Source organism: Pantherophis guttatus, chromosome 4, assembly GCF_059756535.1.
Source record: "Pantherophis guttatus breed Tessera chromosome 4, ASM5975653v1, whole genome shotgun sequence".
Taxonomy (NCBI): Eukaryota; Metazoa; Chordata; class Lepidosauria; order Squamata; family Colubridae; genus Pantherophis; species Pantherophis guttatus.
The window spans coordinates 146,546,807-147,123,522 of record NC_142066.1 but is presented as its reverse complement, the minus strand read 5'-3'; the positions used below and the strand labels follow the sequence as shown (position 1 = coordinate 147,123,522).

Sequence of the window (576,716 nt, the reverse complement as noted above, 5' to 3'; positions counted from 1 at the left end):
ATGCCACAGTAAGACATGGTCAGGTGATCATCATTTTAAATAATCCTGATCACCTTCCCAGAAGGAAAGTCAGTCTCCTATTCCCATTGCTGTTATGCTTCCCTGTGATCATTCTATTTCTTTGCTTAGGTAAGGAATCCCAAAGGTGCTTTTTTAGGAGACAACTAACCTTTCTTGTTTTTTCTTTTGAAGAGTTTTCACTTCTCATCCAAGAAGCTTCTTCAGCTCTTGAGAAGATAGTGGGGAATGGAAGGATTTATATTCCTTGCAGACAACTGGTCATTTGCATCCTTTTAGGGGGTCATTGAAGCACTTGGAGGTTTATCTATGTCCTCAGGGTCACCCTAGTGGTGCTTCTGGTTCCTGTAGTCTGCAGTTTTCCCCCCTCTCCTCTGGAAATCCATTCCTACTCCCACATCATTCAAAGGATGTTCATCCCAAATTATATAGCTAAAAGTCTGTAGAGATTCTCAGTCATCCATGGTTGTCCCAAATGTGCTTTTTGTCCCGAAAGGATGCAAATGACCAGCTGTCTGCAAGGAATATAAATCCTTCCATTCCCCACTATCCTGTCAGAGCTGAAGAAGCTTCTTGGATGAAAAGTGAAATATCTTCAAAAGAAAAAACAAGAAAACCCAGTTTTCATGACAATCATGACCTGGATGACTGAGAATCTCTACAGATTTAGGTAAGGAAATATTTCTGAAACAATGACCCAAGAGATTACAGATTGTCTACCTGATCTTTCCAAATATAGATTGAAGTGTATGAAGCCTGTTGTTCCAGCATTCCTAATCAATATGGTCTGGAAAATTATGGGTATTACAATGTCTGTTCAACCAGAGGGCATCAGATAGACAAAACTACAACTTCCTATTAGAAAGAATTCCATGTATCTGAAAAAGGAAAACAGAAGTAAAATTTTAGGAAGTGAGAAATGAGAGAATGTCGCTACGATTGGTTTTCTTATAAAGGACTACGTAGTCCTAGTGAGTTATTCTGTTTAACTCCCAAAAAGCATAGCCAACATGGCCAGAGAGAAGAGCGTTTGGCCACTAAAAAAAAAGGCTTATTATTGCGCTCAACAAAGAACTGAAATACAAAAGCAAGGCAGTCTCTTATGACCCCAAAGCCACAATATCAAGGCTTTTAATAGTTATATATAACCAGAGGCAATTATATGTTGATTCAGCTTTTGGCAAGCTAATTGTGACTTGATTAATTTTAGGAGCCATCTTTAGCATAACTTCAATGTAAGTAACTCAGTACTCGCAGTAGCTAATATGTGGTAAACATTTATGAAGTGGTATTTAATCAGTCTAATCTGGCATTTGGATTTGAACAATGGCTAACATAATGGCTTCAGGAAAATTAAAGAGATGCTGTAACAATAGGCAATTAAATGTTCATTACTTACGTTTTCCTCTGCTATTGAGTTAATCCTCAATTTACTGTAGGTTAATGACTGTTATACTCAGGGTATACAACTACCTGTAAAGAAAGGGTGCTTTATGGCCCATAAAGCATTTCTGACCATAGCAAAACATCACATGTCTGCCTGCAGTCACATAACTTCATTCCGGGTGCTTGGCAACCTGTTTACATTTACAATTGGTACACTTAGAATTACTCCAGAGTCATATGATCGCCAGCTGCAATCTTCTCTGCAATTTCCTCCCGAAAATCAGTGGAGAAGCCTGCAAGAAAGGTTGCAAGTGCAGGAGATAGAGGGGGACTCCTGACCCAGCCATCCAAGATAGTCCTTGGTCAGTTGCAGAGCCTACCAATTGTGCAAAACTGCCATTAGCCTGGAGGCCTTAAGGTTGCCCCCTACTTAGTCATCTACCAAATGTGGAAGCTCTCAGCTAGCTCCAGGACCTAGCAGTGGACAACTTATCTTCCTGTTTTCCATTGCACTGCTAAGTCACTTCATTACATATGGGATTTCGTCATCTTCCTGTCAGGGACTGAGCGTGGTTTTTTTCATCAAATCCTTTAACCACGCCCCCTCTGCTCCACGTCTCCCCAGTTATTTCGCTCAGTCTGCTTGTTAGGACTTGTTTTTTTCCTCTGCTCGAGTTCAGTACCTTTCTTAGAGAGTTTTAGGGTTTTTTTTTTTATTTTTGTGTTGCTTTCTGGGCGATCTATTAGTGGAGCCGAAGACTTACATTGGGACAGCTTGCGGCTGTCCCGCGGTTACGGTGGTGGGTGACTGGATCTGGGGCTCCAGACCAGCATTCCTACCTTTTCGAAGCGCATGAGATAGGAGTCTGACCCGGCTGGGCAGCTCCAGAACGGACCGCGCCATTTTCCTTGGCCGCCGGCGTGCGCGTTGGTTACAGGTGAGCCTGGTTAACCGCGGCCGCCATTTTTCTAGGCTCCAGTTAGTGTAGGGCGGCTCCAGAGTGCCTGGTAGCCTAGATATTCAAACTCCGTTGATTCCTTTCCCTCACTGTCGAAGCTGGGAAGCAGAATTTCAACCGCTCTGGGTTTCGCTGTTGCTGATCGTCCTGGAGCAGCTGCGGGGTGCTGGGAGCCGGTAACCATTTTTGCGCCCATTTCACTTTGTGTTTGATTGACAGTTGAGGTGTTGGCGGTGTGAGGGGATTATCAATCCTGACCGCTCTTGTTGCTTGCCAGCTGCAGAGGGGGAACTGTGAGTAAGGACTGTTTGGAGGATACCTAACTTGGTCTGAGGCATTTTCCTTGTGCTGGTTGACTTGGGCGGCCATTTTGGGACTCAAATTTTGCCGCCAAAACTGTTTCTATTTTTTCTGCAGCCTGCTGCCGTTTGGAATAACCTTAACATGGCAGATCAGGAATTTTCTTCTGACAGTGAACAGCCTCAATCCCCTCCCAAGGCAAAAAAGACTAAGAAATCAAAAAATAAAGCCTCTGCTGTTCCAGCCAGACAGGATCCAGAAGCCTCCTCATCCAGACCTCCCCCTTCTGCCTCAATGGATAGAGACACCATTAGAAGGCATAATGCATTGGAGAAACAATGCGAGAGGGCTCAAAAGAAAATTCAGGCTTCCCTGGCTCCACCTTCACCTCAGTCTAAGTTGGAGGATGACTTGGCTCATTTGGATCTGATAAGGCCTCCCTCTACCTCGCAGGGTTCGCAGCAAGATGGTCTGGCTCCAGCCCAGAATATGGTCATGGGGGTGCAGGCTATGGATATGAACCAACCTGTTAATTTTCAAACCATTCTTACCAATGCTCTAGCCCAAGCATTTGTTTCGGGGTTTGGCCAACAGATGCCTGCTGCCTCTGCTATTTGCCATCTACATGCCAGCCAGATGCCAGCTACCTCGGCTGGCTGCCATTTTCATGCCAGCTACTCCTTGCCTAGACCTAGTCAGGCTATTTCGCAAGAACCACTTGATAGTGAGGAAGCAGGGCAGCTTGAGGGAGAAGCTGAGGATCCAGAGTTCTCAGATGACAATGAGGTTGAACCAGATAGACCTGCATTCACTACCTTATTTAGGCCTGCTGTGTTTAAAACGTTGCTTCGTAAAGCTAAATTGGCAACCAATATGGGTTCTCTGACACGGCCCCTGACCAGGCCACTGGCACTCAAAAATCTCACAATGAGTTATTTCCTGTCCCATCTCCGGATCAGGATTATATTCCCTGTCCGGAGTTATTTTCTGGGGTCATTAGAAAACAATGGGAACACCCAGGGGCCCTTTCTGCTCCCTCTGGGCACGATAAGAAAATTTACTGTGTAGACCCTTTCTTGGAGAGTCTTTTGTCTCTCCCAACTGTGGATCCTCCAGTTGTTAATTTATCTTCTACCATTTTCTCCTCAGATGTCATAGAGATGCTCCGCTTGGAGGATAGGAAAGCAGAGGCCGCCTTTAGGAAGAGCCACCAGGCGGCTGCCTGGGTGGTAAAGGCCGCCACTTCGGCTTCCTTTTTTAATCGGGCCAATCTTGTTTGGCTCAAACAGCTTAGGGACCGCCTGTCTCCGGAAGACCTGCGTCTTCAACAAGACATCAATAAGATGGTGGCGGCAGCCGAATATTCGGCTGATGCGTCTCTGGACGCAGCTAAGTTTGTGGCCAGGCGTCTTTGGTGACGTCTCGACGGCTCCTCTGGCTTCGCCCTTGGCGTGCCGACTTAAAAGCTAAGTGGAAATTGGCATCCACTCCCTATCAGGGCACTAATTTGATTGGCCCTGCATTAGATCCCATTTTAGTTGAGGGAAAAGATAAGAAAAAGGTCCTGCCAGTGTCCTACTGTAGGACAGAGCATCGCTTTACGCCATATTCCCAGAGGCAGCCCTTTCATCAGGATCCAGGACCCAGTGGGTCCTATGCTTCCAGACCTTACACGCAGGGGTATGACAGACCAGCTGACAGACAGTCTTTTAGGGACAGAGGCAGGTTCCAGTTTGCCTCCAGAAGACCCTTCAGGGGTTCTGCATCCAGGCCAGGGAGGCGAGGCAAATGACTCACTTCCCCTGCCTCCCATAGGCGGACGACTCAGCCACTTTGTCAGTCAGTGGGAGGATTCCACGTCCGAGGATTGGGTCCTTCGGACTGTGAGACTAGGTCTTACTTTGGAATTCAGAACCAGGCCCCCTAACCGTTTCATTCCCTGCCCTATTCCTCGTCAGCCAGAGAAACACCAGCAGTTGAGGAAGGAGATTCAACATTTAATAGATATAGGGGCTATAGAACCTGTTCCTGCAGGGCAAGAAAGGTTGGGGGTGTATTCAATTCTGTTCCTAGTTCCCAAGGCCTTGGGGGGCTGGAGAGCCATCCTAAATCTCAAATTTGTCAACAAGTTTCTTCTGCTCCGAAAATTCAAAATGCAGTCCTTCAGGACTATTCTGGATTGCGTGCGGAAGGACGATGTGATGACGTCGTTGGACCTCCAGGAGGCTTACCTGCACGTGCCTATCCACCCGGCCCATCGCCGCTTCCTGAGGTTTGCTTATGCGGGAGTACACTACCAATATCGGGCCATGCCCTTCGGTCTTTCCTCCGCACCACGAACTTTCACCAAGTTGTTGGCAGTGGTGGCAGCGAATATCCGGCTTGTTCCGATCAGAATACTCTGTTATCTCAACGACATATTACTGCTTTCTCAGTCTCCTCAACAAGCTCTACAGGATCTGGAGATGGTGACCAACATCATCACTCGACACGGCTTCTCCATAAACCATCGAAAGAGCCATCTTCAGCCTACAACCAGAATTGCTCACCTGGGGGCGTTGATAGATTCGGAGGAGGGACTGGTTTTCCTATCACCGGAACGGCAAACCGACATCAGGACTTTAGTTCGACATGTCCTAGATCATCCACAGGTAACATTTCTAACCTTATCAAAGTTGCTCGGGAAATTTATTTCTTGTATCTCAATAGTGCTGTGGGCACGACGGCATGCGCACCAACTCCAGTGGTTCCTCCTGCCAGCGCAGAAGTCGGGCCAAGGCACATCTACATCCAAGGTGCGGCTTCCTCCCAAGGTACGAGCGTCCCTCAGGTGGTGGTACTCCGAGGCGATCAGCAGAGGTTGTTTCTTCCAGGATCCCAACAGGATTGCGGTGACATCAGACGCGAGCCTGTTGGGCTGGGGCGCCCACCTGGGGTCACAGGTTGTCCAGGGTCAGTGGTCTCCCATAGAAGCCAAGAACAGCATAAATTGGCTAGAACTTCGAGCTGTCTGCCTTGTCTTGAGACCCTTCCAGGACATGCTTCTTCACCAGCATGTCCTGGTTCTGACGGACAATATGACCACCAAGGCCCATATCAATCGCGACGGAGGCACACGATCCCCCTTGTTAATGACAGAGACAGACAAGTTGATGATATGGGCCAAGACTCATGTCCTTTCCCTGAGGGCAGAACACATTTCAGGGGCCGCCAATGTCCGGGCCGACTGGCTCAGACGGAAGCAATTAGACCTCTCCGAATGGAAGCTCCACCTGGACCTGTTCCAGTGCATCATCGACAGGTTCGGCCTTCCGATAGTAGACCTCTTCGCCAGCCCGGAGAATACTCAGCTTCCTCTGTTTCTTTCAAGATTCCCGTGTCAAGGGGCTCTCGATTACGACGCCCTTCATTGTCAGTGGCCCCGGAGTCTATTATATGCCTTTCCGCCTCTGGCCCTCATCCCGAGGGTAGTAAGGAAACTGATAGCGGAAAGGGCGGAGGTCCTCCTGTTAGCCCCTCATTGGCCAAGACGAGCTTGGTTCGCCGACCTGGTGGCCCTGTCGGTGTCGCCCCCTTGGACAATACCTCGGGACTGGATTTCTCTCAGCCAGGGGGCAGACCCCGGTTGGCTGCACTTAACCGTGTGGCATTTGAGAGGGTCCTCCTGAGGAGGCGTAACGTCCCGGGTAAGGTGATTGGCACCATTCAGGCCGCTAGGCGGCCCTCCACCACGAGGATTTATGAGTCGTCCTGGCAGACCTTCTGCAGTTGGTGCCGTCTGCATCATGTGGACCCTACGTCTGCCGGTATTTCTGACATCCTGGTGTTTCTGCAAGATGGGTTTGATAAGGGGTTGGCTCCTTCTACTTTGAAAAGACAGGTGGCTGCTTTATCTACTGTTTTATCCAAGGAAGCCACTCTCCCGCTAACTCTTGACCCGAGAATTAAGGGGTTTTTGAAGGGTGCTTCAAATATTCGGCCTTCGATTGTTCATAGGTATTCAACTTGGGACTTGACATTGGTTCTACAAGCCCTTACTTCTCCACCGTTCGAACCTATTGGTTCAACCAGTCTCAAGCTTTTATCGTTTAAAGTCACTTTTCTTTTGGACATTACCTCGGCCAGGAGGGTGTCTGAGTTAGCAGCATTATCAATTCGCCAGGACTTATGCATTTTTAAGCCTAACACGGTGGTTCTTAGACTAGACCCAGCTTTCCTGCCAAAAGTTAATTCCAGCTTTCATAGATCTCAGGAAATAATTTTGCCAGATTTTTGCCCCTCTCCCAGGCATAGGTTGGAAGATCAGTGGCATACGCTTGACGTTCGTTGGGCGCTCAGAAGATACATCGCACGCACGTCATCGTTTCGTAAGTTGGAGGCACTCCTAGTGTCTTTCCACCCTCCTTCTTTGGGACAGAAGATTTCTTCTAGAATGGTGGCTTGTTGGATCAAGGCATGTATTGCCCTCGCCTATGCTTCTAAGGATAGGCCGGTTCCAGGTAACGTGTGGGCCCACTCTACGAGAAGCGCTGCGACTTCTGCTGCATGATCTACCCAGGCTTCAGTGGTGGACATTTGCAGGGCGGCCACCTGGACATCTCTAACTCCATTTGTTCGTCACTACAAAATAGACACTTTTGCGTCCGCTGAGGCATCCTTTGGATGCAGGGTGCTGCAACAGGTGGTTTCAGCGTCCAGTGGGGGGACCAGTCAGCCTCCCCCCCTTTAACTCCTGACGCTTGGGCATATCCCATAAGTAATGAAGTGACTTAGCAGCGCAATGGAAAATGGACGCTGCTTACCTGAATGTCCCTTTTTGTTGCGCTGCGTGTCACTTCATCCCTCCCTGTTGGCTTCCTGGTCTTGGGCAGTGGGATTGTTTCTGTTTTCTCATCAGCTCCTGGGTTCGACACGTGACTTCGCGAAACAACTGAGGAGACGTGGAGCAGAGGGGGCGTGGTTAAAGGATTTGATGAAAAAGACCACGCTCAGTCCCTGACAGGAAGATGACGAAATCCCATATGTAATGAAGTGACACGCAGCTCAACGAAAAGGGACGTTCAGGTAAGCAACGTCCATTTTCTGCATTTTCTTAAGACATGCCTAGGTGATGGGAATCAGGTTTTCCTACAAAGGTTGCCTCATGCCATTCTGCAAACAGACTCATGATGCTTTAGAAGCATATTTATTTATGAGAATAGCACCTGCTTGAAGGATACCATAGTATTTTGTTCATCATGTTTGGTGCAACTGATCCCTTACTATAAGCATTTTATATCCAAAATCTTTTGTGTTTGTTGTCGTTCCTTTGGAACTGCTTTGAGGTTAAGGATAAGCCTGAATTGCATTTTCTGCTGTCTTTGTTGTAAGCAAACTGTTTACTTTGCAGTTAAATATACATATGCTTCAAGTTGCCTTGAGGCAGGAAGGATGGCCTATAAATTTTATAAGTAATAAACAAGCACACACTTTTCTAATAAAGGTGGTATCTAGAGCAGCGGTCACCAACTGGTGGTCCATGGACCACTGATAGTCTATGAGAAAATTTTGGTGGTCTACAGAAAAATTATTTGCATTTTTTATATTGCACTAAATCAGGGGTTCTCAAACTACAGCCCCTGGGCTGGATACATACAATGAACATTTGTGTTGCTGCAGAGAGTCTCCCCCTTCTGGGTCTTTTTGTGTGGGTCAGCCTCTGCTTCAGCCTCTTGGTGCAGGTCTTTGGGTGAAGGTTGGAGGGAAGTGTCGCTGGGGGCGAAGAGCTGGAGGGCCTTGTTCCAGTGGAACTACATCATGGTTTGGAATTGGCTGACCATCTTAGCCTGCTGAGCCTTCAGGTGCCTGTACCTGGCCTTGCACTCCTGCAGGTCTTTCGTATGCTTGGAAAGCCTATGCTCATAGTCCTCAATGAGGTGCTTCTGCTGAGCCTCCTTCTTGGTCAGATCCAGTTTGAACTGAGCCAGCTGTTTTGCCAACTCTTTCTCATGGTGGCTGCTTATCTCCAACAACTGCTACCTATTGGGGCCCTAAGGAGCCCGGGTGGGCGGGCAGGCGAGGAGCGGCGAGTAGAGGCTGGCAAGGTGCCCCTTGACATAAGTGACATTGAATTGGGTACACGCACCCAGTCACATGACCACCGTGCCACACCCACCCAGCCATTCATTAGACAGATCATATTAGTAGTCCGCGGGATTTAAAATTATAAATTAGTGGTCCCTGGAGTCCTGACTACAGTACAGTTAGTCCTCGATTTATGACAATTGGAACCAGAATTTCCATTGCTTAACCTAGGCGGTTGTTAAATGCGTTGTGTCATATTTTATTTTTGCCTTTTTGCTAGGCAAATGACTGCAGTTCTTAAGTGAATCTGGCTTCCCTCGTTGACTGCTTTTTGGGAGCCGGTTGAGAAAAATCACAACTGACAATCGTACATGGGATGCTGTAACCACTGTATAAGCATGCTGATTGCCAAGCATCCAAATGTTGACCATGTGACTGTGGGGATGCTGCAATGATTCAAGTACAAGGATGGGTATAAGTCACTTTTTCCAGTGCCATTGTAATGTCAAATGATCACTAAACAAATGACATTATGACATTTTTTCCAGTTGCCTTTGCAATATGAAGCTTCCACTTTTTTAAACAGATTCTACAATGACTTTAACCTAGATTTTATCCCATCAAAGGTAATTTCCTCATTTCACTCCCTTCATCTCTGATAATCTTTAATATTACCCATCACCTTTAGAGTAGAAAGTTCTGTATACTTTCTTCTTTCTCCTAGCATACTGACAATAACCCATCTGGGAGCAGAAACTTTCTGGAACCTTCTTTGGGTCAACGTGTTTTATTCATCTAAAAAGAAGAATTAATTTCCTGTGTTTTGTACCAAGCATTTTGCCACAGCACGGTCATGTTAATAGAAGGAGAAAGAGTTACAATTTAAGTATGCTATTGGGGAATTCTGAATTGTGGTAATAATGTCTCCTGAGAACTGGGGGTTGACTCATCCATTTTCAAGATCTGGTGCTACATTGGGAAGATTTGCGCCCAATATGGATTGCTGTCTTTGTGTGCTTCTGTCTCTGAGAATTGGATCAAATGAAGTGACCTTTATCTATTAGAAATTTATTTCAATACAAGAATGTTCATACTTCTCTTTTCATTCTCTTGCCATTTTGTTACCAATAAAGCTGGTCTGAATTATTAAATAAGAGTATTTCATTAAGGGTATGTTCATCTAACAAATGTATAACGTGCTCTGTATTTCTTGAAGCTGTGATTTTTTTTCTCCAAAAACCACAGCTGATGAGCAGTTAAAGAAGAACAATTTAAGTTGTACACCAAGTTCTTTTTCCTAGTTAGTTAACACTGGTTCAGATTTCAAATGTGACATCTTCCCACTTAATAATATAAATGAAAAAGGGACAAAGGTACAGTAGTTATGTAGGTATTTTTAAAGCCACTTTTTTTTTTGCTTACTTACACTGCCATCTTAAGGATGAAGATAGTAAAGTAACTTTAGTTTAGGATGTGGGGAATTGATATATAGCATTTCTGCATCAGTGGAATATTCAATGAAATGCAATACTCAACAGACCTGAGACAAGTACAAGGATGCAGAACAATTGACAGTACCACAATTGTGGTTCACCATGGCTCTACAGACAGATGCAACAAACTGTATATGACAAATCTTTTCTTAGTTTTGAATTCCATTGCTTAAAGAGATATACGCTAACACTGCATAAATCTATTTGGAGCTTTCTCAATTACATGATGTGATCTCTATTACTTTTCAGATATCCTCCTAAAAAATGCAGTCCTGCGTCCACAATTGTGTTGCTTTGCTAGATTCTAATTTTAAAAAAATCCAAATACAAGTAGTTTTTGACTTACGACAATTGGGACCAGAACTTCTGACACAAAGCAATGCAGTCATTGAATGAGTTGTATCTGATTTACAACCTCTTTTGCTGCAATCGTTAAGTGAATCACATGATTGGCTCCCCCCAATAAGACCCCCCCATAGATGCTACTTGTCAGACGTGCCCTAGGAAGGTTGCAAATGGAATCACTTGATCTTAGAATGCTGTATCTGCTGTAACAGACCTTAAATGAATGGTCTAAGTTGACAACTACCTGTCAAATTTCGATGTTTTTTTCTGATTCTTTCTTCTTATTTAGCACACACTATCCACAATACTCCCAATGTTATTTAATGTTTATATACCATATTTTTTGGAGTATAAGACGCACCTATCTTTTTTGGTGAGGAGAACAAGAAAAAGAAATCTGCCTCTATCTCCCAGCAATTTTGTCTCATTGCAGCAAACAATCTGCTTTACTTTCATTTTCGTTTTCAGCATAGCTTGATTAGCACAAGAAAAAAAAATCTTCTCCCAGCAATTTACCTCTTTGCAGCAAGCAGCAGAGGCCCGCGCAAAACAGCTGAGAGCAAAACAGCTGAGAGTCGGGAGGCCGATCCAATGGACAAACAACTTGTGCTAATTAGGCTGTGCTGAAGCTGAAAGGAGCTGTTTCTTGCTGCTTGTTGCAAGGAGGTAAACTGCTGGGAGGCAGAGGCCAAAGGGTGGGCAGGGTTAGAATCGGTGTATAAGAAGCACCTAAATTTTCACCCCCTTTTAGGTGGGGGAAAGGTGCACCTTATACTCTGAAAAATACAGTATATTCGAGATGTAGGACATAGGAACAAATCATTGGTGGGTTTCAAACATTTTTACTACCAGTTCTGTGGGCGTGGCTTGCTTGGTGGGCATGGCTTGGTGGGCATGTTACTGAATGGGCATGGCCAAATTGATGTCACTCACGGCCATGGCCAGTCAGTCACATGATCACCCCACCTAGTCATGCCCACAGAAAAAGGTAGGAAATTTTTTTGAATTTCTACCCATCTACTTATTTTCTGGCCAAGCCTGACCTAATCTATCAAAGGCCTCCTCCTGCATGCCACCCTGTCCTCCCTTCATCAGTTGCACACGTCACCCCGTTTCCCCTCCTTCAGCAGCCCGGGCCCTAGCCCCGCTTCCTCCCCCCCCCCACCGCCTCTTTCTACGGGCTGCTTACCTTCCTCCCATGGTGGCTGGTCTGGAGTCCGGAAGGCAAGCTGACATCCAGTAGTTTTCGGCAGCCTGTGGCTAGCTGCTGCAGCCACAAAGAGGCATTTTCTTTTTCGATGCGACTGCGAGAAGCCTCCCAGATGCCTCCTCTTTGCCAGCCACTTTGCCAGGCAGTCGTACGGGCAGGCGGGGACCGGGCTACCGGTTTGGGGGCGTGGCCATCCAGCAGTTGTTATTGGTTCAGTGACCCAGGCCAAATTACCACTACCAGTTCAACTGAACCAGTGCAAACTGGTAGAAACCCACCACTGGAACAAATGTAGGTTTACAACTTTTGTTTTTGTTGTGTGAGCTAAAATTTGCTTCATTTACTCATAGACACACCAATGAATAATCCCCAGCCAACTCAAACTCTAGCTGGGCAAGCTTGGTTTCAGTTCTGGAAGAACCAAAGCCATGTAGGATACCTTATTCCATGTGATGGCTCCAAAGTACTACAGTACCCATAGCTTCCAGCAAACCTTGACCAATTCCCTCTTGGAATTCTTCTGATTCAGTTTGGTATTTTATATCTATGCACCATTGCCTCCTCCACTTTACCCAGGAAACATTTTTGTTATAAGAACAATCTCATGTCTTTTTAGAAATCTTAATATTTTTATTCGAAGTCAACAGTTTTTATAAAATGACCCTCCTACCTCTATATGGTCTACTTCCGTGATGGCGAACCTATGGCACGCGTGCCACAGGTGGCACACAAAGCCTCACTGCAGGCACGGCCCCAGCCCAGTTCCACGAGCATATGCATGCGCCTCCCGTCAGCCAGCTGGTTTTTGGGTCTCTGCCACACATGCGGGGGGGGCATGTGGGGGACACACGTGTGCATGTATGCCAGGCAGGGTGCATGCGTGGGGGGGTGCAGGTTGGTGCAAGAGGCTTTCCAGGTGCAAAACGGGGCATGAAGGGGCCTTGTGTGGCACCCCTGTGCCCCATTTTGGCCTCCAAATTGGTGCAGGTGGCTTTTCAGGCCCAAAACGGGATGCGGGGGGACCTCGCGCGGCACTCTGGCACCTTGTTGTGGGCCTGGAAAGCCTCCTGCACCAACCTGGAAGCCAAACAGGGGGTGGGGCGCATGCATGAGAAGGCAGGGTGCATGTGCAGGGAACGTGCATGCATGCACAGGGGTGGGGCGCATATGCGGGGGGCACTCACATTGCATTTTGGGGGTTTGAGCATATGCGTGTGCATTTGCATGCACGCTTTGGCCACTCAGCACCAAAAAGGTTAACCATCACTGCTCTACATTGAGCAGGTCTCCCATATTTCATTTTTCATCTATGTCTATTCATACCCTGACAAACAGATACAAGCACAAATATAGCATAAATCAATATTTATGATAGGGTCCTAGTAATTCAGGTAGTCCTCGACTTGCAATCATTCATTTGGTGACTATTCAAAGTTACAATGACACTGAAAAAAGTGACTCATAGCCATTTTCTACACTTACAACTGTTGTACCATCCCTGTGGTCTTATGATCAAAATCTGGATGCTTGGCATGTATTTATGACAATATTCTTGGGTCATCTAAAAACATTTTGTGACAAGCAAAGTCAATGGGAAGCCAAATTCACTTAACAACCACATTATTAATTTAACAGCTGCAGTGCTTCACTTAACAGCTATAGCAAGAATGGTAGTAAAATAGTGCAAAATTCACTTGATAATTGTCTACTTACCAATGGAAATGTTGGGCTCAATTGTGATGGTAAGTTGAGGAGTACCTGTACTTGTAACATGGCCACATTATATGTCCTTCTTCAAAATGTACTAATTAATGGCTAAAATGTTTTCTTTCAGCCTCTGTCTTTTTGCTTGCACATAGATCTAATCATTTTGATTTAACTGACAGGGTTGTTGTAAGAAATATAACTATAACGTGGTCTAGTGGATAAGATGCTGGACTGGCATTAGGTAGATTTAGCTTCTAGTTCCCTTGTAGTCATAGGGGTTCTTTGGGGATAATGCTGGCCAACATTCTCTCTCCATCTATCCTCTTTTACAGGATTGTTCTTGCAGAGAAAAGCTGGAGGAGGGAAAGCCATTTAAGCCAACTTAAATTCCTGAAGGAAAGGCAGGATGTAAATCTAACAAAAAAGTAAATATATAAAGGATTTTGAACCCTTAGAAGCATTCCATAAATGTCAAGTTTCTTCCTTCTTCTACATTCAGTTTATTTAATCATTTCCCGGGAGGAAGCAAAGTGAAGAAAGAAAGAAAAATGTGATTTTTGCAGTTGCAGATTTATATTACTGATAGTCCTCAGTTTATGACCACAACTGGGACCAGAATTTCTGTTGCTAAGTAAGGGGATTGTTACTTGATTTTACTTTTGCCTTCTTGTTAAGCAAATCACAGCAGCTGTTCAGTGACTCATGCGGATGTTAAGTGAATCCAACTTCCCTTGCTGATTTTGCTTGTGGGAAGTCAGCTAAGACGGTCACAAATGGGATCATATGGACACTGCAAATATCACATGCTAGTTGCCAAACAGCCACATGTTGATCACATGACTATTTGGATGCTGCAATCGACTGGTTATTTTTTCAGTGTTGTTGAAACTTTGAACAATCCTTAAATGCACTGTTGTAAGTCAAGGACTATCCATATGCTTTATATAAGAGGTATACAGATTTTCAGGCTGGGAACCATGCACCTTTTGAATTGCAACAACTGAACTGAATAGCAGCCATGACCAGATCAGAGAAATGAGCCCGACCAGAACAAAAATTAGGCCAATTGTAAATTTAAGTTAAACTAAATAAACATAAATTAAAAAGACATAATATGCTTGTATTAGGGATGAAATCTAAAATTTGTTACTACCGGTTCTGTGGGCGTGGCTTGGGGGGGTATGTGACTGGGTGGGCATGACCAACTTTTTTTTTTTTAACTTTTAAAAGCATTTTTTCTACAACCTTAAGAGGTGCAGAAAAAAAATGCTTTTAGAAGCCTCTGATGATCAGGCAAGTCAGCTGGGATCACCAGAGGCTTTTAAAGGCATTTTTTCCCTACAACCTCTTTGGCCGAAGGGGTTGCAGAAAAAAATGCTTTGAAAAGCCTCTGACGATCCCAGCTGAGCCAAGTGATCATTAAAGGCTTTTTAAAAAAACTTTTAAAAGCATTTTTTTGGTCAAAGAGGTTGTAGAAAAAATGCTTTTAAAACTAAAAAAAAAACAGTCTCTGATAATCATACGGCTCAGCTGGGCGTGGGGGGCGCAGGGGGTTTTGCTACTGGTTCTCTGAACCACCCGCCACCATCGCTACCGGATAGGGCAATTCGGTCCAAACCGGGAGCATTTTACCCCTGGCTTGTATGTATTAATTTCGTCTGTTATGTGAAAAGCATAAAAAAGGGACGTGCTCTTGATCTCCTATTCAAGGATCAAGCATGTCCCATCCTGTTAATCTTTCAAGCTTGGACCAGCCTAGATAGATGCTACCATTTGCTCAGCCCCAGTTAACTTCCCTCTGTTCACAAAATATTATACCGAAAATACAGAGTTCAAAGTTGCTGGTGAAAAGTTCAACTTTTGTACACATGGAGACTTAGCCAAATCTTTTATATATTGGCAATCCATGTATCCAAGTTAGAAAAGAAAGCCTTTAAATTATTTTTAAAGGGCTTAGTAATCATCCTAGGTTTGCCAAGGTATTTTTTAAAGGCTTAGTGATCATCCTAGGTTTGCCAATGAATTCATTCCTTTGCTTTTCATTTGATTACAAGTAGATAGGAAAAGGAAAAGAAAAGAAAAAGGGATGTGGGGGCTCAGTGGCTAAGATGCTGAGCTTGTCGATCGAAAGGTCAACAGTTCAACGGTTCGAATCCCTAGTGCCGTGTAACGGGGTGAGCTCCTGTTACTTGTCCCAGCTTCTGCCAACCTAGCAATTTGAAAGCAGGTAAAAAATGCAAATAGGGACCACCTTTGGTGGGAAGGTAACAGTGTTCCGTGCACTTTTGGTGTTTAGTCATGCTGGCCACATGACCACAGAGACATCTTCAGACAGCGCTGGCTCTTCAACTTTGAAACGGAGATGAGCACTGCCCCCTAGAGTCAGGAATGACTAGCACATATGTGCAAGGGGAACCTTTACCTTTTTAGGTAGGAAAAGAACACCCAAAGTCTTACGTTAATTAGCAGTTTATTAGCACAACATTTTCTGCTCTGATCAAGTTTCTTGCTTTTTGACTTGCAGTGCCATTGCCAACATTTTTAACAATCTTCCGAGAGTTCATGACCATGCATGCCAAAAGAAAAAAGAAGAAAAAACACGCACCACAATGACACTTATCAAGCCCTTAAGGCATGTCAGCCATATCCTGCAATGAATTTCTATTTCCTTTAAATGAATGAGCCTGGGATGAATATTCCAAGTGCAATCACTAAAACTTTTTTAACATTGTCAAAATTGAAAATGTTTAATGTTTGCAACTGCTGGTATATATACTCATTTGGAATTAGGCTGGGAACTCAAAAATAAGCTGCCATGAAGATACGAATAATTAAATACCGTTAGTCCTTTATAACCACAATTGAGCCTAAAATTATTGTTGCTAAACAAGGCAGTTGTTAAGTGAATTTTGCCCCATTTTATGACCTTTCTTGCCACAGATGTTAAATGAACCACTGAAGTGTATTAAGTTAGTAACATGGTTATTAAGTGAATCTGGCTTCCCCATTGACTTTGCTTGTCAGAAAGTCTCAAAAGGTGACCACATTACTGGGACATTGCAACTGTCATAAATATAAATCAGCTGCCAAGCATCTGAATTTTGATCATGTGTCCACTGAAATGCTGCAAAGTCATACATCTGAAAAATGGTTATATATCACTATTTTCAATGCTGTTGTAACTTCAAACAGTCATTAAATGAGTATGAATGAAGTTGAGTTCTACCTATATACAGGAATAGCACATTGTTAAAAATGGAAGACAGCAAAAAATATATCAGGATACTTGCTTCAAGAACTTATCCTTTAGTGAATGACCTAAAGGGTTGTGTTGCCCAAGATCTGAAGAAACATTTAACAACTCAAAGTCATCGGTTTTCCCTATCTCCAGTTCCAAAACTCTATAGTGCAGCTATATAGTGCAGCTATAACTCACAAGGGCAGGGATAATTTAAATTTTCAACAGAAACAGAGTGATATTCAACTTCTGTCAGACATTACATGAACTACTAGCTCAAAGTAGTTCACAATTTTGTCCTAAAGGTGCCATGAAAAAGTTATTGTGATATTAAAGGTCCTGTAAACTAACAAAATTTGGTAACTTTTCCCTAACTGATTGTTCTCCAACTGTGTGGTGACTACAAAGATCAGAATTTCCATTGGTTTGATATTCTGGGGTCATACTCAAAAGACAGATCCTTGGGGGGAAAAATGTGGTTAGGCTGGTGGATTAGGAGAGGGAAATTCGAAGCTCATATTGAGTGATGACTGTGTGCTTTTGGGAAGTCAATATCCTTAACTCAATATGTTCTGAAGTGGAATAATTAAGAGAAGTAAGTGTTATGGGACATCTGGAGAAGAAAGGATGACTTGAAGACAGTTCTGTTAAAAGCAGATGACTACAACAGAATGAAGAACAGGCTAAGTAGACAAGTACTTTGAAATTTCGCCCTGGACAAGGAAATTCTGGATTTGAGAATTACCCACAAGTGTTCCAGATTACTGCAAGGAAGTGCCAAGACAATGATCTACAGTGGGTTTAGAACAGTGGGAGAAGGGAATAGCCATCTTGCTTTGGATCTGCACCTTGAAAAGGACACCGGGTTCACATATTTTCTTTTCTAGTTACTCACAAAAATTGCTTAACTGTTTTTTTTTGTTGTTGTTGTTGTTATTAGGAATGTTTGGATCAAATCTGGAAACACCAGGACACTTTTTAAAAAAATGGTTAGTGAAAGTTTTAAATGTAAGTTTAAGGACTTATATTTAGGAGGGGGCAAAATAAACAGCAAAAGTGTAATTAGAACTATGATTTAGTTACTAAAATTGTTTATATGTTTTCGAATGAAGAGGGGCTTCATAGTTTTATATATTTTCCATGATTGTGAATGAAGGCAAATATATGTGTCCCAGGATAATGTTGCAGGATCCAAATTGAGTTGGTCATTAGAGCCAGAGATTTGTTCTTTCACATTTTTGGACTCATACCGAAGCCCATCTTCAAGGAACTTCTCAATTTCCCAGATGTGTCATTTTCCTTTATAAATTTCCTTTATTTTAATTTTATTTTAATTTTTATTATTAATAATTTTCTGCACCTCTTATTTTTGTTTTAGTCTTTTAGGAGTTTTTTTGCATTTGTTTTTTTTTATCTTTTATCTGTTATAAGTTTTAATAAAACTATTTAAAAATAGAGAAAGGAGTGCTGTATACATCCTCTTGAGGACTGAAAAGCAGGATATAAATTTAACAAATAACTATGGTATGCCAGATGTACCCTAATACTTATTTCTCTTCTCTGTGAACTGTAGCAAAACATTATTTTAATGGATTATTGGGGGAGAAGGTCTCTTATTTTCAAAAGGATTTCACCACAGAAATTTATCTCATGTTTGACCTTAATATCATTCAACAAATAGCTACAGATGGAAAATCACAAAAAGATTAGCATGAATTTTGCTCCCTTTGCTGGACTACTTCAAATGCAATGTTATTTCAGACAGAAATCTTACTGGAAATTTGATCTGCTGCATTAACTAAGTTTGGATCTGTTACTCTGAAGTTTTATTACACTGTATTGACTGTGGCTTGGGCTCCCCAAAGTGTCTTATTGAATAATAAACGAATTAGAGTGCAATGTGTCCCACTATATCTGGCTAAGTATACCTCCAAGACATGGCCTGAAGTTGTAAATTAATAGGAATTTTAATATCTTATGAATGGATGATTCTAAGTGTGGGAGATCTTGAACTAAGCAACTAAGCCACCATTGTTTTCAGCTTTGTCCCACAGGCTCTGAAATTTTGGAGATTAATGGTTCAAGAAATCTGGCATCTTTCCAAGTTCAACCAAACTTCTGATTGGCTTGCATTATGCTCTGTTCAAGAGCACAGTATGATCCCAAAGAAACAAGTCAGCTGTGAAGCAGGTTAATCAGTAAAAGAATAAAACTCTCAACCAGGAGTCCATGCTAACCTCAGGAACCTGGTGTCAAAGCTTCTCTCTGTTGGGCACTTATTCAAAAATAGCAGTTCGTATCAAGCATGACATCCCTTGGAATAACAGCAATAAACAACAGTAAAATAGCAGAAAAGGGGACCCCCTCCCATGAAGGGGCCAAGAAAATATACCGAACAAGTGACTGAAACATTGCAAATGGTAACAGCTCAGTTGTTGAAAGGAAGATATATGGGGTTTAAACTAACATGCATATACCTCGCAAAGCAGAACTTATTTTAAAAAAGAAATAATGCATACAGATGCCAACCTCTCTGAGGGAATATGAGGTTTCCTGGGGACTTTATCTCATTCTTTTCCTGAAAAAACTTCATTGTATATTTTGTACATATGGAATGCATTACATCAACCCTTTCCAGTGGGAATTATGGAAGTTGTAGTCCAATTAACTTGGAGGTTAGGGTTAGCAAGCCTGCTTTAGGAGGGTCTATTCCATACAAAGCTATACAGAGGGGAGAACCAATTTGGAGGCAACAGGGCAGCTACATAAATTTTATTAACATCAAATTGGAGGGAAAGAAATGTGTGCTAAAAATAAACCTTTCATGGAAAGCACCATGTGTTAAATTCTGATGCATTCTCTCACAATCATGTTTCTATTTAGGTTAATGATTTTGAATGGCTTTTTTTAAAAATTTGATTTATATGCCGCCCTTCTCCGGAGACTCAGGGCAGCTTACAATATGCTCAGCAATAGCCTTCATCCTTTTGTATATTTATACAAAGTCAGCTTATTGCCCCCACAACTGGGTCCTCAATTTACCTACCTTAGAAAGGATGGAAGGCTGAGTCAACCTTGAGCCTTGGCGAGATTCGAACCTGCAGTAATTGCAGGCAGCTGGTCTTAATAACCAGCTTAATAACAGGGTGCCTTAAACCACTGTACTACCAAGGCTCTTAGGCTCTTATTAAAACCTTTAAAAAAGGTTTTAATTGTTAGTTTCATTGCACACCACTTAGACTCACATTTGTGAGACGGAAGACCTTATAAATTCGATAAATAAATAAATAAGCACCATTTACCCCAGTGTTTCTCAACTTTGGTAACTTCAAGATATGCGTGGACTTCAACTCTCATAAGTTTCCTTGATGTGAGTAGCGAGATTCTCTTTCTTGCCATCTAGGGAACATCCAAGACAGAAGTGGACAGCACAGCTGAGCCAAGCAAGGAGCCACAGCTGATGGAAGGCCACAGCCAGATGAATATGCTGAATATTCATTATCTATAGGAAAACAGAACAGAAAGGGATTAGGTAGTCTTTGACTTATGACTAGTAGTTTAGCAACCTTTCTAAGTTACGGCAGAATCCCTTAAAGATACTTATGACCAGTGGTGGGTTCTGTGGGTGTGGGTTGGTGGGCGTGGCATGGCAGGCGTGGCATGGGAAGGATACTGTAAAATCTCCATTCCCACCCCACTCCAGGAGAAAAATACTGTAAAATCTCCATTCCCTCCTCAATTCAGGGGAAGGTTATTGCAAAATCCCCATTTCTTCCTGATCAGCTGGGACTCAGGAGGCAGAGAATAGATGAGGGCAGGGCCAATCAGAATTTTTACTACCGGTTCTCCAAACTACTCAAAATTTCCACTACCAGTTCTCCAGAACTGGTCAGAACCTGCTGAAACCCACCTCTGCTTATGACCCAGATTTAAAGTTCTGATTGGTGGGCCCACTTCTAAAATCATGCAACAGCATTTTGAATGCTTGGCAAACAGTCCACATTATGACCAACATACTATATAAACATAATTCTGGGCTTAATTACAGTGGTAAATCAAGGATTACCTGTACCCATTCCAGTTGGGGCAAATAAATCACCAGCTGAATATCCAGTTGGAATGTCCTATAAAATGAATTACTTCTAATTTCTTATCTTTTACAAAATCTAAGAACTCAAACTTGTTCTGCCAGTCAACCCTTGCTAGATTTTATTAGTCCAAAAGAAAACAAAGTCAACACAAAATCACCTGAATTATTTTCTACTTCCTCCAATTTCATCAGCTGAAATTCATGCCACAGCTATGCAAGAGACATTTCCACAAAAGGCATATAGCATTGTTTTTTTTTTCTGTTTTCCATCTACCTAGCTCTAAAATAATGCCTTGTCTGTGAGAAGAGTAATTTGATCTTTCAAATCTGTTTGCCATTCTTTTCGTACAATGTCAATATTCAGTATTCATAAATCCATAAGAAACTTTTTAAAGAAAATATCCTGAAGTAACCTTAAGTGGCAACCAGTTCAACTTCAACTTGGGAGGTGTGTGTTTCTAATGAAGCAAATATACAGGTAGTCCTCGATTTAGAACAGTTCATTTACTGACCATTCAAAGCTGCAACAGCACTGAAAAAAGTGATTTATGACCATTTTTCACACTAATGACCATTGCGGCATCCCCATGATCACATGATCCACATTCAGATGCTTGGCAACTGGCTCATATTTATGATGGTTGCAGTGTCCTGGGATCACGTGATCAGCTTTTGTGACCTTCTGACAAGCAAAGTCAATGAGGAGCCAGATTCACTTAATAACCATGTTACTAACTTAACAAATGAAATGATTCACTTAACTGTGGCAAGAAAAGTCGTAAAATGGGAAAAACTCACTTAATGTTTTATTTAGCAACATAAATGTTGGGCTCAGTTGTGGTCGTAACTCGGGGACTACCTGTATAATGCATCTGTACAACGTCTGATTCATAAAGATGTAATAGGTAGACAGAAGTAGAGAAATAATACAATATAAAAAGATGAATGCAAGTATTTATTTATTTATTTATTTATTTATTTATTTATTTATTCGATTTATATACCGCCCTTCTCCGGAGACTCAGGGCGACTTACAATGCATTAAGCAATAGCCTTCATACTTTTGTATATACCTGTTTAGTAGGGCTTTTTTGCCCCCCCCCCCCACAAAGCAATGTTCTATTTTATACAAAGTCAGCTTATTGCCCCCACAAACCGGATCCTCATTTTACCTACCTCGGAAGGATGGAAGGCTGAGTCAACATTGAGCTCGCAGTAATTGCAGGCAGCTGGCAGCTAAGTGCTACTTTAAGAGGAGTTTAGTCCGCTGCACCACCAAGGCTCATTTCTTGTGAATGCATGAGTAGTCCTCAATTGATGACCCCAATTACTGTTACTAAGTGAGATAGTTGTTGAGTTTTGCTCCATTTTACAACTTTTCTTGCCCAGTTAAGTGAATAACTACAGTTGTTAAGTTAGTAGCATGATTGTTAAGTGAATCTGGCTTCCCCATTGACTTTGTCAGAAGGTTGCAAAAGAGGATCCCATGACCCCAAGATGTTGCAGCTGTCATAAATATGAGCCAGTTGCCAAGTGGCTGAATTTTGATCACATGACCATCAAGATGCTGCAATGGTCATAAGTGTGAGAAATAGTCATAAGTCACTGTTTTCAGTTTCATTGCAACTTTGAAAGGTCACTAAACGAATGGTGGTAAATCAAGGACTACCTATATACTATTTTATAGGATGGAAAAGGGAAACTTTAAAATTGTACAGGTAACGTATTACAGTACTACAGAATGCCTGTATTTAAATGTTTTCAATACTCATAGCTTACCTTAAATAAGGTGGGGAGGGGAATTGTTTTTTTCTTTTTTCAGCAAAAAGTTCCTAAGACGTTTCTAGTCAGTCATAAATGTACTTATTGTCTTTTCTCCACTCAAACAAATCAGTTTTGCCACCTATGTTATGCTAATTGTGTCACCTTCATCAGCCATCTCTCTGGCATGTGAGTTCCATTTTGGGGCATATAATAATTTGCAGCAATTGTCATCTATAAAAGCAACTTTCCATAACAAATTTCTAATTTTCTATCCATTAATTCAACTAGAAAAACTCCAGTTTCAGTTGAACATCTTTTAAATTCTTTTATTTTTTATTTTTTTGTATATTTGAAACAAAAATTTCTGTGTTTTTTTTTACAAATTCACCAGGCATGATAAAACGAGTTTTCATATTAGTTCTAAGGAAATAACAAGGTAGACCACATTTCTTTTATCTTAATATCCTTTTATGACATTAAAATCCAGCACTACCTATAGTGGCAAAATTTGTCTCTGGGACCAAACTATTTAGAAATGATATCACAGGTACTATAACAGTAGACCTGTATGCTTACATGTAACTTTTTCAACCTGGATGTTTTTGTTTTGCTTTCTGTGGCAACTACATGTGGTATTGAATCAAGTAAGTCAAGGGTCCCCAACCTTCAGGCCATGGACCAACACTAGTTCGTGGCCTGCCAGGAACCGGGCCACACATGCAAGTCCCATCTACGCACATGTAGAATCCAGGCAGTGCCCCCCCCCCACCCAGCCTGTAGAAAACCACTTTCCACAGAACCAATCCCTGATGTCCAAAAGATTGGGGGCCACTGAACTAAGGAATCAAGTAAGCTAAATTAAATATTTAATTTAGTAAATTCTTAGTGGACAATTTGCTGTTTGGTCTGCTGACTTTTAGTCTTTTTATTTTATTGACATTTTACTGTTTACAATCAGTGTTTTTCAGCATGATGTGGGGGAATTCTTAGAGTTGAAGTTCAGACATCTTAAAGTTGCCGAGTTTGAAAAACAATACTTTTTCCATAGTAATTATACAATGGTTTATGTACTTCTAGTATTAGTAGCAAATTCTTATAGTTTGAATTCTTATAAGAAGAATTCTTATGATTCTTATAATTAGTTCTTAATGTTAAAAATTATCACAGGCTTGTATCACAGTATCAGTAACCTGTCAGAGTTCCAAGTAACAGACCCAACAAAATCAAAACTTTGAGGTCTGGAGTTTCTTCAAAGTAAGAATTTATTAAGAATGCCATATTGGCACTGCTGGTGAAAATCCGGCTCTGAAGGATCCGAGATTTTACCTACCCAATTCAAAACCCAAAGTTCTTGTCCCCCAGGTCATACATCCATCACATGGTCCCATCAGATCACAGTCCTCCTTCAGCTGCCTTTGGACCACGCCCTCCAAACATCTGGTAGGGGTGTCCTTGGCTTCCACAGGGAAGAATGTTATTTTGGCTACAATTCCCCCAATTATCTCTGTCTTCCCCCCCTATGTTCCCACAGCAGCAACCAGCCTTGCTGTGGCAGCCCTGAATACTTCCAAAATGGTTCCAGGGCTGACATAACCTCTGTAACCAAGAGTTTAATGCGTTTCATATGTAAATTCTAATTCTGCTAATTTTATGTAGCTTGCAGTGAATTTTTTATCCCACAATAAAGCCTAGCTTTTTGACTTACTGTTTGATTGTACCTTGTTTTATTGTTCATATTCTATTGTCATATTTTAGTCTAATTGGATACTGCTTTACTCCTCGAGATTACCGTATATTTCGGAGTATAAGATGCATCTTTTCCCCCCTAAAAGGGGTTGAAAATTTGGGTGCATCTTATACACCGAATGTAGCCCCTCCCACTTACTGACCCCTACCCTTTGGCCTCTACCTCCCAGCAATTTACCTCCTTGCAGCAAGCAGCAAGAAGAAACAGTCTGTTTCAGCTTCAACACAGCCTAATTAGCACAAGTTAATTGTCCCCGACTCTCAGCTGTTTTAGGTTGCAGGGATTGCCATTGCCTATTGCTGCACGGGCCTCTGCTGCTTGCTGCAAGGAGGTAAATTGCTGGGAGCAGATTTTTTTTTTCTTGTGCTAATCAAGCTATGCTGAAAACGAAAATGAAAGTAAAGCAGGTTGTTTGCTGTTACAAGGCAAAATTGCTGGGAGGCAGAGGCAGATTTCTTTTTCTTGTTTTCCTCACCAAAAAAGGTAGGTGCGTTTTATACTCTGAAAAATACGGTAGATTGGCCCAGATCCTACAGCCTTTCAAAAAATCTATGCACTGAAATAGTATGTGTAAATGGCCTTGGCAGACGAAAAGAGATGCTGCCTAGAAAACATTCATAGGGGCATAGCCAGCAGCTGCATAATGGGTGGAAAAAGGAGGCTCCGAAGTGATCTCTTCTCTCGCCAAGTTCTCAGGAAGTGCTAGGAGATTTGTACTTTGAAACTTGCAAGATTCTGTTAATGTAGGCTTACAATAAAGTAAAATTAGACCATTTGGCTCATTTAGCCAACCTGCAAGACAATATAAAAGCTTTGGATGTACTCCCAGATATCAGGGTGAGGAAGTGAAGTGATGCCAATAGGGCATTCTTAGTTTATTATATTTTTTTAACCTCATTATACAATCTATAATTAGCTGTTTTCAGTTTTTTAATACCAATAATGAGGACAATCCTTATACTTACATCGTAGTGTTAACCAAGATTTACAATTCTGAATAATCTCTATAATTATTAATATTATTCCGTGCCTTACTTATTTTTTTTTTTTTTGAATGGTTATAATTGTATCTATTTTATAGTGGCTTATAACTGAAAATAAAGAGAGAAACTGTATCAGAAGTTCCCTATGAAGGTATCAATACTTGTCATCAGATTTACTGAGATGCAGTAATCTTACATAAATTTACGTACGATACAAAAGAAAAAAATAAGAAAGACCTTCACTCTGTCAAGGACCTTGGAGTACTCATATCAAATGATCTAAGTGCCAAAGCCCACTGTAACAACATCGCCAAAAGGCACTAGGAGTTGTAAATCTAATCTTGCATAGCTTCTTCTCTGGTAATATCACACTACTAACCAGAGCATATGAAACATTTGCTAGACCAATTCTCAAATACAGCTCATCTGTCTGGAACGTGCACTGCATATCGGACATTAATACAATTGAAGGTCTCCAGAAACATTACACAAGAAGAGTCCTCCACTCCTCTGCTAGCAACAAAATACCTTATGCCAACAGACTTGAAATTCTGGGCCTAGAAAACTATGCCGTCTTCAGTATGACCTAAGCGTAGCTCATAAAATTATCTGCTACAATGTCTACCTGTCAATGACTACTTCAGCTTCAGCCACAACAATACACAAGCACACAATAGATACAAAGTTAAGTTAAACAACTCCAAACTCAATTGCAGAAAATATGACTTCAGCAAGAGTGGTCAATGCCTGGAATGCACTACCTGACTCTGTGGTTTCTTCCCCAAATCCCCAAAACTTTAAGCTTAGACTGTCTACTGTTGACCTCACCCCATTCCTAAGAGGTCTGTAAGGGGCGTGCATAAGAACACCAGTGTGCCTACCGTCCCTGTCCTAATGTTTCAGTAACAGTAACAGAGTTGGAAGGGACCTTGGAGGTCATTTAGTCCAACCCCCTGCTCACGCAGGAGACTACTTGTATCTATTTTAGGTATTCAATTCATGCTTATAATTATATAAATTACCTAATACATTCTTGACAAATAAATAAAATAAAATAAAATTCAAGCAATAAATATGCAAGTACACATTATACCTTTTTTACATCTCCTAAATACAATCTTTATGCACTTTAAAATTTAAATACACTACATCAGAAACAAAGAAACAAACAGACCCATAAGAATTGAGAATAGGAACTCATTACACATTTAAACCTAAATGAATTCATCATCATTGGTACGATTTAAGTTTAGAGCAAAACCATTAAACTAAGCAAAATGAAACAAATAAATGCTTTCTATGCAGCATTTTAAAAAATATCTCCCTTGAGTAATGTTTTTTTTATTTTTTTGCTTGAAAAAAATTCCTTAGGCTTCTTTCAAGAGTTTTGAAAAAGTTACAAAGGAATTTGGAAAGTGTAAACATACTTCCTCCCCCCCCCTTCCCGTGTGCTCTCCAGATGCGTCTGGCTTCATTTCCATGATCTCAAGACAACATCGTGTTTGAACAGGCTGTGATCAGAATTGTAATAAAACAGCCAGGCCTGCGCAAAACCTAGCCAATATTTTCATCATCCTCATAAAATGGAAAGTTAATATTATGTACTCTTCTAAAAAATGGTCAGAATTTCTCTATACTGATATGTCTACAATATGATCTCAATGATCTACATAATCTCCATGATTAATTAAACTACAAAGATGTTAATAGCAATATTAATATATTCCTTAATTAGGAATATATGTATTATATTTTAAGATTTCCCTTTCTTACACTTCTTTTAACAGATGCTTATAAAATCTGAAACAAATCAATTTTAATTTCTGATCATTAATATTGTTGCACATTTTATATTTACTGATAATTATTATTTTGCACATTTTACAGATTATACAAGTATGACTGAGTCAGCTACAATTCCTATGGTTAACCAACTAAGATCACCTTGACTTTTAACTCACAACAAATCAACCCAATAGTTTAAAAATAGTTTCACAACAGATAACTCAAATTCTGCATTCCTCCTAGTTATAACCAAAAATATCAAATAGTCCATCTTAACAAGACTGTTATACTATTTCTGTCTAATATAGATCTCACACATCCTCCAACAAAAGAATAAAAGTTTATAAATTCTCAACCTACAATGCGAGTCTTGCCATTCATCACTGCAGTGACTCAGAATGCATTAGATATTAACACTGCAATTAAGAAGCCTCCACCGTCTTACATTTTTTTTATTTGCAATTAGAAAACCCACCTATTTTAGAAACCTGTATATTAATTCTGTGCCAAACTCAGTTTCATAATTTTGCTAGAAGTTCTTTATCTTTGTGAAAGAGTCTTCCATTAAAAAAACCAACCTAAAGACTGAGTACCATTAGTTTGTGCCAATGACTTCCATAATTTTTACAACGTGCAGATTCCTTGGCTGCAATTTGAAAATGGTCCATCGGAATTTCTTCATGATTCAATACACTGAATTCCTTTTGATCGAATGGAATAGCACACAGCTGGACAGGCTATAAAGCACGCTATAAGCACGCAGGCAAATGATTGTTCACTGAAAGGCAACCTTTACACACACACCTTGTCCACCTGTAACTACAGAAGTGCAAAACACAACACCCCAAGAGTTTCACCCAAATTCTGTTCTTTTGAAAGGAATTTCAATATCAAATCCTCTTCCATCAAACAGAATGATAACAGAATACAGGTTTTTTTTCCTCCTCCCAGGGCAGCTAAGATTTCATGTCTCTTTATTAGAAATTTACTGAATTCCATGGTTCCATTTTTTTTTATTTCCAAAAAAAAAAAAATCAATAAATTTGCAAACATATGGGTTTACTGTGCTTAAAATGTAATCATGGATCTATTGCATCATTTTTAATTGTCACCTTTAAATTGGTCAAATTTGCTACCGGCTAATTGTCACCTTAGCTTTTTTAAAAAATATCTTCCACCGCAGAAATAAGAAACCATGAGTACAATGCATGGAATGCTTAGAAATTCAATGATCGTGGTCAATTCTGTATAACAGAGACAAACCGACATCCATAATTGCTCTTTACTGCCTCCACAAATCTTCTCGTAATTTTGGAAATCACGGAAATATGATTAATTTTAAATAAAACTTCCAAAATAGGATGGCAAGGAGAAACGAACGAACAATCGACTTTCCCGTCATCTCTTCATATTGCACATTTATGGTATCGCAACTCAACAGAGATCGTTCCAATAGTTGGAAAAATCGCCTTTCTAGAATGCCATCCGTATCTCTACGCTACATTTAAGGGAGAGAGGGAGGGGAAAGGGGGGAGGGAGCGGTAAGGACGGAAAAAGAAAGAAAGCCACGGCAACTCCATCAGACGCCACTAGAGTTCTCCTTTTTCCGACGATCCGAGGCTGTATCCTAAATCCTGTTTACCCCAGAAAGCTAGAAGTGTGCAGACGGCCAGGAGCGAGGAGGGGGAGAGAGAGAGAGAGAGGGAGAGGGAGAGGGAGAGAGAAGGGGAAAAAATTCAGACACAATAAAACTCCGACGGGGAGAGAAAATATGTAGCAGGCGGAGGAAGCAGCCGCGGCCTCGAGCAGGAATTGCAAACTTTAACCTGCACGAACTTCTTTTTCTCCGCCTGCAGAATCTACAACTGCTAGAGACGCCGCCGGACAAGGTGAGAAAACCCGGCTTCACTCGGGGTGGGAGGAGGAGAAGGAAGAAGAAGAAAAAGAAGAAAAGGGGGGGGAGAAGGGGGGGAAGAAGGTACCGAGAAGAATAATCGAAAAACCCAGTCTTTTGCTGTCCCCGCCCGGTGGAAATCCCGAGCGTCTTTTATTCCCTGGCTTGCAGGGAGTAAGGAGAGACGGGGGTAAAGCAGGGAGAGGCGGCGTCTCGGGGTTGGCGGTGAGAAGAATTCTTGTTTTTTTCTTTTTAAAATAGGATGGAGGATTATAAACATGGCGCCTTAAAAAAAAAAAAAAAAACTACAAAACCTGGGTCTGCTAGAGTCAGCCGAGGGAGGGAGAAGAAGGTTGAATGCGACGGAGGAGGAGAAATAAATGCCGATGGGGGCAGAGATAGAGATGCAGCCACTCCGGAGGTGTGGAAGGGGTGGTGGTGGAGGGGTGGGTGGGGGGCTGGAGGTTGCACAAAATCAGAATACAACGGGGGTGGGGAGTGGTGGGGGACGAAGGCAGGGGTACTAACCGCCTGGAGAAGCAAGCCTACTCGCTCTTGCAGAATGCACGGGAAGGGTGGGGATCTCTTTCTCACTCCACCTTTCCTCCTTTCTTCTACCTCCCGACCCGTTTTTCCCGGAACCTCGTGTGAATCCTGGGGTGCCCCCTTTGCAACCCGGGGGCGGGAGGGGATACTCCATTCAGCCTCGCTCCCGCACGAGACGGGAGATTACGGCGAGGAAGGGGCTTCCCGAACCGACCACCACCACCCCTCCCGCGGCGGCGGCCACCTGCGGGGAAGCGGGGGTGGGGAGGGCGCGGGGGAAGAAGGGGGTGTGCATATGCCCGTCGCGAGGCGGGAGCAAAAGACGGAGTGGGGAGCAACTCCGTCCCTGGGAAGGCCTGCTCGGACGGGGAACCCGGGAGTCGCGTGACTGGAGAGGCCTGGGCGGGTCGCCCTGTTTCGCAGCCGCAGCCTTCTGGATGGGCCTCCCGCTCGGAGACGCCCGCGCTCGCTTTCTAGCTTCGCTGGGGCGGCTTTGGAGCAGGTCTGGGCCGTATAATGGCAGGCAGGGGTGTGGGCGAGGAAGGAGGAAAGCCAGGCCTGAAGGGAAGGAGGCTTTCGTGGTCTCTGCCATAAAATCCTCTCCGGTGGGCTTGGGGTTTGGTTTAATCCTGGTTTGAAGTAGGAAGGGGAAGTTTTTGCATCCCTCAATCAAGGGGAGGGGGAAGGAAGGTTGAAGTTGAAAACGGTGACGGTGGGCGAATTGAGGATGAAGATGGTCATGATAATTGATAGTAGTATCGGGCTGTCTTGCTTTTGCAAGGATAAAAAGGATTGAACTCCAGCCTGTCTGGACCGAAGTAATATGTCTCTTAGAAGGTTTGAAGGACACAGGTACCACTCCTCTCCCCCCCTACAAAAAAAACCCAAAAATTAATCAGGAGACCGGGTCAAGGGGAGGCACCTTCCAAAGGATGAAGATTGAAGGCATATGCAGAAAAAAGTACACCTTTGCTCACCCCTCTTTTTTATCTATATAAATTGCTCATGAAGCATTGCTTTAGTGTTTCCTGGAAAATATTTTCTCTGCTTTTTTAAAAAACCAAGTTACTAGATGGCTGGGGGGGGGGTTTCTACTAGTGAGTTTGTAATAGACTGACATGGTGTACCTCCAGTTTAATGGATGACAGATTTATGTTAATCTGGCTGAGTTGCTAATAGTCATTATTTTGTATTAATTAACACTTTTTTTTTCCTTTTAAGGCTGCAGGGTTATCTAGAGAATAAAGTCCAAATGAATAAGCCAGAATGAACTTGGTGGGTTTTGTTTGCTTATCTGTTCAGTTTATAGCCCACCGTTCCTTGAGCTTGATAACAAAGTCATCCTTGCACAAGATTTCAAGAGGCCTGGAAGAGACTGCACAGGTGGTTCTCTTGTGGCTGGTTGTGAGGATTCAGATTCCTCTACCAGATACAATGATTGGGTTGACTTGTGGTTTTGTGTTCTGCTCTTGCAGTAAGGTTAGGAATTGTTATATGTGTCTAAAGATATGATAAGCTTTCAAAAACAGATTTATTCCAACCTTAAATGTTTTTCCATCTAACCAAAGCTGGATTTGCTCAAGTTCAAAGAGTTGATGCAGAATTCTTCACAACTTGTTGTGCTCTAGATTGGATACATGCCATTTATTTTTATCCAAGGGTGTTGTTTTCCTTGTCCCTACTTAATTAGGTGTCCTTTGAGAAGGCATTTTCTTACATAACACCTACATCTTAAACTACATTGAGCAGACAAATAAAAATAATATTAATCTAAATGCTGAAATTTTCTACATGAAATGCATATTTAATCCAGAAGCTGATCCACCAATGATGGGTATGTACATTGGAAACCTTTGCTCTCCAGAAGAAATGCCCCAAAACTCACATAATTAAATTATCATATTAAATGAATGTCTCAAATATGAATTTCATTATCTGATTTTACCAGCACAAACCCATTTCAGAACAACAAATTTAATATCTGTTTTTGTTTCCACCATGATGTTTGAATTCCAGCATCTAAATCCTACAACATCTTTTAATTATGAAAACAAATCATGAATAGGATAGAAATTTAGCAAAAAATAAAAATAGGACTAGTTATATTGAGTGGTCATTATAAAATGTGCAAAACTATAGAGTGTTTTGTAATAATGGGGTGTTAAAACAGATCTGTGGACAGCTCCTGTTTTAAATACAATTCCATACACTGTAACCAAGTCAGGTAATGCTTGAAACTTCCCCATTTTGGGATAGATCTATGGCAGCATCTCTCCTCTCTATTTGGAAGCCCACTCTTAAAAGCTATAGCATTTCATGACGTCTTGCAAGAATTTATGATCAGTCCTATCAGAAGCATGATTGAAATCTGGAACATGGTCAGCTGGACAGTTAATATAATTCCTCCTAAAAACCCTTTCTAATTTTTGCAAAATAGTTGTCAGTAATGAGAATTAAAGCAGCAAGATAGATGGGTAGAGTTATATTTAATAAATGGCAAATGTAACTGAAAGATCTAGCAGTCATTTTCTATAAAACCATACCTTCCAATTAAAAGGTGAAAATAATTTTTGATCAGAAGATCGCTTATTTTGATTTGTTATAACATGTGAAGCATGTTGTTTAAGGAAATTTGCTTGAGGAAGCAAATTTAAATGGACCCTCTTGTCCAACCATAACCAAGTTTTCATATCTCTTTTGGACTGACAACCTAAGTCTTGGATATCTCTATCAGATAAAACAGTTGAGAAAATGAGATAGTTCTGCAGGACATAAATTAATTTGACACTTTTCACATTGGCTTCAAAGTAGGCTGCAAGCCAAAGATTGCCTTAGTTGGCTTGATGACTGATCTGTGTCTGACAGTTAACAAAATAACTTCTTTGGTTTTTTTAAAAAAAAATCTGATTTTTTTTTTTTATACCATCAGCCATGGTATCTATCCATTTGAATCCTTTTGGACATTTGGAAACCGGAGCATTGCTATACATTGCTCTATTCTCTATAATTTTTCAGTAACGTCTTTAAGTTAGACACTAATGCTGTTTTACAGTTGATAATTGGCTGTACCAGAGCAAATAAACTAAAGCTAAATTCAAATAAGAGTAGAGCTAATTGTAGAAGATGGCAGTTGATGTATCTTTCTGTTAATAGCACCAATTTGAGCTAGTGATTAAGGCACCAAGCTAGAAACCAGAGATTGAGTTCATATCCCACCTTAGTTGTGAAATCCAGCTGGATGATTTTGAGCCATTCTGATTTCTTAGATTGAAACCAGAATCATCATCTTTTACCTTTGGTCAATACCTTCACTTTTAGAATGAAATAACCTAAAGTGAGATAGGTGCTATCTATATAACATTGCCTCTGTAGGTTTGACATCACACAAAATTGAAAGAGACAATGCTACACCTGTCCTAAAAGCATTATACTGGCTACCAGTTTGCTTTCAAATGGGATACAATATGCTTATTGTTCTCTTTGAAATGTTATTTAGCTTGGGGTCAGATTTCCTGAGAAAATGCCTTCATACCTAAGAAGTTTGTGCCTTCACCACAATTCAGAATTCTGATGAATTCAGAATTCATCTGAAGAGCTGTGTCTATACCTAGCACAGGCTTATCTAAGGGTAACTTGTTCCAATTCTTGCTCCAGTTTTTTTGGAATGCATTCTGAACTGAAAGTAAATTCCTTGCTTGCTTTTAAACTTTAAAAATGGCTTTGAATAGGCATTTAATTTTTGATTATTTTGATCCATTTTAGTTTCTCATACTATCCCTACTTCTACTAATAGCAATAATATTGTGTGAGACATGAATGTATTTGGGCCTGACAGATGGAAACTAGCGTAAATCTAAAGCATTTTGAGTTTATACTAAAAGTAATTTTAGTTTAAACTTTCTTTAAAAAATTCATGGGACGATCCTATTATTGTGACCAATTAGCTAGTATACTGGCTATAAATGTTACATTATAGTTTTCATTTTATGACAGGCCAAATCTGGGTTGCAAAGTTCTAAATGATAAATTGATGTCAATACTGCAGAGAAAGTCAGAAAAGTCTAACTTTGCCTCTTTCTATTGGTTATCCAGATTTTTTCAGCACAGATATGGCATGATTATTCTGTCTCATCTTTAATTTCTATTTGTCATCTTATCAGCCTTGAATCAAAGAGAAGATACTTAGGATTTTCATTAAGCAGAGATTGAAGTAGGATTCAGAGCAATGTTTCCCAACTGCCCAGTAACAGTTCAGAATAGTTTTTCTTTATATAATAATGTCAGTATTTTGTTCAGAAGTGATAAGTTCCAATTAAAAGCAAAGCATGTAGGCATGTAGAGAATTGGAGAGAATAATTTGTATTAGAACATAATTTGGAGATTTAATCTCTAGAATCTCCATTTTAAAAGTTTTTGCTGCCCTGCTTGGGAATTATTGAAGGTGGTGGAGATGGATAAGTTAAGCTGTTTTTACTTTATCATATGATTTTATTGTCATATTTATCCAGAAAGTATTGATATCTGAAGCAACAGCTTCAACTAATATTTACATTTCATTTGGTCTTTCACTATGGAGTTCTGGGTAGGACCAAAATCTTTTTGTAGTCCATTTTTCCACCTTATTTGTTGTTGTTGTTGTTGTTTTAGGTTATTAGGACTATAATGATTAAGCCTGTATTCAAACACAGTTTTCTGTTTGACAGTATCTCAGAAAGAGTTAGGTTAATGTGTTTAGGCATGCTATTTATTTGGAAAAGATTCAAGCAACAAACACTGCATTTTTTTTAAAAAAAAGTGAGTTCATGCAATGTTATATAGCAGGAATGTATACTAGACAGATTAATCTAGAATAATTCTCTCAAATGGACAGTTGCCAAAAGGAGGAAAATGAATAGGGATTATTCTGTATATGGTGTTTTTTAAAGAGATTAGTAGTTTTTGTTACTGTATTTTTCTGGCACTCTCAATTTAGAAAATGAAGACTTTAAAATATTAGGCTATTAGGAAATGTTTCCTTGTTTATTTGAGCAGAGTAGTATTGCCTAACTTTATCAGGGTTTTTCATTACAGTTATTTTATAGAATTGGAAGGTGACAAGAAGCATTAATTGAAAATGGTCTTAAAAGAAGTAAAAACATCCAAGATATCAAATTATTGAATATGTTACAATATAATTTGATTTTGACATTTTGACATTTGAAAATGTTTTTTTGCAAGACAGGTATTATTTACTATAACATATAGTAGAAATAAGATGGAAGAAACTAGATGGAAAAACATGTGAAAAGTACCAATTCTTTTTGCTGAATGTTCATCGTTGTAACCCTAGCACTCTTACACAATTTGCAAATGTTGGTCAATCCTTTAAAGCCAATGATGATCTGAAAGAATACAGGGATTGTGTTTATTTGTGGAATCCTTGGTGCTGTTGAATTTAGTGGTTTTTTTACAGATGTTTCATTACCAAACTAGGCAACATCATCAGTATTATGATGCTATGTTTTGTTTGTTCGTTTGCTTTACTATCTTAAATTGGAAGTACAGTACAGCCAGGATCATAAGTTTTACAGACTTGCATTTAAAACATGCTGAACCATCAAAGAAATGATTACTTATTTGCTGTGGATGTTCATGGGTATCTGATGGCTTTGCAGCCTTACTATATTGTCAAATATTACATTTGAAGTAATAAACTCTACTTTTTAATGAGCTATTCCTTTGTAATTTGCATAGGCAGGCACCCAATTGCTTAGCATTGTTGGTACTGGCTGACTATCTTAGGGTTTATTTGCAAATTATGTTTCTGTTTTCATTGTTGCACAGAAATTTAATTGCTCACTTTTGCTGTTATGTATTAGAAAATAGGTGGTTTTTCCCCTAATTAATTAAAAGCAGTATTCAAAGATAAATCTATTGCAATGCAACCTAACACTGGAGAATAATCATAGCATTTCTTTGAAGGCAATCGGGATCATTCTTATAACATTACTTGTTACAGTTTTGTGCACTAGAGTTTTGTCGTTTAATGAATGTTTGGAATGATAGTTAATTTTATTGGTTGCTAATTAGAATGGCTGTATATTATCTAAACAAGCTCAGTAGAGCAGCTTGGTCTGTTTACTGATAGAAGGTTTAGTGAATTGTATATATTCACCATCCTGATTTCTAAAAAAAAGTGAATTGCTACAAAAGTAGAAGAATGGGAAATGTGTTTATAGACTGGAAAAATACGTTTCATTCCTTAGCAGGAACTTTTGCTTTACTTTTACATTATTTAATGGTTTATTTAATTGGATTTGTACCCCACCCTTTTGCATTGGTGAACACATAGCAAAAACTTCAAGAACAATACAAATGTGTTTTACTTGCCAGAGAAATGCCATGCAATGCTAATATGTAATCGGTAGGTATATTAAGAGCCAGCCTCAGAAGTCTGGGTGGTCAGACTCTCCTGACTTAAATCATTTTCACTCTGTGTTAATGTTAAATATGCTGTCTGGTAACCTTGATGTTAAGGATCCTCACAGAATAAGGTTACTGTAAATTATATGTTTAATGATAAGAACAATTTGTTTAACAGATTCTTGGATCTCCTGCCTCCTTATTATCAGTACCTCCGTGCGTATAGTCTCCCACAAAGTGCAAATTAGGTCCAGCTTTTTCAGTCAGGAATTTCATGTACTCTTTTAATTTTGACTTCAACTAAAAAGGCTGGTGATAAAACGTGGGCCTGGCTTTATTTCTGGAATACTGGGAATGAACTTTACTCTTCATTTCTACAAATTACTCTCTTTATTGTCTTAGTTTCATTAACATTTCTATTAACAACCGTTGATTTAATCTAATTTTTTGCCTTGTAAAATTATCATTAATAAAAATATTTTTGTATTCCTCAATTTTTAAATTTGAAGCTTTTGATTGAGAGTGAAATTATAAATTGGAACTTAATTTCAGTCATTGTTTAAAAACAAATATTTTTATTCAAGTTTTTATTCCTTTTATCAGTTAAATTACACTTGGCAACAATAATATAAAATTCCATGCAAAATTCCTCTGGGTTTATAAAATCCATTTCTTTTCAAGGCACTGCTTACTTAATAATCTTTAGATTTTGTTTTAAGAAAATGTATTATATCAGTTATTAGGCAAATGCTGTTGGGAAAAAAATCATTCATTAAGATCTTGTGGATCCTAAGAAGCATGAGGTTTAGAGTCAGTTGATCAAATGTGACGAAAATACAAATATTCCAATACTTTGTATCACATTTTTGAAAGCATGTTGCCATTATATTTACATCTTATTTCTCTTATGAAGGTTGCAAGTTTGAATTGTAACACTTTTCAACCTAGAGTAGTTCTTCTTAAACATCTTTCTCTCTGGGCATTTTTCACTTTTAAAAATTATGGAGACTCCAAAAATAATTTGCATGGGTTACCTATAAAGGTAGTCCTTGTTGAATAACTACTTGTTTAGCAACTGCTTAGTTACAGTGGTGCTGAATGATGGGGATTTACAAGGGTCTTTATAGTTGCATGGATCCCTATGTCACATGATTGCAATTTGGGTGTTTAGCAACCACCTTGGTGTTATGACAATAGCAATAGCACTTAGACTTATACACCACTTTGCAGTGCTTTACAGCCCTCTCCAAGCAGTTTACTGAGCCAGCATATTGCCCCCAACAATCTGGGTCCTTATCTTACCCACCTCAGAAGGATGGAAGGCTGAGTCAACCTTGAGCCAGTCGGGATTGAACTCCTGGCTGTGGGGAGAGTCAGCCTGCAATCCTGCACTTTAACCCCTGCACTATTATGGCTCCCACAGCCACGTGATCACTATTTATAGCCTTCACAGCCAGCTTCTGACAAATGATGTCAATAGCAAAGCTGATAGAAGATTACAAACAAAGATCACATTACACAGGGCACTGTAACTGCACAGGATTCTCTTAATGAGAGCAACTGGGAACTGTCGCAATTTCCGTCATAAGTAGGCACGATCGTTTATGTGATTTACAACAGGGTCACTTAGCAACAGATTTGCCAGTCCCAATTACCACTATTAAGCAAGGATTACCTGTATTTACCATCTTAAAAATTAAAATTGACATGTTCGCTGCTCTATCCCTCCTCACAGTTTGAGAAATCTCTAGGATTGTATTATTTTTCAATGTGAGCTGGAAAGTGTTTTTGATTTTGTATCCCCGAGAGATCTTGGAGGATCTCCAAGTGTCCCAGGGCCACACTTTAAGAAATACTGTCCTAGAGCATTCGTGATATTTATCCAATCATTTTTTTTCTCCCCTGCATTTGAAAAATTTGATTTCCTCAGTGATATAGAGATGAGGTGAATGTTGCCCTTTCAGCTGCTGGTTTATGAACTTGCAACAGATGAAGAACAGGTACAATTCTTTTTATCCAAATAATTGTTTAATTATGGAACTGATACTAATGATATAATGGGTCCACTTTAGTGCAATGAGAGGAATGCTGTAGTTTGATTCAGGGTGGATTTGATTTAAATCAAGTTGATTTAAATCACAATTTAAATCATGATTTAAATCACTAGTAAAAAGGCTTGATTTAAATCAACTCGATTTAAAACTATCATCTCTGCTACTCCTTTGACCCATTGTTGACTCACCGATAGTCCCAGTGTTGCAGAATATACAGCCTCATGCTACATAACTAAGCTCCATTTCATGCTGAATAAACTAAATTATTTATGTATCTTAAATAGAAAACTGTCTTACGATAGATTTTTACCCCAAAAGTTTTTTATTAAAATAAATTCGATAAAAATCAAAAAAATCCGATTTAAATCAAAAAATTCCGATTTAAATCAAAAAAATCTGATTTTTTTTAAAAAAGCATTGATTTTTATCCACCCTGGTTTGATTTATTAAAAGGATATAATCTGATGCCAAGCAAAGCAGCCTGATACCTATATGTTACAAGAAGTAGAACTTGTGGCCATAATTATGAAATGTAATAGCAATGTGGTTATAAAACACAACATCATGTGATCATTCCAACTTAGCAGTTTCAGTTTTTATCATTAGCTGAAGCCTATATGATTGCATCATCTCATAGTCATGTGACTATTTGCCAGCAATTCTACTTTCTCTCATTAGCCGAACCATATGTGCTGAACCATATGTGCATCTTACAGACTTGTGATTGCCATTTACAACCTCTTGCTGGCTTCCCCATTGCCTTTGCTGAGAGTGAAGGTTGCATATGGCGATCATGTGACAATTGTTGCAACGTCATAATTGCAAGCTGGTTTCCAAGCACCCACATTGCAATAGTACCACAACATCAAAGAACTACTGTAAATATCCATCATTTAAGCACCATCATAAGTTTGAATGGTCACTGAATAAATGTGACTGTATATACTTTACAAATAAATTTACACAGAGGTAGTCCTCGACTTAGAACCATTAGTTGGTCAACTATTCGCAGTTATGATGGTGCTGATAAAAGTTAGTTACAACTAGTCCTCATGCTAATAACCGTTGCAGCAATACATGATCCAGATTCAGATGCTTGACAGTTGGCATGTTTTTAATGCCGGCTGCAGCATCCTGGGATCATTTATGACCATTTATGACCTGACAAGCAAAATCAATGGTGGACGCTGGATTCGTTTAACAACTACCACAAAAGGTCATAAAATTGCGCATGACTACTTTAATGACTGTGTTGTTTAGCGATAGAAGCTATGATTCCAATTATGGTTGTTAGTAAAGAAGTACCTATATATAAATAATGAATAAAGATAAACAGTTCACATGATTTGCAAACTCTGGTTAAATTTTGTATTGGCATTGAATAGATGATATATATCAATATATGTCTTGTTTAAGAGGCGCAGAGGTTAGAATGCAGTATTGCAGGCTACTTCTGGTGACTGCCGGCTGCCTGCAATTTGACAGTTCGAATCTTACCAAGCTCAAGCTTGACTCAGCCTTCCATCCTTCCGAGGTCGGTAAAACGAGGACCCAGATTGTTGGGAGCAATATACTGACTCTGTCTATATACAGAGAGGGCTGTAAAGCACTGTGAAGCAGTATATAAGTCTTAAGTGCTATTGCTATTACTATTGCTATTGTTCTGCTTGCTTAGCAGCATACAGATGTCATAATAATCACACACATATTATCTCACGTGATTTTGGACTTCTGAAGCTAAGATTAGAACAAGAAGCTAAGGTTAAGTAACGAAAATGTTTAATTAATATGTCCTCTGTCATATTGTCATCCAACAAACTTGGATATACTGTATTTTTTGCAGTATTAAAACGCACTGGAGTATAAGACACCCCTACCTTTTTTGGTGAGGAAAAGAAGAAAAAGAAATATTCCTCTGCCTCTGAGCAATTTTGCCTCGTTGCAGCAAACAGCCTGCTTTACTTTCATTTTCGTTTTCAGCATAGCTTGATTAGCACAAGGAAAAAAAAAATCTGCTCCAGCAATTTACCTCTTTGAAGCAAGCAGCAGAGCCCTGCAAAACAGGTGAGAGCAAATCAGCTGAGAGTCTGGAAGCCGATAGAATCAACTTGTGCTAATTAACCTGTGCTGAAGCTGAAAGGAGCTGTTTTTCGTTGCTGTTTGCTTGCAAGGAGATAAGTGCTGCAAGGCAGAGGCCAAAGGGTGGAGGCTAGTGGTTGGGCGGGGCTACATTTGGTGTATAAGGTGCACCCAAATTTTCACCCCCTTTTAGGGGCGAATAAGGTGCATTTTATACTCCGAAAAATACGGTATGTATAAAATTGTTCAGTGACTAAATAAGCCTCTTTGCTTTGATTAATGTTATGGCACACAAACAATGATGAATCTTTTTAATGTATGATTTCTGAAGTATACAGAATTTTATTTCTTTCCTGTTTCTTTCATCCACTTTGACCCCTTATATTTGCCTTTGAGATAAATAAAACTTAATAGGCATACCTAAGACAATTGGAATATTATTCTGTAATGAGCAATGAATTGATCCAAGAATTTTCTGGGAGTTGTTGGTTGATACATTATGGAAGAAAAAAATTGGGTTGTGAGCTGGGAGTGGCAGATAAGTTAAGGATCTACAAAAACAGATATTTAAGAAAGTTTGCCTAGCTGGGAAATTCTGGGAGTTGAAGTCCATACACCTTCTTAAAGTGCCACGGTTCAGAAATATGGCACTATTGTAGAAAAAAAATGTAAGAAAATTTTAATTTTATTTTTATTTTTATGCATAAAATAATCAGAATCTTTGCTCAACAGTTCATTTAATGACCGAAGTTACGTCACTTCAAAAAGTGACATCATCATTCTTGCAGCATGCCCATGGTCATGTGATCAAAATTCAATGCTTGGCAACTGACTCATATTTATGATGACTACAGTTATTGCCTTTTGCGAACTTCTGACAAGCAAAGTCAGTGGGAAGGCAGATTCACTTAACAACCGGGTTACTGACTTAACAATTGCAGTGATTCATTTAACAACTTTTGCAAGAAATATCGTAAATTGGACTCACATAACAAATGTCTCACTTAGCAACAGACATTTTGGGCTCAATTGTAGTCCTAAAGTGAGAACTACCTGTATTCTTCTGAGAGGAAATAAAGAAATTCTGGGGGAGGACCAGGAATTTTCTAAGCACAAAGCATGTCAATTACTACTAGACAGTGCCCTCTAAACTAAGATATATGGGGGATTTTATTGTAATTCGCTGTAGTTCAGAAAACATTTTTGTCAGTGACTAATGAATAATGAAAACAGAAAGCCTTATTCCCCCCTGAATTAGTCTCCTAAATTGAAAAATAATTAAGATTAAATTCATGAAAACAGGTATGTAATCACAAGAGCAATTTAGCAATGGCCCAGATTCCGCTAATATGTAAAATTATTTCTATTGGGTATATTTTGTACAACATATGGAGTTTGTCTTGTCTTGACAAGAGTTTCTTTTGTCTACTGTTGGTTTTTATTCTTTTTTAATGTCAGCTGCCCAAAACAGTCTGCAGGGGAATGGCCTTAATCTAACAGACAAATACAAATCAAAATAACATGTTTGCTATAGTACAGAGGTGTCAAACTCAAGGCCCGTGGGCTGGATGCGGCCCACAGAGTGCTTGGATCCAGCCCATGAGGCTGGCCTGGAAACAGCAAAGGACCAGCCCATGGTGCCTCTGCTAGTGAAATGGAGCTCGGGAGGGGGGACACCACACATGCCCCCCCCAAGTTCTGTTTTCACTACAGAGGGCTATCAAAACAAACTAAAAACAAAAGAAATGTTTCCCCTTTTGTATTTGAGCATGCAAGAAGGGACAGGAAAGGAGAAAAGGAAAGACAAAGAAAAAGATGGGAAGATGAGAAGAGAGCAAGGAAGGAAAGAGGAGAAGGTAGAAGGTATTGACTCAGCCTTCCATCCTTTCTAAGGTAGAAGGTATTGACTCAGCCTTCCATCCTTTCTAAGGTAGGTAAAATGAGGACCCGATTTGTGGGGGCAATAAGCTGACTTTGTATAAAATATATAAAAGTATGAAGGCTATTGCTTAATGCCTTGTAAGCCCCCCTGAGTCTCCGGAGAAGGGCGGCATATAAATAAAAAAAAAAGGAAAAAGAAGAATGAAAAGTGAAGGGAAGGAAGGAAGGATATTATATTGAGAGGGAGGGAGAGTCTGAGGGAAGTCCTGCCTTAGCACATGGCCACCACAGGTGCCCCTGACAGGAGTCCCATGTCACACCCACCATGGCCATACCCACCCCTAGCTACATCTACCATGCCCCCTGGCCATGCCCCCCTGGCCATTCGAGGTCAAACACAATCCTGATGCGGCCCTCTATGAAATCGAGTTTGACACTCCTGCTATAGTAAGTCAAGTAACTTATTTCTCAAAAGTGGAACCCATAGTTTAGAAGTTACCGTATTTTTCGGAGTATAAGACGCACCGGAGTATAAGACGCACCTACCTTTTTCGTTGTGTTTTTTTTGGGGGGGGGGACAAACACACATACAAACATACAATGTATTTTCTTTGAACAGAGTGTTTGGCTGGTTCACAAATTTAAACAGTGTTTAGTCATTTCAATTAAATTTACAATTTCTATATTTCCTTTTTGCCATATTTATTCCTCATCTATTTTTTTAAAAAAAACCAATATTACCCTTCATTCTCATCTCTAATCAAATTCAATTTTTCCCTTCTATTTTTCCTTTCTATTCTATATTATACCCTTTCCCATTGTCATCTATTTTTATATCCATCCTCACATTGGTTAATTATTTAATATTACAATTGTTTAATACAAACTCAACACTTTTATATAAATCAATTAGTTATAACTATGTTTTTTGTATATTAATCAATATGAACATGAATATTCCAATTATTTCCATGCAAACCAATTTCTTACAAATCAATTAATTATATTTACCAATAATAATAAACCAAATAATTTCCCTCATATATTTCTCCAAACCACAATTTAACAATTTCTGCTTTCAACACAATATACAATTAATAGTATCTCAATTATTGCAATTTCCTAGTTAAATAGAGCTTTTTTTCTTTTGTGTTTTAAAATCTTGAACTCTCCTCTTTTGCCCTAAATTTCCCATTGTTTGCACCTACCTTTTTTGGTGAGAAAAAAGAAAAAGAAATCTCTCTCTGTCTCATTTTGTCACTTTGCAGCAAAGAGCCTGCTTTACTTTCAGTTTTGTTTTTTCAGCATAGCTAGGGGAAAAAAAATCTGCTCCAGCACTCCTCTCCAAGGAGGAGAGCCCTGCGCAAAACAGCTGAGAGCAAATCAGCTGAGAGTCAGGAGGCCGATCTAATTAACTTGTGCTAATTAACCTATGCTGAAGCTGAAAGGGGCTGTTTTTTCTTGCTGTTTGCTTCCAAGAAGGTAACTGCTGCGAGGCACAGGCCAAAGGGTGGGAGCCAGTGGGTGGGCAGGGCTACATTTGGTGTATAAGACACACCTAAATTTTCACCCCCTTTTGGGGGGTAAAAAGGTGCGTCTTATACTCCAAAAAATACGGTATATTTTTAATTGGAAATTAAGGAAATAAAGACAATAATGAATTGTGTTTAAAGATTTAATAAATAATAGTTTAGAATGAGAGTCTCAAGATACTTCTTTCAGTCATTGATGCTACACTTCAACGTTCATCAGAAAAAAATGGGTAGGTTGCTACCAGTTCGCACCGGTAAGGGAGAACCGGTAGCGGTAAATTGGCGAGAGTCGCAGAACCTGTAGTAATGGCTGGCTGGCCACACCTCCGAACCGGTCCCCCGGTCACCGCCCCGCCCAGTCACTTTCTTCTTCTCCTCACCACCCAGGCGGCTTCCCTACCTAAGCTGCCTTCCCACGTGGTGCCTGCCCTGCGCCCCAACTGAGTTGCATCCCCCCCACGCCCCGTTTTGGCTCCCAGGAGCTGCAGGGAGGCTTGCTAAGCCCAAAATGGGGCACGGGGTTGATTCCCTGCAATCCCCAGGAAGTAAAAACAGGCTGCGGGGGGGGGAGGGGCTTCAAGGGAGAAAGGAAGAAAGAAATCCTCACTGTTTAGGGATCCCCATGTGCACTGAGCTTGAGTTGAGAGCCTATTGTAAGTGCCTGCTAGCTAGCCTTGTTCAGGCTAAGTTACAAAACGTTTCAAAATGTCTGGCTTTTCTTCCTCCTACCAAAGGCCTTCTGGGGTTCTTCACAGGAAGGGAGAAAGGAGAAAGGGAGGGAGAAAGAAAGAAAGAAAGAAAGGAAAGAAAGAAAGGAAAGAAAGAAAGAAAGAAAGAAAGAAAGAAAGAAAGAAAGAAAGAAAGAAGGGGGAGGGAGGGAGGGAAGGGTAAACCCTTTTACTCACACTTCATCCTCACTGTTTGGGGATCCCCACGTGCACTGAGCTTGAGTTGAGAGCTTATTATAATTGCCTTCACTAGCTGTCCTTGCTCAGGCTAAGCTACAAAACATTTCAAAATGTCTGGCTTTTCTTCCTCCTATCAAAGACCTTCTGGGGTTCTCCCTCTCCAAAGGGAGAAAGGAGAAAGGGAGGGAGGGAGAAAGCAAGAAAGAGAGAGAGAAAGAGAGGGAGGGAGGGAGGGAAAGGTAAACCCTTTTACTCACACTTTATCCTCACTGTTTGGGGATCCCCATGTGCACTGAGCTTGAGTTGAGAGTTTACTATAAGTGGCTGCTAGCTATACTTGCTCAGGCTAAGCTAATCAATAGTGGAGCTCTAAGAATGCCAGATGATCAATGGGCATGTTCTGAGTTTCAAAATGTCTGGCTTTTCTTCCTTCTACCAAAGACCTTCTGGAGTTCTTCATAGAAAGGGAGAAAGGAGAAAAAGAGAGAGAGAAAGAAGAAAGAAAGAGAGAAAGAAAGAAAGAGAAAGAAAGAAAAAGAGGAAGGAAGGGAGAGAGAGAATGCAGGTATTTCTTAATAGAGGCTTGAACTTTCCTGAAATTAGATCAAGCCCTACATCACTTAGCCCAATGTATCAGTTTAAATTGTTATTGAATTATTTTTGGTATATATACTACATTCTCTTGTGTAATTTAGTTACAGAGTAAAACTAGTCCATTATGTCTCAAAATAAAAGGGAGATCAAAAATCCAATTAGTGCCATGTAAATTCTGGAATCCCCAAAGACCTTTTTCATTGTATTTATTAAACAAATTTATATAGCTACCCAACTCATATACAGTGACTTTATCACTTTCAAGTAGTTCTCAATGTGTCAATCTCTTTGCTACTCTTATTTCCTCCACCAAAATTCTATTATAAATAATATTACCACACATTACAGCTTGAATTTTGTGTATTTGCACCAGTAATTTTCAGAAAAAATATTTATTCCTCTCTTACGTAGTTATTTAGAAGTAGCTTCATATGTCAGTTTACTTTTACCATTAAAAAAATGTTTTGTTGCATTATATGACTGCAAAACCCTTTTAACAGTTTCATGTAACAGGAAATATCCAATAACAATTTTGAAAGTAGTTGTCATAACCACAAACACCTTCCCCCAAAAAAGGCAGAGAAACAGAGAGAAAGAGAGAAAGAAAGAGGAAGGGAAAGAGAGAAAAAAAAAACCTCGGTGCTATTATTTTTAATTGTTCCTTTATTTATCATCTGTTAATATTTTACACTGTCCCTACACCTAGAGTGATTTTACTGCCTTTTGCCCAGGGCTACCACATATTTTTCAGGGATTTGCATGCATTCAATATCTATAGTCCAGAGCATACCTTATTTTTCGCATTATAAGACGTACCGGAGTATAAGACACACCTACCTTTTTTGGTTGTTTTTTCTTAAAAAAGGATTTTTTTTATTTTTTAGACAAACACACATACAAACATACAATGTATTTTCTTTGAACAGAGTATTTGGCTGGTTCACAAATTTAAACAGTATTTAGTCATTTCAATTAAATTTACAATTTCCATATTTCCTTTTTGCCATATTTATTCCTCATTTATTTTTTTTAAAAAAACCAATATTACCCTTCATTCTCATCTCTAATCTTAATCAAATTCAATTTTTCCCTTCTATTTTATATTATACCCCTTCCCATTGTCATCTATTTTTATATCCATCCTCACATTGGTTAATTATGTAATATTACAATTGTTTAATACAAATTCAACATTTTTATATAAATCAATTAGTTATATGACTATCTTTTTTGTATATTAATCAATATGAACATGAATATTCCAATTATTTCCATGCAATCCAATTTCTTACAAATCAATTAATTATATTTACCAATAATAATAAACCAAATAACTTCCCCCATATATTCCTCCAAACCACAACTTAACCATTTCTGCTTTCAACACAATATACAGTTAATAGTATCTCAATTATTACAATTCCCTAAATAGAGCTTTCCCCTTATGTTACTCATTTTCACATCTTAAATTCTCCCAATAACCCAAAGTTTTACCCATATAGAAAAATATTCCAATTATTATTCATTTCATTTTTACAATCATGATTTCCCATTTATTTCCTACTACTATTCATATTTCAATTCTAAATATGTATAACATCTTTCTCTTTCATTTCTTTTTCTCCTTTCCCATTTTTATTTTTGCCTTTTTTCTTTTGTGTTTTAAAATCTTGAACTCCCCTCTTTTGCCCTAAATTTCCCACCTACCTTTGTTCACACCTACCTTTTTTGGTGAGGAAAAAGAAAAAGAAATCTCTCTCTGCCTCATTTTGCCACGTTGGAGCAAAGCTTTCAGTTTCGTTTTTCAGCATAGCTAGGGAAAAAAATCTGCTCCAGCACTCTTTGCATCAAGCAGCAGAGCCCTGCGCAGAACAGCTGAGAGCAAATCGGCTGAGAGTCGGGAGGTCGATCTAATCAACTTCTGCTAATTAACCTATGCTGAAGCTGAAAGGAGCTGTTTTTTCTTGCTGTTTGCTTGCAAGAAGGTAACTGCTGGAAGCACAGGCCAAAGGGTGGGAGCCAGTGGGTGGGCAGGGCTACATTTGGTGTATAAGACACACTTAAATTTTCACCCCCTTATGGGAGGTAAAAAGGTGCATCTTATACTCCGAAAAATACGATAAATATGTATGTGTTTATTTTGTACATCAGGTTGCATAAGTCCATTTTAATATGATATTCCTTTTGATGTGATGTTTTGTATACATACAGAGAAAGAAGCATACTTACGATCTTTGACTTTTACGCTTGCTGTCAAATATCAGCCATAATACTAATTACTGTTTTGAACAATATGCACAAATGGCTATTTTATACATGAAATTATGAATTGAAATATTTCTGCACCTATATTGGTTCTCACTGTCAGGAAGTTTCTACTTAGTTTTAGGTTGCTTCTCTCTGTTCAGTTTCCATCCATTGCTTCTTATTTTGCCTTCTGGTGCTTTGGAAAATACATTACCTATACATTCTTTCTGGCAGCCCCTTAAAAGTCTGTTGCCTATCACACTTTTGGGCAAAGCATGTGAGCCATTTCCTCCTTTCAGTGGTCCTTGAAAGTACATCTATAGTATGTAGATAATAAAGTTGAAAAAAGGTGAACAACATTTTTACAGAACTATAGATATACATTGAGGCTGGGTGTGACAAGGAATGGCTGAGAGGGGAGGGGCAAGGCGAGGGACCCCTTGACGTGAATGACATTGAGTTGGTCATACCCTCCCAGTCACATGACCATGAAGCCACACCCACAAAATAAGCCACGGCCACAGAACTGGTAGTAAAAAATTTTAGAACCCATCCCTGGGAAAAAATGTATCAAATTAGAGGTTCTCAAATTAGATGATGATCTCCTGGAGATTCTGATTAAACTTTTTGTTTTAAAGAAAGCTGATCAGCACTGGCAAAACCGTCTCCAGTTTTGGTTGGGCAAATCCAAACCAGACATTTACAAACAAAGCCAGTAGCAAAGCCCCAAATGAGTTTTGAGAATTGCTAAACTTGTAGGGCTAGCCAATTGCCTACTACAGCTGTGGTTTTCCACTAGCAGGTGACTTCCAGAGTCTAGTAACATAAACTTTGGCAGTGTCTTTAGAGATGTGCATGTGTTAATGGAATTCCAGTATTTTTATATGTAATGTTAGATTTCTAGTCCTTCAAAATGGAACATTTTTGTTAGGTAGTAACAGAAAAACTAAAAATGATGAATATACTAAAAGTTTTAATAAATGTTTATGGAAGATACACTGAAAGTTATATCTTTTAATAAACTAATATTTATGCTTGCGTCCAGAGGAAATAATTTATTTGAAGGTGGGTGTCACATAGTTTGGAAGTCACATTTGGTAAACAAAACAAATAGAAAAAAATTCTCCTTGTTTTCTGTAATTTTTCCTGCTGCTTTTGTTGTGTCAGACTGAAGAGTTTCCTAAAATAAGCAAAATTAGACCAGGTTTATGTGAATGCTGGTTGATCAATTTTCCATGATAAAGTTGAAATGAAAACTTTTAAGTTGACTTTTACAGATTTTACCAAAATGTGTATTGGTAGGTATTGAGAAAAAGATCTTTAACAGAAGATGAAGGAAACATACAAAGTGGGAAATCTATTATTATTAACCAGGATAATCCACATATTAAAATTAGCTTTTCATTGAATGCAATTGGCAAGGTAGATAACAAAAGAAGTCCAGTTTTTTTTAATATTGTATGTGCATTATGAGATGATTTGATAGTAAAACTTCAAATTAATGTGGATTTTCAAATGAATTGTATTGCCCATGGTTTTTTTTAGCTATTTGGATTATTGTGTTCATCAACTTGTTTATCTGACAGTAATAATGTCACCTTATTTCTCACAATGAAGTGTATGTTGTGTATATAAAATACTGAGTCTCAGAAGTTATGTTATCTCACAATTTTTGACTTTTGACTTTTGCAAAAATTCTTCATTTATCTAGAAAAGCAAGCAAGTGCAATATATTTTACATTTGGAAGAAATGTATTCATTTTTTCCAAATAATACTTTGAAATCAGAGCTTTAATATGTTGGTTTGGTATTAATTAAATTTTCAGTTTAAATTAACGCATGAAACTAAATACAATATAATTTTAAACAAGATCTATCTAGTCTTATCGAGAAATTATACCCATTGTATATGGAACGCTATAATTCTCTTTCGTAAGACTAGTTTTCACAGGAATACAGTACGTGTACTTTCTAGTTCTTCCTTGAATTTATATCAACATAGACACTTCTTAGTGATGGTCTTTACATTATTATAATAAGGCAGAGACCACACAACCACAATATAAGAGTTTAACACTGCTGCTGCATCTTCTCATTAAGATCGGAAACAGTAGCTTTTTCCTGTTTTCAACCACACTAGGCAAAAAATGTACTTATACTGCACTCTCAGTTCCGTCTCCAGTGTCACCTTTTCAGTATCCTCCATCTGTCCATTGTCCTCAACTGTTCGCCAAGGAACCAATAAATATTCATTTATTTATTCAGAATATTTACAGCCTGTTGCCTTATGCCTGAACACATCACCAAATAATAAGAAAAATGTTAAATCAGAGAATGATGAAGCAGAAACAAACAAACAAAAAAAAGCATCCCTTAAGTAAGAAGTTACTAGGAGGAAAAATATATATAAATTTCCGGGTCTTACAAGCCAGCAAATGTGATGGGAAAGAAAGCAGCAAAAGGAGAAGAAGGTGCTCTCTCAGAAGAGATTCCTAGATAATGGTCCTATATCAATGAGAAGATCTTATTTTGATTGACTTCTGTTTTCATTAGAGGATTTCAAACATTTGAAGGAGCAGCCATCTTTTCAGAATCACAGCCTCTCATTTTGAGAAGGGCTTATGGCAGCAGCTCTGTTCTTGCTTTGTTTCTGCAAGAATCTCATCAGCTTTGTGGCATTACAAGACAGAAAGCATAGGGAATCAACTTTGATTGCCATTTTCTTCCCACAGATTAATCTTGTAAATCGATTGTGGGGAGGACATTTTGTCCTGCATGATTTTGAAAGTATTAAAAATTGCTCAAATGCAGCTTGTCTTTAACTGAATGCATCTTGCTGCACTTAAAAATTTCATATTTGTATTAGCTAATTAATTATATTTTTATGCACTCAGCCATTAATTAAATCATGTCTCACTCTATTGACCGAAATAAAAACAATCTAAATACATTTTTAGCTTTGTATCTAATTTGCACGGATGGAAATGTAATTAATTTTTTAAAATAACGCTCATTATTTTTGTCACTGTGGTTTAAAAAATTAAAACAAATTAATTTTGATATTTCACTCAATAAAAATTAGTCTTAATATTTATAGTGGCAAATACTGTGTTGAATGAATGATCATAAACTAGGGCTACCGATTTACTGCTTTTTGTTTAGCAACCCTGACAATACAAGTAGGGATTTTTAAATTTTAAATCATGCATGTCTTTTCTGCACACCTGCTTTATTTACACAATAGCTGCAATTCACATTTTTTGTTGTCTGATGCTGGAGATATAAAGATAAATCTCTAAAACAGCAGCATTTTGCAATTCTGATACCTAATGAATTGATGACAGATATTTTTATGTAACGCTTTGAAAGCTCACTTCTATTCATATGTAATTATGGGAAGCATTGTAACAAATCACTGCACTTTTGAAAGATCTCACAAGAACAGGGATGTCAGTTGCAGTGATCTGGCTAAAATCCAGAATCAGTAATTAGGTTGTGCTATTCTGAATTCCTCTTTCTGCAGCTTCAGTCGAGTATTATGCCTATTATTTATTTACAGAGAAACAACATATGAATATTGGCCATTTGCAGCACAGTGTTATTTGCTGTGCATAATAGCAAAATTTTCCTTTCCTCAAATTTGGTGCACAAAATAAATACTAAAATGGGACATACCTTATAGGCCACAAGGTGGACTTTAGATTAAAGAGAGGAAGAAGATAGGGGAGGGTATACATTGCACTTGATACTAGTATGAAATGGAGGAAGAATACGAAATGACAACATTATAAATGTTTTAAATAAAAATTAAGTGAAAAGAAATGGCACAGATCTACTTTCATAAGGTTTGCAAACAAGAATTATCAAGGCATTGTGCGACCCTCCCCATCTGATTTTATAAACGAGAGAAGACAGTAAATTTAGATTATTCTAGAGAACAGACAGGAAGTGACTTGCAGAGATATAAGTTTCTATTTCCCTGTTCCCTTCTGTTTGTTTATCTGAGTCCACAGTATGTTCATCTCATTGAATATTGTATATTTGATATATCTGAGGCCTGTTTTAGCTGGACTTGTGTTATGTTGATCTTTAATCGTTTTATTTAAAAAACACCTATTTAGGATTTGAATCCTAAAAGTATATATGTGAATAATTCTAATGAACAATAAGTGGAGAGGCCTTGTGTCATCTTGGTTATCCTCTGGAGAGCAATTTGGTCCAATTTCAAATTAAAGATAAAGAACCGAGAAAGAGAGTCTGGGGACTTTGATGTTGTCTTTCAAAACATGAATATTTGAAAAGCAAGTTTAGAGGTCAACTGGTTAAAGTAAACTTGAATTTCATTTCTCTTTTTAGAATATTTATTCAAATGTGAAAGAGTATATATATTTATGCAAGTTAGTGATCTCCTATAATCTATTTTTATTGATATGTAAATAGCTATGGTAAATCAATATATGCCCCCACTTCCACTTTCACTATGGTATTTAATGATTACTTTTCTCTTTTAAAGAAAATGAAGAGAATGCATAATTTAGTAAGAGTCTTATATACATCTGTAATTGGACCGTCAGCATACATATATAAATAAAAAAGTAAATTGTACTTTCTACTCAGATCACCATTAGTTCTCCAAATTTGCAGGAAAAGGTATTTTCCAATCTAGTTTCTTAAGGTGCTAAGAATAAAATTGTAGGGTTTCTGTTTGCAAAATACATTGATTATTCTCTATAATCCTAGCCAGAAGCCTGGTAGGTTTCATTATATGAATCTGTCATTTGTTTTTTGCTAAAAACACTAAAATCAGAAGCTTTTCTTTTTTAAAAAATCCAGTATTCTGTAGAAAATGGAAAGATTAGAAAGAAAATGTAATTGTATTAAGTTGCTTTCTTATTAAAAAGCTCTTTTACTGAAAATACATTCTGCTGTGGTCTATGTGCATTTATACACTTGGTTAATGATAGTAGTTTCATCCACCATGGTAGAGTATGAACAAGGATACATGCTTTGCGTGTGCATCAACAAGATGAAAGGTCTAATTAAATGGGTGTTGCATGCATGTGAATGGGATTTAAGCAGTCCCAGATCTGTACATGGCAATCAAATGCTGGCAGAGAAAAACCCATTTCTTTTTACAGGCTGGATTGCAGGCTGCACTTCAGAATTTATTGTACTGAGATACTTATTTAAATAATATTAAGAACAACATGTTGTGTACGTTCCACAATCAGGAATACAGGAAAAAGTCAAGGGCAGATAAATCTGGGTAAAAAGAATGTTATGTCCATTTTGCTTTAAACAAGCAGATTGAAGCTGCAAATGAAAGACCTCTGGTAGTGGTAATATCAGTTTTGTTGTATTGTGAATGCATGTGAATGCAAATAGAGCTGCCATGTTATGCTTGCTTAATATAGAGTAGATTTTTATCATATAAAAACGTTTGTGATCTAAAGATGGTACCTTTTTGTAGTCAAATGCCCAGCTGGTCAAGATCAGGTTTATGGAGATTCTCAGTTATTCAGGTCATGGTTTTCTGTTGCCTCTTGAAAAAAAGCAGCTTTGAGTCAAGATCAGGTTGTTTTACAAGTGGCTGTCATTTGCTTCCTTATATCTTAAATTTAGATAACGAATGAGCTCAGTACCTTTGATTTGAGATCCTAGATATGTTCTCCATGTCGAGTTATTTGTAAAAATAATAAAGGTGGGATACAAGTAAATAAATTTATCAGATACAAGTATTTTTTAGTAATTTGCAATGAATATTTCTCTTCTGTCATTCAAACTTACAAGAAATAAAACACCATGAAATTCATTTTAGTTCTTCCTACTGCCATATGTCAATTTATAGTGGCCTTTATATTTTGTCTAAAATATGGGACTAGGATGATGGCCTAGTGGTGAACATTCTCATTTCTCACTTGGAAAGTTGAGAGTTCAATCCTAGGTAGTGGCAGATGTTTTTCCCTCAGAGCTAAGAACTAAGTGTGATGTCAGGAAAGGCATCCGACCAGTATGTTCAGCTCCATCCAATCACTCTGACTTTACCCTGAATTAAGGGATTACAGGATAGTAAAAAGAGTGGGTTTTTTCATGTCTAAAATAGGGGTTGTATGTATATCAATATAAACCTTAATCTATTCCATTTACAAGACTTCATGTTGAAAATAATGCCACTACGGTATTAAAAACTATATTCTTAGTAAGTCAAGGGGTGGCACACAATAACTAAATGAGCTACGGTATTTACAAATTTTAATAAAATAATTTTAAAGAACATTGTACAGCTAAAATAAAGCATCTGCAGCTACAATTATTGTACACCAACTTAGATTGATAAAAATAGTAATGTCTGTTTTCTAACTACGTATAAAAGAAATGTGCACGGATAGAGAGCTGTTTGTAGCTAATAATGCAATTATATTGTAATAAATATCAGACCAGGGAAATCCAAATTCAAATCACTCATCCATGAAATTGGGTCAATTATTGGGTGGGTTCTTTTTTTAAAAAAACAAAACAAAACATGGTTTGTTGAATAAACCATTCTGTTCTTAAATCACACTAACAATAAACCATATTCTAAGATCTATAATTGCTGTGTAAGCATCTGAACCTTGTCTAATTTGCTTCACTAAATTACTGCAAGGATAAAATAAGTGGCATAAGAATATAGCAGCCATTTTGAATTTCTTGTGGTAAGCAGGTAATAAAAATAAGATGAAGAAAATGAAGTCCGTTATGCAGTATTCTTGTAACTAGGCATGCAGCAATAAAGAAATAACTTTAATCAGCTCATTCTGTCATTTGGTTATTTGTGCCTGACAGCATCATGAGTATAGGACAGGCCTTCTGTGCATAATGTTCCCACTGCTTTGGTGGAGTTTTACATGAGACACAGTAAAAATAGTGCCTCAACACACTGGACTTTCTTCTCTGTAGCTGAGGTCTAGAGAGATGAGACACTTTTTCCTGGCTACTCAGCCTAATATATTATTTATACTGGGCCAGTATAAATAATGTTTTAAAATGCTAACTACGTGCAACCATCACACATTGCAGCTTGGATTTCTACAGTGTTTCAAGAATTCAAGAAACCCAGACCCTATTATAGACAAGTCTAGTGACAATGTATTTTCTTGGAAAATACCAGATAAAGGTTTCAAGGATTCTGGGGGAGGTAAGATCTGCATCGTTTCCTGTGTGCAAGGACTCTAAGCTTGCCTTCCTTTTCACTCTTCCTCCCATTCGAGTTGGACATCTGCACTTCACATCTGCACATGTAGTAGCCTCTGTATGTTTATTACAACTGGTAATATAATAATGAGATTTGAGGAGTATATTTTTTGTGGATTATTTCACCACTATTCTATCCTGTCTTCTTTTTAAACGATCTAAAAATTGGGATATTATAATATTATTTATATAATAATGATGGCTTATTTCAAACAATTTATATCTGCTTTTCTACTCTGATGAACACTCAAGGCAACAAATAACATTTAAAATATAGATTTAAAAAACTTAAATTCATCAGAACAATTTTAACTTGTGTATTTATATGCTACATTTATTAATTATGTGCCACTAAATTGCTTTTGACTCCTAGTGATCAGATAGATGTTCTACAAGGTGATCTATGCCTTAACCCAGGAGTGTCAAACTGGTGGCCCATGGGCCTGATGTGTCACATGCAGGCCACGCCCACCCCAGCTCTGAGAAAAATGCTCATTTGAGCCTGGTCTTTTGTGTCTTGAGTGAGAACTCTGGATTGATTTGTTTGGTGATCTATTTGTTTTCTTGGCTCCCGATGATATTTTATGGCATCCTCTCCAACACCCAAGTTCAAAACCATCAATACTTTTGCAATCCTGCCTTTTTAAAGTCCAAATTTTACTTCCGTAGGGGAAATATAATTGTTCTGTTCTGATCAATGTAGGAATAAACTCACAACAGGATCTGAATATCTTTTTTGAGGCCTTCATGGCTGCTCCAGCAAGTGCTAGTCTGTGGTGTGTTTCTCAACTACCACTACCACTTCTATATCTTCACTGTCTTTTCTGAGGCTACCTGTTGTCATAGTTCGATTTTCTTTATATGTAATTGTAGTCCCATCTTTCATTGGGCTTTTTTGACTTTTATTACTGGAGTTTGCAGATGCTTTGCATTATCAGTTATTAGAGTAGGACAAATTATTGCTTCCAATTCTTTTTTCTGATTCAGAATACAACTATGGGCTGCAACAAAACCACATATCTGTGTTGTTTCCTGTCCCCCATGTCCAGCAGTATACAGAGAAGAAGTTTTTTTTTTAAAAAAAAGTCAAGATAGCAGCCATGACAGCACAAATGAAGTCTCAATGATTTTTTATATACGTTGAACTTCTCTACAGATGCTCCCACTTCCCTCCTTTATGCAAGCTCCATCTTGGTAGTTTTCCATACACTCATAAACTCTAGTTTGCCATTATATATACATATTCATAGCAGGTATGCAAAGTTCAAAGGATGTCTAATGGCAAGTGTTCATGTATTCGTCCTGTACTAAGTTGCTGATAAAAGACTTTCTTCTCACGGTCTCTATTTCTCATATGCACCAATAATTCTTGGTTATTCTCTGAAGCAAGTGGCTGTTTACCCCAGGGAAGATGATGCTATGATTAGATGTAAACAAGAAAATTGTGTGTTGTAGCATTAGAGAAATTTTTCCTATGACAGATACATTTAGTTTAATAATTTGATAAGAGATTATCACAATGTCTTGCAAATAATGTGTAAAATTGCCCTCACAGGGTAGGTATTTTAAATCAAGATTGTTTCATCAACTTGCTCTACTTCTTATATTAGGCCATCTGAGTTTATTGAAAATAAGATATACAGGGTGTTATTTTCTATTCTGTCTTTTGCTTAGGCAAAGAATACAACATAGCTTTATAATATTAGCATTTAATATTGGTTGTACTATGAGTTTCCGAGTAACAAAGTGGAAATTGTAAGTCTTCCATTCATGGTTTCTTTTAAAACTAATAACAGTTTAAGCTCTGAAATATTTCAGTAGGATGCATCTTTAGAGTTGTTCGAAAAACAAAACCACTGCAACCACTGCCATCTGGCTTTATATTGGGGTAAAATACAATTATGTGGAAGGGGTATATTCAAGCATAATACATAATAATAGGTCAAAACCAGTAGTGGGTTTCTACCGATTCGCCCCGGTTCGGGTGAACTGGTAGCAGCGGCGGCGGGAAGCTCCGCCCATCCACCCGGACATCATCACGGACGCTCTGCGCATGTGCAGAAGGTTCTGCGCATGGGCGAGTGCTCACAGTTCCGAATTGGTTGCAAGGTAAGTGAAACCCACTACTGGTCAAAACATTGTATTAATAAAACCTGTATTGATAGCTTGGTAATTATGTCATTGCTGATAGATAGAGATAGAATTAGGGATATCACATATATTAGAGTGCAAAAAAGTTTGGAGTTTTGTTTATGAACAAAGGAATCTTGATTCAGTTTTGACTGAAATCCTTGTTCCATTTTGGATGATATTGTCTCTTCCGGCTGACATCAATTCTTCAAGATGTTTAAGGCAAAGGACTTTCCTAGCACTTCTCTCACAGCTGCCAGGGTTTCAAACCTAGTCATAACATTGTTCCTTTCTATTGGTATCTCAACTCTTAGGAGTCAAGCTTTGCTTCTGGGATTGTGATGTCTCACTTCAGTATTTCTGAATGTTTATGTTGAATCATAATGGATCAGTTCAATAATTCTAAGTATTTATGTTAGAAAACCTACACCGATCAGATACACCTATCTTTGTCTGTGGTAGGATTAAAATAGAAAATCTTCTGTTTTTAAAAAAGCTTAATGTCATAAGTGTCTGTATGATTACATGGCAAAGAGAAGTAAAATGGAGAAAGAGCAAGGCAGAAGAAACAGTGAAGTCATTTTCAGAAACAGAGAAAACCAACTTGGCCTTAATCAACTCTTAATCGAGGGTAGAATTTGATTATTGATTCCATTGGTTTGTTATTGGGACATATTCTTCCTGGTCTGATACATTTTCCTATAGTTTCTCCTTAATTAATCACAAACAATCTCCACAATTAATTAGTGGAATGATTTGCCTCCAGAAGTGTGGGTGCTCTGACACTGAAGGTTTTTAAGAGGAGATCTGCCATTTCATTTGCCTGAAATGGTTGGACTAGAACAGGTGTGTCAAACTCACGGCCTGCAGACCAGATGTGTTGTGTGGAGGCTACACCCACCCCAGGTTTAGCAAAGGAGAAAAAAATCACGATACTTCATGTGATGACATGAAGCCACGAGTTTGATTCCCCTGGATTAGAAGATTTCCAAGGTCTCTTCCCATTCTTTCTGTTATTCCTTTGGTGACTCTGGCAACCTATGCTGTTTGAGAATTTAAAACAAAAAATTAAAATCCTCACAGTTATGGCCATTGCAGAATCCCCATAGTCATGTGATCAGCATTCAGGTGCTTAGTAACTGGCATGAATTTATGATAGTTGCAGTGTCCTAAGGTTATGTAATCGCTATTTGTGACCACCTCAGCCAGCTTACTTCAAGCAAAAATGGCGAAAGCCAGATTCACTAAATAACCGTGGCAAGAAAAAGGTAATAAAACTGGGTGCAACCCATTTGCCCTGCTTAGCAATAGAAATTCAGGATCCAATTGTGATCCTAAGACTGAAAACTACTTGAAATATATAAGGGAAGTCTTTACGCACAGAAGTGTTACAAAGTGTGTTCATGACTTTAAAAAAAGAGTGAAAAATGTTTGGAATGGATGTGATGTAGCTAAAACAATTAGCCATGTTGAGTGCAGGGGTAAAATTCAGCCAGTTCTCTCTGGCTGAACCGCTCGGGCGAACCGGTAGTGGCGGCTGCAAGAGGCTCCGCCCACCTGCACAGATATCATGACATTGCTTTTTTGCAACATTTTAAGCATCTGTACATGTGCAGAAGGCATTGCGCATGCACAGACAATGGTGCGCACAAGCAGAGTGAGCACACACGGCGTGGACACATTTGCAAACCAATAGGGAAGGTAAGTGAATTTAACCCCTGGTTGAGTGCCCAATTCATTCTTGAACAATGAGCAGGAATTTTCATAATTCCCATGCTGCACTGATGAACTTGCTTTCGGAGGCAGCTGGATGACCTAAATATATATATTGGCAAATATGTAAAAACCTTACAAGGTTAAGTTTATATTTGATTCTGCAATTGATGTGTTGCCATTTGATTCATCTCTTTCTCTCCTTGTTCCTGTCTAGCAGGGTGGATTTGATTTAAATCGAGTTGCTTTAAATCTCAATTTAAATCATGATTTAAATCACTAGTAAAAAGGCTTGATTTAAATCAACTCAATTTAAATCATAATTTTTAAAGAGCAACTGTCATCTCTGCTACTCCTTTGACCCATTGTTGACTCACCGATAGTCCCAGTGTTGCAGAATATACAGCCTCATGCTACACAACTAAGGTCCATTTCATGCTGAATAAACTAAATTATTTATGTATCTTAAATAGAAAACTATCTTACGATAGATTTTACCCCAAAAGTTTTTTATTAAAATAAATTCGATAAAAATAAAAAAAAAATCCGATTTAAATCCAAAAAAATCAGATTTAAATAAAAAAAATCCAATTTTTTTTATTTTTTTAAAAAAAATCATTGATTTTTATCCACCCTGCTGTCTAGTAACCAGCATCTCCAAAGTCTATATAAATCATTGATCTTCGGCAATCATAGCCCCTGGCAAGCAGGTGTTTCTGTTCTTGCTGTAGTTGTGTTATCTGCAGTTGGCCCTTCTTTAATTAAATAATTACAGATCCAAATATCTATTGTTAGAGCTTCCAGTTCAGTTTTTCCCACTTCAAATTACACAGGAACAAGAATTTGGGATGAAGGTCAGGTCTAAGGTTCCTAGTAGCAAGGAGTGTTAAGTATTAAGGAGGGTGTGGGTCTTAAGAAGCAAAAGGGCAGGCTGCTTTTGATTAGGGAAGGCAAAAGGTCATCTCCTCCTATAAGAAGCATAAATATAGTATAAAGTATATATTGATAAGAAGTTACTTAAGGTAATCTGAAAAAAATGATTGCAAAATCCAAAGCAACAGATGTTAACACTTGTTTGTAAAAATTTGGTATGAGAAGCTATTGGATATGTAACTGCTCCATAAATTATATGAAGCATGAAACATTTTTTCTAAAATCATTATTTAATATAAAGGACAGACTATTAAAACTAAAATAAAGTGCAGCAAATCTTTTGGATTTTGCTATTTATTATTATGATCGAGGGGGACTTATTGGATGTTCTATGTTACTTAGAGTTTTTTTTTTTTTTGACATTGGGGTTGTTTACAAGTACTGTAAACCAAAATGAACATGGTTGTGATTAAAAAAGGGAATCAGTTGTAGGCAATAAAGCATTCTGGAGCAGTATTCAAAGATATCAAATAGTTTAGTGACTGACATACCCTCAAGGATATAAAACAGAACTACTATAAATATTCATTTGCCCATTGAATTGCTGCAGACAATATGGTTTACTTTGGTCTACCCCCAATATGGGAGGGAGCGTACTGGTTCCCTTTCACCTTTCAGCTCCAATCCAGGAGCCCTCAAGCAGTTAACATTCGCTAATAGGCAGACAGCCCAAGTTCAAATCCAAGTAAGGGTATGGCTAGCTGATAAGTCACTGTTTTCAGTGATGTTGTAATTTCAAATAGTCACTAAATGAATGCTTGTAAGTCAAGGGTTTACCAGTATGAAGTTTCTTTGCACTGAATTATATCATTGCTTGTCTGCATTGGTATTGTCTGCATGGCATGACAAGTACTTTGTTGGAGACAAGGATGCTGATTTTCCCCAGTATTATGCTACAGCAGGATTTTCCAACTTTGGCAAGCTCAAGATGCATGGACTTCAACTCCCAGAATTCCCTAGCCAGCATGAGGAATTCTTCCAGAGAAGTGCATGTGTCTTAAATTGTCAAGGTTGAGAAACCAAGTGCTAGAGTTTAAAATTAAAATCTTACGTGTACAGTGTATGTACTTGTCTAAAGATAAGTAGATCTGAATCACTACCAGACTGCTGCAACCCTCTGGCTCCTGTGTGTATTTGGGAAGATTACTCCATCCACCCACATTTTAAACTTTAATAAAGCAAACAAGCTTTAACATTACTTGGCACCTTCTTCATCATTGGAGAACATTTAATAATCATTCTCATAAGGGTTTTTTATATGTCTTGAGAACAACCTCAAGTTGGCAATCATTTGGAAAGAAAGCTGTTCTGGATTATGTTAAAACTGGAAGACTGAGCAGCTGTTTACAGATGTTTGGCAGCCACATTCTTAACAGCTGTTCACATACAATCAACAATATAGCCCTGTAGATAATAGTCTATTCTTTACAACTCAACTTTTCCCTTTCAAAAGAAATGGATCTGATTATGATATGCTTAATATGTAATTATTTTTAAATTACAGTAACATGGCAGTAACATGGCAAGAAATACTGCATCATATCTCAAGTAAAACAGAAATAAAACCTGTATTTTTAAAAACTATCTATTGCTTCCCATATCAGCATTCATTTCCTCTTGGCCTTTTTGGACTTAAACCTTGATACTCCCTGAATTTTTTTCTTTGAACATAATTGTTTTAAACATCCTGCCAGAATACAAAACAAAACAATAGCTGAAGTTGCAGTTAAACTTTAGGAATTCTGATTTAATTATAATGGTAGAGGCTTTGCCAATGGATTTTGGTGCCTGATGTCTAAGTTATTCTCACATTTTTATTTCAACAAAGTTTCATTTTATTTAGCAATATTTTATTTAAACTCCCTCTTTGTCAGCAGTCCAGGAAGTTTGCAAGCTTTATCAGTTTGAATAACTAATTGTATTTTTTTCCCTAATACAAGTAGCTTCTTATGTTTTCAGTCTTTTGCAATTTGTGAATTTTTCTTTTAAAATGTAAAATTAGATCAGATCATAGATAGTTTTAGAAGAATGGCATAACTGCACCATCCCTTAAACAGGAAAGTAAATAGTTTTGATCTGACATTATTATTTTATTACTTCTAACTTCTCTTCCCTTGTGAGTTTCACTAAATATGTATCTAGATATCTAGCTGATGTAAAAGTAAATATTAGGAGTTTATTTGGGGGATATCCGAAACTGTATCCCAGTGTGGGCAAGGATCACGTGAACTCAGTTTTCAACTCAGTTGGGATATAAATAGGTGGACTGGTATGATTAAGTTCTCGGTGAAATGTAGATATTAGTCTGTTTTTCTAGCCTTGTGGTTCCTGTTGAAATTATGATGCCAATAGCCTCTGGAATTGCTGATTTCTTTAAAAAAAAAAACCACTACATTGAGTGGGGTAGTTTTGAATGTGATTAACAAAGCAATCTTCAAATTAAAATGTTTTGCATCCATCCACTTGTTCATTTCTACCATCTTGGATACAGAAAACCTTTAATACAAGTAGTTTTCAAGCTACAAATGCAACTGGGGCCAGAATTTCATTTGCCAATGTAGTTGTAAACCTGCTTGGCAATGGGAATCTTGGCATTCCCTGTTGCTATTGTTAACCTGCCCTGATTGAATTCATTTCTGAATTCTGATCCCACTCAGCCTTAAGACTCAGTTCTTCCGAAATAAGACAGTTGGTCCCCTTCAGGGTGGATTTGATTTAAATCGAGTTGATTTAAATCACTAGTAAAAAGACTTGATTTAAATCAACTCGATTTAAATCATAATTTTTAAAGAGCAACTGTCATCTGCTACTCCTTTGACCCGCTGTTGACTCACCGATAGTCCCAGTGTTGCAGAATATAGAGCCTTGTGCTACATAACTAAGCTCCATTTCATGCTGAATAAACTAAATTATTTATGTATCTTAAATAGAAAACTATCTTACGATAGATTTTTACCCCAAAAGTTTTTTATTAAAATAAATTCGATAAAAATCAAAAAAATCTGATTTAAATAAAAAAATCCAATTTAAATAAAAAAAATCCGATTTAAATAAAGATTTTTTGATTTTTTTAATTTTTTTTTAAAAATCATTGATTTTTATCCACCCTGGTCCCCTTCAGTTTTGCTCAGTTGCCTGTCCTCCCTCCCCCACTCATTCTGCCCTGTAGGTTGCTTGTACCCTGCCTTGTGGGTGGCAAACAGCTGCTGAACTGCAGTGTAGTGTAAAGCTTTAGCAGACCTAAGGGTTGCACAAAGCCTGAGCTATCCAAGAATTCTGGGGCTCAGCTAAGAACATGGAATAAAAGCCCCCTCCCCAACTGCAGCCTTCACCCTACACTCCACTACCCCAGTTAATCCTCCTCCTCCTCTTGTCAAGGTATGCCCAACCTGCCCCTTCACAAGGCAGCTGTTGGCCATATGAGGCATCATCCCCTGATCCTGCAAGAAAATCACCAGCTCATATATTTAGCAGTTTCCTTGTGAATGGTGAGGTGGATATACCTCATTAGCAGCAGGAACAAGAAGACAGTGAAGGTCAGCTGGGGATGATGGAATGCAGAACAGCAGGCGTTACAAAGTGCAGCAGGTCAAAAGGGCAGATGGGGGAAAGAGATAGGTAGGTGTGTGTGTTGGAAGTAACCTTCCAGTTGTAAGTGTGGCCAGACTGCCAAGCGTCCAAATTCTGATCAGGGACAACTGCAACAGCCATTAAGTTTGGGGACAAGGCGTAAGTACCATTCATTCAACACTACTGCAATTTCAAATGACTGTTGTATGAATGGTTGTAACTTGAGAACTACTGGCTTAAGACTGATCCATATGGTTGTGTCTCATTATAAAAGAGCCCAGATATATAATGCTGCTGTTATAATAGTGCTATTTTGCACATCTCTCTTCAGCATTAACTAAAATTATGATAATTGAGCCTCTGTCATTTGAAATTGTTTTGGGTAATAGAGATAAATGCATCTCTAAGCACCAATGGGATGAATAGAATGAGGACATTTCTGGACTTTCAAATTATGCTGAGAAAGTTGTAGAACCAACTTTAATTCAATAAAAGGATGTTATAATGGTAAAAATTATCAAAATGGATTTGAAAATGCATTTTATTAGAACTTATTTGAAACTTAGCTCTTTCATATGAAATCCAAACTAGCCTTGGAATAAAGAGATTAATCATGCAAGTCATTGTGATAAAAACCTATGGAGGAATGTTTCTGGCCGAATATCTAGAATATTGTTTAAATTTTATGCTGAGAACTATTCATAAATTGAGATTACAGTATTGGCTTCCCTTACAAGAAATAAGAATTGTGACTTAATAAAACAGAGTTACTATCAATTTGGTAGACAGACAGATATACAGACACAGACACACACACACACACACACACACACAAAATATTAAATAGCTTGCAGAAGAAGTGATGTTCCAAGAATACAATGATTGTATACGTCAACACACTGTAAAATGCAGGGATTTTAACTTGTGTAACATAATGCTTTCTACATACAGGCCTTCCCCCCTCCTTCTCCCCTCCCTTTCTTTTCTGTTGTTTTTTTGTCATGGAAAAGGATTTAACCATGTAAACATGTTTCCTACTGAAATTTAAAAGGAATGTGTGCCTTCATTTTTGCCTACCTAGAAGAATAACTTACAGTATAACCCTGAGTTGAACCAGCAAAGATGTTCAGGTAAATGCTATATATGTCAACCTATATATTTCAACTAGCAGTAGCCATGGGAAGAACTGGGGATTGACTGATGAAAGCAGTGTCACGGTGTCACCACGCAAATTCCAATCTTTTTCTGAGTGTGATAGGATGCTGTACATATGCCCCAAAGGGGCATAGCTTGCAGTGTGACAGCATGACACTGCTTTTGTAATTGTGATAAAAGCTGTGAGATCCAGGGAATGCCACAGTATACAGCATTTTCTGTGCATTTCCCCATTATATTCAGGTCTGCCTTTTTCCCTCTGATCTGTGGTGTAGCAGCCAGAGAAAAATTACTCTTTAAGTAGTGCTTTAAATTAGAGATGCAAATAACATGTTGCAAAGTCTTTTTCCCTTCTTTGTTATCAGGTTGCCATTTTGGCAGGAAGCAAAAATTTCCCTTTGAACCTAGAATTCCTCTGTTCCTTTTGACAGACTTTCAACTTCCTATGCAGATTAGGCCATTAAATTAGGCGCAAAGGCTAAAGTAGCCTTCTTGCTTAATTTAACCTTGCCATGGTATTGAAAGAGATTTACTAATGTTTACTAATGCTAATGGGTGGCAATTTGGTAGGGAAAATAATCCTTCTAAGTCTGTCCTGAACTGCATGCCCTCAGGATGTATGAGGTCGTAAAAATATTTCCAACTACCATACCCATTTGATGGCCTTTAGTATATACAGGGTGTGTGGGGGTTATCTATTATCCTACCATCTCAGTCTCCTGTTCCAAATTAGGGTTGCTTTCTGAAGTTGCACAGGGCTGGGGAAAATACGTTCTCATGTGCCACATCAGGATAGTCTCTACCTGGTGATGTTTTTGTTGTTAAGGGCAAGAATTGATTCCACACACCATTTCTGGAAAAAAAAATCTTGTATTTTCCCATTTGTCTAGCAAGAAAGGATCCAGTTTTTAATGATTCTTGTTCCAGCTGAAAATTCTTCATTTTAAATAAAACAATTTAGATAGAAACACAAAAGATTTGTATCAGCCTTTTAGCTTGGCAAGGCTGTTGAGGAAACAGATGTGTGAAGTGTCTATGGACTAGAATGGTGAAAATGGTTAGATTCTGTTTGGAGTGGGGCAACACCCTGTTCTGTAAAGCTATCTGTTGCAAATAAAAAGCTTGTGTTAATTTTTTTTACAGTGGAAACATGGTATGCCTGTGTGTGGGCGTGCGGATGTATGTTCTGTTTGTCGGGAGCTACCTCTTCTTTTTCACATCCACTATATTTCTGATTAAGATTATTGGAGCACGACTTCAATGAGTTCTAAAATAGGCATACTAATCTCAGCCTCCATCCAGGGATACTGTAACTTAGTGATAAAAGCACCGCCCTCATCTACTCTGCCATGGCTTTTTTCCTTCTTTTTTGTCTCTGGACATATTTCTGAAATAATAACGAAAATATCCTCTTTATTCAGTTAAGGAGAGCTCAGCACAAACAGGGGAAAAACAAAACAGCTTCTTTGAGGAAGCTGCTGTGCTTTGGAGATAAAATGCAATGTGAAAATAAATATTTCTTAATGATCTGCATTTTTCTTCTATTAGGCTAGAGAATAAGATGTGTGAGATGTGAAAAGAACAATAGAAATTCCTCTTGACTTGGGTATCTTTTCAGGATTTAATTTCATGCCTACATTTGGCAAAAGCAAATTAAAACTAACATTTAATGATGAGGCATGTAGTTTTATTAGTGTCCACTTGTGTTCTGTATAATAATATTATAGTGCAGCATTTTATATTAGTTCTAACCAGAATTTATAATGATTCATAATAAATAATTTATTGAACAAAAAAATTACAAATTATTACTAAGGTTATTCAGATGTAAAAGCTACTAGTGGGAGAAATGCAGAAAGATACAATTTTGAAATATGAAATGTATTGATTTCAATTTCTTTTGTTCTAAAACAGCAAGTAAATCATAGGAGCCAAAATGGCTGAAGGCATACATCTTTGTAATATTAAAATGGTCAGCTGAGAGTAAAGCAAAGCTCTAGGAATATCTCAGCAGGGATACAATACCTGTTTTTGCATGCAAAACCACTCAAAAAGGCTTTAATTATTTGGAGCATCTTGCTGTCATGCCTATGCTGTTGTTTCTTATGTTCTCCCACTAATTACTTCATCTGTAAGCATGCTCTTTTTTGTACAAGAGTTACATCAGTGATGCATATTTCTTATGTAGGATACCTGCAGTATTTGTGATCCTATACTTACCCCTAAACTGGCATTAGAATTTCATTGTTCATTGGACTTTAATATACTCATTTTAAAAAGCAAACAAAAAGCTATAATTGTGGAACAAATCATTAAAAAAATGAACAAACTGCATATAACCTATTCTTGGCTAAAAAGGATAAAAATATTTCAAATAAATATATATGTTTAATATATATATATATATATGCATTGCTCTTAATGGTATTTAGCTTGCAGTTTTGAAAATAGGAGTGAATTTCTTCAGTTTCGTTTCTCAGTCTGCTTCTGGTTTGTAATTAACGCTTGTCCTTCCTCCCTCCCCTCCTCCCACACACCCCCAATATGATAGAAGTTTGATGACAATGAAGTATATTTGAAAGTTTCCTGTTTTTAACAAAGGAATTAAAAACTATTTTGTGCAGAAATAATACCACTGGCTGCTAACTTATAAATTCATCTATAGCCTAACATTGACTTAATTTAGTCACTGTAGATATCCACGTACAATATACAGCTTTTTTTCCCCCCAGATTCTGCTGATATATGTGAACAATTTGAAAATTTCTTTCTGTAACCTCTTAAGAAAGCTATTATTTAAAATGTTTTGCACTGACAACGTCTCTCCTGAATTGCTCAAATCAGCTAATTCAGTGAATTATAACTGTATGAGCCACAAATTTGTCTGTGGGACCACAGCTAAAGCAATAAAAGGAAATAATCAAGTTATTTGCTTGAATAGGCAGTAACTATTGCTGTGCTTTCTTAGCCTTTTCATTAAACCTGAAAGAAACTTTGTTCAGTTAATCAATCTTAGTCAATTTAAGGATTTTAATTCATGATTGCATACTTTAATTGATGAGTTTGGAGTTTAGACAAATGCTTTATGTTTTGAAAGCAGTTCTGGTGTTTACAGTTTATACCAGGGCCTACTGTTATTTGAAATGTAAAGATAAATGAGTAAATAGATTTTCCTGAGAGTGAGCTATAGCTTATTTTTAATCAGTAAAACATTCTTATACTTTAATACTTCTCAAGTGTGTCAGATTGGCTGTTACATATCCTTTAATAATCAACTAGTTGAACAGAAAGCTTTTTTTTATCTCAACAAGTATATAATAGTGAAAAAAGCAACATTTGAGAAGATGGACTTGAGGGTATAACTAATATATGTGGAAACAGGTGGCAGCCACACATGTTTTTTCCAATAAGTGATATGTTCCTCTGCTAACTGTTTGAAGTCAGTTGACTAAAGCACTGGTGGTCCACGAGAAAATTTTAGTGGTCTGCAGAAAACTTATTTCCATTTTTTATATTGCACTAGATCAGGGGTCCCCAAACTACGTTGCAGGATACGTGCAACGAATGCTTGTGTTGCTGCAGAGACTTGTGTTGTCTCCTCCTTCGGGGTCTTTTTGTGTGGGGCAGAGGGAGGCAGAAATTACTTGGGGTCTGCTTCAGCCTCCTGGTGTGAGGCTTTGGGTGAAGGCTGGAGGGAAGTGCCACTCGTGGTGAAGAGCCAGAGGGCCTTGTTCCAGTGAGACTGTATCATGGCCTGGAACTGGCTGACCATCTCAGCCCGCTGAGCCTTCAGGTGCCTATACCTGGCCTTGCACTCCCACAGGTCTTCCCTCTGCTTGGAAAGCCTATGCTCGTAGTCCCCATTGAGATGCTTCTGCTGAGCCTCCTTCTGGGTCACATCCAATTTGAACTGAGCCAGTTTTTTTGCCAACTCTTTCTCATGGTGGCTGCTTCCTATTGGGGCCCTAAGGAGCCCGGGCAGAGAGGCCAGGAGTGGGGGGGGAGGGGAGAGGCAAGTAGAGGCTGGCGAGGCGCCCCTCTACATGAGTGACATCAAGGTGGCCATTTCCACCCAGTCACATGACCACCTAGCCACGCCCATCCAGCCGGTCATTAGGCAGATCATATTAGTGGTTCACGGGATTTAAAATTATGAATTTAGTGGTCTCTGAGGCACGAAAAGTTGGTGACCCCTAGACTAAAGTGTCCAAAATCTCTGGCTATTTTATTTCATTTATTGACTACCTCTGTTTTAGGATTACCCGATTTGGACTGTAAAAAATCCATGCAACAGTTAGATGGCATTGGATACAGAAGATTCTTAATTGATGCAGCCCAGAGTTTTGAAGGCCAGTAGTCCTGTTTTACATTCTGCTGTTCAGCCAAAATGATTTTATAGTTAAAATACACTAGTACCTATTTGAATTTGGGTCTGGACTTAGAAAAGCTCTTGGGAAAGTTGTTTTTTTGTTCAAGAAAACTGCCTTCAGAATTGGCTGATACCCAAATAGGCTCACAGGAAACTGAAATGTGATTTAAACCATTATCTAAATAGACTTACAGGAAGCTTCATTTGCAGCTTTCTTCTTGATACAGTTCAGTCGCTTTCTGTGAGAATGGACTACAGATTTTTGTAAGTTGAGTGACACTTTTGTTAGAAATGGATCATTATTAATGGAAATATAAATATATCATCTAGAAATCCTGCCGTTTGAGCTCTTATTTTTTTTCTCCCCTTGGAAGAAATTTCTTTAGTGAGATCCAAATATTGTATGGATTTTGTGACTGAAGCTACTGGTGAGTTTAACTGATTTTAAATAATTGTGGGAACATTGTGTTGAAAGGATGAGTGCATCGTAATTGTTGAAATTATTTTATTCTCCCAGTAATCACTTAGAGCAAATAAAAACAAATTTAGAGACTTCCATTGTATGTGTTTGAAGAAAAATATTATCTAAATTATGACATGAGAGATGCCCTAGTATGATGCATTTTTGTGGCAAATCATGAGTTTGCTAGCATTAAAGAAATAATACATCTATAATCCATGATACTTCAAATATTTGAATAAAATAAGTTTCATCTAATAGGAAACTCCTCTGTTACATTAACGTTTTTTTATTTCTCCTCTATATTGCTGGGTTTCTCTGTTCCTGAAATTACTTAATGGAAGATGCTGTTTTTAAATTTCAGTAAGGGAAAAATGTGCATATTTTTACACATACTAAAAGTATTGTCTTTTGAGGCAAATATTTTTTGCCTAAGACACAGTGCTTGGGAATAATTCTGTGGAGTATTTATTTCTCCTAGAGTTATCTTGTCATCTCCCAAGCATAACTCTAGAAAAAAAACCCACATTGTCACCAAAGTGTTGGGTATATGCACATGTCCACAATTTTTGCAATGATGATATACTAAGTATGGTTATCCCTTCAATCTCGGGACACTTTTGGCTCCCAAATCATGGACAAATTTTGAGATTCTGGAATCTGAAGTACCTATAAGAAAGAGCTTACCTAGTAGGTATGGATCAGAGTTTTAAATGGTGTTACCAGGGTTAAAAAAAAAACTCATGACAACAATGTTCATTTGCAAACAGAGAGGATTAACTTTTTCATGCTTTTTCTGTAAAAGATTAATTGTTTCTGTTTGCAAATGAACATTGTTGTCATGAGATTTTTTTAAACAGTTTTTTTTTTAGCAGTTTTACAAATTTTAGACCAGGGATGTAAAACTCAGGGACTGGATCCGACCCATGGTGTGCTTAGATCTTGCCCATGGGGCTGCCCTGGATACAGCAAAAGACTGGCCTGCAATGCCTCTGCCAGCAAAAACGGAGCTTGTGAGGGCTGCGGGCGGCCCTCACAAGCTCCATTTTCTTTTCTTTTTTCCATTTTTCCAATTTACATAACAATAAGCGTTTTTTAACAGTACTGTGTTGTGTGTCTCTTACAGTTATCTACATTTATTTCTATACATTTTTGTTTCTCAGTTCTAACCACTTATACCTCTTACTCCAAACCTCGTAAAATTCTGTTCTTCCTTGCCTTTTATTTCTAATGTGAGCTTATACATCTCGGCACATTCTAATATCTTATGAATAATCCTCTCGTTGGCTGGTATATTTTCAATTTTCCAACATTGGGCATAAACAATTCGTGCTGCTGTTACTATATGTAAAATGATACATTGGAGCTGCTTCTTTATCTTTTGATTAATTATTCCTAATAAAAATAATTCAGGTTTAAATTCAATTTGTTCTCCTGTTATATCCTGTAACCATCTCCTTATCTATTCCCAATATTTCCTTGCTTTGGGGCATTGCCACCACATGTGATAAAATGTTCCGTCCTTATATTTACACTTCCAGTAGTCCGGTTTCATATTTGTGTACATTTTAGCCAATCACGCTGGTGTTAAATGCCACCTATAAAACATTTTGTTCTGATTTGCTTTATATGCAGTTGACAATGTTAATTTACAGTTTTTGTTCCATAATTTTTTCCATTCCTCTAAATTTATATTACGGCCTACATTTTGTACCCATACTATTATTGGACCCTTCACTATTTCTTCTTCCATTTCTACCTCTAATAGATATTTATATGCTTTTGTTATAAATTTTTCTCCCTTGCCTGTCAATATTCTATCCAATTGTTGTGGTACCCCTTGAATTCCATATTCTTCCATATCTTTTCTATATCTCGACTGTGTCTGTAGATATGGCTACCAGTCAATAATTATACCCTGTTCTTTTAATTCTTCATTTGATTTAAGCTTCCCCTGGCTATCTAATAGTTCTTTATATCTTATCATCTTTTTTTTATCTAATGTGTTCAGATAAATCGTTGCCTCTATTGGTGAAACCCAGTTTGGCAATTTCATATAATATTTCCTTTTAACCTTTCCCCATGTCCATATCAATGCTTCTCTTATTTGATGTTGGTAAAAAGATGAGTATGCCTTATTATGTTTATCCCATAGGAAGGCATGCCAACCTGCCTATAGGTCATGTCCTTCAATCATTAAAACCCTTTTATTGTCTTAAGTTTATTCAATCTCTGATCCATAATAGCCCCGTAACTTGATAATAAAGTTCCCATTTTGGGAGTCCAAAGCCACCTCTGCTTCTATTATCTTGTAACGTTTTCATATTTATCCGTGCTTTCTTACCCAACCAAATAATTTTTTTAATTAAAATTTGTAATTTTATTAAAACACATATTTGACATTTACACAACATACAACATATAAATATCTTATCATTTTTAAAGCATTGTTTCATAGTGGTCTTCCATCTATTACTTTATCTTCTTCCCCTATATATTAATCTATTACTCCTTCTTCCCCTCATTCTTTTTTTCCCTTTCCCCCTATAGAGATCTATGTATTTTAATTATATCTTTAATATTACACATTTCTACATTAATGTTATATACATTTTTATTCCACTTCATACATTTGTTGTATATATATTTTGTACTTCTAATCTCTCCTTATAATTATTATTCTTTATTTCTAGTCTTGAGCCAATTATACCATTTATTCCATATTCTATAATAATCTGTCTCTTCTTTTTCCTTAATTTCTTTTGTTAATCTGTCCATCTCAGTCCACTATAAAATCTTATCTATCGGTTCTTCCTCAGTTGGGATTTTTCCTGTTTCCAATTCTTTGTGTAAGTTATTCATGCTGCTGTTAAGATGTGTACCATCAAATATTTTATTTCTTTGGAATATGGTTTTGTAAAAATTCCTAACAAGAATGTTTCTGGCTTCTTTTCTATTTGCTGTTCTGTTATTTGTTCTATCCATTTCTTAATATTTGACCAATTTTTTTTTGCTGCCGGACACGTCCACCATAAATGATTATATGTTCATTTATAAACATAAATGGGATTTCTTACATTTCCAACATGTTGCACTATTGTTCGGGTATATCTTTGCCAGTCTTGTCGGTGACAGATTCTATCTGTAAAACATCTTCAGCTGATTTTCCTTGTATTCCAACCAAATAAATTTTTAAATTATTTTATTTAATTCCTCAAAGAATATTCTTTCCAATTTTATAGGGACTGTCTGGAATAGATATAATAATTTTGGCAATATATTCATTTTAATCACTGCTATCCTTCCTAGTAGTGATAACTGTAATTTCCCCAAATCTCTAAATCTTTTTTCACTTGTTGTATCAGTTTTTTATAATTATCTTTTATTGAAGAACATCTTACAGTAAGCCAAATTCCTAAATATTTAATCTTTTTTTCAATTTGCAATCCCAAATCTTTTTCTAATCCTTTTTCTTTTTCAGTTAAATTTTTTACTAATATTTTAGTCTGTATTAATTTTCAGTCCTGCCACTGTCCCAAATTTTTCTATTTCATTCATTAAGGTGTTTCCTGTCTCTAGCAGCTCTTCTATGAAGAACACTAGGTCATCCGCAAATGCCTGTGTCTTATGTTCTTCTTTTTTTACCTTTAGTCCTTTTATCTCTCTATTGTATCTAATTTGGGTTAGCAGCACTTCTAATGTCAAGTTGAAAAGCAGAGGTGACATTGGGCATCCCTGTCTTACTCCTTTGTTTATTTCGAATTTCTCTGTGTTATCCAAATTAATTATCACACTAGCTTTTTGTGTCATGTATATCGCCTTTATTGTTTTCTTGAACTTCCCTCCAAATCTCATATCTTTGATCTGTTGGAACAAAAACTGCCAATTAAGATTATTGAATGCTTTCTGGGCGTCTAAAAATATTAGTGGTACCTGTTTTTCAGGATTTGCTTTATAGTACTCTAAGACATTTAACACCATTCTTATATTGTTCCTAATTTGTCTTGTAGGTAAAAAACCATTTTGGTCTGAATGTATTATTTCATTTAATATTAATTTCCTTTCCGCAATTATAGTAGTAAAAATTTTGTAATCTGTGTTCAACAGTGAGATTGGCCTGTAATTTTTTATTTGTTTGGGGTCTGTAGCTTCTTTTAGAATAAGGGATATATAAACTTCAGTCCAGGAGTCTGTTAATTTGGCCTTCTCCAATATATCATTACACACTTCCAGTAGTATCATTTCAAAATCTTCATACAAACTCTTATATACCTCCCCTGGAAGTCCTCTTATATACCTCCCCTGGCCCCGGGGTTTTATTACTTTTTTGTTTTTGCACTGCTCTTCTTAATTCTGTGGCTGTATCTCTTTATTTAATATTTCCCTCTGCTCTTCTTTTAGTTCTGGCAAACCATTAACCTTTAAGTATTGTTTTATATTCTCTTCGTCTATTTCTTCTTTTTTATATAGCACCTCTAAAGTAATTCTGGATTATTTTTTTTGTTTTTTTCCATTTTGTAATGTAACTCTCCATTTTCATCCTGTAATTCCTGAATCAATCTTTTTTCCCTATCCTTTTTTAATTTATACGCTAGCCACCTCCCGGGCTTATTTGCATGTTCAAAAAAAATTTGTTTTGCCACTTTCAATTCCTTTGCCCTTTCCTCTTGCTCCACTATATTTAGTTTATGTTTAGCCAGAACCATTTTCCCTTTAATTTTTTCATCCTGGGGCTCCCTTTGTAATTTAGGTTCTAATTTTTTAATCTCTCCTGCAGTGTATTTTGCATTTGCTTTCTCTCTCTCTCTCTCTCTCTCTTTTTGCTATATAAGCTATCGCTATACCCTTTAGGTACGCTTTAGCTGTATCCCATATAATTTGCAATGATGTTGGTTGTTTTGTATTTTCTATAAAAAATAATTCCATTGCTTTTTTAATCTTTAAAATAAATTATTTTTCCTTTAAAATATGGGGATTCAGTGTCCACCTTCTCCTAACTTTTTTCTGTCCTTTCCAAATTATTTTTAAGGGATTGTGGTTAGCCCATGTATTTGACATTGTTTCTATATCCTTTCCTACATCTCCATTCATCCATGCCATATTTAATCAGGACCAGGATTTATGTGGGTTCAAGAAGAAAGTGTATTCCCTTTTTTTTTTATTCAATTCCCTCCACTGATCGAATACATTGAGTTCATGTACCATATCAAAGAATGATCCTGGTAGTATTTTTTGTTTCTTTTTATTTTTCATACTGCTAACATAGTCCTTTTTTTTCATTCACCACCGCATTGTAGTCTCCTACCATGCAAATATTTTCCTGTTCCATTTCTTTAAGTTTTTTGTGTAATTTGCTGTAAAATTCTTTTTGATTCTCATTTGGGGCATAAATTGTCACCAACAACCATGATTTCTGCCCAATTTGTAGTTCTATCATTAAAATTCTTCCATCTATATCTTGATATTTTAATTTAGCCTTTATTCCCTCCCTGATATATACCGCTATTCCCCTAATGCTGTGTATAGTGTTCCTAATTTTGGGAATTCCAAACATTTTCTATGCTGCTCTTTTATATGTACCTCTTGTAGGTACACTATATCTATACCTTGTTTTGCTAATTTTGTTAGTATTTGTTTTCTTTTAGCAGGGGCATTTAATCTGTTAACATTAATCGATATTAGCCTAATTTCTTCTTCCATTGTTCTACTAATATATTGGTTTCTGTCTTCTATTGATTCTAACATCTCTTTGTGGTTGTGTTCTCAAACCCGCTCCTTCTCCTTCCCTTTGTCCCTTTTCTTCCTTGCTTTCTATCTCCAGTTCTATTTCTTTTAGCTCCTGTTGCTGGTCTTCCTGACTTCTAGATTCTAATTCCTCTTTACTATTGCTCTCTTCTTCCACCCTCTCCAGCTGATCATAGAGTTCTTGTGCCTTGTCTAGATTATCTATCTTGATCTTTCTCTCCTGCCATGATACCAACATCCCTTCTGGGATTAACCATTTAAATAGTATATTTCTTTTAATCAACTGTGCAGTGAGAAACCTATAGTCTCTTCTCTGTTCTCTTACTTTCTTCGGGACTTGTTTTAGTGTTCATATTTCTTATTCCTTATAAATCATTGAGTCATCTCTTGTAATCTTATAAATTATGTCTGACTTTCTTTCTTGCAAATCTTATATGAACTTCTCATGGCAGTCTATTGCGCCTAGCGTAGTTTGTGTGAATTCAGTACGCGTCTTCATTCTCCAATAATATTTCTTGCCTATCCCTTTGTAACACTCCCGCTATCAGCCCTGCCATAATAGTGCCCAAGTCTTCTTCCTTTTCTTCCATTACATTCTAGAATCTTAGATAGAATGCAGCTCTCTCAATTTCCAGGTGGATAATTGATTCTTCGAGTCCCTTATTCATTGCCATCAATTTTTTGTCTACCACGTCCACATTTTTCCCCATTTGTTCCAACCTCACTTCCACTGTCTTTGTTCTTTCTTCATTTTTTTCAATGGTTTGTTGTATTGTCTCTATCTTATTGTCCAATTTATTCATATCTCCTTTCAATTCTATATGATTTTTAGACATTTTTTCCTGCATCTTCATCATCAATTCCTGAATGGCCAATAATATTGTCTGCATAGTTTGCATGTTTGATATTATGCTATTATGATATTTTCTGTCCCCAGTATTCCTTCTATTGTTCTCTCACCTGATGGGGATGAGAGTGTTAGTGATGGGCTTGATGTTGTTTTCTTTCCTGTTCTCAATATTGTCGTTGTAGTGCTTGTCATATTACTCAAGTTTACTATCAGATATATATTGATGGTCGTGCTCATTTGGTTCTGTGAGGAAGTTATTTGGGCAATACAGCTTCAGGTTCAAAAGGTTGTTTTTATTATTTACAAATATATACATGCATACGATAATGAACAGGGTGTCCTGTTACATTTTTACCCTAACTATATGACTCAGATGTTGAGAGGAGAGAGAAGTTCACGAGTTGTCTCGCTGAGAGATAGATGAGAGAGAGGGAAAAAAGGGGAAGATATCCAAGTGGTTTCTAGGTAAGAGTCCAATAAGAGAGTATATTGGCTGATATAGTCACATGTGATGTCTGTAAAGACTTAGCTCCTTCTAGTCTCTGGTGCATCATATGCAGGCAATATCTGACAGACCCCTTCTATTGCCAAGTGTGATGGAACAGTGTTCAAAAATAATAATAAACACAAGTATAAGAAAAAAATTATAAGTACAGTCCAACTGATTTGCAGTGGTTCCAATGTGTTTCACAAGTACAGGTTTAGTTAAGAAATCGGCAATTTGGTCTTTGGTATCGCAATGAACAAATTCAACAAAACCCTTTTTAACTAGGTCTCTCACATTTTTATAACGTATATCAATATGGCGAGATCTGAAGCTGACATCATCCCTGACTGAAGAGGCTATGACGGACTCATTGTCCTTGTGGAGAGTGATAGGTAGTGAAGGTTGTGTCCAAATATCTGAAACTAATTTGTATATCCATGTGAGAAGTGTGCAAGCGTCAGAAGCACTGGCATATTCAGCTTCGGCCGTGGAATTAGCAATGAAGTTTTGACGACAAACGCGCCAGTCTACGGGATAACCATTTAGGAAGTATATAAAGCCTGATGTGCTTTTTCTTGATTTTTCATCCCCTGCCCAATCGGCATCTGAATAACATATAAGTTCTGGGGTGACCCCTTCATCAGGTTCTAATAATAAGATCATATCTTTTGTATTATGCAAATATCTGAGTAACCTTTTCATAGCAAGCCAATGTTGTTCTTTAGGCTCATCTACTTGTCTAGATAAGAGATTTGTACTTAATGATATATCGGGTCTACTCCATCTGCTGATATAAAAGAGTGATCCTATGATGAATTGATATTGAGTTTTATCATGATGCTTGTTACCGTCTAGATAAGCAATTTTATTATAGTCAGTGCGCATGGGTGTATCTGTGGGGTTGCAGTCTTCCATGCCACATCTTTGTAACAGGTCTTCAATCAGATATATATTGATGGTCGTGCTCATTTGGTTCTATGAGGAAGTTATTTGGTCAATACAGCTTCAGGTTCAAAAGGTTGTTTTTATTATTTACAAATATATACATGCATACGATAATGAACAGGTGTCCTATTACATTTTTACCCTAACTATATGACTCAGATGTTGAGAGGAGAGAGAAGTTCACGAGTTGTCTCGCTGAGAGAAAGATGAGAGAGAGGGAAAAAAGGGGAAGATATCCAAGTGGTTTCTAGGTAAGAGTCCAATAAGAGAGTTCATTGGCTGATATAGTCACATTGTGATGTCTGTAAAGACTTAACTCCTTCTAGTCTCTGGTGCATCATATGCAGGCAATATCTGACATTTACAGTACTCTTTTAATTAATTCTCAACTTAATTCAAATCTACTCAATTCCCTTTATAACCAATCTTGGCAGTACTTGAATACAATGCTGTTTGTTCTCTTAATTTTTCTTTATACCTTTATACCTTAATCCACTCTTAATACCCTAACTTAATCCTCTTAGCTTCTAATTATTTGTTACCACTATATATTTATATAAATGTCTATATGTATTATTCTCACAATACTCAAATTAATATATATATAACTATCAGTTAGTTAATTGTAAATAAAATATACTTATAACTCTAATCAATTATTATTATAACTCTTATCTGTATATTAAGTATCTAAATATATAGCCTATACATTTAATCCCTTTAATATTTCCTTATTTAGCTAGCAGCCTATTAATTTCACACTTTCTCTCCGAACCTACATTTCTTCATTTTTCTTTCTTTCCTAAATCCACTGTCCCTCCTTTCTGTTCCACTCCTGAACCTCTCTTCTCATTCTCCAACACAGTTCACTTTCGTTGTTTTCCTCCTCCTCGGCTCACAGTCTCTCTAAGGAGGCAGTTTCCTTCTCCAATCTTCCTCCGTCTGCCGCCAATCCACTACTGTTACTCTTGCCGCCACATCTTGTCCTCTCTCTGTCTCTTTTACTTTCTCCAACTTTCTGCTACGTACTGCTCTTTCTCTGTCTCAATTTGCCTTCCTTCCATTTTTTCACTTCTCTCGCTGCTCTCCTGGACCACCAATTTTTCTCCGCCTTCTAGCTGTCTGTCACCCATCGTTTTGTCTTGCTCACTCAGCCGTCTCTCGTCTTCACTGTACCATCTCCCTTTTTTCTTTCCTCTATTTTCATTCTTTCTTCATTCTGGGTTTCAAATTACACCTTCCAATCCTCTCCCAGCCACTTTCTTGCTGCCCCTCTCCTCCTAAAGCTCTTGCCACAAAGTTCTTTGTTTCCCTTCTCTCAATCTTTAGTTATTTTAATTTGCTGACTCACAGCTCTTTCTGCTGGGTTGGCTGCTTGATTTGAGGATTCCCTCGCAAATTGAGCTTCCTTCTTTCACCAAAAATCAAGAACTTACTCTTTCTTTAGGCTCTTCTCTTCTGTTACAGTTTTGGGATATTTTTTCTCACTTCAATGACACAGATTGTTAGATATATCCTTGCTTCCGCATTGTCTCTGACTAGTCATGGCCTTGGGTCTGCCATCTCGCAATAGCAGATGCTTTCACGCCATGTTTAACGGGTTTCCTTTCGTTACAGCGGGTGATCGCCTTTCACCTCGCTATCCCCCAGGCTTCCCCCTTATTTCGCGTGGCTCTCCAGGCTCTCCGCATTTTGAAGGGTCCCCAATCGTGAAAAAATCAGAGTTAAAGGACGGAGACTGTCCTCTTTCCTCTGCACTGCCACAACATCGCCACCAGAAGCCTCTAAGCTCCATTTTCGCTGACGGGGTTGCAAGAGGCCGTTACAGCCTAAAACAGAGCTCAGGAGCCTGTTTTCACAGGCAAAGCGCTTGGACCAGCACAGGTGCCCCTGACACGAGTGATGTCGAGCTGGCCATGCCTCCCATCCCCCTGAGGTCAAACACAACCCTGATGTATCCCTCAATGAAATTGAGTTTGACACCCCTGTTTTAGACCCTTTTCATTCATTTAGCATGGCTCACTCTACTTTAGTGAACTTGAATGGTTTCTCCAACCCAGCTTCTCCAAAGCTGCTGCTGCTTCCTTTTATTTTATTGATCAAGGAATTCTTCTAATGGAACCCTCTTCCACTACATACAGAGTCACAATTTAGGTGAATCTTGCCTAACTGGTTGATCTCCAGATATTTAGGCTACAGTCACCCACAGTTTCATATCCCATTGAGAAGGAGTGAAGCAGCCCTTTTTCTCCATTGCTGAGCCACACAAAGCTCCAACTGACTGAATATTTATTTATTTATTTTGTTTATTGCTAGTCCTTCTCTTGAGTTTTGTAATGACAGTGCTCATAGAAAATCACATTGAGAAAACATACCTTTAAGAAACTTATCTTCCATCAAAAAAAAAGTTTCTGCACTTTCTTACATCCAGTGCAAGTACTCTGTTCCCTAATATTACAACAAACAGATTATGAAAGTGCACCAAAGTTTTCACAAGAGTCAGTGGTAGAGTTGTGAAATTTAAGCTTATACCATAAACCAGTTACACTGCATTTCTTTAGGCACAATGAGATGATCCCTTTGGTCTTACTTCTGTTGTGTCAGGTTTTGATGTAAACCAAACCAGGAAACTAACTCTACAAGTTTGACTGGGACTATATTTTATTGATATAAGCTACGGTAACAAAATCTTGAAAATTTGGCTGCATTTTTCCTTTTTTTCTCTTATATCCCAGAGACCTAGGCCAGAGCTTGTCTGAATTTCTTTTTAATGTTTTCCTTGTTTCCTGGGCCTAAAGCAGGGATGTCAAACTCATGTCATCACAGTGGTGTCATGTGATATATTGGGACCTTTTCCCCCTTCGTAAAACCAGGCGTAGGCAAGGCCAGCGCATGACGCATCCGGCCCATGGGCCGGGAGTATGACAGCCCAGGCCTAAAGCATGTTTTTATACTTTTTTTTCTAACCGTCACTACATAGTTTTTCCAAAATGATCTAATAGCAGATTAACAGAGTTGGAAGGGACCTTATAGGTAATCTAGTCCAACCCCCCGCTTAAGCAGGAGACTATACACCATTTCTGACAAATGGCAGTCCAATCTTTTCTTGAAAGTCTCAAGTGATGAAGCTCCCACAACTTCCGAACTTCCGAAGGCAACTTCTATTCCATTGGTTGATTGTTCTCACTGTCAGAAAGTTCCTCCTTATTTCCAGATTGAATCTCTTCTTGATCGGTTTCCATCCATTATTCCTTGTCTGGCCCTCAGATGCTTTGGAAAATAGCTTGAACCCCTCCTCTCTGTGGCAGCCCCTCAAGTATTGGAACACTGCTATCATGTCTCTCCTGGTCCTTCTCTTCACTAGCCTAGCCATACCCAGTTCCTGTAACCGTTCTTCATATGTTTTAGTCTCCAGTCCCCTAATCATTCTGGTTGCTCTCCTCTGCACTTTTTCTAGACTCTCAACATCTTTTAATAGTGTGGTGACCAAAACTGGATGCAGTACTCTAGATGTGGTCTTACTAAGACTTTATAGAGTGGTATTATTACCTCATTTGATTTTAATTGTATCCCTCTGTTTAATGCAATTTAGGATTGTATTTTCTTTTTTGGCTGCCGCTGCACACTGCTGGCTCATATTTAATTGGTTGTCCACTAAGACTCCTAGATCCTTCTCACAGTCACTGCTATTAAGCCTGGTTTCACCCAGTTTATATGTGTACTTGTGTTTTTTCTTACCTAAGCGTAGGACTTTACTTTTCTCTATATTGAATTTCATTTTGTTAGATAGGGCCCAGTATTCAAGTTCTCTCCAAGTTGGTTGCAATGACTTCAAATTAATTGAAAAGTTTTTAATCTAAATTTGAGATTGTCAAGTTGTTTGATAATTTAGGCGAGGAAAATCCTGTTATTGCTTTTTTCCCCAGTTAAAGTCTTGAAACTAAATCAGTGATGTGATTGTTTAGCAACTGTTGTATCTTCTCATTTCTTTCCAAAAAGTTTGTGCCAGAAGCACAGGTAACCTTTGGATTGTGTCAAAACATATTTCATCATGAGTGTTGCCTAGATGTGTTATATGTTCACAATATTTTAGTCTATCTTGTCTCCTGAAAAATACTCAACATGAAATTACAAAATGCAACACTCATTTTTTAAAAAATACATCAATTTAAAAGGCCACTTCAAAAAGTTTATTGATCAATGCACTCAGTAGTACTCTTATATTTTCGATCCATTTTCTTTCTACTACTCTTTCTGCCTTTTACTCTGAAAAACGAAGAGGATGGGAAACTACTTGCACAGGCTTGCATTGTGGTGACTACACTATAGCTTCTTAATTCCATTTTTGAACTTCAGAAAAGGAAAAGTCAACAGAATAGGCATGTCCAATTTTATTTATTTGAGATGGACTCGAAATAAGGCTACAAGCTAATTTTTTTCTGTTGTGTCTACATTATGAAATATCCTTCCTCTAAAAACTAGGCTGACGCCTCATGTTGACCTTGTAGATGATTTTGAAGGCCCTGTTTTCCTGTCTTGGAGGAGTAGTTAAAATAATCCCTGCTTGGACGTCTTCTTTTAAATTAAATATTATAATTGTTCTTATAACATTTCGCTTTCTAATGAGTTGTAAAGATTCAGCAGCATGCATATTTAAAAAATAAGTAAGCCATATCCCTACAAACGAACCATTAAGAAATAATTTAGCTATTTTTTTTTCCATTTTTCACAGGAAAAATGGATGACAACTCTGATTTCTTGCTCATTAGCAATAGATTTTGAATCTCCACTTCGTATTCGGACTGGCATTTTGACTTTTACAACACTTTTATTTTAAATGATTTTATTTTAAAGTTTTAATTTTTAAAATTAACCAAAAGCTTTTAGTTATGTTTTTAATCTTGGGAAAGAAACAGCAGTAAACTGGAGCCAATTGGAGATCAGAACTAAAGTATAAAATAATTGTGACCATTGGCTTCTAAATAGAATTGTTTCTTTTTTAGAACATATATATTTTACAGTTGAACCATGTTTGGGGGCAAGTGAAAATACATTAATTTTTGTGGTATTTTTCTAAAACAAAATGCTTTATTTTTATATGGAATATGGGATTTGTTCAGTTAACAGACCTTCTGAGAAGCTGTTGATATTTGGTAAACAAACTGTTATTCTGACATTAATTAATTGTAATTTCTTTCTGACCCCATAACAATTACCAAAGACAGCGATGCGTTGCAATTGACATATCTTAGTTTTATTATGCACATTATAAAATCAGTCCATTCTGATTAATGCCCTGCTTTTGAGCCTGGGATCTCCCTATTATTTGCATTATACAGATTGACTTATACAACGTATTATTTCAAAATATTGCAAACAGAAAGCATCCGTTAACTTTAACATATTGAACCTGTGTAGAGTGTGCTACAGTACCAGTGCCTTGTGTTGCTATGTATTTGATTAAGTTTGTTTAGAATATGCTTTCAGTGATGATTATTGTAACAGTTGTCCCATTAGTTAGTCTCTCTCCATTTCAAATAATATGGAAAATACTGACCAAAGAAAATGGCCAGCCAATAATATGAATAACACCCTGTTCATAGGTTACTCAGCTTGGAGCAACATGAAATGCTATTTACATAGCAGTCACCTCTAGGTAGGAGAGTTATATAATTACTTTTTGGGGTTAAGAGAGAACCTACAACTTAGTTGTATACGGTGGTGGGTTGCTACCAGTTCTCCTTATTTCGGGAGAGCCGGTTGCGGAAATCTTGATGTGAGAGTGAACCGTTTTGCTCTGACAGTCAGCTGGGCCCTCCCGCCCACCCCCTCGCTATATCTACCTTAATCCCTCATTTTTTGCCCAGTTGTAAGGCGCGGCAGAGCGGATTGCCATGTCTCAGCTGTATTTTAATTCACTTGCGTGAAGCGCAAGTTCGGCATGCATGTGAGCAAAGCGAGCATACACGGTGATTGCGCGCAAAGCACGTGTGAGAAGCAAACCGATGGTAACACCGGTTAGAACCCACCACTGGTTGTATAATATATATTCTTTGTATGCACAAACTAAAAAAAGTGTTCCAGTGGGAAAAGCCAGAGAGAGAGATTGGAGATCTGATTTTCCTTGGATTACACCAGTGTTCCTGCTTCAATATAAGCCGTTTTGTCTATTTATGCCAGGGGTATAAAATTCAATTTCATTTTGGGCCGCATCAGGGCTGTGGTTGACCTCTGGGGGCCGGGTGGGCATGGCTGACTGGGTGGGCATGGCCAGCTTGACGCTACTCACTGGGCATGGCCAATGGTGGGTGTGGCCAGCTGGATGGGCGTGGTCATCTTGACACCACTCCCCAAACTGCTGGCATGTTTCCTCTTTGCATCAAGTAGACCGGGCTGAAGCAATATAGGGCGGCCCCTTACATTTTCCAGAATGGCCCCACGGGCCAGATCCGACCACATTGTGGGCCAGATCTGGCCCGCAGGCCTTGAGTTTGACACTCTGCCGATTTATGCTATCCTGACATTAACTTCTACTCGGTTTATAAATTATTTGTCAGGTACTTGAGACTAATCAATTGGATATTGATTTCTATTATAACATACATACTAAGAAATGACCAAGGAATTCTTGGCCTTCAAGACAAGTAAAAGCTTGTCTCAAGCAATTGTGAATCAATATTTAGAAGTGGTAATGTTTTTGATCTACTTTTTACCTCGGAGCAGATGGCTGGGGTTGAAAAGTTGGAGGACAGCTGTGATTAATCCTGTATCATTGTCAGATTATTTTCTTCTCAGTGTATGACTCCAGCACCTGCATAAGAAAGGTGGGCAAATTAAGATGGTCTTCTTCAGAAGTCTGATGGATCACTTTGTTTTTCAGGAGGTGGTTGGGGATTTTCTTTCTTCTGAAGACTACCCAGAAGGTGCAAGGTGTGATAAGTGTCAGCTCAATACTGAAATTTCAGCAGTTCTAAACCTCTATTGAGGTGCTACAGCTGTTGCCAATGCAGAATGCTGATGTTGACACTTGCTGATGTTGACAGTTGAATCCATGTTACCTGTGACATTGCAAATGGAGTCTACTCACCCTTTCTGATGGGTTTGGGAACAATTACTTCCCTTCAGGATATGAAAGGGGCACAGATTGAGGGACTAACACTACCTAATTGCCCTCAATCCATTTAATATTACTACTCAACTTTTTGAGTAAAGAGCAGCAGCAAAAGATGTACACATTCAATTTTTGTAGACTAGAGCAGTCTGTTATATGCTGCTTGTTTTTAACTCAATGTTTTTAAGATGCTTGAGAAGATTAATATCCATGTGCAAGCTACCAAGAGTCTGTGGGATTGGGTGCAACAGAAATTATGTAAAGGAGAAGCCAGCTGTTGCTAGACCAGAGAGGTTATCAAGAATATAGTATGCATAAAGATCCCTGTTAATTTTTAATTTAATGGCATTCTTTCCTGAAGTAGTATGACATAATGGTATATATGCAAGCCTGGAGACGATTCAGGAGCATGAGGACTTAATAGAGATCAGTTTTCTTAAAAACTAAGTTCCATGAAGATCAGTCACATTCCAGCAATGAAATTTACGTAAGAGAGAATGAATGCAAAACAGCATTCATTTTCCAATATGCTTCTCTCCCAATAGAAAAGAAAATTTGTATTTCAGGGTTGAACTGTAGGATCCTTGTTGCTCTCTGAGCTTGGTCGATTGCAGATGCTTCATTCTCGTTCAGATATATTGACAGAAATTGACAGTGTTTTAGAGTTTTTAGAAGGAGCATAGTATTCTAACACAAATTTTCATCTAGCTGCATCCATCATGCTTGCTTTACCTTCTTCCCCAAAAAGATGGGTCTTCCAGTTTTCATTGATTCCATCAGGAGAGTATTGCAGAATATCAGCTATCATAGTTGCCTTTTTGCACTATAGCTTGATGTACAGATATATTAGTCGAGAATTACAGATTTCAAAATGGTTCAGCATGTCCTACCATCAAATCCCTCATAGTGAGAACATTGACTAGGCACTCTTAAAAGTTACTTTTGAACCAGCCCCTGATGCCTCTCCCCACCCCCCACAGGTGATGCTGTGGCAGTACTGGCTGAGTTATCTAAAGGCTATAAGGATTTTGATCCAGGGTGTCAAATTCAACGCCCTTGGGGTGCTTAAATCTGGCCCGCGAGGCTGGCCTGGAAATAGCAAAAGACCGGCCCGCAGTGCCTCTGACAGCCAAAATGACCCCACCCCAGGTTGCTCCTGCAGCACCCTGCCAGCCAAAATGGGGCACTGGGGAACCGTGCAGTCCATTCCATCTCCTCTCCCCCAGCTGGCCCATGGAGGAAAACTACAGTGCTTATCCGGCCCTTGAAGAACACCAGTTTGACACCCCTGGTCTAGATGGTTCAATTCTAGTAAAATTCTGTTTTTGGCTTTCCGGGAACAGTATTTCATCTCTAACTCTGGACAGGGTGCCACTTGCTATTTTGGGATGCTCTTAGAACAGGCTGTCAAACTCGATTTCATTGAGAGTTGTGTTTGACCTCGGGGGGGGCGGGGGGATGACTGGGGGGCGAGGCCAGCTCAACATCACTCCTGTCGGGCACCTGTGGTGGCCAAGTGCTAAGGCAGGATTTCCTTCAGACCCTCCCTCACTCTCATAATCTTCCTTCCTTCCTTCCTTCCTTCCTTCCTTCCTTCCTTCCTTCCTTCCTTCCTTCCTTCCTTCCTTCCTTCCTTCCTTCCTTCCTTCCCTTCTTTTTCCTTTCCTTTTCCTTCTCCTTTCTTCTTCCTTCCCCTCTTATTTTTCCTTCCTTGTTCTCTTCCCATCTTTTTCTTTTCCTTTCCTCTTTCCCTTTCTTCTTTCCTGTCCCTTCTTGCATCTTCAAATGCAAAAAGGGAAACATTTTTCCTTTTGTTTTGTTTTGTGTTTTGTTTTGCTAGTCCTCTGCCAATGAAAATGAGTGCCCCCCACCAGACCCCGTTTTCAGCCACGATGGCCTCCTGCAGACCTCTGCCAGTGAAAATGGAGCACGGCCCCCTGAGCTCTGTTTTCACTGGCAGAGGGCTGCAAGAGGCCATCATGGCTGAAAACAGGGTCTCTCTCCCCCCCCCCGTTCCATTTTTGTTGGCAGAGGCATTGCAGGCTGGTCCTTTGCTGTTTTCAGGGTGGCCCCATGGGGCATATCTAAGCATTCTGCAGGCCAGATTTGATCCACGGGCCTAGTTTGACACCCCTGTCTTAGAGTCAAAGCTTCTGCACAAGGAGCAGTCATGGCTAGGACGACCTTTGCAAGACACGTTATGCAACAGTTGAACCTCTTTATGGGCCAGAAAACCTTGTTCATGGTCAGTCAAGCCTTGGCCACTTTCCATTTGGATTACTGCAATACTGCAATAGGAGCCAAGATGGCATAGTGGTTAGAATGCAGTATTGCAGGCTAACTCACTGCTCGCTTCTAGGAGTTGATTAAGAGTTGCTCAAGTTTGACTCAGCTTTCTAGCCTTCTAGCCCTCCTCATTAAAATGAGGACCCCAATTGTTGGGGGAAATATGCTGACTCTTTAAGCTGCTTAGAGAGAACTGTAAAATACTATGAAGTGGTATATAATAAGCCTAAGAGCTATTGTTATTGCTGATATACTTCACATGGTTTGTGTACCCATCTAATATTTCTGCTGCATGAGCTGCACTAGCTCTCAGATTCAAGAGAGGGTGAAGTTAAGACTGAGGCTGCGTAGAGACTCTAGGCAGATTTCTCTTTTGACTCCACCCCCAAGTTCTGCCACTCCTTTAGAATACATCACTAACTTCTTTAAAAACAGAGTTTTCTAGCCTGCAACGATTGTAGGCAATAAATGGCTTATCTGTAACTTTTGGCTGCTGTTTGCTGTCTGCTGCATAAGTACGTAAGCAGCACAAAATGCTTTCTTATTGCTTTCTTGTTGTATTTGTCATAGCTGTTTAGATGGGGGAGGAAATCTATAAAATAAGATATAGTATTTTGTAGTTTTAAAAATGTATTATAAATAATAGAGCTTTATCTTGCTCCTGTTTTGCTTTTTTTAATGGATGCATAGATATTGTAAAACACATTTAAAATAGATTTTCTGTTTTTATTATTCTGAATACAGTTTTAATGTTGAAAAAGCTTTCCAATCAAGTATTTCAGCGTATTGGTGACAAAATAGGTTATGTTAACAATATTCATTTTAAGACAATCTCAATATCATACTTAATCCATTCAGAGCTAATGAGAAAGAATGATGTGTCTTTTGATGAATGAGATTGGGGTTAGTGAATTTCACCCTCTTCCCCTCCTGGAGGTTGGGGATATTTAGAGATTAGAGACAAGTTCAGATGGTTCGTAAGAAATCTTAACAAATTAATGAATCTGTAAGCAGTCTGTCTTTAGTGGTGGATCTTGGTTATCTGCCCTGCCTTCATTGCAATCTTGGGTTCCGTTGTTCAGTCAGGAAACCACGATTGGAATGCAGATTTTTTCAGTGCATTGAAAAGAACTATAGGCATTTCTGGAAACAACGGAGAAATTCCTGCATGCTTTGCAGTAACTCTTAGATCTGTTGTAAATTGCTGGGAGAGAAACATCCATGTTAATATTTGGACATGATCAGAAAGGGAAAAGCAATTGGTCACAAATTGTCTTCATGAATGGAGAAAAGTCTTTTAGAGCTATTGAATAAAATATTGAACTGCTATTTTTTAAAACAGAAATAATAACAAGTAATGAAAAAGTTGAGGTATTGTGTATCTTTTCTTCCTTCAACAAGAGAAAAGTTTGATATGACTTTAGAACTTTCAAGGCCATTCCAAGTGTTTGGAATGCTAGTGAGAGCCATCTTTAATAATTCAGGGTGGCCATCATGATTCAGGGAATTCACGGGATGTGTCTTCCAAAAAAAGTTTTGGTCCTCTCCAAAATTTTAAAAGTTTTTTCTAGAAACATCGTCTTCTGGTTGTCAGTAATATAGAAATCTGGGGTTTTTTTGGGGGGGGCAGATATAATAATTATATCTTCTTTTAAGCTAGACAATGTGATAGACATGAAAGTTTCTTCTGTCTGCGTTCCCCTCCTGTATTTTACTGTAATTAATTCCAAAATTTATGCATTGAATTTCATATATTGGAGGAGCAAGGAAGTTAACAGAATATTGTATATGGAAAAGAAGACTAAAAATTGCCACTGGTTACATGTTGCCCAAGGAGCAATTTTATTTTGCTCTTTAGCAGCCAGTTGAATTGTAAGGAAGTTGCAGTTTAAAGTTGGATTGATTTTTGCATATAATATTCTTTTACATATTTATATGAACTATTTTCCATAAGACCTATCTTATTTTCTAAATGGCACAGCTTTATTGTGATTTAACTCCTTTGTAAGGATGTGTGTGGGTCCTTCTATACTTCTTCAGATTTCTGCCTGATAAATAAAATGACCTTCATTAATCAGAAGTTGACTACTTTGATCCATCTTTACAAAGAAAATTAAAACAGTGACTTTTAATGTTACTAAATAAGATAATCTTATTTCCAATTGCTGTTTCTCTTGCAGTTCAGCAAGTGAAGAGGACATGGCCCGTTTAACGAAACGACGGCAGGCAGATACAAAGGCTATCCAACACCTTTGGTCAGCTATAGAAATCATCAGAAACCAGAAGCAAATTGCTAACATTGATCGTATTACAAAGTAAGTATCTTTGGAATAATAAAATGATAATATGAGCCAAAGAGAACATACCAATTATGCAAATGGAGCATCATCACACATAAGAATGATTCGTGCTCTAAAGTCCTGGATCAGGTGCTAAGTCGGTGAATGGAGAAAGTACATTCAGAACTGCTCTGGATTTATCTGGTGGCTTGTTTTGCCAGTCGTAGAAAAATGTAAAATGCCTGTGGTCTAGTTTAGAATAAATTCCCATTGTAAAGACTGTTGCCTTGAAGAGTTTTTTTTATTGTTTATAAAGTATAAAAACTATGAAAGAATTATATTTTTAGTTGTTCAATAGAATTTCTCCTATGCAAATGTGTTCCATTTGTCTACTTCGAAACATAATGTTGAATGTCTAGGATGGGTCCAGAGACTAATTGTTGAATATATCTTTGTATATTTCAAATCCTGATTCGATCTGTGACCTACTTAGTTAAAACAGAGCAGGTGATGGGGAATATTCTGGCAATGCGATCAAGTAGACAAATAATTTGATCCAGCATAAGATACTTTTCTCCGGGTATTCATCACAATGAGATGAAGGGAATAATGCATTTTGGCTGGGGAAGGAGTATAATGTCACTGAACTAAATCCCAGCATTGGTTAAATTGGGAGTTGTTATGCAACAATCTTTGAGGGCCACAAATTTTTCACTTCTGAACAATATTCTTTCCCTTCTCCACAACTTCTAATGCATATTAGAAGTTTCTATTTCAAATCATTGTTTGCCTTCACATCTGAACATGAGAAACTGTGACTTGCAGTTCTGTTGTTTCCTGAAAACCGGGATCACACACCATAACTCTATTTTGTGATCTTAATTTTGTGACAACCTGAATTTTGGATAAATGGGGTCCAAGATGATTCTTTACAATGAGTTGTCACAAAACCTATTTGCAGCCTTTTGCAATGGACATGAATAAAGGGGAGGAGGAAGTGCGCATCCCTGAAGATTATGTGTGTTCTCGTGTTCCATATCATTTCTGAATATAATAATTGTGTCATGCAATGTAAATGCATTTGGCCACAGTTCTCCAAGTTACTTCAAAGCAGAGGTTATGTAGCACCACTTTCTGCTTTAAGCAGTCCTCTGTGTTGATGTTTGTTAATGTGTTGTGATTGCATTGTCACTGTTTGGTGTGGGTGATACAACAGCTGTTATATCCTGGTCTCTAGATAGACATTTAACTTCACAGTGTCCTTTCTGGAGGTGAAGAGTATTTGCTGAGTAAAAAAATTATCCTACTTGCAGAATGGTTCACTGAAAGCTGTTGAGTATCCCTCATGACTAAAAGTGAGAAGAAATACTTCACATGAAATTTCTGATTTTCTGCTTTTTTCTAGAATGTGGTCCTTTAAAAATTGGTTATTCTTTTGTTCTTGGCATATAAAAACACTAAAACAACTAAGCAGTTTCCTTAGTATTTTCCAGAAGAGTTAATGGCAACAGAATTGATTCAGTCATTTTGTAACACACAGGGTAAATGTAAATGAGGTTGTAAACATTTTGAGGACTTGGATATTTTTATTTACCTACAGGGCTGAATTAAATTGCAATATGTCACCTAAAAGGAAGAAAGATTGTGATATATTGCAAGTTGCAGCTGAGGGATAAATTATATCGCAAAGTACATAATCAAGGTATCCTTTGTCCTACAGGAAAATGTGAAATCAGTGTAAACTGGTAAAACATATATTCCATGAAACAGAGTTGCCAACATTTTTTGAACCATATCACAGTTACTCTTTAAAAGTAAAAAAAAACAAAACACTGATTAGTTCATCTCTTTGAAAATATTTAACACGAACGATAATTAGATCATGTTGCTAAGCATGTTTCCATGGAATTCATGAGTCTTTCTGAAATTCAGGGAAATGTATTCATTAAATTAATAAAATTTATGGGAGTGGTCTCTTGGCTGCACTGAAAAAGAAAAATTTCCAACTATGCAAAGAGAACAAGAGGCACTGTATATTGTAGAAAATTCAGACCAAAAGCATATGGATTGGCATCGGGTGAAATGCTCTGAAGTCTGCTACCGGTTTGCTTTGCTACTGGCTTGCTCTGCGTGCGCATGCGCGGTGTGCGCCAAACACGTGCATCGCATGCATGCGCACCCACAGGCACTACCGTGCAACACTGAAAAAGGAGGATTAATAAGCGTTTTCTGAGTCTGCAAAGGTAAGTAGAATAGCAAGGGGGGGGGAACAGCTGTGCTGCGCGACTTAGATTAGCTAGAAAGCAGGATTTCCTGCTTTCTAGTGAATATAAATTGTGGGGCACAGCCGATCATCAGAAATATCGGCTCACCTGAACCGGTAGCATTTATTCCTACCGGTTCAGGCGAACCAGTCTGAACCGGTAGCATTTCACCCCTGGTTGGCTTGGTTTTAGAATGTTTGCTTCCAGTGTAGTAGAATCTAGAATAACACTCTATTAAAATATGTTTGAAATCCTTGAATGCTAAATATACTATACAGTATATAGAGTGGCAGACCAAGCAACTTATTCTAGCTATACTCTGTTTCCTCAAAAATAAGCCCAATTGGGCTTTTGAGCGCATGCTCTAAAATAAGCCCCCCTTGAAAATAAGCCCTCCCCGAAAATATTTAACTGCATGCGCAGTCGGTCTCTGCCATTTCTTCTGGTTAGGGTTAGGGAGACAGAGCTGGAAATCAGGTAAGATGGCAAGAGGAGCCCCATTTTGCTCCATGCGCCCCAAAATAATAAAACCACCTTGAAAATAAGGCCAAGCGCTTATTTCGGGGTTCAAAATAATATAAGACAGGGTCTTATTTTTGGGGAAACATGGTAGTAGAATGTTAGTTTGACAATTGATTTTTATTCCACTTATATTTTTTGATAATTCATGGCCATGTACAAATGTAATGTTCCTGCCTCCTATTTTCCCCACATAATGGATTGATCTAAGACAAAATTATTAGCACAGCTGGCTTTCATGCCTAATGGAGACCTAGAACTCATGGTGTTTTGTTTTCTAGTCCAGCACTTCAGCTGCTGCATAAAACTGGATCTCAAGTTTCATATGGCCAAAAGGTCCCAAACTAAACTTGATGGACCCCAGTATGACTCAATATAATACATTTCAGGATTCCTGTGATCTGATGTTTTATCTGTACACTAACATGGATGTAGTTGTGTGAGCCTGATTTACACATGAGCATACACACAGTTCTGCTGGTTCTTTTTTAAGGATTCACAGCTTTGGAAGAACTGACATTTTGAAAAAGTAAGTAGATTCTTAAGTTTGTAGAGTTGGAAACCTTTTGCTGAAGGAGCAACATTAATCTCACTGGAATTGCTTTTGTTTTTTCATTCTGAGATTAGTCCATTTTTATTTAAATAGTTCTGTAATTGTTCTACTACAGTACATAGTTTGAACTAAGAACATTATGAAAGAGGAATTCAGATCAAGTTTCTAATTTACATTTCCTCCAAGACCAGTTCCCAGTCTCACTAAGTTACCAGATTTCAGTATAAGAAAAAGCAGACTCCGGTGTGTCATGAAGACAAGTCTATAGGTATGATTTTCTCTTGTTGCTCTGGACTTAGGGGCTGCAGTTTTTAATTTATTTATTTTCCCCTAAAAATAAAATTTCTTGGAATACCTTTGGAATCCTGCTGATAATGAAAAACCTGATCTTGGTCTCTCTGGGAGCATTTTGTAGATCACTAAATCCATGCCTATGTACTTTGCTGGTTGGTAGAATAATTGAAAGCAGAGCTTCTTCATGTTTTTGTGAAGAGTAAGTGTTATTCGGTGAGGGCACATTTCATCCCTACTTGAACCAAAGAGTAATTTATTGGGATTTTTAAATCGCATGGCTCTGTTAGGATTTCATCAGATTGCAATAAAATTTAAAATATGACCTTACTTCCTATTTTATTTTTTTAAATAATGCTTACTTACATTAGGCAGGTAGATTTTGTTCCCTATTGTACACTGATTTCAAGTTTTTATGATACTTTTTATGTTCTTAGTGCTAACTTTTAAAGAAATGTTTTTTACCTTAGTTGTTACGACACAAACCAGCAAAATTGAAGTGTAAGAATTTGAGTTTGATATTGTGATATGAATCAGTGCTATGATCTTAAAGGTATGTCTTCCTTTGGTTTGGAGATCAGTTTGTAAAATAGAGATATTAAATAGAGCTACAATTAAGGAGAATTAAAATCTTTCTAATGTACTTCATGTCATAAAATATTAATATAAATTAAAGTAATATTGCATACTAAGAAAATATCACCTTTGAGCATATTATTGCTATCCTAATGTTCACAATCCAAAAACATTTTCTTCCAAAGTAATTCTTTTCAATTTAGCTATCTAGAGTTTTACTCTGGAAATGAAGATGGTTCACCAGGAAATTATATAGTATGCAGATGCACAAATACCTTATCTGTTGTGACATGTATAAGTAGGACAATGCTGCCTAACATCATAAACTGTAAAGTTAATGAAAGGTTCAGGAGTGTAACGTGAATTTAGTCACTGGGACAAGCAAGTCTCACCTGCATTAAAATTATTGCCAATGAGAACTGACCAGGTAAAGGTATTATATGAAATTGCTGGAAGTTTGTAAAACATGAATGGGAAAGGATCACCTTTCCACCCCAGAAACTCCAGCTGGTATATGTCTATGGAGATTCTCAGTCATTCAGGTCATGGTTGTCCCAAAGGTGCTTTTTCAAGAGGCAGCTGGACTTTCTGGTTTTTCTTTGAAGATGTTTTGCTTCTCATCCAAAAAGCTTCTTCAGCTCTGTCAGGATTCCATTTCCCACCATCCAGTCAGAGGTGAAGAAGCTTCCTGGATGAGAAGCGAAACGTCTTCAAAGAAAAACAAGAAAGTCCAGTTGCCTCTTGAAAAAAACACCTTTGGGACTCCAGCTAGTATCTCTCCATTATATAACACCACACAGAAGCTGTTATATTTTTAAGTAAATTACTAATTGCAATGGATTCATGCACACAGTGATTGCAGTCCATCTGATTGTAGGCATGATTTCCAAAGGAGGAAATTAGTGGGTTTAAATTGAAATTAACCCCATTCAGCTTGAAACAGAATTCACTGGGCATTCAGAAGCTTTCATCAGTCCAAATTCTATTTCTGCCTACATTATAATTCAGGATGAAAATGAAAGGTACTACATTTCAAACAACATGGCAGCAGGACTTTGAAATGTAAATTGCTTTTATATATAAATTTTGAAGGGGGCAATTTTTGGTTGCTTCTTAGTATATTTTTTGGCTTTCCCATTTTGCTTTATTCTTGAGTGTAGCAAAAAATAGTGTAATAATGTTTGAAGTTGCTATCACAATGCCTTTTTCTGGAAAACATAGAATTCCCTGCTCTGGTAAGAGCTGAATAGAAAACAAAAGAATGGTTGTCAAGATTCAGTGAGATATAGTTGATAATGCTGTTGATATCAGGATATAGCATACAGAAATATACTAAATATATACGTATATAGTGACATGGAGGAACATTTGGGCTTCTTCCATTGGTACATCTATGTGGAGACTGGTTTCATCATTTTTATTTCAAATAAGTTAGTGCTTTTAAAATTTGGAAATAATTTGTAATTTTTCCTCATGGGATTACATTGTATTTGGTATTGTTTGAAATACCAGATAGTCCTTGATATAAAGCCACAATTGAGGCCAAAAATTATGTTACTAAGTGAGTCAATTGTTAAGTGAGCTTTACAGTCTTTCTTGCCACAGTTGTTAAGTGAATCACTGCCGTTATTAAGTAAGTTACATGGTTGTTAAGTGAATCTGGCTTCCTCATTGACTTCACTTGTCAGAAGGTTACAAAAAGTGACCACATGACCCCAAGACACTGCAGTTTGTCATACATATGAGTCATATGGCTGAATTTGATCATGTGACCATGGGGATGCTGCAATGGTCATAAGTGTGAAAAACAATCACAAGTCATTTTTTCAGTACTAAATATGAAATTTTTCATATTCAGAAAACCATGTACATTTGTATTAATACTTTATGGCATAAAGTACATTAGGATTGTAATTCTCAATTGTTATGGTATCTGTAGTTAAAAGACTCCTCTATTTTATAATTGCTTTCCAAATCAGAAAAAGACATACATTTAAAAATAGTTGCACAATATCAAACTTAAATTCTTACCCTTCAATTTTGCTGGTTTGTGTTTTAACAACTAAGGTAGAAACATTTCTTTAAAACTTAGCAGTAATGCTAAAAATATCAAGAATAACATAACACCCTTCTTCCAATGTGTCAACCATGGATAGAAAAGGAATCAAGTAATCTTCAGAGGTATAAATGCATTAGGTCTTTAACAATTATACATTTGTACTTTTCATCTGTTTATCTGCTAATGTTAAACCTGCAAGGGGAGATATAAGCAGTTCCTAAATGAATCAAACAGTCACTAAATGAACTGTTGTAAGTTGAGGACTATCTGTACATGTGGTGCTTTAACCTTTCCAGAAGGAGTTGTTCCTTGTTGTTTGTGGCTGAGTAGGTTATGAGATGATTACATTTTAAATAATAGAGTGGTGACTTTGCAAATTTGGATTTTCCACTCTGTTTTGCCCCTCCCTTCAACTTCCCGTAGGCAAACAGCCTCATCCAGCCAGATCAGACAGGTTAGCTAGTAAAGACTAGAACGAACTTTTACCGACTCTTGAAAGTTACATCGCAGAAGACTGTTTTATATTCCTGGCTTTGTTGGGATTGATTTATCGTCTGACAGGAATTAACTTGCTGTTGTGTAATTTCCTGTTCGCAAGCAAATTTGTTTTAGCTTTTTTCTGGCTGGGAAAAACAGCCCAGAAGAGTGTGATACTCTTCCCATTTCAGTGTTAAGACGAAGCTGATCACGGCCACGGCATAGATAGCTTTGCTTCATCTGTCTTGCTCCAAGGTAAGACTATAATAAGATCTTTTAAGAGAAGGGAGAAGGAAGGAATTGTTTTACTTATCCTTGTCTCCACTAATAGATGCCAATGTCTATTATTAGAAGCACATGGTTATTTTCTCCATATAATGCTGGCTTCATTTTATAGCAATATTACTTTTTCCTGTTTGTTCGTTTTGCCTTCAGGTCAGGTGACTAATCCAGGTGACTTCATCCAGTAGGTTCATCCAGTTTTTTGGGCAGTGCTTTTGAAAGTTTTTTTTCCCCTCCTTGAGATTGAGAGAGGTCCTAAACCCTCCATTTGGCTTCCATGCCTAAGGCAAGAACCAGAACTGAGTTTCCTTCTTCTAGTCCAGTTCCTTAACCATTAGACCATGCTGGTTTACAAATAATCCTATTACCATTTCTAAATGTCTTTGTATTCTATTGCTATAAAATATACCATAGAAATCCAACTCTACCCCCTCTGAAGAAACATTAATAAATAAAATTCTAGAGTGCGCAGAGATGGCTAAATTGACGAGCGAGCTAAAAAATGAAGAGAACTCTAAGTACTACGAAGTATGGGGAATTTGGTATAACTGGTTAAAGAATAGGATAAAAATATGATAATAGGCTATGATTTGTTAGACACCCGAAATGGACTTAATTGTATAGAAATGTAGAGAATTGTATAGAACTGTATATTGTATAGTTATGGATGGAATTCATCTAATGTTTGATCTATGAAATGTGTAAACACTGCACCTCGGATCAAGATTGTGATTGTACATTGTCTTTTTAAAAAATTGGAAAATTCAATAAAGTATTTAAAATATATATATATATATATATATATATATATATATATATATATATATATATATATATATATATATATATATATATATATATATATATATACATATACATATACATATACATATACATATACATATACATATACATATACATATACATATACATATACATATACATATACATATACATATATATATATATATATATATATATATATATATATATATACACATACATACATACACCATAGAAACTCTTAAATAAAATCCAAAAAGGCAAAGCAGAAGACTGTTTTGAACTGACCCAAATAATATTGAAAAGCCACCAGGATTAACAAAAGCTCCATAACACAGTTCTACTCAGCAGTAATGTAGCCAGTTTGAACTGTCTCAAAATACTTTCTAGTTCTGGGTACTGCAACAGAAATTGTGTTGTCTGGTATATCCATCAACCTAATTTTTCTTGATTAGCGAAGAGTACAGAGTGGTTTCCTTTGCATGTATGTATTCAAAATAATTGTCCATTTTTCTTTATGTTCTCTGTGCAGTATCTCATTTGATAGAGGCAGCAAAAGAGGTTAATTGGAGCTGGGTCCCTATTGCAGATAGTTGTAAAACATTGATATTTTAAGAAAGAGTTTGTGCTCCATTTTATTATTGCCAGGACTAGAGAAAAGAGCCAGTACTATTCTTGTCTGACTACCATGAGGAGCAAAAGGGAACTCTCTTGCTGTCTATTACTTCTGAAGAGACTATTGGGTATATTTAATTGTTAATAATTTGATTTATACTAATGTTTCTGGTTTTTCTTACCACATTTAGCAAAGCAGTTGATTGTATTTTTTGAGCATTTTTGTTTTTGCCTTTAATCATTCCTTTGCATTTTTCTTTGAAAAATCCTGAAATAACTCTTTTGCTGTATTTTTGTATTGTTATTATTATTCGATTTTTATCCAGCCTTTACTTTGTACAACCCAAGACAATATATATAATGCTCCCAACCTTCTACTTTCACAATAGCAATCCTGTGAAGTGAGTTGGTCAAAGAGAAAATGACCACCCTAAAGTCACCCAAGATAGCTAGTTTGATGTAATGCATAAAGAATTCAGTCTGGAACTGGGAGACTGAATTCTAGGCCTGCTTTAGACTTCAACAAAGTGATCTTGGTCCAGCCCTGGGAATAAGGCAAGGGCAAATCACTTCTGAAATGTTGCTGAGAAAAATTTTGTTGGGACTTATTCAGGCAATTGCTAAAAGTAAATTCTGATTTGGAGGCACACAAAAAAATGTCAGCCATATGGATATCATTACAAAGGGAAGTCTAGAACTCTCAGTCTTTGGATTTCTAATTTAGCATTTTAATCAGTATAACAAACTGGTTCTTATTAACTTACTTTGTAAAAGGTTGACTGTGATTTGCATATCCATATATGTTCTCTTGTAGAAGAAGCAAAAAACATTCTCAGTTTTAATTTCAATTTATTACAATCAGAGATTGGCCAGATAAAAACAATTCTTCACCTCTCTATAGAGATTCTCAGTCATCCTGGTCATGGTTGTCCCAAAGGTGCTTTTTCAGGAGGCAACTGGACTTTCTTGTTTTTTTCTTTTGAAGACATTTCACTTCTCATCCAAGAAGCTTCTTCTGCTCTGTCGGGATTCCCCACTATCTTTAGACAGATAAAGTCTCTTGGATTTACACAAAGCTTTATTTTAGCTGTGTAGGTCCATACAGATAACTTACTTCATTATCTGAGAAGAGTTTGAGTGCATTAGTTATGTAGAAGTGAACTGCATCATTGGAATACTAAGTTCTGCCTTGTATTTTCAATCTATGTGCCATAGCTGGTCAAAGCCTTGAAGAAGTGACATGCCAATGGACCTAAGTAGTAGTAAATACTTCTCTGAGAAGGGATAGTTCTGCCTGCCTTGGAAAAAAAAGGGAGGATTTGTCTTTTCCTTAAGTGGTCATCACTGAATCCAATGAAATTTTTTATGTTGAGAGGGTGGTAAGAAGAAGATGAGACAAATAGCCCTAATGATACTTGTGGATGATGTCTAACCGGCACAGGACATGGGTAGCGCATCCATCTTGGTCTTCTTTGATTTCTTTTTTAGTTCCATCAGTCATAGTATTTTTCTGGAGTTTAGGGAATTGGGAATCGGAGGAACTTTCTTATTGTGATTCTTCTCCTTCTAGAGCTGGCTTCAGTTAGTATCCTGTAGGGGGAGAAGCCCAGCCTTATCTCAGAGGTGACTCTCTCTCCACCTCAGTTTACCTTACATGAATCTACTAACTGAGGTCATTTATCAGCATACGATTAACTATTATATTTCTGCAACAGGTTCTTTAAGTGATGCTGTCAAGATGTTTTCCCAGTGTCTAGGAACTGTGAAGTATGGATGGGCTTCAACTTAACCCAGCCAGTTCATTTCTGATTCTGGATGGAGTTGCAGTCCCTCAACCAGAATTAGCACACAGTTTATCACCTTAAAGCAGACATGTCAAACATGTGTGCTGGATGCAGCCTGTGACAGGCCCAGAGTTGTCCCGTGGGGCCGTCCTGGAGACGGCGAAGGATCAGCCTGTGCCACCCTGGCCCTGGCCCGCCCCGACCACACCAACCCAGTTGGCCATGACCAGGCCACGCCCCTCCCGGGCAAACAAAATCCTGATACGGCCCGCAATGGGATCGAATTTGATAGCCCTGCCTTAAAGCCATATATAGTACACAAGCTATTTGTGGACCCATCTACCCATACTTATATCCATGAATCGCACCAGATAACAGCAGGATGGATGCACTCAAGTTCATTCCATGAAACTGTCATTTTGATGGGATTGAGGAAGTATGCCTTCTCTGGGGGGTCCTTGGTGCTCTCTGATTGTGGTTGTTTTCTTGCAGATGTTTCATTACCCAAACTAAATAACTATCATCTCCCTCATAGCTCTTGTGGTATGGATCAGTGTCCCCTGAGTTTTGAAGACGCTATTAGCCCTTAGATTTGAAGGCCTGGCTTCTTCAGCATTGGGGTCAGACTGTTAATGGAGTATGACATATATGAGGATTCTGATTGTGAATCGGTTTTTGAATGGCTCTGAATGCATTGTAATAGTTTTTAATGATATTCTGTGTTTTCATTTTGTAAGCCACCTAGAAATTACAAGTTCAGGATTTGCAAGGTTATTAAATAAATAAGAGAGGCTAGAAGAAATCACTGCACATTAAGGAACTGGAATGAACTTAAACTCCCAGTCCTTGCAAAGGAGGCTTAATAGAGGAGAGTAAAACATGGTAGTTTTTAAAACAGCGGCCGAATAGGAAACTGATATAAATTTCTTCAATATTGTTAGAATTAAATGCTGGCTTGCTTTGGTCCTGTTAGTTAAGCATCATCATATAACGGCTCCTCGGAAGTAGGCCATTTCTGTTTCTGCATCTGACTTTTGGAACAGCTCTTGCCTATTTAGGAGCAATTTTTAAAAACTAATTTTATTTCACAGGCCTTAGGATAAGAGATATCACATGGGCCCTTTTCAGTTGGAGGAAGGTTTGCTGTAGAAAAACGATAACGTTATTCCCTCAGACACGTGCTGGATTTTCATATAGCATGGACTACCTCAGGGCTTGAGTCTTTTTACCTACATTTAATATCTGTATTTTTTATTTTATTCATTTTATTAGTCCTATTTCTATGCCGCCCACTCTCCGAGGACTCTGGGCGGCTTACACCAAAGACAGTATACTAAATAGCATATTGCCCCCTAACAATCTGGGTCCTCATTTTACCCACCTCGAAAGGATGGAAGGCTGAGTCTACCTTGAGCCAGTGAGATTTGATCCACTGATCTGCTGGACTAGCAGTCAGCTGAAGTAGCTGCAGTACTGCACTCTTAACCACTGCGCCACCTCGACTCTTTTTAATATGAAATGCTGGGTGAGGTCATCCAATAGTAAGGATATATATGATATCATCATGGCAAGATGGCTTGATTCTGGGCCTTGGTCCCTAGAATTTGCTGTTTTGTCATCTTTGACTCTGGACACGGTATGAGTCTAGGCTGAAGTTGCCATACCTAACAATGAAGCAGACTTTTAAACCGGTAGACAAAAGCCAGGAATTTTTTTTAAAAAAAAAACCCTTTGGGAGATAGTTAAAAAGGAATCAAGTTGTTAAAGAAACAGGAAAAATGTCACTTGAACCAGACAAAAGCCTCAGCACATGGGAAACCTCTCCTCAAATTCAGTCAATAGCTACCAGACTTGTAAATTAACCAGTAATAGCCACTAGTTTGTCAATCAAAGCAAAGCAAGCAAGGCTTTGAGGGATAAAAGAGGTCCTGAAGCCCACTTACTCACTCTTTGAGTTGTCTGGATGCATAAAGAACAGGTTGTGCCTCAGTGTTCCTTTGAAAGTATTTTGAGTTGGGCTGTTTATCACAGCTGTGAGGGGTTGTGACAGTTGCACTGCCCCAGACTATGCTGGTGTCCGCTCACAATCCCTGCTTGATGAAGAAATGGCAACTGTTACGCGGGCCCTTTGCATAGACTGTCTTGTGCACTAGTTTCTCCCTTTCATGAACTGGGGGGGGGGCGCTTGCTCAATGTCACTCACCCTCCTGATCAAATAATTGCAGTGCTTTATATACAGCTGCCTTCAAAGACTACCTGGAACTTACAATTGGTCCAGAGTGCACACAGTATTGGGTGTCCATTGGTTTGCTTATGTTACACCTTTGTTGTGTGACTGTTCTGGCTTTCAGTTTTTCTTCTGATTGTAATTCAAGATGTTGTTTATTACTTTAAAGTTCTTCGTGGCATAGTACTTATTTGCAGCAGAATATCTGCATATCTCACTAGATCAGATAGGGTGGGCATGTTGCAGGTTCCCTACCTAAAATCTTGCCAACTAGTGGCATCTCAGAAGCTTTGCTTTTTCATGACTACCCTTACCTCGTAGAACACAGCCTCAATGGCAATTCCATGGCCCAACCTTAAAAACCTTTAGAAGGCCATTAAGCTTTCTACTGTGGTACTGGGATTGTATGAGTAGAAGACATGGAAGGAGAGTAACTGAACTTGCTGTATGGCATCCCAAGGGGGACAATTATGCACAGGATTTTTTGGTTTTTTTTAAAGTTATGATTATTTTATTTATTGATTTATGGATGTTGTAAACCGCTAGGAGTTGCTTAAGATGGGCGTCCATACAAGTAACTCAAGGCGACAAATATAAATACTTCTTCCTCCTATTTTCCTGACAATAACAACATGGTGAATTGAGTTGGGCTAAGAGAGAGCGACTGGCTCAAAGTCCCCAGCTGACTTTTGTGCCAAAAGTGGGGCTTTTGAACTTACACTCTTCTGGTTTCTAGACTAGAACCTTAACTACTACACCAAACTGGGTTTCTTTAAAATAAAATAAGGGTAGTGTAGTGTAGTGTAGCATAGTGTAGGATAAGATTAGGATAAGACAGGCTAGACTAGGATACGATTAAGATAGGATAGGAAAGGATATGATAGGATAGTGTAGGTTAGCGTATGATAAGGATACATTAGGGTATGGTTGATTCATCCTTTCATCTTTCCGAGGTCGGTAAAATGTGGACCCAGATTGTTGGGGGCAATATGCCGACTCTGTAAACCACTTAGAGAGGGCTGTAAAGCACTATGAAGTGGTATTATTATTATTATTATTATTATTATTATTATTATTATTATTATTGAGATTTATATGCCGCCCTATCTCCAGCCAGACTCAGGGCAGCTCACAACAGTAAAAAACATCTAATGAAAAAGTTAAAAAGAAATTAAATCCAAATCTCATAATTTAACAGTTAAAAGTGCAATTAAGACTAAGAAGTTAAAAATTAAAGTATATAAGTCTAAGTACTAGTCAGTGGTGGGTTGCTCCCGGTTCTGTTTGGTTCTTGCGAACCAGTAGTAAAAGCAGCGGGAGGCTCCGCCCGGATGTCATAATGGACGATCCGTGCAGAAGCTTCTGCGCAGGCGCAGAAGCACGTGCATGCGTTGCATGCGTAGTAAAGGTAAGTAGAACCCACCCCTAGTGCTAGTGCTATAGGATAGGATTAAGATAGGATACAATAGGATAGGAGAGTGTTATTGTTCCTTTGAACTCCATGGCGATCCCAGAATCATTTTTTTTTTAATTGATTTATATGCTGCCCTTCTCCGGAGACTCAGGGCGGCTTACAATGCGTTAAGCATTTTGGAGTTGGATAGCTTAAAAATCTGAAAAATTAAATGTATAAATATTTTGTCTTTTAAAATACTTTAGCAAATAGTACCGAGCACATGGCTAGTATACATTCACTTATGAATTACTGTAGCTTTTTGCAGGTTTCCCATTTGTTTTTTAGTGACTATCTAGCTAATGAATTACAGTAAAGATTTCGATGGCTTTCTTCAGTCCCAACTGACTTAGGGGAATGAGTTCTCTATCAGTAGTTCTTCGATAGAATTTATTACGCTAGTTGTTTTTGGCAGTCCTTGCCCTCTGCTGAGATCTGTGGCTCTCAAAACGGGTGGCATGACATCTCAAGGCTTGAATTTATACTGATAAGCAGTGATTAAATGAAAAGAAAAGTACTATGCGGTTTCTCCATTTGTCCCTTCCTTCACCATCTTATCTTGAAGCAAAGTCTGAATTTCTTGGGGGGGGGAACCATCTGCACCATGACATGCACATTATTTTGCGTTGAAAGGTGTTGCCAAAATTGACTTGTTTCTTTGCTTAGCTAATTAAATTGTGATCTGGCTTGGGAAACCTTGAATTTAAAATTTTAAGATTTTAATAGATTTTAATTCTATGTATTTTGTCTTTTTTATTCAGGGGAGCTTTAAATAACCTTGTGCAACTGATAATGTATATTCAGTGCAAAACATTAAGAGATACTAAAATAAATAGAAGTCAAAAGATCCAGACTGTATTATGTAGTTTTGAAATTGTTGAACTCTGACCACAAAAGATATCCAGATACTCATCATGATTTTGTAAAAATTTGTTTCTGTTTTCTTCGTAGATATATGTCTCGGGTTCACGGTATGCATCCCAAGGAAACCACACGTCAGCTTAGTTTAGCGGTGAAGGATGGCCTTGTTGTCGAAACCTTGACAGTGGGATGCAAAGGTTCAAAAGCTGGCATTGAGCAAGAAGGATACTGGCTGCCTGGAGATGAGATTGTGAGTATATTTTCTGATAGTGGTTCTATCAGAATGGAATGTTGACTTGGAATTCTTAGTATCAGTGTCAGGGTTCCAAGCTGGTCTGAAGGCCTAACGCAAAAGATGGCTTCTAGGCCTGACAACTGGCCTATTTGCAGAGCCCCAGAAAAATAAAATTATTTTTACATTTTATATTTTTACATTTACATTTTTTACATTTTTTATATGACATATTTTTTTTAAAATGTAAAAAGAGGTAGAAAGCTGGTTTCTTAATTACCTCATATAGCTATAGGCATTCATGTAGCACAGAATAGGTAATTATTACCTGCATAACAGCTTCAGAGGTGAATTAAGTGTATTTTTAAAAATACAGCCTAATGAATATAGATATTTATAAACATACATTTTTAGACATAGATTAATTTCAAGGCATAGCAATTAAGTATTTATCAAAGAGATGCAGTCCAAAACAGTTTATGAAAAAAATTATTTGGCATTTCAGTTGAGAAAGTTCAGCACCCAGATTTTGTCCTATGGGCCCTGTTTCTTGTTTTAGAAGTAAGTGAAAGAAGATTGTTAAATAAATGTAACAATTTATTTAACAATTAATTCAATCCACAATAACCGTGTTTCAGTAGGATACGGGTAGTCTTCGACTTACAACAGTTCACTTAGTGACCATTCAAAGTTAAAACGGCACTGTGACCTATGATTGTTTTTCAGTTATGACCTTTGCAGCATCCTCATGGTCACATGATCAAAATTCCGATGCTTGACAACTGCTTCATATTTGTGACCGTTGCTGTGTCTCAAGGTCATGTGATCCCCTTTTGCGACTTTCTCACAAGCAAAGTCAATGGAGAAGCCAGATTCACTTAACAACTGGGTTGCTAAATTATCAACTGCAGTGATTCATTTAACCAGTGTGGTAAGAAGGGTCATAAAATGGGGCAAAACTCGCTGAACAAAGGTCTCACTTAACAACAGAAATTGTTGGGCTCAATTGTGATCATAAGTCGAGGATTACCTGTAACTTGAAAGCGCTTAAGTTTGAAAGCCTTGGAAAGTTATTTTTCTTTGCAAAACGTTCATGGAATAGTGTCAGGGTATCTTCCTAAGCCCACATTTAGGAAGCTTTGTTTGTAGGCTTACAAGATGAATAAGATAATTAATTTTACTTTCATATAAATCTGAAAAATTAGCATGGGCTAGGACAGTGATGGCTAACCCTTTTGCCATAGCATGCCAGGAGCGGGGGGGGGTCGCGCACCACGTGCCCACACCCATAATCCTATGCGCCTTGTCCCTGCACATGTGTGCGCGACCCCCCCAGCTCATGGCACGGTACGCCCATTTTTTGCTCTTCCCAGCCTCCAGAGCCTTTCTATGAGTCTGGGGAGGGTGAAAATGGCCTTCCCCACTCACCCATCCCAGAGGCCCTCTGGAGGCCAGAAACGGTCCATTTGCGGTGGGACCAGAAGTTGGCAAATGGGCCATTTTCGGCATCTGGAGGGCCTCTGGGGCAGAAGCCCTTTTTCATCCTCCCTAAACTCCTAGAAAGGCTCTGGAGGCTGGGGACAGCAAAAACGGGGTTACCATCCCACTGGAAGTTGGCAAATGGGTCATTTCTGACCTCCGGAGGGCCTCCGGGGTGGGTAGGTAGGGAAGGATGTTTTCACTCTCCCCAGACTCTTAGAAAGGCTCTGGAGGCTGGGGAGAGAGAAAAATGGGCCTTTCCCACCATCACCCCGAGATCCTCCGAAGGCAGGAAACAGCCTGTCCCTACTTCTGGTGGGCCCAGAAGGCCCATAGGTTTGCCTATGGGACTAGAATATACTGTTAAATTAATTCTATCAAGGTCTTTCAGCTGTCCTTCAGTTGATTTAGAAAAGCCACAAACACTAGCTGGGGGCCTCCAAATCCTTCCATAGCAAATCCTCAAGCTGATGACATTGATTATAGATATAATGCTTTAATTGTTAGTTATTCTGAATAACTTGGAAATGCATTGTTACTGTGAATCAGATTGATTAATATATAGTAGAAAGACATCAACTGTGACTTTACATTTTTGTTTTAATTCCTCCCCCCTCCCCCCCTATAGTTTTGCTATAGTTTCTTTCGGTATAGCAATACACTGGTAATTGTTATGAAAACTTATTTTATTGAGGCACTGCCTGATTAGAAAGAATAGCTATTTTAACTTTGTTTTTAATTAAATTTGGTCATGTAAGCATGAAATCCTAAATTTAGAGTGTAAATTTATTTGTAAATCAGTTGCCTTGAAAGATGGATAACTCAAGCATACACAGGAAAAAATATTTTAAAAAATTGTTTCTATTCAGTTTTTAAAGAGAGTTTTTAGCTCTTACAACTTAAATAATATAAATGCTATTTTTAATACATAAAGTAGAAGATTTTAGTAGAGATGTTCTTTGCCCAATTTAAATACCCTTAGATAATATTGTGCCACATTAAGCTGTTGAGTACATCTACAGATTGTAGATGTAAGAGTAACAAACTGAAATACTAGGTTTAACAATACCATATATGATAGCAGGTATACTATACCTCATATGTGGGGTGCCGCAAGGGTCGGTCCTCTCGCCTCTCCTGTTCAACATTTATGTGAAGCCGCTGGGCGAGATCATCCGTGGTTTCGGGGTGGAGTACCATCAGTACGCTGACGACACCCAGCTGTACATCTCCACCCCGGATCACCCCAACGATGCCCTTGAAGTGATGTCCCGGTGCCTGGAGGCCGTACGGATCTGGATGGGGAGGAACAGGCTCAGGCTCAACCCATCCAAGACCGAGTGGCTGTGGTTTCCAACGTCCCGATATAGTCAGTTGACGCCATCTCTGACTATTGGGGGCGAATCACTGGCCCCCACGGAGAGGGCTCGCAACTTGGGCGTCCTCCTGGATTCACGGCTGTCTTTAGAAGAGCACTTGACGGCCGTGACCGGGAGGATTTTCTATCAGGTTCGCCTGATTCGCCAGTTGCGTCCCTTTCTGGATCAGGACTCATTATGCACGGTCACTCATGCCCTCGTCACCTCCCGCCTGGACTATTGTAATGCTCTCTACATGGGGCTCCCCTTGAGGAGGCTCCAACTGGCACAGAGTGCGGCCGCGCGGGTGGTAATGGGAGCGTCATGGCGCTCCCATGTGACACCTCTCCTGCGCGAGCTACACTGGCTCCCGGTGGTCTTCCAGGTGCGCTTCAAGGTTTTGGTTACCACCTTTAAAGCGCTCCATGGCTTAGGACCTGGTTATCTACGGGACCGCCTACTACCACCAATAGCCTCCCACCGGCCAGTATGCTCTCATAGAGAGGGACTCCTCCGGGTGCCGTCAGCCAAACAATGTCGGCTGGCGACCCCTAGGGGGAGAGCCTTCTCTGTGGGGGCACCTACCGTCTGGAATGAGCTCCCCCCAGAGATACGGAGGCTCCCGGATCTGCGCACCTTCCGCCGCGCTGTGAAGACTCTTTTATTCCATCAAGCAGGCTTGGCCTAATTTCCTCCCTCTTTTAATATATAAATTTTAAATCTGTTCTTAAATTATTGGGGTGTTTTAATTTGTCTGGGCCAAAATGATTTAATTTGATTTTAACTGGTTTTTTAAATTTTTGTATTTATGTATTTTATTGTTTGGCTGTTCACCGCCCTGAGTCCTTCGGGAGTAGGGCGGTATACAAATCAAATAAAACTAAAACTAAACTAAACTTCATGTAATCAGAGTTGTGGATATTTTCTACCGCATGTATAAATTGGATTTTTATGCCGAGTTAGTCAGAATTCTTCACATGGAAAAGCTGATACATAAATCAAGTGAATGTTCATGTGTTAGCTCAGATTTTCATACTGAATATGCTACAACTGGTTCCCCCAAAGGCCAGTATATGGAAATGTAGCTGTCCCTTTACTAATGTAAATCTTCACTGAGTTGTCTTCTGTTTTCAACAGTTTCATTATGCATGAAACGATTTAATGAATTAAGATTCTCAGTTCCAGTTTCTGCAGTCAGTTTAATTTTTGCATTGCATAAATTGTAAAATATGCACAACTCTGTTCTTAATTAAAAGACAATATGTGTTTTTTTAAAAATCTACGAGAATGGGAGATACGTTCTCTTCTCATTTATTTTTAAATATTGCATTTTAAGGTTTCTATTTATTAAAGGTACAGGCCTAATATATCTTGTATCTCTTGGGTTCATATAATTAAGTTATTTAGAAATGAAAAATGTTACATGTTGTGTGTAGCTTCTGTAATGGGTTGATTTGCATATTTTTTTAGTTTAGTAAAGCTTATTTTTGTATGACTGGAACGTTCTCTAAACATTTGCCTGGTCTCGTCCCTTTACCAAAAACATCAAATTTCAGCTCATTGTAGAAAAGCATTGCAGATTGCATCAAGTTTTTTAAAATCATCATTTCCATCATTATTTGTTTGTGAATTTTTATTTGTCCAAACCACCTTGTTGCTGACCTTTAAGTATTATCAGTTCTTCTTGTAATCACAGAGATATATTTTAGGTTCATTAATATTAGATAGCTTTCTAATGCCCATGAACTAAGTTTAAGAAAAGATTAATGATTTACTTACTCTGTAATCATAAATATATTAACTGCAATTCAGTTGCTGGCATGTATAAAAATGGACCCAAGCTAATGGAATTTAAAAATAGAAATAAAATGTAAGAATAGTCTTGCAGAATTTGAAGAATCCCTAAACTCAAATAAATTTGGTTATAACCAACATTCCCTATCCATGATGGAGATCCACTTGCCTTATTAAATTTACAAATGTTCCCTGTCATAATTGCAAACTTCATGCAAGGTTGAAAATACCTTCAGGTACATGGTTAGAAAGATATGTTCACCCAAAGTTGGGTATGCTTGTTATATTTAGATTTTTTTAATGATATCAGAATACTAGTGATACCAGAATACCTGAATTTTGTAATTGTCAGTCTTCTTTTTAATAAAGAATTAATATATCGTGAAAATAAAATGATCCCCATTTCCTTTAGGGTTGGAATACTTTTTGTAATGGCAGTATAATTTTTTTATTTCTCTGTATCTTCTAGTAAACTGATTCTGCAAAATCTTCACTCTTGCACATAAAATTAATTTTCTAATTTTGATTCTTGTATATATTTTGGAATTGCTTAAAAGTAGTTCCATAAGTAGCGGTAGTTATATTTTAAGGGGGTGGGGGAGGAGAGAGATAATGATAATAGGGTTTATTTACAAACTGTGGAGACAATTAAGCCCCTGATCATAAGCAAAACATTACTTGGTTTCTAAGGTTTGACACCCTTGTGGGATATTATGATATATAAGCATGTCTTTCGTCTCAGGGGCTATTAACTGAGAATGCTAATCTGTCTACTAAACTGAAAAACTACAAACATGGAACCATTTTTTGTCCCCCTCCCCTTTGAGTGTGTTTTCCTAATTAAGTTAAGTGCTTGGAAGCTTTCAAGAACTTCCAAACGTACATTTTGGGGGTGGTGGGGGGAAACCAGTCCATAAAGTTTATTGGGGAAATTTGATTAGTTAGGATGCTCTTAGTAATAGATGTTTTTCCTCTTGGTTTTAGTTTATGTTCCACACATGGGTTCCAATACATAGACCATATTTTTGTTTTTGATTTTTTGTTCTGTTTTCTTTATTTTGAAAGGCCTACAGCATGCAGCCTTTCTCTCGGACCACTGCAAAAATGAAGGTGAACAACCTTCGCACTATGTAGTCTTAAATACTTTCTGTTATATCTCTCTTTTTTGTTGCTGTCGTATAGATTAGATGTTGCTTTTTCAGTCTTCCAATAATGGAATTAATAATGCTTATCAGCTGTGTTGTATCTGGTTCTTGAAATCAGCCTGCTTTTTGCAGCATCTTGGTTAAAATACTATTTTTTTCCCTCCTTCTTGGAGAGGCGGAAGTGGTCACTCACATGTTTTGCTGCAAGATATAAAGTTGCAATGCTTTTCTTTCTTTCTTTCTTTTCTTTTTTTGTCAGTTACTTTGGGAGGATATGATGACATCTCGTGGAAGACTTTGCAAATACAGAAAAAGATATTTGTACTCTGAGATTTTTTATGTTTATTGTAATTAGAATAGTGGCTGCCAGATGTTAGTTATATAAATGCCTCCTGTCTCATCTGAGGAAATTACGTGGCAGATATCTTGGTACATATCCGGCTCTGCAAAGATTCCAGTATTTGTCCAAACTTTACACTAGCCTTTAAAAACAAAGATTTATATGGGTTTGTGTTTTGTTTTGTTTTTCAAAATTCAAAACAAAATTTGTACTGATTGGGTGGGTTAACCTTTCCATTAACACTAACGTTTATTTTCCTCTTTATGATTTTATTTCCACTTTCTGTTTTCTCAGTTACATGTAATTAAAAAAAACAATATCTTAATTACTTACTTTGATTAGAGATTACGCTAGAAATATAACTCTGCCCAATTCATAAGCATATGTCACTAACCACAATGATCACAACTAACCACAATGACAGCAAAGTGACCAAGTTTGTATTGTAATTTCACAGCACAAGCTTCACCCTTTTATACTTTTTTTGAAGTTTTTTTTACTTATTTATTTATTTTTTTACAAACATATCAATGCATGAACAATGTGGCGCCTGGGTGTTATACATTCTAATACATATAAAATAAAACTATTAGCATTAGTCATAGTTATTACTTCAATCCAACATATATATTTCTAATAATAATACATATTTATATAAAGTTGCAATCTGAAGTTGCAAACCCTAACCCTAACCTCTACCCTTTTATACTTGAGGTATGGCTTCAAAGTTGACTTTATAATGAGTAAATAAGTGAGTACTTATTTTAAAAAGACTAACTGTCTAGTCTACTCAACCAATCAGCTTCAGTACATCAGATGAGCTGTACATCAGTTTTCACCTGCCAATCAGAAGTAATTAAATCTGGTTTATAAGAACAGAATTTTTTAATAAATCATTTTTATCAACTACAAGAAAAAAAATGACCAAACATCTAAATACACTAAAAAACCCTCTCACAATGAATAAATCATTAAACTTAAAGGGAAAAGTAATAAATGTGGTTGGAGTTACAAATGCTGAGATGCAGCACAGTGAGAAGATATAAATAGGCCAGCTATTAGTTATACTATATTAATGATTTCACAGTGGAGAATTTCAACTTTTCGCTTTTTTATTCATTTAGTTAACTAATCCTCATGTGGAAATCCCACTGAAATTAACTGGAGCAGCAAAAGATCTGGTAGTTCTCTTTCATTTCAATTGGTTTGATATAAAAGATTTGTCATGGAATTATGCCAAAAAAATTATTTCATAATTGCGTCTTTTCGGTGAATGTGATTTTCTTCTCTGGATAATCAAATTTTCATAAAGAAGAAGAAGAAAAGATTACAGTATGAGAAAGTTAATTAAAATTAACATTCTGGTAGTCTTTGGCAAATAATGCAACCAATAATTTAAAACACTCATGTTGTCTTTTTTTCTGAAATGTACTTTGACTAAAAAAACTTAAATTGAATATATCTTGAATATATTCAATATAAATTGAATATATCTTGCAATGGAATAATTGATGACAGAAGTCAGCATGAAAGGGAAGATGAAATATAAAAGACCAGTTTACAAGTTATGAGTTCTATGTAACTATTACATCATCAAACTCATTATCAAACTTAATTTTTTGCATGCCTATATATCAAAATAGACATAGATGTGGAAGTAGTGAGTATTAATACATAACTATCTCTGTAGGAATGGAAGCTACATTCTTTCAAAGGGTAAATGAAACATCAAGTACAAAGTATCATCAACGGATCCTCCAAATGGGTCTAGTGGTTTAAAAACAACATATATCAATATAAAAAAAAATTCTTGGAAGGGTTTTATTTTAACATACATGGTAGTTTGCTTATCATGAAAATGTGAGAATCTGGCATTCATAATTATTTAAATATGTCCCACCATTCACCTCAAAATTGTTTGGGTTTGTGATGGGTGATGTCCTCCGCATTTAAGGACACATTTCACAGAATAATACCAATGAATATTGATTCCGAGGTACTTTATTTCACAGAGCAAGTTTTTTGAAGATTCACATTCTTTCAATGTCTCTTGAGCTTTCTATAGTTATCCTTAATGCTTAAAGGATCAAAATGAATTCAAAACTTTTTGCTATCCAAGGCAGTTCAGAGTTTGAGAAGTTTATATCCATGGCCTTAAGTGCTACATAAAAAAGTGCCGATATGTTGATACTTAATAATTTTATCTTCCCAAAAAAACATTTTTGTTGTTTTTGTAATTACATTAGGCTGCTTGGCCTATAGTAGAAAAGTGCCTCTAGTACAGTGTTCCTCAACCATACTATATGAGGACCCAGATTGTTGGGGGCAATAAGCTGAATGTAAACCGCTTAGAGAGAGCTGTAAAAGCATTGTGAAGCGGTATATAAGTCTAAGTGCTATTGCAATAATGGCTGGGAAATTCTGGGACTTTGAAGTCCACACATCTTAAAGTAACCAAGGTTGAGAAACACTACTATAACTCTTAGATTTTGTCCAGTAAGTAGAATTTTTTTGATGAGATTTCCTTGATCATGGTTTCAACTTTAAGATCAAGTAATGCACAATATTTATACATGACAGTAAAAGCTAGATGTATGTGAGCATTAGCAGTTGAAGAGCACCAGAATTAATGATACTTTTTAGAAACAGAGATACTAACGAATATGCTCATTTAGCTAGATTATACCCATTATGAGGAAAATTTAAAAATCAGTGAGATGGAAAGAGGCAGTTTTTATTTTTTTTCCTGCATTGCTATTAGAAATCGTATTTTTAGGCTTCATTTACACAGTTGAAAGATTTGAAGGACCACAACCAAGTCCAATATTTGGATTCATTGAAATCAAATTGCGAAAGGTATGTTTTAAAAAATCATGGGGAAAAAATCAAAATCATGCTTGAACTTGCCTTATTTTAAAATTGATTTGTGTTTTGTTCTGCTCTGTTTGTATCTTCCTGCAAGTTTGCAAACTTTAACTTGTCAGCGTTCAACTTACATCATTTAATTTGCAGCAGTGTTCTGTTCTTGAAAGAACCTTTGCTTTGGCCTGATGCAGTTTCCCACAACCTCATGTCTGTATTAAAATTATAATTCGCAGAATATTCAACCGTATCGTCACTCTGAAAGGTTGGGAGTTCTGCAGACTGTGAGATCAATACAGATGCAGGGCCCTGGAGGTTGGAAAAGCTGTTTAATGAGTCAATTCTGATATATTTCTGTGTTCTATTCTAAATTCTCATACAGGTCAGCAAATTTTAATGAAGAAATAAGAACGTATATAAAATTCAATCAGAGCAAAACCAAATGACAAAGTACTTTTGGGTGATCTCAGGGCAGCCTTTAGAGTCCTAGCCTCCAGCTAAAAATCTTTAAAACTGGCCATTATGTATAATTGATATCACAAGTGATGCTGAACATTTTCCTGCTCACCTGACACTTATGTAGAATGGAGTCTTGTGTGAATTCTGAGGAACAGACGGATTTTTCTTTTATATGTGTTCAGCATGCCTTTGCAAATGATCCAGCACTGTGCATGTGCTTGTAGAAATAAACAGAAAAATAGAGGAACCACAGGAGTTCAGAGAGGAGCAAAGAGACAAATAAATAAAATCTGCATAGCTTTGGACTTTGTCACATTACTCTGAACTCAGCAGCCCTTGCTGCCTTTTTAAAGCTCTTTCTTCTGTCTAGTCAAAGAAGATCCACTGTGGAATCTACTTATAAATGAACGCAGTCAGAAGAAGCATCACAGCTGCCATGGGCATATATTGTGTATGGAATAGCAGTGACTGCTGCTGTTTCTCCCACTCAAAAAAACAAAAACTCTAGAAGAAGGGGTACTGATTTCCAAAACTACTTCTGATGAACACTTGATGAGGTTCCCTGTGTTCCTTAGAATTCCACATCAGGAGCGTGATTTTGTCCTTTCGGGGAAAAAAAAATACTAGACTCTGGAGAAGACAACTAGAATAGCAAATGTTTGAATACAAATAGTCCGTGACTTACAACAGTTCGTTCAGTGACCGTTCGTAGTTACAAAAGCATTGAAAAAACTGACTTATGACCATTTTTCACGTGACCATTTCAGCGTCCCCGTGGTCATGTGATCAAAATTCAGATGCTTGGCAACTGACTTGTACTTAATGAACATTGTGGTGTCCCAGGGTCATGTGATCCCTTTTACAACCTTCTGACAAGCAAAGTCACCGGGGAAACCCGATTCACTTAGCAGCTGTGTAATTAAGAATTGCACTGATTCGTTTAACAACTGTGGCAAGAAAGGTAAAATGGAGCAAAACTCACTTAACAAATCTTTCACTGAACAACAGATGTTGGGCTCAATTGTAGGCGTAAATTGAGGACTACCTGTATCACAATTTATTTGCCTAAAGCAGAGGAAGGAGTTCCATTGCCTTCATTTAGTAATGTAAAGATAATTGGGGCTTCATTGAAATTGAAAAATTATTTTATAGGATGTAAGACAACAAACTATTTTTTGGGGGGAGGATCTGAATGCCTGGGAACATGATATAAGAGTGTAGATGCTGTTAATCAGACACACTCGTAATCCATGATTTAAGCCTCAGCACTTATTAAAAGCTAAAAGCTTTCAGCTACTAGCATGCTTGAAGTTTATAGAGTGGAATTTAAAATAAAACAAAAGGTATAATCCATGAAAGAGGTGCCATATTTTAAAATGCCTAACCATTGCTAGACTTCAAGAAATGTGCTTTTTTTTTTCTATACATGGCTGTTTCAGATATTGACAGACTGTTCTATCAAATTATTTTGTATTTTTTGTAGGACTGGGAGACAGAAACTCATGACTGGTATTGTTTTGAATGCCATTTGCCTGGAGAGGTGTTGATATGTGACCTGTGTTTTCGTGTGTATCATTCCAAGTGTTTATCTGATGAGTTCAGGCTTAGAGACAGCTGTAGTCACTGGCAATGCCCAATTTGCAGGGTGAGTACCTCTTAGCTTTCATGTGCTGAATAGAGGCTTGGTCTTTGTTATTTATAGTTTTAAGAAGTTTCTGGTAAGGAGAAACATCCAGCTTTGCCTACTGCAAGGACAATCTTCATGTTCAATGCAGATGCAGACATCTGGGTATGTCTGGGCAAAATTAGTAAAATAAAAGCATGCCACCCATAATCCTTGCCTTGGGGCAGTCATTAAATATTTTGCTGGATTGGACTGGGGAAATCCTCTTGTCCATAACTTTGAGTTTCAGAATTCTCCATATGAATCTTTAACAGACTTTGGCCCTAATTTAAGAAAATAGTACAGGAGCTTAATTCCCATATATTTCATTAGCAGGACTACTTTGCTCTCCCGCTCCCACCCAAAACAAGTCCAATGTCTTTCGTTGGGGGTGTTACTTGGAACCCTGACATTCAAGAAGTATTGCCTTGATGGATACAGGCCTTCCCTCTTCTAAATCCATCCCTTCTTAACATCCATAGAACTTGGAACTAGACTGATGCCTTAACCTTTGGCTTTTTCCACTTGCCTGGATGTTAATTTCTTTCTGCATTTGCCCAACCATATCCAGATGTGTGCAATATTTTTCTTGATTCTTCTCTAATACCAACAACTGGATTGTTATTTAAACAAATGTAAGCTTTATATGCCTAATTTCTGTCAGGACTCCAGAACGTTTGTAGTACGATTTAAGAAAAATACAGTACACATATAAACAAACTGACTTAGTTATAAACTTGATTAACTAATTTATTCTTTAATGACTTTTTTTTTGCCACCCTTTAAATCAAAGTTTTCCGAAGGTGACTTACAGAACTTTTAAATAATGTAACCTAAAATTTATTTCTCTTTCACTTTATATTTTAAGCTACAGATGTTTGTGAATGTTGTGGGATGAAATTCATGAAAAGCAATTTTATTCAAATGTTGCGCATTAAACTGTCACATTTCGCTAGAGTGTCTGTGAAATCAGGTGCTTTTCATTCAGAATCACCTTTTTGTGCCCCCTTTTTAAAAAACGCCTTTTAAAAAATCCAATACTTTGTTTCCCCCAAAATAAGACATCCCCTGATAATAAGCCCAATCAGGCTTTTAAGTGCGTGGCAATAAGGCCAAGCACTTATTTCAGGGTTCAAAAAAAATATAAGACAGCGTCTTATTTTTGGGGAAACACAGTAATATCTGGATTTCTTTTTTCAAGAGTGATATCGTTTGCACAGGGATAGCAGAGGAGAAAAAGATGATAATTTTGATAGATCTTTTTCTTCTCTACTTTTCCTATTTAACTTTCTCACTTAGAAATGCATAGTATATGTGTTGAAAAATATGTGTGAATGAACAGTCGCTGTAACTTAACAGGTAGAAAACATCATCTTTGCTTATAAGAAAGATTATTAATAAAAATAACGGAGGGGTGTAAAAGTCACATAATAGGAATAAGAATAAATGGTGAATCCTTCGTTGGGGGTGGGAGTGGAGTTGTTGCTCCCATTGTATCTTTTCTGAGCAGTAAAAGCCTTCTTAATTACCCTTGGTTTTCCTTTCCTTTTTTAAAGCCAAACATTTTTCCTTCTTCACTATGAGCTTCGTTGTTTTCTTGCAGATGTTTCATTACCAAACAAGGAAACATCATCAGCGCTAGCAAACATCCAAGCTCAGAGAGCACCAAGGGCCCCACAGTTCAATCTTGAGCTACAAATATTCTCTTCTATTGGTTTTTCCTTCCTCCCTTGACTTCCTTACAAGTAGGCCTTGTTCCCAAATAAGTTATCACTCATAAAAGAGCCTCCATTTTGCTCAGAAGCCACCATCTATACACATCTGCCAGTTTTAATTGGACTTCTGTCTCCTTAACCAGCTTTCTACATGCTTCCACCATGGTCTGATTATCATGAACACACCACATTTGTTTTTTTCATTTAAGCAAATGGGCAGCAAATAACTTTTCTCGATTGTAGTCCTACTTTAGTTGGGCAAGATAAGTGCTGGAAATCAGATTTGTTTTTTTCTTCTGATTGTGCATCAGTTGCTGTCAAAATTAAAACAACAGAGGGATGTGATTGAATAACACCTTGTGATTCAATCTTTGGGATTTGTGTAACAAAACTAGATAGGATTTTTCATGTGCAAGTTGATTTTCAATATATCTATAGGCAATTTTGACAAAATCTGCCCCTCCAGATTTGGTTGACATCAAATTACAAATTTATACCTTTTAAAAAGTGTGTATGAAAGGTCAAGACTCATGACAGTTGGCCAAAAACTCCACACACACCATTCTATTAGTCCAATATATCCCAATGTTGACCATTTCCAGGTGTGTGGACTTGAAATCACAGAATTCCACTTTCATTCACACAGGTAGTGAATGTAAGTTCTGGGAGATGAAATCCATGAACCTGGAAACAGCAAGGTTGGAAAACACTGTGTTAGTCATTAAGTGCCCTTTTACTTTTTTTACTTTATTTTGAATTTATATACCGCCCTACTCCTGAAGGACTCAGGGCGGTGAACAGACAAAAGATAAAACACACATAATACAAAATTTAAAAACAATATAAAAGCATATTAAATAATTTGGCCCAAACAATTTAAAACACCCCTATTGTTTTAAAACAAATTTAAAATTAACAATTAAAAAGGTGGTTAGGCCAGGCCAGCCTGTTGAAATAAAAAGGTCTTGAGGGCACGGCGGAAAGTGTGTAAGTCCAGGATCCTCCGTATCTCTGGGGGGAGCTCATTCCAGATGGCAGGTGCCCCCACAGAGAAAGCTCTCCCCCTGGGGGCCGCCAGTTGACACTGTTTGGCCGACGGCACCCTGAGGAGCCCCTCTCTATGGGAGCGTACTGGCCGGTGAGAGGTTACTGGTGGCAGAAGGCGGTCTCGTAAGTACCCAGGTCCTAAGCCATGGAGCGCTCTAAAGGTGGTAACCAAGACCATGAAGCGCACCCGGAAAATCACCGGGAGCCAGTGCAGCTCGCGCAGAAGAGGTATTACATGGGAACGCCACGTCGCTCCCATAACCACCCACGTGGCCGAATTCTGGACCAGTTGGAGCCTCTGGGTGCTCCTCAAAGGGAACCCCATGTAGAGAGCATTACAGTAGTCTAGGCAGGAGGTGACGAGGGCATGAGTGACTGTGCGTAAGGAGTCCCGATCCAGAAAGGGACGCAACTGGCAAATCAGGCGAACCTGATAGAAAGTCCTCCCGGCCACAGCCGTCAAATTCTCTTCTAAAGATAGCCGTGAATCCAGGAGGACACCTAAGTTGCGAGCCCTCTCCGTGGAGGCCAACGACTCGCCCCCAATAATCAGTGATGGCACCAACTGACTATATCGGGACGCCGGAAACCACAGCCACTCGGTCTTGGATGGGTTGAGCCTGAGTCTGTTTCTCCCCATCCAGATCCGCACAGCCTCCAGGCACCAGGACATCACTTCCAGGGCATCATTGGGGTGGTACTGGGTGGAGATGTACAGCTGAGTATCATCAGTGTACTGATGGTACTTCACCCTGAAACCACGGATGATCTCACCCAGTGGCTTCACATAAATGTTGAACAGAAGGGGTGAGAGGACCAACCCCTGTGGGACCCCACATACAAGGCACCTTGGGGTCGACCTCTGCCCCCCTGCCAACACAAACTGCGACCGGTTGGAGAGAAAGGAGGAGAACCACCGCAACACGGTGCCCCCCACCCCTAACTCTTCCAACCGGTGCAGCATGATACCATGGTCGATGGTATCAAAAGCCGCTGAGAGGTCTAATAGGACCAGGACAGAGGAACAACCCCTGTCCCGAGCCCTCCAGAGATCATCAACCAACGCGACCAATGCCATTTCCATGCTGTACCCAGGCCTGAAGCCCGACTGGAATGGATCTAGATAAACCGTTTCATCCAGGTACTGGGGAAACTGTCGCGCCATCACACTCTCAACAACCTTCGCCACAAAGCGAAGGTTGGAGACTGGACGATAATTCGCTAACACTGCCGGGTCCAGGGAAGGCTTCTTGAGGAGAGGCCTCACCACTGCCTCTTTCAAGGCGGCGGGAAAGTCACCTGATCTATGTTGGCCAGATGCATCTCTGGTGTGCCTTTCAGCCTATGCCCAGCAGCGAAGCAATGCATATAATCTATAAGGCCTTTAGTTAATAGTCACAAATACCCAGTCACTACTCAGCAAAGGAACAGCTAGTGCAGTCAGATCATCATCATTTTTGGGGGCGCAGGAGGGGGTCTCTGAAATTGGTTTCTGGAACTCTCTTGTTCAATCGGCAGTATTTAAATATCAATGCAAGACTTCACTATCATTGATTCACAAGTGCATTTATTTTGAGAAACAAGTCTGGCTTTAGAAAGGACTTCCTAATGATCTTGCTCCCCTCCATAAGAGGCAGGGGCAGTTTACAATAGCTAAAAATCCAAAGGCACTTTCTGTGTTTTCCTGTTGTCATTCCATACAAACATTTCCTTCCTGAGATGCTTTTGCTAGGAGAATTGAATAGAAGATTAATGAAGCAGGGGTCATTCTTCAGCCATTAAACAGGAAAATCCCCTGGGCATTGTGAATTAAATTGTAAATAATGTCAAGTGTCTGCACTTTCTTGTTCACATGTGTACATTTATTCACACAAAGAGACTTTGTTACAAGAAATGGAATTTAGCTTCAATAGACATGTTGTTAACCAAAATTGCTGGATCCATACCTTTGTGGTTTTAACTCTTCCCTACACTTCTACCACAACAAGCTGTTCTGGAAAGTAGGAGGAAATTGCACAGGTCGTTAAGCAAGAAGGTTGACTCAAGGTTGACTCAGCCTTCCATCCTTTCGAGGTAGGTAAAATGAGGACCCGGTTTGTGGGGGCAATAAGATGACTTTGTATAAAAAAGAACACCGCTTGGGGGGGGCGAAAGCCCTACTAAGCAGGTATATACAAAAGTATGAAGGCTATTGCTTAATGCATTGTAAGCCGCCCTGAGTCTCTGGAAAAGGGCAGCATATAAATCGAACCAGTAAATAAATAAATAAATAAATAAATAAGAACTTCATGTGTTCCTGACTTCCAGAGGCATTTGGGAAGACTTCAATGGACTTTGCTTGTGGGAAGCTAGCAAGGAAGGTCACAAATCACAATCACTTGAATTGTGATTACATGACCACAGGGATGGTGTGCTGGCCAAAACTCTAATGGCTCGTTGCAACTACCACTTGTTCAATGGTGTTAGTGTTGCAAATCTGAATTAAGTCTGACAATAGTGCAGATTTAATAGCTGGAAGCATTGAAGTCAATCATGGAATCTTTTATTATGGACTTTAAGCCACAAAACACAGTATTTGTCAAATATGTAAGGTAGATAGAAACAGATACATCTAAATACATAGATATGAATAAAAAGGGATCATACAATACAATAATATCATAAAAACAGCAGCAGCAATAACAATAATAATCCAAATATCAGTGACAGTCACCAAGCTTGGCACTAATGGTCAGTCACTAGAACAAATAAAGGCTCAGAATTGGGCAACCTGTATAGATACATCAAATAATTAGATTGAAGAAGGAACAAATAAGCATTATACTCTCTGCCAGGGTTTTTTTTTTTGTTTGTTTCATATAAATGCCATCTGAGATTCCCAGCAAAGAGAGCAACTGAAAAGCATTTGGCTCAGGGATTCCATGGAATTAATGCCCACATGGGCACATGCTTTTCTGTTGAGGGATGGTTTTGTAGCATTCCTGAAACACCGAAGGGTACTTTGAAATTAACTAGGATGCCCTATGAAAATGATTTTCTTCTATGAAATGAAGAGTATTTCTTTCTTCTGCAAAAACTGAATCCATGGGGCTGGGGGAGACGAGAGAGCTTATCTTTTTATTTCATTTTAAAACATCCACGTAAGATAGGTGTACCATATCTGGTTATGCACTTTCTCGCAAATCCTTCTCAAGTATAAGACCAGGTCCATATGTTATCTGTGGAATATATTGATGCCAGCAGAATATTGACGCCAGTATCCTCTGACGAGAGGGATGTGGTGGCTCAGTGGCTAAGACGCTGAACTTGTTGATCAGAAGGTCAGCAGTTCAGCAGTTCAAATCCTTTCACATAATGGAGTGAGCTCCCATTACTTGTCCCAGCTTCTGCCAAGCTAGCAATTCAAAAGTGCGTAAAAAATGCAAGTAGAAAAATAGGGACCACTTTGGTGGGAAGGTAACAGCGCTCCATGCACCTTCAACGTTTAGTCATGCCGGCCACATGACCACGGAGACGTCTTCGGACAGCGCTGGATCTTTGGATTTGAAACAGAGATGAACACTGCCCCTAGAGCCAGAAACGACTGGCACACATGTGCGGGGGAACCTTTACCTTTACCTTATCCTCTGATGCTCGCTGTGGTTTTTGAAAATGAATCTTATCAGCGTTGTATGAAAGCTGCTCAAACGTTAACTTTCCCCTACATCAGGGGTGTCAAACTCACAGCCTGCAGGCTGGATGTGTCATGCACTGTTCACGCCCATCAGTGGTGGGTTGCTCCTGGTTCTGTCCGGTTCTTGCGAACCGGTAGTAAAAGCGATGGGAGGCTCCGCCCACCCGCCTGGATGTCATAATGGATGATCTGCACATGCGCAGCAGTGTGTGCTCCTGTTGCAAACCAGTAGTAAAGGTAAGTAGAACCCACCCCTGACGCCCACCCCCAGTTTGGCAAAGCGGGGAAAAGTTGTGATACGTCACGTGACAACATGTTACGAGTTTGACACCCCTGCTCTACATCATGTGGTACATAGAGAGTAGAAGAAAATGCTTCACTGTGTTTCTCAACCATGACAACTTTTAAGTTGTGTGAATTTAAACTCCCAGAATCCCCCAGCAAAAAATCCATATATATTAAAACTGCCACTGTTGAGAAATACTGAACTAATTAGATGTCTAGGACCAATCTTCCCTATTGCTTGCTTTTTGTTCCTTTTATTTTATGATAATCGGTAGGAAATTTGGGATATTCTTACAAATGGTTTTGTGCTGAGGGCCCATTTTGTTTCTGCCCATTAAGACCTGCAAGAGAAATATGACAATGATATGCAGCATCAGTAAAACAAGTGAAACTCAAGTGTATGCTTTGTTGTTTTCGGTGATGGAGATAAATGCTGAAAATAGGTGTTGCAAAACTCCTCAAATTTGAATATACCTGTAATCATTAAAAACAAAAAATCTTGCCACTAGAATTTGCTATTTTGGTGTATCATATTTCAGAGTCATGATTTGTAACATGCTCTGGATTTTCAGAAATAGATTTGGCAATATGTGCGTGCCTCTTGAATCCCAGGGTATCCATCTCTGCTTTACAGAAAGAGTACTTAAATTTGTTGTGATGCATAGGTATGCCACTGTTAGAAACAGTCCAGCAAGTTTCCTCCCTTCTTGAGTGTGTATTAGGTCTCTAATCCTTCAGTCATTTCCACATTGTAGTCTTTTCAATTTCCCAGACTCATACTTACAAAGGCTTGATTTATAGAGATGAGGGGATTCCTTGTAGATATAAGTTGAACTATAGAATTTCCTCTGAGTTTTAGCTAGAGAAATGGCCTTTTTTAAAAACAGCCAGGACTAGTGAATGGTTTGGTTCTTTGTACTCATTTTCTCACAATGAAACCTCTAAGTGCTGGGTGCTATCCAAAAAGATAAAGAACCTTAATGGGTTTATACAAAAGGCAATCAGGCTATTCAGCATTATCATCAGTAAAAAAAATCAAATGCCTAAAAGAAATAACTGAAGCCAATCTCCATAACAAGAGTACAGCTTAAGTCAGCTTTCAACTAAGATTCTCAATTCCCAAAGAGAAGAAACTCCGTCTGGGGTAGCCTCTGAAATGTTACTCAATTTACTAATTAGAGGAGCATAATCATGTCCAAAATGCTATAATTGGAAGAGAGCACTATATTAGGCTATAATGGTAAAAAAAAGGGGGGGAAACGGTTAGTGCCTTTTCTGACCATTAATAACATTTGTTGGTTGAAAAATATGCAACTCCACTCCTTAATTTACTAAGTCATTCTACTGAACTAACAATCTAGGTGTGTTAAATAGATTAGCAGCCGGACTGAGGATCATCTTGAAGGATTTCTCCTATCACAAAATACTGTATTCCTTGGCAAAAAGTGTGGGGTTAATTTCAGGGATGCTTTGCATTGAATTGGCACTGCATTGGTGAAACCACACTTGGAATACTGGGTCCAATTCTGGTGAACACCACAATACAAAAAAGAAACTGAGGCTCTAGAAAGACTGCAGAGAAGAACAACAAAGATTTTTTTAAAAATAACTTTTATTGTCATTGTACGTGTATACACAGTATACTCATGCAACGTAATTCACTTAACACCCAGAGACCAGGTTCAACACACACAACAATCCCCAAACACACTCCCACCCACCACAATTCCCCACCCCTAAACCACCACACATCCACACAACAGACCAAGTAATGCTGTCCAACAGCTCACTGATGGTGACCCTTTAGTTCATGGTTGAGTGCAATTATAGCTCTGGGATAAAAACTATTCAGAAAACGTGATGATGATAAGATGATAAGACATCTAAAAGCTAACTCATATGATGAACAGTTAAGGAAATTGGATAGGTATATGTGGCCTAAGAATTAGGGGTGACAGGATAGCAGTCTTCCAGTACTTGAGGGGAGAAAAGGGGGTTGATCTATTCTCCAAAGCACCTGAGAGCAGGAAAAGAAGGTAGAAGACCAATTTAGGAGAAAAATCCTAACAGAACAATTATCAGTGGAACAGCTTACTTCCTGGAGTTATAGGTGCTCTTATCAATGGAGGTTTTCAAGAAGGATTGGACAACTTTTTGTCTAAGATGATAAGGGGGTGGGGATGTCTCCTGTTTGAACAGGTGGTTGGATTAGAAGATTTCCAAAGTTCCTTCCAACCCGTTATTGTATGTTCTATGAATTCAATTAAAATATGACCAGGATAGACGCCATCTGCTATTCTTGGCTGAAAGTCAGAATCATAATTGGAGCAGTAGTAGGACTTTATAGCTCTGGCAGGACGAGAGCTACTGAATGTTGTCCTTTGGAAGATTGCTGGGACTATTAAACCAGGGACAGATTGTGTTGCTTGGTGTTTGTGTTTCTCCTTCCAGGATATTTAAGGTATAATATCAGATCATCAAAGCCCATGAGTAATTTTTATTCAAGGGCAGCCAAAGTTGAAGAATTCATTCAACATTCAACATTTTAATTATTTAAGTTGTGTTCAGAAAAGGGCTGCATTTTCAGGCTTAAAAAATACACATACAGCATAAGCATGGTTGCAGAACAGTATCAAAATTGTTTCAGTATGTCATAAGCTTTATAAAGTGTTTTTTTTTACACCCACCCATCCCCAAACATATTAGTAGAGCAAAAAAAAAGGTATTTCCCTACTCATAGAGTCTTAATTCCAAACTTGAGTGTTTCCTTCATCATCATTCCTCTTATTTATTTATTTATTCAATTTATATGCTGCCCCTCTCCGAAGACCCAGGGTGGCTCACAATACACTCAAAAAATCACTATAAAACACTTAAAAATTAAAAACATTAAAAACATTAAAATCCATTCACACCAACTGATTCCAGAGAGCTGGGGCAGCCACAGAGAAGGTCCTCCCCCGCGGGCCTGCCAGCCGGCATTGTTTTGCTGAAGGGACCCGGAGGAGACCAACTCTGTGGGATCTTACTGGTCGCTGGGAACTATGCGGTAGAAGGCGGTCTCGAAGATAACCTGGCCCTGAGCCATGTAAAGCTTTAAAGGTAATAACCAACACCTTGAATTGTGACCGGAGACCAATAGGGAGCCAGTGCAGCTCGCAGAGAATTGGTGTAATGTGGGTGTACCTAGGTGCACCCACGACAGCTCGCGCGGTGTATATTTGTGAGTGGCTTTGGATTGTTATTGCTGTGGGGACCATGTGCTGAATTTCTCACAATCCATGGACATCATCCCATAATATTAAAAACAAAAACAGGCAGAATCATTAGGAAGAATTACAGCAGAGTACAGCAGTAAAATAAGGAGGATAAATGCTAGTGGATATTTTTTCCTAACTATGCTTGACCCTTGCTTGATAAGAGGCAAAGATTAAAATCAAAAGAAATCAATTCCTACAATTACTTGCATCATATATTTTTGTAAACCTGTTTACCAAAGTGCCACTGACATTTTCAATTTTAAGAAGTTCATTTAAATTTCTGCCATATTATGGTAGAACTTTTAATAACAGCTTTATTGTCAGTAAAGTTAGAGCTCACAATTCTTATGGTTCCATATTTTGAAGTTTGCAATCTCAGGAAAAAATGGTGATAATGATGTTGTTCTTCCAAATGAAAATATTTAAATGTAATAGCTAAAACTTTTTGCTTACTAGGAAAACAGGAAAATTTTATGAAGTTCCAAATGTATTATGCAGTCCAGTGAAGATTGAAATTGAAATAATCTTGCAATATTGCTTGTTTTTATTGATCTATTGAATTTATAACTATTATCTTTCCAGGAAAATAGTAGTAGTAGTAGTAGTAGTAGTAGTAGTAGTAGTAGTAGTAGTAGTAGTAGTAATAGCAACGCTATTTATTCTTTTTTCTGTGGTGAATTATTGGTACCTTCCTGCAGAAGGAAAGTGTACAAATTTTTTTTTGTCCTGGGGCAATATTTTTCCCCTGAAGCAGATTTCATTAGATAAAGGAACAAAGGAAATACAGTGAGGGATAGAATCACAAATACTTTTCTCATAGCTTTAAATTCATCTACATATAGCTATTAAAAATGTGAGGTTCAAATTTAGGAGATTAGTTGCATTCTAAAAAAAGTTTGGAATGTATATTGAACAGACAATTTCCTGTTTACTATTGCGGATTAATTAATTCAATCACTGTAATATATTATTCATAATCTAATCCAATATTTTTCCATTGTTAATGCTGGTTTTAAGAAGACTAGTTGCTAATTTTCCAGGCAATTTACATGCAGAAAATCCCACTTTAACAGTGATTAGAAAAGATAGATTAAAAATGTACAGGGTATTTTTTAGGTTTCAGAGACCCCTTTTGGTGTGATATTTTTTTTTATTCCTATAGTTTGATCGTATAGAACGTTGCTTTCCGTGTCCTAAGTGTAAGGATAATCACAAAGCTTTAAGCTTTTGAAGAGAAGACTGAGCCATTTAGATTTCAGAATCTGTATTAGATTCTGTGAAGTATTCTGACTTGCTGACTGTTACTAAATAAGTCATTTTAACTGGTCTGGCACAGAAAGAAAAGCTGTACATGCAGCTTTATCCATACTCTCCATGGCTGTGTAATCTTCAAGCCATTCTTAATTGGGTTTTTCTTGGCTAGACAAGGGATTTTCCCTCTTTGCTTGCAGTGGGGCATTAAGGTTATGGCACCTAGCCAGCCAAACCAGCTTTAGACATCTCTATATATACATACAAACATATACCCATCTGCATAAGTATAATTTGTAGATTTGAATTTTTTAAATATTAGTGTATCGGTGAACTAGTATCACGTAGAGCCTTAAATACTTCTGTTCTCCAGTAAAAGAAACTCTATACAGAATAATTTTTTTTTTTCTGCCACGTGTCTCATTTATGGGACTAATGTTCCTTCTTTGAAAACCATAACTGATTAGCTACTTGGTGATGAGGTGACTTTCCCTTACACAACAACACTCCCAATTTTCTGTGGGATATAATAGAATGATTAAATTGGATTTGGATTCAAATCCCCATTTAGACATTGAGTATCCACCCACATTGCTCAACCCAACTGGTCTAAACAGATAATAGAATTCTTTATTGGCCAAGTGTGATTGGACACACAAGAGATTTGTCTTTGGTGCATACGCTCTCAGTGTACATAAAATGACAAGATACATTCGTCAAGAATCATAAGGTACACACTTAATGATAGTCATAGGGAACAAATAAGCCATCAAATCATACAGTCAATATAAATCTTAAATATAAAACATTTATATGTGCAATCTTGAGCTCCTGGAGAAATAAGGAATGTAAAATTTGCTGTTCTTTAACAAGATACATTCCTTTTCACTTAATGTTCATGTCTCACTTAATGGCTGCTTTCCTGCTTACTTCTTCCACAGATTACCCCTTACCCCCTCCCTGGACACAGATATATACAATATTGTTCCAAAACTGCCAATCGGATGCCACACTGCTTGTCCAGATCAATGCAGAAGGGCCAAAAAATATTGGAATGACACCCAAGAATGTTCAGTTTGAGCTAATTTAGGTGTGGAGTACATAAGTGTGAATTAGAAAAAAATAGTGTTTATTTCTCAATTGCAGATTAATTTACCCATTCCATTCATCTTTGCCCAGGTGGGAATTCTGTAGATGTGTCAATTTAGTGAACTTTCCACCTGGTAACTTCTGGGCTTTGTTGATGCTTGAGGAAGAGTCATCTCCACCAATATCACTCCAGCCAGAATATTCTCTGAGCAGCAGTTTCATGTCATTGTGCTTTGACTGTTCATCCTTCACTGGCTGCAAGAATAAGCTGCTCGCTTGGGCTGTGTTTTAATATCATTGCACTGTAAAATCTGTCATGTTTCCCAAAAGTCGGAATTCTAAAATAAACTTGTTGATTCCTTCCCCTTCCTCTCTCAGAGCATCAAGAAGAAGAACACCAGTAAGCAAGAGATGAGCACCTATCTGCGCTTCATTGTCTCCCGGATGAAGGAACGGGTGAGTGTTGTACCATAGAGTTGAGTGTAGGATTCTAAGCAGATGTCTTTTTTGTGTGTGCTTTGTTTTGTGACTTCAAATAGTTATAGGTAGTCCTCAACTTAACAATTGATTGCTTAAGACCATTTGAAGTTATAACTGTTCTGTCCGAGCTCCGGATTCCCGAGGATATTGACACACACCAACAGTCCTTATCAAATTTATTAAGTAGCAAGAATAAACCAAAGTTCGGCAAAGGTTGGCAACTAGCCCAGAAAACAAGATACGATAAGACTTTTCCAAAAATGCTCTGATGATAATTACAAGTTGTTTCTAGCAAGAAACAATTTAAATAGGCTAAGGGAGTGGCCAATTATCCTCAATCCTTACTCTCGAGGAGACCTCCTCCTCCTGAGTAGCCACTCCTGCCTTTTGGCAGCCCTGTGTGCTCGAGCATTGAGGAGAGGCTCCTCTACTTCGCTCTCTCCACTTGAAGGAGCCTCTGGAGGTTCTGAAGGCCCAGGCTGAGTCTCTGCCTCTGGCACCACATCCTCTTCAGTCTCCTCGCTGTCCGATGCGAGCGCCAGTTGCGCAGGCTGCTGGCGCGACCCCACACCAGCCTCCTCGTCGTCGGGATCAGCCACGATCCGCGCAGGCCGCTGGCGGGCCACAACAATAACAGATCTACCTTCAGGCTGCTTATGATCTGGATTAGTTATCCAGATTAGAAGTTCTGACTGGCAAGATTTCCCCGTAGTCAGATGACTGAACTTTGGGCGCTTAGCAATATGGCCGTATATTTATGGCCATTTGCAGTCTCCTGGGGTTATACAACTGTTTTAACAACAGTTTTGATGAAAACTGGTATTTCTGGTTTTTAGCAAAACCACATCATAGTGAACAATGGGTTCGCTTAATGACTTCTGTAGCCGCTTTATGACTACCATATTCACTTAATGACTGCTGCAAAAGTTGCAAATTGGGGTAGGTCACGTGACATCTGTTTTACAACCATTACAACTTATAACCATAATGGGGAGGCTCCATTATGGATGATTGTTGAGGACTATATATAAGTCGGCTCTGGAAATGGAACAGAAATCATTTTCTACCTTCCCATTTCCCCTTTCAGTATCTTTGTTTTATCCTCCTGTCTAGAGGTGGGATTCACTTACCTTCCCTACCGTTTCGCAAATGTGAGTGCATACGAATTCTCTCACACACACATACAGACATCTGATCGCTTGAAAGGGACAGGCTGGGCTTTCCTTCTATCGTAAGCATGCACTTCCACAATCTTCCACAATTGCCTGTCCTTTTCTCAAGCAGCAGCAGGGTAGAGATGGGGGAAGGGAGAGCTGATTCCGATGGGCCGCATGGCTTTCTGCCTCATCATAGCAGCAGCCTAATCAACATCAGAGGTCTAGGCCTGGCGGAACGCAAATCGTGCTCGCCGCCTGCTCCACAGCCACAAGGTGAGCAACGGAATAGAGGGGCCCTTCTCTGCAAGGTTGCCTGGTGCCATGGCCAGGGCTTGAGGCTACCAAGAGTGTGCTGGAAATATCTCCAGGCACCCGGAGAGACAGAACTCCCAGCCCTCCCTGATCCGCAGGGCGTGGTTAAGGTGCCCAGCAGCTATGAATTGACTGTTCTCGCCACCTCGTGCACCTCCAAAAAAATAAGACCTCCCAAAAATAAGCTGAAGTGCTTATTTTCAAGCCTAAAAGAAAATAAGACCCGGTCTTATTTTCAGGGAAACACCGTAGTGCCCAGGATTCATTTTCCATTTAATTTTCTATTATTTCAGGTTTTGTCCAGACACAAAATTTATGATGATGGAATAAATAGAGTAACTGCATAGCTTCATGATTTTGAAATGTAGTGGTTTAAAAAAATACTTGAAAAGGACAACCAAACTCTTAATTCTTACCAATACAGTTAAATCTCAATTTGCCAAATTCTGTTTTGATGTATTATTAATCTTCCATATAATGTTTTATCCACTTGTCTCTCCATATGCATTATTCAAAAAAGTCATTTTCAGCTATCAGAACTCTTTATTGGAAATATTGGCAAGAAAAAAAATATTTTTTTTAAGAATTGCTGATTCAATATGTCAAACTGTACAAGATGATTGATTGTTTGAAAACTTAAAATACTCTTTTGGGAGGAAATAGATACTATCCTATTAAAATCTATTAAAATAGAATCATAATATTAATGCATATAAAAACATTTAGGGTTTTTGTTTCTTGATTATGCCTTTCAAATCCTACATGTCAATCTTTTTGGAGTAGAACTGTTTAAAAACTTTAATTGTAAACTGGCATGTAATTCAAATGCTTACGAACTTTTTAAAGGATATGTTACTCTTCTTTCTTGTCAGAATGGGAGATTTCTAAACCAGTATTTTCTGCCAATTTTTAGGCTATTGATCTAAACAAAAAAGGCAAAGACAACAAGCATCCAATGTATCGTCGGCTAGTACATACAGCTGTTGATGTTCCAACCATACAAGAGGTATGTTCCTATATAGTTCTTGAGTTACATGCAACAGAAGAATATTGGCAGTTTTCAGATTAATCTCATTTTTGGACGCCCAATATCCACACCTGGAAATCTCATTTTATTCAGTTCTATCTAGAAACAGTTTGTATGAGTTACTTAGGAGAAGGTTTAATTTAAAAGGACTACTGAGTCTTCTTTTTATAGAAATGCTTTAGGATGAAAGACGAGACCAGAAGCAAAATAGAGCTACTCATTGCACAATTTCACAACTTTAAGCTCCCATAAATTACTCTGTAGAAACTTTAATATAAACATTCCTTTATATGTGTGCTTATTCTGATTGCTGGACAACGCTAATGAATGTTATAAATAATTCTGTTTCAATCTATATAGAAAGTAAATGAAGGAAAATACAGAAGTTATGAGGAATTTAAAGCAGATGCTCAACTTCTTCTACATAACACCGTGATTTTTTATGGAGGTAGGTAGGGACTTATTGGACTTAAAAATAAGATCTTTAAGGAAAGGACATCCTCAGGGTAGAATTGATTATAAAGAATGAGTAAGTGAGAACTTTACATTGTGCTCACTTTTACTTCTCCCTCAAAGCTGAATTAGACAAAGTCATGAAGTTTAAGTCAACATGATGGGTCTGTATTACTTCCATTATTAGAAAGTAGATACTTGAATGGAGAATGCACTTGTCATCGGCTTCCCAAAATGCATCAAAAGGAATGTTGTAGGAACAATTTGTGGAATGTACATAGTTCTTCCTTACCAACTGTCTTGTTAATGACCATTCAAAGTTAGGATGGCACATGGCAACCAATCATTGCCTTTGTAACGATTGCAGTGTCCTAGTCATGTGATCACCAATTGTGTGTTTCACGACTGGCGTGCGACAGGTAGAGTTAATGGAAAAGGCAAAACTAAAAGTTTCAAAAGTTGGAGTCATGTGATGTTTCACTTAATGACCAAAGAGGAAGTGAGATCATAAATTCATTCTGGTCACATATTTCATTTAGTAATTTGAATCACTTAGTAATATAGTTGCTGTCCCAATTGTGGTTGCTAAGCAAGGACTATGTATGGGTCTTCTATTTAAGCCAGCACATCTTTTCTTATGTTTCTCTTTTTTATTAATCTTACTCAGCAATATTTAATTTTCTTTACACCATGAAATATCCAAGCAGATCTTTAAAATATTTGCCAAAAAGAAGAAGGTTTGGCATGTACAATCTTTGGTTATTTAGTTAATTAGAGGTTTAAATCAGGCTGAAGGGACGTAGTGAACTTAGGTATTACAAGCTGATGGGCCAGTTCCTCCAGAATTCAATTGCCAATTGTTTTTCACCATATCATTTACAAAGTCTTAGATGTTTGTGGGTGTGTTCTTTTTACAGTGGACAGTGAACAAGCTGATATAGCCAGAATGCTTTACAAAGACACCTGCCATGAGGTAAGTAATATTTAGTCATGTTGGTGAATTCTGGACAATTGTTTTATCAGTTTCCATATACCCGTGGTTTCATTTGTTTTGAAAATTGTTCTGGAAATCAGAAACAAACTTAAAAAACACACACTGCATTTTGATAGGTTAAAGTTCAGAAACTAATTCCCCATGTAATTCCAAATCCTTATCATGAGTCAAAAGAGCTAATTTTTAAAAGCTAAATAATATTTTTTATCTCATCTGTGAACAATAACATAAATAAAAATAAGTAAAGAAAATTAGGAAGATTTTACATGACTGCTATATTGGTACCTCTTTTAGAACAGGTTTTCTTTCAAAAAGAAATTCACATTTCGATTTCAATGAAAAGCTAAAACACCTAAACAATGATGGTGGATTATTCTCCAGATATTTTAAAAGATAAAAGGTGCCAGAATAATTTGAATGCACCAATATATTTATGTGTGGCTATATGTTTTACCTGTATTGAATAGTTTTGTTTCATCCTTAGAATAAATAATGGTCCTCAACAACTTTTTGTTCAATTTGTACTACTAATATGTTTCTGAAATTATTAGAGGCCAGATAAAAATCTTACCTATGCATCTTACCTTCAAAGAATAGTAGATACACTATATATGATTGACAGCACAGAATTTATTATTCAGTTTTTGGAAAATAGAATTACTTTTGACTTGGATCCTAAGTTATGGATAAATACTCAGTTTCCTTTGATATACTAGTACTACATTGGCAGAATCAAAAGGCCAATGGTTACTACTTTGGTTCGTCAAAGTTTAATGATTTGCTTTAAAATTTGACTAAATATTTTTTATATATAATACAATATCGAAAGGTGTGTTTTTGTTTACTTTTTCCTTCTCTTTTCTCCTTTTGGTGGTTTTTTTCATGAAAGAAATAAATAAATTTTCAAAGAAAGAGAATGAGAAAAAAAACTGATTTACAATTTTAGTTCTGCATTCCAGCATTTCAGAACATATGATGACAAGTGTTTTTCTCCTTTTTTCTCTCAGTTGGATGAACTTCAGCTTTGCAAGAACTGTTTCTATCTATCAAATGCTCGTCCTGACAATTGGTTCTGCTATCCTTGTGTAAGCTTACCTTTTCTCACAACTGAAATATGGAATCTATGGCCCCAAGAAACGGTGATAGAAATTAATCCCAGCTGTTTTAAAGAATGGGATTCATTGAGGATATATATATACAATAGACAAAATTGTAAAAAAGTTAATTCTGTAGCCACCACTAGGTGGAACCATCTTCATACCAATACAAAGATAAGACCAGTTGTCCCATTTTTATATTTCCTTGACTACAGTGATCAATTCCTGTCTCCCTGACATTGGGGAAAGGATTGATGCTACAATAAAGCCTTGCCAGTATTTTCCTGGCTTAAGGGCTCACAGAGTAAAAGCATTCCTTGGAGAAAGCGGATGAACACTTTGTATTCTCAAAATAGCAATCTATAATTCATTTGATGTGCTTGAACACTGCCAAGACCACCTGTAGTGAGCAAACCAGCTTATCAGTTTTTGTATGTTGTGTAGAGAAGGCCAGAATCTTCCATTTCAGAGGTCATAATTTCCAAATTGTGGAATATATACCAGTTAAGCATTCAGAAACATTTGTTTAAACCACATTTTTTGACGCTTGCCTGTGAGGTTTAATTCACCTGCACAGCTTCCTCAATAACATGAAGCAACACAATGCCAATTTTTGCTGATAAGAAGGAACATTTATTTACTTGACGGCTCAATGAAACTGAGTTTCTTTGCTCTAAGTTAACAATGCTTAGAAACTGCCAGCAAAATGATAATTTGTTACACCATGTGAGTATGATCTGTTAAATTATGCTGATACTGGTGTTATGTAGATCAAACTTTTTAAAGTGTTGATTGCTGTTGTTAAGACTTAGTTAAGACTCTGTCATGGGTAGGTTTTGTTGTGGGGTCCTTGGTGCTCTCTTCATTTGGTTGTTTTCTTGTAAACTTTTCATAACCCAGCTAGACAAGCTATTTGTATATATGAACAGATACCAGAGCCCACTCTTCTTGCAGCACTGATAATGTTAGTTAGTTAGGTAATGGAATGTCTGCAAGAAAACCACCAAGGACCTCACAGTTCATACCTGAACTCCAAATATTCTCTTGAGTTGGTAAGCTTTATTTTCATTATGTGACAGTGGTTATACCTAACACCTGCCAAGTCAGAAATACTTCTGTAACTGGTACCATATTCCTTTAATTTTTAGATACCAAATCATGAACTGGTGTGGGCCAAAATGAAAGGCTTTGGATTCTGGCCTGCAAAAGTCATGCAGAAAGAAGACAATCAAGTTGATGTTCGCTTTTTTGGCCATCACCACCAAAGGTATTTTCATTCTTGCAGTGTCTCTTGTATACTGAGACAACCAGCACACCCCTGGGTGTGGTTAATGGTGTGGATTCAACCCAGACTGATGCAGGTTCAAATTCACTTGAACTTTGACCCATTCTTTCTCAGGCCAATCAACCACACTGGATTGCCTTTGCAAGATGAAATTGGAGGTGGAGATGTTGTGGAGCTTCAACTGGAGGAAAAAGATCTAACAAATAAACAACAGTGCGCTTCTCTTTCTAGGTGTGGTGAAATGTCTGGATTCCTAGGAGGGAGAGGCTGCATTCCTGGGGACTAAAAGACAGCAGAATTTAAACAGTTTGGTTGAGGGAAAGAGAGTTAAAATAGCTCCTCCCTAGAGATTTTCAGATTATATCTCTAGTGATGGAAAATGGTTGCTTTAGTTTGGCAAGATTTCTGTCTATGGGTGAAGGACAATCAAGGACACTGCTTGAAGGTCACTCTGTGTCTTTCTTGATTTTTTTCTGGGCCTGATAACTAAGGCTCAGTAAAGTTCTAGCGTTCTCTTAGCCACAAAGACCAACTGGGACCAGTCACTTCTCAGGCACCCTAGTCCAGCTCATAAAGTGGTTTTGATAGGAGAAACAGGAGTAGGGAATCGTTGCATATGTCATCTTGAACTGAACAAAGTAAAGTGAGATATAAATCCATTAAATAACTGCATGATTTGTCTTCCTGACATTTGTGACATTAGACAATCTGAATCCTAAACAGAACCTGCCAAAGAATTCGCTTCTTAAAATTGCCACAGGAATGCAGTTAGTAATCAACTGCTTATTTAATGACTGTTCAAAATTACAGCGGCACTGAAACAAGTGACTTATAACTAGTTCTCACACTTAGGACCGTTGTAACATCCCCACAGTCATATGTTCAAACTTTAGGAACTTTGCAACTGGCATGTATGTATTTTCAGTGGTTGCAGTGTCCAGGAGTCCTAGGATTGCCACTTGCAACCTTTCTAGGGGGCTTCTGACAAGCAGAGTCAATAGGGAAAGCCAGGTTCACTTAACAGCCACTTGATTCACATATCAACTGTAGTGATTCGCTTAGCAACATGGTCAAAAAGTGAATCGTGCCCCATTTGCAAAGTTGTTGAGAGTTACCTGTAGTCTTTAATATAATTCAGATTAATTTTTTTCCTATACCATAAGCAGCGATGTCATGGTGGAGCACCTAGATACTAATAAAGTTAAACATACTGAGAAGCTGTAATTGCACATAGAAATAATTGTTGCAGTTTGGACTAGGAGAAAATGAAAAGTGAAATAGAATTAAAATTAACACTGGGGTGTTAATTGGGGTGAAGAGTATGGCAGGGTGGGGGAGATTCAATGTTGTATCTATGACCTCGCCATCAAAACCCAATGGAGAAGATTCTTTTCATCATTTAGGTAAGATTTGCGCTCTTAGAGTTGAATGGATGTTTGGCATAGAAAAGGATGATTTGAAAACTGAACTGGCAGCCACCTTCAAAGGATGTGCTTAAGTGTATCTTTTCATTTTCATTGTCGAGGGCCTGGATTCCTTCAGAAAATATTCAGGATATCACCGTTAATATACACCGGCTACACGTAAAGCGTAGCATGGGCTGGAAAAAAGCATGTGATGAATTAGAGCTGCATCAGCGTTTCCTTCGGGATGGCAGATTTTGGAAATCCAGAAATGAGGATACAGGAGAGGAAGAAGCAGAATCAAGCATTTCTTCTACCAGTAATGAGCAAGTGAGTAGATGGGTTGAATTATCCCACTTTATATAGCCCAGTTGCAGCTGATTATTGAAGCTCGGCTGTTTCTTTAATCTGCTTTTTTCTTACCGCACATCTGAAAATCCATATATATCTGTCATATGGAAAACTTGTCCACCAGATTCCGGATCTAACATTGTCTGTCTTTACACTGCTTTTAATCGCTGTATTTGTTCAAAAGATTTGCAATAAAAGCAATTCTTCCCTCTTTGGAGTAATTCTAGGATTGGCATCATTGTTTGTACCTGAAGTATACATTTTAAATCTCTTCTGGAAGCTATTGTTTGCTTATTTTTAAATGCATAGTTTATAGAGTGATTCATGTTGGATTCAAATCCCAGAACAGTTGTGGAGTTTAGATTTTGTTTGCATTCTTGTTGTTTTAGGTGAAACTTTGTTGGGTTTTGTATCTCTGCCTGCTTTGTTCTAACTTCATGACAGAAACAAGTTAGAGCGTGCCTCTGTTCTGTTTCTCAGATAAAAAATTCCAAGCCCTCTTGGTAATGGACTTTTTTCAAGGACTCTAAAAACTTATGGGCATAGCAATTAAGAGGTGTGGCACCTTGGTATCTAGCTATATTAATTTGGAAGCTGGGATTTTACCAAATTTTGCAATTTAATTCATGGCCAAAGATAATTGATAATTATAAACATTTACTTTATTAGTTGCATTTTTTAAAAAAAATTTAAGTCAACATTTTTGTAACAAAAAAGACAATTTTGTTATTGACAATTCTAAATGAATGTTTTCTTTTTACTTATTTACTGTTTCTTAATCCATTTCCCCAGCTAAAGGTTACTCAGGAACCAAGAGCAAAGAAAGGAAGACGCAATCAAAGTGTGGAACCTAAAAAGGAAGTAAGGAACAGCATGGCAATTAAATACATGCACTTGTGGGTGAGGGAGAAAACATTATTCAAGCATTTTTCCTTCTGACTGTTTACAAATTCATTTTCTTCATGTTTTATAACTCAGAAAAGTGATCATTTCTTGAAAGAGCATGTTTTAATCTGTTTTTATTTTCTTCATTTGGAAGTATTGTTTTATTTCATTATTTATACTAGCCATATACTCTTAAGTAGGATATTTCTTATAATTTCGAGTAGTGATTTGGAATTGATTCCAACCTATCCATTCTTAATAGAGATAGAATGTGAAGCTATAAGGTTTCATGCTAGTTCACTTCTGCCTATCTATAATTTAACTTTGCCAGTGTTAACATGCATAGATGAGCTTATGTTTTAATCAGAATTAGAATCCTTGTTTGGACCAAGTGGCAAAAAGGAGGGGGAAAAATTGGCCGATGTATGCATTAAGAATACCCCTTCAATTGCTGAGTATCTTCAGAGTTGCCTAAATTCCTATTCTGTATGTTTACAATACTAGTTTAGAGGCATGGTGGCTCAGTGGCTTAATGACACTAGAGATGATCTCAGCTCCGGTGGTTCGAGCCCTAGCATTGCAAAGCAGAGTAAGTGCCTGTCACTTGCCTCAGCTTCTGTCCACACCTAACAGTTTGAAAGCAAGTTCTATGCATGTAGATCGATAGGTACATTTTGGTAGAGAGATGAGCTGGCACTCTTTGCAGGCAGTCCAATTCCTGACGCTTCTGAACCTTCCCTGTTGCCTGTTTGCGAGGCAGTTCTGGGAAGGAAAGGGGCCTTTGATGCTGCTGCAGGAAGACCTACTTGTCTTTCTCTCTGGTGTGAAGCCAGCTCGCCCTTCTGGGGCACACCTGGGAAGTGCACAAGCGGGTCCTATAACAGAGCTGATACCTTCGCAATTCAAACTACTATTCTGCCTTAGCATTGTGGCCTCTTAACTATTGTAATAATGCCATACAGTAATAGTAATAACAGTTAATGGAGATATGCAAAACATAGTAATTTGGAAACCAGTAATGATATTTTATAAAGACGGGTCCTGTCTGAGCTTGCTTGTTTTCTTGCAGACATTTTATTACTCTAACTAGGTAACGTCATCAGTGCCCTCATTTCAACCCTGAGCTACAAATGTTCTCCTTTATTGATATTTTATAATGCATATGTGGGCTCCTTTGTGCTCTCTAGGTTTTTCCTTGCAGACATTTCATTACCCAACTAGGTAACATCATCACTGCTGCATTGATGATGTAATCTAGTCAGGTAATGAAACACCTGCAAGAAAACAACCAAGCTCAGAGGGCATCAAGAATCCCTCAGTTCAACCCTAAGCTGCAACTATTGTCTTCTGTCGATATCATAATGCATGTGATTTCCTCCCCTTCCCCCTCCTCATTGTATGAAATAATGGTGGAGTCATTGGCATGATTATGTTTTAACTGTACAATGTAGCATTACATTTTTGTCTTTAAAGAACACCACAGTTAATTTTTACCTAAGTAATGTTTATAATTATGTTGATTCAATACACATTTTTCAGTCTTTATCTCTCTGATCTAAATGGCTGTAGTCCTCATTGGCCATGTTAATAATGCCTTCTTTGTTATGTTAGGAGCCGGAGCCTGAAACAGAAGCAGTCAGTTCAAGTCAGGAAATTCCCACAATGCCTCAACCCATTGAAAAAATTTCAGTCTCGACCCAGACTAAGAAATTAAGTGCCTCTTCCCCTAAAGTGCTGCACCGGAGCACCCAGACAAATAACGATAGTGGGTGTCAAAACATGTGCCACGAGAAATACAACAAAATCTTCAGCGACTTAAAGGATAGAATCAAGGCTGATCACAAGAGAGAAACTGAGAGGGTTGTGCGAGAAGCTATTGAGAAGGTAATTAACTATGAGTTTGATGGCAGCTTGAGAATATTCTAATTAATTCTAATTATTCATTGTTGCTGAAATTTATTTCTATATATACCTCTTTTCATTCGTTCGGGACTGGAAGGCAGCCCCTTTTCTGTACAAAGATGATAATCCCCTGGCTGATCACTGTGCAGTTAAACTCTTCTAAAATTAATCATTTTAGACAAGAAGTCTGTGATGTCTTCATGACAATAGTGGGAGAATGACACAAATTTCATTCTGCTTGCATGTTGCGCTGTGATGCAGAATGACCCAAGTGGGTATGATTTATGCAAAGACTTTGCATCACTTCGTCGTCATTAGGAGATTCTGCTGGGTGCCTAGGACTCATTGATGGTTTCCAATAAAGGAGAAGTACAGGAATCTTCGCTGAAGATCTGAGCTGAATTTGCTATTCTGTGGTCTACGTTCTGCTTTATGCAGAGGATGTCAAACTCACGGCCCGCAGGCTGCATGTGTCACGCCCACCCCCGGTTTAGGGGGGGAGGGGAAATCACAATACATCACATGACGACAACATGATGGAATGACTTTGACACCCTGGCTTAATGTGACCCATCTCGGAAATGAATCTATTGCTTAATTTTGGCAGCAATAATTTAATACGGGATTGGTGATGAAACATAGTGATGTTCAAACTCTGGTTTAATTTGTATGTACTTTATATAGTTGCCAAACCTGAACAGTACAATTCTGAGCAGGTGTCAAACATGCTGGAAGTCCAGCATTTTTTTTTTCCTGTGGAAAACTGAATACTCTGGAACTATAGTTAGGGTGTCACCAGTGGTGGTTCCTTCTTTTTCAGTTGGAGCCCTGCAATTATTTGAAGGTGAGTGCTAATAGTTCTTCTTCCATTTAGATGGATCTAGGTCCCTTACGGATCAAGGAAATTGCTTCTGTTAAGACCAACTGAGTACAAGTACAGATAGTCCTTGACTTACGACCACAATTGAATCCAAAATTTCCACTGCTTATTAAGACAGTTGTTAAATGAGTTTTGTCCGTTTTATGTCCTTTCTTGCCACGGTTCTTAAGTGAATCACTGCAGTTGTTAAATTAGTAACCCGATTGTAAAGTGAATCTGACTTCCCCGTTGACTCTGCATGTTAGAAGGTCGCAAAAGCTGATCACGTGATCCCAGGACATTGCAACCGTCATAAGCATGAATCAGTTGCCAAGCGTCTGAACTTTGAAAACGTGTACCATGGGGATGCTGCAGCTGTCGTAAGTGTGAAAAAAATGGTCATAAGTCGCTTTTTTCAGTGTCGTTGTAACTTTGAAGGATCACTAAACAAATCATTGTTAACTTGAGACTATCTGTAATGCTGTATAAGATGTTTTTGGAGGAAGAAAGAGTTGGAAGCGCCATTCCTGGCCATTCACTCACCTGCTTTTTAACATTCCAGCTGCGTTCAGAAATGGAGGAAGAAAAAAGGCAGGCTGTGAACAAAGCCATTGCAAATATGCAGACTGAGTGTGACCGAAAGACAAAGCAGGTAAAGGAGAAGTGCAAGGAGGAATTTTTAGAAGAAGTTAAGAAGTTAGCCAGCCAGCACAAACAGCTGATCTCTCAGACCAAGAAGAAACAGTGGGTAAGCAGTACTATAGTGGATTGGTTCCTTGGGCCATGTCTTCTGCGTTCTTATCTGTTGGGGATGTCCCGTAATAAGAGTATTTTGGGATATTAAGAACATTTTGGGACCAGTTCTTTGGAGAGATGAAAGTTTACTTCCCTTCCATACTTCTGCTGTCTCTGTGATCTTAGCTTTCCATTTATTGATTTCTCTGATGAATTTATTTAGGGCAGGTACAAGTAAGCCTACCTTTCTTCCATGAGCTCCAGAAGGCACCCATAGCACGTCTCCTGTCTTTTCCTACACAAAAGTCCTGTGAAGTGTGTTGGGCAGAAGGTTCTCCAGAGAACTTCCAGGCTGAATGGGAATTTGGAGCCTGATTTGTTCAACCACTCAGCACATTAGCTTTGTATTTGCCTCTCCTTCGTCCTAGTGAATGTTGTAGTGTATAGTCCTAGTGTCAGTGACTATGCGGACACATCCCAGCTCCCTTGTTACATGCATTGGGCTCTCGATTGCAAGCTCACAGTTGCCATTCTGGGCTTTGTGGACCCCCTGTGCGCAACCATTTTATAATTCTCTGCTACCTCTTTTCACTTGGGATCTGGTTTAATTCAGTGAAAGGGGGGCACTCTGCACTGAAGATGCAGAGCTTTAAGGAGGTAAGAAGACCCCAGCCCTGTGCTGTTTGTCTCTTTGGTTTTAGTTTTTATAGAACTCTTCTGAACTTTAATTGTTCTTTTTTAATTGTTAATTTTTTGCCATTTGTAAGCTGCCTTGTTGGTGACACGGGCAGCATATAAATTAATAAATAAATAAATAGTTACTTGCTGTTAAGTATACCAGTTATAAGTCCATACTGGCCATTTTGGGGTTGAAGTAAAAAAAGCCCACAAATCTGGACATTGCCAAGTTAGGACATGTTGCCCTCAACCATTAAGGTGATGCTGGCACGTGAACAATCGTTGGTTTAAGGTCTCTAAACCAGCATTTAAAATCGTGATGAGTTGTTGGCTGGCTGATTCCCACAATCAGTTAACAAATGGGTTTTAATGGGTGTTGTGCAAAGAGCGGCATGGTGGCCTAGTGGGGAAGATGCTTGCCTCCCACTCAGTAGGTTGAGAGTTGAATTCTAGGTAGCAGCTGTTTCTCTCCTAGGGTGCAAAGAAAAAAATATCTGCTGCGAACTCCATGTAGGTGTTGGGAAAGGCATCCGGCCAATAAATGCTCAGCCCTATCCAGTCACCCCAGCTACAGCATTGTGAAAAGGGAGTTTTCTGTTATGTAAATCCAGCACCACCAAATGGGATGTGGTTATTTTTGGATTTACAACAATTTGCAAGGAACCATTCCTACAAAGAATTGAGGATTTAGGAGAGTTTAGCATGAAGGAGGAGAACGAGAAAGAGAGGTTCTATTTCATGATTATTTTTCCTTATTGTCCCTTCAGTGCTACAACTGTGAAGAAGAAGCTATGTATCATTGCTGTTGGAACACTTCCTATTGCTCCATCAAGTGTCAGCAGGAACATTGGCATGCTGAGCACAAACGTACCTGTCGTCGGAAAAGATGAAAGCTTCCTCACCTCACCTGTTGCCCTGATTCAGTGCTTTCCTCTAACACAGCAGGTGCTGGGAATCATCTCTAGTTTTTCATGTTGGTTTCCAAGGGGTCAGAATTAATGTGAATTCACTCCCCATTATGATTAATTAGTCTTCTTCTTCTTCTTATTATTATTATTATTGCACCAGTCTGGGAAACACTTTTTCGTAAAAAAAAAATTTTTTTTTGCACAGTTAAATTTCAGTCTTGTGTTTTGACTCTCTGCTTCCAGTGGTCATTACCTTGTGGCCCTCTTTCCCCTTTCTTTTTGCTGGAAAGGTAATTTTAATCTCAGTTGGAGCACATTGCTTTTTTGATAAATTTTAACTGAGGGAATTCGTTGCATTTTCACCAAATTATATATATATAAAAAGATTCAACAAAACAAAGGTGATAGGAACATTTTCAAGAGACCTGAATGTCACAATAAAATAGAAAAAAAGCATACTACCTGGATATAAGAGATGTTAATCATTTGAACTGATTTTCTTTAGCTTATTTTACTGCTTTGAGCGCATTATCTGTTGGCTTGCATATATATTTGAATTTTGGGATCAGGGTTGACATAGTAGATGCTAGTCCTGCCACTTTTTAATGTTCTTTTCCCAATTGTGTTTGTCCTGTTATTATTTTTCTTCATCATTTAGCTTTTATAATGAAAATATTAGCTTTGATCTTATTGTTTCAAAATCACCAGGGATTGGGTGGGGTAGTAGGCTGAGCCAGATCTTAGGGGAGGGAAAAGTAATATTTAAAATTTAAATTTTTGCACATTTCATCCTTCTAATACGAATACTTGTAAAAAGAAAGCCAAAAATTAAAAAAACACCCCCCACAAGAACAGCCCAATTTAGATTTCATCGTATATGGAGTTCCAAGGTTGAGGCATAGAAAGAAAAGGTTTAATATTTGTCCTGCTCTTTTTACCTCCTTCCAGCCCTTTGTCCCCCATTTTTACCTTTCGAACCACTAGTTAATTATTAATCTGATTTATGCACTCAAATAAGAAATTAAGTCCTAAGGATGAGGAAGCACTTAAGTTTCACAAAAGCAGTTATGTCTGTAATATTTGGTTATTGCCATTTTTATGCTAGAATGAAGAATAATGCATGTTAATTTTCCTGTATTAAAGATGCTGTGATTTGTAAAAAGTTTGTCTTTTGCGGAATGTTTGGATAAAGAAGTGCTACCAATAGGAATGGATCGATAGTTAAAAAGTTATTTTTCTCCCTCTCTTCCCTCCCTTTTGTTTATTTTATGTATAGGTATATATATAAATTTATATATATATATAAATTGCATCCATGTTCAGAGACAATTTTTTTTATACAAGGTGTACAACTTTATTTAACCAGCTTATCTTCTAATGCTCTTGCCATTGTAGGGTTCTACTCAAGATGGTCTTAAAATTCAACCAACTCCCCTTGAACATTCTTTTTCCAAGTTCAAACAAAGTAAATTGTAAATATTTATGTAGACCTTGGATATTTATTGAAAGTGATCATACAATGAATCATACGAATAGGAGAACTGGGAGAAAAGGATTTTAGAACGAAATTTCTCTGGAGTTTGCTAGAATCATTCAGAAGATCAAACCTCCTATTAAGGTTTCTGGGATCTATTGCTATAGTCTGGAACAGTGTTTCTCAACACAGTAACTTTAAGATGGGTGGACTTCCACTGGGCTTGGGAATTGTGGGAAATTGAAGTCTTACACCTTAATGATGTTCAAGTTGACAAGCATTGATATTGATCGTTAAACGAATAATGGCAATTGAAGTAGAGTACCAGTTTGAACTTTGAAAATTCAGGCCACATAGCCTGAGTTTAAACAAGATAGAGTTAGTAAGATGAGGGCAGTACTTAACAAGTATATCTATATTTACCAAATTTCATGACTAATCTCTTGGAATACCTAGTTGCCCCATTTATCCTGGTGGGCCTTCATTATTCCATCACCCCGGAATCATTCTCTAAAATGGACAGGTCTGGCAAAGAATCACTCCATACAAAGGGAGCCTCCGTGCTCCCAAATAGAGGTTAGCTCATGCAAATACTAACTTTTATCTAGTGACTTAAATTTTTTAACAATTAAGTAATTATGTTATGGCTATATATATAGGAGGCCTTCACCCTAGAGCAAGTGCAACAAAAGAAACACCCTTTGATTATTTTATTATTGTCCCTCTTTACCCTACTTACAATTTAAAAAAACCTTCGGTCCAACCCTATAAAAAGCAAGTTTTTGTGAAAACTATTTTTTGGGGGTATAAAATCATTCCGGGATATGTAATATTTAACTGAATAGATGCATGAAAGTAAAATTTGTGTTTTTTTGGCTTTTTTTTCCCTTTTGTCTCTGTTGACACGGTTGCACATTTTCAAGTTATTACAGTGTGAAAACTGTGGATTTGTTTTTTTTAAATCAACAAAAGAACAATAAAAAAATTGTGGCCTGGTTTTGTATAAGTTTTAGGGGAAAATATTGTTTAGAATTCCTTATTTCAAACATCTTTTTTTTTTCCTGCAAATCATAAATCTATATTAAAGTGTTGAGCTTAGCCACTATGCACATTGTAATTTACTCATTGTGGCTGTGCAGTCTATGACGCATTCTGGCATTTTGTAAGCTGCTCTGACTAGCAACATATTAAATGTGTTAACATTGGTTAATAAATGTATTTGAAAAGGCAACAGTGCCTTCTAGTCTTTTTTGTCTTCGTTACTTTTAAGCTTTCCTAGGTTAACGCAGATGACACACTTTGTCATCAAAGATTTTTGTAGTATTGTTGGCTACTTTACTTTGGAAAAGGATGGCATCTGATAAATGTGACAAGTTAGCTTGTTCAACATGGTGTCAATTGATTGCTGTCAGCTGTTAGAACTTCCTGGAATCCTATCTAAGATATTAAATACAAGAATGGGGACCGCAAAAAATAACACACTTTAAAAATGATGCTGAGATAGAATTAAAATGTTGTCTGCTAAGAAGGGCTCTGACAAACTAAGACACGAAGGCCTTCATTTTAGCTGCTTCTCCTATATTCATTCATGCTGTCATCAAAGAAGTTATCACAGGCAGAAACATGTTTCTTCTTATCTTCTCGATCCACCTAAAGACATTACTTCTTCACCTGTTTATTTATTAAAATGGACCATATATACATCTTGCATCATCATAACAAACATAAATTGTCTGGAATGGTAGAGATTAGAGAGCCACAGTAGCACAGTGATTAAAATGCAGTACTGTAGGCTACTTCTGCTGACTGCCGGATGACTGCAATTTGGTAGATCGAATCTCACCAGGCTCAAGGTTGACTCAGCCTTCCATCCTTCCAAAGTTGTTGGGGGCAATAGGCTGACTCTAAACCGTTTAGAGAGGGCTGTAAAGCACTGTAAAACAATATATAAGCTAAGTGTTATTGCTATTAGTCTCAAATCACACCAGAAACTTCCATGCCCAAGTCACTAGCTGGTTCTTTCCAAACTGAGTCCAGAATAAATAGGATTGATCCTCATCTTTGCAGCACTCGGGATTTTACTGGTTTCTTTACGGGTACAAAATCTTCAAATTTCGGCTTTACTTGTTTTTTCAAGTAATTGTTGGAATTATCATTCCAACATACTTTCAGTAGGTCAGTGATATAGATAACATGTATATGGATGGTTCCAAATCAGATTATACATAATCCTTAATTTACAACCATTTATTTAGTGACTATTTGAAGCTACAATGGCACTGAAAAGGTGACTTAATTTCCACAGTTATGACCTTTGCAGCATTCCCATGGTTACATGATCAAAATTTGGAAACTGGCAACTATCTCATATTTATGATGGTTGCATTGTTTTAAGTAAGAGTCAGTGTCATAAATACAAGTCCTGTGATCACTTTTTGTGAACTTCTGGCACAGCTGTTTGCAGCATTCTGCAGTCACGTAACCGAGTTTTATGACAGCTTTGCCAAAAACTGACAGCTGTTTTCAGTTTTCAGCAAATCTGGGACCTCAGCAACCCATTGGTTCACCTTAATTTGGTGTTCACTTAATGACTGCTGCAAAAAAATGTAAGATCAGGTCAGTTATGTCTATTTTACAACTGTTGCAATCTAAGACTGATGGATGGGCTGCATTACAATCATGTTGAGGATTACCTGTTTCTATATAGAAAGGTCCATTTAACCCTTAACCACAGACATACTATTTCGGCTATGGTATTATAAACATGAGGTCATAATGACGGCTCTAGCTGCTGGCCATAGTCCAGGTAATTGTACTACAATATTGTGAGTAGTGGTTCTGGATCTATTGCTTCCAAAAGGTACAGGAGACCATTTGAATTTGTTTTTGCCATATAAATTATTGCACGACGTAGATTGTACCTGGTCATCAATTTCATCAGGAGCTTCATCATCACTGATGTCAGAATCAGCAGCAGCAGCAGGTTCCTCATCGTCCATTACAAAATTTTCGTTGCAAACTGATTCCACTTCACTCAGATCATATTCGGCTTCTTCATACTATGTTAGAAGTTTGGATCACCAAATCGCACTGTTTTTGGCGGAAAATGAGGCCCCGACATTATAAAAAATATGTTAACAAGGATCTGTGGTCAAAATGATTGCAATTCAAATTCAACCGCTGCTACAGAAAACACCAAATATCTTACATAAGCGTGATGCTGCATAACTCTTATTGGTGGGAAAACAAAAGCTATTCGCATCCAGAATGGTCCATTTCTAAAAATAGGGGTGTTCCAAACATTTTGGAAAACGCTTGTGGGCACTGTGACCGCAGGTCTGTGGTTATGGGTTAAGGTTGTAATGGGCCAGATGTTATCCAAATGTATCAGCTGAAGGGTGACTTTTGCTAGTATGTGTTAAATAGCTTGTGCAGGCATAAATTGGACAAAGGTTGCATTTTAACTGAACACTTTATTTAACTACAACAGACATTGGAACTGCGAACTGATCAGAGGGAAAACAGACAGCCTCATAGAAAAACATTTCACTTGTCAGAGCATAACCAATCAGGAACCCCGGATACTCCCGCTTAAAGGAGGCCACGCCTCTAAACCAATCCCAGAGTGGTGTCCCTGGTTGCCAGGGCCTCCAAACACAACACTCCTTCACCCCTGGTTTGAACAGACGTAGTCCTTAAGATACTCTGGGCACCTGCGCAGACGAGATGAACGTCTCAGCACAGGCACAGCTGTGGCAGTGGAGGGGGACAGATTGGTGTCAGGAGCGGGCATGGCCAGTGAGCCGTCGTGGCCTATGGGAAGATCAGGTACTGCAGGTAAGTCTTGGGCGAGACTTGGGCCCTGGGGGCTAGGAGGTGGTGCGTCGTCCACAGGGATGTATCTGGGTGATGTTGCATCTTGTGGGACTACACCCGGGTCTCTTTCGTTCCCAACGTCGGATAGGGTATCTTGTCAGCCTCTCAGTTGGTCCACATGTTGGCGCCACGATCGACCATCAGTTAGTTGAATCCTGTAAGAACAGGGGCCAGTTACAGCTATCACCCATCCCGGCAGCCAACGAGGTTCGCCCCCAAAATTTCTGGCAAGAACCAGGTCTCCTTCCTTAAATGCCCTGAGCCCCACACTAACACCCTGATAACCTTCTGGAGCATAGGTAGGGTGCAATCGATCCATCCCTGTTCGCAGCCGCCGCCCCATCAAGACCTCCGCCGGACTTCTGTGGGTGAGCGGGCACGGAGTCACATGTTGAGCGAACAGAAAAGTAGCAATCTTGTCCTGCCAGTTCACAGAAGTAAGCCGAGCCAATGCGTCCTTGGCAGACCGCACAGCCCGTTCAGCCAAACCATTCCCAGACAGCCGGTATGGGGCAATTTGGGCGTGATGGGTCCCTAAACTAGCAAGGAAGGACTGGAAGGTGGCAGAGATGAACTGTGGCCCATTATCAGTAACGATCATGTCAGGGATCCCATGTGTGGTGAACAGGCGACGTAATACCTGAACAGTGGCCTCAGCGGTTGTAGACGGCATGAGTTCCAGCTCAACCCATTTTGATAGAGCATCCACAACGACCAAGAAATGTCGGCCCCTAAAAGGGCTGGCAAAATCAAGGTGCAGCCTTGACCAGGGTCCTCGGGGGGTTTCCCAATCCCTGGGTGGGGTGGATGGAGGGGCTGGGCGGGATAACTGACAAGGCTGACACCCGGAGACCCATGCAGAGACATCGTGGTCGAATGAGGGCCACCACACATAACTACGCCCTAACTCTTTCATACATACGATGCCTGGGTGGCCTGTATGTAAACAACTAAGAACCTCAGACTGGAGGGAACCACAACCCTATGTCCCCAGGTGAACTGATAGCTCATATCGGTGGGTACAGTAAGGGGCAAAAACAGTAGGCACCTGCCCTAAAGGCCACCCTTTACTAACCCAGTGGAGAACTCGAGACAGGACTGGGTCCCGGAGGGAGTGGCTGCTATGTCAGTGGAGGTCAATGGTAAGGATAACTCGTCCACCAGGAGGATGGGCAGGACCAGTGATGGATCCAGCATGGGGGCTGGTAAAGGGGAGCGACTTAGTGCGTCCGCATGGGGAATAAGTTTACCAGGCCAGTAGACTAATGAGTAATTATACGCAGCCAGGAATACTGACCACCGGGACATGCGAGGGGACATGACCAGAGGCATTTGGCGGCAACTATCCAGCAAACCTAACAGGGGTTTATGATCTGTTACTAATTCAAACGGCCGGCCATACAAGTATTCGTGAAAACATTTGATTGAAGTGAGAGCCGCGAGAGCCTCCCAGTCAAGCTGACTGTAGTTTCATTCTGCGGAGGACAAGGTCCTCAAGTAGAACGCTATAGGTGCCTCTAACCCGTTCGGAAAACGGTGACTCAACACCACTCCTATCCCGAACGGGGACGCATCAGCCGTCAGAGTGAGGGGCAAATCAGTACTATATTGGACTAACACAGCTGACAAAGACAACAGGTCTTTAACCGCCCGGAATGCGCGGTCATGTAATGTTGTCCAAACCCAGGGAGTTGCTTTGGAAAGCAACGGATGGAGGGGTTCGGCTACGGTGGCTTTGTGGGGCAAAAATACATTATAAAAATTCAAGAGGCCCAAAAAGGATTGCAGCTCAGCCCGGCAGGTGGGCACTGGTGCATGCTTAATGACAGCGACCTTAGAGGGGGTGGGACGGATCCCCTTACTGTCCACTAAGTAGCCTAGGAATTCAATTTGGGGAACGCCAATTTTGCACTTGCTCTTGTTTAATTTTAAGCCTGATTCACGGAAACAGAGGAGGACAGCCCTTACTCATTCGATGAGCTCGCCCCGACATGAAGCAGAGACAAGCAGATCGTCAAAGTAAGGTACTACCCCCGGCAGGCCCTGCAATAGACGTTCCATCAAATTTTGAAAGAGGCCCGGGGCTATGTTCACACCAAACTGGAGGCGCCGACACTTAAAAGCTCCGCGGTGGGGTACGATGGTTTGAGCCTCAGCCGAGGCATCATCCACCGGGAGCTGCTGGTACACCTGGGCCAAATCTAATTTGGCAAAAATGGACCCTGAACCAAGGGAATGTAGTAGGTGTTGAACTACAGGAACGGGGTAAGGGTTAGCTGTTAACGCCTTATTCAGGGTGCATGTAAAATCACCACAAATTCTAATAGACCCATCAGGTTTGATGGGAATCACGATGGGGGTTTCCCACTTAGAGTGATTGGTTGGCTCTAAGGCACCTTGGGCTAAGAGCTTATCTAATTCTGCGTCCACCTTTGGTGTAAGAGCAAAAGGAACACGGCGTGGCTTAAGCCTAATCGGGGCTACCTGGGGGTCCAGATTTAGGGACATGGGAGAACCCACATACTGACCTAGGCCCCCATCAAAAATGTCAGAAAACTCATTGAACAGGCCCCAAAAACTGTCCACGCATGTGGAGTGAATTCCCGATATCTGCAACCCAAAGCCCGAAACCAATCCATTCCCAGTAGGCTGGGAAGAAAACCCTTGACCACGATCAAAGGAAGAAGTCCCACAAATCCCTCAGTTTCAGTTAAGAAGGAATCCTGTCCCAAAATAGGAATGAAATTCTCCTGGTAGTCCCTCAACTTGACAGGACAGGGTTTCAAACGTCTCTTCTGAATGGTTGGAATCAGCCTCTTTAACACCTTCTATGACTTTGGCGAACCAGTGTCCACCTCCATCGGACAGGAGGCACCTTTGATGAGCACAGTCATTGAAAGTTTGTTGCTACTGGATAGTCTGGAGACAGAAGTCACCTCAGTGATGCGGCAGTCACGCGAAATTGAGAAACATTCCTCCTTCGTGGGACGGCGAGACCTCGGCAAAGCAGTAGGTTTGGGCAGAGATCGGCATGCCCGAGAAATGTGGCCCAGTCTCCCACAACGGTGACAATTTGCAGACTGAAACCGACAGGTCGCTCGTGGATGCTGCTCACCGCAGCTGAGGCATAGCGAGGGTTCAGATGTTTTTGGCCAACGTTTGTCCTTCGGTCCAGGTTTAGAAGCTTGTAGACGGCTAATTTCGGCTTCCTCATCCATAGACTCATCAGAGGCAATGTCCTGCAGGTTCACAGTAGTAGAGGACAACCCCCTGGAAGGGTAGAACTTTCTAATGTCGGCAGTAGATTTGTCCGACATCTCAGCCACCTGAGCTTTCTCGATCCCAGTAGGAAGATCCAAATTCTTTTTGGCAAGCAAACATCTTTGTAGCCGGATGTCTTTAACGCCACATACCAGTTGTTCCACTAGCGCGTCATCAAGGTCGCGGTACTCACAATCAAAGGCAGCTGTCCACAAACAAGCCACATAATGGTTGAAAGACTCCCCCTCGTCCTGTAGTACCTGTCGCAGCTTAAACCGACGGGCAATTCGGGAAGGGGCGGGGGAGTAATGTTCTTTTAATTTAAGGCGTAGGACGTCCCAGGCAACAGTATGTACTGGGGTAGGGGCAAACAAAGCCCGAGCGGTTGCGAAAACCTCTGGGCCACAAGAATTCAGGAAATGTGCCCTCTTTTTACCTCCGGACAGGTTGGTGAAATCGTTTACTTCTAAGAAGCATTCGAACCGTTCCATATAAGCTTCCCAAATCTCAGTGGATGGGTCAAAAGGGGCAAACGTCGGGGGCACCATTCGAATTCTTCCTCTCCCTCGTCACCAGTGTTAAATAGCTTGTGCAGGCATAAATTGGACGAAGGTTGCGTTTTAACTGAACACTTTATTTAACTACAACAGACATTGGAACTGTGAACTGAACTGAGGGAAAACAGACAGCCTCATAGAAAAACACTTCACTTGTCAGAGCATAACCAATCAGGAACCCCGGATACTCCCGTTTAAAGGAGGCCATGCCTCTAAACCAATCCCAGAGTGGCGTCGCCGGTTGCCAGGGCCTCCAAACACAACAGTATGGAAGCAAGAAATGAAAAGGCCAGTCTCACTTCCATTTCCATTAGAGCTCCACATTTTATCCAAATGTGCATGTAGGAAGTGAAAGAGTATAAGTCATAAGTGCAAAATTCCTTGCCTCCTAGATAGTCTAATATAAAGCAGTTTCTGCTTGCCTGCTGATATAGGCACACATACACAAATAAGAAATAATTTGAATAAGAATTGTGATAATTAGGATTTTCCTTAATGTAAAACAGTACAAATATTTGAATTGGAATATTATGCCTCATAGACTAAAAATAGATACAAATTCCATAGACAGAAGGTGCCTGTTTATAACTGTTGTCTGTTAATGGTTTCTACATAAACTCTTCCAACAGAGTAAACACATTCTTCCACAAACACTGCATTTGATATAAAATGTATTATTTTCTCTTAAGTTCATTTTTACCTCCAGTAAGATCGATGGGATAAAAGAAACAGGTACATAATGCACATAGGGACGTTTTGGTTTCAAGAAACTTTCATCTAGGAGCAGGGGTGAAATCTACTTACCTTCCCTACCAGTTCGGAAGTGCACGTGCCACACATGCGCAAACCCTTCTGCACATGTGCAGAGGGTAAAAAACAGGTTACTTCCTGGTTAAAACCAGGAAGTGATGACCAGGCGGATGGGCAGAGCCTTGTGCTGCAGTTGCTACTGGTTCTCCAAACCACCCGCCTCCATCGCTATCGGTTTGGACGAACTTTGCTGAACCGGTAGCATTTCACCCCTGTCTGAGAGGTAAGCAGATAGGGCTCTGGCTATGGATTGAAGGCATCAACAATAGGTAAATTACCTCTTGGAAAATTGAGAGGACAACTGACTGATGGTCAAATAAAGGAACCTTTTTATTATGGTTCCTCAGTCAAATCTGCGCACCTTCCGCCACCCTCTAAAGACCTTTTTATTTCACCAGGCGGGCTTGGCCTAACTTTATCCCTCTTTTTAAACATTTTTAATATTTTTAAATATTTTTAAGTATTTTTAATATTCAAAGTTTAAATTTGTTTTAAATTGATTGGGGTTTTAAATCTGTCTGGGCCAAACTGTTTAATTCGATTTTATCGAATTAATTCGATCTAGCTGGGCTGGCTTGATCCCACTGTTTCGGTTAAATTTAATTGATTTTAATTGGGTTGTTTTAAATTGGGGCCAAAAATATTTAATTATTTTTTAAACTGTTTTTAAATTTTGTATGTTCTGTTTTATTCTGGCTGTTCACCGCCCTGAATCCTGCTGGAGAAGGGCGGTATACAAATTAAAACAAATAAATAAATAAATAAATAAATCTCTGCTTTTTAAATTTTGTATGTATGTATTTTATTGTTGGCTGTTCACCGCCCTGAGTCCTTTAGGAGTAGGGCGGTATAGAAATCAAATAAAAGTAAAAGTAAAGTAAATGCTTAGCGTGGATATAGCATTTTTACCAGCCTATTGAGTTATTTCCAAGCACCTGGGATAGGAAGATGGTCTTGTTCAATGATGTTGAAGATAGTACCCCAGTTTATTTGTCAAAGGTAAACACCTTCAAGTTGTCCTGCAATTGCTGGCCCTGGTTGCTCCACCAACAGTAGCCCATTTGTCACCAAATGTCCCAACATCTAGTGTGGTCTTTGTTGACCCAACCAATGACCGATCCAGTAATAGTTTCTATAATTTACCTTTTTTTTTTTTAATGAATCAACTCTCATTCCTCTCATTCCTGTCTGGCATAGCTCTCTGACTTAGAGCATAAAAGCACCACAAACATATTAATTGGGCCTAATTGGGGAATTATTAATCTTTTGAAATAAAATCAAATTCATTGTTCCAGGTTTAAAGGGTGACCTTATTGTCAAGATGTCTTAAGACAAGGCTGTCAAACTTGCGCCCCGCCAGCTGGGTGCGTCACACGCTGGCCACACCCATGCCCAGTTTAGCAAAGGGGGGAAAGTTGTGATACATCACATGATGACACTGTGACAACATGAGTTTGACACTCCTGGTCTCAGACTTCACTATAAGAAAAGAGAAGGGGAGGGATTTGGTAATCATTTAACACAAGCAATTGTTTACTACTTTGTTTACTACTTTACTACTTCAGCAGGTGGAAGGAAGGGAGAGAAAGTAACAAATTGTATGCCTGTCAGAAAACCAAACTGTTTTATTCATGGAATTCTTTTTCTTGTTTCCTTTGTCACCATCACCTCACCTCAAAAAAATCTTTAAAGGTTTTTAGGTGATTAATAAAAGACATTTAAAGTTAATTCTGTTAATTCTTTCTAGACCAACTTCTTTTCTGAGCTTCTGAACATGCAGCATAATTCTGGGATTTGCAGGCTCTGCATTTATGAATTTCCCATCATGCATCTAGAAAACATGGCCTGCTTTCTGAGCAGATGGAAGGGGATTGCCATAATATTTTATTGTCAAAGGCGAAAGAACCTTCCATTCCATCCTCCCGCCTCCCAAATAAGGACCTTAATCACCAAATTCTGGCAAGATTTGTATGTTCATTTCAAGGGAAAGAAGCATATGAGATGTTATTAGTCTAACATACTTTTTTAAAATAAAAATATTCCACTCTGTCCTTGCTACACTATCCCCTGACATAGTCACCACTCTCTGTATGGTTTTGTGCCCGATTCAGCAGAGATGAATGACATCAAACCCAGCTTCACAAAATTATACTTACTTTTCTAGTCTGCCAGGTGTGGTATTTGATATCAGCTGAGGTATGTAATTGATGACTTTGACCACTAGAGGGTGGTCTGGTGTTTTACAAACTGACCATCTCCAGATCCTGGCTTGAAAGAGCTTTCTTCAGGCCTGCCTTGAAACATAACTTGTTCAAGTGGAGATGCTCAGATCAGGACTTTGAAATAGCATAGCCATGTATCAACCAAAACGTTTGAGAAACTGTAAATACATGGCTTGTGCCAACTGAGTGAAGAGTTTCCTGCTTTGTCCTGATGGACAGCAAAAACGCTGTATTGTATGCCATTTTGTCCATCAGTCTGCGACTCAAGAGACAAATAGAATAGAATAGAATAGAATAGAATAGAATAGAATAGAATAGAATAGAATAGAATAGAATAGAATAGAATAACAGAGTTGGAAGGGACCTTGGAGGTCTTCTAGTCCAACCCTCTGCTTAGGCAGGAAACCTACAGCACTTCAGACAAATAGTTACCCAACACCTTAAAAACTTCCTGTTTTGGGGCATTTACAACTTCTGGAGGCAAGTTGTTCCACTGATTAATTGTTCTAATTGTCAGGAAAGTTCTCCTTAGTTCTAAGTTTATTTATTTTATTTATTTATTTATTTATTTTATTTCTATACCGCCCTACTCCCGAAGGACTCAGGGCGGTGCACAACCAAACAATAAAACACATACATACAAAATTTAAAAGTAGAATAAAATCAAATTAAATAATTTTGGCCCCGACAAATTTAAAACCCCAAACTTTTAAAACCAATTTGAAATTGAATGTATAAAATACTAAAAGATATTTAAAAATTAAAAATCTTTTATAAAAGAGGGAGAAAATTAGGCCAGGCCCACCTGGTGAAATAGTAAGGTCTTTAAAGCGCGGCGGAAGGTGCGCAGATCCGGGATCCTCCGTATCTCTGGGGGGGAGCTCATTCCAGATAGTAGGTGCCCCCACAGAGAAGGCTCTCCCCCTGGGGGCCGCCAGTCGGCATTGTTTGGCTGACGGCACCCGGAGGAGCTCCTCTCTATGGGAGCGTACTGGCCGGTGGAAGGCTATTGGTGGTAGTAGGCGGTCCCGCAAGTACCCAGGTCCTAAGCCATGGAGCGCTTTAAAGGTGGTAACCAAAACCTTGAAACGCACCCGGAAGACCACCGGGAGCCAGTGCAGCTCGCGCAGGAGAGGTGTTACATGGGAACGCCATGTCGCTCCCATTACCACCCGCGCGGCCGCACTCTGCGCCAGTTGGAGCCTCCGGGTGCTCCTCAAGGGGAGCCCCATGGAGAGAGCGTTGCAATAGTCCAGGCGGGAGGTGACAAGGGCATGAGTGACTGTGCGTAACGAGTCCTGATCCAGAAAGGGACGCAACTGGCGAATCAGGCGAACCTGATGAAAAATCCTCCCGGTCACGGCTTCTTTCCTTGATTAGTTTCTGTCTATTGCTTCTTGTCCTGTCTTCAAGTGCTTGGAGAATAGCTTGACTCCCTTTTCTTTGTGGCAACTCCTAAGATATTGGAACACTGCTATCATGTCACCCTAGTCCGTCTCATTAAACTAGACATAACCAAATCCAGCAACTGTTTTTTATGTGTTAGCCTCCAGTCCTCTTATCATCTTTATTGCTCTTCTCTGCATTCTTTCTAGAGTCTCAACATCTTTTTTACATCGTGGAGACCAAAACTAAATGCATTATTCCAAGTGTGGCCTTACCAAGGCATTATTAAAGTTATGTAGCCTAGAACTGTGTTGGCTTTTTTGGCAGGTGCAACACACTACTGGCTCATATTTAAATGATTGTCCACTAAGACTCCAAGACCCTTCTCACAGTTACTACTATTGAGCGTGGTACCACATATACTGAATCTGTGCATCTTGCCCAAATGTAGAACCTTACTTTTTTTCACTATTGGATTTCATTTTGTTAGACAGCGCCCAATGTTCAAGTCTGTTAAGATCCTTCTGTATCTTAAGCCTATCTTCCGGAGTGTTGGCTATTTCTGTTAGCTTGGTATCATCTGCAAATTTGATGAGTTCCCCATCTATCCCCTCACCCAAATAATTGAAGAGTACTGGGCCTAAAACAGAGCCTTGGGGTACCCCACTGCGTACTTCCCTCCATGTAGATGCAGTTCCATTGAGGACTACACATTGAGTGCAGTTGGTCAGCCAGTTACGAATCCATCTGCTGGTGATGTTACCTAACCCACCTTTTTCTATCTTATCAAATAGTAGGTTATGGTCTACTTTTATCAAATGCCTTGCTGAAGTCCAAGTAAATTATATCCACAGCATTCCTCTGGTCCACTAATCTTGCATTCTTTGACAAAGTGACAACCATAATGTCCGGGTTCCTGCTTAGCTCTGAGGTTGTTGGACCTTGGAGAAAGGGAGCAGTTCTGAAAAATTAATTCTTGCTCTATTTTAATTATAATTAATTATAATTAATTACTTTTAATTAGTTACTGCTCAAGCTTTGGAATATATAACCAAAGAAAGTTGTTGCTAGGATTGTCAAGTAACCATCCTAACCTCCTTCTTATTTCCATAATCATGGAAGTGCTACATGGAACTACTGGGATTAACTTAAAAATACCTATGCAATGATGCTAAACCACAGCAATGCTTCGTTTTATCATGCTCTTTGGTTCAACGTAAACTAAAATACCATATTTTTTGGAGTATAAGACGTATTTCTCACCCCCTAAAAGAGGCTGAAAATTTGGGTGAATCTTATACTCCGAATATAGCTTTTTCGAAGCCTTTTTTTTAGCCCTAACAAGGTACTAGTGAGTGAAGAGATCTCCATGCTTTGCCTGCTCCCTCTGACTCTCAGCTGTGCTTTAGAAGCTGTTTTTCAGCCCTAACAATGCGCTAGCAAGTGAAGCAATTTTCTGAGCTTCGCCTGCTTTTCTCATTGCTTCTCTCTCCAAAGATCAGCTGTGTTTTAGAAGCTGTTTTTTATCCCCAAGCAGGGAATAAAAAGCGTGCGCGCTCTCAAAACCAGCAAACTAATGTGCTGAAGCTGACCAGACTAAGGACGCTAGCCAGATGAATACCTGGTAGGCAAATCCCCCCCCCCAATTTTTCTTCCCAAAAACTAAGCTGTGTCTTATACTTCAGTGCATCTTATACTCCGAAAAATATGGTGGCCAACTTGGCCAAATGGCTAGCCTTCCAAATACGTTTTCATGTGGTGCACATCATCAAACAGAAGGCTATTAAATATGAAAGGCTACTGGATGTCCAAGGTGGCTGTTCTATTGATAATGGAAGTTAACAAGATACTTTGATTTCAGCATCCAGATAGAAATTTGCCTCCATTTTTTCCCCTAACATTCACGTTCAATTTAAGAGGATTTGTTTTACAAATGCTTTCAAAGGAGAAGAATGTGAATGTGAAATATATTTTTAGGCAGGGTACTAAGTCCTTTCACTTAGAAAAAAGGATGGTCCACCTGCCATTGTACAATCCTCTCTCCAGCAGATTGCAACTCCTAACTTCCTGGTTTCCAGTGAACTCCCAGACCTACTAGGGGCTTTCCAGAAGAAATGTGACTATCATTACTAAGAAAAAAAAAAAGTCCTATCCTGAGGAGAAACTGTTGGTGATTTGATTTTCTGCCCAATCTCTTGGCCAAAAATCCTGGTGGAGAATTTTGAAAAGCTGGACTCAATTGTAAACTATAGAGCTGGAAATTTGTTTTTAAAACTTCCTACATTTGTGCTCTACACTTTCCATCACTGTTTAACCATTAAATATTATTTTACGGGGGTGTCACATCTTCTGAAAAGTGTCTATTGAGCACCAAACACTGGAAGAAAACTTGTCAAATGGAAGTATAAATATTCATATTCTCACTTGGTGAACAACGGAAAAACATTTAGCAGGAACACGTATGTAAAATAATTATACTCTGAAGACAAATTTCCACCTTTCATTTCTTATAAAGTAAAAAGCAATGTACTCTGCTTACAAGTAGTTCTCAATTGGAGGAAGAATTTTCATAGCTAAAGAAGGTGATTGGTAAATAGGTTGTAACTGATTCTATGGCCTTTTTTGCTTGCAAGAAAATCACTGCAATTAAGGGAACCATGTATTTATTAAGTGAATTTGGTTTTCCCCACTGATGTTGCTTGCTGGAATTCGGATGGGGAAGGTCACAAATGTAAATCACATGACCCTAGGACACTGCAACCGTTATAGATACGTGCGGGTTGCTAAGCATCTGAATTCCCATCACATGACGATGGGGATACTTGGATGGTTGTAAGTATGAGGACCATTCATAAGTCACTATGTGCCATTGTAACTTCATTGTAACCCAAGAACAGATGGCTTCAAATTGAGGATTACCTGTGTTGAATTAATTAATTCACTCTAAAATATTTAGAAAAAGGAATGACGCAGAAAATACCTTCTTGTTCTGTGCTATTGATCTTTCTTAGAAAAGAGTTGTGTTCTTTTAAGGTCTTTGAAATCCCAAATGTTTAATATGGGTGTTCTTAACCATGCAAAGATGCTCTATGGCTATATAGCCTACTTTTTATTCTGTTCATCTTGGCTTATAGAGAGAGTACATTGCATTTGCAGTTTTTGCAGGAAAGAGACCCAACCTTTTCAGAAATACCATGAGTAGGAAAGTGAGTAGAATCCCAAGTCCATATTAGCAATCAGGCACATTGGCAATTCTATTAGATCAGGGTTTTCCAACCTTGGTAATTTTTAAGAAGTGTGGATTTCAACTCATGCTGGCTGCGGAATTCTGGAAGTTGAGAGTCACATATATTTAAAAGTTGTCAAATTTGAAAAACGTTGTCTTGGATGAAATGATGCAATGGCCAAGAAATATCTTGGCTTTTGGAGTACCTTAGTCTTTGTAGTCCAAAATAGCATTCAGACAGGTTTTTAAAGCACCAGTATTCTATTGGTTGAAATCTTAGCATTTTAATCTATTATCTATCTATATCTGTCCATCTATCTATCTATCTATCTATCTATCTATCTATCTATCTATCTATCTATCTATCTATCGATCTATCGATCTATCTATCCTAGCTAGCTATCATCTATCTAGCTATCTATCATCTATCTATCTAAACATCCATGTAATCACAAAATAATCTGTCTGGGTCATGAATCTATCTTAAATGCACAATTAAAATACAGTGCATCAATCCAGCCTATATTTGTTACCTATAAATCAGATATTTGCTTTTGGGATATACTTATCACATGTGAAATGACTTCAAGACAACTAAAAGTTGCACTTTATAAAACAACAGAAAAATATATATGGTGCGAGAAAACTCTGGAAATTCTTTAAAAAAAACCCGAAAGAACCATTTTGGTCATTAAACAAACCAACAAAAAACAAAACAAAACACCCAATTCTTTTCAGAGCAACAAAAATAAAAGCTTTTATTCGTTCATTTGAATATAAAACAGGCGTTATCACAGATGTACAAAGCGTACTGGTGTTTTAACATACAAGAAGGTTGCTGTTTGCACATAAAATTTTTTTTTTTTGGAACTGTGATTGGCTGAGTTACATGGATGTCTCTAACCAGTCACCACACTCTATGAAATAACGCTGCTAACATTCAACTGATAAAAGGGACAGTTTCCCCTTGGGTAAAGTGTCAAGCAGGATTAAATATATATAATAAACGAGCACCATGAAGAATCTGCTCCTGTTGCTTAGTTTTGTGTTTCAATGTTCACTGTGAACCCTCCTCCTTCATTTGCCTGTTCGGGATTGTTTTTTTTTTTTTCTCTTTCTTTTCAGGTGTCCATCAGGTTGATTACATGATTTTGTCTGACTTCAAAAGCACAAGTTCACAAGACAAACAGTTTATACATTCTCATGAATGGTTTATCTACAGTACAATTTCTAATACAGAGCAATCTTTCCTTATTGCTGAATCTGATGGTTACATATGTTTTTTTTTTCTCTTCACTTGCATGACAAAACTAGGATATTCAGTTTACATTTACTGTCCTAATTTTTTTAAGAGTTGAAACGACCGGCAGGTTGCCGAAGCGATCAGTGATTTAACGGTGCTGTACGACTGCGTTGCAGTCCTTCACGCTTCCCCAGGAGTGGAAAGTTGTCTTAAGTGAAGGTTAAAAGAGAGGCGGTTGCAAAGCGACAGCTGGATTTGTGTCAGCGGTAGCAGCGATGTCACATGTTAGTTCATACATGGCAGTTAGGCTCATGATCAAGTCGTGTGAACTTTGTAGCAACTTGACGTTCTACAAACAGATTGTATTTTTGATGGCCCCACACAGAACAATGTGGCAGAACTCTTCCCTATCCAGAGGCCTTTGGGACATGAGAAATATTCATAGGGCAAAGAAAATCTAGAAAAAGTTCATCTGAAACTTAAAATGCAAAAAAAGAATCATGAAATACTCTGTATTGTACACGGAGGCTACAAACCATTCCTTTTAAGTACTCCCATCTATTAAAGAAGAAAACAAAAAGAGGATTGACCGGAACCAAAGGAAACCTGCAAAGGTGCATCAAAACAATTCCATTCTATGCGAGATATAAGGATCCCGAGGTGTTTATCCTATAACTCTGTTACGCATGCAAATTTCAATGGAAGTTAAGCAATTATTCCGAACCTGTAAAAAAAAAAACAAATTAAAAAAAAAGCTGTTCTTCTTCCTGGTTAATCTTCATCTTCTCATCAAGCATGGGTTGACCTGGGGATTACTAAAGGAAAATGAAATCAGCAAAGAAGACAAGGAGAAAACCAGAAATGGGACAGGCGGTCCATTTACCTGAAGAGATTTAAAAATGGCAAAAATCAGAGCAAGAGGGAAGGGTGGGAGAAGAGAGAGGCAAGCTTGGGATATGTGGTTTTGTTCCCTTCGCTTCTTGCTCTATTGGCAGATGGAAGGATTGCATCACAACATTTGAATTTCAGTCCCTCAGTTTGACAAACGTTAGCAGGTGCACTAAGCTAGGCCAAATCAAGAGGGTTTCTGGTTATTGTCCAATAACAAATAAGATATTTTTTTCAAAGCAACAACTTTCTACAAAGTGTTAAATAGATGGACTCTCTCCTTTCCCAAGTTAAACCAGACAGCAGAAACGCCTTTCTTTTCTTTTCTTTTTACAAAAAATGAAACAAAAAACAAAAACAAAAAACCAACCCTTGTGCAAAACGACCATCAAAAAGCTAACAAAAATTGTCCTTACCACAAGGAAAAAAAAACCCATTAAAAAGTATTAACAAAAACGAAAGTTGAACTTGAAAAGAAAAAAAAAATGACAATTATTGTGCAACAATATTATGTGGCTAAGGAAAACAGTGCTATACTTCAAACCTGCCTTTTCTAACATCTAAGAAAGTGTATCAACATACATGCCAACATTTATGGTCACCTCGATGGTAAAGAATAGTATTCTTTGTAGTGCACTGTTCCAAGTCTTTGGACACAAGTCGATCTGCTCTGGGAAGAGTCATGATAAGCAGGTTCTGTCCTGGTTTAGTTGTCCTGCCAGGGGGCATCCTGTCGCCTCGGCTCTTCCCAAGAGACTTGCCAAGACTTTACGGCCCTTCCAATTCAGCCTTCCCTCTTGAGAACTGCAGCACCATCGGAGGAAAAGGATGGTGGAGGAAAAAGCAGGGCCCTTGTGGGGAGCTAAAGCAAGTTTGGGGGAACAGCCAGCTGGGAGAGTTGGATGGGCAGGGGACACTCACCCCAGGCTCCTAAAGGGACTGCTTAACCTCTTGCTCTCGGACTGAGCAAGACAAGAAGTCTGCGACCTTGAAATCAACTCACTGCCTTGCAAGCGGCAGCAAACAAATTTGTATCTGCTGGTATATGGAAGATTCTTTTAGGTGGGGACACTGAGCAATCGAGAACTGCTGTTTTCCCCCTAAATGTTTGTGAATAATGTTCATTATCTACAGTGGGAAAAGAGACACCATGCAAGTGATGAGTACTGCATCTTTTTAAAACTTTATGACTTTTTTTGTCATTAGTGAATTCATATTTCATATATATATATTTTTGATGTGATACTATCCACTCAAGATAATACAACCTTTTGTTTTTATATTAGCAAACACTGCAAGAGTTTAATATTCTTGAATGTTTCTCTTTTATACTTCTAAAGAGATCAAAATAAATTAAAGGTTTTGTACATAATTACAGAAGTAGTTAACTTATTTTATCTTTTTAGTTTAGTACAAAGATATCTGCAAGTTCATTGCCGAAATACACCTTATTTATAAAGATTTGTTCATTCTAACACTAATAATCAAAGGCTTTTTTTCTTTTTTTACCTCTGAACTTCAGCATTTCCAGGAGAGAAAGCTGTTAAAAATTCTAATTTGAGAAGGTGCTGTTTTGAGTATTTTTTCTCGTACCTCAGTGTAGCTTCCTAGGTGAATGGAATAGAAAACGGCTTAAAATTAGTAATGGGGCCATAGTGAGAAAAGTTTGATTTTATACAGACATTTTTTAAAAAGAAGCAAACCAAAACAATTCAATCATATCATGAGCTGTTCAAAAATATCCATGTGTGGGTGAATGGCTAGGTGGGGGCAGATTAAAAAAAAAAAAATAGCAAGTTCAGTTTAACATAAGATACAAAGCCTATTACTTAGAAAGCAGTATTCATCCCAATAAGCAAAAAATAATCTTATTTTAAAAAGTCTAGTAATGGGCTTTCCAACAAACCGAAGGCAGTACCCCAAAGTCCTTCTGTGCTAAAATGTAGTGGTAAAAGAAACACATTTCACATTTTTATGTCCTGCCAATAATGGGTACTTCAATAAGTCCTAAGAGAAAGAGTTCCATTCTGAAGACCGTTACTTGTACATTGTTTAGTGTACATAAAAAAAGTGTTTTATACATCTAGAGTCCAGTCCATGGGAAACCTTAAAGATATAAGACTACATATTATAGGCCACATAGATCGGATCTAACTGGTCTGCCAAAAATCCATCTCGTAGGTGCATTCGCTGCTTCTCTCCACGGGAGTTGATAGGGATGACTCCAACGTCTACCACCACCACGACCCCAACAATCAGATAGTGTTCCTCCAGGACCACATTGGTGACCAAAGGAACCAGGTCTAAGGCTTCTTGCTCTGATCCATCCAGTTCAACGACAACAACCAACAAATTTGTCCAGGTAAACACCGCGCTGGAAGGTGATGGGGAAAATTATATCAATACACTCCATGCATGGGAAGAGGAGAAAGAGAGAGCCAACATAATTATTGCACTATTGGGAAGGATAATTCTAACCCTGTAAAAATGTATTGACAATACATGTCTACATCAACTTGGAAATGGATCTGTTTTTATAGAGGGGCAGAGAAGAGGATTGTTAATCAGTTTTGTTAAATTTCCTGGAGCTGTTCAATGCCATCCATTTCTATATCTATATTCCAGAAATAAATAAATAAATATATATATATATATATATATATATATATATATATATATATATATATATATTTGGCTAGAAGAAACACACACACACACACACACACACACACACACACACACACACACACACACATATATATATATGCAAAAAATTAAATTTTTAGAAGATTTTAAGCTAGGAGTTTAACCAGAATTTTAAACATTTTAACCAACTTATTTAACATGACGCGGGAAAACACCCGAGATTTTAATTTTTTGCATATACACACCCGCGAAAACGTAAGAAGACATATATATATATATATATGTTTTCTCAGGTTTTCGCGGGTGTTTGTATGTAGGTCTTTGGTTATTCGGGTCTTCTCCCACGTAAAATTGGAAGTGTCTTGGCGACGTTTTGACGAAGTCTTATTCGTCATATTCAAGTTTGCTCCTGGAAGTTTGTTCCTGGAAGCACGAAGCCGAGAACACCAGCCTATATATATATATATACACACACACACACATATACACACACCGTATTTTTTGCACTATAAGATGCACCTGACCATAAGATGCACCTAGGTTTAGAGGAGGAAAACAAGAAAAAAAAAATGAATATGGAGCACTGTCTCACTGTGAATATGGAGCGTCGAATATAGAGCAGCAGTGTAGTGAGGGCAGGAGGCGGAGCCTGAGAGGACCACAAATAGGTGTCCTCTCATGTGCCAGCTCTGCCTATTGACTCCTGCACTCTGGTGGGGTTCAGCACTGTAAAAGGTCCCAGCCATCATAGCCCGGCTGCGATATTCACTCCATAAGACGCACAGACATTTCCACCCACTGGGGAAGTGCATCTTATGGAGCGAAAAATACAGTAAATTACTGTATGTACAGTAATACAATATAAACACTTCTTTGACATTAATGTTTTTAAAGAGCAAGCAATACACACACACACACACAAACTATTGCTTGCCGTTTAAAAAAAATTAATGCCATTGGTGGTGTTTATATTTGTGATTCTATTACCTTATTTGGTTTGATAAACTGTTTCCCATCTTTCATTAATAAAGAAAAAAAGAAAAAGCAACATAGGTGTTGAATTCATCAGTTCATGCTAAAATGTAAACCAATTTGTTTAATCTGTAATTCAGAGCTCATGGTGGCTATTTTCTTTAATGGAATTGTCCCTAAATGTCTCTTTGGGGAAAATGTGCAAGTCTTGAATGCAAATGAAAAATAAATATATTCCTGGTTCCCGAAACTTTGATGAGCTGTTTAAATCACCAATCCTGTGGGCATTTTCTACTCTTCTGAATAACCCAAATGACTTTTTGGTACACTCATCATTGACTAACACACTGATTTCATTCATTCAATGAATAACATGGCTGCCCAACCTACAAATGCGATGTTGAGCAACTAACAAAAAAATAAGAATGTCAAGCAAAAAAATGCAAGTGGTGCGAAAGAACATGATCCAAGTGAATTTGTACCCAGTCCAAAGAGGTGTGGCACAGGGGTGGGTTCTAATTTTTTTTACTACCGGTTCTGTGGGCGTGGCTTATTTTGTGGGTGTGGCTTGGAGGTCATGTGACTAGGTGGGCGTTGCTAGCTGGTCAGAGTCATTTCTGGAAGGTCCTTGCACTTACGATCAGTCCTCGCACTTACGACCCAACTCATTTGTTTGCTTTTAACACTGATCAGCTGTAGGACGGCCCTTTGAAGCCCCGCGTCAATAGTTTAAACAGTTTTTTTCCCTCTAGTCATCAGCTGGGACTCAGGAGGCAGCAATAGATTGGGGGTGGGGCCAAATAAAAGGTTAGAATAACGTGGGGGGGGGAACCGGTTCGGTGATGTCATATCGTCACCGCTACCGGCTCGGCCGAACCGGACCAAACTGGGAGGAACCCACCACTGGTGTGGCATTGTTCAAACAAATGCACGTATTCACACAGCGAAACCATTACCCAGTACTTACCATTCCGTAATGCTTTTGTGTGCTCTAATCACTGATGTCTCTATATCTATGGGATGATACCGCATTCCTCGCAGTTCCATGGCTTCATCTAATGCACCTACTACGTAAAGTGCATCGTGTCGTTCTGACACCATAAGAGGAAAAAGAAAAACAGAAATGGTTCATTATACAAAATCACCAGTGGCAGTGCTAATAGAATGATCTAACACTGAATTTACAGTTGTTTTCTTTAGGAAAAGCTTTTCCCAATCTGGCTTGGAATTCTGGGAACTGTAGTCTCAACCTCTCTGGAGAATTTCTTTGTGTTATGAGTGGGGGAAGTTGGTTTCTGTTTCAATTTCTTATACATGATTTCAAGATTACATAATAAAGGTGAAATATACAACTTTTTAAAAATACCCTGTTTCCCCCAAAATAAGACATCCCCTGATAATAAGCCCAATCGGGCTTTTGAGTGCATGGCAATAAGGCCAAACGCTTATTTTAGGGTTCAAAAAAAATATAAGATAGAGTCTTATTTTCGGGGAAACATGGTAAAAGGCACTTGATTAATACAGAAAGAGCAATTAAAACGGTGTTGTATTTATTTCCTCCCCCACTCCTTCTTCTTGACATATTTTCTTAAAGAAGATTGATATGGGCCATAGAATAGCTAAAAAAATAAAATAAATTTATAATAATCTCATATAAGATTAGTTGAAGTTTAAGCAGGAAGGAATGGAAAGGAGTCCCTGCGGATTTTATTCTGCTAGCCATTACTTATTATATGGGGTAATACCCATCTCCATTTCAAAGCCATTGAGCCAGCGCTGTCTGAAGCCATTTCCGCAATCATGTGGCCAGCATGATGCCATGGAGTGCTTACCTTCCCAGCGAGGTGGTACCCATTTATCTACTCTAATTTGCAAGCTTTCAAACTGCTAGGTGGACAGGAGCTACAGTGGGTGAGCTGAAGCTAGGCAAAGACAGCACTGATCCCGTCGGGCAACACTCTGGTCTCAAACCCAGGCTATCACTGACAAGCCCAGTGTCTTAACCACTGAGCCATTCTAACCAGGTTTAAGCAGGACCATCAATAATAAAATGAAATAAGAAATAATTACAGATAATAAAACTTTGAAAACTGATTTTGCCATCAAGACTGGGGCTCTAGACTAGTGGGTGATCTTAAATGTTTCTGATTTCTGGGGTCATGAAAAGATAGCCCCTTGTATTAACTTCTGGTCAATTATCAGTGTGTGATACATCAACACATGTACACGCACACACACCAATTATTTAATTTGATGCTTCCATTTTTAAATGGTATTAGTAATTAAATAATTAAATAATTAAACAGAGATGCAAATACCCACGCTAACATGTGAATTATCAAAAAATCTGATATTAATACCACTTTCTGAAAAGTTAATTTTTTACATGTGTGCCCAATATGAGCCCTACCCTAAAAGCCCTAATTAAGACCCTGCCCACTCTGGGGTGCATAGGGTAGGGCACGGCGCATGGGTAAAAATTTAGCTAGTATTGGCGGCAGGGGGCGATGGAGCTGCCCTACTACTTACCTTTGGACAGTTGCAGCCAGGCCTCGCACATCCCTGCCTTGCCGGCCCACTTCTTCTGCAGCCGGCAAGCGTTTCCTGAAAGTCTCTACAGCTGACAACGGAGCTCTGGATCGATCCGGAGCTCTGTTATCATCTGCAGAGTCCTTCAGGAAAGCCTTGCTGGCTGCAGAAGAAATTCCTGAAGGCCTCTGACAGAGAAAAGGAGACCGGGGTGACAGGCACAAGTGAGGTGAGTCAGTGAAAGACATCCCTTTGAAAATAAGTGCATATATATTTTCGAGGGGATGTCTTATATATAACCAGGTCTTATTTTCAGGGAAACACGCTAGACAATTGTCCCATTCACTAAAAAGAAAGTGCATTTGAGATACGGTAAATGGATCTCTGTTTATCCAATTTAGATGAAACACACAAACGTTTCCTCCAAAGATCACCTCAAAATCACAAATTTCACACAATCCACAATAGTCCAACTCATTCAAGTCAAATGTAATGACATCATGACCTAAAGTGACAAAAATGCTGCAAATTATATCATTTATAGATAATCAGGATTCATGTATACACCTTCATCCTCAAATGAGATGTTAAACTAAATTCTATATGTCACTCATTTGGAATAGGCAACCTTTTGCTAGGTAGCACCCACATTTAATTCCCTTTTAGTGTGTTGAAGATTTAGAATTGCTTCTGGAGTCTCTTTCTCAGAACTGCCGATCTTCTGGTGGAAATGGAATATGGACGGAACTATGTCACACTTTTGGATGAGCCATGATTTCTATTTTTTTGTTTTGGAAGGAGAGGGATTAACTGTGCTATGCCTGTTGTGCTTGTTTTAGCCTTTACACCAGAGGTCCCCAACCCCTCGTCCATGGATCGGCACTGGTCTATGGCATGGCAGAAACTGGTCCGCACAAACAAGCGAAGCCCCATTCATGGATGTGGGCAGCATGCGAAACCACGTCCTCTCAGGCCCATGGAAAAACCTGCCTCTACAGAACCGGCCCCTGGTGCTCAAAAGGTTGGGGGCCACTGCGTTACACTACAGAAGGCCAGTGTGATTTATGAGGCCCACACTGGGGAGTGAAACTCTGGATCAACGTAAATGTGGCCAGGAAAGCAATTTGCTTTGCTTTTATATTTAATGAAGATTTAGTATAGTTAATATTATTACTGTCCAAGATAATAAAATTACAATTTTGGGAGCAATTCTAGGAAGGCATGTAAAATAAAACTTAGATAATATACCTTTGCACATCAGAAGGGTTGATAGGGATGCAAAATACCAGGGGTGTCAAACTTGATTTCATTGAGGGCTGCATCAGGGTTGTGTTTGACCTCGGAGGGCCGGCAGGGTGTGTGGCTGGGGGTGGGCATGGCTGGGGTGGGCATGACACGAGACTCATGTCAGGGAGGGGCACCTGTGGTGGCCAAGTGCTAAGGCAGGGCTTCCTTGAGACCCTCCCTCACTCTCATTATAAGATAACCCTCAAGGCCGAAAATGGGGTGTAGGAGGGCCATGTGTGCCCCCCCACTTTTTTGCTAGCAGAAGCACTGTGAGCCAGTCCTTTACTATTTCCAGGCCAGCTCCACAGGCCATATCTAAGCACCCTGCGGGCTAGATCCGGCCCATGGGCCTTGAGTTTGACACCCCTGCAAAAGAGGGTCTGTGTAAAGTAACTTCTTCTAGCCAAAGCATATCATCCTTCTAATCCTTTCTATAGCCCAGGCATGGTTGACGTAAACAACAGAACTGCTGAGAAAATATTGCATAATGTACTCCAACTATGTACACTCCCCAAAGGCTGCGCTGGGTATGTCATTTTCAAAACTTAACCAAAAAGCCTACCTCCATTTGCATCTGTAAGTTCTGTCCTCCTCAAGAATCCCAGGTAGCCAGTTCGTGCCCAGATAGTTTGTGTGTCTCCAAAACTCAGTCTTGAGTTAAAATGATCTGATTGTAGGGATTCATCACCATAGATTGTAAAATATCCACTGGCGTTGTGGGCACTGTGAACCCATATCTTGTGAAACAGGAACAAATATGTTTTAATTGCAGGAAAGCTTCTTTTGTTTCAAAAGGTTTTAAACCTTTGGTCTTTCCATGAGAGGCCTTCATTAACAGGAACATCAATTTACTTTCAGATGTTAAGGTTTGAGAATCACTAGTAGCCATTGGATCCCAATGATTATGGTTTTTCAAGATTAACACATCTTGCAAAATTTGGCATTTCCCCTAACACATCACATGAATTCAGGCAGAACTTAAAAAAGCAGCAGTAAAAACAGCAAACCAACAACAACCGTTGAAGTGGGTGAGTACTGTCAAAAATCATGCGTTCATCTGCAACTATGGGTTGCATGTACAACAGGTGTTGTATGACAATGCAAAGTAGATACTGCATCATTAATTCCGCACACATTCATTAAGCTGTGCGATATATCACCTGCTAGATTAGGCTGCCCAAATAATGCTATGAGAAAAAGGAGTTGATCTGTAATAACTCCTCTCATTTGGCCCTAACCTTGGCACAGTGTGGGACTTACCTCTCCAAGATGAGAGTCACCAAGGGGGCCCTTTGTTTCTGGATTAGCAATAATGATACGAACGCCGGGGAGGATCTATTGAAAGACAAAATGAGTCATATTTGGTCAAGAGCCAGGTTGTGTCTATATTGTTTCACACAACAACAAAACTTCCCCACCTCATTTCTGAAAATCTTTAAGAAACACAGCAGGCTTCCCAAAAGGAAAGAGGTGGGTGCAATTTCTCCGAGGAAAGTGACACCATACTCAAGCTTTGTAAATTCATTATTGTGAATTAGCTCTTCACTAAGGAGGATGACTCATCAGTCTTGGTGTTTTCATTTGTGCCCAAAATCATGACCACCAGCAGTGCTAATGATCTGAAAAGCATATGGTAAGCACGTATTCTGCATATATAAGGAACCAAATACAATTTCTTACAATGAGTTCCCTCAGGAATTATTGCCAATTAGCATAGACCAGAGAGGAGTCTTACGGAGCTCAGATGCACATTCTTTCCAAAATGTGGAGCGATGGTGAGGAGAATCATGGAGATCAGTTCCAAATCCCAAATTTTCTGTTAATTCCTAATCATCCAATCATTTTGCTTTCCATATATTTTCTCTCTCACACACACACATCCATTGCAATGTATCTATTGCCTCAGGAAGACCAAAGCTACATAGCATCTTTCTTTCTTCTACACCCTACATATCTATTGATCTCCATTCTCACATTTCCACCTACATCCTTTCATTCACATTTCTTCCCAGTTGCAAAGTTTCCTTCCTCTCATTCATACATTTTATCTTTCACACCGTTTCATTCAGCTTTTCTACCATGGAGAGTTGAGAAAAATGGGCACTTTCTTTGTGGAATAATAGGAAAAGAAAAGCAGGATACAGTAAACCTCTAGAGTTGCATGTGTCTTTCAGAGCATAGTTTGTCCACATGTGATACAGATAATATTGATACAAATGGATGAAAAGCTTTGATATAAATAATTTTTCCAAGTTGAGGAAGTCCAGGTGATTTAGATTTAACCCTGGGAAGACTAAAGGCGTGCTTGAAACACCATCAAATAACTGGAAATATTGATCTTTAATAGCAGGAAACCATAATGAATACACTCATTTCAGAATCCTAGGTTTCTAGAAGTTGATAATATGCATGACTCTGCAAGTTCTCAGTGTAAATAATCATATATCTGCATGCATATATCCCCCTTAAAATATTTGTTTAATCACTCCATTCAGATGGTTAAGAATTTTTATATTTTTACCTTTCCTGATTCCATGAGAGGCAAACTATGGGGAGACCCTCTTTCTACTAAACGCACTCTGAAAATAAAAAAAAATATAGAGAATTATGAATGAACAAAAACTGCAACACCAGATGCGCATGCACAGTTACACCTCTTAAATACCTGAATTTCAGCCCTTGTTAGTTTGCCCAATTGCTTTCTATTTGCTAAAGGGGAGACTAGCTTAAAAAAAAAGAAATAAACTGCAGTCCCCCTCCTGCTTACTGGAAAGGGCTACTGGACACAACTTGAATTACTTTTAAATCAGGATGCCCTGATTGAAATCCCAATTTATGCATAAGCCCAACAACCTTGTATTGTGATCAAGGATGTTATTTAAATTTAAAGCAGGTCAATTTAACTAGCAGGAAACAGAATTGGTAGGACCATTGTGCCCAGAGACAGCTTCCCATGGTGTGTGTTTGTGTGTTTGCATACATTCAAGTTCTTTCCTCCTTTTGTTCAGAGGCAATCTGTGTTCAGTCTCTGGCACTTCTGGGTTGGCATAGTTCATTGTCCTTACTTCTTTCTAAGTAGGTGTCCTAGAAAACCTTCAACATCAGGTTACATTCAGAACTACAGAGCTCCTACTGTGCACCTCTCATTTATCAGTTAAGAAAACAGATCTTTGTCAGATCCCGCACAGGCAGTTAGCAAAAGTGAGAAAATGGTTGCCTATGATGTCTATGGGTGCAAAAAGTCAACATGGAACACACAACCACACAATTTAGAGCATGACCTCTTTTTATGTTGCATGCAATGCACCTGCTAAAAAAAACCCCTCAACCTTAACAAGCCAAGCAAAATTGCTTTCTGTTCAAGCTGAGATCTTGAGAAACGGCTAACTCAAATATTTCTCAACTTTGGCAACTTTTAAGACTTGTCAACTTCAGTCCCCAGAATGATCAACAGATCTTTAAGTTAACAAGATAAAAAACACTGGGCTATGTAGATTCCTCTGACTGAGGTGCTCAAGATAGTTAAAATATTGCACTACATTGTTATTTCTAAAGAGAGAAGAGGGCATTATTAAATACACTGGGAAGAATATTAACAGCATTACATTAAAATTTGTTTAATACATTTAAGTGAAATACAGTTTTGGCTTTGCCCTTGTTTCATGCTCTTCCCTGGTTCTGCCTAATTATGGAAAGCCAATGACAGCTCTTAGCTTGAAAAAAACTGAAATCAGCTTCTACAGGTAAGACTTTGCAGGGAGAAGATGGAGCAGGTCAAGGAAGGGTAGACCTAAAAGAACAGAGCACTTGACAAAAGAACAGTTGTTGCTGCTGCTATTTTTTTCACTGTACCTCAGCTGCATCTAGAGCTGCTCAATTCTTTTGCTAGGATAGACTATTAATCTATGTGAAATTGCTTCCTGACCTTGTAGCATATGTAGCTTTTGTACATCGGAGCCAGAAAAAGAGGAATAAAAAGAGTAATTTATATTTATATACTCCTTCAAAGCAGCAATTTCTCAAACAGGTCAATCCGAACATTGGCTTTTCTTTGTCATCCCCGCTATCCCTTTGAAAAACGATAGACTGGTTTTAATAACTATTCATTAAATAATTATTATTTATGTAGCATAGCACGCTTCCCCTACAAAAGCTAAAGATTGTATGTAGGAGGTTACAAACAGCAACTAGACTGAAGAGGTAGTGCTCCTCATGGTCAAGTCCCTGAGCTTTGTGTTTCAACTGAGACTGAATTCAGTACTCATTTCATTGTACCACCTGGGACTGCATTCGACACTGGCCTGAGAGATTTGCAGAACAGAGGCTAAGAAGAGATGATCCCACATTTTTTAAAACAATCAAGAAATACACTAATATAAATTTGTATATAAATGTAAAAAAAATAAATATAGAACTGTCGTGTAGTGTTTTGGATTCAAGTGCTTTTGGGAGCAAACGAGTGCACAGGTAGCATCTGTCATTAACCAGGAATAGCCATTTTTCTCCTGTATTCTGAAGCCCCTTTCCCCCTTTGAATCCCTATTCTAAGCCTTTCTCTGAACTGTATCCACTTGGCATCAAACCAGTGCTAATTTTCCAATGAGAACAGAGCAAACAGCTAAACCTTCCAATTAGTTCTGTACAGAAAAGCAAGAGACCATCAAAAGTTGTTTTGTTCTTCTAATAAGGTCTCTCCAACAACTCCTATTTAGGTTCTACAGACAAACATAATCACAAGGAAGACTGCATATTTTGTTTTTAAAAAGCATATTCATCCACAAAAGGTTTATTCATCCAAGTTCCAAATATCTCCTCTTACATCACCACATATTGGTCAGAGGTGCCCATGAAAATGAAGGCTACAATTTCAACAGCTTTCACTGCACCTGTTGTTGCAAATGTCATTCCAACAGTAGAATTTGCATTTGCTTGGATTTATAAAAGAGGCTGAGAAGCAGCTGTAAGGGGCATTGGCCATACTATGGGATGCTCATAGATATAGGAAGAAAGAAGGTAGGAATATGTATTTATTTATTTATTGGATTTATGTGCTGCACATTTTAGCTGGAGGCATTTCTGACTTGCAAACATTAAAACCAAAAACATTAGAAAGATAAAACAGTGATAACAATAATCACAGTTATACCAAAAATGATCATTAAGAGATTAAAAGAGGAAGAAAAAGTAGCAGGAATACCACATGGAAAGGTAGAATCTTCTCTTAGTCTACTAACTACCCCCAGAGTGATACTCTTTCCCCCCGAATATGGATAGTTATTACAAATTATGCAAAAGGACTATGATGAACCAATGTATTTTTAATTTAATAATGTAGAAACGCCATCTGGAAATTCAGTTCTTTCAAGTAACTGCATTCTTTTCTTTTGCTATATTTTAAAAAATATATGCCTTTTACACTTATGTGAATAACGTGTACCGTGTTTCTTCAAAAAGATGACCCACCTTGAAAAGAAGCCCTATCAGGCTTGCATGCAATCAAATTAAGCCCCATCCACAAAATTAGCCCGAATTAAGGCCCCACCCACCCCAGGATGCAAGGGGTGGGGCGAGGCACATAGGTGAAAATAAGCTAGGGTGGGGATGGGGTGTGTGGAGCTGCCTTACTTAACAGGCCTCGCACACTCCGACCCCTACCTCGCCTTCTTCTGTGGCCGCTTGCTGAAGGCATCTGAAGGTGAAATGGAGGCCGGGGCGATGCGTGCAAGTGGCCGCAGAAGTGGATCAGCAGCGGGCTTCTGCTGGGCAGGGCTGTTGGTGCCACCACTGCGAAGTGAATCAATAATGAGAACCCTCCGAAAAGAAGCCCTAGCCGTTTTTTCGAGGGTCAAAAGAAAATAACACCCGGCTTTCTTTTTGGAGAAACAAGGTAGTAATATTTCTTATCTTCTGGTATGAATTTTGCAAAATTAAAGTAAAACTTATACCTGTCATGTCTGAGAGCCCTCATGTCAACATACACAGTGGTTGGGTCTGGCCCAGATGTTCCCTGTAAAAAAACTTTCAGTTAGCTTCTGAAATAATAGGCTGTTTTTGTTTGTACATTTTAATTATTATTACAATTTTAAAAGAGCAAATCTGTTATACTGTCATGGTAAAAAAAACAAGGAACACATTAGTAGGCTACGTATGTGTATGTATGTGGAGATCTAATAATCTCTTCCTTGGCTTCTTTATTGCAAGCATAATTTCTAGTTGCTCACCTTCCTGAAAATGAGCCTCAATGGAAAAATAAGGAGTTTTCCAGGTTTGGCAAATTCTAAAGAAACAGAATTGGCTGAAGACAACACAGCCCGCAAAGGTTCAAGATTAAATTTCCTGAGACACAGATGCAAGAGCTTTATGTAAAGTTGAAAATGTTCTAAAGCAAGATATTTGATACCAACATATAGAAAATGAGGATCATAACCAATTATTCTGTTACTTCAAAACATATTATATTTTAAAAAACAGCGCACTAATTTGTTCATGGCCATTTCACCCAGATATGGTAATTATTTCTATGAACGTATGCATATGGTCTTTACCGAAGGCTTCTTTTTATGCAGAGACTGGGTTCACACGCTACATTGAACCATAGTTTGTTGCCTGGGATCACACAAGCCAAAAGCATGGTTTACAAATTACACAGACTGAATTTACACTGAGTGCAATAGCACTTAGACTTATATACCGCTTTACACTGCTTTACAGCCCTCTCTAAGTGGTTTAAAGAGTCAGCATATTGCCCCCCAACAATTTGGGTTGTCATTGTACCCACCTCAGAAGGATGGAAGGCGGAATCAACCTTGAGCCTGGCGGGTTTTGAACTGCCAAATTGCAGGCAGCTGGCAGGCAGCAGAAATAGCATGCAGTACTGCACTCTAATCACTGCACCACCACGGCGAATGAACAAACTGGCTTAGTATATTATGTGAAGTAGCGCAAGAAGGACTTGCACCTCAGTGCAATTAAAAAGAAAAACTAAAGCATGGTGATTTGAGCTCAGTACTATACAATGCAACCCAGGACAGATTATTTCAATTAGAAACCAGATGCGTTAAACCACATTGCTTTCTAACTGCCTTTGGGTTCTACTGCAACACTGGTACTGCAAAACCACATCACATGTTTGGAGATGTTTTAAGACTTAAAGTGCCCAACCTGTCCTGTGCAACTGGTTAAAAATGTTTAACCAGTTTAAAGAAAGGCACATTCTTATTGGTTCGTTTACAGCATATACTTTGTTGATAGAAACTCCTAAATCTGGATATGCCTAAAGAGGAGACAGCTATTATAATGAGAGCTGGTTTGATGTTACAGCTTCAGGTTTGCTCTCAGCCACAGATGCTCGCAGGATGACTTCAGCTTAGTTACTCTTTCTCAGTTCAATTGTTACGGTGGGGAAAAATTGGAGAGGATGTTATATGTACTGCCTTGAGCTCCTGAAGGAAAGTCGGACAATAAAGAAATGATGAACTATCTACAAATGTTTTGTAGATGTCTACGGGACATCTACAAAAATAAAGTACAATGTTGAAGAAGAATGGACATTGTGCTTGGATTCTTGAGTTTCGAGGCTGTTTTTTGGCACTTTATTTCTTGGCACTCCTTTTTTAAAAAACCAGGTTCTATGCTAAGGAAAGCAGGAGGCATCTAAAAAAAATGTACTAAACATTGACCAGCATCCCATCACCAAGAGAAGGGCAAGGAGGGCAAGAGAAAATTATAGAAGGGCATCACTAGGCAACTTGGCATAATGTCAACACATTATATTCTTGTGTTGGCATCCAGGGGTTCAGCACAGCTGTCAATGTACTAATATACTCAGTTGCAGACTAACAGACTAGTGCTCAGAGTTGAGAAGCTCACGACCATTATTTAAAAAGAGGAAGAGTAGGAAAGAAGCACTCTATAAATACAGGTAGTCCTCAACTTATGACCACAACCGAACCCAACTTTCTGTTGTTAAATGAGACATTTAAGTGAGTTTTGCCTCATTTTACAACCTTTCTTGCCACAGTTGTTAAGTGAATTACTGCAGTTGATAAGTCAGCAACCCGGTTGACCCATGACCCTGGGACACAGCAGTGGTCATAAATACGAACCAGTTGCCAAGCATCTGAATTTTGATCACAAGATCATGGAGATGCTTCAAAGATCGTCACTGTGAAAAACAGCGATAAGTCACATTTTTCAGTGCCCTTGCATTGTTGAATCGTCACTAAATGACCTTTTTTGTAAGTCAAGGACTACCTGTATTACATTAGGAACTGTTTTCATGATTGACCAGAAGCAGTTTATAAAGTTCAAACCAGTGGTGGGTTTCAAATTTTTTACTATTGGTTCTGTGGACGTGTCTTGGTGGGCGTGGTGTGGCTTGGTGGGTGTGGCTTGGTGGGCGTGGTAGGGGAAGGATACTGTAAAATCTCCATTCCCACCCCACTCCAGGGGAAGGATACTGTAAAATCTCCATTCCGTCCCCAATTCAGGGGAAGGTTACTGCAAAATCCCATTTCCTCCCGATCAGCTGGGACTCAGGAGGCAGAGAATAAATGGGGGTGGGGCCAGCCAGAATTTTTACTACCGGTTCCCCCAACTACTCAAAATTTCCGCTACCGGTTCTCCAGAAATGGTCAGAACCTACTGAAACCCACCTCTGGTTCAAATGCGATCATTTGTACATTAAGAATCATCATACCTTGATGTTGTTTTTTAGAACACATTCCCAAGGATGTTATAAAGTGTTGATTGTCTTTGGATGAAGACTATATCTGGATAACAGCTATTAATTATTTCATTTCTTTGCACAAAATTTTATTTCCTTGACATTTCCTGACCAATTCTGGCTATTGCACTGAATCACACTGAATCACACTGCACTGAATCACGTGTACACATCAAATCATGTGTACAATCCCCACTCAAAGGCCTCCGGATTCCATCTAGTCTGTCCATTGCCAGGTGGTTATTTTATGGAACAGGTAAATTCCCTACCTGCTCGCCCAGTTTCCCCAGCCTGTGCGGCTACAGCGGCAGGAATAGGGGGAGATGGGGAGAAGGAGAGACAGTAACACATGAAAAAAAAAACCAATTATGAAGATAATAATAATTGACAAAGAAATGGAAGTTGAGAGAAAAATAAAGAGAATTATGCACAATGAGTGTAATAAAATAAAAGGAAAAAAAAACCCCATGTCCAGTATAAGGATTTTATAAACTATACATTTATTATTTAAAGATCTAGAAATGAAAATAAGATGGAAGTGCCATTTTAATAGAGCAAACAGGAGAGGCAGACATATGTAGACTTTCCAATTTTTAACAAACAAAAGTTCAGCAGTTTAAGAGACATTACAGATACTGTACTATTGTTTGAGGGCATTGTGTGGAACTCTACTCTTCAGATGAAACGGTGCCATACTATACCTTCACATTTCAATAATTGCCATACCTTTTTCAAAAGATTAAAATGAAATGGAACACTCCTTTGTTAAACCTTTGTTCAACTCCTTTGAAAAGCACATCTGCGTGTACAGGAAGGAACAAGTCATCCATCTTGAGAGGAATATTCAGCTCTTATTTTTCAATGGATAATTCTATCATGACCACCTGCCTTCCGTCACACGCAAGCTTGCTTCTATGAATGAAACGGAGCCAGGAAGTTCTCTATTCCCCCAAACTGAAGTATAAATTTGCTAAGAAATTTCAGTTATAAGGATGGTGCTTCCTAAGGGCAAAAATGGTACACCCATATCCTTTGCTTCATTGTAGGGAAGGTAGACTACTAGAGCATAAAATCAGTTCCATGGGGAGTCTGAGACTACTTTTATTGTAACAAAATCTTTCAACTCTGATTGTGCTGTATCTCCTCCTCAGGGGTGAAATCTACTTACCTTCCCTACCAATTCAGAAGTGCGTGCTCTGTGTGTGTGCACCCATCGCATGCATGCTTGGACTCTCGGCGCATGCACAGAGGGCCAAAAAAAGATTACTTCCTGGTTAAAACCAGGAAGTAATAATGTCCAGGTGGGTGAGTGGAGCCTTGTGCTGCTGCCGCTACTGATTCTCCAAACCACACACTGCCGCTGCTACCGGTTCGGCTGAACCTGTCCGAACTGGTAGCATTTCACCCCTGCTCCTCCTCCTTCTCTTTATATGTCAGCAAATTAAAGAGACATCTACTTGAGCCACTTCTAAATGTTATCTTGTTTTGGGGGGGGGGGCATAAGCCATTCTGGCAAGATCATCTCTCCACAATAAATTAACCATTTCTGCCTGTTGCAGTTCTACTATCAAAATCAATATATGTACAGCACAATCCTACAATATTTATTCAAGAATGGACTATATACAGGTAGCCCTCGACTTACAACAGTTCATTTAGTGACCATTCGAAATTACAATGGACTGAAAATGTGACTTACGACCGTTTTTCACATGACTGTTGTACCATCCCCACGGTCATGTGATCAAAATTCAGATGCTTGGCAACTGACTCAAATTTATGACAATTGCAGTGTCCCAAGGTCATGTGATCACCTTTTCTGACCTTTTGACAAGTAAAGTCAAGGGGAAGCCAGATTCACTCAACAACTGTGGCAAGGAAGGTTGTAAAATGGGGGAAAACTCACTCAACAAATGTCTTACTTAACAACAGAAATGTTGGGTTCAATTGAGATTGTATGTTGAGGGCTACCTGTAGATAAGATTGAATAGTTTTCAAAGAAGGAAAATACATGATCTCCCACTACACAAAGTTCTGCATTCAACAAAGATCTTTTTTGCAGGGAGTTCCTGGATCCAAGTAGAAGTAGAAACATAATAGAGCACAGGAAAGATATAGCTGTTTTATCAGGAACTATTAAGATCAGGAAACAGACATCTAAGACTTCAGATCTGATCCTTGTAGAAAAGATGCACCTAGAAAATATCAGATTGTCTGTTGTTCTAGAGTTTAAGTCAACAGAAGACAAATGTTCTTTGAATATGTTGAAAGTCTGCAAATAGCAACACTCTCAGAATTTTGCATGGATAAATTATTTGATGCTTCTCAATCACAAGTAAATTCTATGTGAACAATTAAAATGAAGATCAAGTTAGCAAGTTTAAAATGAAGTTTTTAATAGGCAAAGATCTATAGACTTTTGTGAATGGTACACCCTCTACAAATATTGTATATCATCAAATCTTTTCTTAGATTATATATTTTACTGAGGACTGAAGTGTGATGGATTGGATCCAAATAATCAGATGTATTTTGATTCTACTGAAACTAATAAGGCAAATCAATTCAATTTTTCAATGAGAAATAAGTTTATTTTGCTCCATTTGAAACCAACTCAGAAAATATATGCAAGGATGTAATGTTTTTAAAATCAAAATTGAAAATGATAGGTAGGCAGGATATCTTTGCATGGATATCTTTTAATATAAGACAGTAATCTTTTATTATTATTACTAATTTATTATTCTTATTTATTTTTATTTTTATTTATTTTTATTTATTATTATTAATATAAGACAGTAATAATAAGACAATAATCTGAATAGTTTTTATCCCAGAGTTAAAACTGCACCCAACAATGAACTAAAGGGTCACTATCAGTGAGCTGTTGGACAGTATTACTTGGTCTGTTGTGTAATGTTTGGGTGGTTTAGGGGTGGAGAATTGTGGTGGGTGGGAGTGTGTATGGGGATTGTTATGTGTGTTGGACCTGGTCTTTGGGTGTTAAGTGAATTTCGTTGTATGGGTATACTGTGTATACATGTACAATGCAATAAAGTTATTTATTTATTTATTTATTTATTTATTTATTTATTTATTTATTCTAATTGTGAACAGCTGATGTAAACAAATTTATTTGGGAAATGTGCATTTGTCTGTTTCTAAAGCAGAGTTTAAAGCAAATTCTGGAAGCTTACTTTCCTGAAATTTGAAATTAAATGAAATTGGGAAAATCTCCTCTATTTTCTCAACTACTCCTTCAGAGTAAGCATTCTTTAGGATCTTCTGAATGTGGAATGGCTAATGTATATGTTTGGAATGCATATCCATCTGGAACAATCAACATAATCTAGGACATTGTTCACAACCAAGGCTTGTGATCTCTTGAGCAGCTTAGGCATGATTAATACTCTTCAAAGAGACCAGTGGTTGCAAAGTTTCGGTTGATAGCTTTAGTAAGTTATTTATTACAGTTTGGTCCATTACCACAGAGTAGTGGAATTATTCAGTTGTATGTTATCTCTACAGAAAATTTATACACTTTGCAATATTAATATTTTTGATGGAAAATGAATAGTATGTTATTTCCATACCTTAAACTCCTAAGCTTTAAGATGTACAGGCCACTAACCAGCTAATAAGGCCAATTCATCTTAGCTGTCACTGAGTTTCAAAGAAAGAAATTATTCTAACAATGATACTAAAATAAATACCTAAACAAATACCAAGATATGGTGGGAAGCATAAAATTTGGCAGGTTTATGATTGACAAGCATCATAGCACAATCTCCTTTCTCACTAACAAATGAAAATTTTACCATAATGCATCCACATTATACATGCTTCTTTAGAAAGATGAATTAGTATAATATCTGCATGCATGCATTCATACATGTTGCTGGTCTTGAATATTCTTTACTGTATTTTATTTTATGACTTGCCCAAGTTGAAACCCTCTGCTAGTATACCAAAAATTATCATGAAATTTGGAATGAGAATAAACTGTATGACTTAAGTAAGTCAAGCAGTGTTTGTATCCTTGATTGACTTTGCAATGCTTTTGATATTTTTCCATTTAGTATGTTGTCTCAGCAAAACTGTGTCCTGGCAAGAAGCTACTGTGAGATCAGAATGGCCTCTCTAGGAGATTTTATTACTGTTTCCTTTTATATCCTGGGATCAGGGCACTAAGTTTTAGAACTGAATGCAATGCCATCTAGATGTATTCATCAACAGAACTTCTTATTCTGCGAGACTCCCCCCTCTCGCAGGTGTGGCCCTCCACTTTATCAAGGGCCTACCTTTATGACGGACTTTGGCACCCCGAGAGGTGGCATGTCACAAAAAAGGGATTGAGGGGTTTTTTAGGGAAACTTTTTGATAGATTTTTAAGGGATTTTAAGGGGCGGGAGGGTTGTATAGGTTTGGGGGTTAACCCACAGGGGGAGGGGTCCGGCCCAGCTGTCATTGGGGCCATGGAGGGGGCAGATTCTGGGGGTAAGGGGGACACCAGAGTCCATTCTGTTGAGAGCTTTTCTATCAATGTGCTGAGTGGGAGGGGCAGATATGGCGGGAGCAGGGGGCTGTATCATGTGGTGGGGGCGCACACTCGCTATCTTCGAGCGGTGGTGCGCCCCGGTCCCCATAGCCCTTCTCGCACCTCAGGCTGTTCAGACTCTCAGGGCCCGAGCCTTCGGCTGTTGTTGTGTAATGCCAGGTCCGTAGTAAATAAAGCCCCTCTCATCTGTGATCTTATTCAGGAGGGGGGAGCGGACCTGGCAGGTATCACGGAGACCTGGCTGGGCCAGGAGGGGGGTGTCCCCTCGTAGATATGTGCCCATCAGGCTTCCGTGCATTCCATCAGCCGAGAGCTCAGGGCAGGGGCAGGGGTGGTGGTGGCGGTTATTATAAAGGAAGGTCTTGATCCGAGGGAGACCACTGTTCCACAGATAGCTGGATGTGAGTCCCTTTTTGTGAAGTGGGGCCGTGGAGTACAGATGGGCTTGTTGATCCGTACCTGGCTCCATGCCACGTGGCAACGGCCCTGCCCGAGCTGCTCAACGTCATAGTCGAGGTGGTGGTTGATACCCCCAGACTTTTAGTCATGGGAGATTTTAACCTGCCATCTATCGGTGAAACATCTGAGGTGGCTCGAGAGTTCATGGCTTCCATGACGGCCATGGACCTTACTCAGTTAATTCATGACCCTACTCACACGGGTGGACACACTCTGGACTTAGTTTTTGTCTCTGGTCAGTGGTCGAGTGGCCTTGATACAGGGGATATAGTCATTGAACCCTTGTCATGGTCTGACCACTCGCTCCTTCGACTAGACTTTCTAACTGCTGCACCCCGCTGCAGGGAGGCGGGACCGACCAGGTGGTTCTGCCCCAGGCGCCTGATGGATTCCAGATGGAGCTTGGGCCATTTCCTGAGAATCTGGCTCATGACTCGGCTGAAGACCTAGTGGCTGCCTGGGACAGTGCAGCTGCCAGGGCTTTGGACCGTGTTGTGCCTTTGCGGCCTCTGACCCGGCACCGAACTCACCTAGCTCCTTGGTTCTCCGAGGAGCTGCGGGAGATGAAGCTCCGGAAAAGACGCCTGGAGAGTAGTTGGAGGACCAGCCGCTCCGAATCCAACCGAACACTGGTGAGGTCTCATATTAAGACCTACCTAGTGGCGATAAAAGCGGCGAAATCTAGCTATTTTGCTGCTCTTATCGCGTCATCAGATAATCACCCAGCCACCCTATTTAGGGTGACCTATCTGGAAGTGCGGGATGATCCCTTGCAGGGTCGAGCTGAGGACTTTGTGCAGTATCTGCATGACAAGATCGCTCAGATTCGGGAAGGCCTGGCCTGTGACTGGGTAAGTCCAGACGGGATGACTGAGGCAGGTCTTGAGAATGTTATCTGGGAGGAGTTTGATCCTGTGGCTCCCGAGGACGTGGACAGGATCCTGGGACGGCTGAACGCGACTACATGTTTATTGGACCCGTGTCCCTCCTGGTTGGTACTGGCTTCCCGGGAGGTTACACGAGGCTGGCTCCAGAGGATTGTTAATGCCTCTCTGAGTGAGGGTGCCCTGCCGGCTGCTTTGAAAGAAGCGGTGGTGAGGCTCCTCCTCAAGAAGCCCTCTCTGGATCCGGCTGTTTTGGCTAACTATCGTCCAGTCTCCAACCTTCGCTTCGTTGCGAAGGTTGTTGAGAGTGTGGTGGCGCGGCAGCTTCCCCAGTACCTGGATGAAGCTGTCTATCTGGACCCGCTCCAGTCCGGCTTCCGGCCTGGGCACAACATGGAAACGGCATTGGTCGCATTGGTGGATGATCTCTGGAGGGCTCGGGATAGGGGTTGCTCCTCTATCCTGGTCCTGTTAGATCTCTCAACGGCTTTTCATACCATCGACCATGGTATCATGTTGCACCGGTTGAGGGGGCTGGTGGTGGGGGGCACCGTTCTGCGGTGGTTCTCCTCCTATCTCTCCGACCGGTCGCTATCTGTGTTGACAGGGGGGCAGCGGTCGACCCCGAGGCACCTTGCTCGTGGGGTGCCACAAGAGTCGGTCCTCTCGCCCCTTCTGTTCAACATTTATGTAAAGCCGCTGGGTGAGATCATCCGTGGCTTTGGGGTGGAGTTCCATCAGTACACTGACGACACCCAGCTGTACATCTCCACCCCAGGCCATCCCAACAATGCCCTTGAAGTGATGTCCCAGTGCCTGGAGGCCATGCGGGCCTGGATGGGGAGAAACAGGCTCCGACTCAACCCTTCCAAGACCGAGTGGCTGTGGCTTCCGGCATTCCGATATAGCCAGCTGGTGCCATCGCTAGCTATTGGGGGCGAATCACTGGCCCCCACGGAGAGGGCTCGCAACTTAGGCGTCCTCCTGGACGCACGGCTGTCTTTAGAAGAGCATATGACGGCCGTGGCCAGGGGGGCTTTTTATCAAGTCCGCCTGATACAACAGTTGCGTCCCTTTCTGGATCGGGACTCCCTACGCACGGTCACTCAAGCACTCGTCACTTCCCCTCTGGACTACTGCAATGCTCTCTACATGGGGCTCCCCTTGGGGTGCACCCAAAGGCTGCAGTTGGTCCAGAATGCGGCCGCGCGGGGGATTATGGGAGCGACGGGGCGCTCACATATAACACCTCTCCTGCGTGAGCTGCACTGGCTTCCTGTGGTCTTCCGGGTGCTCCATGGCTTAGGGCCAGGGTATTTGCGCGACCGCCTTCTGCTGCCAATAGCCTCCCACCAACCAGTTCGCTCACACAGAGAGGGCCTCCTCAGGGTGCCGTCGGCCAGGCAGTGCTGGCTGGCGACCCCAGGGGGAGAGCCTTCTCTGTGGCAACACCTGCCCTCTGGAATGACCTGCCCCTGAGATACGCACGATATCAGACCTCCGGACTTTTCGTCGGGCCCTGAAGACACACTTGTTCCATCTAGCTGGGCTGGCTTGATCCCATCCTCTCAGTTTTTTAATCGAATTCGGTTTTAATTGGGTTGTTTTAAATTCGGGCCAAAATTATTTAATTGTTTTTTAAAATGTTTTTAAATTTTATATACTATGTTTTATTCTGGCTGTACACCGCCCTGAGTCCCGCAGGAGAAGGGCGGTATAGAAATATAATAAAATAAATAAAATAAATAAAATCTACCTTTATGGAGGAAAAGAAGTAGGGAAAAGAAAATCAGAGGATTATAAAATCTTAGAATGCATTCAGGGAAATAGTGTAAAATCTGGCCGATGGCGCATTTAAATGTATTCCCAGTTTACAAATAAATATTGAATAAATATTTAGGGAATTGTTGCCCAATGGTGCACATATATATTTTCTGAAATCATATTGTGCGGAGAAGGATCACAAACTATGTGATATCTCCAAGTGATGTGACTGTTGGAAATTGGAAACTAAAGTTACAAAGAAAAGAATCCGAACAGGTGACCAAAAACTAATAGACATAGTTATATACATAAATACTAAGGAATTACTATTTTAAAAAATCCAACTCATTTTTATTATGTGAAAATAGAATGAAGTGGGAAGATGGAAACCATCAGAAAACAAAACTGGAACAGACAGCAGGAAATTTTCCCACCCAAATAAATTTTTATTTGAAATGGATGAGGTTCATCTCCAGTTTGGCATAGGGCAAAAAATAATACAAGGTTATCTTATAAGATAATAAAACATTTATAAGGTTTACTACAGTACTGGGATTAAAACAAAAGGGATGATTCGGGAGTAAGGCCTGGAGAGGATTGGCCCCTTCCATAAGGTTTAAAAGAGGAGCAAAGGCACATGGGCCCTTTGCAGGAAAGCAACGTTGTTAAGCCAGTCAGCATCTCTGTTTAATTCTGGACTCCGTGTGGCTTTGCCAAGTAGGTCATTGGCAGCATGTCAAGGGAGATAAAGGTGGGTGATTATCCTGAAGGACTTCTCCCAAAGGACTTTTTACAACTAGTTGGGACTCAGCTGTGAATGAACGTAATTCACAGCTGTTGCAATAAAAAAGGTTTTTGGGACTACTCGTGTATTTTAATGACTCAGGAAGCCTAGGTCACACCAGGAATCCTCAATTTATAACCATTCATTTAACAACAGTTTGAAGTAATGACAGGCTTGGAAAGGTTGTTTCACGTCCTGTAAAGCTCTTCTGTTGCAAACTATGCCCCCCCCGCCCCACAGTCACATGACTGTGATTTGGGTACTTGGCAACCCTTTTGCACTAACCACCAGTTGCCAGGAACCTCACTATCATGTGATTGCCATTTACAATCTTCTACAATCTACCAGCTCCCCGAGAAAGTCAATTGATAGCTGGCAGGGCAGGTTGCAAGCTGTTGCCCTGCCAACAAGACTCCATCTTATTTCGGGAGGTGGGGGCGCTCAGGGGGAGCACTTAACTGAAAGAGCTCCCTACCAAAATCCAAGCAGACAAAGAACTGAAATCCTTTGACAGAGAGCTCTTTCAGCCAGCCCTCAAAATGAGAGGGAGCTAAAATTCAAGCAAGATTTTTAGCTCCCCGAGTGGAAAGGCAGCATTGTAAGGTAAGGAGTACTATGTGCCTCGAGGTTGGGGAAAGCCTGGAAAGTCTGGAGCAGGCAATGACGAGCGTCTCTCCACTCAGAAGCTGAAAATCCTCCCTCAAGATTCAGGGCAGGCTGTCTATGACTGCCTTTCCACTCAGCTGTTTGGATTTCACAGAGGGAATTGTTAGCTCCTTAACTCAGACATGGCCTGCCCTGGGAATCTATGATTCACCCAAACCCATCCGACCCCAAGCCATCCTGCACTACCTGGAACTCTGTCCAGTTAGTGAAGCAGTCATGTAACACCACTTTGCTTAATGACCAAGATTATGATCCCAGTTCTGGTTATAAGGAAAGAAGTTATGACATTAATACTAAATTCTGTTAATTTTTTCCCCTTCTGGACAATATAAACTTCCAGTAGGGGTTGGACTTCAAAAACCGTAATGGCTAGGAACTCTGGGAGTTTTAAGATATCAGGCAAATATCAGATTGGGACAAGTACTTTAGATATGGAAATTTAATCCATTTCTAACACTAGCCACAATAACTGAGTAACACTAGAGTGATTTTAAGGCACTATATTTATTCAAGTCCTTATTCTACTGACACGATTAAAAATATATATATATATGCCGAGCATAAAGATTTGAGTTGAGTTTTACAACTTACAAATTAAGGAAATTTCATACAGGTATTTACTGTGTTGCTTTCATCCTGAGGACAGAATAAATGTTATAAATGTAACATAAAAAGAATTATGGATCAACAAAACCTGAAAAGGTGTATGCTTGCAATATGAAAAAGGAACATAACTTTTTACACTTGCAATGATTAAGAAAGTAACTAACCATCTTAAATGAAATCTGGTTGTTTCCCCTTAAGCAAGGACTGCTTTTACAATTTTTGCCAACAGGAAAGAGAGAGAGAGAGAGAGAGAGAGAGAGAGAGAGCCTTACCTGCAAACATATAGCCAAGTTAACTCTGCAGCCAAAGGATGTGCTGACAGCTCTAGGATGGAGGCCCAGATCTTTAAAAAGCTTTGAAAAAGATTGTGTCAGAGCTATTCGAGGTCGTTCTTCTGCCACAACCACACATGTCCGCACCCTTGACAGGTCCAGTCCTCTTGCCTGGAAACAAAGGAGAAACTCAGGTCATTCCAAGAGTAGTGTTGACATTTGGACAGATGAAATAGCCAAGACATCAGAAGCAGAAATGAACTTTGGGTTACAAAAATAACTGTATTTTGAAATAAGTGGGGACATCCTCATAGCAAACATCATAGATGTTTTTGCCAGTGTTTCCAAGTTTTCCAACTTTTTAAAATATGTGGACTTCAACTCCCAGAATTTCCCAGGCAACATGCTGGCTGCAAAATTCTGGGTATTGAAATTGACACGGAAGAGCATGCTGCTAGGGAATTCTGGGAGTTGTATTATTTCATACATCTTAAAGTTGTTATGGTCTCACCTACCTATAATTCTGCATTACAGAGAATAGAGAGTGTTCATTGTTTTTAGTTTACCCCTTCTACAAGCCACACAAATTCCATTATTAAACTGTGAGCCTGTTTTGAACGGATATAGGATGGGGCAATAATTATAATGTGACTTGTTAGCCATTTTCTTTTTCTTTTCTTTTCTTTTCTTTTCTTTTCTTTTCTTTTCTTTTCTTTTCTTTTCTTTTCTTTTAATTTTGATTTATATGCCGCTCTTCTCCGGAGACTCAGGGCGGCTTACAATGCGCTAAGCAATAGCCTTCATCCTTTTGTATATTTATACAAAGTCATCTTATTGCCCCCACAACTGGGTCCTCAATTTACCTACCTTAGAAAGGATAGAAGGCTGAGTCAACCTTGAGCCTTGGCGAGATTCGAACCTGCAGTAATTGCAGGCAGCTGGTCTTAATAACCAGCTTAATAACAGGGTGCCTTAGACCACTGTACTACCAAGGCTCTTCAATCCCATTTGTTAGAAAAATGGGAGGAAAGGCACAGATTGTCTTAAAAAGCTTATATGCAACAAAATCTAAAGTAAGTCTTCAGTGGAAAGTTGAAAGTGTATGAGTTCACATACCAAGCTATGATTTAACTTTGACTAAATTCACACAAAGTGGAAAGTAGAATTCCACTTGCCCAGTTGAAGGTGTAGTCCTTGATTCATAAAGACAATTGTTTATCAACAATATATACAGTGATATCAAATGGGAAGAAGAAGTTCAAGCAACATAGGCTGTAGGGAAAAAGAAAAGGATATGAACAATGATTCCTCACCTTCAAAGATTCTGTTTGTGAACCAAGGCCCTTGGTGCAAAGCTCCATAACTGAGTAGGAACAAAAGGTATCTCTTACTTTGTACTGGCTCACAGCCAGAAGCCATAGAGCAGGTGTAGTTTCCAATTCTGAGGGAGGAATTAAAATAGACTGGTGTCCTGAATAAACGCTGTAAAGATACAAGATTGGTTAATGCCATGACGAGAAATCTGTCTTGAGACCAGAAGATGTCAAATTGAAAAGGAAATTATTTTTCAAAATTCTGGAAGGAGACAGCTCTCCCTGAGACCTTTTAGCTCAGGGTTGGACAATCTGAAGCCCTCTGGATGTTACTCAGTTGGTTTCCAATTGCTCCATCAAGAACAGCCAATGGTCAGAGATCTTGACTACTAAAGAAGTGCAGCAACTACCAGAGGGCTACAGTTTCCCTCTAGCTTGTAAATCTTAGAAATCAAAACAGTGGCAACAAATATATATTCCAGAGGAAAAAGTCAAACAAAATGAGCTAGCTTTAAATCAATTTATGTGAAGAAAGACCCAGTGGTTGGAACTTTATTTTGCTTACGCTAGATAGTTTTTCAATAGTAGCATGAAGATGGAATGTTCCCTGTGATGAATTACTACTGCTGTCAAGAATACTCCCTTGAGGAAATAGTCTTTAGCAAGCTACCAGATTCTTCTTCTCTGTCCCTCTGGGATTTGGAACAAAACATGGATTGACTGAGCAAGTGGCTAAACCGACCAGATTGCTCACCTTGTGAAATGATTAGCAGATAATGTTATAGGAATATAGGGATGCTAAGGATGGTAAGGAAAGTCCTTTGCATACAAAAGATCCCATCTTTGATGGCTGAGAAATGGCTTGGAAATCTCTTTTCTAGCATGTCATCATATGCAATTCTGAGATTTCTAGATAGTTTGTAATTTAATTATTAACTGCATCTGATTCTGGTTGGCTTCTTAAGATCTAATCAGATAATGCTGCCATCTAGATGGGATATTTGCATATATCCTTTTTTTGAAGAATGAGAGAACTAGAAGACGGCTTTTAAGCCACTGAAAGAATTTCTTGGTCTTTGCAGAAATTCAATGAAAGGCATCCTCCAACAAACACACTATCTAGATCCTATTTGAAACATACCACTCTAGAGGGAATTTCTAATCTTGTTTTATTATTTTATTACTTTGTTTCCGTGAATTGCTATTTTTAAATTTGTTCTACATCCTTCCTTTTGGTGATATTTGCAGAAGTGTAGTGTTTAAAAAAAACATACAAATCCGGCTTTCAAACCATCTCATGTTACAAACTAATGCTTTCAGTAGAATTTAAGTGTGAATGCTTCAACCATATTACATATGTGGTTGAAATCTACTCTGGCTAGCCTATGCTACATTAAACACTGCTTGTTGCACATACAACAATGGATGGCTTCACACATTCCACCGAAACAAAACTGAACAATGCTAGATTCAGTAGGAGGTATGAACCAATTTTCCGTCAAGGCAAGTTTATGCATAAACTTGGTTTATTAATAAAAGTTCAAGTAGAACAGTACTAGCCTTTCCTAACTATGGAAGGCAGGGAAGCTTCAGATTCAATATTTTCAATACTGAGCAGAAACACTACACTATTTTAGGAACCTTCCCAGATCAAAGTGAAAACGCTGATCATGCACCCTAGAGCTTCTGCATGAAAAGCAGTATTCTCCCACCAGGTTTACAGCCCTTATATGGCTGTTGTTAGTTTTGCAAAATTATTTACACAAAAGAAAATTTAACATTTTAGTTTAAAGACTATCCTGGCAGTTCACAAATTCACACATAAACATGAATATCAGGAAATTATAACACCTCAGGCTCTACATAAAAGAAATAAAAGTTGGAGAAATTAAAAAAAAACACACATGTCAGGTGTTCTAGACTTCAGAATCAGTACCAAACTGAACAGCTGCTAAGAATAAATGTATTTAGAAAGGCTTAAAAAAAAAAATCTTCCCAAACCCAAAAACATGGCAGGGGAAAAAGAAATGACAATACAATGAATCCCAGCATTATGTCTTTGGCACAAACAGCTAAAAGGTTTAGAAAGACTAATGTCCATGAACTCACGTTGGCCTGACAATTGTTGTTCTGCCCAGAATGCATCAATCTTTGACAAACATTTCCAGGAAATCCTGCTGGAGTGGGTGGCCAATTGATAGGAATCTGGAGAATTTTTGATAGAGGTCTATTGCTCTGCTTTGCAAGGTTTCTTTTCATTATTATTTTATACCCGTCGGGACATAAAATAAAAACAAAAACAAAACTTTGCAAAACCATGCAATGCAGCCATGACTTACCAATGGGCTGGCTCCATGCTCCAAGGGGTTTTCCTTAGTAGTTTGAAAGTCTCAGAATGCTGCATTCTGGGACATCACAATGGAGCAGGCCAGCACAACTTCATAGCATCTATAACAGGGATAAACAGATGGTTTTATTGTATTACTATGTTTTATATATAGGTATAAATTTGGCTGCTTGTGCTCAGATTGCAAACCCTGGGTATCTAGGGTTCAATCCCTTTTTATACTCCTGTTGCAGTGATTAATGGCAATGATACCAAACTGGAATAAAAACAATGTGGCCCCAAACTGGTATCCTTTTTTTTAAAAAAAAAAAAACCCCACAATTTAAATTTACTTCAAGTGTGTTTACGTGATCAAGAACTTCATCAGAGGTTTAAGAGTGCTGCAACTCTTGAAGTAGAGTTTATCAACTCTATATTTGTTCTAATGCCTATGCAGTAGAGTTGAGAATTCCGTTACAAAATGTATGCTAAGACATTCAGGTAGTCCTCAACGTATGACCAAAATTTATGAGCCCCAAATTTATGTTGCTAAGTGAGACATTTGTTAAGTGAATTTTGCCCTGTTTTATCACCTTTCTTGCCAGTTGTTAATTAACAGTTGTGAATCATTGCACTTGTTAAGTTAGTAACATGGTTGATAAGTGGCTTCCCCTTTGACTTTGCTTGTCAGAAAGTCGCAAAAGATAAGCACATGACAGCAAACTGTCGTAAATATGAACTACTTGCCTTCAAATTTTGACCACATGGGAATGGCTGTAAAGGTGAAAAACGGTCCTAGGTCATTTTTTTCAGTGCCATTGTAACTTTGAATGGTCACTAAACAAATGGTTATTAATCAAGGACTACCTGTACAAAATGTCTGTAATAGGCAGACATGAATGGCTTGCATATCCCTATTTCTGTATATTAAAAGTTGTAAATGTAGTTTTTGAAATAAGATTCTGAGAATCTCTTAGCAGAAATGGCATTTGAGTTCTTTTTCAGGAAACGCTTTTGGAACAATACCTATAAACAAGTTTGGCAGGAAGCAAAAGGACATTTTGTGTTAAGTTTCCAATTGCTTAAAATATTTAGGAAAACTGGGAGAGGGAGATGAACTTAAATCCTGCACGCTAAGAAAAAAAAATGGATTGAAGGTTTCCTTTCCTTTCAGTGGACATGATTACCTTACTAGCCTCCCTCTCTCCTTTTGCTAACAACGAATTACAGGTTTTATTTCCCAATTTGGTATATGCCACACTTATGTAATGCCTCGGTAGCCAAAGCAGCTTTATCCACAGGGAGAGATTAGCCAGTTTGGAGAAATGTCAAGAACTGTGCTGAAAAAAAAAAGAAGTATGGATGTGATATTCCATTAAAAGCACGCCAGTGAGAGTTAGTGGCAACATGGAATAGTATGAAGAAAAAAAAATATGAATGGTTGTCTTAAACTCTGAAGAGAATTGTTCCACACGACAATATTTTCTTGTAACTAGCTAAAATACCCACTTTCTCAAATATAATAAGACACCATGACTCCGTTTACCGTCTCTATTTTGCCTCTAGAACTGATAGGTTGGTCTTCAAACTTAAATCTAGCTTCAATCTTTGCTTTGTTATGTCAATTATTCCTTTTCCTGGGAGATGATACACTGGATCCCTGTCCTCCGTACACATACAAGCAGAGTCCAGCAGTAATGTCCTACCACTTCCAAAAAAAGATATTTGACAGTTCTCATCAGGAAAACTTACCTACAGAGGCACCAAAGGACAAACCCCAGTCCACAATAGGGATCCAAACAAATTGCAACTTCTCTAGAAGGGTAAAGTTCACACTGCAGCTTAATAGAACGACAAAAGGCACTAGTGGCTGCATGAGACATCTGGAAGAAGAAGAGGAAAAAAAACAGTAATCAGAATGATAAATAAACTATGCCATTCTGTGGGGTTGCTTCTGAAGCGCTGCCAGATCTTAAGTTAGTAACAGAATAAAAATAATCATTCCCCCCCCCATCTCTTCTCTCCGTACTTTCATTTCCATCTCTTAGAAGCAAACCCTCACTGAATCTTTTCCACACTATTACAATTAATATGTTTTCAAAGAAGAACAATCTATCAACCCGGCAAACGAAAAACAAACAGAAAGTGACTCATTGTGGTTTTGATTTCTAGGTTATAATCCAGAACTGCTGCAAATTATGTGGAACCCTGAAGAGGAGAGTAAAAATAGAAAGTGCTACAGATGGCAGACATGGGTCAGTAAAAGACCAAATGCTTAACATGCAAAAAGTTAAGACTCTCCTACTAGTGTCAGTTAAAGAATGTTCTACCATGTGAAAAAACTCAAAAACTAGCTCTTGCTGTCTTGGCTTAATCCTAGTGTCACAATATTGTACCTCCTGTGAAAATTACAGAAAAAGAGACTAAGGAGATTTCTCCATGGCCCCTTAAAAATAAAACAATAAATCATGGAAGCAGCAGTTAAGGAAAACTAAATGAGATTTTTTCTTGTTCTTCCCCTACACCAGTGGTAGGTTGCCCCTGGTTCGGAACGGTTCGCAAGAACCGGTAGTAAAACTAGCAGGAGGCTCCGCCCATTGACCTGGACGTCATCATAGATTATCTGCGCATGCGTAGAAGAGTACATGCGCGCGCTGCAAACCAGTAGTAAAGGTAAGTAGAACCCACCCCTGTCCTACATGTGTCTTATCCAGATGTAGATCTTGATGTGTGTAATTCTTACCTTCACCCCTGCTAACATTCCAGTTGTAGATACACTGAAATCGAGATAAGCTAGCATGTCAGGATTTGAAGGTTTGAAGATCTGAGGAGGCCGTTTCTTTGGCAAATCATCTATGAAGAAAAAGGGAGATGTGATTCTTGTAACATTGTGAAAGATGCAAAAATTCGCAACAGAGCAAAGATATGTAACAAAACAAATATACAACATACCTGTGTCTAATATAGGTGGCCACGTTCTGACATCCACTGCTGCTGCTGCCTCCCGGGACCGTAATAATTTACATATTAATTGTGTTGTCATTAAACAAGCAGAGCGACTCACCTGGGAATTTCAGCAGAAAGAGAAAGAAGAGATTTAAATCTCTACACTTTTTTTTTTTGTTCAATCATATCCCAATTTTGGAGACTGTCTAGACAGCTTCTTGCAGTTTTCTTGCCAAAGTTTTTAGAAATAGTTTGCCATTGCCTCCTTCCTATGGTTGATAGAGTGTGGCTGGATCAAGATCTCCCAGTCGGCTTTGTGTCTAAGGCAGGACTAGAACTCACAGTTTTCCTGTTTCTACCCAGATGCCATTACACCCAACTGGCTTTTTGCTTAATAATTACAAGTGAATTATTATTTCACTTTTTATAAAGTACATCTTCAGTTTAAAAAGAACATCTCACTACTCCAAATGTTTTCAAGTTCAGACGTTCAATACAGGTTACTCCCACCCCCCGCCCAAAAAAATTCTATGATGATGTGGAATGCAGCCACTATACCGATAAAGGAGAATATTTATAGCTCAGAGCACCAAGGAAATGAGGGGTCCTTGGTGCTCTCTGAGCTTGCTTGCTTTTGCAGACGTTACATCATCAATGCTAGTAAGTAGTGCTGTTTTCTGTCAGTTTATATCAGGGGTGAAATCCAGCAGGTTCTGGCAGGTTCTGGAGAACCGCTTGCGGAAATTTTGAGAACTGGCAAATACCACCTCTGGCTGGCCCCAGAATGGGGTGGGAATGGAGATTTTGCAGTATCCTTCCCCTGCCACGCCCACCAAGCCACGCCCACCAAGCCCCACTATGCCTACCAAGCCACACCCACAGAACTGGTAGTAAAAAAATTTGGATTTCATCACTGGTTTATATTTTGGTGTCTTGGCTGTCTGTATCTTAGAGGTGTTCTTAGAGATTCTTTGGTTGGGCTGTTTACTGATGGCTCTTTGGCAGTTTCTTGATTGGGGTATTTCTTACTTGATTATTAGTCTGAAGTTAACCTTGGAGTTAATCTATTCTGATCTGAGTGTTGATTACTGCAGGAGAGGTAGAGGTAGGTGGAGTCTTTTTGTTTTCTTTTGGGCTGGTTGATCGTCTCTTTTGCATAACCTATAGATGTTAATGTCTATGTAACTATTGATGGCTGATTTGTCAGAGTGCCAGACTTCTAGAAATTTTCTGGCATTTTTGGATTTGGCCTGGTCTAGGATGGTCATATTTTCCCAATTTTAACTATGGTTAAATCTGTCTATATGTTGTGTAGCCACTATACTTACTACCCTGTTTTCCCCAAAATAAGACATCCCCTGATAATAAGCCCAATCAGGCTTTTGAGCGCATGGCAATAAGCGCTTATTTCAGAGTTCAAAAAATTATAAGGGTCTTATTTTTGGGGAAACATGGTATATTCCCCAACCCTCAAAACAATTCCTCTCTGGGTCCAAAAGTTTTAATTCTTAACCCTTGTTATGTCCTTACTCCACCAAAATCTATTCCTCGTGGCCCCTGGAGACAAAAAATGCAACTCCAGGATGAAAAAGGCAATCTATGCATGTTCTAAGTTAATCATTATTAATGGCCCACTGACCTCCACAATCATCTTCACTGTGGGTAAGGTTGTTGCAATGTTTTGTGGATGAGGAGGCCGAACTGTTATTGGCACACAGCCAGCATATAAACATCCATAAAATGCAGCAATCAGATCTATGCCTGGATGGGACAAAAATAGTTACATGACTGTTAGGAAGAAAGCAAAATGAGAGAAATTTCTAAAAACACCTGTATAATTCCACCTTCCCTAAAGTAATGCTGTTCAGATGCGTTGGGAATACAACCTACATTGAAATGGAGCTTCAATCTTATATCCACTTACCTAGGAGTAAGGATCACTGAACTCACTGGGGCTGACATCTGAACAGACATGCATAAGATTGTGTGGTTAAAAGGAGAGAGAAAGAGAGAGAGAAAGACATGTACAGTTTACTTCTACTGAAATGATCTGAATTCATTCGGCTTTAGAGGAGCAGATTTCTCATACAATTGTGAATTTCATTTAGCTGCTGGAGGCAGAATTTGTTTCTCCAGCTCTTTCACTGAATAAACCTGTACATGAAATTCAACTCTTTATCCCTCATGCTTGTGAGATGGGGGGGGTGAGGTGGGGGTGGGTGGGGGTGGATCTGTCTTCATTGTTCCATAGCAATTCTATTTTGGAAGTCAGTGCATTTAGCAACTACATATAAAACATAGACTGAAGTTGTAGACCAATGTTTCTCAACCTTGGTAACTTCATATTTTTAACTGTAAGACAAATGGATTTCAAATTACCAGAATTTTCCAACCAGCACTGGGAAAGCATTGCTAGTTGAGGAATTCTGGGAGTTGAAGTCCATGTGTGTTAAATTGCCAAGATTGAGAAACATTGCTCTAAGCCCATACTGAAGCACTTTTGGTTGAAATCAGTAACGAGAAGAGGAAATAAAAATGTTAGACATCCCCATATCCCATTGAGTGCTATAAGAACTGGTCTAAAAGCCCATACACTGAAAGAAAAGCAGTGATGAAAGAGCAATGAGAAATTTTGGAGTATAATCCTACAAATTCACTGTATATAGCAAGCAGAAAGACCTATACTTGAAGCAAAAATATTTTGAAGCAAAATATTTTGCTTCAATCAGCCAATCAGCCAGCCAGCCAGCCAACCAACCAACCAACCAACCAACCAACATTATTTATGCATCAGTTAAAGATTTTATAGATAGAACAACATTGTTAGCTTGCACAATTTACCTGGTGGGTAGACTAAAGCAACATGATCACCATCTTGCAAATGACCCCTTTCCATCAACATTACTGCTATCTTTTCAGCTCGTTTATGTAGCTGGACACAGGTGAGAGAATTTGCTATTGTCCCCTTCATGAAGAAAAAAAAAGGTAGAGACAAAGAAGAAAAATTTAAATATGCAGCTTTTTATTCATTAGCTGAGTTATTGACCTTAGCCTCTGAAACTGGATTAGTAATATAAATGCCACACATTCATTTAATTTTAAGGTGGGAAAAAACCCAAAGGAAGCAAAATCTATATCTTGATTAGGTCAGTTGAAAGGTAGACTTTAAAGCTTTTTGCCTGTAACTATAAAGTGAACTATGATTTTTTCAGGAAATTATAGCCACTGCTGAAGAACATTTCAAAATAACTCAAACTGAAATTTAGTAAGGATATAACATGAGGAACTGAGTGCTAGCTATTAGTAATCACTGTTTTCAAATGGCAAAGTGGTTTGAAGCAAGCCTTAACAAAACCCGAACAGCTTGAGATTTTTCAAAAGTAAGAAATTATCAATGTCATAGAGAGAAATTACATCAGATTGCCTCCCAAGCAGTACCATTTACGGATGCAGTTTGTACAAGTCCATATTCTAGACTATTATTTGTTAGTTTAATTCAATTTGATGCCAGATCCTGACTCCAGAGCAATTTTGGGCAGTTCATGAGACCCAAAGTACAATGTAAAAAAACATAATAACAGGCATTGCACAAAAGCCAGGCTAGAATAGAACAAAATGGCAATTCCAGCAACAACTCAAACATCCAGGTGTCAAACTGGATTTCTATGAGGGCCAGATCAGCATTGTAGTCAGTGGTGGGTTGGTCCTGGTTCTGTCCGGTTCTATAGAACCAGTAGTAAAAACGGCGGGAGGCTCCGCCTACCCACCCAGACGTCATAATTGACGATTTGCATGTGCTCCAGGGGTGAAATGCTCCCGGTTCGGACTGGATCGCCTGATCCGGTAGCGATGGAAGTGGGTGGTTCGGAGAACCGGTAGCAAAAATCCCTGCCCACCCCCCATGCCCAGCTGAGCTGCACAATCATGAGGCTTTTTTTTTTTACTTTTAAAAGCATTTTTTCTACAACCTCTTCGGCCGAAAAAATGCTTTTAAAAGTAAAAAAAAAAAAAAAGCCTCTGATGATCACGCGGTTCAGCTGGAATCATCAAAGGCTTTTAAGAGAAAAAAAACCCATTTTTTTTCTTTTAAATGCCTCTGATGATCCAAGCTGAGTTGCCTGATCGTCAGAGGCATTTAAAAGAAAAAAAATCTCTGCCGATAAGGCAACTCAACTGGGATCGTCAGAGCCTTTTGAAAGCATTTTTTTACAACCTCTTCGCTGAAGAGGTTGTAGAAAAAATGGTTTTAAAAGTAAAAAAAAAAAAGGCCACGCCCACCATCACATTACCCCCCCATCAAACCACGCCCACAGAACTAGTAGTAACAAATTTTAGATTTCACCATTGGTGTGTTCCCATTGCAAACCGGTAGTAAAGTAAGTAGAACCCACCCCTGATTGTAGTTCTCCTCTGTGTGCGCCCCCCCATCCCATTTTCGGCCTCCCTGGCCTCCAGCAGCACTCTGCCGGCCAAAAACATTTTGACCGCCAGAGGCACTGTGGGCTGGTCCTTTGATATTTCCAGGCCAGTCCTGTGGGCTGGATTTAACCACCTCGTGGGCTAGATCCGGCCTGCAGGCCTTGAGTTTGACACCCCTGTCCTATAACATCTAATAGTTTGTGGGACCCTAGCAACCCTATAGCATAGTGCTTTACAGCATTCTTTGGGAGGTTTATGCTGTTTTGCATATTGCCCCCAACAATCTGAGTCCTCATTTTACTGACCTCAGAAGGATGGAAGACTGAGTCAACCTTGAGCCCTTCAGGATCGAACTCCAGGCTGTGGGCAGAGTCAGGTACAATATTGTATTCTAACCACTGCGCCACCAGGGCTCATACCTATCCAAAAGCTTAAGAGAACTGCCAGCTCTTTATGGTTCTGTGAAAGGATTAGTTCATTGTAGGATACTCCTTTGTCATTTCAAACTTGGTTTTATATTTAATACTGTGTTTTCCTGAAAATTGGACATCTCCCGAAAATAAGGCCAAGCCTGATTTTTGGGGTGGGGATAAATATATACCCTCCACCAAAAATAAGCCCTAGTGAAGGGGTGGGCGTGGCCAGCACAGGAGGCAGCCCTTCCCTTTCCTGTCACCTCCTGGAGGTTCGGCCCCTTAATTGCTGTCCACTGATCAACTGAGCCGCGAGGGCTGTGCAACTTGGCCCTGATCTCCAGAGCACCTCCCCAGCTGCCGGCCTCCTCCCCCTTTTCCTGCCGATCTTTCTTTACTTGGGATCGTAGCACAGACACACATCCCCAAAATGCTCCATCCGAAGCCTTCAGCCTTGCAATCCTGGAAGGGCCATCTGTGCTGTGATCCCAAAGGAAGAGTGAGAGAGAAAGAGAGAGATCTGATCCAACCTCAGAGAGTTATCCAGGGCTGGCAGCAAAGTTCTCTCTGTCCCCCCCCTCTATATAAATACACAGAAGTCCCTCACCCCTGTCCCAAACCTCCCAAGGCAGTCACATCCCTTCACTAACTTGCTTTCCAGCTCTGTTCTCCACTGTCACATGCAGGGCAAGAAAGTACTCTGTGGGACTATGGTAAAAACACCTTCCAACTTCGCGAGTTTTTTTTTTCTTCTTCATGAGAAGTTAAAAGATCTGAACTACTAGTATTTTTTTTTTTTACACCGTAGTCCAACAGACTACGCACAGGGGAGAACAGACCTGGAAAGCAGGTTAGTGAAGGGATGTGGCTGCCCTGGGGGGGAGAGGGAGGGTTTGGCATGGGTGGCCTGGCTGAAGGGCCTTCAGGTAAGTCGATGCAGGGCCTTGAGGCAGCTCTGCAGCCCCTGCCTTGTTTTGTCCTCCACCCCCCCTTGCTTTGTTTTTCTTTGCAACATGCAGCCTCTCACAGAAAGGAGAATTGCAGGCAATTCTCATTACTGTGAGAGGTTGCACGTTGCTTATGGGCAATGTGCAGTGTTGCATCTTCTGTAACATTGACAGGCAGGCCAGGGATGTGTGGGGAGGGGGCCACCCGGTAGGGCCCGAAGGCAGAACTGGGGGTAAAGGGTTCCTGGCCTGCGCGAACGGGCACACTGCGGAAGCCTCGGGCCAGGGAGGCAGCGACTGAAAGCGGCGAGGCTCAGGATGGGTTTGACTCGCTGCTGGGTGCCTCTTGGCCGATTTATCTCGAGGGATGGGGATCGGAGCGCTTGGAGAGAGGCGGGCGAAAGGGCGAGTGGGCTAGGGGAAGCGCCACACTGGGCCTTTAAGCACGGTGGGCCTTTGGGAAAGAGGAGGAGGAAGCTGCCACTCTGTCCACCAAGGACAGCCTCCCTGCTTGGAAGCGGAGGGTGGGGAGGGCCTGGTGTCCAGCGACCGGGAAAGGCTCACATTCGGGAAGCTGTGGCCGCCCTGGCCAGCCGCGCAATGCAGGCTCAGCCGCCCCTGCACAGCAGGTTCTTCCATGGCCGCTGTCCTCACCGTCCGGTATCTGATCTACTCGATCTTCCTGGTTCCCCTCCTTTGTTTCTCTTGCTGCTTTTGCAGCCTCAAATGGCTGCAAAAGTAGCTGTGATTCTTGCCATCTCTTCTCGTGCCGGGCATGCAGGGCTTCCTGCCCCTTACTTCTCCCCCTCCCCACCCCACCTGCCACCCCCAAATTGTGCCCCAAAATAAGACATCCCCCCCCTGAAAATAAGGCGAAGCCCTTATTTTGGAGTTCAAAAAAATATAAGACAGGGTCTTATTTTCGGGAAAACACGGTAGTTCTGAGTTGCAAGTTTATTTATCATCATCATTATTTATTTAATTTGCATGATGCCCAATTCACAGTGTTTCATAAATTTACAAATAAGAAAGCCAAAAGATATCCTTACCCTACAGTTTAGTAGAGTATAAAGCACATGGTCAGGAGTTGTCTGGGCCCTCCACTGTAAGACTTCTGAGAGGAATAAGAACTGGTGGGGAAAACAAGATAAATATTAAGAAAGAGAGGAATGTAAGAAACACAATTGCTTCTTTAAACATCTTTTAGGCCTAGAAAGAGCTTTCTTTTCGCTGAACTGCAAACTGTTTACCAGTTTGAAAGATTCATAGATATTATTACTATGAAGAAAAGAAATTTAAGGATGTTGACAATAAAAATCTGAAAATACTTAAAAATCAGTAACATACAATAAACTGCTGACCTTTTTTTTCAATTAGTCAACACAGAATTCAATTAATTCATTCTTGTTCTAAATAGTCTGAAATTACCAGCAACTTAGTAGAACTGCATGTATGCACTGATGTGATCAGGAGCAACATCCAATTAAAGGTTAAGGTTAAGGTTTCCCCTGTCCAGTCCATGTGTGACTCTAGGGGGCAGCGGTCATCTCAGCCAAGGGAGTCAGCACATTCCGAAGACATTTCCGTGGACATGTGGCCATCATGACTATATGCTGAGGCACACGGAAGGCTATTACCTTCCCGCTGAAGTGGTACCTATTTATCTACTTGCATTTGCATGCTTTCGAACTGCTAGGTTTGCAGGAGCTGGGGCAAGTACCAGGAGCTCACCCTGTTGCGTGGCACTTGGGTCTTGAACCTGGACTGTTGGCTTTCCAGCTGGCAAGCTCAGCTTCTTTAACCACTGAGCCATTGCGCCCCTAATACCCATTTTGTATTAAATATTTATAATGGTCAGTTTTAAAATAGACAACTATACATAATGTGTAGTAAGTAGAAACACGAATACATATTTATCCAGAACTATATAAGACAAAAATAGCATATTTACATCAGATCTGTAACTGTGATTTGACATAGGTTATATATGGTTTTGATGTGATATATTAGCCTTAGAAAATACATCCCTTGATATAAATATTTGGTCTGAATATATGGACTCTCATATTCCCAGTTCTGAATGGAAGGAAAATTCCCGTAAGTATGCTCTTCTCTGCTCGTTATCCACTATACCTATGGAAGATTTAGGGCTTTACCTTTCTAGCTTGATCATTATCTTCTATTTGTCCCAAATCTCTGCCGCTTGCCTGTGCAATCCTTTTTCCAGAGACCAGATTCCCCACCATCACAGAGGCAGGACCAATTTCTACAGTACATCAGGAAGATGGTGAAAGAAGAATTAAGAACTTCCTTTCCAGTGCAAAATTCATATTACTGTGCTTCCTCATCTAGAGTGAAACTATCTCATACGAAATCCCCTGCCATTTCAGCTGCAAATAATAGGAGCTGCTCCCAGCAAAATGAAATTACTGGATTTTTAAATTTATTTATTTATTTATTTTTTTGCTGTCCAATTCCTGCAGCTCAGATCTTGAAGCTCTAATTTCCATAAAACTGGGTTGTTGTTTTTTTAAACTCATGAGAGGAAATGAGACAACATTGGTCAGTGGGATCATTACATTTGGTAGTCTCATCTAGCATTTGAGGAGCAAGGGAGATTAGCTGAACCCAGACAATTTGAGATAACTAATAAAATAGGCTTTTGTAGATTTCCTCAGTAGATGGGAGTCAAAAAATTTTTCACCCCCTTCCTAAGCCTTTCTGCAACGTAAACAAAAAATATAGCAGATTCATAGGAAAGGACCAACCGTCTGAATTGCTAAAAGTATCTTTGTAATAGAGCACATAATCTTGTCTATCAAAGTGTTGTGGAGATACAGGAATCATACTGAAAGATCTCTATTTGCTTTCTAGGTACAATTTAGAATACTGGTGTTAATACAGTTTAGGTCTTACTATTTGAGGGATTGCTTCTCTATTTACTAATCTGTGTGAATTCTAAAATCTGCAGGAGAGGCTTTTCTGAAGCTTTGCCTACTCTGGGCTTCCTTCTGCATCACACCCAAACTACAGAATGCTGGTACTTCATATTGCAATAATGCCCTGCCTCTAAGAATGCCTTTCTTTTGCCAGACATTTCTTGGTAAAATTATCTGAGTCTGTTTTAATTTATATCCATTTGTTATAAGCTGCCTGACGGACATTTTCAAACAGAAGGATGGTACATAATTAAATGAATAAAAAAATCCATAAAGCAAACCAATATTCCAATCACTGAGTCGAAAATAACAGAACACAGACAGAACATCCAATCAAAAGGTCTTGAATTATGAGGAAATCTAGCTACTCTTATTTTTATTTATTTATATGAAAGTTATATATGGGACATCTCACTATCGAGTCACTTATCAGGGGATTTCAACCCAAGACGCAAACATTGGACTTACCTGGTTGTTTCTGTCTTGGTTTAGGCAGGTTTGTTACACAGGTGTGTGGACACATCAGTACATTACAGGGATGCAATGCTCCTTCAAGGAAGAGCTGCTTTGTTTCTGATAAGTGGATTCCACCAAGCGGAGTCTTTGGGAGTGTGTTTGCTGGTACCAAGGCTAGGCAGTAAACTCCTACTTGATGAATACTGTCTATAGCCTAGAAAAATACATATAAAAAGAAGAAAATTACTATAAGGGTGGGAACACGATTGAGTTGGTCTGCTCACAAGCACACAGATATCTGAAAAGTCATGTAGCTACAGAAAGGAACTTTGAAACTCCCTACTAGATAACGGACTATGATTACACAATTATGTATCTATAATTTATTTAGCCATAATTTGTGATTGCTTCAACTTCATCATTATGCAACAACAACAACAAAATCCGCCAGGCTGTGTTCACAGGGCCCAATGTTGCTAAAAGTTAGAAGTCTAAATTGTAGTTCAATTGTAGTTCAATGTAGTATGTGAACTACAGTATCAACTAATCTAAATGTAAAGGTAGAAATAGAAAGTTAAATCAGTAAAAGTGACTTTAAATCATCAAGATATAATTCTTGACCAACATCAACTTAGGCATTTTTTCAGAAAAAGAAAATGCATTAAAACTAAAAACTAAAAACCAGACATGGGCCAGTCTAGAAAGCAAAACATTGTGAGTTCAAGTCCCACCTTAGTCATGAAAGCTGGCTGGGTGACTTTGGGCCAATCATTTTCTCTCAGCCCAACCCACCTCACAGGGTTGTTTGTTGTGGAGAAAATAGGAGGAGGAAGGTGTGTTGGATATGTTTGCTGCCTTGAGTTATTTGTAAAAACGATAAAGACAGGGTACAAGTTTAAAAGAGCACATTTTTCCTTGCTTGCTATGTAGATTTGCTGTACATTACAAATCAGGTCTAATTTTATCTATAAGGATTCAAGAGAAGAAGAAATTGTTTTAAAATCATAGATTTTGAGTGTCTAAGGAGCAACTTGATTTTAATATATACTAACTTCACACTGGTGAAACTGTATCCTGGTTAAGGTTATTATCAATCAGAGGTCTCAAAAATATTGGCCCTCACCAATAGAAATGGGCTACATAAAACAGAACTGGACAATCAGCAGCCTTCACAAGGCTTTTCACAATGAAAAATACTAGTTTTTACATCACTGCTAAAAGCTCTTAATTCCTTCTCTTTCTGTTGTCTTGCTGAACCAGCAAGAAGAAATATTGAAGGGAAGAATGGAGGCTGTCATTCACTGTGGTTTTTCTGCTTTGGCTTCATCCATCAGGTTTCTCTCAACACAACACAACACAACTGAGGAACCGCAGCCATTGAGAGAAAAAGAGGTTCTTTTTCCCTTCTCTAAAACCTTGCCAGAAGAGGGGACATAGATTGCTTCACCTTAACGGTTATTTAAAGAAATATAAACTGGGCAGTGAAAAAGTCAGGCACTTCACCCCAAAAGTGATGAAGGACATCAAGTTCTAACACTTGAGGGCCATTAAGAAGGGAATGTAATATGCTGAACTGTATTCTACTAGTCCCATCTACTCAAATTGCCAATGGGGATGAAGACAACTGGAGTTTATGGACAAAGGGGAATAAAACTGGCACAAACATAAATATTATAAAAGGTAAGGTAAAGGCAAAGCTTTCCCCTGTCTACTCATGTATGAATCTAGGAGGCAGTGCTCATCTCCATTTCCTAGCTGAGGGAGCCAGCATTGTCCAAAGACACTTCCCTGGTCATGTAACGAGCATGTCAAAGTCACACAGTACGCTATTACCTTCCCACCAAAGTGGTACCTATTTATCTATTCGCATTGGCATGCTTTCAAACTGCTAGGTGGGCTGGAGCAAGGAATGGGAGCTCACCCATCGCGCATCGCTCGGGTCTTGAATCAGGCCTGTCAGGTTTTCCAGCTGACAAGCTCAGCATCTTTAACTGCTGAGCCATCACACTCCCAAGAGAATTGTTCTCTTGGGAGTGCGAGAAGATAGCTTAACAAAATCTACCTTTTCTACTGTCCGGATGTTCTTGCTTGAACTGCTTTTCAAAACATCTATGGTTAGTTCTTTTATATCCCTGCTCGCGATGCATCCTTCTTTGAGCAGCCTTGGTAGAATTTGGTATTATTATTGCATGCCACCATGGCGTGTAGCCAAAATGTTGTAAACTGCCTGATTCTTTCCTGTCTTCCCCATCATTAGGTTTTCCCCTTCCTCAAGAGTTCCCCTGATGGTGTTAACTTGCAAGATCCTCACACTGATGCTTCCATAGCAGAGGTGGGTTTCAGCAGGTTCTGACCAGTTCTGGAGAACCGGTAGCAGAAATTTTGAGTGGTTCGGAGAACCAGTAGTAAAAATTCGGACTGCCCCTGCCCCCATCTATTCTCTGCTTCCCACGTCCCAGCTGATAGGGAGGAAATTTTGCAGTAACCTTCCCCTGGAGTGGGATGGGAATGGAGATTTTACAGTATCCTTCCCCTGCCACGCCCACCAAGCCACACCCACAGAACCAGTAGTAAAAAAATTTGAAACCCATCACTGTTCCATAGACTGTGCAATCTATAAAGGAATTTAGAGTGCTAAATTGCTCTACTGCACTATGTTTATAAGACCTTACTTGAATGCTCTAAAACCATGATGGTGAACCAATGGCACGGGTGCCAGAGGTGGCACACAGCATCCTCTCTGTGGGCATGCAAGCCTTCACCCCAGTTCAGCTCCACCACGCATGTGTGTATGCCTCCCACCAGCTAGCTGGCCTTCAGGTCTCTGCCACGCATGCGTGGGGACGGGCCGTGTGTGGGAGCCTGTGCACACATGTATGGGGGCACATGTGTGTGTGGAGGGTGTGTGCACATGCGGGGGGGCATATGGCGGGGGGGCATTCATGCATGTGGGGCACACATGGGTGGGGCGCACGCATGGGGATTGCACACGCACACACTCGTGCTTTGGGCACTCGGTCCGGAAAAGGTTAGCCATCACTGCTCTAAAACTTTTCTTTAGCTCTTTGTGTTTCAGTTACAGTAACAGAGTTGGAAGGAACCTTGGAGGTCATCTAGTCCAACCCCCTGCTCACGCAGGAGACCTGTAATAGGGATTCGAACCGCCGAACTGACGACCTTTCTGATCGACAAGCTCAGTGTCTTAGCCACTGAGCCAGTGTCTTAGTCAGGCTGTCTAGGTTTCCTCTGGCATTTAAATGGAGGTAGAAGAAAACATTCTCCCAAAGAGGAAGAGATATATTATGGGCTATGGAAGTTCATGCACAGCCTTGCCCTTGTTCTGCAGAACAATGAGGTGAGTATCCATCATCTTCTGCTTCTTCATAAATGGATATCCTATCTTTTCAATCACAAGCAAAGCTCAAGAGAGCCCAACACATTAAACATAAAGCTGCAGATTGGAAGGAATGCAATACTCATAAGGTAATGCCATTACAGAATCAATAAACAGCCAATTAGTAAGCACTTGAAGATATAGTTGCTTCCCTTTATAATAAGTTCTGTTTTTCCCACTCTGTTCTCTGAGTTTCTTAAAAGGCTCTGCATACCAGCATTGCTATAGCTCAGTGTTGGCACCGAGTGCCAAAATGGGAGCGCACTCACACATGCGGGGGAGCGCTGGAAACTGGAGGAGCAGCTCCCTGGAGTCACCTCTCTGGGCACGCCAGCCATTGCCTGTTGCTCTTCCAAGTTACAGCACGCAGCTGTGCGCTGGCCAGCTCGTCTTTGCACGCATGGGAGCGCCGGAAATCATAAGAGCAGCTCCCTGGCATGCATGCGCTTGCCGGGAAACTGAGTGTTTGGTTACCGGCATGCAAATGTGCGCCGGCCAGCTAGTCTTTGCGCATGCATGCACACCAGAAAACGGAAGACCAGGTGACCGGCAGGCATATGCACGCCAGAAACCGGAAGCTCAGTTTCCCGGCAAGCGCATGTGCACCAGGGAGCTTCTCTTATGGTTTCCGGTGCTCCCGCGTGCGCAAAGTTGAGTTGGCCAGCGTGAATATGCGTGCTGTAACCTGGAAGAGCAATGGGCGATAGCTGGCACGCGTGCCATAGGTTCACCATCACGGCTACACCAGTTATCAAAGATACAGCAATCATCTGTTCAGAAAACATAGCAAGAGGGGAAAAAGTAGATTTTCATAGTTTAATCCAAAATTAGAAGAAAAATTCCAGGAGAGATTAACCAAGATCATCTGGAACAGAAATAAAGATTACTCTTTCACTAGGTATGTTTTGCTTCTGTTGGAAACTGCAATAAATAGTTATGCTTTTATGTAACAACCTTGGCACATCATGTCTTTCCATTTGACCCTGATGATTATAGGTTTAGCAACTGTACCTGCAGGACTCTGCTCATCCACTGAAAGCTGTCTTCTTCTGTAGAATCCGGCCTCTGCTCAGCCACAATGACTATTCGTTCATCATGAAGGACGCTCACTGAAAATACTGCTATCCTGTGGGATGTGCAAACCAAGATATTTGCAGTTGGATAAAAAGACTAAGAGCAGAGCAATTCCCTTTCATGACTTTCGTGTGACTCAGTTCTCATTAGTTATGCAACAGAGAAGATTAGAGCCCAAGTTCTTTATTTCCTCTAGAAGACATCTGCACTGAACACCTACAGAAGTTTAAAATAGAGCACTAACTGGAACAGCTACTTTAAAAGCAAGCTCATGTTGGCTCTCCATAGAGCAGGGGTGGGCAATTGTGGCTCTTTTACAACCTGTGGACTTCAACACCCAGAATTTCTGGGTCCACAGGTTATAAAAGAGGCACAATTGCCCACTCCTGCCATGAAGTAATGCACCATCATTGCAAGCAGTATTTCACTCTCCATATGTTCGGAATAATATTTACTAACCGAGGCAAAGAAAACAAGCATAACGAAGTCATTCCTGCCTTTGTTTTTATTTAGAGAAATGGAAATATGCAAAGTTGTTTCCATTTGTAGCATTCCTACTTTGAATTTCCTAAAGAGGTTTGCCGGATATTCATTTTGATGCCCGATTAAAGTTTCTCCCCCAGATGTTTATACTGGCTCCATTTCCAATTGATTTTCATCTATTTTTTAATCTAAATGTTTTACTAGGGGTTGTTTTATTTACATTGCCTTAATTTGTCCTTAAGCAGCCCTGAATATTATTTTAAACAACTTATACGGCTGTCCGTGTTACAACTTTAGCAACATTAGGAAGCAAACAATGTTAAAAATTACAAACAATAAAGCAGAAAATGCATTAATAGCTGCTACGGGCAACAGACATAAAAATAATGCACTCATCTTATGGCTCCCATTACCTTAGGTATTAACTGAAACTTACTGGTAGAGTGCCGTATTGCGAGAGGAGAGGCTGACTCGGAAATGGCCCACAGCTGTTTGCTGTTATCCTGCCCCTTTAAGGCTTTTCCCAGCCAGCACAGCGCCGTTTGCTATAATAGCTGCGCTGAGAGAGAGCTGGGCTATTGCTGTTTGTGTGTGGGAAAAGGTGGGTGGAATTTCATGTGGGGAAGAAATGCAGCCTGAATTAGCTTGAAGAAGCTAGAAAGAGATATTATTTTCTAGTAGTAGGACTTACAAGGAATAGCTGGAGGAAAATAACAGGAAATGTAGTAGTAGTAGTGGAGAAGAATGGGTTAGTGGTCAGTGAAAACTAGCCTGAACATAAGCCACACGCTTATGTGTGTATTACTAGGGGACTTGTGTTACTGGGTTGGCTTTTGTATGCTTCGGAACTTTCTGACGATAATCCATGACAAAGGGGTGGGATATTCAACAAGGAGGGAACCATACAAGTGAAGGTGGCGTAATCCATAAAAGTGAAGGTGGCTTAAAGTTCAGGAGTTCGTTAAACACTTTATGGAAAGAAAACAAACTTTGGCTAAAAGGGAGCTGCCTAAAGGGAGGAGTTGGGCTCTCATTTAGCAGGAATTAGCCAGCTCCTGCCTGCGGAAACTAGGCTTCATACCAGAGCTTACAACAAACAGACATGGAAAAGGCAGAAAGGGATAGATTCTACTACTACTTTAGTAGAGAGGCTAACTGTAGTAAAGGCTACTACTTTAGCAGAGACAAGCAGAGTTAAAGCAGAAAGCAGACCAGGCAGGAAACCTGGGCTAATATTACAGAGTTGTCGGCCTTTATTAAAGGAGGACAGTTAAATAAAGGCTTTTTAGTAGAAATTAATGCATGTTGGCTTATCTATTGGAATGCTAAGGTTATCTAAGGTTTCTCTGAGCAAGGGAAGCACTCTTTCAATATCCTGTTTAAAAAATCCTGCTGGGAAGAAATGTAAGCCTACCTTCCCCTGTAGACAAACTTCATGGGTTCCACTGCCAATGCTGTAGCTACAATGTCATCTGCATTGTGTCTCCTGCCACTGACAACCATCAGACCATCCATTTTACCAACCACAAAAACAAGTCCTCCAGGGCCAATGAACCCAAGAAGTCCAGTTCTTATAAAGGGATATTCGCTTATGGGGGCACCTGAAGTAGTCATAGGGAACACCTATGAGAAAGACAGAGAAGTGAGGGTGGGAAACTTCATTTTTATGATCCTTTTAGGAGCATATATTAAAATTACTACACATGAAACATAAATCCTCTTCTATTTCTCTGTGGGAACACTAGTACTATTTTTTGAATGCCCATTGCATTATATAAAGCAATGATTTGCTTCAGCATGTGTTGTTGAAGTTATAATAGTTATGACATAACAAAATATGCTGTGAATAATAATTTATAAAAATGCATTGGTTTATGCAACACCCTAAAGCATAATCAAGCAAACCATAAACATGCTCAATGAGATTTGAAAACCCAGCCATTCATTACAATGTCCCTAAAATTATATATTGCAGTGCTGTGCTTCTATCACTATTTATTTATTGGTAGAAAACATTTGCATGAATCCCAAATTTCAGCCTGGTACTTCCAGAGTGGTACTGCCATGCCTAATCTGGAAAGGGGGATAAAATATGAATAGAGACAGCAATAGCCAAAATAAAAATAGTCAATAAAATTTTCAGAAACAATAGAAAAACATAGAATGCAAAAACTGGGAAAGGGATTAAGAAAATAAAGACCTACAATTTGCTATTTTTCCAATTAAAGTGTCTCTGTGTGTGCATTGTAGAATTAAGGTAGCAAGTTTACTTTCCTAGTCATACATACATACATACAAACATATTAGTGATTGTGGCAGTCACAGAAGAAAATTTTATATATATACTATTATTCCCTTCTTATTTCTATCTCTATTTTAACTTTTTTTTATGTCACCGTAGTATTCAAAGACATTTCTTTTCTACCTTTCATCTTTCACCTGCTTTATTATTCATATTTAGCTCTTCACATCTATTTATATTAAAGTTTCATCCTTCATTCTTTCATTGTTCAGTGTTTCAATATACAATTCTAATACCAATCACAATCATTTAAACACAAGGTAAATCTGTTCATGTTCTTTCCAATCATCCAATCCATATAATTCTACTATTAATACACATGCTTACATTAAAATATATTCTTTCATTATCTAATCACTCATTGTTTAATTTTATCATTTCACTGCTATTGATAATATTTTTCTGCATGTTTAATAGTACCATCATTCAATCTCTAATTTTCCAATTAATGCTGAATTCTTATTCATAATTCCCACATTTCACTCTTCATATCTATTTGTATTTAAATATTATCCTAATATCTATCACAATACATACAAAATAATTATCCAGTCTATATAGTTCTAATATTTATACACATGTTTTTGTTAAAATATGTACTTTAAGTCTTATTCTTTTTTTGACTTGCCTCCCATATTCTTCTCTTAAGCCTTTTACTCCATCGACTTCTAGATCTGCATTCTGACTGTGCAATCTAATTTTTTCTCCCCTCTCTACCCTTTCCCATTGTCAAGTTTTAAAGCTATCTGTTTTCTTTTTTTTTTTTTTGGAACATTTTTATTCCTTTTTTGGAGGGGTGGATTATTGATGCCCCAAAGTTGGAGATAAAGTAAAATTTGCTTGCCTTAGGCCTTATATTTGGAAGTGTATTTTAGAGAGAAATTCGGATTTTAGATTTAAAGCTATCTGTTCTAACCCCATCTCCTTTCCCCAGATATCTTCTTGCTTTTCCCATTACCTTTTTAAATCTTTAAATATTTTCCTCCTGTTTGAATTCCTTAGTCATTATTATTATTATTTTGATTTAATTTATAATGCACAATACACGCAATATACACGCAATATACACGCAATATATACACACATACACACATAAATAAAACATTATTTTGAGAAAACCTTCAACTGGAAATATTCTACCCGTCAGAATGAAAGAGCATTCTCCTTCTGTATTCTGGAGCCCTCTAGAGCTGCAGAATGCCAATCTCCACATGTCAAGTCACTGAGGTATTCTGGAGCAGATGTCCAGATTGGGAATGACTGGAGAAGACAATAATGGCTCAACTTAATTAGAAGCGCAGCCTCACAAATGAATCATTGCTATGAATATAAATATGAAAGTTTTTTTTTTTTTTTTAATGAAGTTAACAGTTTACCAGCTTACCTCAAATGTATTTTTGGTCATTCCAGAAAGTCCATAGTAAGATGTACCTGTGGCAATAGCACATACACAGAGTTCACCAACTTCATCTGTTCGGCAGAGTTGAGGGACTCCATCTGGTTTGACAGCACACATTATGGCTATTGGTGAGGAAAAGAAAGAATAGCATTTTTTCTAGTGTTGCGTAATAGACATTGGCAATGTGACCAATTCACAGGATTGTTGCTGTTGATAAAGTAGGAGGGGTCAAGCAGCGTGCTGCCTTGACTGCCGAAAGAATTAAAGGCAGGATAAATCTAGCATAATGTTGAATTCAACGTAACACACCAAATCTGAGTTAACAGTGTTATGGGGTTGTTTGATTTTAAACTATCAATCATTACATTGATTCAGATTCATAACCACAAAGCACTAGAAAACTGATTCTAGAAATAGCACTAGAAATTAGGTGTTTGCATCTCTTCAGTGACTGGGAGGAGAACTTTTATTTTATAAAAAAGGCTGGGCTTCTTGATACACCCCCCTTCCCCCCCTTTTTTTCTAAATCTTGAATGGAAGCTCACCCTATCACGTGGCACTTGGGTCTTGAACTGCTAACCATTGATTGACAAGCCCAGGGTCTTAACCGCTAAGCCATTGTGCCCTATTAAAAACACTAAAAACCCAAATTAAATATTCATAGGAGCAAGGTATTTAGCTCATTAGCAATATAGCTGGAAATAGGGCCCTTGGCACATTCAGGGCTTTAGGGAACATAACCAGGTTTTTAGGGTCTTACAAAAAGATTACAAGGATCTTGCAAAAAGATTACAAGGTTGGAACCATTCTGGTTTCCAAAAGGAGGAAATTCCATACAGCAGAGGGCAGCTGTAGAAAAAGCTTGTTTTCTGGGCCCTACCAACTGACATTCTATGTAAATATACTTAGATGGAATCTGCATCATATGCATTCTTTTTTTAAAAAAACTGTTTATATATTTTCACATTACATACATAAGTGCTTAATGAACAGCATATTGTCTCGATCAATTTATTTTTATATAGTAATACTCTTCCAACTCCTAATTTCTACCTCTACTCTCCAACCATTTACAAAACAAGTCCCACATTCGAAAATACTCTGTATCTTCTTTTTCTTTTACTTTTAATGTCAATCTATCCATTTCTGCACAATCTAAAATGTTTTTAATTACATCATCTTCTGTGGACGTTTCCTCATTTTCCCAGTCATATGCCTTTTTCTTTGAGGCAGTAGGATGGACTGAATCTCTTTTTAAAAAGGCAATCCTTTGGGTACCTTGAGAAGTAGGGCCTTATAGCATCTTGAGCTTCACTTGGAAACACTGATAACCAGTGCAGCTCGAGCAGGAATTGGGGTTATGTGTGCCATCATATCTGGCACCATGTACGATCTATGCTACTGCATTCTGAATCGGCTGAAGTTTCCTAACAGTCTACAAGGCAGCCTCATGTAGACCATATTACAGTAGTTTAATCTGGAGATTACAAGGGCATGGATTACTGTGACCAGGGCCTCCTGGTCCAGGTATGGGTGTAACTGGCATACCACCCAGAGGTGTGGAAAGGTTGCCTTGGCCATGGCTGCCACTGGTTCTTCACAAGTCCAATAAGACCCTCCCAGATTATGCACACACAGTCTGTTTGGAGCAGTGCAACGCCATTCAGAACCAGAGATGGAGGAGTTCTCTTCCATAGTCACCCAATCTTGCTAGGATTGAGTCAGAGATTGTTTCTCCCCATCCAGTCCCCAATAACCCCCAGATACTGAGATAGGACATCCATGGCACTTTGAAGAGATCTGGGATAGAGTAAGCAAATGACTATATATGTCATCCCAAACCAATGGATCACTTCACCTAGCGGCCTCATGTAAATATTAAAAGCAAGAGAGAGAGACCAGAGCTCTGAAGCCCCCCCACCCCCACTCCACATAGTATTGGTCACAAACTAGATCTCTCTCTCTCTCTCTTGAAACTGGATTGGCTCCCAAGTAAGGAGGAGAACCAGCACAATATAGTGCTGCCCACCCCAGTTCCTAAAGCCGACCCAGAAGGATACCATGACTGTTGGTATTAATGCCACTGAGAGATCAAGGAGAACCAGGATTTATGCATTACCTCCATCCCGCCAGAGATGTTGCAGAAATATGGTGCAGAGAAGATAAAAAAGTTAATTCCCGCAGGAAAATTAACACTAAGGAATTAAATAAAACAATGAATGCAGTTCATGTCCGACATCTAAACCTGTAAAAATAAGTAATTCTGGGGAAGAGTAAACACATTCTTTAATCTTAAGAAGAGATGGCATAATCAAGTCTTCTGGAATCAAATTCCAGACTTCTCGTTATTCTTCCACCCTGTTAAATATACCTTTTTGTAACACTTCTCTTTCCAATCTTGGGCATAAAAAAGAAAGTGACCATATATGACTTCTGATGGATTGCTAACTACGGTTAACCCCAAACAATACAAGTTTAGACATGGGAAAGCCGCCAACACGACAGAGTTGGAAGCGAAACAGAACAGAATGCTTTTGCAACTGGCTTTTTTCCAATGGGAACGAGGCATAGAATCTCAATCCTACAAAATTATGTAATGAATCTATATGAGATTTATGAAAAAGTTATTTGCCTGCAAAAGTTTGAAGAAAACAAAACTGTTTTGTTGTGGGTAGATCATACTTAGGATAGCATTCTAAAATGCACCCTAGGAAGTCATTACATTTATGTACATGTTTAATGGAGGAAGAATAATTTTAACTGACAAGGGTGGGATAAGCTAAACCACAAAATATATTGAAAAATGAACGCTAGCTTTGAGGAAATAGTGCTTCTGCAAATACAACTTTCTTTAAGGCAATGCAACCTTGGCAAATTTAAGATTCATGGATTTTAATCTCTGAATTCCCCCATCCAGCATGCATTAAGAGAAAAACAATGCAAACGTTATACATTTTTCTGAGTAAGCTTATAGAAGCCTTACCTCCAGGCATCACCAAACCAACATCTTGCACTGTTAGAACAGAAAGCTTTTCTTCTGAATCCACTCTAATTACTCCATAAGTAAGCCCGTGCATGGATAATACTCCCCTTCCAGGTGGCTGATTGCTGTCATCTGTTGGTCTGGAAATGTATGGAAAATGTCAATGATGCCAGAATAGGAAGCAACTCTCATATATATGCTGTGCTTGAGAATAATGCCAAGCTTGAGTGACCTCTATAGAAATATTTATTCACTTCATCAGATCTTGCAGGGAAGGGCATGATCTGGCTTCCCTTCCATTAAATAATATTTTATTGACCCCCAAATTGTGCCTTTTGTATAGCACATGTCCTATTGAACAGAATATTATGAGACCTATTCAGATAGCCTCAATACTGTTAGTCTTTTGTTGTAAGACTTGGCATTTCCCCCATGCCCTTGATCCCTGTGAGCTGTGATGGTTAGTTAATTTTGTTTTTATGAGTTGCTTGCATTTGTGGCAGGGGTGGGTTCTACTTACCTTTACTACCGGTTGCATGCGCAGAAGCGTTTTGATGATGTCGGGGTCGGTGGGCGGAGCCTCCCGCTGGTTTTAACTACTGGTTCTATGTGTGAACTGGGAGCAACCCACCACTGATTTGTGGCCTTGGGCATCATGGTTGTTGTTGGCTTGTTATTGTTTTTAATCTCTATATACTGCCCAGAGTTATTTTTGGTATCAGCCATATAAATTGCTTAAATGAGTAATAAAGCTTGATGTTTGTGATGATGCCTCTAGACAGGAATATCCCTTCTCAAATATTTCATTTTTTTTTGTCATGTCCTACCATGACTCATAAACTGGAGAGAAGCTAGAGCTATGCAATCCAGCTCTCTAGATATTACATATTGATGTATTCTACTTGAAAAAAAGGGAGTGGATATAAATATAGTAAGAAGAGATTGAACAATAAGCGCGAGTCCTTAGATACATACAATCTCCTTTTAGAAAAGCCTTGATGGAGTTGCTATCAGATTGCAATTAAAAAAGTGCTCCTAATTAAAATTTCAATAAGAGAATGTAGTACGGAATAGACACAAGAAATAATACTTTACATAGGTATTAAATATGCTCTTCTTCATTATTGTTGTGCTGCCCTTTAACATACCACTTAAATCCTATACTGCTGGCTTTTGAAGGAGAAACCTTTCCACAACCAGCCAGGCTGTGCAAACAGGCATTGAGCCAGGGGTTTTAATCTAAGTTCTTTGAATCACTTGTTTCCCATCATCAGATAGGGACACAGTCCAGTCCTGAAATGATTTTTCTTATTTACTTGTGCAAAACTCAAGTTCAAAAACATATAGGAAAGAAATTCAATGTTTGCTTTTAATGATTCCTCCACAGAAAAATATTTTATGACAAAATCCATACCAAACATTGATGTTGGTATGTTCCTATGTCTTTGACAAGTTGTCATAAGAAAAAGCTCAGCTGTATGTTTACTCTTAAATTATAATGGTGGATCTCAGTGATACTTGAAAAACTGGATGGTACCCAGATTAATTAGAGAATGATAGGCTCCATAAATTTTGATTAAAAGGTTCTAAAAAGCCTTTGCTGCTCCCTTAATATGATCCCAGTAAAAGGATCACGTATGCTAGCTATAGATTGAATTGAATGTACATTAGGGAGTAACAAATGAGAGGCAGCTAACTGGGTGGCAATGATTAATGGCATTCCCTTTACCTTGGAGGGACATTTCACCAGGATATTGATAAATTTTTAACCCTCCACATGTACTTTGGTTGCTTGTAAGATGATCTTGGAATGAGAACACCCGCCATATTAAGGATGGAAGAGATTTACTGTACTCCAGTAACCTCTACGCCTAATATTGATATAAGCAAGTTGCAAGTACTAGGCATAACTGTAACCTCATCAGAGGAAGTAAATTTATGTTCAGCTTTCCCATACAGATGTTGGACTCATTACAGTAATATATTTTCAGTAGGAATCGGCGAAGTTATTGTTATAAAAATATACTGAATGATGGAAAAGTCTAAGAACAGTGTTTCTCAACCTGGTCGTGGAACTCTGGGGTATTGATGTCCACACCTATTCAAGTTGAGAAACATTGCTCTCGATTGCCATATAATAGTTCCTAAATACTTCAAAAAGACAGAGTATTATTGGATAGTTAACTAACTGAAGCAAAGTTTAAAACTAATATAAAAAGATTTTGGATTCATAGTTCAGCTATGGACTATGATGTTTGTAGGGCTATGCCTACAAACATCAAGTTGAATTTCAGTCAGGGAGAAAAGTTCTGACCAAGGACTTCAATTTAAGCAGTTATCTTTATTGCAGTAAACATCTGGAAAAAGTTTCATATTGTATCATTAGTAGCTGGTCATTCCATACTGAAGTTACCTTGAATTGAATGACATGTATCAACAGGAAATAATCTAGAAATGGAGATTATCATGATATGAACATCTGTTCTTTCTCCAGGGACTTGCATTTTTTCTTATCTCTGTTTTGCTTGCAAAACCTTTATGCGATAGTTAAACTAAAGATACTGTAACTTGCCTACATTCATACAATGGACAGATGTCTGAATTTGTTTCCCAAAGTTGCAGTTTGGGCACTAAACCATACTATTCTATTTTTTTGACTATGTCTCATAGACTATGTCTATGACTATGACTCATAGAGTATCACTCTAGAATATGTTTGATGCCTTCTCAGGTAGCTTTTATATATGAGACTCATAGATATTTCTCCATTGCTGTTTATTAATATTATTATGATTGAAAAACTTAATTTACAACTGAAGAGCCAAAGAATGGGAGAATAGTCTCAAATATCTAAGAGCTGGATAGTATTAAGTTGAACAAAAATCTGTCCATGATCTTCTGAAACAAATCCAAGGATATTAGACTGACACAATCTTGCAATAGCGTATTTCAACATTTCAAAAATGGAACGCTTTAAAGGTCAAAGCCGGCATACAGAAAATTGACACAATTATCTAAACACAATTGGTCAACTTTTTTGTGAGGATTTCATTCCAGGCACAGATAACAAAATCACATATAGCAAGAGCTAAAAAGTTTTCCCTAGAGGGTGGAGCTCATTTCGTTCATGGTCATGTGGATGGCATGACTATATGCCGAGGTGTACAGAATGCTGCAACTTTCCCACTTGTACCTACAATTCTACTTCAACTTTTATGTTCTTGAACAATCATATTTGCAAGAGCTGGGTCAAGAAAAGAACTCACCCTGTCATGTGGTGCTTGGGTCTCAAATTGCAAACATTTAGGTTGACAAGCTAAGCTCAGTGTCTAGAAAAATGTTTCATGCAGGTACAAAATGCCCATCTGCCATAAAGTACACAAATACTCCAAAAGTCTTTGAACCCCCATACAACAGACATGTGAAATTTTTCACTTTAAGCAGTCCTGCTTAATGACCAGTTGTTTTAAGGCGATTTAAAGTTACAATAGTGCTGAACAAATGTTTCCACTGAGGAATAGGAAAAAAAATAAAGAGGGTGTATAATGCTCCTTCTCCTATTGTTATTCCAAGATTGTTTCCATTAAACTTCATTGCCCTTCAGGATTTCACATTTATATTTGACTCAACAATACCTTCTAATAGCCACCGTGAGAGCCTCTGGTGAACTGGCACAAGGACAGATTACTTCTTGTCTTAGGCCTTTACTTTGGAAGACGTTTAGAAATGCATCACATGAAGAAATAGACCCTGGAGTTAAAAAATACACAGACAATAATATCATTCTATGTGCAATAATCAATAGTTCCTCACAAAAAAAATAATAAAATCAAATTTTAAATAGGAGGTTTCCAAAATAGAAATCTAGATGCTAACCAATCAATAAATTCACCGCGTGATTGCAAATAATTGACCTGTGGGTTAAAAGCTATAGATGTGCCTAAAGCGAGTCTCTAATATACCAACCCTCATTTCAACTTATTTTGTCCAGAGGAGAAGATTGAAATGTGCTGAGCATACTTCTGCCCCCAAATGCAACTAGCTCTTAAGACTAACTGAGTCGGTATTGTATAATCAAGTTGTTTATATACAATGGAATGAAACTATGTGCAGAACCAAATATTGTTCTGGAAATTACATTTCTATTGCAGGATATTACCTGTACTGGGTACATGAAGATCATTCCATTTTGTACAGAGCTTCATATATGGCTTCAAAAAAAAGCATTTGTATACCCTCTGCTTGTAATAATTGAATTTCAATTTTCATTTTGTATCATTTTGTAAGGTCAGACATGTCACAGTACAAAACATACATATGATGTCCAACTAAAATCAGCTACTTTGAAAAACCTTTTAAATCCTAGTTACTATATATTTCCTATATAATATACTGGTTTTGAGTTTTGCAGCCATAGATAAAAACCTAAAACCCACAATATTTTATATGAAATACTCAACAATGTCCATTATGAATAGAGGATCTTAGAATCTGAAAATTCTAAGGATAGTAACATCTCAGTGCTGAAACTAAGATGTTGAACTATCTCCCTTGTTCCTTTATTACATTTTTCACCAAGTAAAAATTGGGTTTTTTTTCCCCACTGGAGATTCAATCAATTTCAATTTAATTTTCTAACTTGCTTTTGGATCATGGTTTTAATCTACTTAAAAAGGTATCTTAATACTTATATAAGCTGCCTTGGATCTCACGTTTGGGATATTTAAAATTGTAAAAATATGTGATCAAATATAGTTCGTGTTTTGTATGCCTGTATTTGACCAAGGACAGAAACCACCACTATTGATGCCTAGTTTCAACTGATTTCCTGACAAACCTTCAGCTCTTTTATAAGGAGAAATTTGACTCAAGTTTTATATAACAGCCTGCCAAATTATATAGAACTATGCTGCTTTAGTTTATAGTACTGTGAAATATTTGATTTGCTTTAGGATATCACTAAAGAAATGAAACTTTGAAATATAATTTTTTGGTGGATTCTGGAATAGAAATATTTTTAGGCTCCCATTTAAAAGAGAAAGAACAGACAAGATATCTCAGGAAATGATACATTAAGATTACAGACAAATATCCTTGTTTTAGTGGCTTCATTAACTGTTGACATAGAATGTCCAACAGTAAAGCCAAATGGACTGTATTATTTGTTCCATACTTATCACTTACATGGATTGGCGCCATCAGCCACTATCAACATTCTAAGTGAAGAGAGGTTGATATCACGTTGATCTCTGTGTGCTACTAATGCCCAGTGCATATCTCTGGATTTTACACAGGCTACTTTTGCTGAGAGATGTAAAAGAAAGAGAAAAATGACCAATGAATTAAGACATAATTCCACTAAAATATGCAATAAACAATCCAAGATATTTAAGATATAATTCCACTACTAAATGTCCATAATATATAAGGTATGATCAACTGGCAGACAAATTGGACTTCAATTTGGACTTTCAGTTTTTATAATATTACAAGCCAATCTTTCATAGATTGGGTGTAAAAAAGGTGCAAAGAGGGATGACTTCTATTTTGCCAGTTTAATACAATAAAGCCTACCTCCTGCTCCCACAACATAGATTGATGTAGCTATCACCCTTACCTTTGTACTGGCACACCTTCTGTATCCATGAAAGTGGGTTCACTTTCATTAAGGAATATGGGATGCTTATCACATGCATCATGTTCATAACACTCTGAAATGAAAGGAAATAGAGGTATCAGCAGTGAAGAAACAATTATCAATTGGGGATCCTGGTTAGTTGGCATAGTCATGTCTTCAAGACCTTTTGGAAGACCAAAAAGGGAAGAGCAGATCTAGCTTCAGGGGCAAGATGGTCCAGAAGGAAGGAGTCATGGCAGAAAAGGGTCTTCAGGACCCCACCAACTGAAATTCTTTGGCAGAAGGAACATGCTTCTTCTGGCACGGGTTAGCCAATTTCTCAAGACCGCACAGTGGACAGAACCTCTCGCTCCCTATTAATACTCATTAGGACTGGCCTTGGAGAAAGGAGTTGAACTCATGTTTCACTACAACTACCTTGTGCTCTGATAGGAAATGATGGAATCAACTAATCCATGACTAACTTTCACCAGTAGCTATAAAGTAATTTTGAGCGCGCCACTCATTCCCTCACTCATTAGGATCAGCCTTGGAGAAAGGAGTCGAACCCATACAAAACCATCTTGTCCAGCCCAAATTCAACAGATGGCCCCAAAGGATATCATCGCTGATAGTATCAAAAGCCACTGAGAAGTCAAGGAGAGCAAAGATGGAAGTCATGTCCAGTCAGTCATCCCTCATATTCTTCCAACACTGTCCCAGGCATTCATTAACCCATTTAAGAACCCATAATTCCTCTATGAACGACAGGGGCCAACAGGAATGAAGGCTTGACTAAAACTTTGACAGATGACCCCAAAAGATACCATGGCTGATTTGTCAAAAGCCAATGAGAAGTGAAGGAGAGCAACGATGGAGGTAGACCATCATCCTGCCCTTGCCATATATCATCCACTAGTGCAACCACTGCTGTTTCTTTCCCATAAATGGACCTGAAACCTGACTGGAAGGAATCCATTTCATCCACGATCTTCTAAAATTGCAAAATATTTCACCTTGTATATAGACTGGACAGACGTTGTCCAGATAGGAGGGATCCGGTGATGTTTATTAAAGGAGAGGGCAAACTAAGATCTCCTTAAAAGAGCCTGAGAATATGCCTTCCTGCAATGAGAAGTGGGTCTCATTCCTGCCTGGACCCACCTTCTAGTCATTGTCCTGGAAACTTTCACTAACCAGGAGGGACAAGGATCTAATTGATAGATGATTGCACTGACAGTCTTGAGAACCAAATCCAACAGAATAGAACTGTTCCCAGATGACCAAGCAAGTCCTTTCCCCCGACTGATGATATCAAAAGACACTAAGAGAGAGAGACAATGGATGTACATCATCATCCTGTCCTTGCCATAGATCATCCACTAGTGCAACAAGTGCTGTTTCTGTCCCATAACTGGACCTGAAACCTGACTGGAAGGAATCCATTTCATCCAGGATCTTCTAAGCTCTTTGGCATGCCACAATGGAGAAGTTGTGGACTGAACCTCTCATTCTCTATTAACATTCATTAGGATCAGCCTTGGAGAAAGGAGTTGAACCCACACAAGACCATAGCATCCAGCTCAAATTCAGCAGATGGCCCAAGAAGAAACCATAGCTGATGGTTTCAAAAGCCACCCGGAAATGCCCCCTCTTGCAGTGAGGAATTTCACTGTCTGAGCCCATCAGATCCTTACTATCCTGGAGCGTTTCATCAGCCATGGGGGACAAGGATCTTAATTTGAATATAAGGAATGTTAATTTATCTACAAAGAATCATGACCTTGCTAGAATCTAACCCATGTAAGACCATGCTGCACAGCACAAAATCAACAGATGGCCCAAAAAGAAAACCATGACTAATGGTTTCAAAACCCACTGAAAGTCAAGGAGATCAAGGATGATGTCCATCATCATCCTTCCTTGCCATAGATCATCCACAAGGACAACCTGTGCTACTTCTGTCCCACAAACCTGACTGGAATTCTGGGTTGCCCAGCTGCAAATACTGCAGCCGACCCAAAATAACACCATTGTTAATGGCATTGAAAGCCACTGAAAAGTCATGGAGATCAAGGATGGATGCACATTGTCATTGTGTCCTTGCCATAGACTATCCACAAGTGCAACCAATGCTACATCTGTCCCATAGCTGGAAATGAAGCCTGACTATAAGGAATGTTTCATCCTGATTCCTAGGTCACAAACACTCTACTTTCTACTCCAGAACCCCCCAAAAGGGAAGATGGGAGAATGTGGGATTAAAAAATATTTTAAGGGGTGGCAAGCCGAGGCTTCCTTACAAGATCCCGGAAATGCCCTCTCTTGCAGTGAGGAATTTCACTGTCTTAGCCCGCCAGATCCTTACTATCCTGGAGCGTTTCATCAGCCATGGGGGACAAGGATCTTAATTTCAATATAAGGAATGTTCATTTATCTACAAAGAATCATGTCCTTGATCATCCACAGGTGTAACCAATACTGTTTCTGTCCAAAGCAGAACTTGGGCTTCTTTCCAGTCAAAGTTTGTGGTTGCATTTCCAGACCCCCACAACCTTCAGGCACTAGAGAGGCCAGCAGTACCAGTTGGATCACCAGGAGTGTTGATGTAAAGCTGATTATCAGCATATTGATGTAGGTTTTAAAAAGGAGTAGAAGAGAAACCCAAGCCCTTTGGCATGCCTCAATGGAGAAGCTGTGGACTGAACCTCTCATTCTCTATTAATACTCATTAGTAGCGGTTTTGGAGAAAGGAATCGAATGCCACCCAGCACAAATTCAACAGATGGCCCAAAATAATACCATGGTTAATGGTATTGAAAGCCACTGTAAAGTCAAGGAGATCAAGGATGATGCCCATCATCATCCTGTCCTTGCCATAGATCATCCACAAAGGCAACCGATACTATTTTTCCCAGAAATCTGGATGGAATTCTGGTTGCAGAGCTGCAAATACTGCAGCCGACCCAAAATAACACCATCGTTAATGGAACTGAAAGCCACTGAAAAGTCAAGGAGATCAAGGATGTCCTTGACATAGATCAGGGGTCAGCAACCTTAAACACTCAAAGAGCCAGAAAGGTCCTAACCGGAATTCCACCATTCAATTCTGGAGTGACCAGAAGTCCAGTTCCCTCACCATATAATCTCCTCCTAGTGTGGCATCCTTTTTCCTCTACCTATTCTAACCGAAATCCCTAACAATTGTGGAGCCGCAGCAGAGGGAAGAAAGAGCCACATGTGGCTCTAGAGCCACGGTTGCTGACCCCTGCCATAGATCATCCACAAGTGCAACCAATGCTACTTCTGTCCTATAGCTGGATCTGAAACCTGACTTGAAGGAATCAGTTTCATCCAGAATCCTCTAAGGTTCCCAAACATTCCACCTTCTACTCCATCACCTCTAAAAAGGGAAGATGGGAGAATGTGGGATTAAAAATATTTTAAAGGGGTGGCAAGCAGAGGCTTCCTTATAAGATCCCGGAAATGCTCCCTCTTCCAGTGAGGAATTTCACTGTCTGATCCTGCAAGATCCTTACTATCCTGGAGCGTTTCAACAGCCATGGGGGACAAGGATCTTAATTTCAATATAAGGAATGTTCATTTATCTATCAAGAATCATGTCCTTGCCATAGATCGTCCACAGGTGTAACCAATACTGTTTCTGTCCAAAGCAGAACTTGGGCTTCTTTGTTGTCCTCTTTCCAGACCCCCACAACCTTCAGGCACTAGAAAGGCCAGCAGTTCCAGTTGGATCACCAGGAGTGTTGATGTAAAGCTGATTATCAACATATTGATGTTGGTGTTAAAAAGGAGTAGAAGGAGATCCCAAGCCCTTTGGCATGCCTCAATGGAGAAGCTGTGGACTGAACCACTCATTCCCTATTAACACTCATTAGGACCGGCCTTGGAGAAAGGAGTCGAACCCACGCAAGAACATGCCGAACTTCAAATTCAGCAGATGGCCCAAAAGGAGAAAATGGCTGATCCTTTTAAAGCCACTGAAAGTCAAGGAGATCAAGGATAATGCCCATCGTTATCCTGTCCTTGACATAGATCATCCACAAGGGCAATCAATAGTACTATCCTGGAGGGTTTCATCAGCCATGGTGGACAGTGATGTTAATTTCAATATAAGGAATGTTCATTCAGGAAAGGGGAAAACTGCCATACAACACGAAGTTGTGCAATGGCTCTCATGATTGCAGCCGGTCAGCAAGCAAGAGGAATCAGGAATCAGGCACCAAATTGGTCTGTCCTTGCCATAGATCATCCACAAGTGCAACCAATGCTACTTCTGTCCTATAGCTGGACCTGCAACCTCTTGCAGAACTAAAGGTGTTAAAGTCCCGGAGCCGGAAGCTCCATGCATCCAAACAACTTGGGCTTCTTTCCAGTCAAAGTTTGTTGTCCCCTTTCCAGACCCACCCCCCCAACCTCCAGGCACTAAGGAGGCCAGCAGTACCCATTGGATCACCAGGAGTATTGATGTAAAGTTAATTATCAGCATATTGATGTAGGTGTTAAAAAAGGAGTAGAAGAGGACCCCGAGCCTTTTGGCATGCCTCAATGGAGAAGCTGTGGACTGACCCTCTCATTCCCTATTAACACTCATTAGTAGCGGCCTTGGAGAAATGAATAGAATCCACGCAAGACCATGCGGCCCAGCACACATTCAACAGATGGCCCAAAATAACACCATGGTTAATGGTATTGAAAGCAACAGAAAAGTCGAGGAGATCAAAGATGATGCCCATCATCATCCTGTCCTTGCCATAGATCATCTACAAGGGCAACCAATACTACTTCTATCCCAGAAATCTGTCTAGAATTCTGGTTACACAGCTGCAAATACTGCACTTGCCTCAAAATAATACCATGGTTAATGGTATTGAAACCCACTGAAAAGTCAAGGAGATAAAGGATGGATGCACATTGTCATTGTGGACAATGTGGGAGTACCTCTGCACCCTCCGACAGGATTTTGCGTACCACCCTCGGGATAAGGGGAAGCGGGGGGAAGGCATACAGCAGGCCGGGGGGCCAAGGGCATCTGAGAGCATCCGTCCCTTCAGACCCCGTGCTGGGGAATCGGGAGAAGAACCGTGGGAGCTGAGCGTTGGAGGGGCTCGCAAACACGTCCAAGACAGGGGAACCGAACCTGGTCGACAGTTCCTGGAAGAGGGTCTGATTCAGGCGCCACTCTGCATGATCGATCTGGGAGCGGCTTAGCCATCCGCCTGTGTGTTGTCCTTGCCGAAGAAGAAGAAGTGTTGTGCCGAGATGGAGAGTATGTTCTCCTCCGCCCATGAGAGGAGGGAGATCGCCTCGTCCAGTAGCGGTTTGGAGTGGGTGCCGCCCTCCCGATTCAGATGTGCCTTGGCCGTGGTGTTGTCCGTTAAGACAGCACATGTTGACCCTTAATGTCGGGTTGGAAATGGAGGAGGGCTAGGTGTATGGCCCTCAGCTCTAGCCAATTGATATCGTGTTGGAGGTCCGTGCGTGACCAACGGCCCTGGGTCACCTTGGTGGCTAGATGGGCACCCCACCCCAGAAGGCTCGCATCTGTTGTTAAGGTTATTCTGTTGTGCTCCTGAAAGGAGCATCCCCTCGAGATCGCGGGAGAAGTCCACCAACACAGGGACTGCAGGATCGGGCCAGGGAGCCGGATCCGCGCCTTGGAGTTGCTGCCTAGGGCCTTCTGATACGGCAGCAGGTACCATTGGAGTGGGCGTGAATGGAGTCGGGCCAAAGGCACGATGTTGATGCACGAGATCAGCTTCCCGAGTAACTGGGACAATTGGAGGATAGAAGCTGACCGGGAAGATTGGACCTGAGTGATTGAGGAGGCAATGCTCAGACGACGATCTGGGGCCAGGAAGACGTGGCTCGTAGCCGAATCGATGATGGCCCCGAGGTGCAGAATACGATTGGTGGGCTGCAGGTGGCTCTTTTCCAGATTTAGGGAAAAACCATGTCGTTGCAGGGTATCTTGAAACTACCTCGAGATCCTTCAGAGCTTTCCAGTAGGAGTCGGACAAGACCAGGATATCGTCCAGGTAGCATTGTACTCTGATGGGAATGAGTCGTAAGGAAGCTGCTATCACTGCCAGGACCTTGGTAAATGTCCTGGGAGTGGAGGAGAGGCCGAACGGCATGGCCCTGTACTGGAAGTCCTGATTGTCATAAGAAAATCGTAGGAAACGGCGATGGGCCGGTCTGACCGGGATGTGGAGGTATGCCTCCTTGAGGTCGATGGAAGTCATCATGTTGAAACGTCGGATGCAGGATAGGATTGAATGCAGGGACTGCATTTTGAATTTGTGGTTTGTTTACCTCCTTCAAATCCAATATCCCTCTCCAGGCCCCGGAGTTCTTCGGGACCAGGAAAAATATTGAGTAGAAACCGGTTCCACAATGTTCGATGGGAACCGGCTCTATAGCGCGAATGTCCAAAAGATGTTGAATTTCCATGGACATCAAGCGCCTCTTCTCTGGGTTGTTGGAGACTGGACATCGGATGAATCTGTTTGGGGGACAGGAGGAAAACTCCAGTGTTAGGCCAAGTTGAATAGTTTGAAGAACCCATTTGTCCGTTGTCGAGAAAAACCATTGATGAAAGAAATTACACTCTATCAGGCACTACTGAGTGAAAGGAACTGAGCCTCAGCCAGTCCCCGAGGGAGGAGTCAACAGTTCTTAAAATGACATGCACTCAGTATTTCAGGCAAGCTGAGGGATATTACCCACACTCTTGGATTCTTCCAAGCAGCGCGCCAGAGAACTTGGGTTTCTTTCCAGTCAAAGTTTGTCATCCCATTTCCAGGCCCCCAAAACCTCCAGGCACTAGAGAGGCCAGCAGTACCAGTTGGATCACCAGGAGTGTTGATGTAAAGCTGATTAACAGCACAGGTGTTAAAATGGAGTAGAAGAGGATCCCGAGCCCTTTGGCATGCCTCAGTGGAGAAGCTGTGGACTGAACCTCTCATTCCCTATTAACACTCATTAGTAGCGGCCTTAGAGAAAGGAATAGAATCCACGCAAGACCATGCAGCCCAGCACAAATTCAACAGATGGCCCAAAATAACACCATGGTTAATGGTATTGAAAGCCACTGAAAAGTCAAGGAGATAAAGGATGGATGCACATCGTCATCGTGTCCTTGCCATAGATCATCCACAAGGGCAACCAATACTACTTCTATCCCAGAAATCTGGCTGAAATTCTGGTTGCACAGCTGCAAATACTGCAGCCACCCTAAAATCACACCATGGTTAATGGTATTGAAACCCACTGAAAAGTCAAGGAGATAAAGGATAGATGCACATTGTCATCGTGTCCTTGCCATAGATCATCCATAAATGCAACCAATACTATTTTTCCCAGAAATCTGGATGGAATTCTGGTTGCAGAGCTGCAAATACTGCAGCTGACCCAAAATAACACCATCGTTAATGGAATTGAAAGCCACTGAAAAGTCAAGGAGATCAAGGATGGATGCACATCGTCATCGTATCCTTGCCATAGATCGTCCACAAATGCAATCAATGCTACTACAGTCCCATAGCTGGACTTGAAACCTGACTGGGAGGAATCTATTCCATCCAGATTCCTCTATAGGTCACAAACACTCTACCTTCTACACCAATGTCCGTAAAAGGGAAGGTGCGAGACCGAAGGATTGAAATATATTTTTAAGGGGTGGTAATCTGAGGCTTTCTTACAAAATCCCAGAAATGCCCCATCTTCACTGTCTGATACCACCAGATCCCTGCTATCCTGGAGCGTTTCATCAGCCATGGGGGAGAAAGATCTTAATTTCAATATAAGGAATGTTCATTTATCTATCAAGAATCATGTCCTTGCCACAGATTGTCCACAGGTATAACCAATACTGTTTCTGTCCAAAGCAGAACTTGGGCTTCTTTGTTGTCCCCTTTCCAGACCCCCACAACCTTCAGGCACTAGAAAGGCCAGCAGTTCCAGTTGGATCACCAGGAGTGTTGATGTAAAGCTGATTATCAACATATTGATGTTGGTGTTAAAAAGGAGTAGAAGGAGATCCCAAGCCCTTTGGCATGCCTCAATGGAGAAGCTGTGGACTGAACTACTCATTCCCTATTAACACTCATTAGGACCGGCCTTGGAGAAAGGAGTCGAACCCACGCAAGAACATGTCAAACTTCAAATTCAGCAGATGGCCCAAAAGGAAACAATGGCTGATCGTTTTAAAGCCACTGAAAGTCAAGGAGATCAAGGATGATGCCCATCATTATCCTGTCCTTGACATAGATCATCCACAAGGGCAATCAATAGTACTATCCTGGAGCGTTTCATCAGTCATGGTGGACAGTGATGTTAATTTCAATATAAGGAATGTTCATTCAGGAAAGGGGAAAACTGCCATACAACACGAAGTTCTGCAATGGTTCTCATGATTGCAGCCAGTCAGCAAGCAAGAGAAATTGGGAATCAGGCACCAAATTGGTCTGTCCTTGCCATAGATCATCCACAAGTGCAACCAATACTACTTCTGTCCTATAGCTGGACCTGCAACCTCTGGCAGAACTAAAGTCCCGGAGCCGGAAGCTCCATGCATCTTTCTTTGGGCTTCTTTCCAGTCAAAGTTTGTTGTCCCCTTTCCAGACCCCCCCCCAACCTCCAGGCACTAAGGAGGCCAGCAGTACCCGTTGGATTACCAGGAGTGTTGATGTAAAGCTAATTATCAGCATATTGATATAGGTGTTAAAAAGGAGTAGAAGAGGACCCCGAGCCCTTTGGCATGCCTCAATGGAGAAGCTGTGGACTGAACCTCTCATTCCCTATTAACACTCATTAGTAGCGGCCTTGGAGAAATGAATAGAATCCACAGAAGACCATGCGGCCCAGCACAAATTCAACAGATGGCCCAAAACAACACCATGGTTAATGGTACTGAAAACCACTGAAAAGTCAAGGAGATCAAGAATGATGCCCATCATCATCCTGTCCTTGCCATAGATCATCCACAAGGGCAACCAATACTACTTCTGTCCCAGAAATATGCCTGGAATACTGGTTGCACAACTGCAAATACTGCAGCCGACCCAAAATAACAACATAGTTAATGGTATTGAAAGCCACTGAAAAGTCAAGGAGATCAAGGATGGATGCACATCGTCATCGTATCCTTGCCATAGATTGTCCACAAATGCAATCAATGCTACTACACTCCCATAGCTGGACTTGAAACCTGACTGGGAGGAATCTATTCCATCCAGATTCCTCTATAGGTCACAAAATTCTACCTTCTACACCAATGTCCGCAAAAGGGAAGATGCGAGACCGAAGGATTGAAATATATTTTTAAGGGGTGGTAATCTGAGGCTTTCTTACAAAATCCCAGAAATGCCCCATCTTCACTGTCTGATCCCACCAGATCCCTGCTATCCTGGAGCGTTTCATCAGCCATGGGGGAGAAAGATCTTAATTTCAATATAAGGAATGTTCATTTATCTATCAAGAATCATGTCCTTGCCACAGATCGTCCACAGGTATAACCAATACTGTTTCTGTCCAAAGCAGAACTTGGGCTTCTTTGTTGTCCCCTTTCCAGACCCCCACAACCTTCAGGCACTAGAAAGGCCAGCAGTTCCAGTTGGATCACCAGGAGTGTTGATGTAAAGCTGATTATCAACATATTGATGTTGGTGTTAAAAAGGAGTAGAAGGAGATCCCGAGTCCTTTGGCATGCCTCAATGGAGAAGCTGTGGACTGAACTACTCATTCCCTATTAACACTCATTAGGACCGGCCTTGGAGAAAGGAGTCGAACCCACGCAAGAACATGTCAAACTTCAAATTCAGCAGATGGCCCAAAAGGAAACAATGGCTGATCGTTTTAAAGCCACTGAAAGTCAAGGAGATCAAGGATGATGCCCATCGTTATCCTGTCCTTGACATAGATCATCCACAAGGGCAATCAATAGTACTATCCTGGAGGGTTTCATCAGCCATGGTGGACAGTGATGTTAATTTCAATATAAGGAATGTTCATTCAGGAAAGGGGAAAACTGCCATACAACACGAAGTTGTGCAATGGTTCTCATGATTGCAGCCGGTCAGCAAGCAAGAGGAATTGGGAATCAGGCACCAAATTGGTCTGTCCTTGCCATAGATCACCCACAAGTGCAACCAATGCTACTTCTGTCCTATAGCTGGACCTGCAACCTCTTGCAGAACTAAAGGTGTTAAAGTCCCGGAGCCGGAAGCTCCATGCATCTTTCTTTGGGCTTCTTTCCAGTCAAAGTTTGTTGTCCCATTTCCAGGCCCCCAAAACCTCCAGGCACTAAGGAGGCCAGCAGTACTCGTTGGATCACCAGGAGTGTTGATGTAAAGCTGATTATCAGCATATTGATGTAGGTGTTAAAAAAGGAGTAGAAGAGGACCCCGAGCCTTTTGGCATGCCTCAATGGAGAAGCTGTGGACTGAACCTCTCATTCCCTATTAACACTCATTAGTAGTGGCCTTGGAGAAATGAATAGAATCCACGCAAGACCATGCGGCCCAGCACAAATTCAACAGATGGCCCAAAAGGAAACCATGGCTGATGGTTTCAAAAGCCACTGAGAAGTCAAAGACATCAAGGATGATGCCCATCGTTATCCTGTCCTTGACATAGATCATCCACAAGGGCAATCAATACTACTTCTGTCCCAGAAATCTGACTGGAATTCTGGGTGGCGGAGCTGCAAATACTGCAGCCGATCCAAAATAACACCATGGTTAATGGTATTGAAAGCTACTGAAAAGTCAAGGAGATCAAGGATGGCTGCGCAGCATCATCCTGTCCTTGTCATAGATCATCCACAAGTGCAACCAATGTTAAAGATGTTAAAAGTCCTGGAGCTGGAATCTCTATGGACCAAAGCCACTTCGTTTTACCAGAGTTCAGCTGATGTTTGTGCCCTATCAAGATCCCCACAACCTCCAGGCATTCTCGGTGGCCGGCAGTACCACTTGGATCACTTTATATTAAGTGGTGTTGATATAAAGCAGATTATTATCAGCATATTGATGGTACCTCATTCCATCATGAAGCCACTAAGAAGTTGAGGAGAGTAAAGAGCCCTATCCCCATCCTCTCCTTGCCATTGATCATCTAGAAGTTTGAGCTGCTTGTCTTCCATAACTGGGCCTGAAACCTGACTTGAAGGAATCAGTTTCATCCAGAATCCTCTAAAGTTTTTAAATATTCCGCCTTCTATATCATCTTCTCTAAAAGGGAAGGTGGAAGACGGGACAGATGCATTCCAGAGATGTGGACTGAGAGATTTTTTTAAAAGAAGGGAATAAACCAAGTTGTGAGCCATACTGAGGAAGTTATAAGTGATGGTGGTTTGAACAGACTTGTCCAGTTTTGATTTACTCTTAACCTTTAAGATGAAAAAGAATATTGATAGTCTGATAATGATATGTGACATAGCTTCAGGTATTTTTCTGAGCCAATAATGTCTCTTTTTAATTGAGTTCATACATCCAAGACGTGACTTCTTTTAATTAGCACGTTGACTGGCTATACATAAATCAGTCAAATTCCAGAAAGCTACATTATTATTTAATTGGATGTGTGAACCTAGTCTTGAACTTACTTAAAGTTGTAAACTTAAAGGTATGACTAAAGTTTACAAGTGCAATTGTGGGTATCTAAAGGGAGCAGCATTCTTCAGACTAGCAGATGTGCTGGATCAATTCCAGTAATTGGTAGACAGAGGCTGTTCCTGTTTTAGGGCCAAGAATGAGATTAAGAAAATTCTACCATTTTTTCCTTTAAACCCCTCCAAAAGACACTGACATCCAGAGACTGAATGTCTCCAGTTGCAGAAGTAAACTGCTCTACAGTTTTCGAGAATATTTATTATTGGACAAGAATAGTGGCTTCTAACACAAAGTTCTTCCACTATGAATATCAAAATTCAAACTATCATTCTTCAGTATTAGAAAAGATGGGACATCTTGAGAAGATTTCAACATGTGTTTAATGGAAATGCAAACTTTAATATCCCATTTTAAAGCAATTATTTAAAAATAATGGTAGACTTACTGTAAGGATGCCATGCCATAAACCCACATCTTTTTTGAAATCCAGAACATTCACAATAGTTTCAGCTTCATGACATAAAACAAAAACAAAAACAAAACAATGTTAGTTCCTGGATACCAGGTACAGCCAATCAAAAGCTCCATCTTAAAATGTAATTGATTCATTTTTTTTTAAAAAAAGGAAATAAGTGTAAGACAATTTGAAGTAAATCAATTCTGACTCATTGCTTTTTACCTATCTGATCCTTCATTTCTCTTTCCTTCATTGACATTTGCTTAATATGTCACAGTGACTTATTCTCCTGAAAATAGGTGGGAAATGTTGAAAGTGAGAGCAGGAAATAATTTCCAAAAATAATGACTGTTCCACCTATAGAGATTTCCTCAAGACATGTAGAACTTGAGAAGTTCATATTAATTAGAGATGAAAATTACAACTCTGAAGTTGTTCTTCATCTTGGATGACAGTCTGAAGTTTGGAAAAATCTCATCCCACAGCTTTCTATCTTGTATAAACTTTTGGAGGTCCTGATCTCAGCTGAATATTTGAATCCAGCTCCTCTTTTTATTAATCCTGGTTGAGTTTTGCAGCATGACGGGTGTATCCAGCCTGAATGGGCCTACTAATTGCACAAAAAGGGACTAACTGTATCATACTTACTTATATCCTATTTCATTTTCTGGATTGATGCCATGGGAAGAATGGATTTTCTTTCTAAGGAATGACGTAGGATTTTAAACTATTTTAGATCTTGCACTACAATTTCTCTGTTGTTCTCACTTGCAGCAAGAGGATGCTTCAAATACTGCAAAAAAGGGCAGTTGTTTCTGAAGAAATTACTGAACAAATACAGTTTTGTTCTGGGAAGATTCAAAAATTAGTTTGGCTAACTAATAATCTGTGTTGTTTTCCAATTTTGGGGGAAAATAGCCTAGCTCCTAGCTATTAATTAATTGTCTCCGCCCAATTATTTAAAACAAAAGCCAGTAAAATCTATCATGCTAAATCATTTTCTGAAGCTAGTTTATTTGTTTTTTTAAAAAAGTGTTGAAATACCTTCCGTGTATCCACAAGCCTGGGTGAGCGCTTGACAATGGGTCAGTAGTGCAATCCTTGTCACCGTCACGCCAAGAACACTTCCATCCTTACAGGTTTTGTACTGCAGTAACACAATTTTGCTCATCAGTATCAGGGAATAACAACATTGTTGTTAGTTTAATAAGCTGGGGGAGACAGACACCTGTCTATGCCAGGTGCTCCATCAAGTCTTCCAACCCCCAAATACAAGAAGTCCTTGAATTATGACCATAAGGGAGCCTGTAGTTTTGTGATGGTTGTAAATTGTGCGCCATAAAAAAAATATATCTTGCTGTGTATCTCAGAAGTGTACTGATATCTGCCATTCAGTATTAGGTCATTAACCAAAGCTGTGCTTTATTCAATAACCAAGTTCCCATTCTTACACAGCCAGTTCCCTGTTTCTATCCATTTATATTAGCCCGCTAATTATCTATACATTCTTATCTTCCATTATCCTAGCTCCCTAAAGATCCAGACTAAGCAGTTTGGGGGGGGGGAAGACCCCACTCTCATATCGATACTTAGTTTGCCTTAATAGTTGAACAATCTTATTGACGCCCCCTGATCTCTACAGAAATCCAAATTAAAGTATCTCCATTAGAAAGCTGCCTAGTTTTTGCTTGAACTCATCCAGTGAAAGGCAGCTTATTTCTTTCCCAGGAAACAGTTTCATTATCAAAGCTTATTACCATTAATAAGCTTTTCCTAACCAGTTCCAGATTCTGCATTATAACCAACAGTGAGCTATTTAGAGCCTACTATTGTGTGACACCCCTTTAAATGTTTCAGAAGTCCTTTCCTCTGAATTCTCTTGCAGCCTCTATCTCTCAAGTGAAATCTTCTCTGCTGCCTATCTTTGAGCCTATTTTGATTTTCTTCAAATTGGCTATCACTCTTAAAATGGAGTCTGACCAGCACAGAAACTAAACCTGAATTATGGCCCTTCATGACTGCAAATGACTCTGAAAGATGCAATCTAAAATTGCATTTGCCTTTTTTTGCTCTAACCTCACAATTAAACATAGGCACTATAGTGTTGAAGCTTTTCAGATTCAAAAGGAGAAAAGGGGGCTTGGAAGCACATGGGGCCCTTGGCTTTTAGTGGCCAACCCCTACAAGCACCATGAATGCTATTGCAAGCTTAATATAGAATTTGATACGCATTTATTTTTTTGTTCCTCTGCTTAAACCTTTGAAATAGAGGTGAACTAGAAGTCCATGTAAGCTAACAACGTATTTTGGAAGCAAATGTCTTTCTTTTGTTTCTGTGGAATAGTAAACCACCAATATGTGCTAAAAGTAATGTTGAATAATATAGTTCCCCTGGCTTCTAAAAAGAACATCTGTCAAACTGTCTAATGATAAAACGTAGTTCCCATGTCTCTATACACATTGGTATCCATCCCTTCCTTGTAAAAGTCTGCTGAGTGCTACTATTTCTGCTCCTGTATCCGTTATCCTGATATTTAATTCATGAAAAATATTATGAAGTATTCAGTTTCCTTCCTTGTTTATTTAAAGCATTTCTATTGCATCTATCTTTTACTAAGTTTTGCACATAGTATTGTACTCTGGAACTTTTCAAATTAGCTTTTTGTCAGCCTTGGAAGCCATATTAAGCCGGAAGCTTCAATGCTGCCATCTCCTCATGTGTGGGAAAATAGGAGGGGGGATTTAGGAGAGGGGAGTTAGTAGACATAATAACAGTTTTTCCTATCGGTCAAGGTCAGGGCGGTCCAGCATCTGGAGGAGGAGTGGGGTTAGGATGGGGGGTTAGTGGAGTGCAGCCCCCCCCGGTCAGGAGCGAATTGGAAAGATCGACGCCCCATGGCCAGCCTGCAACAGTGGGATTCCAAAACCCTCCTTTTTGGGCCCCACGCCAGCCTGCATTAGCATTACCTCCTGCGGAGAGCAATCTACCCGGTTGGGCTTTTTATCCAGGCCAGGAATGGATCCAGGGCCAGTGGTATCCTGCACCGCCTGTCCTAAACTCCCAGGGATCCCCCCTGGCCACCGTCCTATGCCTCAACGGTCCTGCCACCACAGGGGGGCCCAATCCAGCAGCCGACTGCAATGGCCCCCCCTCCAGCACAGCAAGCAGCTCAACAGCCAGCCCCCCTCCCCCAACAACCAACGCCGTTGCCTGCCCCCTCTCCAGCCCAGCTACCTTCACACCAACCTATTGGAATGCAACAACCAGGAGCACCACAGGGGGGACTAATCCAACAGCCGGCTGCAATGCCGCTCCCTCCAGAGCAACAAGCAGCTCAACAGCCAGCCCCCCCCAACCACCTGCAGACGAGCCCCCCCCCGCAAGGCCAACACCCCCCCCCCTTCAGAGCAACTTTTGACAGAATGCCAGCCAAGCTAGCTTACTTCCTCAGCAGGGTCTGGGCTCACGTTGATCAGTATGGTGACCAATACGAAGCAGAACGGGACTTGGTGTCAGCAATCTCAGATGAGATGAATGATGGGGAGGCATCTGAATGGATAGCCCAGCTGCATGATGAGGGCGCTGTTGAACTTTGATATTGAAGGCTTTATCACACTGCTACGGTCCCACTTTGACGACCCAGACCGCATAAACGAAAACGAAGCCATGCTAAAACTCATGAAGCAAGCTAATCGACCAATGAAAGACTTTGTATGGGACTTTAGGAGAGTCGCAGGCACTCTGAGCCATTTGCCTGATTGCATACTCCTGTACTACTTCAAAGAAGCTATCGACCCAGAAGTCAGAAAAGCCTGTGGGATCCGGGGTGTACCTGAGTGTCTCCACAACTATTTATACCATGTCCATTGCTCTGGACAGAGAAGTACACCCCCCAGCCAAACACCATCTCAGCAGCCACCTCGTAAGCCGTTAGAAAAAAAACCAATTTCAAAACCTGCATACCGCACTCCTCCTCCACAAGGGAGGTGATTAAATGCTATCGCTGTGGACAGACAGGACATCGAGCTTCTAAGTGCTTGGCCCCTGCCCCAGTTCCATAACAATGACCTGCCACAGCTGCACGAGGGAGGAGGGCTCCAAAGAAAACCCCAGAGACCAGCCGATTGCCAAATAAGCCGTGGAGATTCCCCTTCCCACTGAAGAGAGGGGCCACCCTCCGGCCACAGGAGCACCGAGCCCAGCGGGGTTGAAGACCCGATAGCAAGTGTCCCCATCACCCCTTTCTCAATTAAAGTAAAACTAGTCCTGCCAAAAACAGGGAAAGAAACAGAACTCCCAGCAGTAGTAGACACAGGCTGTACCAGGTGTCTGCATCTGGAGGAGGGGTGGTCAAGGGCTGGGCCGAGGCAAAACCGACGATGATTGGAGCATGTGACTGAAAGGGGAGAAAGGGGTTGGTTTTGGGAGCTTTGTATTAGTGAAGGAAAGCCCGGGTTTTTCAGATTCGGGATTTCCCAGATGTGCCAGTTTACCTATTGCTAGTAAAGAGAACTTTGGAAAATGCTTCCGTGTCTTTACTGGGAGTCGGGGGTTTTCTGGAACGCTGACACTTTTATTGAGAAGTTTCCACTGCTGCTTTTAGAAAACTTCTGATTCAATAGACTTTGATTTAGTGGACTTCAGATACAGCAGACAAAATCTGTCCAAATTGTATGCCCCTAGGCATGTTTAATTCTATTTGTGATTTTACACCTGTAGTTCAGGGATGGGTTCTACTTACCTTTACTACCGATTTGCAATGGGATTGCGCGAACGCGCAAGCGAAGCTTCCGTCTTCTCATGACGTCAGGGTCAATGGGCAGAGCCCCCCGCCGGTTTTATAGAACCGGTCTGAACCAGGGGCAACCCACCACTGCTGTTGTTGTGTAAAATCCCATTGGTGTCTACAAGCCATTCTTCTTTAAGGGATACCCCTTCTCATTAGTTCTTAAAGCAAAGACTTATTATATCATTTATAAACATAACAAGTTCAAACATGTAGCCACTAAAATGGCTATCCATGTTGCTGTTCAAAGATTGAGGGGGAAAAATATCTTATACAAATTTTGCTGAATTGAAATATCAAGTTTTTTAAAATTCCCCTAACAATATTATACAAGTGCAGTTTGCTATAGTTGCATAGGACTGGAACTGTTTCATATACTCTATGCCTTACTATTTAATGAGTACATTGCAATATATTTACTTAGAATATTTAATCCACTATTAATCTGGACCCAGAGTAATAGATGGAAATGATCCACATGTGAATATGAATGAACAAATATATTATGTACACACCACTTACCTCAATGTAAGCGGTGTCATTGTTTGCATCTTTGATGTGGGGGAACCAATCTCGAGGAGGTTTTGAAAGATGTTTTGATTCTGTCACAAACCACAGCAGCTTTGGCCAGCCTTAGAAACAAACATACAACAACTTTTTAAAAATAACAGAAGCCATCACGCAATATTATGGTCCACAGTTCTTTAATAAAAATGACCTTTGGAAAGTTCTTTGGCAACTTGGTGATAACACAGAAGATCTGTATCATTGGAGAAGATCTGGAATCATTAGATACAAAATCAAATTCTTGTGAGCATATTCAGCCTGAGAGCTTGGCCCCAGTTTCAAATAGGCACTGGGGGTGTTAGACTACACTGTCCATAGAGGATCAACTTCCTGTTTCTGGAGCCTCTCTGTCTCTCCTTCTCCCTCTGCCTGGTTGCCAGGCAGCTGGCATGCCACCAGCTCCCTTTCAGAAGCTTTGAAAAGTATCAAGAGTGATAAGAGTGAAGACAATATAAATGCTTCTTTTTTCATTTTTTTAAATTTTACATACATCCTCCCATGGCATGCCCAGGACAAAATATAAAAGGGAATGATTTCTAGCAAATTTTATTTTGCAAATTGAAAATGAGAGGTTTTTTATTACTCCAGAACCCATGGTAGTTTAGAAGACAAGATATGTTGTTCTACTGATCAGTTGGAAGAAAAGCTGTGGATTTCAAGGTCTGTAGAAGACAGGATGATTGTGGGTTGGCTTCAGTGAACTGTTCCATTTAACCTCATCCTGCCAGGAAACAATAAGGGTCCAGTTGGGTACTTCTCAATGGTCCTGAGATGACAATTATGCCCAACTACAAGAACCACTGGGTTAAAACAGGGCAGATAGACAGAACTGATCTGAAAATTACACAGATTTGGAAGACATAAATTCAGACATCTTTTGCATCTTTTAATTAGTACAATTCTCTACTTTTGCTTATCATTGGGACATGAAATCACATGGTATTGAGTTAACCCTGCACAAACTTACCTTTAAATTGGGGTATCTCCCCTGTAGGGCTTTTAGGTAGCCCTTTATGGCATGCATCACTAGTCAAGGCTACAGTGACACCACAGCTTCCAAGCAAGAAGCCGATCTGTTGGCTACCTGCATCCTAGTTGAAGAAAAAGCAAGGGAGAAAAAGCTTCTAAGTGAATCAATGCAAAAGCAGTAATGAAATGTTTCCTTTAAAATATGTCTGAGCTATTAACATTTGCTTTACTTCGTCAACTAATTTTTAAAAAGACATCTATTATGTTTTGATCAAGGTCCTTGGCTTTTAACACTTCAGTGCTTTTGTAAGAACATTTTTGATAAAATATTTAATACAGAGAATTGTATTTTTCTTTAAAAAGCAAAAATCAGATCATGAAAGACTCCAACTTTTCCAATCTTTGAAACTACAACTTGACGTTTGGTGCACAATTTATGACAGGGAGAAGAAAAGCAGAATAAAAACCAGAATCAAATATGGGCAACAAAGCAATCCATAAACTAAATAGGCAGGTCTTTTTATTTATCTATAAAAAGCAAGTATTAGATTCCAAACCAAGATTCCAAACCAGGAATAGTATTAGACTGCATTAAGCGGGAGTGGAATCTATTACTTATAGTATATGGTAGTGACTTCTGAATTAGATAATCCAAAGGAAAAGAAAAAAAAAATAACTTTATGGGAAAGAGATCTAATAGCCATAATAGTTCAGCAAATTATGTCTAAAAACAAAAGGAGGGACATGCAACACCTGTTATTTTAATTGCCTTCCAGATATCTTGAGCTGACCATTATTGGACACCAATGTTTTAGAACAGTTTGACTCTATGACAATGTCTGCATTCTACTGAATCATAAACTATAGTATTGGCCGGATTCATACCATACATTAAGCCACAAACTGCCCAATATTTCACATCAACACAATGCCTTGTCTCACCATTTTCACTACAAAGGCCTTCAGAATTTGGATTATCCCAACAGAAGTAGGGGACACCTGAATTCTGTGAAACCCCAAGCAAAAAATCAACAAAATTACAGCAACCATAGAATTTTTAAAAATTAATTTCTTTCTATTTTTTCCTCTTCTCTTCTCACTGAAGCTAACACAGAATTTTATAGTTTGGAAAACTCTAGTTAGAAAAAGCAATGACACTCTATCAACAGTATTCGGTTTCTGTGTTTCAATTTGGCCAAGTCACAGGTACTCAACAAGATACAACAGTTCAGAATATACAGATAAAATCCATCACTATACCCTAGTATCTGTACAAGATGCACCATACAATAGCCAGACACCACATTTTTCAAAACAGAATAGATACGTTTACAGCAAGACTTTCATTGCATTACAAAGACATTAGGCACTGGAAATCTGAAGCAAACAAAAAGCAGAAATGGAGGTTTTGTGACTATTGAGATAGTAAAAGAAAGGTCTTGAGATACAGATCTGTTTTGCTCAACAACTCAAATTTGTTTTTGTTTTTTAATGTATACTTAAAAGTTGTCAAAAAGCTATCCGTTCTAAGGGAAAGACATGCATTATACTGTCCCCCACATTCAGAGCCTAGCATCAACCTCTCTATAGTCAGATTTTTAAAAATAGTATTTAATTACACAGTTGGGTTTGTATATGCTGATTTTAAATATATATATATTGGGATAAGAAACTGGTTTATGACCGATTTGTATAATCATTTCAAAGTTCAGGCACCCAACAAATTCTCAATTATATTTGCATTTTCTAATGATTAAAGTAATTATGAGATATGTATTTCCAGCTTGGCAAAGTTAAAGACATACTTTTGCAAGAAAAGTCTTCAGAAATGAGCTCTCATTTGGTTTGGCTTCTATGAAAATCCAGACAGAAGGAGGAGTACCCTTTTTAAGATAAATAGAAAGAGATAAAGAGGATGAAATCATGCCAGTTGGGGAAAAATTTTGTGCATGCTGTGCTATCAGTAGACCAAGGAGATTCATAACTAGCCAGGCCCTAAAAAATGTACAAAATTTAAAAGGCATTAATCAAAGTTGGCATAAATATTAAAATACATCCTACATTAGTTTAGGACCGACAACAATTGTCTACTCCTTTTATCCCTTGCTGGAATCCCGAAAATTTAGGGTGTCTTTTGGGAGGGAAGGTTGTGGGTTGTTGCTTCTTTTATTGTGAATAAATCTAACTGACAGATCTCATTATTTTCAAATCATGTCAGTGATTACTTAGACCCAGATTATTCACTCTGATCCTGAATACAAGTATTCCTGGAGTGCAGCTTTCCCCCATTAAGGTTTTTCTAATGCCCCAGAGAAAATTAAAGCATATCTATTGCCCAAAGACAATGACAGAATAAGACTTCATCTCTCTTTAAACTAAGAAGTAATCAGCAGGACTCTCTTTAAACCAAGAAGTAATCAGTGTTTTATTTTGGCTATGAAGAATGGAAGGGAGAGTGTAGAAAGGTATGGCCTACCAGAGAACACTACAGCGAGAGAGCTTGCTTTAAATAACACAGTGCATATGCTTACTTTGTATAGCTTGATGTGAAAAAGGAAATAATGCAGAAATAAGACAAAGAAATGTCCATGTACACGAAATAATATTCCTTAGGCCAATATACACTTTCAATTGTCTTCTCTGGGTCCAATTTACACTCTGTCCTGACATCTGAAGTCTAATAGTATAATGCAAATATATATGCACGCTTAAATCAATAAATAATATTTTGCACATCTACAGATTTTCTTTCACTGCTTCTATTTTCTATATTTTTCTCAAAAAAGCAATCTAGCAAAAATGCACGAAAGGGTTGCCAATGGATGCTACAAATATTTTAGAAACGATGGCAAGCTAAAAAATTGAAGGAGGGGTTTGCCTTTCCTTGCCACTATTCTTATTGTTACTCAGCTGCTGGCCAGGTTTTAATTACAAAGAAGGAAAGTCAAACTCCCCACTACTGTTTTTTCAACAGAGTTTCTCTGCCATACAGAGTTTCTGCAACATCTGAACAATTTCTGAGAATGTCTATGAAAACCAACAGATGTGATGGATTTTGTTGTGTCTATCTCATTTTGAGAGAAGAGATAGGAAGAGGGGAGAAGAGATAAAACATAAAAGAATGTCCGGGGGGGGGGGGATGATATGAATGGATTCTCTAAAATGTAGTTGTACGTTTCTTTTGGAATGCTATCTGTTATCCAAAAGATTATTGAATTTTTTCTAAAACGAAAAGCTAGCACATATAACCATGGACAGAGTCCATTTTAAAACACACTACTCTGCACAGCTTTACAGTATCTAGCTTGAAAAGAAACCTAAATGAGATTTGTCTTTACAAGTGGAGGACAGTTAATACATATCACAGCGTCTCAAGTTTTTCAGCTGCTTAATATCATACATGATATGGTATGATATGATATGATAGGGGTTCTTGTCTTGTGAAGCATCTGCTCTTGTATCAGATAGATGAATTTTCAGGAACTTCATTGCCATCACAGCTAGGAAAGGAACAAGGAACAATTCAAAGACAAGGACAAGAGTGAGGAAAATTGTAGGACAAAACTCTCAAATTTAAAGAACTTTGTAACCATGCTACATACATACATTTCAAAGTGAAAGAAGAGCTCCTAAAGATTATTTGTGTCCTCAGATTAACTCATATAGGCCTAATGGTTATCTAAGGATAAGATATAACCTTGAGAAAATCAATCACTCCAAAATATTAGCATTAGAGGGAGATTTATACAAATACTTCTACAAAACAGTAGACAGCTATGTGAAAGAAGAAGGAAGGAAGTTAAGAGAAAATAGCATACACAGGATAGTAAAAGTCATAAAAATACTTTGGAAGCGGGGATGAAGAAGCAGGCAGATGCAATAAACATTTGCCCAACCTGGATGCCTTAAAAATACACGGACGTCAGTTCTCTAAGTTCTCAACTATCATATTGGCTGAGGAATTCTTAAGGCTGATATTCACAGATGTAGATGGGAAATGATGTTTTGAAAGGAGACTCAGGGCAGGTTAAGGATAATCTCCCAGTAAGTAGATTCTACATTACTAGTCTACGTTATTGTTCACTAGAGAAGGCTCTCTAAAACATGCTATTCGCAAATCAATAAGTTTAATATAACCCACCACTTGCATCTGGCCATATTTTTATGAGCGGGAATAAAGGTGTATGGTGCAATAAGGGGCTGTAGAAGCTCCTTGATACAAGATGGAGTAAGGTAAAGGTAAAGGAGTCCCTGCGGGGTTTTACCCCGCTAATCGTAGCTGACTTTAGAGAGTGATTCCCATCCCTGTTTCTTTAGGCCATTGAGCCAACGCTGTCCAAAGATGTTTCCAAGTCAATTGACCAGCATGACATCATGCTGCATTGCAAAGCATACGGCAAAACATGGAATGTTTTTACCTTCTCACTGAAATGGTACCTGTTTTATAAGCTTCCATTTACATGCTTTTGAACTGTTAGTTTGCAGAAGCTGAGGCAAGTGGTGTTAGGACTTGGACCACTGGAGCACAAGCCTAAGCCACTAAACCATGATGCTTCTAATGTTTGAATTCCTTTAACATGCCTGTTCTAAAGAAAGCATTGCATGTCACTTATTTCAGACATGTTACACAGCAATACAGAAGAAGAGTTTTTAAAAATAGCATACTGAACATTGCCTGCTTTCCCAGTATCTGATATAAGAAAACTACTACTGTATGTGTTGAAAGCCTTGTAGGCAGAATAACCAGTGAGTTAGAAAGGGCTGGACTCTCACATAAAATCTGTATGCAGTTCTGAAGTTCTCTGCAGATGAAGAAAGTAAATGTTGAGAATTTCTCCAAGCAAGTGTTCTTGGGTTCTTCATCCTTATTTTAGGAATCACATTAGTCAAAACCACATGAAATTATTACACATCACTCGTCCAACTCTTTCCCACTATATAACATGTATGGTTTTATTTGATGGATGATTCTTTTTCTCATACATTGTGCCATTTTTGAGGCATGCAAGATCATGGGGAGATTGAACAACTGAGGGACAAGAGAAGAATCAAGGGCTCGAGTGTGAAAAATTAAATGGCAAAACTTTCAGGCAATCTGGTAAAATTTGAGCAGCGCAGGTGAGGATGAACCAAACTGTGTGATATTCAGCTGACTGGTTGTCTTCCAGCACCAACTATATATAAAACCCGGTTACAAGTGTTTTAATTAACCAGAGACTTAGGCCCTTGCTGCCATTTTTCTTTTTCAAAAGACACAATTGCCTCAAGTTCCTTTTTAGTAAATTCTGTGTAAACATGATGCTTCTTTATACAAATGATTTCTTTCTTTCCTTTTTTTTACAAAAACTAATCTTGGCAAGAATTTTAACAGGTAGAGCAACTTACATGCTTTTGAAGGGGCACTAGTTTATTGTGGTATCTTTTCAACTGTACTTGCAAAATAAAAGTGTGATGAAAAACTTAGCAGCTAGTTGTTAAATGCAGAAAGGCATTTGTGCCTTACAAAGTTTTCGTGCAAGGAGAAGAGAAGGGGGAAATTTAATAGGTGTCATTTCTCTGAAACTGTTATAGCAGTGCTTCCTAAATACTTTCTTTCATTATCCAAAACTGCTTACCCAAAAATCCTTATTTAAATGCCCCTAATGTGATTGTATAATGACACACAAACCCATTACCCAGAAAAAAGTCACTTTTACCCAATTTTGGGTAATTTATCCAGCTTTGGCAAGCACTGTGTTAAAGAATGATTCTTGCTAAACTGCTATGTATGAAGCAAGAGGCAAAGGTAAAAAGGTTTTCCTATCCAGTTATGTCTGAAGACATGTTCTTTAGTCATGTGGCCAGCATGACTGTATGTCAAAGGCACATGGAACAATGTTACCTTCCTACCAAAATGGTCTTCGAACTGCTAGATGGGCAGGAGTTGAGGCAAGGAATGGGAGTTCACCCCGCCGTGTGGCACTTAGGTCTTGAATTCAAGCTATCAGCTTTCCAGCTGACAAGCTCAGAGTCTTTAACAACTGAGCCATCATTCATGCCTCTTTATGTATAAAACAGAGGTGAGCAATGTTTGAAAGGTACCTGATATTCTGTTGTGATCTCACTAGGTGGGACATTCCATATTTTTAAATGGAGGAAGGGACTCACTCCTATTCCCACCTGAAAACCATTCCCAATTCTGCAAACTGCACTGTTACTTTTGCTGAATTGAAATGCTTTAATCCCAGACAGATTGGGGAATGCAAAGGAAATGGCATGAACCACATGTAGCCGGCGGTGGGTCTGCAAGAGCAGGAAAGTGATGTCTGAGAGACATAAGCAGATTTCCATGATTGGAATGGAAGTCCAACCACTTTTCTGTATATTTGTGATATGCACATGGCCCCAAATGCCAGAAGATTACTAATCAAAGTAGCAAGAGGGTGTGACTTTATTGCATTAATGGCCCATGGTCCACAACCTTGCCTATATCATAAACTAGATCTTTTTTGGACAGGGCATCTAAAACATATATTTTAACCTTCATGAGAAGGTTGTCTGCCCCAGTAAAATATTTGCAATGATTTGCAACTGATCATGTCTTCAGCCTTTACATTTCTCCTCCATGGTAAATCTCCTTATAGGACCAGATATAAGCAGGATATTCCTAGCCAACATGCCAATGCACAGAAAACTTGAACTTCCTAAGAAGAGAAATAAGGTATTTTGCTCTTCTTCTTGGGTTATTAAATTCCCAAATCAATATATGACATTCCATTGTGGTTTAAAAGATAAAGAAAGACCTTCAAGTTAATATGCAGCCAAAACATGGTTAGAAACTATTATTAGCAATGCACCTGCCAACAGTTTTTAATCATTTACTTATTTCAACTGTTTTGAATATTTCCTGTTTTCAGAAATGTGTTTAGCATTATTTTGATTATCAGGCTGCCTGGAATTCTTTGAAAACCACACACCAACACTGGAAGTTTTTAGGAAGAGATTGGACAACCATTTTTCTAAAGTGGTGTAGAGTATCCTGCCTAAACAGGGGGTTGGATTAGAAGACCTCCAAGGGCCCTTTCAACTCTTATTCTATTCTATTCAAGAAGAATTTTTTTTTAACTTTACCCAAACAATGCTGATAGTCTCTAAAGCTATCTTTTGGACCACCATAGTCATAATTCATAATGGACATTTTTATCATCCAAACATGTATTAATTATGCAGCTGGCTCGAAGTCTGCTCCGAGAAGAACATCCACCAGCTTACAAATGGAAGAAACAGGCTTGTCACCACTCTTAATTCCACTGGACTAGCTCTATGAAGATCCTAGTCATATGAAGTACCACTTAAGTAGCAAAATTGCAATGATTACTTAGACGATGCCCAAGTTCCCAACCAACTCTATTTTTTAAGGAATAAATTGCCAAGATAATTCTTGCAAAGTTCAGGGAGTCTAGTTCTTGTAGTATCAGCACTGCTTGAAATTTTGTTCACTTAAATCAAAATAAATCTAGACCTTTCTAGCTAATCTTCTTAGAGCTATTTTTCTAAGTATTCTAAAGCAGTTATTATTCATGGTGCCCTCCCAAGGCCATGCCACAGTAGGAAAGGAGAACCCTTGTGAAACATGGCACCTTGGACAATTCTGTCCATTGCAAATAATGGTATAATTGGTGGTGGGCTCCATCACCTTCTCTGCACTATTGCCTTCAGCTTCTTTCCAAAGCTACCTTCTACCTTCTTCCCCGCCCTTCAAATGTGGCTGGTTCTAAATTTTGTTTAATGTTAAGTTTCAATTCATTGAAGAATATAGCTCAAAGCTTTCTCACGGCTTTCATGGTTCCATATGCAACTGACCTTTTTATTTTTGCATGCAAAACTAATCCCTTAGGGAACTGGGGGACAGAAGCCTTAAAAACCGATTCTTTTCTATGCTGGTCAAATTCTATTTAGCATTCAGCTACACTGAAAGTTTACAACCTGTTCTAAAATAATATTTAAATAGTAAATCCATCTTAGCTTCCCAATCAAGTTAAGGCAATGTCATCAGCACATGTATACATAGATGGTATACATACTCTGATGACATGTAATAAATATGTTACAGTTTCATAGATATGTTAAAGCAACAATGCCTATTGTCATTTTTCATTTCCTTCTGAAATCCTCAAAGATTATGTCCTGACATCTGACCTTAATTCCTGCTAAGATAACTAAAAACTTCTTTCTCTTACCTTTCTGGTAAGTGGCACTTCAATGGGAACAGGAACAACTTCTGCAAGAAGGCAGCCATAAAATGCTACCATAAAAGCTGCTGGATCATTGTTGGGAAAAACAAGGGCTACCTGTAAAAAAAATAATAAGCGGGAGGAGAAAAATAAATAATAAGATCTGTAAATGTAAATACATTTCCCAGAATGTTTCTATAGCATTACAAATAGACATCTTACCAACCAAAGCAACCAATTATACATGAGGAGCTACACAGGATTATGCACAGAAGTAACACATGTGTCTTTCTTGGTTCTTGGATTCTGATATCAAGCAACTGGTATCACTCTGTACTCAAAAATAACTAGGGCTTCTATAATTTGTGCTCCGGAGGCTATGATCTTTGACTAAAGAACTTCTGTGTGTCCATCCTGGAAGGAAGTCTGCCTCATAGTTACCAGCAGCAGGGCATTCTCAGTGATGGCTCCCAGTGCTGTAGAATTTCTTCCCTTGCTAGATTCCCCCAGCAAACTAAATTCAATTTAAGGATTTTTTTTTTTTAAAAAAAACACCTGTATTTTTACATTTTGGTCTTGCAAAATATCATGGTTATATTTAATTCTTTCCCCTGAATTTTCATAATGACACCATGGACTTTTTTGAATTAGATTTATGACCTACAAGGTCCCTTCCAACTGTTGATCTGTATCTGTATCCAGTATTTAACGTTTTGGTATTAAAGTTACTTGCTACTTTCATCTCTATACTTAATTATTAAGTCCTTCTTATTGATTGGATACTTGCTTATTGATGCAGGTTGGATTTTTTTTTGGTAATATGTGATATATCAATGTGATAAATAAATCCATAAACTGTAGTTCAACAACATTAGCATTATTTGTCTATCCTTTTACAGAGTAAACAACTCTAGAGAGACCAATAATGGTAACCAAAGGAATGGGATCCTCTGAAGCCAAATTGCTTCTAGCAGGAATGATCCTTTAAAGATTCTTTAATAGTTTTTTGCGCCACCTGCTCTTACTGATCAGCTTCTAGATGGTCCTACTTAGAATTAATTGGAACTTAAAATGAAATATATGTAAATCCTTATTTCAAACCTATTTCTACTGAGAAACTGAAAGAGACATAAATTGACTTTTAACTCAGCTAAGTATAGCCCATTTCAGTTTCATCTTATAAGCAATCTTTCATTTTGATCATTTTTCAGATGCCACATGTCTAATGGAAAACTACAATCACTAGATGATGCTCTTAAGTTTTGTTGTTAGTTTTTGATAATTGCTAAAAATCATGCTTTTAGTTGGGCTCATAAAAGAACAACATACCAAAAGGGGCTGCGTTTTCCTGGTTGCAAATCTGTTTTATTCTTTTTTTTTGCCATTAAAAGACAAGAAAGAAACATCGCATCTTATTTTTCTGGTTCCTGTTGATGACTTTCAAACTTCATTTCTACGTATTCCTCCTCTTTTGACATTCAATTTCATTTCACATGACAATAAACAAAGCTTAAAAGAGAAAGAGGATAAAACCTTCCACAGTCACGCTTTCATACTCCTTCAGGAGAGAAATGGCCTTCTTTGGAATAATCAGTCTCAAATAACGATGAACCTGATAGAGCTATTTTCTGCAATCAATTTTCTGGAGAACTCAGCTGCAAGATCTTTCTTTTGAGGTCATGGCTAAATGCTACTCATTAAATTGTCATTCTAATTCTGAGATTGCTGTCAACCACTGCCTCTTTGATACTCCCAACCCAGATGAAGGTTCATAGAAAGCATGGATTTTCATCTGTTACTTTATTTATTGCACTACTATGGCAGCTTTTGAGGAGTCTTTAGAATGTGAAAAGATGTGTACACTGGTCAGGATAGTGTAATATTCTTGCCCATAAATGGAAAAGTTGTTTAAGCAATTTCATACATAGTCAAAGAAAGAAGGTAAAATTCTATACTAGGATTCATGTACATAGAAGAATTTAAACCTCTCTCTATGCCTTGGTGTGAGATATACATGGTATAATTTCCTCATAATATACTCTAGAGGCTGAACTAACAATTCTGAGTATTCCATTTTACGTAAGAGATTCACCAACACACATCACAATATGAGAGCACACAAGGCGCAGAGAAAGAAAATGTCAATTTCATAACTTTCCTTGATTTATTTATTCTGTGCGCTGCCCGTTTTAGAGTCTTAAGAACTATTGTAATTCAAGAAGATTCTGGAGATACATTTTGGCCAAATGCCAAAACAGACAATAATTTAAATTCAACATCTGCCTACAGTCTTTTTAGTTTAATTTTTCACCATCACTTACGAAAAGAAAGAAAGAAAGAAAGAAATCATTTCTGTAGGACCTGAACTGACATAAGGAGCGCTCTGAAGTTGAACAGCTTAAGACAAGAAAGGAGATGGGGGAAATCTTATTAGTGAAGGGAAGGCAGAGAAGATCAAGAGGCAATTAGGAAGAGGTTAAACCAAAGAATATATCCAAGAATCCACTAATTTAATGTAAGCTATTTCTTTTCATTCATTTGGGAGATTCACTTGCCACCATTTAGGGAAGCACTCCCCGAAGTATAGTTTGAAAGTTTTAAATTTGTTTCTGTGGAGTTTCATTAACATTCTCTGGTACTAACAACAGACCCAGCTTCCGTTAAACAAGTGGAAATATAGATTATTTTGAGTTTTTTTAAAAAGCCTCTTCAGTTTTATGCTTTATTCCTTCTCATTTTGTTCAGACTGTAGCTCCTTTCCATTTTTCAGAAAAGAGAGGCTCTAAAAATGAAGCATCTTTTGCAACAGAAGCTATCATTTTCATAATAGAATTTTTCAATGCCAAGTAATAATGAGTAATTCTTATGCAAATTCAGCTGAAGGAGCCATAGAGAGGCTGAGACTACTTGAAAACTGAGCACCAGACTTGACAAATTCCAGGAGGACATATCTGTGCATAGGGAATTGCATTATTGCACACAACATGAACAGGGCAACTCCCTAAAACACTGAGGGGGAAAAACACACAACTCCCAGTAGCACAAAAACAGAGTGCGGCAGTCAGGATGGTGAAGCATTATTTCTGTTCTATATTTGTTCACAGGTCAAGGCTCCCCGCCCCCACTCCTTTGTGGTAAATAGCAGCTTTGACTTTTCTGGCTGTGGATTCAACTTTGATGCTGATGAGAAGAAGTAGCAGCTTCATGGGGGAAGCAAAACCACTAGGTGTAAATAAAAAGTAGAAAGGAATTCATGAAGTGTTGCCATCACAGTGATTTGGATGAACAAGAAAGGGATCCGAACAAACCCAAACAAAATACCAGAAAATGAAGTGCGAAAAAAGGAAACCACAAAACAGATAGAGAGAAAAGGGATGGCTGAAAGGACAAAGATACATTTGGCAATGAAATTGGAAGAACATTGAAAATTCTTCTTCAACCAAATGGAGACTAGAGAAGACAGTTAAGTGCTTGTGAAAAGATAGAATAAGGAACAGAGTTTCTATAATACAACATGGAGGCATATCTCGAGAAAGGATGTGGATGGAGGCATATCTCTTGAGGGAAGTACGTAGATGGAGACATATCTGGAGGGAAATACGTAAATGAGGAATATCTCTTGAGAGAAATACATAGATGGAGTTGGTCTTTACAAACATTTAGAGGTGATAAACAACAATATATTTCACTCGACATAGAATTGTTTAAAATTCTTAGAGATAAAGGTGTGTCCCACTCCTTGGGATGAAACCACACAAGAAAATTGCCCCATACTCATACACATCTCAATACCAGTTCATGGTAGCCTGCCCTATTTTAAGCAATTATGTTCTAATGCCACAGTTACTGCTTTCAAATGGGAATATTTTTAACTGATTATACTGAACATCTTATTAATTAGCTAGCAGTATTCCCTTGTTCAAGCCTGACCTTTTCACAAAAACTCTTTTGTTTCTAGAATTTCCTAGAATATACAAGCACACAGTCTCATTTCCAAAACTGATTTCATCTCCATGACAAGCATGTTTTAATGCTCTTTGTATAAGGAAGCCATTGTGATAAGTACAGCCTCTGTTTTGAAAGAGAGACATACAATTTTAACCATAAATAGGCTATTATAAATAAACTCTTCAGACTAATAGCTATTTTTTTAAAATCTGAAATATTAGGGTGAAATTGTTTGAAACTCAGTTGTACACACTGTTGCCTGAAGTCTCTACATGATAATTGAAAGTTTCTACAGCTCCTTTGAAGATCGTTGCAAAATTGTAATACTGAATGCGAGGAATGAAAAATTATTCAACATATGGGGAAAGAATCATATTCACAGTATTTAATTCATTTAATTTCAGTACATTAAGGTAAACTTAGTGTTGCCTTTCCTCCCCTTTTTGGGAATGCAACCATGACATTTAAATAAAAGACCTAGTGTGACTCTTGGATAGTTGCTGTGCATCCTGGTTTATAGAAGGCAAACACAAAAATATAAACCATGATGAATGAATAACCTATTCAAACATTAGACCATCTCACCTTTGGGAATTTTAAGAATCTATGCAAGAAAGTACAAAGACACGCACTGATAGCAAAGTTACTTACCCTGTCTCCTGGCCGCACCATCGGTTCCTGCTTGGTGCCCAATTTGTGCAGTATGTTATAAGCAACTTTCATACTACGAGTCCAAAGTTTACCTAGTCAAAAAGAAAAATAGTATAAACATGGCATGGAATATTTAAGCTTTAGAATGGTTCAAAACACAATTCAGATACATTTGCCCCAAATAGAGGGAATCTCGTGCTACAATATCTGACTGTGCTGATAAGCTTCGTATTTTAAACAGACATCATTTAAACGTTTGTATTTTAAGAACAACTTCAATTCATCAGCAGCTAGGTCTTATTGCTTAAGTCAAAGTTGGCTCTGACTGCCCTAACTTAGAACCACCAAATATTTCTTCCTTTTTTCTACCTCAAGAGTTTTTAATTTCACGGTACAAGTCAATTAACTGGCTATACAAGTTTGAAAACCAGATTTACTTACATTGCGTTTATACACTCTTATGAGACCTATCTAGATTTTATACTCAGAAGTTCACATCTACATCATGCATAGTGATAGAGAAATCCTCCAACGTAAAGAAGATACTACATCGCTGGTCATATAGAGTTCTATGCTATATATTGGAGCTTCAAAGGAACACAAAAGGTAATCTGCCAAATCCTTCCCCAAACTTGCACAAGTCGACCTTGTTAAATAAAACTCTAAGCAAAGAACAATTCTCTGCTCAAACAGTAAAAATTGATGAACTATATTATGACCATACTTCTACCTTTTAACAAGTGTTCAGAAGGGGTTTCCCTCGGTATTACCGTATTCAGCTAGTAGCTGCTGTCTTGTCAGCACAAATAAGTCAGATCTGTTTCAATATCCCTGGGAAAGTTGATTTTTGTTCTTTGAAATGTTCATCCTGACAGTTTCATGGCTCCTTATATAGAGTACAATCAACGTCAACTTTTTCTGAACAATCTATGCTACAAGTTGTATATCTGTGTGTGATTTAACACAGAGGAAAATGTTTTTCATCAATTATGTCCAGATAATTTTGAGTGCTGGCAACGTTTGGCCCAAATTCAAAGAAGGCTATAATGAAGCCATTAGTCACCTGCAGCTCTGATCAGAGTCTTTAAGCCAATTATGAAAGTTCAGATAGGCGATTTTTTTAAAAAAGCTATTGCTGCATTTCTCCATAATTGCAAACTAGATGAAGCCTTTTATTTGCGGTAATTAATGACAGAGCATATGACAAAAAATATAAAATAAAAATCAAGCACTTGCAAGCAAGGAATTTGGAAATAAACAAGAAAGCAATCCATTTTGAATCCCTCTGATTTAATTAAAATACAGAATAGTGATATAAGCATAGACAGAAATACATTCAAGGAAAGTGTATCAAAAGACAAACAAGCAGCTTTACACAAAACATATCTGATGGCAATATGATGGCTCAGCATAAGGTAAGCAATGGCAAGTTCAAAATATGGATTAGAGGTAGTTCTTGCTTCATTGCCAGTTACTCAGTGATCATTTGAACTTGCAATAGACCTGGAAAAGGCACTTATTTCCCAGTTCTAGAGTTTCAACAGTGCTCACTCCCCTAGCACTCTCAAGACCACATTTTAAGCACTTCACAATTGACTGGTTGCAGCATTTCTCCATCACATGACCACAATTTACTATTTTTTTGTTTCCCCCCAAAAAATGTCCATAGGGATGAATTAACTTGTTTTATGACTACCATTTTACCCTTACGAGCACCATGTTTGCTTTATAATCACTATACTTGTTTTATGACCGCCACAAAAAAAAAGGACATAAAATCAGATTGGTCATGCCAGTACCTTGAGTTACCACCATCATGACTTGGGCTCTACTGGGGTCATAGGTTGATCACAGTCTATTAATTAACTAGTCAAGCATGTTTGTGAATCTTGCTAGAGAACAAACATCTATCTCCCACTTGTGTGGCCAACTATGTTCCCTTTCCTAGTGTGCAGTGTGACCTTGCTGATATTGGTAACCGAATGTTGCTTGCACAGACAAAGCATTTTATTGAAAATTTACATGCATTTCCATATCGAATTCATACATACTCTTATCTGAAACAAGCAACAATTGCCTGTTGGTAGTTTACTGAAAATCAAAGCTTTACTTTTTGATTTACTATCTCTGAAATCAAGAATAAAGGGAAAAATATTGTTTGAAGGCCACTTCCTTATGTGTATTTATTAGGGCTAAAGACACATTGAACATGATTCAGAAGAAGCAATTCATATCTTGTGTGTGTATTGCATTTCTCTGCTATTTGCTTGAGCAACCTGACTTTTTCCACCTTTTGGTGTGAGGTCCAAAGCATTTCTTCCAAAGCATTTCTGAAGCGGGCATTATTTTACTACCCTGTGCAGAAGATACCATTAAAATCCATTGGATACATCCCTGAATAAATGTGCTTAATTAATAATATGGTCATAATAATATGAGCAGGGAAACGGGACATTGGAAAGCATGGGTACAGATACTTCTATAAAACTTGGCAATTTTCTTGCCAGGGTTCTGCTCCATTAGTCATGAATATGTTGGGTGTAAAAGCTGTCAGCTTGTGGCAGAGAGGTATGCCGACAGAAAAGCAAACCACAAAATTAGGATTATATCATGAACAGGAGGATTTTCAGCACCACACACCACTAACTTAGCCACAGCAAAACAGAATAGTCTTACCAAATGTATGCGTATGAGTTCAGAATTTTGACAAAAACCAGCTGCAAATAATTGTACATTTTTTTCAGCATCACAATATACTTCCCACAGCAGTAGACACTGCAGTAACTGAGTGCTTCTCACACTCTTAACAATGTACAGAAATAGATATTATAAGTCAGCATTGTATGCAAGTATGCCCCACTGATATCAAACAGCATTGAAAGGTGGGTGGGTTGTTTTAATCTGAATCACTCTGCACCACACCCTCCTGACACAGGCCCCTGACTTCATGGGCTGCTACCCAACCAGAATGTGTAGGTGTACATCTCAGACTGAGAATGATGAAACATATACTACATAGAGAGAGAAAGATAATTATTTTAGGACTGGTGCAAAATGGCCCCCTTAAATTATTTCTGAATTGAAATATATAAACAGAAAACATTATGTGAGGAATATGCACATACAAACTCTTTTCTTCAAGAAAGCAAGGCCAGCTGTCATCTTAAATTAACTTACTTTTCTAGGGCAAAAAAATGTGATGAATAAACGCTGTTAATGCTATATGCGTAAGAAGATATCATCTTCAAGAGTGTATGGAACTGCCAATATTGATCCAAACTATTATTTCTGCTGAATGCTATCAACTCTAAACCACATGGTTCCCCAGATTTTTATTCCTGTTATTGCTACAAATGGAGATGACTCACTTGAACACGAAAATTCACATGGTATCTTGGAACTCAACTGAAACTCATTGAATTTGGTACTCAAGACATTCTGATGTGAACATTTTATCTTGGTACTCATCATTTGTTTGGTAGGAAAATTCACAGTGGTATCTTGGAACTCAACTGAAACTCATCAAATTTGGTACTCAAGACATTTTGATGAGAAAATTTTGTCTTGGTGCTCATCATTTGTATGGTACTCAAACTAGAATTTGTCGCTGTCAGTTGCCTTGTGATTCACTACATTATTCCTAATGGGGAAATTTTGTTTGGTACTTATCATTTCTGGTGGTTATCGCATCTGCCGGAACCAATTAACTATGAGTACTGAGCTACCACTATTCCATTTCAAACATGACTTTACTTTTAGTTTACTTTACATTTAGTTACAACCTTCTCTGTTAAATATACTCTTTAAGGGGTTCCATTCAGTTCAGTCAAGTTGAGTTCCTATAATTTGTCTGGAGAAACCCTTAAAAAATGATCATATTTAAAGGTAAAGATAAAGGTTTCCCCTGTTCAGTTGTGTCCAATTTTAGGGAGCAATGCTCTTCTCCATTTCTCAGCTGAGGGAATCTATATTTTCCAAAGACACTTCCATGGTTATGTGGTTAAGGTGCATGCGGTGTTACCTTCATACTGAAGTAGTACCTATTTATCTACCCACATTTTAATCCTTTCAAACTACTAATATTTAACAATTAAAAACATGAGATGATTTTCAGCATTCTATTATATTTCTTTTCTCAAAAGAGGAAAAAAGGATTGCTGACCGTAAGTGAGAATATATAGTGGTTTTCCATTGGTATCCATAGTGGTCAAACAAGGAGCTTTGGGAGAAATTGTTCCCCATCGTTGCAGTGCAGCTTCAAGTGAAGGAGGCCAATTCGTAACCACGCCCAGCTGCTCCCCACGCATTGCCAACATCTGAGCTCCTTCTGGCTTTGGTTGATTAGGATCTGGTTGTTGAACTTACAAATGTGAGAGGGTGTTACTTCATTTAATTCTGTACTAAACTAAAGAGAGAGAAAACTAAACATTTACTTTTGAAAGATCCCCTGAAAAGAAGATAAATGCTGAATTTGATTTCAGAATGGGGGAGCTTGCTCTGCAAAACCAATTTTGTACACTGTCCACATGTGTTGACATCAAATCCCAGAATTCACCAGTGGAACAGTCAAGAATATTGTGTGTTGTAATCCACAAATCTGGAGATACCCATGTTGAAGAAAACTTATAATCTTATGGGTCTATCTGGCCTATTTGAGATGTTGCAATAAATAATGATTGGATTTTAGAGAACATATTGTTGTCAAGCCTTTTCTCAATCATGTTTCTTCTTCCAGTTTAATATTTACAATAACCATGAATTTTTCAATTTGGAGGTCAATTTGCCCCTCAAAGATCCTTCATAGATATCCAGATGTTCAAACTGATAGCCATGTATGAACCATATGGTTAAAGAATGTAGTTTACAAAAAATATTGAATAATGCTCTCTTTCCCAACTAATCTAAACAAAGGAAGTGAGTAGCAGTTATTAATTATGTGCAGCATGTCATAGGACAATGAAGTTCTTTGTAGCTACATCATCAAATAGCAACAGCAATATCATTTAAGCTTATATTTTGCCCCATAGCACTCTACAGCGTTCTCTGGGTTTTTTTTACCATTGTAAAAGTATAATTTGCATATTGCCCCCAACAATCTTTTTCATTTTACCAGAAGAATGGAAAGCTGAGTCAAATTAAGTCCTGTCAGGATTGAATTCCAAGCTGTGGGGAATTTGCCTGCATTACTCTGTTTTAATCATAGCACCACTAGGGCTGCAGAACTAAATACAGAATCCAAGTAAATTTTTCTGGGGCATTTTTTTTTCTGGCATAAGAAATTTTATCAGGCGCTCCCAAAATACATGCGTGGAAGTCAAGCTGTATTACCTTCTAGTAATTCTTCAAAGTCATCCACAAAGAACTCTCGTAATGGTGGACGTTTGGGTCGCTTCAGAGTATTAACCAGTTGCTGGATTTTGGCGGATACTCTGCTGCTTACTGGAACTCCTGCAGGAAAATAAATCATCAAAAGCATTGAAGGGGTCAGTTATGTCTACCAATTCTAGGTAGAGAACAAAGGCATACCAATCTGAATTCAAGCTTTAAAAATCATATTAAATAATAGTCTACAGGAAGCAGCTTGATAGCCCTGCAGAGATATTTTGAAAAATCTCTGTCCAAGCTGGTAAATAACCAATCACAAGACGGGAAGAATCCTGTAGTTAAACTTCACTGTGATTAAATAAACAGATGGATGAATGCCCTTCTCAAGCAGAATGGCCAATAGGCTTAGAATAAGCAAGACTTATTATGTCAAATTTTAATACTTTTACTTCCATGGATCATTTTCCTGGATATTTCTGGAGCTACCAGTTATCCTACTTATAACTGATACAAAACACCTCAACCTTACCTTTTTCTTGACTTTTCTAGTCTTCAGTCATGCAGAAGTTTAAATTCTTGCTAATTAAAACTTTTTAAGCATCAATTAATTAATGCCTTTTTCCTGTACATATTAATGAACAGGAATACCTCTGCTACACTATCTATCTGGCCAATTTTCTTTCTGGAAGTCTATGCCTACGTTCTTCCCTTTTACTAGACATACCATCACCAGTTTCCATAAGTTCAGCATTTCCATATTTTGGTGCCGCTCTTGATGTTGAACCTTGTGGTCTTTCTACTTGTATTGAGTGTTCGGAGGTGTAAGTGGTAACATCTGGAGGGGCAGAATGATTTTCTGAAAAAAGGAAAAAAAAAGTCTCTAATTAATTTATTCAGGAATTTTTGAATAGTATTTTGGGACTCTACAATTCCTTCCATGAAAGCCACCAATTTAAAAATAGTCCCTTTCGTTCAATTTTATAATTGATGAGCTTTGATTCCACTAATCCACAAAATTTTATGTTGAAAAAAGGTAAAAGGTCGTGTTTGACTCTAGGGGGTGGCACTTCTCTCCCGTTTTCTAGCTGAAGAAGCCAGCACTGTCCAAAGTTGCTATGGTCCATGGTCAAGTGACTGGCATAACTATACACCAAGGCACACGGAACACTAACAATTCTTATTTTCCCATTCCGAAAACTAGCACTTAAGATCAGCTACATGCTGCATGCTTAAGTACACATAGTTAAAAGAGTTTTCCCATGTCCAACTCAAGGGAGCAGAGCTCATCTTCGATTCTCTGTGTTGTCTGAGGGACTCTTCCACCATCATGTAGCCAGCAGGAAAATAAGGAACAGAGTAAACTTTCCCACTGAAGCGGTGCCTATTTTTCCCCCCATGTTTTATTTATTTTATTTATATAACATAGGAAAATTCAATTTCCATCAAACAGTGTGTTGTCTGGGTACAATTGTTTTTAGGCAATCGTAATCAAAATGTTTACAATAGTATTCATCACAATAACATTAATACTATAATAACAATAATATTTAACTTATCTACTTTAACCAATCTCCGTTTTAACATTTATCCTTTTTATGTCCCCACATTTCTAACTTCTGTTTCTATTGTCCAAACATTGCTAAAATAGATCCCATATCAAAAAATATTCAGTTTCTTCTTTGTCCTTAATAGTAAGTGGTACCTGTTTATCTACTTGCATTTGCATGCTGGGTTGGCAGGAGCTGAGGCAAGTAATGGGACCTCACCCAATTGCTCAGCGCTTGGGTCTTGAACACGGTGGCCAGCTTTCCAGCAGACAAGCCTAGTCTCTTAACCGTTGCGCTGCCCAAGTATATGTATATATGTGAAAACTGCAGGCTGCAGGAGACGGGACGGGTGGTGTCAGTTATCATTTGAGAATGCCACCAAGTGCCCAATAGTGAGACCTTGCTTCCGAAACTGCTATTTCCAGGTTAGCAACCTGAGTGCAGAGGCCACTCCTGATCCAGGAAAATCTGCCAGTGAGGCACAACCTTACACTGTGCAAAGGTTCTCCTAGCCACGACTGCCATCTGCTCTTTTGAGAAGGAGTTGCGAGTCCAAAAGAACCCCAAAGTTGTGAACTAGGTCCATGGTTACACTTGGAGCCATTCAACCTTGTGAGGTTATGACCAACTGAAGGGGGTTCATGTCAGATTCTCAATCAAGGGAGGCTGCATTGTTTGAGAAACGCTTCCATCATCATGCAGCCAGCATGAAAATAAAGAATCCAGTAAACTTTTCCACTGAAGTAGTATCTGTTTAGCTGCTTGCATTTGTATGCTTTCAAACTGCTAGGTTGGCAGGAGCTGGGCGAGTAATGGGACCCCACCCAACTGCATGTCGATTGAGTCTCTTTAATAGTTGTCTTTTTCTAGCAGACAAGCCTACGTCTTAATCGCTGTGCTATTGCGCCACCCAAGTATGCGTAAGCAGGAACAAATATAAATGACTGGGGGGTTATTTCCACATGGATGCAGAAAGAGCTAAGCTCTCTACTGTACTCTACAGCCATTTTTAGAGTTTGTGTTTTTTTAAATGGCATTAAGCACTGGATCAATACGAAAATCTTGTTAAAATTATCCATAAGGTGAGTGGCCCGTCATAAATTGATTTGAAACATAGCAATTTGCTACTTCTCCATTTCCAGACACAGTTCCTACATACGTTCTTCTCCACTATACATCTTCCATTTGCAGAAGCAACTCTGAATCAATAGCCAGCATTCTGACATCAGCAGACAATCCTCAATTTAATCTTTCCTTTCACAGTTTTTTCTCTACAGTAGCTCAACGTGTTTTGGACATTTATTTCTGTTCTCGGGCCACTCTTCAATTTGTACTGTTGCACCAATTTTACACACTCCTTCTTGTAAAAATCACACATTATAGTGAAGAGAAGCTATTGTGCAGGAGAGTAACCAATCTTAGGCTTTAACGAATTTTCTGTTCAAAAGCCTCAGTGATCAGAAGCATCATCCTTCAAGAAGAGCTTGGTGTTGGTGCATTAGGTGCTGAAACCATTAGGAATAATTGTTATTGAGCTTAATCAAGGAGCAGCTTTTGTAAATGGAATATCTATTTTGTCATCTGAAGCTTTAAGATGACAAGCACTCAAAGTAGTAAAATCGTTACATGAAAACCATCTCGGGGGTAACCTAATCACAGCAAGCTCTTCGTTTACCAGCATTGCTGATGGCACAGAAAACCACCTGAGAGAAGCCTAGTGGGAAAGATAATCGTTTCTGCAATTGATTTTTCTTTTGAGCCACCTTAAGGGGAAGCAGAAATAAATTTCAAAGGATGTTTGATAGATATAACAGGGTTAAGCAACAGCCACCTACTCTTTGCAATTCTTTCTAGTTCATCTACAACAGGGGTCAGCAACCCGCGGCTCTGGAGCCGCATGTGGCTCTTTCATCCATCTGCTGTGGCTCCCTGTTGCTGGTTGGCTCCACAATTGATAGGGCTTCCAGTCAGCAGAGGAAAAAGGATGCCGCACTAGGAGGAGACTAAGATGGGGGAACTGGACTTACGGTTGGCTCCAGAATTGAATGGGGGCTTCCGGTTTTTGTGGCTCTTTGAATGTTTAAGGTTGTCGACTAGAAGACACTAGAAGGAAATGGGATTTTGCAACTTGGCAAAACTGTAGGTGGACTACTAGAGGATCTGTTACATTAGGAAGAAGCTTCTAGGTTTGTGGGAGAATCAATTTTTAGTTAACCTTCCTATTTAGCTTGCTTGACACAAAGTTCAGTGTCTGCCAAGGAAGATGACATTATTTTGAAGGTTGTGGTATCCATTCCGCACCTTTATCAATTTCTAAGCAAATGGCATGCATTACTGAGCTCTGGTGACCCAAGAGGTCGAAGTTCCCCTCTTCCCCTCAGTCCAGGTGGGTTTAGGGTTTGGCATAAGCAAGCTGTAGGGGAAAGGAGGATTGGTGGCAGTTATGTTCAAAAAACTCTTTCGGCCTTCAGGGATCATGCCACTAAGTTTTCAGTAGTGAGATCTTGCTTTTGAAAGTAGCAACCTGAGTGCAGAGGCCATTCCTGATCCAGGAAAGTCTGCCAGGGATGCACAACCTGAAGCTGTGCAAAGGTTCTCTTAGCCACAACTGCCATTTGCTCTTTTGAGCAAGTGTCTAAAAGAACCCCAAAGCTGTGAACTGGGTCCACAGTTGCACTTCTATGAGGGTTCATTCAAAGCCTGTTGTCCCCTGTCCAAGCCGCTAGGCACTAGGAAAGGGCAACAGTAAGTTCACTAGGGATGGAGATACAAAGCTGAGTATCATCAGATGCTATATCATCAAAATATTTTCTGTATGATGATCCATCTCACCCAGCTTCATGTAGATATAAAAAAGGAGTGGAGAGAGCCAAGCCCTATGCCATGCCACTGAACTCTCTTTCCCTATCAACACCAATTGGGACTGGCTTTGGGTAAAGGGGCCAAACTGTGCTGCCCAGCAACAAACCCTATAGCTGACCCCAAAAATATCATGGTTGATGGTATTAAAGGCTGCTGAGAGGCCAAGGAGACTATCATCCTGCCATTGCCATAGATCATCCACAAGTGCGACCAATGCTACTTCTTTCAATTACGCCACCGCCAGTTTGCAGGGTGGTGATGTAAATTGGGACAGCCAATGGAAACCATGAAATGCCCACACACCTCAATTGTGCACAAGCTAAAGCTTCCAGATATCCCTGAGGTTGGCCCATGTAGAGCTCATTGAAGTAGTCCAACCATCAGATGACCAGAGTGTGGTCTGAGCACAGGGACTATCCAGGAAAGGGTAAAACTGCCACACAGCATGAAGTTGTGCAAAGACTCTCCAGGCTATAACTGTACCTGCTCAGCAAGCAATTTGAGAATCTTGAGATCGTGCATCAAGTCAGTCTTGGTCTTACCAGGTTCAGTTTTTTGTCCCCTATCCAGATCTCCACAACCTCCAGGCAAAAAGGATTGGATGTGGACTTAACCTCCCATTCCCTATTAATACTCATTAGGACTGACCTTGGAGAAAGGAATTGAACCCGCATAAGACTGTCCTGTCCAGCTCAAATTCAACAGATGGCCCCAAAGGATGGTATCAAAAGCCACTGAGAAGTCAAGGAGAGCAAGGATGTGTGTCATCTCCAGTTAGAGTCATCCCTCATGTCCCAGGCATTTATAACCTTTTTTAGAACCCATAATTCTCTGGCGCGCTGCTTGGAGAATCCAAGAGCGTGGGTAATTCCCTCAGTCAGGATAAAACACTGAGTGCCTGTTGCTTTAAAAATGTTGTTGACTTCGCCCACGAGGCCTGGCTGAGGCTCAGTTCCTTTCACTCAGTTGGGATAGCTGCAGTGCCTTTTGCTTGCTCCGCAAATCACCTTATTTTATTCTTTTATTTTACCATCCCAGTTCCCTCTCCTTGACCTTTTTTCTAGTTGCTTACTGACTAATTTGTCCGTTCTTCACCTGCGACATCTTTCCCTTTGTCGGGGCGGGGCGGGGCCTGGAGCTTCAGGCTCCCCGCCCCTGAGTGCTCCTTTGACCACAGAGCTCTGCACCCAAAGACCGGCATCTCTGCGATCTCCGCTCCCCTGCCTATTGTTAAGCCGCAGAGCTCTGCCTTCCAATCGGCATCTCTGCGAGCGAAATATTCTTGCCGAACTTGATCTCACTGTTCGGCTGCAGGCGGAGAATACTTTTGGCGGGTCAGCGTGAGGGCCGTTTGACAGTGCTCTCCTCACACCCACTTGCTTGCCGCAGAGCTCTGCCTTGCCATCGGCATCTCTGCGTGCCTGGGTGATTGACTGGGTTGCCGACCACCTCTTACCATCTCGTCGCAGCAAGTGCCGCTGGTGAGTCTGCCCGTCTACCCGCAGCCCTTGAGGAAGCCGCCCCGCTTTTCGCGCCCCTCACTTCAACAGATTATTGGGATCCCTGCCTGACGTGGGCTCAGCTTCCTACGCTGGCCAGCTGTTCTGGCTGTTCGGGTGCCTTACGAACCATCGGCTTTGGGGCTGGGGCCTATCAACTGACTGGCGGTTATTTTCAAGCCTGCATTTGCCGCTACGCGCCATCGCCGGGGATTTTTTTCCCGCGTGCACCATCTTGGACTACAATTCGGAGCACGGCCACGCCCCTTCTTCATTATTCACTAACTTCATCTACTGCCCAGCGCCAACTACTCCTTTCAACTGCCAGCCATTTCGTCATTGTCTCTCAGCCGCCATTTTGTACTTCGTCGTTCTTCTTACTCCATACTGTTGATCTGCTCTAGACTTTTTCGTTGTTTCCTTCACAGAGACTGTCCCAGGGGGCGTTTCACTCACTGCTGTGACCCCCCCACATCTTCCCCTCCCCCCTAAAAAAAACAAAAAACAAAAAAACAAAAACCCAATTCAGTGATCTGTTTGAATTTTTTATCCTGATTGATCAGCTTTTCCCTTACAATGGCTGAACATGAACTTTCATCAGATATTGAACAGCCTCAGAGCCCCCCCATGCCCCAGCCTGCTGAGTGCTCCTCACACACAGGAGCTAAAAAGCACTCCAAGCGTCCTTCTAAGTCTTCTAAGTCTTCCAAGTCCTCATCATCTAAGGGGCACAAAACATCATCTGCTGAAGCCAAGGACGCAAAGCGTCGGCACGATGCCCTAGAACGTCGCTTCAATCAGGCGCAGCGCAATCTCCAACCACCAGCACAGCCAGCCGTACTACCGGAGGCGGCACCTCCCCCAACTACCGCTGCAGATACAGTTCAGCAGCTGTCTTCTCTGCCGCCACCGGGGGATACCGTTTGGCTCCTCCCACCTCACGGGCAGGAAGCAGGCAGCCTCCAACAGCTGCCTCAGGTCTTACCACCATCCTCAGTTCCGCTCGTGGCGCCTACTTCTATCCGTCCTCTGCCTGAGGCCACCTTTACACCGACGGCGGCGGGGCTCCACTTGCCGGAAGGACAGCAACCTACCTATTGCGACTTACAAGCCATGATCTCTGCCACCCTGTCGCGGATGCTGGCATCGGGCCTTCCTGCTTTAGCGCAACCACAGATGTCACACACTCGACGGGATCCATCTTGCTCTGTGCAGGCTGCTTCCGTTACGTCTCGGGCAGCTGCTGACTCCGGCGATTACTATCTCCACGAGTCCGACCACAGCGAGGACTCGCAGTTGGACTATGATGTGGACAGGGATATGGACTTCTCTGAAGATGAAGATGTTATGCCGGATAAACCCACCTCCACAGGTTTATTCCGACCCTCTTTATTTAAAGCCTTACTGCATAAGGCCATTGTTACCACGCAGTTGGCCGCAGCTCAGGCACAACCATCTCAACCGAACGATCCATCTCCACATGAAGCACTCTTCGCTGTGCGAAGAGTGTCACGGTTTTTCTCTAAATCTGGAGAAGAGCCAATTGCATCCCAATACGCGTATCCAGCACCTCGGGACCATCATTGACTCGGGACTCTACGCCGACAAGTGGCGGTTCTCAGCACGGTCCTCTCGTCAGCATCGCCTGTCCCCTTGGCCCAGGACCCAAAGATCCGGACTTTTCTCCGGGGTGCCACTAATCTCCGTCCACCGGTTGTACACCGGTACCCGACGTAGGATCTTCCCTTGGTCCTCAGGGCTCTGATGTCCGCACCCTTCGAGCCCTTATCTTCCACCGGCCTACGCTTTCTCACCTTGAAAGTGATGTTCCTCATTGCTATTACTTCCGCCCGGCGAGTATCTGAGCTGGCAGCCCTTTCCGTCTGCCCAGACCTTTGTATTTTTCACACCAACCGCGTGATCCTTCGACTAGACCCTTCCTTCTTGCCGAAGGTGAATTCAATGTTCCACCGCTCTCAATAGCTTATCCTACCAGACTTTTGTTCTGCGCCTCGTCATCGGCGCGAAGCTCAGTGGCACACTCTGGATGTCCGGAAGGCGCTCCGACATTACATCAAACGTACTGCGCCCTTCCGCAAGTCAGAAGCCCTCTTTATCTCCTTTTTGCCTGGGTCAATGGGGCACAAAGTGTCTTCAGCAATGATCGGACGATGGCTCAAGGCGTGCATCGCTAAGGCATACGCACTCCAGAACAGGTCACCGCTGAGCCGCATCCTTCCACACTTGACAAGAAGTGCCTCCACCACCGCCGCCTGGGCTACACAGTCGTCTATCCTGGATATTTGCCAGCAACATGGACATCTCTTACACCGTTTATACGTCATTATAAAGTTGACTCCTTTGCCTTGGCTGAGGCGTCCTTTGGACGGCGTGTTTTGCAATCTGTCATTTCTGACTCGGCCTCTGGGGAGCACCCAGTTTCCCACCCCTTTTGAAACTTGCTTGGGTATGTCCCACGCTCTTGGATTCTCCAAGCAGCGCGCCAGAGAATGAACATTACTTACGTGAACGTTCTTTCTGGGCGCGCTGCTGGAGAATCCAACCCTCCCATATATTGGCCTTCATTCTGTATCCGCCTAGATCTACTTGTGGACCATCTTCGTGAAAGAAACTGAGCCTCAGCCAGGCCTTGTGGGCGAAGTCAACAACATTTTTAAAGCAACAGGCACTCAGTGTTTTATCCTGACTGAGGGAATTACCCACGCTCTTGAATTCTCCAGCAGCGCGCCCAGAAAGAACGTTCACATAAGTAACGTTCATTCCTCTATGAATGACAGGGACCATCAGGAATGATGGCTTGACTAAAAGTTTGACAGATAACCTGAAAGGATACCATGGCTGATGGTGTCAAAAGCCACTGAGAAGTCAAGGAGAGAGAGAGACGATGGATGGACACCATCATCCTGCCCTTGCCATAGATCATCCACAAGTGGAACGAGAGCTGTTTCTGTCCCATAACTGGACCTGAAACCTGATTGGAAGGAATCCATTTCATCCAGGATCTTCTAAGCTCTTTGGCATGCCACAATGAAGAAGTTGTGGACTGAACCTCTTATTCCCTATTAACAGTCATTAGGACCGGCCTTGGAGATAGGAGTTGAACACACCCAAGACCGTCCTGTCCAGCCCAAATTCAACAGATGGCCCCAAAGGATACCATCGCTGATAGTATCAAAAGCCACTGAGAAGTCAAGGAGAGAAAGGATGGAAGTCATGTCCAGTCAGTCATCCCTCATGTTCTTCCAACACTGTCTCAGGCATTTATTAACCCTTCTTAAAACCCATCTATGAACGACAGGGACCATCAGGAATGATGGCTTGACTAAAACTTTGACAGATGACCCCAAAGATACCATGGCTGATGGTATCAAAAGGCACTAAGAGAGAGAGATGATGGATGAACACCATCATCTGCCCTTGCCATAGATCATCCACAAGTGCAACCAGTGCTGTTTCTGTCCCATAACTGGACTTGAAACCTGACTAGAAGGAATCCATTTCATCCAGGATCTTCTAAGCTCTTTGGCAAGCCACAATGGAGAAGTTGTGGACTGAACCTCTCATTCCCTATTAACACCCATTAGGACCGACCTTGGAGATAGGAGTTGAACACACCCAAGACCGTCCTGTCCAGCCCAAATTCAACAGATGGCCCCAAAGGATACCATCGCTGATAGTATCAAAAGCCACTGAGAAGTCAAGGAGAGCAAAGATGGAAGTCATGTCCAGTAGGTCATCCCTCATGTTCTTCCAACACTGTCCCAGGCATTTATTAACCCTTTTTAGAACCCATAATTCCTCTATGAATGACAGGGACCATCAGGAATGATGGCTTGACTAAAACTTTGACAGATGACCCCAAAGGATACCATGGCTGATGGTGTCAAAAGCCACTGAGAAGTCAAGGAGAGAGAGAGACAATGGATGGACACCATCATCCTGCCCTTGCCATAGATCATCCACTAGTGTAACCAGTGCTGTTTCTTTCTAATAAATGGACCTGAAATGTAGACTGGTCAGACGTTGTCCAGATAGGAGGGATCCAGTGATGTTTATTTAAGGAGGGGGAAAACCAAGCTCTCCTTAAAAGAGTCTGAGAATATGCCTTCCTGCAATGAGAAGTGGGTCTCATTCCTGCCTGGACCCACCTTCTAGTCATTGTCCTGGAAACTTTCACTAACCAGGAGGGACAAGGATCTAATTGATAGATGTTTGCACTGACAGTCTTGAGAACCAAATCCAACAGATTAGAGCTGTTCCCAGATGACCAAGGAAGTCCTTTTCCCCTGGCATTTTAAATGGACCTCTACCTGGCAACTAGAATGAATCTGAGTGATTTGTCCATTAGGTATTGAACATTTTACTCTGTATGAGCCTGAAGAGGATCACCTAAGCCCTCCTGTCTAGGAAGGGACCAAGTGATCCAGAAGAAGGTTGCTGGGTGACACTGCAGATACCATAAACGCAGAGAAATAATGCAGTTTTGCCACTCTTGCCACCCTGAGATAAGCTCTAAGTCATGTCCAGTCAAAGTCATCCTTCATTTTCTTCCAACACTGTCCCAGGCATTTATTAACCCTTTTTAGAACCCATAATTCCTCTATGAATGACAAGGACCATTGGGAATGATGGCTCAAAAGAGGCTGCACAGGTACTATCCTGTGCAAAGCCTTGGCCACTTTTTGATTCCAGTTATGAAGGCTTCAACAGGGCCATAAAGCAAAACTCCTGTGATACTTTCCACTTCCATCTGCAACACATTTGGGTCCATTAGTCTTGGGGGGGTGTGGAATACTCCCTGTGGAGAGGGGTGACATAGGAGAGTCTCAAGAGTATGACCTGACCATGTATTGCTCCAAAAGGAAATTATGACTGGTATGTGACCACTGTCCTGAGTCAGACCTGTGATTATCTGAGATAGGTCCATGGTCATGAACTTCTGTGCAGCTTTCGAGGTTGAACCCAGAAATGGCAGATTGAAATCTCCCAGAACTATATGTCTAGGGAAATCCTCTGCTATCTCTCAGGAAGGGAGATTAGGGCAGCTGGTACACTGGCAATGATCTCAAGTGATCCTATGATCCCAGATTCAGAAACAAGATCTCACAATCAGAAACTTGGGAAGCAAGATCCTTAAAGGCTGTTGAGGATGCTTTCCCTTGTAAGGATCTGCTCTGCCCTCTGGCTCTCGTAGCATCCCATGCCCATCATCCCTATAATGTGATATCCTGCCCCATGTCCCCCAAAGAGATTGTCCTCCTCTGGTGTCTCTCTTCATGGAGCCAAAGGCTCTGGCATCCTCCTTCAGCCATTCTTATTCTCCCAGGCATCCTGGAGAAGACAGATGAGGGAGGAAGCCCAACAGAGTGCTATAGCTCAAGCTCTCAGCACCAAGATTTCCCTCCTCCTGTTAACCGCCAACATTCACATTGTCTTCTGCCTTGGACTGGTTCTTCTCACTGGCCCACCAGGTGCAGAACAAATTTGGGGGATGAAGGGCCTACAGACATCCACTCTAGCCATACTAGCCAATTCTAGGCTCTCCTCCTAGAAGCAAGCTCTCAGGGGCTTTGAGACCCTAATTCTTAATCCTTCTTTAAAAAATTATTTAAGATGACTCGAGAAGGATATGTTATTTTCCTGCAGCTGTTCCTTGGAAGAGAATGAAAAGAGTGGGAGAAAAAGAATAAGGAAGGGGTCCAATTCTGGACTCATGTTTTACTATAACTGTGCCTCTGATAGGAAATGATAGAATAAATCAATCCATGACTAACTTTCTCCAGTAGCTAGACATAGTTTTGAGCATGCATAGCATCTATTCCTTTTTAAAAATATACACATTGGAAAATTAAAGAACTAAATCTATAGATGTACGGATAGACTAAAACTATAGATTCTGGGTATGCTTTACAAAGGCATAACCACATACAACTACATTTTAAAGAAAGAATTAGTAGCCCCAAACCATGCTGGGAAAAGCATCCTCCACTGGAAATGCTCAGAAGCTCCATTAAGGAAAATTAAGTTGTTTCAGAAGAAAAATGACTCTGATCAACATGTGTTGGAAGTAAATATAGGAATAGTAACAGCTGCAAAACTTCAAAATCCCTGATCCCTCAGAAGATTATTCATTTATTTTGCCCCATCATCTTGTCCCTTTTAGCAAATTCACACCATGAGCCTCCAAGTTCAACAGCTGTTCTCCAACAAAAAGTCAACAATGGATCCGCTACTGCTTCAAAACTGGCCACTGTTGTCAAATAATGTAACTTAAAATCACATATTAGAATTACAATTTTGATACTCTTTGGCTACACAGCAGTCTGTCCTTTCATTTTGACTCTAATCAATGGCACTAGTGAAATGATAATGTTAAATAACCACATCCAAAATGGATGCTATCCAGACTGATTGATTTACAAGAGGAGTATGGCTTTTCATCATGCCAAATGATAGCGCACACAATAAATATATATGCCACCATTTGGCACATATATCCATATCCATATACACTTGTATATCCATATCCATCCACATGCATATACATATATGTGTATGTGTATGTATAATTTTAATTTCAATATGTTTCAATATGTTACTAAGTTGATTCATGGACTTGTAATAGTTCATACAACAGAACATAATTTAATTTAGTGTCTAATTTAACTTGGTATCTAAATTCAGGCTACAGTCAGAATGCCTTAACCACAATTTGTATCCAAAGCTTGATTCTGAGGAGCTTATTTTTATATGACACCCAAACTTGGGATAAGGGCAAGGTTTTGGTGAAACGACCATAAGGTCTCCAGGGAAAGAGGTGTGGCTGCAAATTAACAGCCTTTCAGAAGGGTTAGCTTTATTGTGTCTGTACAGTGGCTGCAGACTCTCTAGACTATCTGGCAACGGTCTTGTCCTTTAATATAATGAACAAAGCAGGAAGCATCAGCTGGCCAAAAACTGCAAAAGTGGCTAAGATCCATGCAGCACAGCTGGATACAGAAACCACAATCCAGGAGTTCTTTATTAAGTCTTCCAGTACGACTTACTATCTTGTGTGTATCCATGGGTCAAGTTATTTCAACTCCTAGTTTAGTTATGAAATATAAAAAGACTCTAACTGCAGAGGCAGCTGGAAATTTTGGTTTTAAAATAAAAACCGGGGGGGGGGGGGAGTTGAGTTACATGAAAAGCAAATTATACATGAAATTGTGGATATTTTCCTATTTTCTTTGGCCTGATGAAAAAATATCAGGAGAAAAGCTAAATTCTCTCTAAATTTAAAGGTTCCCCCTGTCCAGTTGTGACCAGTTCAAGGAGGTAGTGCTCATCTCAGATTCTCAGTGGAGGGAGCCTGCGTTGTTTGAGATATTTCCATCATCATGCGGCCAGCATTGAAAATATGGAACATAGTAATCTCTCCCACCAAAGCAATACCCACCTATCTACTTGCATTTCTATGCCTTCAAACTGCTAGGTTGGCAGGAGCTGGTGCAAGTAACAGGAACTCATCCCATGGCATGATACTTGAGTGTGTCAAACCTGGACCGTTGGCTTTCCAGCTGAACCAGCTCAAGTGTCTTAACCGTTGGGCCATTGCACCACCTCCCTTTGTTTTACAAAAATAAAAACCTACAGGATCACAGCAGTGCTTTCTTTCTGATAAATTATGCACTCAAGTTGAAGTAACTGTTTGTTTCTGAACAAATACTGAATAGTTACTGAATAGTTCTCTCTGTAGTTCATGAAGAATTTAACAGTGACCAAAAGAAAGATGGTGGAAGGGGCTTCCCCAATTTAATAAAGGTTCAGGGATGAATAACCACATGCTATAATTGTAATTTAGGAATTTCCTTGAAAAAACATATTGAATTTAAATGGTATTTATGGAAGACATAGCTTAACAGGGGAAAATCCCAGAGAATGATAGTTCACAATTTCTTCACTAAGTCAAATAAAACCAATGTCTATTATCAAACAGAGTCTAATAATACTTGTCTTTTCACTTCTATCTTCAACGAGCTTGCTCAAAGTTCTTTCGTGCGAGTGCTTCTTCCTTATAATGATCCTTTAGCAAGCTACTGACTTCCACATTAACTTCTAATTTATCAATAAAGGATTGGCAGGTAACAAGTAATGTGTTAAAAGTGCTTTTCCTCACTTGAAAGGTGCTCCAATATTAAAGTTATCATCACTAGCAGCAAAAAGGCAAGCTATTTCTGCTCAGGCTTTGACCATCTCTTAGGATGGGTGCACCACAATGCAAGAAAGAAACTTGACATTAAAGGTCTCAATAACCTTGCACAAAATTATTGGCACTCCAGGCCCTGTTCATATTTCACATTATGGTCTCCACTCAACCTCCCAAGACTTCCTGTTGGGGATAATATATTATCTAAAGAAGTGAACAATATTTCACATGGGGTTTAGAAGGTTAGAGTCCCCTTGTGTTCAGATTGGAAGTTTCCTCTTTGAAGTCAGAGGTGGCGAGTGCTTTCTTTTAAACATTCATATTGATCACAATTAGTGCTTTCAAAATGCAATGACTTGTTATAATGAGGCACTTCCCACTGGCAGGGTAACCTATAAAATGTATTTCTTTAATGGAAACATGAACATTTGCACATTTTTGTCATTAATAGTACATTGTTATTCCTGATTAATGTTGTGGAGACAACACATTGATGTCTTATTTTACTTTAAAGCATGAATGAAGTGTTCTAGCTTATCCATGCATTACTGACTGGTTGGTTTTCCTAAAACTCCTATTTCGCAAGCAGTAATACAGTCAACATGAGTTACACTCCCTTAATATTATTAGCAATCCATACTTTGATAACAAGAGGTTTATTCTGTTTAAAGGGTTCTTATTTCAGTTCGTGCAATTGTGTTCTCTTCCAGCAGAGGCAAACTGAGTAAATCAGTTTGATTTACTCATAAGGCTTTCATGAATAGGTATCTTCTCATCATGCCATCAAACTGAGAAGGTCATCTCTAAATATCTAGTTACGATCCAATTAAGAAATGTAGTTCTTAAAGTTGGCTTTAATCTGTCATGCTAACCCATAATTATCTTTAGTTTCAAATTTTCAAACTGTAGGAATATATGCCTTGTAAATTAGCGTTAACTCATGAAACTGTCTGGATTAGAACATTTAATAATTTCATGCCTTTGATAGAACAGGTACCCTCCCCAAACAAACATGCCAGTAAATATTTGATTTATCCAGGTTTGTATTATTAAAAAATCTTTAATATTGCATGATAGTTTCGCCTTAAGAAAGGAACTCTTCCACTCATTGCTGGCTTTTTTGAAAGAACATGACCTTCAATTAATAGTATCAGATAACTATTGTTTTAAAAGATGGGTGGGGGAGGAAACAAAGAATTTCTGGCCTGAATGGTGCTCCAAAGTTAAAAGAAAGGGAGACAACCAAAGTTTTTCTGCAGCCCTAGCTCAGTAGAATCACATCCACTCGATTCTGGGCTTTTTTTCTTTCTGGCAGCCAGCAAGTTCTTGCTGCCAGGTGAGAGACTTATATAGATCTATTTCTGGCTCGTTAGCCATCATATATACATACATACATCTGGCACTGATGAACGTCTGCCGAGTATCCTTGAAAAGGCATTTTTGAATGTTTCTTCCAGAGTGGGATGCTTTTCCTTTAAAATTACATTGTGTTTTGAAATATTTGTGAAGTAATACCCATAAATACAATTAATTAACAGATAAGAACTATATGTTAAAAAAAGTGTGGGGGGGCGTGTCCATACATACCTATATGAGTTTGTGACATAACATCAGCTAGCCTATGCGCAGCCCCACTGCCACCACTTTGGGTTGAGGATGAAGAAGTGGTAGATGTGGTTGAGCCATGGATGGCTTGGCTGATCCAGTGCTCCATATTTATACTCCCTTGGCTTGAGGTTGGTGTTCCCTGGGAATCGCCCTGCACGGAACCTTCATCTTCAGAGCCAGAAGAGGTATCTAGCATGGCAGACAAATGCATGACAGATAATCCAGGGCTAAGATTTTATGTTGCTGTATTCAGACACTGACCCAAAGCCAAAGTGTTCAGTTCAAATTGCAATGGTGTCCAAGAAATTTGCAAAACAATTCAGGCACCAATTCCTGTTGAGCTAGGGGTTTAAGTAGTTGTTATAACTTCAAATATACTGATGTATCCATGCAAGAAAACCGAGTCATTACAATAATTTTCTCCAACCTGGAGTTCTCTAGATATCTTGATTTAGAAGTTATATCAAAACAGGCAATGTTGTATGTACTATTCACAATTTAGTCAGAATCATTGCTTTATTCTAAAAGCATTTCCATTCCCAAAGTAGCAATTCTCTAACATTAGTAACAGCATGCAATAAACACCAGATGCTATAAAAGCTACAGCACAAGAATATCTGGTTTGGCCACAGTGGGAACTGAAAATCTTGAACTAAATGGACTTTGTTTAATATGGCAGAATTAAGTGAATAACACAGAGCAACAGAAACAACACTCTCAAAAATCTCTTCATATTCCTTGTGGTTATTTCAGAGAACATCTCAAAATACTTGCAAAGTGAAAGGAATATGGGCCTAAAATAGGCAGACAATATGTGTCAACTTCAGTAAAGAAATGGAGAAAATCCATATCTTGCATTCATTTTTGTAGCCCTCAGAACTCATCAGATCACCATGCAACAATGAATAGAGGTGATGTCAGTTTTTGTTTTAATGAAATGAAAAGAATAATAAACTTCCAATAACTTGTAAAGCTATTTTACTTTTTAAAGAATCCTAGCCTACTTAAGTATCTTGGAAATTGGTTAAAAACACAAAGACTCTCTGCTGCAAAATGGTTTCCTGTCTCTGGCCGTTTGAAGTATGCAAATCCATCCATCCTGCCATAATGCTATTGGCAAACAAAGTCTGTGGTTTGCTCAACAAATCATGATTTTAAAATCTCACATTAGTATTCTCTATGCAATTACATCTATCTATCAAGAAATCTGGTTCAAAATTATGAACTGCAATAGAGAAGATACTCCCAAGCTACTGAATTGTAACCTAAGTAGTCTCTTTCTTTCTTTCAAACTCTTATTCAATTTTTCCTTGGAAAGTTAGAGAAAAATCAGTGTTCTTTCTGTAGTGTGTAAGAAGAGAGATCCATGTCTAATTGTGCAGGAAGCCAGGATGCTCTTTCTTTCCTAAGATTTTCATGTAATAGTCTATCCTACTATAATCAGTCGAGACTTGCTGCTCAAGAAAAGCCTTTAATAATATAATATTAGATGCTTCGAATGTGAAAAAAGAGATGGATCAGACAGTTTTATTGTAATCAATACGTGGCAGGATTCTTACTTTACATATTCATCCATACCTATTTACTGTTATGAGTGCTCAAATCTGAAATCCAATCATAACACTTTTAGTACAGGTCCTTACCTGGAGGGGTATAGGCATCCATTGATGTTTGCACCACCAGTGAACGTCTCTTGGATGGCATTGGTACTGCCATCTTCCGTTCTTTATGTTTTGCAAGAGCTGCCTGGACTGCTTCTGTGTGGACATCTAAAATCAAAAACCTAAATATCAGCTTGGAACTCCAACAAGAGGTCATAAACACAGGTAGTTTCTAGGAGAAAATTAATGTTGTAAATTCCTTAGAACCCAAAATACAATGCCTTGGAAATACATTCCATTAGTAACAATAGGAAAAAATAGTTATTTTAGGGCAACCATTTCCGCAGGATCTGCATTTGGATTATTCCAGCTAATTAAAATCTTTTTTTGTCTTAATACAGTTTGCTGTTTGGGATATTCTCTAGGTTGCTTTTAATTCTTAATACTTTAAGACAGTCAATATTAGTATATGACTAAACAAATGATGAGGAAAGTCAACACAACATGGCAGAACACAGAAATAATTTCAATATTGCAGGTTCCTCTAAAGAACATTATTATGTAGCTTTTTCTTTTGATGTTTCCCAGATGTATAATTCAGATGGGTCATAAAACAATTCCCATGGTCCCCACCCGACTATGCAGCATTGTTTGAACAAGACTATTGTTTTCAAAAACTTTGAGACTGTATATAGTTTAGACTTTTTTTTTAATGAAAGTTCTATCAAGATTTATTATACCATAAAATACAATGAAGATTTTTAAAAAGGAGAGTAAAAAAGGTGTTGACTTCTGACTCTTTCCAAAACAGTAAAATTCTAATACATTTATAACTTCAACTTTCTGCATTACCTATAATTATTACAAGCCACACAATGCACTAACTACAATTATTAAGCTTCAAACTAAATTCTAAGTGTTTTTTTCTATTTCAAGTTTAAAAAACAGAAGCAATATCCCAATAGATACAAGACCAAATATAATATTTTTGTTAATACAGTTTACATTGCAATCTTATCTAAATTTATTCCCCCCGCTCCCGCTTCTCAAGTGAGAAATGTTAATATATTTCTATGTACACTTATTAATCTTTTTAAACTATCATCATCCACATTAACAAAAATCATATTCTTTCAAATACTTTAACCTTAAAGTTAAAACTCTTGTTATATTCATTCTAAACATTTCTTTAAAAATTTCATCTTTATAACCAATACCAATTAATTATAATACATCATTTTTAACTTCCTTTTCACATACATACATACATACATACATACACACACACACTTACACTTTCAATAATATTTTGCAAACTGTAAGAATTATTTAAGCATTATACATATAAAAATAAAGAAAAATGGAAGGTCAAAATCTTTTCTTTCCCTTGTCTTCTTGAACATAAATACTTTCCAAATTTAATTTCAAAATATTTTACAAGCTTTAAACAATAACTTATTCATCCCATTTTCAAATCCACTTTATAAAACAATGCATTGGAACTTTCTTTTAATTACATATGTCAAACCAACAGAAAATCCATCCTAACTCCAAAAAATTTACAAAATTTAAGTCACTCCCTCACCTTGCCCTCATAAAACAAAACCATTTTCTACATAAATTCAGATTAAACTTGTTAATTTTTGAACAAAGCAGAATTTTTTAACTGCCTGCATTAGATTGGTTTGCTATTCTTTATTGATAATTCTTTTCTTCCATTATTAGATTGAAATTAAAGATGAGGTTTTTCCCAAACTGAATGTATGTCATGTATTGAAGGCATGAAGTTTGCCAGTACTGTCATGGTTCTTCGTATTATATATCTTAGATTTACTTCCCACTCAATACAAATCGAAAAGACTAAGTATACAAAGCATGATGTTCCATCTTTAAGGCTTTTTGGCAAAAGCACCAAGACAAACAATAGAAGAATATCAGAAAAGACCCACCTGTGCTATAGAATTTTGCATGGAATGTATTCATGTGTGAAATTAATGGATATTCTGAGAAAGATGTTTGTCTGTGTGTGAAGGAAAAGAAGAGGAAAGAAGAGGAAAAAAGAAAAGAAGGAAGGAAAACAATAACCTGCCTTTTAATTGATTTTATACTGTACACACAAAATTGTTCTATATTTTAGAAGCATAAACATTTACCTGTCCTAATGGATGCTGCCATCAGCCTCCTTGGGTGCCTTATGAATGTGAACGATAAAACTGAACTCTGTCTGGAGAACCCTGAAGGGCTGTCTGTGTCAGGCTGGCAATGGACTCCAGGCTCCAGCTGTAGTAGAGGAGTAGGAGTCTTGCACTGCAAGCTTGAGAGCAATCCAAGGAGAAGAGCATGTGAAGGAGTAGATGGATAATTATTGGGCAGCAACCTTCCCAGTGGGGGTGGGGGGAAAGAGGGAGGACTCAAGCAGTGAACTTGCGTATGCAAGAAGACAAAGCTTGACCACCTCCCCAATGCCTTGAGCCTTATCTAGTCTGGGAAGAAAGAGGAATAACTGATATGGAATAGCAGTGAAGGACACAACTGAGGTGAAACAAAACAGATTGCAAAGAAGCGTTAGATTAAATTGAATATTCAAGGGGAAAAAAGAACAATAGAGGAATCATGAGAGGGAAAGTAGAAGAATCATTACAGTGGTTGAAGGGATGGAATAGGACAGGGACTAAAAAGAAGAAGGAAGCCAGGTTAGTTAAGGAGAAATGGGTCAAAGTGCCAAAAATGAAGAATGAGAAGGCTGGCTGGCCATCTCCCTTTCTGCATAAGAGGCAAAAAGAGATGCTGTTCTCTTGGAAGAAAACAGGAACAGGAGCTCTTAAGAGCCAAAAAGAGAATAAATCTAGGAGTGGAACACTTGGAGAAGGGAGTAAAAGTTAGAAGCTAGCTTCCTTCTTCTAGAAGCTACTCTTCTAAAAGTGGATTTGGGGGGTTAGAGATGAGACAAGTGGATGTAAAAAATCTACACAGACATAGGGTTAGAGTTGGACACAGTAAAGGGTTCACCTTTGGGCCTATTCCAAAGCATCAAGAGTGGTGGAGCCAATAAGCACCACTCTGTACTTATTGCATCTGGAGAATGCAGGCCAGCATGTTTAGAGTGACCAAATCCTCTTGATGTTTCAGAATATTTGTGAGTAATTAACTAAGCATTTTCAGGACAAAAGTGCTCATATTATCTCCAGATTGGATGTCAGACAGATAGAATTTCAAGAGATGACAAGGTAATATCCTCCTGTGATCACCATCTGGATTCCTTCAAGCTTATAATGCCTAAGGAAAGTGATAGGATTGTCGGTGGGATGAACTCCATCACTTGCAACTTTGCCTCCCTTAACTAATCAAAGCAGCTAAAAAAAATCATAACTGAAGATAGTCAGTACACTCTTAGGGCAACCTAGGAGTATTACCCTTAGATTTGAACAGGTGGTTAAAGCCATTTCTGGATCCAGCCATCTATTATAAGACAATCCTCATCATCATTTCTTGCTAAGGCAATAGAAAATGTTTGTTTGTTTGTTTGTTTGTTGTTTAGACAGCCCATTTCTCTCAAAGAGAGCTTTGCAGTGTAGAACAAGACACTGAAATATAAAACAGTATATACAAAATAAAAATGTTAAGAGTTAAAACTTAGAGTTGAAAATTTTTAAAAGATTATAATATTTATTAACGAGGAAAGTGTAATTAACCCTGTTGAAAATTGGTTGACAACGGGAAAGGGAGCGCTTTCATGGCACACACCAACCTCATGACTGTGTGTTTCTTGGGCATCCCCACGCCAGGTGGCAAAGCCATGTATTAAAAATCAAAAGAGTGTGTGTGTGGGGGGGGGGAGCCGCTTCACCTCCAGAGGAAGAATATTCCATAGGGTGGGGGCAATGGTAGGAAAGGCTCTCCTCCTAGACCCAGTCAAAATTCTTTAATTGACAGAATCCACAACACACCTTCCCTGCCTGATCTGGTGGGATGGGCCAATGTGATGGGATGAATCTAGTTCCATAGGTAGCTTGGCCCTATGCCATGCAGGTCTTTATAGGTCGTAACCAAAGTCTTGAATAATTGGACCCAGAGGCACTGGAGCCCAATGCAGTTCCTGAAGAAGAGGTGTTACATATACCTTTTTTGGGGCAGTAAAAGTATAACTTTCACAGTTGCATTTTGCACTAGCTGAAGCTTCTGGATATTTTTCAAGGGTAGTCTGGATTAATATTGGCCAGCAATGGCTTCTTGATTAGGAAGCATACCCGTGCTTCTTTAAAAAGACTCGGGAACACTTTCCGAAGAAGGATGAATTTACCATTACCTTCTGAGAGGTTTTAACCAGCCAGGATGGGTTTGGATCTAATGCCCAGATGGTGGCATTTGCATTCCACACAGCCTAGCCATTTCCTCAGGGCCAACAGAAACAGTTTCCAGATAACTGGGTAAATCTGCTCCCTGGGCGTCTCCATAGGACTTGGGTCACATATGGCATCCAATGGGAACAAATCTGAGTGATTTTATCCTCCTGGAAAATTTCTCTGAACAGCCAAGTAGGTGAATTTCCAGGTCACCCTTTCCAAAGAGAGTCCAGGTGACTCTAAACAGGGTCATTGAGTGGCATTCTGTGGATACCATAAGAGCAGTGGAGTATTGACACTTCACCATTCTTACTGTCATGAGGTAAACCTTAATAGCAGCTCTAACTCATGTTCAGTCAAGCCCATTCTTCATTTTCATCTAACAGTATTGGCCAAAGAAAGGTCTGGATTAAAAAGGTTATTCTGGATTTTTTTTCAGTTGTGTTGTACAAAGCGTTTTACGTGTGAATATTGGATGGAATCTAAACTGGCCTGTAATTGTTTTGGATGGAACTGTGCATCCTTCCTTGTGAAGCTAAATCTTTCAGGAACATTCCCCAATATCGTGGGGATCCTGTTTGATCCTGTGAATTAGTGTGGGGTGCCCACATTTATTTAATATCTATGTAAAATTTCATAATTTAAGTAACAAATAATGATGATTCAGAATTAGAATTAGAATAGAGCAAACAAAATGAATGTATGAATAGTCCTTTCACCTATTGAATATTCCGAAACTTCATTTGAAGTTTTTTTTCATTAGAACAGGCAGGCAAGTGAAAAGAATATAGAGAAATTACATTTCAGAATTAATGTTAATACAGATGCATACCTTAGTTTTGGGCACACAAACATAAATTTAAAAAGCTTTGTCTTTTTTTTTTTTAATGTGTTTTTCTATCTTTATCACTGATTATAAAGGAACAACTGCCTACCGTAAAAGTATTTTATTAGAAACTAGCTCCAGTGAAATCAGCAAGGCATAATTCTGAATACATTCCTTTTCTTTTCTTTATTTTATTTTTATATATCTCTTTTATGTCTAGCTCTAAAGAAGCCTAAAGCTAGATAAGTTTGCAAGCCAAGTCCTTGAGCTCATTATTTATCAATAAAACAAACAAACAAATGAAGGAGACCAATTGAATCCATTCAAAAGAATGTTTTTGAAGCTAAGCAACTTAATTCAAGTTTAAAGCCAAAAATAAAGAATACGGTGCTTAACCACAAAATAAATCTAAGATGTTTTTCTTGGCCTTAACTATCATCCTTCAAGAATTAAAAAAATTAATAGTCCTTTTGGTGATCTCTCTCTAAACCATAAGATGGAACTTACTATCATATTCTTTTCCTTAGAGACTGTTTTCTAATTTAAACAAAGTCTAACCCAAGGCACTCTTTTAGGCTGCGATCCCACTGGGAGTTCTGTGGAGGGCATATTCACAAAATGGCTGCCATGATAGAAGAGGCAAGGCACCTTTTCAGTAAAAGTGGTGGCTGAAATTCAGTTCTTTGCTTTGCAGGATGTCAGTTTCCTGATGTAATTTTTTAAATTAAAACAATCTTAATAAAGGAAAGAGTGTCTGAGACAGACTAGTGGAATCCAAAGCAGTTTTCCCTACCTTAATAATATAAGAAAGTAGAACATTATAATAGAACTACCCACCCTAATCAAGTGCTCCATCACCAAAGTAAAAACTCAGTCTTCCACAACAGAACCTGTGTAAGAACATGCACAAGTACATACTGAAGTAACCCGGAGCATCACAAAAAGGAAACAGATAATCTATGACAGAGGTTCCCAGCCTCTTGCTTGTGGACGGTACCGGTCCATGGACTTTTAGGAACTGGTCCGTGCAAGCAGTGAACGAGCAAAGCTTCATCTGCGCATGTGCAGGATTGTGATGACTCGGGCTGGGCATGGAAGCGACATAGCTGAACTGAAAGCTTTAAATTCCCTTTTATTGCTCCAAACTTTCCCCAAAATCCCCACAGTGCACTGCAAATTCAAGAGCAGAGCTCTAAGCACACACACATGCTTCCAATAGTTCTTGGCTGCTATACATCCAGAGGAGCAGCAGTCCTGGGATCAGAACCTGATCACGGGGCGTCCTCGTCGCTCGGAAAGTTCGATGGGGCTGCAGCAAAAAAAGGCAAGGTAAAGCAAAGCAAGGCAAAACAAGGTAGCAAGATGTTGCTAATAATTAAGTGTGGCTGGTAGAATGCAACACCTGTTCCCGACAAATGCCCTTACCCACAGCTTCTCCTTAAATCCTATTCCCCAGGTGAGCTTGGTGATGAGGGGAGAGTCACCCTCCTCCCGAGTCACTGGGTCGCCCTGCGCTGATCCCGCCTCCTCTCCATTCTCCGTGCTTGGGGATCAGGCAGGGTAGGCAGTTGCTCTTCCCCAGAGCTCCTCTGCTCTGCTGCCTGTCCTTTCTGTCTCCTCCCCACTCGCTCGGTCATCCTGTGCCCTCTCTTCTCTGAAGAGAAACCCAGGGCTGCCTCATCCTGCTCCTCTGGCGCAAGAGAGGCTGTGCCATCTTCCTCTGTTAGCCCCATCTCCGTCTTCTCTTCCACCTTGGCCCCGGCCCCCGGGGCCATGAAAGGGTTCTAGGTTGCATGTGAAACCATCCCCTGCCCCCCACAGTCTGTGGAAGACATTTCCCCCCCAAAACCAGTGATCAAAACCAAAGCACCTCACTAGCTATACCCAGATGAACAAAAATACCCCAACTCCATTATCACCAACTAGGAGTTAGAAAACATGAAAACTCCTTAATTTCAAAACACATGGACAGGCAGATTTAACCATAGTTCCAACTAGGAAACTGTGAGGATCCTAGACCAAGGCAAGTTCAAAAATGCTAGAGAATTCCAGGGACTTAGCCACTCACTCTGTATCTCTTTGTTGCCATCTGGTGGTTGCTCTAGTCAGAATGCAGGGAAGCTGGTTGCTTGCATTTACCAAAAACTCCTGTCTCCCCTCATCATGCTACCTTAAGCAAATGCCCAGCTTTTGTATGGGCATGTGCCAGCCTTAGAGGGGCCCATAATGTAGTTTAGCTTTTTTAAGCACTGAAGGTCCATTTCAGGTCCCTGTCTCTGCAGCCCCATGGTGGCCACTATTTTGCCTCTTCTGTTTATGCCGCTAATCAGATAGACATCAGCACTTCCTAACAATCGTACTGTGCATATATGTTTTGTACATTATTTTTACTAAAGAAGAATTATTTGTTGCCTTGTAACTAAAACTGAATTTTACTTCTTAGTAATCATGCTTAGATTTGTAGACTACAAAACCCCCTTGAGCTAATTTTGTTTTTTTAAAAAAAAACAAAAACAAATTATAACTATTTATTTTCTTTAACACAGCCCCTTGCCAATTTTTTAGTATTTCTTACTTTCAGGAACTTAAATGGTTGCTTTAAATCTTCCTCAGACATGCTATTTTGTTTGTTTTGCTGAATTTAATTTTCTCCCCACCCCTGCCCACCCCATCTCATTGCAAATGTCTCTGGGCAACTTCAGGCATTAGAACATTAAAAACCTAACAAATAAATGTCTTTCAAAGAGTAAAAGTAGAAATCCTAATCAAGATATAGTCAAAAGAAGAGTTGAGATGGAACAACGGAGGAGTGGGAGGGGGGATTGGCTATTAATTCCATAACCACCTCAATGTGATGCTCCCTCATTAGTCAGGGCCCCAGGTCATCTGGCAGACTTAAGGTCCTGAGGAAGCATAGAAGGGTGGGAACCAATCTCTCTCAGGAGTAAGATGTTCCATAAGGCAAAAGCCACAGTAGACAATCTCTTTCTCCTGAACTCTGCCAGCCAGAATTCTTTGACTGATAGGGCTGGCATCCTCCTTTGCCAGTGAGGATGAGGCTACTATCTGTCTTAGGCACTGTGATGTTTTTAATGGTATTATTACGTTTTAAAACAGATTTGGGAAAAGCTTCTGTTTCATTCTAAATTATCAAAAATGTGAAGCACTGAATAAACAACTTTGCACATTAACCTTCCATCTCCTCTTCTTCCCTTCCAGATTAGCTGGCCCATACACTAGATTCAACTCATGCTTTTTGTTATTCTTAGACAATCAACATCAGTTCTTCAGAAGTGATGACATGACTAGGATTATTATTTTCTTGCTTGTGCTCTAGCCATCTGTGCAAGATTCCTTGCTCAAACTGCTAGTCCCTCTAAATAGCTTGACAATAAACAGTAAAATGTAAGACCAAATCAGATGAGACAATATATGGTAAATTATTACGATTTCAGTTGTACTCATTTTATCAGTACATACTGTAGTTACGTTGACAGAAGCTCATAGTTCCATAGAAAGTTGAGTGAGATCTTCTCACGCTCAAAGTCCATCAGCTGTGGCTCAGTTCAGATATCAAGCATGTGGTTTGGCTAGTTTTGGTTTAACTTGTGTAAACTTTGTGATTTAGAAACAATATCAAGTGAGGTCATTTGCTATACAGAACACTAGTTTACTTAACCATTCTTTATCAAATAAACATAACTGGCTGCTTTCCCATAACATGTTTAACTCATCATCTATGGTTTAATAAACCACAGTGGTTGGGTTTGTACAACATGCTATGTCATATCCAAATAAGTTAAATATGGCTTAGTATGTTGTATGAACTGGACTATCAACATAAAATTTTATCAATACCACCCAATGTAGGGTGGAAGCTAACAAAGAGGCATGGATGTCAAATCTCCTACAATCAATACAATCATATACTCACACACTTCGGTGTAACAGTTTTCAAATGCCACCATAAATAATAAAAATGGCATTTAATTATGTTTCTTGCCAGTGCTGATCTTACAACTTGATGATGGATTAAATATCATCCTCATTGTATATTCAGGAAGCAAGCTATGATGTTTACATCAATTTAAAGTACAATAACTGTGGAGGTTTGACTCACACTGATGATGTTACCTAGTTGGGTAATGAAACATCCCCAAACAAATAATCACACTCAGAGAGCATCAAGAACTCCACATTTCAGCCCTGAGCTATATTTATTCACTTCTATTAGAATACAATAATTCAATACAATAGTTTCTTCAAGCAATTATTTATATTTCTAAATTATACAACTATGCAATTTCTAAACGGCTCCTCCAACTTATAGAACTAGTTCCCCAGCTATTTTCTAACCAAATATTCACAATTGTTCTTAGCTATGCCAATAGTTACATGGAAAAAATGACTGCCCTCAATATGCTCATCCCATAAACAAAACAATAGTTATGTGAACTGATGATGAACTCCTGCATCATCATAAATTACACGTTTTTTTCCAGTCCTATGAGTCCATCACAGAGAAGAGAAACTATGGACTCACTTTCTCTTTTAAAACCATAAAAATCTAATTACCTACCCTGTCCCTAAAAACTGTTTACCGTTCTTGTTCATATTTTTAACTGTTCAATAGTCAAGTCCATATTTTAATTACAGATAGCTTCGAGGTCAGTTACCTAGTTATATTTGCAACAGACGTAACAATTGATGTGAACTGATTTCTCTTTCAAAGAACATGAAGAATCACTTACATTTAAAGTATGCAAAAGCAGGCCAAATAGGAAAAAGTAAAACAAAACTAGATTTAGTTAAGATCACTTCCAAAATCCAATTCCCATATCAAAAGAGAGGAAAACCTTGTAGGTAATTATGATCAGAGAGGGTTCTCATAGAAATCAGGCTTGGCCCTCTGATATCACAGGTTGCTTTTTCCCGATTTAGGTAACACTTTATAAACTGCACTTTCCTAGATGAAAGTTAATGGAATGAATCTTTCTTATGTTCCTTTGTTGGTAAACACAAAGACCATATAAGATTTTCCTTTCCTAGAAAAGGCAATCATGACTTCCACAGTTCCTAATATTCAGAAGAGGGCTAACATGCTATGGCCAAAAGGTGTTTGATTACATTTCTGCTTAGAGCACCACACACAATTCTTAGTACAGTGCAATCAAGTATTGCCTAGTAAATATTTTAAGTTTCCATGTTAGTAAGCCAAGATTTTCTTTCCTGTGGAGAGTCTCAAGTAATTACAATGGTGTAGGTCAGGCTTCACTCTTGTTATTTATTCATTATTTTAACTGAAAGTGCACCTTAATACTAGTTAATCTTATTTACCATGAAAACTACATGTTGGATAATGGAAATAATGGAATTTTAACTAGATAGGAATTCTTATCAGGCAACGGACAGAGCTGAGCCTTGACCATGAGTAGGGATATTAAAGTCCAATGTTCTTTTGTGGCCTCTGAATGGGGGAACTTAACATTTTTCAACTTGCTTTTAAGGCTTTTTGAAATCTGGGGGTGTTGTATCTTCTTTTTTTCTTTTACATTTTCAAAGAAATGAATCAGGGCTTGATAGAATATTTAAAGTCATCATTCAAGTCTGCATCTTGCGGATTTGCTAAATTACTGTATCTATGATTGGTATTGATGCTGTTCCTACTTAAAGACTGTAGATGATTTTTTTTTTCTTTCTAGCTTTCCACCAAGGAAATCTTCTACCTATCATCATTTGTCAAATCATTAAATGCATTTTGGCTGATTAGCTGCCTTCTTTTTAACCAATTAAAGATAGGCCTATTTGCATATTATGATAATCTCAACCTAAAGACCAGAGTTGAAATGCTGAGGAAGTATAATTTTATATTTCATTTTAAAGATACTAAGGTATTTATTATAATTTTATTCTGCAATCCAATCTGGTACGTACAAAATCAAAGTGGTCTGAAATGAAAAAAATATCACAATGTCTTTTGCCTCACAGTCCTTGTTTATTTCCCATTGTTAGTGTACAATGTGACTCTCTTACTGCACCCAGAGAATATATTATATATATGTTATTTGTCACTCTGTTGTAAATAACAACTTTAGTGAATGGAGGAATGGGAAAAACTTTGAAGAAACATATCCCTTATCTCATGGGCTTCAGAAATATAAACAAAATCTGAGGGTAGAGATGAAGAGTTGGGCAGGGATCTGTTGATGGGCCTTGATTCTTTATCTTCCTTCTTTCCCCAGTGGTAGCAAGGACCAGATAGCAAGCAATACTTTTAACACAGGTCAGATAACAGAACAGAAGGACGTCCATTCAAGCTTGCATCTCCTTCCCAACTCCAACTGGAGCTCAGTTTCTTGGTTTAATCTTGTCTCCTCGTTAAGACATTCCCACAAGTCTGGGACTATGGGATAAATCAGTGGGAAGTGAGGATAATCTCACATATGCCGTATGCTATGGCCTAACAATATAAAAGTAAACTAATTCTTGGAATCTCAATGAAACCAGAGCCAGTTGTTATTATCTTTGTGCAAGAGAAAAAGTATTTGCAAGTTTGAGGACAGAGACAAAAGTGTCTACAGCAACCGTGGCTACAAAATGGTGGATGTGACCAGGATGTCCCACCCCTTTTTAACATTCTAATATAAAACATACACCCTCATTGACTTATAAATCAGATCAATGTGGATGATTAATAGTACCAGGGCTATGACTGACTAGCTTTGTCCACTTTTTGAAGCCAGTTGTTACCTTTGCTGCAAGCTACCTGGCATATATTTATTATTAGGGGAGCAAGAATTTAATAGAATTAAAAACTGATAGGAGCGAGGTAATTAATATAAATATTTTATTTACTTTATTAATGAAGTACAATGTACCAGTGACAATTGTTTAATGCCTTCAGATCAAGCTGCCTTCTGAAACTTGAATGTGACTTACAATTTACACAGTCTTTTTCCTACCTTGGAATTAGCTAAAAATGACTTGCCTCATCCCTCCGAAAAGGAAGCATTCCTATCAAGTTATAGTACTTCTGTTCCTTGCTTTGGGATAGAGCAGTGAGGCCTGGAACTGTTGTAATGCTACCATTATATTATTTGTCACTCTGTTGTAAATAACAACTTTAGTGAGTGGAGGAATGGGAAGAACTTTGGAGAAATATATCCCTTATCTCAAGGGCTTCAGAAATATAAGCAAGAATTTGGGAGTAGAGATGGGAATGGTATCCATAAACCAGCCCAGTATAGTTACTGGCCATAGAAATTTAGCTTAGTTTCTCTAAGAAAGGAAGCGAAGATAACAGATTATGTTGATATTGGATATTGATTGGTTGCTCAAGACCTGAAATGCGTGGCAATGTTTTATTGAACATTTGACTAGCGTGTGTGCATACATGCGAATGCATGCACACATGCACATCTCTTCTCCACAAAAGAGCATCTTCTTCAATCATTTGCAACCAACTTTTAAATTTCTTTTTACTCCTCTCAAGCGTGAGAGCATATTGCGATATAATTTGCATCCTTGTAAGAGATTGTATTAATATATTTCAATGATAGTAATGCTGATTTTTATTAATCATAAATTACTTTAAGCACTGTATTCTCCCTCCATCAAACCAAGAATATTCCCCTTCAGCAAATTTACGTTAATCTTACTCAGAATACAGCCACTGCTGCTACAAAAACCATGAATGTGCTTAGCAAAAAGTGTTTGAAAGCTCAAATTTTAGGAATTATGACTATATAATTAATTTTGCTGCCAAGTGTCTATTAGCAACGGGATAAGGGTATGTGCTAATTGGAAGTGACAGGTGATAAAGCAGTTAATGTGCTATGATCAAAGTGGCTGAATTACAGGATTGTGTAGCCTCTTGTAACTTCCTTGTCATTAGCCTGCTGTTATCATGGAGCGTGGTGGACGGCCATAACATGGAAATGGATATGCTGATGTCATTAACAATCAGTCCTTCTGAAATAAGAGTCTCACCCAGAGCACAAGTCTTTATGCTGAGTACAGTTACAAGTTCTATGGGGAATAAAAAAACCCACAAGCATCCAAAGCCAGAACAATAAGCTATTTTTTTTTTTTACTAAAACTCTCAATTTATTTTCAGTATGCACAGAACTTGAGAATGCTATCCTTGGCAAGCACAGATCTGGTTCATGCATCATTTTAAGGCAATCTTTATTGAGTAAGCATGAATGATCGATTGGGAGTTTTGCTGCTATACCAGCCTACCTGATGCATAGCAACCTGCCTGATCTATTGGAGGCTATCTCGGGGCTTTTGGTGGAGTTCCCCAGGTTAATGGTCCTGGAGGGCTTCAATCTGCTATCCTGGGCTTGGCTTCAGAAGCAGCCTAGAAGTTCATGGCCATCGACATATCTCAGATCAATTAAGGCCAATTTGAGATAGTGGTCAGATCTTGGATGAGATTTTCCTGTCACAGCAGTGTCAACAAGATATGCTGGGGAATCTGTCATGATTAGATAGGATATGGTATCCCGTCTATCATTATTATTACACCATGCCCTGGTGGGTATAAGATTTTCCAATGTGCCTTCCTTTGCAGGAGAGGCAGCCCTATTCGAATGATATATCCTCAGCAACTAATGAATCCACTTCAGAAAGAACTGGGGGATATCCTGGGAGTTTGATTTGTCCAAACTCACCTTTCTATAGAAGGTGGTGGAAAAAGTGGTTATGGAGGACAGATGGCACTGTTGGCACTTGTGGATGATCGATGGGAAGAGTAAGGTGGCTAGTGCAACCATCCTTCCTCTCCTTGGTTTTTCAAAGGCTACAGGGAATGGGGCTGTGCAAGAGAGTATTGCGCTAGTTCATATCCCTTCTCAAGAAGTGTTAATAGGGAGTGAAAGGTGGGCTCTATTTGAATAGTCTGCTTTCAGGAATTAATGAATCCACTCAGTTTTTAGAAGGAGCTGGGGATATCCTGGTGGTTTCTACTGCACAGTCCTGTGAAGGTCTTGGTCACCACTTGGAATCAGAAAGTAGCAAGGGCCTGGACAAGATCGTGCCCATGTGCCCTCACATGGCCTATTGGTCCTAAACTCCCCATGGTTATGGAGGAGCTTTGAGTTCTGAAAAGGGCCAGTTTGTCCAATGAAACCTGATTGAAACCTGAGTGTGCAGAAAAGGGTCTGTTTTGTCCAAATTCCACCTCACAATTTTGAGAAGCTGCTGGAAAAAGGTTGCCCTAGAGCTCCAGAGTGTCCTAGTTAAAATAAATCATTAGGATCCCTTTCTGTAGCTTTCCTGAACAAACTATGTTTGTTCACACCAATTTTGAAGAACACTTTGAAGCTCCAGAGGGTCCTGATTGCAGTAAATGATCTGGACCCCTTTCTGTAGGATTTCAAGCCAAGTTAAGTGAGGGACAGGGAAACAGATGGCATTGTTGGCACTTGTGGATGATCGATGGGAAGAGTAGAGTGCGTAGTGCAACCATCCTTCCTCTCCTTGATTTTTCAATGGCTACAGGGAATTGGCTGTGCAAGAGAGTATTGCGCTAGTTCAGATCCCTTCTCCTTGGCCGATCCCAAGCAGTGTTAATAGGGAGCGAAAGGTGGGCTCTATCAGAACAGTCTGCTTTCAGGAATTAATGGATCAGTTTTTAGAAGGAGCTGGGGATATCCTGGTGGTTTCTACTGCACAGCCTTGTGGTGGTCTTGGTCACCACTTGGAATCAGAAAGTGGCCAAGGGCCTGGAGAAGATCGTGCCCATGTGCCTCACATGGCCTATCGGTCCTAAAACTTCCCATGGTAATGGAGGAACTGAGGGTTCTGAAAAGGACTAAAAGGCAGAGTAACACTGGAGGTAAACTAAGTACAAATCTGACCAGACATAGGCCTCAGTTAAGGCCTACCGTGTGATGGTACCAATGGCAAAAGTCACTATTTCTCCAGTCTTATCTCCAGTGTTGCCCAAGGACCACCAAAGCCCTCCTTGGGAAAGAGGGCTTGGACAAGCATTTAAAGGGCCATGCAGAGGATATTATGAAACACCTGACGGATAAAATTTCTTGGATGCATTGTCACTCTGAGTCCAAGCATAGAGCAGGTCCATTGGTGAGACCTGGGGAATGGACTTGCCAGATTATCTGTGAGCAGTTTAATTCTGTTGAATCAGAGGGAAATGCACAGGACACAAGGGGGCTGTTAAGGCAGCTACCTGCTTATTAGATTCCTGTCCCTCTTGGTTGATGAAAGCCTCCTGGATGGTGACCTGCAGGTGTGTCCAAGTGGTGATAGATGCATTGCTCCAGGAAGGGTTACTTCAAGCCATTTAAGGGTCCTAGTGCACCTCCACCACAAGAGACATCACTGAACCCCATTTTCCTGGACAACATTTCTCCAGGATCCACCTCACCTTTCCAGAACGACTGGTGGAAAAAGTGATTGCCTTGAAGCTCCAGACGGTCCTGGATGAAATGAACAATCTAGACCACGTAGTCCAGTGATGGCTAACCTTCATTGAACCAAATCTTCCTGGACAACATTGGTCCAGGATGCAGCTTACTTTCCAGAATGACTGGTGGAAAAAGTGGTTGCCTTGAAGCTCCAGATGGTCCTGGATGAAATGAACAATCTGGACCCCTCAATCTATGGTTTTGGTCCAGTTAATGGGAGACAGATGGCATTGTTGGCACTTGTGGATGACCTATGGCAAAGATGGGATAGGATAGTGCCACCATCCTTCTTCTCCTTGACATCTCAATGGCTATGGAGGATGGGAATGGGGAGCACATTATTGTACTAATTCAACTCTCTTCTCTAAGGCCGGTCCCCACAGTAATTTATTTATTTATTTATTTTAAATTTATATACCGCCCTTCTCCCTGAGGACTCAGGGCGGTGTACAGCCAGAATTAAAAAACATAAAATACAAATATTAAAAAAACAATTAAAATATATATAAATTTGGCCCAAAATTAAAAATACAAACCAATTAAAACATTTAAAATTTCTTCTTAAGCCAGCCCGGCTTGCTGGAAAAAGTGGGTTTTAAGGGCACGGCAGAAGGCACTAAGATCTTGGATTCTCCTTATCTCTGGGGGCAACTGATTCCAGAGGGTAGGTGCCCCCACAGAGAAGGCCCTCTCCCTGGGGGTCACCAGCCTACATTGATTGGCTGATGGCACCCTGAGGAGGCCCTCGCACGGGATGATGGGAGGTCGTCGGTAGCAGCAGGCGGTCTCGAAGATAGCTAGGCCCGATGGCATGGAGCGCTTTAAAGGTGATAACCAGCACCTTGAAGCGCACCCGGAAGACCACTGGGAGCCAGTGCAGCTCGCGCAGGAGCGGTGTTACATGGGAGTGCCATGCTGCTCCCGTCACTACCCGCGCTGCTGCATTCTGGACCAGTTGGAGCCTCCGGGTGCTCTTCAAGGGGAGCCCCATGTAGAGAGCATTGCAGTAGTCAAGGCGAGAGGTGACGAGGGCATGAATGACTGTGCAAAGGGAATCCCGATCAAGAAAGGGCCGCAACTGGCGAATCAGGCGAACCTGACAAAAGGTCCCCCTGGTTACAGCTGTCAGATGTTCCTCCAAGGACAGCTGCATATCCAGGAGGACTCCCAGATTGCGAGCCCTTTCTGTGGGGGCCAAAGACTCACCCCCAATAGTCAGTGATGGAGTCAACTGACTATATCGGGATTCTGGGAGCCACAGCCACTCAGTCTTGGAAGGGTTGAACTTGAGCCTGTTCCTCCCCATCCAGATCCGCACAGCCTCCAGGCACTGGGACATCACTTCAAGGGCATCATTGGGGTGGCCTGGGGTGGAGATGTACAGCTGGGTGTCATCAGCGTACTGGTGGTATCTCACCCCGAAGCCACGGATGATCTCGCCCAGCGGCTTTACATAAATGTTGAACAGAAGGGGCGAGAGGACCGATCCCTGCGGCACTCCACAGATGAGAGGCCTCGAGGTCGACCTCTGCCCCTCTGCCAACACAAACTGCGAGTGGTCGGAGAGAAAGGAGGAGAACCACCGCAACACGGTGCCTCCCACCCCCAACTCTTCCAGCCGGTGCAGCATGATACCATGGTCGATGGTATCAAAAGCCGCTGAGAGATCTAACAGGACCAGAACAGAGGAGCAACCCCTGTCCCGAGCCCTCCAGAGATCATCAACCAACGTGACCAATGCCATTTCCGTGCTGTGCCCAGACCTGAAACCTGACTGGAACGGATCTAGATAAGATGTTTCCTCCAGGAATTGTGGGAACTGTCACGCGACCACACTCTCCACAACCTTCGCCATGGAAACAGGATGGTAGTTGGCCAATATTGCCGGATCCAGGGACGGCTTCTTGAGGAGAGGCCTCACCACCGCTTCCTTCAAGGCAGCGGGGAAGTGGCCCTCACTCAGCGAAGCGTTGATAACACCCTGGAGCCAGCCTCGTGTAACCTCCCAGGAAGACAGTACCAACCAGGAGGGACACGGGTCCAGTAAACATGTGGCCGCACTAAGTCTCCCCAAAATCCTGTCCACATCATCGGGAGTCACAGCATCAAACGCCTCCCAGATAACATTCTCAAGACTATTCCTCGTCACTCTGCCCTGATCTACCCAGTCAGAGTCCAAATCCCCTGGATCTGAGCGATTTTGTCATACAGGTATTGTCCAAAATCCTCCGCCCTGCCTTCCAAGGGATCCTCCCGCACTCCCGGATGGAGCAGGGAGCGGGTCACCCTAAACAGGGCGGCAGGACGATTCCCTGATAATGCAATAGAGGCGGAAAAGTAATTAAACTTTGCCGTCTTTATCGCCATTAGGTAGGTCTTAATATGCGACCTTACCAGTGTTCGATCAAATTCAGCGAGACTGGCCCTCCAACCGCTCTCCAGGCGTCTTTTCCGGTGCTTCATTTCCCTCAGCTCCTCGGGTGAAACCTGAGTGAAACCTGAGCATGGAGAAAAGGTTTTTTTTGTCCAGTTTACACCTCAACATTTTGAGAAGAAGCTGGAAAAAGTTGCCATGCAGCTCCAGAGGGTCCTGCTTAAAATAAATTATTAGGATCCCTTTCCGTAGGTTTTCTGACCAAACTATGGGAATGGTGACTAATAGTGCCACTAATGGAAGGAGCTGGGGAGATATCCGGGGATTTGATTTCTCCAGTGTTCCCCTCACCAATTTTGAAGGACACTTTGAAGCTCCAGAGGGTCCTGATTGAAGTAAATGATCTGGACCCCTTTCTGTAGGGTTTCAAGCCAGGTTATGTGAGGGACAGGGAAACAGATGGCATTGTTGGCACTTGTGGATGATCGATGGGAAGAGTAGGGTGGCTAGTGCAACCATCGGCCTATTGGTCTTAAAACTCCCCATGGTTATGGAGGAACTGAGGGTTCTGAAAAGGACTAAAAGGTAGATAGAATAACACTGGAGGAAAAGTAAGAACGAAGCTGAAAAGACATAGGCCTCAATTAAGACCTACCGTGTGATGGTACCAACGGCGAAGGTCACTAGTTCTCCTGTCTTATCTCCAGTGTCGCCCAAGGGACACCAAATTCCTCCTTGAGAAAGAGGGCTTGGCCAAGCATTTAAAGGGCCATGCAGAGGATATTATGAAAAACCTGAAGGATAAAATAGAGCATGTCCGGTGGTGAGACCTGGGAAATGGATTTGCCAGATTATCTGTGAGCAGTTTAATTCTGTTGGATCAGAGGGAAATGCACAGGACCCAAGGTGGCTGTTAAGGCAACTATCTGCTTATTGGATCCCTGTCCTTCTTGGTTGATGAAAGCCTCTACGATGGTGACCTGCAAGTGTGTCCAAGTGGTGATAGATGCATTGCTCCAGGAAGGGTTATTTCAAGCACCACTTAAGGAGCTCCTAGTGCACCTCCCCCTCAAGAGACCACCATTGAACCCAATCTTCCTGGACAACATTGGTCTAGGATGCACCTCACCTTTCCAGAACGATTGGTGGAAAAAGTGGTTTCCTTGGAGCTCCAGGCGGTCCTGGATGAAATGAACAATCTGGACCCCTCAATCTATGGTTTTGCGCCAGGTAATGGGAGACAGATGGCATTGTTGGCACTTGTGGATGACCTGTGGCAAAGATAGGATGGGACAGTGCCACCATCCTTCTTCGCCTTGACATCTCAATGGCTAAGGAGGATGGGAATGGGAAGCACGTAATTGTGCTAGTTCAACTCCCTACTCTAAGGCCGGTCCACATGGTAATGAAACCTGAATGAAATCTGAGCGTGCAGAAAAGGGTTTTTTGGCCAGTTTCCACCTCACCTCACCATTTTGAGAAGGTGTTGGGAAAAGGTGTAGGATCCCTTCTGTAGGTTTTCTGACCAAACCATGGAAGTGGTGACAAATGGTCCCACTAATGGAGGGAGCTGGGGATATATACTGTTTTGATTTCTCCAGCGTTCACCTAACCAATTTTGAAGGACACTTTGAAGCTCCAGCGGGTCCTGATTCCAGTAAATGATCTGGACCCCTTTCTGTAGGATTTCAAGCCAAGTTAAGTGAGGGACAGGGAAACAGATGGCATTGTTGGCACTTGTGGATGATCGATGGGAAGAGTAGAGTGGGTAGTGCAACCATCCTTCCTCTCCTTGATTTTTCAATGGCTAAAGGGAATGGGGCTGTGCAAGAGAGTATTGTGCTAGTTCAGATCCCTTCTCCTTGGCCGATCCCAAGCAGTGTTAATAGGGAGCGAAAGGTGGGCCCTATCAGAATAGTCTGCTTTCAGGAATTAATGGATCCACTCAGTTTTTAGAAGGAGCTGGAGATATCCTGGTGGTTTCTACTGCACAGCCTTGTGGTGGTCTTGGTCACCACTTGGAATCAGAAAGTGGCCAAGGGCCTGGAGAAGATCGTGCCCATGTGCCTCACATGGCCTATCGGTCCTAAAACTTCCCATGGTAATGGAGGAACTGAGGGTTCTGATAAGGACTAAAAGGCAGCTAGAGTAACACTGGAGGTAAACTAAGTACGAATCTGACCAGACATAGGCCTCAGTTAAGGCCTACCGTGTCATGGTACCAATGGCAAAATTCTCCAGTCTTATCTCCAGTGTTGCCCAAGGGCCACCAAAGCCCTCCTTGGGAAAGAGGGCTTGAACAAGCATTTAAAGGGCCATGCAGAGGATATTATGAAATACCTGATGGATAAAATTTCTTGGATGCATTGTCATTCTGACTCCAAGCATAGAGCAGGTCCATTGGTGAGACCTGGGGAATGGACTTGCCAGATTATCTGTGAGCACTTTAATTCTGTTGAATCAGAGGGAAACGCACAGGACACAAGGGGGCTCTTAAGGCAACTACCTGTTTATTAGATCCCTGTCCCTCTTGGTTGATGAAAGCCTCCAGGATGGTGACCTGCAGGTGTGTCCAAGTGGTGATAGATGCATTGCTCCAGGAAGGGTTATTTCAAGCACTTAAGGACCTCCTAGTGCACCTCCCCCTCAAGAGGCCATCATTGAACCAAATCTTCCTGGACAACATTGGTCCAGGATGCAACTTACTTTCCAGAATGACTGGTGGAAAAAGTAACCACTCTGGAGCCTTGAAGCTCTAGACGGTCCTGGATGAAATGAACAATCTGGACCCCTCAATCTATGGTTTTGGTCCAGTTAATGGGAGACAGATGGCATCGTTGGCACTTGTGGATGACCTATGGCAAAGATGGGATGGGATAGTGCCACCATCCTTTTTCTCCTTGACATCTCAATGGCTATGGAGGATGGGAATGGGGAGCACATTATTGTGCTAATTCAACTCTCTTCTCTAAGGCCGGTCCGCACAGTAATGAAACCTGAGTGAAACCTGAGCATGGAGAAAAGGTTTTTTTTGTCCAGTTTACACCTCAACATTTTGAGAAGAAGCTGGAAAAAGTTGCCATGCAGCTCCAGAGGGTCCTGCTTAAAATAAATTATTAGGATTATTGTGAGCAGTGTGTCCAAGTGGTGATAGATGCATTGCTCCAGGAAGGGTTATTTCAAGCACAACTTAAGGAGCTCCTAGTGCACCTTCCCCTCAAGAGACCACCATTGAACCCAATCTTCCTGGACAACATTGGTCTAGGATGCACCTCACCTTTCCAGAACGATTGGTGGAAAAAGTGGTTTCCTTGCAGCTCCAGGCGGTCCTGGATGAAATGAACAATCTGGACCCCTCAATCTATGGTTTTGCGCCAGGTAATGGGAGACAGATAGCATTGTTGGCACTTGTGGATGACCTGTGGCAAAGATAGGATGGGACAGTGCCACCATCCTTCTTCTCCTTGACATCTCAATGGCTACGGAGGATGGGAATGGGAAGCACGTAATTGTGCTAGTGCAACTCCCTACTCTAAGGCCGGTCCGCACGGTAATGAAACCTGAGTTTATCTGTGAGCAGTTTAATTCTGTTGAATCAGAGGGAAATGCACAGGACACAAGGGGGCTGTTAAGGCAGCTACCTGCTTATTAGATCCCTGTTCCTCTTGGTTGATGAAAGCCTCCAGGATGGTGACCTGCAGGTGTGTCCAAGTGGTGATAGATGCATTGCTCCAGGAAGGGTTACTTCAAGCACCATTTAAGGGTCCTAGTGCACCTCCACCATAAGAGACATCATTGAACTCCATCGTCCTGGACAACATTTCTCCAGGATCCGCCTCATCTTTCCAGAACGACTGGTGGAAAAAGTGAGTCCTTGAAGCTCCAGACGGTCCTGGATGAAATGAACAATCTAGACCCCTTAGTCTATGGTTTTGGGAGACAGATGGCATTGTTGGCACTTGTGGATGACCTATGGCAAAGATGGGATGGGATAGTGCCACCATCCTTCTTCTCCTTGACATCTCAATGGCTATGGAGGATGGGAATGGGGAGCACATTATTGTGCTAGTTCAACTCCATTCTCTAAGGCCAGTCCCCACAGTAATGAAACCTGAGCATGCAGAAAGGGGGTTTTTTGTCCAGTTTCCACCTCACCATTTTGGAAGGTGCTGGAAAAAGGTTGCCCTAGAGCTCCAGAGTGTCCTAGTTAAAATAAATTGTTAGGATCTCTTTCAGTAGGTTTCCTGAACAAATTATGGGAATGGTGACTAATGGACTAATGAACCCACTAATGGAAGGAGCTGGGGAGATATCCTGGGGATTTGATTCCTCCAGCATCCACTTCACCAATTTTGAAGGACACTTTAAAGCTCCAGAGGGTCCTGATTGCAGTAAATGATCTGGACCCCTTTCTGTAGGATTTCAAGCCAAGTTAAGTGAGGGACTGGGAAAGAGATGGCATTGATGGCACTTGTGGATGATCGATGGGAAGAGTAGAGTGGGTAGTGCAACCATCCCTCCTCTCCTTGATTTTTCAATGGCTACAGGGAATTGGCTGTGCAAGAGAGTATTGCGCTAATTCAGATCCCTTCTCCTTGGCCGATCCCAAGGAGTGTTAATAGGGAGCGAAAGGTGGGCTCTATCAGAACAGTCTGCTTTCAGGAATTAATGGATCAGTTTTTAGAAGGAGCTGGGGATATCCTGGTGGTTTCTACTGCACAGCCTTGTGGTGGTCTTGGTCACCACTTGAAATCAGAAAGTGGCCAAGGGCCTGGAGAAGATCGTGCCCATGTGCCTCACATGGCCTATCGGTCCTAAAACTTCCCATGGTAATGGAGGAACTGAGGGTTCTGATAAGGACTAAAAGGAAGCTAGAGTAACACTGGAGGTAAACTAAGTACGAATCTGACCAGACATAGGCCTCAGTTAAGGCCTACCGTGTGATGGTTCCAATGGCAAAAGTTACTATTTCTCCAGTCTTATCTCCAGTGTTGCCCAAGGGCCACCAAAGCCCTCCTTGGGAAAGAGGGCTTGGACAAGCATTTAAAGGGCCATGCAGAGGATATTATGAAACACCTGATGGATAAAATTTCTTGGATGCATTGTCACTCTGAGTCCAAGCATAGAGCAGGTCCATTGGTGAGACCTGGGGAATGGACTTGCCAGATTATCTGTGAGCAGTTTAATTCTGTTGAATCAGAGGGAAATGCACAGGACACAAGGGGGCTGTTAAGGCAGCTACCTGCTTATTAGATTCCTGTCCCTCTTGGTTGATGAAAGCCTCCTGGATGGTGACCTGCAGGTGTGTCCAAGTGGTGATAGATGCATTGCTCCAGGAAGGGTTACTTCAAGCCATTTAAGGGTGCTAGTGCACCTCCACCACAAGAGACATCACTGAACCCCATTTTCCTGGACAACATTTCTCCAGGATCCACCTCATCTTTCCAGAATGACTGGTGGAAAAAGTGATTGACTTGAAGCTCCAGATGGTCCTGGATGAAATGAACAATCTAGACCGCGTAGTCCAGTGATGGCTAACCTTTTTGCTATCATGTGCCAAAAGTGGGGGGAGCATGGGGGGGAGTTGGCGCATGTCCGTGTCCACACCCACAATTCAATGCGCCCCGCCCCCCCGCACATGTGTGCATGACCCCCACCACTCCGTGCTTTCCCCGTTTTTGGCACACGATGGCACAGTGAGGCAAGTAGGCCTGTTTTCCGCTCTCCTCAGGCTCCGGAGGCTTTCTTGGAGTCTGGGGAGGGCAAAAACAGCCTTTCCCATCCCTTGGAGGCCCTCTGGTGGCTGGAAATTGCCTGTTTCCCGACTTCTGGTGGGACCGGAAGGCCTTAATATTAGCTGGCTGGCGCGCACATATGCTCTGGAGCCTAACTAGGGCAACAGTCGTGTGCCCACAGATATGGCTCCGTGTGCCACCTGTGGCACGCGTGCCATAGGTTCGCCATCACGGGCTTAGTCTATGGTTTTGGGAGACAGATGGCATTGTTGGCACTTGTGGATGACCTGTGGCAAAGATGGGATGGGATAGTGCCACCATCCTTCTTCTCCTTGACATCTCAATGGCTATGGAGGATGGGAATGGGGAGCACATTATTGCGCTAATTCAACTCCATTCTCTAAGGCCAGTCCCCACAGTAATGAAACCTGAGTGAAACCTGAGCGTGCAGAAAAGGGTTTTTTTGTCCAGTTTCCACCTCACCATTTTGAGAAGCTGCTGGAAAAAGGTTGCCCTAGAGCTCCAGAGTGTCCTAGTTAAAATAATTTTTTAGGATCTCTTTCAGTAGGTTTCCTGAACAAACTATGGGAATGGTGACTAATGGACTAATGAACCCACTAATGGAAGGAGCTGGGGAGATATCCTGGGGATTTGATTTCTCCAGCGTCCACTTCACCAATTTTGAAGGACACTTTAAAGCTACAGAGGGTCCTGATTGCAGTAAATGATCTGGACCCCTTTCTGTAGGATTTCAAGCCAAGTTAAGTGAGGGACAGGGAAACAGATGGCATTGTTGGCACTTGTGGATGATCGATGGGAAGAGTAGAGTGCGTAGTGCAACCATCCTTCCTCTCCTTGATTTTTCAATGGCTAAAGGGAATGGGGCTGTGCAAGAGAGTATTGCGCTAGTTCATATCCCTTCTCCTTGGCCGATCCCAAGGAGTGTTAATAGGGAGCGAAAGGTGGGCTCTATCAGAATAGTCTGCTTTCAGGAATTAATGGATCCACTCAGTTTTTAGAAGGAGCTGGGGATATCCTGGTGGTTTCTATTGTGGTGGTCTTGGTCACCACTTGGAATCAGAAAGTGGCCAAGGGCCTGGAGAAGATCGTGCCCATGTGCCTCACATGGCCTATCGGTCCTAAAACTTCCCATGGTAATGGAGGAACTGAGGGTTCTGATAAGGACTAAAAGGCAGCTAGAGTAACACTAGAGGTAAACTAAGTACGAATCTGACCAGACATAGGCCTCAGTTAAGGCCTACTGTGTGGTGGTACCAATGGCGAAAGTCACTATTTCTCCAGTCTTATCTCCAGTGTCGCCCAAGGGCCACAAAAGTCCTCCTTGGGAAAGAGGGCTTGGACAAGCATTTAAAGGGCCATGCAGAGGATATTATGAAACACCTGATGGATAAAATTTCTTGGATGCATTGTCACTCTGAGTCCAAGCATAGAGCAGGTCCATTGGTGAGACCTGGGGAATGGGCTTGCCAGATTATCTGTGAACAGTTTAATTCTGTTGAATCAGAGGGAAATGCACAGGACACAAAGGGGCTGTTAAGGCAGCTACCTGCTTATTAGATCCCTGTCCCTCTTGGTTGATGAATGTCTCCAGGATGGTGACCTGCAGGTGTGTCCAAGTGGTGATAGATGCATTGCTCCAGGAAGGGTTACTTCAAGCACCATTTAAGGGTCCTAGTGCACCTCCACCATAAGAGACATCATTGAACTCCATCTTCCTGGACAACATTTCTCCAGGATCCGCCTCACCTTTCCAGAATGACTGGTGGAAAAAGTGAGTGCTTGAAGCTCCAGACGGTCCTGGATGAAATGAACAATCTAGACCCCTTAGTCTATGGTTTTGGGAGACAGATGGCATTGTTGGCACTTGTGGATGATCTGTGGCAAAGATGGGATGGGATAGTGCCAGCATCCTTCTTCTCCTTTACATCTCAATGGCTATGGAGGATGGGAATGGGGAGCACATTATTGTGCTAGTTCAACTCCATTCTCTAAGGCCAGTCCCCACAGTAATGAAACCTGAGCATGCAGAAAAGGGGTTTTTTGTCCAGTTTCCACCTCACCATTTTGAGAAGGTGCTGGAAAAAGGTTGCCCTAGAGCTCCAGAGTGTCCTAGTTACAATAAATTTTTAGGATCTCTTTCAGTAGGTTTCCTGAACAAACTATGCGAATGGTGACTAATGGGCTAATGAACCCACTAATGGAAGGAGCTGGGGAGATATCCTGGGGATTTGATTTCTCCAGCATCCACTTCACCAATTTTGAAGGACACTTTAAAGCTCCAGAGGGTCCTGATTGCAGTAAATGATCTGGACCGCTTTCTGTAGGATTTCAAGCCAAGTTACTGTCCCAAGCAGTATTAATAGGTAGTGAAAGGAGGGCTCTATTTGAATAGTCTGCTTTCAGGAATTATTGTTTCCACTCAGTTTTTAGAAGGAGCTGGGGATATCCTGGGGGTTTCTTCTGCACAGTCCTGTGGAGGTCTTGGTCACCACTTGGAATCAGAAAGTGGCCAAGCGCCTGGAAAACATCGTGCCCATGTGTCCTCACATGGCCTATCGGTAATAAAACTCCCCATGGTTATGGAGGAACTAAGGCTTCTTAAAAGGACTAAAAGGCAGCTAGAAAAACGCTGGAAGAAAACTAAGAACGAAGCTGACCAGTCATAGGCCTCAGTTAAGGCCTACCGTGTGGTGGTACCCATGGCAGAGGTCACATTGCCTATCGGTCCTAAAATTCCCCTTGGTTATGGAGGAGTTTTGCGTTCTGAAATGGGCCAGTTTGTCCAATGTAAACATACTGAAAGCTGAGTGTGCAGAAAAGGGTCTGTTTTGTCCAGTGTCCACCTCAACATTTTGAGAAGATTCTGGAAAAAGGTTGCCCTAGAGCTGCCGAACGTCCTGGTTAAAATAAATTATTAGGATCCTTTTCTGTAGGTTTCCTGACCAAACTATGGGAATGGTGACTAATGGTCCCACTAATGGAAGGTGCTTGGGAGATATCCTGGGTATTTGATTTCTCCAGTGTTCACCTCACCAATTTTGAAGGACACTTTGAAGCTCCAGAGGGTCCTGATTGAAGTAAATGATCTGAACCCGTTTCTGTAGGGTTTCAAGCCAAGTTATGTGAGGGACAGAGAAACAGATGGCATTGTTAGCACTTGTGGATAATTGATGGGAAGAGTAGAGTGGGTAGTGCAACCATCCTAGTGCTAGTTCATATCCCTTCTCCTTGGCCAATCCCAAGGAGTATTAATAGGTAGCGAATGGTGGGCCCTATTTGAATAGTCTGCTTTCAGGAATTAATGGATCCACTCAGTTTTTAGAAGGAGCTGGGGTTATCCTGGTGGTTTCTACTACACAGCCCTGTGGAGGTCTTTTTTTTTTAAACAAACTTTATTAAATTATCAAATAATTATAAAAACAATTAAAACCATAATAAGATACTCGTATACATAGATCATATCATATATTTGACATTTCATTTCTATTCTTTTACATATCTATATATATTCTTCTTATTTACCCATTATATATTTCTTAACCTAGTCCCATAATCATTTTCCTGATGGTGAAGTCGTTGTTGGTATATATATAAAGTAAGCATGGAAATACACTCTCAATTATCAATTATCAATTTAAAATTCAGTATTAAAGAAAAGTAAAATTTAGTACTCATTAATATTATCTGTATGCTTTACTACATATATCCTTATCCACTTTCTTTTCGCTTAATCCAATCGTACCACTTGTCCCATACCTTAAAATACTTTGAGCTTTCCTTATCCTTTGCCAACAGAGGAAATTAAATTGATCTGATTCCGCACATGCATATATTTTTTGTATTATCTGCTGATCTGTTGGCAAATGATCGGTCTTCCAAATTTGTGCAATTGCTATTCTGGCAGCCGTAATTATATGATGTATCAAATATGTCATTTCTTTTCTAATATTTTGTTTATATATGCATAGATCGTAGCGGCACGAGAAAGGAGACTCCGCTTTCTTGTGGTGATTTTCTGTGTTTCGGTGCCCGTAAAGGGGGCGATCGGTCCGGGTGAGGACCGGGAGAAAGAGGGTGACTCCAGAGGCGTGGTGGGGAGAGGTGCGATCTCGCACTGGACCTAGGAGAACCCTTATTTCGGACATAGAAGAAGGAGGCCGATTCGGCGGATCCAGAGACCTGACGTCCCGATCGCATAAGAACAGGAAGACAAGGAAGTGAGAGCAGTGAAAGCTGGTGGCAAGAGCAGAGATCGAGTGTTAAAATTGCTTTCAGTATCGAGGGACCAGCAAAAGAAGACGAGTTTTAAGGTCCAGAAGCGCAGCAAAAAGAAGAAGTGGCGTAACGAGGGAGCAAGCGGCAAAGAATAAGACTTGCCGGAGTGATTCAGCGAAATCGCTCTTAGGATTTGTGACAGTAAGTTTAAAGTTCTCCCCCCCCCTTTTTTTTTTTTGAAGAGAAAAGAGCATAGGACAGAGGGCTGGACTGATAAAGTAAGAACGGAGAACTGCGCTAAACGAGAAGATTATTGGGGCAAAACAAAGAGAAGAGTGACAGATAAGAAGAAATAGACTGATCCTGCGATTGTGGTAGCCATTTTGGACTATTGGAAAGTTTAAAAATAAAGAAGCCTTGTGGAGGTCTTGGTCACCACTTGGAATCAGAAAGTGCCCAAGAGCCTGGACAAGATCGTGCCCATATGCCCTCACGTGACCTATTGGTCCTAAAACTCCCCATGGTTATGGAGGAACTGAGGGTTCTGATAAGGACTAAAAGGCAGATAGAATAACGCTGGAGGAAAACTAAGAACGAAGATCACCTTACATAGGCATCAATTAATGCCTACCATGTGGTGGTACCAATGGCGAAAATATTTCTCCAGTCTTATCTCCAGTGTCGCCCAAGGGACACCAAATTCCTCCTTGGGAAAGTGGGCTTGGACAAGCATTGGATGCATTGTCTCCCTGAGTCCAAGCATAGAGCAGGTACATTGGTGAGACCTGGGAAATGGATTTGCCAGATTATCTGTGAGCAAGTTAATTCTGTTGGACCAGAGGGAAATGCACAGGACCCAAGGGGCTGTTAAGGCAACTACCTGCTTATTAGATCCCTGTCCCACTTGGTTGATGAAAGCCTCCAGGATGGTGACCTGCAGGTGTGTCCAAGTGGTGATAGGTGCATTGCTCCAGGAAGGGTTATTTCAAGCACCATTTAAGGACCTCCTAATGCACCTCCACCTCAAGAGACCATCATTGAACTCCATCTTCCTGGACAACACCTCCCCTTTCCAGAACGACTGCTGGAAAAAGTGGTTGCCTTGCAGCTTCAGACGGTCTTGGATGAAATGAACAATCTGGACCCCTCAGTCTATGGTTTTGGGCCAGGTATTGGGAGACAGTTGGCATTTTTGGCACTTGTGGATGACCTATGGCAAAGATGGGATGGGATAGTGCCACTATCCTTCTTCTTCTTGACATCTCAATGGCTATGGAAGATGGGAATGGGGAGCACATTATTGTGCTAGTTCAACTCTCTTCTCCAAGCCCATTCCAAGGAGTGTTAATAGGGAGCGAGATACAGGCCCTCTTCGAATGGTCTGCTCTTGGCAAGTAATAGATTTCCTCTTGTGGCCTATCAGTCCCGAAACCCCCATGGTTATGGAAGAGCTTTGGGTTGTGAATAGGACCAAAAGGCAGGTAGAGTGTTGCTGGAATAAAACTAAGAATGAAGCTGACTGGGGATGCCTTAGAGTTGCAGTTAAGGCCTGCCTTGTGGCCGTAAGAACTGCAAAATGCCACTATCATTTAATGGTCGATGCAAAGGAATTTGTTCTGTGCCAGAGAAAACATCCCATCTGCTAACGAATTGAAGCAAGAAATATCAAGGAACAGCATTTTCTGTTGTGGCCCCAACCCTATGCAACATTCTTCCACTGGAGGTGAGACCTTACCCTGTCTTTTAGCCTTCTGGTAGCATATCAAAATCTAGTTTTGCAGGATGGTCTGGGGCCCTGAGAATAGTATTCGCTGCAGGACATGGCTTGTGAGGGAGGAAAATCTCATCCCCGTTCCATCCATCTCTTGGCTCTTGTGTGTGTTTTTAGCACAATTTTTAATAATACATTAATGTCAGTTTGCTTTAATTTTATTATATTGTAATATTTTTCTCCTGTATAACTTGTAAGCCAACCAGATTTTGTATGGGAGATGGGCAGCACAGAAATGGAAGGGAGGGAGGGAGGGAGGGAGGGAGGGAGGGAGGGAGGGAGGAAGGAAGGAAGGAAGGAAGGAAGGAAGGAAGGAAGGAAGGAAGGAAGGAAGGAAGGAAGGAAGGAAGGAAGGAAGGAAATAAATAATCCAGGTTCACACAAACCTAAAACATAAATTATACTATACTAGAATACAATGGCTAGGTTCAGATAAACCAGTCTAGCTGCTGATGTGTGAACCAGTTGATAAGGGCACAAGAACAGGTTTCCGTTTGGCTTTCATAAGCTAGAGTTTGTAAGAATTGAATTTTAAAAAAACCATGCTTTTATTTTTCTGCTTCTGTGACATTCAAATATTAGGTTGTTTTAAGGTGTTTTTCCTGATGGATCTGTGGGGGGGGAGCATTCAGAAGAAACAAGTGGGGCTTGGAATATCATGCAGCAATGTTGAAATATTGCTGTTCAAAACCCCATGTTTATACTTCAGCAGCTATTGACATTTTCTTCAGCCAGAAAATAATTTTGTCCTCTCCACCGTGAATACATGATTTGAGCTACATATTGGGAATCATTTTTATGAACTGTCAAGATAGGTTTCTTTTATCATCTTTTTAGCTTCCTTTATCTTTTTAAAATAAAATAAATTTATTAATAGTAATTCAAAGTTGAGACTAATACTAACTCAGAATGAAACCAGAAAAATACACACACACACACACACACACACACACACACACACACACACACACAGAGTCTCTATATAATCTAGCTTGAAGATATATTTGAAACATTTCCCATACAGACAATAATGAAAAACATCATTAATCCTGCTAATAAACGATCCAATTTAATTGAATTTGTCTTTCACAACTTTTTCAATATTCTTTTGTTTTTTTCTCAAAGCAAACTTCCACCTGTATATATACCACCCATCCAACAAAATATATTTTGATTTTCCATTTTTTTTTGTATTATAAAGAATACCAGTGTGATCTTAATTATTATTCCAATTTTTAAGGATAAATTGGTATTTCCAGTGTGAAAGTTTTATTTATACAATCTTGATCATACTCTCTTGCCATTATGTAAAGTAGGCATCTTATACAGGAAATCTGATTAAGAGTCATATCTCCAAAATAGATTTGATAAGATAGATTTGATATCTCCAAAATCCAAGATAGATCTAATATTTCCAGGAGAGATTTGAATGAATCATATAGCGCCAAGGTGTTGTGTTAAGACTCGGGAGACACTGGACCAACCCTATCCTTGGCCTTTGACACTATGATATTGGAACAATCATACTCTCTCATTGGAAGCTTCCCAACAAGAAATAGCTAGAGAGAAGGGTAGAATAGAAAAGAGAATAGCCTGAATGCTGCCTTACTCTCCTGAAGTTAAAGTATAATGTGCAACTAACTCATAAATCAATATTGTATATGCCCTTTTTTTTCATGAGTCTTTTGACTAAGGTTAAAAGATGGATGTAGTTGAAGTCAATTGTTTAACCAAGAAGATTATATCTCTCTACTGCTCTTTAAAAGAGATTTCTTCTGTGAAGTCTTTGGTGCTCTCTGTGCTTGTTGTTTGCTTGCAAAACATTTCATTACCTGATTACATAAAATCATCTCCACACATCCCAAACCCTACAATCATTGAATGGATGATGTTACCTAGCTGGGTAATGAAACATCTGTAAGCAAACAACCAGATTCCACCAAGGATTCAACCAAGGAATAATCCTGAGCTACAGATAGTCCCTTCTAATGTTTTTTTTTTGTTGTGGTACACACCTGATCGATAGCGTTCATCTCGTGACCCTGAAGATCTACGGCGATGGTATCGAGAGGAGGAGGATGGAGTTACTGGTGTTCGGCGTTCTTGTGGCAATGCTTGATCCACTCCTGAATTTGGAAAGGAAAGGAAAAAATATCAGATTCTGTTGCATTATTTTTTAGAATTATGGTAAACATGGCATACGGTGGATGCAAATAAAACTTTGAACTGCTTAAGTTGACAAGAATTCTATTACAACATAGGATTTTATAACTTACTGTTCAAAATCAAAGGTGTGAACAAAGCATGCACATTATTGCCATTAACTGCAGTACAAATATGCAAAATGCTACAGAACAACAACTCTGGGGAATGCACTTTTGTGGATACTGTCATGCTAGAATTGTACAAAACAGAAATGGAGCAAGAAAATGTCTGGTAGAGTCAGAATGATAAAACAGCAGCATCAAGTAAAGGATATTTTGCCCATGTTCCATTGGTATATAATCAAATATCTTATGAGTCAAATAAACCAATGTTTGCTAATCATTTTTACTGTTGCAAAGTGAAAGTACACCATATAAATGTCCATATTACAGGGAAAAGCCATTGATTCAGATGCCTCCAGAAGTGAAACATCAACCAAAGTTTGAATTGTCTCTTTCATGGGTTGGGTTTGAGCTCTAGATAGAAAAGGAAAATCGTAAAATCTCGCCCTTGCTATCTTCAGAATGAATGGAAGAAACTCTTTCTTTAAACAGAAGAAGGATGAGAAGAATTGCTCCTATGCTCCACCTGAGCAGAGAAAGGCAGTTCTTTCTCCGCTGAAATAATGGACAGTGGAAAATAAACAATTTGCCCTTCCACTTCTGCAGCAGAAAAGGGAATGAAGTGCTGAATGAACCAGGTGCTGAATTCTTGTGGACTACATCTGGTCTGCAGCTCTAGAGAGTCACCAGGCACTTCTGTTGATTTTATGCATCAAATCAAAATATACCCACTGAGCCTTTCCAAAACAAGCTTTTCCCAGCTCTTGAGTTCAATGAACCCCATCTGCTGTCTCCAGATGTTACTACCTTTTGATTCCTTAGGAAGATGGATCCCAGTATATTTGATTAAAGGAGAAAGAATACTGAGGTAGAGTTTTTGGTAGTATCTCCAAACAAAGAGCATTTAGGCTATTCAGTATGTTACATAAAAAACAAGCAAGTTAGGAGTTGAAACAAGAAACAACTCTGTGATGGATTATGTGCTCCGTACTGTCCTGGCAAATGGTTAAAAATAAATACGAGCTAATTGAAATAATCAGTTCAGCAGCTCTTTCCAAAGAGCATCATGTGGTTGCGCTTGGAGCAGGCGACAGCTCTATTTTAGGTCTACAAATTAGATACTATGGTGATAAGAACCACAGGGGACAAAAAAGACAACTCTGCTTATTTAGAAGATAGTTTATCTACCCTACAACTTGATACCAATGAAAAATGAAAGATGATCATTGGATTTCTCCTTCTTACCTACAGGATGTTTCTATACTTAAGTATAATATTTTTATTTGTCTTGCAATACCTTATTCAGTTTTACAAGCCAATGAGACAGTATGTTGTATAATATTAGAACACTATAATTTTCAATAAGGCAAAGATGGGCAAAGTATCAACTGAAGTGGGCTGATAATCCATGAGCTGGATGAGTTTTTGCATCCTAGTCTCAGCATCTCTTCTCTTTGTACAATTTCAGTTTCTATTTCCAGCTGTGAAATCTTGGAGGTTGGCGTCAATACTACCAAACAGAACTATTAGTCAGCTTTTTTATACGTTATGATATACTTAGAATCCTATAAATCTGAGATTATTGAGATTATCTAATTAATTGGTAAGTCTCAGTTTTATTCTCCTTGGAACTGGATCTTCTTCTTGTGTCCCGTTCATGGAGTGGTCAGTTGCTGGTTCATTCATTTTTTCCAATGACATGAGCACATTTCTCTGGTAAGAAGCCTTAAATAGAAAATGTCTAATTCAATTTTCTGCCTCCATTAAAGGTCAAAATAGGACCTTCTTCCCCTCTCTCCCATATACAAGGGATATAAATATGACTTTATGGCTGGTTCCCAAGTTTTCTTCAAACAATGGAAGTCCAGTACAAGCTTTTATTAGGTATTCAGCAGGGCCAGTCAGTTGCAATTTTTAAAAACAGCCTATTTTTCTTGCAGGGTAAATATAGAACACAAAATATTAAGTCTCTGGAATGCAGACCGTTTTGCATAAGACAGAAAACCCTCACAAATATTAAACTCCAAAAATTCAGTGAAGTATTGTTACCAAGAGGAAGGTAATCTTCATAGAAACATCATCTACCTGTGTGGCATATATAGTGCTGGAGCCTTTAGTCAGATGGAATTGCTTTTTCCAGAATAAAATTTGTGCAAATAAATAATGCACAAGGCAATCTGTAGAGTTATAGATTCATTGCATGGAGGATTATATCTTGTAAAATCATGTACTGATATTCCCTTGAAATCTCTTTTGATCTGTTTTCTAAGAGTAATTCCACGTTGCACATCCCAGCTAGAAAAATGTTAATTATCACATCTCTCAATGAGAAGGTAACAGAATATAACTGGAAACTGAATTAACTTGTCTTTTGTTTAGAAAATGCATGATGAAAATAAATATATAAAATCAATAAATTAATTGGTAATGTAATGCATCCAGTGTTCAATTATTTGAAAGGAATTCTCTTCTGAAACCTTTTTTTAATCTATAAAGAAGGTGAAAGTAAACCCAAAAAGAGAGAAACTTCCATCATATATGGTGATGATCACTACTTTGGATTTGATAGATTCAAAAAAATTGGGATATCAGTGGCTATAAATCTTGATAACTGAAGGCTATCTTTTGAATCTCTGACTGCTACTAAAAAATGACAGTGGAGAAAGATTTTGCCTGTCCACCCATATAAGTTGGCTTCATAAATGCATTTGATAGGCCATTATATGACACAGAATGCTGATAGTTAAGGTGAGGGCCAGAATATCTAAAAGCCAAAGTTGGGAACTACGAAAATATTTAAGAAGAACTAAATTAAAAAGTAACCACTGTCAGGAGAAACCTGTTGATTTGTGAGAAAGGCCAGAAGAAAATGGAAGTTTAAATCACAGTGGGTGTACAAGATTGTTGCTGGGAAAAGCAACCAACTAATTCACCTAAGTCCATTCTTGCTTGCAATAAAGATTCTTATCTAATTAATCTGTGTCTGTGAGCCATATCCAAACTTAAGAGCTATATAAAATGAGAATATCTGTAATTTACTGCTGAATTCTTTAGAGGGAGCGTAACAATTCCAGGACAACTCTTCTTATATTCTTATCATTTCTTTACACCTCCTAATACAACTAGGTATTTTGGAGTTAACTGCTCTCTGGGATATCAACATATCTGAATAACTTCACATGAGGAATACTGACTTAATGGCAGTCAAGGCAGACCGAACCAAGGATCTCTTAATCTAAATTGCTATGCCTTAGCCCCTAGTTTTGAGCATATAAGTAAGAAGTAATCAATAAGCAATCAATGTTTTCTACCCAATGAGTTTTAAGGAAGATTTATTCCCTTGCCACTATCTGTGCTTTTGAGATGAAGGAAAGGAACAATCAGCAACTACAACTATTACCTGGGATCAAAAATAAGAGAATCTCAGACAACAATCTTTATTTCAGTATTTTCATACTGCCTCTCTCTTAATGGAACAATAGTGCTTTAGTTTGAGGAAAAATACGTTTTGATTCTTATAAAATTTGGAACCAATTAAATTGGATTTACGAGTGGAGAATGGTAGCTACATAATATATATTTACACCCCATCTCTCCCAGCATCTTAATTCTTATAGAATCAGAGTTGGAAGAGACATCAGAGATCATCTAATCCCTACTCCAACCACCTACTCAGTGCTTTACTCTTTGCAGCGTCTGCTTGAACATTTCCAGCCTCTGACTCAAGTTCTATAGAGACAGAGAATATAGCATTGTAGAAGACAGTGGAGGTAGCCTTGAAGAAATTATGCAACAGCTATTATGAAAACATCAGCTTAATCCACAAAGGCAGGAGGGAGTGAGGAAGAAACACAGTATTGTTGCTTTTTAACTCTCTTTGTTATATAAGAGTAGGAGAAATTCTAATAGGTTTTCAAAGTTCTGTTTATTCCTTTTAACACCTAACATAAACTTGGTTCCTTGTATTTTCAAACCACTGGTTATTGTTCTGCTTTGTGAACAACAGAGAGTAAGAACACCCCCTTGTCCACTTAATAACCCATAAGTATCTAAAAATTGCCTGCTATCATGTCTTCACAATTTAAACATCCCAGGTCTTTCAAGTGGTTGTTTCCAGACCTTTCCCTCCTCTTGATAGGCATACTCTGAACTTACTCCCGATTGTTGATGTGCTTTGCCTTTCCTTTTTCTATGAACTGCTTTCTGTTAGAATGCTTTACTTATGGATATAAGAATATGGAAATATTCTTTTCTTTAACTATTCTAGTTAAGTTCATTTTAAATGTATGTATGTATGTGCATGTTCTGTTGATTCCATCTCTAATCACATTAAATTTATGTTGAAGACAATTGTGTCAATCAAACATTCCATTCCAAACATTCATACGGGATGTTCCAAGTGTGCAAATTGAGATCATGTGATTGCAGGGGTGGTGAGGTGGTGGTAACTTTGAAGACAAAAACCTTTTCTCAGGCTGTCATAACTTCAAACTATTGTTAAACAAATGGTCATAACTGAATGGCTACCTGTATGTTGACATAATCCTTCATCAAATATAGAGGCTGACATGCAGTATTCAGATTTAACTAAGTATTTTTTTTACTATATATCATTCATATTTTCATCCCAATGAACTGATTGGGATGGATGAGAATGGAAGTCATGGGAAGACTCCCAAATTCAAGCATTTATTGGGAATAATTTAGGGATTTTTTTTTCAATTACTGAAAGAGATAGTGCCTATGGAGGGGGATCTAGTGTAATGAACTACAGGGAAGAAGGAGTGGGAGAATACAAGAGACAGCAGAGCCCAGAGATGGACAGGAGACAGAGGAAGAGAGTTAGGATAGATGCTCCTTAGAATCTCCTAGGGTATAGCCATTAGGGTGAGATTAATAAGAGTTTAGTCTGGCAAGATTCTGTCTATTGTAAGCAAATAAAGAACCTAATTCTGGCTGGATTGTTCTACGTTGTTCTTGAGCTAACTCTAATAGTTATTGCTAAAGATCAGAAAAATATATAAATGACTGCAACTCACTCAGAAATCTACACATAGATTCTGAACTAATCCTATCACCAATTATAATTTAGGCCAGCGGCCCCCAACCTTTTGAGCAACAGGGACCAGAGAGGTTTTACCATGGACCGGAGGGGGCATGGTTTTGTGTGCTGCCTGTGTCCCATGGATGGGCTTTGCTTGTTTGCAAGTCCCAGTTTTTGGCATGCCGCAAACTGGTGCCAGTCCGTGGACTGGGGGTTGGGGATATACAAAAACTTCTCCCACAGAGAACATGGCTGAAAAAAAATCATCTTTCTGTGGCTACATCTGCCACATCATACAAATTTTGCATGATGCTGGAGCAAGGCAGGGTAAGAATGAATTAGTTTGTTTCCATCATTAATCAGCATCAAATCTATGGAATGGACACCCTCAAAATAGATGTTTCAATGCCATCTCAAATATAATCAGATTATGTAGTAGATGAATGCTTTATTAGAGGTCATAGAGCTACCAAGCAAGACCATACAGAATTGTCCTTCAGTTGGCACATTGTGGAAAAGAGAGATGCAGAGAGCTCTACATTTGAATGGAATATGGTACTTGCTTTCAGAACACTGAGCAGAAAAGCAGTAATGACCTTCATAGATATCACTAAAACCATAGTTTTTAAGTAAACTGCTAATCTTTGGTTCACACAATACTCTAAAACACTTATGTGTGGATCAATAATTTATGCAAAAGACACATTTTTCAAGCCTCTTTTCCCAAAGTAGCAAATGAGTTGGCAGTAATGACCTTGACTAAGTCAACACTTGTCTTTCAGAGATGGCTTTGGAATGTCGAGCAAAATCCAATTCTCAGAAGTTTGTAACTTCTCTCAGGAATATTGCTACTCTGGCAGATCCACAAATGTATCTGGAGCTGTATTAGATGCACATTGTGAAACAACACACAAAGGGTGTGCAATTCTGGGATTGCAAATGTCACTTTTCTGTGTGCTGTAACTTCCTTCACACACCGTATCCATGAAATCCAACCACCTTCTGTCAAAATTCTTGTCAAACATATACAGATATATAAACATAAGTACAATTGTGCTCACCAAAACGAAAGTAAAAGAGGGGACGGTTTGCTGCTGTGCTGTGCGGTGCTGTGCGCTCTCTAGCTGCTGCTTCCCGGATGTCACAGACCCCAATGTTGCTAGTGCGGTGCATCCTTCTTGCGGGCCCTTCACTGTGCTGCAGTCTACACCGTACCGCGGCAGCTCCATTCGCCGCTGTAACAATTCGAAAAAAACTAATTAAATCACGTTTAGTTTTTTTACATTTGTTACAGCCACGGATGGAGTTTCAGCCCCCATGCAGTTGAAGTATGTACACACACAAGTCCCAAAGCAGGTGTACCTGCACATATACATACATCCCCACCCCGCCCCCAAACACACAAACACATATACAGACATTGTAAAACAGAGCCACATAATCAATTTCCCACTAAGCCAACATTGGTGTTTGTAAGGTCAACAAAGCAGCAGCCAGAAGACTGGATGTTGAAATAGTCAAGAGCTGCCTTTTGGTTTACAGCCAGTATTTTGGGTATGTTTGCTCAAAACGTAAAGGCACCTTACCCAAAGTATTACATGCAGAATTAAATTGTTTTGGTTTAAAGATATAAAACACCAAACTTTCCCAACGATTTGACATTGCATTTTCCAATAGATCATAGCAAATAGTGTTCGAAGTGCAACTAATGGCACTTTAAAACAACATCATCCCCAAAATGGGCAGAGCAACTCCCCTTTGGAAGAATCTAGAAGCAAGCAAGTTTCATCTGAAGAAAACACCAATTTTGTCTGGAAAGTGCTGAAGACAGAAATATAGGAACAAAGACTATGACAAATACACAATCTCCTGGCTCTAGGAAGCAGTAGTGTGTAACTTTAGCAGCTGCTCATTCTGTTGGCATAACACAATGAGAGAACCGCACAGGGGCGTCTCCTACATATTTTTCCCAACTTTGCTTTAGCAGAAATAGCTAATGCAGGACAAAGTCCATAAATTTGGCAGGGAATCTTAGAAACTCTACAGAATATGTTAGCAGAGGCTGAACTTAGTATTCTAGCAATCACACTTTTTTTAAAGAGTAAAAATGCTAGAAGAATACAAATGCGAAGCTGTCGAAAGAGTTTATCAGCAGGTTTTTTGATGTCTCAGGAAAAATATGATCAGTCAAGTTTTTTTATCCTTTTACTTCAGACTGGCAAAAGTGTGTGTGTGAATTGCCTCCCAAAAAGCAAAACAAATTATGAAAAATATCTGCTTTATTTCCATAGGGGGGATAGGTAAATTATATGATATTTTCTTAAGGATAGGATTTTGAATTTTTTGGCAAACAAAATTGTTTTTCTTAAAATAACGCTACAAAAATTGTGATTGTTTTAGCTTAAAAATAATTAATTGCCAATAGATTTCTGGACTCCTCTGAAGGACAGATTTTGACCTTTGTATATTCTGTTCATGGCTTAACCTCTAAAATGAGAGAAGTAGGGCTCAAATAATGAAATGGTTTTGCATATGGAGTGGTCTTTTCTAAGTTAATTTTCTATGTGGCTAATGCTAAAAATGTCATATTCTCTACACTTGGTTTGGAAGAATACTAAATTTGTAAACTCCCACTTGTGATCTTCCAGATTGCAGCCTGGAAACTATGTAAATTCAAGTGAAAGTTATTTTAGAGCTTATTATTTGTCTCTACATGACATGGAGATCAGACTGTAAATGCTTCATGGCACTACACAACACTATACTGGCAAGATCTTCCCCTCCACATATACAAGTACTCCTCACTTAATGACTGATCTACTAAGCGGCTGCTCAACGTTATGACGGCAATGAGAAGGTAACTTTATGAGAAGTCCTTGCATTTATGGCTATGGCAGTGTCCCCTGCAGTTATGTGATTAAAATTTGGGCATTCTGTAACCAGTGGTCATTTATGATTGTCTCACAATCTCATGGTTGCGTTATGGCCACTTGCACATCACAGCTGAATTCCATCCAGTAGAATCCATGGAGAAACTAGCAGTAAAATTACAAGTGGATGTTGATACTTTGCTTGATATACATTAACGGAAATGATATCCATAAGTTTAGTGCAATCATGCAATATTCTGCTTATGACCACATTGCTTAGTGATTGAGTTCTCAGTCCCAATTGTGGTTGTTAAGACAGGACTATAATAAACACTGAAGCCAAAAAATATAAGGATAATTCATATTATTATATTTATGTATGTGTAGATAATATGTCTGTTTGCACTGTGCATGCCTGTTCAGCAAACATGCACAGTTTTATTTTTTTCTAATCTATGTGCATATTTTACTCTAGTGCAGCCTTGCCAATCGGCTGCTCTCTAGTTTTATACGCATGCATACATACATACGTACATATCTATATACATACACATACATATGTATATTCTTTCTGGGGAATCATAATCTAAAAGTTAATTGGCCTTGAGGACTAGAAACGTCAATGTAAATCTAAATTTTTTAATCCAAAACTAGTTTTGTCAGACGGAGGAAATTCTGAAAATTAAGTGAGCACTATCCATGCCTGGCTGCTGGTTCCACCACAATGGAGAAAAAGAATACAGCATCTCTCAGAAGGACAATTTTGATTCCAGACCCTCCTTTTCTAACCCCTGACTTAGATGCTATGGTGTCACAGGTTCTGGGGAATACATACATTTCAAAAGCCTTCTTAAATATTTGGAGAAGAACTGAAATAAAATCCTGATACTGCCTTGTTTGGGAAATCTTAGTGAAACCTTTTGAGACTAATGGAAGAGTTCCTGCAGCAATTAAATCCACAATGTGAGTCCATGCAACCTTTTTTGAACCCACATTTTGCTTCCCTCATCCATACAGAGCTACATGTTGATTACGGAAGCGTGACATTCAAATTCCTAGATTATATTATGTCCAAGCAAGGCAGGATTTATAAGTAAACGACAAAGCTCCTTTAAAACCAGCTAATAATCCTGCTTGTCTGGGTGCAATAAAACCTCATCCTGGATTCAGATGCCATGCAGTACTGAGCTAGTCTGACTCATTCACCTGCCGACATGAGTGGGAAAATAAGAGGATAAAGCAGGAAGAAATAGGCCATTTAGCCTTGGCTTCTATGCATATGGAAATAATCCTATGTATAACTGTCCCTTGCTCCTGTTCTATAATAAGACATATAGAGATCTATTTATATTATTGTAACTTTCTTTTAAATTATAAATGCATGCTTGTATAAAGCATTTTGCTCCATTATTGAGTTTTTCTTTCTACCATTAAGGGAGAAAGACAGGGTAAGGAATGCGACCAAACCTAATCAGACCTCATTGATCAACTAATAGTACTCTGAACAGATTTTATTTATGTAGGGCAGGAAAGATGGACTACTGCACTCAGGAATCATACAGGGAAGGGGAAGACACTCATAGAATCATAAAATCATAGGGCTAGAAGGGATCTTGGAGGTCTTCTAGTTCAAATCACTGCCCAAGGGAGTTGGACTTGAATATACCTATTCTTCTCTGCTAGTGTCCTTATTTTGATTTGGATTCTGCATTTGTTATTTGCTTTGTAAGAGAAAATGGTACTGGCACAATTGGAGAACTTCCTACCCATCATGTCACCCTATCGATGAACATTAGTGAAGTCAAGCAATTACTGTGCCAGCTGGAGTTTTGTGCTGTCCATGACTCATTGCTTGCAGTTGACTATTAAGGGTTTGGTGGTACATCAAGTTTTTATACTCTGCTATGGTACCAGGTGAAATCCTCTACTTTCTTACCTGGCCCTCTGCCACCTCCTTGACTCTATAAACAGCTATAATTGCAAGTGCAGAAAAAAAACTGGCCAGCAGGCAACTAAAACCCTTCTAATGCCTGGCTAGATACCTTCAGCTATAAAAAAATATATATCATACATTTGATTTTTGAGAGTTGACTGATTAATCCATACCACAGAGCCAAACAAAGAAATTTCACTGCATTAATTATGAATGAAATAATCACCTATTTCTCACTATTTAATTTCTGCTACTGTTATGTGGACCACAGGGAAATGCGTCAAGGTGAATGTTGTCATTTGTCCTAAATACTGATAACTGAGATAGCCTTGTCCAATTGGACACTTTCCAGTTGAATTTTAAATACTTCTTCCAAGATTCCTCAGCCACGCTAAGCAGCTGGGCAGTTTTGGAAGAAGCAGATCCAACAGATTAGGGAGGAATAATTAGAACACAGTTGATCTGAGATGTGCTGTCCCTAAAACTGAAAGGACATGGGTTACAGGAGTTTCATTCCTATCTATAAGACCACCACCAGAGAAAGGCAAGGGGAAATTTCTCTTTGGCTCCAGGGTGCTCAAATGTCATCTATGGAGGGATTCTAGACTTACTCTTGTATTGTTCAATAGTTGGAGTGCAGTGTCTAGAGAATGGATTTGATAATCTATCTCTCCTTTCTCATTTTGTCCAAAATCTGTGGATATTCCTTAGAAGGTAATGATGGACTAAATAAGAGTCAATTAAGTGAAACTGGGTCCACTTAAGACAGAGATTGTGTGAACAGATGTTTTTCAGGCCAGTAATTTTGAAGGTTGTTTGTCATGAATGAGGTAGCATTCCTTCCAATGGTGTGTATTTTAAAGATTTTACTCAGTTCCAAATTTTATAACATTTTGACACATTCTATAGACGTATTCTGCTCACAATGCCTACTTCTGGAAATATCCATTTCATTAGGAAAATATCTTTGAGGGAGATGGGCAGTTTAGAAATATGAAATATAAATAAATAAAAGCTTGTTGATTTAAATTTGAAATAATTAAAATATGGCCAGATATTATTTACTTCCATAATTTTAGTTGAAAATAGTTCAATACTTTTCAACAATCTCATCTAGCTCCATTTACCATGTGATTCCTATTGTTGTGTGGTGGCACAGTGGTTAGAGTGCGGTTTAGCAGGCTAACTCTTCCCACTGCCAAGAGTTCGATCCTTGACCAAGCTCAAGGTTGACTCAGTCTTCCGTCCTTCTGAGGTCAGCAAAATGAGGACCCAGATTACTGGGGGCAATATGCTGACATTTGTAAACCGCTCAGAGAGTGCGGTAAAGCACTATGGAGCAGCATATAAACCTAAGTGCTAGTGCTATTGTTATGAAACTGGGATGGGAATGAGAAGAGATGGACACCTAGGCGATATATTTAAACAAGGAGACAAACATTTGTCCACAAGAACTAGCTAGTGGGAAGAACTGACACACATTACACAATAGTGACAGATTCTTTTGTGCCTCCAGATAATAAACTCTCTACGATGCACATTAACAGATTGTTGTAATGATTAATAGACATGACAGTTCCATGCACTGATTTTAAATTTCTACGTACCTGGAGGTTGTGGCAAGTAGGCCCCAATTAATTTTGATCTCTTCTTTTCATAGCCCTTCTGTGTGATGTCACCTGCCAAAGAAAGCGAAGAAAATCAAGACAAGCTTTAATGAGGAAAGAACTCATCCACTCAAGCCAAGAAGGTAAATGCTTTCTCTCTGTGCCACTGTTTGTTTTGATGATCATAATGAATAAATGGTTGAAAATATATTATTTCCATTTTGCCTGGAAATGATCATTTAAGTTGTAGCCATTTTTGGCAACTAAACTCCCAGTGTAGTTTTCTACCAGTTGTGGAGGTCCAAGATTCAGAGGGCTGCATTGTCATTGCGATATTCGGTTTTATAAAAATACAGCAGCTTTCATTCTGTTAATCAACAATGGATTATATAGGATATTTGAGCCGGTAATGGCTGGCAAAGGACATTGCCAATTAGCATTTTCCACCACTATTAATGGGATTCTTTAATCAAGCATGAAGGATGCACAAAAGATTTGGAATGGTTGGTACACCATTCAAATAATAGTATTGTATAAACATTTGGCTAAGCTTTTAAGAGCTACTTGAAGACAAAAATGCAAAGCATCAATTGCATCAAACTTCTCAAGACCAGGCTATAAAAAGATACTATTTCTATCCCTTCAGCCATACGGTTGAGATGATTTTTTTTGACAGACCAAATACTATGTCCTGAGATGCACCAAAAGCAAAAAATAAAGACGAGGGCATTAATTGACAACACTCTGGCAGGCTTTGATCACTAGCAGCTCCTCCTGGCATTCTCCAAATGCTGATCTTGAGCTGTCTGAAAATTTGGGAAGCTCCAGTCCCAGAGCCTCAACAAATTTATTGGACAACAAATTTATTTATAAAATGGTGGGGCAATAAGGTAAGTCATTCAGTCTGAAAATGAATATAAGTGGCTTTCTCCAATTATGGCTTCCAGTAATTTCCATTCAGTGGCAAACTACTTTAAAACTTTGAAATCCTACTTTATTCTTTTTCTTTCTTGATTATTTATCTGTTGCTTCAATTGCTCTAAGCAGGGTACTCAGCACATCCATAACAATAGTGACTACAGTCCATACAGTTAATTTAATCCTTGATTTGTGACTGATCCCTTAGTGACTATTTGAAGAATGTGGATTTTCCAAAAGCTACTTATGACCCAATTTCCAAGTTATGACAACTGAATGCACACACACACACACGTACACACACACAGAGAGAGAGAGAGACATGTGATCGCATTTTGGGCACTTGGCAAACAGCTCACATTTACAGCTGTTTGCAGCATCCCACTGTTATGTGTCTACAATTTTCAATGGTTTTTTGCCAGTTTCTGGTGTTTACTTCTGGTTTCCAACAAAAACACCCAGTGGGTAAAACACCCAGCCTCTCAATGACCAGCACAAAAAATATCATAAAATTGGTTCCGATCATGTGGTCACCTGCTTAATGACTGCAAAAACAATTTAGGCCAGAATTACTGTTGTAAGATAAGGACTACCTGTATCTTAATTCAGGAATTAATAACCATTAACCCAACTGCATCAGAAAAACTCTAGGCATAAACAATCACAAAAGGCAGGGAGGATATTTACTTCAGTCACCAAAAGCTTATTAGGAGAAAAAAAAACCGTGACCTCCCTACATTCCAAGTGCCTTTGAGCCAGGGGCAAAATCCAGCCGGTTCTATCCGGCTCGTGTGAACTGGTAGCGGCGGCTGTGGGAGGCTCCGCCCACCTGCATGGATGTCATGACATTGCTTTTCTGCAACGTTTTAAGCATGTGGAGATGATGGCGTGGGCGAGCGGAGTAAGCGCACATTGGCAAACCGGTAGGGAGGGTAAGAAAATTTCACCCCTGCTTTGAGCTCTTCTAATTCCAAGAGGGAGGAAAAGAATGACACACTGTTATGAAGACAAAGAGTAGCACAGAGAAGGCCCACCATTATGGTTACTAACAGTATCTCAATTTGCAAATGGTTATAGCTATGTGGGTATGAACATGAAAAAAACAGGGCTTCACCTTTTTCATGTTCATACCCACATAGCTATAGCCATTTGGAAATTGTTAGTAGTAAGTTTAGATGAAGGTGAACCCCATCTATGACAGCCATTTTGATTTTTTAATCCATACACTGTGGATCTTCTTTCTAGACACAGCAAGTTTCACCAACAAACTTTGCTCATGTAGTTGAAAAGTCTCAAAGCATCTGCATAGAAAACCGAAGAAACTACTTGGATAAAACAGTGAAAACTTTTTGAACCAACGAGAAAAAGAAGTCCAGCTGCCATGACTCAGCTTCCAGACAATTCATCTGCATAGATTCCTCTGACATATAAAATAATAATAATTTCTAAATAAGTACTCTACACTGTGACATTTTGAAGAAAAACAAATTTACATAAATTAAGTCATTTTTGGAAGTTCATGATGTTTAGGAAAAAAAATAGTGGGAGAAAATAGCTGATGCATTTTTTGAAAGTTTGTAAGACTGGCACTTCAGTGGACCTGTGGAAGAATCCAATCGCAGAGTTGAGAATACAGACAGTCTTCGACTTACAACCACAATTGAGCCCAAAATTTCTGTTGGTAAGCAAGAGAGTTGTTAAGTGAGTTTTTCCCCATTTTATGATCTTTCTTGTCATAGTTATCTGCATCTCAAACGATCAATCTGTTAAACGACTGAAGTTTGCAGATGATACAAAAGTGATTGGTCTCATTCAAGACAATGATGAATCTGCATACAGACGGGAGGTTGAACAACTAGCCTCGTGGTGTGACCAGAACAATCTGGAATTGAACACACTCAAAACTGTAGAAATGGTAGTAGACTTTAGGAGAAACCCTCCCATAGTACCACCTCTTACAATACTAGACAACACAATATTAACAGTAGAGACCTTCACATTTCTAGGTTCTATCATATCTCAAGACCTAAAATGGACACCTAACTTCAAAAACATCATCAAAAAAGCTCAACAAAGAATGTTCTTTCTGCACCAACTCAGGAAGTTCAAACTGCCCAAAGAGCTGCTGATACAGCTCTACAGAGAAACTGTTGAATCTGTCATCTGCACCTCTATAACTGTCTGGTTTGGTTCTGCAACCCAACAAGACAGACACAGACTTCAGAGGATAATTAGAACTGCAGAAAAAACAATTGCTACCAACCTGTCTTCCATTGAGGACCTGGATACTGCACGAGTCAAAAAGAGGGTGGTGAAAATATTTACAAACTCCTTGCATCCTGGACATAAATTGTTTCAACTCCTCAAAACGACGCTATAGAGCACTGCACACCAAAACAACTACACACAAGGATAGTTTTTTACTGAACACCATCGTTCTACTAAACAAATAATTTCCTCAACGCAGTCAAACTATTCACTAAGTCTGCATTACTATTACCATTAATCTTCTCATTGTTCCTATCACCCATCTCCTCCCACTCATGACTTTATGACTGTAACTTTGTTGCTTGTATCCTTATGATTTATATTGTTTCCTAGTATGATTTGATTGCTTATTTGTACTCTATGACTATCATTAAGAGTTGTACCTTATGATTCTTGACAAATGTATCTTTTCTTTTTATGTACACTGAGACATATGCACCAAAGACAAATTCCTTGTGTGTCCAATCACACTTGGCCAATAAAGAATTCTAATCTAATCTAATCTAGTTATTAAGTGAATCACTGCAGTTGTTAGTAATTTAGTAACACTATTAAGTGAATCTAGCTTCCCCAGAACATTGCAACCATCACACATACATGCCAGTGGTCAAGCACCTGAATTTTGACCATGTGACCACAAGAATCCTGCAACAGTCCTAAATGTGAAAGACAATCCTAAATCACTTTTTTCAGTGACGTTGTAATTTCAAACGTCACTAAACAAATAACATCAATTTTATCAATTTCTTGGCAACCGTATTTCAAAGAAAACTTAACACATGAGCAGCATACTATATTTTCAGAGATAACTGAGAGCTGCTTGCTTGTTGCAAAATACTCTGTGCAAATTCTCTAGGCATAATGTGCATAACAAACTGTGTATGTGATTTTATACTACTACTACTAATAATATATTTAATAGGTTGAAATAGGGAAGATGAATAGTAGAGGGCCTACTTTTGTTTTTGGAACACCACAGGTTCAGTTCCTAAGGAGATCTTCAACCTTCATATGAGGTAAATTTCAAGCTCCCATAATTCCTGTTGAGTTGATTGGTAAGTATGAGCTGAAATTCTCTATGTCTAGAGATTGCTGGTTGGGAAGGCTACCGTAAAGTTGCAGCAGATAGTATGAAGGTTCTCTACCAGAATTTTTCTTCAAATTCCATAAAATTTGAAGAAAAAAGAAAATCTTTCAGCCAAATGGACAACATAATCAACTTTGTAGAATGTACAGTCTCCTATTAGATCATTCTAACTCATTTTCCCCTCCCCCAAAAGCATTTATTTTGGCAGAAAGAAAGCAAAACTCCCCAGTAATAATTCAAAAATAAAAATGTTGTCAACAATAAGAAATCTGGGAGACACCACCCTGGAACTGCCCTAGAGTTGTTGAATATCTCCACATAAGGATTTAACTAAACACAAACATCTTCAGATGGAAAACAAAACTGGTTTTAATCAAGATTCAAGCATATGCAGATCGTGAAACCATAATATGGATGTGGGGGAGGGGGAGAGAAACTTATATCCCAAAGTCTGAGGATTTCAGACGAAAGTCAGCTTCCATCCCCCCAATCTATTTTTATCCTCCAAATAGTCAAGTTGCTATACAGCTTGTTTTCTGCCAATGACTCAAATTCACTGTCAGCTTCTTGACAAGAGAGATTCGAATGAAACAACGTTCCTCATAAATGAGTGCTATGACTCACTGATTTCTCTCACTGATGATGCAGACTCTCTCCGTCTGCCCTTCCAAAAATATACAAGGAGACAAGGGATTACAGCTTGAAGGAAGCAATCTGCAGAAACGCATTGAGAGGGGGAAAAACACACCCAAACCGAGAGAGATGTACTTTGCAGCCTAGCCAACATTCAGATCAACAACTAGACTGATTGTACATCTTTAAGAGGCTTTTGGACTACTAAAATGACCCTCTGAAAGCTATCCAGTAAATGACTCTTGACATCAAGGGGTTTCAAGAGCAATGGTTAGACCAGGGGTCCCCAAACTTGGCAGCTTTAAGATTTGTGGACTTCAACTCCCAGAATTCTCCAGCTATGCTGGCTGGAGAATTCTGGGAGTTGAAGTCCACAAGTCTTAAAGCTGCCATGTTTGAAGACTTCTGGGTTAGACGGTTGTTATTGTGGAATCCAACTAGGGTAATGAAATGTCTACAAAAAAACAATCAAACTTTGAGAGCACCAAGGATGCCACAGTTCAACTCTGAACTACAAATATTTGCTTCTAATATTTATTATTATTATTATTATTATTATTATTATTATTATTATTATTATTATAGCAATATTCAGAACACATATAAAATTAGAGGTATGGATGAACTATGAGGTATTTGGATTCCACCCTTAAATCTGAAAAATGATTCATGATCAGTTCTTTTCCAGTATAGTCATTTATATAGTCATTTATATCTCGGAGGACCTCTCATGGACTATGAATGCTAACATGCTTGTGAAGAAGGCACAGAAGAGCCTGTACTTCCTGAGAATGCTCAGGAAAATAAATCTATCTCAGCATTTACTTCTGTCCTATTATCGCAGCACCATTGAGAGTGTCCTTACATAGGGCATTCTTGCATGGTATGGGAGCAGCTCTGTAGCGGACAAAAAAGCTCTACAGAGAATCATTAAAACTGCCCAGAATATCATTGGACTCCAGCTACCAGCCCTGGACGACATCTTCAAATCTCGCTGTTTGAGAAAATTGCATAACATTCTCAGAGACTCTTCCCATCCTGCTTACAATCTTTTTGGACTGTTGCCTTCTGGCAGAAGATACATAACAATTAAAACTCGGACCACATGTTTTCTGAATAGTTTTTATCCCAGAGCTATAATTGCACTCAACAATGAACTAAAGGGCCACCATCAGTGAGCTGTTGGACAATATTACTTGGTCTGTTGTGTCGATGTTTGAGTGGCTTAAGGGTGAAGAATTATGGTGGGTGGGAGTGTGTTTGGGGATTGTTATGTGTGTTGGACCTGGTCTTTGGGTGTTAAGTGAATTTTGTTGTATGGATATACTGGGTATATACGTACAATGACAATAAAGTTATTTATTTATGTATTTATTTAGTCTGAATATCACCCATTTTGGGCAAATAAATGGGGGGGGGGAATCAGAATATTAGAATAACATCACTTTGAATAGTAAAAATATATAATAGGGACCACATTTATTTTTATTTATTTATATCCCACTTTTATTATTTGTACAAATAACTCAGGGAAGCAAATATATATAATACTTCCCCCTCCTCCTATTTTCCACATAACAACCATCCTATGAGGTACTGTTAAGTTGAGCTGAGTGAAGGTGACTGGCCCAAAGCCACCCAGCCATCCTCATGCCTACAGTGGATTAGAATTTGCAATCTCCTTGTGATTGGCTCATAATCAACCAACCAACCAAGGCAGGACTAGAACTCAACAATCTCCTGGCTTCCAACTTGGTGCCTTCAGCACGAGGCCAAACTGGTTGTTGCCTTCTTTGCAAAAGAATTTACCATAGCTCAAAACTCTTTACATTTTTCTCTTATTTACCTAGGGCCTGTTTCTTTTCTTTTTGTGTGTATGTTCTTTTTCTTTCCTTTTTTCTCTAATAGATGAATGAAAGAGTCTGAAATTTAGAATATACGATTCATGTCAAAATTCTCAAAAAGGCCAGCATTTTTAATTTTAATCCCCTTTTCTATCCCATTAACGAAATGCACCCAAAAAAGAGGAAAACAACTTTCACTGATCATATTTAAAACTATTCCAAACCATGCATGCACACACATGTAATTATACACATACAAGCCTGATTCTTGTATCTTTAGCAATCAATATCTAATAATGAGCATCTAATTTTCTGCCAACTCGTCTTATCATATCTATTAAGAGGCAACACTAAAGAGAATTTTACTTTTTACCTTGTTTCTTAACTTTGGCAACTTTATGATGTATGGACTTCAACTCCCAAAATTCTCCTCCACAGCATAGGGGATTCATCATTCTGGGGATTGTAGTTTGCACATCATAAGGTTGTCAGAATTGAGAAACACTGTTTTAGTCATATACTTGTTTGGTTAGAAAGTTTGATTGTTATATGCCACAAACTGAAAATTAAGAACGGGAGTTCCTATATACCCTGACCAATCTCCTGTTCAACATCAGCTTGGCCAATTTTCCAATTTTTCTCCTTGTCTTAAATCCTCCATTGGTTCAGGACAATTTAACATGAATCTCACTGCCACCATATAGAAACTTCACTGAACTAACGGGTGGGGAGGATTATCCATCCACTTATCTAGGTTCTCTAGTGAAAGATTTTAATATTTGGGCAATCAGATGACAGACTAAAGTACCATGTTCTTGGCTAAAAGCCAGAATGGCAAATGCATTTCATCAAATGTAAGTATTCTCTGCCATGATCACTGTGTGGTCTATTGGTCCTTTGAGAATTTCCTTAAGAAAGAAGCATTTGTACCACATGGCTTTCGTAGCTTACTGTGATATAAACAGAACTTAGTTTAACAGGTTAAACTAAGCTTTCCATTCTCAATGTTTATTTCTTTTATTTGAAGCTTAAACAGACACTTTATGTAATGAAAGCAAATCACTTCCATTTTTGGAATTTTACACCCATTAGGATCACTCCTAATGTCATCCTCCCCTTTCATTTCTTTATATGGCTGATGGGTTATCTTTGAAGTGCAGATTTTTTAAAAAAGTCTATTTTTTCCCAGCTGCTGGAAAAATTATCTTTCATCTCTTCCCTGGATATTTACTCAGTTCAAATCAACACTGTACAGCTATATCAGCAACAAAAATGGGAAATAATTTTGATAGTGATGATGTTGATGATGGATTCGGAGATGGTGGAGGAGGAGGGGGGAAGAAGAAGAAAAAGAGGGAGGAGGAGAAAGGAGGGAGGAGGAAGGGAGGGAGGGAGGGAGGGAGGAAGGAAGGAAGAAGTAAGAAGGAAGGAAGAGGGAAGAAGGAAGGAAGAAGGAAGGAAGGAAGGAAGGAAGGAAGGAAGGAAGGAAGGAAAGGAGGGAGGGAGGGAGGGAGGAAGGAAGAAGTTGTCTGGATAGTAGATGTGGCAGTGCCTGGAGACAGGACAAGAAGAGGAGATAACAAAACACAAAGACCTACAAATAGAAATAGAATGACTGTGGCAAAGGCAAGCAAGGTTAGTACCAATAGTAATGGCCGCTTTGGGTGCAATTCCAAAACAACTGGAGCACCATTTGAGTACCATTGGCATTGACAAATTCGCCATCAGTGAATTGCGGAAAGCGGCTTTACTTGGAAGCTTTTATCCTGCGACAATATCTGTTAATACCATCAAACATCCAACTCTGCCTATCTCAGGTCCTTGGTAAGGACTGGACAGGTAGACAAAAATGCCAAACCCACTCTGAACATCTGGCTGACTGTGCAATGATCAGTAGTAGTAGTAGTAGTAATAGTAGTAGTAGTAGTAATAGTAGTAGTATAAGCACCAAAGACAAATTCCTTGTGTGTCCAATCACACTTGGCCAATAAAGAATTCTATCTATCTATCTATCTATCTATCTATCTATCTATCTATCTATCTATCTATCTATCTATCTATCTATCTATCTATCTATCTATCTATTCACAATTACTGCATTTGTATGCCACATATCATAGATATCTTTCAAGAGTATATCAAAATAATCAGTGAAATCCAAATATCTAGCTTTTTAAATCTATCTTCCAATCTCATTCCCCAAAAGGAACGGGAAATTCTCCAAATGCTTCCTAGGGACTAAGGAGTCAGTAGTTTCACTGGAATAACAACGCCACTGAAAAAGCTGTTTTCTGGGTTTCCACCTTCTGATTCCCTATGGGTTGGGTTCCCATACATCTTTTCCTGGAAAGATTATGCTAGGAGAGCAAATTCTACCAAGAGAAGTTGGCCCCAGAAATAACAGGTACTGTAGGTGGGAATGACTTATAAATAAAATCACATTTTCAGATGGACCCCAAAGGCTTATTACCAGGATAGGCTTTCCTTATATAGTTCCCTTTCTAAGTAAAGAAGTTGGCATTTGTCCCTATTTAATTTTGCTCTCTCATTTTCAATTTATCTTTCTAACTTAGTATGATTGGTTTAAATTTGATATCTGTCTTCTAGGGTATTAGTTATCCCCCTCCATATTCCCCTCCATACAACTGAGCAGGTTCAGAAGTATTTCATGAGAAAAGTGAAATACTTGCACTCTTCTGTACACAATAGAATTCCCTATGTTATTAGGGTCGAAATTCTCAGTTTGGATAACTTAGAACTGCGTCGCTTGCAGTCAGACCTAGGTATTGCATATAAAATTATACGTAGTAATGTTTTACCTGTAAATGACTTTTTTTGTTTTAATCTCAATAATACACGTGCTAACAACTGCTTTAAACTAAATGTAAATCGTTCTAAACTTGACAGTAAAAGATATGATTTCTGTAATAGAGTTGTCGAAGTCTAGAATGCTCTATCTGATTCAGTTGTTTCAGCTACAAAGTTTCAAAGTTTCAGTCACAAATTGACTTCTGTGGACTTTACATCATACTTAAGTGGTCAGTAGAGGGGGTGTGCATAAGTGCACCAATGTGCCTATCATTCCTGTCACTGTATTTTTATTCTTGTTATCGTTTTTGTTTGATAAATTCTAATAAATAAATAAAATAAATAAAGTTTGTCCAAGTGGCAAAGTTTCCCCCCACTTCTTAATTCTGATTCAAAGGATTAATAAAAATAAGGAGGACAGGGTGCAGGACTGAATCTTATGGCATTCCACTTGATAATTGGAGTTATTAAGAATCTACTAAGATTGCTATTACCAGAACTCTTTGAAAATATATCCATCTATTCAGCCACATAATTGCCATGTCATCCATCTCCCATTTCTCTATTCTGATAATCAAAATGTAAATAAATCAATAATACTCTGTCAAGCACTTTGCTTAAATCAAGGTATATTATGTCTATGTAATAATATCCCACATATATTGAGAAAATTAGCTCAAAAGAATGGAAATAAAAAATAGGCCTTATAATTATTTGCTTACAATTGCCTTAAAAACTAGCTTTCCCCTTAAGCTTTCTCAGCTCTGTATTTGCATATATAGGCATGTTTCCAGACATGCATGCAGAGCAATGGTGGGTTTCAAAAATTTTTACTATTGGTTCTGTGGGTGTGGCTTGGTGGGTGTGGCTCAGTGGGCATTGCAGGGAAAGGATACTGTAAGATCTCCATTCCCTCCCCAATCCAGGGGAAGGTTACTGCAAAATCCCCATTTCCTCCCAATTAGCTGGGACTTGGGAGGCAGAGAATAGATGGGGGCGGGGCCAGTCAGCAGTGGTATTTACTGGTTCTCCAAACTACTCAAAATTTCCGCTACCATTCTCCAGAACTGGTCAGAACTTGCTAAAACTCACGTCTGATGCAGATATATTCATTTCTACATATTTTTCTGTCATTGACCCTGTGTTGATTCTTGGCAACTGCCTGGACAAGTCCCTGCAGTTTTCCTGACATGATTTTTCAGAAGGAATTTGCGACTGCCTTCTTCCTAGGGCTCTCAAACCCAGTTAGCTTTGTCTATGTAATAATTCAGGACTGGAATTCACTGACACCCAGTTTCTAGCCTGATGCTTTTAGCCAGTACACCAAACTGGCTTATATCCATCCATCCATCCATCCATCCATCCATCTCTCTCCTCAATATACTCTTACAGACATATTACTTTATTGTGTTTTCTGGTATAACTTCTTAATTTTATTTTGTTCCTTAACTTCAGTCATGTTACTGTCCTTATTATGAAGACAATTTCAAAATGCTATTCAGATAATAACAGGAAGTATCACAAGTTTTACTATGAATTTACTAGCACTCTGGAAAAATGGCATCAAGACTATTTATGTAGAATATTTAAATGTATGAAATTAGAATAACCGAAGTGTTACGCTGTAAAATGGCATTTCAACACATTATTTCTTGATAATTAATTAAAGGACCCAAATACAGGCTGCCAATTTGATCAGAATCGTGCTGAAAGCTATATTCCTTCTATCACCTTTACTTAAGCATCACATCACAATAGCTAAGAATTTTTTTCTCAACCTCTCAAGCCCTCCCTATAGTCTTGGAGGAGTGATTAATATGATTGCTCAACTATAGTTGTACTATTGTTCCTGCCTAGGAAGGTTAACACAATTTTAATGAACTCCAAATTGACTTTGTCTGGCTCAGACACTAAACAAGAAAAGGTCTGGAAGGAAGATCACCTAAAAATTCCAGGGCCGGAGTCAACAAATAATTTAGAACAGGGATATCAAACTCAATTTCATTGAGGACCGCATTAGAGTTGTGTTCGATCTCGAGGGGCTGGGGTGGGCGTGGCCAGGGTGGGCATGACATCAGGGGGGCGCCTGTGGTGGTCCGAGTGTTCTGCCAGTGAAAATTGGCTCCTGAGCTCCGTTTTCAGCAGTGACAACCTCCTGCAACCCTCTGCCAGTGAAAATGGAGCTCAGGGGCCCCTCGTGAGCTCCGTTTTCGCTGGCAGATGCACCACAGGCTAGCCCGTTGCTGTTTCCAGGGTGGCCCCGTGGGCCAAATCTAAGCACCCTGCGGGCTGGATCTGTCCCCTATGCCTTGAGTTTGACACCCCTGATTTAGAAGGTGACAATGGCAAGCTAATCCATATATAGATGGTCTTTGGTCAACAGTAAAGGAAGTCAAGAAATACACCACAAACTAGGACTTTGTACAGTAGCCCTGAAGGCTTTGGAAAAGACATTCAGATACCATTCAGATATGTGCCTACAATATCCGAACAGTGCAGGCAATTGTTTTCCCTGAGGCACTCTATAGATTTCAAAAAAAACAGGGTAAGAAGAATATTGACGCTTTTTAACTTTGTTCCTGAAAAGCTCCTGAGAATAACCAGGAAAAAGAGCAAATGAATCACCTAAGAAATCAACCCCGGAGATCTCACTTGAGGCACAAATGACCAGGTTCAAATTATTCTACTTTGTCATGGGGGGAAAAAAATCTATCTAGGTGGTTGCTAAGAGTCAACGCTGACTTGGTGACATAAAATCAATCAATCTTAAGGCAGCATCAACATCAAATGAAGATATGCCTCTTTGCAAGAAACAGAAACCTAGAGATGTGAAGTTTGGTAAAGCTGGGAAGAATTTGGGATAGAGAAAACTAGGGGTTTCAACATTATTATTATTATTTTTCCTTCTCTCCAATAAAAAAATGAATAAAATATTTCCTAACCTATTTTTAAATGACACATAACAGGGTTTTAAAAAAAATGCTTGTAGGTTGCAACCTACTGCTTAATTAACAACTACTTTGAAGTTCCTTTTGTTGTTCCTTTTTTTAAAAAAACAAATTTCTAAAACAAATGCTTTTGCAATGCTTCAGCAGATCTGCTACCCAAACCGCATTAGGCTGTATTCAGAGTAGACACTCATGGCTCACTACAAGGCTGGAAGTTCACATCACAAACACTTCTCGCCCATGAAGCAATCCAACAGAAAGGAAAACAAATTATCTTGCAATAAAATTACATAAAGAGAACATGCGTAGGGCAATTTGTCAGTGTTGTGTATTTTAATCCCCATGCTCTCGTTTTCATTATGGTTTCTCAGACTGGAATAGGGACCTTGACAACTATTTATGTGCTCACATCTGTGGTTTAGCATGCTTGACTGCCACTTAGGTCAAATATTAAAATGAGAGCTTCATCAGACTCCAAGGTACTTGCTCAAGTACAGCTTTTCTCCATGATACCAATGCATAAACCCAACTCGGTGCTTTCAAATCAGCCTGGTAGTAGAACGTCCCTGCATATTCGTAACATAAACAATACATTTATTTTTACTAAGATCATAATATAAAATGAAAATGAAAATAAAGATAGGGAAATGGGAAAGGGAAAGGAAAAGAAAAGAAAAGGAGAAATGTAGGAAAAAGGAGAAGGGGGGGAAGTCAGATTAAAGTCAGATTAATAGAGTTGGAAGGGATCTTGAGGGTCATCTAGTCCAACCCCCCCCCTCCCAAAAGCAGGAAACCCTACACCATTTCTGACAAATGGCAGTCCAATCAGCATTGACTTCTAACTTTTTTTCAGCGCAGTAAAATACATATTAAAATTACAGCCTCAGCTTTCTACTATTACATACATACTTAGTAAATACTAGTCATTTCTATAACAACAAAGTAATCTGATCGGCAAATCTCAGGATTTCATTTTTTTCCCCTGTTTCGAGCTCAAAGTCTAGAAACAAACTAGATATATTCTTTATTCTGATTAAAAGATTAATTTTGCCATGTCTCTTAACTACATAGGTTTTTCCATCCTTATACATTTATGAGCCATGGTGGCACAGTGGTTTGATCCTGACTGGCTCAAGGTTGACTCAGCCTTCCGTCCTTCCGAAATTGGTAAAATGGGGACCTAGATTGTTGGGGGCAATATGCTCATTAGAGAAAGCTGTGAAGTGGTATATAAATTTAAGTGCTATTGCTATGAGAAAAAATATTTTTGTTTTTTTTTTTGTTTTCCTTTTTTTTTTCTGTCCCCAAGCTCCATGAAAAAAACTTAGTATATTTCACTAGGAAGTTAGAGCATAAATCACTTTGCTTGTAATAACAGGCAATTACATGGTACAAGACATTGTCAGCTTTTGTCAAGAGAGACAACAAGAGACTACATATTAAATGATGCTAACTGTAGAAAACACAGTCATCTAAGAGAATAATTTAGCATTTGGAATACTTGGATATTTACAAGATGTGAGTCCAGAGAATTCAAATAATCTGAACTGCCCTGCAACTCTTAACACCTCAATTTGAAAACAAGAAAGTCTTGATAATAGGTTTTCATTTAGGCTACTGATTATATTTTGTTTTTTATGTGAATAATTTAGGCTTTTGGAGAACAATGCAACGGCCCAAACACATAATCAGTGATAAGGCAAATATGGAATACTATTTTCTGCCAAACCAAACATCATTTGCTCTAGAGTTATAGAACATAATGTCTCTCTGAGAGGTTTTCTCTGAAAACTAGCTTTTCTATCTTAGCTACTATTCTTTCATTGATTCCAATTGATTTTTTTTTTAATTTGCTCCTCCAACCATGAAAGTTTTTTCATCATAAGTGTCCATGGACCAACAAAGGTGACATGAAATTGTCTGAAATTTTTAGGAGATGAAAGCAGTCACAACAAGGACCAAAGCAACCTAACACCTTCTCTGCATTTTCCAATTTTCTGTGCCTCTGCTCCCCTGTCCAATTCACAGTTTTGGAAAAGGGTGAAGAATTAGACATCCCACTTTCCTAAAACACATTTTCATGCAGTACAATCAGTCCTGACAGGTTGTTTTGTTCAAGACAGAGAAGCAGAGTTGCTGAACCTTCTCAATTTCCTTTCTTGTTCCTTCTGAAGAACAATGTCAGCCTCCTCTGGAACCACCTGTACTCCGCCGAACAAACACCACACACACACACTCAATCCGGTTTAATCGTAGCTTATACGGTGGTCATACAGTAAGCGCTGAAGTTTTCTGATGAAAAACAAAGTCGGAGACGCCCGATTCCTCCACTTATCTGGCTTTATAGAACGCCCCCAAGCGCCCCGCCCTTGCTCAATTGTGCATTTAATTGTGCATGACCGCGCTATTTACTCCTTCAGTTACTTCCGGATCTCGCTGTCCCTCGTATTGAAGGGCGTTTGTTTCCTTTGACATTGTTTTATTGACCCTGTCCCCAGATTCCCTATACCGTCCACCACCTGATATCACCGTGCCCTGCTAAACGCTACAACACCCCCCTTCACCGTGTCTCTGTTCTTCTGGCTTGTCACAGTCCCCGGGATCATGTGTCGAGAGAATGGCTGACACTTGACATGCGCCCCCCCCCACCAGGTCTCTTCCTGTAGGGACATAAAAACATTTGGTTATTCTCATTAAGTGGGAAATTCTCATTAACTGGTTTGTTTGGATATGTTTCATGGAATTGTTTTAGTAATCGTGGAGCATCTATATCCTTCATTTTCACCCATGTTGCTTCTGATATAGGGTATCCCTTCCAATGTACTAAATACCTAAGCTTCCCATGATATATCTTAGAATTGAGGATCTTTTTAATTTCGTATGAGCTTCCTGTGACGGGCCCTGGACGTGTTCCTGTCTCTCTTATTTTGGCTGCTGGTTTTAGGAGACTACTGTGGAATATTGGGTGTATTGTTTTCAGTAAGGGGGGTAGTTGTAAGGATACCGTTACGGGATTTATTATTTTGGTGATGGGAAAGGGGCCTATATACTTTGGACCTAATTTTTTACTGGGCATACGCAGATTGATACATTTTGTGGACAAATACACTTTTTCTCCTATTTTGAAGGGTAGGTTATCTCATCTCCGTTTGTTTACTTGGGTTTTGTACACTTCAGAAGTTTTTTCTAATGCATTTTTGATGTGTGGCCAACTCTGTTTAACCTTCTCTGTCCATTCTTTTGGACTATGGGAACTAGTCATTTGTACATCTAGATCGGGGATGGCTGGGAACTCTTTTCCAGAAACTACCAGGAAGGGTGTATAACCTGTACTGCTGTGCACGGTGTTATTATATGCTGATTCTGCGAAAGGTAAGAGTTCGTACAAGTCTGTTTGTTGGTATGACACATAAAAACGTAGATACCTTTCTACCATGGCATTGGCTCTTTCAGCGGCTCTGTTGGATTTGGGTGGAATGCAGAGCTCAGTCCCTGTTCTGTTCCTAATTGTCCTAGGAAACGTTTCCAGAACCAGGCGGTAAATTGGGGATCTCTGTCTGAGATTATACGTTTGGGTGTGCCATGAAGTCAATATACGTGTTGGACAAATAGTTTTGCTAGATGCCCTGCGGACGGTAGTCCTTTACAGGGGACAAAATGCGCCTGTTTGGAAAACAGGTCAATAATAGTCCATATTACACTGTGTCCTTTGCTGGGAGGCAATTCAACTATGAAATCCATGGCTATATCTTCCCAAGGCCTCTGTGGTTCAGCCACGGACTGTAATAAACCAGACGGTTTCCCTGACAAGGGTTTAGCTCTTATACAGACGGGACAGCCTTGTACATATGTCTCTACCTGTTTTCACATACGTGGCCACCAGAACTGTCTCCTCACTAGATGCAACGTTTTCACGAAACCGAAATGCCCTGCTGTTTTTACATCGTGGCATTGTCGTAATACCTTATCTCTCAATCCTTCGGGGATATATAATTTATCTCCTTTCCACATTAGTCCTCTTCTCTGTGTCACTATCTGGGGATTGGTTTTCAACCAACTGTCTGTTGCTAATTTTTTCCTCAACTCCACTACCCAGGTTGTGGGGAGCGGGAATACATCCCTTCCTTGCTTTCCTGTCTGTTTATAAGGTATTAAGGCTTGTGTTATCTCCTCTTTTTGGCTCTCAAATTGCGGCATGCGCAATAGGGCATCAGCTAAATAGTTCTTTCCCCCTGGTATCGCTTTCAGCTTGATGGTAAATCTGCGGAAATATAGCGCCCAACGTGCCTGTTTCGGGGACAGTTTACGAGGCGATTGAAGTGCCTCTAGATTTGTGATCCGTCCATACCTCAGATTCTACCTTAGTCCCTTCTAGCAAATGCCTCCACGTTTGCAAGGCCCATTTTATGGCATACGCCTCTTTTTCCCAAACCGTCCAATTTCGTTCTGTATTAGTTAGTTTTCAGGAGGTATAGGCGCATGGTTGAAGAACCCCATGTTCATTTCTTTGTAGGAGAACACCTCCTACCGCCACATCACTTGCATCCGCCTGGATTACAAAGGATTTCGATGTGTTAGGATGTCTTAGTATGGGTTCATTAGCGAAGAGGGTTTTCAACGTGTCAAATGCACATTGACATGATATCGTCCAATTGATTTTTTGTTGTGGGTTGCCTTTCCCGACTGCAATTTTTCTCATCTTTAAGAGATCAGTGAACAGTAAAGCCACCTTAGCAAATGAGGGGATAAATCTTCTATAAAAATTTGCAAAGCCCAGAAAACTTTGTAACGGTTTTCGGGTCTTTGGCGCCTGCCATTCCAACACTGTCTTAACCTTATTTGGGTCCATTTCAATCCCTTTTTCTGAAATCCTAAACCCCAAGTAATCTATCTCTGTCTTGTGAAATTCGCATTTCGATAGCTTTACATACAACTGAGCCTTCAACAACTTCAGTAATATTTGCCGTACCAGATGAACGTGTTCTTCTAGGGTATTGGAGTATATTAGAATATCGTCTAGATATACGAGAACTCCGCGATACAGGTGATCATAGAGTATACTATTGATAAACTGCATAAAAACTGCAGGGCCCCCCTGTAGACCAAATGGCATGACCCAGAACTTATAGCTGCCCAAAGGGCAGTTAAATGTGGTCTTCCATTCATCACCCGCTTTTACCCGGACCCTGTAATACTCTTCTCGGAGGTCCAACAAGTAAAGATCTTCCCTGTCGTGAGAGTGGAAAGCAAATCTGTCATAAGGGGTAAGGGATAAAGGGGTTCCATACAGACAGCGTTTAATCCCCGAAAATCAACACACAATCTTAGCCCTCCATCTTTCTTCTCCTTAAACAGAACTGGCGCTGCCATATGCGCACGACTGGGCGAGATAAAACCCCTGGCTAGGTTCTGATCTATATAACGCCGCAATTCCTCTAATTCAAGGGGAGTCATGGAATACATGCGGGGTTTAGGTAGACTAACATCTGGTTTCAACTCTATCGCACAGTCTGTAGGATGGTGGGGTGGAAGGGTCTCACATTCCTTCTCACTAAACACACGCCATAGATCTCTGTATACGTGTGGGACTTTTTCTAGACAGGACATCTCCCTTCCAGTCGCTCCTACATCTCTACTGTCTTCAGGTGGATCAGGGCCCACTGCCAAGCGTAATTTGCGAAAATCCCTTTCCCACCAAATGGTAGGTTTCCACTTATCTAACCATGATAGGCCTAGAATGATGGGTTCAATCATTTTTTCTACAACCACAAATCGTACTACTTCCCGATGATTCCCGATCTCAAGTGTCACAGGCTCTGTAACATGGGTAGCCGGTTGTCCTCCTAGTGTTGAACCATCCATTTGCTCAAAGTAAATAGGTTTCTGCAATCTCACTACACGGAGTCCAAGACTGTCTGCTATCGCCCTTCATAAAAGGCAACGGGTGCAACCGGTATCTACTAAGGCCCCTTGCTGTTCCAGTCTACCTGACCCAGGGTGTTTTAGTGACACCTGGATAACGAAAGTTTCGGACAGGATCACATACCATAGGATCTATGTGTTCCGTTTCCTCCTCAATGTTCCCCTCCTCCGTCGGTGTTCGGATGACATCAGGAGAGCCACCATTGCCATCACGACCATTGGCCTCACCACCTCTTGTTTGAGCCGCAATACAAGAGCACTCCAATAGTCTGGAACGGAAACCTGCCCGCCTACTGGAACCTGATGCCTGGATGTCTGGGGTCCAGAGAGGTGGGAGTGGGCAATCAAGCACTCTGTGGCCCTCCTGGTCATACCGGTAACATCGGAATGGTCTTCATGAGGCAATACCACCTTCTTCCCATGGTTTTGCATCAAAGATTCATAACCCTAAGCAATCTCCTCTTCCCTAGGGGGTCGAAAATACAAGTACCAGTAGTCCTTAACTTACAACCACAACTGGAACCAACAATTTCTATTGCTGAGCAAGGTAATTGTTAAGTGAGTTGTGTCTGATTTTACTACTTTTTTGCCACTGTTGTTAAGCAAGTCACTGCAGTTGTTAAGCGAATCACAAGGTCATTAAGCAAATCTGGCTTCACTCCTTCATTGACTTTGCTTGTTGGAAACTGGTTGGGAAGGTTGCAAATGGCAAATACATAATTGGGGATATTACAACTATTGTAAATACATGTTGGTTGCCAAGCAGCTGAATTTTTGAAGATGTGTGTGTTAGGATGCTGTGATGATTGTAAGTGTGAGAGTACCTGCAATAAGTAACTTTTTTCAGTGCTGTTCTATCAGCAACCAGTCTCTAAACGAATGGCTGTAAGTCAGGGACTACCAGTGTGTTGATTTGTTAACCATAATGCAGGGGGAAGCAAACCTTTGAGAGCTGTTTCTGAATGATTTCATGTCATTGTGGGGGTATTATGACAGTCACAAGCATTAGGACCACTCAAAGTCACTTTTTCCAGTACAATTATGAATCGTACTAGATCGTTGCTAGATGAATGCTAGTAAATTGAAAGACTACCTGTAAATCATTTGCTTTCTGAAATAACCCGGCAGAATTTCTTAGCTGCTGTCATAGCCACTGAGGAAATCTTAACCTGGACTTTAATCTTTTAATCAGATCTACCCTTCGCCATTGGCATTCTAGCCATCTTTTAAAGAATATCATCAACGAGAAATTGAAGAAGTCTAATCTGGGATTACAGCCTTGCATTTTAAAGCCAAAGGAGCTTAAATAAAAATTATCAGAAACTCATGGTGTAGGTCATCTTTCTCCAGGCTGGGTGCCTTCAGATCTGAAGATCTGTTCCACCTCAACCACCACTCCGGTGCATTATTAGTGAAATCGCAGCATTATTTTACATTCCCTCTTATTCTAAGGTATCCCAACCCACACAGAGTGTTTCTCATTGTTCTGAAAGAACAATGTGCAGCACCATCTCCCAGTCCCTCCCACAGGAAGTGGGGAACAATCAAAGCAATGAATGACAATTCAGTATTGTTTTGCTCATTCTAGTTATTTGTATCCCATATAGCTGTATCTGAGAAATGCCTTGAAATGCCTGCAAGCTTTGTTTTCAATTGCTCAGATTTCCAACTTCAGATCCCATTAAAGCAGCTGAAGTAACATCATTTCTGGCGATATGCCACTACACAATGGACTCTGGAAAGACTGTCCCTGTCTGAATCTGGAGAGACATCAATATGGAATAAGGCTCAATGGTTAAATGTGCAGCACTGCAGGCTAATTCTGCTGATTGCCGACTGCCAGCAGTTTGATTCTCATCAGCTCAAGGTTGACTCAGCCTTCCATCCTTCCGAGGTCAGTAAAATGGGGACCCAGATTGTTAGGAGCAATATGTTGGCTCTGTAAATCACTTAGAGAGGGCTGAAAATTACTATGAAGCAGTATATAAGTCTAAGTGCTATTACTATTTATTAGTCCAACTCTTCTATCATTATTTATCTGCTCTGCACAATTTAATATTAGCAGGATGATTCCGATAATGATTTTTGCCCCATTTAATATTTAACTTTCTTATTAAAAAGCATGACACATAATAAATTATTTAATAAATGACAGTTGTCTATTCATGCAATGTGATTATAGGAAAGTAAAATGCCATGAAATCAGGTATTCCATTTTACTGAAAATACTACATTCCAACTTCTACATTGTGATTTGCTGTTCTGGAATACACTATTATTTTTGTCAATGTAAAAAATAATCCACTTTGCCTTCCCTTTCACAAATTGAAAACATTGTGTGGAAATATCTACAACAGACCAGTACCCATTTGCTGCAATTTCAGTTTTCCACGGGTTTTGATTTCCCAGTTCTCCAATCTTTAATTATTCACATCTTTCTTTCCAGTATTTGCAGTTAACACATGGTGCATTGTCTTGAATCTATGGTATGGCTTTAATATGAAACAAACAATTTCCCCTTGTCTTACAGAAGCTGCCTACAAATCATTTTGTTCTCTGAGCAACTGAATGTTCTCAGCAATCATACAAATTCAAACCATTACAATAGAAGGGTTGATGTACTATCAATGATAAATCCATTTTGTTTTACCAGTCAAAAAGACATAAATATTTGCTACACACTCATACATAATCAGTCATCTCTGCAACCAAATTTTCTGCTTGAGATCACGTGTCTGTATCACTTCATTAACTAAATTTAATCCACATTATTAGTTATAAGTAAAAAAAAAAAAAGGCCTTAGGAAATAATGTTGAGAACGGAAGCATCCATCTAACTAGCAATTATAAAAATCTTTTAGAATTAATCTGGTATCTCCTTTAAAAAAATATTCATTCTGGGGAAATCAGAACAATAAACAAGTCCTACATAAATCAGGTAATTGATTAAACTAAAAAAAAATAACAAATCAACTTGAACAGACTAGAATCACTCGTATGCTATGATGAGAACTCTTCTTGTAGTACTAAGTATGAGAAACACCAGGCTAAAACTCTTAGTAATGCTAGCAACAATAGTCAAAGAATCATTCTGGAACTTGTACTTCAATAACATCTGGAGAATCACAATTTTTCCATATTGGAGTTACAGAAAAGACTTTTGTCCAGTTGGTGAGCAAAACTCATTTAACAATTGTCTTGCTTAGCAACTGAAATTTTGAGCTCAGTTGTGGTCATATGTTGAGACTACTTGTAAATAGCTTACAATTTAACTTATAAAAGCTGTCAGTGAAGATATATTCATGAACTGGAATAGGCATAGCAACAAGATCAGCCAATGAGGGTTGTTTGGTGGTTCAGACAGCTAGGAGCCTTAGCTCAACTGTTCTGTATATAGGACAAGTCTTGACTCTGCTGTCACTGTTTGTACCTACTTACAATCTGGAAAAACCAACATGGGTATTATATATTTGCCTTATGTGTTGTTATATATATAAAGAAGTTTTGAATACTGCTGAATTGTCTGATTGTGTGTGCTGCAACAAACCATGACAAAAGCACCCATCCAACACGCATCTGTCAAGCACCAGGGAACTCAGGAGATCCAGGCAGTTCAAATGTGTATAAAGATTTATTGTAAGCTTAAGCGGTCTGCAAAAATATGACCTATTAATGGTCAAGGAAAATTAGCGGGAGTTAAGAATAGAAAAGCATTCAAGATAGGTTGGACCTAGATCTCCTGTTGATGCACAGGGATTCATGACTGATGATGCATTTGACCCCTCCTTCGAGCTCAGCCTGGTCATCTCCTACAGCATCTCTATGAAATAAATTTGATACATCAGCACTGGATTCGTTTTCTTCATTTTGGCATTTCTCCTCATAATTGTTGTAAATCAAGAGTGGGTCATTATTTTTCACCATAAATATTTTATGTGCAAATAATTGTATAAGAAGGTCTTCTATGAACTAAACAAGCTAAAAGCTGAAGTTATAAATAACATTGCAAGTTCTTTTAAAAAGAACGTGTATCCTATTAGAAAACATCTACCAAGAATACAATGAAGTAAAGTAATATTTCATGTTATGCAGGGAACAGGAAAATGATGAGCATCAATATATTATACTCCTGGGATCTAACTACCCTACACTGATAGGAAGCTAATGGGCTGAGTATAGTCCTTTTAGCTGAAAAGCTCAAAACAGCGATTCGATCAATCTAAGATGAAAGGATATGTGACAAGAAGTTTGGTGTAGGGCCAGCTGAAATGGATGGCTACTTGTACGGATTGATTCAAAATATGAGGTCAATAAAAAAATCGAGGTTGCTTAAGAATTATAGAACAAATTAATTTTGAAAAAAAGAAAGCAATTTTGAGACTTCTCACTGAAACTAGGAATAGTTTCGGTATTAGCACGTCTTCATAAATCCAGAATCTAGAATAGTAAATATCATATAGCAAAAATTCATGTATCTCCTTTTGGATTTATAGCAAACTACGGAATTTACAACCAACTTTTAAATATATCTTTGGGAATTGCAACATGTATGGATTGCCAATCAGAAGTTATTGTTGTTTTTTTAAAGTTGTACATTTACTTCATCCATCAATTTACTGTTAAAGACTGACGGATTAATTGCACTTAACTTGGCATTGTTGTAATCTCTTCTCATGAGTTAAAGCAACATATAAAGTCATTCCAATGATCTGAGAAACATAAGACAAGTTAAAAAGAAAACTGGTTTTTGAATTTTTAGAAAGCTAGCTTTAGCCCAATATTTAGATGCATTAGCAAAATTTCAAGGATTTAAAGAAAATTTGGACAAATAGTGTATTATCTTCTATTCCCCAATTCCTTCCCCATTTCATAAATGGGGAAAACATTTCATAAATGTTCTGGAGAGCATTTGACTTTAACCAACAGGTTGTTTTAAAATACTTTTATAGGATGAAACTGTAAAAATGGAGAAAGGGGAATACAATATCTTTACTTACTATAGGGGCTCAGTAGTAAAATCGTACTCATTTGATGTGGGAGACAGAAAATCTAACAGTACTTGCAAAGAGAGTGGGAAAGGTTATATACTGTAGCTCTTTATCTGGACAAGACTGTAGTGTCAGCCATGAAATGGCTTGTTGATACGTCCTTCACTATTTTCATATTTGCTGCACTTGACATTATTCTTTTCTTCTTTAGCTTAGAATCAAAAGCATTCAGAGAAAGCATTACTTGCTCATATTTTCCCACAGCTACCCACAGAAAGTAACAGCCCAATGTTTGTTTTGGAAATGTGACTATCTTCTAAGATAAATACCATACTTTTCATATTCTGGCTCCTTTCAAGTGAAGCTATGCTGCCTCACTCTGGTTGTGTGGGTGTTTTTGGAGGAATAGACAAAGCTCATGGACAGGAAGTGCACACCAAGAATGTATATTCCCTGCAGAATCATCCAAATCATGACGTTCACCCCACTGCCCAGCTAAATTAAATATATTTTACTTTTAGGCAAGGTATACAGGTTGTCCTTGACTTATGACCACAATTGAGCCCAAAGCTTCTGCTGGTAAACAAGGCAGCTGTTACACGTGTCATGTCCCATTTTACATTTTTTGGGGGTCATATTTGTTAAGTGAATTACAGCTGTTTAGTGAATCATGTAGTTGTTAACCAAATGTGGCTTCTCCCATTGACTTTGTGTGTCAGAAGCTTCCTAGGAAAGTTACAAATTTATTTATTTATTTATGCAATTTATATGCCGCCCTTCTCCCGAAGGACTCAGGGCGGCTTACAAGAAGGAAGAAAAATTACATAAACAACAAATCAATTTAAAATTAGTTAAAATTAATTAAAAATTTAATTAAAATTATTTTAAAAATTACCCCGACGGATTCAGCCCATTTGGTGAAAAAGCCACGTCTTCAATTCGCGGAGGAAGGAGAGGAGGTCAGGGGCTGTCCTGAGGCTGGTGGATAGCCCATTCCAGAAGGTCGGCGCTCCCACAGAGAACGCTCTCCCCCTGGGGGCCGCCAGCCAACATTGTCTGGCTGACGGCACCCTGAGGAGGCCCGCTCTGTGAGAGCGCACTGGATGATGGAAGGATGGCAGGAGATGATCCTGCAGATACCCCGGGCCTAAGCCATGTCTCAGGACCCCGGGATGTTGCCACCATCATAAACACGTCCTGGTTGCCAAGCACCCAAAACTGTGGGGACGCTGTAATCGTCATAAGTGTTAAGAATTAGTCAAAAGTCACTTTTCCCCCCAATGCCATTCAACAGTCATTTAATGGATGGTTGTAAACTGAGGACTATTTGTATAGGATTGCACCTCTATGCAATAAATAATAAGCAACCTGGCATTAAGGAGAAAGTTCCTAACAGTGAGAACAATTCATCAGTGGAACAGCTTTGCCTTCAGAAGTTATGGGTGCTTCATCACAGGAGGTTTTTAAGAAGAGACTGGACAGCCACTTGTCTGGAATGGTATACGATCTCCTGCTCGAGCAGAGGGCTGGACTAGAAGACTCCAATGTCCTGTTCTGTTCTGTACTGTTCTATGCCATGCCATGCCATACCGTGCCTATTCCTACTATTCCTATCCCTATTCCTAATCAAGCAGATGCAATATAGAAATATGCTGTGGACAGATAATCAGCTTAATGACAATACCAAAATCATAATTTCATATGATGTGGGAGGAGGCAATAATAATTAATTCTTGTGTTTTACAAAAGAAGAAGAAGAAGAAAAAGAAGAAATCACATGAAATGCCAAAATAAACTGATTGATGATATAGCTCTGGATAAAAGCCCCCTGAAGTCATATGGCAGTCCTCATGCTACTGTGGTGTATTAATGGTCTTTATGAAGTGGTTAGATTAATAACTCCTTTGGGGCATATAGTTGTTAATATTGCTATTCAGGAAAAGAAAATCTAAAGCTGGAAAGACAGAATTATAGTGGGAATTTGGAACAGAAGAGACAAGGATATGGGAAAGCTCCACCCAGTGAAAGATGAAACAAACTGACTACTCGTTGATTTTTTTTAGGGCATCAGTGAATTAAAATGGACTGCGATTGGACAGTCAGTAAATCACTGTTTACTACATAAGATATAGCACTGCTTTCATAAGGAAAATAAGGAACAGAATTACAGGTGAGTCTTCAACTTACAACAGTTCATTTAGTGACCATCTGAAGTTACAACGGCACTCAGAAGAGTGACTTATGACCATTTTTCACACATATGACCTCTGCAGCATCCCCATGGTCACATGATTTATATTCAGATGCTTGACAACTGACTCACATTTATGACAGTTGAAGTGTTCTGGGTCATGTGATCACCTTTTGCGATCTTCCAGCAAGCCAAGTCAATGGGGAAGCCAGATTCATTTAACAACCAGCTTATTAATTTAACAACTGCAGTGCAGTGAATCACTTAACAAGTACGGCAAGAAAAGTCGTAAAATGAATGGGGCAAAACTCACTTAACAAATTTCTCACTTAACAACATAAATTCTGGGCTCAACTGTGGTTGTAAATCCAGAACTACCTGTATTTGCAAAGTCAATAAGAATATAGAAAAGACTTTGATACAATCAAATAGTTAATTATCCTTCTTAGAAATTCTTTAATATGTCTGTGCTTTTTGTTCCAATCATCGATATAGAAGAGGGGACTGGTTTTATTGAAATGTTAAATCTGAAATAGACAGAATATATAAGCAACATGTGCTGTTTGTGGCTGGGGACGGAAATGCCAAAGTTAAAATGAATAAGGAAAAAACCCTTTATAGACTTAATAAAATGTGAATCCCATACAATATCCTTAATTTCACACATGCAAGCAAAACAATGCTTTGAATCGTCCAACATAGTTTAGACCCCTACATGGAATGGAAGATGCCAGATGTTCAAACTGACTTTAGAAAATATCAAAGAACAAAAGAGGTTGTTACTGATGCATCTTGGATGCAGTAATTGACAAAACCAAAGAATATTAAAAAATAAATCAATAGATTTACTTATTATAAAGGCCTTTGATTGAAAGCACTAATAATGAAGTCAAGGGGCACAGAGAAAAAAAAACGGGACTAAAATTAAGCATAAGACCAAATCAATAACAATAGGTGCAGCAACCAACTTTAGAACTGAATATACAGGTAACGAATATACAGAAGTCCAGATGCCATGATTCAACTTCCAGACAATTCATTTTTATAGGTTCCTCTGACATATAAAATAATAATAGTTTCTAAACGAGCGCTTTGCACTAAAAGTTCTGTGACATTTCGAAGACTAACAAATCTACATAAATTAAGTCACATTTGGAAGCCCATGATCTTTAGAAGAAAATAGTGGGGGGAAAATAGCGGATGCACTTTTTAAAAAGTTTGTAATGACAGGCATTTCAATTCATCTCTAATGATAGAGATGTGGATTTGTGGAAAAATCTTATTACAGGGTTGAGCGTACAGGTAGTTCTTGACATATGACGACAAATGAGCCCAAAATTTCTATTGCTAACCAAGACAGTTGTTAATTGAGTTTTCTCCATTTTATGACCTTTCTTGCCACATTTGTTACATAATCACTGCAGGGATTAAGTTACTAACATGGTTGTGAAGTGAATTGATTTTGCTTGTCAGAAGATTGCAAATCCTGACATGATCCTGGGATGCTACAATCATCATAAATATGAGCTAGTTGCCAGGGGTCCAATTCTGATCATCTGTCCCAGGGGTGGGTTCTACTTACCTTTACTACTAGTTTGCAGTGGGGCCACACACTTGCACACGCTTTGCTCACACTTGCTTTGCTCACATTTGCTTTGCTCAAGCACACGCTTCTATGCATGCGCAGAAGCTTCCTGATGACATCCGGGTCAGTGGGTGGAGGCTCCCGCCAGTTTTACTACCGGTTCTTCCGAACCGGTCCAAATCGGGGGCAACCCACCACTGATCTGTCCATGATCAACAATCATAAGTGTGAAAAACAGTTATAAGTCATTTTTTTCAGTGCTGTTGTAATTTTGAACAGTCACTAGATGAATAGTTACAAGATAAGAGCTACCTATATTGAAATGTTTGATAGTTTCTGCCCTTTAAGACTGAATTTCAACAGAGTTCAGCTGAATTCTGATAAGATTGAGTGGCTTTGGGAACTTGTGTCCTTTCAGATTTGGGAATTTATGAACTTTGGTGCTAAATGGAGTTGCAGTGCCCAAAACAGACAATAGGTGTGCAATCTGGAGAAAGTTCTGGACTCATGAATCCTGCTGAAAAAGCAAGTGGCAGTTGTGGCTAGGAGGACCTTCTATGTGGCTATGGAGTTACACTTCATATTGCATGCCAATTGTACCTGTTCCTTGATCAGGAAGTTCTACTCTTATGAACTGATGCCCTGGTCATCTTCTGAATGGACTACTGTTAAACACTCTATATAAGGCTGCCCTATTCCTTGTGATACTCTATGGAAATGAAAGTTGGATTTTGAAGATTACTGATGCTTTTTTGGTGTTGGAGAAGACTCCTAAAAATAACATAGATTGTCAAGAAAACAGACTGATCGTAGAATGAATCAGTGCTCACTCAAGGCATAAATGATCTGGTTCAAATTATTGTATTTTGGACCCGTTAGGCAAAGACTTAAGTTTTCTTGAGAGTGTCTATAATACTATACTGACAATCTGTGGTGGGTTTCAATTTTTTTTACTACTGGTTCTGTGGGCGTGGCTTGGTGGGCGTGGCAGGGGAAAGATACTGTAAAATCTCCATTTCCTCCTCACTCCAGGGGAAGGTTACTGCAAAATCCTCATTTCCTCCCTGGGACTTGGGAGGCAGAGAATAGATGGGGGCGGGGCCAGTCAGAATTTTTACTACCGGTTCTCCGAACTACTCAAAATTTCTGCTACCGGTTCTCCAGAACTGGTCAGAACCTGCTAAAACCCACCTCTGCTGACAATGGTGGAAGGAAAGAGAGAAGGGATCAACAGCAGTGTGGGTCAACTAATTAGTGCAGTAATGAATTAGTTCCTGGAAATCTGAAGAGTCAGTTTGGCGACAAGATAGAGAAGATACTGTATATATATATATATATATATGTTTTCACTAGGAGTTGACACTGACTTGATGGCATAGTAATCATTCATTGGTTCTGGCTAGTAATGCCTAGCTTAGTTAGATACACACTGCAGTAACCATATTGAATTTGAATGGAACTGCCTTATATCAGGGCATGGTGAGAAGAAAAATCACACACATCACCTTCAGTTCTATTATGGAAAAAAATAAAAATAAAACTGATAATGAATATACAGAAATCCAGTTGTCATGACTCAACTTCCAGACAATTCATCTGCATAGGTTCCTCTGACATATAAAATAATAATAGTTTCTAAACGAGTACTTTGCACTAAAAGTTCTGTGACATTTTGAAGACTAACAAATCTACATAAATTATCATATTTGGAAGCCCAGGATGAAAGAAAATAGTGGAAATAATAGCTGATGGACTGAATCTTAAAATACAGTGGCACTTAACTACTTTAACTACTTAAAAACTCATTGAATTTGGTACTCAACGCTTTCTGACATAAAAATTTTGTCCCAGTATACATCATTTGTTTGGCACAAGCTAGAACTTGTTGGTTTTGGCTGCTTTCTGACTCACTACATTATTCTTTATGGGGAAAAAATTATTTAGTATTCATCATTTTTGGAACTTATTGGCCCTTGTGGGATCAATTAACAATGGATAACGAGGTACCACTGTATAAATATGTTAAGAATTCTTTGTAATAAAATAACATATCACTAGCATGTTTGCATTTGCAGATAACACCCACAGGTATTTTATGAGATGTATACAAAATATGAATATGACCGTTTATTCAACTATCACACATGATTTATGGAGTTTTCCTTTAAATCCTCCACTAATCCTGATCCAAAGCATTTTTACCCTTCTTTATCTCTTTCTTTAGAATGAAAGTTACTCAAAATAAATTTCTTGTTAATATTGCAGAGGAACTGTCACTCTTGGATGACATGTCAACATTCGGTGTTCTCATGACCTCCATACTTTTCATCAAGTTTAGTGATTAACAGTTACATTTCTGAATAGCCAAGAATCTTTCAAAACATCCAGTATCCTTGCCAGCATAAATGCCATCAGTTGAAACTAACCACAATGCTTGTGTTTGTGTATGTGAGGGGACTGTAGTAAATGCTGTAAGTTTGCTTTAGGAAGATCACATGCTACTGCATTGCATTTTGTCACCTTGTCTGATTAGATGTGTCAGCAGGAATAAGGGTGTTAGCAGCTATTCAGATAGTAAACAGGAGTCATCTTGTTTTATCTTGTTTAAAAATGGTAGCTCGTGCAACCTTGTCACATGGTAAAACTTAGTTATACAGAAAAAAAATGTCCCTCTCTCTCCTTCCCTTTCTCTTCCATCTCTCTACTTCTTCTTTCATCTTTTTCTATTGCTGTATACATTTTCAGTTTAGGGCAGGAAGGAAGAGAGTGGAAATTAGAGTAGGAGGGAGGAAGAAAGGAGGAGGAGGAGAAAGAAAGGGGAAGGAGTAAGGAGTAGGAGAGGAGGGAGAAAGTAAGAAGGAAGGAAGAGAGGGAGATGAAAGAGACTGAGAAGAAAGATTGCTGTATAACAAAAAAAGAGGAAATGGAAGAAAAGCAACCCCAAACACACATATGAATATATGAAGACAAAGAAGAAATTGTTAAAAAATAAAAGAGAATAAATGTGAACAAACAGGAAAATTAGAATTTGAGAGTGAATGAAGATGTTGTTTATACAAATAAGCATAGAAATATTGAGATATGAATTAAAGAAAAAAATAGGGGGGAAAAGGAAGATTTTGGCAAAATTGTAATTGAGTAAAATGTATTTGAACTTGAAAAATTGTATAAGATAAGATATGGCCAATACTCTGTTCAAAAAAAAGATGCGGGTGAATGTGGGGGGAAAATTCAATAAAACTTGATTCAAAAAAAAGAAAGAAAGAAAGAAAGAAAGAAAGAAAGAAAGAAAGAAAGAAAGAAAGAAAGAAAGAAAGAAAGAAAGAAAGAAAGAAAATGTTAATGCTGAGGATTGGGAAGGCAAAACTTTCCAGCTTTCTTCATCCTGATTATCTTCCAGATGTCTTGATTTGAATTCTCATAATCTCCAGCCATCCAGGAAAAGTATTCATGGCCTTCTCTTAGATACTTAAAAATTGAAATGAATTGCCGACAGAAAAGACAGAATTGTTTCTTTCTGGAAAATGCACAAAATATGATCATGATTTTAGATCATCAGCTATTATAATTATATTGTCTTCCTTGATCATTCTGCTTTCTTACTTTGTCCCAAGAATATTAAACACAAATATGGTATATTCTATTTTTATTATTCAAAGCAACAGGTTCTGTATGACATAGATACAAGGGTACTTTATTGTATCAAGTCAAACTATTTTGTCCCTCCAGACAAGACTAATTATTCTGGCTGGCAATAGCTCATCATTCTCATAACTTATGATTTGCTCCTACTGTTCCTGGTAAGAGGAGATACTAGGGATTGAACATGGGACCTTCAACTTGCGAAGAATGAACTCCAACATGAACTTACTACAAAGCAAGCTTACTAGCTTGTAGTAAGCTCTTCCATCAGAATTCAAGGGACAGATGATCCCTAAAAGACGGAATAAAACTAGAAGGACTGAGAAAGAACATAGCTTTGGAAACAATAGGTAAGAAAAAGAATAGAGCAAAGCTTCTGAAACACATAATAGAAAACTAGCAACACTTCAACCATCTTGCTTTTATTTCATCTGTCTGGTATCCTTAGGCAGATAATTTTAAGATCCTGCTGTTCTATTGAAATTTACTTTTCCAAACCAGGGCATTTTCCAGATGTAATTCTTACCAGTGGCTATTCTTACAGGAATTCTGGGAGAAAACATTTGAGGAGATTTTTATGGGGAAGACTCATCTGGGTTAATCATGGGTGGATGACAATATTGGGAAGTTGTAGTACCACACATCTGAAAGCCACATGCTTGGAGGAAGGCTCAAATAGTCTTAAAAGTTTCCATACTGGAAAGGAGAGAGGCCAAAAAATCAAAACAAAAGCACCCAGAAGAATAATGAACATCTCGTGCTGTGATTAACAAACAAATAACACCTATGATACTAATTCACAGTTCTCTCCAAATTCCCAATTTAGCTATACAAATCTTGGTTCACAGAAATCTCAAGACAATGTTTTGAAACATTGAAATACAGGTTTTCACATCTTTCCGGTGCTAAACTGAGGCTACAATTAATGTATCAAATAAGACAGTCTGTCCGTTCAGATCGACTGAGTCTGAAATCTGGGAAGCAGGAGGAAGAGGAGGAGTTTAACAGATTGCAGACTCAGTCTGGGACAGATGTCAGAGTTAACCCATTCGTATTTCTGACTGCTGGCCCTACGCTCCAGTAGAACATGATTATGATCTGAGATATTTTGATCAAAAATCAACCAGCTGTTCTAAAACCAATGATTTTTCAGCGGGACTGTTGTAAGACACATCCTACAGCACATACTGATAGTCCTTGACATGCAGCTGTTCACTTAGCAACCACCTGAAGTTATGACAGACCCTCCCCTCCCCCCAAAAAAGGTATTTATAAGCTGATTTCAAGGTTACAGCCACTGTAGCATCCCTTTCGTTCTTACAACTAACATTGTCTTGGCTCAGCTTCCCACCTCACTGGATCCCATACCCTCTTCCCTACACCCTGTCACTAATTGTGTACTTACCTTTGGAAGATCTCTGGACTTCCAGAGCTTGTGTGAGGCAAGAAGGCAGGCCGCAATGCATCCCAGAGACAGGCGCCATTTTCAGAGTGGGCACAATTCACAAAATGCCACCTGCTTCTGGGACAGAGCTATATGGCTGAGAGACAGAGCACCCTGCTCTGCTTCCATCACGTTAGAGAAGGAAGGTCTCCCAGGGCTGCCCCCACCCCTAAGGCACCCTGTGCTCCACTTAACAACCACCGGAAGAGTAGGGATGGGGATCACTAAGCTACACAGTCATGTGGTCACCTCACTTAACAACCATAATCTCTTGAGACCATAATGGGCAGGCTCCATTAGAGTTAATGGTTGGACTCTGTAATAATAATACTACATTCGTCTACTACCATGAATTGTGCCTTTCATCACAATTTCTTTTTAAGTTTTCATCCATGATGATGATGAGGAAAACATTCTACATGCAACAAATGTAACTAAAAACTATATTTATTGCATGGCAAACAAAAGCCTAACACAATAACTGCAACCTTGATAGCACAGTGGACTAATGCACTGTTATTAACATCTGCTGCTTGCAATTACTGCAAGTTCAAATCCCACCAGGCTCAAGGTTGACTCAGCCTTCCATCCTTTTAAAGGTAAGTAAAATGAGGACCCAGATTGTGGGAGCAATAAGCTGACTTTGTATAAATATACAAAAGTATGAAGGCTGTTGCTTAACGCATTGTAAGCCGCCCTGAGTCTCTAGAGAAGGGCGGCATATAAATTAAAGCAAAAAAAAAACAAAAAACCTTAAATTATTTCCAAAAGAGTTTAGAAGGCATGTCTCTTCTCATCCATTACCTTCATGCTTATACTCTCTTGATGTACAGCTGTTTAAAAATCCATTCTCAGATCCCTGTTCTTTTTCTGCAATTTATTAATCTCAGTTAAGCCTTGTTTTGCGACTTCATGAACTGACTTTCCTCTATGTCCTCTGTGTGATGACAATGTCAGACAACATTTATTAGCACACAGATGGTACCACTGCAAAGGTACACAATCTATTTCAAGCCAAAGATCACACATGGAGTGGTATGGCATGCCAAGGATGCTCTCCTAAAAAGGGCTACGGCCAGGATTAAGATAGAAAAATTAAATGTAGTTGAATTCAATTTATACAACAGAATACTATTGTAACACAATGATTTCTCTGATATCTAAAAACTTTTTTAAAATTATGATACAACTAATTTTGCACGGGCTTTGCAGGATATATCAAATCCTTCAGGAGTCTGTTTCTAGACATGGGACATAATTGTCCATGTCACATTATTATTTAGACTCAATACTTCTCGCTTAGAAATGGGCCCAAGGGATGGTTCTCATGCCCTTGACCAGCACCCAAGTCTAGCCAAATGAAGCACACACTTTGCAGAGATCTCCCAGATCAAAAAACTTTTTAAAAATAATTCCGCTATAAAGGATGAAATATCCTGCAAACATTCACTGGGAAACTGCATATTAAAATTCTCAGGATCAGGTCAGCTGAGTTTTTTTTAAATTGCTATTTTAATATGATATTTTCTGTTAGTACTAAGCAATATTTGAATAAGGCTTTTTAAACATTTAGAATAACTACTTAAAATTCCTAGTCTGAATTATGTCAATCTTATGTTGCTTCACAATAATTAAACCAATCAATCAACCAAAGTAAAGTGAAAGCTACCATTCTTATCAGCCTTATTTAAGAGGAAGCTGCACTGAAAAATATCAGCCTTGCTTATAGAAATAAGTATGCATAAAACCATAGGGCACATCTATAAAATTCAAGGCTGATCCTTACAAACTTTACACCCATATACCTTTCAATCCAATATCTATTATATCCATCGTGGATTTCAATCCATTCACTTCACTTGGCGGGATATAATGACCTAGCAAATAAATCTATGGATCATTGGTAAACACATACCTATTCTTCACATTTGTAGTATTACAGGGAGTCCTTGACTTACGACTGTAATGGAGCCTGCCAGAATGCTTGCAGAATGCTGCAAAACTTGCATTAGCGAAGCAAAGCAAAGCAAGGTGCTCCATATGGCACATGCGTGGAAGCAGCCACCATTTTCCTAGTGGCCACAATTCAATGTGCTCACTTGAAAAATGGCAGCCTGGGATTGCGGCATGTGACCCAGCAACAGAGTGTCCTGTCTACCATGATCTCCTGAGCTTTGGAGATCTATGAAACGTAAGTGAGGAGGGGGATGTGGGTCCCAGTGGGATGGAAAAGAGGCCTAAGATCTGTGTGGACCTGGTGTGGGAGATGGAGGCAGAAGACTGGTTCAGATGCTGCAGTGCTCCTGCAGTTGGTTGTAAGAGTGAATGACAGCAGCCATAACTTCAGAACTGAGTCATAAGTAGTTTTTGGGGTGTCTGCTGTAACTTCAAACAGTCACTCAGTGACCAATCAGAAGCTAAAGAATATCTGTACATACCATGACCTTTAATCATTTCTTGGAAAAATCAATATCAAGTTTATTATCAGTATCAATCATTTTTAAATTAAAGATGGTCAGAAACTAGAATTCCTGTGACTATTTTGTGAGTTAGATCAGGATTTTGCCCTGAGGTCAAATAAAGAAAATACTGATCAGTTTTATGTTTAAAAATATGACTTAATATGCCATCTGACATCAAGTCTTAAAATTAGACAAATAGTTTTAACGTATTTGTCTATTTGGGTCAAATAAACCCAAATAAACAAATAAAAAATGAACAAATATGTTAAAAACATACTTGTTCACACACACACACTGCAGAAATATGACTTGCATAATTTCCACTTTCTTGGGCAAATGTTGATGATGTACTTTTCACTAATAGACTGCATAAATAAGGGTTTACTTAATATTACATTGTGGTGAGCACTGCACTGCAGATCTAAATATCTAAACCTGTCAAACTAGCATTACCATGGAGACAAAAACTAATGTGCTGTGACCACATTTTCTACTTAGCACCATCTGGATCAATATTTCACTTGTGCCAGTCTTTCCACATTTTGTTAATGTACTGACCCATTTTTATATAAACACATACTACATACCCAACCACAATTGTATCCGATTTTATCCACTACAAAGGCTTCATGCTTATTCTAGGGAGTCTTCAGCTAGTATTTATGTAAAATATCAAACTGATCAAGAAGAGGCTACTCCTTAATTATTTTATCAGGAGTACTTTTATGCAGCTTATTTTACATAAGTTTATCTCCTTGGAACCCACATAACATTAAGAAAGATGTAGTGGAACTGCTTATCTAAGCCAACATTCCATTCCCATAGATCCTTGATGGCGAACCTATGGCACGCATGCCAGAGGTGGCACACAGCGCCCTCTCTGATGGCACGCGAGCCGTCGCCCCAGGTCAGCTCAGCCGCGCATGTGTGCACGCACCTCCCACCAGCCAGTTTTGGGTCTCTGCCGCACATGCGCGGGGATGGGGCACATGTCTGCACAGGGGGGCAGGCCACCTGCAGGAGGACCACACACCTGCACGGGGGGTGGGACACTTGCGGGGGCCCCGCACATGCATTGCATTTTGGGGGTGCATATGCATTCATGCATGCACGTGCATGTGCATTCTTGCGTGCGCATTCGGGCACTTGGTCCGAAAAAGGTTAGCCATCACTGCGATAGATCTTTCCCATTGAACAAGATCTTTGGGAAGCAGGGACAAGCAAAATGTTATCTTCTTACTTAATTTTCCTAACAAATGGTTATGGTTTGTTTATCCATCATTTTTAGAATAAGCCACACTTGTCTGGATTCATACAATATATAAAATCAAACCAAACTGTGATGGGATATAGTTTGGAGTCGCAGGAGTAGCAGGAACTCTTTCTTGGAAAAGGAGTAGAGACTGTTTAACTCTGATACCGGAAAAAATACTAGCCACCATGACTAGTAGTCACTCTGACCCAATTTTATATCTGCAAGAATCCAACTTGTGTCAGCTGAGCTCTTACTTTCAATTAGGAAGAATGCAATGGTAAGAGAGGCATTTGAAAACACACCTAAGCATAGAACTTCTTGGTTGACTTTTGGCTAGCTTCTCTTTCTCAGTCCAATTTAGCTCATACACTTATCATTGTTGAGATAGAAGAAAAGATTCATACATACATTGTCTTGAGCTTTCAATGAAAAGGCAGAATATAAATGTAAGAAAATTAAATGTACTTTAAATAAATCAAACTATTTTTAAGTGGGTGGAGAAGAGAAAGAATAAAAAGTTTCCTAGATGCATAGAGTGGTTTAAACTGTACAACAGAATAAGTAATACTAGATACAATCAATCTGAAAATTAAGCACATGGAACAAAGAGCTCATTCACAAAGCATAATTTCTGCATCATAAAGATGTCTAACTATCATTTGCTGAGGATATGTTCTCACAACCAAGCCTTCATCTCTAGCATGACCCCGTCAAGGCAGGCTGAAGCTTGTTCAGGATGTTCCAGCATGAAAATATTGTCATTCATGAGAAAATGGAAGACTTTCCCTCTGGCAAATCCATGAGGCATAAAGGAGGCTTGATGTGACACAAACAAGGGCAGCAATTTCCTTGACTATATTTGGTCTAACAGATCTGCTGTAGGACCATCTTCTTTTGACTGGTCTGTGATTTGGTCCTTGTTCATAGTACCATTGGGGTCTTGCTTTTCTCTTCTCTTCTCAACAGGTTAGCTAAAAGTTGATGGGTTGACCTGAAGAATATGAACCGAAATTTATAACCTATTTCTGATTTAATTGAAAGATATTTACTGTTATGGCATTTGCCTAATATTGTTCTCAGAGAATTCTGACTTTCTTTTCTAAACTGGTTTAGGTATGGAATTATTAAAGCTGTATATATGCTACTATATGATTTGACACAATAGTCCAGCTGTTTAGCAAAATTTATTCAGCAGTTGCGTTTCAACTGCACACATTTGGATGACCACTAGAGAGCAGCCACGACATATAAAAAATTCTAATCCTTTGCTGCCATCTAGAGGTTCATAGATAAGTAAACTGATAGGTCCATTATTTTGCAGAAATTGCAGGTACTCCAAAACCATCCCACTAAACCCTAAAACCTTCTCTGACATATATGAAAATCCCTTGCTGGTTTTATTTGCTTAAAGAATGCTTATGCAGCCACTTTACATAAGCTGGCACAAATTAAGATGACTTCTATTTTGCAACCAAGAAAGATCGACTTTTTCCTCTCATCTAATGCTTGTTAGAATATTAATAAATAATAATCAATAAAAGCCAGTTGGGTTTAATAGTTAAGGCACCAGGCTAAATACTAGACAATTGTGAATTCTAGTTCCATCTTAGAATGCTGGCTGGGAGACTTTGGGCCAGTCACTCACTCTCAGCCCAATTTACCATATAGCTGTGATGGCGAACCTATGGCACGTGTGCCAGAGGTGGCACACAGAGCCCTCTCTGCTGGCATGCACACCATCACCCCAGGTCAGATCTCCATGCCGTTTCTTTCGTGAGCTTCTGTTTCTCTGCAAATGATGAAACAGAAGCTCACGAAAGAAAAAGATCTTACCTCTTGCCACGCTGCTGGTGTTGGGATGCCCGGCTCCCGCTGGCCAGCTGGTCATTGGGTCTCTGCTGTGTATGCATGATGCATGCGCACATTTGTACATATGCACGCACGCATGTCCGGGCATGCACACGTTGCCGGTGTTGGGATGCCCCGTTTCCCACCAGCCAGCTGGTCTTCGGGTCTCTGCTGCATATGCATGCATGTCCACGCATGTGCACATTCACACATGTCTGTGTGCTTGTCTGCACATGCGCATTTCAGTTTCAGCATGCGCATGCACACAGTTTTGGCACTCAGTGTCTAAAAGGTTTGCCATCCCTGCCATATAGGATTGCTGTTTAGAGAAAAAAAAAAGAGTATTAGATATGTTCACCATCTCGAATCATTTCTAGGAAAAAAAGAATAAAAAGGAATTTTAACAATTTAAAAAGAGAGAAAAGTGCCCAGATCTTGTAAGAGATATCCCATCATACAATCTGTGTGGAGATTGGTGATGGCTTTTCCTATGGTTGGTGACGTCTAGATTTGTGCCAGAGAAAACCATCAACCACTGCCTTACACATCAAATGGAAAAGCTGTGTACACAATAGCACAGCATGGCCCTGTCCTGGAAGTGTGACTAGAGCAAGCTATGGGAATAATGTGAGTTACATTGACATGATTTTCTCATGGCTGTCAGATAAAAGGGAAATCATGGCGAAGCCGTAGGTTGAAACATGAACCCTCAGGTTGATCTCCATGTAGCAATTAATGGATATTTCACAAACAAACCCACAAGACTATTAGAAGGAGATTGTGGAGAAACCATCCATATGTTCTTGAGCTAATGAGAGAAAAGCTAGGATAGAAATATAATCAGTTAATCAACTTGCTCAAAAGGACTGGGTCATGCACAATCTTTTTTTAGCTCTAAAATAATCTTAATACAGAAGAGTTCAACAAGCAAATGGTCAAGAGAGATCCCTGCCCCATATCAATTTACAGCAAAGTCCTTGTACCTCTGTGGAGAGACTGATAATCCCTCCTGAAAAATACAAGTTTAGCCTTTGATGATATCCAAAGCGTATCACAAACTGAACTGGAGTGACTGATCAGAGCTAAATGGCTTCTCTGTCTCCAGTCATCTTTTAAATTGGGCATTAGATGGAATGTATTTTATTTGCCTGAGCTTCCCTGCCAGCCAAAAAGCACTTTACACTATTTATCCTCCCACCAGGAATTAAGACCATCTGAATAAGTAGCACTCTTTCGTTTTAGCCCCATTCTCTTGATTGCAGAAGATGCAGAAAGCATCTCCCAGGTAATTTTTCAGGTCCTCTAGATAGCCAAAGCCAGAGAGGTTTCAGAGGGTTTATTACTTCCTTGGGTTTTCAGTCGTAACACTCCAGTACACTTTTCATTCGAAGATATGTCAGAAAAATGCAATAGTCTGGTTGGATTCTCCCCCTCTCCCCAGGATTCTTCCCGAGAGCCCAATAATATATTTTAGAGCAGAAATGAATGGACATTGGTTGATAAATGTTCCTGTGTGAAACTGAAATAAATTGGAAGACAAGAAAAACCATTACACTGCCTAAAATAATGTACAATAAAATGTGTGTAACTCATGCACACAATAAAACCATACTAAATCAGTAGCAGCAAATTACTTAACTGAAGGTTACGCATATTCAGGCATTATCCTCCACCTCCAAATTAACGAGAGATGCTTAGTATCTTGAAGGTGAAGACAAAATGCCAGTTTTTAATATTATTGGAAGGGGGGAAAATCACTTTGCCTAATTTTAAGTAACATATGCCCTCTTTGCAAATAATCAGTTGAAACCTTCCACAGAGGCATACTTCTCTTCCCCAAGGAAAGAAAGAATACTGGGATGGGATAAGAATAACAGAGTTGGAGATCTTCTAGTCCAACATCAAGTAGGAGACCCTATACCATTTCAGATGAATAATGTCTGTGCTCTTCTTAAAAACTCCAGTGATGGAGCACCAACAGTTTCTGAAGGCAAGCTGTTCCACTGGTTAATTGTCTTCACTGTTAGGAAGTTTCTTCTTATTTCCTGGTGGAATCTCTACTTGATTAGTTTCCATCCATTATTTCTTGTCCTGCTTTCAGGTGCTTTGGAGAATAGTTTGAACCCCTCTTCTTTGTGGCAGCTCCTCAAATATTATCATATTATACCTAGCCATCAACAGTACAGGTAGTCCTTCACATATGATCACAACTGAGGCAGAATTTCTGTTCTATGAGTGGTCCCTTATGTTTTGTCATAGTTGTTAAGCAAATCATTAAATTGTTAAAAGAATCACATGGTCATTAAATGAATCCACTTTCCCTCCTTAACTTCACTTTTCGGAAACTATCTGGAAAGGTCACAAATGGTGATAACATGACCCCCCAGAACATTGTAACCATCATAAATACATGCTAGCAGTCAATCAACTGAAATTTTGATGGCAATGCTAAGATGGTTGTAAGTGTTAGGAAGTAAATAGTAAGTCGCTTTTTATTGCTGTTGTAACTTCAAATGATTGCTTAAAATGGTTTTAAGTCGAGGACTACCTCCATGTCCATTTGTTGACCATAAAGCCAGATGAACAAACTGTGGGTATCTGCCACTGACTGATTTCACACAACATCTAGATAGTTTTGTGGCTCCTTTTATGGACACAACACGCCATGTCTAACTATAAAGACTTCCTTTGTTTTGAGCACAACATCACTAGAGGGAGCCTCCTGAAGAACCCAGCAATTAATGTGGCCCGACCAGCCATGAGGTCGAAGAGAGTGGAAACACTTCTTTGTTCATGGGTCTTCTTGTCCATTATTCTTGAGTTTGCTGCTTTTTTATGTCTAAATCTCTCTTAGTTTACTTTCTGCTCTTCTTGTTTTGTTTTCATATCTATTCTGGCAGCAGGCACCAAAGTGATCTCTGCTCTTCTGAAGAAAGCAGAGCCAAAGACTTCAGATTCTTTCCTACAACATGCTTTGAGAAGTTAAATAACCTGGTAATACTTAACGGGAGTCTCCTAATTAGTATTTGGATGTACATCTTAAACAGAAGGTCACATCTTAGATAAGATTGGGAAGCCATAAAAATTAACTTTTATATTCCTGCTGTACGTAATTGCAGCCAAAAAAAAAAAAAAAAACTCAACCCTTGAGATTACTTTACTTTACTTTAAGGAAACTTTACCTGGATTTATCCAGGTAAAAATATATTCCCTGAATTCCCTGAATTTAATGATTGAAAAGCAGAATTGCCACATGCTTGAATCGGGTAACTTCTAAACACATATTACTGTTTAAAAAATATGAATGATGCCAAATAAACTCACTTTAAAATCAGAATGACTCTGCACTCTATGAGACATGGTACATATAAAAAAAGGTGCAGTATTATAATTCAATGTTTATTAACACATTCTACTAGTCACTAGCTTCTACAGTGACTAAACTGTAACTTTTAGTCCATAATTTACAAAACCAATCCCAAAAGATAACTGATATTCATAATTTTAATTAGAGACTTGGTTCTGATGTGTTGGTTGCCATCTTTGCACTAGAAATTATTATAATCCTTCAAGGAGCATTCCTTGGGTGGCATTCAAAGCACTCCAGAAATATTGGAAGCCCCCCCCTCCCCCGGCGCGATGTTGGTGCATTTCATCCACCCAATTTTTTTCACTACTGACCATGCTAGCTGGCTTTGCTAATTTAGCAACTTGCAAAATGCTACCGCACTACTCCCCCACTCTCAGGAGAATTATTTTATTTACATTTATAGCAATCCTGTAAAATTTTAGTTTTTATTATTTTTTCCATATTGCTTGGTCAAAGGCAATTAGATAATTTTCAGCGGAGGAAGTGAAATAGGATATCAACAGAAGCTTAGGATCCATACAACCTTAGGAACCACATATTTGGCTGATGGGTTCTCAATTCTATATATAAAATTGGAAGGTTTGGGTTCCGTTGTATAAAATCTGAGCTCACATCCAGTCCAACAAATGCTGAGCACTGGGAAAATGTGTTATTTCATTGTCATGTAAATAAAACATTAAATTTATAAATATTAATGACATAAAACAAATGGTCACTAAAATTGACTGTATCTCAACTACAAAGTTGTCTCAGCTACAAATTTTCAGTTTCAGTCACAAATTGACTTCTGTGGACCTTACTTCATAGTTACATGGTCAGTAGAGGGGGCGTGCATAAGTGCACTAACATGCCTATCGTCTCTGTCATTGTATTTTTATTCTCTTATTCTTGTTCTCATTTTTAAATTTAAATTCAAATTCAAATAAATAAATAAAATCCATTTCATAAGTAATGAACAAAAGAATTACATACTATTCTTTTGATCAATCCTAAAGATTTCTACAAACATAAAAGGGAAGGTCTAACTCCAACTATTTTAGAAAATGCCAATAATTACACTTTGTAAAAAAAAAAAAAAAAAAAAAAAACCTGCCCATTTGGCTCATTCTGTGTTTTTGATGTGCCAGAAGTGAAAAACAGTAATTAACTGCTACTCAATAATGAAATGTCATCACTCAAAATCAGTTCTTTATCATTATAAATCAATACCTGACCCTCAAATGGCCCTTTCCTCCAGCATCCTGATTGCCTTGGCTATGGAATATGAGAATCGCACCCACAGATTTAGGAAGCAAATGTTTGTATGGAGGATTACTTAGCCACATAAATACCAGCCAACATTGTCTGGTATTTACATGTTGGTTAATTCCCTGATAACTTTTTATATGTAAATAGTCAAAAGTCCCATTGAAACAGAAAAGATTTTAGAGTGTCCATCTTCCACTGGTTTGTACACAAAGCAAAAATACAGGCCAACTCTACATTGATCTCAGCATGAGTTCAAATAAAATAACAGTAATTCTCATTTTTCAGAGGTCGCCACCATCACTCCAGTTCACTTGTAGATCTGTCTTTAGGAACATACAGAATAGGTTAATTACTCATGTTTTGTAAGGTAACAGAATAAGTAAAATAATTACCGTATGCATCAGTGTGGCCATTTCATGTTATGCTTACAATCAGTTGACAGGATGATCTTTGTCTAATCCTGGTGCAAAGATTAAGAGTCTCTTAAAATCCATCCCAAGTGCAAAACATTGCTAAACAATTTTCCGGAGCGCAATAAAAGTCTGTTCAACAGGAGTGCAGATTTTTTTAATACTAAACCTAAGAATGCTAAAAAGATATTTTCTTTCTTGGACCTATTAGCCATCCAATTTAAATTCCAGAAACACAACCATGTCAAGGCTACATCAAGAATGACTCAAAATTTATGTTATCAACATATCTGAACAAAAGAAAACAGCCCTATTTTGAAAATAGTCCTCAAATCTGTTGACTGTTTCTAACAAAAGCAAACATTTAACATCAACAGATGAAACGATCCTTCTCCACATGGCACTATCCCATTTAGAAATACTGAGATACTGGAATGCCTCAACTTGCTAATGATGTGCCTTCAAGGTAGTTTGCAAATAAAGTATAATTGTTAGCTTGGGCTACGTGTTCAACAAGGTGTGATCTCTGTATTTATGAGTGTGTGTGCACACATGGTAAAACTGGAGAAAGGGAGAATATTTTTGTCAACAATTTGTTCAACTTGAAAATGTTGATTATGTCTTCAAATAACCATGTCATAATGCTCTAGAGCTTTGTGCTGTTCCAGAAACACAGACTTCAGACACAAAAATAAGTCTGCTATTATTTTGGGGTCCATTAAACTGGACAGGGTGTAGAAAACAGAGCTATCAAGTAAGCCCCCATCCCAGGGGTGAAATCCAGCAGTTTCTGACAGGTTCTGTAGAACCGGTAGCGGAAATTTTGAGTAGTTTGGAGAACCGGTAAATGCCACGTCTGGCTGGCCCCAGAGTGGGGTGGGAATGGAGATTTTGCAATATCCTTCCCCCAGCTTTCTATATTTCAAAGTAAGTGAAGCTACACACATGACCTTCTAAAGCAGGGGCTTACAACCCCAGTCCACAACCTGGTACCAGTCCGGATTGGGAACCAATCCACACAAGTGGCAGATAAGTGCACAATTGCACAAAGCTCAATTTGTGCACGTGGCAGGTACCCATGCGAAACCATCCCTTGGCATGTGCTGAGATCATGTGACCAGATGGGGTGTCCTGGGTCATGTGGTCACCTTCTAACAAGCAAAGTCAATTTCACTTAATCGTGTTACTAAATTAACCATTGAGTGATTCACTTAGCAAGAAAGGTTGTAAAATGGGGCAACGTTCACTAAATAATTGTCTCGCTTATCAACGGAAATTGATAAAGAGGACTACCTATAATGAAGTATTTGCACCTTTACAATGAAAATATTAGAAGGAAAACAACCAAATAACAAATCATGTTTTCAATGAAATATGAAACAATCCCCAAAATAACCTTCTTGGGGTCTGCAACCCCAAGTTGACTGATTATATGGGATTTTTTTTTCATGGAAAAACAGCCCCCCCCCCCCCAAAATATCCAGATTTTGCAGCTTCTAACCCTGGGGCAGAAAACGTTTGAGAGAATTATATCCATAGCTGTTCCATCTGCAAAATGCAAAGATGCTATGTTTGATGTGGGATCCGCTCCTTGACATTCTAGAATCTCCCCCCCCCCAAGTTCTTTCATGCAGAGATTCTCTTTCAGAAGTTTGTTTTGTTATGCTTCAATTATCACTTTGATACATGCCTGGGGAAGTTTGCCATTTCTGGAAGAATAGGAAGCCCCCCACCCCACCCGCCCCCTACTCAGCCCTGCTGCCGGCAGGCAATAACTGCTTCTTGGATAAATTGCTTATTTCTCTCCATTCCACTTTTTTGACTTCACCTGAGGTTTTTTTTTCTATTCTTAAAGGGCTGCCAGAAACACACAGTTCTTTCCAGCTACTGAAAATAATAATCTTCCTCACAGCATCCTTGTTGTGTAGGAGAATGGCTAACAATCCCCTTTTTACATCAAGGAATGGTGCCAAAGGGAGAGCTAACATTCATAGGTTAAACAAGCACAGAACACAATAATTCAGCATTGATGGCCAAATCAGAAATACTATGGGCACAGTTAATGGAAAGTGGAAACATGCACATACACACATACACAAAGGCATTGGCATGAGATGAATGTGACTTGAATATTTACTTTTATTACATTTTACATTTATACTACAAGAGTATGGGTGTAATTTCAGGGAGCACTAGAAGTTTCTGGCATGTTTATAACACTATGATTAAATCAGTTGATTTATTTTCTTTTTTAGCTTTTTGCCACAAACAAGCATCATATGTCTCTGGTTACGAATGCTGGGAGCTTTATTTGATGAAATAAAGGAAGATTTAGAATTAGAAAAAGTTCTATGGCCCAAAGCAATTGTAACTAAAATCCTGAATTCCTAAAAAGAAGATTTAAAAGAAACATAGAAAATAGATGGGGAGCAGGGCCAGTCAGAGATGGTATTTACCGGTTCTCCAAACTACTCAAAATTTCCGCTATCGGTTCTCCAGAACTGGTCAGAACCTGCTGGTCTTTATATACATGTAGTCTTCGACTTGCAAATATTTGTTTAGTGACCATTCAAAGTAAAATGACTTACGATCAATTTTCATACTTAGGACTGTTACACTGGTTTTGCAGCATCTGCACTGCCACATTATCAAATATCCAGGGCTTGCAACTGGCATGTATTTACAATGACTGCAGCATCCTGGGGTCCTGGGATTGTCATTACCAACCTTCCTAGGGAACTTCTGACAAGCAAAGTCAATGAAGAATGCCAGATTCACTTAAGAACCACATGATTCCCTTAACAACTGTAGTGATTTGCTTAACAACCATGGCAAAGAAGGTCATAAAAAGTGGTCTGAAATATTTAACAACTGCCTTGTTTAACAATGGAAATTTTGGGCTCATGGTGGCCATAGATCAAGGACTATCTGTACTGTCCCAGAACATTTAATAGACTTATTAAATGATTTGGATGAAGGGTTAGAAAATAAGATTATCAAATTTGTGGGAAGCACAAGGATAGAAAAACAGAATGACAGCCAGAGTGATGGGGATGGTAAAAAATGTTGGAATACAAATAGAAATATTTAGGTCTTATGCAAAGTAAGCTGCAGAGACTCACTGAGTGAGTTTGGTAGCCAAGCTCTCTCACTCTTAGCCCATTGCTGTTGTGGGGAAAAATAACACTGAGCACCTATGCTGCACTTAGATACGAGCAGTCTTGACATATGGGCACAAGTGGAGTTGGAACTTCTGTTGCTAAGTTATCACTTACTGTTCTTAAGCTATCACATCAAGGTTGTTAAATGAGCCACGCCCAATTTTATGATCATAGAGATGCGTAGAGGTTTTGAAGAAGAGACTTGTTTGTCTGAAATGGTATAGAGTCTCCTGCTTATGTAGGGGATTGCACTAGAACAGTGTTTCCCAAAGTGTGGTACGCGTACCCCCAGGGGTACAGGAAGAGTTTGGTGGGGGTAGGCGTTGCACCGGAGTTTGGTGGGGATCACGTGGGAATATCCACTGCACCATGCTTAGCTGCGCCCACAGAACAAGGAAAGAAATAGGCGCGTATCGCAGTTTTTACACGGGAACTGGGGCCATCGTACATCGTATCGCAACTCATTATGGCGGGAACTTCTGTGCATCCTTCGCGCAGCTCGGGTTCGGCCATTTTTAAACTGTGGGAACATTAACAGTTGACGTTGAGCCGCGAAGCTGTTTAAACGCCAGAGAATTGCAGTGTTATCTAAGTGTTTCCCAAAGTGTGGTACGCGTACCCCCAGGGGTACCATATGTTTTTTATGAGGGGTACTCAGCGTTACGAAAATTATAGAAGGGGTACACATATGTCAAAAGTTTGGGAAACACTGCACTAGAAGACCTCCAAGGTCCTTTCCAACTCAGTTACTCTGTTAAGATCAAATGAAGATCTTGATTCTGGGTTGGTCAGACTAAGCCTGAAATGCTCGTTCTGCAACATTTTAAGTAAGAAGTGGAGGTAATCCAGAGGACAGCAGCTGATAAGGCACCTGGGAGGAAAAACTTAGAAGGAATGAATAAACCACTGGAATATGTCCAATGCTTAGTCTGGAAAAGAGAACAATAAAGCAGCAAGTTTCCCCAGCCAATGGTAGACTCTTCTTTGCTGGTGTCGTTTAAACAGAGGCTTAATGGCCATCAGTCAAGGATAGTGTGATCATGGCTTCCTATATTCTGATTCTAACTAAAACCAAACCAACCACATTATGGTTTCGTGCGATGTGTGAACTCCTTCACTTTGCCTAATTTCCCTGGCAACAGTTCCAGAATCTAGCAGGTCTTATCTTTTCTTTAAAAAAGGAAAGGAAAAACTGAAAAGGTTTGTTCTCCTATTGAGGTCTTAGGGGTGCTTAGAAGATCATTTTTAGTACATAGAAAAACAACTATGTAAATATCTATATTTTTAAAAATATCAAAGCTCAGGATGATTCACTCTTTCCCCCAAAGGAAGCAACATGTGTTTGATGCCCCAGACTTACTAGACAGTTGTAAAAACTCAAGAACTCCATGGACTATATCCAAATCTCCCATTTACTTCACTCCACTCTGAATAAATGCAAGATACAATTATCAATTGCATAAAAGCTTTCAGATGATTCTCCCTTATGCATCCATATCCAATGACACCATCACGGTATATTTAACATGCAATACAGTTTGCCTGAACTGCCTGTGTGAGAAAACTGTTTACAGAACAGAGTTCAACAGATTAATGGCTTTAAAAACTAAGCTTTTGCATAGTTTTCTTCTTCTTAAAAGCTCACCTAACACACAATGATAAAACTACTGATAATTTGAATAATATCGTGTATTCCAATATTGTGTAATATTGTGTATTGTGCGAGAGGGGGGGAAATATCGGATATGCCTAGGGCTAATTATACCAAGCTGTACATTTGCAAAAAGCCATGTAAGTGGCAATTAAGGAAACCACTTTAAAATAGAAAAATATTTATTTTTAAGAGGTTCTAAAACATATTTTAAAACATATCATTGGTTTATTCAGTCTGGTGGCCCTTTGGTGAATATATTAAACTGTCTCTCTTGTGCAGTTATTATAGCTTTTCTGTGGGAAACATTAGAATTAGAAAAAAATCGTAGTATTTCTCATATATTTTTTAGAAAAAGCTCCTTCATGGGTAAAAACAGAAGAATCGCTCAGCAGATATAATGAATGATGAAATTTTTTAAAAATAAGAAATTACTTCTATATTAATTCAAAGTCCCAAAGAGACTAACAAGCCATTATTAGCTTCCAACAAATTAATTTTAAAATTCTGCCTAAAAACTCATAGCTTGCTTCTTTTCAGATGCCTAGAAATTACATTGCTTAAAAACACATAACTAGAAAACCCTTCAAATTCTTTTGTTTAATTACAATTGGGATACATTACTTTACCACTAACATTTTATCCAGAATAAAAGGCTATATTAATACACAAAAGTCCCCATGAGAATTTTTACTAACCAAGCTGCCCTCCGTTGCAACACAAGAGTAGGCTCAAGACAAAGGAAATACCCACCAACTTTAAATTTCAAAGATTCATAGATTTCCGGCCATATCTAGGTCCCACAATGTAATTTGAAGGCACTATGAGATGGTGACCTTTGAAACTAAACAGATCTGTGGAGAATATTAATAAAAGAGCTGTTAAATTGCATGGTGAGAGAAAGGCAAGATAGAAATATACTAAACTATACAAACATTTTTAATTGCATGAGTTGACTAAACAAGGAACTGTTGAAAAGTTTTGTTTTATGATTTAGGAGCAGGCTTTTATACTTTTAGTTCGTGCGATTTAAAATACCAATCAGGGTTGTTGTTGTTTTTTTCAGCCTTTTAGAGCATTTTGTGAGTGTGCCTTCAAATCTTTCTTGACTCCTGACAACAGGAAGAACCAAGTCCATATAGGGTTGGTGATTTTGGAGGGAGAGGCCAATATTTTCTGAAGTGGTCTCTAAGCTGAGAGGGAACAACTGGCAAAAAGTTACCCAGCTAGCTTTGTGCTTTAGGCAAGAGTAGCACTTACAGTCTCCTGATTTCTACTCTGGTGCTTTTACCCAGGGGTAAAATGCTCCCGGTTGAGATGGTTGCCTGATCCGGTAGTGATGGAGGTGGATGGTTCGAAGAACTGGTAGCAAAAATCCCTGCCCCTCCCCCCCATGCCCAGCTGAGCCGCACAATCATCAGAGGCTTTTTTTTTAATTTTTAAAAGCAATTTTCTACAACCTCTTCGGCCAAAAAAATGCTTTTAAAAGTAAAAAAAAAAAGGCTCTGATGATTGTGCAGCTCAGCTGGGATTATCAAATGCTTTTAAAAGCCTCTGACGATCCAAGCTGAGTTGCCTAATCAACAGAGGCTTTTTTTCTTTTAAATGTCTCTGACGATCCAAGCTGAGTTGCCTGATCAGCAGAGGCTTTTAAAAGGAAAATAGCCTCTGCCAATCAGGCAACTCAGCTGGGATCATCAGAGCCTTTTGAAAGCATTTTTTTACAGCCTCTTCGCCGAAGAGGTTGTAGAAAAAATGGTTTTAAAAGTAAAAAAAAAAAATTGGCCACGCCCACCCAGTCACATTACCCACCACCACCACCACCACCAAGGCACGCCCACAGAACCGGTAGTAACAAATTTTAGATTTCACCACTGCTTTTACCACTACTGAACACCAAAGCACACCTCCCGGTCTCAGCATCAAATGGTCAAAGACCATCAATTTGGATAAATCACAGGGGACAAGATAAAGGGAAGACTGAAAAACAAGGAGACATAATATCTTTCAGAAAGTACTTTTTATGCTCACATGTTCTCATTGTGTCCAGCCACACAGATGAGAAACCCAAGGCCCAAAGTCCTTTAAGTCCAGGAGTCTGTCAACTTATCAAAACTCAGCAACAAAGCAACAAAAATTGGAGAATGTGGTTAGATGCCATTTTAAGAAGTCCTTTATTATTCTAAGCCTCTCCTCCCCACCTTTAGCAATTTTGGATGCGTGCATGTGGACTTCAAATAACAGAATTTTCCAAATGGCATGGTCATTAATGAGAATTCTGGGAACTGGACTCCACCAAAACTGTGTAATTGGGAAACATTGTTTTGGAATGAAACTGGAACATCTCACTACTACTCTTGGGCTGGAATAAAAACACAAAAGCCCATTCACTGCTGCAACAACAAAAATAAAAATTTAAAAAGTCACACCTGCTCTAAACCTCAGATTTAGGATACATTTCATCTAGCTGACATTCCACCTATGTTTTGCTCGGTCAAAGAAGATGTTAGAGTATTGGATGTTGCCATACATTAAAGCAGTATCTCTGTTTTTAGTTCACATCTCTGACCAGCCTCATATAAAATTTGATATTTCATGGACCTGCTATAAAAAGATAAGATGATATTGCATTATAACTCTTTCTCTGACATCCTCATCAGGACTGCCTCTCTAGCGTTGCAAATGCGCCTGAATTTAAATCTCCACATCTCCTGTTGCATTTCTTGGCAGCTTTCAATATGATTCCTTGGTGAAGGCTGATCAAGCTTGCTGGCAGCACCGGCAATCACATCCTGCTTTCCAAAAGACACTTAATGTTCTGCTGATTGCTGAACCCATCTGTTCTGATGGCTACGTATTGTACATACTTCCCACTATGGACAATAATTCAATTAACTCCCTCATTTATGCAGGAATGTGAAATTTTTGAGCCACAGTGCAGGGCTCATGCAGACATCCATCCTTCTTCCTCTTCATTAGCCAAGGAAAATAAGAATATTCAGAGAAGCACAACTATCATCCAGATATAAAATCTCAATCTCCATCAGTTTTCATTCATCTCTTAATCTTCGTGGAGGGCATATTAATTGTTAATCATGTGTGTTTACTGTGCCATCTGTTTGGGTGGAGAGCATGATTATAAAGTTTCATCACTACCTAATCCTAAACTTTGTGACATTTGGGTGAGGTCAAGTTTTGTGCTCTATTTTAGGAAAAACAATTACATTCTTCCAGCACTTCCGGACTGGTGTATCCTCTAACCCTTCCATGACCACCCTGACCGGTCTTTAGGGACTTAAGCATCTGTTTTCAATTGTGAATTTTCCAGAGAGGGATCTGTCTCTTTTTATAGCTCCTTAAACACTGATCATTGCTCTACTGGCAAACCTACAAATTAAAAATTAATAGCAAAACATATAAACCTAAGAAAAAACACCTTCTAAACACAGCGACACATTACCAATTGTGTGTACAAAGAGGAATTATAGACAGAAAGAGCTGGTGCCTGCAATTCAAATGAAATATTATTCCAGTTAAAACAGCTGCCTATTATATGAAATGGTATATCCAGTGTAAAGATTTCAAGAGGCAACCATTCAAATTTTAAAAACAAAAGAAGTATGTTGTTAATAGATAATGTTTCAGTGCTATATATCTGAGAAGAATGTTTCCTGAAGCACAATATATTTCTTTCTATCCTTTCTGCATTTTGCCCATCTCAACAGAAGGAGAAGGAAAATCTTTATAAAATCCACTGAAATTCTTCTGCGGGGGGGGAGGGGGAGGCGAGGTCAATGATGGGTCCCCGCATGCTTTTGACCCCTAGCAACATCTCACATCTGAAAGGCTATCTCCAGTACAAAGGTAAACACAAGCATTGCAATTTTAATAAAGATGACATGTATGTAATGTGTGAGAATACATTGTACAGATAGCAGTATTTAGTAAACAGAATATTCATTATATGTGTTTACTTAACAATTCGTCTCAAAAGGACTGGCTGAGATCAGCAGTAAAAAATAATAATACATTCTTTGCATGGAGGTTTGCAATCATAAAGACCTAGAGTAAAAAATGGAGAAATGAATACCATGAATAAATCTTACCTCAACTCAACATCAGCAACTTTATTTATTTATTTATTTATTTATTTATTTATTTATTTATTTATTTATTTATTTATTCATTCATTCATTCATTCATTCATTCATTCATTCATTCATTCATTCATTCATTTATTTATTTAATCAATCATATTTGTATACCGCCCTACTCCCGGAGGACTCAGGATGGTGAACAGCCAAGATAAAAATACAAAGGACATACAAAAGTTAAAAACTATTAAAAATAAATTAAATAACTTGGCTCAAAAAACAAATTTAAGACATCCAATTTATGTAAAACATTTAAAACCCAATTTAAAAGGGAGAGTTAGGCCAGACCAGCCTGTTGGAATAAAAACGTTTTTAGGGTGCGGCGGAAGATGCGTAAGTCTTGAATCCTCCGTATCTCCGGGGGGGAGCTCGTTCCAGATCGCAGGTGCCCCCACAGAGAAGGCTCTCCCCCTGGGGGCCGCCAGTCAACATTGTTTGGCCAACGGCACCCTGAGGAGCCCCCCTCTATGGGAGCGAACTGGTCAGTGAGAGGCTACTCGTGGCAGAAGGCGGTCTCGTAAGTACCCTGGTCCTGAGCCACGGAGCGCTTTAAGATGTGTGGACACATCTGGCTGGGGAATTCTGTGGGTTGAAGTTCACTCATCTTCTGAGATTAAGAAAACACTGCCTCAATTTGATAATCTCAAAATATGTTGGAACTATGATTACAGAATTCTATGGGTTGTAATTCCAGTACATTTGAACAGTGCCATGTTAGGAAATACTATTAATTAACGGTGAAAGGAAATGCAATAATTATTGAAACACTCCTCGTTATTCTTCAGTTCCTGCACCTTTGAGACAGTTATTATTGTTGTTATTGTTGTTGTTGTTATTATTTTATTAGTTTTAAAAGTAAACAATGAACATTTCTCAACGTCTCTGGTTTCTAACATTTACGTCAAAATCAAGTTAATAATCTATTCCTTGCTCTATATACAAATTTACATATCTCCTACTTCATTATATATCAAATATACGTATTTTACTTCCTAACCAGCTTTCCATCAATGTACACTGCTCAAAAAAATAAAGGGAACACAAGCAGAAGACATCCGAGATCTGAATGAATGAAATAGCCTTATTAAATACTTTGTTCGTTACATACAGTAGTTTTGTGTTCCCTTTAGTTGTTTGAGCAGTGTATAAACTACTGTATGTAAAGAACAAAGTATTTAATAAGGCTATTTCATTCATTCAGATCTCGGATATCTTCTGCTTGTGTTCCCTTTATTTTTTTTGAGCAGTATATATTAATATATCAATGTATATTGAACTTGTGAATGGAATATTGGTTTATTAAAGACAGTTTTGACTTCTGGCAAAAACTGGGTAAGGCCACCCAGTCTTCTTGGCAACACTTTTCTTCCTAGGGCTGAGAGATTCCCCAGCTGGCTTCTGTGCCTAAGGCAGAATTAAAATTGATAAATCAGTCAGCATCTTTCAACACGACACCAAACTTGCTCTCATTGAAACAATATAAATGGTATAATTAGCAACTGCTCACAATCTGCAATAATGAGTCTCTGCTAAATTGGGCAGGGGTGGGTGGGAAACTAACCAATAAATTTAATACAGCCACCCCACCCAAAAAGATAGTAGTCAATGTGTGGCATACTCTTTCAGGAGAGACGATTTGAGTTTTCATTTTAATACAACATCTCTGTTTTACAGATTATGGTTCTTTTCCTCTTGGGATTAAGAATTTGTTATGTTCAGCTCTAAAAATATTTAAAATGAAAATTTTTCAATTTACTTATTCAAATGTTTTGTTAACTCCGTAGGCAGTGATGTGGCAATGTCTAGTTGGCAGCAGAGATGGTAATTTTAGATTGGGTAAGACTGACTGTGGCTTAAGAAGCACCCCAGCTTGCAAATCAGCATCCATGAAATACAGCAAGGCCAGAAAATCAATATGACTGCATCAACCTTGTTCTAGTAACCTTGTTTCCTAATATTAAAAAGAAAAAGAAAGAGAGCTGAAAATCTGGAGCTATTGCTTGCTGAGTGCCTCCAAGCAACCCTTTACCAATCTTGCATTATCCATATTTGTTAGAAATCCTGGGGTTTATTTGCTCTTCAATAAATACTGTCTCCTTTGTACAAAGAGATGCAAATTTGTGAAGAATATTGAAAGAAAGCCACTATATAAATCTACCCCAGCCTGGATCTTTGCAGAAATTTCAGATTACAACATCCATTATATTTGTGTATTATGCTGGTGGATATTTCTGAGAATAGTAATTCAAATCATCTTGAAGGGTGGGAAGCAAAATTGCATGAACTTGTTGTTATGTTGTCACTTGACTGTGAGATGGACAGTCATATACAGATAGTCCTTAACTTACAACCATAATTGAAACCATAACTTACAAAAGCATAAATACATGCCAATTGCCAAGCACTTGAATTCTAATTACTTAACTACAAGGACACTATGATGATCGTAAGTCACTTTTTTCAGAACCACTGTAATTCTGGATGGTCATTAAACAAATAGCCATATTGAAAATCAAAGACGATATGTAAATATGAAGAATAATTCAAAATAAAAACTATTTTTTTTCATTTGCAGAATGGTTGCCCTAAGTATTCAATATGCTTGCTTCACAAAAATCCATAATCCTAAATCCATGATGGCGAACCTATGGCACATGTGCCACAGGTAGCATGCGGAGCCATATCTGTAGGCACATGAGTGTTGTCCTAGGTCACTTCCAGCACACATGTGTGCACCAGCCAGCTGATTTTTCAGGCCTTCCGGGCCTACCGGAAGTTGGGAAATGGGCAGCTTCTGGCCTCCGGAGGGCCTCCGGGGGGTGGGGGTGGGGAAGGCCGTTTTTGCCCTCCAAGAAAGCCTCTGGAGCCTGGGGAGGGCGAAAAACGGGCTTACCGGGCCCACTGCTAACCTTTTTGTCATCACGTGCATGTGGAGAGGGGGGCTACAGGGGGCATTGAGTCGTGCTGGGGGGCTACAGGGGACGTGTGCCCAAACCCATAATTCAATGTATAGGTTTGGGCACACGCCCACGCGACCCCCCAGCACGACTCCCACTTTTGGCACGTGACGACAAAAAGGTTAGTCATCATTGTCCTAAGTCATTATCTACCCCTATATGGAAGAAAAGAAATATACTAGTTATGCCATAGTTAATGGCGAGCCTAGCTATCTGAAGAATTTCACTGAAAAACAAGCAGAGGAAATAACCCAATGTAGACAGTTAATTTAAGCACTGTCTTTGGGATGGAGGAGATGAAAGACATACCGGTAGATTTTTCAATGGCATTCTTGGAAGAACAGCTTTTTGTGATCGGTGGTGTACAGACACTTTGTCCTACCTTCTCTTATCTCCAGTTAGGAAGTTACTCTTCACCTCCAGCTGAAATATACCCAACTACAAATTAAACTCATTACATCTTATCATTTCCTCATGGCAAGGGAACAGTCATGTCAGCCTCTCTAGTGTATAAAAACTATAATCATGCTTCTTTTAAATTTATGCATTGTTTTTCATGCTCTCAATTTTTCTCCTCCTCTGGATTATTGTTGAATTCACGAGAAAAGTGAATATTATATTTGAACGAAATTATTAAAAGCTTTGAAGTGTAACCACACACAGAGGAATTTACATAAGCAAGTCAACCTCTGCTCTAACTTGCTTATACTATGAAAATAATAAACTACAGGTAGTCTTTGACTAACAACAGTTCATTTAGTGATGTTCAAATTTACAAGGGCTCTGAAAAAAGTGACTTATTTTCACACTTACAACCATGTGGGGCCATGTGATCAAAATTTAGACATTTGGCAACTGACCCATATTTATGATGGTTGCAGTGTCCCAGGATCATGTGATCAACTTTTGTAATCTTCTGACAAGCAACATCAATGGAGAAGCCAAATTCACTTAACAATTGTATTACTAACTTAACAACTGCAGTGATTCACTTTACAACTGTGGCAAGAAAAGTTGTAAAATGGGGCAAAACTCACTTATCAAATGCCTCACTTAGCAACAGACATTTTGGGTTCAGTTGTGGTTGTAAGTTGAGGACTTCCTGTACTAGACAACCCATAACCCACTGAATTGTTGTTTTGGTAATTTTTTTTTTTAATCAGATTCCTCAATATCTTCAATAATGACAAGTGTTTCTAACATATTGGAAAAATTCTTAAAAATTCAGGAGGTATTCAGAGATGTATCTGCCTTGAAGGTAACTCTTATTGAACGGTATAGCACAGCCAAACCTTAGCAGCTGACATAAGAAACATTTCATGACACTTTGTATTTTGCCATAAAATTGTATCATTTTTATATCATAAAATATGTCAAATATCAATTCCATGAGAATCGTGGGTCCCATATTTTGGATGTAAATTCTGTAAATTAGCCCATTTGAGGTACCTTTGGTCAAAAAAGCTTTGCCCTATGATGCACTATTTCATCCAGGTAAAGATTACAGACACAAAGGTTTTAGTAATGTATAGATTAATGCTGTACCACTTTGGTCAATGGAAGAAAATTTACAGTGCATCTGTTTGAAATATTGATTTGCATTTGTTCCGAAGCTGCCAGATTTTGCTCCCAAAAGGATTCCTATGGCTTTTAGCTGTTGCAAGAACACTGAGCATTTGTTCATTTTAGCATATTGGCACTCTAAACAAAGTTTTACTTGCAAGTCTTCTCTACACTGTCAAAATAAGGAAACAGAGCTGTAATATCTACTCTTATCAACAATGGCTTCTAATTTACCACTGCCCATCTCTACCCATTCCAGCCAGTTGGTAAGGACTGAGTAAGTGAACACACTCATTAACCTGTTGTCTAAGCATATCTATTAATCAAACCCATCTTCATGACAAATCATGAAGTTTTAATCATGGTTACTAAACAAGCTAGTGTTTCTCAAACTATCAGGGATTCTGGGATCCCCCAATTAATCAAATACTCCAGGCATATTTTTCTGTATAATTTTCATGAGAATATTAATTCATCAATAATTCCCGAAGCCATTTAAAATATATGAAGAAAAGGAAAGGAAGGAAAAAGAAGCACACCCAAAATTAGAAAATGCAAGTAGCACATAGAAAAGTTGCCTTGCAAAGTGCAAATATTTTAAATCATTGCTCGATAAACATTCATTTGCTATCATTTGGCAACAAGTATATTTTTCTACTGGAAATTGACTCAGACTTGTTTATATATAAAAACCGGTTTTGGTGATGGCTTCTTTTAACCTACACACTGGAAAAAGTGAATGCTTTTAAATGCTATTCTGGGTTCTGGCACTGATAACTTTGCAGGATGAATTCCTATTGTTCCATTTGTTGATGCAAAATGCCAGGTACTAATAGAATAAATGACAATTATTTGCACAGAGAAAATCCCACAATAAAGTGGAATACACTAAACTGACAGAATGTTGCATGTTTACAATGTTGTACATGGTACCCATGAGTGCATTGCCTACAGACATATACTTTATATGGACAAATAAAATTAAATACGGAACTCATTTTTTACAAAATAAAATACATTAAAAGACATAGATATATAAATGTATGAGAAATATGTATGTAACCAACAGAAGAGATTATTTGTAGTTAAGTACTGAACTGTAGAATCCTTGGTGCTCTCTGAGCTGTTATTCCTTGCAGACGTTTCATTACCCAGCTAACTAACATTATCATGTCTGCAAGAAAATAACCAAACTCAAAGACCACAAAGAAATCCACAAATATATTTCTACCTGAATAATAATTGCATTAGATAACTATATATATATATACATTTTTAACTACTGACTGCCAAGATGGTATATTATACCTTTACTTCTTTATTTGTACTTTTTCACTTTTGTTTTAAAGAAAATCATTTTGACTTGAAGCTGACAGCTTTAACATTTCCATTTAGATATGATTATTTGATAATAATGTTTACAATAGCAAAACCATATTTGCCTTTTAAATTATATATAGGATGACTTTAGCATGTACTGTATTTTAATTGAAGTATTAGTATATTTACTTACATGATACAGCTTCCTTTGGGGTTGGTATTTTTATATTAGATTTTTGACAGACGCCTATAAATCCACAAACAGCATGGTATGTGTAAAGTTTAAAGGTGATTTTTACATAAGTATCAGGCAAATGGAAAGAAGAAACAGTACATGTTTTATTCAGTTAGCTTTCTATGGCAGATTTTTAATAATCAGAATTGAGACATTTTGATTCCAAAAGTAAGCTGACCCAAGTAAAAGTTAGATTTGATTAAGTATTACATATCAAATTACAGAAATGGCTAAATAAACATTAATCCACTTTAACTGCCCCTCCTTCAAATCTACAATTAGAAACCTGCACTTGGCAAAAAGCTGTTCTAATGCTAAACTAAACTCAATTTTTCACTCCAGACTGGAAAAAAAGAAATCAAATAACTGTGGTTGATAGTATGTGAGAAGGCTAGATTGGCAAATGCTGACTTGTTAATGGATACCAGCATACTTCAAAAGCCTCATAATACTGTAGGGCTTTTTTTAAAACAGCAATCACTAAGCATATTAAGGCACCAAAGCATTTTGAAATATAGCATTGCAATACGCATTTTAAAAGTTCCTTGGATCCTATTGTTGCAAAGCTTGTATGCTGGGTGCTTAAACTCAATTACATTCTGCATCAAAATAAACTGAATAGCATTGCATCAAAAATATCCAAATATCCTCCTTTTTAACAATTTGGGGAAGGGGATGGACAAACAGATATTTGAAGTACAGGATTCATTGAAATTTCAGCCCTTTTTGCATTTAAGAATAGTGTCCATCCTTTTTTTTTTTTTAAGTGGATCACAGATCAAGATAGATATCAGATGTTTCATTGCTGGGTGCTAATAGATCACTGACACATGACAGCTTGTCAGTATTTTTGATTGAGATTGAGAGACATCCCATCAAGTACTCTGCTCTTATTCTATTTTACTTCAGGAAAGCAGGTAAAATGACCTAGGAAATATCAGTTTAGTGTGATATCTAAATTTAAGTACCAGCTGTCACACAGAGCTAATGCTTCTGAGTTTCACATGCACATGTGAAGTGGAAAAAAATAGCTATCTACCCATTTTTCACAGTAAAACCTGGATAACCCAAACAGCCAATCTGGTTTAGTGATTAAGTGCCAGCATGGAAACCAGGAGACAGTTTTAGGCCTCACTCTCAAGGCATTAAAGCAGCTAGATGACTTTTGGCCAATCACTCGCTCTCAGCCCAATTTATATCACATTGTTGTTGCTTTTTGTAATAATTTTGTAATTTATAATAACAATGTAGTTAAATATTAAAGTTAAAAAGATAAAAACTAAAAAGTGCAGAAAAGAGAAATAAGGAACAAAAACTAGAAAAGAAAAGACTTCCGGTTGATGATTCGTGGCGACATGGCGTGGTAAGAGTGATCGCTCCTTTCCAACGCCACTTATCGCTGCGTTTTGGGGACCCTTCGAGGCGTGGAAGCTTGGAGAGCTTCGCGGACAATAGTGGGGCTTTGGCAGGCAAGGTGGTGAGTTGCAAACCTACTCGGCTGGACCGATATCCACTGTCGAACCAACGCGGCGCGTCTGCCTTTCAATGGTGGACCTGAAGCTGCGATAATCAATGAGACGGGAAGCAAGAAATTCCAGTGAAAGGGGTGTCAGAGAGCACTCATAGCTACTTTCCCCCGAGCACGCTTGAATTCTGCCTGAATTGTGCCAGCTGGGTCGGATCGAAAGGATCTACAAAAGGAACAAGCGGCGATTGAGAGAGGAGGAGAAGACGACACTCGAGTGGGATCGCAAGACAAGCCGGTGAGTGATTTAGAAAGGAGAGATCTGCAAAGCAGAGTGGCGGTACTACTAGAAAGTGGATGTAACTTGCCGATTGGACCGAACGAGAGACCTTTGGAGATTCTGGAATGCGATTTTGCGGATCGGGAGAGGAGAGTGACTGGAGATTGGAACCGGAAGTGCAACCATATTGAAAATCAATGAAAAGAACAATGAGCAGCTAGAGAAGCAGGAAGGACTACCAGGGGAAGACAAGTGGAACAGCTGAATTGAAATACTTTGACATTAAGAGATGGGAGAAATAAAAACTGGTGATATCTGATTACTATCTTCTCCTACCTAGGCTCTTATAAGTGAAGATATTGAAGGGACTAAGAACAATTAAATAATCAATTATATTGATATAAACTATCACTAACACCAGCTCATTAGTATATTTATACTGCTTTGTTTTATACTTAGTCTTTTTTCTGCTTACACTTTAGAGTACTAGAATAATATATCTATATAGCTGGGCACAAGCTTGATTGTATTAAATATTTAACTTATTGCATTTACTTATATTTATATTTAAGGAATATCCCTTCTTATAAATTAACTATATTATTTAACTTTACTATTGATTAACACTTGATATAAGGATTTATGAATTGATTGATTAATTAACTGACTGTTTATTTAATTATTTAAGTAGTTTTATACATATATATTGACATTTATCATAAATAAGAACATATTTAATTGATATTTGAGATTTAGATAAATTAAGAGTCACTGCTTTTTATATTTGATTAATTATTAGTAGAACTGTAGTCAAATTAATTGACTGTGATATATGATTATCTATTAGTAGAACTGTAGTTGGTTTAAGTGGAATGTGAATATTATACATCAATTTGAATTAGGGAATTTTGGAAAGAGATTAGCATTTGAATAGATATAATAGGATTTAAACAAAAGAGACCAATAGATCTGATTGAACTACTGGGGGATTGAGCCAATTAAAATAAAGGCATTTAGCATCCCTAGTAGCTCAAAAGAAGATATACCAAGTAAAAGAAAGATATCTAGTGGATGACCATCTGGAGGAATATTGAAAAGATTGTTAAAGACCAGGCAAGAGTGCTGAAGGAGATGACAAGCCTCTCATCTACTGTGACCAAAACGGGAAAGAAAACAACCCCAAATCTTTCTAACCCCACGATCACAATGTCGTCACCTGCAATACAAAAGTCAACAGAAGGCCTATCTAAGACTGAAAAATCAGCCATGATTCCCACCATGCAAGCAATGCAGTCGACGCTGACAATGATACAAGAGACAATGCTCATGATGCAGGAAAAGATGTCCAGTAACCACTTAGAACTGAAAACAGACATCAAAGTTATCAATCAAAAAATGAATGATATACAGCAGTCAATACAAATGAATGAACAAAAAATAAAAAAGATGGAATCCAAAATTGAGCAACAAGAAAAGAACTTGGACACAGTAGACCAGAAACTAATGGCACAAAACAGGGAGCTGGAGGACTCCATCACCCAGCTGGAAATGGACAGAGCCTCCTTCTACCTGCGCTTCCAAAATATCTCCGAGGACAAGGATGAAAATTTGGGACAAGTAATGGTGGAGCTAATAGCCGAGGTTCTACAACAAGACACAGACGAGATAATAAAGGAACTGGACGAGGTATATAGGGTGCAAACTAATTATGCCAGACGAAACAAGCTGCCCAGGGAAGTTCATATAAGGTTCGCTCGGAAAAAAGTTAAGGATATTTTTTATAAAATGGTGAGGGAAGAACCAGTCAGTTACAAAGGAAAGGAGGTGATTGTGTTAAAGCAAGTCCCAAGAAGGGTAAGGGAATTAAGAAGGGATTATAGATTCCTAGCTATCCAACTAAACAAGAGGAACATACTCTTTAGGTGGACCCTGCCAGAGGGTATGATGAAAACATGGCAAGGGAAGAAAATTAAAATAAATAGTTTGGTAGAAGCCCAGGACTTTTTAGACCAACTGAGAGGGTCAGAAGAAGACCAAAGCAGCAAAGAGGAACTGGAAATGACTACCACAGAAGAGGAACCTACTCAGTAAAGAAGGTCTAAAGAAGGGACCCCGGAGGAGAAAGAAATAGAAGAGAAGGAAAGCAAGGAAGTAAGGAAGAAACAAAGACCACAGAGAGTTACACGGGCGAATAAGAACTAAAACAACACAAGGCTACAAGAATGGATGACTGGAAACTTTTATCGATCAATGTAAATGGCTTGAATGATTATAAAAAGAGAAAAATATTCTTCACCAAATTAGTCAAACAAAATGCGGACATAGTATGCCTTCAAGAGGTGCATATAAAAAAAGAAAACGAAAAATATTTGGAGTACAAAAAACTCAGAAATCTCTATACCTCCCTAGCAGGGAAAAAAAAGAGAGGGGCGGTACTGTAAGAAGGAAATAAAAGCAGAACTGAAATATGCAGACTCAAAGCGTTGAATACTAGTGGTGGAAATTAAGAGAGGTAACACCTCAATATTAGTAACAGCTATCTACGCCCCGAATAAAAATTTGAGAGAGTTCTACAACACAGTACGAGAAATAATAAGTAAAATGGATAACAACAACATATGTATAATCGGAGACTTTAACGGAGTGGTAGACTTGAATAAAGACCATAAAAGACCCAAAGGCCAAAAGAAAAAAAGGAAAAATTTACCAAAAGCTTTTTTTGATCTAGTAGACGAACTGAATTTGGCAGATATTTGGCGAACTTTACATCCATATAAAAGGCAATATACTTTCTACTCAAACCCCAAAAAATCGTGGTCTAGAATCGACATGATTTGGGTAAGTAGAAATATAGGAATGGACATCATGTCAGCCGAGATTGCACCTAATATATGGGCGGATCACAATCCATTAGAGATCAAATGGAAGAGTGGGTATAAGAGAAGGAATGTAAGATGGAGACTAAACACACAATTCTTGCGGGATAAACAAAATATCAAAAAAGTAAAGGGAGAGTTAAAAATTTTCTTCGAAGAAAACGAAAAGGAACCAACTGACCGAGGAGTGATTTGGGATACAATGAAGGCATTCCTAAAAGGACTGGCAATTGCATATGGAGCACATAAAAACAAAGAAAAAAGAGAGACCCAGAGGACATTGTTGGAAGAATTGGGGAAAGCAGAGATGGAAGTGCAGCAAAACCCAGACAATGAGACAGCAAAAGATAATTGGATGACAATACGTCATAGAATAAATATAATCGATCAGGAAAAATTGGTGTATGATATTAAACGAACTAAACAATATTATTTTGAAAATGCCAATAAGCCGGGTAGATGGCTGTCCTATAGACTTAAAAAAGAAAAAGAGAAAGGGATTATTTACCAACTAGAAGATTCAGAGGGTCACATCATAAATAAGGAAGAAGAGAAATTAGAGATGGTCCGTGAATACTATGCCACCCTATACAAGGAAGAAGGTATCTCCAAGGAAAAAGTAGAACAATATTTATTGGAAGAAGAACTCCCACTGATCGGGGAGGTGGAGAAAGAGATGCTAAATAAAGAAATCACAATGACGGAGTTAAAGATGGCGATATCAAACTTAAAAAGAACAAATCACCGGGCCCGGATAGATTCCCAGGGGAATTATATAAAAATTTAGAATTAGAGGATATCCTCCTACCAAAATTGTTAGAAATCTATAATGAGGCCTTGATAAAATCCAAAATACCAGAATCATGGAGGGAGGTGTATATTACACTCCTACAAAAAGAAGGAACGGATGTAAAATTGATAAAGAACTATAGACCAATCTCCCTTCTTAATACCGATTATAAAATCTATATGAGTATTATAGCGGAAAGATTAAAGGTAATTTTGAATAAGGTAATACACAGTGATCAAAATGGATTCCTTCCAGGGAGACAGATAAGAAATAACACAAGGACAGTCCTAGACGTGCTAGAATACTATGAGGAACATCCGGATAAAGAAATGGCACTGTTCTTTCTAGACACCCAGAAGGCCTTTGATAATCTGAACTGGGAGTTTATAAAACAACAAATTAATAAAATGGGATTCGGACAAAATTTTGTGAACACAATAACTACGATTTACGAGAAACAAAAGGCTAATATCCTAGTCAATGGAGAATTAACAAAAACCTTCCAAATTAGAAAGGGGGTGAGACAGGGATGCCCCTTATCACCACTCCTGTTCATTTTAGCCTTAGAAGTATTACTAAAAAGGATCAGAGAAAATAAGCAAATTAAGGGACTGAAAATTAGAAAGGAAACATATAAAACTCAAGCATTCGCGGACGACGTGGCACTAATCATGGAGGAACCTTTGGAAACAGGCGCCCAAATTTTGGAAGAACTCGGTAAGTATGGAGAGGTGGCAGGGTTCAAACTAAATAAATCTAAAACTAAAATGCTGACCAAAAATATGACCAAAGACCAGAAGAAAGTGTTGAAGGAGTCAATGGGGATACAAGCTGTTAAGAAGGTAAAATATCTGGGAGTATGGATTTCAACAAAGTGCTCGGCCCTTAAAGAGGAAAATTATGTACCCCTGGTTAAAAATATTAAACAAGATTTAGAAAAGTGGGAGAAGCTCCAGATATCCTTTTTAGGAAGAATTGCAGCAATCAAAATGAGCATGCTACCCAAGTTGTTGTATTTATTCCAAACTGCTCCAGTCAAATTAGATAGGAAATTTTTTCGGGAACTTAATTCTACCATTAGGAAATTTATTTGGGGAGGGAAGAAACCGAGGATTGCAATCAGGAATCTACAAGACAAAAAAGACAGGGGTGGTTTTGAACTTCCAACTTGGGAAACTTATCACAAAGCAGCAAACTTAGTATGGTTAAAAGAGTGGGCAATTCTGGGAAATAAAAGAATCCTGACATTGGAGGGGCATGACCTCCAGAAGGGTTGGCATGCTTATCTTTGGGAAACAGGGAAAAGAACAAGAACTTATTTCCACAAACATAAAATAAGGGACACGCTAATGTCAACATGGGGAGAAATAAGACAAAAACAATATACTAAAATTCCCAGATAGCTATCCACGATGGAGGCAATAATATACCCCAATGTTTTGGAACTGGGCAAAACTGTAAACTATAAAGAGATACTAGATGGGGCAGGAAACCTCAAAACAATGGAAGAATTGAAAGAACAGGGCACCCACATAGAATGGTGGACATATGCACAAATTAAATCGTGATATAAAAAAGATATAGAAGAATATGACATAGAGACAGGCATCAATGGTTTTGACAAGGTATGGATGGGTACGGATAATAAATTATTGGCTAAATTGTATAACTATTTGGTATAGTATGACTTGATAGAGGAGGTTGTTAAGGACCCAATGATAGCTTGGGCCAAAAATATCGGACAAACCATAAATTTGAATGAGTGGGACCAAATTTGGAATAACAATCTCAAAATGACCAGAGCAACAACTTACAAGGAAAATCAATATAAGATAGTCTATAGGTGGCACTTAGCACCAGCCAGGATTGCCAAAATTTACCCAAACATGTGTCCAAACTGTTGGAAGTGTGGCCACCAGCAAGGTACCTATTATCATTGTTGGTGGACCTGTCCACAAGCCGAAGAATTCTGGAGGATGATTTGTAAATGGGTGTCGGAAATAATAGGAGATACCATTGAATTAGAACCAAAAATATTTCTCCTGGGAATCTTGAAGACAGAACTTGCAAGAAAGAAGAAGTATCTTATCACACATATAATAACAGCAGCAAGAATCTCCTACGCTCAACATTGGAAAGAGAAAAAGTTGCCATCCAAAGAGCACGTAATTAGGAAAATAATGGAATGTGCTGAAATGAACAAGCTGACGTTAGAAATTAATGATAGAGAGGAAACTGACTACTATAGCATGTGGGATATGTGGTATGAGTGTTAGAGAAAAGAAAATTGAAGTGAAGACGGAGAGAGTTAAAGTTCAATTTGATGATTAACTAAATGAGTATATTGACAGGAGTCGTACTACCGGTAAAATGGAGTAAGGATGCAAGTTTATGTAAATAAAATGTAATAATAGGTATTAAGGATAACATAAGTAAGAAATCCTACGGGCAGTACCTTTTAAATTAAGATAACAAGGTTATACCACGTAAATAATAAGCAAATATTATGTATGTGTATATTAACACCATGAAACCAGAAAGGTGGAATTGTACTATAATTCTTTAACAATAAAACTTAATTAAAAAAAATAGAAAAGAAAAAATCTTATAGTAAAGAAAAAGAAAAAAAATCTCTCTTGGGAGCAATGAGACATTGTGAGATCACAATCCATTATGCACACAAATTAAGTTACCCATTAATACAATCATGATTAATGAGTATGTGGTACAATAAATACTTATTTTTCCTTAATAACCAGAGTTTACTCAATCCTGTTCTTAAGATCTGCACAATACACTAAACCAGTGATGGCTTACCTTTTTGCCATCACGTGCCAGGAGTGGGGGGGGGGCGGGGGTGGTTTGCGCACATGTGTGCCCACACCCATAATTCTATGCGCCCTGCTCTGTGCGTGCACGCGCAACCACCACTCCCCCCCCACTCCTGGCACGCGATGGCCCAGTAGGTCCATTTTTCTTTCTCCCCTGGCTCCAGATCCTCTCTATGCATATGGAGAGAGCGAAAACAGCCTTCCCCACCCTCTTGGAGGCCCTCCGGAGGCCTGAAATGGCGCATTTCCCAAGTCCCGGTTAGACAGGAAGTGATATTTTTTGCTGTCCCCAGCCTCCAGAGACTCCTAGAGAGGCTCTGGAGGCTGGGGACAGCAAAAAAGGTCACTTCTTGTCCAACCGGGACTTGGGAAATGCGCCATTTCAGGCCTCCGGAGAGCCTCCAAGGGGGTGGGGAAGACTGTTTTTGCCCTCCCCAGATGTATAGAGAGGATCTGGACCCAGGGGAGAAAGAAAAATGGGCCTTCCCCCCCCCACCCACCCAGGCCCTCCGGAGGCAGGAAACAGCCTGTTTCCCTACTTCTGGTGGGCCCAGAAGGCCCAAAAATCAGCTGGCCGGTGTGCACATACACGCCAGAGCTGAGCTGGCATGCCCACTGATATGGCTACACGTGCCACCTGTGGCACACGTGCCATAGGTTCGCCATCATGGCACTAAACCATAAACTAACAAAAGGGGGATTTGCATGACGCATTATTCTAACATAAACTTAGCTAGTTTCTAGTTCACTGCAAAGACAGTATGTGTGCTTGTGTACAGTAACTTGAAAAAATAAATGAGAAAAGAAACACCATCAAGAGATCTTGCTGGAATGTATAGATTTTCTCTTATTCTGAATCATCATAAACTTTGACAATTCTAAAGATTATTCTGAATCTTTTTCTCCCTCAGAGACCATCTAAGAATACCTATTTCCTTCAGTTTTGCTTGCGTTTGTAATTGAGGAAAATATTACGAAGTTTTGTCCTCCAGTGCAGTGTTTTTCAACCTCAGGAACTTTATGATGTTTGGATGTCAACTTCCAGAATTCCTTAATTGAGAAACTTCTCTATAGTAATTTTAGTCATCCAAAGAGAAATTTTTTACCCTTTGGATAATTTTTTTATCAATAAAATATAGACTTTCCAACACTTCTGTCTTCAACTGGTAAACCCACTTATTTCTTATTTCTGAAAAACATGCTTAGGATTGCTCCGCATAGCGTTGAAGGAACAAGGTTAGAAATAAATCAATCTTTTTGCTCAACATCTCTAGAGACAAGTAATGCCAATCAACCTGGTAGATCTTGGATTAGATGCATCAAAAGTGTGACTCAACAGAAGATAATTTTCTATATTCATATTTCCAGTTATATAACTAATTTATTTAGTTCAATGCACATGTTGTCTGAACTCTTCTAACTGATAGGTTACAACCATGTGAGTCTGAGCTTTAAAAACTCGAAGAAAGCAAAAACTGTCTTCAAGTGGCCCTCTACACTTAATTCAGTGGTGAAATCCTCTGAAATCTGCTACCGGTTCTGTGAGTCTGCTACTGAGCATGCGCATGCGCACCTGAGGTATGCCCGCACAGCGCTAAAAAAGGAACATTTTGAAGCCTTCGGAGTCTGCAAAGGTAAGTAGAACAGCGAGGAGGGGGAAAATCTGCTGTGCCACACGATTTAGATTAGCTAGAAAGCAGGAAATCCGAAGATTCTAGCTAATATCAGCGTCACTGGATGCTGATATTGCCGGAAATATAGCATTTTTTACTATCAGTTCAGGAGAACCGGTCCGAACCGTTAGCATTTCACCCATTACCTAAATGACATACTGTATCCAAGGTTGTTTGGCTTAGCATGTTGTGTGAACCCAGCCACTGTAATTTATAAATTATGATTTATACCTTTCATCATTTATTTAATATAACATAGCATTAGCATACCATAATGAATGAACCAATTTAGTAGACATCCACAAGTTGAAGCCCAAATCTAGTACACCTAGCTTCAGTCCTATAAAGTTGTTCAATGATCTCAGTCACCAGAAGATCCTACACTGATGGTAGATTTCCTTTACAATCACAGGCGGGTTGACCAAGGCAATCTTCTCCTCTCTGTCCTAAAGACAGAAGGAATTAGTTAACAAAAAAGCCATCTCTGGGATAAGTTCTTGTATCCCAAACAGAGGGCAGGTCAATGCATTACATGCATTCCCATGAAATAGATTTACTAATGGCTTAGATAGGCAGAGCACTGCAGGGAAGTCTATATTCATAAAACAAAATGGTTCTAATGTCCAATGACAGTTTTCAGTATTCCATCTCATGTTCCATTTTCCTAATTAATTTAAAATGTATTAGACAAAGCTAGCATGAAGACATATAAATTAAAATATCCCTGGAAGCCACAAACATATATAATGGTTCATTTACTCAGCGAAGTTTTTTTAAAAGGACCCTCCCTCTCTCTTTTTTTTCTTTCATATGCTATAGCCAATTAATCATTTGCTGCTGTCTATTGGTCATACAGATTTGTGCATCTCAGATTTAATAGCTTTAGATTAAAAAGTTAATTACTGGCTACAAATTACGATGGAGTAATAGGTCATATTTGTGAGCCTGGCATATCTTCTACCTTCTACTTCTGCCTTTGTTGGCAAGAAGCAATATCTGCAGATTATAATAAACAAGAACCGAAAAATAAATATTAATCTTTGAATACTTTTTAAGTACTTTAAGATTTACTCCAGAGAAGAAATAAAATAAAACAAAATTACTGTACATTTTTATCATTGTAGGTTTAAAAAACTACCCTAAAACAAACCTGAAATATAGGAACATGAGTTCCGATGAATCAGATCTCACCTGTAGTATTTTGCTTGAATCATTTTTCCCAACATAGAAAGTTTATACATTGGGATTTATGTGATCAAAGTCTATTATCTCCTTTTTAAAAAAATGATCTTTATTTTAAAAAAAAATTACATAATAAAAACAATAGAAATCAAAGAAAAAGAAAAAAGTAAATAAAAAGTGATAAAAAGAAAAGCGAGAAAGAACTACTGATGTTCTTCACAGCAGTTATAAGTTCAAATATATTTTAACTCCTCTCTCTAAAATTACATCATTACTCTTCTTTCTATAATCAATCCTCTCTAATCATCATAACTATAAATCACAAGTTCATTTTTTTTTTCATTTTTACACAAAAATCTTTCCAGTCAGACAGTATCTTTCCTCTAATCAAAGGAGTTAGTATTTCTTTCAGTAAGTCTGTTATTTCCATAAGATCAACTCTGAGATTGCTAAAGATTATTGCATCACGGAAACAGGAATTAGTTTGGAACATTGGTCTATTTGCTTAGTTTAAGTCTGGAAGCCCAAAATGTTATTTGAATTCTAAACCACATGTGATTCAAAGCATGATTTGGCTTGACTTAAGAAGTGAGCTGGGATCCCACTGGTTAAGCTAGGATGTTCATATCTGGCCCACCCATTATGCTTTAGTATTCTGCGTCAGCCAGGCCTCTGTGGTTGCTAGACCACAGATGATTCTAGCCAATTGTATATCAATTTTCTCTCAATGAACAAAGAGCTTTCCCATTATCCTCTTCTATCTGCAGCATCTTTGCTCTGTGGGGTTGAGGACACATTTATGTATTTATTGACATGTTTGCTTTTATTGCATTTTTATCCCATCATTATAAATAATGACTCTTGACAGACTCTCATGCACCCCGTGAGCATAATGCAGAGGTAAAACATTGCAGACAGAAAGGGAGATTTTTTTTTTAAAAAAATGCCCACCTGAAAGCTAAATATCATGCGAAATACTATTGGAAACATTCAGTGGCTGATACATTTTTTTTTTCTGGTCAATACTAAGTTTACTAACTTAGCGCCAAACACTTAAGGAAGATATTAAGCTTATTAATGTATCTTGGGACAAAGTCGAAGTTGCTGTGAATTATCAAAATAGCTGGAAATCACTTGCTGTCTACAGGACTTTGATGATGGTGGTGGTGGTGCTGGTGGTGATGATGATGATGACGACGACGATGATGAAAACTAAGCCTTCAGAAGCTAGGATATAGGGATCAGAGTACTGGATAAATTGCATGCAAATAGAAGGGTGAAAAGTTATGCTCTGTTCCATAAATTAAATTTCATAGTATTAGCTGACTATAGTTGCCTCCGGACAAAATAAATAGAATGTACTTTTGGGAGCTTTCAAGTTCCGATTAGGAGCTACATAGAAATACATTTCCCTCAGTGCCATACAGCTGAAGAAGGGGAAGTCAGAAGAAAATGCAAGACTAATTTGTATTTCTGTGCAAGACTTCCTTTATCAAAAATGGCTCAACCGTTCCTTTGGAAAGAACTCACAGTAAATCAGCTGAAAAATCTATAGGCTTTAAAAATCCTAGTGGTTTAAAAAAAAAATTCTTCAGCAATATATTCTTTTTAAAAGGAATACTAGATCTTCCTGACTCTAATAACTTTTGGATTCTACTTTTTTACCGGAAGAGATAAAGATTAAATTTTGTTCCAGTAGAGTGTGACTTCCAGATGACTTCACGGAAGCATCCATAGAGGTAGTCCTTAGCTACCTGTAAATTGAGCCTATGTATAAATATACCTGCTACATTCAGTAATCCAAGTTAAAGTTCCTGCACAGACAGGGCTCAAATGAATAAATAGTTCCTTCCAATCCTATTTATCTATATTTAGTTAATTCAGAAATTAAATCTAATCAGACTCTGATTGACAGCTTTTAAAGAAGCTTTGCAAGTTATCATAGTAGCTGTAGCCTTCTACAGATAGTCCTCAACTTATGACCAGCAGTGAGTTCAAGCAAGACAGTTGTTAAGTGAGTTTAGCCTCATTTTTACGAACTTTCTTGCCACAGTTGTTGAATGAATCTCTGCCGTTGTTAAGCTATTAACAAGGTTTTTAACTGAATCTGGCTTCTCCATTGACTTTGCTTGTCACAAGGTCACAAAAGGTGATCATGACAGTGGTACACTACAACCATCAATCATAAATACATGCCAGTTGCCAAACATCAACATTTTGATCATGTGACCATGGGGATGCTGGTCATAAGTCATTTTTTTAGTGCTGTTATAACTTCTAATGGTTACTAAATGAATGGTTGTAAGTCAAGGACTACCTACATTACTTTCTTAAGGTTTCCTGTTGGTTGGCTTCCAAATATTTTCTTCTGAATACTTGGTGCTATGTTTTATTGTTTACTCAGCCTCTGTTCTTGGGGGGGGGCACCCATAAATTTACCCTCTATTCTGTACAACTTGCTTGGAGTGGTAGCGTTTTTATTTACTTAACAGCTCCTTTCCATAGCAAGTTATAATTATGTCTTAAACTTTGTTCATACTTATCTCTAAATCTTCATCACTGGATTTTTAAAGAAAAGACTGGACAGCCAACTGTCTGAAATGATATAGGGCAGGGGTGTCAAACTCGATTTCATTGAGGCCCACACCGGGGCTGTGTTTGACCTCAGAGGGCTGGGGGGGAAGGGTGTGTGTGTGTGGCCGGGGGCGGGTGTGGCCATGGCTATGCTGGAGACCAGCATGGAGGCCAAAAACGGGCTGTGCAAGGTCTCCATGTGGTCCGTTTTGGCCGTCAGAGGCACTGCGGGCCGGTCCTTAGATATTTCCAGGCTGGCCCCATGGGACAGATTTAAGCACCCCATGGGACAGATCCAGCCTGCGGGTCTTGAGTTTGACACCCCTAATGTAGTGTCTCCTACTTGAGCTTGGGGGGTGGGGGCTGGACCAGAAGACCTCCAAGTTCCCTTCCAGCTGTATTCTATTCTAGATTCTATTTTTTTCTCCAAATACATCATATGAATGATTTAAGGAAGCACTGTTTAAAAAAATAGAAGTAGTTAAAATAAGAAATCATGGTAAGGCATTGACTTCAAGCTCATTTGGTGTTTGATGGCATATGTGGCATTCAGCTTTATTGTAGAGGCTGGACAGAAGTGGCTGTGTGGGGTCTGTTTTGCAGCCTTAGATATATGACTCAGAAGAAATTAAAATCCATGAGTGCATCGCCAATGATCAAAGACATATAACCATACAGAAGGACTCATTGTTAATTTTACTTTTCTGCTGGTAACCTGGCTATTTTTAGATTGGTATTTTAAAATGAGTTACCTAGTTTGGGTATTGAAACGTCTGGGAGAAAGCAACCAAGCTCAGAGAGCACCAAGGACTCCTCATTTCAACCCTGAGCTACAAATATTCTCCTTTATTGGTAAAATGAATTACCACAGAAATGGCAAAGTACATGAAAGACTTAACAAATTGGACAAGCATCTAAGATATATTCACTTATAACTGCAAAGTATTACCCATGCGGTAAGCGTGTTTCTTTTAATGCAGTTGCTCTCTGTTCTACTTTAGCAAACGCTAGGTGTAAAAGATATTTTTCATTGGGTTATTTGAAAATATATGAAAAGAAAATTGGGGGGAAATTTTGAAAAGGCAGGCTATAAAATCGGAAGTTATCTGAGCCCAGGTGGTTAGTCAACTTAAAGGTTCCTCCCAATTAGTCAATCTGCCCAGTGCAATAGAACATTTCAGCTATTCAAACTTGGGCCTTTCTCCATCACCAGGTTTTCATGACTGAAAGGCTGAGAAAACCCTCAGTTGATTAAATCCTTAATTGTTAATCAGAATAACCATTTAAAAAAAATGTCCACTGCAGTTCACAAGTATAGCCCACACACACCAATGTTTGAATCCTAACCTTCATACTCCTTTCTTTTTCAGTGAATGGACATTTTGCCATTTTCCTCCAAGGTGGGTGGTATTTTCATAAGGGGTTCTCTTGAGCCTGGGAACAATTTGTTCCAATCCCACCAGTTTCATTCCTGACAGAGACCACAGGAAACCCAAAGGCTGGGGGAGGGGGCAAAGAACTTGGAAGAAAGCAACATGAAACCACTCTGCTTTGTCAAAAAACCCACAAAGACGTGAACACTCATAGAAGACTTTAAGTTACCTGAAATTGCTTGAAAAATATTACAAAGGGAATTTCCATTAGAACAACTCCAAAGCCGTTGTTAAGTTATGAGTTACGGTTAATTAGGCTGCTTGCAAAGAGGACAGATTTCTGAAACAGCTTTCTTTTTCATAGCAAACAGGTCTATTAAAGAATCTTGTATCAATTAATAAACAGAAACCATGCATTGCTTGACTGAGCTCATCTAGGCTAGTTGGTAAATTACAGGTTCACTTGCCTTATGCGGTCTACTGCTTTCATATGGTGGGGCATGATTCAAAGCGAAAAGATCTATGAACTTGAAGAGAACTATTTGAAAATCATGGGAATGTTTGATTCTGTGCCAGAATTAAATAGACTCCCTGTTATCATGAAACAAGAAGGAACAAAGTCAGCTTCTACCATGGATTTATTTATACAATAACTGAAAGGCATGGGCTTTTCTGAACATGTGGTATAATAGATATCCTAGATGATTCAAGGCTGCCAGGGGCATGATTATTACACTTCAGTTGAAAAGAAGACGACATTCACATAAAGTCATAAAACTCAGCCTTTTGATGTAATGTGTGAGCCTCTACTTTGCATTTTGTCTTCTTTTAGTGTTATGACATTTCTTGGGAGCAGAAAAAATATCCAACATACTAGCAATGAAAGCAAAGGGTTAGCCTATCAGAAAGGAAGAATGAAGATGCACAGATAATCAATTTACAGGTGACATCTAGCTTTTAGGGCTTCTCATGATTTGACATCTGCTTTTATTATTATTATTATTATTATATGTTGTTATTTAACCCATAAACTGTTAGAATGAGTATTAACTTCAATTGTTAGGAACAATATAATCCATACCAGCAATAATTTCAACCAGAATATTTAATACTTGGGTTGCTATAGCTTGCTTACTTCTTGTTCTTGTAGATAATTAAGGTAGAAGACGGTGCAACTTTCATCTCTATATTAGAGAAGCAATTAATTATATAAGAGCCACGATGGCACAGTGGTTAGAATTTAGTACTGCAGTCACTCCAGGAGTTCAATTCTCACTGGCTCAAGGGTGACTCAGCCTTCCATCCTTCCGAGGTCAGCAAAATGAGGACCCAAATTGTTGGGGGCAATATGCTGATTCTGTAAACCACTTAGAGGGGGCTATAAAGCATTATGAAGTAGTATATAAGTCTAAGTACTATTGCTATTGCTATATTGGGTTGGGTTAAAAAAATTAATATTCATACCTGCATACCTGTGAGGGAATTCGCCGGATGAAAAAAAACAAAACAAAATCACATAGTGCAGGAGAAGTGGTTGATAACTGGGAGAGGGCTATCTCTCCCAGTAATATTTCCAGCATAAACAATGAATGTGAATTTAAATAAAGAGAATTTAAATGTGCATGATGAGCAATGCTGTGTTGAAAGGCACATACTTTTAGTGTGATCAATTTAAACAATCCTGTTCAAATGCTTGAGATATTAAGACTTCACCCATGGGTTTAAGAGCAGGTGTAGGGTCTGAGCATCTTTTATTGTAAGATCACCTAAATCTCCCTGCAGATAGATAATAATCTGAAGTATGAAAGCCTTTGAGTTCAATTGCCTTTAATATCATTTGGATACCTACATCTGATGAGTCCTGGTGCCTCTGGGTGGTGGATATAATGGAGTCCTCTCTTCTACATCAAAAGGTAAGAAAATAGAAAATCCTCCTTGTCTAAGTGTGATGAAAGTGTTAGGATCTCTGCATGGAAATCTTATATTGTAGTACAACGCATTCTAACATCTTCTTTGTTCTACATGGCATAGAGTGAGACAGCCATTTAGACACATTCTATACAACAAACAACTTTTGCCATTAAGTGCTGTGCTATACTATTTAAAGGGATTTTCTCTCCCGGCTTGTTATAACACAACAATTCTACCTTGACCCAATCCTAAATTCTCTTGTTTAAATTCCAGTCATGATTTCTTGCATTGTTATTGTGTCAGTGGCAGAATAATTATTTGTCTTGGTATTGTTGGTGTTATTGGAATGTCACATGGTGCTGGTCATCTTTACAGAGAGTGTCTTCCTTTAGGAAATTAAAGAATGGAATACCAATGGTGCTGAAATCTGCAGCTTGACCTTTTGGCAAATGCTTTGCTATTTCCTACTGAACAATAGCCCTGCTTCTTGGCATTGGTTCAAAGGAGCAAAGGTTCAAATTCCAAGCAACTTTAACAGGGAAGAGAGTTGGCAATCAACAAAACCAGGTGAGCAAGAATTATTTGTATTCCTCTGTGATGATACCACAGATAAAAGCAGCATCAGTCACACTATGAACTTCAAAGAATATTTAATCTAAATTCCAATGCAACAGTAACTGAATCAGAGCCAAAACCACATGTATATAAAATTACCTTCATAAACTTGATCTGTAAATCTTTGTAAAAAAACAAAACAAAACACAAAGCATGTTCAGCTTTGGTACAATTAAACAGAATCCGAAAGCCACAAGAATTATGCATATGTAACAGGCGAAACTTTATTTTATGTTAGAAAATTGTCCAAGCTCACAGTATTTATATTATTGTGTTTTTCATGAAGTAATATTTACTTTGGTTAATTTTAAAATGTTTTTAGCAGTAAAACCAACCAATTAGTAACTGGCAACAACAACAACGTAATAATTACATCCCAAATGTAAACATTGTCCCAAGGAAAAAGACAGTGGTACTTTGGTACTAATCACTAATTCGTTTCCGGAAGAATGATGACTGCTAAAAACGATGAATACTGAACAAATCACATGACTTACAACGTGACCCTTTATTTCATCCAGAAGCAGTAGTGAGTCATGAGGCAGCTGACACCAGCAAATTCTGCCTTGCACGTGAAATATCAGGAGAAAAATGAATACCGGGACAAAATTTTCGCTTCAAAACGCATCAAGTACTAAATTTGACAAGTTTTGAAGCAGTTGCGTAACCGAGGTATGACTATATTAACTTGGCATTTGTAAAAAAAAAAGTAGATCTATGTATGTATTCATTGGTATCAAGCCTTCTAAACCCTAGACCAGTGATGGCTAATCTTTCTGCCATTGCATGCCAGGAGGGGGGGTGCCCACATCCATAATTCTATGCGACCCACCCCCATGCATGCACGTGTGATCCCACTCCCACCCCCCCTGCTCCTGGCACGCAATGGCACAGCGGGCCCTGTAGGCCCGTTTTTCTCTCTCCCCTGGCTCCAGAGCCTTTCTAGGAGCTTGGGGAGGGTGAAAACGGCCTTCCTCACCCCCTGGAGGCTCTCCAGAGGCCGGAAACCCGGCCCGTTTGCCGACTTCCAGTAGCACCAGAAGCTGAGCTACCGTGCCCACCGATATGGCTATGCGTGCCACCTGTGGCACGTGTGCCACAGATTCGCTATCACGGCCCTAGACAATGATTCTTAAGGTATGCAAGTATTAAAGACTTATTTTTGCATTATATGTATTTTATTTATTTTTATTTTAAGCTGCCCAATGTCACGTATGCGGGATAGGAAACTACATAAATCAAATTAATGAATGTAAATGAGTAAATAGCTGCCTGAAAGCAGAATCCAACTTTGACAATCAAACAGAAATTTTACCGGGGAGCAAATATGAATTCAATCTCTTATCAGCAATTAAGTGATTGTAGTATCAATCTTGACAGAATTGGAGGTTTTGCTTTAATATCCACACATTATATTGTGCACTGATATATTTGAACTCTGGTATGTTGAACAAGGCAAAAATACCCATCCTTACAAACATGCAAAGAGATTATTTGAGCCAAAAACCATCATTTACCAGAAGAAAGACTAGGAAATTACTTCTTGACTTCCTTTTTCTTGTTTCTGAGCAGGTGGAGACAAAGCTCTAGGATGCTATCATCACCCAGTTTTTTACTTAGGAATGCCTCCAGAGTATGTGGGATTCAGAAATATTCTTAGAAACGATGATTATGTTTGAAGCTGGTATTTTGCTTTGTGGCACATCCACCCACCCTTTAAAAACAAAAGCAAAAATTATAAACTGAGGAGAGAAGCTGACTGTTCCAAGAATGTTCAAGAGGCACATTTGTACCAATGTAGAAACTGGGAACACTCATCCTTTACCTTGCCTAGTGTGATGGAGTGTAGTCTGGATTCCCAGGAGGGAGGGGCTAGATACCAGAAGGCAAGAGGCAGTCGAAGTTTAGATAGTTTGTTAAGACAGCTCCTCCCTAGCAATTCCCTGAGTATATCTTTAATGATGTAAGTTGTTGCTTTAGTTTAGCAAAAATTGTGTCTATAGGTAAGAAACAATAAAAGAAACTCCATATGACTGAATAAAGTTTTGATGATGATTACTTATAAATAATTCTACATGTTTTTCTTGGTTCTTGGAACGTGACACCCAGCATACTACACCAAAATCCAATAAATCGCATGATGGCTCACCATCATCTGTGAACTCTGCTGTGATTCAAAGGTATGCTCTTTGTTCTTTTTGATGGGGTTGTTAGACTAGGAAGTCTAATGGAAATACGGGTAATACATGAGCCGTGGTGGCGCAGTGGTTAGAATGCAGTACTGCAGGCTGCTTCTGCTGATCACCGGCTGCCAGCAGTTTGGCAGTCTCACCAGCTCAAGGTTGAGCTGGTGAGAACTGCCTTTCATGCTTCTGAGGTGGGTAAAATGAGGACCCAGATTGTTGGGGGCAATATGCTGACTCTGTAAACTGCTTAGAGAGGGCTGTGAAGCATGTGAAGCGGTACATAGATCTAAGTGCTATTGCTATTGCTATTTTTCAACTTACAACTATTTCTTTAACAACCATTCAAAGTGACAGCAGTGCTGAATAAAGGTATTTTACAATTAGTCCTTGCACTTACAACAGGCATAGCATCCCCGTAGTCATATGATCAAAGCTCAGGCACTTGGCAATTGGTGTGTATTTATGATGACTGCAGTGTTGTGGGATCACATGATTGCCATTTACAATTTTCCCACGGAGCTTTCAACAGGCAAAGTCATTAAGCACTCATTTGCTTAATGGTCATGTAATTCGCTAAACCATCTTTGCTTGTAAAATCCAATCAACTCACTTAATGACTGCATCACTTACCAACATGAAGTTCTGTTCTCAGCTGTGGTTGTAAGAGGAGGACTACTGTAGAAGTAGAGGGATGGAAACATTACCAAGATTTGAAGGATAGTAAATGAAGCAGTATAATCCTAGTTCTTGTGTTCGCTCACAATATTTGCCAGGCAAAAACTATTTTCACCTTTCATAGATCCCAATAGCTGTAAGAACTATGCCTGCCTACACAATTATGATCAACCACCATAATAAGATCACTATGATAGCAGAATAAGGATAGATAACCCTAACAGGTTCAGTTTTTTAAAAAAATTAAAGCACACTAATGAGCAAATGGATATTCAGAAATTTTATTGAGAACTGTTCAGATCTCTCAAATAACCATTTAAAACTGCTCAGGTTTGCTAACATTTATACAAGTAGTCCTCGACTTACAACAGTTCGTTTAGTGACTGTTCAAATTGACAATGGCACTGAAAAATGTCTTATGACCATTTTTTATAGTTATGACCTTTGCAATATCCCTATGATCATGTCATCAGAATTCAGATGCTTGGCAAAATTGGTTCATATTTATGACCGTTACTGTGTCTCAAGGTCATGGGATTCCTTTTTGTGACCTTCTGACAAGCAAAGTCAATGGGGGAATCCAGATTCACTTAACCACCAGTTTACCAATTTATCAACTGCAGTGATTCACTTAACAACTGTGGCAAGAAAAATGGGGCAAAACTCACTTAACAAATGTCTCACTTAATCACAGAAATTTTGGGCTCAATTGTGGTCATAAGTCGAGGACTACCTGTACTGACTGATGCATCAATGGAGAAGCAATTTCATAGGTAGGATTCTTATCTGCTTTTGCAAGACAAGAGCTGCATTATTTGATTAATAGTATAGCAACAAAAAATCACACAACACAGAATGTTTGCTAATGGCTACAATAACCATTTCTGCTCTTGAATGGCTTACATTACTATAGAATTTTCGGCAGTTGTAAGATTGGTCATCAACATTATAGAGTGCTCTTTTATGAACAGGAAGAAAAGAGAACAATGTTTTAGAAAAGGGAAAAAAAACATTGGAAGAAATTTGCGCTACCATTTGCAATTTTACAAGCTTATTATAGAATAGAATAGAATAGAATTTTTTATTGGCCAAGTGTGATTGGACACACAAGGAATTTGTCTTTGGTGCATATGCTCTCAGTATACATAAAAGAAAAAATACGTTCATCAAGAATCATAAGGTACAACACTTAGTGATAGTCATAGGGTACAAATAAGCAATCAGGAAACAATATCAATATAAATCATAAGGATACAAGCAACAAAGTTACAGTCATACAGTCATAAGTGGAAGGAGATGGGTGATGGGAACTATGAGAAGTTTAATAGTAGTGCAGACTTAGTAACTAGTTTGACGGTGTTGAGGGAATTGTTTGTTTAGCAGAGTGATGGCGTTCGGGAAAAAAATGTTCTTATGTCTAGTTGTTCTGGTGTGCAATGCTCTATAGCGTCGTTTTGAGGGTAGGAGTTGAAACGGTTTATGTCCAGGATGTGAGGGGTCTGTAAATAGTGAATTTGCTATTATTAAGATACCTTACAGAAAGGGTTATCGTGGTTATGCATCAAAATGGTGCACTAGTTTATGGTTCAGAATACAGTGCATTCTCACATAACTTAGTTAATTCCATAAGTTGCCTATTAATTTGTTATATAAACTCACCTGCATGCATACATGTATTTCTCTTACTTGAAAATAATAACTTCGAAATGTGTTGCTCTTATACTTCAACCATCTAGTGCAGGGATGTCAAACGCAATTTCATTGAGGGCCACATCAGGATTGTGTTTGACCTTGGGAGACCGGGGTGGGCGTGGCCAGGGTGGGCATGGCTAGCTTGATGTCACTCCTTTTGAAGGTGCCTCTGCACGTGGCCCTCCCGAGCTCTGGCAGAGGGTTGTAAGAGGCCGTGGCAGCCAAAAACAGAGCTTGGGAGCCAGTTTTCACTGGCAGAAGCACTGCAGGCCGGTTCTTCACTATTTCCAGGGCGGCCCCGCAGGCCAGATCTAAGTACCCCGCGGGCTGTATCTGGCCCCCGGGCCTTGAGTTTGACACCCTTAATCTAGTGGTTACCTTTCAAATCAGGTTTGTAGTGGGTTTTCCACTAGTAAAACCAATCTTTCCAACCACCTATATCAATGAAGATGTTACCTAGTTGGGTAATGAAACATCTGCAAGAAAACAAGCAAGCTCAGAGAACAAGGATGCTACAGTTCAACTCTTGAACTACAAATATGCTCTTCTATTGGTATTCTGCTCAAAGATCAATCAGGCAGTTCCTACTTATACACCATCTCAATTGTTGCTGAGGTGAACAAGCCTTCCCCAGTTTTCACAGTTATATTTATGTGACTGAAGTCAATATAATGCTCGTAATATAATTACATCATAATTTTTGATACTCAGTCATAATGCAGTTACAATGCTCCAGATGTTCATATAACTCAACTCAAAGTATAAAATTGAAGCAAGAATGTGTGGATGGATTCTTTTGGAATATCAGTATGAAGTTCAGGCTGTCCAGTTTTGTCAATCCAATTCCTGGTGACAGGTGCTAATTTGGTTTTCCAAATGTTTGCACGTTTTCCTCTACACGCATATTTATATTACATATCAAAGAGCGCAAAAGGTCAATCAACAATCAGAAAATATCTCATTTCCAGAAGGCTGGCTGGTAGCCAAGAAAGAAACTTAGAAAAACTTTTAATAAAGAAGTCTGAAGCAATAGCACCTAGGCATACGTCGCATTTCTCTAAAATACATTTATTTCTAAAGGGAATCTTCAACAAAAATGAAAAATGCTATTCTAAGCCTATGATGCTAATATTATATTTCATTATATTTATATTCAGACAAAGAATACGCAACTTTCAAATAAAACAGGTTGGGAAGGTTGTGCCAAGTCAATAACACAACTAATGTGAATTGAATTATGTATTCATCTTAACATGACGAACAGAGATCCAACATTGAACTGAGTCTGGGTCAAGCTACAGTACCAATCTTCAAAACTAGATATTTTGATAATAACAAGTTCTGTGGTATACAATTACCACTTTTTTTAAAAAACAAAGAAACTATATTACATATTGCCTGGGGGAAAGGAAATCTGAATTGAATAGGGTAAAACCAAGCCAGCTGTTTCCTTTCCTTTCATCTACTCACATCTCAAAAGAAGTCTATGTATGTGTTCCTCCTCAACAAAGAAGAGAAGAATCATATGGGTGACTGAATCCTCCTGACCCAAAGCAGGAGATGTAAAATGTCAAGCTCTGCTATTCCACCTCTCACTTCATCTCAGTATACTCAGAAGGCAACACAAAAAGTGGCAATCACTTCCTCTGTTTAGTTTCCACCGAAAGAAATCAAGGCAGCTGGCTTGTTCAATAGGGTAGCATGGTGCATTAGCAGCTCATGTAGAGAAGAAAGGGGAAGTTGGTGGGAAATGTTTTGTGAGGTAAAAAAACAACGCTCAACACAAAGTCCGATCTGTTGCTATTTAATATGGTCTCACAATGGCTATATAATCTGGTGCCCACCCGATCTTCCCACGAGACAGGGAAAACCTACAAGCGATATAAATAGGGTGTGCATCTCGCTCTGTGGGTTGTGTACATTGAAAAACAAACAAGAACAAGAATCCATTCCACAAGGCTATTGGTGGTAACAGCTGGGGGGGGGGGCAATGCTTTCTTGCTTTCTTCCCTCGCTTTCTTCCTTTTTAAAGTCAGAATCCTCTGACTTCCAGGACTGAAAAAAAAAAAAAGATATAATGATGTCATCCATTATTTCAAGAAGAATGCCAATTCAAAATCCAACTACTTTAATTGCATCCCTTGTGGAAGACAAGGAAATATGTATAAATCGACAGAAATAACTTGAGATTCACATGGTTGAAATCTATAGACCACCAAGGCAGTGGTGAAAATAAAATTTTACTGTAATTTTACAAAACAAAATCCATTCTCCCCACTTCTAATCTAAGAGATGCTGCAATTGTGGCTGCAGAAAAGATGTAATCAGTTTTTTTTAATTTTAAAAAATTAAGGTGATGTTGGTAGAGTTCTTGCTTGCTTGCCTTCAGTAAGATAAGATGATAAGATAAGATAAGATAAGATAAGATAAGATAAGATAAGATAAGATAAGATAAGATAAGATAAGATAAGATAAGATAAGATAAGATAAGATTTGTCATTTTTTTATCCTAAGCACACTGGCCCATATTAAAAATGAATTCTGTTGCCTGCTATCAAAAGAAAGTATATATCTACTCAAACACATACATAATACACATATATACATGCTATATACATACATATATACCTGCAACATACATACATACATATGTATATATGTGTGTATATGTGTGGGTGTGTATACACACACACACACACACACACATACACACACACACATATATTAATCAATGTCCATTTTAAATGCATAGTGGAAAAAGGAAACATGAAAGTTCGCAAGGTTGATGCTATATGGAACAAAACTGTGACTGAATCTGGATGTTCTGCTTCGGATACCACAAAGCCCCCTCCCAGAAGGTAACAAGGGAAACAGGTCATGAAGAGGATGTGTAGCATCCCAGACAATCCCTGTGAACTCTGCTCAAGCTTGTATGCTATGTCTTGGACAGAAGGAAATGAACTAAAAATTATCTTTTCTGCCGTCCTCATCACTCTCTGCACGGCCTTCCTGTTTGAATTCAGTGTTAACTCCAGTGCCTTGAATGAATTCAGTGCTGACTCCTGGACTAGCTTGGACTAGTCCCTACAATTTTCTTGGCAAGATTTTTAGTAATGGTTTGCCCCTGCCTAATTCCTATGGCTGAGAGAGAGTTTCAACCCTAACCCTAACCCTAACCCTAACCCTTTTGGCCTCCGTTTCTAGCCTGATGCTTAATCACTACACCAAACTGGCTCTCTCCTCTTAATTAACATTTTTGAAAATGAAATATTGGCTAACATGTGTTATGGGTGTAATATACAGTTATACATCTCTGCCCCTGGCGAAGGCAATGCTATTGATGTCCTGTCTCAGTGTCTGGAGGCTATGGAGACCTGGACTTGAATCCTGCAAGGTTGAGTGACTTTGCTTTTGGGCCTTTTGGGCCTTGGATTTTCCTGTCTTTGGATGGGATAGGGCATGTTGGGACAATGCAACCCAGTCTAGGGGATTTTGTGGCCTCATGACTCCTGCTGAAAGAGCAGGAGAAAGTTGTGGCTAGGAAGCCTTTCCACAGTTTTGTGTTGCGCTTTACTAGGCCACTCTCCGGAAATAAGTGTTTTTTGATTCAGAGAATCAAATTCTGAACCATGAATCCATTAGGCTTTCATTAAAGTGAGCTACAAAATCTTCAGTGACATTTCCAACACAGGAAATTTAAACATTCTGTGAAACAGACAGACACGTATTCGAAAAAAAGATTATATAACCTGACTTACTTATATAAATAAAGTTCACAAAACCCTTGTACCTTTGCTAAGAAAAGGAAAGTGCAAAACTGATTTATAAGCCTAATAGTACTCAAAATGACTCAGCTCAGCTACTATGCTTTAGGCAACATTTTAAAAACTAGTGCAACTCCACTATCTATTTTAGTTTCAGCACACACACACAAACACATACACAGAGAGACACAGAAAGAGAGAGAGACAAACAGAGAGAGAGACAGACAGACAGACAGACAGAGAGAGAGAGAGACAGAGAGAGAGAGACAGAGAGAGAGACAGAGAGAGAGAGACAGAGAGAGAGAGAGAGAGAGAGAGAGACAGAGAGAGAGAGACAGAGACAGAGACAGAGACAGAGACAGAGAGAGACAGGCAGACAGAGACAAACAGAGACAGAGCCAGTAGACAGACACACAGAGAGAGAGAGAGAGACAGAGAGAAACAGAGAGAGACAGACAGACAGACAGACAAACAGAGAGAGACACAGAGAGAGAGAGAGACACACACACAGAGAGAGAGAGAGAGAGAGAGACAGAGAGAAAGACAAAGAGAGACAAAGAGGGGGGGAGAGAGAGGGAGAGAGATTAAGAACTCCTGCCTTAGCTACTATACCACACTGATTTAAGGAAGAAAAGTTACTTACATAAATAACAAATACACACACTTTTCTCATCAGCTCCGTTATCTTGGTATATTTGTCTATATGCAATTAGACCACTCATCTAAAATAGTGGGGCATTTCAAATTCAGCCTCTTTTTGAAAAAAAAAATCATATTTAAGATTTAGCAACCTAGGTAACCTCTATTTTTATTTCTTTCCATCCAATGTCATCCATCGCTTTTCGCCCCACAAAGATATTTGACAAATTCTGTCGTTAGCCTAGAGAATAGGTTTGACATTTTTCTTTCTCTTTCTAATTGCCTAACTTCTCTCAGTCAACAATTCAGCCCAGATGATTATGCAGCCATTTAATAATTTCTCACAGTTTATTAAAAATCTGCACCAGACTAACAGTGCATTTAACGTCTTGAATGCTTATGCCTTTTTGTCTGACCTCTGTAATTGGATATGACCACTTCCTGCAGTCTGTTACACTTTTAAAAAATTCTGCACAAACTGCTGAAAATAGTCATTTTATGAGCTGTTCATTCACTCTCAAAAGTACATACTGGGACAGAATAGACACTACCCCTAATGTGCTACAAAAAATACATTATGAAGCAATTAAAAGCTTATGTGAAAATCCAGGATTTTTCTACAGAGGGGGCTTTCTACTATATCTCTAAATGTTTCATTGCTCTGATCTTTATCTCAATCCAATATGTGTGAATTATTCACACTCCAGTATATGGATGCTCAGTCTTCACTTTCTCTCTAGCAATCACTGGTACCATGGGAAAAATAGAAACAGAGAAATGGTCGTAGAGTATTTTATAATATTGTTCTAAGAAAGGTAAGCAAGAGAAGCATCCAAATTTTAATTCAGAAATGACTCCAAATTTCAATTCAGGAAAAAAAAAATGTGCGTCAGACATCCCATATGTAGGATATGCTCAGCTAATTGGCTTTACTGTGGCACAGGTTTTTCTCCAACAGCATAGCCCACTCCCTATTTTCACAGTGAGTCACAAATCTGGTGATCGAATGAAGCCATGGAGCTGTCAAACCTAACTCTTACCCACAAACAACCATAGTGCCAACTAACACACTGTTTCTGTCTTTTTATTATATAACTAGGCAACTTGTGCCCTATTACACAGAGAAACACATTGATTATAGGTGGGCAAAAAAAGCAGTGGGGAGTGACTTGTGACTTCCTGCCAGCTTTCCCGTTGAGTTTTCTTGTGGAAGTTGGCAAGAAGGAATCTTTCTCTTTCTTTCTTTCTTTCTTTTCTTTCTTTCTTTCTTTTTCTTTCCTCCCTCCCGCTTTCTTTTTTCTTTCTTTTCTTTCCTTCCTTCTTCCCTCCCTCCCTTTTTCTTTCTTTCCTTTCCTTCCTTTCTTCTTTCTTTTCTTTTCTTTCCTTCCTTCTTTCCTTCCTTCCCTCCCTCCCTCCCTATTTCTCACTGACTTTCTTGGGGGGGGCGGGGAAGTTGCAGGTCCAAGTCAGAAGGGATAAATGGCTGCTGCAGAATGGGGAAGGGAGTGAGACAGTCCATTGGGGTGTGGCATGGGTCAAGGAGGATGTTTGGGGAAAGATATGTGAAAAGATTGCATGAGTTGGGGAGGGCAAGTGGGAGATGCAGGTAGGGAAGGATACTGGGAGGGCTTTGAAGTATATATGAGATGAAGAATGCAGGTAAGGAATTTTGCATGTGTGATGTGGATATGGATAAGAAAGGATACCTGGGGGAGAGCAAGAGGTGCCATAGAGTTCAAGGAAGGCATGAGGGGAATGGCGTGGGTCAGGAAGAGTGCCTGTAGTACCCAAAAGGTGCTGCATGGATTGGGGAAGAAGCATAGAAGCACAGGGGACAGCATGAATCAGGGGAGTACGCAGGGTGCAGCATGGGTCAGGAAAAGTGCTGGAATCCCTTCCCTTTCCATTAAGCAGGTGAGAGGCTGCTGCTAGGTGAGCAAGAGAGTGAGGGATTGCAAAACTGGCTGGGAAACTGTCACAGAATCTTGATAATGGAGATTACATGATCATAGCAGCCCTTAGTGGTAGCCGGTAGCACTGAAGCAGTCACAATTTCCCCAAATTTCATTCCTCAGTGTTATGGGTTCCAGTTGTTTCACACATTCTGTATGTCAGCCCATTTGAGGTACCTTAGTTCAAAAATTGCTGTCCCCTGATGCACCGTCCACTCCTTGTCAAGGTCATGACAACAAGAGTTCTTCTATATAATTTGAAGAATGGAAAAGATATGCATCACTTACACATCAACAAGTAGGATTTACTGGCAAATGAGGAATTAGAGTTATCCCTCTTATTTAAGGGTGACAGCCAAACATACCTCCTCTATTTATACAGTGCATCTACCTAGGCAACTACACAATGATAAGGTGTGTCACAGATCATTATGACGGATGGTACAATAAAAATGATTATTGTTGTAAAAATTAAAGATAAAGTAATTTTCTTAACTGAATGGGGGGCGGAATTTACATGGCAATTCAGCTTGATTACAATCCTGACAATGATTAATAGACAATTAACTGGATTTACTGGTTGCCAATTTTTTCCTATCAGTAGTTTAACCTCTTTTAGTATGCAGAAATCATCTAAGTGTTTCCATATATTATATCTGAACCATAAGGAAAGGCATATTTAATGTAATGTAAAAAAGTATGTCTGTGTGTGCACGTGTGCATGTGTGTGCCTATACATACGTATATATCTAAAACTTTGTATGTAAATTCCTAGATGGAATATTAAAAAGACACCGAATAATAAATAATTAAGCATTTGGCAAAAAAAAATGTTGTGTTCCTTATAAAGAGGCATGTTTCCACCATGTAGATATTAGCAAATGCTTATCTTGATGTAAATGAAGAGTTATTTTTTAATTTGATAGGTCTAATGATGCATGGAAGTACACTACATAACTTTCTTCTCCCCCAGAATAATTTTGCGGTCCTGGCACTACACAACAAGCAGCATAATAAATTTTGTAACAATTTTTTTTTTATCAGGCCAACGTGAGGATAACAACATAAAAACTACATATTACCCACTTCAGGCTACGACAGAATGGTTTCAAAGTCTATCAGAAAAGTAAAAACCAGTATATAGCCTGCCACATTATCAATGTTATCCAAATACATTAGGTGCAAACATACTTCTGAAATGGAGCTATATGGATTATCTTATTTATCCTATAATCTTAACAACTTTACTACATCTCCTATCAATTCAGGAAACTGCTTCCTGCTAGTGAATTAACCTAATGCAAGGAAAGCATCATATTTAAGTCTGCTGTTCATTTCATTATTTTAAAATTTTAGGAATGCCATTGCTCAGGTAGTCTCCCTGCGAATAAAATTTCATTTCTTTCCCAATAATGACCACTGATATAAAAATGTCAAATGGTAACCAAACACTTTACATATAAACCAACAAATAATCTCTTCTCACCTCTGAAGCCTGGGAATTTGAGGGTTCTTCACACTATCTTAACAGTTCCTAGCACACTGCACTCTTCTGGACAGGGAGCCCTGATGTTGCTCCTGGGATCTGTTGGAGCAGTTCTCCCAGCTTTGGAATCACAGGCTCAAGTGCTCCTGGGATCATTTTAGCAATAGCAATAAGATTTATATACTGCCCCATAGTGCTTTACAGCAGAGCTTTGCAGACTGGGGGAGGGAGAAAGAGAGGGGATAGTTTTGTGCAAGCAGCGGGGACCTGTGCTCACTGGGCAGCACTATTCACGCAAGCACATGCCCGCCACTCGCGCAAATGGAGCTTCCCGCACAAGCATCTGAGCATGAGCGCCCATTGCTTGCATGGCCCGATTCCAAACAGTACCGGGTCACAGGTCAGGAGTTGGGGATCCCAGATTTACAGCACTCTCTGGGTGATTTACAATGTCAGCGTTATTTGCATATTGCCCCCAACAATCTGGGTCCTCATTTTACCTCAGAAAGATGGAAGGCTGAATCAACCTTGAGCCTGTCAAGATTGAACTCCATGCTGTGGGTGCACCAGACCAGGACTCCCTTTTGTCTTTACTTTCCATTTTGGTGATAGATAGATACATAAGATAGATAGATAGATAGATAGATAGATAGATAGATAGATAGATAGATAGATAGATAGATAGATAGATGATAGATAGAGAGATAGAAAGATAGAGAGATAGATGATTGATAGACAGACAGACAGACAGAGATAGATAGATAGATAGATAGAGAGATAGAGAGAGAGAGAGAGAGAGAGAGAGAGAGAGAGAGAGAGAGAGAGAGAGAGAGAGAGAGAGAGAGGCAGGCAGGCAGGCAGGCAGAGAGAGAGACAGACAGACAGGCAGGCAGGCAGGCAGGCAGAGAGAGAGAGAGAGAGAGAGAGAAAGAGAGATGGATGGATGGATGGATGGATGGATGGATGGATGGATGGATAGATAGAGATAGACAGACAGACCGACAGACAGATAGGCAGGCAGGCATACATGTATGTATGTATGTATGTTTGTTTGTATGTATGTATGTATGTATGTATGTATGTATGTATATAATTATGTACTTGTATAGAAGTGTAAAGTGTAGAAAAACAAAACAGAGTGATACAGTTGAATAATTTTCAGATCTGGACTTAACACTCTTTGCCATCAGTATTTCTAAGATAATGTTGTTTTACTATTATTAGTAAGAAGCTCTGGTGACTTGTGACTATGGTTACGGCTATAAGTGCCACCTGTGAATTCCTACATATGGTTTCTGTAGCTGAGCACTAAATCACCGATAATGCTAATCTTTTTTGGTGAAAACATACCTGTAAAGGGGAACTTCCCATCAGTGTGTGTGTGTGTGTGTGTGTGTGTGTGTGTGTGTGTGTGTGAGAGAGAGAGAGAGAGAGAGAGAGAGAGAGAGAGAGAGAGAGAGAGAGAGAGAGAGAGAAAGAGAGAGAGAGGGAGGGAGGGAGAGATTCTGAAGAATGCCACACCACAATGACATGGTCTCTCCACCAGAGAAAAGATAAATGGGTTGCTTCTATGCATTCATAATAAACCCCTTGAGGAACGATTAGTTGTTCAGCCCTGTGATTTCTGAGTTTCACAATTGGTGAGTAACCAGTTGTTTTATCTGGACGCTGGACAGCTGGTTATGAAGATATTGAAACAATATTGCTCCACAGGAATCTTGACAAGGTCACAGGTCCAATTGATAAGGCCTGATAAATACACAGCAGGCTGATAAGGCCTGATAAATATATAGCAGCCAGTAGTGGGAGTTTTTTCACCATGCTGCTAAATTATTGTCCCTTGTGAAATGACCTCTAACAAATGCAGGAAATTTAGTCTTCCAACTGCCTGATAACTGTGTTCGATATCATCCAGATCTAGAAGCCCTGTTTTAAAATTTGAGATCCTTTCTGAAGCCCCCGACACTAAACACATAGATAACTATTGTTTCTAAAGAGTAGTACTATATTGTGTAGCTCTCATTAAATCAGAAAAAACATCTGGTGAAAATTTAATGTCTTTTCTAACAGGACACTTGGATATAGGAAGAATGTCAGTATAATCATAATAAGCAGAACTAATATTTGGATTCCAAAACTATGCAGATCAACACAAGAATAAATCTCATTGAAATAAACCAGACTTCATAACAGTTGCAGTTGCAACACTTGGAAATTGCTTTTTACTATAGATCCTAGGCCAGATCATGGCCAATGAACTTTTCTGAGGGCTAGTGATCTGGAAATCTTGTGATCCAGTTTATCACAAGCTGATCCGGAAGTAGCACAAGTCATTGCTTGACTCCGGAAGATGGTTGATAAACTGGGGTTGAGTAACATGAAAAGATAAAAGAGACAAAACTTGCCTATTTTCATTAATATAGCAGGCTCTGGAAGTATCTATTTTGGAAAAAATGGTTTCCAGTTACAAGAGATGACATATCCTTGAATGGGTTACAAGGAATCTGGCAGCACCTTTCCTGACTAACAAATGTTATTAAATGACATAAGCTCTCCTCCTACAATTCTGGTATGGGTTACAATTAAAATAGTAGAAAATAAACAAGTTGTTCAAATTAAAAATGACACAACCATTATTAAAAAAGAAGACAGGATATAAGGTATCACAAACAAATTTTCTAAAACATGTTTTTAAAAATCAGCTCAGATTTGCATCATTCTTCCTTCCTCCCTCCCTCCCTCCTCCACTTTTTTGCTTTTGAAAAGAGAATATTATGACATTATCTAGTTGGGTAGTAAAACTCAAGAGAGCAAAAGGACCCCACAGTTCAATCCTGAGCTATGTATATTCTGTTCTATTAGAGAATATAAATAGACTGGCATTCCTCTGCGTGACAGAGTAAATGATGAGTTTGCATTAACAATGTGAATGTGTAGTTTGGGAAACTTTTCTTTGGGTTTTCAAACTAATTTATAGTGCTCTGATTCCCTAATGGGCTTCTGTGCAAGTGCTAATGAGGTCTGATTCGGCTTAGCTTTTATCAGCCGAAACAGACTATGTGCTGCCATCTGCTGGAGGCAGGAAGAACAAGATATAGGAACAGAATTGCTTTCTGTATGAGACCGGAAAGGCGTGAGCCAATTATAGATATATTTTTTTTCAAACTCAAGAAAATATTTGGGGGTGGAGAGTGGGGTAAGGGCAGGGGAGGAGGAGAAGAAAAATCCTGCCTAACTGCTAAATTAATAGGGATTTTTCCTAAGACATCTGATGATGTCTTAGGAAAAATAAATAACAAAAATAATTTTCAGAGTAGGAAGAGAATTCTTTGCAGCATTTCTGGGGAGTGTTTCTTAACCTCACCAACTTTAAAAACTGTGGATTTAAACTCCCAAAATTCCCAGGCTTTCCTAAAATCACTGAGATTGAAACACACTACAGATAGTCCTCAACTTGTGACAGTTGCTTAGTGACAGTTCAAAGTTACAACGGATTTCTTCTGAGGATACTAACAACTCGGATTTGAAGTTCCATTCCAATACCACTTTAGTCATTTACAAATTGGGTTAAATTTGGGGTTGTTTGCAGTGTCCCATAGTCACGTAAACCTTGTTCCTGATGATTTTACTTAAAATCAGCATCTATTTCCAGTTTTCAGCAAAAACATGCTGATAGCAAACTATTGTTCGCTTAAAGGCTGCAATGGTTGTTTTACAACATTTGCTTAAACACCCTGCTGCAAAAAAAATGGTAATAAATTTGGCTCAGCCACATGGGTTCCTGATTTACAACTGTCATGAGTTATGACGAAGATAGCTAAGCTCCGTTATAGTCGTAACATGAGGACCAACTGTATTCCACAGCAACAGGGCAGTGGTGGGTTTCAAAAATTTTTACTTTGGGTTGTGTGGGTGTGGCTTGGTGGGCATGGCATGGCTTGGTGGGCGTGGCTTGGTGGGCATGGCAGGGGAGGGATACTGTAAAATCTCCATTCCCTCTCCACTCCAGGGGAAGGTTACTGCAAAATCCCCATTTCTTCCCGATTAGTTAGACTTGGGAGGCAGAGAATAGATGGGGGCAGGGCCAGTCAGAATTTTTACTACCGGTTCTCCGAACTACTCAAATTTTCCACTACCGGTTCTCCAGAACTGGTCAGAACCTGCTGAAACCCACTTCTGCAACAGGGTTCAGCAAAGCTTTGCTATAGCTAGAAGCTTGCATGGAGGTGGTTTTGATCTATTTCTGTTACCTTGAAGAAAAAATTTGTCCCAAGTCCCTGCAAACCTCGAACATGGGAGTGAGCTGAAATCTAAAAATATAGTTAAATGAAAGAGCATTGCTATTTTTTCCCTACCTCATTCATTTTGTACAGCACTCTCCTTCTCTCAGGACAGATGTATGGTAGAAGTGTTGACACAAATACAACACATTTGGTTATTCACTTCACAAGCTTTTGTGAATTAAGCATCTTTCTCTTCTGCCGGCTTTGCCCACGCCTGAGAGTAATTGAGTTGTCCTGTGACTATTTCTTTTTTCCTGGTGTGCTTGTATCTGTGTCTCTTCTCTTAATCTCAAAGGTTTTGTTTATACATTGATTTATAACCTAAAATGACCACAGTCTATTATCTAATCTCACAAGTTAGGAAATTTGTTATCTGGAAAAAAAAAGGTGATATTGTAAAGCAATTTATTATTGCAGATATGGGGTTTATTACATGATCAGTGGATTTGTAGGGCAGGTAGTCCTCAATTTATAACCTTTCATTTTGAGACTGTTCAAAATTACGACGATACTGAAAAAAGTGAGTTTTTCACATGACCATTGCAAAAACCCTGTAATCATGTGATCAAAATTCAGGCGCTTGGCAATTGGCATGTATTTATGATAGTTGCAGTGTCCCAGGGCAATATGATGATCTTTTGCAACTTTCTGACAAGCAAAGTCAATGGGGAAGCCAGATTTAATTAACAACTGCAGGGATTCACTTAACAATTATGGCAAGGAAGGTCATAAAATGGGGCAAAACTCACTTAACAACTGTCTGGCATAGCAATAGTTGGGCTCAATTGTGATCGTAAGTGAAGAATATATACTGAGGGTAGGAAAAAAAAAATGATGCTAGAGCTGATGCTCTTTGCCAGCTGCTATAACTAACACAAGCAGGTGTAAGTATTGCAAAATGAATAAGTATTTAAGGAATCACAAGCATTGGAGCACACGTTTTGCACAAAACCTTAGGCTTGATCCATGAAAGTTCTAGCTAAGACGGGGTGTCAAACTCAATTTCACTGAGGGCCGCATCAGGGTTGTATTTGACCTCAGAGGGCCAGGGTCAGTGTGGCCAAAGTGGGCGTGGCCAGCTCAACGTCACTCGTGTTGGAGGCGCCTGTGGTGGCCCAAATACTCTGCTAGCAAAAACAGGCTCCCATGCTCCGTTTCTGGCTGCGAAGGCCTCTTTCAACCTTCTGCCAGTGAAAAGGGAGCTCGGGAGAGCCATGTGCAGCCCTCACGAGTTCCGTTTCTGGCTGCAATACCTCCTCCAACCCTCTGCCAGCGAAAACAGAGGGCTGCACATGGCCTTCCCGAGTTCCCTTTTCACTGGCAGAGGCACCGTGGGCCGGTCCTTTGCTATTTCCAGGGTGGCCCTGTGGGCCAGGTCTAAGCACCCCGTGGGCCAGATCCGGGCCACGGGCCTTGAGTTAGACACCCCCTAAGCTAAGAGATCAAGACTTCCAGAGTTGATTTAAATAGGCTGTAGAGAGCTAGCTCAGTCTAGGTCAGAAAAAAGCCGTTTCATTCTTTCATTGATGCATTTTATATAAGTCAAACACTCAGAGCCTTTAGTGTATGGAAGAGGATTAGAACTGACTATATAATCACAGCAACCAAAATGACTGCATTGTTCATTTTGATTATAATTTCATACAAGTATTTGTGAAAATAATAAACAATTAACAGAAATTCAATCCCCAAAAAGTAGAAACTGGATTTTTGAAATCAGATGAGTTTTGTCATAGGGACAAAGAATACACTTGGAGAATAGTGGAAATATTGGTAATCCTTGATTTATGACTGGTCTCCCAAAAGATACTTATGACCCAATTTCAATGTTAAAACAGCCACACAGACTCAACCTGCAATCATGTGATCACATGTTAGGCTCCTGGCCACCTTTATGGTTCTTTGCGGGCAGTTGACTGTGATTTTCAACATTTTTTTCTGTTAGTTTCCAGCATTTACTTCTGATGTCTCACAAAAAATGCTCATTGGGTAAAATGTAGTCACTTAACAATCCCAATGTTTGCTTAACAACCATAGCATTTGCTTAACAACCCTTGCAAAAAATGTTGCAAAATAAGGAATGATCACGTGGCGACCTGCTTAACAGCTCAATTACGGTTATAAATCAAGAACCATCTGTGTATCCCCCATTAAAGCAGTCAGATCCCAACCAAGATAGCATGGAATGATAGACTATGGCTGAAATGATGGGATCCAATTCCCCCAAACCCCAGAAATTTGGCAATGACAGTGGTTGCATGAAATTAGAGTAACATGAATAAGCAATAGCATTTAGGCTTATATTCTACTTCATAGTGCTTTTCAGCACTCTCTAAGCAGTTTACAAAGTCAGCATCTGGATCCTCATTTTTCCAGCCTTGGAAGGATAGAAGGATGAGTCAATCTTGAGCCTCTTTAGTTTATTTTATTTTATTGTCATTGCACCTGTACAATGAAATTAAATGCCATCTTCAGTGTACAGCATACGTAAGAAAACTATAAAAATAAAACAAAAACACATATCCAGGATCAAACTGCTAGCAGTCGGCAGAGTTAGCCTGCAATGATGCATTCTAACCTCTGTGCCACCACAGCTCTTCATTAATTAAATGGGTATAGACTGCTGAACATTTCAGAAGGGCAAGATCAAAATAAAATGGGCTTTGTCTTACCTGAAAGCCCTTTCTGATTGTGGTGGGTCCGGTGGTCCTCTTCCATGGGGGAGATGCTCATCCGATGACGTCGGATCGGGTCTGCTAGCTGAGAAGCTCCTCCCTTCCTGTAGCCTCCCAGCTTTCTGATGAGATCCGAATTGTAGCAGACCTACACGGTGAGCTGCAAGAAAGGAAACAGGACACCAGAACCCCGCCGAATCGGTCCTGGGCATAAACAGGGTGGGGCGGACCACCGGACCCACCACAATCAGAAAGGGCTTTCAGGTAAGACAAAGCCCATTCTCATTGATCGTGGGTCCGGTGGTCCTCTTCCATGGGACATACCAAAGCCTGGAACTATAGGGAGGGATGTGCCCCGGCCGATGAGGCGGACCACTGGAGGACCTGTTGGAGAACCCTACGCCCAAATGCCGCATCTGCCGATGCAAAGCGGTCCAGTCGATAATGTCTAATGAAAGGGGTCGGGGACGACCAGGCCGCAGCCCGGCAGATTTCCTCCAAGGAAGCTTGAGTGGCCCAGGCAGCCGAGGTGGCCGCACTGCGGGTGGAGTGGGCCGTGATCCGGGGTGGAACTGGCAACGCCTGGGACCCGTAAGCTGTGGCTATGGTGGCCCTGATCCAACGCCCCACCGTAATGGACGAGACTTTTTGGCCCATACTGGATGGCTGGAAGGAGACCAGAAGGGATTCCGATCTCCTGAAGTCAGATGTCCGACGGATGTAGATCCGAAGGGCCCTTCTCACGTCCAGGGAATGCCAGGCCCGTTCTAAGGGCCGGTTGGGACGTGGACAAAAATTCGGAAGGACTAGTTCCTGAGCTCTATGGTAAGGGGAATTTACCTTAGGAAGGAACGTGGGGTCTAACCTAAGTACCACCCGGTCAGGATGAAAAACACAGAGATCAGCCCTGATGGAGAGGGCTGCCAACTCTGAAATTCGTCTGGCCGAAGTTATGGCCAGCAGAAAAGCGACCTTATAAGACAGGAAACGTAGGCCCACTGACCTTATGGGCTCGAAGGGGGCCCTAGTGAGGGCGTCTAGCACTAAGGGCAAATCCCAGGAAGGGTATCTGTGGATAGAGCCCGGGCGAAGGTTAGAAGCCCCCCTGAGGAAGAGGCGGATAAGGGAACGGCTCGAGAGGGGGTGTTTAGAACCACAACACAAAATGGTGGACAGGGAGGAGACCTGTCGGCGGAGCGTGTTAGGAGCCAGGCCCGCCTCAAAGCCGTCCTGTAAGAACACCAGTACCTGCACCGTGGAGGCCGCCGTCGGGACGATGGAACGACGGTTGCACCATGACACAAAGGAGCGCCAGGTGGAGTCGTAAATTCGTGTCGTTGAAGGGCGTCGAGCCGCTTGGATGGTGCTGGCGACACGAGAAGGGACCCTGGCCGCCGTCAGCAAGCTCCGCTCAACCGCCAGGCGGTTAGCTGAAGCCATGCCGGATCCGGGTGGAGCAGTGGCCCTTGACGAAGAATCACTCTGTCGCGAGGAAGTCGCCAGGGATGCCGGACGGACAGGGCTTGGAGGTCCGCGAACCATGGCCGACGGGGCCAGAACGGAGCAATCAGCAGGAGCTCCGCCCGGAGGAACAGCATCTTTCTGATGACTTTGGGAATGAGGGGCAGAGGCGGGAAGGCGTAGAGGAGGCCGGACGGCCAATCGCTGTGTATTGCGTCCACGGCCTCTGCCCCCGGTTCTGGGTATCGAGAGAAGAACCTCTCTGTCTGGCGATTGGTCCGAGTGGCGAAGAGGTCCACCACAGGGAGGCCCAGGCGGTCGGTGATCATCCGAAACAGGTCCGGGTCGAGTGCCCACTCCCCCTGGTCCACCGACTCTCGGCTGAGCCAGTCCGCCTGGGTGTTTGTCACGCCCGATATGTGAGATGCCCGGAGGGACCTCAGGTGAGACTCCGCCCAGGCTCCCAGACTCTCGGCCTCCTGCATGAGGTGGCGAGACCGGGTCCCCCCCAGGCGGTTTACATGAGCCTTGGCGGCTACGTTGTCCGTCCGTACGAGAACGTGTTTGTCTGACACCTGATCCTGGAAGATCCGGAGAGCCAGATGGATGGCCCGAAGTTCCAACCAGTTTATATTGTGTGTCAAGTCGGACTGGGACCAGCGCCCCTGGGCCATGGACGAGGACAGGTGAGCCCCCCAGCCCAGGAGACTGGCATCTGTTGTCAGAATAAGGTATTGGGACACCCTGTACTCCCTCCCCTTGAGGACTGCTGCTGAGGACCACCACTGGAGGGAGAGGAGGACCTTGTGGGGAAGGAGGACCTTGCGGTCGGAAGTCCCTAGTTGACGCTTTTGGTACGGGAGCAGAAACCACTGCAGATCCCTGCAGTGGAGACGCGCCCAAGGAATGATCCCGATACAGGAGACCATCTTTCCCAGGAGCTTGGACAGGGATGCCAGGGAGACTGGTCTCCCTGACGACACTGACCTGACCAGTGACCGCAGGCTGGACAGGCGGTCCTGGGAAAGATAAACCTTGCCCTCCACCGAGTCGATGATAGCCCCCAGGTGCTGTATGCGAGTCGTGGGTATCAAGTGGCTCTTGGCCATGTTGACGGAAAACCCGTGGCTCTCCAGGACTCGGAGGGTGGTTTCCAGGTCCTGGCGCGCTAGATCCTCCGAAGTCGACTGGACGAGGAGATCGTCCAGGTAGGCCTGAATCCTTACTGGAAGAGTCCGGAGGTAGCCCACTAGCGCGGCCATGATTTTTGTGAATACTCGGGGAGCCGAGGATAGGCCGAATGGAAGGGCTCGATATTGATAATGACGACCCGCATAACAGAAGCGAAGGAACTGCCTGAAGTCCGCGTGGATGGGGACGTGGAGGTAAGCCTCTGTCAGGTCTATTGATGAGAGAAGGTCCTCGGGCCTGATACCTTCCAAGATGGAGCTGAGGGTCTGCATTTTGAACCGACGGTAGATGACCCGTCGGTTCAGGGATTTGAGGTCTAGAATTGCCCTCCAACCCCCCGACGACTTCTGAATGACGAACAGGCGGGAGTAAAAGCCTTGTCCGTGCAGCTCCTGAGGGACCGGTTCGATGGCCTGAATTTCGAGAAGATGTTGAATGGCCGATCAGATCAGGAGCCTGCGAGCCCGATCCCGAGAGAAGGGGCATTTGAGAAATCGGGTCGGAGGGGTGGAGAGAAATTCGAGGGAGAGGCCCACCCTGACCGTCTCCCTGACCCAGACGTCCGAGGACGTGGCCTCCCATTGGCTGGCAAACAGGGCCAAGCGGCCGCCGATGGGAAGGCTTGATGAACCGTCAGCGGGATCTGCGGGCAGAGCGCCCACGATCCCCACGGAAGGAGCGTTTGAATTGGCCCCGCTGAGATTGGAACCCTTGGCGCTCGGAGGGGCGGAATTGCCTCGATGGAAAGGACCGCTGACCTTGGCGAGGGTAGGAATTTCCTTCTGGCCCCCGAAAGGGACGAAAGGAAGAGGAGGAGGGGGGGAATCTTTGGCCTGATCTACGAGACATGGCCGGTAAGTATTTACGTTTATCCCTGGATTCTGCTAAGAGAGGTTCCAGTGGAGCCCCGAATAAGAGGGAGCCTTCGAACGGGGATGACGCTAGGCGCCACTTAGATTTGGCGTCTGCCTGCCATTGCCTAAGCCAGGAAAGTCTACGGGCTGTGATGGTCGCCCCCATGGCCTTGGCCGTGAACCTGGATGAATTCAAAGTGGCATCGGCCGAAAACTCCAATGCTGCCAGTACCTTGTTAATGTCCTGATGGGTGCGAGAGTCAGACACTGGAAGACGTTCAAGTAGCTGCTTGAGCCAAAGAATGGAAGCCCGGTTGAAGAACGAAGCTGCCATTGTAGATCTGACTGCCCATGCAGACGCTTGGTGAGACTTGACCAATACGTGCTCCAGACGGCGTTCCTCCGGCCGGAGGTTCTCCTCTGGAGGGCCCGCAGTATACGATGAGGCTGAAAGGGCTGCAACAGGAGGATCAACCGAGGGCACCTGTAGAAGGGAAGAAAGCTCCGGGGCCATATTATATATACGCTTGTCCAGCGAATTGGGTCTAGGCCCCGATGCAGGAGCAAGCCATTGCTTGGCGAGAACATCCCTAAACAACTTGGGCCCTGGAATCTCTTCAGTCTCAATGAGGGGTTCCTCAAATAGAGGTAGAGAAGCCGAAGTCCCCTCCCCCGCTGGATTAGGGCGGGGAGTCCCTAAACCAGTCGTCAGCTTAGCTTTATGCAATAAGGATCTGAACATTTGTGGTTTGAATAGACCTATGAAGGACGGTTGGTCTGGGGATAAGTCTTCATCATCAGACAACTCAGTGTCCTTAACATCCTCACCAGGGAGAGAACCCTGGACAGAAGAAGCTGATGAGTGAGCTCTGGCAGGGGGTTGAACCCTATCTGACAGAAGACATGAACCTTCCACATCTATGTGAGAGGGTGACTCAGAAACCCATGAGGCTGTTCTGCGCTGTCTGTCGGCCTGAATGCCTTGTTGAATGGCCTGATGGATATAAGCCACCAAATCTGGGGAAATTACAGGCCCCTGCACAAGGTTATCAGAACTCTGCAGGGCTGGAGAAGGAGAAACCCTGCCCCCCCCCCCGGGGATAGAGCCCTAGAGGACTCTTCTTCTTGATTCCCGAAGAGAGATTCATTAACCTGTTGCTGTGGCTGAACAGAAGCCCCATCCCCATCCGGGGATAAGGCTGGAGGCACGGCCTGGGGAATGGGTTCAGGTCTCTCAGGGGAGGAGGCCCGAGCAGGGAGGGAGGTTGAAATGTCAGCTTCCTTAATGGAGGCCTCCTTGAGGGCCTTCTGTATTGAACGTTCAATGGCCTGGTGCAGCCTCACCTCCTCCCTTGATCTAGACTCCAAAGATTTGGAGGAGGCTTTCCTTGATTTTTTAGCAGGGACCTCCGTTGAAGATCCAGGTTTGTCCCTGGGAGAGGCCTGTCTTTTGGGCCTGGCCTGCCTGGTGGAAGCCATCGTGAAGAGGGCCCAGACCGCAGAGTTGACAAAATGGCGGAGGAAGAGGAGAGCCCAAAATGGCGCCCGCCACGAGGAGAGGAGGAATCCCTGGAATGGCCTAAGGAAGGGGAGCCACAGCTGTCTGCCGGAAAAGAAGGGGGCAATTAGGCAAGGGGGGGGAGGTTAATCCTTCAAACAATCCTCCCCCCCCCGTAGAGTAAAACTTACAGCCGCCCGCTGTGCTCCGAGGCTCCTTGTTCCTCGAATCTCTCCAGGCGCGTGGGCGAAGCCCAGGAGACGCCGAAACGCTGCTGCGCAGGCCGTCCGAACCACCCTGCCTGCGGTCCCCAGGGAGCTGTCTGAAGGCGAGCCAGTAAACAAGGCGAACCTGCCCCCGAAAAACGGCTCGCAGCTCCTGCGCCTTCCGGCGCAATGCAGCCCAGCGGAGCCGAGAAAGCTCCAATTTCTTCCTCCGCCCCTTCTGAAGCCGATGCGGCGGCGGGAAACACGAAGACCTAATTCCTGCCGCGGGCTGCTACAGCGGCATAGGGAAGAGCCCCTCTTCGCCGTCAGGGAAGGCTCTACCTACTGGGAGCCTATCCCACCGCGAGCGGTCTTCAGCGGCCTTGGGACGAGACCTTGCTCGCTGGAAAGTTTCCCCCCCCCACTCAGGGGGGCAAACAGGCAGGAAGGCAGGAAGTAATTTAGAAAAAACCCAATTAGAAGCTAGGAAGAATACCAAGTTCAGGAGCAGCTCAAAACCGTGACTTGATCCAAATCGGATCGAGTCTGAAAGCTGGGAGGCTACAGGAAGGGAGGAGCTTCTCAGCTAGCAGACCCGATCCGACGTCATCGGATGAGCATCTCCCCCATGGAAGAGGACCACCGGACCCACGATCAATGAGAATGTATGCATATAAGTATATTATATATAATATAACCGTTGCGGGAACTGCATATGCCTAGTCTAATGAATTGAAGGACTAGATGAGATGATAGCAATCTTCCTATATTTGAGAGGCTGTCACAAAGAATATTCAACCTATTTTCTAAAGCACCATAGGGTCAGACAAGAAGTAACTGATGGAAACTTAGCAAAGAGAGACCAACCCAGAATTAAGGAGAAATTTCCTGACAGTGAGGCAATTAATCAGAGGAAAGGTTCACCTTTAGAAATTGCGAGTGCTCCATCACTGGACAATTTTAAGAAGATTTTGGACAGCCATATGTCTGGAATGATATAGGGTCTACTGCTTGGACAATGTTTGGACTAAAAGACTTCCAAGGTCCCTCCCAACTCTTATTCTGTATTTCGCATATATAAAATACAATTCACCTTCCTCTATTCCTTGCAGTAGCATAATGCCTAGTTGCTGATTTCAGAAAATGTTGAGTAGAGCTAGTCTGCCTTCTAGTACTACGAAATTCCTTAAGGAAATGCAATATTTTATCTGGACACTCTTTTAACCAAGGGGTGACACAGCAACAACAGCCGTTCTCAATTGTACAAGATTCCACAAGGGTGAGCAACCAGGATGAAAGGCATCACGTCTCCCAAGCCCATGGTACATAATGCCTTGGTGCATTTTTTCCATACCAGGCTTTGCTTCTCAGTAACAGGAAGGAGTTTCTCAGAAGACAGTTAAAAATTCATGCGCAGCCATTTCTACCAAGAGCAGTTTTCTCTCATTCTTAATTGCTTTAACGATGCAGCCACTGACCATCATATATAAAAACTGCCTAATGGAGAATACATTAATGTTTAAATGGCATTTTAAAAAGGAAACTCATCTGTAGGTAAGTATACTTGTTGATCTAACTCTTCATCTTATCCTAAGCTTATGAGTGGAACCACCTATTGGAAGAGAAAAGCAACAATGAGAATAAGAAATTCAAAGTGTAAAGAGAAACAAAGCTTAAAGAAGGAAGCAGTACAAAGAAGTTGCACCTGAAACAACAGGACATCCATGCAGACTTCTCCCTCTAACTAGATATTCAGGATATTTCACTGTAGCTTCCTTTTAGGTGGGAAAATTCAACTATGGGAAGGCTGTGATACAGCCAGAATGGTACACAATTATGGTGGCATAGTGGTTAAAAAACAAAATATAATCCTACAGGCTAACTCTGCTCACTGCCAGGAATTCGATCCTGACCAGCTCAAAGTTGACTAGCCTTCCATCATTCTGAGGTCAGTTAAATGAGGACCCAGATTGTTGGGGACAATATGGTAACTTTGCAAACTAGGGGTCCCCAACCCCTGGGCCCCGGCCCACTACTGCGTCTTGGCCTGCTTGGGAACTGGGCCATAGAAGTGGCAGGGGAGTGAGTGAACACGTAGCTGCAGTTGCACAAGTAGTGGGCAAGTGTGTGCACAAAGCTCCATTTGTGCAAGCGGTGGCATGTGCGCCCTCCATGCAGAACCATTCCCTCTCCGCGCCTGACCATCCGCAAATCTGGAAAGGTTGGGGAAGACTGCTTACAGTGGGCTATCAAAAACTATGGAGCAGTATAGCAGTCTAAGTGCTATTGCCAGTTCATATGTACCCTGAAGGTATGTGATTTTAGGATTTTTCCATATACTATGGACTAACAACTCTACCAATTTCTCTTTGCCCATGAAGAAATCTCTAAACAGGTAGGTTCTTGACTTACGACTGATCATTTAGTGACCATTTGAAGTTATGACAGACCCTCTCCCCCAAAGGTACTTACAATCTGCCTCTGAATGTTTCGATGCCACCCAAAATCACATGACTGTCAGGAACTTGCCGATCAGCCTGGATTTACAGTCATTTGTAGCATCTCAAACTCATGTGTGTTTTATGAAGGTTTTGCCCCAAACCACCATTTTCTTTCAGTTTTTGGCAAGAACGGCCCATAATAAACCATGGGTTTGCTTTGCAACTGCAACATTCACTTAACAACTGCTACAAAAAGGTTGTAAAATGATCCAGTCAGATAGTATTCACTTTATGACTATCACAATTTATGACCATAATGGGTAAATTCCATTACGGTTGTAAACTGAGGATTACTTGTTTAGCATTTTTTTCTTAACATTATTTATTTACAAAGATTAATAGATACAGGAAGGTGGCTGTATATAAGCTACCATGGTATCTGATAATTTTATAAAGGTGATACAGGAAATTCTCAGCTTACAACTATTCCTTTAGTGACCATTCAAGTTACAGTGGCGCTGAAGAAAAAAAAAGACTGGTCCTTGCACTTACAATTGTTGCAGCATCTGCACAGTCACAAATTCAGAACTTGAACAATTGATAACTGGCATGTATTTAAGGTGGTTGTACATCCCAGAGCTATGTGATTGCCATTTGAGACTGTCTTAGTCGGCTGATCAGCAAAGTCAATGGGGAAAACTGGATTTGCTTAATGACCACATGATTCTCTTAACAACTGCAGTGATTTGCTTAACAGCCATGATAAAAAGGCTCATAAAAATCACATGTGACTCACTTAACTTGCCTTGTTTAGCAACATTGTTAAGAAAGTGGTTGAGGAGGTGGTTGCGCGGCAGCTCCAGAGGTTTCTGGATGAAACAGATTATCTTGACCCTTCCCAGTCAGGATTCAGGCCTGGATTTGGGTCAGAAACGGCATTGGTCACACTTTTGGATGACCTTTGGTGGGAGCGGGATGGGAGTAGTGCATCCATCCTTGCTCTACTTGGCCTCTCGTCGGCTTTCGATACCATTGACCATGGTATTTTCCTGGAGCTGCTTCGGTGGTTAGGAGTGGGAGGTCTTGTGCTATCCTGGTTCACTTCCTTCTTCTGCAGCCACTCTCAGTCAGTGGTGAAAGGAAGGGAGAGATCCAGCCCTTGCCCACTGCTTTGCGGGGTTCCGCAGGGCTCTGTATTCTCTCTGCTCCTGTTCAACATTTATATGAAGTCACTGGGTGAGATCATCTGTCACCATGGACTGAGGTATCACCAATATGCTGATTATACTCAGCTGTACGTCTCAGCCCGTGGTGGGTTAAGTGATACCGTGTCCTCCCTCTCGCAATGTCTGGAGGCTAAGGGCTGGATGGGGAACAACGGGTTGAAACTAAACCCTGGCAAAACCGAGTAGCTCTGGGTTTGGGATTCATTGACTCAGGCAGAATTGCCACCTTTGTTCTTGGATGGGGTGGCACTACCCCAAACAGACCCTGTGCGTAATCTGGGAGTTCTCCTGAACTCATGACTCCTGCTCGAAGAACAGGTTGTGGTCATGGCCAGGAGGGCCTTTGTGCAACTGCAGGTTATGCGCCAGTTACGCCCTTTCCTGGACCAACAATCCCTACTCACAGTCACTCATGCCCTAGTCACTTCCCATCTTGACTGTTGCAACACGCTCTACATGGGGCTGCCTTTGAAGAGCATCCAGAAGCTCCAGTTGGTGCAAAATGCAGTGGCCCACATGGTTTTGTGCAGACCTTGGTGTGCACATATATTTCCTCTCCTGTGGGAGCTGCATTGGCTGCCAATTTGCTTCCGGGGGCAATTCAAGGTGCTGGTTGTCACTTTTAAAGCCCTTCATGGCTTGGGACCAGCTTATCTGAGGGACCATCTCTTGTTGGTCACATCTACCCAACCTGTCAAAGTGGGGAGGCAGGGAATGCTGCGGGGGAGCATTCTCTGCAGGGGAATACACTTGGTGGGACCCAGAAGAAGGGTCTTTCTCTGTGGTGGCTCCCTCTCTCTGGAACATCATTCCCCCAGAGATTAAAATGGCCCCCCATTCTAATACTCTTCTGGAAGGCGCTGAAGATCTGGTTGTGCCAGCAGACCTGGGGACTCCAGAGCGGGATGGAGCACATTAAATGGCTCGTGTGATCTGTTGCCGCTGCCGCTGGGGCAGGGGGTGGGAAGTGATTTTATTATATTAAACTATATTAATTTATTTGATTCTTTTTATTAGTTTTATTGTTTTAGAAGTGGTTTTATATTCTGTAAGCCACCTTGAATCACCATGGGCAAATAGGCAGCAATATAAATTCAACAAACAAACAAACAAACTTAAATTCTAGTCTCAATTGTGGTTATAAGGCGAGGACCTACCTGTACTCTAAAACAGTGCTTCCCAAACTTTTTCTTTCATGACCCAAAACCACATATTAGAAAGCCCTTATTTAAATGTCTCTGTTGTAATTGAAAATTAAAATTGGAAATTATTAATGTTTGGTAATTTACCCAGGTTTGGGAAGCAACCATTGGTGCAAACATTGTTTTGCCACAATGAGCATGATTGTAAAAAACAGTTATCTCAGTTCTTCCTCCTTTTATTAATTTGGAGAGACGAGACAGAAAGCAACCTTAATCAATATCCCAAGTAGTGATTTCATCTCTGGAAGGACTAATGGCTTGCAAGTTTAGCAAAGGAAATATGTAAAATGACATTGCCAAGATTGCAAAAATAAACTGGAACAACTTTAAATGCATGTTGATTATATGAACATGTTCTGCTGTATTTTTTTAAGGCCAATGTGTTTCTCTCTACCAGTAAAATATATATAAACTGAGGGAGGAGGGACCGTTCAATCTCTTTGCCTTTTTCTTTCCCTTGTTTAAAGGAGAATCAATTACAGTTCTGAACATGCAGCATTTCTTGCTCACAGTATGCATTAATTATAATGTGAGTAGTGAAATTGGTCCTCTCGCCTGAAATGACCAAAAGAGGAGTCTAATAATTGCATGTTTTAAGCCGAGCAAGTGTCCCTTCTGCAGTGTGTATTCATCAAGAGCAACCTCACAAAGAACATGTTAATTTCACTGCCAAAAACAAAATGATGCATCATGTTATCCCCCAACAATAAAACTGCATTCTAGCAGCCGTGCAGGATTTTCCTCATTTGCATTTCTATATGTCAGATCTGTAAGTGTTTGCCATCAGAAAAGCGTATCCTTCTATGTTGCCTATTGACAATGCTCAAGTAACAGCACCTGCTGTTTGTGAAAGGTTCATAAATAAAAATGGGGAATTACTGGGGGAGGGAACTGAAACTCATCCTCAGAGTCAAGTCCTCCCCACCCTATCACGTTGATTTCTATGGCATCTTCTTTCTATCCCATCTGTCTTGGCATCTGAGGTAATTTATTTGCAAAAACACCTTTAAAATAAACACCTTAAAATCAATACATCTAGCCCACATCATCATAATAAAACAAACACTACTGGAAACAAGCATTTATCACTGTTCTTTTTTTCAACTATGGCATGTCTGGTGGGGGAAAAAAAACAATCTTAAGTGTGTGTTTTTTTATAGACAGCTCCAAGAGACAATAAAGATATAACAACTATGATGGTCATCCCGGTCTTAAAGCTGTTGAGAAAAACCTCCTGTTCTCTCCAACCACAGTTCTAACATCATTTATAGGAAGTACTTCACCAACAAATCCATCACCCTGAATATTTTATAATAAGACATACATTATGTAAGCAGAAGTCATGGATACAGGTAAATCGTCGGCTTACAAGCACAATGGAACCCCAAATTTCCTTTGCTAAACAAGACAATTGTTTAATGAGTTTTGCTCTAGTTTATGACTTTTCTTGCCACAGCTTTAAAGGGAATCACAGCAATTATGGTGGTAGTAATACAGATATCAAGAGAATCTGGTTTCCCCATTGACTTTGCTTATCAGAGGGTCACAAAAGATGATCACATGCATGCCAACTGCTTACATTACTATAGCGATGATGCAACTGTCATCAGCATGGAAAAAAAATCATAAGTCACTTTTTCAATGCCATTATAACTGCAAAAGGTCACTAAAACTAATGTTTGTTAGTCAAGGACTACCTGTAGTTATGCTGAGCTGTGCCCATTTTTCTAAGCAATGATACACTGCCAGTTTATTTATTAAATTTATATTCTGCCATCTCACTGACAAGCAACTCTGGGCAGCTTACTATCATAAAAACAGAGGTATAAAACATTAAATATTATATAAAACCAAATTAAATAATTAAAGGCCAGAACCAGTATACTACAGGGTTCAGGTACAATCTTCTTCCTTGTCCACTAATCACCTCCAAAATGGAACATCCCCATGTTATAAGTAGCAAAAGCAGTTATTATAGCAACCTTAACCTATAGAATCATCTCTGTCGAAGATGACATAACTAAGGTTCATTTTTTTATCACATACCGGTAATTTTTTTTTTTAAAGCGAGATACCCATTTCAGTTGCAACTTCTGAACTTCCTTCCAGAAGGAATCAAAAGCAGAAAAGGAAATGCAATTCTGTGTGTCCAATGGATTTGCTTTATTTTAGGGGGGGAAAATGACATCACATGGAAGGAATTTTGTAGATAAATATTGGTTTCCTCTGAAACTATTGTTTAAGAACAACAAATACTCTGCAGAGAAGGACATGTGGAATAGACAGAATTTGGAGTGGTAATAGAAGAGAGCTAGTTTGGTGTAATGGTTAAGACATCAGGCTATAAACTGGAACTTAAGCAAAAGATTGCTTATTCGTACCCTATGACTACCATTAAATGTTGTACCTAATGATTCTTGATGAATGTATCTTTTCTTTTATGTACACGGAGAGCGTATGCACCAAGACAAATTCCTTGTGTGTCCAATCACACTTGGCCAATAAAGTATTCTATTCTGTTCTGTTCTAAAAGTCCTGTTTTGGGCACAAAGCCTTGGGCCAGTCACTTTCTCTCAGCCCTAGGAAAGAAGTAATGGCAAATCACTCTGAAAACTTCAGGAACTTGTCCAGGCAGGCTCAAGAATGAAACAAAAGAATAAAGAATAAATAATAGTACTAATTTCTATTTAACACTTTTATTTATAAGCATTATAATGGTTCATCTTACAATAACATACCGCAAAAGTCCACCAGATGTATGAACATACCAAATTGTGGGGTTTTTTAAACAACGATTTAGTATCAGCTTTTATAAATGCAGTGTTCATTGAGCAACTGAAATGGAGGAGAAGAATCTGTAAAGATTCCTACTAGAAATTGGGAGAAAATAACCCCCTTGCTACAGTTTGTATATAGATTTTTCTAAAGGGCATTCTGGAACGAACTCTAATTTTTCAAGGCAGATTAAATACACAAAAGCTCACGTTAATTACAGCCAAGAGTTCTGGGCAACTTTCCACAAAAGCAGGTGCAGAGAATATACAAGTTTCTTGCTGATTTAGAAACCTTGTAATGGTTAGATCAGGGTTTCTCAATCTCAGCCACTTTAAGAGGTTTGGACTTTACCTCCCAGAATCCCCCTGCCAGCATGGTGAAGTCCATACATTTTCAAGTAGTCAAGGCTGAGAAACACTGGGTTAGATAATGTCATGGTAACTCTTCCTCTGAAGTGATATTCCAAGTGTTGGAAGCAAGATAGTTTGAGAATTTATCTGAATCTGCTACTCTCAAATCAGCTTTTCTTTAAACACACAGCTGCTTCAATTCTTCAAGATTTCTTATATTAATAGCATGCAATTTATTTAATGATGAGAAGATGCCACACACAAACATGGTAATTAAAATGAAAGCCTAATATATTTAGAATTGCATAAAAATACTGCATGACTGTATTTATTTTTCTTAATATAAAATGACCTCCATCAAAAGCTAAATCAGGATTCTTGGATTTTGGACTTGCTATGTCTCATAAGAAGAACCAAAAGGTGAAGAAGAGCTTCAACAGAAATAAAATAAACAGTAAATCTGCCCCTTTTTACAGGCATTCTATTCATGGAAATAAATAACTGAAAATGAAATAGATAGAATGATACAGATAGTCCTCGACTTACAGCCGTAATAATGCCTGATCATTGTAAAAGGTTGTAAAATGGGCCAGCCATGTAACTAACTCAATTTTATAACCTCTGTGGTTGTTAAGTGAACCCAATGGGTATTTTTGCAGAAAACTGGAAGTAACCATAGGTTTTTAGCAAAAACCTTGCAAATTGTGGTCATAGGATTACAGGAAGATGCAAATGGCCATTACTTTCTGGAGGGGGGAGAACTGTCATAACTTTGAACAGTTACTAAGTGACTGGTTGCAATTTGAGAACTACCTGTATGTTGAAAAACCATTCTTCAAATATGTGGGGAAGCCCATCTGCCATTTTACCTATTCATAAAATACACAAAACACACACAGTCTTCTGAACAAAATTACTGGCCGAATGCTCTTTATCATCAATGTTCAGTGAACATATTATTGATTGGTATATATCAACTGTGGATATGTAAAATTCCGGGTAATAATAACATGGATAAGAAGGCCTTTCTGTAACATTTCAATGTTTTTTTACTGAACTATACTTTTAATTACTATCAGTTAAAAGTAAATCATCTGGTAAGGAGAGCTTAGAAGGAACTTGGAAAAATACCTATTAATATAAGAAAGCTCTGAAAGGAATGCTTTATGATTATGCCACCTTCATTGTACTAGTATAAAAACTACTTCGTTCCATGGACTGGCCTTTATTTCATAAGACAATGTTGCTTGAGGAAGGCTTCAATGAATAAATGGATTCTGACTCCGTGTGCTTTGCTGTCCATTAGTTGCCAAGTTGTGTCTGACTCTTCCTGACCCCATGGACTATAGCACACTAGACCCCTCTGTCCTCCATTGCCTCCTAGTTTGCCCAAATTCATGTTTGTTGCATCAATGACACTATCTAACCATCCCATCAAGTGCCGTCCCCTTCTCCTTTTGCCTTCAATCTTTCCCAACATCAGGGTCTTTTCCACTGAGTTCCAATGGCCAAAGTATTTGAGTTTCAGCTTCAGTAGATGTCCTTCCAAAGAACAGTCAGGGTTGATTTCCTTTTATCAGATTACTGATGTGATCTCCTTGCAGTCCTTGCAGAGCTTCTCTTGAGTGAATCTTTTCCAACATCACAATTCAAATGCATTGCTTCTTTGGCGCTTTCCTATAGTCTAAATCTCACACCCATATATTACTATTGGGGGAAAAACCATAGTTATGACTATACAAACCTTTGTTGACAAGGTGGTGTCCTGTTTATGTGTGATGACTAACATCAGTTACAAATGAAGTGGTAAGAATCATTATCATCATGACTATCTGATTAGTTTCCTCTCAAATGGATCCCTAAAATAGGAACCAGCAACCTGTTACACTCCACATACAAATTAGTAGCACACAAAACTGTTTGAAACTGAACAACCTCAAATTCAAAACAGGTGTGTTCCAAGTGGAAAGTATTCTGTTTTGAGCTCAAATCACCTCTAAAATGCTCAGAACCATCTGTTTCAAATTTAAAACATATGTTTTACATTCACTGAGGCATTAGGAGATTTGGAGCAGTTGAGTTCAAAAAGTTTTCTGTATTCTTACTCCTGTGCTATATTCTCCTAGAGAGTCTGAATTATCTTTCAACAACATCTGGCGTGTTACAGGTGGCTTACCTTTGCTCAAGACAATGTACAACACCAAAAAATTAACAAAATATTCTTGCATTCATATATGACTAAAAAAAGATATTTCATTTCTAGAGTACTACACTTCATTGGGCAATGGATAAAATAAATTGCATGTAATATACATATGATAAAAATAAATCAACAAGAAACATGAGGAAAAAAAGAATACCGTAATAATATTTTTAAATAATCACAGTAAAAATATTAGCCAAGGTGTATTCAATGTACTTTCAATTAATTCAATTCTGAAATAACTTCCCAAAGTCTAAGAGAAAAAGAGATATTTGGGGCCAGAAAGAGCATAAATAAATATGGATTCTTGTCATTTAGCTATTTTTTAAAAGTCATATTTAATGCTTCACTACTACTTTACCATCCAAACAATGGTAATCTGCTCCCGGTTTGGCCCGGTTCAGCCAAGCCAGTAGTGGTGACAATGTGACATCACCAAACCGGTTCTCTGTGACTGGGAGCTGGGCCCGCCCGCCCAGTCCTGCTTTATTCCTACCTTTATTTTTTTGATTTTAGCCCAGCTGATAGGTGCGGCAGAGTGGATTGCCGGACCTCAGCTGGGCAGAAATCTAATGCGCTTGCACGGAGCGCAAGTTTGCGGCAATCACACAAGTTTGCAGCAAGCACGTGGAAAGCGAAGAGAACTGGTGGTAACACCGGTTGGAACCCACCACTGCATCCAAAGATATATATTGGAAGAAAATTCACAGAAATGTGTACATGGTATGGTCACAATGTGCATGAAAGACTGCTTTAAAATCTTATATTGGTTTAGCTGTTACCATACATCCATATGCTTTGGCCTAAATCATGTTTTTTTTCAGCTTGAAAACACAACACTTTCTGTAATATAGATAGTCCTCAACTTATAACCACAATTGAGCCCCAAATTTCTGTTGTTAAATAAAACAGTTGTTAAGTGAAATCATGCCCATCACCTTTTTTGCCATGGTTGTTAAAACAAGTCACTGAAGTTGTTATGTGAATTCATGCTGTTGTTAAGAAAATTTGGCTTCCTCCATTGACTCTGCTTGTCAGAAACTCCCTAAGAAGGTTAACAGATAACAGTAACAGAGTTGGAAGGGACCTTGGAGGTCATCTAGTCCAATCCCCTGCTCACGCAGGAGTCGTATACTAGGAATTTGAACCGCCGACCTTTCTGATCGACAAGCTCAATGTCTTAGCCTCTGCTACAGCCATTGTAAATACATGCCAGTTGCCAAGCAACAAAAGTTTGATCGTGTGACTATGGGGATGCCACAACAGTCATAAGTGTGAGAACTGATCATTAAGTAGCTTTTTTCAGTGCCATTGCAACCTTGAATGGTCATTAAATGAATGGGTGTAAGTATAGAAGTTGGTACAGGAAAACAGGTATTACTCTGAAATCAGCGCTTAAACCATTGTCTCTGGTAACTATAGATTAAGAAAACCAGGAAATCTGAGGAGGAATAAAGTTGTTAGTCAGAAAAAACAGTACACTACAGCATAGAATAAGAGGAAGAAGGAAGTACAAGAGGTCCTCTATTTATGACCAGTCGCTTAGCAACCATTCAAAGTTACAACAGACTTCCCCAAGGCTATTTATCATCCAGATTCAAAGTTCTGACAGCTGCACTCCTCCCCACAGTCACATGATCACATTTCGGATACTCAGGAACTGACCTGCATTTATAGAATTTGCAGTGTCCCGTGGTCATTTGGCCAGAATTTTTCATGGGTTTTTGGGGGGGGGGGCAAAACCCAGCATTTACTTCTGCTTCCTGGCAAAACACACCCATTGCTGACAATGGATTCATTTCACAATTGTAGTGTCCACTGAATGCTTACAGCATTTGCTTAATGATCATGGTAATTCATGTAACAACCACCTCAAAAAAGTTTGTGTTGAACACAGTGACTCACCAAACTATGACCATAATTCCAGTCATAATTCCAAGACTACTTGTACAAGTACAAATAAACATAATTTAACTGCCTCATTTTTTAATATCAAGACAATGTTTGCACCCACCATCTTACGCTTAACCAAAGAAGGACAAATTCATAATGCATATACATACATACGCATAACCCACAAAATTCACTACTATCTTGTATTAGGCTTAAATTAGCAGCCCACTCCATCCTATACAGACTGCAAGCTTCCTTCAAGGATAACTGCATATACCATAAACTGGTAGAGAATCCATATTTCAATGGTTTGCATGCAAAAGAACGCTGGGTTAAGTCCCAGCCCTACCACATAGACTTGAGGAAAAGACTTCTCTGAAAAGGAGGTTGCAAATCATTGACACAATGTTGACTTAGCTAGAGCAACAGTTTGAATTTCCATAAGACAACAAATGATACTACTAGGTTTATGAGTAGCACCGTGGAGCTGTTTAGTTTGTGCGCTACTTTTCAAAATTGAAGGAAGGTTTAGGTGAAAATTGCTATACAAGTGGAGATCTGTACTTGTTCATCAAGCTTCAGCACGGAATAACATATATAATTTAGCCGAAGCAATATCTTCAGTCTTGAGATGGTTAATTTCAAGCAAGTGCAGAGAGTATTTTTCTCCCTATTAGTTTCTCAGAGAGAGAGAAAAAGTAATTAGCACCAACACGGAACACCTTAAGAATGGCAGCTCAGGAAGGAAAGCATTAGCACATCTTCCCCTTATGTATAGACAATTCTGTCTCAATTAATTTGTCTACTGTAGAAATTATTCTCTTCTCTTCTCTCCCCTGAAGAGCCATCCAGGACCTTTATTCATAAGAAGAAAAGTGGTACATCTCACAATAAACAATTCTGGAATAATCATCTTATACAATATCTATGTACTGATATATTTTGGTGAAGATCTTTTGTTGGGGTGAGAAGATCCACTGCATCAAACTGCATTGTATTTTACAGTAGTGAAATAATTGTAAATTTGTGAGATAAAACAAATCCTTCCCAAAACATAGTAAAAAAGTCAAATGACCACCAAGTGTAAACATTATTTATCTTTACTATCATTGACTAAGGGCCAAGAATATGGCAGGAACTCATACAGCCTTGAAAAATAGTTCGAAGTGACAGCCATCCAGTTTAAAACAACACAAATGTTCTCTGAATTTATTGCATCAGTCTGAGTATAATTCAACCAGGATGTTAACTATTTGCAAAATTGATCAATAAATAAAGGGAGATATAAAGGGATTCAACTACAGTCTATCATCTGATGTTGCAAAAATATGCTACTCGGGCCAGGACTTCATGCCAACTGCTTAAAACATACATAATTTAGAAGAATGATTCAATAGCAGTGAACAATTCATTGAATAAATAGATACCCAAAATCAATAGAAGCATTTGGGACGGGCATTGCAGATGACTTGCCTGGAATATAATAGCACTATTTTATTTGAGGGAGGGAGGAAGGGATAAAATTGGGTATTGTCACATAGTGACTCACTTAATGACTACCATAACTTGCAACCATAATTAAAATTTCAATTACAGTTGTCAAGTCATGGATTACTGTAGTTTTCAGCTATTATAGCTACTTACTAAATTACTACATTACACTAAAACAATAACGTGGTTTATTCAATTTTGGCTTAGAGTTTGTATGAGTTCAGTTATGATTTACGAAATATAGTGTGTCTAGTATAATCTGTAAAGTCAGCCATCATACCTTATTTGGCAAACCATGGTTAAAACAAATAGGCTTTACAAACCAATGAACCAGACCAATGTGTTTCAAGTATAACAATTCTTCCTGAAGAGTACTCTTCTTTACAAGACCTCTTCCAGAAGAGAATATGTGATGAAAATATGAGATGAAAATTTGTCATTTTACAACCACAATTGAGCCTAAAATTTCTGTGTTAAATGAGACATTTGTTAAGTGAATTTTATGACTTTTCTTGATACCGTTGTTAAGTGAATCACTGTAGCTGTTAAATTAATAAGATGGTTGTTAAGTGAGTCTGGTTTCCCCATTGACTTTGCTTGTCAGAAGGTCACAAAAGGTGATTATATGACTTTGGAACACAGCAACAGTCATAAGCAACCAGTTGCTAAGCATCTGAATTTTGATCACATGATCATGGGAATGTTACAAATGTTGTATGAAAAAGGACATAGGTCCCTTTTTTCAGTGTTGTTTTAACTTTGAAGGATCACTAAATGAACTGAGTAAAACCTGTATACAAATTATTAAGGATTTTCAACCAATGACACAAGGAGCTGTGTGGACATATGAGAATTTGTACCAAAATCTCAAACAATTTCCTGAAAATTTTCTCATTCATAATTATTTTTATTAAATTTTGGAATCCTATAGAAGTTGTCAAGAAGACACATGCTACCAAGGCTGCAATATGCTGATCCCAAGATTCCATAAAGATCCTCACAAGCTTTAGATGAAACTATTTAATTATCCATATAAAAAGAATTCAAAACTTGTAGTACATATAACAAATTGGATCACTTCTGCTCCACTGTACTTCTGGTTCACAAGTACAGTGAAACTTCAGTTTAACAGATTATTCAGGAAGAACAGGTGTTTAATGTCCATTAAATCCAAATTTACATCATTTGCATAACAACTGAAATCAATGCAAATTGTGTTAATTTACATTAATTATCTGGATTACTTTGGATGCAATAGACTGTCTATTATTTTGTATGGACACAAAATTTGTCCATTGCTTCCAAAGCCTGCCTAATGACTGTTAGGGCCTGTTAAATCCAAGTTTCATTGCATTGTCATTTTGCAATGAATTTATCTGTACAAGCCTCTTTCAATGTGAAAGGTTTTAGGCAGAAAAAAATATTAGAGTCAGAAAGATGTTCCTATATCTTACCCAATCTACAATGAGCAGAAGTATAATGTGTACTTATACGGTATAGTTACTAGAGGAATTTGTATAAAGTTTTGGCTGGTATCCAAAGAGTTTTTCTACTGGGTGTGCTCAGTAGAATTGTGTATATATTTCTCTCCGTATGGATTTGTAATCAGTTTCTTCTTCTTTAACAACTTTCTGTTACAAAGACAAATAGCTCATTCACTGTAGTTCATGTTTCCGTCACCCAAAGGACTATGCTGGATCTTTCTATTCCCATCACTGCAATACATGATATTTTTCCAAGTATCATACTCATATTTCATGATAAATCTTCTCTGAGTCTGAGACCTTCTCCGAGAAAACAAAAAATTTGCAGATGCAGAAGACAGACTTCAGGTATTCCTCGAATTATGATCACAACTGAGTCCAAAGTTTCCATTGTTAAACAAGGCAGTTGTTAAGTGAGTTTTGCTCCATGTTATGACCTATTTTGCCACAACTGTTAAGCGAATCACTGTAGGAGCATACAGTCATTAACCAAATCTGGCTTCCCTCATTGACTTTGCTTATCGGAAGCCAGTTGAGAAAGTTACAAATTGTGATCACGGGACTCTGGGTCAATGCAACTGTCATAAGTACATGCCATTTGCCAAGTGCCCATGAGAATGCTGGAATGGTCATTATTATGAAAGCCAATCATAAATCACTTTTTTCATTGCCATTGTACCTTCGAATGGTCTAAATGAATTGATGTAAGTCAACAATTACTTGGACACTATAGCAAAATTAGTTATCTGCAGTTTGAAGATTAATACCCCTGCAACAAATATATGTGGAAGTATTGTTTTCCATTGGAGATTTACAGTATTTTACAAAGAGGGCATAGCTTTTGCTTCCTTGATATACTTTACTAATTATGTAAGCATTAATAATAATACAATAATGATACACCAATAATACACAGATCATCATTCTCGCTTCTCTTACAGAGGAAATTTGATAGGCGGTCCAATACACTTTTTTACTGAAGCACAACTTGTCAGCCCCACATCTTCTTCAAAAGCAAATAAATAGTATTTATTTGAACACAGAAGACAGTTTGACATTTAAATAATTACAAGTAATATATAATAGATGAATCTAAGACTAAAGTCTCACTCCAATCTGGATGAGGGTAACTTGTTTTTCAGTTGCTAAGTCAAGTCTGATTCTTCGTGACCCCATAGACTAAAGACAGCATGCCAGGCTCCTACAAGGTGATTTAGTATTTGGGAAACCCAAAACTTTCAAATGGTTTCAGAATTCCAAGAAAAGGAAGTTTATTATTAGAAGAATTCAGAAAAACATGCTTCAACAAAGTTGAAGAAAAAGTGCATGTAGAGCAGGGGTGGGGGGACTATGGTCCTTTTATGATTTGTGAACTTCTACTCTTGGAATTCTTGAGTCCCTATGGCTAGCTCAGGAATTTTGGGAGTTGAAGTCCAGAGTCTTTAAAGGGGCCATAGTTGCCTACTCCTGATCTAGAGAATATTTGCTTTATAAGATTGTCAAGGGCACATAATTGATAAATACCAGGTTGTCACATCATGTTAAGGAATACTGGATATATCACAACTGGGTTGACACAACGTAATATATTTTGGTTTAATGTAAATGTGGATTCATCCACTGGAGTAAGAAATTAATTACAACTTCTTCACAAATAACTCTAATGTCATCATTGCTCTTCTCCCTGTCTCATTCCCAATGTTTGGGAAATGATGTATGTTTCTTAAACCATGGGGACAATTATATTAATCTTTCCCAGTTGATTATCATCTGGCTTCCCAAAAGGATATCATTCAAGTAAAATAACTCATGGTGACTGGACTGGCTCCCATGTTGATTGAAGTGTAATAATAAAAAGAAAATTATGATAAATGCCACTTATTCTATGTATTCTATAAAGCTGCCGATCAATTATAACGAACTTTCACGTAAAACAAAGATTAAGAGATTATGAATACTCCAATCATTAAATAAATCAATGGTTCACTATGGCAAATTTTGCCGAAAGTGCCAGTTTCTAGCAACACCATTATAAAATGTGGTCCTTGGGATGTTGCCAGCAGCCCTAAATACAGCCGTTGTCTAATAACTAAAATTTGGTCATGTGACTTGGAGATGGAGACCTGATTGTTAGAATTTCAAATCTGGCTCATAAGTAGCCCAAAGGTAGATCCATCATAACTTCATATGGTTGCTAAGCAACTGGTTATAAGTGAAGGAGTAACTGAACCATGTTTTCTCTTAAAGAAATAGGCTGAAACTAATCTACGCATGAAACTAAGGGGTAAGAATAGAAAATAACTTCCGAGCATTTTGTACATATTTATTAACAAAATAGCTTCTCCATAGGAAGGAAAAAATACGGCATCTGGGAGGGAAGGGAATCCACATGATCTACCGGTAGATTGAAGATAAGACAACATTTAAGTTCCAGGAACATTTAAAGCATTTCCAACATTAAACCATTTCCTGAGGTGCTGTTTGGCCATTTCAAAGGGATTAATTTGACATCACCCAGCAAGCATTTTCACTATGAGCAAAAAAAAATATTATATAAGTCTTTGACTACTGACCCAGTTTTTGAAAATCAATGCCACTGCAAATATAGCTTCTATAGAAATTAATTTGGAGATGGAACATCTAGTTCAACAGAAGTTTAATCCCTTGAACAAAGAATTAAGAAAAGACCTATGTGGTTGTAGGGCACTGAGATTAGACACTGATATCTGACTTTGCTTTAAAAACACTAAGTTTCTCCATATTAGTCTTCAACTGCCATTTATGTCTCCTTTCCCCATTTTTCCCTCAGTCTCAAGTCAAAAACTGTAGACATCATAAATTAAATGGCTAAGCAGCCAAATATAATCTTGAAGTTGTATATAATAATATCCAGTTTAATTATATCAAGGGCTTCACTATATATTGAAAACAATTCCCTATGAAATCCTATACTCTCTGACTTTTGGGTTGCTTGTACCAAGCATTCTGCAGGATGCAAGCATACAATGTTTGCTGTTGTTATTAAAATCTGGTTGGCCTCTGCAGGAGAAAACTTCAGCACTGGTTTTCCGTCTATTAATTTGCCTTTTAAGATGTTTACGAATGTGCCCAACAAACTGTCCAGAAACCGAAACTGTCATCTTAAACTTCTACAGTGCCCAAATATCACATGACTGTGATAAGTACAATGTCACTTTTCAGTGGTATTGCAACTTAAATAAATGGTCGTAAATCAAGGATTACCTGTAGTATCTAGATCGCCTTTGCATGCACGTTTTGGTAAATTAAGCCCACTGCAGAGGTGGGTTTCAGCAGGTTCTGACCAGTTCTAGAGAACTGGTAGTGGAAATTTTGAGTAGTTCGGAGAACCGGTAGTAAAAATTCTAACTGGCTCCGCCCCCATCTATTTTCTGCCTCCTAAGTCCCAGCTGATTGGGAGGAAATGGGGATTTTGCAGTAACCTTCCCCTGGATTGGGGAGGGAATGGAGATTTTGCAGTATCCTTCCTCCCAAGGGGGGTGGGAATGGAGATTTTACAGTATCCTTCCCCTGCCACACCCAGCAAGCCACGCCCACCAAGCCATGCCATGCCCACCAAGCCACACCCACAGAACTGGTAGTAAAAAATTTTTGAAACCTATCACTAGCCCACTCCTTAACTTTTAGGGCAGTGAAAGTTTTGAGCGCTTTTAAAATAGGAAAACATGGGGAAGTTATTCTAAATCAATGAGCAAATATACCCAGTTTAATTTGTACAGATTTTAAGACAGAGCTTTTCAAACTTCATGGTGCCACAGCCTCCTAAAATAATAAATACATTTGTGTTAAGCCCCTTCTCCATGAATAAGATAGTCCTCAACTTGGACCTCCCCAAACGGTTCTTATGACCCATTTCCAACATTCCAACAACCAGGGGTCCCCGGGGTCATGTGACCACATGTTGGTTACTTGGCAACCAAGGTCTAATCTACAGTTGCTTGTAATGTCCCATGATCACATGACATTTTACAATATGGCATTTACTTCTGTTTTTTGGCAGAAGTGCCCATAACAAACCATTGCTTCACTTAACAACTACGGCAATCGCCCAATGACCGGGGTAGTCACTTTACCACCACGGTGTTCACTTAATATTTGCCACCAAAACAATCATAAAATCAGGTAGGTGACTTGATTTAAGATTGTCATGGCTGATGACAGTGATGGGCTAGCTCCACTACTGTCATAAATCGAGGACTACCTGTATGGTGAATCTCACAAGTTTCATTTGGATGATTTAGGTAAGTGGATAACTCACCAATGGCTGATGTCAGGGGAAAGCCCATATCCTGATATTCATAACCTTTGCACGATCATTTCAACGTGCAAAGCTCCCTTGCTGCAAATAGTCATGCTGTACTCATCAACAATCAGCTCTTCACTGACATCACTCCAGCACTTATACAAGCAAGGTGTCATAGCTTCATCGGGGAAGTGGCAATAAAACTCTCTCCCGAAGGCAAACGTACGTTCATGAACTTAAAGGCAGTAGATTCAAGGATGAGATTCAAGTGGCTTGTTTTGCTGCAGCTAGAGAACAGGCTGCTATAATAATGAAAATTGGTGACTTCAGAACTCAGGAAATGGCCTTAATTGATAAATGTCAGATCCAGCACTTAAAACCTAGGACTTTTTTTGCCAGCAATTATATGGTGCACTTGGGTTTTTTTTATCAGAAGAAAGATAATTGGATTATAAGTGATTCTATTGATGAAGCATTAGATTACATAGGCCTCAGCCTATCTAGACCTCCCAGGGACAAAACAAATAAAAAATGAGGGGTGAATCAGGGTTGCAATTAAGGGAAATACACAAAGATAAGCTGCTTCTGAAATTAACAAAGGATTATGCAGGTTAAATGAAAGGAAAATATCAGGAAAGCTAGATAAAAGATCAGATCATTAAATAAGACCATGAAATCTAGTTTATTGAAATTTTACAGATTCAGAGTTGTTTTAAGTATTATGAAGAAATAAAAGCTAGAATACAGATAGTTCCTAACTTATAACCAAAACTGGGGCTGAAACTTCCATTACTAAGTATTGTGAGCCACCATGTGACTGAATTTACGACCTTTTCTGGCCACAGTTGCTAAGCAAACCATGCAGTTGTTAAGTGAATCTGGCTTCTCCACTGACTTTGTTGATGTAAGGCAAGGGTGTCAAACTCAAGGCCTGGGGGGCGGGTCCAACCTGCAGGTTGCTTAAATCTGGCCCGCAGGGTTGCCCCAGAAATAGTAAAGAATACCTCTGCCAATGAAAATGGAGCTTGGGAGTGGCGCACATGGCCCTTCCAGGCTCCATTTTCAGCACGACGGCCTCCTGCCACCCTTTTCCAGCACTGGCAGAGGGCAGTAGGAGGTTGTTGCAGCTGAAAACAGAGCTTGGGACCCCATTTTCACTGGCAGAACTCTCAGTCCACCACAGATGCCCCTGACACAAGTGACATCACGCCCAACCTGGCCACGCCCAGCCTGGCCCCCAAGGTCAAACACAACCCTTATGCAGCCCTTAATGAAATTGAGTTTGACACCCCCGATGTAAGGTGTCATGAAGGGTTGCAAATAGTGATCATGTGACCATGGGATCCTGTAACTGTCATAAATACATAAACACATACATGACATGTACCTGTAGGGATGCTATGAAAGCCGTGAGTGTGAGGACCAGTCATGTCACTTTTTCAGCACCATGGTAATTTCAAATGGTTTCTAAATTAATGGTCATAAATTGAGAACTACACGTAGTGGCACTCCCTAGAGTCTAGAACAAGGAACCCATATAATAATTCACCAATGTTACAATTCAATACCAGCCTTTCCTAATAAGATGCCCCTCAGATAGGAGGAATTGTGACAATCATTACCCCATAGCCAAAATGATTGAAAGTTTGGAGATAGAGGGGTCAGGGTTGTGGAAAACTGAAGTAGAATTTCTTCCTAGGATTTCAGGCCACTAGAATTAGTCTTCCCATTCAGCAAGAAAAAGAAATTCTATTTAGGCAAGGAGTTGCTTGGGCATTGACAGATTTAACAGAAGAACAGAGTGGGACGGGACCTTGGAGGTCTCGTAGTCCAACTCCCTGCTCATTCCAGACAAGTGGCTGTCCAGTGTCTTCTTTGAAGCCTTCAGTGATTGAGCACCCACAACTTCTGAAGGCAAGCCGTTCCCCTGGTTAATTGTTTTCACTGTTAGGCAATTCTCCATAGTTCTAGGTTGATTCTCCCCTTGGTTAGTTTCCATCCATTGCTTCTTGTCTTGCCTTCTGGTGCTTTAGAAAATAAGTTGACTCCTTCTTATTTTGTGACAGCCCCTCAAATATTGGAACAACGCTATTACTATATATAAGGAATAACTATAGTTAATAATTCTCAATATTTTATGTGGTCTTTATTTCCTAGATCCTACTGGACTCCTGCCTATCTCTCAGACAATTTAGTCCTTAAGGCATCAGGCCAAACCTGATCAGACATCAGGAAGCGATAAGTTTTAATATTGCCTTAGGCATGAAAGCCAGCTGGGTGTCTTTGGACCAATCACCAGGATTCTTCGAGTTCTAGTCCCATTTTAGGAATGGAAGCTAGTTGGGTGACTTTGGGTTAATCACTAGCACACTTTGAGTTCTACTCCTGCTTTAGGCATGAAAGCTAGCTGGGTAACTTCAGGCCAGTCACTCTCTTTGAGCCCGACCTACCTTACAGGGCTGTTGTTATGGGGAAAATATGAGGAGGAAGGAGAAATAGGTGTTTCACTACCTAATAATAATAACTCTCGGTATACAGTACATATAACAATTCAGTCTAACACCAATCAGCAGAAAAACGCAGGAAGCAACAGGAACAATCAAGAAGAAAGAACGCTTCTCTGCGCTGCTTATGTATGCACTGTAGCCTAATTACAGGGTTCAGCAAACCCTGATTACGTGGCTCAGTTGTTTCTTAAAGAAACAGATATATTGCCTGACCAACAAGTTAGGAGTAAGCTACAAGCTGAACCTAACAATAATAATACTAAATAATAAAATTGGGATTTAAGAATCTTTTTTTAAAAAAGGAAATGGCTAGAAGAAGAAGGGTGGTGTCCACATATATATGAACTGCTACTGCCCTGCTGAATTGCCCCAGAGTGAATAAACTTGGCTGTTCTACAAAGTTTGGAGATGCTTATCTGAACTTGCTCCTCAGAGATGACATTATTGTAAGGTTTTTGTGGGAAGAGGAAGGGGTCTGTTAACACTTCATAATTGTTCATGTTTCTTGTGTGTGGCTCACAGCCACTTTGGCATGGAACAATAGCACAATCTTAGTAATGAATAATAAAAATAAGACACCATCTTGACCCATCTAGTCATAAAAAGTATATAATAATGATGAAAAACAGACTTGGCTCTCTGAGAAGGAAGGAACTGTTCCATTCATATTAATGCAATGTTTTTGAAATTTTTATTTTTTGATTACAGGAAGAATCTGAAAATCATGTCACGTAAGAGTGGTTTTGGACAGCAAATTTATTTCTGTCTAGGGCCATGTAGTATAGACTTTCTGGAGTCAATATGAAAGGGGGAAAAATCTGTAATGAATTATGCAGTGAGAAGCTGTTGCATAAAACATAGAAGGCACATTTATAGAGACTACCAGTAGTGGCATGCAGAAAGCTTCAGGTAGGAACTGTTTAATCAAGTAGAGTTCTACTGAACTGGTGTTACTATTAACATACACTTTTTCTTAATGAGCTTACTGAAGCATTTGGAATATTTCCTAAAACATCTTTTACAAACACATTATCTCCCCACCAAAAAAAAAAGAGTTCATCCTTAGATTAGAAATGTTAAATCGCAAAATTTAAAACTAGCACACCCACATTTTTTTATGCAAACTGCATATTGAAACAATAAAAAAAGAATTGATTAGGTTGTAAACCTATCTCATTTTCTCCTTCTGAAGAGAAGGTGTTTACCTTAAAGGAATCTCTACCATTGGCTTATCTTGCATTGTGTGTGCTTTCTTTCAAGTGACCCTGAAAAGGTTGCATAGCTCTAAATCCTGATATCTAATTAATAAAATAAATATATTTAACAAGAGTTTTGAAGAAGGCAGACACTATTAAATACATATACACCTGCCTCTGGCAATCTAGGCCTCTTACCCTACCCAAGAATTGATGTTGCCTATATCAACCAACAGAGAACAGGTTGCGAAGACTTTAGTATATTTATAGTAGTTATGAAATAATTCACTGAAATTACTATAAGTAATTACAATTCAGTCTACCTTATAGAACATCAAACATAATTGGACTTACTTTAGGTGACAACTTATAGATAGTTCTTGACTTACAAACATTCATTTAGCAACAGTTCAAAGTTACAACAATAATGAAAAAAGTTAATTACAGCTGGTCCTCACAGTTACAACTGTGGCAGGATTCCCATGGTAACATGATCAAAATTCAAGTGCATCACAACCATCATATATTTTCAAAGGTTGAAGCATCCCAAGGTCATGCGATCATCATTTGTGACTTTCCCAGTTGGCTTCTGACAAGCAAAGTCAATGGGGGGGGGGATCTGGGTGCACTTAACAACTGCAATGATTCATTTAACAACTGTGGTAAAAATTCATGAAATTGGGCGCAACTCAGTTAACCACCACTTTGCTTAGCAACCGAAATTCTGGTCCCAATTGTGGTTGTAAATCAAGGATTACTTCTATAGCTTCTGAATCCCAAAAATGTTTTGAAGGGGAACTGTCTTCTAGGTTGTACCTATAGGTTAGTGTTCGGGCTTAATTTGATAATCTGATAATTACAAAGACGTTTTTTGATCCTTCTTTCGTTCTTGTTGTTTAACGATTAGATCAGCTTGAACATTTCATGACCAGCATGTGAAAGGCAAGAAGCAAAAAAAAAAAAAAAGGGAAACAGCTGAAGTAATTCGAGTTGCGTAGTAATCTAACTTGGAACGAGCGCAAGACTGCTTTCACTGATTTTGCATTCTTGATGGGAGGCCCTTGATTAAAAAAAGAAAAACCTAGCTTATGCTTTTAATAACGTCCCAACTATTTGTGGCCCACAAGAATGTCTACGATGTCAAGCAGCAAGTAAGGAAAACAACTGAAGGCAACTGATGCCACAAAAGAAGTGAGTACTTTGTGAAGTAGTTTTCTAAAAACACAGGTGCTAGCACCACATCCAGCAGATTAAAAGAGAAATTTTGCATAAATGCATATCTGCAAATGGTGATCTATATCAAATATGCAGGGACACATAACGCGGGGGAGATGGGTGGACCTCCCTTACTAGATAGAACATCTGTTTAACTCAGTGATGGCAGATTTTTTGGGCTCGGCATGTCAAAAATTCAGAAAATGACTAACTTTACTCCCTTGAACAAAAGAGAAATAATTCTTTTATTTAAAAAAAAATACATTTGAATCATGTGTAGTGCTATGTATTATATAAAGAAATGTCAAATTGTTGCAAAAATGAAATATAAGTAAAACAAACTCATTTTCAGGGTTGGGGGTCCAAAGGTCATGTTGAGAGTATCTCTTGTGTGATTTCCAGAAGGACTGTACAAGAGAACACCCCATTATTGTACAGCCTGTGTAGCCTCTGAAAGTTGCATAAGAATGGGACATGCTTTCAAGAATAATTCCTGTTGGGTGTTGGCTGGTACGTCATGGTGGTTTACCTTTGACATGCATGTCATAGGTTCATGCATGTCATAACTTAATCACTGATTAACTGGACTGGATATAGAAAAGCATGACATCTATTCAAAATGTTGTGGGTGTTACCTTTGAAACCCAGGGTATCTGAAGAACCATCTCTCCCCAATGAGACAAGGCTACCTAATGACACCAGGAGAAGAGGCCTGTTATGGATCCTGTCTGCTAAGGAATTGAAGCAGGTGGGTTCAAGGAGAAGAGCTTTTTTCACTGTGGCCCCGGCCCTTCTTCAGAACTGAAGAAGCTTCTTGGATGAGAAGCAAAATGTCTTCAAGCAAAAACAAAGTAAGTCCAGTTGCCTTTTGAAAAGCACCTTTCGAGGCCCTGTGGAATAGTCTACCACTGAAGGTGAGAACTGCACCCTCCTTTTGACCTTCTGGAAGGATATCAAAACCTGCTAGATGGTTTGGTGCCTGCCCCAGGGAGGGGAGAAGGAGAGTTCACCACTGGAGACCTCATTTCTGTCCCATCCAGCTCTTACCTCTCCTAGTTCAGTTTTAGTACAGTTCTTAATAATATTTTGATACTATGTTGCTTTAATCTTTTAATCTTTCAATTATTTTTTATTTGTTTTATAACTCGTAGGCCACCCAGGGAAACCTTGTAAAGGAAAAGGGTGACATAAAAATTTAATAAATAAATAAATGATTCTATTCAAAATGATCATATATGAAACAGAAGTAATAGAAAATTTTTTAGAATGCGTTGAAATGGATAGGTTAACCAAAGAATTACAAGAAAGAGAAGAATCAGATTATTACAAAATATGGAATAATTGGTATAATTGGTTAAAAATAAGAAATATACAAAAATATAGGGGGAAATATTACCAATTTAAATATATATATTAAAAAATGTTATTAGATTAAGGAGAGGTGAAGGAATATATTATAAGTAGAATTGTAGAATGTTACTTTGAAAAAATGCTTAAGAAGAAATCATAATCTTTTTGTGTATATGCTGTATAAATGTTTGTTGTGTATATGTTATGTTTGTCTTTTTTAATATTTATACTCAATAAAAATTATTATTTTTTTTAAAAAAATGATCATATATGCACAGGTAACCTGTTTGTAGTCACAACTACGATCATTGCACATCTGAATCCTGCAAGGCACATTCTGTGGAGTTGTTTTTGAACAATGAGGCCTAGTTTATGTCCTGTGCTTGTGAAAAGGGCCGTAAAAGGATATGCACCAAGACAAATTCCTTGTGTGTCCAATCACACTTGGCCAATAAAGAATTCTGTTCTGTTCTGTTCTGTTCTGTTCTGTTCTAATCCCTGATGAACACTTCCCTTTATATCTCAAAGTCAATAATATAATACAGCTCAAAGTTCCTCAACCATGGTAACTTTAAGATCTGAGGACTTCAACTCCCAGAATTCCCCAGCCAGCATAGCTGATACAGCCAATGACTAAATGAGATACTGTCACAATCAATTTTGGCACTCAAACCATAAAAGCCTCTATTATATGACAATAGTTTATATGTAAGACAACAATGAAGATCTTTTGACATAGATAACTGAACTTTATCTTTAAAAATGTTATTTAAACTTCAGAAAACATTACAGAACAAGCTATTATATAAAACAATAAAACATTATATAAAAGGTAAATAAGTATAACTGAAATATTATTTTATGGTAAAAGTAGTTTAGCATATATTGTTATATATATATGAAAATGTAAAAAATAACTGAATTAAACAATAAGCAAACTCTAACCCGCAAAATAAAACAAAAAATCTTAAATTGAAAATATCAAAATAATACAGCAAACTGCCCAAATACCTTATTTTTTCTAAATATGTGCTTGTATGTGTATGTATGTATGTTTATATGAATATCTATGTATACTCAAACAAAATATATACACATATACTCACAATATACATATATATGCATACATATCTGCCCACTCTCACTCACAAACACAATACACACACATATACACCCCTATTTATTTATTTATTTATTTTGATTTTTGTACCGCCCTTCTCCAGCAGGACTCAGGGTGGTGAACAGCCAAGATAAAACAGAGCATACAAAATTTAAAAAACAGTTTAAAAGGTAATTAAATAATTTCGGCCCACAATTTAAAACAACCCAATTAAAACCAATTTCAAATTAAAACCGAACGGATGGGATCAAGCCAGCCCAGCTAGATGAAATAAATGAGTTTTCAGGCACCGGACATCACTTGTTCTACTGCTTTGATTTTTATGAATATTGTTAATATATGGTTAATATATGGTTTTTTTTTATTCTTCACTCTGAACTTTAACATTTATGATGGCCTAGTCTTGGGGTGTATTAAGAATAATGGTTTTTCTCTTACTTCCCTCCACCTCAACTATTCAAGCCAAATCAATATTTGCATATCAAAAATACAGATCCTTGAGAAAAGTTGATAGTATCATGCAATATTTTACATGATTAGCCTCTCACAAAAATCAAGTAGAATCATAATACAGCAGATGAATAAGTTCATATTTGTAATGAATCAGAAACAATAGAGACTGTTAAGATAGCAGTTAAGGGAAAGTCCATGACTGTGTAAAATTTTGAGCTTGGATCCAAATCTTAACAGACAGCTGATATTGTACAGCTATAATCTGAATTAAAAGGAACATATATCAAAATGTTTCAAGGCTATTTAGTTCCAAATCATATTTTCTGGGGGAGGGGGGATTTCATGATGGTTGATAGACCAAAAAAAAAGCCATCTAAATGTTTGGCACTGTAAAAAAAAGTAAAAGATCTGTCTTCAGCAATAGTGAAAAAGCCAATATGCCTCACTGAATACAACAGAGGAAAACATCTGAACAGATGAAAAACAGAAAGAAATGGGTTACAATATACAACAGAACAAACTGTCAGAACGAATTGGCTTTGGACCAATTCTTACAGCCCAACCCACCTCACAGGGGTATTGTTGTGGAGGGTGGGGGGAAAGGAGGAGGAAAGCATGTTAGATACGTTAACCGCCTTGAGATTTGTAAAAATAATAAAGGCAATAAATGATAAATAAATGATAAACAAACAAACAAATAAATATTTAAAAAGCACAGCTGCAATTTTATGTTCACCTAGATAGAATTCAGTTGGTCTAAACTCTGAACAAGCATACACTGGACTACAATTTATAGAAATGGGGTAACAGATAGCTTGCTAGATAACAATCATACTAAACAAATAATATTTCTGAAGTTGCTGTTTTTTGAATTGCATATTACTCCATTTTAGTCCTAATGTTTCTGGCTATCATGAGTCATTCTACTTCTACTGTTCAAAAAAACAGCATTGTTAGTGAATCATCCAGTGGAATATTATAAATGAAACCAATCTTACAATAAATTACTGAAAAATCTTACACTGAATAAACTATTTATAATTGAGTAATGTGCTGTATAGGTATGACTCTGTTAAGAAAGATAAGGTTAATTTTTTTGCATGCTGAATGATGTTGTGTCATCTGCAGCTTACGTTTGGCACAAATAAATCTGAAATAGGCTTAGAGCTTGAAAGAACTAGGTGATTTAATCTGCAGGCTAGAAGAGTACCATAAGAGCATTAAGTGAAGACTGAATGTAATACCTAAGAAACCAAACATTTCTTGTTGCTAGTTGCAAGTAGCAGTTAGCCATCCAAGTTGTTTGAAAAAGGTAAACAGGGTTTGATACCTGAAAGGAAGACCACCAGGAAATATCAAGGCTATGTAGAGAAAGCATGTTGAAGAAACATCATTGAATAAAATAATAGCAAAGCATTTCATCTCAACCAACAAGATAGCTTCTTCCAAGAAGAAATTTTGAAGGTTAGGAGAATACGAAAAGCATCTTCTTGGTAGTAAGAACAATCTGATCATTGAACCTACTACCTAAAAGAAATATGGATTAACCCTTGTTGAAGATTTTCAACCACAAATTTCAGTAGCTTAAGTGTGGCTTTTATCTAAACTTTCTGTATTAAGGAAATCGGTCAAAAGATTCTGTCTGATTCTCAGGATCTTATTAGCTTCATAAGTGTCTTATCAATTAAGTGAACATTTGGTAGATCAATCTGAAAATTATAGTAGTTTAATAAATAAGTATTTGTAAGTGTGTGTCTGGTTGCCAATGGAGTTTCATCTTGTCCATGAAATTTGTAAACATCACATAATTTGTCTGTATAGAAGATATTTAGAAATTTTAGGTGGTATAATAAATAACATGTTAGAATAAAAATTGGCATATATTTTGAACATCACTTATAAATATGATGGCCTTATTTTTTCCAATTAAAATGTTCCCACCATCAAAGGCCTAAACAGTTCTGAGACTGGGTATATGAAAATAACTTCCTTTTATGTAAGCTACTGATACTATCCGTATGTTTTTCAGAGATCCTTATGTTTTTCACTTATCCCTTTGGGACAAGTTATTCTCTGCTGCTGTACTATTCCATCTCTGAAGAGGCTGTCTTGGCACCAAGGTGTCTGCAGAATCTGCCAACCAGATATTATTTTGCAATCTGCACTCTTTGTATGCCCTTCTGTACATTTGTGCAAGGGCAGTTCCATGTAGAGCTTCAGAGGGGACCAAAGCACAGATTGCTTTAGCAAACTCCATCATTTCTAGAAAGGACTATAGCTATTAAGCAGCAGCTGGCATTGGACAAAGCCCAGATTTCAATAGTGCTATGTGATTTGGCAGTGACTAGCTGGTCTACTGATCACTAAGATCTAAGGCTTGCATCTGGTTTGAGTGTATTGGACCACATTCAGTTGCCACCAGATTCAAACAATAGTTGGAGTTCCAGTTGAAAGAGTAACATCAGCATCACAATGAGATTAAACCACAAACTTCAAATATTCCAAAATAACCTGGTGTAGGTATTCTCACAAAGTTACCAAAGATCTTTCTTTACCAAAACAGGACTTAATTTAGATATGAAAAAAGGTGTTTAAGCATTCATGTCAACCTTCCATGTTATATCCTCAATTCATAGATTAAATAGGATTTTAGCAGGATTTCCTAAATGCAGTACTTGGAAAGCTTATTGCATCATTCAGAAATCCTGAATCCATTTTATCCATGTGTAAATATCATGATGCTACCTTGCTTCATAATTTCCTTGCCTTCTGCCAACCAGATGTGTAATTATGGGTCCAAAATTGACTTAACAGAATAACAGAGTTGGAAGGGACCTTGGAGATCTTCTAGCCTTAACTCACTGCTCAAGCAAGAGATCCTGTACTATTTCAGATAAATGGATGTCCAGTCGCTTTTTGAAAACCTCCAGTGATGCAGCATCCACAGCTTCTGAAGGCAAACCATTATACTGATTAATTGTTCTCTCAGGAAATTTCTCCTTAGTTCTAGGTTAGTTCTCTCTGATTAGTTTCCATCCATTCCTTTTTGTTCTGCCTTTAGGTGTTTTGGAGAATAGGTTGATCCCCTCTTCTTTGTGACAGTCACTTAGATATTAGAACATTGCTATCATGTCACCCCTAGTCCTTCTTTTCACTAGACTAGACATACCCAATTTGTGCAACCGTTCTTCATGTTTTAGCCTCTAGACCCCTAACCATCTTCATTGCTCTTCTCTGCACTCTTTTTAGAGTCTCAACATGTTTTTACGTCATAGATGCTTTTATATCATAGATACATTCCTCAAAAGAAACCAATCTGAAAGGCTTCCAACATTCCTACCACCATCTGAAGGCAATTCATCAAGGTCATTTCTGAAAATTACTGAAAATTAGTTAAATCAATTAAACTAAGCCAGATAACTCTTTTATTTTAGCTATAATCAAGATATCTAATTTCAAGCTAATTCAACATGCAAGCAGAGCAAGTATTTGCAATGTAGATGAGCTCTCAATAAGGATTTCAATTAGTTTTTATTTATTGTTTCAGAAAACAATTGAACCAGGTCTACTGAGAGAGACAATAGTTTTATAGCTGGTATACAATGTCATTATTTAATAACAGAAGGGCCAATAGCTTAAGAATGTAGCTTCTTTCTGCAGGTTAAACAAATCTATACACATCTATATGGTACAACCCTAAACAATTATATTTACATGTTTGCTGCGGTGAGAATGTTTGCACTGTAGATAAACGTGGCAAGCATCAAACCTACCTTTGGCCTTGGAAGCTGCAAATATTGGTGGCAATTTGTTATAACATCTACTCAAAAAGATAAAGAAAGAGGGAGCATTATTTGACAACTATGTGGCTAAAGCCCCTGGAGTATCTTATTTATTATTTATTAAATAAATGTATATAGCTGTCCAACTCACACATAAATGTTGATGTTCCAGGCAGCTTACAACAACAACAACAACAAAATTCCACCACATAATAAAAACCCATAAGAAAATCTACACACACCTACACACACATGGTAACAATAACACAATCAAATCAGCATTTAATCAGTTCCATCTTCATTCATGATCTCCATGCTCACTGATAAAAGCATGTTTTAGGCCTTTTGGAACAGCAGCAAGATGGGAGCCAACCAACCTTGGGGTGGATGATGTTCCATAAAGAAGGGGCAATACCAAGAAGGCCCTTTTTTGTGGTCCCACCAGATGTATATCCCTCTTAATGAGACTATCTTCCCATCCTGGTGGGCTGGGTAGATGTAATAGGGGAAAGCAAAATAGCCTTCCAATAAATCTTATTATTATTTATTATTGTTTGTTTGTTGTTTGTTTGTTTGTTTGTTTGTCACATTTCTATGCCACCCAACTCCCAAGGGACTCTGGGCGGCTTACAACAGAGAATAAAACAATGCAACAGTATCCCATACAAAAGTTAAAAGAAGACATTAAAACATTAAAACATTAAAACACATACACTCCAATTTGTGGCTGGGTCTTGCAAGATCACTATAACGAGATCAACAGCCTCAGGCCTGCCAGAAGAGCCAGGTCTTCACCGCTTTCCGGAAGGCCAATAGGGTGGGGGCGGTCCGGACTTCAGGAAGTAATTGGTTCCAGAGAGCCGGGGCAGCCACAGAGAAGGCCCTCCCCCGCAGGCTCACCAGCCGACATTGTTTAGCTGACAGGACCCGGAGGAGACAGACTCTGTGGGATCTTAGCTGGAAGCTATGTGGTAGAAGGCGGTCTCAAAGATAGCCTGGTCCTGAGCCATATAGGGCTTTAAAGATAATAACCAACACCTTGAATTGCGCCTGGAGACTGATAGGGAGCCAGTGCAGCTCGCAGAGGATTGGTGTAATGTTGGTGTATCTAGGTGCACCCACTGTAACTCTGCATTCTGGACCAACTGTAGTCTCCGAACACTTTTCAAGGATAGCCCCATGTAGAGCACGTTGCAATAGTCCAACCCGTGAGGTGACAAGGGCATGAGTGACTGTGAGGAGAGCCTCCTGATCCAAGTAGGGTCGCAATTGGTGCACCAGTTATGCAATGGCAGATTAGCAAAAGCAATAGCACTTAGACTTTTATACCATTTCACAGTGCTTTTACAGCCCTCTCTAAGCGGTTTACAAAGTCAGCGTATTGCCCCCAACAATCTGGGTTCTCATTTTACCAAACTTGGAAGGATGGATGAGTCAATCTTGAGCCTGGTGAGATTCGAACTGCCAATTTGCAGGCAGTTGGCAGTCAGCAGAAGTAGCCTGCAGTACTGCACTCTAACCACTGCACCACCATAGCTCTTTTAAGCCTCCATCCTGCAAGCAGCAGCTTGGCTGCTGGTTTGTAATAACACTCTGAAATCCTTTTGCAAGATGAGTTGATGTCCACACTTTAAGCTTCCCCACAGAAGAACAAGAGAGAAACTTCTTCAGACATTTCTTATCATAAGGGGTTACAATTTAAGTTGGGGTGTGTATGTGTGTGGAAAAATGAAATTTGGGAGAGCTCCTTTTAACTACAAGCCAACAGAGAGAAACTAATTGTTCAGCACTATCTGTAGATCACAGCCATCCAGCCAAAATCTGTAGACCTGGGCTATCACAGAACTTGAAAATAAAATCACAGAGCATTGATATACATAGCATAGGGTCAGCAACCTACTTTGCATTGCAGTTTAAAATAGGTTCACTTTCATTAATGAGTTTTTCTTATCTGTGCTCAAAAGCTAAGCTTAACTTTTAATGAAAGTTAAAACCAGCAAGTAATGACACCCGGGTAGGTGGGTGGAGCTTTGCTCTACCATCGCTACCGGATTGCCGAATCACCGGCCAAGATCGCTACCAGATCAGGCGATCTGGTCCGATCCGGGAGCATTTCACCCCTGCTTTAGATTTAAAATCCAAAAGGCGCTTTGGAATATATGGCATACACAGATATATAACTATCTGCGACTTTTTAAACAAAACACATCTTTCCTTAGGTTTTCACCGCAAGAAAATGTACAGCTGCTTTAAAGGACTTGCAAGAAGGTGTTACATTTTCTTCCATGTTCTGGACACTTTTTTGAATGTAAATCCACAAGTGCTTTACAGTCTAACTAGACAGTTGTTCAGTGGGAGATTATCAGGGGACACCAAGCAAGGCTGGAAAGTCAAAAAATATTCTGGAAAAACAAAATGGTAAATCATTCCTGTCCTTCTACCAAGAAAATGGCATGAGCATGTCATTGAACTGTTCAGAAGTTAAACTTAATTCAGATAAGTCTTTAACTTTTCAGTCCATTTGGTGGAAGGCAACAATTTTAATTGACTGTGCTGGACCTGGATATTTGCTGAACTTCATCATCTTGAAAATGTCTCATTACCAAAAGGCTGCCATCACTTCGACACAGGGGTTATTTATACCTATGGTTGAAAAGCTGAAATTTTGAGTTTCTTTTTGTAAATGTGCCATTACCAAATTAGGTAACCAAGCAGACACCGAGATCCAAACATTTCAACTCAAAGTATATATATATTGTCCACTATCACAACCCAATGTGATTTTACAATGATTTTGCAAAAATAATAAAATGTTAAATGACTTTAAGCAGAATTACAGAATGGAGAGACACTTAACCCATTATCTATCAGGTCAGTACTTACAGTTGGAATCTTTTATATATTTATTGGGTATCTGGGTTTCAATACAGAACCCCAAATCTCTGAGCTGATGTCAATCATTTGGACATTCCAGGTGTCAACCATGATGTATACCAGAAATTAATGCATCCAAATTTTATAATGATGGGCTTTGCAAGTCTGTAGTTGTTGCATTAGAAACAGGCCAAGACAGAATGATCCCATGCCACTAAGTTATACATTTATATGCATGTATGTGTGTGCATGTGTGCAACTTTTTCTTCCCAAAACCAAGAGTAATGAAATAAGCCAATCTGAACCACCTAAGGGTTTGTTATTTCCCACAGAAAGGCAATCAAGGGTCATTTTCCTTTTCCTCTAAGTATCTTTTACATAACCCTTGGGGGTGGGGGGGAACCAAAGCCGCTGTTAAGATTGAGAAGGCTCAGAAAAATAATCAGGTGTTCCCACCCCACTCTTAATTTGGAGAAATCTATAAAAGAGGCTGCCAAGACAGGGAGGAGACAGGGCACTCTACTGAATAACACCAGGAAGGGGAAAATCTTGAAAGGACTTGAAAGTGACAAAGAGGTCATTACTGATTTAAGGACGATATGGAATAGCAGAGTCTTAAAAGGATCCTTAAAATTTAAAGTTAGCAGACTCTTTCCCGATTTATGGGCCTCAAAAATTGAATTATGTTGTCAAATGTGTGTAGACTCTAGAAGATGAATGTGTCTTTTATCAGTAGGAAGCCTTGGAGTGTATGTAGATGGATTTAAAAACAAAAAACAAAAAAGCCCTATCATTTTACTGATATAATTGTGTTTAATTGGATAGGATATTCCATGCTGCATATTCATCCAAAGAAGAATTATGGGCTGATTCAAATTTACATTAAATTGTGTAAACATATTTTACATGTATGCAGATGTCAATCTCATTCTGGTCAGTATTAAGTAGGACAGCATACCTAAATTAATTCTATAAAAAAGTTTTTTTAATGCATTACTGGATGCAACTCTAGACATTTGAGTGATTGTGAATGGGACCCTGATTTATATCTCATTCCGACCCATATGATTTGTTTGGTTTTAGCATAGCATATTGCATAAAACCAATCAAGGGCATTTTATTCAATAAATCATTGTGACATCAACCCAATCAATAGGCTTTGAATGATTAAAGAGACGGGTTTTATAGCTGCAGCCTCAAAATCCTATCTTCGAAGCTTGTAGGACTACAGCATTCTGCATTCACAGCTAGCCTTTAGGAGAAAGTAGTGGTTGTATTACTTTTTTGTAACCTGAGTTGGAATCAGCTGCAGTGTATCAGCAGCACTACCATATTAAAAAAAGGAAGAAATAACCCTCCCCAAATGTGTATTTGTGCTAAAGATACCCTAGGTCTGTGATGGCAAACCTATGGCACACGTGCCACAGGTAGCATGTGTAGCCATATCAGTGGGCACGCCAGCTCAGCTCTGGCGTGCATGTGTGTGCCAGCCACCTGATTTTCAGGCCTTTTGGGCCCATCAGAAGTAGGGAAACAGGCTGTTTTCTGCCTCTGGAGGGCCTGGGGATAGGTGGGGAAGGCTGTTTTCATCCTCCCCAGATGCATAGAGAGGATCTGGAGCCAGGTGATAAAGAAAAACGGGCCAGGAGCAAGGGGGGGGTTGGGCACACATGCGCAGGGCAGGGCGCATAGAATTATAGGTGTGGGCACGCGTGTGTGTGAACCTCCCCCACTCCCACCACCTTCCTGGCACGCAAAGGCAAAAAGGTTAGCCATCACTGCCCTAGGTGCTAAAAAGCTTTAATTATCTAATAGGCCTCACTGTAGTCTGAATCAGAGTTATTCACCTATAAATCTATCGGTAGCTTTTATATTTTCCACTAAACTTAAACAGATGAACTATGGGCTGCTAATGAGAATTTATCTCAGATTTCCTGTCAAATTCTTTTCCAAATTCCTCACCAACCCAAGATAACAGGAGCTGCCCACATTTCTTAGCTGCATAAAGTGCTTGTAATATTTGGAACACAAAGGTGTAAAATTCAGCAACTGTTCACTTTTTAGCTTTTTTATTGCCCCTTGAAACCATTCAAAACATTCAACTATCCAACAGCACATAATTTGATCTTTACGTCACAAAATAAGATCAAGTCATAAGATCATCAACTACAAGTGGGAGCCCCCCAGTCAACAAAAACTATCACACCGACCTTTGGTCCATGCTTATCAAGAGGTTGCATGAAAATTCTGAATAGGAATGTTATAACTGTATTAACTGATTCTATTGTTCGCAGCTTAGAGCCACTGAGAGTAGGCCAGCGTAGAAATGCTTCCAATAAATCTATCAATAAACAATTCGGGGGGAAATCATAAAAAGGAACAAAGCACTTCTTTATGTTGGCAAAAAGGCTGCATAGCTATAACCATAAATTGAGCCTGACTTCAAACAATATTTGCCTTTTTATAAAGATTTTTTTTTTTTGTCTGATCCTTTGATACACTGTTGAGTCTGGTGAACTAGTCCTAGGACTAATTAGTTAAAGGTTGAGGGGGTGACATGACAGCAATGTTCCAATATATGAAGGGCTGCCACAAAGAAGAAGGGTCCACCTATTTTCCAAAGCACCAGAAGGCAAGACAAGAAGCAATGGATGAAAACTAATCAAGGAGAGAATCAGTTTAGAACTAAGGAGAAATTTCCTAACAGAACAATCAACCAGTGGAACAGTTTGCCTCCAGAAGTTGTGGATGCTCCATGAAGAAGAACTCCAAGAGATTGGACATCCATTTGTCTGAAATGATATAGGATCTCCTATTTGAGCAGGGGGTTGAACTAGAACAGGGTTCTCCAACTCCTGGTCCATGAACCTGGACTAGGCCATGGCATGCCAGAAACCAGGGTGCACAAACAAGCGAAGCCCCATCCACAGGATGCAGGCAGCACGTGAAACCATGCTTCCTCCAATCTGCAGAAAAACCTCTCTCCATGAAACCAGAACCTGGTGCCCATAAGGTTGGGAGCCGCTGGATTAGAAGACCTCCAAGTTCCTTTCCAATTCTGTTATTCTGAATAGTCCTTGCAGTTTTCTTGGCTAGATTTCCATAATGATTTACTGTGCCATCTTCTTAGAGTGGAAATAGAGAGACTGCCCAAATTCTCCCAGTTGACTTCATGCATAAGGGGGAAGTAGAATTCATAATCTCTCAGGTGCTAGCCTTGTGCTTTAACTACACCACCACACTGGCTCTCTATAGCAATTTTGAATGGGATATTTTAAAAGCTTCACTAAATCAACTATATTATTCAGATGCAAAAGCATTATAGAATGCCCTTGATTTACAACAACTGGGACCATAATTCTATTGCTAAGAGGATGCTGCGAGTAATTTTTTTCAGAGTCCTTTATAAATCTAAATGGTCATTAAACAAATGGTTGTAAGTCAAGGACTAGCTGTAATCGCTTACTTCTGAGGATGTATAGGTTTCAGGCAAACAATGATAAAGCTACCCCTGAGGTTAGATTGGCTTCCACCCTCCTGACCTTCCACATGAATCTTCTGGCTTGAACTCTTGTTCTACCAGATGGCTTTGGGGCCTAATGGGGGAATAACATATTGGAGGTGGCTGATGAGTTAAGAGGCAATCCCATCCCCACACATCATGTTTTCTCCTTCCCAAACTTTTAACTATAATTTTATTTCGACTATGATTTCCATTTTTACCATGAGATTAGTAAAAAAAGGATCCAGATTGTTGGGGACAATATGCTGATTGTGTAAACTGCTCAGAGAGTGGTGTAAAGCAGGAGTCCCCAACCCCTGAGCTATGGCCCACTACCAGGCCATGGCCTATTCGGAATTAGGCCATGCAAATTGCTGGCTGGAATGTGTGCAAGCACACGCATGCACATCAGCCCGCCGCTCACACTAGTCGAGCTGCACACATGCGTGCCTGCCCACTGTTTATGTGGCCCAGTTCCCTGACCGTCCCCCTGCCAGACCACCAAGCTGCAAAGACTGAGGACTGCTGCTGTAAAGCATTGTGGAGCAGTATCTAAGTCTATGTGCTATTGCTATTTTAGAAATATTTATCTTTTAGGATTTTAATATATTAATACTATAAGCAGCCCAGAGTTATTTTGATACAAGATGGACAGCAAATAAATTTAATAAATAAAATAAAATAAATAATAATAGATAAAGACAACTCATCCCTATTATTTTTTTCATGGATAGGTATTGAGGGCTGCTTTTTCTACAGTTAACATGATATTTAGACAACTCCCCAATCATTTTCAAATGTTACTCTGCAAAAAGTGAATGAGTGAGGTGGTGCAGTGGTTAGGGTGCAGTACTGCAGCTACTGTAGCTGACTGCTAGTTCAGCAGATCAGCGGATCAAATCTCATCGGCTCAAGGTTGACTCAGCCTTCCATCCTTCCGAGGTGGATAAAATGAGGACTCAGATTGTTGGGGGCAATATGCTATTTAGTATACTGTCTTTGGTGTAAGCCTCCCAGAGTTCTCGGAGAGTGGGCGGCATAGAAATATGAATAATAAAAAATAAAAAATAATTTTAAAAAATCAATCTGGAATAGGAATGATGGCTTTGAGCTGTAGAACCATCAATGTTTCAACAAAACCACATTCAGCAAAGTCTATCTTAGAAAAGATATAAAGACAGAATAAAAGGCTGGTCTAACAGCAATAACACTTAGACTTATATACCACTTTATAGTGCTTTACAGCCCTCTCTAAGCGGTTCACAGAGTCAGCATATTGCCCCCAACAATTTGGGTCCTCATTTTACCCACCTCAGAAGGATGGAAGGCTGAGTCAACCTTGAGCCTGGTGAGATCTGAACTGCCAAACTGCAGGCAGCCGGCAGGCAGCAGAAGTAGCCTGCAGTACTGCACTGTAACCACTGCACCACCACGGCTAATGTTCTAATGTAATATTATTTTCCCATGTAATAAAATATGAAGATAAAAAAAGGAGCAAGGGAACCTGAAATTAATCATACTGGTATCCTTGACCTACGACCACAATGGAGCCCAAAATTTTCATTGCTAACCAAGATAAATAAGTTGCATCCCATTTTATGAACTTTTTTTGCCACAGTTGTTAAGCGAATCACTGAAGTTGTTAAGTGAATCATGTGGTTATTAAGTGAATCCAACTTCCCTCCTAGACTTCGCTTGCTGGAAGACAGCTGAGAAGGTTATAAATGGTGATCATATGACCTAAGCCAGTACAACTGTCATAAATACATGCCAGTTGCCAGGCACCCAAATTTTGATGTGACCATGGGGATGCTGCAATGGTTGTCAGTGTAAAAACTGATCATAAGTCACTATTTTTAGCGACAATGTAAGTTTAAATGAACAGTTGTAAATTTGTAAATTGTATTCTGAATCAGAGGTCTCCAACCTTGGCAACTTTATGACTTGTGGACTTCAACTCCCAGAATTCCCCAGCCAGCATGGCTGGTTGAGGAATTCTGGGAGCTGAAGTCTACAAGTCATAAAGCTGCCAAGATTGGAAATCCCTATTCTGAATTACTCTATATTCAATTCTTCTGACAAAAAGAATTAGGAATAGCACAGAATCCCAAATGAGTTGCATATGAAGATGGAGTCCCAGTCTTAAACATCCCATGAAAAAGCAACTTTGGGGAATACTCCGCCAATCTTGCCAGCTAGCTTTGTAAACATAAAATCACCCAGAGATTACTAAACTAGAGCAATAGACATGTGCACCTAGTGACACTGAAAACACTGGCTCGGATCCAGAACGAATCCTGTAACACGTCCCTCCTGATGGTTTTGAAGAAGATGCTAAGCAGGAACTGTAATGTCTGCTCAAGTCTAAGCCTAAACCTAAGCCCAGCCCCAAAAGTGTTAAAATTTCTCTGCAGCCACATAATGCCTGAACAAGAAAGATGCGTTGAAGCTGAAAATTACTTACCTCTTCAGCTATGCCTGTGGCTATGACAGCTTGAAGGACACACTCCAATGCGCAAAGAATGGCCTCCTAGCCTTTGCAGTATTCTGATTTTGCTTCTCTGGGTGTTTCCATGACTGCCATTTCATTCCTTGTCTCACAAGGAGACCAAAGACAGAGAGGCAGCTGCCCCTTCCTGGATCCATTTATAGATCCTAAAATATTTGCCACAGAGTCTGGCATTCTTATTTGCTAACAGCCATTTGTGTTCAGGACAGTTCAGGATGGTTTTGTGGGATTAATGAAGCAATGCAGATCGAATTCTTAAATCTCTGACCTTGACCAATGACTGCTCTTCCTGTTGACCTGGTGTCTTCTGACATGCAATTTTATGTCACTGATTTTATCACTTCCTGCCCAAAGATCAGAGAAACCCAATTTCCTTTTCTGCAGCTACACTTTTTAGTTTGGAAATGATTCCAAAAACTTTCTCCATCTTTTCACCTGATTATGGAGTCCCAATTCCCCCTTCCTTTTTTTTTCATTGAGAAAAGTCTGGTTACCAAATCAGTAAAAACTACTGCCAAGACATTAGATATTGAATCAGTGTGTAAGACAAATTAATTTTAGCAGTCCATTTGGATGCCATCATGTAGATAATAGTTAAAATTATAGTCCTAAATATATTCAATTTTGCTAACTGTGCTTACTGGGCAGCATGGAATTGCATTTTACAGAATTCTTAATTAACGATTATTAAAGTTGGCACCTTGGTGCAAGGGACACCATCTAACTGGGTAGGGAGGACTTTTGACTTAATCTGGTTATGCATGCAATATATTATTAAACAGTAGTACCAAACATACCTAAAGAAGAAACCTCTATAGTGTAGTGGTTAAAGTGTTGAACTAAAATTGTAGAGATCCTTATTTAAATCTGATTGCAGTCATGGAAACTTACCCCATATATCTATTGCAGGGATAGTCTTGTTCTAGGATGGACAGAAATTAATTATTTTAATTCTTTTTCTTTGATCATTAGTAGGAAGAAATGTAGGGCCTGCTTTTGATACTTCTATATTTCTGCACGACTACAGGAGCCGCTTGTTGACCACAGAAATGTTGAACTATATTTGTCAAAATATATTTGACTGTATTTGTCAAAATATATTTGAACCTAAATTTTCAACTGAGGTTTACCAAGGTTTCAGTTTGGGCTGAATTTCTAGGCTGCATTTTTACTGAAATTCCACATAGAGATTTAAAATGTGAAATTATTAAAAAATAGAAAATTAACTATAGATTTTGAAAGCAGAATTTCCTTGAATCAGGTGAAAATCTTTTAATTTTAAAATTAAAATTCCTAATTTCTCATTTCCATTACATCAAATATCCTTATCATAGTTATTTATTTATCTAATTTTTTTATCACGCCTTTATAAATAACTGAAGGCAATGAACATATCTAATACCCCTTTCATATCCTACTTTCCTAGTTTCTGTGATGTAGGTTGGACTAAGACTAACCCAAAGATAGGTTGGACTATGGGTTGGAGGTGGGTTGGACTAAGAGTATGACTGACCCAAAGATATGAGCCAGTTTAGATTCCTACAACAACACTAGAACTCACAGACACATGGTGATTAGCCTATTGTCACTCAGCTGGCTGAGGCAGGACTACAACCCAATGTCTCTTATTCTTAGGCCTATACTTTAACCACTAAATCAAACAGGAGCTATATTCTACTTTATATTTCTTATCTTATATATTTACCAGCTACAGCAGAAACACAGCTTTGAATGAGGGAAAATTATTTCTTTTAGAGCCTGGTCTAAATGTCTTCTGGTCCTCACAGTATCATTGAATATGTACAGTTTTCTTCCCTCAACTGTCTCTGAAGGACAGCTATATTGCTATTGCAAAGTCAACAAGGAATCCGGTGGCACTTGAAAAATTAAGAGCCCTATTATGGCTGAAACTTTTATGAAATAGAATCTATTTTATCAAATGCAGTCAGTCTTACTCTCAGTTGGCACATATATGCATACATAAGTATCGCTACAGACTGGAGGAAAATTGTAAACAACACAGGAAAAATCAAAGCAATTTCTCAAAGAAGCCAAAAAAGAAAAACAAGAAAATACTGTATGCAAATAAGCATTTTTTTTCTAGAAACCATTTTCCGACAACCTGACCTGTAAATCACAATTGCACAATTTGCAGAAATGCACATATGTTTAACTATTTTAAAACTAGAACCTGTCATCCTTTTTATTCATATATTACCATAAAATTGTGGAAACATGTGCATTACAGCTACATATGAAAGAACGTCCTTTTTTCCCTTATCATTATATTAACTATAAATATTTTTTAAAAACCTGTAATCACGAAAGCAGGGGAATTATGTGTTTGCCATTCAGTTACAATTTGCATATAAAAAGGAATAAAATGATACTTTACAACGTGTGGGAACAGTGGTATAACTGGATAGAACGGAGATAGACTGAAGATAGATAGTTATTAAGTACAAGTAATAGATAAAATAAAAATGTAAATACGCACAATTTAATTTTTGTAAATAATGCATGAATTATTGTCACAAGAAAAACACCACAATTAGCTGTTGTTGAGTGAAATTTTTTTTTTATTTACATGTAATAAAATGTAATATTTTATTACATTAAAAATATTACATTTTTAATGTAATAAAAGTTTAATAAAGTGTTTAAAAAAAGGAATAAAATGAAGAGTAGTAGAACTGGAAAAAAAGAAGAAAACTCTCCCCAAACTCCATGACATTTACAATGTCTTATATATAAATGTATAGGAGGAGGAGGAGGAGGAGGAGGAGGAGGAGGAGGAGGAGGAGGAGGAGGAGGAGGAGGAGGAGGAGGAGGAGGAGGATTATTATTATTATTATTATTATTATTATTATTATTATTATTATTATTATTATTATTATTATTATTATTATTATACAAAATCAATCCACTGCAGGATGAAGTTATCTTAATTGATGGTTATAGACCATGGCTCCAGCTAATGCACCGTTCATGGTAAGTCGGGGAAGGCTCAACCAGCCCTCTGGGAGCCCTCCACGGTGATATTGCTGTAAGGCAGCCTTCATGTGGGTCGGGCTGTGACGCCCTTCACACTGGCCAGGCAGAAGCTCAAACAGAAAGGCTGGGAGACCTCCACGATGGTATGCCGCTAAGCGGCCTTCAGTGGGATCAGGCTGAGTCGCCCTTCATGCTAGCAAGGCAGGCTCAACCAGCAGGCTGGGAACCACTCGATGTAAACAAGCCATGAGAATAACCAAGCAGGTAGAAATGGTTTAGCTCAGAAAAAACACATCTGTCCAGGTCAGACTGAGTCTAAAAGCTGGGAAGCAACAGGAAGAGGAGGAATTTAACAGCTTGCAGACTCAGTCCTATCGGATAACAGATGGAGTTAACCCATTCCTGGCTGCCGGTCCCACCTTTATGGAGAAGAGAGGACTCATTGGAAAAGCCCCTGTTGTTGGGAAAGACTGGAGGAGAAGGCAGAGGATGAGAAAGTTAGATAGAGCCACTGATGCAATGGGAATGAATTTGGGCAGACTCCAGGAGACAATGAAGGACGAGGGAGGAGGGGGGACTGGTGTGCTATGGTCCATGGGATTGTGAAGAGTCAGACCCGATTTAGTGACTGACTAACACAAAAAGCTCCCTATGTACAGAATTTACAACCATTCGGTTGGCAAGCTTTCAAAATTACAACCGCACTGAAAAAATGACTAAGGACCAGTCCTCACACTTATGACCACTGCAGCATCCCCACAGTCATGTGATCGAAATTCAACCAGCATGTATTTACAAGGGTTGCAATGCGCCAGAGTCATGTGGTCACCATTGAATCCTTCCCAGAAGGCTTTTAATAAATGAAGTCAATAGAGGAAGCCAGATTTGCTTAATGACCACATGATTCACTTTAACAACCATAGTGATTTACTTAGCAATTGTGGCAAAAAAAAGATCATAAAATCAGGCATGACTCATTTAACAACCTCCTTGCTTAGCAACAGAAATTCTGGTCCCAATTGCAATCATTAAGTTGAAGGCTACCTGTATTGGCTAATATAATAGCAATCTTGACCATATATATATATATATATATATATATACACACACATACATACACACACACACACACACACACACACACACACACACATATATATATATATACATATATATATATATATATATATATATACACATATACATACATACATACACACACACACACACACACCTTCCTGAAGTTGAGAACTAAAAAAAATACTCATGTTTCTTAATAGGCGTATTTTAAATGAGACATCAGACTTACATTAATTTTCTATAAAATGCTATAATGCGAATTGGAGACAAAATGCTTCCCAAATATTGCAGGAGAAACAGCCTCTCAACAAGACCACCGTATTCCAGAAAAAGGAAGATACCGCTGCTAAAATCCTTCCAGTTTTGAGTTGGGCAAAGAGAGGGATTTAAAAAAACAAAAAAAAAATTATCGAAACATCTGCTGCTTAAATGCTTTATGCTAAAGAAAATTAAATGTTCCTCAAACCGGCCTAGAAAATTTGTATTGAGAGTTGTCATGAATATTTAAAAGAAGCAGCAAATCATTGTTTGTGATGGACCCGTGTCATAAACAACAGCAGTCAAGGATACTATCATGCTGTTGCCGTAACAACATGGTTTATTCCTCTAAGACATGAACAAACAATTTCTCATGCGGGTGTTCAAAAAATTCTTGGAAAGACAGCTCATTGTTTTGAATCTTATCTGAACATGCTGCGCCTACAATTATGATGTCTTATTATATTACAATATGATTCAATGATGTAAACTGATAAGGGGAAAATCTTAGATAAAATTCCAGGTTTAGTTGTTCCATTTTCTTTTGTCTTTATGGTACATTTTTTTCAGTAAGGCACTGAGAATATTAGGCTTACTTTGGCCCTGATTGTTGTTTTTCTACACCACTTAAGAGTCATTTCACTGCAGGATTTTATAAATGCATAAATAACGGAAGTTAAAACCCAACATATTAGGTATCCGGCTTCACACTAAGCCTGGGCACTAATTCCAGCTCTCCAAAATCTCATCCTCTTATTCAAGGAGTGGCTTGCTTAGCAGGATGCTTCCTGATACAATTCAGACCAATTATGACAGAACAAAGCCATACACACGTAGAAAATTTCCCCACAGCGGTATATAAAATTCAAAGCCCACGTTCTAGGTATTCAGTTTTAGTATATTTTTTTCCCTCTAGCTTTTCTGAGCTAACCGGCTGGTCCCTTGATCTTTGTGGTGTCTGACTCATGATGACACAATAGTTCTCTTTAGCATGAGAACTGCTAGTTCCTACCTCATCACAGCTTCACTCCACACATCAAAAGGCTTGGAGGCCTATTGTACTACAGGTAGTCTTCTATATATGACCACAATTGAGACCCAAATTTCCATTTGCTATACTTGCAAGAGTTTATTTACTCTGGATGAGACAGTTTTGATTTCTTTCAGAATTGCAGAAAATAGGGTAGGCTACTTGCACAGATAACTGTGGGTTCCTTCTGCATGAATGAAATATGAGCTAAAGGTCTGGAATTCCTCATCACTCTCATCACAAGAACACCCTGCAAATACTTGGATGTGGTGGCAGGAAAATTATACCATGAAAGCAAAAAGTCAAAAATTGCTTGACAGCGAGATAGGTGACATATAGATTTTAATAAATAAAAATATAAGTAACAGTAAGAACAAGTCGTGATTTTTTTTAAAAAAAGAAAAACTTCAAATAGCATCATATTTAAATATGAACTAGATAAATTTTAAGAAACACTAAGAAACTTGAAGTAGAAAAGATATTATAACATCAAAGATAAATTCAGAGAATGGAGCAAAGATTCGGGTTTTTTTTTTCCAGAGCTCTGCAAAGAATGTCATTTATCTGCTATTCTGGACATCTGGCACCTACACCTGGACACCTACTTAGTGTCTAGCTTAATAAAGACTTTTTAACTGTAGCTGAAACAACAAACTGTATTGTAGTCGTTGAAGAGTAATTTTTTGTGACATTAGCTCTTACAAGTAACATGAAGTGACAGCAGGACAATTACATTTTATATAAGCACCTAATTATTTCATCTGAAATGGAGATCATCTTTATAGAATTATTATTTCATTTTGTTGGCACTTAGCTATCGATTCCTTTTTAAACATGTGCAGCAAAAAGAAAAAACAAGTACATATAGTAAAGTTCTTTAGAAGATAACCAAGGAGAAAGCTTATATGTGTCATCAAGAACAATAAAAATAAATGCAGTTGTCTATACTGTGGTATAAGGGGGGGAAATTCTGAATGTTTACACTTCTAGATTTTCTAAAAATGAAGTGAAAAATATGAACATATACAATTAATAAAATGTACAGGCTAATGTGAAGGAGCAAAATGTTTTCCTAAAACTTTCTCTACACAATAATGTGCAAGCAACACGCTGGGTGGGAAATTCTAGGAGTTGAAGTCCAAAGACCTTAAAATTGGAAACGCTGAGAGACCCTGTGAAGGAATCTTTCTCTTCTCTACTAGTTGGCTTCATGTCTCAACATTAATAAGGTAACTCTCACATTTTGCTAAAGTAGCATTCCTAATCTCAAAGCTTTCCAAACGTATGGATTACAGACCCACTATTTTAGTGGTTAAGAAGTGGGCCTAGAAACCAGGAGACTGTGAGTTCTAGCTACATGTTAGGCAAGAAAGCCAAAGAGTAACTTTGGGCAGTCACCCAGTCTCAGCCCAACTCAGCTGACAAGTCTGTTGTTGTGAGGAAAATAGGAAGAAAGACTATTAATTAGTTCACAACCTTAAGTTACTTATAAAGTAATACAGACAGGATAAAAATCTCATAATAAATAAATTTTCACCCGTGATAATGCTAACTGGGTGCTTAGGTTGTGCATTGAACACATGGACTCTGAAAGGCAGGAAGAATATTGATGCTTTTCAATTTTAGTGTTGGAGAACATTCGTGAGAATATTGTGGACAACCAAGAAAACATGCATACATGCATACATACATAAAATCATCAAACAAATCAAACTGAAGTTCTCACTAGAGACACAAATAACCAGGCTCAAATTGTCTTACTTCAGACACATCTGGGAAAAGTGGAAGGATCAGGAAGAAGGTGAAAGGACTCAAGTTATAGTGGTGATGAGGACCTCATTGGAAGACTGAAAATTCAGATATGAGGAAATCCATGTAGTCACTAAGGGTCAAAATTCATCTGATTGTGCATAATCAAATTACCTTGTACAAGACACAGAAGTCTACTTCATATATTATACTAAATCATAAATTGTGGTTAATAAACCACAGTGGTGAAGTTCATGTAACAGACATCAAACAAATGACATTATAACTTAACACAAACTATCAGCCAGAGCACAGTCTTGTGAGATCTGCCCCAAATACTTTGCTTTTCATTTTATGCAATTTCAGTTGTCCACTACCTTCTAGAGCAATGGTTCTCAACCTTCCTAATGCAGTGACCCTTTAATACAGTTCCTCATGTTGTGGTGACCCCCAACCATAAAATTATTCCTAAAATCATTGAAAATATGTGTTTTCCAATGGTCTTAGGTGACCCCTGTGAAAGGGTTGTTTGACCCCCAAAGGGGTTGTGACCCACAGGTTGAGAACCACTGTTCTAGAGAAATATTCCTTCCTCCAGGCAATTTCTTTTCAGTTAGCTCTGAATATGGAAAATCTCTCTTCCCCACTTAACAGTTTTATCCTGAATCCATCAATTTACAGTTGCAGGTTGCTCCAGGTCAGATCTGAGCAATCCTTCTTGAAATCCCAAATAATCACTGCAGAAATGGATCAGCATTGCCAAATCCAGTGCCCCCACCACCAGATGTCCCAGATATCAGCTCCCACAATTCCCAAGTCCCAGCAGACAGAAGAAGTTCAAAACATTCTGGAAAGTTCTTGGATTTGGAAATATGTAAGAATAATACAGAACAACATGAAACGACAATTTAATCCAGAAAATGCAGGTTTCACACTTCCAAGTCCCCATGTATATCAACTATATAGGTAGTTCTCAAGTTATGACCACAAGTGGGACAAGAATAACCCAATTCTCCTAAACAAGGCAATTATTAAGTGAGTTGTTCCCAATTTACACCATTTTTGCCATAGTGAACCACTGCAGTTGTTAAGTGAATGATGCTGTATTTAATAAAATCCAGCTTCTTCCATTGACTTTGCAAGTTGGAAGCCAGCTGGGAAGGTCACAAATGGCAATCACATGACCATGGGACTTACAACCATCATAAATATATGTCAAGCGCTCCAATTTTTATCATATGATCATAGAGATGTTCTGATGGTTGTATGCGTGAGGACTTCTGTTTTCTTGTATAAAGCAGAAAATTATCTCAATATAAGAAAATGAGTGTTTGGCTCTGGCCAACAGGTGGAACAGAACAGCAACATCTGCCGAATTTTATGAGTTAACTCATAACTTAATGAATTGATATCTATAATAGGATATCAAACTAAGTCAAAAAATAATTTCTACCACTTTAACAAATGATGAGGTTCATCAAGGAATACTGTGATAAAATAACAAGAAAGCTATTTTCATTAAAAAAACAGAGGAAAAACTTCAGGCATAGTAAAAAAAAATCTGCCAAAATTCATTTATTTCTAGATCTTTCAAAAGAAATTACTCTTACAAATTAATAAATTTAATCTGTCTTTTTAAATTTACATTTTAATTGAAGTAATTATTGCTGGCGTTTAAACGGTATTTCATAAAAAATCCTGCCTCCCCCAACATTCATTGAATGTATTAATTACTGCTGCAGAATTTTAAATAATTTTGTAAATGAATTCCTAAAAAAAGAAAGCACACGTATTTCGTCTTAACCACTTTAAAAAATAAAGTTTCCCCACCTATTTCTAAATTGATTGCAGTAAAAATAGGCTTCCCCCATGTCTTTCTAAATTTTCTCTGCAAAACTGGGAGAAGCTCTCACCCTAAGAGCTGATAATACCAAGGTTATAATATTCCATTTTTTGCATAAATAAAATTAGCAATTAGTTCAAAGTAATCATTTGTGCATGCACTTAATATCTCCTATATTTACTCGTGGCTTGAATTATTTCAGAAAAATGCTTGTGATTAGGTAACATATGTGAGTGAAAGTTACATAAACGAACATTCTTACTCCAACAAACCACTTGTATTAGTAGTGATTTGAACCATTTTACAACCTTTTTTGCCACAGTTGCTAATAACTGCAGTTGTTAAGTGAATCATTAAGCGAATCTGGCTTCCTGCATTGACTTCAGCAAAATTGTCAATAAAAAGAAATGAAATATATGGTAGAGCAGATACCATATACGAATCTGGAAGTATAGGTAGACCTTGAGTTAACAAACATTCATTTAGTGAACATTTGAAGTTACAATGTCAGTGAAAAAAATGACTTCTGGCCGGTTTTCACACTTATGACCATTGTCGCATCCCCATGATCACATGATCAAAATTTGGTTGCTTGACAACTGGCAAGTGTGTATCACAGTTGCAATGTCCTGCAGTGTAGGGTAATGTAATCATCATTTCTAACTTTCCCAGCAGCTTCCAACAAGCAAAGTCAATGCAGGAAGTCAGATTCGTTTAATGACCACATGATTCACTTAACAACTGTAGTAATTAGCAACTGTGGCAAAAAAAAGGTTGTAAAATGGGGCAAAACTCACTCAACAATTGCCTCAGTTAGCAATGGAAAATTTGGGTTCAACTGTGGTCATAAGTTGAAAACTATCTGTACTCAATCATATACTGTAAATCAGAAAGCAAGTATACCCTATGAATTGTAAGTTTTGGCTTGAGTCAAACAAACTGAGACTTTTCATAAGTTTATTTATCAACTTGTTTATCAATTAAACATGTATAACTTATTTCAAGACGGGATTCTGTAAAAGCATTTAATCAGATTTTTCCTCTTATATACTAAATACTATATGCTAAAAATCATTCGGTCTGTTTTTAACCTTCAATTAGCCCAAATGGTACATTTTAATGCAGCAAGTTTGAATCAATATATCTCAAGTCTAATAATTTAAAAAATGAATACAAAATTCCAGGATCCATTGCTCTCGGGAATTGAAATTTGAAGGCTCTTCAGACCAATTGTATATGCAAAATTGTGGCTGCTGCAGCAACCTTTGGACATGATTTCCAATGTTCCCTGCTAGCTACCCCACAAACAAATTAAATGGGGAAACCAGTAGGAAGTCAGAAGTCACTCTTGCTCTCACTGCTGTTTTGCCCATCTATGGTCATTTTATAGGATGAAGGCTATTGCTGAGCACATTGTAAGCCGCCCTGAGTCTTCGGAGAAGGGCGGCATATAAATCAAATTAAAAAAAAAAAACTCTTTAGATAAGTAAATATTCACAGACAATGACCCAATGATCAAAGGCTGTGTAGTACTTCCTTAAAATCTAGAACTTCCACATTTAGCACTTGTTAGCTTGAGTAAAATGTATACCTTACCTGCATGTACATACCATATTAGCTTAACTGTATGGAGAAAAATGAATACAAATTTCAAAAGCAACCCCAAAAGAAAATCTCAATTGTGATGAAACTGCAATTTATTTCTCCATCAACAGAGAATCCTCTGTGTGGTCTGGTTGGCATGAAAATTCAGTGGACAGACCAGCTGGTTGGAAAATCAAGTTCTGAAATCCCATGACTTAAGACTAAAAGCTTAAGAACTTCTCAGCCTTAAGAAAATAAGACTGAGGGAGAAAGATATCACTCTTAAAATACCTGAAAGAGTGTCACCCAAAAGGCAGCCAAGAAACAGTCTCTCACATTCCAGAATGTAGCATATAAAATAATAGATTAGATTACACAAATGCTGAAAAGAAAAAAGTAGTGTGAGGAACGGTATATAACAGTGATGGCTAACCTTTTTGCCATCATGTGCCAGAAGCAAGGGGCGGGGGGCAGGTGGGTCGTGCACACACATGCCCACACCCATAATTCTATATGCCTCACACATGCGCGTGCAAACCCCCCCCCACTCCTGGCACGTGATGGCATGGTGGGCACGGTAGGCCCGTTTTTCTCTCTCCCCAGGCTCCAGAGCCTTTCTAGGAGCTGGGGGGGGTGCAAAAACGGGCTTCCCCACCACCACCCCCAAGGCCCTCTGGAAGCAGGGAAAAGCCTGTTTCCCTACTTCTGGTGGACCCAGAAAGCCCGAAACTCAGCTGGCTGGCGCGCACATGTGTGCTGGAGCTGAGCTCACGTGCCCACCGATATGGCTATGTGTGCCACCTAGGGCACGCGTGCCATAGGTTCACCATCACAGGTATATAATTTCTGGCACAAATAACTTGATCGCTTTTTTGAACCTGATGTGACAGTAGATGCATCAATTCAGCAAAAGTTAAATGATATTGGTCTATGGGATGATAATATCAGATTGTGTGGGGCTACCTCAAAGCATAGGAGAAAGAAGCATAATTTGGGAGCACAAGGTTTATTATTTTTTCCTTCTGTTCAATCATGTCCAATTCTTGGAGGTTACATAGACAAGTCCCTGCAATTTTCTTGGTGAGGTTTTTCAGAAATGGTTTGCCATTGCTTTCTTCCTATGGCCGAGAGAAAGTGACTGGCCTAAAGTCACCCACCTGGCATCAGGTCAAAGTAGAACTAGAACTCGTTTTCTCCTGGTTTCTAGGTTGATGCCTTAATCACTACATCAAATTGGGTCCTATATATATATTTTTACAATATAACAATCATGGGAATAATAAATCTTCTCAAAATCCAATGCTTATGCTCAAGACAAATTACCTTTCAGTTTCCAAATTTCTGCTACATTGAATTATACCAGATAGATTTTCATAAGTGGGTTTTTTTTACTAGATCCATCTAGATTAAGGCTATTTCCTTATTTGAGGCGTATTTGAAAATCATTATGTTGTGCACATTAATTTTAATTCCATTTATAACATTATTGGGGGAAGAATTATCTCCACCATGATACTATACCCACAGCAAAATACTTTCTTTGAACAAAATGCAGCATAATGTATTGTACCTGTTATTTCTTTAGCCTTAAGCCTCACTTTATAAAATTGTTCTTTTACACAGTGAGATTTTTCTAGGATTAGATAAAACAAAGAACATTTAAATTAATTGCTGTTTATTTTTCAGGGGTCTTCATCTGACTAACCCTTTCCAACTCTAATTTGTAAAAAGAAGTTCCAATCATCAAATCTGGGATATAAGCAACCAAATACTGGCGAGTAATTCCTCTGCTGATCCTTTATCATCTTTGTCTAAAGACAGGAACTGAATTATTAAGAGTAATTCATTCCATTTATCCAACAAAAATTAATACACAGTGTGTGGTTCTCCTTCAGTTCTTCATTATGCAGAGGGCTGAAATCACACTGTTCCAATGCACTTCATCATCTTCTCACAAAAGCAATTTTGCTGCTAAAGCTGCTCACAGTGAAATCAACCAGCTTTAACAACATGCCACCGTCTAGATTTACTTTTATGGGTGAATAAGCTTCAAGGGGTTAATTTTTTTCTGAAAATCTCTGTCTTTGATGTAAAACACAAAACACTACAGGTAATCCTTGAATCCAGCAATTATGGTAATAAGTTGTGATGGTTATAAAGCAGGTCATCACATAACCAATTTTGCAACTTTCTTAAGATAGTCATTAAGCAAATGAGGCAGTCATAAAGTCAATGCCATGGTCACAAAGCGAACCCATTGTTCGCTATGAGTTTTTTTTCCCCAGAAAGCAGAAGTAAACACCAGTTTCTTGGAAAAAAAACATAATTAAAAAGCCATAAATGTCCATTTGCAATGTCCCACCAGTTGGCCAGTTGTCAAATATCCAAAATGCAGTCATGTGATTTTGGGGTCACATCAAAACTTTGGAACCATGTCCCAAGTTGTTTTTGGGGCAGTGTGCCATAACTCTGAGCAGTCAGTAAGCGCTTTGTCATAAATTGAAGTCCATCTACAGTGAGAATACCACCTACCTGAGAATACCACCTACCACCACCTTTCCCATGTTTGGGAAAAAGTTCAGCTTTTAACTTTGAAGAAAGAATTTGTTAATTTCTTTCGTACAAGAATCAGTATTTATCCCTAAACAAGGGATGAAGATTCTTTGGTTCACTTGTTTACCTGCCGAGATCTCAAAGACCCCGCCCCTTCCAAAATCTCCTCCTCTTGAGAGATATTGCTCCCTTAGAAATAATCATTTTTACAATGATACTTTTATGTATTTTAATGAATTTTAAAATAGGAGCTACACTGCCTATAATATATATGTTTTCTTTTATTCTGCTCTGTTTTAGATGTCTGAAAAGGCAGGATGGTAGATCTACAACCACACAATCAAAACCTCATACCTTTTTAATGTGTGTCAAGGCTGCATATGCCATGCAGAGTGCAAAAACGTTCAGGTGAATTTTTTGGTTGCTTTTATATCATCGTTTGAAGATGCTTCCCCCAATAATATAAAGATTGAATATTTCTTTGTTTTTAAAATTGCTAATATGGTTTTCAAACAATGAAAAGCAAAACAATCCATTGATCATGAGATGGATGTTCTGTTTAATCAGAAATATCTGACAGAAAGATTGGCTCCCCTGCTTTGTGAACAGATGCATCGTGCTACAGGTTATTTTTTTTGTTATTGTTGTTGTTGTATCCAAAACATCTCTCTTCCTAAACATATTTTGTCTCCTGTACCGGGAAGAAATTTTTACAAATGAATTACAAATGACAAATACATAAAGTTAAAATAATCTACTGGTTTTAAGATTGTTGTTATAATATAAGCCACTATAATATTGACACCAATATTACAAGCTACATTGGTGAACATTTAAGTGAAAACCCCTTGTGAATTTTGTCTTGTTCAGTTCAGTCAAAGCCTACTTAATTTTCTGGATCACTCCTGATGTACAGTTTGCAACCTACAGTGTGCCTCAGTACACTGCACAGACCACTGAACTGGCGGGACCCAAGCAACAGTGTGTAAAGAGGACTCTGAAATAGAGAGTTTAGCTTACATAAAACAGCCTGAAATCTCTGAGATAAAACTGGCCTTTGGCTATGCTTGCGGCATGCTGACCAAAATAGATCAAAACTGACAAATAATACCATCTTTATCACAGGGAGGATATGCTGCATCTGGCATGGTTACAACTACTCCACACCTTCTCTGGCTTACTAAAAAGCATTATGTAAAAGCCTCCCTTGTCACAACTATGAGGAGTAGCAGAGGTCAACATTTATGCCTCATAGGTTGATAACTGGGATATGGAAAACTGTAATTCGGAACATCAGAAAGGTAAACAATGAAGAGCGTAAATTAATGAATGAATGAAAGACCAAGAGGAATGTTTTGTCTGTGAAACTAAAAAAAAAAAAAAAAAGGGGGGGGGGGGGGAGGCGATAAGGATGTAATACAGGCAACCTTCAACTTACTAACACATTAAGCCCAAAATTTATTTTGATAAGTGAGAAACTTGTTGAATTTTGCCCCATTTTGCGACTTTTCTTGCCACATTTGTTAAGTGAATCACAGCAGTTGTTAAATTAATAACACGGTTGTTAGTGAATCTGGTCCCTCACTGACTTTGCTCATCAAAAGGTTGCAAAAGAGGATCATATGACCCCGGGACACTGCAATCATAGTAAAGGTGAGTCAATTATCAAGCATCTGAATGTAAATCACATGTCCATGGGGATGTTGCAATAGCCATAATTGTGAAAAATAGTCTTAAGTCACTTTTTTTCAGTGCCATTGTAACTTTGAACAGTCATTAAGCAAACTGTTGTAAGTTGAGTACTATTTCTCAATGAAGATAGTGTGATGTTGTTAAGGGTTGCTAAAGAATAAACACATTCAGAACAGAATTTACAAGATTAGGACAGGTGCGAAGTAAGTTTACTACACTCAATTATGAAGTATATTTTGAAAAGCTTCTCAAATTGAACTATAGATATAGATTTAACCAAGAATTACAGAATATCCTATGGATAATTTGCTTGACTCAGTGGTGGTAGTTATGTAAATCCAACAGATTTAAATTTCTGTTGTGTGCTAAGATGCTTTCAGGAGTGCCCTATTAAGGAAAGTTGAGGGATGGTAGTGCAGAAAGCAAGATCACTGCCATCATTTGTCAGGCAACACAGATGGTCTACAAGAGCACAACAAAAAATAATGCTGGATGGGAATTCAAAATCTTCACAAAAGATTTGCATACAAATACTAGCGATTTTAGGAAGTATGTCAAAAATTCATTCTGTTCTCAAATATGATAATGTTACAGAGATGGCAAAGGAGATCTTTATAAAGGTCTTGAGTGGTCTCCAGAAGATGGGAGCCTGTGGGATCTCCAAGGTGATATATTTTAAGTATTTCATGTCTCCCCCCTCACCTTTACTGTCCAAGAAACTTGGGAGGGTACCTTCTGAGATGTTGGTCTTGTCCACTTTCTTATGTGGGCTCTGCCGTCTCTTATCTAAATATTGCCTGGTTGGCTGATACTTTCAAGGACCTTCTCATAGACCACAGCACTACCTTGAATTGGCCTGGATGGAAACTGGGAGCCAGTCAGCTCACACCACAGGGTTATAATATGAGCTAACATGGAACATGATTACCTGTGTCTCTGCATTCTGAATCAGGTGTAACTTCTATGTGGCCTGTTGTTTTGTTGTTTCCGTTGTTAGCCTACAGAGTATCATTTCAAAGGGCAGAATCATGCGATATCATGGACTGACAAAAAGAATCTGACATTAGCACAGAGTTAACAAAAAGATAGGAAAGCATTGTATTAACTATACCATAGCTTACAAGGAGGTAATATTATGTAGTATCTGTCTTTGCTAGCAAAACAGAGGCCACTTGAGGCCAACCTATTTTCTACACTTTAATGTGATCAGATTGTACCATTAATCTAAACGGTTTCTTAGTACAATTTCTTTCTGCCTATCTCTAATAAGCTCCATGCTATATTTGCTCCCTGACCCCAAAAAAAATAAATTTGTTTACCATCATGGCACAAAAAGACTAAAGCTCCTTAGTGTCTGCAAAATTGTTCCTCCTCCACTGAGGGATAATAATAGCTCCAGTCAAAGAACATCTGGAGAGCCCCATGATGTCTGTTTTACCTTAATCCAAAGCATCTAAATCTAAAGCAGTAATGCTTGACCAAAGGGATATGTAGTTTGCTGGATATATCCAGATATTCGAAGTATATGGCATAGGCCTGGTTGCTTGAGGGATGGCCCGTCTCCCATAACATCTGCTTCGATATTTCAATCCTGCAGAGTTGATACACTCCAGGTTCCTTTGATTAAAACCATTTACTAAGACCCCAGAATCTCTCCTTCCCTGTAACAGTGCTTATCCTCTAGAACAGCGGTTCTCAACCTGGGGGTCGTGACCCCTTTGGTGGTCGAACGGCCATTTCACAAGGGTCGCCAAAGCCCTCTCTCGCCCCCCCCCCACGCCTTCACTCACCCTCACCCTCTGCCTCTGTTGGATCGCCGGTCACCGGTCGCTTACCCTGCCCACTCCCAATCTATTGCTGCCTCCGGAGTGCCAGCTGATGGCTAGAGGGAAAAAAACTTTAAATTCTTGCCGTGGGGTTTCAAAGGGCCGCCCTACAGGTGATCAGTGTTAAAAGAAAACAAATGAATAGACTGGTGCCTGCAAAAATAGAAAAAACAGCCCCTTTCAGCTTCAGCATAGGTTAATTACCATAAATTGATTTGATCAGCCTCCCCACTCTCAGCTGATTTGCTCTCAGCTGTTTTGTGGAGGGCTCTGTTGCTAGCTAGCTGCAAAGAGATAAATTCCTGGAGCAGATTTTTTTCCCCCTAGCTATGCTGAAAAAGCGAAATTGAAAGTAAAGCAGGGTCTTTGCTGCAACGTGACAAAATGAGGCAGAGAGAGATTTTTTTCTTTTTCCTCACCAAAAAAGGTAGGTGCAAAACTGCAAACAATGGGAAATTTAGGGCAAAAGAGGAGGTTCAAGATTTTAAAACACAAAAGCTCTATTTAACTAGGGAATTGTAATAATTGAGATACTATTAATTGTATATTGTGTTGAAAGCAGAAATGGTTAAGTTGTGGTTTGGAGGAATATATGGGGGAAATTATTTGGTTTATTATTATTGGTAAATATAATTAATTGATTTGTAAGAAATTGGACTGCATGGAAATAATTGGAATATTCATGTTCATATTGATTAATATACAAAAAAGATAGTTATATAACTAATTTATTTATATTAAAATGTTGAATTTGTATTAAAGAACTGTATTACATAATTACATAATTAACCAATGTGAGGATGGATATAAAAATAGATGACAATGGGAAGGGGTATAATATAGAATAGAAGGGAAAAATTGAATTTGATTAAGATTAGAGATGAGGATGAAGAGTACTATTGGTTTTTTAAAAAAAATAGATGAGGAATAAATATGGTAAAAAGGAAATATAGAAATTGTAAATTTAATTGAAATGACTAAACACTGTGTTGGAAGAAATATCCTTCTGGGTTCTGCTCCAAGTGGGGAACTGGAAACATGGACACTGCTTGGAAAGATGGTTTAATGGTGGACAGGATCACATGGCTTGAGTTCCTGAACAGAAAAGGGGCAGATACAGTAAATCCTCGGGTTTTTATGCTCTCTCTGGCTTTTCATTTCTTGGGGCCCGAAAGAGTATCCTGATTGGTTGTCAGACTCCCAGGGGGTGGGGGGTCTTAGCTAGCCTTGCTGGCTGATGGTCACATGTGCTTCCCGGTCACATGTTTCCCAAGTCAAGTGTGGTGAGTTTCGGTTGCTAGATGGGGCCCATTGTGTTAGTTTCTGTTGCTATTGTGTTGCAAATGTCCTTTGACAAAGGATTGACTTTCTGCCTCTGGCCCATTAACAAAGGGTGGGGGGCAGGAAGGTGGGAGCTGCTTTGTCTGTAAAATATGCTTCGCCATTTCTCATCCAGGGAAATATAATATTCTGCCTTTTTAATATTTCCCAAAATATTTCATTCTTCTAGGAAAGGGGTGGGTCTAACCTCCTACAACTGTTTAAATTTGTGAACCGGCCAAATACTCTGTTCAAAGAAAATACGTTGTATGTTTGTATGTGTGTTTCTAATTATTGCTATTTATTCATATTTGTTCTCTTTTATTCTTTAAAGTTTAACAATTCATTCTTTATCTTAATATCTTTATATTTGTTTGGGGTTGGCTTTCTTCCCTTTCATCTTTTTTATTGTACAGCAATCTTTCTCCTCAAACCTACCACCTCTCTCTTTTCTTTCCTTCTTACTTTCTCTTTCCCCCCCCCTTCTTCTTCTCCCTACTTCCTCTTCCTTTCTCCTTCTCCTCCTCTCTTCCTCCCTCTCTTACCCACACTCCTACTCTAATTTCCCTTCCCTTCCTTCATCCCTCTCTATTGCTATATCCTTTTATGCATATGGACTACTCAGAGGGCTGAAAAAGTTATTTTTGACTGGTCCTCGCACTTTTGACGAGTCCTCGAACTTACAACTGTCCTCATAATTTACATTTTTCCCTATCTTGTCACCATGGTGAAGAGAAACAGTTGTGAACTGAGTGACACGGTTGTTAAGAATGCTACAATGGGCATAAATGATGACCAGTCATAACTGCGAAGACCGGTCAAAAGTGCGAGGACCTGTCAGAAATCACATTTTTCAGCCCTCTGGGTAGTCCTTTTGTGCACAGGGACTACTCAGAAGGCTGAAAAAGTTATTTTTGACTGGTTGTTGCACTTTTGACCAGTCCTCGAATTTACGACTGTCCTCACATTTTATGTTTTTTGCCCTATCTTATCACCATGTTGAAGAGAAGCAGTTGTGAAATGAGTGACATGGTTGTTAAGAATGCTGCACAGGCATAAATGTGAAGATGGTCGTAAGTGTGAGGACCAGTCAAAAGTCCGAGAACCTGTCAGAAATGACTTTTTTCAGCCCTCTGAGTAGTCCCTATACACATAGCCATGGCCACCCGGTCACATGACCAGCTAGCCACGCCCACCCAGTCACATGACCTCCAAGCCATGCCCACAAAATAAGCCACGCCCACAGAACCGGTAGTAAAAAATTTTAGAACCCACCTCTGGTTGGGGGTCACCACAACATGAGGAACTGTATTAAAGGGTCACGGCATTAGGAAGGTTGAGAACCACTGCTCTAGAACCAGGCTCTCAGGTGAGCTGTTGTTGGGAAAAACACATTTGTTATTTAGAAAAACCCCTGAATCTTCATCCAGGACTTTTGCAAGGGTAGAACGAGACCTTTCACTTCATTGTGCTTGCCACCTTTTATGTTTGATTTTATTGTAATTTCTTTGATTGTTGTGAGCCAGTGGCATGCAGGATTATGAGAGTCAGTCAATAGCCAGATGGATGATTAGGCTGGGATTTGGCTTTTTCATCCACCCATCAAGTCCTTCCCAAGGGCGTGGGATAGGTAGATATTATTTGATGATGTTAAAGATATTGTCTCAAAATGTATATGGTTCCAGGTAAAGCTGTCTTTTGCAATTGACTAATGGTGATTTTGCCATCAGTGTTCAAGTGGTGCTCCAGAGCTTTTTGGGAGTACATCCAAGACTCCTATTACTATTGGTACTATCTTTGCTTTTCCTTACCACAGTCGTTCTATTTCTATTTGCAGGTCTTTGTGTTTTATGAGTTTCTCTAGTTCTTTCTTTTTCTAGTTTGTTATTCTGGCCAGTACGCTCCCACAGAGAGGGGCTCCTCAGGGTGCCATCGGTCAAACAATGTCGACTGGCGGCCCCCAGGGGAGAGCCTTCTCTGTGGGGGCACCTGCCCTTTGGAACAAGCTGCCCCCGGAGATAGGAAGGATCCCGGATCTATGGACCTTCCGCCGTGCCCTAAAAACTTTTCTATTCCAGCAAGCCAGGTTGGCGTAGCTCTTTTAACTGTTTTTAATTCGTTTTTTTAAAAAGGGGTTTTTTTAATTAATATGGGCCAAATTTGTTTAATATACTTTTAAATTTTATATTTTTATGTTTTTATTTTTGTCTGTACGCTGCCCTGAGTCCTTGGGAGAAGGGTGGTATATAAATTTAAATAATAAATAAATAAATAAATAAATTTCTAGGTACCGCAATGCATATTATTATTGTTGTTGTTGTTGTTGTTAGTTGCAGTCAGCCAGATGTTTACACTGGATCTGGCTATTGAGGACCTGGGTTTGGCAGAGATTGTTGTTATTGTTAAGATATGGATGGGAAATGTAATGGGAGGAAAATGGAAAGTAGTGGCCGAGAAGCAGTTAGCAGCCAATAGGAATGCTGGTGAAAGGAAAAAAGATGAAGACATGGTTAAGAATATAGAAGAAGCTGGGTACAGTCTAGGGGATTGTAGTATAACACTTATATTGACATGGAAAAAGACCATTGAGTATTATTACTTTCTTTTCAAGGACTGGCAGCCTTAAAACCCTCTTTACAGATTTTCACACCCCTTTTTTACATGGTAGTAGTGCATTGTTAAGGAAAAACACCACCTGTCCTATGTGCAAAATAAAGTGGTTTATCTAAGTGTGCTTGTGTTACCAATACATTCATGGATGAAGGAATTACGAAGAACAGAAAGATATAATAACAAACATATCTTAAAAAGAGCAGGGTAGCTGCTGCCTCTACATTTATTCCATTCATCGGTTTCTCTTTGTTGCCCATAGTGATGCCTCCAATTTGCAATTAACAACCACACCTGGGCATAGGCTGGGCAAGTTGAAGCAAATGTTGAAAAGCACATTGCACAATCCTGATGCAAATCACCTAAGTAACTGAATCCAATGTCAGCATGAAAATCCATGAATCCATTAGTGCTATTGTGAAGCCATGGTATAGTTTTCACTAGTTTTCACCTACACCATTATAGACACTTTGTCCCTACAGCTTAATAGCCACAGGAGATCTTATGAAACAATCTGATCCATTAGTAGTAAGAGTATAAGCAAACAGGTTTTTCCTTTATAGTCATTCAATGTTAAAATCAAATATTAAATAGAGAATAGCAACTTTATTACTTCAAATCACCCTGAAATTTCCTAGCACATTTTTATCTCTATCTCTATTATGGGCCTATCAAAAAGACCAGCTACCAGACAAGGTATTCCCAAACTTACAGTGGAATCAGGATACCACACCTATATTTTGCTCTTATCATAATGTCATTTTATTATTTAAGATACTTCTATACATGTCAGGTGTGACCAATTAGATCACATGTAAAGAGTTCAATTAGCTATTTTATTGCTCATGTCTATAACACAGAAATCGTCTCATATTCACGGTTTGCACCTGAGTAGATAAGATTGAACGACATTCCAGGGTGCCAAGCGTTGCTCTCTTTTCCTCCTAAATAGAGATTCCAGACTAATTTCTCACTTGACTCAACCCCCTCACTCAGCCAATCTCTCTCCAATGAATTAAAAAGCAACATTTATTTTACACTGTCGATAAATAGCAGCATTCTATGTATAAAACGTATGTTGAAATTGCATGAGTAACATCTATTGATAGAGATAAATCTCTGCAAACCATAATTAAAATATCATTATATTTTGACTGATACTACTTTAATGTCTCTGTGAAGCCAGTTTAGTGTAGTGATTAAGTCATCAGGCTGGAAATCAGGAGACCATGAGTTCTAGTCTCTTAGTTCTAGGGCACAAAGCCAGCTGGATAACCTTTGGCCAATCATTTTATCTCAGTCTTACGAAGGAGGCAATGGCAAGCACTTTTGAAAAATCTTGCCAAGAAAATCTTGCAGAGACTTATCAAGATAATCTCTGAGAATTAGATACCATTAAATGGAAGGAAAAAAATGTCTTTATATGCCAATAACATCATTACCAAATTATTATTTAAATAATATAATGAATATGAATGATTCTTTATAATGCAACACGATCTGAGAAGTAAAATCATACGTAAGATTTTATCCCATTTCATATTCCAAATATGTACCTTTAAATCAGTGTTTGTCAACCTTGGCAACTCTAAATTGTGGGGACTTCAAATCCCAGAATTCTGCAGCTAGGTGAGGAATTCTGGAAGTTGAAGTCCACACATTTTAAAGTTATCAAACCTGAGACAGTGTTTCCCATGATGACAGGACCCAAGTGGATAGAGAATCCAGTACTCAATATTTGCTGTCACACTTGATTAATTTTATAACTCAATTGATAATACATGTTTTATAAGAAAAACTAATCAGACCTTAGAGGTTTCTTTCCCTGGAAAAGTTTCTGTATGGTCAATGAGAGAGAATATTGCCTCATTCAAATATTCACAACAAATGTCTAATTAGCTAGATTGCATTTACTTTTCAGCCACACCTATAGCTAAAAAATGTTGCAAATACAAGCATAAAATTGTTCAAAACAAATCTGAATTATTTCCCTGTGGTTTTTTTATTAAATTAATACAGTGTAAAATGTTTCTCCAGAAACATAACTGTGCCTTCCAGCATTTGTTAAGAAGTTAGATGCATACAAAAAAACCTTGGTAATATGATTAAAACAGTTACTGTAAATTTATAGAAAATTATTTATTAAGCAATAATTTTTATTGTACATTACTCCAAATGAAAGGAAGTTAATAGAATAATTGCAAACCAAAAAGCAATTCTGATAATAAACTGAAATAGTTGTCTTAATTACTCCTTACAAAGAAGATAAATCCTAAATGCCTACATATAGGTAAGAATGAATTTTAAATTAATAAAGAATGTTCCATAATCATTCTTTATTAACAGACATAGCTGATAGAATTCTCCAAAGTAACATATTTTAACGGCTGATGCACTGTGAAGACCAAAAATAAATAATAGTATTCTAAATAAATCAACTGATTGTGACACTAGCTTTCACAAATCTATTTGAATTTCATTACAACAGTGCAAATTTAAAAATTTGAATTTCAGGAAAACTAAACTACCGATACTTGGATTCATTTTTTAATATGAGATTTAAAATGATAAAGTAGAAAGAGAAGAAAATCCCCAGAAAAACATATCTTGCATACGCTGATTGATGATAGATAGATTTTATATATAAATTGTAATGCTGCACTATTACAATTATTAACATTTAATTCAGCACATTTAAAACTAGGGAAATGGAAAATTAAGCATAAATTCAATATGTGCAGTCCATATTTCTGAACAGACTATTCTTTATCTCCATTCTTAGGGATAAAATTTTTATTTAAAAGCATTTCATTGATAATTGATAAGAGAAATGGATAAGCTTCCAACTTATTGTATCTTTTTTCCTCAGCATAAAAGTATATACTGTTCATTTTGTTTGTCTGTGAATTTCCAATTTTTGGGTTTATTATTCACAGAAAGAGTCTTCCAGAACATAATTAGCATGTGAAATTATTCTATCGAAAAGAATCCATTACCACACAATCCATTAAATGAACAGATATTCGATTTTAAGCACCATTTCACCAATAGCTGAATTCATCTTAAAAAAAGCACATAAATATAGAAATCGCCTTCCATGCCTAGAGATGCTTCAGAATCATACAGTGCTGCCTACTAACATTTCTACTTATTTCATTTTTATCACCATTGTTCCTTTTACAGGTAGTCCTTGATTTACTACCATTCGTTTAGTGACCGAAATTACAAGGGCGCTGAAAAAAGTGACTTATGACCATTCTTCACATATATAGCAGGATTACAGGTAGTCCTCAATTTACAACCAGAATTAAGCCCAGAATTTATGTCGCTAAGTGAGAAATTTGTTGAGTAGTTTTGCTTCATTCTATGACTTTTCTTGCCACATTTGTTAAGTGAATCACTGCAGTTATTAAATTAGTAACACAATTGTTAAGTGAATTGGGCTTCCCCATTGACTTTGCTTGTCAGAACATCGCAAAAGATGATCACATTACCCCGGGACATTGCAACCGTCATAAATATGAACCAGTTGTCAAGCATCTGAATGTAAATCATGTGACCATGGGGATGCTGCAATGGTCATAGGTGTGAAAAATGGTCACAAGTCACTTTTTTCCGTGCCGTGGTAACTTCAAAAGGTCACTAAATGAACTGATGCAAGTCAAAGACCATTTGTGTTTTATACTCCTTACCTGCATATATCAAGTATAAGTCATACTGTTCTTCTTGTCAGTAAAAGCTGACAACCTATCCACATCACTACATAGCTTAAATACAATTCCAACAGCCTCACTTTTATTGTTGAAGAAGAATGAATTGCAATCATTTTTTTTAAATTCCTAAGGGAAGAAAAAAAAATGGAAAGAATAAAAAATAAAGGTTATCCAGTTTTATGAAAGCGTTTTATGCATTCAATGAGCTAATTTTGGCTGCATCTATCATAAGAGTTACTTAAAGCACCAAGCTACACTAATCATCTCAGTATATCTATCCCTTGTCTCTGACAATAAATCCTGCTTGATTTGGATGGATCACACTTGTTAATCCTTTTTAGAATCAGTTAGCAAGAATCTAGATATTTTTAACATTCATTATTCTTTCATTAATGAAATAGTCATAGGTGGGCTTCACATTATTTAACAACCAGTTCACCCCAGCACTGAAAATGTGGTTTGCGGCCTTCTGCGCATGTGCTTTGCTTGCACACGCGCTTGCGGCTTAAAAAGCACAGCTAAATAGGACAGCATAGCGCGGGGGAAGGTGGCCGGTCGCAACTACCGGTTCGCCTGAACTGGTACGAACTGGCTGAATCCCACCCCTGGAAATCGTGATTAGTTCAATATGTAGGATGTGTATCTGATTTATCGAGTACAGAAATGAAAGCTTGACTAAGAATAGCTGGTGGAGCGTACATTCTGATAAAACCTGGAAGTCAAAATATCTGTGTGTATCAGTTGTAGGTTGCCCCCAGTTCACACCGGTTCTATAGAACCGGTAGTAAAACCAGCGGGAGGCTCCGCCCACTGACCCTGATGTCATAAAAATGCTTCTGCGCATGTGCAGAAGAGCACGCATGTGAGTAAAACAAACGCACATGCGTGGCCCCATTGCGAACCTTTAGTAAAGGTAAGTAGAACCCACCCCTGGTATGTATGCCTTATAACATTCAATTAAAGAAATGAGAATCTTAGGGTTGTATCACTTGTTATATTATTAACCCTTTCTATTTAGAAAAGCTCAAAAAGTAAGAAGGTAGCTTTCAGAAAATTCAACTTAGAAAAGGAAAAAATGTCATCATTCTCTGGACAGAAAATTGAAGTTAAATGTATTTCTTCAAAGATTATACTTATGATTGCCCTGAACAATTAGAATAAAAGTCTAGAGTTGCCTCGTCCTACCCCAAATTCCTAGAGATGATAGTTCAGCTTCTTCTTAAGAACCTCCAGAGATGGAGAAACTACAAACTCTCTTGGTAGACTTACTGTTGTACAGATATTTTTGTCAGGAAGTTTTTCTTTATATTTAAACAAAATCTAGGTAGCTCCAATAAGTGCAATCGTTTCTGGTCCTAGTTTCTATGGCAATGGAGAATAGTTCTTAACAATCTTGTCTTTGGAACCCTTCCATGCACTGGAATCATGTTTCAAATCAAGTCTTCTTTTCTCCAAACCTTGAAGCTTGGCCACTTGAATATGTTCAGACTGCTGGTTGGGGAATTCTGGGAGTTGAAATCTATACAACTTCAAGTTTCCAAAATTGAAAAACTTTGCTCCAGACTAAACATTTCAGCATCAGCCATAGGGCATGTCTTCAAGCCTTTGTATCATCTTTGTCCCATTCTCTAAACCTATTCTAACCTATCTGTATCTCTCTGGAAAAATAGGGAAATGAGGACTCTCTTTGATAGAATGTTTCTTTTAAGGTTGATCAAAATTCCTTTAACCAAGGGTGTCAAACTCGATTTCATTGAGGGCCGCATCAGGGTTATGTTTGACCTTGGGGGGCCAGGGTGGACGTGGCCAGCTTGACATCACTCGTGTCGGGCGGCGTCTATGGTGGCCTGAGTGCTGTCAGAGAAAAAGGGGTCCCGATCTCCGTTTTTGGCTGGGATGGCCTCCTGCAACCCTCTGCCAGTGAAAATGGAGCTTGCGCACATAGCCCTCCTGAACTCCGTTTTTGCTGATGGAAGTACCGGGTATCCTTCACAGTTTCTAGGGTAGCCCCATGGGCCAGATCTAAGCACCCTACGGGCTGGATCTGCCTACGGCCCTTGCCTTTGACTATTCTAGCAACTGTTTCATGCTTAGTTTGTTGCCAGTCACTATATCTTTTCTAAATACAGGACTATTCCTTGCAAACCATAAATCACCAGTCCTGTTTGTGTGCCTTACACATTTCTTCCCTATATGTAATAACTTATATTTCTCCCTATTGTTCCTGTCTAGCACAGATTTTCAATCTGATCAAATAAGATTGCAATCTCATTTTATCATCCTCTATGTTGGCCAGTTTTGGATCATCTGCAAATATAGTAAGATACAAATTATCCAGATCATCAACATTGACCACCACATCTCCTCCCCCCGAGCTTCATTAAATGGTTATACCAATTAAATTGTTATATACTAATACATGAATATTTTTCTTTATCTTTTTTCCTCCGAACTTTAAAAACCCAAAACCCTGTGTGATACTTCAGTTGTAGTTTTCTATTCAGTACCTCTTCCACTATCTTAATGTCCCTTTTGAGATGTGGCAATTAATTGGCACAAACTATTACTCTGTGCCAATTAATAGGTATATATAAAGTGTGGGGATAATGATAATTTTATTTTCAAGTCCTTATCTAATGGTCTCGGGCATAAATTTATTTATTTCATGGACATCACATTACAGGAAAAGTTTTACAAGCTCAAGTCCATTTTCTCCTTAGACATATAAAAAAAAATAAAACAAACTTTATAGCATTTTTTTTAAACAACAGAAAAGAAACTTTCATCACTTGACCTTAAGTCATTCCCAATAGTAACACTAACTATACTAGGAAAATTAAATTTCCTGTTTTAGCAAATAACAGGAAGCAGGCAAAGATATCCATTCTGACAAAACTCAGCAAGGACAGTAAATTGGGAGGATTTGAAAGTGTCTATTTGAGATAGAGAGATGGAAATATTTGACACTATCACTATGGAGGAATGGCTGGTGAAGTTGATAGATTTTACTGAAATAGATAAATTGTCTTCTTTGTGTAGAGAAAGTCCATTATCTACGTTTATTGGTGACTAAAAGCTTCTAATGGACTTTTTGGGTAAAAGTGACAAGAAATGAAGTTGTGAATTATGGCTTTGATGATCAGAGAGGATACTGTAAATTATGACAGGAATGGTATTATGATGCAATTTGAGAGAGAAAGACAGACAGAAAGAGATAGAGAGAGAGAGAGGTTAAAGTATACAATTATATACATAACTGCTGTGAAAGATATGGAAAGCCACTTCTATCTTTTTTCTTTCTTTTCTTTTTTTTTTAACTGTTTTTTCTTTTCTTGCACTCTTTGCTTTTTCTTTCGGGGGGGAGGGGTGAGAATCAGGATAGTTTGGGCCCTGTTTAATCGTGATCAGTTTTTAGTTTCATCAAAACCGAAAGTCACTTTAATTTTAAGAAAAGTTTTGACCACATGAAAGGCACCAGAAAGACACTGAGGTTTGGAGAATTACCAGTCATCATCTTGCACTCTCCTATTTGCTACGATTTGCTTATTTTCTTCACTTTTTTGTTGGACAAAAGCTTTAAATCACAAAACACAGTTGCAGCCTGTGGCTGCTTGCTTGCTGAATCATCTAATGATCACATCTGCAATAACTACAGCAAGTTCAGGGCCAAAAACACAAAGAAAATGCTTCTACAGCTCTAGAGTTTATGCATCCTTAAACAGAGATTGGTTTCAAGATGCTTTTCTCCATTTGAAAAAGATGCACTATTAGTTAAATCTTCTATGGATCATGGAAAAACTTAAGCTAATTCCTCCGCCGGGAGAGCAATTACAATCTATTAAAGTGACTAGGGATGTACTGTATTTAGAGCAAAAAGGGAAATACCGTGTTTTCTCAAAAATAAGACCCCCAAAATAAGAGCTTGGCCTTATTTTCTGGGAGGTCTTATTATTTTTCAAGTGCAGGAGGTGACGAGCGTGGTCACCTCATGGCTACTGCTGACACAGCCACTCGTCAGCTGTTCACCCCTGAGGCCGTGCATGCGCTTCCAGCCATGTTTCCAGGAGTCTGCACCATGCTGTCAGCCCAGCCACGCCACTGCAACTCAATGTCCCATCACTGTCGTCACTTCCCTGTTCTTCGCTAATGGCTTTTGTGGCGGCCATTAGCATGACAGAAGAGGCATAGTGGCTAGGGTTGCAGAAGCAGCTGTTAGGAAAGGGTGTATGGGGCATGTTCCCCCTCCCTTCCCCCCCTCTCCAGCCTCACCTCTTCACTCCGTGTTGTTTGCGCAGCAAGCAACCAGAGGAAATGGCAGGCACTGGTTGCGCATGTGCTTAAATATTTTTGGGGAGGGGGGGGCTTATTTTAGCACATGCGCTCAAAAGCCTGACTGGGCTTTTGTGATTTCTGATTATCCGGGGAGGTCTTATTTTTGGGGAAACAGGGTCGTTTTCTTTGAAAACTTTTCCATGGGGGGCATGGAGACCTAGTTGGCACCTCCTTAAAGAAACTGTTATTTCCTAAGCTTGCAATGAAGTCACCACCATTTCAAAATACAGCTAGTCCTTAACTTGTGATCACAATTCAGCCCAAAATTTCTGTTGCTACGTGAGACATTTCCTAAGTGAATTTTGTCCCATTTTACAATCTGTCTTGTCACAGCTGTTAAGTGAATCACTGCATTTGTTGTTAGGTGAATCTGGATTCCCCTTTGACTTTGCTTATCAGAAAGTTGCATGACACTGCAATCATCATAAATATGAGTCAGTTGCCAAGCATCTGAATTTTGATCACATGACCATGGGGATGCTGCAATGGTTGTAAGTGTGAAAAACGGTCATAAATCACTTTTTTTAACTTCAGTCACTAAGCAAATTGTTGTAGGTTGAGGACTACCTGTACATGTTTGAATTAAGGAAATATCAACAGCCCACTTGTCTATTAACTAAAATATATTTTCTGCTACTTATGAGCCCAGAAACAGACACAGATTTTTTAAGGAGGCACCAGGAAGCATCTCTTCTCTCCATCTCCCAAGGATTCCCACGTACCCTTGCAGTATATAATGTAGATACTGCAGGCTAACTTGATTTCCATGTAGAAACCTACTTTAAACGTAGTCAGAAATGCATTGCTTAGAAGGGTCATCTGTCATGATCTTCAATATTAACTTGTCAGACTTTCATTGCACCAAAATCCTATCCCCCGAATTATTTTCCTTTTTACAGAAGGTATGATTAACTGTAATTAATCATAATTACAGTTATGATTTACAATTACAGTTACATAATAAAAAATACCTTAAATGCAGGTAGTCCTCAACTTACGACAATTGAGCTCAAGATTTCTGTTGTTAAACAAGACAATTGTTAAGTGAATCTTGTCCCATTTTATTTTGTCCCTTTCCTGCTACATTTCTTAAATGAATCACTGCAGTTAAATTAGTAACACGATTGTTAAGTGAATCTGACTTCCCCATTGAGATTCTTATCAGAAGGTTGCAAAAAGTGATCACATGAGCCCCCAGATACTGCAACTGTCATAAATATGAGTCAAATGCCAAACGTCTAAATTTTGATCACATGACCGATGCTGCAACCATCATAGATGTGAAAATGGTCATAACTTACTTTTTCAGTGCCACTGTATTTTCAAATGTAAATCCTGTGGCCATGGGGATGCTGCAATGGTCATAAATGTGAAAAATGCCCACGAGTCCCTTTTTTCAGTACTGTTGTAACTTTGAATGGTCACTAAATGAACTGTTGTAAGTCAAGGACTATCTGTAAATAACAACCTCCAGAGACACAAGCAGCTGGTAGATTTTCTTTCATTTTCACAGAAATACCCTACATTTTAGCAACAGCTTTTGAGGGCAAAGTTAACTTATCACTGATGAGTTAACTTATAAGTTAAGTTAACTTATCAGTTTCTCATGCTGGTTGGGGAATTCTGGGAGAAGAAGTTCAGATAGCTTCAAGATGCTGAGGTTTAGAAACACTGACCCATTCTCTAACCGCAGAGGAGGAATTAAACATTTTTGTTCTTATAGAGATAACCTCAAGCAGAGATTGGACTGCCATTTGTCAGAATTGGTGTAGGGTCTCCTGCTTGGGCGGGGGGTTGGGCTAGATGACCTACAAGATCCCTTCCAACTCTGTTAATCTGTAATCTATTTGTTACCCCATCAACCTAAATTTCAGCAGGCTTTTGAAGAAATTCTGTGCTATTATGTGGTCCTCTAGAGTCTTTATGGATTCTACTAATCACTTCTGTAATACGAATTCATTCCTTCCATCAATTCCAACATGCAAACTCCAATGTGAATTTCTATGTAACTAAATTGATGTTATTTACACAAAGGAATACATGCAAATCCAAAGATTTCGGATTTCCAAAAATCCGGAATATCTTTGTTTTAAAAAACCAAAACAGACCCTAGGCTGCTCGGTAGTCAAAGAACACTACTGACTGACTTTTGAATGGGGGACAGAAGGCTACATTAAAATATTTTGCTGCTATTCCCACATTTATTTTAATAGTACAGAAGTTATTATGCACAATAAGTATGAGTAACACAATATGTATGCTATTATTCACTAGTAAATAACATTATAAATAATGCATACGGATCAAATAAATGCAAGCGGTGCAACAGTAGAATTGCCTAGTGGATTGTTCCCTGCTGTTATTTATTTATGTGCATATATACAGCATTCCAGCATTAATGTACAAACTGGAGTCCTGAATTACATTATTTTTCTTTGCAAATAAGATGCTGTATTCTAAGAAGGAGATTGTGAGGTAATCATTTTCTAAGATCGACTGCTATATCCAACTATTCCATTCCTATCTATCTTCAGGCTATATTATTTTATGCTACAGAGACATTCAGGCTACACATATATTTCAACCCTGAGGAAAAAATGTTGCCTTTCCTATGCTTTTGGACAGCTAAAACCAAGTTTTTTTTCACTGACAATTTAGGCAGCCAAGATAGCATCGTTGGAGTGATGATAACTCAAGACATTTCTTTTGGAGAATTAAATCTTATCCTACTAAATGAAGGAACCTCAAGACATACAGGATACCATGAAATACAATGATGTAAAGTGAAAGCATTGTTCCTCAAAAAAAAAAAAAAAAGGTCCTGATAACAAACAAAACTATTCTGCCAAAGCCTAGACTGAATATATATCAGGAAATGGCTTTTTCCACAACAAGCTTCGGAAAGAGACAATGCATTTCTATTCCCCATAATAATAACACTCCTCTGGAAAAATTTAAAAAAAACCAAAAAAAACCAAAACAAAACACCTCAGCAGTTCTGGAAAATAACTGAACTTCCTTTAAGGCAAAATCCAGAAAGTTATGTGATTGTTCCTGTAAGATGCAATGCAGCGATGTTTATTTCACTAATGATCAGCCAAGTTTAAAATCAAATGGATGAGATAAAATATTAATGTAATAAAAGAATCTTTATTTCACTTATACACTTGACTGTCCCTGTCTGGCCGACTGTGGCGGAGCGGGGCTAGAGATGCCCACCACACAACAGTCCCAGTTTCTCATATGGCACTCTAGGAAAATTAACTGCCAAGAGCTACTTTAGCTCTACATATGAAAATGAACATATCCTTGAAATATCATAGAATCCTTTCCTCATCACTGTGTGAATGGACCCTGAGATCTGTACTTAAATGTCCTGGAAATAGTATTCACTACAGACATCTAGGAACAGGAAAGAACTACAAATTGAGAAGGCCAGATAGCGATTTTCCTTGAGTATCATTTCTAATCAACAACCAAAGGAGAATAACAAGCAGGAGCAGCAAGAAATATCAATACTTCAAGAGAAATGAAACGAAAGAGCCAAATTTATTTACAGGACTTATTTCATAGGTGCTTCACCCGGCCTAGCATAAATTGTCAGATTCAACAGAGAAAGAGATAATCTACTTTTCCAACTGAATTCTTGCTTCTTTAGATTGAATCCACAAAGGAAACAGCAAGCAAACCCTGCTGGCCAGTGCAATTTTCCCTCCATAGCCATAATTATGTGCCTTCACTTCAAGCAGCATGTTCTAGAAAACAGTACTAATGGTTCTCCTAGAGAAAATCTCAAGAAAAAGAAAATTCCATAAAATACGTTATTTTATCCCTTATTTAAAAAAAAGGAAGAACATCAACAAATTTCATTTTGTGATAGGTCAGGAACAAAAGGAAAAATTCATTACTGAAATTGTGATGAAATTATGATGGAAGTAGAAAAAGTTAATCAATCTGTAGGTTCAACTCATCTATGTTTTAGTTCCATGTTCCTCTACTTAAAGCCTGGAAGGAAGTGACACATTTGAAGGAAATAGATTATCTGCACCTCTTTAGATCTGGTTATAATTCTGACAACTTTGTTGATAAGCTTTTGTTGAATCAAAATGAAGGCAGAGCATCCATCTTGGTCTTTCATAATCATGATTACAACATCCTTTTGGGTCAGTTCAGGGGAGTGGGAGACATGGTGTTACTCACATTCTCCTCCTTCCTCTAGACATCTAGCTCTAGATATATGGTGGAATGTAGGAGGATGGATTCCCAGGAAGGATGGAGTACATTCCAGAGAAATAAGAAACAACTCAATCAAGATATTTTGTGTGTGAGAAAGAGGATGGAGACAGACCCTCCCTAATAGTTCTCAGGTATATGATAGGTGCAGATGCAGTAGGGTGTTTTGGTTTGGCAAATCTGTCTTATAGCTGTGGAAACAATAAAAAATAAATAACTCAATATGAAAGAATCACCATACATCACTTGTGACTTTTGGGCATGACAAGATACCTTTTTTCAGGATATATCTGGATTCTACTCTCTCCCCTTCCTGTTTAACATCAATGTCAAGTCACTGGCTGAGGTCATTTGCAAATAAGGGGTGAGGGAATGTACAATTCAGTATCATCATAAGCTGATGATACTGAATTGTACATTACTGGTACAGTTCACTCAAGTGATGCTGTCAAGGTTCTTTCTCAGTGTCCATAGACTCTGGAAATCTATCTGGGGAAGAACAAGCTTTGATTGGCCATAGGTTTCTAAGCCTTCCTGCCAAGGAGACTTCCTAACTTTAATTCTGAATGGAGTTGCATTCCCCCAGAGTTGGGTGCAATTTGTTGGTGTCAATTAGACATTAATGACATGGCTTTTGCCTCAAAAATTACATCCTGGGATGATAATTAAGTTACTGTTACTTATCCGCCAGTGTGCAAAATTTTATTTGAAACTCCAGAGCTTTGTAAATTGATTGTCATTGTACCTGTTCTAAATAGTTTGGGATTGCTATTTTGTTGTTGTTGTTGTATTAGATTATTAGACACCCTAATAACCCTAACTATTAGACAATCAGAGTTGCCTGAACTGCAAGATGAGTGGCAAATAAATTTGATAAATAAACAAATTAGCCATTCAGAGTCATGGTAATGAGATAGGCAGCTGTACATAATGTTTAAATAAATAAAGCTGAAAAAAAGCCTTGCATATACATTCCAGAAATCATCACAAAATGGAATTTGTCCCATCATCAAATGTTTTCACCTAGTTCAGGTGGCTCTTGTCATCTGTTGTCTCATTATTTCTCATTTGACAAATCTGTGATTAATACGACCAAACAATGGTATAAGCATAAAGGATTTTGCACACCTGCAGTTTTTGCCTTGGGTTCCGGGGGAGGGGGGGTTGGTTACTTTATACAGTATCAATTGTTAATGTTTCTTGCACATATTTTTAAGAGTTAGGTAATCTGCAACATGCTTGCATTTGTTCCTCTTTTTCCTTACTGAGTCACAGTGGTTCTTGCTGGATCAGCCTAGTTGCTATGTTCCATGCGGATTCCTTATTGCATCCAGTGTCCCAACTGAGAAACCCCTCTACTGAGGTTGTGAAAGGGCCACATGGAAATAGATAAGGCAACATGAGTAATGTGGTGTACACAGAGTAACTCCCTTGTTTGTTGAGCAAGATACTCCAAAGAAAGTCACACCTACTACAAGGATATCACATAGAACACTATAACCCAACTGCAGCTGAGAGAGGATGAAGAAAGAGACATGGACATCAAGATAATTTGCCTGACAACATGAGACTTAAATACACGACAGATTTAAAATATGTAAGTTACTTACTTACTCCAAAATATATTTCCTGAAAGAATACTGATCATCACCACTACCAAGAAACACAACTCATATTTTATTGAAGGAATCAGGCTGTCTGAACAAGATTCCAGGATTTTTTTTGACTACAATTTCAAAAATTCTAAGCATGAGTGATCTAAACTCAAGATATACTTTTGACATGAATTATTTCCCTTGTATGAACATTCATTCTTAAATCCTTTTCATATTGTTATGATCAGAAGTATTAATTGTAGATGTAATTATTCCCATGTTATATCAATACATGATCATGACAATATGAAAATTTATCTGATTGTAACGGTATTTTATTGCTTTTAGAAATATTTATGTGTTACAGCTTTTAATAGTGTAAGCTGCCCAGAGTTACCCCAATATGGGCAGCAAAGTTAATACAATGCAATGCAATAAATATAATACAACACATTACATAATTAAATAAATATGATTTGATTTCCTTCCCGATTGCAAACTTACCAATGGCATGAAGTTTTATACAAAATCCTGCTACTTCTGTTCTGGTTGTACAGGATGGCAAATATCTTTTAGATTTTCCCTTCCACTTCCCATTTAAACAGGAAATCATGTATTGTCCAGTGTATAGGGGAGTCGTTCACCTATTAAACTGCTTTTTCAATTTCCTGCCATTACTTTCATTAATGCTTAACTTCCGTCTCTAAGCAGATTACAAAGATTTGGCAGTAATAATTAAATAGTCGCTTCTTACCAGAGAATGCCATTATATTTTCATTCAGAAAAGAAGGTCTTCATAAAAACAGAAGAAAAGAGAATTGCATCATGCAATAATTATAAGGACTATCTATGATGGTCTATGATTGGACCCAACTACATGTCCTCTTCTCGAATACCTTAACTCAGGGATGTCAAACTCAAGGCCCGGGGACAAGATTTGGCCCATGGGGTGCTTAGATCTGGCCCGTGGGGCCACCCTAGAAACAGCAAAGGACCGGCCCAAGGTGCCTCTGACAACGAAAACAGAGCTTGGGAGGGCTGCATGCTGCCCTCTGGAGATCCATTCTCGCTGGCAGACAGTTGCAGGAGGCTATCGCAGCCAAAACGGAGATCAGGAGCCCATTTTTGCTGGCAGACCATTCGGGCCACCACAGGCGCCCCCAACACTAGTGAAGTCAAGCTGGCCACGCCTATCCCAGTCCCCCAAGGTCAAGCACAACCCTGATGCGTCCCTCAATGAAATTGAGTTTGATACCCCTGCCTTAACTGGTCATGATGGATATGGAACTACATATGAAAGAACTCAAAGCTCCAAGATCTCTGTTCACTTCTTTTTTCAGGACCAAGAGTTTCAAAAAGATTTCTCAGATTAATAGAGCCAGCCTGCACTTCAAGTCAATTTCACAGAACTTGCCCAGTCAGAGTCCAATTTCAAGCAGCTCTGAGACACTACATATGCCTAGAACAATCCTCACAGCAATTCTGCAAAGATTTCTTCAGTATTTGTTTACTCAATAGGACTGACTGGGGTCACCCTAAACGGTGCCATTGTCCAGCTCTACAATAAGAATGGAAAATGAGTACTTTTTGCTGCTCTTCTTGAAACAAATTTATTTATTTATATTTTCATATTTCTAAACCATCCATCTTCCTCAAAGACGGGTTCTTATAATCCTTAATAAAAATCCTTACCTGTGCTCAGTCATTATAGACCTCCTCTGGTTAAAAAAGGAAGCAGTCAAATCAGCTCATAAATAATGCAATTATGGCTAAAACTCCATTTGAAGATACAAAAGAGAGAGAAAAAATATAATCCAAATAACCGTTAGTTGTAATTAGTTGCAATTCCAAAGGCTAGAAATGTGTTTTTAAAGAGAGGGGCAGGATTTTTTTAGTTTGTCAAATCTGTACCAGATGCCCTTATATACCATATGTTTCTGCTTTGAATCTTTTCAGCTTCTAGAATATCTCCACTATGAACATCATGCCTTAATATGTGTTCAAACTGTTTTCCTGTTAACTATTGTCAAAGAATGACAATAGTTAATAAGAGTAGAGTTACTCAGACAAAGAGTAATGAAATAAATTTCTGCCTTCTCACTGTGTCTTGCATTACACTGTCTTGTTCCAAATGGAGAGAAAAATATTTATATTATTAAAAGACAACAAAATCCAATAGGGAACATCTTTCTTACCAAATGTTCAGAGCCACAGCTTTCTAAATACAGAATACTGTCACATAATAAGACACATAATCAACAAATATAAATATATTGATAGTGGTTTGTGAATTCACTTAAAAAAATAGATTATTAGAAATATGCTGCAATGATAAAACAAATAAAATAAATTTTATAAGCCTTGAAGAAAAATTCTCCTTCGTTCTGCAATGGTTTTAAATTGATTTATTTGTTTTGTTGACTGGTCATATGATTTTTTTTTTTTTTTGCATTCTGTAATTAGTTAGAGATATACACTATTGTTCGATATTTTTTTAGATTTCTATAGTATGACCTGTATGCAGCATATTGCAAAAATCCATAAAATGCATAAAATTGCTTTCAAAAAGAGAAACTGTGCAGCAAAATAACAAATTGATTCCAAATCGCTGAACTGATTTTATTCCTGATTTTTGCATGTATTTAACATGTCTAGGCCTTTTTTTAAAATAAAATAGTGCCAAATATTTCTTCACTTCCTGATACAAGTCATTATGATTCATTCAGATAGAAAAGTTCAAATGAGAGCTTTAATATTTCATTTATACCTACCAATTCTTTTCTGAAGTTCTTCATCTTTTTAGTGTTATATAATTTTTTAATTGTATATGATATACACGTACACTATTAAATATGGGCAGATATTTAGCATTATATGCATAGTATAACAACCAAATAATATTCAGTGCCTTTCTATCCTACGTGAATTTCACTGTAACACTTGCTAAGCCAGACATGCCAAAGTCTTAAGTTCCCTCTCCCATAAGGCCGTAAAAGGGAGATTTGGTAAATAAAATATTTTAATATTTTTAAATGGGATCCAAGATTAGAACACTCAAGAAAAGCTGTGAATTTCTCTTAATATTAAGTTCCCAACCATTCTTCAACTCTCATAAAGCTTTTATCTTAGCAGCCACCACAAAAATCAATCAACCATTTTTTAAAAATATTCTAGGCTATTAGAACCTGCAAGGCAGGGCAAAAGAGATTTACAAAGTCAATATATCACAATAAAGTCTGCAAATTCTAGTAAGTTCATAAATGCCAGGTTTAATAACTAAATTAAAAAAAAATTAAAAATACATTACTTCTCATTCTAGTAGAAAGTTCTCTGATCATATGAACAGTTTACTTCTTCTCCAAATGCTAAGGGATCATTTTATAGACAAGATCAAGGTCTCGGCTTTTCCTTTATCTTTAAATTGGATTTAGATCAGAAATCCAATCAAACAGGGGATAGAACAACACTGTCTTCTAACTACTGTTCCCTTTATAAAAAGAAAAGGGACATGCAGCCACTTTGCAGAAAGTGGAAAATCTCAAGAAATATTCTCAGAAAAATATATTTCAGAAATGTTCAGCTCAGCTGCAGAAGAAACAGAGAAGCAGCACTTAAGGCACCATAGCTACACATGCCTCCCATTTGATGGTATGCAGGCTGCTAAACAATGGAACATTTCATATATTATACAGAAGGATCCATTGTCCGTTGCAAATTAACATTCCTTTGCAAGACAAAAATCGCCTTAGCAACAAAACTGCAGATTTCATACAAGCTGAACATCTTTCCATGTACTTTGATGCCAATAAACCTATCTGCATTTTCACAAGTAAAAATTAGGATCAGAAGTTATCGGTGAGTTTCATTTCACTCTTCACAGAAGACAGATATTATTTTACTTTTCAGGAGACTCTCAATCGTATATTTCAACAGACATTATTTTAAGATTTTGTAATGTTATTCTTATGAATGCCAAAGGGAGGGAATTTTCAAAGCCATTTTAACAAAAATGGGAATATGCGTTTTTAAGCCAAAAATAAACAGTGTGCCAGGATGAAAATGGATATGAGATGTTTCTTAGTGAAACAGAGATTGGTTATTTTAAACATGTCCTCAACTACTTTATTTGTTCCTCTTATATTTCATTTGTGCTCTTGCTTACTTTATTTGTTCCTCTTATATTTCATTTGTGCTCTTGCTTTTTACATTTGTCAATTATTCAGAGAGAATCTCAATTAATCCACCAGATAAACCATCACTGTTTGCCTGTGCTTAAAATTAAAAAAACATGTTGCTGGAAGCACATGACTTGATATAATGATACCGTTCTTTTAAAATAACTGCTAACATTTCCAACAACAGAGAAGTAATACAGTATTAGCTGCTGTATCTGAACCATAAGACATTGTGATAGTAACAAAGGTGGGCAGGAGAAGGTTGAAAAACATAGTCTCACTGGCTATGTGCATCTTGTAGTCAACTCACCTCTGTACTAAAATTTAGCCAGTTAAAAACATTGATATTTCTTCTCCAAGTCCATTCCAATAGCTTTTTTTTTTCTCGTGCAAAACAGATTTAACCTTTCTGAGTTGGGGAATTTGCCAATAACCCACAGAGTGATGGTCTTCACAGAGTATTAGGATTTATGGAGCAATTTATTATTTCCTGAAATCATTCAGTAGCTGGAAGGGGGTAACCTCCCCTCCCAACTCCAACTGAGAACTCTGCAAGCAGCAGAGGAAAGAGAAGGAGTCCTCAGATCTATCTTTTATTATGCACTGCTCTCACAGACAGGATGTTTATGGAGGTCCAGAAAACATCTTTCCTTTGTAAACCTCCTAAGCTTTCCCATTATTTGCTTTTTGCTAGCTGTAAATAAATAAAAAGAGAAAGAGAGATGGAACAGTTGTGCAATGCCTTTTGAGAAGAACAGCTAATGGAATTGCTTGTCTGGAAGCCATTCAAGCTGGAGACAGCTTTATGACGAATTCTAGAATATCCAACTGGATGCACAATTGCTGATGAACGTGCCCAAAATATGCATGTGAGAACACCAACATCACATAAATCATGGCATTTCAGATGCTACCCAATTACAACTACCATTTTTTGTTTGTTTGTTTTCATCATCCATCATCACCAAAGATGCTGAGAGTTTTAGTTCTGCAGCATTTATTAGCCAAATACATATAGGAGATTCCATCCCAAATGTACTTGTAAGACCCCAAGTGCAAACCATTGGACAAATTCTGTGTTAACTGATCCTTGTCACGTGTGTGTGTGTGTGTGTGACTTTTTCTCCTTTGATGTCTCAGCTTCTGGGCCCCCAAGCCATTAGCAAAATGTGGGACATCTTAACAGGATATGCAACCACTTCTGGTCAGCTGTAGTCCCAATGAAATGTAAAACGTATTCTAAGATGAACTGCAAAGATTTGTGTGGGCTTCTATCCCACAATAGTAAACCATTGCTATATTAACACCAGATGGCATTATATCAAATTTTCCCATGATTTAGCTCTATGAAAAAGCCCAAAAATTACATTCAAATCCAAATTAACATTTGAGAAATAATTCAAAGTAACTGCTTAGAATAAATGTTTCTGACATATATTAAAGGAAGTGAGACCGCACCAATTAGCAATCTTAATTAAATGCATTTATCTGTGTTGTTACTATACAGCACCTATTTTTATCAGAATAACATCAACCAGGTCTCTTCATAGTCTACCCAAGTGTACTGAATTAGAATTAATAGTTATATTTTGCCAACTCACACTTTCAGATTAAAAGATGCACTAAGATTTGAGATAACATAAAGTGTGAAACTATATCTTTATTCTGAAGAAAATGAAGTGGTACTGAACTTGTAGCTGGCGGGAAGACACCAATGCTAATGTCAAGAATGGTGCAATGCGTTGTAATCATGGACAAATTGTCCGTGGATTTCACCCTTGTGCTTACTTAGCAGTGGTATTGGCAGCAGCATAGCTAGAAGTTGCCAGTTAATATTCTACTGTGTCCCATAAAATATGATCTAGTGTCTCTCCAGAGAGCTGGGAAAATTAAAAGGGCGATTCTGAGAATCAAATTTTAATGTAAAAAGCAGAGGACAGATCAGTGATTCTTGCACCACAGATACCCAAGAATGTTAGTATCTGATTCGAAGCATGGTCAAATGCTCATTAATGATCAGTAATACTGAGGTAAAATTTCTGAAAGCACAGGTGCTTTAAGAGTTGATGGACAGACAAGAAAAAGCAGGTCCATTTCACTGAAACCAGATTTGCTAATCATTAGATACGTTCAGTGGTGGGTTTCAAATTTTTTTACTACTGGTTCTGTGCATGTGGTTTGGTGGGCGTGGCATGGCATGGCATGGCTTGGTGGGCATGGCAGGGGAAGGATACTGTAAAATCTCCATTCCCACCCCACTCCAGTGGAAAGTTACTGCAAAATCCCCATTTCCTCCCAATCAGCTGGGACTTGGGAGGCAGAGAATAATTGGGGGCGGGGCCAGTCAGAATTTTTACTACTGATTCTCCGAACTACTCAAAATTTCCACTACCGGTTCTCCAGAACTGGTCAGAACCTGCTGAAATCCACCTCTGGATACATTCCTAAACCATATTATGAGATTCGGAAAAAAGCAAGAATGGAGCAAGCATAATACACTTGTATGCCCACTTTGAGTGGACTTAGAGTGTATCTCAGAATCAATGAATCCCATCAATGTGAAGGAAGATGCAATATACCATTATTCTAACTTTAAATTCTGATATATACTGGATATACGGTAAATATTTTCACAAATGCCAAAACTAATCAAGATCTACCGGTATGATTAAAAATCTAATCATTAAAACTGTCATTTGTTCTCTAAACACCAAGGATTTCACATGGGAAAAAAGTTCCATATATACTAAATGCATGTTTGTTTTATATTTTACAAATAACATAATCACAATTTTCAGACAAAATATAGATATAAATAGTAACTTTTTGTTTTCTTTTTTTAGTGCTTTCATACATACACTGAGTGGTAAATCTCAATTATTTAAAAAAATGAATTTACTCAGCTGCAGAATAACTGCTTTAAATTTAAGGACTTTGTACCGGTAGTCCTTCACTTACTAGCACAATTGGGAGCAGAATTTCTGTTGCTAAGCAAGTTGGTTGTTAAGTGAGTCGTGTCTAATTTGACCATCTTTTTTGCAATGGTTGTTAAATGGATCACCATATCTGTTAAGTGAATCATTTGGTCATTCAGCAAATCTGAAAGGTTTCCCCCATTAGCTTTGCCAGAAGCTGCTGGGAAGATCTCAAATGGCAATCACATAGCCTCATATATTGCAAGTATCTTAAATACATGCTGATTGCCAAGGCACAAATTTTGATCATATGACCCTGAGGATTCTGTGGCAGTCGTAATGCGAGGATCAGTTGTAAGTCACTTTTTTCAGTGCCGTTACAACTTTGCTTATCAGCTTGCTGTCAGAAGTTGTAGGTGCTTCATCACTGGAGGTTTTTAAGAACCAACTACAGAATTTCTTATAGAGCTGGAAGGCACTTTGGAGGTCTTCTAGTCCAACCCCCTGCTCAAGCAGGAGACCTTATGCCATTTCAGACAAGAGACTGGATAGTCACTTGTCTGAAATGATATAGAGCAGTGATGGCTAACCTTTTTGCCATCGCGTGCCAAAAGTGGGGGGAGCGCGGTGGAGTCACACGCACATGTGCCCACATCCATAATTCTATGCGCCCCGCCCCCCCGTGCTCCCCTCGCTTTTGGCACGTGATGGCCCGGTGGGCACGGTAGGCCTGTTTCTTGCTCTCCCCATGTTCCAGAGCCTTTCTAGGAGCCTGGGGAGGGCAAAAACGGCCTTCCTCCCCCCCCAGAGGCCCTCTGGAGGCCGGAAACAGTGTGTTTCCTGAAGGCCCGAAAATCAGATGGCTGGCACACGCATGTGTGCCGGAGCTGAGCTCACGTGCCCACCGATATGGCTCCGCATGCCACCTGTGGCACCCGTGCCATAGGTTCGCCATCACGGGTATAGAGTCACCTGCTTGAGCAGGGGGTTGGACTAGAAGACCAAAGTGCCTTCCAGCTCTGTTCTGATTGATTTCAACAGTCACTAAACAAATAGTTGTAAGTCACTTTCTGTGTGTGTGTGTGTGTGTGTGTGTGTGTGTGTGTGTGTGTCTGTATAAACTCTGGGAACTGAAGTCCACATATCTTAACGTTGTCAAAATTGGGAATATATAATATATAATATATATATTATATGTTTGTTTTAAAAAAGCACCTGTATTACAGAGTACTTTTTAAGTGATCCAGGTAAAGAAAAATTAATCCAGAACAATTTGCTACATACATATATGGTTTGCTGTTCTTTTGAGCAGCTTCTACTCATGATATAAATCAATGTTTCCTAAACCTGGGTAAATAACCAAAATTGGGTAAAAAGTGATTTTTCTTTGCATAACAACCTATAAACCCATCAATGGTTTTACAGAGCAAACGATGAGCTTGGGTCAAGCAGTTAATGCAAAACGTTATCTGAAGAAAAGAAGGAACATTTTGGAATCTTTCTGGTTAACAATTCACAGTGAATATCCTGCGATAGCTGGGAAGGCCATAGTGCAATTATTTCCTGTGATTTTCAAGCACTTACACGTGTGAAGTCAGATTTTCAACTCTTGCCTTCATAAACAACACAAAGCAAACTGTTTGCTGAACCTGGAAATGTTTTGGGTAATGAAGGAAAAACTTTGGGGAGCATTGATATAGAGTAATGTTCCCCAACCTTGGCAACTTTAAGATATGTGGACTTCAATTCCAAGAATTCCCCAGCCAGGCAATTTTCCATGTTGGCTGGGAAATTCTGGGAACTGAAGTCCACATATCTTAACGTTGTCAAAATTGGGAAATTAATGTAGAAGGTGTCAGTACACTGATTAGATCTCCCCAATCTTAATCCAGAAATTGCAGAGCAAAATTTGAATCCATGCAAAATGTTTCTGGTCCATCCTCTATGTCACTTCAAAAGTGGTCAACGCAGATTTAAAAAAGAAGAAGAGAGTCTAAGTGACCAAATTTCTATCCAAATAAACTGTTTCAAGTTCATCACACCTAAAACAATTTAATGGATTAGTACTCCCGGAGAAAGCAAATAAGCTTCAAATTTGAATGAGCTTTGAGCCAAGTGACAGACGGAAGGAATTGATTCAGTGTCAAAGCCCCTTTCAATTAACACAATGATCCTGAACAACCTTGGAAGACAATGCATCCGTCCCTTGCAGGAACTGTGGATCTCAAGAATATTTTATCCAACTTTCTGCTGCTGCTGCTTCATGTTGCAAAAGAAAATGGTCACTACCTATGTAAATAAACAGGCATACTTGCAGCTTTTGCCAGCGTATCTGGCAAATGTTCCATCCACGTAATTTGCCTTGGTATTTTCTTTAGCTTTCTTGATAGCATTCACATTTTTAAAGTCTGATTCAAAGCCTTGATCAAACACTAGAACTAATCTGGCTCAAAATGAGCTGTTTTTAGTGAACATGATGCAACCTAAAGCAAGAATTTTGAAATTGTCAGGGAGCCCAGCAATGACCTCAATACATGGAAAAGGAGAGACAAACTTCAGCAATACGCGTGAACAATTATGGGATGAGAAATCCATCAACTCCGCAAAGACTTTCCTAATAAGAATGCTTCTCAACTAGACTTTTCTATAAACTGCAAAATAAGGCAAAAGTTTCCAAAATGGGAGCTGACAGAAAGGAATGAAATACAGTTGTATACAGATTACAGAGTAGGCTTGACTTGGACATACAATAGTTAAGAGCCAGAGATCCTAGAGACCATCTAAATCAGTGGTTCCCAACGTGGGGCCCATGTCCCACAGGGGGGGAATTTGATTTTTAATGGGGGCAATTCAAAAATGAGCTATTAACTGAATTTTTGAAGGCTCGCTAATTGTTTTTATATATTTGTGATGAAACAGCTGTGTTTCATTTACCTATTGTTGTCTTTGTTAAAGTGCATTTCTTAGGGCCTGGTCTGAAAAGGATATCCCAGCTGGGGGGGGGGGAGGAGGGAGCAACTGCCAGCCATCAGATGTGTTCCCACTAAGGATCATAGGACTGGCAGAGTCTCTCTCTCTCTCTCTTTCCTGTGGGCTTTGCTGCTAGGTGATTGCAGGGAGAGCTGCTCTGTGGGGAGACAGAGTGGATGACTGCTGAGAGAAGCCCAGCAATGAGGATACAGAACCAGGACCCAAGTTTAAGAAAGAAATTGTTAGATTTAGGGTTAGGGTTAGTTATTTTTAGTCTGTGTTTTCTCAGGCCATGTTTTACAAGACTTTTCCTCTCACAGCAATCTGGAGCTGGGGCATACATGCATACATCTTGCTAGGCTTGTGTGATTCACCTCCACCTACTGAACTACCAAAGCATTTCTCAATTAAGCTGCAGGTTCAAATTGAGTGGGCGAGTAGGGGGTCATAGGTTACAACCCCCCTTTCATTCATGACAATCTTATTATTCATAAATTAAGCCAAGAATGTTTTTTTTTTTAATTTCCTTCTTTCTGCACCATCTTCTTTTAATAGTTATTTCTTATTATTATGGCATGCCTTTGTGATGGGACAAAAACTAAATACCCAAATTCAACCTACTTCGCAAGAAAACTGCTGTTACCGTTCCCATCTTCATATGTAGCTGAATGTGGCTTTAGTGCTGTAAATGATTTGCTACTGAAGAAAAGAAATCGACTGGATATCACTGAACGAGGAGACTTGAGAATGAAGCTGACTAAATCGGAGCCTAATATAAAATCTCTCTGCAGCAGGCATCAAGCACAAGGATTTCACTAACTTTATAGACTAAAGCTGCAATCCTACAACATTTTCCCAGGAGTAAGCCCCATTGAAGACAATGGTACTTACTTCTGAGTAGACATGCATAGGATTGCGTTGTAAATATGATCTTGAGGTGAGCTCCAATTGTATTCTGAATGTGTTAAGTACCTTTATTTTAATATGTATAGTAATTAATATGATCAAAGTATTACAGAAAAAGCTTTTTTTGTAAAAATATTTATGCATTTCAGTTCTCTATTATATGTTTTGAAACTTTATTTGCTATTTTTTCATATCCCTTCATACTATTATTTTTTAAGTTCCTCAGTACTTCTACTGTCTTTCATTCTTTTATTTTTCTCTTTTATGGATGCCATGTGCTTTGGAACCTTGTTTAAACCAAGTTAATGGCCTTTTAGGCTTCCTCCGCGAGAGTAGGAGTTCACTTTTTGAATAGTAAGGATTATATGTCACAGGGGGGGCATCAGAATTTTAGAGATGCTTAGGTGGGGCATGGCCAAAAAACCATTGGGAACCACTGATCTAAATGAACAAAGGAACATCTTTTACTCTTTTTGCATTTGAAACAGCTTGAGGCTTTTAAGGAACAAAACCTTAACCTTTGCAGATTCTTAAAGTACCCATTTTATCTCTTAAAATTCCTGAAAGCCTTCCAAAGTAAGTTCTAGAGCAGGGCTGTCAAACTCACAGCCCGCGGGCTGGATGCATCATGCGCTGGCCATGCCCGGTTTAGCGAAGGGGGAAAAGTCACAATACGTCATGTGCAGTGGTGGGTTTCAAAATTTCTTACTACCGGTTCTGTGGGTCTGACTTGGTGGGCATGGCATGGCTTGGTGGGCATGGCAGGGGAAGGATACTGTAAAATCTCCATTCCCACTCCACTCCAGGGGAAGGTTACTGCAAAATCCCCATTTCCTCCCGATCAGCTGGGACTTGGGAGGCAGAAAATAGATTGGGGTGGGGCCGGCCAGTCAGAATTTTTACTACCGATTCTCCGAACTACTCAAAATTTCCGCCAGAACTGGTCAGAACCTGCTGAAACCCACCTCTGGTCATGTGACGACCCCCTGATGATGTGAGTTTGACACCCCTGTTCTAGAGTGTGGCCCTTGACATAGTGTGCAAAGTTTGGTTCAAACTTCATGTAAATAGAAGTTGCATAGCCAAACGTAAGAGTAAAGCTATCAAAATCAATGATTGAACCTGAAAATATCCAATTTATAGATCAAATATAAGACGTAAATGTAGGTTACTCACTTATATTATAAAATATCCAGTACATTTTGAAGTAGGAAAAGAATGGTAACCATATCTGTTATGTTTCTTCTAATAGCACTAGTTAGAATAATTCTTGTATTTATGTCTTACTGTGTCTACAAAGTAATTAACTTCTCTGCACTCCTTAGTAGCACTGCTAATGTTACCTAGTTAGGGTAATGAAACCTCTGCAAGAAAATAAGCAAGCTCAGAGAAGACCAAGGACCCCTCATTTCATCCCTGAGCTACAAATATTCTCCTTTATTGATAAAACTGATTTTGCATCCACAATTGAACCACTTTTTGTTAATATACTATAAACAAAACACGCTGAAGGATTGAGCAGAAAATTCACAATGTAGTAAGAAAAATCACGGTACATTTTAAGGTAACATAATGAATGGACGATTCTCTGAAAAATTCATATATAGGAACATAAATACAGATGACAGGACTCTTGATTATTTGTGATTTATGCAGGGTAGAATTGCACAGCTGCATCTTCTATAGAAACTCTGCTTCTTCAAATAGGAAAGAAAGAAATTTGCTTAAATAATTCATTTTTATGCCCATCTTATGTCTTGAAATGCAAATACACATTACAAACATATAGACACACTGCATGTTCCATGGTAAAGAGAAGAACATTATCTTTATAAACTATTAAATCGATGAATCTGTCTGAACATGCTAGCTCTTGATTTCTTACTTGTATCATACCTAACAAAGCTATGAACTGAACAAGGAACACATTTAACTTTCAAGATTTCTGAGAAGAAATCAAAAGAATACTTCAATTGAGAATTTTTCGAAGTACTTGTGAAGAAAGTTCAAAATTCCATATATATTTGAGTTCTCTGTTTCAACTTGTTACATCGCAGCCATAATATCAACAGCTTGTCACATATTAATAGTTTATTACTTATATTTCCTACAGTGACCTGCATCGATTTTTTTCATCTCCCTCATTATCACTGTGAAAAAATTATGCATATAGTTAGGACTTTAACATAATTATTAGAAGGTGGCAGAATTCTTATTTTATGCAAAGCGATTTGAAACCAAGTCAGAATTTGACCACAATTCTTATTAATAAACCCGCCTAGAGTCTCTAGGCAAGATGGGCAGCATATAAATCTACTAAATAAATAAAGGAAAGACAAAAGTCTGCATGTCAGCCTAGAATTTTTCCATATTATCAGAAACTCTCAACCAGGGAAATCAGGAGATTCAAGCAGTTCAAATGAGTATAAAGATTTATTGCAAGCGTAATTCTCTACAAGAATCTGACTAACTAACGGTCAAGGGAAATGAGCGGGAGAGAAGAGAGGCATTAAGGTGGGCTGGCCTTAGATCTCTTACGGGCGAGCAGGGACTTATGACTTATGACGCATTTGACCCCTTTCTCGGGCTCAGCCTGGTCATCTCCTACAGTATCAAAAGCAACTCAATTAATATTCCAAGATTCTAAGACAACAGCATTATGCAAAATCAGTTTTACCAATAGAGGAGAATATTTGTAGCTCAGGGATGAAATGAGGGTCCTTGGTGCTCTCTGAGCTTGCTTGTTTTCTCGCAGATGTTTCATTACCCTAAGTAGGTAACATCATCAGTGCTACTATGGAGTGCTGTTTGCTGTCAGTTTATATTCTGGTGCCTTGCCTGTCTGTGTGGGTGGGGGCGATCTTAGAGATTCTTTGGTTGGGCTGTTTAATGATGGCTCTTTGGCAGTTTCTTGATTGGGGTATTTCTTACTTAATTGTTGGTCTGAAGTTAACCTTGGAGTTAATCTATGCTTATCTGAGTGCTGATTACTGCGGGAGAGGTGCTGGATAAATCAGTTTTATTCAAAACTATACTCAATATCCTACATAGTAATTCAACTCTAGGCAATTGCAGAAATGCATCCTTACTATTTAAAAATACTTAAATTGTCCATGGGGGGGGGGTGGCTTTTCTCACCCTCCTTTCTTCTATCCTCCCTTTTCAGCTTGAGAAACCGAGGCACAGGAAAAAGATAGGACAGTTTTCTGTACCAATTACATAGCAGCTGCTTTCATAAATATTCAAATGTGATTGAAAGCTATTTCATAATCTGGATTAACAATGAAATAGCTGTCAACATGCAGATATGAACGTGAAATCTGAAACAGAACTTGATTTTAGTATTGCCTCTACATAAAAGGAGATGCAAGTCCTTATAACTAATGTTTAATGTATACCTGTCTGGTCGATACCAATAAAAATCAGAATTGTGCAAGTAGTAGTATTCAAATCATCCTATCTAATGGTGATGAAAAAGCAACTTTACAACTAAACGTAACAACCTTCACAAACCTGTAAGTAATAAGATTGTAAGCACAGTTGTGGTTTTATTTAATGACCCCCCCCTTCACTTAACAAACAAGATGCCAGACTCAAAGGATCATTAAACAAATATTATATGTACTTTATTCTGAGCATAATAGGCTTTATTAAGTAAGCATTTTGGAAATGTTAAGTGAGGTTTGCCCCATTTTACGACTTTTCTTGCCACATTTGTTAAGTGAATCACTGCAGTTGTTAAAATAGTAACATGGTTGTTAAGTGAATCTGGCTTCCTCATTGACTTTGCTTTTCAGAAGGTCACAAAAGGGGATCTCGTGACCCCAGATCACTGCAGCTTGTCATAAATGTGAGTCAATTGTCAAGCATACAAATGTAAATCATATGACCTTGGGGATGAAGCAAAGGTCGTAAGTGTGAAAAATGGTCATAACTTACTTTTTTCAGTGCCGTTGTAACGTCAAATGGTCACTAAGTGAACTGTTGTAAGACGAGGACTAACTGTATGTTGTTGTAAGGCTACATTAACAGCATCTTGCAAGTCTGAAATCACAAATATCCCGTCATCATTTTTACAATCCAAAAAGTTAGGAAAGGTCCCTTCTGAATCTCTTTCCCTTCCTATTATGCAGTCAAGGTCTATACCCTTTCTTATCTGATCTTTCCCTGGACTGCATCTCTTCTTTCTCTATCTCCCAAGGTCTTTTGCACATATCATTGCACCTAGAAATTCCAATTTCTTTAACCTCAAACATTTGCAAAACATACAACATAGGTGTGTCTGTATACACACCAAGAGATCATTTAAGATACTATGATGTGGCAAAACAAATTGTGCAAGTCCTTGTTAAGAGTCAGCTACCTTGTCCAAAGCCTTAATCTTAAAATCTGGAGGTGGGGGGGGGAACCTCAGCCAATTGTGATTTACTTCACAAATCATGATGAACCAAGCCAGGGATTAATCTAATTTGTGAAAACAAGTCACAATCTCACCAATTTAACTCACTCTGCTCGGTGACTAATCTGTTTGTAAACTGCAGCTTTTCTTGGATCAGAGACCACAACTCAACCCTCAATCAGTTAATGCACAACAGGCCACATCACCAAAGGGTGGGACTATCACTAAAAGGGTTGGAGCTAAATTTTGACCGCTTCCTTCATCATTTTTTAAATGAATTTAAGTACACATAGTTCTCAACTTGCAACCTTTCATTTAGTGGCCATTTGAAGTTACAACGGCACTGGAAAAAATGACTTATGACCATTTTTCACATTTACGACTATTACAGCATCCCCATGGTCATGTGATCAAAATTCGGGCACTTGGCAACTGGCATGTATTTATGACAGTGGGACAATCCTGGGGTCACGTGATCACCATTTGTAGACCTTCCTAGCTGGCTTCTGATGTGCAAAATTCATGGGGGAACAAGACTTGCTTAATGATAGCATGATTGATTTAATTACAGTGATTTGTTTAACAACTGGTCGCAAAATAAATAAGTAAATAAATAAATAAATAAATAAATAAATAAATAAATAAATAAATAAATAAATAAAATGGGGAGCAACTTACTTAACAACTGCCTTGCTTAGCAACAGATATTTTGGGTTCAATCATAAATCAAGGATTATCTGTAGTAAGAATGAGAGTTGAGGACAGAATAGGTACACTTCAGTGGTGGGTTGCTACCGGTTCGCACCGGATCGGGCGAACTGGTAGCAGCAGCCGCGGCGGGAGGCTCCGCGCCCCCCCACCTGGACGCTTCTGTGCATGTGCAGAAGCTTTTGTGCATGCGCAGAAGCATTGTGTACGCGAGCAAGCACCCACGAGAGAACCGGTAGCAGTGAGTTTTGAAACCCGCCCCGGTACACTTGGTTTGCATTTTTAAAGAATTAAGACAGAGGTTTTAATGGAGGATGTAACAACGATTTGCTTCCCAGAGGGCTTCTTTTAAGGATACCACAAATGTACTGAAGGACTCTATTCTTTAATATAGGAGAATTCTATATTAAATAAAGAATTCTAACTATTTGCTGCCACTTTGTGACTGTCCAGATTTTTCCAGCCCAGATTTGGTAGCCCTATTGCTATACGTATTGGGGTGGGGCTCAGGGGAGGGGATAGGGCAGGAATTCATACTGAATTTTGTCAATGCAATCTCATAGATTGTCCATCATTATGCTGCACTGTATGATAAATATCTCACAAATTGCTGCAGAGAAAAACATGACGAGAATGTTGGTGACAAGGACAAGCACAATAATCTATATGCAGAGAAAGGATTACAGAGGAAGGGATGATAAATTTGGATTAATTGCCAGAGGCAGAACATCTAAATCAGTGTTCATTAACCTCAGACATTTTAAAATGCATGGATTTCACTTCCCAGCTAGGAATTCTGGGAGTTGAAGTCCACGCACCTTAAAATTTCTTTAGTTGAGAAACACTGATTTAGATTAAAATTTAGGCCCAACCAGTTCAGAAAATGAACTAGGGTGGCATTCTGCCATGTACAGATAAAGCATCCAGGAAAAGATCCAAAATTGGGGAAGGGCAGATGGTTTCATGAGAAGCCACACTAAAGAGAAATAGCAAAAATGTGGCATGTTTTCTTATTTGACAAACAGTTCAATCTCAGAAAGGCAAAAACAAAATTCACTTAGAAGGAGGGAAACCGCAAAGAGATATTTTTGTGTAACAGCAAAGAGCTTTTGCTCCCCAGAGAGATACTTATTAATACAAAAGTATGCAAATAAATTAAATAGATATCAAATGGCATACACATTAGGGTCAATGGGTTGTATGAAAAATTTACATAATCGTCTACAAATTGGTCATCTGGTTTTAGAACAGAAAACAGAGAACCTGTATAACTACAGTGGAAAGAGCCCATTAAATTACTGCTATCATTAGAGAAAACAGAGTTCAAGAAAATTAGTAACCCTATTAGCCATGGATATCAGAATCTGCCAAAGACATCCAAATCAACTGGGTCTACAAATTATAGCACAACTGATACAGATGTGCTATACAGTGGTGGGTTGCTACCGGTTCGCCCCGGTTTGGGCGAACCGGTAGCAACGGCGGCGGGAGGCTCTGCCGCCCAGACCAGGGGTGGGTTCTACTTATCTTTACTACTGGTTCGCAACGGGGTTGCGTGCGCACGTGAAGCATGCCCAGAAGCATTTTGATGACGTCGGGATCGGTGGGCGGAGCCTCCCACCAGTTTTACTACCAGTTCTATATAACTGGTGTGAACTGGGGGCAACCCACCACTGGCCCAGATGCTTCTGCGCATGCACAAGCGCCCACAAGCAAACTGGTAGCAACAGGTTTTAAAACCCACTCCTGGTGCTGTAGAAGTAAAAACAAAACAGAAATTTGCCAATGAGATTGTGAGAAGAAATATCCATCTGGTTCTGTTCCAAGCTGGAAACATGGAGGCTGATTGGAACGATGGTTTATTGATGAAGAAGAACCAATGGGTTCTGGGCAGTTGATCCCATGGAGCTGAGAGGGGGAGAGTTTATACCTTCTTTAAGCCTTGCACTTGAGCTTCTTGTTCCTGTTCCTGTTCTTGTTCCTATGCAAGAACATGTATTCTATTGGCTATTGTCAGATTCCCATGGGGCAATGTAGGGGTTATGTAAGGGTCATAGCTGGCTTTATAGGCAAAGTACAAATCCTAGGCGTTTGTCCGAGCTCAGTTTGGTTGAAGTTTCTGATACAATAAAGCAGCTGCCTTAAAGGGTTTTGGGCAATTCCTATTGTGGCTTAATGGCTTTGCTCTGTATTGGATCTTGAATGAAGATATTTGCTTATGAATGGAACTATCGAATTCTCAATAAACTCTTTCTCTCTTAAGTGCTGACATCTGCTGAGGGCTATTAAGAAAGGTGGGGGGCTGCTTTCTGTCTCCAAGAGCATATTTCTCCATTTCTCCCATTAGGGAAATATAATATTCTGCCTTTTTTAATATTCCTCAAAATATTTCATTCTTCTAGAAGGGTGGGTGCTGACTTTCTTCAAGATCACAAGGCAGCTTCTAACTACCCAAATACCTTTAAAAATGAACATTTTCATTGCAAAGATGAATATAGGAACTCCTCAACTTACTATCACAATCAGGGCCAGAACTGTTAAGTGAGTCATGCCTGATTTTATGACCTTTTATATTAAGCGAATCACTGCAATTGTTAAAGAAAGCTGGCTTCTCTCTCATTGACTTTCCTTGTCAGGAGCCGGCTAGGAAGGATGCACGCGACCGAATTTTGATCACATGACCTTGGAGATGCTGTGATGGTCATAAGTGTGAGGACTGATCCAGGGGCAGGTTTCAAAACCCGTTGATACCAGTTCGCTCATGGGCGCTCACAACGCTTCTGCACATGCATAGAAGCTTCCAGGTGGGTGGACGGAACCTCCCACCGCCGCTGCTATCGGTTCGCCCGATCCAGGATGAACCAGTAACAACCCACCACTGGACTGGTCATAAGTCAATTGTTTCAATGCTGTTGTAACTTTGAACACTAAATGAATGATTGCAAGATGACAACCTGCATAGGTGAGCAGCTGAAGAAGTCATTGAGAAAAGATTTTTATAAGACAGGCCTATAAGGTTCATTGATTTATATACTATTTCTTCTTTGGATTAGGAAGAACAGATTTATGTCCACAAAGATGGCCAAAATACATTTTAAGACATATTATGTAAATGTATGCAGGAGTTACAATATTTGTTAAGTATGTATCCCTGTAATTATCTGTTTTTACAGAGTTGCTTAGTTACGCTCGAGCTACTTACCATACTAATTCTGTATTTCTTACTTCAACTAATGGGGAAAGACCACTTCAAAGAACCCGTAGCATTTTGGTTTACCAGATAATTCAATCACCAGTGCGTAGGGCTGCTCAGAGCAAGCCAAGAGTTTTCACATGACAAAATATGCATGATGAGATCTCATCATCAACTCTGCCCCAAACCATGTCATGAGGCATATTCATCATTTGCTGTCACCTCTAACCTTAACCCTTGCAAATGCAGGTGCCTCTGCCTGTGGCACAGATAGTCTGAAATTCCTAATGTTCAGAAAGAGAAAGTATTAACAAAAAGCACATTTAAACATTCTTAAATCAGAACTGCCTTTAGACTTGTTAAGTGACATACCTTCCACATAATCCCAGCTGGTTCAACTCAAATTTAAGAGGAATATTGTATCATAAAAATCCTCAATATATTATAATATAAAACAGACCTGTTCTTTTGTGTAAGTTGGCATTTATATATTTCACATATGCCTCTCACCTGGCACCTTCCAAAATCCCCTTCTTCACCAAAGGGCTAGAAAGTCTGTAAAGGAGTAGTTTTCAACATATTTGTGAGATTTCAAAGGAAAGCTATGAATACATTTAATTCTTTAACGTGTCAAGCAAATAACCTAGCCACAAATGAAGACAACTCCCAGGAATAATTTACCCAAGAACTCATATATAATTGACCACCTACTCTTTGGAATTCCACCACATTTTCTTTCCATTGCTAGATTCCAAAAGAATAAATTGACTTTTTGCTGATTTATATGGACTAAGGTCCAAAATAAAAGCCTTGTATTTTTAACAAACTTTTTATTAGCATTGTCTGCCCAGGAATGTCCCTATTAATTGCCAACAGCCTCATTTACAAGATCAATTTTCTCAACTAATTGAGAATTCCAGAACTAATGAAAACTTACAAAAGTCTCAGCCACTTTGGTCATAATTCCTACAGGTTGGAGCACCTTGAGTACATTTCACTGGATAAAGATCTACACAGTTGTCAATATTTTGTTATCAGATCAGTAGTAATTGTGAGAAGGATCTTGGTGTCCTAATGGACAGTCACTTAAATATGAGCCAGCAGTGTGCTGCAGCTACCAAAAGAGCCAATGCAATCCTAGGCTGCTTTAACAAATGGATAGAATCAAGATCATGTGAAGTGTTAGTACTACTTTATAATGCCTTGCTAACAGTAAGATCACACTTGGAATACTGCTTCCAGTTTTGGTCACCCGGATATAAAAAAGATGATGAGAGTCTAGAAAAGAGTCTAGAATAGTAACGATGATGATTAGGGGACTGGAGATTAAAGCATATGAAGAACGGTTGCAGGAATTGGGTATGTCTAGTAGTTTAATGAAAAGAAGGACTGGATGATGATGTTAGTTTTTCAGTGTCTAAGAGGCTGCAACACCGGAGAGGGGTTCAATCTATTCTCCAAAGCACCTGAAGGCAGAAGCAAAGGATGGAGACTAATCAAGGAGAGAACCAGCCTAGAAACAAGGAGAAATTTCCTGATAGAACAATTAGTCAGTGGAACACCTTGCCTCCAGAAGTTGTGGATGCTCCATCACTGGAGGTTTTTAAGAAGAGATTGGATAATCATGTTTGAAATGGTACAAGGTCTCCTGCTGAGCAGACCTCCAAGGTCCTTTACAACTCTGTTATTATGTTATCTTATTATCCCATGATCTCATTAATACTACAAGAATCATATGGAAGTATTCTAGAAGCATCCGTATGAAATTCAATAGGCACTTCCAAATGTTACAGAAAAGATAAATTTTATCAAAAATCTGAGAAAAACCATTTTTTATCCTAATATTTGGAGAGAGAAAAAATCCTCCAGCTTCTTAGATTCTTTTCTACAGCACAGAAAAGATAGAAGTAGGACCAAAATCTGACAAAAAATATAACCATTTGATTTCTTTTTAAATAGAGACAGAAACTACACAGAACTCTTAATATAACATGTAATATGTGGCAACTCCTGAATGAAAGTCACTTAAGAACTGCATTGCTTAGAAACAGAAGTACCAATCCCCTAATGTGGCTGTAAATCAAGGACTAATTATATGCACCAGCAAAGTTGATATTACAAGTTAAGAAGGAAGCATAAGACTGTAGGCCATCAAGCGATACTTTGGTAGAACCTATTTTTGGATGAAACCAAAGATTTTGGGAAGATGTGTTGGACTCCCAATTTTCAACGTATGAACCTCATCTGTTCACATTGTAAATCCTGTAAAACAAAAAGCTTTGAAATATCAATATGGTATTATATGGGCTACAATCCTAGGTACAAATGCCTCTGAGCTGATTCCATTGAACAATCATGTTTACCTTGTAGTTTCAGAATGAAACAGCAAGCACTCTTTGTCAAGAGTTTAAACAAATGTGCTTTCCAAACAAAACAATTATGGGACCCCGAAGTACAATGTATATCCAAATTAGAACAGGGGCCCTCCTGCTGGTTTACTACACACAACTGTTTGCATTGGCTAAAACAACAGCCAGATAACGAGTAGTTTTTTGGGGAGAGGGGAAAAATGCACAGAGCTCTTATCTAGACTGGAAGTTTCCACTACTGTGGCCCCCACCCAATAAAAGTGGCTGGGTTAAGCATCCGTGACTAACATTGGATTGGATTTCATCAGGGAAGTTGTCTGCATCTCTGATTTCTGAAAGAAAAAGAAGAGATCTTTGTACATAGTTTCACGGGCTTCAAAAGTCTATCATGCCCCCTTATGTCCGAGGGCAACATTTTCTCCAGGAGATCCAATTATCTTGCCTTCCAGTTACTGTAGAATTAATGTACAAACATTAAATCAGAAAAGAATACTGATCATTAATCTTTTCCTTGGTGTTTACTTTAAAGAAAGACAAGCAAGAAATAAAGGAATGAAGTGCAGCTGGCCCAGCTGTCAAACCAGAAGAAATACTGCACCTCTGAGTTATGAATTCAAGTACACACAAATACACATAAACAGATTTATTCATACACATACACACAGAGAGAGTAGTACTTTATTATGAAAACCTATGAGGCCTAAAATACATTTTGGGATGTACAGTTCCTCTTCTATAACATCCTGTTGATACAGATTGTGGTGATGTAACACAATAGTGTGGTTGGAAGTTATCCATGACACTCTTTTCAATAGTCCTTAAGGGAGACATCTACCACTTTCACCGGCTAAGAGGTATTTTGAATTGCCAGGTCTCTTCTGGAAACACCAATAAATATAAAAAAACATTTTAATACATACTGGTATATTCACCCTTTTTAACTGCTATCCAAGTTAGAAATGAAGTCAAATTATTTCCATTTGATCAGTTTTAATTAATAGGTCAAATCCCAATTATTACAACAGTGAAAAAGGGCCTTTACAGGCCAGTTTTAGCATATTAGTATTTATCATTTAGAATATAAAGCTAATTTTATTTGAATACTGTATCCCAATGATATTACAATTGGGCAGAAGGGTGGCAGGGAGTTCTGTAAATGTGTGATTGTGTTGTAATTCTAAAAGGTGAGCAATTAATAACTGATTTACAAGAAGTACCAATAACCCCAATTACAGGTGGTCCTCACTTTACAACAGTAATTGGTACCAGAACTTCTGTTGCTAAGCAAGGCAGTACTTAGGATAGTCACACCCAATTTCACAACCTTTCTGCCATGATTAAACAAATCACGTGCCCGTAACATGAATCTGGCTTCCCTCAACAACTCTGATTACTGCTGGGAAGGTTGCAAGCGGCAAACACTGCAACAAATTTTAATTCATGTCAGATGTCAAGCATCTGAATTTTACTCATGTGATTGTGGAGATACTGCAACAACAGTCATAAGTGCGAGGACAGGATATAAGTTGCTTTTTCAGCATCATCATAACTTTAAATAGTTGCTGAACAAATAATCTTAAATTGAGGATTACACGTACATGCGGTTTCAAGTATCAATGTAACATGAAAAATATGTTCATAAAACAACATCACAAACTTGTGTCAAACAAAGAGATTATATTTCTCAAGATGCCATTCATTTAAAAGATTAAAGACCCCATGGAATCCAAATTCTGTGGCAAAGCTTTCACCATATCCAACATGCTAGAATTGCATTTCCCCAAATTTTCATTCAGCATGGTTGGTGAGACGGAAACTGTGAGTCCTAACACATCTAGAGGGCACCACCTTGGGGAATATGGTGCTAAAACAAATCTTAGCAAATCTAAATCTGGCTGGCTATTTGATATTCCCAAAAGCTTTAGATAATTTCAACTATCACTAACATGTTTTTTTAATGCATCTATGCTGGTAAAGCAATTTTTCCAGGCTAAAATAATTTGGATGATAAGTGGACAGATGGAAATAATAATGGAGAAGATGGAAAGCTGACTGTCCAATTCAAGATCCAACTGCTGCATGCCAGGATGAGCTCCCATTCCTTGCCCCAGCTCCTTGCAATTCGAAAGCATGTAAATGTGAGTAGATAAATAGGTACCACTTCAGTGGGAAGATAAGAGCATTCTGTGCGTCTCAGTGTAGGGCCATACTGGCCACATGACCACAGAAGCATCTTCAGACAACACTAGCTTCCTCAGCCAAAAGTTGGAGAAAGCCCTGCCCCCTAGGATAGGATATGACTGGAAAGGGAAAACTGTTACCTTTAAGTTAGCTTAGACCAATTATCATAATTTCCTTTTATCTTAAGGTACTTGAACTCTTTTCAATAATTATGCAAAACAGACATAATTCCTAGAAGTTTGGTTATAAGCTTTTTATCGATGCCTTGCGGTACTGATAGATCAATAAGAAGTTCTGAGATATCTGAACAAATTCTTTGGGACAGTTTATTTCCAAACATGTCAACCAATCACAAATAAAAAAACCCCAAGTACTATATACATAGGTATATCTGGTATATGCAGCTATTACCAGATATAGTAACTTTTTTCTGTCTTCCGACAGAAGGTCCATATCAAGGATGGGGAACTAAGGCCCTTTTATGACTTGTGAACTTCAACTCCCAGAATTCCTGAGGCAGCATAAAGGAATTCTGGGAGTTGAAGTCCACAAGTCAGAAAGGGGCCATAGTTCCTTACCTCTGGTTTAGTTGATACCATTTCAGCACACACACGCCTTTCATTAATAATACCATTATGTGAAAAATAGATTCTCATCTCCATGTTTTTTTTAGTGAATAGGAAACAGCAAGGCCTCTTTCATCTAGCGGATCTACTTTCCACATAAATTATTCAAGGACTTTTATTCTTTATATTGTGCTTAAAGGATATCTGATTAAGCATTCAGGTTTAATGAACAGGCTGACTTCTTTCTTTAATGGTTGAGAACCTCTCATCAAGTCTAGTAAAATCTGTAGGATTTGCTAAAGCAAAAAGCTGGGTGCACAATATTTATTTCTTTGAACACTCCCTCCCTAACACACACATCTACCCACATGCATTCCTTCACCACTACTCATTACTATTCATGGTAATATTCAGAGATGTAACTTCTATAATACCTGTTCTCTGCTCTAGCATTTTTCAGAGAAAGAGAGTAATGATTTAAGGGGCATTGCTGGAAGATCAGAACTTCAGAAATAAGTTAGTTTATATCCCCAAATCATTGGGCTTTATGATAACTTATTTACATTTTCTATTCTTAAAACAGGCATAGTTGGCAAGTCTCAGGGAGCTAACCGGGGCCTCCACCTACATCCAAGTATGTGGATTGGGTCTCTTCCTAGATACATAAATGGAACAATGCAGCCATATTCCTTTCTGGACCGCTCTCTTATTTTTGCTGACAGAACTAATTCTGGTGCACTGAGACCATACTTTCCCCACCACTGAAGGAATCACAAGTTCTGACACGTAACGAATAGAAGAAGAGGAATAGAGAGAGGAAGCAAAAGCTGCCAAACCAACCTAGAGCAATTCAGGACTCCAAAATGATCCAATAAATCCAAAACAAATTATTCTCTCTAGAGAAGCTAAAAGATGTAATCCAAACATCACGGGTCTGGAAGTACATTTGGAAAGTTTTAAAACTACAGGTAGTCCTCGACATACAACAGTTCGTTTGGTGACCGTTTAAAGTTACAACGGCACTGAAAAATGTGACTTAAGATCGTTTTTCACGATTATGACCTTTGGTGCCTCCATAGGCATGTGATCAAAATTCAGACATTGGCAATTGGTTCATATTTATGACTGTTGCTGTGTCCCAACAATGTCCCCTTTTGCAATCTTCTGACAAACAAAAGTCAATGGGGAAGCCAGATTCACTTAACAACTGGGTTACTAACTTATCAACTGCAGTGATTCACTTAACAACTGTGGTAAGAAAAGTTGTAAAATGAGGCAAACCTCACTTAACAAATGTCTCACTTAACAACAGAAAATTTGGGGTCAAGTGTGGTCGTAAATTGAGGACTACCTGTATATCACTGTATATAGATGCAGATGGTATAATTAGTCCTCAATGTATGACCACAATTGGGATCAGAATTTCCATTGCTAACCACGGCAAGTCATGTTGGATTTTAAGATCTTTTTTGCTTAAGTTGTTAAGTGAATCATATTAAGTGAATCTGATTTCCCTCCCTTATTGGAAGCCATCTGGGAATATTGCAAATGGAGATCACACAGGACACTGCAGCTGTGGTAAATACATGCCAGTTGCCAAACATCCAAATTTTGATCACATGACCATGGGGATGATTAGAAGTTCAAGGACCAATCATAAGCCACTTTTTCTGAACTGTTATAAGTTTGAATGGCTCCTAAACAGGTGGTTGTACATCAAGGACTACATATATACCTGTGTTTCTCCAAAAATAAGACCGGGTCTTATTCTTGGGCAGGGGAAATAAACATTAGGATTTATTGGGGGGGTGGGGGGGTTTCCTTATCTTTTTTCCATGTATGAGAGGCCCACTTCTGGGTGCTCACGGGGGGTGGAGCTGCCTCCCGTTTCATGCACCGACTTACCTCAGGGCTCCTGCAGCCAGGTTACCCACACCCAGACACCTCCCTCACTTCATAGCGGTAGCTCCAAGAACTCCGTCAAGCAGGACCCAGGGTGGCCCACTTCTTCTGCTTGCATGTGGCCCCAACAGAACAGGAGGCTGAGCGACACACCAGTGCCACAGTCACGAAGTGAGGTGGAGGGGTGGAACTGCCCCACATGCCCTGCACCGGCTTACCTCAGGGCCCCCACAGCCAGGCTATCCATGCCCTGACACCTGCCTGTTCTCACAGCTGCTGCACCACTGCGTCACTCAGTCTCCTGCTCTATTGTGGCCACAAGCAAGCAGAAGAAGTGGGCTGGCAGCCACATAGTCTTCTGCACATGGCTGCCACCGTGAGGCAGGTGTTGGGGCGTGGATGACCTGGCTGCAGGGCCCTGAAGTAAGCCAGTGCTGGGAGCGGGGAGTTGGTCCACCACCACCCTGCCTCACCTCATGGCTACAGCACTGCGAGCAACCAGACGGAATGGGTAAGCAGCTGGCTGTGCAGGCTCTTAAGTAGGGCTTATTTTGGGTGTAGGGCTTATATTAGGCACAAGCGTAAAAATGCTAGAGTTTAGCTTTGGGATAGGTCTTATTTTTGGGGGGGAAAGCTAAAGAATATACTGGCTACAGCTTCAAAGAGAAGGAATGTGGTTATAGACTTAGTTCCTTATAACTACTGAAACATATTTATTAGAAAACAAGTCTCATGATGTATGAGATGTACTGGAGGCATTACATTAACCTAGCATTTGCACAAAATCCTTTACTACTATAAGTGCAAACCTGGGCCCTATCATTCTCACAAATTACAACTTCTTGCTGTATTAACAGTAATCTGTAATTCTTCAGATTCCATGATCAAATAATGCTTCAGAGCAAGAATGTTAGCACCTGTATGCAACACCTTAGAAACAGCTGCACCTTTTTCTTCTGCTGCTGCACCATCTTTGGAAAATATACAGCTACGCTAAAGTGTTGTAGAAAAGTGCTACAGTCATACTGCAAAATACTTTTCAGGGATTGTATGCTAAGCATTGCATAGCCCTGATTAGAAGTATCTGCACACATAAGGCAAACAGGTATAATGTCATGCCAAGTGGAGTTCTGGCTTATTCAATGGTACTTTTAAATAATACTTGTTCTATTAAATTCAAGTACGGTTAAATGCCAAGGAAATATCATATTGTAAATCTCACATATTACAAGTCAGACTTGGCACATAATTTTGTGCAATGTACACTCCACAAAACAAAACAAAAAAAAAACAAATAAGAGGAAATGAGGTGCACCGAATTATAAATATGGGTGGGATTGGGCTCATATGTCACATTAATTCATAACATAATTTTGTTTTAGTGTGATGTTGAAATCTACCCAACTGTGACTTATGCAATGAGCCATAATTAAAAATTGTGGTTTAATTCAATGGGCAAAGCCAACCACTGAATGTAATAATGCTAGAGCAGATATTTTGCTGCACAAAACACCCTACATGGCTATGCTATGTTAATTCATATATTTAGAAAACCTTCACTCTAGGAATGATACAAGACCAACTTTAGTCCAGGTTTTAATCATAATCACAACTGGTCAAATGCTTTAGGAAAAAGGAAGAAAGACTATCCAGACATTCACTGTGAAGCTTGATATAACCTACATATTTGAATTTGTAGGATAATCTGGAGACATAATAGGCTATAGACACTCAAAATATAAACTAAAAATAGAATTATAACATCTGCACAACAGTGAGGTTTCCTCCTTCAGCAAGTATCATATCCAGCTGATCCAAAATTTTACAGTTTCTTTTCTCAACCTGATATTACTTAGATCGGGCAGCAAAGAGCTAAAAATATCCCAATTGATTTTTGAATCCAATATATCTAAAAATTCCAGCTGGACAATTCTGGAATCTGAAGTCCAAAAAACCTTAAAGGTTGCCAGTTTTGGGAATTGGTCCAGATAGTATCAAAGTAAAACTGTCTTAATTAGATCAGATCACTTTAGTCTTCCTAATATTCTTTTGTAGTATCAGGCAGAAAAACGATCCTATATTTTCCTTAACTGGTAGTTCTTAATCCAATTTCACTGAAGAAACTTTGCTGTTAGAAATTCTTTCTAATGGGAATTGTGGTGATACCAACATAGGTGGAGTGTGATGTTTTTACACTTATTTAATTATATGATGGACAAAGTATGTACAAGAATGTCCTGTTTTAAAGCATCTCTCTCACAGTCTACAGCCTTCCAGCTTCCCACACTTCAATTAATTTCCAACAGAAGATCTGACTTGTTTGTAAATGATGGTGCCACCATTCCCATCAATGAGCAGTCTTGGCTTCAGGAAATGGCTCAAGAGTTTCTCCTTTGCTAGGACAGTGTTTCTCAACCTCGGCAATTTTAAGATATGTGGACTTCAACTCCCACAAGTCCCCAACCATCCATAGGTGAGGAAGGTTGAGAACACTGGCCTAAAGAAACTCCATTTCTCTATCCACAAATGTAATGGAGAATTGCCAAATAAGATTTTATGTCCGGTTCTATGTTTGATAAACTGGCTGGCCTGTTTTTCTCACTGCTGTTGTCTTTTGGGATTCAAGAGAGTGAGTGCATTCCAAGTGTTGAATATTTTATATTAAAAGACTCAGGAACACGACTGAAGGACAATAGAGATTTCTGTAACAAATGAACTGAAAAAAAAATCTAAACTGCGTAACACACATAGGTAATGATTTGTGATTCTGTCCTCTGCTTACACAAATGTCATTTTTTTAAAAAAAATTTTACTCCATTCCTAAAAGTCTCCCAAAAAGCTTATGTAAAACAAAACATTAAAAAAAAAACCTGTGACATAAAACAGAACCTAAAACAATAATAGCAGCAGGAGTGGAAAAAAACATCAAATAACAAATTTAAATGGAAATGTTCTATTTTATATTAAATAAAGAGCTCAAAGAAAGTTACATCTAATTTTCATTACAATTTTAATCACAATGGCCCAATTTCATGTATTATAATCTTCAAATTAGAAACAAAATCTAAATACAGTATAATAGTTACATTAGTTCTAAAAAAAATACAAAGGTTATTTTTCCTGGATTAATTTATGCTGGTACAAAAATATTGAATTTTGAACTGAAATTCCATCTAACTGGGCTTTAGAATGGTGGTGAACTACTGTAATTTTCTTCATTCCATATTGATCTTCCTACCCAACATGGTTAATCCAACCATGTGGCATTATTTTGGATTAATCCAAAAGATTCACCAAACCAGACTATAAAAATAGAACTTTTCCAGCAATTCTGTCACATGCCTAAACTGTATATCTCTAGGTAAACAACTTTTTCTCTCCCAGATAATATACTAAGTTAAATGCTGCTTCAAATCAAGAATTCTAAGGTTGTCCTAAAAATCGAATGAGAATTCATTTTTGATTACTTTTAGGAGAACACTTCAAGGAGGAATCTTAGAAAACCAGCACATATTCCTAAGGCAGTATTTTGTTTATAAATGTGATGACATATTTGTTTTATATACTTATATCTAGCTCTCCTGATTATAAAGATTTACTTTATTTGAGATTGAGAAGGCAGAACATTCATTTTTGGAATACAAACTATTTGTAATCCATGCCACAATATTGCCCTTTTCTTTAAGCTTAATATAAAACTCAATTGTCTGACAAATTGTCATTAACAAATATTAGGTAAAACTTATTTCTCGCAATCTGCAGAACAATTTGCATAGTTTTCCAGGAAGTCTGTGTAGCTTCAGCTGATGCATCAGTTACAACTATACCTGAATCAGTAAGGGTACCTCTATCACCATACACCATTCTACCAGTCACATCCACCCAATCCACTAGAGCAGAGACGCAGTTCTGATTCCCTAAAGTGGCATATCTGGTGGGACTTTCTCCGTGGTGGCTCCCTCTCTTTGGTATCTCATCATTCAGAACTGGCCCCCACTTTGACACTCTTTCTTAAGAATCTGAAAACTTGGGTTTTGCCAGCAGGCCTGGGGAACCCAGAGTGGGATGGAGCCCATCAAATGGCTCAGTTGACTGTGTGTTGTTGCCAGGAGGTGGTGTAATTTTTGTTTTTTTAATTTTCTATACTGTGTCTTTATTGCTTGTAAGCAGACTAGAGTCTCTGTGAGCAAGAAGGGGGCCGTATAAATTTCATAAATAAATAAACAAACAAACAAAGCTGGCTTACTGCAACCTTTGAAAATGATCATGAAGCTTCAGTTGGTACAAAATTTGACAGAGTCAGTTTGTCAAAAGCTATTGCGGAATGGCACCTGTTTTGCACCGGTTTCCATAAACTTCTAAGCCGAATTCATTTAGCCAAAGTCATCTACAACATGGCAATGGGCTACATTATGCAACACCTTTATTTATTCAGTTACTTATCTGATTTGCATCATACAACCTAGGCAGACTTTCAGTGGTTTACATACATTTAAAAAAATATAAAACAGTGTCTCCACAGTATGTGTGTGTGCATATAAAAATCAATAAAAATCACACGTAAATGAATCAATAATTGATAGCATCACTCACAAAGGCTCTCCGAAGTAATGTTTTAATAGCTTATGAAAAATCCTTAGTGAGGGGGTTGACTGAATTTCTGGAAAAAGGCTAATCACCAGCAGAGCACAGAAACAGAAAACAATTCTACCCATCCAATACCAATGGCTATATTGGGTCTATGGAAGACCCAGTCTCTGCAGGAGATAAGAGGGATATGGTCTTTAGACCAGAAACCTGATCTTCTTAGGGGCAGGCACCACACTGCAGAATAGATGCACAGATGCACCTGGCACCCTTACTTTTGGTATTTTAAAAAAAATTAGAAAAAGTACTCTTTAATAGGCTTCTCTTCCTAGCAAACAATATCTGGCATCTTATTTCTTTTTGTTTATGATGTCAACTTTATTTAATGTGGTTATTAAGGGATTTCTAGGTTATCTGTTCTAAATATGGTTTTATGGCTTATTGACTAGAGTTGCTATAATAGGGCAGTACAATAGGCAAAATAGCAAAATAGCTAACTAAATAAAAGATACTGACATCAGATGACTGAACAGAATCAATGCTTCCTGCTTCTTATACCCACACAGGTAAAAACACAAAATTAAACCCCACTGTAATCATACGGGCTAACTTTCATGTAATGCGATTAAAATACCACTTTTTCTTCAAAGATCGTAATGCTGCTGCTGTACTATAATCCAAGGTTTTACAAATCTTCCTTCTTCTCAAAATAGATGACTAACTCCTGTGAAGTTTACAGCCATGTCATAAAATTATGCCTCAGTGCTTTTCTGAAGAAGGAGCATTTAGCATATCTAATGCATTTTCTCCTTCTCCTAAGCTATTAGATTTGGGGACACAGGTTGGCTGCCAGGTAATATAGGGTAGGCTATGCCTTGCATTCAATTCAATGTTTAGCTTTTATTAAGGATATGTTATAAAATAAATGAAGTTTAGGGCTAGTGGACATAAAGGAGTATTTTGGATTAGAATTAGCCATATGTAGGGAGTGTATCCTTTTTCAAGATGGCTGCCACAGTAATTATGGTCAGTCAGAAAAAAACAATTTACTAGAAGACAAGCAGCTGAGGGTTGCCCTGGACACCCACTGTAATCTCCTGAGATACTCCTATCTGCATTAATCTATCTATGCACTCTTCTAGATAGGAAGGAAGTGTACAAACCTATCTATTATGTCTGGAAAGTAAAAAAAACAAAAAAACAGGTGATCACAAGATGGCAGTGAAGAGCAAAGAATGCTGAATTGTCTACCTCTTGCTTCCATCTAGTGTTTGTTTGGATTTTCACAGTCCAGAAGGAATAACCCCAGTTCTGAATATTGCCATTCATAATTTTCTAAGAATTCTCTATAAGACCTATGTGCAATCGAAAAGTCATCTTTGGAAATAATTATGATTCTGGAAGCCAATCTCCTTTTTTTCTTTTTTTATGATATATGTATAGAAGGGTACAAGTAGTAAGAGAAGGAGGAGCAGGAGAGGGTGGAACAGAAAACGTACAGGTACCACAAGACATATCTAGACATACATTGAGTTCAATGTTTGGGATCTCAGATTCAGCAGGTTTTTGAATACAGTTTCTTTTTTTTAATACACTCCACTTATCTCCAAAGTCAGATAGAAGAATCACATGTGTGTCTGTTTCATTACCGTCTTCCCCAATTGGGGTCATTCCATATAGACTACAATTCTGAGCCTTTCACACTGGCTATCCATAGTTATGGAAATCTAGTTTGTTAATCAAGCAAAAATGGATATTTTATACATAAACCAAATTGATAAATCATGTTCAACAAATAATAATAGTTAGATTCACATAACCTGGTAAGAGAGAGTCAAACAAACTGTATGATAGTTTACTGTAGTATATAAAACCTGCCAATGTAACTTCATCCTATTCCTTTAAGGACACTGTTTGGGTTGCTGATAACAAAATACAGCTGAACAGTTTTTCACCAAAAAGAATATCAGGGTCCAAAATACTTACAGCTTTTATTTTTGTCCCCTGAACATAACAACATATTGTTCCTATTTTATAGTTAAGGGATTCACTGAAATAAATATTATTCTTAGAGTTAGTAACTAGAATGACATTTGAAATATGTCTCTCCAGCACAGGGATGTCAAACTGCCGGCCAGTAGGCCGGATGTGTCGGGTCATGCCCATCCCAGGCCACACCTACCCCAGCTCCGTGATTGGGGAAAACATCGCGAAACATCATGTTACGGCAATGTGATGCAGCAAGTTTGATACCCATGCTCTAACAGGAATCCATTGGTTTTGATAGAGAAAAGACTGAAGAAAAGAGTGGGGAAATGCTGAAGGATTTTTTTCTTCAGGCGATATTATTCAATTAAACAATTCAGGACAATGGTATTCCTTAAAGAGAGAACTAAACAACCTGTTGCACTTTGTAGGGCATTAAACATGTGTCAATCAATATTATCAGTCATGTTCGGATTGCTAATTCAAAATCTGACTTGGTTAGAGACGGTGTCCACTGGTTCGTCACATAGGTTTTTTTTTTAATGTGCATATAATGCTGCCTCGTTTATCAGTCCACTGCAGCTATTTTGGGTCACTAGCATGTCAGTGCCTGGAAAAATCACAGTACAGTATAAGAAGTTAAAACTAGATTTGAAAAAGTCAGAGGTTCAACCTACAACTTCTCCAGATCCTGATGATGATTTACCCTGTCCTGATGATGATTTGTGCAAGTCAGAAATAGTAACAACAGACCAGATGATTGAATTAACTGATTTAGAAAGAGGCTTCCTATATCCCTATATGGGGCCTAGAATGGACCATTTGGTGGGTCATGGGCATGTATTGCTGTATAAGTAAGATTCAAATAATGCAAATATTGATGCGCAAACATGTTATATATTGTAAAAACATTTATGCAAGTTATGCATTTCTTCATTAACATGTAAGGTCACAAGCCTTTAAAACTCAATAGCAAGGAAGAAAATATACTCAGAAACTTATATATGAAGTTTCCCCTGAATTCAACACATTTTTATATTTAAGATTTCTACTTCAGTATTTTTATATAAACATAATTATTTTACAAAGTTGCACATTCCTATTTCATTTTCTTTTTAAAAAAATCTTGAATATTTTTAAAGCATTTCTTAAAAGTTCACTGCATTATATTTTTATTATGTCTATGCAATACAGCTACAATTTCATTTTCCTTTACATTTGTATCATCTACATCACCTATCTATAATCTGCACCAATCAGTGCTAGGATACCTAATGGCTGGGGCTGATGGGAGCTGTAATCCATCTCATTCAGGAGGACACCAGGCTGGGGACAAACTAAGAGAAATCAGTTTTGATATTCTCGATGGAAACCTTTCTACCAGAGGTATCTGGGAATGGAGGAAGGGGAAATATAAGTTTTTGGTTGTTGTTTTTTTAAAGTCAAGATGAAACCCACGAGTACTCAATCAGAGCTCTATACCTTGTTTTGGTAGAACTGTTACATATAAAACTTATTTCTCATTGAACAAGACATTTAGAAAAGTATATAATAAGCCCTCCCAATGTGATTTATTCAAAAGCCACAAACTATTGAAAAATATGATGTGTTCACATATAAGAGTGAAAACACTATTTTACCATAGTCCCAGCTGATCAGTTTTCCCTAAAAGCGGCATAAAAATGAAGTAACAGAATCATTAGAAAAGGAGAAATTATCAGAAAACTCGATCCACATTACTGTCTCTGAACTAAACATTAGTTATTGTTCGGTAACCCCTTAATTAACCCAAGAGTAATTAAAGAAAATTATCCCTTTTAACACAGTGCAGCTTACTTCTGAGTAGAGGTCACAGGATTGCACTACCCCATCAGGACTTCTGGATTGCAGGATTTAATAGAAGTTGGAAAGTGAACAGAATAGTCATCCGATCTCCGCCACAGAATTTCCTATAATTTGTTTTGGGAGGAAAATCTTTTTGGACTTACAAGTTGGACAAGTTACAAGGGTGCTTCTATTGCAGCACATTGTTTTTACACATACACTATTCAGATCTACAAGTGTGGTTTTGTGTGCAGAAATTCACTGCCTGTCCCTGTCAGCTTAGAAACAAACCAAATCCACACACCTGAATAAGTCAATATTGCTTTAAACCCTTAATAGAGCTGTTGTTCCTCTCTTGTGCCCTTTACATGATAGAGGAATGCAAAAGGACTCTAGCAGTCCCAGTAGTTTCCCTCCCCCCCCCAAGTGCTAAAAGAAAAAAATGCACCAGTTCTTCCCCACTAATGGAAATGGCATGAGTCCTTTTAACTTTCTGGCTACAGGCCCTTCTGAAACCGTTACACAAGAAAAAAAAAACATTGGAAAGAGAAAGGGAAGAAATACAGGCTGTTTGTCAAACTATCCCATTTCTCATTATGGAGATGTGCAGGGTTATGTCCAGCTCCCTTTGACTTTCAAAACGTGATGGGAGCAAACCTTTTCCAAAAGGAAAGGAAAAGAAAGGCCCTTTTTCCAAAATTATAACCCTCCCCCCACCCCAGCATTCTTTCCTTAAGTACTTGAAAGATTGGCTAGAAGTGGAGATTTTGACTTGAGCCAGAGAAATACAGCTAGAAAAGGAAATAAGTCAAATCTGATCGAAAATGTGTGAGCACGTAGGGTTTGGACTGGCAACCAGGAAAAGGTTCTGTAATACACGCAGCCACATACACACTTTGCGTAAGGCGTGCATCACACCATTCAACGGTTATTAGCCAAATGAGAAAAAGAATAGTCTTAAGAAATCTGCAAGATTTTTTTTTTGATGCAGAAGGAACTTCTCAGGGCCCAATAAAGGACCAAAATCTTGAATAATTGCACTATCTTCAATCAAAGTGTGAAAATAAGCCACAACAACCTCGCTCCCAACAATCTCTTTTATTCTTTCTCCGAAATAGGTAAGAATAATAAGACAGAAAACCACTCCACTGTCACTGATGGTGCCTATCCAAAACTTGATTAAATAGGGAACCACTAGATTCTTCTCTAGATAAAAACCCAAAGAGCAAAGGAATCCTTACATTGGGTAAGCGAAAAACGTTTGTGGTGATGGTGTTGGTGGAGATTTCTTTAAACCAAAACTGTATTTTCCCCCCCTCTTGGCAGGATGAGATTCCTCATAAGCCCAACCCTAAAGATTTTCCATTCTCTGTAATAAAGCATACAATGCTGGAGCAGCATCTCTTCTGCCAACATCTCCTCCTCTTCCTTCTATCTTTCCTACCACTGTGGCAGGAAGAATAGCAACAAAAAAAGGGGGGGGAAGGAAGGAAGGAGGAAACGGGATTTATCACCGAGCAAAACACCCCCCATATCTTGAATACACAGCCACCCCAAATGGTGCTAGCAAAGACAACAGCCGCCATCGAGAATCACTTTCCCCACCCCCCCCCTTCAGCGCAATGACATTAATAACCAGTTTCTGAAGAAACTAGAAAGAACGAGGAATAAATGCAGTCCTGCCTCCGCTCCCCTAGGACCCAGAGCTCCAAGTGGAAAGAGCGAGAGAGGAAAAGGTGGGGAAGGGGGGAAGGAATCTCAGCAGGGATCTTTACACACATACACACACACACACACACATACGGCACCACATACACACCCCATTTCTTTGGCGATGTCACCCACATACCAGGAGGAACTGACGCCCACAAGAATCAACTGACACATGCCAAATCTAAACACACCCACCCACCCACCCACCCACACGCGGGATGGCGAGACCCTGCACACTGCAGAGGAGACAGATCCACCTTCCAGGTAGCGCCTGCACATTTACGCGCCACCCCAGCCTCGCGCCCTCCAGCCGCCCCGCCGATTCCCTTGCCTCGGGAGTACCCACACATTCCCCAGCGGAAGATGGGCGCTCCCTCTCCCGCCGGACTTCCCCTGACCGTGCCCGGGTGCCCGGTGCCGGCGCAGTGCCGTGCGCCCCAAGGAGGCACCAAGGAACAAGCTCGGGCTCCGGCCGCGGAGGTCTCGCCCCGCCACCCCCGCGTCGGCTTCCCCTTACCTTCCGACAATTCCAGCTCCAGCTCGGCCAGCCGCGCTCTCACCTCCAGCGGCAGAGAGAGGCTCTCCAGGCTGCGATCCGCCATAGTCGATCCCGGGAAGGCGATCTTCTCGCTCGCCCCGCGCCCTTCTCTGCCGCGCCGGGTGCGCCCGGGGGTCTTTGTTCGCGACCCGCGCACACAAACACGCCGCCCCGGAGGAAGGACGGGAAAGGGAGAGGCGGGCGGGCGGGCAAGCGAGCGAGCGAGCGAGGGGCAAAAGCACAAAAGCGCCCGGCCCTCCCCACCCCCGCGCGCCGGGCTCTGGTGCCCGAGTGATCGCGCGGGCTCAGCTGGGAAGGAGCCCCGCGACGCGCAGCGCCAGCCCTGCCCAGCCCAGCTCCACCAGGGATGGGCTGGAGGAGGGTATGCAGAGCGCTCTCCCTCCTCCCTCGCCGCCGCTTCAGTTCAGCCCCGCCATGGTGGCGTGGCTGCTGTTGCGGCTGCTGCTTCTTCACGCCGCCTCCCGATCCGGGCGAGCCTTCGGCGGGGTGGCACGGAGCCGAGCTGGGCCCGCTGCAACCTCGCCGCTGCCTCCCTCCCGGCTTCACGCGCTGGGCGCAGCAGCGGCGGCGGCGGCAGCAGCAGCAGCAGAAGAAGGAGGAGAAGAAGAAGCAGAAGAAGCAGCAGCAGCAGCAGCAGCGCGCTCTCCCTCGCTCCACCCCGGCCGCGCGGCGGCGAGGAACTGCGGTGCCGCGGCGGGGGCGGCTCGCTTCTGTCACTCGCGCACGTGACCCGGCTGGGCGCAACGGGGACCGCAGGGGGGCGCTGGAGCACGCGCGCCTCCGGGGAAGCCCCCTCCTCTTTTCCCGGCCCCTCGGCCGGCCGGCTAGCCAAGCTACAAGCGCGACTCCGCGCCCGAGGAAATGGGGAGGCTCCCCGAAAAAAAAGATAGCGCGCAGGGAAGAGGGTCCCCGGTCTGGCGGTGGAGGTGGTCTGTGTACACGTGTAACGGGCAGCGGATGGGGGGGCGGGTGGGCGCATCCCCGGACCGCGCTGATTTTACACCGGCTTTGGTGGGATTCGGCAGACGTTGCAAAAGGAGCGATGAAGAAAACGCTGCTCCCCATCTGGTGTTTCTTCCCCAGGATTATGGTGGTGGCAATTTCATCGACTGTCTACCCAAACGGTCTCCAGATGGTTTTATAAATATGAAGCAATACGGTACGATGGTATGCATCTTGAGATTACAAAACCGCTCTAAAGTAAACTTGGGTTATGAAGAAGAGCAGCGTAAATTTAGGCAGGGTAACCCTGCACAGCCAGAGGATCTGAGTTGGTCAGTCTTCTCAACCTTATTTCTCCATGTAAGTTCTATAAACTTTGCAGGATGGAGTTAAAAGTGTCTGCTCCAGTGAAGGAGGACCATCTGTCTCCCATGCGGATCTCCTTCCCCACTATTGAATAACCATTTGGACATTTTTCCTAGAAGTTTAGCCAAAATCTGCTTCTTTGCTGTTTTCCATCTACTTCAGGCTTATCTTCTGAAGCAAGTGAGAAAATCTGCTTGCCTGTTTGCTTGCTTATCCATCCATCCATCCATCTTTATTACTTTATAAGTAACTCAGGTAGTGAACATACCTAATATTTCTTCCTCCTCCTGTGAGATGGGTTGAGTTGAGTTGATAGAGAGTGACTTGGTCCAAGGTCACCAGCCAGCTTAGAAGATATCTCCTAACCAAAGATTCTCAAAAAGTTTGGGGTCCATTCTCAGCCTCCCACTTTCACATCTTCCCCATGATCATCTGGCCAAATGAGATCCACATCACTTTTGCTTCCATAGGTTCTTTACCAAAATTGATTAGAGCTGAAACTGCCTTACTGAACCATTCAAATGATGAGTCTAGGAGTTATGTGATTACTAAAATCCAGAAAATGGACAATACTGAACAGGCTTCAAATGCAATTACTGAGTGAAAATCCATATGTGAATCCATTAAGTGGATCTGTGATCTTGCACAAGCTACAAGGAAAGGTGTAAATAGGAAATGCAATGATAAATATCAAAAACAGAGATTTAATTGAGTTTGGAATCTAATCAGTTCTAACCTATTATTACTTCTATTTTTTATTGAAGAGTATTCTGTTGAAAAGTTTATGCTAAGCAAGTTTATACTAAGAGCTATTATTAAAACATCAGGCACACAAAATGAGATTAGTTAATTTTTAGATTTCAAATTTTCACACATATTTTGGTAAACATGGTAAATCCTTCAAAAATCAAAGGTTTGCCCAAATACAATTATAACTACCCACTGAAAAACTTAAACTCCCATAATCTTAAAAATGCAAACTTGAATGTGTGTTTGTTTATTGGACACCACCCACATTTTCTAAACATTGAATTATAACAAGTTAGAGGAACATTATTCTAAACATATCCACTCTTTCAACTGTTCTTCAGGAAACTTGGTTTCCAAAACCCCTCACTGCTTGCTTCAGGATACACACTGATTTATCAAACATAGTTTTGATTACAACTACAAACTAAACTTAGAGAAAAAAAAGAGAGATAAAAAGAAAAGGTTCAGGAAAAAGGAAAGAAAAGAAAGAGAGAGAGAGAGAGAGAGAACTGATAAAAAAAGCCTAAAGAATTGTCTTCCAGTCTTCATCATAAGCATAAACAAATTTTAAAAATCTTTGCCCCCTGTAAGGTTACCAGCTTAATCTCTTAATCTCATATCCCATCCCTTATCTATAAGCAAATCTATAAAACATGGAGAAGAGAATTTATGTCTGTGGATGGGTGAGTATGCTTCTCTCTGGTGAGCTTCGTTTTAGTAGTTCAGTAAGAAATAGGGGCCAAATGCAGATCAGGTCACATAGTTAAAATTTGGATGCTTGACAACAGGTAAGTATCAGAGATGCAGCCTCCCAAGATCTTGTGATTCAAACCAGTTTCCGACAGGCAAAGTCAATAGGAGAAGCCAGATTCACTTAATGACACATGACTCACGTAACAACCACAGTGGTTTGCTTAACAACTGTGGCAAAAAGGTCACAAAACGAGGCATAACTCATCAACTGCCTTGCTTAGCAAAGAGAAATTTTGGACTCCATTGTGGATGCAAATCAAGGACTACCTGAATGTGACCTTGAACTCTGAAGGAAAAGAAAGAATATAATATAACACATAAATTACATGGATCTATATGTTTTCTTATTGTTCACTCCATAATTTTTATCTTTTCTTACTATTTCCTCCCCACCTCAAAGCCTTTATCCATGATGATGGTGACGATCCTTTGACCCTTGAATATCACTATGATTTTTTCAGAACATTTAATAAAGGCCATTGTATTTATTTCCTTACCACTACACTCTGCAACAAAATAAAATTTTATTTTTCTGTGCAGCAAACATCCTGCAGTAGTCTTGTTATTTCTATTATTAAGCATAATTCAGGCCAAATTTAGGATCCATAAAAAGGTTGTGTCAGTTTTTGTAGAGTTAGGGTTGTGGAGGTGAAGGGCCATCGGCCTGCATATACAACATGGCATTGGAAACAAAAATTCTTAGAAATTGATTTAAGATTTTGTTATTTTAAAAAAATCTGCCTCCACCCTAGATACATTACAAATTCAGATATCAACCTGTAGAACCAGAAAAATATAAATAAATATGCTGCAAAACCTGTTTGGCCAGAAGTGATAGCAGGACAGAATAAATCTGTATACAATCCCAGTGTTACTAGTTTTTTTAAAAAACTTAGTTTGATACCAATACAGTCCATTTCTGTCATAGGAAAGCATATTTTCAATAGCTGTAATCACTTGGGGCAATACTTTAACTTGTTAATTTGAGTGCCATGAATGACAATTATTGATCCATCTGAAGATGGTCAATGCTGAGCAAATAAGACGTTATGAAGGGAGCTTTTTAAATCAAAATATAATTTAATTTCTTTCTAGCTCCATTAGCTTTTATACTGTTTGCCTTCACCTTTTCACATCACCCTACCTGTCATGAATAAATGCCTTGCCTCTGATCCAGATCCAGAAGCAGGGGGGCTGGGCAAGCCAACCCCCAAGGTCCACCCTAACCCAATGACCCCTCCTTACCTTAGCCACGCCCCAGGGGTACTTAAGGGTCGGCCATGCGGTCCTGCCTCAGTTCCAGACTTGTACCTGTAACGATAAGATGCTTAATTAATAAACAATACTTGATACACTAAGAATTTGTCTATGGAGTTATTGGGCACGATCCTCGAACATATCTAACAAAATGGTAGCAGAGGATGGTTGGATAGCCCAATCCTGATACTCCACGACATGCAAGGGACCACAACAGACAGGGTGAATACCAGAGCATTCACCAAGAAGATGGCAGGACGATCTGCCCAACCCGAAACCACGCAAGGAGAGGCACCCGAGACGAGCGGCCTACTCCACCACCCATCCACCCCGGCCAGGAGCAACGAGGAGTGGACGAAACACGAAACCTCAAAGGAAGAGATGCACGACCTAAAAGGAAAACTCCTCGAACTGATAGATTCGTCGCAAAGCAACAGCGGCCTCATCGCGGAACTCCGAAGCCTGATCAAAGACTCCGAAGCAGCGAGTGAGGAAGATGAAGACGAATCCGACTACAGCGAAGGAGACCCGGTAAGGGAAGATTTCCCCCACCAAAAACTTACCGCAAAGGCCGAAGGAGACTTCGCGCCCTTTTCACGGCGGCCATCTTGGGAGACGGCGTCATCAAAGATGGCCGACCATCCACCAATAGACTCTCAGGATTTAAATCCTATGGCGGGAATCGGGGCCTACTCTAAAACTACCGACCAAAAATACTACAAAAAACACAAAGGCCCAAAAACCAAACCTACAAGCTCGCCAACCGAGCCCGAAGTCAACAAGGCCATCGAACTAATCGCCGCGGCCCTAGGGGACAAGGTAAAAATACCGGCCGTACATCCCGGCGCCAGGCCGAAAAATAAAAGGGACCCCAACGCGACGAGGGCCGGCACCGGCACCCACCCTGGGAAGGATGCCACCATCGCGTGGACCCAGTACCACCCAGAGCCCCTAAGAGGTCCACCCACTAAAGCCGGAAGCCAAGGGCGACGGGACTACTCACCAGACCGACGACCGGGACCAGACCCGTGGATCGCGAGGCCATCCGCAGGCAGAGGACGTCCATCGGCGGGCAGGGGGATCGGCCCGGCACCCGCAGGCGACATCCGCGCGAGACCGGGCCAACCGGGACCATTCGCGGCCCCAACGGGACTCCCAACGTCCACCGGCGATCCTCACCGCTTTCCGAGGCTCCAGGCGACGATCCGCGACGATCCCGAGCAGGCAAGGCCAACCGGAGAGGAGCTGAAGGCCCATCCGGAAGATTGGGGCCTTCATCCGGGAGCAGCATGGACGAGCTCCTCACTCCACGACGACTGGGGAGAAATGAACCTCACGCATGCGCAGCACGCCCCTGTAAGAAAAACGGAACAGAACATAGAGCTACACCGACGCAGACACGTAGATACAAGTCAGTTCAGACTTGCCACAGTCGTTCCTCTGCCATATTGCGAGTATCCTTATGTGAGGAACCATGGACAGCGACATAATGTGAGTAATTTAACTTACAATTCAGGGACTTTACCCAGTGATTTTCCAAAACTGAGGCTAGATGGGGAGAATTTCCTGGACTGGAATCAGCAGCTCCAGGGCACTCTGCTTAAGGAAGACCTGCTATCCATGGTTACAGACCCCCCAGAAAAACCCTGGACTTTTGAATTGGATTGCATCCATCACAAAGCTTACTGTATTGTCATTGCCAGCATTACACCCAGCATTTACCCCAGTATTGGCCACCACCTGACTGCATTAGAGATAATACAGAGAATGCACAAACTGTTTTACTGCCAAAGCGTTGCCAGCACCACCAGGCTGTCTAGGGAGTTTTATGCCACTAAACTCAAGGCAGGGACACCCATGAGCGAGCATTTACTATCACTAAATAATACTAGGGCCCAGCTGACACAAAGGGGGGAGGTCATAAGCGAGAGGACCATGATAAGTATCATAGTAAATTCCCTAGATCCCAGTTGGGACACCTTTGTTACACAGATAGACAATCTAGGGACAGGGAAGCTCTCACTTGAATTACTAACAAGTAAACTAATATCAGAGGATTGCATTAGAAGGGAACGCTCCCTAAGCCGCAGGGAGCAAAGACCCAGCAGAAAGATTGAGCCACAGAGCAGGAGCCAGAGCAACACAGAGTGCTATATATGTGGGTCAAGAAACCATTACAAGAGGGACTGCCCTAAAAATACAGGGGACAGGATACATAGGAGAGATAGACCAGAACAAAGGACAAGACACACTAGCGGACGCTCGCCAGAGGTCAGGCACAGGCGTAGGGATTCACCTAGCCCTAGAGACAGGAGAGACCACAGGGACAGTTCCAGGGAGAGTCACACTGGATCACTATACGGCATAGGGGATCAAGCACAACACGTAGGCCAAGACAGGGAGGAAGGCACATGGCTGCTGGACTCAGGAGCCACAAACCACACCACACATGATCGCAACCTACTAACCTCTTTCACAGGGGAAAGTTTTGTAGTGAAAGTGGCTAACCAGAATAACGTACAAGTAACAGGCAAAGGTAATGCATACGTACCAGGAATAGGTATGGTACGGGGAGTACTCCTAGTACCAAATATACCATATAATATCCTTGCCACCCTAAAACTAAGCAAGGATAACAATGTCGAGGTGACTTTCAAAGAAGGAAAGGCACAGGTGACCAGAGGGGGTAAAGGGATAGGGAAAGTAGTAGTCAGTGGGGAACTACCATTCTTCCACCCAACCAAGAGCACACAGCCAGAAGTGAACAACCACCGAGGGGTTAAATCCAATAACACAGGCAACGCAAGCAAGGAGGTAGAGGGGGTTGAGCACACACACACCACCGATGAGCCCAATGAACAGGGGACACCCAGGAAGGAGAAACCAATGATAGGGAAACCAATGCATGACAACTGTGCCCACCTATTACACAGGAAACTAGGACACATTAGTTTCCCCGTAGTACAGAAAATGTTGGAATGCTCTGAAGGTGTAAAAATAAAGGATTGTGAGAACTATCTCGAGTGTTCTATTTGTAAGGGCTCCAAATTAAAAACCAAACCAAGGCCCAAGAAGTCAGTACGCACAACTAATTCGGTTTTCCAACTTGTACATATGGATCTAGTGGGACCACTAAGGCCTTCCATTAAGTACAGGAAGAGGTACTTCCTGACCATAGTGGATGACTTCAGCCGCTATGGCTTCGTGTACACTCTAAAACACAAAAATGAAGTTTTTCAAAAATTTAAGGAATTCTATGCGAGGGTGGAGACACAACACAACACCAAAATCAGGCAAATAATGACAGACCGGGGGTCTGAATTCTTATCAAGCGACTTCTCGCGATGGTTAAAAGCACGCGGGATGGTCCACTACACGACTTCTCCTTTTTCCGCTTTTCAAAATGGCGTGGCGGAACGAAAAAACGGAACGCTACAGACCATGATGAGGTGCGCACTAGACGATGCCGGCCTAGGGCAGCATTTCTGGTCCGAAGCACTCATTTATTCGAATTATACCCTAAATAGACTGTGGTCCAGCGTACTAAATAAAACCCCATATGAATTAATGTACCAAAGGAAACCACAAGTGTCACACTTACACATATTCGGGGTCACTGCAGATGTGCACATACCCAAGCAACTCAGGCGTAAGGGGGACAGGGTATCCAGGAGGTTGAGGTTCATGGGCTATGAACCGGGAACAAAAGGATACAGGTTCATAGACAGCAGCAACAATTTCGTGATATCACGAACAGCTGTTTTCCACGAAAACGCTAACTGGTCCAAAATACACCTCAACGAGGTGTCCCTTAACAAGGACGGACCAGGGGATGATCAAAAGGAAATGAAACACCAAGCAGAGAGTGACACTGAACACAGAAAGAACAAACCCAGAGGACAGGAAATACCAGTGAAGGGATGGAAGGAAAACCACCCGCTCATTAAAGTAGACGCACTCACCGAGAGGGAAGCTAGGTACATGCATGACACAGAGACACCTCCTGACAGACCAGTCAGGACAAACAGGGGCAAAAGGCCAGAAAGGTTAGGGGACTACATATTATCTCTACATAATAACCAACTAACCCCCAACACATATGAGGACGTACTGGGGTTACCAAATGAGGAGAGAGAGAAATGGGAGCAAGCCATGGAAAGGGAAATGGACAGCTTGAAGGAACTAAATGTATACACTCCCTCTAAAGTTCCAACAGGAAAGACAACCATAGGCACTAGGTGGGTCTATAAGATTAAGACCCTAGAGGGAAACAAAGTGCTCTACAAAGCAAGGTTGGTGGCCCAGGGATTCGCCCAGAAATACCCTGATGACTACACGGAAACGTACTCCCCCACAGTCAGGGCTGAGAGCGTGAAATGTGCACTGGTGGTCGCATCACTGCTGGGGCTGGAGGTGCACCAATTCGACGTGCAAACAGCTTACCTGCACGCTGAGCTCGACAAAGAGATATACGTGAGAGCGCCACCCAGCCAAAGCACCAAAAAGGGGGAAACCTGGATTTTAAACCGGAGCTTGTATGGACTCAAACAGTCAGGGAAACGCTGGTATGAGTGCCTATCCAAGACATTGAAATCCATGGGGTTCTCAGCCACCTCAGCCGACAACTGCTTCTTCACCAAGAAGTCAGGCAACTCCCCCGAGTATGTTTTGATATACGTAGACGATATATTGTATATCGGTGATCAAGCCAGCAAATGCAATAACTTCGCCAATGAGCTGGGGAAACATTTTACACTAAAAATATTGGGCAAGGTAGACAAATACCTGGGGGTACAGATCACGAAGACCGACAAGGGTTTTCAGCTGTCACAGAAGGATAAAATTTTAGAACTAATACACAAATGCAGCATGACAAACGCCAAGGGGTGTGAAACGCCAATGCAGCCAGACTTCTTGAAGGACATGTATAATGAGGCTGAAGCGTTCAAGGACAACACTTTATATAGATCCACCATAGGCTCCCTACTGTACATTGCAAACTGGACCAGGCCAGACATCGCATTGCCAGTCAATTTGCTGTCAAGACACGTGGGTAAGCCCACCGTGTACCACTGGGAGGCCATCAAAAGGGTATTAAGGTATTTAAAGCAAACTTCCGAGGCCTGCCTGTCATTAGAACCCAAGAACACCAAAGCACCCACACTCACGTGCTATGCTGACGCTGACTGGGCTGGAGACGTGAAGTGCAGGAAAAGCACTTCGGGTTACATATTTTTCCTAAACGACAGCCCAGTTCACTGGTACACAGGCAAGCAAGACTTGGTAGCCACATCCACCACGGAGGCTGAATATATCTGCTTGTCTAAAGCCGCCAACAACCTGGTCTGGTTTGATGACCTGCTCGCTGACATATGGGCCGAGCCAAGCTACCCCATCATCATGCACGAGGACAATAAAGCCGCCATGGAAATATCTAAGGCTGAAGCAGTGGGTCAAAGGTCGAGGCATATTGACATAAAATACAAACATGTCAGGCAGTTCGTGAATATAGGTTTTGTGGAGGTCATACATTGTGACACGGAAGAACAAACAGCAGACATCCTAACAAAGCCGTTACAAAATAAACAGCACACATATCTCACATCAAAATTAGGAGTCCTCTTGAAAAAAGCAACTCAAGTACATAACATAGAAAAATACCTCGGCCAGGCATTTAGAGGGGGTTTTGTCATGAATAAATGCCTTGCCTCTGATCCAGATCCAGAAGCAGGGGGGCTGGGCAAGCCAACCCCCAAGGTCCACCCTAACCCAATGACCCCTCCTTACCTTAGCCACGCCCCAGGGGTACTTAAGGGTCGGCCATGCGGTCCTGCCTCAGTTCCAGACTTGTACCTGTAACGATAAGATGCTTAATTAATAAACAATACTTGATACACTAAGAATTTGTCTATGGAGTTATTGGGCACGATCCTCGAACATATCTAACACTACCAGAGACTGTTGTAGACACTGACCTGGCTCCATGATGAGATCTAGGAGTTAAGACTAAAGACTTCTTTGGAAAAATGGTGTTTTAAGGGTGTCAGATCTGAATTGGAAGCACTATAAAATGTTCATATCTCTTTGCCACCATCTAATGGTTATTTCCACCCTTGCAGTTTAGATCTGGTGACTCTAACTTTATTAATTCAGTCATGTTCTACTACAGCGGTCACCAACTAGTGGTCCGTCGACCACTGTGGTCCACGAGAAAATTTTGGTGGTCTGCAGAAAAATTATTTGCATTTTTTATATTGCACTAAATCAGGGGTCCTCAAACTACAGCTCCTGGGCCGGATATGTGCAATGAAAGTTTATGTTGCTGCAGAGAGTCCCCCCCTTCGGGGTCTTTTTGTGCGGGTTGGAGGGAGGCAGAAATTACAACTTCAGGTCTGCTTCAGCCTCCTGATATGGGGCTTTGGGCGAAGGCTGGAGGGAAGTGCCGCTGGTGGCGAAGAGCCGGAGGGCTTCGTTCCAGTGGGACTGCATCATGGCCTAGAACTGGCTGACCATCTCAGTCCACTGAGCCTCCAGGCACCAGTACCTGGCCTTGCATTCCTGCAGGTCTTCCCTCTGCTTGGAAAACCTATGCTCTTAGTCCTCAGTGGGGTGCTTCTGCTGATCCTCCTTCTCGGTCAGATCCAATTTGAACTGAGTTGTTTTGCCAACTCTTTCTCATGGTGGCTGCTTAGCTCCAACAACTGCTTCCTGTTGGAGCACTAAGGAGCCTGGGTGGGCAGGCGAGGAGAGGCTGGGAGGGGAGGGGCGGGTAGAGGCCGGCGAGCTGTCCCTCAACGTGAGTGACATTGAGTTGACCACACCCATCCAGTCACATGATCAACTAGCTACGCCCACCCAGGCAGATCATATTAGTGGTCCGCGGGATTTAAAATTATACATTTAGTGGTCGGAAAGGTTGGTGACCCCTGTTCTACTATACAAACAGTTCCCACTTACACCTTGAAATCACAAGCCAGCTGGAGAATTCTGGGAGGTGAAGTCCACACCTCTTCAACCTTCCACACTGGAGAAACACTGCTTTAGCACTAATTCTACTAAACTAACCTGATACTAACCACAATCAAGTGTATATTTTTTTACTATAAATGTAAAGGTTCCCCTCGCACATATGTGCTAGTCGTTCCCAACTCTAGGGGACGGTGCTCAAAGCTGAAGAGCCAGCGCTGTCAGAAGATGTCTCCATGGTCATGTGGCTGGCATGACTAAACGCCAAAGGCGCACATAGTGCTGTTTCCTTCCCACCAAAAGTGGTCCCTGTTTTTCTACTTGCATTTTTTAGGTGCTTTCAAACTGCTAGGTTGACAGAAGTGGGGGCAAGTAATGGGAGTTCACCCCGTTATGCCGCACTAGGGATTCGAACCGCTGAACTGCTGACCTTTCGATCGACAAGATCAGCGTCTGAGCCACTGAGCCACCGCGTCCCTCTTTTTTTTTACCATAAGCAATGGTAAAGGTGAGAAGTGTGACAAAACTTACTTATAGTTCGAAAAGTATGTTGGAGCAGGGGTCCCCAACCCACAATCCGCAGCCCGATCCTGGGCTGCCGCTCATTGGAAATGGCCACGCAAGTGGGGGGCAAGTATACAAGCACATGAAACTGCATTTGCAAGCAGCTCGTGTGTGCAGGAAATCATCGCCCCCCACACTCCCATCCCCACCGCCACCACTGCCACTAACAGAGCCAGAAAGATCAGGAACCATTATGTTGGAGGGTTAAATTTCAAAAGGGAAGCAGTTGCCAGTGGGCTGTAATAGATCAAGAAGAGACTAAATTTGATTTAATTAAAATCCAATGAATCCTGTGGTCTTTCTCCTTGTTTCATGTTTAATATGGCAATTGGATAACAATGTCTGGAAAAATCAGGAGGTTGCATCCAAAGCTTTTGGAAGCAGCCCAAGAAGAGAATTGAAAATCCTGTTTAAATAAAGCCCAGAAAATTTATTTTTAACTTGTCATTGGATGGCACAGCAAGAGCTTCCAAAGGGTTTATTCTCATCCATAGTCTCAATTTAGACACAAATGTGCCAAGAATCTCAAGGATTACTCAGCGTATAATTTTGTAATATAAGTGTTTGGGGTTCTTCTTTCAGAAGCAAGTCAACAGTGATTATAAATGTATGTTAATTTTGTTGTCTGTGTTATGGGGGACAGTCTTCAGTTTGAAGGCATTTTTCATTGTTTGAAGGGCAATCCAATACAAACCTGGCTAAAAAAAAGAAACAAAGGAAGGGACAATATGAACTGTAACTGTATAGATCAGGGTTGTCAAACTCGATTTCGTTGAGGGCTGCATCAGGGTTGTGTTTGACCTCGGGGGACCATGGTGGGCATCACTCGTGTTGGGAGGCACCTGTGGCAGCCTGAGAGCTCTGCCAGCAAAAACAGACTCCCGAGCTTCATTTTTGGCTGGGACGGCCAAAAATGTGTTGTGCTTTCTCCATTTCTCTTCCCTCTATATACCAATGACAGCATCTCAAAAGATCCATCTGTTAAACTACTGAAGTTTGCAGATGATACAACATTGATTGGTCTCATTCAAGACAATGATGAATCTGCATACAGACGGGAGGTTGAACAACTAGCCTCGTGGTGCGACCGGAACAATCTGGAACTGAACACACTCAAAACCGTAGAAATGGTGGTAGACTTTAGGAGAAATCCTCCCATTCTACCACCTCTTACAATACTAGACAACACAGTTTCAACAGTAGAGACCTTCAAATTTCTAGGTTCTATCATATCTCAAGATCTAAAATGGGCACCTAACATCAAAAATGTCATCAAAAAAGCTCAACAAAGAATGTTCTTTCTGCTCCAACTCAGGAAGCTCAAACTGCCCAAGGAGCTGCTGATACAGTTCTACAGAGGAACTATTGAGTCTGTCATCTGCATTTCTATAACTGTCTGGTTTGGTTCTGCAACCCAACAAGACAGACACAGACTTCAACGGATAATTAGAACTGCAGAAAAAACAATGGCTACCAACCTGCCTTCCATTGAGGACCTGGATACTGCACGAGTCAAAAAGAGGACTGTGAAAATATTTACAGACCCCTCACATCCTGGACATAAATTGTTTCAACTCCTACCCTCAAAATGATGCTATAGCGCACTGCACACCAGAACAACTAGACACAAGAACAGTTTTTTCCCAAATGCCATCACTCTGCTAAACAAATAATTCCCTCAACACTGTCAAACTATTCACTAAGTCTGCACTACTATTACTATTAATCTTCTCATCGTTCCTGTAGCCCGCCTCCTTCCACTTGTGACTGCATGACTGTAACTTCGTTGCTTATATCCTTGCAATTTATATTGATATTGTTTCCTAGTATGATTTGATTGCTTACTGTACTGTATGACTGTCACTGGGTGTTGTGCCTTGTGATTCTTGACGAATGCATCTTGTCTTTTTATATACACTGAGAGCATATGCACCAAAGACAAATTCCTTGTGTGTCCAATCACACTTGGCCAATAAAGAATTCTATTCTATTCTATTCTATTCTATTCTATTCTATTCTATTCTATTCTATTCTATTCTATTCTATTCTATTCTGCAACCCTCTGCCAGCGAAAACGGAGCTCAGAAGGCCGCACCAGTGGTGGGTTGCTCCCAGTTTGGTCCGGTTCTATAGAACCGGAAGTAAAACTGTCGGGAGGCTCCGCCCACCCACCACAACATCATCATGGGTGATCTGCGCATGCACAGAAGCGCCCGCGCTCCCATTGTGAACTGGTAGTAAAGGTAAGTAGAACGCACCCTTGGGCCGCACGCAGTCCTTGCGAGCTCTGTTTTCGCTGGCAGACACACTGTGGGCCGGTCCTTTACTGTTTCCAGGGCGGGCCAGATCTAAGCATCCGGCGGGCTTGATCTGGCCCCCAGGCCTTGAGTTGGACACCTCTGGTATAGATGTAAGCACTATAGGAAATTCAAAAATAAAGTAAAGATGGCAGCTGCGTATAATTGAAGCTTCACTGTTTTTTATCTGCAGTTCTGTCATACTCAATATTTTGACTTCTTTGATCATACCTTGTAGACGCCGACACCTGTGCCTTGAACCATGCCTGGAAAGCAGAATGAGTTCTTCCTTCCTACGTGGAATCTATCATGTGGTTCTATTTAAATTATAGTAACCCTATCCAAAATCTTTCACTGATAAGGGTAATGCTGAGCTTACAACTACAATTGGGACCCAAATTTCCATTGCTAAACATGGTTACGTGAGCCGTGCCCGATCTTTGTTTGCCACGGTTGTTAAGACATTGCAACTATTGTAAAAAAATGCTGGCTATCAGATACCTATATTTTGAATGTGTGACTGTGAGGAAAGCTAAAATGGATATAAGTGTAAGGCCCGATCATGTCCCTTTTTTCTGTGAAGTTGTAACTTCAAATTGTCACTAAATGAATGGTTGTAAGTTGAGAACTATAGGTAGTTCTTAGCTTACAAATATAATTGGGATCAGAATTTGTGTTGTTAAGCAAGGCAGTTGTTAAATGAGTCGGGCCTGATTTTATGAATTTTTTTGCCTTGGTTCCTAAGCAATTCATTGCCATTGTTAAGGGAACCATGCAGTCATTAAGCGAATCTGACTTCCAGCATAGATTTTGCTGACCACAAACTGGTTGGGAAAGGCTGCAAATATCACACAACCCAGGGACCTTGCAATTGTCATAAACTCATGCCAGTTGCCAAGTGCCCACATTTCAAACATGCGACCATGGGGATAAGTGATAGTTGTAAGCACGAGGAAGGGTTGTAAGCAGGGATGAAATCCAGCAGGTTCTGACAGGTTCTGGAGAACTGACAGCGGAAATTTTGAGTAGTTCAGAGAACCGGTAGCGGAAATTTTGAGTAGTTTGGAGAACCAGCAAATACCACCTCTGGCTGGCCACAGAGTGGGGTGGGAATGGAGATTTTGCAGTATCCTTCCCCTGCCATGTCCACCAAGCCATGCCCACAGAACCGGTAGGGAAAAAATTTAGATTTCATCCCTGGTTGTAAGTCACTTTTTTCAATGCTGTTTGACTTCGAATGATCACTCAAGGAATAGTTATAGGTGGAAGATTACCTTGTACATACAAATAAACGTGTTCAGCTTTTGTGCAAATCAGTATTGCTTGCTCCTCTTTCGGGGCCACGTACCTCCTCTTCATTTGTTAGAGGACATTAAAGTACTGATTGTTATACGATTATTCAGGGTTTATCCCTTCATGTAATCAGTTTAATCATGGGTGTCAGAGGCTTCAGTTGAGCAGCAGCCATAAGATAAGCCATAAGCTCAAGTTCCGGAGATCTCTGCAAAATAGCTCCTATCCTATCTTAAGAAAGGACAATCAGTAGATTCTGTGTAAATGTAAGTAATGACCCTTTACATAATGGCTGGATTATAATTTAGGGATGGTTGGCTCTTAAGTGTTTCTTATCTTCACACAGATTTACACAATAATTTGTTTTATGCCATCCTAAAATTTATGGCTTATCTCTACTGAAAACACAGAGGGTGATTTTATCACTATTCCAAAGGAAATTATGCAAAGCCCAGTAGAGGCAGTCTTCCACTTACAACCACAATTGAACCCAAAATATCCAGAAGGATATACACAACAGCCCACAAGCACTCCAAAGGAAAAAAATGATGGGACCTCAATAGATCCACTATCTGCAGATCTGGGAGAAGACCCAAGATTTCAGGGCCTTCCAGAACCAACAGCTTGGGACCTGTCCAGATCTCCAGAGTTGGAGGTAATATTCTAGAGAGCGGGCCCTGCAACTGAGCAGGCACTTTTGCTATATTCTGTCAGATAACATTGTTCAATCAGTAGGATGCAGAATAAGCCGTTTCTGCCTAAAGATAAAGAATGGACTGAATTATTGAAAATAGGTGATCTCTCAGATAGCAATAGCAATAAGCACTTAGACTTATATACCACTTTACAGTGCTTTACAGACCTCTCTATGTGGTTTTAAGGAGTCAGCATATTGCTCCCAACAATTTGGGTCCTCATTTTACCCACCTCGGAAGGATGGAAGGCTGAGTCAATCTTGAGCCTGGTGAGATTTCAACTGCCAAATTGCAGGCAGCCGGCAGTCAGCAGAAGTAGCCTGCAGTACTTCACTCTAATCCTGCGCCATCATCATAGTCAGGACCCATCCCAGAATTTCACTCTGAAGCCAATTGACAAAACTTTGCAGCTTGTGAAGCAGTGATGGCACATGGCCATTTATTTTATTAAATTTATAGGCCGCCCATCTTCCCAATAGAGTGACAATGCACATTAAAAATTTTAATATATTCATGTGAGCCATTCCTGTGGACTTAAAATACATTTTACACCATCAAGTTCATTTTCTTTACTCTCTATACCAGAGTTTCTCAACTCTGACGACTTGTAAATGCATGGGTTTCAATTTGCTCGGCTGCAGAATTCTGGGAATTGAAATCCATTAATCTTCCAGTTGCTAAGGTTGAAAAATACTGTTTTACATATGTGGTTCAGAAGTATACAGTATTATCAAAAACTGTATCAAAACTCATCTGAGATCATGAAGCAAAATGAATGCACCATTTCCATCTTAGCATTGCTGAAAATCATTAGAAAGCATGACCAATCCTCTGTCCATTACAGGGTGAAATCCAGCAGGCTCTGACAGGTTCTGGAGAACCGGTAGCGGAAATTTTGAGTAGTTCAGAGAACCAGCAAATACCACCTCTGGCTGGTCTCAGAGTGGAGTGGGAATGGAGATTTTGCAATATCCTTCCCCCAGGAGTGGGGAGGGAATGGGGATTTTGTAGTATCCTTCCACTGGAGTGGGGTGGGAATGGGGATTTTGCAGTATCCTTCCCCTGGAGTGGGGTGGAAATGGAGATTTTGCAATATCATTCCCCTGCCACGCCCACCAAGCCACACCACGCCTACCAAGCTACACCCACAGAACCGGTAGTAAAAAAAATGGAATTCACCACTGATCTATACTATATCACAGTGAAATTCAACTAAAATAAATCCAGATTCATTAATCCTCTTTCTCCAAGTTCTTTTGTTGTCCAACCACTTTCTTAAACAATCTTATATCATGATAGGTTGAGTTTACAGAAGACTCCTTTAACTTAAGCCTTTCTTTACAAGCTGAAATAGTCCGGTTTTCATAGCACACTATGCCATTAAATGCTATTTTACTGATTTTTGCTTTGGCTTAAAATGTATATTATAAATTCATCTATAGAGCGAACAATCTTTCTGAGAATCTGTCTGTTTAGCAATGGATTGGCTGAAATATACTTAATAACAGCCTGCCCCACCAAGATATACTTCAGTTGTTATGGAACCACAATGTTAACCTTTATGGAACAAATTCGGGGGAGTTATAACCCTTGTATATTTATCATACGTGATGTGACGTTAGATAACATCTGGTTTGGTTCTGCAACCCAACAAGACAGACCCAGACTTCAGAGGATAATTAGAACTGCAGAAAAAACAATTGCTACCAACCTGCCTTCCATTGAGGACCTGGATATTGCACGAGTCAAAAAGAGGGCTGCGAAAATATTTACAGACCCCTCACATCCTGGACATAAACTGTTTCAACTCCTACCCTGAAAATGATGCTATAGAGCACAGCATACCAAAACAACTAGACACAAGAACATTTTTTTCCGAATGCCATCATTCTGCTAAACAAACAATTCCCTCAAACTGTCAAACTATTCACTAAGTCTGCATTACTTAAGGTGACCAGATTTTAACATTGGTAAAGAGGGACATTGTGGGCGTGGCTTATTTTGTGGGCATGGCTAGCTGGTCATGTGACTGGGTGGGCGTGGCTAGCTGGTCATGTGACCGGGTGGCCATGGCTATGTCTATAGGGTAAGGTGAACAGATTTTAACATTGGTAAGAAGGACACAATTGTGGGCGTGGCTTATTGTGTGGGCGTGGCTTGGAGGCCATGTGACTGGGTGGGCGTGGCTACCTGGTCATGTGACCGGGTGGCCATGGCTATGTGTATAGGGACTACTCAGAGGGCTGAAAAGTCATTTCTGACAGGTCCTCACACTTTTGACTGGTCCTCACACTTATGACCATCCTCACATTTATGCCCGTGCAGCATTCTTAACAACCATGTCACTCATTTCACAACTGCTTCTCTTCAACAAGGTGACAAGATAGGGCAAAAATGTAAAATGTGAGGACAGTCGTAAGTTCGAGGACTGGTCAAAAGTGTGAGGACCAGTCAAAAATAACTTTTTCAGCCCTGAGTAGTCCATATGCACAAAAGGACTAACCAGAGAGCTGAAAAAAGTCATTTCTGACAGGTCCTCGCACTTTTGACTGGTCCTCACACTTATGACCATCCTCACATTTATGCCCATGCAGCATTCTTAACAACCATGTCACTCATTTCACAACTGCTTCTCTTCACCATGATGACAAGATAGGGCAAAAATGTAAAATGTGAGGACAGTCATAAGTTCGAGGACTGGTCAAAAGTGTGAGGACCAGTCAAAAATAACTTTTTCAGCCCTCTGAGTAGTCCATATGCATTAAAGGATTACAGCAATAGAGAGGGATGAAGGAATGGAAATTAGAGTAGGAGGGAGGGTAAGAGAGGGAGGAAGAGAGGAGGAGAAGGAGAAAGAAAGAGGAAGTAGGGAGGAGAAAAAGAGGGTGGGGGGAAGAGAAAGTAAGAAGGAAAGAAAAGAGAGAGGTGGTAGGTTTGAGGAGAAAGATTGCTGTACAATAAAAAAGATGAAAGGGAAGAAAGCCAACCCCAAGCAAATATAAAGATATTAAGATGAAGAATGAATTGTTAAACTTTAAAGAATAAAAGAGAACAAATATGAATAAATAGCAATAATTAGAAACACACATACAAACATACAATGTATTTTCTTTGAACAGAATATTTGGCTGGTTCACAAATTTAAACAGCGTTTAGTCATTTCAATTAAATTTACAATTTCTATATTTCCTTTTTGCCATATTTATTCCTCATCTATTTTTTAAAAAAACCAATATTACCCTTCATCCTCATCTCTAATCTTAATCAAATTCAATTTTTCCCTTCTATTCTATATTATACCCCTTCCCATTGTCATCTATTTTTATATCCATCCTCACATTGTTTAATTATGTAATTATGTAATACAGTTGTTTAATACAAATTCAACATTTTAATATAAATCAATTAGTTATAAAACTATCTTTTTTGTATATTAATCAATATGAACATGAATATTCCAATTATTTCCATGCAATCCAATTTCTTACAAATCAATTAATTATATTTACCAATAATAATAAACCAAATAATTTCTCCCATATATTCCTCCGAACCACAACTTAACCATTTCTGCTTTCAACACAATATACAATTAATAGTATCTCAATTATTACAATTCCCTAGTTAAATACAGCTTTTTTTCCTTTGTGTTTTAAAATCTTGAACTCTCCTCCTAAATTTTCCATTGTTTGCAGTTTTTCACCTACCTTTTTTGGGGAGGAAAAATAAAAATAAAAATAAATCTCTCTCTGCCTCATTTTGTCACGCTGCACCAAAGACCCTGGTTTCGGTTTCGTTTCTGCAGCTTAGCTAGGGGGAAAAAAAACTGCTTTACACTGATTGCCTGTAGGGCGGCCCTTTGAAGCCCCGGGCAAGAGTTTAAACAGTTTTTTTTTCTTCTAGCCATCAGCTGGGGCTCAAGAAAAATCGGGACTTTTTTGAAACGCCGCGGGACGCGGGACAAATTGCTCAAAAGCGGGACTGTCCCGCCAAAAGCGGGACGTCTGGTCACCTTAGCATTACTATTAATCTTCTCATCATTCCTGTCGCCCATTTCCTCCCCCTTGTGACTGCATGACTGTAACTTTGTTGCTTATATTCTTGCGATTTATATTGATATTGATTGTTTCCTAGTATGATTTGATTGCTTACTGTACTGTATGACTGTCACTGGGTGTTTTGCCTTGTGATTCTTGACGAATGCATCTTGTCTTTTTATATACACTGAGAGCCTATGCACCAAAGACAAATTGCTTATGTGTCCAATCACACTTGGTCAATTACGAATTCTATTCTGTTCTGTTCTGTTCTGTTCTGTTCTATTCGGCTACTTCCAAGATTTATTTTTGGAAATCAAATCCATGGAGCTTTGGAACTCATAAGATGGTGGACTTGCAAATGTCTTCTAGCTCCTGTTCTTCAACATATACAGATTTATTTCAAAAATCGTTTGGAAAATAAATGTGTAAACATGTTAACATATGATGGGCTTTAGCACATAACTCTCTGAATTATGTCTCCAATTTTTAATCAGTTGTAATCACAGATGTTTCTTTAAAGACGCCTTAATACACCAGTCCAAAACCTTGCAGTAGAATCCAGACTGTTGCGCCTATGGATAATCTTACACAAGGAAAAACACTAAGGAATAACATATGGTATGTGGCCTTGACTAAGTTTCGTATGGCTTGGAGACTCATCGATAGGAGACCTTTTTCTTGGAACAGATTTTCTGTCTTTATAATAAGGAGGAAGCATTGGGAAAAAAGGAAAATTATCCCAGGGGGCCCTCTGCTGGCAAGAGCTGTGCATCACTCACGTACACCCTCACACAAGCTTGTGATATTTGTCAGTCGGAAAATATGCGACTGCACTTTCTGACTTTTTTTGTTTTTTTGCTTCTTTAGAGTAACATGGCTGTACTCCTACAAAGTCCACACTCTATGCAATCTCTGCATTTTAACATGCACATTTAAATCATTATATTTCATTTTTTTCCTGCTATATAAGACAGCTGGAGGAGATTTTATATTTAGATTATATATTTGGTGCATTGTAATAACAAGAACAACAACAACAAAAGCAACAACAACAACAATAACTATTGTCCACGTGGATCGTCGACATTGCCATATCTGATGACAGCAGAGTCAATGAGAAACAACTTGAAAAAGTCACCAGATATCAGGACTTGAGAATCGAACTGCAGAGACTCTGGCATAAACCAGTGCAGGTGGTTCCAGTAGTACTCGGCACACTGGGTGCTGTGCCTAAAGACCTAGGCAAGCACTTAAAAACAATTGGCGCTGACAAGATCACCACTGATCAACTGTAGAAGGCCACCTTACTAGAATCTGCTCGCATAAACTGCCGATACATCATGTAATCCTAAACACTTGGGAAGTGTTCGACTAGTGATTTGGGATACGAAATCCAGCATGGTCATCTCGTTTGCTGTGTGTACTGTCAATTTTGTGTATAATAACAACTACTACTACTATTACTACTACTACTACTTTATAGCGATTGTACGTTTACACACAGTATACCCATACAATGAAATTCACTTAACACCCAAAGACCAGGTCCAACACACAATCCCCAAACACCACAAATTTCCCACCCCTAAACCACCCAAACATCCACACAACCATATAATAGAAACTACAGGTAGTCCTCGACTTACGACCATAATTGAACCCAAAATTTCTGTTGCTAAGTGAGACATTGGTTAAGTGACTTTTGCCCTATTTTACAACTTTTCTTGCCACACATTGTTAAGTGAATCATGCAGTTCTTAAGTTAGTAACATGGTTATTAAATGGGTTCCTCGTTGACTTTGCTTATCAGAGGTTCAAAAGTTGATCACATGACTCCGGAAACTGCAACTGTCATAAATATGAGTCAGTTGCTAAGCGTCTTAATTTTGATCACATGACCATGGGGGTGCTGCAACCAGTTCACAACGGGATTGCGCAGAAGCATGCACAGAGCATTTTTGATGATGTCTGGGTGGGTGGGCGGAGCCTCCTGCTGCCACCACTACTGGTTTGCCCAAACTGGGGTGAACCAGGAGCAACCCACCACTGCTGTGTATACTATATGCTACCTGTATACAGGTAGTTCTCAGCTCACAACAATTCATTTAATGATTGTTTGATGTTACAACCAGTGGTGGATGACCGCTTCTATAGCACCGGTAGTAAAACTGGCGGGAGGCTCCTCCCACTGACCCTGACATCATCAGAAGCGATCTGCGCATGTGCAGGATCAAGGCGCGTATGCGAGCGAAGCGAGCGTGCGCACGCGATCCCGTTGCAAACCGGTAGTAAAGGTAAGTAGAACCCACCCCTGGTTACAACGGCACTGAAATAAGTGACTTATGATAGTTTTTCACACGTACAACCATTGCAACACCCCCCATGATCACATGGTCATGTGATCAAAATTAAGACGCTTACCAACTGACTCATATTTGTGACGGTTGCAGTTTCCAGAGTCATATGATCAACTTTTGAACCTCTGATAAGCAAAGTCAACGAGAGGAACCCATTTAATAACCATGTCACTATTTAAGAACTGCATGATTCACTTAACAATATGTGGCAAGAAAAGTTGTAAAATAGGGCAAAAGTCACTTAACCAATGTCTCGCTTTCCTGCTATTCTATGCACCTGAAAATGTTTTATTTATTTGTGTTTATTTCCTCTAGGCTGGTGTCTTCAAAATATGTTGGGATGTTTGACTGGTGCAGTCAAAAAAAAAAAAAAAAAAAGAATGGTATTAGAGATACTCTCTTAGAAATGTAACAGCAGAAGAAGAATATGACAATAATTGTTTCAGGCCAAGGAAAAGATGCAAGAAATTAATGGGGGAAATTTGAGTAGAAGCATGACAATTTCATTGGCATTAAATTGCTACAAGTTATATAATTTTTCTCCTAACTGTATACATACTGTGTTTCCCTGAAAATAAGACCCTGTCTTATATTTTTTTGAACCCCAAAATAAGTGCTTGGCCTTATTTTCAGGGAGGTCTTATTATTTTGGGGCGCGTGGAGCAAGATGGGGCTCCTCTTGTCATCTTACCTGATTTCCAGCTCTGTCTCCCTAACCCTAACCAGAGAAAATGGTGGGGACCAGCTTTGCATACGTTTAAATATTTTTGAAGAGGTCTTATTTTTGGGGAGGGCTTATTCTTTTTGGGGAGGGCTTATTTTTGGGGAGGGCTTATTTTTGAAGAGGGCTTATTTTTGGGGAGGGCTTATTCTTTTTGGGGAGGGCTTATTTTTTGGGAGGGCTTATTTTTGGGAGGGCTTATTTTTGGGGAGGGCTTATTTTTGGGGGAAGGCTTATTTTTTGGGGGAGGGCTTATTTTGGGGGAGGGCTTGTTTTTGGGAGGGCTTATTTTTTGGAGAGGGCTTATTTTGGGGGAGGGCTTGTTTTTGGGGGAGGGCTTGTTTTTGGGGGAGGGCTTATTATCAGGGGATGTCTTATTTTCAGGAAAACACAGTAGAGCCAGTTTGGTTTATTGGTCAAAGTACCAGGTCAGAAACCAGGAGGCTGGGAGTTCAAGTCCTACTTTAGGCATAAAGTCAGCTGGGTGACCTTGGGCCAGTCACTCTCTTTCAGCCCAACCTACCTCATAGGGTTGTTGTTATGGGGAATATAGGAGGAGGAAAGAGTATTAAGTATATTTGGTACCTTATTTATGAAAATAATAAACTCAAGATTAAAAAAATCTAAAACCTCATAATTTGGTCTAAAATAATTGATTGATGTGATAATATGGCCTTGATGTCTCGATGCTAATAATGCTGAAGCTATGAATGAGGATCTTAAAATGAGGATGGTATTATTCTTTGTGTTTCATCGATTTTGTTTTGTTTTGTCCTTATTTTGTCTAAGGGGATTTCTAGAGAACAATGCAGGTAGTCTTCAACTTACAACTACAGCTGAGCCCAAAATTTATGTTGCTAAGTGAGAAATTTGTTACGTGAGTTTTGCCCCAGTTTACAATTTTTCCTACCACAGTTGTTAAGTGAATCTAGTTTCCCTGTTGACTTTGCTTGTCAGAAGGTCGCAATCACATGACCCCTGGACATTGCAACCGTCCTAAATATGAGCCAGTTGTCAAGCATCCGAATATAAATCACATGACGATAAGGATGCTGCAATGTCATAAGTGTGAGAAATGGTCATAAGTCACTTTTTTCAGTTCCGTTGTAACTTCGAATGGTCAGTTAGCAAACTATTGTAAGTTTATTTTTTTATTTTATTTATTTTTATTTATTTTTATATGCCGCCCTTCTCCAGAGACTCAGGGCAGCTTACAATGCGTTAAGCAATAGCCTTCATACTTTTGTATATTTTATATAAAGTCAGCTTATTGCCCCCGCAAACCGGGTCCTCATTTTACCCACCTTAGAAAGGATGGAAGGCTGAGTCGACCTTGAGCCTGGTGAGAATTGAACTCGCAGTAATTGCAGGCAGCTGGATGTTAAATGCTGCCTTAGTAGGAGGCATTAGCCTCCTACGCCACTCAGGCTCCTTATTACAGGTAGTTTATTTATTTATTTATTATATTTCTATACTGCCTTTCTCCCGTAGGACTCAAGGCGGTGTACAGTCAAGAAAAATATAGATACACAAACATCATAAAATTGCTAATTAAAATTATTATTATAACATAGTTTGACCCAATTAAATAGAACCTAATATTAGATAACATTTTAAAAACATTCACATGTTCATATGTTTAGCCCCGCCTGTTGGAACATCAGGGTTTTGAGGGCACGGCGGAAAGCACAGAGATCAGGGATATTTCGTATCTCAGGGGGCAGTTCATTCCAAAGAGTTGGAGCCCTCACAGAGAAGGCCCTCCTCCTGGGAGGGAACGATCTGTAATAAAAAGATGAAAAAGACAAAAATGTCCATCAAGGGATGTTGCATTGCCTCATAGAAGAAAGACCATACCTTAACAGCAAAGATAACAGTTGCCCAGAATTTTCTTAGCTCCGTGACAAAACTTCATTAGGAAAGGATTCGTAAGTGCTGGGATCTGCAAATCCTCATTTGAATAGAGGAGAAATAAAGGCTCATGATCATCAAAGGAATGGCCATCCATTGCAAGTGACACTTCTCCCCACTCCTTCTTTGTACTTTTTGTACAAAGTACTTTGTACTTTGTAATATTCATCTCGTTTTGTCGCAATTCTTTAGTTTGCTTTTGAGTTGATCTGTGCAGTGACCTTGAAAACCATCTGCAGAAAACTGGGAAAGCAGCATTCAAGAACATGTCTTTAAGTCTCAGATATTTTCAGCATGACTTCAATCCCCTGGCTGAAATATCGTATAAACAAAAATGCTTTGAAAGAATTTCTTCGCATGAGATTTGCACATGAGAAACACAGTTCCTCCCATCATCGTACACAAGAAGGAAATTTAGGGTGATTTTGCTACAAAAACCTTCCGAACTGGAATTTCTGCTTTGGAATCAAAGCAGCAACGAAGATGTGCACCTTCAGACAGGAGTGCTGAGATCTAGGATAACAAGGTGCTGTGCGTGACACAAAAGGTAGAATCGAAACTTCTCACAAAACCGAGAGCCACGGAACCCATATGAAATGCAGCCAGTCCAAGCTTTCTTCTTAGCTCAAATGCAATCTGGATGGGTGCAATACAATACAGCAGATCCTGAGGAAATTGTGGGGGAAATGAAGAATTGCTGTAGCCCCAGGGCAGAAGGTCTCAGATTGAAGTCAACTGAGAAAGGCCTCTCCCTGCCAGCCACTGCCCAGAGTAATGAGCAAGTCTTCAGGAATTTCTATTTTCTTGGGCAAAGCAAGGCTTCAAAATTGAGGCCAAAGAAACTCAGAGAGCATCCAGAAAGCCCATCAACTGACATATTTGTAAAGCCCCATTGCCTAATGAAAAGTCAATCCTAAAATCTGAAGAAGAGAAATCTCTAGAGGTGTGAAAGTGCAGAAATGAAACAGCTCAGTATGTTACTGGATAGGACTGGATAAGTTTTATAAACAACGACAGGGCAAAGATTTGCAAATCTTTTACATTTATTTATTTATTTTATTTTATTGAATTTCTATACTGCCCTTCTCCTGAAGGACTCAGGGCGGTGTACAGCCAAAAATAAAACCATGACAATATAAAAATTAAAAGCAATTTAAAACAATTAAATAAATTGGCCAAAAAACTCTAATAAAACAACCCATTAAAATAGTAAAATGTTATTATTATTTAGGCCAGCCCTGCTTGTTGGAATAATAATGTTTTTAGGACGTGACAAAAGGTACGAAGGTCGTAAATCCTACAAATCTCCGGGGGCAGCTCATTCCAGAGGGTAGGGGCCCCCACAGAGAATGCTCTCCCCTGGGAGTTGTCAGCCGACATTGCCTAGTCGATGGCACCCGGAGGAGCCCCTCTCTGTGGGAGCGTACCGGTCGATGGGAGGCTATCGGTGACAGAAGGCAGTCTACATGCCAAATAAGTCACCTTTTTTTTTCTTAGCAAGCAGCAAACAAGATTATATACTGGGTGGGATGGGGGAGAGAAATTGTCACTGCGTTTTTGTATTTACCAGATGAGCTCTTATTTTTGAACTCTAAGACTTACCGTAGCTTGCCAAGTTCTTATCAGTAAGCTAACTGCTCATGTCCACATTTTTTCACTTTCTTCTATCTTTCTTTGTTCTCCGACCAAGAGAGGTGGCCGGAAAAGCTTTGCCAAGATGTAACTAATTAAATTAGTAAGATGTTTTATTTTCTTTATAACAAATAAATGAGTTTTTCTTAGAAAATATATCTTCGGGTTTATTTTCTTAAAGTATGCTTCAAGGGAAAAGCCTCGATCCACTTCTCTAAATCAAGGTGCAATTACCCAAAAGCAGAATGGGATTAATTAGCACCCTGACAGAAATAACCACTATCACCAATCGTTCTTTCCTTGTGCCCCTGGTTAGATGTGTTGAGCTAGAAAAGGACATATGTTTGTATTTGTACAGTGCTGGGTGCTCTCTGAACTTGATTGTTGGCTTGCAGACATTTTATTACCCAACTAAGTAATGTCATCAGCGCAAGTGAGGATGGGGTTTACTCCTTGTTCATATACAGTAGCTTCCCTGCCATTGTGAGGATAGTTCTTTGATTAGGGTATTGTTTTCTGTTTGGTTGTTTTCTGCTGTTAATCCCTGCTTATCTGGGCGTTAGCTGCTGGAGAGAACATGTTCTGGTCTTTTTCTTTCCTTCTTAGTTTTTTTATTGTCACTTTGGAATGGTGTGTAAATCTGGTTTATTTCTACGTGTCTATTGTTGGCTGATTTAGCTAAATGCCAAGTTTCCAGGAATTTCTAGCCTATTCACAGTGAAAGTGTGGTTGAGTCTGTCCATGCATTGTGAGATTAAGGAGATTTCATTGTGTCTCCTTGACTACTACCGTGTTTTCCCGAAAATAAGACCCTGTCTTATATTTTTTTGAACCCTGAAATAAGCGCTTGGCCTTATTGCCATGCACTCAAAAGCCCGATTGGGCTTATTGTCAGGGGATGTTTTATTTTGGGGGAAACAGGGTAGTTGTCGTTCATGGATGTCCTCTGCTAGTCTTCTGCCTTGCTATCCTACAAGTGGCTGTTATAGTCCTTACACCATATGTATGTATGTATATATGAAAGAGTGCAGATGATTAAAGGACTGGAAGCTAAACATTCGAAGAACATTTGGAGAAATTGGGAAGTCTAGTTAAACAAAAAGAACGACTGGAGTAACATGTAGCAGTGTTCCAATATTTGAGGGGCTGCCACAAAAAAGAGGGGCTCAACCTCTTCTCCAAAGTACCTGAAAGCAGGACAAGAAGCAATGGATGGAAACTACTGTATTTTTCAGAGTATAAGACACTCCGGAGTATAAGATGCACATTAGTTTTTGGGGAGGAAAATAAGAAAAAAAATTCTGCCTCTGCCTACCAGCATCCATCAGAATTCATCTGGCTGGCGTCCTTGCAGCAAACAGCAAACAGCCAGGGCAGCTTCAGCACATTATCGCAGCTTGATTAGCGGTTGGATCGCCCTCCCAGAATACCGCCAATCAGCTGTTCCAGGCTGCAAGGATTGCCACAGCCCATCGCCGCCTCTGCGCGTCGCATTTTGGGCTTCCGTGCATCACATATTTGGCCGGTTCCAGGTAGTGGGATTGCCGCCACTGCTCCCCGCCGCCTGGAACTGGCTGAAATTGTGATGCATGAAAGCCAAAAAAGGGGCGTGCGGAGGGCAAAAATGGCTGAAGGATCGGGGCCGGTGAGTGGACAGGGCTTCAGCAACATTCGGTGTATAAGACACATCACAATTTTCACCCATTTTTTGGGGGGGTACATTTTATACTCTGAAAAGTACGGTAATCAAAGAGAAGCAACCTAGAACTAAGAAGAAATTTCCTGAAAGCTAAAACAATTAATTAGTGGAATGGTTTGCTTTCAGAAGTTGTGGGTGCTACTGGAGGTTTTTAAGAAGAGATCGGACAACCATTTGTCTGAAATTGTATAAGATTGTTTAAATTGTTTAAATTGATTCGGGTTTTAAATCTGTCTGGGCCAAACTATTTAATTCGATTTTATCTCTGCTTTTTAAATTTTGTATGTATGTATTTTATTGTTGGCTGTTCACTGCCCTGAGTCCTTCGGGAGTAGGGCGGTATATAAATCAAATAAAAGTAAAGTAAAAAAGTAAAGTAAAGATTTCCTGCTTGAGCAGGGGGTTGGATTAGAGGACCCCCAAGGTAATTTCCAACTCTGTTATTCTATTACACAAATACACATCACACATGTATATTCTTGATTGAAGAGGTCCTTGGGACTGGAAAGGAGAGGGATTCTTCAGGTAAAATGCTTGTTGTCTGCTTGTTCCTTATTTCCTAACTATTTTCATGATAGTTGCAGAAATGTAAACTTTTCATCTTTACAATTCTGCCCACTTTCTGTCTACTCTACATCATGTGGTATAAGTGGTTTTTGAGAGGAAAATTACAACAGTATGAAAATGATAACTAAAATTTCCATGTAGTTTTCAACAGCAGTCGAACAGACAAAACTTCACAGTAATTGATAAAGTTAGCCAAGTTGTACTATCCAAACCTTCTTCATCCATAAAACAGAGCCAGTACCCTTTTCCATATGGTACAAATTTGATCAGCCATCACTTCAAATAAATTACGGGTAGTCCTTGACTTACAACCACAATTGAGCCTGTAATTTTGGATTTAAGACATTGTGATTGTTATGTAATTGCCTTGCTCAACCACTGAGATCTAAGTTCTCTCTGTTGCCACACCCATCATCCTTCCATCACATTTTATCTGAGTCCTATTCTCACCATAGTTTGGAAGTCTCCTTTCCAAATTGTGCAATTTGAAGGGGCCTTTCAAACCATTGTGACAATAATGGTGTTTGCTAAGTATTTTCTCCTCCAGAAAGGAGAACACTAGTACACAATGACATTCTGAAAGGCTCTAAGTTCAGAATGTGGGCTTTGCTAGCAGTTTCTTCAGAGTAGAGGAAGATGTAAGTGCAAAAAGTGAATTCCAGAGGAGAAAAGCCTAAAGCAGTGATGGCGAATATTTTCAGCACCAAGTGCCTAAACTGGAATGTATGAGCATGTGCGTGTGCCGGAGTGCCAGAAACCAAAAACCAGCTAGCCGGCACGTGCATGCCTGGTTTTTGGCCATTTTTTGGCTGTTTTCAGGCCTTTTTCCAGTGTTCTGGCACCCACAAAGATCAGCTGGCCGGAAACCAGAAGAGCAGCTCACAACAGCGCATGTGTGTCCACAGAGAGGGCTCTACGTGCAACCTCTGGCACACACGCCATAGTTTCACCATCACAGGTCTAAAGGCTCTGAAAGCTCATAATTAAACATAATTGAATGTAACTTAGTGTACTCAACATTCCTCAAATGGTTTTGAGGAATAGATGGATTAATCGGGGTGTCAAACTCAAGACCCGCAGGGTGCTTAGAGCTGGCCCACGGGGCTTCCCTGGAAACAGTGAAGGACCAGCCCACAGTGCCTCTGCCAATGACAACGGAGGCTCTGTTTTTGCTGGCAGAGGGTTGCAGCAGGTCATCGCAGCCAGAAACAGAGCTCGTGATGGCCGCACACGGCACTGCCAAGCTCCGTTTTCACTGGGAGAGGGTTGCAGGAGGTCGTAGCAGCCAGAAATGGAGCTCAGGAGCCTGTTTTTGCTGGCAGAGTGCTCAGGCCACCACAGGCATGCCCGACACGAATGACGTCAAGCTGGCCATGGCTACCCTGGACACGGCTTCCATCCCACCCGAGGTCAAACACAACCCTGATGCGATCCTCAGTGAAATTGAGTTGGACATCCCTGGATTTGATGAAAAGCTGCAATATGATTTCTGGAGTCCACATCCTAGGGTTTTGAGGACACTTAAGGGTCTTAGGTTCTACACATCCATAAATAAAATAAACTGTACATTGTGCAGGTAATTTTAATATAAAGAAGTGATGTGTAGGGATGGGGAATTCTACTGCCTCTTATATAATACCAATTTTTCATGAGCCTAGAAACCATAAAACCAGTTTGTCTCATTTTCTATATCTGAATATGAGGATAAAAGTGAGTAAAGTAAAAGGCAGAATGGTAATTTTCATTTAGGTGTTCCTTTTGTCATGAAAAGTACCAATTCCCATTTGTGGTGAATAAATCTTACCTTTTTTTTTTGCCACCAATCATTTCTTTTTTTGTTACCCAAAATGCCCTATTTTCCCAGGTATGAAACTATTATTTTGGTTGATGGCATAAATAAATAATTTTTTGAAATGTGGAATTTGCTGTGAAATGGATTCATGGAAGGCTTAGGATTTCAGAAGACTTCATTGATTTACAAATATACAGATTGATTATAATTGGAAGTTGGTCATCAACAATTATCCAAATCCACATCCACCCTTCAGAGAAATTATAATTGGACTGACCATGAAGTCCTTTGTGGCCATATCTTATGTACACCTCTACTATTATGAGCTGTGGTGGCGCAGTGGTTAGAGTGCAGTATTGCAGCCTACTTTTGTTGCCTGGCGGTTGCCTGCAATTTAACACTTCAATTCTCACCAGGCTCAAGGTTGACTCAGCCTTCAATCCTTCCAAGGTGGGTAAAATGAGGACACAGATTGTTGGGGGCAATATTCTGACTCTGTAAACCGCTTAGAGAGGGCTGTAAAGCACCGTGAAGCGGTATATAAGTGCTATTGCTATTATTGCAAAAATGGTTGTTTATTCGCTGGTTTCGAATATTGTGAGAGAATTGGAAAATGTTTTTTTCTTATTGCTTTTTCACCATCAGAAAAGGAAGAAGATACTTGTGAGATTTCTCCATTATGCATGAATAACACAGACATTCATACTCTAAAAAAGAAAGCATCATCGTACAACCTTTGTGGCTATAAACAGCTAATGCAGAAATGAACATTTCTTGGCTTGCGGGATGTGGGGTGAGAAGGGATGGAGAAAGCCATTTGTTGGTTGTCTCAAGGCCAAAATATTTTGGGAATACCACTTTTGTCATTTTGACAAAAGCATTGACTTCTGCAGAGGCCTTGGGCCCCAAATGCTAGAATATTACTAGAACGCCTTTGAGCAATCCTTGAGATGAATTGTCAATAAATGGGCATTGTTTTTAATGAAACTAAGCAATAGGATAAGTTGCTTTTTCCCTCCGCGAAGACGAACCAATTGAGGAGGCCAGGTCACTCCCTCTGCATTCATTTCTGCTCTTGGTTTCCATCCAGCACTAAACAAACAGGGATCGAAAAAACCCGATCTAATCAGCATTCAATTAACTAGAGGGAAAACCACAGAGATTTCAGAGATTGGAAGAAAGTGACATCGACTAAATTGTCCAGCTGAATTCGGTGAGGAAATGGTGTTAATTTGTTCTCTGTAGACCTTGATTGGATCTGAAATGCAATTTACAACTAGGTATTAGGATTAATTGACTCACTCTTTTTTTTCTTCGAGTCTGTAAAAATAAAACAGAGACAGGAATACTGAAGCCTTTGTTTAGAATTGAACTAAAGCATTCAAATGTATTTATTTTGGGGTTGATACATTATTATGTTGTCTTTGCCTAGAAAGACCTGTACATTGGGGAAACAAAACCACCACTTCATAAACGCATGGCACAACATAGGAGAACAAACACATCAGGACTAGATTCAGCAGTCCATCTGCATTTAAAAGACACAGACCACTTTTTGAGAACAGCAAAGTCCACATTTTGGACTGAGAGGACCGCTGGTTTGAAAGAGGCCATCTATGTCAAAACTGAACAGCCCTTTCTCAACAGAGGGGGAGAGATACGACACCATCTATCTCCAATCTACAACACAGTCCTTTCAACAGTTCCAAGATGGCTCCACACCAGTGGTGAAATCTGAACTGGTTTGCTCCCAGTTCGCTGGCATGCATGCTGTGTGCCAAGTGTGTGTGCTGGGTGCACATGCGCAGTTCACACCAAATATGTGCTGTGCACGCATGCACAGTACACATCAAAAAGAGACTTGGGAAGGTAAGTAGAACAGTTTGGGGAGGGGAATCAGCTGCGGCGCGCGATCTTGAGAACCTTTTAAAAAACTTTTTAAACCATTTTTTACTACCGGTTTGGGCAAACAGGGAGTAAAAAATGCTTTAAAAAGTAAAAAAAAGGTTCCGAGGATCATAGCTGTGCTGCGTGATCGTCAGAACCTTTTTAAAAACTTTTTTAAAGCATTTTTTACTACCTATTCGCCTGAACTGGTAGTAAAAAAATGCTTTTAAAAAGTTTTTTAAAAGGTTTGGACAATTGCGTGACACAGCTGTGATCTTGGGAATCTTTTTTTTAAAACCTTTTTAAAGTATTTTCTTACTACCAGTTAGGGTAATTGGGAAGTAAAAAAATGCTTTAAAAAAGTTTTTAAAAAGGCTCGGACGATTGCGCGAATGCTTAAAAAGTTTTTTAAAAAAGTTCCGATGATCATGTGTTGCTCAGCTGATCATAACTTTTTTTTTTTACATTTTTTTTACTACCGGTTTGGGGGAACCGTCCCAAACCAGTAGCATTTCACCCCTGCTGCTCCACATGATTTGCACCACTCAGGTGACCCTAATGACACAGATAAACCTCCAGGTGGCCTTGACGACCCGCTAAAAGAATACAAATGACCAGCTGTCTGCAAGGAGTATAAATCCTTCCATTACCCACCATGCAATCAGAGCAGAAGAAGCTTCTTGGATGAGAAGCGAAATATCTTCAAAGAAACACCCAAAAGTCTAGTTGCCTTTTGAAAAAGCACCTTTGGGACAACCATGATCTGTCAACTGAGAATCTCCATAGACACTTTGCCTAGAAAGTTATCGTATTTTTTGGAGTATAAGACACTCCGGAGTATAAGACTCACCTTAGTTTTTGGGGAGGAAAACAAGGGTGGGGGGGGAAATTCTGCCTCTGCTTACCAGCATCCATCGGTATTTATCTGGCTAGTGTCCTTGCAGCAAATAGCAAACAGCCAGGTCAGCTTCAGCACATTATTGCAGCCTGATTCAGCACGAGCAGCTGATTGGCAGGTGGATCGGCCTCCCAGAATACTGCCGCCACTGCCGATCCCCGCTGTCTGAAACTGCTCAAAAACATGACGCACAGAGACCAAAAATGGGGCATGTAGATGGGCCAAAAAAAAAAAAAGGGCCAAAAACATGGTGCACAGAGGCTGAAAACACGATATGCAGAGGTGGCAATCGGCGGTGATGTGCTCTGGCGATCCCCACAGCCTTGAACGGGTCTGAAACGGAGTGTTCAGAGGCTAATAAAATGAGGCACAAAGGCCAAAAACATGAAGCATGGAGGCAGTGATGGTCTGTGGCAATCCCTGTTGCCTGGAACAGATCTAAAATGTGATGTGCAGAGGCCGAAAATGGCCGACGGGTGGAGTCCAGCAGGTGGGAAGGGCTACATTCGGTATATAAGATGCACCCAAATTTTCACCCTCTTTTAAGGGGGGGTGAGTGTGCCTTATACTCTGAAAAATACAGTATTCGATGTCTTTAACAAATGGATTGATTTATTAAGATTCCTACATCTCTTCCTCCTATACAGATTTCAAAAGGTCAGACTTGGGAAGGTGTGTTATGGCACAGATGGGACAGCTTGTAGTCTTCCAGATACTGCTGGGTGCCCATTCTTATGAAACCCAGGAAATGTGGCCAATGATAAGGGAAGATGAGAACCTTACTTCAGCAATCTCTAGAAAGCCACAGTTCCTTCCATTTTCATTGGAAACAGACTTAACAATATAGGTAGACCAGTTGTTTATTGACCATTTGAAATTGGACATTGAAAAACAACTTACAACCTGAATTTAAAGTTCTGATGTCTACCCCACCACATAACCATTTGTATACATTTTGGGCACTTGGTAACTGGCTTGCATTTACAAATGTTTACAGCATCCTGTGTTCATGTGATTCAAATTTATGATTTTTTGGAAAAATAAGGGTTACTTCCAGTTTCCAACCAAAAACACCTCATGGTGAACAAAGGATCTGCTTAATGGCCACTGGAAAAAAAAGGGTCATAAAATCAGGTGATGGCACACTTTATGACATAATTGAAATTATGGCCTCGGTTATAGGGATAAGTCAAGGGTTACCTGCCTCTAAAATCAAGAGGTTGCTTAAATCCATTAGTTAACTGTAATATTAAATTATTATTTTTAATATATTATATAATAAATTAATTAATAACATCCAAATATAATCAACTTTTTCTTATAGCCAAGATTTCCCGTGCCACTCCACTCTTTAGACTTCTCTTGGAGGGAATGTTGTTGTTTGTTATAGTGGTGAAATCCAAATTTTTTTACTAACAGTTCTGTGGGCGTGGCTTGGTCGGCATGGTGTGGCTTGGTGGGCATGGCTTGATGGGCGTGGCAGGGGAAGGATACTGCAAAATCCCCATTCCCTCCCTACTCCTGGGGGAAGGATATTGCAAAATCTCCATTCCCACCACACTCTGGGGCCAGCCAGAGGTGGTATTTGCCGGTTCTCCGAACTGCTCAAAATTTCCACTACCGGTTCTGCAGAACCTGTCAGAACCTGCTGGATTTCACCCCTGGTTTGTTACAAGTTGATCCAATCCCAGATTAGTAACAGCATTGTATATGGTTGTATGTATTGGTTCTGTTGTACATTCATTTAGGGTCCAATTACTAAGAGGTAGATTGAGCTCACCAAGAAAGATAACATTGGTGTCCTCAGATTTCTTGCACTGTCAAATCTGGGGAAGTATTGAAATATCTATCCAGGAGTTGGGTGGGCAGCATGTTTCAGCTGCAAGAATTTTGGGTCCATTGAAATATGAACTTCGCAAGCAGAAGCAAAGCAGTTTTTATAGCTCTGAGATTTTCTGAGATTTCTAAGTCAGAAGGAGTGAGTGGGCATTTGCAACTGCTTCAAAGATACCATGAACAAGACATGACAGGAAAATACTTACTGGTGTCCTGTTTCACCATTGCCTGTTCAAATCACATTCAAAATGCCTGTCATCAGGCATCCATAAGGCTTCTTCAGCTAAACTATGAATAAGCCAAAAAAAGGGGGGGGGAATGTGTCTCTGTACAAAGCACCTCCTTTGCTTTATAGCTAACAATAATTTCTTCCATTTTCCACTCTGGTTCACTCCAACGATCACACAGTCAGTCAATCAAATTTTATTTTGGATTTAGACCAGTAAAAAAAAAAAAAAACCAGAATTATAACCATTGCAAGAAATAGAATTTAAGGTATAGAAAAGTACTTTAATAATAATTTTATAAAACACCAATAATTTTGTTTGTTTGTTTAATTTATTGCTACCTATCTTGTAGCAAGAATTCTGTGTAACTTTCAGCATTAAAACCTAACAAATATCTTTAAAAGAATTAAAATAGAAATCTCAATCAAGATATTGGGGGGGGGGCAGGGGGAGGTAGGATTGTTGTGGTGGCGCAGTGGTTAGAATGCAGTATTGCAGGCTGACTCTGCTCACTGCCAGCAGTTCGATTCTGACTGGCTCGAGTTTGACTCAGCCTTCCATCCTTCTGAGGTCAGTAAAATGAGGACTCAAATTGTTGGGGGCAATATGCTGACTCTGTAATCCTCTTAGAGATGGCTGTAAAACACTATGAGGTGGTATATAAGTCTAAGTGCTAATGCTATTGCCTTTTAATTCATCAACCACCTCCAATGTGATGTTGCCCCATTAGGGCCTCAGACCATCTGGCGGAGTCAGAACTTCAACCTCCTGAGGAAGCAAAGTAGGGTGGGACCCAATCTCCCTCAGGCAGTAAGATGTTCAATGGGGCAGGAACCATGGTATATTGTCCCCTTCTCCTGGACCCTGCCAGCCAGAATCCTTTGACCAACGGGATTTAAAGCATGCCTCTTCTGTTGGTACAGATAGGATCGGGCCAGTCCCAGTGGGGTGAGACAGTTCCTCAAGTAGCCTCAAGTAATTGCAGGGATTACTAATATAAAATTTGAAAATGTAACATTAAGATCTAATTATAAGAATTACACTTAGCACATTAATACTACGAAGATGTGACATATATGAAAAATGGCAGGATCTTTAATCCTAACATCATGACCACCATGATTTACTCATGGTGGATGGAGACTTCCTGAAAATCTGTTGAACAAAACCGTCTAGAACAGGGGTGTCAAATTCAAGGCCCGGGGGCTGTATCCGGCTGCGGGCTGCTTAGATCTGGCCCGCAGGGCCGCCCTGGAAACAGTGAAGAATTGATCTGCAGTGCCTCTGCCAGTGAAAATGGAGCTCGAGAGGACCGTGCGGCCCTCCTGAGCTCCGTTTACACTGGCAGAAAGTTGCAGGAGGCCGTCACAGCTGAAAACGGACCTCGAGAACCCGTTTTCTCTGGCAGAGCGCTAAGGCCACTACAAGCACTCCCGACATGTTGAGCTGGCTATGCCCACCCTGGCCACACCCATCTGGGCCTCCCAAGTTCAAACACAACTCTGATGCAGCCCTCAATGAAATTGAGTTTGACACCACTGGTCTAGAAGAAGACAATGAAGACCACATCTACATTACTGATAAAAGTACACCACCATCTTCATGGATGAAGCTGAGCTGAATTTAAAAGTTGTTAACTTCATCTTTAGGAGCATAATATCCAAATACGAAAGGTCTGATCTTTAATTTAGGCTATTCTATTCAGCCAGAAAATAACAGCATGGTTTAGGTGGTATAAAGCAGAAGAGACAGTATGTTATTTTTAAAAATATGATAGATTGCATGTTGGGTCTCGGGATCTTATTGAATAACCTACCGCCTAGTGTTCCTTTGCGATCAGTCTCCCATAAGCAATAACAAATTAGTTCTTTGTTTATTGTCCTCTTCACTTCAAAGAAGATAAATTTCCAGATGCTGTAATGTGATATATTTGCTCTTTTGCATAGCTATTGTTCCCTGTAGACAGGTAATAGAAAACGTGGTCTAATTGAGGATGAGTGCCAGGGCTGAAATTAACAATGGCTTTTCAAGGATGACAACTAAAAAGAAATTTTAAATGAGCCTCCGAACTCTTCAGCTTCCAGCCTGCTACGGGTATTCATGCAAATTATTTTGGATGGACAGAAAGAACAAGGGGAAGAGAGTTTTCACTTTTTTGGAACACAAAGTGAATGTTTCATGTTGGCTCTATCAAGGGGGAAACTTTTCTGCTCATTAAATTATTGTTGTGGTAAGAAACTCCAGTCAGAAAAACGTTTCCCTCAAAAGCAGACTGGTGATGGAGCTAAAATGAACAATACTTTCTCCACAAGTCATAACTGTGAGGTATTGCTTTTTTCGTGTCATCATCCATTTCACAGGCTGCAAGGTCATGAAATTTCAAGCAAAGGGATTTGGCCAAGAAAATAAATATCGAAAAAGGAGGGCTTAATTCAGAAGCATTGAGACAAAAAAGTGATTTTACAGTAAGCTGTAATGCTGGGAGAAGTTGTGTGTTAAAGACAAGCCTCTTGGGGGCATAAAAGTCAAGAAAGGAGCTAATAAAGAGTAAGTTAAAGGTAAAGGTTCCTTTGCACATATGTGCTAGTCGTTCCCGACTCTAGGGGGCGGTGCTCATCTCTGTTTCAAAAGCAAAGAGCCAGCGCTGTCCGAAGATGTCTCCATAGTTATGTGGCTGGCATGACTAATTGCCAAAGGTGCACGGAATGCTCTTACCTTCCCACCAAAGATGGTCCCTATTTTTCTACTTGCATTTTTAACGTGCTTTCAAACTGCTAGGTTGGCAGAAGCTGGGGCAAATAACGGGAGCACACCCTGTTATGCAGCACTAGGGATTCGAACCGCTGAACTGCCAACCTTTCGATTGACAAGCTCAGCCTCTTAGCCACTGAGCCACTGCATCCTTAATAAAGGGTAAACAAACCCCTTTGTTAGGTGCATGAAAGAGGCAATGCTTTGATTGTATAGCCATAGATGCTACTTTGGTGCCATTTTGACTTTTTTGACTCTCCTCCAGGCCCCCTCTGTCTTCATATACTGTACAAAATGAGACAAAGATACGTGATATTTAAAGTGAATCAAAGCAAAAAACATCAAGTAAAACCTAATACTATGCAATTAAAAACAATTGCTACCTATAAGGGACAGGAGGAATAACCTTGAGGAACCTCAAGGAACCTTGAGTCACTTTACACATCTTATTTTCAAGTCAAAAGCAAAATCCATGAATGAGCATCTTTTTAAAAATGGAGAGGAGAAAGTGTTGTAGACCAAAGAAAGTATGAATGGGCCTCCCAATGAATTAGACACCATATTGGGGATTTCAGGATTACAGGTAATCCTTGATTTATAACCAGTCATTTAACAAAATATTTGAAATTGTGATGGCACTGAAAATGTGACTTACAACATGCATTTTCCCCAGTTGTCAAGCAAATAAAATTTAAAAATAATTATGTTATGTAAAAATGCTTGTTAGTGTGGCTATATGCCATGGTTGTTTTATTGATTTTTTTCTACATTTGTCTTGTAGATGTAACTAACTTCATAGAAATTCTCCCCATTGGAATATCTTTTTACATTCAACCTCTCTTTTACTAGGTTTTTGAGAACCAGCGTTAATAAGAACCTTAAGAACTTAATTATGCTGCAATTAGCGATGTAATTAAGAAGTGGATTCTAAAGGATAATCAAGAACTGAAAGTTAATCTGAAAATGAGAAAGTTAATCCATGTCATTGTTGGAACTCCATTTCCATTGTCTCACATTTATTTTTGTAAAAAAAAAAAATCACTTCTATAACTTTATATATCTTTCCTCTTCATATAAACTTTTCCTCTTCATATAAACTGAAGACAGTGTGAATACAAGAAGGTATATACAACCATTTGCTAGAGAAATGGAATAGCTATGCTAAAAAGTTGACATGAGTTCAGAAGTAGAACATGGAGAAGTTGTTGGGCAAATAGAAGTAAAAGTTGTTCTACTTCTGAAATCGTGTCAACTTTTTAGCATAGCTATTCCATTTAGTTCCAGCATTTTTCAATAAAATTGGACCTTTTTAGCATGCTAGCTGGGGAATTCTGGCAGTTGAAGTTCATCCATCTTAAAGCTGCCAAACTGGAAAACACTGGTCTCAATAGAAGAGAATACGTTAACTCAGGATTGAACTGTGAGATCCTTGGTACTCTCTGAGTTTGACGAGTTTTTTTACAGACATTTTATTATCAAAATATCAAAAGTATGAAGGCTATTGCTTAACACATTGTAAGCCGCCCTGAGTCTCCGGAGAAGGGCGGCATATAAATTGAACTAATAAATAAATAATTAATTAAATTAAATTAAATTAAATTAAATAAATTAAATAAATAAAAAAATAAATAAATAAAATAGGCAACATCATTTATTTTTTATTTTTATTATTTTATTAGTCATATTTCTATGCCGCCCACCCTCCGAGGACTCTGGGCGGCTTCCACCAAAGACAGTAAACTAAATAGCATATTGCCCCCTAACAATCTGGGTCCTCATTTTACCCACCTCGGAAGGATGGAAGGCTGAGTCAACCTTGAGCCGGTGAGATTTGATCCGCTGATCTGCTGAACTAGCAGTCAGTTGAAGTAGCTGCAGTACTGCACTCTAACCACTGCGCCACCTTGGCTCATTAACTGAAGATGTTATCTAGTTTGGAATGAACCATTTGCAAGAAAACCACCAGGCTCAGCAAGCACCAAGGACCCCACAAATGTTGGTCTACATCAGGAGTGGGTTCTACTTACCTTTACTATCGGTTCGCAATGGGATCACATGCGCGCCTTGCTTCTGCACTTGTGCAGATCGCTGATGACGACATCTGGGGCGGTGAGCGGAGCCTCCCGCCAGTTTTACTACCGGTTCTTGCAAACCGGTCCGAACCGGGGGCAATCCACCACTGGTCTACATGAAGAAATGTTGTGACTCAGTTGAATGCAACTTAACAGTCTAGTTTGTATGGGTATATATTGATTTTATTATACTGTATGTAATATATATTTTCTCTTTCCACCTCTTTGCCAAGTTGCTAGTAAAATTGGATGGGATACTAAGCTGGAAAATTGTACTATCAAGTTTGGAACAATTACTTCACAAGGGCCTTGAAATCTTGGATTGCTCTAAATCTGCTAGTTGCAATGTTCCATGTTGGCTATGATGGAAAATTGTAGTTAGTAGGAAAAATGATGCAAGGGGTACTTGCAATACCCCAAAAGGGGAAAGGGAAAGAAAGGCGGCAGAAGAAAAGAGCATGTAGACAATCAGCTCCTTCATGCCTCACTTCAAAGAGCACCAAGAGTTTGAGGCTGCCTAGAAATTCTAGAAATTTAACTTCAGGATCTTCCTGTCTTGGTTGAAGCAGGCTGGCAAAGAAACAAGAGAGGTTTTGTGCTTTTGTGTTATTAACTGGAAGAGAACTGGCTACATACCATCAAATATTAGAGGTTTTTAAAGAAAAGCAATTAATTAGTGATTATATGGCTGTATTTCTTTGACACATTTACCAGGGGTGAAATGCTACCGGTTTGGACCGGTTCAGCTGAACCGGTAGCGATGGCGGTGGCTGATTTGGAGAACCGGTAGCGATGGCAGCACGAGGCTCTGCCCACCTGCCCGGTTGTCGTTACTTCCTGGTTTTGACCAGGAAGTAACCTGTTTTTTACTCTCTGCGCATGGGCAGAAGAGTTTGCCCATGTCCAGAGGGTCCACGTGCACACGTGACGTGCGCGGATGGCGCATGCACTTCCAAACCAGTAGGGAAGGTAAGTATATTTCACCCCTGACATTTACCCATTGTAAATTTGGATTCCACCTAGAAAGAAAAAGCAGACTGAGCTATAAACCAGGCCCTGTACATTGGCTAATAAATGCTTGGCTAGACATGGTATGATACGTTGGGCCTTTTAACGTTCAGTCAAGCGAAAGGAAGCCTTCATAATGTTTGAAAATGCTAGGAGTCAAGCAAGGAAGTCCCTCTGCTACATGCATACTGCTATTCTAGGTAGAGCCAGCTCATTAACAATTGCAAAGTCATTAATCTAACAGACTGAGATCATAGAAACTCTTTCCACTAAAGTTCCTTGAGCAAGAGAGTTTTGTAGTCCAAGTCAAGGCTACAGCATTGCATCAGGCATACAAGATCTGGTTGTCATGGGGAGTTGTTCCAATGCCAGAGGGCACTCAGGTGGGAACTTAAACATAGGAAGCTCTTAAGTTCCAGCTGAATGCAGCCGGCACTGTGAAAACCTGATTTCCAGCACCAAGCTAGCATGCTTCTTTATGCAACCCAAAATTAATTTGCCTCCCTGTTTGCTGGCTCTTCAGAGAGTTTGCATCTTTCTCATGGGTTGGGCAAACAAGATTTAAGTTCAAGGTCTGAATCACAAGAAGTCATAATTCCAGATGCCATCTCACCATTCTTATGAAGGCTAGAAGTTCTTTGAGTGTTCCCCTTTATTTATTTATTTATTTATTTTTATTTATTTCATTTGTCAAGTACATATTAGATAATATACATAATATAAGCATGAATTGAACACATAAAATGAATACAATTAAACGGAACATTAGGACAGGGATGGTAGGCATGCTGGTGCCCCTTACAGACCTCTTTGGAATGGGATGAGGTCAACAGTAGACAGTTTTAGGTTAAAGTTTAGGGGGTTTTGGAATGAGACCACAGAGTCTGGTAGTGCATTCCAGGCAGTAACAACTCTGTTACTGAAGTCATATTTTCTGCAATCGAGTCTGGAGTGGTTCACTTTAAGTTTGTATCTATTGTGTGCCCATGTATTGTTGTGGTTGAAGCTGAAGTAGTCATTGACAGGTAGGACATTGTAGCAGATGATTTTATGAGCTATGCTTAGGTCATACCGAAGGCAGTGTAGTTCTAAATTTTCTAAACCCAGAATTTCAAGTCTGGTGGCATAGGGTACTTTGTTACGAGCAGAGGAATGGAGGTCTCTTCTGGTGAAATATTTCTGGACATGATCAATTGTATTAATGTCCGATATGCAGACAGATGAGCTGTATTCGAGAATTGGTCTAGCAAATGTTTTGTATGCTTCCTCTGACTAAGGCAGGGCAATTTGACTTTTAAATGAAATTGGTCAGATAAGTCTGATTTTCTAGATTGAGTTCAATAAAAATTCTGGAAATGGCCTTGGGATGACCTTTGCTGAGGGTAATGTAGACGAAATAATTAACCAAGTATTCCTTAGGGCAGTGATGGCTAACCTTTTTCAAACCAAGTGCTGAAAGCGTGGGCACATATGCCCGAATGCATGCAGGTGTGCCCGAACCCTCAAAATGCAATGTGCACGCAGCCATGCATGTGCCCCACCCCAAACATGTGTGCATGGCCCCCACATGCCCCCTGTGCATGTGTGTGTGCCCATCCAGCATGCTCCCCACCCCCTACGTATGCACGTATGGTCCCCTGCATGCGCCCCTGCGCATGTGTGCACCCCCCAGTATGCGCCCCACACCCCGTGCATGCGTGGTAGAGACCTGAAGACTAGCTGGCTGGTGGGATGTGCGTGCGCATGCATGGCACAACTGAACTGGGCCGATGGCTTGCGTGCCCAAAGAGAGGGCATTGTGTGCCACCTCTGGCACTCGTGTCATAGGTTCAACATCACGTCCCTAGGGTACAATGTCTACCTCTGATCTGTAAAATGAACATTTAAGAAACAATTAGCCTGGTATTCTTCCCACCTCTTCTCACCCAGAGGTGGGTTTCACATAATTTTAACACCGGTTTGACGTGTACCGAAAATGTGAGCGCGCACAGCTTGCACTCACCCGTAGGTCGCCATCGAACCGGCTGAATACCACCAATGTTCTCACCATGGATTACCAAATGAATGAATGCAAAGCAGTCATTTCTAACTTCCACATGGCATATTCATGCCAATTGTCCTTCTCTAAAATGACACAAGTATTTGTAACATCCTAAAGGAGGTGTTGGCTAGCTAGTCTTCCTAACATGTTGTATGGGTTGTGAGCAGACAATACATTTATTGGCTGCAGCAAATTCCACTTTCCATGCCAAATGTTGGAAGGAATATCCATCTGGTTCAATTCCAAGCAGAGAAAGTACTGGAAACATGGAGACTGATTGGAAAGATGGTTTACTGATGAAGCAGAACCACCAAGCATGTGTGATTCTGGATAGCTGACCACATGGAATGCAGAGTGAGGGTTATTTATACCCAGAGTTGGGCGTCACATACTGTAACAACCGGTTCGCCCAGAACTGAAAATGGCGGACTGCTGTAAGTCACTTATTTCAATGCAGTTGTGTTGTAACTTCAGTGGCTAAATGAATGGTCAAGGATTAGCTCTACAGGTAGTCCTTAGCTTATGACCGCAATTGAGCCTAAAATTGTTGTTAAGTGAGACATTTGTTAAGTGGGTTTTGTCTCATTTTATGACCTTTTTGCTGCAATTGTTAAGCAAATCACTGGAGTTGTTAAGTTAGTTACATGGTTGTTAAGTGAATCTGGATTCCTCATGGACTTTACTTGTCAGAAAGTTACAAAGGTTGATCACATGGCCCCCGGGTACAGCAACAGTCCTGATGTCAAGCATCTGAATTTTTATCGCATGACAAGAGGGATGCAAAGGTCATAACTGTGAAAAACAGTCATAAGTCACCTTTTTTTAGTGCCATTGTAACTTTGAATAGTCACTAAATGAACTGTTGTACTACCTGTATTTCAAAGTGCCATCAATTCATTTTAGAAAATACAGATATTTTAGAAATATCTATATTCGTACAAATTAACATTACAATATTAATCTGTCCGGTCTCTCATTAAGTGGGGAAGGGAATCTCAAAAGAAAACTGTATACATCTTAAATGTTAAATACTGATGTTGCCCCATAATTTCTCAAATGGTCTATGCATAGTCAACCAACAAGGGTTGGTTATGTGGGAAAATATTTTACCTTTATAATGGGTCTGAATGATGTGGGCACACTTTTGCTTGCAATAAGGTGGAGCAAAGAGAATCCATAGCCAAAATCAAGCTAATTAATCCAAGTGTAACTTTCCCACGTTCAAACAGCACTCAAACACCTCTGTCCTAGGCTGAGTGCATCTGTTCAGAGCAGGATTGAATTCCCAACCTACTTAGACATGGTGCTTTTGATGTTCCATTGGTACTTCAGGCATCTGCTTAGTCAGTTTTCCTATCTGAGCCAGCTGCAAGAATACTTCACTTTGTGAAGATGTTGGATTGACAGAGCAGAGATTATGTCATCCTAATTGTTCATGCTAAGAGCAAATGTGACTAAAATGTAAGGACGGCTCATACATCAAAAGTCTTTTTTCTTGTCAATCAAGTCTACTCTTTGATCCTACCTCTTTCATTCCTTGTATTAAAAGTTTTTGAATTTATTTTTTTTAGGTCAACTAAAACTTCATTGACAATGTGCAAGTGTTTGATGTTTCATCATCACAGGCCTAATTATGAAGTTAGACTATTTACTTTCGTTAGAAAAAGGCAGAAACCTTTCTAAGAAGAAACCTACAGGTTATATGAGAAAATTACATTTCACGTAGTCCTTGACTTACAACAGTTCATTTAGCAACCATTCGAGGTTACAATGGCACTGAAAAAAATGAGTTATGACCATTTTTCATACTTTTTTTTGGATTTTTTTAAAACAAAATATAAAAACATCCATCATCCATTCCAATTGCAAGTAGTGTGTCAGTCGGTTACAAATCTTTTGTGCTTCATCTCATATTCATCATTTACTAATTCTCTAATTTCTCATATTATCAATCTAACATATATCTTTATATCATTATTCTCATTTATCATTCATTTAACAATGGCATTTTCATCCCATTAAAATCATTTCCATATATTGTATTATAACATCCATTTCATATTTCATATTTCATTTCCATGTTTTATTATCTAGCCACTGATAAAATAAATCCCATATTTTATAATATTGTTTATCTTCCTGTTCTCTAATTTCAAGTGTCAGACACCAGGCTCATATTATCATATGTGGTGGACATGTGTAGAAGCCAAAAGATACTGGACTAAAATCCACACATGGTTTGAAAAAAATGATTAAAAAGCACATTGACTTTAAACCAGAGACTTTTCTATTAGGGATCTTACCAGAAACATATAACAGAGAATTGAGTTACCTGATTGTGAATGTATTGACAGCGGCTAGAATTGTGTTTGCTAAAAATTGGAAAAATGAGGAAATATCCAAACAAGATGAAGTTATTAGAAAAATTATGGAATGTGTTTTTCATACTTAATGACCATTGCAGCATTCCCATGAACATGTGATCAAAATTCAGATGCTTGGCAACTGGTTCATATTTATATTTATGACTGTTGCTGTAAAGCAACGGTAAAGTTGCTTTACCGTTGACTTTAACAAGTAAAGTCAATGGAGAAGTCAAATTAACTTAGTATCTGCAGTGATTCACTTAACAACTGTGACATGAAAGGTCCTAAAATGGGGCAAAATTCACTTGTCTCACTTAGCAATAGAAATTTGTTATAAGTCAAGGACCACCTGTATCACATCTTCTGTAGTTATATAGAAAGCAGTGTAACGGTTTGTGGGCCATCAGGCTATTTAACATGGAGAAATTACGTAAGAGAATACATTTGAGTAGCCCTAGCCTCAGATAACAGAACACGGTGGCTCAGTGGCTAAGATGCTGAGCTTGTTGATCAAAAGGTTGGCAGTTCAGAGGTTCGAATCCCCAGTGCTGTATAACGGGGTAAGCCTCCGTTACTTGTCCCAGCTTCTGCCAACCTAGCAGTTTGAAATCACGTAAAAAATGTAAGTAGAAAAATAGGGACCACCTATTGGTGGGAGGGTAACAGCACTCCATGCACCTTTGGCATTTAGTCATGCCAGTCACATGACCACGGAGACGTCTTTAGACAGCGCTGGCTCTTTGGCTTTGAAACGGAGATGAGCACCATCCCCTAGAGTCGGAAACAACATGCACATATGTGCGAGGGGAACCTTTACCTTTACCCTGAGATATTTTTCAGCACAGGAACCCCAATCTTCTTGGAAGGATATGGACCAATATTTTGTGAAAAATATTGTGGGTACAAAACGGCTAGCTTGGTTAGTCATTGGACCCAAAAAGACAGAGATAAAGCTAAAATAAAGGATAATCAAGACTAAATGCAAAATCATTTTGCTATATTCAAAATTCTACACTCCTTATGTGGTAAAGAACTTGACCATGAAACTAAATCCAAAGGAAAATTAAAATCACTTATTTCTAACAAAGAAATACTGATGAAACTTAGTAAAATACACACACACATTCACATGCACAGAAAGACAGCCTATTCCTATAATCAGAACACAAGACCATGCAAAACAAAACCAACTAACCAGTTAACATCTATCATTAAATCAAAGGCAAACCCATCATTCTCTAAGTTGCTATCTCCCATTTCTATTTCTGAGAATGGTGACCTCAAGGTATTTTCCAAATTAACTTAGACATAGAGGTTGACGTGTCTGGCTGTGTCATTAAACTATAGGTTATACTTGCTTGCAATTATTGGAAGTTGCAACAGTGCACAAGGTGCGGTACTTATGACTGGCTTTGAAATTACAGCCATTGCACCACTCCTGCAATCAATCTAGGCTATCGGTCCCCAATCTTTCTGGCTTTACGGACCAATGGGGGGAGGGAGAGGGGCTGATTTTGTGTGAACACTGTGCATGTGCACCTGCTGCGTGCACACAGTTTTGTGCATGCTGAAGTGGAGCTGAGAGCATGCGCCCATTCACCTGCATGCGCTCACCTGCTGCTTCAATGGCCCGGTTCTGAACAGGCTGCAGCCCGGGTGCTTGGGACCCCTGATCTGGGCATTTGGCAACCGGCTTGCATTTATGGTTACAGGGCCCCATGGTCAAGTGATAATCATTTATGACCTTCTCCATTAGCTTCCCACAAGCAACGTCAATGGGGAATGCAAGAAAGGTTGCAAGTCGCTTGGTAAGTTTCTCCCATCTACCAGCAGAACTATGCCTGGCCTCAAAATAAAAATCAATAATTGGAAACTTGATGGGCATCAAGGAACTTGTCTACAGCTGTCATGAATGAGGTCTTAGATGCTGGGCTTTTATTCAAATACTTTAAGTCACACACCTAATTATTATAAAGCACAGCTCATTGTGTTAGGAGATTTTAACAGTGCTAACAAGCCAAGAGCTACCAAAATATTTTCAGCAGGTTAACTGTCTCACTAGAGGCAAGAATACTTTAGACCATTGCTACACATCATTAAAAGATGCTTATCGGTCTTTACCATGAGCAGCTGTGGGACACTTTGATCATTGCATGATTCACCTTGTACCCATTTATAGACAAAGGCTTAAAACATAACACCAACAATTAAATCAGTGACGTCTTGGACTGAGGAGGCAAAACTAAAACTATAGGCTTGCCTTGACTGCGCAGATTGGAACTTTTTCGAAGATAGCTCTGCAGACTTGGATGAACTCAGATACTATAACATCATGTTTTTGTGAAGACATGTGCTGATCAGAATTTTGTTGCTTGTATCTTTACGATTTATATTGTTTTATTTAGTTCCCCAGTATGATTTATGTTGATAGCTTATTTAGTATCCTATGACTATCACTATTATGATGAATGTATATTTTTATGACTATGATCATGATTTATCACTTATAGCTTTTATGTACACTGAGAGCTTATGCACTGAAGAAAAATTCCTTGTGCGTCCAATCATAATGGGCAAAATACCTATTCCATTCCATTCCATTCTATTCTGTTCTGTTGTTCTGTTCTGTTTTGTTCTATTCTATTCACAGATTTCCGCATCTTTCTACCTAGAATAATGAGCAGGAATTCAAATAGGCTCCACTCTTGGAGCATTGCTGAAAACTGCATCTATAAGAGAAATATAAAGCCCAGTTATCTAGAGAAGGCACATTTCATAATAAGCCAGTTTCATCACTGATGTTTGAAAGGAACAATGCTCAAACTAGATTTAATACTGTTTGTTATGATGGCAAGGCATGTATTAGGTAGCCTATGGAAATATGCCTCTATGATGAAGCTTAAGTTGGTACAACATTCATGAGCTGG

General features: G+C 39.5%; 2 protein-coding genes and 3 long non-coding RNA genes across 30 annotated transcripts; 2 read left to right on the top strand and 3 right to left on the bottom strand.

Annotated features, from left to right (window-relative positions):
• The first annotated feature begins 28,622 nt into the window (after positions 1–28,622).
• On the top strand, positions 28,623–144,118 carry ZMYND11 (zinc finger MYND-type containing 11). Of its 21 annotated transcripts, none has more exons than XM_087893043.1 (16): positions 28,669–28,977; positions 88,393–88,527; positions 103,326–103,485; positions 114,388–114,549; positions 127,266–127,343; positions 129,750–129,842; positions 130,224–130,311; positions 131,234–131,289; positions 132,318–132,395; positions 133,556–133,674; positions 133,807–133,923; positions 135,218–135,425; positions 136,239–136,307; positions 137,943–138,215; positions 139,655–139,840; positions 141,273–141,895. In XM_087893043.1, the coding sequence occupies exons 2-16, from the start codon at positions 88,412–88,414 to the stop codon at positions 141,393–141,395; spliced, it is 1,926 nt and encodes a 641-aa protein (XP_087749169.1). In that variant the 5' UTR covers positions 28,669–28,977; positions 88,393–88,411; the 3' UTR covers positions 141,396–141,895. The 21 variants fall into 21 exon arrangements, with proteins under 21 accessions (XP_087749170.1, XP_087749169.1, XP_034257959.1 ...); XM_034402068.3 differs by having other exon boundaries at positions 136,239–136,346; XM_034402070.3 differs by lacking the exon at positions 28,669–28,977 and adding an exon at positions 29,081–29,207 and having other exon boundaries at positions 136,239–136,346.
• On the bottom strand, positions 48,264–52,782 carry LOC117655032 (uncharacterized). The gene is made up of 2 exons (XR_004588507.3): positions 52,686–52,782; positions 48,264–48,405 (listed from the first exon to the last, which is right to left on the bottom strand). It is a non-coding gene; the product is annotated as an uncharacterized LOC117655032 (long non-coding RNA).
• A 14,835-nt stretch (positions 144,119–158,953) lies between the features above and the next one.
• Positions 158,954–529,023, bottom strand: DIP2C (DIP2 acetate--CoA ligase C (putative)). 6 transcript variants are annotated; one of them, XM_060683680.2, is made up of 39 exons: positions 528,060–529,023; positions 316,838–316,909; positions 311,489–311,662; positions 305,132–305,242; positions 273,441–273,566; positions 271,777–271,986; positions 256,797–256,928; positions 256,076–256,195; positions 254,910–255,107; positions 250,748–250,839; positions 246,155–246,265; positions 239,741–239,818; positions 237,934–238,057; positions 236,922–237,031; positions 232,657–232,759; positions 231,601–231,665; positions 219,520–219,613; positions 219,087–219,206; positions 217,538–217,652; positions 213,903–214,042; positions 210,905–211,041; positions 208,633–208,841; positions 206,673–206,787; positions 202,280–202,481; positions 201,029–201,138; positions 199,922–200,002; positions 195,935–196,058; positions 194,733–194,854; positions 193,100–193,211; positions 192,891–193,000; positions 191,900–192,030; positions 187,822–187,990; positions 186,509–186,679; positions 173,736–173,797; positions 170,312–170,369; positions 169,051–169,125; positions 168,353–168,527; positions 164,942–165,065; positions 158,954–162,730 (listed from the first exon to the last, which is right to left on the bottom strand). In XM_060683680.2, the coding sequence occupies exons 1-39, from the start codon at positions 528,142–528,144 to the stop codon at positions 162,478–162,480; spliced, it is 4,920 nt and encodes a 1,639-aa protein (XP_060539663.1). In that variant the 5' UTR covers positions 528,145–529,023; the 3' UTR covers positions 158,954–162,477. The 6 variants fall into 6 exon arrangements, with proteins under 6 accessions (XP_060539663.1, XP_060539667.1, XP_060539672.1 ...); XM_060683684.2 differs by lacking the exon at positions 239,741–239,818; XM_060683689.2 differs by lacking the exon at positions 311,489–311,662 and having other exon boundaries at positions 528,060–528,833.
• On the bottom strand, positions 398,661–405,492 carry LOC117654873 (uncharacterized). Its single transcript, XR_004588422.3, has 3 exons — positions 404,714–405,492; positions 403,405–403,475; positions 398,661–398,927 (listed from the first exon to the last, which is right to left on the bottom strand). It is a non-coding gene; the product is annotated as an uncharacterized LOC117654873 (long non-coding RNA).
• LOC148114383 (uncharacterized) lies at positions 441,048–441,968 on the top strand. The gene is made up of 2 exons (XR_015734125.1): positions 441,048–441,122; positions 441,795–441,968. It is a non-coding gene; the product is annotated as an uncharacterized LOC148114383 (long non-coding RNA).
• Positions 529,024–576,716: the final 47,693 nt, after the last annotated feature.

Bases quoted from the DNA above. Each gene is read 5' to 3' on its own strand.
- DIP2C (XM_060683680.2), bottom strand. From the start codon at position 528,144: ATGGCGGATCGCAGCCTGGAGAGCCTCTCTCTGCCGCTGGAGGTGAGA. The intron at 232,760-236,921 runs GTAAGTGGTGTG...GTGTTACTGCAG, and splicing joins ATGACACCGCTTACATTGAG to TACAAAACCTGTAAGGATGG. The intron at 186,680-187,821 runs GTGAGGAATCAT...CTTTGTTTCCAG, and splicing joins CACAAACAGAATCTTTGAAG to GCAAGAGGACTGGACCTGTC.
- ZMYND11 (XM_034402064.3), top strand. From the start codon at position 29,966: ATGGGCCTCCCGCTCGGAGACGCCCGCGCTCGCTTTCTAGCTTCGCTG. The intron at 129,843-130,223 runs GTATGTTCCTAT...CAATCTATATAG, and splicing joins ATGTTCCAACCATACAAGAG to AAAGTAAATGAAGGAAAATA. The intron at 139,841-141,272 runs GTAAGCAGTACT...TTGTCCCTTCAG, and splicing joins AGACCAAGAAGAAACAGTGG to TGCTACAACTGTGAAGAAGA.